General features: G+C 45.2%; 2 protein-coding genes across 3 annotated transcripts; both read right to left on the bottom strand.

Moving 5' to 3' along the window:
- Positions 1-29326: 29326 nt before the first annotated feature.
- IRF4 (interferon regulatory factor 4) lies at positions 29327-90694 on the bottom strand. Its single transcript, XM_063923057.1, has 8 exons — positions 90483-90694; positions 58793-58979; positions 57687-57781; positions 50753-50894; positions 35503-35610; positions 34157-34510; positions 31183-31295; positions 29327-29615 (listed from the first exon to the last, which is right to left on the bottom strand). Exons 1-8 carry the CDS (start codon positions 90681-90683, stop codon positions 29472-29474), a joined length of 1344 nt encoding a protein of 447 aa, XP_063779127.1. The 5' UTR covers positions 90684-90694; the 3' UTR covers positions 29327-29471.
- A 131768-nt stretch (positions 90695-222462) lies between these two features.
- Positions 222463-486813, bottom strand: DUSP22 (dual specificity phosphatase 22). 2 transcript variants are annotated; one of them, XM_063923058.1, is made up of 7 exons: positions 486466-486813; positions 415244-415277; positions 344858-344940; positions 262540-262589; positions 232742-232816; positions 226758-226929; positions 222463-223864 (listed from the first exon to the last, which is right to left on the bottom strand). In XM_063923058.1, the coding sequence occupies exons 1-7, from the start codon at positions 486484-486486 to the stop codon at positions 223679-223681; spliced, it is 621 nt and encodes a 206-aa protein (XP_063779128.1). In that variant the 5' UTR covers positions 486487-486813; the 3' UTR covers positions 222463-223678. The 2 variants fall into 2 exon arrangements, with proteins under 2 accessions (XP_063779128.1, XP_063779129.1); XM_063923059.1 differs by lacking the exon at positions 486466-486813 and adding an exon at positions 472006-472032.
- Between the last annotated feature and the right edge of the window lie 29504 nt (positions 486814-516317).

The raw sequence follows: 516317 nt of genomic DNA on the forward strand, positions 1-516317 counted from the left end.
ACATGGTATCTCTGGATGTACAGGATGCTTATCTACATGTGCCTATAGCACTGTCTCATCAGTGTTACCTCAGGTTTGCCATCCTCAGGGAACATTTTCAGTTCCAAGCTTTGCCCTTTGGGCTAGCAACAGCACCCAGGGTGTTTACCAAAATTATGGTGGTTATGGCAGCTTGTCTGCGCAAACAGAGGATAAGAATATTCCCATACCTCGATGACCTGTTAATCCTAGCACAATCGCAGGAGTTACTTTTGAGCCATCTTCAACAGACAATAGTTTGTTTACAGAGACACGGGTGGCTCATAAATTGGGAAAAGTCGTCTCTGAATTCGTCACAGCGGATGGTTCACTTGGGGGCCATATTGGATTCAGACCTACAGAAAGTTCTCTTACCAGATAAAAAGATAGTCAAGGTGCAGGTCATGGCTCAGGAAGCGTTGCACGCCCAGACAAGGTCAGTCCATGCAGCAATGCGACTGTTGGGTCTGATGGTATCAACCTTTGACATGGTGGAATATGCGCAATTCCACTCCAGACCATTGCAGCACCTTATTCTGACCAAATGAACGGAGATCATTAGACGATAAAAAAGCAGATGATAAAGTTTCCAGTAAACGTAAAAAGGTCTCTAGCGTGGTGGCTACAGACAGACCATTTAAACAAGGGGAGACCCTTTTGGATAAAAAAAATGGCAAGTCCTGACAACAGATGCCAGTCTGCAAGGCTGGGGTGCGGTACTCGGAAGCCTTTGGTTCCAGGGAAAATGGACCGTAAGGGAAAGTCGCCGGCCAATAAATCTGTTGGAGATAAGGGCCATTTATATGGCTCTAGTTCAGGCAAAGGACAGTCTGCAAGGAAGACCGGTCCAGATTCCCTCAGACAATGCGACAGCAGTAGCGTACCTCCAATCATCAAGGAGGAATTCACAGCAAAAGAATGATGGAGGAAGTAACTCCCATTCTAAGATGGGCAGAACTTCATCTCCTAACATTGTCGGCAGTGTTTGTCCCAGGTGTACTGAACTGGGAAGCGGATTTTCTCAGTCGACACACCATTCAGGAAACCGAATGGGCATTACACCCAGAAGTGTTTCAGACAATAGTGAACAGATGGGGTCTACCAGAGATAGATCTTATGGCATCTCGTTTAAACAACAAAGTTCCGAGGTACGGATCGAGAACAAAGGATCCGTAGAATGGAAATTTCAGCGGGCGTATCTGTTCTCTCCAATATCTCTGTTACCCAGAGTAGTGAGAAAAATAAAGCAAGCAAAGGGAGCAATAATTCTAATAGCCCCAGCTTGGCCAAGAATGCATTGGTACGCAGATCTACTGAGAATGTCCGTGGAAGCACCGATACTGCTCCCTCAACGTCCAGATCTGCTAATGCAGGCCCTTATTGTCACAGCCATCTGGATCGTCTGTCTTTGACGGCATGGCTGTTGAAACCTCTATCTTAGAAGCTAGAGGATTTTCAAAACAAGTAATCCAAACTATGCTCAGAGCAAGAAAGCCTTCTTCAGCTCATGTGTATCATAGAATATGGCAAGCCTATATTCATTGGTGTTCTGAAAAAAGTTTGAATCCAAGATCTTTTAAAGTATCCAGGATTTTGGATTTCCTTCAAGCAGGATTGGATAAAGGTTTGAAGGTAGCTTCCTTGAGAGTTCAAGTATCAGTGTTAACTGTATGGTTTCAGCGAAAGATTGCTGATTTACAGGATGTACGTACTTTCTTTCAGGGAGTTGTACATATTCAACCTCCATTTGTTCCTCCTGCAGCTCCCTGGGATTTGAATCTAGTTCTTAGATTCCTTCAGGGACCTCCGTTCGAACCACTTAAGAGAGCAGATCTTAATGGTTAACGGCTAAAGTACTTTTTCTACTGGCAATGGTGTCAGCCAGAAGAGTGTCAGATTTAGGAGCGTTATCGTGTAAGTCTCCTTTCCTAAGTTTTTCCAGACAGAGCAGTTCTCAGAACTAGATCTGGTTATTTTCCGAAGGTGGTTTCAAAGTTTCTCCTGAATGAAGAGATTGTAGTCCTAGCTTTTCAAGTATCGGGACTATCTGCGGGAGAAGCGTCGCTGGACGTAGTCTGAGCATTAAGAATCTACATAGATCGTACTAGTGCCATCAGGAAAACAGATTCTCTCTTTATCCTCTACGGATTTCATAGAAGAGGATGGCCTGCTAGTAAACAGACGCTGGCAAGATGGCTCCGAATGGGTAATATCAGAAGCTTATTCTCATGCAGATCTCCCTACTTCAGCTAATGTCTCTGCTCACTCTACACGTAAGGTAGGTCCTTCATGGGCAGCACAACAGGGTGCTTCAGCAAAACAGATTTGTAAGGCAGCCACATGGTCTTCCATAAACAAATTCATTAGACATTATGCCTTGGATACTTTTGCCTCTCATGATGCAGACTTTGGGCGAAAGGTCCTCCTGTCTAATCAGGAGCGTCCCCACCACTAAAATTGGCTTTGGGAATCCCAATGTTATCCTGTCGATAATCCTGTGGACCCAGTCAGAGAAATAGACGTTATGGTAAGAACTTACCATCGATAACGTGATTTCTCTTATGTCCACAGGGATCCCACCCTGACGCACCTGATTTGAGGATCTTGACAATCATTAAACCTCTTCCCTCTTGTATGGAAGGGTGTGCATGTGTGTTCTTATCGCCTAAATAGGTTTCTACCTGATGCTTCTGCCTAAATCGCTGTGGAAAGAACTGATTTGACTGAGTCAGTGGGCGGGACTATATGGGGAAGCCCCGATGCATCCTGTGAGGCCAGAAAGCTTGTAACCGTGTTGGTGCGATTTCCGCTGTTGCTCAACCATATCCCAATGTTATCCTGTGGATACCTGTGGACATAAGAGAAATCACGTTATCAACGGTAAGTTCTTACAATAACATCTATTTCGTCACCAGGGGCAAGGAAGTAATTTGGCGCCCCCCAAACGTCAGGCTAAAATAATCAGATTATCAAACATTTCGAAAAAAGGGGATACTATTGGACAATATTCCCCTATGTGCCCCAAATGCCCTTAGCATTACATGCCCCCACCCAGCAGCGTGTTCCACTACATTTCCCCCTGTGTGTCTCAATACATTGCACTATATCACTGCACTATATCATAACACTTCATCACTGCACTACATCACTATACTTCATCCCCTACACGCTGAACTACACTACATACCCCTATACACTGCACTACATACCCTATATGCTACATACATCACTACACTACATCCCCCTATAAGCTACACTAAGGGGGTCATTCCGAGTTGTTCGCTCGCAAGCTGCTTTTAGCAGCTTTGCACACGCTAAGCCGCCGCCTACTGGGAGTGAATCTTAGCTTATCAAAATTGCGAACGAAAGATTCGCAATATTGCTATAAGACATCTCTGTGCAGTTTCTGAGTAACTCGAAACTTACTCGGCATCTGCGATCAGTTCAGTGCTTGTCGTTCCTGGTTTGACGTCACAAACACATCCAGCGTTCGCCCAGACACTCCTCCGTTTCTCCAGCCACTCCCGCGATTTTCCCAGAAACTGTAGCGTTTTTTCGCACACATCCATAAAACGGCCAGTTTCCGCCCAGAAACACCCACTTCCTGTCAATCACATTACGATCACCAGAACGAAGAAAAAACCGTGAGTAAAATTCCTAACTGCATAGCAAATTTACTTGGCGCAGTCGCAGTGCGGACATTGCGCATGCGCACTAAGCGGAAAATCGCTGCGATGCGAAGAAATTTACCGAGCGAACAACTCGGAATGACCCCCTAAATCTCCCCATCTGGGAGGCAAAGCGGAGGTTGATACTGCTAACTGGAAGCAAAGAGTTGGAGGTTGTCCAGGATCTTGTTTCCACTGTCAAGTGGATGACTGGCAAAGTGAGCCTTTGATTTCTGTAACATTGGTGACTGCACCTGTTAACAAGCATAAGCATCGAGCAGTGTGTCCTCTCAATGCGGTGTAGCTGGCAGCTTGTTATCAGTTGGTGCTGGGCAGGCAGCTGGGATCATAGCCTACTGAAAAACACAGCACCAACAGCTCGCTTCCATATCTTGCACGGTGCACTGCACGCTAGTCACAGCACTGCATGGCAAAGAAGAGAGTTTAAGACATTAGCCGGCATAGGAGAGATCCCAGTTGATGGTCTTACCGGCACAGTGTCAGAACCAGCTGCGGGCAGACGGGTGGGTCTGAGACACTGCCCCTGGAGCTGTCTGCTATCGCATTGGAGAAGCACAGAACTGCTGGTAAAACAAACAAAAACCCCTGCTTCTCTGTAACTCCTTGGCGCCCCCTCAAATCCTGCCCCTGGGGTGCATGCCCCCTTAGCCCCACCCCCCTATTTACGGCCCTGGATAAAATACCAACCAATCATCTCCTGATTGCCATGTTACAGACTTTGAAAAATGACAGGAGCTGATTGGTAGTTTATCTCTCTCCACTTTATCACTCTCCAAGGCTTAGTACTGTACATCTGCCCCAGTATCTGTGACAGCGACTGATTCTTTCCTGCTATAGAATGGACACTAAGAGTGTAATTTGACAACAGATCTTATTACCAGCTGCATATTTACTTGAGTGTTGCAGTGATAGTAATGAATATCATATGCTGTTGGTATCTAACATCCACCTCTTCAGTGGTATCCTGCGCTCTAATGCTGCCAGCAACGGGCTTCTATGAAATGCGTGGCGTTCAGTCTGCACATGTGTGATTTTGCCATGGGTTACGGCGATTCCTCAAAGTCATGTGTCATGAGTGTATGCATTCTGTGTGCCCTGGGTAAACTGTGCTCACGTTCCTATGGGTAATAACCCAGCCATGACCATGGTGTGAATTATTATAGTGCATTGCGTCACGGATGCATGCACAGATGTAGAACAGCAGGCATTTGCATCTGATGTTTTACATCTGTCCAGGGCCAGTATTTACTAAAAATCCGAGTTTGGCCGATTTGTGGTTTTTTTTTCTAAGTCCCAATCCGGGAATTCACTAAGCAGAAAACTCGGCAGTGTCTGGTCTATTCGTAATGGTTTGATTGGCAAAGTTCTGAAATACGAATGAATAGACCATCGGTCAAACTCGGTTGTTATTTCATACAATACGGGCATTCACTATTCATTCGTATTTGGGTGTTAGTATCTGAGTGCTCAAGTGCGGGTCTATTTTTTTTTCGATTCGTTAAAAAAAGCAGCAAAAAAATTAGACCTGCTTTTTCCAGTCGAGTTTGGATAACCATGCACGGATCAGTGAGATCTGTGCATGGTTATCTATGAGAAAGGGTCTGTTTAGTGTAAAAACAGGAAAAAAAATTGCGTGGGGTCCCCCCTCCTAAGCACAACCAGCCTCGGGCTCTTTGATCCGGTCCTGGTTGAAAAAATATGGGGGGAAAATTGACAGGGGTTCCCCCATATTTGATCAACCAGCACCGGGCTCTGCGCCTGGTCCTAGTGCAAAAAATACGGGGGACAAAAAGCGTAGGGGTCCCCTGTATTTTTTTGAACCAGCACCGGGCTCCACTAGCCAGGTACATAATGCCACAGCCGGGGGACACTTTTATACTGGTCCCTGCGCCCTGGCATTACATACCCAACCAGTCACCCCTGGCCGGGGTACCCTGGAGGAGTGGGAACCCCTTAAGTCAAGGGGTGCCCCCCTCCAGCCACCCAAGGGCCAGGGGTGAAGCCTGAGGCTGCCCCCCCCCCATCCAAGGGCGGCGGATGGGGGGCTGATAGCCATGTGTAAAAAATGTGAATATTGTTTTTAGTAGCAGTACTACAAGTCCCAACAAGCCTCCCCCGCAAGCTGGTACTTGGAGAACCACAAGTACCAGCATGCGGTTGAAAACCTGGCCCGCTGGTACCTGTAGTAGTACTACTACAAAAAAAATACACCCAAAAAAACAGGACACACACCGTGAAAGTATACGTTTATTACATACATGCACACCTCCATACATACATACTTACCTATGTTCACATGAGGCTCTGTCCTCTTGTCCCTGTAGAATCCTTGGGGGACCTGTGAAAAAAATTATACTCACATAATCCAGTGTAGATTGTGTCCAAAGTATAATCCACGTACTTGGCAAAACAAAAAAACGGAAACCCGACCACGCACTGAAAGGGGTCCCATGTTTACACATGGGACCCCTTTCCCCGACTGCCAGGACCCCTCCTGACTCCTGTCAAAGAGGGTCCCTTTAGCCAATCGGGGAGCGCCACGTCGTGGCACTCTCCTGATTGGCTGTGTGCTCCTGTAGTGTCTGTGAGGCAGCACACGGCACAGATACAATGTAGCGCCTATGCGCTCCATTGTAGCCAATGGTGGGAACTTTGCGGTCAGCTGTGAGGTTACTTTCGGTCAACCGCTGACCGCAAAGTTCCCACCATTGGCTACAATGGAGCGCATAGGCGCTACATTGTATCTCTGCCGTGTGCTGCCTCACAGACACTACAGGATCACACAGCCAATCAGGAGAGTGCCACGACATGGCGCTCCCTGATTGGCTGAAGGGACCCTCTTTGACAGGAGTCAGGGGGGGTCCTGGCAGTCGGGGAAAGGGGTCCCTTGTGTAAACATGGGACCCCTTTCAGTGCATGGTCGGGTTTCCGTTTTTTTGTTTTGCCAAGTACGTGGATTATACTTTGGACACAATCTACACTGGATTATGTGAGTATAATTTTTTTCACAGGTCCCCCAAGGATTCTACAGGGACAAGAGGACAGAGCCTGAACATAGGTAAGTATGTATGTATGTATGTATGTATGTATGTATGTATGTATGTATGGAGGTGTGCATGTATGTAATAAACGTATACTTTCACGGTGTGTGTGTCCTGTTTTTTTAGGCGTATTTTTTTTAGTAGTAGTACTACTACAGGTACCAGCGGGCCAGGTTTTTAACCGCATGCTGGTACTTGTGGTTCTCCAAGTACCAGCTTGCGGGGGAGGCTTGCTGGGACTTGTAGTACTGCTACTAAAAACAATATTCACATTTTTAACACATGGCTATCAGCCCCCGTCCGCCGCCCTTGGATGGGGGGGGGGACAGCCTCGGGCTTCACCCCCCTGGCCCTTGGGTGGCTGGAGGGGGGGACCCCTTGATTTAAGGGGTTCCCACTCCTCCAGGGTACCCCGGCCAGGGGTGACTAGTTGGGTATGTAATGCCAGGGCCGCAGGGACCAGTATAAAAGTGTCCCCCGGCTGTGGCATTATGTACCTGGCTAGTGGAGCCCGGTGCTGGTTTCAAAAATACGGGGGACCCCTACGCTTTTTGTCCCCCGTATTTTTGGAACCAGGACCAGGCGCAGAGCCCGGTGCTGGTTGATGAAATATGGGGGAACCCCTGTCATTTTCCCCCCCATATTTTGTCAACCAGGACCGGCTCAAAGAGCCCGAGGCTGGTTGTGCTTAGGAGGGGGGACCCCACGCAATTTTTTTCTGATTTTTAACGACTTTAAACACCTTTTTAAGGTACACAATGAAGCCCTGCACGGATCTCACAGATCCGGCCGGGATTACTTGTGTTTTGTCAGGCAGTGTTTTACTCATCACTCCCGTAAAACACTGCCTAACATTACGAATCACATCGACATCGGAAAAAACGAATTGGGAAAAGTCGGCAGCTTAGTGAATGATCGTATCAGGATTCAAAAAGTTGCAGTAAAATGCACCCGATACCATTCGAGTTCAAACAACCTTCAAAACGGCAAAAACACGAATCTTTGTAAATATACCCCCAGGTCTGAATCAGGCCCATCATCAGGTTCAGAATACACAAGATGTCTGATGAGTTTTGTGCTATCTGTAGTGCTGATTTGATTTGGATTTCACTAGAAATGAGTGAAATTGACAGAACTGTTCTGAAAAGTATTGGCCTTGTCCACATTTGGTTGCAAAATGAAGTGTGATTCACAATCGTAAAGTGTCCCGAATTTATTCAGAACCACAGTGCACTGCCAAATTTACTGTCCATCACCATTCCAGCTTTTTAGGTTTAATGTCCTTTTATGAATAGCATTATTGCATAAAGAACTTTAGTCAGTGTTTAGCAACTCTAGTCCTCAATGCTAAAGAAATAATACTGCACATTTTGCATTTGTTTATTGCTGAATGACTCCCTTACAAAGTACTGTGCCTGTCCTTACTATAGATGTGGAAAACATGAAAACATGCACTGCTATTGGTCCTGGGTGACCAGTAATATGATGCTCTGAGAGCTTTTATTAACACGGTAATAGTGACTACATTATAAGCAGGATCAAACATTAATTAGTAGATTCAATTAGATAATAATACAGATGTACAGTAACGTTTGCTGAGTCACATCGACAAATGTCACAGCAGGAACGTGATTTTCTTATCTTAAATATTAAAATGTGATTTGTATAATGCTGGAACACTGATGTGGCACGTGTTTTAAGTATATAAACATTGGAAACACTGGACCAGTATTCTTACCATTTATTCATAGCACACATATATTCTACTGCACTTTCTATAGACTATTTGGCCATTTACATCAGTCCCTGCCCCAGTGGAGCTTGCAATCTATATTCCCTACCACATGTACATGCACACACATTCATTAATTCTGTTGGGAGCCAATTAACCTACCATAATATTTTTGGCTTGTGTGAGGAAGCCTGACATTATACCAGACATGGAGTATTCTGTATATCTTGACATGCCCACCCCCCTCGATCCCTACAGTGCAGGATCTGCCATCTAATAATAACAGTGATGAAAGTATTCTGACCTTTAAGCAGTATGGAAAAGAGAATGGTCGGGAGGAGGCACACAGGGAAATGGTATGGTCTGAAGCAGACACCCAGGAATAATGATAATGACAGACACAGGCACCAGGAAAAAGGGCATAGTTGGGAGCAGGTACCTGGAAAAGGGAATAATAGGGAACAGGTACATGGGAAAAGGGAATAATAGGGAACAGGTACATGGGAAAAGGGAATAGTTGGGAGCAGGTACATGGGAAAAGGGAATGGTTGGCAACAGGTACATGGGAAAAGGGAATAGTTGAGAACAGGTACATGGGAAAAGGGAATAGTTGAGAACAGGGACATGGGAAAAGGGAATAGTTGGGAACAGGGACATGGGAAATGAATAGTTGAGAACAGGTACATGGGAAAAGGGAATAGTGGGGAGAAGGTACATGGGAAAAGGGAATAGTTGGGAGCAAGTACATGGGAAAAAGGAATAGTGGGGAGCAGGCACCTGGAAAAGGGAATAATTGGAAACAGGTACATGGGAAAAGGGAATAGTTGAGAACAGGTACATGGGAAAAGGTAATAGTTGGGAACAGGTACATGGGAAAAGGGAATAGTTGAGAACAGGTACATGGGAAAAGGGAATAGCGGGGAGCAGGTACATGGGAAAAAGAATAGTGGGGAGCAGGCACCTGGAAAAGGGAATCATTGGAAACAGGTACATGGGAAAAGGGAATAGTTGAGAACAGGTACATGGGAAAAGGGAATAGTTGGGAACAGGTACATGGGAAAAGGGAATAGTTGGGAGCAGGTACATGGGAAAAGGGAATGGTTGGCAACAGGTACATGGGGAAAGGGAATTGTTGGGAGCAGGAACATGGGAAAAGGGAATGGTTGGGAGCAGGAACATGGGAAAGGGGAATAGTTGGGGACAGGGACATGGGAAAAGGGAATAGTTGAGAACAGGTACATGGGAAAAGGGAATAGTTGAGAACAGGGACATGGGAAAAGGGAATAGTTGAGAGCAGGTACATGGGAAAAAGGAATAGTTGGGAGCAGGTACATGGGAAAAAGGAATAGTTGGGAGCAGGCACCTGGAAAAGGGAATAATTGGAAACAGGTACATGGGAAAAGGGAATAGTTGAGAACAGGTACATGGGAAAAGGTAATAGTTGGGAACAGGTACATGGGAAAAGGGAATAGTTGAGAACAGGTACATGGGAAAAGGGAATAGTGGGGAGCAGGTACATGGGAAAAAGAATAGTGGGGAGCAGGCACCTGGAAAAGGGAATAATTGGAAACAGGTACATGGGAAAAGGGAATAGTTGAGAACAGGTACATGGGAAAAGGTAATAGTTGGGAACAGGTACATGGGAAAAGGGAATAGTTGAGAACAGGTACATGGGAAAAGGGAATAGTGGGGAGCAGGTACATGGGAAAAAGAATAGTGGGGAGCAGGCACCTGGAAAAGGGAATAATTGGAAACAGGTACATGGGAAAAGGGAATAGTTGAGAACAGGTACATGGGAAAAGGTAATAGTTGGGAACAGGGACATGGGAAAAGGGAATAGTTGAGAACAGGTACATGGGAAAAGGGAATAGTGGGGAGCAGGTACATGGGAAAAAGAATAGTGGGGAGCAGGCACCTGGAAAAGGGAATAATTGGAAACAGGTACATGGGAAAAGGGAATAGTTGAGAACAGGTACATGGGAAAAGGGAATAGTTGAGAACAGGTACATGGGAAAAGGGAATAGTTGGGAGCAGGTACATGGGAAAAGGGAATGGTTGGCAACAGGTACATGGGGAAAGGGAATGGTTGGGAGCAGGAACATGGGAAAAGGGAATGGTTGGGAGCAGGAACATGGGAAAGGGGAATAGTTGGGGACAGGGACATGGGAAAAGGGAATAGTTGAGAACAGGTACATGGGAAAAGGGAATAGTTGAGAACAGGGACATGGGAAAAGGGAATAGTTGAGAGCAGGTACATGGGAAAAAGGAATAGTTGGGAGCAGGTACCTGGAAAAGGGAATTGGAAACAGGTGCATGGGAAAAGGGAATAGTTGGGAGCAGGTACATGGGAAAAAGGAATAGTTGGGAGCAGGTACATGGGAAAAAGGAATAGTTGGGAGCAGGTACCTGGAAAAGGGAATAATTGGAAACAGGTACATGGGAAAAGGGAATAGTTTGGAACAGGTACATGGGAAAAGGGAATAGTTGAGAACAGGTACATGGGAAAAGGTAATAGTAGGGAACAGGGACATGGGAAAAGGGAATAGTTGAGAACAGGTACATGGGAAAAGGGAATAGTGGGGAGCAGGTACATGGGAAAAAGAATAGTGGGGAGCAGGCACCTGGAAAAGGGAATAATTGGAAACAGGTACATGGGAAAAGGGAATAGTTGAGAACAGGTACATGGGAAAAGGGAATAGTTGAGAACAGGTACATGGGAAAAGGGAATAGTTGGGAGCAGGTACATGGGAAAAGGGAATGGTTGGCAACAGGTACATGGGGAAAGGGAATGGTTGGGAGTAGGAACATGGGAAAAGGGAATGGTTGGGAGCAGGAACATGGGAAAGGGGAATAGTTGGGGACAGGGACATGGGAAAAGGGAATAGTTGAGAACAGGTACATGGGAAAAGGGAATAGTTGAGAACAGGGACATGGGAAAAGGGAATAGTTGAGAGCAGGTACATGGGAAAAAGGAATAGTTGGGAGCAGGTACCTGGAAAAGGGAATTGGAAACAGGTGCATGGGAAAAGGGAATAGTTGGGAGCAGGTACATGGGAAAAAGGAATAGTTGGGAGCAGGTACATGGGAAAAAGGAATAGTTGGGAGCAGGTACCTGGAAAAGGGAATAATTGGAAACAGGTACATGGGAAAAGGGAATAGTTTGGAACAGGTACATGGGAAAAGGGAATAGTTGAGAACAGGTACATGGGAAAAGGGAATAGTGGGGAGCAGGTACATGGGAAAAAGAATAGTGGTGAGCAGGCACCTGGAAAAGGGAATAATTGGAAACAGGTACATGGGAAAAGGGAATAGTTGAGAACAGGTACATGGGAAAAGGGAATAGTTGGGAGCAGGTACATGGGAAAAGGGAATGGTTGGCAACAGGTACATTGGAAAAGGGAGTAGTTGAGAACAGGTACATGTGAAAAGGGAATAGTTGGGAGCAGGTACATGGGAAAAGGGAATAGTTGGCAACAGGTACATGGGAAAAGGGAATAGTTGAGAACAGGTACATGGGAAAAGGGAATAATAGGGAACAGGTACATGGGAAAAGGGAATAGTTGGGAGCAGGTACATGGGAAAAGGGAATGGTTGGCAACAGGTACGTGGGAAAAGGGAATAGTTGAGAACAGGTACATGGGAAAAGGGAATAGTTGAGAACAGGGACATGGGAAAAGGGAATAGTTGGGAACAGGGACATGGGAAATGAATAGTTGAGAACAGGTACATGGGAAAAGGGAATAGTGGGGAGAAGGTACATGGGAAAAGGGAATAGTTGGGAGCAAGTACATGGGAAAAAGGAATAGTGGGGAGCAGGCACCTGGAAAAGGGAATAATTGGAAACAGGTACATGGGAAAAGGGAATAGTTGAGAACAGGTACATGGGAAAAGGTAATAGTTGGGAACAGGTACATGGGAAAAGGGAATAGTTGAGAACAGGTACATGGGAAAAGGGAATAGTGAAGAGCAGGTACATGGGAAAAAGAATAGTGGGGAGCAGGCACCTGGAAAAGGGAATAATTGGAAACAGGTACATGGGAAAAGGGAACAGTTGAGAACAGGTACATGGGAAAAGGGAATAGTTGAGAACAGGTACATGGGAAAAGGGAATAGTTGGGAGCAGGTACATGGGAAAAGGGAATGGTTGGCAACAGGTACATGGGAAAAGGGAATGGTTGGGAGCAGGAACATGGGAAAAGGGAATGGTTGGGAGCAGGAACATGGGAAAGGGGAATAGTTGGGGACAGGGACATGGGAAAAGGGAATAGTTGAGAACAGGTACATGGGAAAAGGGAATAGTTGAGAACAGGGACATGGGAAAAGGGAATAGTTGAGAGCAGGTACATGGGAAAAAGGAATAGTTGGGAGCAGGTACCTGGAAAAGGGAATTGGAAACAGGTACATGGGAAAAGGGAATAGTTGGGAGCAGGTACATGGGAAAAAGGAATAGTTGGGAGCAGGTACATGGGAAAAAGGAATAGTTGGGAGCAGGTACCTGGAAAAGGGAATAATTGGAGACAGGTACATGGGAAAAGGGAATAGTTGAGAACAGGTACATGGGAAAAGGGAATAGTTGGGAGCAGGTACATGGGAAAAGGGAATGGTTGGCAACAGGTACATTGGAAAAGGGAGTAGTTGAGAACAGGTACATGTGAAAAGGGAATAGTTGGGAGCAGGTACATGGGAAAAGGGAATGGTTGGCAACAGGTACATGGGAAAAGGGAGTAGTTGAGAACAGGTACATGGAAAAAGGGAATAGTTGGGAGCAGGTACATGGGAAAAGGGAATGGTTGGCAACAGGTACATGGGAAAAGGGAATAGTTGAGAGCAGGTACATGGGAAAAGGGAATAGTTGAGAACAGGTACATGGGAAAAGGGAATAGTGGGGAGCAGGTACATGGGAAAAAGAATAGTGGTGAGCAGGCACCTGGAAAAGGGAATAATTGGAAACAGGTACATGGGAAAAGGGAATAGTTGAGAACAGGTACATGGGAAAAGGGAATAGTTGGGAGCAGGTACATGGGAAAAGGGAATGGTTGGCAACAGGTACATTGGAAAAGGGAGTAGTTGAGAACAGGTACATGTGAAAAGGGAATAGTTGGGAGCAGGTACATGGGAAAAGGGAATGGTTGGCAACAGGTACATGGGAAAAGGGAGTAGTTGAGAACAGGTACATGGGAAAAGGGAATAGTTGGGAGCAGGTACATGGGAAAAGGGAATGGTTGGCAACAGGTACATGGGAAAAGGGAATAGTTGAGAACAGGTACATGGGAAAAGGGAATAGTTGAGAGCAGGTACATGGGAAAAGGGAATAGTTGAGAACAGGTACATGGGAAAAGGGAATAGTGGGGAGCAGGTACATGGGAAAAAGAATAGTGGAGAGCAGGCACCTGGAAAAGGGAATAATTGGAAACAGGTACATGGGAAAAGGGAATAGTTGAGAACAGGTACATGGGAAAAGGGAATAGTTGGGAGCAGGTACATGGGAAAAGGGAATGGTTGGCAACAGGTACATTGGAAAAGGGAGTAGTTGAGAACAGGTACATGTGAAAAGGGAATAGTTGGGAGCAGGTACATGGGAAAAGGGAATGGTTGGCAACAGATACATGGGAAAAGGGAGTAGTTGAGAACAGGTACATGGGAAAAGGGAATAGTTGGGAGCAGGTACATGGGAAAAGGGAATGGTTGGCAACAGGTACATGGGAAAAGGGAATAGTTGAGAACAGGTACATGGGAAAAGGGAATAGTTGAGAGCAGGTACATGGGAAAAGGGAATAGTTGAGAACAGGTACATGGGAAAAGGGAATAGTGGGGAGCAGGTACATGGGAAAAAGAATAGTGGAGAGCAGGCACCTGGAAAAGGGAATAATTGGAAACAGGTACATGGGAATAGGGAATAGTTGAGAACAGGTACATGGGAAAAGGGAATAGTTGGGAGCAGGTACATGGGAAAAGGGAATGGTTGGCAACAGGTACATTGGAAAAGGGAGTAGTTGAGAACAGGTACATGTGAAAAGGGAATAGTTGGGAGCAGGTACATGGGAAAAGGGAATGGTTGGCAACAGATACATGGGAAAAGGGAGTAGTTGAGAACAGGTACATGGGAAAAGGGAATAGTTGGGAGCAGGTACATGGGAAAAGGGAATGGTTGGCAACAGGTACATGGGAAAAGGGAATAGTTGAGAACAGGTACATGGGAAAAGGGAATAGTTGAGAGCAGGTACATGGGAAAAGGGAATGGTTGGGAGCAGGAACATGGGAAAAGGGAATAGTTGGGAACAGGGAATAGTTGAGAACAGGTACATGGGAAAAGGGAATAGTGGGGAGCAGGTACATGGGAAAAGGGAATAGTTTGGAGCAGGTACATGGGAAAAGGGAATAGTTGGAAGAAGGTACATGGGAAAAGGGAATAGTTGGGAGCAGGTACATGGGAAAAAGGAATAGTTGGGAGCAGGTACATGGGAAAAGGGAATAGTTGAGAACAGGGACATGGGAAAAGGGAATAGTTGGGAACAGGGATATGGGAAAAGGGAATAGTTGAGAACAGGTACATGGGAAAAGGGAATAGTTGAGAGCAGGTACATTGGAAAAGGGAACAGTTGGGAGCAGGTGCATGGGAAAAGGGAATAGTTGGGAGCAGGTACATTGGAAAAGGGAATAGTTGGCAACAGGTACATGGGAAAAGGGAATAGTTGAGAAAAGGTACATGAGAAAAAGGAGTAGTTGGGAGCAGGTACATGGGAAAAGGGAATAGTTGAGAATAGGGACATGGGAAAAGGGAATAGTTGAGAACAGGGACATGGGAAAAGGGAATAGTTGGGAACAGGCACCCAAGTAAAGGGAATAGTTGGGAGAAACACTCGGTAAATAGGAATAGTTGACAGCAGGCTTCAGAAAATGGGTGTGTCGCCCCCATTTACTGGGTATGCTGAGAGCACTGGCTGCATGCTGGGGTGCAGAATCACTTATTCCGGCAGCATGAACACGATTTCCACCCTGAATAACATGAGGGTTACTCACATGGCCGATGTTCCTATGCCAGACAGTGATATCAGCACCATAATAAAGGAGCAGATTAAAACATAAAATAGAAACAAAGAATTTGATGGCAGATAAGAACAACTTGGTCCCTGTCATACCTTTTGGTAATCTCAACCCTATTTGATCCTTAGTTCTTTGTACGGATATTCTTAAGTCTATCCTAAGCATGTTTAAATTGCTCTACAGTCTTAGCATCTACCAACTCTGATGGGAGGCTATGCCACTTACACACTAATCTTTCTGTAAAGTAATCTTTTCTCAAGTTTCCTTTGAACCTACCTTTTTCAGCATGTGTCCTTGTGTTCTAATGCTTCTCTTCATTTGAAGAATGTTTCCCTCCTGGACTTTGTTAAAACCCTTGATATATTTGAAACTTTCTCTCATGTCCCCCCTTTCCCTTCCCTGCTCCAAACTATACATATTAAGATCTTTTAGTCTTTCTTGGAATGAAGTAGAGTAAGGTCAATGGCTGGGGAGGCACTGCTTAGTATCAGAGCCAGATTTACACATACATATATGATTTGGTGGTCAGTTTTGACTATAAAAATTATTAGAATAATATAAAGATGATATGAACAATACAAAGATGATAGTAGAAGTTGTAAATACCATCTTTTTAGTATTCTAATTATTTTTATAGTCAAAACTCTGGAGTATACTGAAAGGCTCTGCCTACACCGACTGCATGTCACTGCTTTCCTGGTAAGTTTTGTGATGTAGGTGGGCACCATTTCAGTTGTCCTTGTTTGTATAGTCTCTAATGTACAGTATTTATAACCTTCTGAAGATATGGCCTCCAGAACTGAACACGGTATTCTAGATGAGGCCGTACCAATAACCCTTACAGTGGCATTATTATTACTTCTTTCTTTATGCTACTGATTCATTTCCCTATGCAACCAAGCATCTGACTTGCCTTCCTCATTGCTTTGTTACATTGATTACTTGTCTTTTAAGTCACCTGAAATAGGGTAGTTTCCATTATAGTGCCATTAATACAATATTTAGCCTTTGGGTTTTTGAGACCCAAATGTATGATTTAAGTAAAATGTAGTTGCCACGTTCTTGACCATTCCTCTAGTCTACATATATTCTCAATCATTTGTTTCACCCCTCCTGGTGTGTCTACTTTTTTGCATACTTTTCTGTCATCAGCAAAAAAGCATAATTTCCCTTCAAAGCCAGTGTCCCTAATAAATATATTAAAAAGCACTGGTCCAATTACAGATTCATGGGTACTCCACTTGTAACCTTTCCCTCCTGAGACTGCACTCCATTTACTACAACCCTTGGTTTCCTATCCTGCAACCAAGTTCTTATCCATTCAACCATCTTAAAATCCAAACCCACAGTAAATTCATGATGTTTGGGATTATGAGAAATGCTGGATTTAAGATATTCCACAATTCTTACGTTTAACAATGTTTCCATCAATTTCTCTACTATTGATGTAAGACTCACTAGTCAGTAGTTACTTGCCTCTTCCTTCCACTTTTGCGCAGTGGAACTACCTGTTCTATTTTCCAGTTTTCTGGAATCACTCTTGTAGCTAGCGACAGGTTGAATAATTCTGTTAATGGTGTTAATGCACCCCTTTAAGATCTTTTAGTATGCTGCAACACTCTGGCCCAGATGTAATGGAGTGCGAGACGGCTGCAGCTCCAAACTAGCAGCTGAACTTGTACGGTTTTTTAAAGCAGCAAACATTTACAATTTACATCACAGTCAATTGAATCGAGCCTTATGGAGCCTATGTATTAAGTGGGTTTTTTTCTGTAAAATTATGTAGATACTGAAGTTTCTGCATAATTTTATGGTTTGTAGCTTTGTACTTATAGCATAATGGAGGAGATTTCACAGAAATCTCCTGCAGAATGCTAATTAGCACTACAGATCGCAGACCGCATTATTATCAATGGGGACTATGATATGACCTCTATATACTGTATTAAACCCTGAAAAGCGAAGCTAAACTCATTTTAGCCTATGGAGGCATGGTAGCAGGAAAAAGATCTTTCGATTTTTCTCCCAAAGCCTCCGTCCAGTGCCGGCCCCTATTCCGAAAACTGACTCTGTGCACATGCACTGTGTCAGATTACCCTCGCGGAGTTTTTCCACAAATGTGAAAAACTCTTCCAAAATGGCAGGTAAGTAACTTGCAGACAATATCCGCCGCAATACAGAGTTTTCTCTATCGTCCTAGTGGATGCTGGGGTTCCTGAAAGGACCATGGGGAATAGCGGCTCCGCAGGAGACAGGGCACAAAAAGTAAAGCTTTATGATCAGGTGGTGTGTACTGGCTCCTCCCCCTATGACCCTCCTCCAAGCCTTAGTTAGGTTTTTGTGCCCGTCCGAGAAGGGTGCAATCTAGGTGGCTCTCCTAAAGAGCTGCTTAGAAAAGTTTAGCTTAGGTTTTTTATTTTACAGTGAGTCCTGCTGGCAACAGGATCACTGCAACGAGGGACTTAGGGGAGAAGAAGTGAACTCACCTGCGTGCAGGATGGATTGGCTTCTTTGGCTACTGGACATTAGCTCCAGAGGGACGATCACAGGTACAGCCTGGATGGTCACCGGAGCCCCGCCGCCGGCCCCCTTGCAGATGCTGAAAAGAGAAGAAGGTCCAGAATCGGCGGCAGAAGACTCCTCAGTCTTCTTAAGGTAGCGCACAGCACTGCAGCTGTGCGCCATTGCTCTCAGCACACTTCACACGGCAGTCACTGAGGGTGCAGGGCGCTGGGGGGGGGGCGCCCTGGGAAGCAATGTAAACCTATTTTTTGGCATAAAATACCTCACATATAGCCTCCGGGGGCTATATGGAGATATTTAACCCCTGCCAGAATCCGTTAAAGAGAGGGAGACGAGCCCGCCGAAAAAGGGGCGGGGCCTATCTCCTCAGCACACAGCGCCATTTTCCTCACACAGCTCCGCTGGTCCGGAAGGCTCCCAGGCTCTCCCCTGCACTGCACTACAGAAACAGGGTAAAACAAGAGAGGGGGGGCAAAATTGTGGCAAAATTATATATATTAAAGCAGCTATATAGGGAGCACTTATTATAAGGCTATCCCTGTCATATATAGCGCATTTGGTGTGTGCTGGCAAACTCTCCCTCTGTCTCCCCAAAGGGCTAGTGGGGTCCTGTCTTCTTTAAGAGCATTCCCTGTGTGTCTGCTGTGTGTCGGTACGTGTGTGTCGACATGTATGAGGACGATATTGGTGTGGAGGCGGAGCAATTGCCAAATATGGGGATGTCACCCCCTAGGGAGTCGACACCAGAATGGATGGCTTTATTTATGGAATTACGGGATAGTGTCAACACGCTAAAGCAGTCGTTTGACGACATGAGACGGCCGGACAATCAATCAGCACCTGTCCAGGCGCCTCAAACACCGTCAGGGGCTGTAAAACGCCCGTTACCTCAGTCGGTCGACACGGACCCAGACACAGGCACTGATTCCAGTGGCGACGGTGACGAATCAACCGTATTTTCCAGTAGGGCCACACGTTATATGATTTTGGCAATGAAGGAGGCGTTACATATTGCTGATACTACAGGTACCACAAAACAGGGTATTATGTGGGGTGTGAAAAAACTACCTATAGTTTTTCCTGAATCAGATGAATTAAATGAGGTGTGTGATGAAGCGTGGGTTGCCCCCGATAAAAAACTGCTAATTTCAAAGAAGTTATTGGCTTTATACCCTTTCCCGCCAGAGGTTAGGGCGCGCTGGGAAACACCTCCTAGGGTGGACAAGGCGCTCACACGCTTATCAAAACAAGTGGCGTTACCCTCTCCTGAGACGGCCGCACTTAAAGATCCAGCAGATAGGAGGATGGAAAATATCCAAAAAAGTATATACACACATACAGGTGTTATACTACGACCAGCTATAGCGACAGCCTGGATGTGCAGTGCTGGGGTAGCTTGGTCAGAGTCCCTGATTGAAAATATTGATACCCTGGATAGGGACAATGTTTTACTGTCTTTAGAGCAAATAAAGGATGCGTTTCTTTATATGCGTGATGCACAGAGGGATATTTGCATACTGGCATCACGGGTAAGTGCTATGTCCATTTCGGCCAGAAGAAGTTTATGGACGCGACAGTGGTCAGGTGATGCGGACTCAAAACGGCATATGGAAGTTTTGCCGTATAAAGGGGAGGAGTTATTTGGTGTTGGTCTATCGGATTTGGTGGCCACGGCTACAGCCGGGAAATCCACCTTTTTACCTCAAGTCACTCCCCAACAGAAAAAGACACCGACTTTTCAGCCGCAGCCCTTTCGTTCCTTTAAAAACAAGAGAGCAAAGGGATATTCATATCTGCCACGAGGCAGAGGAAAGGGGAAGAGACTGCAACAGGCAGCTCCTTCCCAGGAACAGAAGCCCTCCCCCGCTTCTACAAAAGCCTCAGCATGACGCTGGGGCTTCTCAAGCGGACTCGGGGGCGGTGGGGGGTCGTCTCAAGAATTTCAGCGCGCAGTGGGCTCACTCGCAGGTGGATCCCTGGATCCTGCAGATAATATCTCAGGGTTACAGGTTGGAACTAGAGACGTCTCCACCTCGCCGTTTCCTGAAGTCTGCTTTACCAACGTCCCCCTCCGACAGGGTGACGGTCTTGGAAGCCATTCACAAGCTGTACTCTCAGCAGGTGATAGTCAAGGTACCCCTTTTACAACAAGGAAAGGGGTATTATTCCACTCTATTTGTGGTACCGAAGCCGGATGGCTCGGTAAGACCTATTCTAAATCTGAAATCCTTGAACCTGTACATAAAAAAGTTCAAGTTCAAGATGGAGTCACTCAGAGCGGTGATAGCGAACCTGGAAGAAGGGGACTTTATGGTATCCTTGGACATCAAGGATGCGTATCTCCACGTTCCAATTTACCCCTCACACCAGGGGTACCTCAGGTTCGTCGTACAGAACTGTCACTATCAGTTTCAGACGCTGCCGTTTGGATTGTCCACGGCACCTCGGGTCTTTACCAAGGTAATGGCCGAGATGATGATTCTTCTTCGAAGAAAAGGCGTATAAATTATCCCATACTTGGACGATCTCCTAATAAGGGCAAGGTCCAGAGAACAGCTAGAGATGGGACTAGCACTGTCTCAAGAAGTGCTAAAGCAGCACGGGTGGATTCTGAATATTCCAAAATCCCAGTTAATTCCGACAACACGTCTGCTGTTCCTAGGGATGATTCTGGACACGGTTCAGAAAAAGGTTTTTCTCCTGGAGGAAAAAGCCAAGGAGTTATCCGAGCTTGTCAGGAACCTCCTAAAACCAGGAAAGGTATCTGTACATCAATGCACAAGAGTCCTGGGAAAAATGGTGGCTTCTTACGAAGCAATTCCATTCGGCAGATTCCACGCAAGAGTTTTCCAGAGGGATCTGCTGGACAAATGGTCAGGGTCGCATCTTCAGATGCACCAGCGGATAACCCTGTCTCCAAGGACAAGGGTATCTCTTCTGTGGTGGTTGCAGAGTGCTCATCTATTGGAGGGCCGCAGATTCGGCATACAGGATTGGATCCTGGTGACCACGGACGCCAGCCTGAGAGGCTGGGGAGCAGTCACACAAGGAAGAAACTTCCAGGGCGTGTGGTCGAGCCTGGAAACGTCTCTTCACATAAACATTCTGGAACTAAGAGCAATCTACAATGCTCTAAGCCAGGCAGAACCTCTGCTTCAAGGAAAACCGGTGTTGATCCAGTCGGACAACATCACGGCAGTCGCCCATGTAAACAGACAGGGCGGCACAAGAAGCAGGAGTGCAATGGCAGAAGCTGCAAGGATTCTTCGCTGGGCGGAGAATCATGTGATAGCACTGTCAGCAGTGTTCATCCCGGGAGTGGACAACTGGGAAGCAGACTTCCTCAGCAGACACGACCTTCACCCGGGAGAGTGGGGACTTCATCCAGAAGTTTTCCACATGCTTGTAACCCGTTGGGAAAGACCAATGGTGGACATGATGGCGTCTCGCCTCAACAAAAAACTGGACAGGTATTGCGCCAGGTCAAGAGATCCGCAGGCAATAGCTGTGGACGCGCTGGTAACGCCTTGGGTGTACCAGTCGGTGTATGTGTTTCCTCCTCTGCCTCTCATACCAAAAGTATTGAGAATTATACGGCAAAGAGGCGTAAGAACGATACTAGTGGCTCCGGATTGGCCAAGAAGGACTTGGTACCCGGAACTTCAAGAGATGATCACGGAGGATCCGTGGCCTCTACCTCTGAGAAGGGACCTGCTTCAGCAGGGTCCCTGTCTGTTTCAAGACTTACCGCGGCTGCGTTTGACGGCATGGCGGTTGAACGCCGGATCCTAAAGGGAAAAGGCATTCCGGAAGAAGTCATTCCTACCTTGATTAAAGCAAGGAAGGAAGTAACCGCGCAACATTATCACCGCATTTGGCGAAAATATGTTGCGTGGTGCGAGGATCGGAGTGCTCCGACGGAGGAATTTCAACTGGGTCGATTCCTACATTTCCTGCAATCAGGATTGTCTATGGGTCTCAAATTGGGATCTATTAAGGTTCAAATTTCGGCCCTGTCGATTTTCTTCCAGAAAGAATTGGCTTCAGTTCCTGAAGTCCAGACTTTTGTTAAGGGAGTACTGCATATACAGCCCCCTGTGGTGCCTCCAGTGGCACCGTGGGATCTCAATGTTGTTTTGGACTTTCTCAAATCTCATTGGTTTGAACCACTAAAAAATGTGGATTTGAAATATCTCACATGGAAAGTGACCATGCTACTAGCCCTGGCTTCGGCCAGGAGAGTGTCAGAACTGGCAGCTTTATCTTACAAAAGCCCATATCTGATTTTCCATTCGGACAGGGCAGAACTGCGGACTCGTCCGCATTTTCTCCCTAAGGTGGTGTCAGCATTTCATCTGAACCAGCCTATTGTTGTGCCTGCGGCTACAAGCGACTTGGAGGACTCCAAGTTGTTGGACGTTGTCAGAGCTTTAAAAATATACATTTCAAGGACAGCTGGAGTCAGGAAATCTGACTCACTGTTTATACTATATGCTCCCAACAAGTTGGGCGCTCCTGCGTCTAAGCAGACTATTGCTCGCTGGATTTGTAGTACGATTCAGCTTGCACATTCTGTGGCAGGCCTGCCACAGCCAAAATCGGTAAATGCCCACTCCACAAGGAAGGTGGGTTCTTCTTGGGCGGCTGCCCGAGGGGTCTCGGCATTACAACTCTGCCGAGCGGCTACGTGGTCGGGGGAGAACACGTTTGTAAAATTCTACAAATTTGATACCCTGGCTAAGGAGGACCTGGAGTTCTCTCATTCGGTGCTGCAGAGTCATCCGCACTCTCCCGCCCGTTTGGGAGCTTTGGTATAATCCCCATGGTCCTTTCAGGAACCCCAGCATCCACTAGGACGATAGAGAAAATAAGAATTTACTTACCGATAATTCTATTTCTCGGAGTCCGCAGTGGATGCTGGGCGCCCATCCCAAGTGCGGATTATCTGCAATAATTGTACATAGTTATTGTTACCTAAATCGGGTTATTGTTGTAGGGAGCCATCTTTCAGAGGCTCCTCTGTTATCATACTGTTAACTGGGTTTAGATCACAGGTTGTACGGTGTGATTGGTGTGGCTGGTATGAGTCTTACCCGGGATTCATAAATCCTTCCTTATTGTGTACGCTCGTCCGGGCACAGTATCCTAACTGAGGCTTGGAGGAGGGTCATAGGGGGAGGAGCCAGTACACACCACCTGATCATAAAGCTTTACTTTTTGTGCCCTGTCTCCTGCGGAGCCGCTATTCCCCATGGTCCTTTCAGGAACCCCAGCATCCACTACGGACTCCGAGAAATAGAATTATCGGTAAGTAAATTCTTATTTTAATAATCGTGGCAGTTCTGAGATCATTAATACATATGCCATTTTATTTATTTATTTATTTCAATTCGCTGTAGACCTTTGGAGCATAAAAAAAACCATACAATTGAGGAGGCCATTCTTCAAAGACTAAAGCTGGGTACATACCTACAGTACGCAATCGCTCACTATCGCTCACACACAATATCAGTCGAGTAGTGTGTGTTCAGCTTGACCCCCTGTGACCACCATACACTCTAAGCTAGGACAACTTAGTATTTACATTCTTCTATGGGGATCAGGAGGTCGGCTGTGCTGCACATAAGATGTGACTTACTGGTCCAACTGTGTTTTAAGCCATTTTTTAAGCCATTTGGGATTGTTTTAAGCCATTTATCTGCTAACGCACAGGATATCAGGTAATTGGTCTAATTATTCTTTAGGTGTGTATCCACTATCCAGCTTAATACATTTATGAGACTTTTGAAAGCACTGCTGTGTTTACTGGCAATGGGATTAATGGAGTGTTCTTCATGTAAACCCGCCTTTACTGCAAGTGTTTCTTACACACCAAGCATTTCACATGCAGTGTCACTAGCATGTTCATAATACCAGTGGGAACCAACTTCAGGGGGTCATTCCAATTACCCACAAAGAGGCCAAATTGTCATTGCAGGGTCGTTGGAACGCAGGCAACAGCACTGTAATCCCCAACCCCCCCCAAACTTGTGGCTCGATCTCACCAGTTAATTGGTTTGACCCCTACGTACACTTAATAATCAGAGGGCAATGAATGCATTGTATAAAGACAGAAACATCTCTTTATAGTAACCACAAAACAGCAAATAAAAAAATCTCTTTTCTTTTTTTTTTTAAACATTAAATTTTTATTGAAAGGTGAGAGGGAAGAAAAAAAGGAATCCTCCTCTCTCTTTTTTGTACAAATAAGTCAGGGAAACAGAAAAAAAAAGAAGTAGGGAAAACATTGGGGGAGGGTTCAGAGTCAGACAAAGTGAAATACACTACAATACATGGTTACATACTTTTGGTGAAGTGTACAAAAATATACTGTAAAGATCTACGATAGGCACATATGCATAAATAGGCTAATGCACAGGATACAGAGAGAAATAGGCGGTCAGGGGGCATTGAGCTCATTTAACTCTGTCACAGCAAATAGCGGGGCAACTACAAATGAAGAATCTAGTTCGGTATTATATGTAGACCATTTGGACCATTTCATGAGAATAGAGGAAGAAGAGGGCAAGTATCTGGCTTCAGCTGTTTCATAAACAAAGTGCCTATGGACTTTTTGTTGTATAACTACCAGGGACGGGACATTATCTGTTTTCCATAATTGAGCTATAGCAGCTTTAGTGGCAACTAAAAAAAAAATCTCTTTTCAAACATCATATAGATACTGTATATGCACACACGCAAGAATTCTTTATTTTTTTTTTTAAAAGCTTTTTATTTTTGCACACAATCAGTAATCTCATAAATGAAAATAACTGTCAGTTTCAGGATTCTTGAAAAAATTACAGTATATAAAAGTACAGTATAAGATTAATCTAGACATATTTGGGAGGTTCTAAAGAGTCTCCAGAATTCATCATATGAAACACATCTATGACACACACACAATGAAAACAATTATGGTTACATCTTAGCTGCTTAAATGGCTCACTTTGAAAAAAAAGTTGAATATATATATATATATATATATATATATACACATATATTATAGTAACACAAAAAAAAAAAACCATTTAAAGAGGCGATTTCTTTCTCAGTAAACCCATGACATATAACAGCACAGGTACAGAGTAGCAGAACCAAATATTTCAAGATGTCTGGTCATTAGCACCACACTGCCTTACGTGCTGTCTGGGTTTAATAATGGGGCATGGCCACGCGCCCAACCATACCTGGTCTGGCATTTTGCTTCATGGTCCTGTAGCAGCATACAGGAGTCACAGTTTGCTCCACTGCAGAAAGATAGAGGAAGGCTAGTGATTAGGTGAGTGTTCTCACCTAGTTACACGGGATCAGTATGATTTACCTACAATCAAAATCCCAACGGTCAAAATACAAACAACAATTCACGATGGTCAAAATACCGACATTAAAATGTCGACAGGTCAAAAAGTAGACACAAGGTTTTTTTTTCTTTAAAAAAATTGGTTTGTATGTCGTCATGGACACCGTATAAGTGTACAGCGTCCCCTCGCATGGCTAGCTGCGCTCCCCTCCACGTCTACTGGGATGGTAAAGTATGAAAGAATCTGTTTCAATGAAAAAAACAGATAAACTCATGTCGATTTTTGACCTGTCGACATTTTAAATGCCGGTATTTTGACCGTGTTGACATTTTTCATGTCAGTATTTTGACCATCGGTCAATGGTTGTCGGTATTTTGACCGTTGGGATTCTGATTGTGTAACTGGGATGCAATCAATTTACCTACAAAGGGTCTAAATTGCAGCAAGGAGTGAATCAAATTAGCATAGCAAAAGTATGTTGTATTGCAGTACTTTATCATGTGGTATCATGAAGGAATAATGAGATGTCACGTACTGACATGAGCTGTCTGCAAAGAAAGAAATGACTGACTATTTATCACAGACATTTATGTTTCATCAGGCAACATTGACATTTGTAATTACTGTGACTAGCTGTTATCATTTTACTGCCAGTATTTATAAACCTGCACTCCATAATTAGCATGATACAACGTAAGTGAATGTGGTCACATGTTCTATATAGTCCTAAAAAAATATGATTTTTATTTTGCCAGAAAATAATACCAGGCCCCTCACATTCATGGTATCTAATTAGCCTGGAAATTCTCGGCAGGGGTGCCAATAGGGAAGGGGGAGCGGGTAGTAATTAACTGGGCCGGGGCTTGTGGGAGGGGCCTGGCCCAGGTCTGATGCTAAGGGGGACATTGCCAATAAAATTATTCAATTTCTTAGAGGGCATGGCCATGCTTCCCTGGATTTGGCCTCACCTTCCTCAGTACTCGGGCCCATAGCTGCTCTTAGAGGCCCTGATTCTGGCAAGCCTGGATCTGTTGAAAGGCCACATACTGTAGGCCGGGCCAAGGTTGCATAGTGGCAGACTGCTTCTTCTTTCATCATTAATTATGTACAAAAGTCATACATGATCATTTTATTAACTGGTAGAATACTGTACATGTATTTCTTTAGTATAAAAGTGATGTGGAGAAGATGGAGGCCATGGACATTTCTAGCAATGGGAAGGAAGAGGCAGAAAAGCTAAATCCAGGCCTCCTTATTGTTTTGTTTTTTTTCTAAAAAAAAAGACATTGAAATAATGATATGGATAATATAATTATTGGGTGGTCTTCAGGTTGCCGACTGTCGGAATCCCGGAGCACAGTATACCGGCGCCGGAATCCCGATAGCCGGCATACCGACAGATATTCTCCCTCGTGGGGGTCCACGACCCCCCTGGAGGGAGAATAAATAGCATGGCGCGCGAAGCGCGCCACCATGCCCGCAGCGTGGCGAGCGCAGCGAGACGAGCCCGCAAGGGGCTCATTTGCGCTCGCCACACTGTCGGTATGCCGGCGGTCGGGCTCCCAGCGCCAGTATGCTGGTCGCCGGGAGCCCGGCTGCCGGCATACCATACTACACCCATAATTATTAATATGCATTAGTTTACAGTCACAATTTTGCTACAAATGGGCACTACAATAAGCATAATGCAAAGCGCCCTAGCATTGATATAGTTGTTTCCAGCCACCACTGGTACTTTATAGTGACCACATTAATAAAACAAAAGGCAGCTCCGACAGCATAGCTGACATATAGGCTGATGCTAAACGAGCACTGCGTCAGTTCCTGTAGCGTTTCCTGAGTGAAAAGCGCTCTGCACATAACCATAGCGGACGCTTGATGAAGACGGTCATTAGCACTAGTGATAGGCTGATTGTCAATGTACTGCTGACACTGATCGGTGCATATTTCACAAGCAAAATAGATGGTTGAAATCATGGATGTACACGGATGCAACGTGTGCTTGGCCTAATCTGGGGACTAGAAAGCTCAGCATAGGGCAGAAAGATCCTGCAATAAAAGGCATGCAATTTTCCATGCATTTTATTATAAAGTACATTTGGTGACAAGCTATACATTAGCCCCGAAGTTCTCAGTACAAAAGTATAAACCAAAAGAACAAACAGTATAGGAAATAATAAACTGTCACTGTTGTTAGAGGTATAGATAACTAATTGTGAGATATTATATCCCAAAAGGTTACATCTTTGAGATGCATATGTGTAAACCTAGCAATTGTATTTCAAAAATCATAAAAAGGCAGCAGGCTGAGAGCTATTATATGAATATCATGCACAGAGTTGGAGACTGTCCTGAGGAAGGCCTAAATAATCCCAACAATATTTAAAGATATTAAAATAAAATAAAAATTACTTTCCTAGTAGCAAAAAGTAATGTATTGCAATAGGCATATTAGTTATTGTATGATATCTAATAACCATTTATCTCAGTGAGGTCAGTGGATGGGGAGACACTGGATTGCATAAGAGACAGATTTACTCACAAATGTATGAACCCAGAGTCGGACTGGACATCTGGCACTTCTGGCAAATGCCAGAAGGACCAGTTCAGCCACACAGAGAGATGAGCTGACCAAGCAGCGCAGCCTCCCGGCGATCAGCTCGGCTGCCTGGCACCTGGAGACAAGGGCTGGCTGAGCAGCTGTGCCTCCTGGCTCTCTGCTGCAGTGAGACGTGACTACACCCCTTTGACCTGTATGAACTCGCTGTATATATCCATTTGGGTGAATTTTGACTATAAAACTAATTACAATAATACCAAGTTCTTCTTTCTTTTATTCTAATCATTTTATAGAAAAAAAAAACAGTATAGTGTACTGGAGTATGATAGGTGGGGCTCTGCCTACGCTGATTGCACACCACTGAGTTATAGATGTCGCAATAATAAGAATGAAGACATGAACACTGGACCTTTTAGCATTTGTGCATTAATTTGGCCCCATGTACTGCATTACAACAGTTTCACCCACTGTAGGCGCAGTTTACACCTAAATTGTGAACAGATCCAGTTGCTTGACATGATAATACCTTTTCACTGGGATCCGATCCCGGCAGTCAGAATACCGACACCAGAATCCCAACACTGCTCGGAATGCCAACACCTGCATCCCAACATGGATTAAAATGCCGGTGCCGGGATCCCGAACGCCTGAAATCTCTCTCAAGGTCTGCCTGGACTCTGCACTGGTAAGCTGCGGGGGGTGGGCACGGTAGGTTTAGGCTGCGTGGGGGGGAGGTTAGGGTTGGGCTACAGGGAGGGAGGGTTAGTCTGTGGGAGAGGGAGAGTTAGGTTTGGGCTGTAGGAAGAGGGGGGGGGGAGGGTAAGGATTAGGCACCACCGGGGAGGGTTAGGAGTAGGCAGGCTTGAGGGTTAGGGTCAGGTTATGGGAAAGGAGGGTAAGGGAGGTTAGTGATAGTTTACTTACCAAATACAGTAGGTATCGGGATCCTGAGCATTGGGATGATGCTGGCAGTATTTTGACTGCTGGCATCCCAGGTGCTGGGATCCCGATACTATCTCCTTTTCACCCGTTATGTCCCATCGTCTCACCAATATCATAAGCACTAGAGTAATAATAACGGGGAAATGTTACAGTGCTAAGGACATATGAGCGCTTAGAAGGGGAAACTAGGTACATTGCCGCTTTCCCACCTTGTTTCAAATTGTATGTAAACAATAATAAAATTATGTGGACGGATCATATGGCCAGACTGAGTTGTAGTCACATTTTTGCCTGGCTATATCATCATGAATATATGTTTCAGTTTGATACTAATTTATAGTCATTTCTATTATACAAATACCTTTTATACAAAAAAAATAATATATATATATATATATATATATATATATATAAAAAAATATGTTTGATCACAAGTGAAATAAAACATCTTTAGGTTAGAAGAAAATTTCTCAGATAAAAATAGAAGCTTCTGCTTTGTTGTGTTCCTCGCCACAGAAGGGTCTACGGCAGTAGATGGAGGTGTTCATGTCCGTGCTAGTCAGTGATTATCAGTCATCTTCATTCCTGAAGTGGGATATGGCGAATTGGCCGGTGATACTCTTCTGAGCTGCTAATGAGATCTGAAAATTCATATCCTCTCATAAAATGTCCTCCATTTTGTTCTGCAAAGCCAATTAGCTGTCTGGCAAACACGGGCTCAATCTAGAAATCAAATAAAGTATTTACTTTACAATACTGAGATGATCTTATGTGTGTATGTTGAGTCACATATATCCCAAATCAAAAACCATGAAGTATTTCTGTGCCAGCCTTACAGATGTGACAATGTACTCCCCACAATAGTGTAAGTATGGAGCTTAGCAGCGTCAGATATACATGCTAATGGTGCATTACTCTGTGTAAAAAAACTATACTGTAATAAAGTGTCATATTCACAAGATAGATTCGGCAGTGTTAAAAATAAATATGTTACATTTATATATAAAATGTAATTTAAGACAAACAGACCCACATCTATCATTTACTACACATCAAACCCAGCAGACATTTTCTTTCCTGTAGCTGCCCAGATGGAAAAGACAAATAATATTCGAAACAGTCGGCTGTAACCTGACATAACGTAGACAAGATGCTAATGAGTAAAGGAGTGAAGTACTGGAGTGGTCCATATGTCAACAGCCAATCAGAATAGATAATCCTGCTGGTGTCATAATCGACAGTATGTAGCCTTACCAAGGGCTTCCAATGCATGTAAACGAAATGCCCCCCTAAGAGGGGGCCAAAGCTAGTTAGGCGGCATCTCTAGTGGGTGTGCTACACTTACTTGTACATGCCCTTACTTTAACAAAGTTCTGCTTACTTGCGGCTGTTCTATCTCTCTAGGCATAAGGGGCCACAGGTCTAAGATCACGGCTAAAGTTATCACACCTATCTCCCGAAAAATTAGCTTATCGCAGACTGCACGCTCCTTTTTTTGCACCTATCCTATTCCAAAATGGCGATAATGGGATTTGCGCGATAAAACCAGAGATAAGTATAGGAGAAAATGGGGGAATTTACCTGTTCCCCCCAAAAAGCCAAACTAATGTAGGAAAACATTATAGAGGTCTATTAGTGGCCATAATAAAAGTATTTGGTGTAATTAAATTAGGTCAAATGGCTGTTGTATACATTTTTTGAAAAAAAAATGATAGAAGGTATTTTTTTTTCCAGCAAAATAAATGCTCTCATGAAATTTGGAGTACAGAAAAATGGTTAGAAGTATATATTTTGGTCATTATAGTGGAAAAAGTGGAAATGGACAGATTACTCCCAACTGCAAGTCTAAAAACACTTGTCCCACTCATAAAGCACCTCAATATGCCTGTCCCATATAACTTGTACCCCAATTTCCATCACTTTGCATTTTCTGACCCCAAAAGTGACATGTCATTATTGGCCAATTAAAAATAATTAAAAACATCTAAGCACCTAATTACTCATTCAGGGGAGTGTCCCAGGGGTTCTGAACCAAATCCCCATTTTTTTACCCTAAAATATTGGTTTTGCACTACTTATCACCTGCTCAGAGACTGTGAAGAGAAATCACGATAAACCGTATGGAGACTTTTCGCCTATAACTTTTCGAAGCTAATTGGATACCGTATTATCGCAAATGGGATCATTTATCATAAAACCGCTTTATCGCAGTGAATTGGATAAACCACTCAAGCCCAACTATGGATTATTTTGTTTATATGCACAGTGCTGATGTGTTAAATAAACTTACATGAGCTGTAATTAGTTTCCTTCCTCTCTGAGCATCTGGAAATTCTTCCCCAAAACACAAAATGATCTGAAATCTTGGAACTGGACGTCCATGGTGAGCAAATGCTTGCAATTCTGGTAAATTCAGAAAAAATGGGTTAAAGGTCTTCAAGTGAATATACCAAAGAGAGAGAGAGACCGACTATCCCATTACACAGTATAAGATGAAGTCTTTGCGACAAAACACTTCCTGCATCCTATTCCTGCAAATTATTTCCCTGCATCCATACCTCCAACCCGTCTTGATTTTAGGTGGACAGTCACTATTTGAGGCCTCTGGTCTGCTGTTATGACTGGAACTGGATTGTCCCAATCACCGAGCTGGGAGTTATGCAAAGCAGGGGTGAATGGGTATCACGCACACCCGACACTGCTGCATGCAGCAGTGAAAGGGTGGTAGAAAGGGGTCTTAAGGGGTTAACAGTCTGCCTAGCGCTTTTCAGACACCTTTTTTGTTCAGCTTACCTCCAATTTTGGAAGGTATGCCAATCTATACAATGTCATTGAAGTATGGAGGAATAAGTGGCTAGAGGAAAGTTCATGCCAATGCTTTATGACAGCATATGGGCTTGTACCAACAGAATAGAGTGGGTGTCGGAGCAGGTGCTTGCTACACCACTGATAGCAACACAAAAACATTGGGGTTAGACCGCCACACAGGAGTCTTACACCAGAAAAGGTGATGGGTATACTATATAAAATATCAGTACAAAAACTGATCAGCATATCCTATCAGTATTTTGTAGATGAAGACGAGGTTCGTTTCATACCTTAAAACATGCCATTAGATTGTATAAATATTACACATACCTATGTGAGCATACAGTAATATGTACACAAAATACCTAACACATGATGGAAAAAAATGGAAAATAACATTTTGTGTGCTTTGTTTTAGTCATTTTTTTACTTTTTTTTTTTTTTTTATAAATGTAGTTCAGCGTCTCTTTATTTATATGAAAATTGTCAGGCCATGGTCTACACACCTCCTGTACACACTGTATACAAACCACTAAGGATCATTTATGGGGCTGAACATACCCACATAACTAGCTGCATATGCCACTCCCATGATGCCTGTCATGGTAAAGAACTCCCTGATTGGCCAAACTCACTGTCAGTCAGCTATCACCATGGCTCTGATTGGCAGACGTGTCATGTAAAGCAGTGTACCATGGAAACTAATGTGAAGCTGATAAGTCCATGAGGTGAAATGCGCAGCCTCTTGCAGACAGAGGAGATCAAACTCAGAAGTTCTCTGCTCACAACAGGTACAGCCCTCTTCTTTCTAGCTTACTGTTTTCTCATCCAAAATGTCTTTGATGTCAGGCACCACCAACTTCTATTACAGACCGCGCAAACAACCACTTTATATGTTTTTCCTTCAGAATGTTAACAATGACAAGGGGGCAGCAGTATGTCAAACCCAGCATGTCAAACAAGGGCCCCATTCATGTTTGTAAATAAAGCCACAAAGCAAGCAACTGGGCAAAACCATGTTGCACTGCAGGTGGGGCAGATGTAACATGTGCAGAGAGATTTCGATTTGGGGGATGGTTTGTGTTCAAGCTTAAATCTAAATTGCAGTTTAAAAAAAAAGCTGTCTAACATTTGTGGCCTACATGCAAAAGCAGCCAGTATTTAACCTGCACAGAAAAAATATAAATGTAGTTGCTCCCTTTGCATGGCAACATGGTTTATTCCAGACACAAAGTTACTTGTTTTTTGTGTTTTGTTTGTTTTTTCTTTCTTTACTTACAAACATGAATCAGGCATGTTGGCTGTAGAATGAAAGTTTCTAAACAGCCACAATTACTCTTCCCTCACATTAATATATAGACATATACATTAGCTTCCCCATTCTACATACTGCTGTACTGCACTCTGGAGTTGGACACTAGTCTATTAGCGGAGTGTACAGTATCTTACAGAACCAAGCATACGCAACTACAGACGACAAAGGGTAATTTCCACTTGACTGAAGGGGAGCACTGTGTCTGTAACGCACGCCCAACTTCTCACGTAATCTAAGTTCAGAGAGGACATGTTGACGGAACTGTGGGCTCTGCAGCGTTGTGCATACATGTAAATATGCATGGTTTCAGATCAATCTTTTGCACTGGTAACGGTGGCAGCTATGAAACCAAGATGATTATCTCCAAGCACAGCCTCCGGTAGCGTCAGCAGGGACGTCACCAACCCGGCAATATGCCGGGTCGGGCGCAAGTCTGAAGGGGTCTCAAGCCGGGTCGCACCTGGGAAGCACCCGTGTACACATTCCCGTGTGCGACCCGACTATTGTCAGTCTGAAAGGGGTATTAGTATTTAGGAGAATACACACACAATGCACACAATGCAGGAGCATTACTTCCAGCTTTTGTCCAGCTGTGTATCAGCCCCTCTACCTGTAGCTTCTCATATCCTGGAATGTACTATCAATGAATACAGCCGGGTGACAAAGGTCGCTTTATTCTGGTGTGATGTGTGGTGGGGCTAGGACTGAAAACACTCATGGGCCAAAACAAATAATCTGGGGAAACTGTGTGCAGAAATGCTGAATACGGTGAATATTACACTTAGCAGTTTTTTAAGCCTGCTCATTGCTAATAATCACTACTAAGAGACAGTCCAGTCACGCCTGTTCCACATAGAGTGCATCACAGAATGGATGTATTCATTTTTTTTTTACCAGTATGTTCCAATCACGTTACATAAGAAACAAGTCAATAAAACTCATTCCTCTTGGTACACAATTCTTTTCATACAGTACCTTGCGGAACAGGTCATATTGGAGGGTCCAAAGCACAAGTCTCATAGTTATCAATCGTCTCTTTTTGGGCCACATTGTCCCTATCTTTAAAACCAAGCCAGATTGTTGATATTCCATTTTTCATTACATATTTAAAATTATATTAAATTATATTTTAAGAAAGTACCTGTTAAAAACTGCTGAGTATCAAATAGTTTGCAGGGCAAGTCTCGTTCTAGCTTATTGGGACGATCACTGTACATAGACAAAGGTCCCTCCCAGTAAATTCTGCTCTGGCACAGTCTTTTGGCATATATTCCATCAGGAGCCATCCAGAGAACAACACCTCGTTCCAAGTGGCTCAGCAGCTTCTCAATGTTTTTCCGCAGGCTATTATCTTCAGGGTAAGGAAACAGGATTTGATCTAAGCGACTTATTTCTAAGCATTGTCCATGTGAAATCCTGCATCCTTCCGGATTGGATGTTGTTCGCTCACCAACCAGGGTATCACGGTAATATAAGCTGATGTGAAACCGGCAGTCTATATGCAAGACAAGACCAAAAAGGTTAAACTATAGCCTTAGAATATTTATACTGTAAAAGATTTATTTATTTATTTGAAATTATTGGCAATTAAAAAACATGAAGACACAGGGGGACTACAGCATTGTGTGCCAAGTATTCTCCCAGAAAGGATGACATTGATAAACTCATACTAACTGTTACAGTCCATACAGTCTGGTCACAATGCACTGTTGTATTGTATACGTACAGTACCTGCAGACTAGCCATTCAGACAATGACAAAGTGGGACGGGGGGGACGGACGGACCATGAGCTTGTGTTTTATTTCACTGGAGGCCTGGAAACAGGTGTGACTAAATAGTCATGTTGAGAATAAATAATAAATAAACAGAGCTTTTCCCATCTTACTGGTAGGTAAGACTTATAAATCATTTATAGTAAACGTGGTTAGATGTTACAGTCTGTGATTTAATTCCTATGGTCACTTGCCTGTATGTATATTGTAACTATAATATGTTAACTGCTTTCAGAAGCAACTTTTTATACTGTATCTGATTTTAAATGGTCCAAAAATAAATAACTAAAACACATATTTGACAAGACACCATGGGGCTGGCAGCTTTATGGGGTTGGGTACGAAATCCCGGCAGTGAGAATCCCGACAGTCATGATGCTGACAGCGGAATCCAGTCAAAATAACAACGGATCTTGGTAAGTATTTTAACCCTACCCCTAACCCACCCCTCCCACAGCCTATCACTAACCGTCACCTCCCCCAGCCAAACCCTAACCGTCACCTCCCATAGCCTAACCATAACCGTGTCCTCACTCTAAAACCTAACCCTAACCTCCACCACCTCCCCCCTAGAGCTAAATACCAGTACTTACTGCCAGTATCCGCCGGGATTCCAACCGTCGGGATCCCGCTGTCGGTATTCTGATTGTCGGGATCATGGCCGCATCCCACTTTAAGAGCATAGGCTTTTAATTGTCAATCATTTCAGCTTACCTGACAATGCAATGGCCTCTCCGGACCGTATACTTGGCTCTATTGGAAGGCCGGGAGTTTGAGACTCTGATGGTGGGCAAGCGTAAAATGATCCAGTTACTTGATAGCCTGAATTAAAATTTTAAGATTAGAATTAATTATACATTTATTCAATAATATTAAAATAAAAAAAAGCACAATATAATTTACTTAGTCTGATGGGAGACTTTGGAGAGGAAAGTAGAATTATATGGGTAAAGTATGGACGCCCTGGAACCAGAAGCCCATATGCACTGCCCACCCTGCATCCGTTATAGATACGCCAATGCTTGCAGCCCATAGTCAAGGACCCCCAGATCTCTGCAAGTTCCTTCAACCTGCCCTTGGCTGTTTTTAATTAGTACAGGGTTCCTTCCATTTGCAGACTACATATTGGAATAGGCACTATGAATGGTAAGTCCTGGATACATCTATATAATATATCAGTACTAGGAAAGGGTTCGGAGCATGGGGCTCCTTGGCAGGGGTGTATCTAGGGGTCCAAGCGCCCCTAGCAAAGTAAGGGACTGGCACCCCCCATTTTAGGTAGAATTATACTCTGTACTTATAACTTGGATATTTGCAAATAAAAATAAAAGTTAACAGTCTTGAAATAAATAATAAACTCTTTATTAAACATCTATTACAGGTTGCATTAGTAAAAATATGTATACTCTGCAAAATTATGTTACAATGGTAACTTGATCAATGCAATGTTCTAGAATCTTAACGATCCGTACCTGCCAGGTACAGTAAATATCTTAACTCTCTCCCTCTACCCTCCTAACTCTCCCTACCAGCAGCCTAACCCTAACTCCCCCCCCCGTGCTGCCTAAAGCATGCCCCCTTAGTGCCTAACCTTAACCCACCCTGCAGCCTAACCCTCCCCCCCCTTAGTGCTTAACCCTAACCCTCCCTTCCCACGGCCTTCCCCGAACCCAACAGTTGGGATTCCGGCATCAGCATTGTGATCCATGTTGGGATCCCGACTCATCCCAAATGCCAGTATGCTGACCGGATCCCTATTATAAACACTAACCTTTTCCTACTTCTCCCAGTTGATTCCCTGGGGACCTTTCTTCCAGGATGCTGCTGCTGTTGTCACCCCTTAAGCTCCTGTTCTCTCCAGACTCCAGGTTTTTAGCCACCCCTGAGTCACTATTACAATATCCCAGTAGTCATCTCACCACTGGTCATGTAAGGGATGAGATGAGGGGAGGGGCAGGGGTCAATGTGTGCTGTTGTAAAGTCTCTGCTCTGTTCTACCTCTGTCAGGGGAGAGGGGGAGGAGCTTGTTGGACATCTGATCCTCTGCTGCTGTGGCATGGAGAAAGCCTCTACAGCAGGGGTGGCCAACCAGTCAGAGGCAAAGAGCCAGAAAAGATCCGTAGTCAAGGGGAAGAGCCACTATCATGCGCGCGGCGAAGGTGCGTAAAAATGGTGGCATGGCCTAGTTGTCACAAAGCCACGCCCCATTTTTGTGCACACACCTTTTAGTATGACGTTTGTAGGAGTATGACTTTGTGTCTTAACCCCATTTTTAGTCATGTTGTACATACATATACATGTTGTACATACACATACATATAATGCCCCAGTAAAGTGCCACATACATAGAAAAATGACAAAAAATGGGTGCCTCCACAGTGCCAGATACATATATGCCCCCACAGTGCCAGATACACATATGTCCCCACAGTGCCAGGTGAATATATGCCCCACAGTGCCAGATACACATGTCCCCACAGTTGCAGATACATATATGCTCCACAGTGCCAGATACATATATGCCCCACAGTGCCAAATACATGTAAGCCCCCCACAGTGCCAAATACGTATATGCCCCACAGTGCCAAATACACATGTCCCCACAGTGCCAGATACATATATGCCCCAGGTGCCTGATACACATGTCTTCACAGTGCCAGATACATATATGCCACCAGTGGCAGATACACATGTCCTCACAGTGCCAGATACATATATGCCCCCAGTGCCAGGATGTCCCCACAGTGCCAGATATCCCCCAATGCCAGATACATATATACCCCCACAGTGCTAGATATGCCCCCAGTGCCAGATACACATGTCCCCACAGTGCCAGATGTGCCCCCAGTGCCAGATACACATGTCCCTACAGTGCCAGATATGCCCTCAGTGCAGATACACATGCCCCCACAGTGCCAGATATGCCCCCCAATGTAGATTCACATGTCCCCACAGTGCCAGCTGTGCCCCCAGTGCCAGACACACATGTCCCACACAGTGCCAGATATGCCCCCAGATACAGATATGCCCCCAGTGCCAGACACACATGTCCTACACAGTGCCAGATATGCCCCCAGTGCCAGATACAGATATGCCCCCAGTGCCAGACACACATGTCCCCACAGTGCCAGATACACAGGTCCTTACAGTGCAAGATATGCCCCCAGTGCCAGATACACATGTCCTCACCAAGGGTTAAAGTGAGCGAAACGGGGCGGAACTGTGTTCCGTCAGTTCCACTTGGAGACGGAGCGCAGTTCCGCCTCCTCCGGCTCACCTCACCTGATGTGTGCCGGCACCGCAGGGAGATGCCGAGCGCCCGCTGAGATTGTGTTACCAGTGGCGCCCAGCTCTCCCTGCACAGTGGAACCCGGCGGCAGGAGCTCACTACTGAACTCCGGCTTCCGGCTGTGTCAGTGCGTGCTATGAGAGAGATGTCATGACGTCTTCTGGTCGGACGCGGGAGTGGGGCTTGGTAAGTATGGTGTGGGGTTTTTCTTTAAACATGTGTGACTACTACTGGGGGCATAACTACAGGGGACCTCAACTACAGGGGGCTAAACTACAAGGGGGCAAACTACAGGGGGGCATTACTAGGGGCTAAACTACAAGGGGGCAAACTACAAGGAGGCATTACTACTTGGGGCAGACTACAAGGGGCTAAACTACAGGGTCTAATTACTGGGGCCTAACTACAAGGGGGCAAGCGACTGGGGGCATTGCTACTTGGGGCAAACTTCTGGGGGCAAACTACATGGGGCTAAACTACATGGGCGCAAAACTACTGGGGGCATAACTACAGGGCCGCATTACTACTGGGAGCATAACAACAGGGGCGCATTACTACTGGGGGCATAACTACAGGGGCACATTACTACTGGGGGCATAACTACAGGGGCATTACTACTGGGGGCATAACTACAGAGGCTAAACTACTGGGGACAAACTACATGGGGCTAAACTACAGGGACTAAACGACTGGGGGCATTACTACAGACGACATTACTACTGGGGGCAATACTACACAGGGGCATTACTATTAAGGGCATTACTAATGGGGGCACTACTGAGGGCATTGTAAAGAGGGCCCTTCATAAGGGGCATCAATCCTGGCGACATAAGGAGCACTACTACTGGGGGCATTGCTACAGGGGTACCACTACTGTGGGCTCTATATAAGGGGCACTACCACTGTGGGCACTACCAGTACAGTGGACATTGCATAAGGAGCACTGCTACTGTGGGCATTGTAAAAGGGGCGCTACTGCTGTGGACATTGTATATTACGGGGTGCTACTACTGTCAGCATTATGTGTATTAGGGGTGCTACTACTGTGGGCATTATTACTATTGTGTGACCATGCCCCTTTCTCTACTCTATCGTCCTAGTGGATGCTGGGGTTCCTGAAAGGACCATGGGGAATAGCGGCTCCGCAGGAGACAGGGCACAAAAAGTAAAGCTTTTCCAGATCAGGTGGTGTGCACTGGCTCCTCCCCCTATGACCCTCCTCCAGACTCCAGTTAGATTTTTGTGCCCGGCCGAGAAGGGTGCAATTCTAGGTGGCTCTCATAAAGAGCTGCTTAGAGAAAGTTTAGCTTAGGTTTTTTATTTTACAGTGATTCCTGCTGGCAACAGGATCACTGCAACGAGGGACAGAGGGGAGAAGAAGTGAACTCACCTGCGTGCAGGATGGATTGGCTTCTTGGCTACTGGACATCAGCTCCAGAGGGACGATCACAGGTACAGCCTGGATGGTCACCGGAGCCGCGCCGCCGGCCCCCTTGCAGATGCTGAAGTAAGAAGAGGTCCAGAATCGGCGGCTGAAGACTCCTGCAGTCTTCTAAAGGTAGCGCACAGCACTGCAGCTGTGCGCCATTTTCCTCTCAGCACACTTCACACGCAGTCACTGAGGGTGCAGGGCGCTGGGGGGGGGCGCCCTGGGAGGCAAATGAAAACCTATTAAAAGGCTAAAAATACCTCACATATAGCCCCCAGAGGCTATATGGAGATATTTAACCCCTGCCTGGATTCACAAAATAGCGGGAGACGAGGCCGCCGAAAAAGGGGCGGGGCCTATCTCCTCAGCACACGGCGCCATTTCCTCTCACAGCTCCGCTGGTCAGGACGGCTCCCAGGTCTCTCCCCTGCACTGCACTACAGAAACAGGGTAAAACAGAGAGGGGGGGCAAATTTAATGGCAATATTTTGATATATATAAAGCAGCTATAAGGGAGCACTTATTATAAGGCTATCCCTGTCATATATAGCGCTTTTTTGGTGTGTGCTGGCAGACTCTCCCTCTGTCTCCCCAAAGGGCTAGTGGGTCCTGTCTTCGTGTAGAGCATTCCCTGTGTGTCTGCTGTGTGTCGGTACGTGTGTGTCGACATGTATGAGGACGATATTGGTGTGGAGGCGGAGCAATTGCCAAATATGGGGATGTCACCTCCTAGGGGGTCGACACCAGAATGGATGCCTTTATTTGTGGAATTACGGGATAGCGTCAACTCGCTTAAGCAGTCGTTTGACGACATGAGGCGGCCGGACAATCAATTAGTGCCTGTCCAGGCGCCTCAAACACCGTCAGGGGCTGTGAAACGCCCTTTGCCTCAGTCGGTCGACACAGACCCAGACACAGGCACTGATTCCAGTGGTGACGGTGACGAATTAACCGTATTTTCCAGTAGGGCCACACGTTATATGATTTTGGCAATGAAGGAGGCGTTACATTTAGCTGATACTACAGGTACCACTAAACAGGGTATTATGTGGGGTGTGAAAAAACTACCTATAGTTTTTCCTGAATCAGAAGAATTAAATGACGTGTGTGATGAAGCGTGGGTTGCCCCTGATAAAAAGCTGATAATTTCAAAGAAATTATTGGCATTATACCCTTTCCCGCCAGAGGTTAGGGAGCGCTGGGAAACACCTCCTAGGGTGGACAAGGCGCTAACACGCTTATCTAAACAAGTGGCGTTACCCTCTCCTGAGACGGCCGCACTTAAAGATCCATCAGATAGGAGGATGGAAAATATCCAAAAAAGTATATACACACATGCAGGTGTTATACTACGACCAGCTATAGCGACTGCTTGGATGTGCAGTGCTGGGGTAGTTTGGTCAGAGTCCCTGATTGAAAATATTGATACCCTGGACAGGGACAATATTTTACTGTCGTTAGAACAAATAAAGGATGCATTTCTTTATATGCGTGATGCACAGAGGGATATCTGCACACTGGCATCACGGGTAAGTGCTATGTCCATTTCGGCCAGAAGAGCTTTATGGACGCGACAGTGGACAGGCGATGCGGATTCAGCAGCCCTTTCGTTCCTTTAAAAATAAGAGAGCAAAGGGCTATTCATATCTGCCACGAGGCAGAGGTCGAGGGAAGAGACAGCAACAGGCAGCTCCTTCCCAGGAACAGAAGCCCTCCCCGGCTTCTACAAAAGCCTCAACATGACGCTGGGGCTTCTCAAGCGGACTCGGGGACGGTGGGCGGTCGTCTCAAAAATTACAGCGCGCAGTGGGCTCACTCGCAGGTAGATCCCTGGATCCTGCAGATAATATCTCAGGGGTACAGGTTGGAATTAGAGACAGATCCACCTCGCCGTTTCCTGAAGTCTGCTTTACCAACGTCCCCCTCCGAAAGGGAGACGGTTTTGGAAGCCATTCACAAGCTGTACTCTCAGCAGGTGATAGTCAAGGTACCTCTTCTACAACAAGGGAAGGGGTATTATTCCACTCTATTGTGGTACCGAAGCCAGATGGCTCGGTAAGGCCTATTCTAAATCTGAAGTCCTTGCACCTGTACATAAAGAAGTTCAAGTTCAAGAGGGAGTCACTCAGAGCAGTGATAGCGAACTTGGAAGAAGGGGACTTTATGGTATCCTTGGACATCAAGGATGCGTATCTCCACGTTCCAAATTTACCCCTCACACCAGGGGTACCTCAGGTTCGTTGTACAAAACTGTCACTATCAGTTTCAGACGCTGCCGTTTGGTTTGTCCACGGCACCTCGGGTCTTTACAAAGGTAATGGCCGAGATGATGATTCTTCTTCGAAGAAAAGGCGTATTAATTATCCCATACTTGGACGATCTCCTAATAAGGGCAAGGTCCAGAGAACAGCTAGAGATGGGATTAGCACTATCTCAAGAGGTGCTAAAGCAGCACGGATGGATTCTGAATATTCCAAAATCCCAATTAATGCCGACAACTCGTCGGCTGTTCCTAGGGATGATTCTGGACACGGTTCAGAAAAAGGTTTTTCTTCCCGAGGAAAAAGCCAAGGAGTTATCCGACCTGGTCAGGAACCTCCTAAAACCAGGAAAGGTGTCTGTACATCAATGCACAAGAGTCCTGGGAAAAATGGTGGCTTCTTACGAAGCAATTCCATTCGGCAGATTCCATGCAAGAATTTTCCAAAGGGATCTGTTGGACAAATGGTCAGGGTCGCATCTTCAGATGCACCTGCGGATAACCCTGTCTCCAAGGACAAGGGTATCTCTTCTGTGGTGGTTGCAGAGGGCTCATCTATTGGAGGGCCGCAGATTCGGCATACAGGATTGGATCCTGGTGACCACGGACGCCAGCCTGAGAGGCTGGGGAGCAGTCACACAAGGAAGAAACTTCCAGGGAGTGTGGTCGAGCCTGGAAAAGTCTCTTCACATAAACATTCTGGAACTAAGAGCAATCTACAATGCTCTAAGCCAGGCGGAACCTCTGCTTCAAGGAAGACCGGTGTTGATCCAGTCGGACAACATCACGGCAGTCGCCCATGTAAACAGACAGGGCGGCACAAGAAGCAGGAGTGCAATGGCAGAAGCTGCCAGGATCCTTCGCTGGGCGGAGAATCACGTGATAGCACTGTCAGCAGTGTTCATCCCGGGAGTGGACAACTGGGAAGCAGACTTCCTCAGCAGACACGATCTTCACCCGGGAGAGTGGGGACTTCATCCAGAAGTTTTCCACATGCTAATAAACCATTGGGAAAGACCAATGGTGGACATGATGGCGTCTCGCCTCAACAAAAAACTGGACAGGTATTGCGCCAGGTCAAGAGATCCGCAGGCAATAGCTGTGGACGCGCTGGTAACACCTTGGGTGTACCAGTCGGTGTATGTGTTTCCTCCTCTGCATCTCATACCAAAGGTATTGAGAATCATACGGCAAAGCGGAGTAAGAACGATACTAGTGGCTCCGGATTGGCCAAGAAGGTCTTGGTACCCGGAACTTCAAGAGATGGTCACGGACGATCCGTGGCCTCTACCTCTGAGAAGGGACCTGCTTCAACAGGGTCCCTGCCTCTTTCAAGACTTACCGCGGCTGCGTTTGACGGCATGGCGGTTGAACGCCAGATCCTAAAAGGAAAAGGCATTCCAGAAGAAGTCATTCCTACCTTGATTAAGGCAAGAAAGGAAGTCACCGCGAAGCATTATCACCGCATTTGGCGGAAATATGTTGCGTGGTGCGAGGATCGGAGTGCTCCGACGGAGGAATTTCAACTGGGTCGTTTCCTACATTTCCTGCAATCAGGATTGTCTATGGGTCTCAAATTGGGATCTATTAAGGTCAAATTTCGGCCCTGTCAATATTCTTCCAAAAAGAATTGGCCTCAGTCCCTGAGGTCCAGACTTTTGTCAAAGGAGTACTGCATATACAGCCTCCTGTGGTGCCTCCGGTGGCACCGTGGGATCTAAATGTAGTTTTAGATTTCCTCAAATCCCATTGGTTTGAACCACTAAAAAATGTGGATTTGAAATATCTCACATGGAAAGTGACTATGTTACTGGCCCTGGCTTCCGCCAGGAGAGTATCTGAACTGGCGGCTTTATCTTATAAAAGCCCTTATTTAATTTTCCATTCGGATAGGGCAGAGCTGCGGACGCGTCCGCATTTTCTCCCTAAGGTGGTATCAGCGTTTCACCTGAACCAGCCTATTGTAGTGCCTGCGGCTACAAGCGACTTGGAGGACTCCAAGTTGTTGGACGTTGTCAGAGCTTTAAAAATATACATTTCAAGGACGGCTGGAGTCAGAAAATCTGACTCGCTGTTTATACTGTATGCACCCAACAAGTTGGGTGCGCCTGCTTCTAAGCAGTCGATTGCTCATTGGATTTGTAACACAATTCAACTTGCACATTCTGTGGCAGGCCTGCCACAGCCTAAATCTGTTAAGGCCCATTCCACAAGGAAGGTGGGCTCATCTTGGGCGGCTGCCCGAGGGGTCTCGGCATTACAACTCTGCCGAGCAGCTACGTGGTCAGGGGAGAACACGTTTGTAAAATTCTACAAATTTGATACCCTGGCAAAAGAGGACCTGGAGTTCTCTCATTCGGTGCTGCAGAGTCATCCGCACTCTCCCGCCCGTTTGGGAGCTTTGGTATAATCCCCATGGTCCTTTCAGGAACCCCAGCATCCACTAGGACGATAGAGAAAATAAGAATTTACTTACCGATAATTCTATTTCTCGGAGTCCGTAGTGGATGCTGGGCGCCCATCCCAAGTGCGGATTATCTGCAATACTTGTACATAGTTATTGTTAACTAATTCGGGTTATTGTTTAGGGAGCCATCTTTCAGAGGCTCCTCTGTTATCATACTGTTAACTGGGTTTAGATCACAAGTTGTACGGTGTGATTGGTGTGGCTGGTATGAGTCTTACCCGGGATTCAAAATCCTCCCTTATTGTGTACGCTCGTCCGGGCACAGTACCTAACTGGAGTCTGGAGGAGGGTCATAGGGGGAGGAGCCAGTGCACACCACCTGATCTGGAAAAGCTTTACTTTTTGTGCCCTGTCTCCTGCGGAGCCGCTATTCCCCATGGTCCTTTCAGGAACCCCAGCATCCACTACGGACTCCGAGAAATAGAATTATCGGTAAGTAAATTCTTATTTTCTTTTTGAGACCATGCCACTTTTTGGGGGGCGCGCGCAATACCTTTATCGCATGGGCGCCGGGGGGAGGGGGGGATGGGAGTTCCACCACCTCTCTAGGACCACTTTAAGCACGGTCCTCACAGTGCCAGATATGCCCCCAGTGTAGATACACATGCCCCCATACAGTGCCAGAAATGCCCCCAGTGCAGATACACATTCCCCACACAGTGCCAGATATGCCCCCAGTGTAGATACACATGCCCCCATACAGTGCCAGAAATGCCCCCAGTGTAGATACACATGCCCCCATACAGTGCCAGAAATGCCCCCAGTGCAGATACACATGTCCCCACACAGTGCCAGATATGCCCCCAGTGTAGATACACATGCCCCCACACAGTGCCAGAAATGCCCCCAGTGTAGATACACATGCCCCCATACAGTGCCAGAAATGCCCCCAGTGTAGATACACATGCCCCCATACAGTGCCAGAAATGCCCCCAGTGTAGATACACATGCCCCCATACAGTGCCAGAAATGCCCCCAGTGCAGATACACATGTCCCCACACAGTGCCAGATATGCCCCCAGTGTAGATACACATGCCCCCATACAGTGCCAGAAATGCCCCCAGTGTAGATACACATGCCCCCATACAGTGCCAGAAATGCCCCCAGTGTAGATACACATGCCCCCACACAGTGCCAGAAATGCCCCCAGTGCAGAGACACATGTCCCCACACAGTGCCAGATATGCCCCCAGTGTAGATACACATGCCCCCATACAGTGCCAGAAATGCCCCCAGTGCAGAGACACATGTCCCCACACAGTGCCAGATATGCCCCCAGTGTAGATACACATGCCCCCATACAGTGCCAGAAATGCCCCCAGTGCCAAATACACAGGTCCCCACGGTACCAGATATGCCCCCAGTGCAGAAACACATGTCCCCACAGTGCCTCGCCCACCGCCCCCAAAGTGCTGCTCACTGAGCTGCTGCTGTGTATGAGGGGAGGAGAGCGCAGCGTGCGCCTCTCCTGCCCCTCAGTCTCTGGCGGCAGTGTCTATCTTAAATTCGGCGCCAGCCCGTGAGCCAATCAGAGCTCGGGGTCCGGCAGCCAATCAGGAGCCTTAGCTGCCGGTCCGCGAGCTCTGATTGGCTCATGGGCCGGCGCCGAATTGAAGATAGTCACCGCCGCCTGGAGACCTTAGAAGCCTGTGTATCGGGCTGCTCCACTGTTTATCATACAATATATTGTCAAGCAGCAGTGGATCAGGTGCATCATCAGACAGCCTGTACTGTATAATCACAAAATACATGCTGCAGGGCTTTATAGTTTTAGCAATGGGTGCCCTGCCCCCCTATATCCACGAGTGCACCCACCACCCGCGGGTGGGGGGGCAGGGTACCCATGGTTAAAACTGTCAATCCTTGCAGCATGTATTTTGTGATTATACAGTACAGGCTGACACCACCCGCTGGTGTGCCCCCCTCGCGGGTGCCCCCTCTTCGGCTGGCGCTGGACTTTTCCCACTGTCGTGTTGACAGACACTGACAGTGCTCGCTGCTGCCCCTTTCTCTCAACCAGCAGCAGCGCTGATGTTTCTGAGAGAGCAGAGCAGCTGAGCACACAGAAGCTTAAATGACATTCAAAACTGATCGCGGGTGGCACCGCCGGGCGGCATCCCCCTTCTGGGCAGTGCCACTGGCGAGTGCCATCCTCGGCAAACAATAGATACGCCCCTGCTCCTTAGCTTGGTGTGGCCGGGCTGCTTTGGGTCATCATTATTATTACACCTAATCTAACACTTTTTAGTATCTAAACTGCTTTTCACTAATGTAACACTTTTTAACACCCTACTCATCTATGTAACACTTTTAGCACTGAGCTGCTACTACTTATTAATGGAACACCTTTTAACACATAAACTGCTACCTGTCACTAGTGTGATACCTTGGGGCGGTTGTATTGCTGTGCTCTGGACTTGAACCTTAGGAATGTTAGGGACCCAACTGATGAGGTCACCTGGCTGTGGTAGGTGGGCTAATAATTTTTTGACCAAAAATGATGCTAAAAACCTAAATTTTACCCCATATTAATCATTGAGTTTATTTATATTGTTCTGATTACCTGTGTTCTTAGTGTTTAGAGTGTGCACCTGCATTTTCTCTTTTTTTCTGTGTGGCACTACAAGTCTCAGCATGGTAGCAACTCTTATTATCTTAGAATTAGGGTGTGCAGTCCAGCCTCTCCCCCCTCCCATAAATTCCTACACTAGAATACAAGCCTAACACACCATTAAACTGCTGCAAGATTGTGTTTTCATCAAAATATGAACATAATCCCCATGTTTTTATTTTCTATGTGCACACAGATTTGCAGTAAATAACAGTCAATGGCTACTGTAAATCCATGTGAAAACAAAGGTGATCTGGCTTATGAACGGTAAAAACAGCCTTTTAAGGGATCTAGAAATCATGTCGACCTACATACTGTCGACCAATAGTTGTCGACCTAGACACTGTCGACCTAAGTCTATTCTATCTAACATACCACACCCGCCTTTTAAGTGAGGTTATTTACTAGTGTTACTACTAGTTATTAACTACATCTTAAAAGATATTGAGGTCTATTCATGAAGCAGTGAAAAGTGTGTAGAAGTGAGCCAGTGGAGAAGTTGCCCATGGCAACCAATCAGCTGCTTTGTATTATTTTATAGTATGCAAAATATAAAATGTTACTTCAATGCTGATTGGTTGCCAAGGGCAACTTCTCCACTAGCTCACTTCTCCACACTTTTGACTGCTTCATGAATAGACCCCATTGTTTTAAGGGAGGAAGGAGGAATGTGAACTGGAGGTGTCGATCTGTACATATTGAGCCTGATTGTGAGTAAGAGGCACAGTGGCTGTATCAATAGGGCTAATGCGAGGATCTGTACGGGTCCAAGTGGGAAGCACTGAGGCATTTCTGCACTCCCACCACACTCCATAAACACTGATCTCCTGCATGGCACCACAGTGTTGCCCAGTGTCAGACTGGGGCATGAAGGGCCCACACCGGGGGGATGCAGTGGTAGGGGCCCATGTTTAGGGGTGTGGCTAGCTGCCACAGAAGCTTGGCTTACCATTAGAGAGTGCATGGTCTGGGTCCCTTGATATTTTTATATAGTAAATACTGCTAGCAATGCACAACAGAAAATACACCATAGTCATGTGCAATACAAGGTAACATATGTATAATGTATAATTCAAGTGCACAGTCTAGAACCTGATCCCTAGAGGAGGAGGTGGGGCCCCAGACAGTTGGGCCCACCGGGGGGTTCCCCTGTACCGACAGTGGTGTTGCCTTCCAGTTGCAACCCAGAAGCAACCTAGATTGCACTGGCCGGAGATACTTAAAAATGCATATGATGTTGTCATTATTGTAAACATGTTGTAATGTCAACACGCTCCCAATGTCAACATGTAAAATATGGGCATTCTTCACGGCCTGAAGGGTTAAGGTTAGGCTGCTGCAGCAGAGGGTTAGGATTTGGCTGTGGCAGCAGAGAGTTAGGGTTAGGCTATGGGAGGGGAGGTTTAGGCTGTGGTAGAAGAGGATTAGGCTATGGGAGTCAAGTATTAGGATTAGGCACTAGGAGGGTAAGAGTTTTAGAGTTAGCAACACTCACTGCAGGAAGTGACAGGATTAATCGGAAGTTACCAGCGTCATGTGTCCACCGGACCCAAAAGACAACGCTAGAACAGCCAGACCTGCCTAATCAGGTAAGCCACCTCTAGACCACCAGCACAGTTTTGTCGACATTCTAATCATGTTTACATTTAATCATTGTTGACATGAAAAATGTGGACGTAGTCATTGTTTACATGCTGCATGTCAACATTACGACCATGTCAACATTATGAATGTCGACAAAATATGCCTAACACATCCACTGGACAACATACTGTAGTATATAACATAATGTCAGCATGTCTACATGCAGTGTCGGACTGGGGCATGAAGGGCCCACCAGGGGAATGCAGTGGTAGGGGTCCATGTTAAGAGGCTTGGCTAACCATTAGCAAGTGCATAATATATAGTAAATACTGCCAGTGCATGCATGGTAATGTACCAGAGTAATAACAGCAATGCACTGTAGAAAATACACCATAGTCCTGTGCAGTATAATGTAACATATGTATAATGTATAATTCAAGTGCACAATCTGGAACCTGATCCCTAGAGGCAGCGGCGGAGCTTCAGGAAGTAGGGGGGACGCTGTCTACATGTTTAGAATGTTAACAGATGACATGTCGACACCCGCAGTGTCTACACTGACATAGTGGGGGATATTCAATTGTTTGAAAAGTCAGTTGGGTGACTGTTTTTTTCCAATCTAATAGACAGGAAAAAACAGACACCCAACTGACTTTTCAAACATTTGAATCCCCCGAATGTTGTTATTTTCAGATTATTGACAGAATGTCAACAATAGTATTTTAGCCTAAGGTATCCGGATGATAGTTCAACAGGAAGAATGTCGACAGTCAATAGTTTGAACCCATATGGTCGACATGCATTAGGTCAACAGATACAAATGGTTAACATGGTAAACAGGTCAAAATGTAAATCGGTCAACAGTGCTTAAGGTTGACAGGTACAAAAGGTCGACAGGTTCAAGTAGTCGACATGACAATAGTGACACACATATATGAGACACATTTTGGGGATTTCTTTTCATTTATTTAATTTTTTTTCATACTTACCATTCATGTGGACTATGGGCTGGATGTAATGGCGTCCAAGTTAGCCGGAGACGTGAATTGCCAGCCGAACTCAGACATTTTTTTAAAGCGGCAATCATTTACAAGGCAAAACCATGCCTTGTAAATGATTGCCGTTTTAAAAAAACGTCCAAGTTCGGCCGGCGAGCTATACCTCAGGCCAACTCATACAGCATTACATCCAGCTCCATAATTAGGAATAGCGGTAGTGGAGCACCTTGTCCGAAGCGTGGCGACCGAAGAGGTACACTAATTGGGGTCATATGTGGTTCAACAAACAAAATGACAACCAAAAAATGCAAACACCCTGTACTGACCTTTTTTTTTGTGTCAACTATTTCCATGTCAACCTTTTCATTGTGTCAACCTTTTCGGATGTCTACCTTTTCAGTTGACCTGTCAACCTCTTGATCCTATCGGCCATGTGCATGTCGACCATATGGGGTCGACCTAGTGATGGTTGATCTAATATTGGTCGACCTAATGATTCACACACTTAAACTAAGCCTAACCCTAATTACAACCTAACCGTAAATGTAGCTTAATCCTAATTGCATGTGTTGACAATGTTACTGTCGGTATTCATAATGTTGGCATTTTGAACATGTCTTCATTATGTTGACATTGTGGGTGTTGATATATCATCTGTCAGCATTCTAAATATTGAATTTCAAGAAGTGGGCTGGATGTTGCACGAGATACTTCCCTCAGCTACCACCCCAACGTAGATTGGTTAAGGTGGAATTAAGGAGATGAAATGTTATAAATATTCTAAACATGCCAACATTCAGAACATGTCAACATTCCTTGTCGTCAATTTGTTAGTAATTTAAATGTCAAAATATTGACTAGAACCTGTAATATACACAGCACCTGATTCAGGATTAGGAGCAAAGTAAAAGAAGGAGCAATTTGCCCGTTGGAAAAACCAGGTTGCACTGCAGGATTGGCAGATATAATATATTATGTAATATTATGTAAATTATGTAATGGTGGGAGGGGGTGTTCTAGCTTCATTCTAACATTCAGTGCAAAACCAAAAGCAGTATTTGTCCACTACAGTACGTGCAAAGTAGCCAGTATTTTCCCATCGTACAAACAACAAACGCATTTGCACACATTGCATTGCAACATGGTAACTCTAAATCAGACCCGCAATATTCAATTCAGGTTACTTATAAAAATATGTACTTTTAAGTTCAGCATTGCAGGGACCAGTAACTTCTAGCGAACTGCTATTAACAGGTTGTTCTGCTTCAATTGATTTGCTCTGATCAACATGAGCAAGAAGAAATAAGTTGAAGTAAAGCACGTACTGTTATCACAGGAAGCGTTTTGCCATAGGTGACTGCGTGCTGCAAAGGGGACACTTGCACACTGGTAAGGAAGCTCAGGATGTGGTTGTTCTGGTACATAGTCTCTCCAGTTTCTTTCATGAGACACCATAAAGTGTGGCACCTGTAAAAGGGGAAGATGCAACTTTTACTATTGTTTGCAGTACTTTGCACGCGTTTCACGGTCTAGTACAGTGGTTCTCAACCTCGGTCCTCAAGTACCCCCAACAGTTCATGTTTTCCAGGTCACCGAGCAGTTGAACAGGTGTATTCATTACTCACTGACACATTTTAAAAGACCCACTTTGGGCGGAGCAAATTATTTCACTTGCAATCCTGTAAGGAGACCTGGAAAACATGAACTGTTGGGGGTACTTGAGGCCCGCGGTTGAGAACCACTGGTCTAGTATGTACTGTTATACAAAGGCACTTCATACTAACGCATTGTTATACTAAGCCAATGTCATACTTAGGCTCTGTTATGCTAAGCCAAAGCCATTGTCTTATTAAAGGTACTGCTATACTAAGATACAGGTATATTAAGGCACTGTCACATTAAGACAATGTTATTATATTAAGTTACTGTCATACTAAGGTGTGGCTATTATAATAAACCACTGTTATACTGAGGTACTGTTATACTAAGAAACGTATATTAAGGCACTGTCATACTAAGGGGTCTATGTACTAATCCTTGTGGAGAAATAAAGTGGATGGAGATATATTTAGCACATCTACGATCATTTACTCTGACAGGTAGGGGGACGCCCAGCACGGGGCTAGTCTGCCCTGCATTGAAGCTGTGTTTTGTGGGTGGGCTGAATGGGGGTGGAGAGGTACCGTTTTCAGGGCAGGTGCATGATGTCACACTCAGCCACTCCAAGTAAATAAATGGTGGCAGACTGCCTGACAGTGCAGCCAGGCTCTACTGCCAGGGGTTAACCTTAACTTGATGCGTCTGCAATGTAATTGCGGACACATCGGGAGCCGGCGCCACACCTGCTGAGCGGCCTTTCCCTGTGCAGGGCGGCCCCCAGCATGTGAGGAGATGGACACAGATCTTGAATCAAGTTCATAGGGGTCTATGGCACTGTCATACTAAGGAGAGGTTACGAATGCAAACATTTTAACATTTGGGAAAAGAGTTTTTCTACATCAAAAAGATGAGAACATTTGTATCAAAATAGAAGTTGGTAGTCACATGGCTGCAAGATCACTCCATATTCCGCAATACTGCCCATATGCATTTTTTAACATCCAGTATGCCATGATAAAAAGTGGTGATACACTGCTATAATGTGGTTTTAGTAATTAGCTGTAGGCTTAGTGCTATCAGGGGAATGCACACATTCTGGTGTTACCTAAGAGGGATCAGTTAGTAGTTAGTGGCAGGACTGAAGGTGTACAGTAAATAAAGCCTGGACAATCCCATTTGGTATGAAAGTATAATAATAATAATAATAATAATAATAATAATAATAATAATTTTATTTATATAGCGCTCTTTCTCCAACAGGACTCAAGGCGCTGTTGTAATTTGATATACTCCTGTGAAGAACATCTATGCTGAGGGATGAAGGCCAATGGTCATAGGCCTACTATAGGTGTTCAGTATCCAAGTCAAGTCCAAGTTCAAGCCCATTGTGATAAAGGTGAAAACTGGCCAGAGGGTTACTATGTAGAGAGCTAGAAACAAAGCAGCGAATGGCAGATAAATTAGGCAAAGATCAGAGGGAGGAAAAGGGCAAGCCAAGTGGACCTGCAGAGTTATTTAGTGCAGTTATGAGCATGTTGGGATGGATAGTCCACCAAGTACAAAACTGCCAAGTCCGTTTACGCTGTGAGTAGAGACATGGTGACAGGTACTCATTTCCATGGACATGTGGGGACAAATAACATGTATCATCTATTTCTGGAGAGTGTAAGGTATGGGACATTTAAATGACAGCTGAGATTGAGCCTCATCATAGGACAGTACATATGTCAAAATTAGTAGTGACTATCAACAAATTATGAAGGTTTGTTTAATTTATGTAGCTACTGTTTAATTAGTAAAATAGAAATGGGATAGGATAGTAAAAAAATAACTGGCATAGAATGCAAAAAAAGCACAAAAAGCACCTGTCCTCTACGTCAGGCCGTGATACTGTGATCTTATTTCTATTTTATTGTTTAATGTTTCTTTTATAACTGTTTTAGATGCAATGTATTTTCTGAAATAGCGAGAAAAGTGTATAATGCGATATTTATACACTTATCTCCATGACAATTTGCTATTTAAAAAAAAAGCCAGCTATACTCACTTGACTCGTCTAATTATAAATAAATTTTCAACTTCAATAAAAGTTTCAACTTGTACCCTCTGTTTGGACATTCCTGCTTTATACAGTGCATCCGGAAAGTATTCACAGTGCTTCACTTTTTCCACATTTTGTTATGTTACACCCTTATTCAAAAATGGAATAAATTAATTTTTTGTCCTCAAAATTTTACACACAATACCCCATAATCACATGTACATAAGTATTCACAGCCTTTGCCATGAAGCTCAAAATTGAGCTCAGGTGCATCCTTTTTCCACTGATCATCCTTGAGATGTTCCTACAGCTAAATTGGAGTCCACCTGTGGTAAATTCAGTTGATTGGACATAATTTGGAAAGGCACACACCTGTCTATATAAAGTCCCACACTTGACAGTGCATGTCTGAGCACAAACCAAGCATAAAGTCAAAGGAATTGTCTGTAGACCTCCGAGACAGGATTGTCTCGAGGCACAAATCTGGGGAAGGGTACAAAAAAATATCTGCTGCTTTGAAGGTCCCAATGAGCACAGTGGCCTCCATCATCATCCGTAAATGAAAGAAGTTCGGAACCACTAGGACTCTTCCTAGAGCTGGCCAGCCATCTAAACTGAGCGATCCTGGGAGAAGGGCCCTAGTCAGGAAGGTGACCAAGAACCCGATGGTCACTCTGTTAGAGCTACAGCATTCCTCTGCGGAGAGAGGATAACCTTCCAGAAGGACAACCATCTCTGCAGCAATCCACCAATCAGGCCTGTATGGTAGAGTGGCGAGACGGAAGGCACTCATTAGTAAAAAGCACATGGAACCCCTCCTGGAGTTTGCCAAAATACACCTGAAGAACTCTCAAACCATGAGAAACAAAATTCTCTGGTCTGATGAGACAAAGATTGAACTCTTTGGTGTGAATGCCAGGCGTCATGTTTGGAGGAAACCAGGAACCACTCATCACCAGACCAATACCATCCCTACAGTGAAGCATAGTGGTGGCAGCATCATGCTGTGGGGATGTTTTTCAGCGACAGGAGACTAGTCAGGATAGAGGGAAAGATGAATGCAGCAATGTACAGGGACCTCCTGGATGAAAACCTCATCCAGTGTGCTCTTGACCTCAGACTGGGGCGACGGTTCATCTTTCAGCAGGACTTAACAAAAAGATAAAGGAACTTATGGCCAAGAAAAGGAGAGCATTTAAAAAATACAAATCTGACGGGGAAGCAGAGTCATTTCAGCACTATAAGGAATGTAACAAAATATGCAAAAAGGAAATAAGAGGGGCTAAAGTAGAAACTGAAAAACTAGTAGCAAAGGAAAGCAAAGCGAATCCCAAAAAATTCTTTAAATACATTAATAGCAAGAGATTAAAGAAGGAAAGTATAGGCCCTTTAAAAGACGAGTTGGGAGTCTTAAGCAAAAATGATAATGACATAGCGGACACACTAAATGAGTTTTTTCAACAGTAATGAGAATATCCCACTGATAGGTACTTATTTAAGCGAGGAAGTAGTCTGTGACCGATTAAAACATTTAAAGATTAATAAGTCACCAGGTCCCGATGGTATTCACCCAAGGGTTCTAATGGAGCTTCACTCTGAACTTGCAAAACCGCTATTTTTGATCTTTAAGAATTCAGTAATATCAGGTATGGTTCCCAAAGACTGGCGTATAGCGGAAGTAGTGCCTATATTCAAAAAGGGAAGTAAAGCTGAACCAGGTAATTATAGACCAGTTAGTCTTACATCTATAGTGGGGAAAGTATTAAAAGGTATTCTAAGAGATTGTATTCAGAAGTTCCTTGAAGTCAATAAGGTCATTAAAAGGAATCAACATGGGTTTATGAAGGACAGATCCTGTCAAACCAACTTACTTGGCTTTTATGAAACAGTAAGCGCAAACCTAGATCAGGGTAAAGAGGTGGATGTAATCTTTTTAGATTTTGCCAAAGCATTCGACACTGTACCACACATGAGACTTATCTACAAGCTACAAGAAACAGGGCTAGGTAGCACAATATGCACTTGGATCAAAAACTGGTTAGATAATAGGGAGCAGCGCATTGTGGTTAATGGATCTTTTTCAAATTGGACTGAAGTGCTAAGTGGTGTGCCGCAAGGCTCAGTATTAGGACCGCTATTGTTCAATATTTTCATTAACGACCTAACAGAAGGTCTAGAGAGCATGGTGTCAATTTTTGCAGATGATACCAAATTGTGTAAAGTTATAAATGCGGAGGGGGATGCTGAGTCGCTTCAGAACGACTTAGTTAAATTAGAAGCTTGGGCAGCGAAATGGAGAATGCGCTTCAATACAGATAAGTGTAAGGTAATGCACTGTGGTAACAAGAACAAAAATAACACCTACCTACTAAATGGGGTAAAATTAGGGGATTCTGTACTGGAAAAGGACTTAGGTGTCCTCATAGATAGCAAACTAAGCAGTAGTACCCAAAGTAGGACTGCAGCAAAGAAGGCTAATAAGATATTAGCATGCATAAAACGGGAAATTGATGCTAGGGACGAGAGTTTTATACTCCCGTTATATAAATCACTTGTGAGGCCACACCTTGAATACTGTATACAATTCTTGGCACCTTACTACAAAAAGGATATCCTGGAGCTAGAAAAGGTTCAGAGGCGGGCGACCAAACTAATTAAGGGTATGGAGACGCTGGAATATGAGGAAAGGCTTGCAAGACTAGGCATGTTTACACTGGAAAAGAGGAGATTAAGAGGGGACATGATCAGCATTTACAAATATATAAGGGGACAATATACAGATCTTGCACAGGACCTGTTTTTGGTTAGATCAACACAGAGAACTCGTAGACACTCACTCAGGTTAGAGGAAATTCCGCACAATACGGCGTAAAGGCTTTTTTACGGTAAGGACGATACGTGTTTGGAATTCCCTGCCTGAGGGAGTTGTAATGGCCGACTCAGTCAACACCTTTAAGAATGGGTTAGATAAATTCCTAATGGATAATGATATCCAGGGTTACGGGGCATAGTCACGCACTATGGTTATTATAAAAAAGAGGGGCAAAATGTAACGGCAGTCATCAACTTCAGTCAAAATTTTATACAAAATAATCGTGCATGGGAGACCACAAATAGGTTGAACTCGATGGACAATTGTCTTTTTTCAACCTTAGATACTATGTTACTATGTTACAACGACCCTAAGCACACAGCCAAGATATCAAAGGAGTGGCTTCAGGACAACTCTGTGAATGTCCTTGAGTGCGCAGCCAGAGCCCAGACTTGAATCCGATTGAACATCTCTGGAGAGATCTGAAAATGGATGTGCACCGACACTTCCCATCCAACCTGATGGAGCTTGAGAGGTGCTACAAAGAGGAATGGTCGAAACTGCCCAAAGATAGGTGTGCCAAGCTTGTGCCATCATATTCAAAAAGACTTGAGGCTCTAATTGCTGCCAGAGGTGCATCAACAAAGTATTGAGCAAAGGCAGTGAATACTTATGTACATGTACTTTCTTCGTTTTTTATTTTTAATAAATTTGCAAAATTCTCAAAAAAAATGTTTTGAGAATTACAGTGTCAGAGACACTATCTCTAGTGGATACTTCTAAGCAGAATTAATGTCATAGACACCCACACACCTCTAGTGAATTTTTTTAAATATTTTATTTTATAAGTGTTCCAATTAGTGCCGTAGAGTACTTTTTATTTGTATAGTAGCTAACAATCCAGTGCTGACTGACAGACGAGTACACAGTGTCCTTGGTTTGGTGGGTCTGTAAATCCATTTTTCAATAAAGCTCTTCTGATTCTCTAATTCACTAAAGGGATTATTCAGAGTTGAATGCAGTTTTTGATAAATTAGCAAACACTGTGATGGTACTACTCACATGCTGGGGGCTGCCCAGCACATGGCACGGCCGCCCAGCATGTGTGGCAATGCCCCGCAATACGATCGCAATTCAATTGTGATTGCATCGCTAAAACCTCAGATGTTGACCCCTGCCAACGATGCCTGACTGTGTTTGCAAGGGCACTGCAGCCATGTTTCCACTCGCAGGAAACGCAGGCAATGCCATCGGCCTGCCCTGAAAATGGCCATGACATGCTTGTATTTCCTGTTCTCCTCCCCCCAACGCCACGTCGCCGCCCCCGGACGGCCGCCGCCTGTTAATCACTATGCGACTGCGTCCTTCCGGAATGCAATCGCATAGTAAAGGGTCAGGCACGCGCATTGCGGCAGCAGGGCATGCGCAGTTGAGCAAAAATTGCCCATTTGCGATTTTCGCTCCACCGTGTTCTTCTCTGAATAGCCCACTATGGGCCTGATTCTAAGGTGGGAGCAAAGTCACTAAACATACTGCTTACGCTCTGTACAAGCAAGGACAACGTGTCCATGCTGTAACAAGCCGAGTTTTTACATTTCGACCCTTCATTTGAATATGCCTAATGAGCCTACAATTGTCAGACAATCATATTTACTGTACTGATTGCATCACAGTGGTGAGCAAACTGCATTGCGTGTGCAGCTACCGAATGTAATAATGATAATAATGATACAACATATAAGTTAATCACAATGATAGGATTTATAGGCAAAATGCTGCTTATTTCACATCTCATTGTGTAATCTACCTGAGAGTGCGGCTGTAAAGAAGTGTAAGCTTGTGGTACAGCAAATGGATGGTTCACTATTAGCTGGTTATCTTCTGAGCCAAGCTGTTTTATTCCTGCAATAATTAAGATAGCAATTGTATTAACAAAGCATGTAACCCCACAACCACAGAGGACAACATGATCAATTGCAGAAACAATCAATGAAGAAATAAAGTGAAAAATATATCATACTGTATATATCCTATCCTATATTTATCTAATCTAGGTAAATGTCATCCATATTTTAGACAGCAGCACATATTGGCATAAAACATTACAGTAACTTCACTGATTAAACATTCTCCTTTTCAGGTAAGGTATGAAAGCATACTGTGTTTACCAGCAAATAAATGGTGTTTGAGCATAGAACAGAAACGCTTTCTACATTTACTTATACATATGGCAGGATTTGTCTTCAAGATTATAAAAATCAACAAGTTGGTTATTTGTATGGAAACTGGAAATGTGAAGTGAATCAGGTGAATATGTATCTAGCTGGCTACATTGTCAGCTAAAATACTAAGGCACGCCACTAACAGTGGTACACAGTCTTGGAACATCCAACATCTTGTAGAGGCCAAATCCCAGGCTTACAATGAGCACCAGGAAGTGTCTAGAAAATGACAATGAAAGAGATTTACTGTAACAGCTGGAGACTGTGAGTAGAAATGAATGAACGTTTATAACTATGTTATTGCTGAAAACACTCCAAGGTTTGAGATGTTATAATAGAAAAGAATTATCAACCTTTAACACATTTTCCAATTCTTCCATGGTTTGCTGAGACTCCTGTTAAGAAAGTGTGCTTTGTAACGAGACACTGGGGCAGATGTATTAATCCTGGGCATGGGCTAAAGAAGTGATAAAGCAGTGATAAGTGCAAGGTGATAATGCACCAGCCAATCAGTTCCTGTCATTTTTAAAATCTGTAATGATTGGCTGGTGTGTTATCACCTTGCGCTTATCATTGGTTTATCACTTCTTATCCCTTGTCCAGGTTAATACATCTGCCCCAATGTCTCTTTGCTATGAGCGTCTTACGACCACGTATGAGAGAGGAGCATATTGGAGAAAAGATACCTTACCTTTCTTTGACCCTTCGGGAATGATTTTGTACACCTTATATGGGTCTGATATATCCAGCTGACTCCTCTCAACTAGTTCTTCAAAGTCGTTACTCTTATTTAAAGCACAGCGGAGCCTTGTCTTCCAGGTGGGAGGGTCTGGTTTGTCAAAGCCTTCTCTGTATTTGCCTTTAAAAAGTGCCCAAGCCTGAGGAGTGTGATAAATGTGCACTGTGATCTCAGGAGGCACTTACAATACAACGGCTCAGCTGATGTGACACAAAGCAGCAATCACTACAGAGCAATAGCAATACAACTGTTCAATAAAATAGACAATATGATTTGCTATTTTACGTGATATGACAAATGATATCCTCTTCACTCCTCTGCTTTGCTTTGTTTTTGTCTGTCTATAACATATGTTCCTAAAAGTATTTCACTTAAGCCAAAGCACTTGTGCTAAACTCATTGTACATCTGCTCCTCTTTTGTTTGTATCCACATTTTTAACTGGGCGGTAATTGAAGAACATGCACCCAGTCAGAACGTAAGAACGTTGACAACTAGAGGACGTAAGTTACTGTACTTGCAGTTAGATCATTGCAAAACCTGTAAATAAGTGGCAATACAGCATATGGTTCTTGCTTGTGTAAGTGGTTATTGCACTGCATTCATTCCAATAATGAGATAAAGGTGTATTTTCATGTCTAATAGTGTAATGGCAGAATAAAGGCTGAATAGTATCATGCAGTGTGGGATTTGTGGATCTTGGTTAGAAACTAACAGAAGTTTAAACTGTTTCACATAATAAACACATATACATCAGTGGTCTCTCTAATCCTGACCCAAATTTCCTCTTCCTGCCTCAGTCTCCACTCTCTCTTCCACTTTTTACTTCCCTACCCCATCCCAGCCACACCCTCAGTTACATATCTAAATTGTGACACTTATCCTACATAATAAAAGGCTAACTGCTCCTCACCACTGTTATGTGCACCGGTCACCACAGGAGGCCGCCACACAGACGAAATGAAAGTGATCATGCAGGGAGATGCTACAGCCTGCTGCTAATTACATAAAATCAAAGATCTGGCTTTTTCACACTTCCTGAATATGGAGTGAGGGTGCTGGGGAGATAGAGAGTGGGGGTTGGGGTAGTTTTTTTGTGTGGCAGTGGCCATTTATAACAACCTTTCATATTCAAAATTGACTGGATTTTCTATCCTTTTGTATGATTTCCACTTACAGTTACATTAATCTAATTCTGCTCCTCACCTCTGTGGTGCTGCCGGCAGTCACTGGAAGGACAAAGACAAAGACACACACACACACACACACACACACACACACACACACACACACACACACACACACACACACCCTATGTACACTGCACCCCCCACCATATACTGCCCCTATATACACACTGCACACTATATACAGGGCACATCCATCCTCCATATACTGGTTCCGCCATATACTGCATACTCTGCACCGCCTCCTCCATATAATATGCTGCAACAGCAGGTTACTTGCCACCCCGGAACTCGTCAACAAGTAGCAGCAGTAACCATGAAACAGATGCAGGAACCACCAGACGGTCCCGTATCATATCGGGGATTGGGAGGAGAAGGCGAATCAGTCTGGCAGGAAGGGGTGAGACCCTGTGTGGGGTGAGTAGTGCAGTGACTGGGAGGAAGTAGGGGCCAGCTCTGGGGCTGCAGATGATGTGGGTGAGGAAGCAGATTATCGGCTCAACTGCCTTGTATATACTGCGCCGTGGAGGGGCAGGGTCCTGTGCTTGCCCCTACCACACCCCGCACAAGCTATGCCCAGACCCCTCCAGGCTGCTGGTGTCCTCTATCCCAAGACTGAGCAAGAGCTGTGCAGGTACTGGCGAGCTTACATGTGCCAGTACTGGTGTATATAGTGCAGCATCATTCTAGCCTGCCCATTACAGCTATACAGCGTCTATATATATATATAAAAGGCTAATGTTACACACTCAGTATGACAGAGCCCCAGCTCCTAGCAGCAGGATTTACAAAAACTCAGCAGCTACTGTGTGAGTAGTGACCGTTACCCCCTACAATCCCGACCTGGCGTCCGTAATTTTGACGGGCTTTCAACTAGTTTTTGTAATAAATATAGTGAAAGACTAACGCTGTTCCTCACCTCTGATATGTGCGCCGGCGGCCACAAGAAGGCCCCAACAGACCAAATTACTACTTTGTTTACAGAAAGCCGTCAAAGGTGAAAGTGATACTGCAGGGAGATTGTACAACCTCCTAACCTGCTGCTGCTAATATTAATAATACTAATCTGACTGTTTCACTCTTGCTGCATACAGAGAGAGGGGGCTGGGGAGACAGAGAGTGGGAATAGGGGCAGATAAGGACTGGGGGGTGGAGAGTGGGGTAGGGGCATAGAGGGACTGGGGTAGAAAGAGAGAGGATGGGGCAGACAGGGACTGGAGAGAGAGAGAGAGAGAGAGAGAGAGAGAGAGAGGGGTAGGGGCAGACATGGACTGGGGGAGAGAGAGGGGGAGGGGTTGGGGTAGATAGGAACTGGGGAGAGAGTGGAGTGGTAGGGGCAGATAGGGACAGTGGATAGATGCAGATTTTTACAATATATTATTACATACCTATATATATAATAGGCTATTGCTGCTCCTCACCTCTATGGTGCCTCCAGCAACCAGTGGAGGGTGCCCGACAGAGCTCTGTTCGGGACACACACCCCTGTGTACACTGCAACCCCCACAAATATACTGCCCCTATATACACTGCTACCCCACCCTATATAAAGGGTACCCCCCATTTCCATATACTGCTCCCGCCATGTACTCTCCACTCCCTTGGAGCTCGAGGACCGGCAGCCAATCAGGAGCTGCCATCTCGGCTCGGGACTAAAGACCCGATCATCCCCGCTTGATAGCAGGCCTATAAACGGCTAACGCTGCTCCTCACCTCTATGGTGCAATGGCGACACAGACCTACACATACTGTAACATTACGTGCAGCAACCCAGTTCCTGTCACTGTGTAGAAGCCAGCACTGCAGTCTTTCCAGTCCCCAGGGGCAGCCCACATTTCCCTGCCCCCTGGAGTGACGAAAACGGGGTTGGGATGCTTAGCAACGCACCCTCCCATGAAGCCACACCCTTTTTTGCGGCCGCACGAGGTGTACTCTACGTTTGTGACACATCTGGCCCTGAATCCCTTATAAAAGAGTCTTACTGAATGTTGGCATATGTCTGCTGTTGTCTGTGCCGTATCCCAGGTTGCTGATAAGTAATAACCTAGGAGAAGAGGAAATTTAGCACAGATTCTTGTTACTTCATCATGTACCCAGGGGTGTAGCGAGGGTGGCTCCAGTGGAGCGCAAGCTCCAGGCATCAAAACAGTGGGCCACTGTGCTGCCAGCCGCAGAGCAGGAGAAGCAGAGGGGGCACACACTGACTCTGAGACTAGGGGGTATATTCAATAACTGTCGGAAGCTGCAGTCTTGTAGGAAAGACGGCAGTTTCCGACAGTTTTATGTCGGAAGGGGTTCTGACCTATTCATTACGGCCCCATTTTTTTCTGCCGGAATGCAAGATGATCGGTGGCTTCAGTCACCGATCAGCGTGCATTGTCAGAAGCGGGGCCAAACCGTACAGGTTTTAGCCCCGTTTCTGACAATCTCAATATGACTTTAAATAAAGTCGGATTGAGATGAGTGAGCTGAGAGCAGGAGACGGGGGAGCAGTGGGGAGAGCAGGAACCCAGCGGCAGCGTCCACCCGGCTCCAGCAAGCGAGGTCCCGCTTGCTGGAGCCGGGTGGACGCTGCCGTGAGCCTCCTGTTGTTACACTGCTACAGCCGCTTCTCCCCCCGTCTCCTCCCTCGTCCGCTCCGTCTCCTCTGCTGCTCCCCCCCCCCCTCCCGGCGCTGCAGACATCACCTCCTCCCGGCACCGCAGACATCACCTACTCCCGGCGCCGCAGACATCACCTCCTCCCGGCACCGCAGACATCACCTACTCCCGGCACAGCAGACATCAACTCCTCCTGGCGCCCGGCGCCGCTGACATCTCCCTTCCCCCAGCGCCGCTGACAGCTCCCTTCCCCCGGTGCTGCTGACAGCTCCCCCTCTGCTGACAGCAGTAGGACAGGACACCGGGAGCGGCCAAATCCGACAGTCGGATTTGGCCGCTCTTTTGAATAGGGGTTGTCGGGTCCATTCCAACAACTGCATGTCGGAATGGACCCGACTCTTATTGAATATACCCCTAGGTAGGGAACAGGGCAGGCCAGAGGTGACCGCAGGAGTCACTGACAGCTGGCATATGCCAGAGCTCTACCCGCGGTTATTATACAGCATGTCTCACTGTCTGCTTGTAGCTGTGCAGCAGGGTTACGTCTGTCCTGCAGCACCACACTCTACCCCCACTGCCGCAGCACCTCTCTCTTTGCTGGAAGCTGCAGCACATGTCTCTGTTTCAGATGCTGCAGCAGCTCTCTGTCCTAGCTGCTGAAGCTCCTCTCTCTGCCCCGGCTTCTGAGAACCTCTCTCTGTCCCGGCTGCTGTATCACCTCTCTCTGTCCCGGATGCTACTGCAGCACCTCTCTCTGCAGCACCTCTTTCTGCCCCAGCTGCTGAGGCACCTCTCTCTGTCTCTCAGGCTGCTGCAGCACTTCTCTGCCCCTCAGACTGCTGTGGCACAGTTCTCTTTGCCCCTCAGGCTGCATTTGGGGCTTTATTTTCATTGAGGAAGTGGGGGGTTGTGAGGTCAGATTAGTCGGGGCATATATAGTGTTTTTAATTTATTTGAATTAAACAAGCAAATAGTAAAATTTTTAAATACAGCTACTTCCATAGCGGCTCTACCATGGTGTAATGTGTATAATGGGCTCAACCATAGTGTGACATCTATAAGGGGCGCTACTGTGTGATTTAATGTGAATAACAGACACTACTGTGCAGTGTAATGTGAATTTTGTACTATTCTGTGGCCACGCATCTTCCCAATGAAGCCATTATTTAATATTACCAGTTATTTATATTATTAGTATATTCCGCAGCGCTTTACAGAGAATATTTCACCATTCACATCAGCTTACAATCTATGGGGGTAATTCTGAGTTGATTGCAGCAGCAAGTTTGTTAGCAGTTGGGCAAAACCATGTGCACTGCAGGGGGGGGGCAGATATAACATGTGCAGAGAGAGTTAGATTTGGGTGAGTTATTTTGTTTCTGTGCAGGGTAAATACTGGCTGCTTTATTTTTACACTGCAATTTAGATTGCAGATTGAACACACCACACCCAAATGTAACTCTCTCTGCACATGTTAAATCTGCCTCCCCTGCAGTGCACATGGTTTTGCCCAACTGCTAACAGTTCCTGCTGCGATCAACTCAGAATTACCCCCTATATTCCTTATCACTCACTCACACACACACACACACACACACACACACACACTGTACACCTTTGGTACACACTGACCCTATTTTAAACATGGGGTGCACCCAAAGGAAACTTTTGCCCTGAGCTCCACAAGGTCTAGAACCGGCCCTGTCACCAATTTAGGATTTTTAAATATTGTTTCTTTTCAAATGTTAGATGCAGGCTTGGACTGGCCCACAGGGGTACAGGGGGTACAGGGGAAAACACCGCTAGGCCCCACTGCCTGGATGCCCACCTCCTGCTCTAAGGATTAGGTTCCAGACTGTGCACTTGAATTATACATAATTAGTGGTGCAAGTAGAAAAAAAATCTTAGTGGTACTGTGTGGGCCACAAAAAAGGTGTGGCCAATGAAAATGGGGGCGTGATACACATGACCCCAATAGTGCAGTGCCAGATACACATATGCCCCATATAGTGCCAGATACACATATGCCCCCACGGTGCCAGATGCACCTATGCCCCCACGGTTCCAGGTATGCTCCCACGGTGCCAGATACACCCATGCCCTCACAGTTCCAGATAAACCTATGCCCCCACAGTGACAGATATGCCCCCACAGTGCCAGATATACCCCCCCACAGTGCCAAATACACATCCCCACAGTGCCAGATATGCTCCCACATTACCAAATACACATGCCTTCACAGTGCCAGATATGCCCCCACATTGCCAAATACACATGCCCCCACAGTGCCAGATATGTCCCCACGTTGCCAAACACACATGGCCCCACAGTGCCAGATATGTCCCAATGTTGTCAGATATGCCCCCACTGTGCCAGATATGCCCCCACATTGCCAAATACACATGCCCCCACAGTGCCAGATATGCCCCCACGCTGCCAGATATGCCCCCACATTGCCAAATACACATGCCCCCACAATCCAGATATGCCCCCAGCAGAGCAACTCACCATTGTTTCTGCTGCTGTCAGGGGCCGGCTGTGCAGTGTGACTGTCAAGGAGAGGAGAGCGCAGCATGCGCTGATCTTGCCCCTCTCCTGCCCGCTCAGTCTGGTCTCCTCTCCTCCTGTGTCGGCGTCCTGTATCTTAGATCTGGTGCTGGTCCGTGAGCCAATTAGAGCTCGCGGCGGTGGTTCCTGATTGGCTGCCAGTCCACGAGCTCTGATTGGCTCACGAACAGGCGCCAGATCTAAGTCTTTTCATATGGGCTCAATGGGCTCTTGCCCAAGGGCCCCAGGAGTCTAAGGCCCTCATTCCGAGTTGTTCGCTCGTTGCCGAGTTTCGCTATATTGCGATTAGTCGCTTACTGTGCATGCGCAATGTTCGCAGTGCGTCTGCGCCAAGTAAATTTGCTAAAAAGTTAGGTATTTTACTCACGGCATAACGAGGATTTTTCATCGTTCTGGTGATCGGAGTGTGATTGACAGGAAGTGGGTGTTTCTGGGTGGAAACTGGCCGTTTTATGGGTGTGTGCGGAAAAACGCTGCCGTTTCTGGGAAAAACGCGGGAGTGTCTGGAGAAACGGGGGAGTGTCTGGGCGAACGCTGGGTGTGTTTGTGACGTCAAACCAGGAACGAAACTGACTGAACTGATCGCAGTGGCAGAGTAAGTCCCGAGCTACTCAGAAACTGCAAAGAAATTTCTATTCGCAATTATGCAAATCTTTCGTTCGCAATTCTGCAAAGCTAAGATTCACTCCCAGTAGGCGGCGGCTTAGCGTGTGCAAAGCTGCTAAAAGCAGCTAGCGAGCGAACAACTCTGAATCACCCCCTAAGGGCCCTAGTCTGATAGCTGAGGGTCTCCTCTCCAAGAGTACCAGATTTTTTGAAAATCGGCTCTGGGGAACAGGAGATATCTGACTTCGAAGCAGTGGTCCCCATCCAAGACTGTTAATTGCTCTTCCCAGCCAGATATCTCGGGTTCTGTCTGACTTAGAGTCTGTCCTGGGGGTATTCCTTAAAAGATGGGACTTCCCTCTTTCAGTGGACACTGGCAGCTTGTGTCTAGTATGCCCAGAACCGGAGATATAAGCCTTCAAGCAGCTGGTCCCTGCTCCAGCTCCACATATCTGGTTTGCAGTTTTATAAATTTGCAAGTAGATTGCTCTGGCTCCTGAACTCTGATCCCCAAGTCCCTAGAACCTCCTGAAAGGTGGGACACTCTAGATTTTTATCGCATTCAAAGCTAAGAAATCTATTTCCAGAAACTGGAGATATCTGCAGTCAAGCAAGCTGACCTCCCACCGGAAAATTATGAATATTAAGCCCACTCTACTATCCACCCCTCCCCTGCGTATTACACCACCCCTAACACCCTGGAAGTTATGTACCGGGGCCCCTACATTCATCCCAATGCCTCTTCTACAGTTTAGTGTTCTTCCTCCCACCCCATCTTCCACCATCTGTGCAGTAAAGGAGTAACTAGCAGAAATTACTGCACCAGGTCCTACATACTGAGCGGATGATAGAACATCCCCTACCACCTACGGAACATCAAAGCTGCTGCTGATAGTACCCCCCACCCTTATCGCTGGAGGATGCGTAGGGGCCCAAGTGCATTGCTGTGCCCAGGGGCCAACACTGCTGTTAAGATGGCCCTGATCTAAGATACAGGACGACAACGCCACAGGAGGAGGAGAGACCGCTGGTCACCGGAGTCCGGACTCCAGATTCACTGAGCAGGCAGGAGAGGAGAGGCGCATGCTGCTGTCTTCGACACCCGGTGTCTGCAAGGTGGCGGCCCAGCGGTACTGAGTACCGGCTGTGAATTTCTTACCGGTACACAGTACTTGCAGCACTGTACATAATACATGTGTTACCTTACACTGGACTATGGTGTATTTTCTACAGTGCATTGCTGCTGTTATTAATCTGGTACATTATCATGCATGCAGAAGGTGAATTTGCTGTATAGATTTATGAAGGGGCCCAGACGTTGCACTCTGTAATGGTTTGTCAAACCAATGAGGTGGCAGGCCACACCCCTTCTGCAGATTGGCCATTCCCCTAACATGGGCCCCTATCGCTGCATTCCCCTGGTGGGCCCTGCATGCCCCAAGTCCGACACTGGTTACATGCCATCACGTTGGCTAGACCCCTAATTCAATACAGGGGAGGGGGGCACCAAAACATACCCTTGCTCCGGGCACCATGGCGCCTAGCTACACCTCTGCATATACCATACACTGTAGTAAAACATTAATGGATAATTTCCCAGATGCTGTATCGCCTCTTGCAGATCTGATGAGGTCTGATATGTCTGCATAGTGTATCTCAGTATACTGTAAATGTTCAATAATGAAAATGTTGCCTGTGCGCCCCTATTTCTTATAAACTATATTCCAATTTGCAGTGAAGGTTCTGAAGCGGCAAAAAGACACTGCACACAGGAAGAAACAACACATTGCAGTCTATTTTGCATCTGATAATTGAGCTGTATAGTCCAGTATTAAGCCTTATGCTTATACAGTCAGTAGTACCTAGAAATGGAGACAACTCTGCTGGTGGTAAATGAGTCACCAAAAAGTTCTCTTACAAGGACAATCCACGCTAAATCAGTAAGTGTGGGAGGTGAAAAAATGTGTTCTTTTACAATAAAGATATATTACGTGTTTTAGGGGGAATTTGATGGCTTCATCTATGTCATCTATACTGAGCTAGGTGTGCTCATTTTTTAAACACAAAAAAATATCAATGTTACCATTATTTCACATTCTTAGAATAGATCAAGGGCCTAATTAAGACCTGATCGCAAGGGTGCGCTTTTTTGCATCCCTGCGATCAGGTAGTCGCCGCCTACAGGGGCAGAGGGTATTACCTTTTTGCAGTTGTGCGATCGCAAACATAAGTTTGTGCAGTCTCTACAATGCCCAGGACTAACTCAGCCGATGCGATGATCGGGGCCGGAGCTGACGTCAGAAACCCTCCTTCATAATGCCGGGTCCTGCCTGCGTTTTTCCGGACACTCCCTGGAAACGGTCAGTTGCCACATACAAACGGCCTCTTCCTGTCAATCACCTAGTGATCACCGGTGCGTTTGTAATTTTCGCACCATCCCGTTGCTGCGGTCCGACGCACCTGCGCATTGAGGTGCATACACATGCGCAGTTCAGACCTGATCGGCCGCTGTGCAAAAATGCACAGCAGCGATCAGGTCTGAATTACCCCCCAAGACAATAGAACTGTTCTCAAAAATGTATACCTAGGGATCAATCCAATTACCCACAAGTTCATCATGGTGCGAGCAAGTGTGGCTGTATGCTACACTTACGGTACCACCTGACTCGCAGATTTTGTTTGCAAATACATAGGGACGCGAAAAAAATCTGTGAGTCTGGGGTGAGAACGGGCTGCGAGAGGGGTGAAGTGCGGTGTCATCTGTGTTTGCCCCCTTCCGATTAATTGAATTGACCCCCCGTATCTACTCTGGAATAAAGTGCAGCACTGGTTGTATTATGTTATAGACATTACTATTATTAGTGGTGTCAGCAATAGTAATATTCATGGGTCATCTACAGAGATTTCAAAACTGTACTGTAGAGATGAGCTGGTTCGGTTCTCCAAGATCCGAACCCCCCGAACTTCATCTATTTTACACGGTTCCGTGGCAGCCTCGGATCTTCCCGCCTTGCTCGGTTAACCCGAACGCGCCCGAACGTCATCATCCCGCTGTCTGATTTTCGCGAGATTCGTGTTCTATATAAAGAGCCGCGTGTCGCCGACATTTTCACTCGTGCATTGGAGATTGAACAGAGAGGACGTGGCTGCGTTTTCTCCCTGAAAAGCTCCATAATCTGTGCTCAGTGTGCTGCAAATATCTGTGCTCAGTGTGCTTTATTGTGGGGACTGGGGACCACCAGTATAATAGTAGTACAGTACAGTAGGCCATTACTGTATCTTGCAGCTCTGTGTCACTGCAAGTATCCATTCCATATCTGTGCTGCATTTTTGTGAGCAGTATATATAGTATTACAGTGCAGCATTTTGGTGACCAACAGTATATAGTTGTACAAGTAGGCCATTGCTGTATCTTGCAGCTCTGTGTCACTGCAAGTATCCATTCCATACCTATGCTGCATTTTTGTGAGCAGTATATATAGTATTACAGTGCAGCATTTTGGTGACCAACAGTATATAGTTGTACAGTACAGTAGGCCATTGCTGCATCTTGTAGCTCTGTGTCACTGCAAGTATCCATTCCATATCTGTGCTGCATTATTGTGAGCAGTATATAGTAGGACAGTGCAGCATTTTGGTGACCAACAGTATATAGTTGTACAGTACATTAGGCCATTGCTGTAGTATCTTGCAGCTCTGTGTCACTGCAAGTATCCATTCCATATCTGTGCTGCATTATTGTGAGCAGTTTTTAGTAGGACAGTGCAGCATTTTGGTGACCAGCAGTATACATATATAGTACAGTACAGTAGGCCATTGCTGTATCTTGCAGCTCTGTGTCACTGCAAGTATCCATTCCATATCTGTGCTGCATTATTGTGAGCAGTATATATAGTATTACAGTGCAGCATTTTGGTGACCAACAGTATATAGTTGTACAGTAGGCCATTGCTGTATCTTGCAGCTCTGTGTCACTGCAAGGATCCATTCCATATCTGTGCTGCATTTTTGTGAGCAGTATATATAGTATTACAGTGCAGCATTTTGGTGACCAACAGTATATAGTTGTACAGTACAGTAGGCCATTGCTGTATCTTGCAGCTCTGTGTCACTGCAAGTATCCATTCCATATCTGTGCTGCATTATTGTGAGCAGTATATATAGTATTACAGTGCAGCATTTTGGTGACCAACAGTATATAGTTGTACAGTAGGCCATTGCTGTGTCTTGCAGCTCTGTGTCACTGCAAGTATCCATTCCATATCTGTGCTGCATTTTTGTGAGCAGTATATATAGTATTACAGTGCAGCATTTTGGTGATCAACACTATATAGTTGTACAGTACAGTAGGCCATTGCTGTATCTTGCAGCTCTGTGTCACTTCTAGTATCCTGATCAGTGCTCAATATCTGCTGCATTGTTGTGACCAGTATGTATACTGTACTGTGCGACGTGTGTTATACACCTGGTGATTATACATCCTGTAATCTGTACTGAGCGATGTGTGAGATACACCTGGGGATTATACACCCTATATACTGTGCTGTGTGATGTGTGATGTGTGAGATACACCTGGGGATTATACACCCTATATTATTATTATCCTTTATTTATATGGCGCCACAAGGGTTCTGCAGCGCCCAATTACAGAGTACATAAATAATCAAACAGGAAAACAGCAACTTACAGTTGATGAGAGTATAGTACAAGTACAGGGTAAATCCACATAGTTACATCAGCAGATGACACTGGAATAAGTATCAGGTGGCAGAAGACTGCTGGATGTGGTACAGTTGAAGATTATTAAAGTAAGACAAAGGATAAGCACATGAGGGAAGAGGGCCCTGCTCGTGAGAGCTTACAATCTAAAGGGGAAGGGTAGACAGACATGGGTGACACAGATGGGGTACATAGAGAACGTGGAACAGAGGTTTAGGATGAGATTTGGCTGGGTTTGGTGAAGAAGTGGACCCCCAGAAGGCACAAGTCAATACTTAACATTGCAACATTTTACTGGGCTATGCAGGAGAAAATTAAAAATAGGGGAAAATAAATAAAAAAGAATCGATAACTTCTACCGCTTTCAAAAAGGTCAATGAAAGCTGAAATAATAGACAACTACCTCATGGAAGCCAGATACAGTATACCAAACAGTACTTAGCAGAGTTAGGAATGAGTGCTTATGAAATACAGTAACATTTTGTCATAATATTTCAGAAACTGCATGGCTGGTCTCTTGCACTCTTTTGCTCTAATACACCACCTGCTTTAGGATTTATATTCATAAACATTATGTCTCCATAATCCCAAAAACGTCAGTCTTCTTGGAAAGTGGTTTGTTCCTTTGTAAGGGAAAGAGAACAAACGTTCTCAAACAACGGTTTCTCAATTTCTTTTTCCTCTGGGAAGGGATTGTGGATTTGCAGGAATATCTGGGCATTTCTGTAATCAGAAAGCAGCGACTTTCTACAAATGTTTACGAATAATTCCAGTGATTTTGTCATTTTCTTCCAGTGATTTGGACCAATAATACCATTGATTAGAACTAATAATTCCAGTGATATTGTAATTTTCTTCCAGTGATTTGGACCAATAATACCATTGATTAGAACAAATAATTCCTGTGATATTGAGGTGTTTGTGTCGCTTAGTTTAGCCGTCCAGCGACCACAGTGCACCTATTTTTCTCTTTTCTTTGCATCATGTGCTGTTTGGGGCCAATTTTTTTAAGTGCCATCCTGTCTGACACTTCCGTATATGTCCAGTGGTACTGCCATTTGATATAATTCCCGACATTACTGCCATTTAATTCCAGTGATTTTGTCATTTTCTTCCAGTGATTTGGACCAATAATACCATTGATTAGAACAAATAATTCCAGTGATTTTGTCATTTTCTTCCAGTGATTTGGACCAATAATACCATTGATTAAAACTAAGAATTCCAGTGATTTTGTCATTTTCTTCCAGTGATTTGGACCAATAATACCAGTGACCACAGTGCACCTCTTTTTCACTTTTCTTTGCATCATGTGCTGTTTGGGGCCAATTTTTTGAAGTGCCATCCTGTCTGACACTGCAGTGCCACTCCTAGATGGGCCAGGTGTTTGTGCCGCCCTCTTGGGTCGCTTTGCTAGTCATCCAGCGACCTCGGTGCAAATTTTAGGACTAAAAATAGTATTGTGAGGTGTGAGGTGTTCAGAATAGACTGGAAATTAGTGGAAATTGTGGTTATTGAGGTTAATAATACTATAGGATCAAAATTACCCCCAAATTCTATGATTTAAGCTGTTTTTGAGGGGGTTTTGAAAAAAAACACCCGAATCCAAAACACACCCGAATACAACAAAAAATTTTCAGGGAGGTTTTGCCAAAATGCGTCCGAATCCAAAACACGGCCACGGAACCGAATCCAAAACCAAAACACAAAACCCGAAAAATTTCCGGTGCACATCTCTACTGTACTGTAAAATATTCTCCCCGACCATGAAGTTTTGCAATTTTGCTGGTGCAATATATTATTACGTGCTCCCAGGTCTATCACAACAACACAATAGAATAAATTGGCCAGCATCATCCCAACCCTATTTATAGGGTACAAATTGTACAGTATACACTCTCAGTTTACAATACAGTGCGGAATGGCGTTCCAGGGACTAGCACAGTATCAGTGGATTCAAAAGATGTTTTGTCAGAACTTGGCACATCTATGAAAAAGCTTGTTATGCTGCAAAAGTAAATTTTCACAAAACATTGTAAGAATATAGCACATCTCTAATCATCTATAGTTAACGAACACAATTTCTATCAGTAATAAGGGGCTGGATGTAATGCCGCTCAAGTTCGGGCGTCATTACATCCGGCCCAATGTACAGTATAAAGAAAGTTGGTTAGTAGTAGTCCAGGTGGGGACTGCAGTCAGAGCTCAGTGTACTAGGAAGCCATTGGGGACTAGGAGGCCTGTGTCCAAACTTGTAAGAGACAAGAAAGCCCATTAAACTCTGGGACTGAGCTTATATTGTTGGGAAGAAGCCAGGCCAGTGAGCCTTGAGTGTGAGTAGGCTGCAAAGCCGGAATTCATACCTACAGAATGCAGGGAGAACTACAAAACTGACACTATATGTGAGTAGCTGTGGCAGTCATGCCAAGCCAGGCTGGAGCCTGTGATACACCTACAAGAAGCAGCCAAGACTTTGAGACGTTGTGAAAGACTTTGTTTGCAGATTAGCTGGCCAAGTACAGTGAGTGGTGAAGAAGTGTCCTGTATGGAGGTAGGCTGTTTGTTTTCATTTTATTTATCCTGCCAGTAAAGCATTACGTTCATTTATTTCCCTGAAAATCTGTGTTTAGATCCTGATTAAGGGCCTAATTTAGATCGAAACAGCAAATTTGTTAGCAAATGGGCAATGCAGGGAGGCAGATATAACGTGCAGAGAGAGTTAGATTTGGGTGGGATATATTGTTTCTGTGCAGGGTAAATACTGGCTGCTTTTTTTTTTACACTGCAATTCAGATTTCAGTTTGAACACACCCCACCCAAATCTAACTCTCTCTGCACATGTTATATCTGCCCCCCCCACCCCCTGCAGTGCACATGGCTTTGTCCATTTGTTATCAAATTTGCTGCTACGATCAAGTCTGAATTAGGCCCTAAGTACCTAAACATTGCACCAATACACCCCTCTACCAAACTATTTACCCTATATATATATATATATATATATATATATATATATATATATCAAATGGATGGCGGCACTGCAGATTTGAAATTGATTTAATGTTTCAAACCCTGTAATCTATTTAAGTTTAAGAACAAAGCATTGTCAATACCACATGAAAACATTTTGACTCATGAAACTGAAAAATAAATCAGGTAAGAGACACACATGGGTTAATTTGTTTAACCACATGAGCACATATAGTGCATCAATAAAGCTGGTAAAAAAAACATTATGGCCAATCATAGTGTGCGACCCAGATTTGAAGCACTTAAGTCAGAGGTTCTCAAATGTGGTCCTCAAGACACCCCAACAGTCCAGGTTTTAGGTATATCCATGGCTCAGCACAGATGGTTAAATCAAATTGACTGAGGTACTAATCAATCATGGATAAACTTAAAACCTGGACTGTTGGGGGTGACTTGAGGACCATGTTTGTGAACCTCTGCCTTTAGTAATACCACTTTTATGTCCTGCTATCGCAGAGGTAAAACTCTCAAAGATCGTTTAGTCCATACTGAAATCACTAATATGGACAAGCCTGTAGCCATGACCTTTTTGGGGAATCCCAAATTGTGGTGCTATAAATACCTCATGTCAGTACTTGCAAACAGGTAGCTTCTTTAACCATCTCTTCACAGAATTCAAAATCCAAAGCTCAAAATAGGCTACCATCATACATGTACTGTATGAGCAAATTTGATATTTACACCTTTACATGTCCTTGTGCACACCAATATGTTGGCAAACCAGAGCACCAATTTAAAGCACACGTGGCTCTCCATCGTTCAGCAATTAGAGCTGCCATTGCTAAGAGGTCTAGCTACCAACCTGTGGCAAAGCATTTGGGGGGAATTCGATTGCTGGCAAAGACGGCAAGTTGCTGCGCAGCGTTCAAACTCTGGCAACAGTAGCCTGACTCGTACCCTTTGCCCAGCTGATTCGCCCCTGATTCATCCAAAAATGCTCACTATCCTATGGGGTAATGATCACTTTTGAGCAAGATGCTCGCAGCGACAGAGCAACGGTCATGCTGCATCCGGCAGCGTGGTAGTCGCTAGGAATGTTGTCCATTGACCCTGCAGGACCGACAGAGGATGTCACTGACGACGAGCGGGAGCACGCATCATCAGCGACATAGCAGATACACAGTAGACAATGTGCCTGATATGTCAGTCCGATCCGCTGGATCAGATATATCGTCTAATGTGTATATAGCAAAAGACTTGTATGATACAAGAAAAGTGAAATGGGAATCTGAAGGTCCCATTTGGACCCACACAGCACTGAGCCAGAATAACAACAAGAACAAGTGTACAGCGAAATAATTAGAAGCCCACATCACCAGAGTGAGGCATTGTATGAATCACCAAAATAGGGGATACCCCAATACCCAGAACCAGACAGGTCCACCCAGTGAAAAACCTACCACCGCAAAGTTGTTAGAAAACAGGCATATACCAAAACAATAGAATTAAAGTTAAAAGTAAACAGCCACCCCCCTACACTCCTCACCCTGCATACCATAACCCCAACAATGCATACCTGGATCTCTAAACAAACAGTAATACAATATTATATTTGGACTGATTTATAAATATAAGCATTGTATTTTTATTCTTTCATATTGCATTCCTAGTATTTTTTTTTTATATGTATACAGTTCTTTGTCATATAGGGTCAATTCCCCAAAGAGAGGGGAAAGAAAAGAGAAATCAGTTACTAAAGCGGTGCACACAACCCAATATACATATAATTTTAAAATACATTCTTTATTGTAAATTCGTTAAAACCCCTGTCATTTTCTCAACTCTAGGCAGAATGCACCAATGTATGTTTATTTATCTTATATATAATTAAATTAATTTACCGGACTTGTATTGTCCTTTATTCAAGGTCAAGCGAAGAATTAAAAATAGTAAGGAAAGTGAATAGGAATGAAAATACAGTGAATAAAGATTAAAAACAAAGCTAATGTGTCATATTCATTATGTGTTATTGATATTAAATAGTCCTAATATGTATGGATCGTTTTGCTCTCTATATTATGCTAAAGTTAAATGTTCGCTAAAAGAGATCTATGGGTAATCACATCAAAATGAGACTTTCAAGAGAATATAATCCAAGAACACAGCATGATAGAGTGATAGATATAGTAATAGGTACAAACGTTTAATATTTTATATCGTCTTTCAGATAGCTTTAATAGACGATGGTTACTGTATTCCAAAATATTATCTGGTATCTCAAGTAATCCTACCCATAGGATATGAAGTACTATGCCTGCATTATTATAATGCTTACAATAAACACATGAGTTTTGCTACTTTAAATTAATCACATATGATGTGAGCAAAAAAACATTAGACATGTGTCAACTAGAACTCTTATATTATAGTGCCGGTCATACAGTCTCGTATTAATAATGACTTTGTAAGAGACTGCCCTCTCCCTGTATTATATAGATGCGGCTGCCGTAGCTGTCATGCTATGGCAGATATAGGAGTTATAATGTCACTCTGTGACTGCGGGCGGTTCACGCCGTCTGACCGCAAATATAATAAGATAATTCTAGTGTAATATCCAATATGGTATAGCCAGAAGTACCAAGTTATATAACCATGTATTAAGGTGTTATTTTAATGATCATAGCCACTGTGACTCGAACACCCTGCCGTAACAGATCCTAACGACAGGGTGTCTCCGTGTAATCCGCAACTCTACAGAACACAGAAATTATTAGTTTACTGGGTATTTGAGGCCGTAATAGCACATTTACACTGCCGTGATAGATACTTATATCACTGTGTCATAATGGAACCTGCAGTTACACGGGACATATATTATCATTCAATTCTTATGGCCACTGTGGTGTGATCCAAAGTGCCGTGATGGATATGTATTCTCAGATACCAATGTATAATCTTCGGCTGTACACGGCACACCTGTGATAAGGTTATTAGGCTATTGCAGCCACTGCCGCGTAACCCACAGTGACGTTGCTGATATCTCACTTCAAATGTCACCTTGTACTCTGCCGCTAGACGGGCCGTTAAACCGCTCGTCTGGTGCAGTGCTATATACTGGCTATACTTCTCTGCATAGTAATTACTATATCAAACGGTACATTACATAAATTAATTGGACATTTACATTTGTATTTTACACATTAGACACACTAGCTCTTAGCCAATGCACATTTCGCTCATAGGCTTCCTCAGACTATAGTGCCCTGAGGAAGCCTATGAGCGAAATGTGCATTGGCTAAGAGCTAGTGTGTCTAATGTGTAAAATACAAATGTAAATGTCCAATTAATTTATGTAATGTACCGTTTGATATAGTAATTACTATGCAGAGAAGTATAGCCAGTATATAGCACTGCACCAGACGAGCGGTTTAACGGCCCGTCTAGCGGCAGAGTACACGGTGACATTTGAAGTGAGATATCAGCAACGGCACTGTGAGTTACGCGGCAGTGGCTGCAATAGCCTAATAACCTTATCACAGGTGTGCCGTGTACAGCCGAAGATTATACATTGGTATCTGAGAATACATATCCATCACGGCACTTTGGATCACACCACAGTGGCCATAAGAATTGAACGATAATATATGTCCCGTGTAACTGCAGGTTCCATTATGACACAGTGATATAAGTATCTATCACGGCAGTGTAAATGTGCTATTACGGCCTGAAATACCCAGTAAACTAATAATTTCTGTGTTCTGTAGAGTTGCGGATTACACGGAGACACCCTGTCGTTAGGATCTGTTACGGCAGGGTGTTCGAGTCACAGTGGCTATGAACATTAAAATAACACCTAAATACATGGTTATATAACTTGGTACTTCTGGATATACCATATTGGATATTACACTAGAATTATCTTATTATATTTGCGGTCAGACGGCGTGAACCGCCCGCAGTCACAGAATTACATTATAACTCCTATATCTGCCATAGCATGACAGCTACGGCAGCCGCATCTATATAATACAGGGAACGGGCAGTCTCTTACAAAGTCATTATTAATACGAGACTGTATGACCGGCACTATAATATAAGAGTTCTAGTTGACACATGTCTAATGGTTTTTTTTGCTCACATCATATGTGATTAATTTAAAGTAGCAAAACTCATGTGTTTATTGTAAGCATTATAATAATGCAGGCATAGTTCTTCACATCCTATGGGTAGGATTACCTGAGATACCAGATAATATTTTGGAATACAGTAACCATCGTCTATTAAAGCTATCTGAAAGACGATATAAAATATTAAACGTTTGTACCTATTACTATATCTATCACTCTATCATGCTGTGTTCTTGGATTATATTCTCTTGAAAGTCTCATTTTGATGTGATTACCCATAGATCTCTTTTAGCGAACATTTAACTTTAGCATAATATAGAGAGCAAAACGATCCATACACATTAGGACTATTTAATATCAATAACACATAATGAATATGACACATTAGCTTTGTTTTTAATCTTTATTCACTGTATTTTCATTCCTATTCACTTTCCTTACTATTTTTAATTCTTCGCTTGACCTTGAATAAAGGACAATACAAGTCCGGTAAATTAATTTAATTATATATAAGATAAATAAACATACATTGGTGCATTCTGCCTAGAGTTGAGAAAATGACAGGGGTTTTAACGAATTTACAATAAAGAATGTATTTTAAAATTATATGTATATTGGGTTGTGTGCACCGCTTTAGTAACTGATTTCTCTTTTCTTTCCCCTCTCTTTGGGGAATTGACCCTATACTTTAACTTAAATCAGTTGGTAGCACCTTTAATGACCTTGATATTTCTTTATGATTCTTCCACTCATTGGTTAGAGTGGCATTCACTATTGAAAAGGTATCCCAAGCTAATTAAATATTTGGATTGCTCATATCTTGGTGCGGGTTACCCTCCAACTTGGATTAGAGTTGTACTCTCTCCATTGTTTGGAAATTTGTAGTTCTTTGTCATATGTTTATAGACTTTCTTGACACGTTTGTTGTTTGCTGGCTAAGTTACCTGGAAACAGGACGCACCTTGCGGACGTCACTTTCCTGCAACGTCCTATTCAGCCGGAAGCAGGGGAAGCGGTGTCCAGCAAGCATGGTGGTTGGGATATTTAGAGATCAGTGTTTGACCTGTTTGTTATGCATTGCGGTTCCTGATGAAAGTGCAAGTGCTGAAACGTTGAAGTTAAGAACGCTATCCTGAGTTCATTCTGTCAAATACAGAGTACTGCTGATGAAGCTGGCATATTCAGTGAAACCATGTTAAGGCTGATTCACTTTTTGGGGTACACCTGAGAAATTTAATTCCTACAGTATCTCTTCTTACTGGCTTTGGATATAGTGACCCTGCAGCTAAAGGTTCCAGGATCCCTGCCAACTCATACTCCTGGTGACATCTCCTAAGAGGCATAGCCAGATTAAGAGGGGGTTCACAGGGCATACTGTATCCCGGGCTCCCTTTGTCAGGGGGCCCACCAGCCAGAGTACACCGACGTTACTAGCATTACCTCTTATGTAGCAACAGAATCAGACAGCCAGAATGTGAGCAGAACAGTATGCAGTGCAAGCAGAGACACAGGAGCATTAGGTTTCATGACCTACCGTTGGAACTTTACGACCAGAGGAGAGATAGGCAGGTGGAGAGAACTGTAAGTGACACAATAATCAGCTTCTTCACCTCCCTGCTTGGGTGTCTGGGTCCTGTGTAACTTGTTATCTAATGAGGGTTTAGAGAGAGACCTCCTGAGCCCTGTCCCAGTGTGTAAGTAGTACAATTAAATAGTTCAACACATGTGACATGAATCATATATTAAGAGACAAGTCCAGGTAGAGAGCATTTTGTCCCTCCTGAAATGGGTCATGTTGGGAGGCATGGATTGTGTATATTAAATTTAAGAACAATGTTGTACAGTATACAGTATTAGATTGTGTTGGGAGATATGTATGCACATAATCTAATCATCTAATATACACCCCCCACCACACTTCCCCAGGGCCCCCCTGTCTTATGTGCCCCGGGCACCCCCAAGGCTTAATCCGGACCTGCTAACAGGTTTCTCATCTGCAATAATTACTGGCATCTTACACTAAAGGATCTCCGGTTTTCCATTGTTTCACCCACCTACCACACACTGGTCTGCATAAACTGCCGTCAAAAAGCCAACACACACCTGGCTTTTCTTCTAGTACCACAAATGGTCATCCATGTAGGCTCCCATACCCCACATCAGATCTAGTAAAATATTACTGGTTGGAGTCATACCCTACATCAGATTTGGTAAAATATTACTGGTTGGAGTCATACTCCACATCAGATCTGGTAAAATATTACTGGTTGGGGTCATACCCCACATCAGATCTGGTAAAATATTACTGGTTGGGGTCATACCCCACGTCAGATCTGGTAAAATATTACGGGTTGGAGTCATACCCTACATCAGATATGGTTAAATATTACTGGTTGGGGTCATACCCCACGTCAGATCTGGTAAAATATTACGGGTTGGAGTCATACCCTACATCAGATATGGTTAAATATTACTGGTTGGGGTCATACCCCACGTCAGATCTGGTAAAATATTACGGGTTGGAGTCATACCCTACATCAGATCTGGTAAAATATTACTGGTTGGGGTCATACCCCACGTCAGATCTGGTAAAATATGACTGGTTGGAGTCATACCCCACATCAGATCTGGTAAAATATTACTAGTTGGGGTCATACCCCACATCAGATCTGGTAAAATATGACTGGTTGGGGTCATACCCCACGTCAGATCTGGCAAAATATTACGGGTTGGAGTCATACCCCACATCAGATCTGGTAAAATATTACTGGTTGGAGTCATACCCCACATCAGATCTGGTAAAATATTACTGGTTGGAGCCATACCCCACATCAGATCTGGTAAAATATTACTAGTTAGAGTTTCTATACCCTCATGGGGCCCTATTAGTTTCTACCAATTTTTTTTTTATTATTGAACTACCATTTAGTTACATAGTTTTTATTTATTTTTTGTAGAAGCTCTTTATATGTGAACCTGCAGACTTGCTCCTTGTGACTGATTACATTGTGATTTATGCTCTCACGATTTTATTCACTTACATACAGTCATTTTTATTTTCTTATTAAATGTTATGTTTATAGTTTGATATAAATTAAATAGCTGCTGAATATTTACACTAGGGCCAAGTGATGCATTTTATGTATATTATTTAATACTTGAAGTTCAATACACTGCGCCGTCTCTTCTTTCTACTGTTGTATTTTGTTTATGGGTGACTATACTGCAATGCATTGATTCTATCACTAGATACTACCCAGAGCCAGCCCCAGACATAGGTTGTATAGAGAAATGCCTAGGGGCACCTGGAAAAGTCTAGGGGCATCTGGGCAGGCTGGACATCTAAGCTCTACTGTGCCAGTTCTAGATTTCAGAAGTCCCAGCTGACAGTGGCTGTCCTCCGATGGCTTTCCAGCACTGCTGCGCTGTTGCCAGTCATATTATCTGTCAGACAGCAGAGCAGAAGCAGCAGACAGCCCAGCACCTATCATACAGTTCCTGTAGCTTACATCAGTGTGACACTGGTGTGATCTAAGGTCATGTCAGTGTCATCCACAGCAGAGGGCAGGCTGTGGAGGAGAGAAGCAGAGGAAAGATAGCAAAGGTTAAGTAATTTCTGAGAGCTTGTTTAAAGAGATAGGTTGGGGATTGGATTGCTGGAGAAACCAAGGGGGAGAGTTAAAGTCGTATTAACCCATGGCCAGGCCCCTAGGTTTTCAGGTATTTCAGATCCCGTCCTACACTTCAATCTGTCACCCCACTACAGCTGACATTTGGGAAGCAGAGCTTATGCATCATCTGCACTTTCAGTATTTACACGGACACAGATTCCCAGTTGAAATAAAGTCTGCTGACCTATTTTCTCTCAGCACAATTGTTCTCCCTTTTCTTTACTCTTTTGAAATAGTGCTAGTGTGCTTCTGGTTCGCTGTTTTTGCCCCTGCCCCCACATTGTCTCAAAACAACCCTCAGCTGACTACAATTGTGCCTTGCTACAGAGTGCAAAGTGCCTTTAATCATTCAGCCCTAGGCATAGGTAACAGTGCCTCAGACAATAAATAAAAAATTGACAGGTCCCTAGTCCCTGTGGGGCCCCTAAGCTTCATACTAGTCAGCCTTATGGATAACACGGACCTGGGGAGAGTGTGAGATTTGATGGCTGGAGACACAAGGTGCGGGAACACTTGATGACTGGAGATACTCAAGGGGGAAAGACTTGATAGCTGGAGGCACAAGGTGGTGGAAACTTGATGGCTGGAGACACAACAGGGTGGAGAGATTTGATAGCTAGAGACACACAAGGGGGGATATTTGATGGCTGGAGACACTGACAAACTCTGGCCCCCCAATTTCCCACTGTCATAAAGCCACGCCCATTAATTGAGGTATGTGTGTTGAGGGGGGAAAGAAAACACCTCAGCTCGGTGGCTGGCAGGGAACTCGGGTCTGCACCTACCCCCAGGATACAGCCAGGCTTCCACTGCTGGGCGCAGTCACCACCTCCTGATGTGCAGGGCTGGCAGTGAAGGGGAGGGTGAGAGCTCACTGTGGCCCAAATGTATTAAGCCTTAAAAAGTGATAAAGTGCAGATGGATAAAGAGTGATAAATGACCAGCCAATCAGCTTCCTAACTGCCATGTCACAAGCTGTGTTTGAAAAATGACAGGAGCTGGTTTGCTGGTCATTTATCACTCTTCATTTCATTACTTTTTAAGGCCTAATACATTTGGGCCTGTGTCCCTCCGGCTTTATCGCACAGCGTCAGCAATGTTCAGACTTCTTGGATTGATCCATCATAGTTAAAGGCACACACCCCTGCTGGGAGGCATGACTCACATCATACCTCCCAACCTTTTGGATGTGGTGGGTCGGGACATGCAGCGCCGCGGGCGGAAAGGGGAGGGGCTTCATGTGGAGGGGGTGGGGCCTAGCACAGTGACCCCTATTTTGTTATTTTGTGGGCATGCCCAGTGCTTCCTGAGTGGCTGGGCAGCCCACGCCTCCACTCCTTGTACTAATAGATACCTATTAAGTGATCACTGGCTGCTTTGCAGAGTAGGGCAGCGGCGATCACTGGCTCTCCCAGCTGTCCCCCCGCCCACGGGACACTGCGGCCCACGGGTGAGACAGTGTCCAGTTTGTGGGGCTGTCCCGCTGTATTGGGACAGTTGGGAGGTATGCTCACATGGCTCTTTTTCTAAGCAGTATTATTGGCCTTGGTGTGGCTCTGCCCCTCTCTGCAGACTGTGACAGGGAGTGTCTAACTATGAGAGTAGAGGATGAGCTGTTGCTGCCTCACATCTCGTCTCTCCCTGCAATTCCATGGATCCCCACAAAGCTGGCAAGTTGTAACTATAAAAATGATTGCAATATTAGAAAGAAGATGCTTTAAGTTGTACATATCTTATTTTTATAATTCTAATCATTTTTTATAGTCAAAACTATATGACAGGCAGTATGATCTGCTTACCCTGACTGCACATCCCTGATAGAATACAGGTACAAATGCTGGCACTCTGATTATGGAGGTGCAACTTGTATTATTGCTTTTACCAAGGTGCACGGTTATCTTTTATCTTTTGCTTTGCTCCCAACTCAGAATCAGACCATATACTGTATGTGCTTCCTTTTCTCTATATTTGATTTCAATTATCTGCTGATGATTAATTTTAACCAAATTGTATCATTTTAATCAGACACTCCTTTCCTCTCAGCTTCTAAAGGGACTTACAATCTAAGTGCTCAGGGGTCTCGGTCTATGACAGAGGTTCTCAAACGCGGTCCTCAAGGCATCCTAACGGTCCAGGTTTTAAGTTTATCCATGCTTGGCCACAGGTGACTTAATTAGCACCTCAATCAATTTGATTTAACCATCTGTGCTGAGCCTTGAAGACCACGTTTGAGAAGCTCTGGTCTATGGGATATCTGCCTACAGGAGTAGCATACTGTAGTTGAAGTAGGCCCAATTATGCCTGGGTTCTGTCAGAGCTTCCCCAATATACCTGGCACTCTACCATTGCCCCAAAGAAGGAACTGAATAATCACACTGACTGCTGTGTAAATGGTCTCCTAAAAGTTCACATGCTAACCTGTAGAAAAGTGGCACAAAAATAACACAAGCAAAATCAGAACCACACCAAAAAGGTAATTAGTTGGAAGAATAATTAATGAAATAAGTGTCTTGATTGTTACTGACTAGCCTAACAAAAACTCCATGGCAAGACAAATGTGGGGTGCTGAAGAAAGCAGAAGTGCTAATACCCCTTTTCCACTAGCTTTTTTAAACACGGGTAAATGCGCGGGGGCGCGCATTTACCCGTGTTTTTCCCTAGTGGAAAAGGGTTCCCCGGCAAATTCCCGGATCAAGTGATCTGGGAATCCTACCCGGTTAGCTAGCCGGGTTGAACACGTGTTCAACCCGGCTAGCTGTCTAGTGTGAACGGGAGCCGTGTCGAGGCTACACGGCTCCCGTTCACAGTGCATAGGGAGGGCGGTGCTGGGAGATCATGTAATCTCCCAGCGCCGCCCCTGCCGCGTCACTAGCGCGTCACCAACCTGGCAATTGCCAGGTTGGTGAGCGCTGTCTGCAGGGGGCTGTAGCACGGGTCGCAGCCGTGTCAGGTGACACGGCTGCGACCCGTGCTACAGTAGTGGAAAAGGGGTATAAGTGAAAGTGCAGTGTGACTAGGCTGTCTCAACTCCAGGATTGTTAGAGAATAATATCTGCTGATTGGACAGATCTAAGATGGTATTTTCAGGATATCTATCTATCTATCTATCTATCTATCTATCTATCTATCTATCTATCTATCTATCTATCTATCTTTTAATGACAGATAGAGGCATATACACTTGAACTTTTGAACTTACACATATGACTTATTTCATGCTCTTTATCATGTTGCATAAACTAACAATGAATTACACTGAACGGAACACTTTCCATACAGCCACCTACCAGACTCCACTCAGGAATGGGCAAAACGTTTCCGTCATCTTTCTGGTACCACCTGGATGGATGGTAACAACACATGTGCGTACTCACTGTGTAATGCAGGGGCAATAGGGGGTTTCAGAAATATTTCTCATACGTCCTAGAGGATGCTGGGGACGACATTAAGACCATAGGGTATAGACGGGATCCGCAGGAGATATGGGCACTCTAAAGACTTTTCATTGGGTGTGAACGGCTCCTCCCTCTATGCCCCTCCTCCAGACCTCAGTTTTAGAAATGTGCCCAGGTCGACTGGATGCACTCTGAGGAGCTCTACTGAGTTTCTCTGAAAAGACTTATGTTAGGTTTTTTATTTTCAGGGAGATCTGCTAGCATCAGACTCCCTGCTTCATGGGACTGAGGGGGCAGAAGCAGAACCAACTTCCTCAGAGTTTCATGGCTCTGCTTCTGGCTGACAGGACACCATTAGCTACTGAAGGGAACTGAACGCTAGCCGCGTCTAGATGCTCACTCCTACAGCACGCCGTCACCCCCTCACAGAGCCAGAAGTCAGAAGACAGGTGAGTATGAGAAGAAAAGATCTTCAATCAAGTAAGTGACGGCTGAGGTGCAGCGCGGCTGGCGGGAGCGCAGCGCGCCATTGCTGCCCACACACACTGCAGGGTGCAGGGCGTGGGGGGGGGGCGCCCTGGGCAGCAAGAAAATACCTCAAAACTGGCTAAAAGGGGGCATAAGATGCCACTGGCACAGCCCTACCCACGCCAGTATAAATAATATATCAATATACTGAGTGTAAGGATGCGCCATTGTGGGGGCGGAGCTTCTTCCTCAGGCAGCCAGCACACTACACAGCGCCATTTTCTCTCTCTCCTTAGGCTGCAGAGATCACGCTGGTCCTCTCCTCAACTTCTGACAAGTACAGGGTGCTATAAAGGGGGGGCACAAAGCAATTGTGGTGCATTTGATAGTGTATATTACTATTTAAAAGTGCTGTTGGGGTGTGGACATACTGTTTTCACAGGCAATACTGGCGCTGGGTTTGTGAACTGGCTGCTCCTATCCTGTATCCCTCTGACAGATTTTACTGTGGGTCTGTCCCCAAAATAAGTCCCAGTGTGTCTGTAAGTGTGGTGTACACGTGTGAGGCATGTCTGAGGCAGGGAGTTCCTCCCTGGAGGAAGTCATTTTAGGGACACAGAGTTGTAATGTGGTGGCGCTACCGGTACACCAAGAGCCTGCATGGGTGAAAGAGCTACGTGACAGTATGCATCTGATTAACCGTAGATTGGATAAGTCTGAATCTAAGGCTGCATGCTGGAGAAAATCTGTGGAAGATGTGATTTTTCAGGATGCTGTTATTCCTTATGCGGGCGGCCCCTCTGGGTCACATAAGAGACCATTTGCAAATGTTGTAAACACTGATACCGACATGGATTCTGATTCTTGTGTCGACAATAGTGAATCCAGAGAGATAGATCATAAATTGCCAAAAAGTATACAATATATGATTGTGGCTATAAGGGACGTGTTGGAGGTTACAGAAAGCACTCCTGTACCTCAGGAGAAAGCTTATTTATGTAAGGAAAAGAAATCCAAAGTCACGTTCCCTCCTTCACACGAACTAAATGCTCTGTTTGAAGGGATGTGGGTGAATCCTGATAAAAAAAATTGTATTCCCAAAAGGATTCACATAGCTTCTCCTTTCCCGGTTGAAGACAGGAAAAGATGGAAGTCACCCCCTGTGTTAGACAGTGCACTTTCCAGGTTGACAAAGAAGGTAATTCTCCCTGCTCCTGGCATGGCTTCTCTTTAAGAGCCGGCAGACCGCAAAATGGAAACGACATTGAAATCCATTTATGTTACCAATGGTACACTGCTCAGGCCCACTAATACCTGCGCATGGGTGAGTCGCGCTATTGAAAAATGGTCAGAAAGCGTGTCATCAGAAATTGACACGATTGATAAGGATGAGATACTCCTTAAGTTAGGGAATATCAAGGACGCTGCCGCCTACATGCTGGAAGCAATGAAGGATATTGGACTCTTGAGTTCACAAGCCGCTACCATGGCAGTATCGGCTAAGCGGGCGTTATGGATTCGCCAGTGGAACGCGGATGCAGATTCCAAAAGAAACATGGAGGCTGTCCCATATAAAGGTGAGGCCTTATTTGGCGATGGCCTGGATGCGTTAGTCTCGGCGGCTACCGCAGGTAAGTCAACATTTTTGCCCTCTGCGCCTGCACCGGCAATAAAGACCTATCAACCGCAAATGCAGTCCTTTCAGCCCAATAAATACAAAAAGGCGAGAGGTTCCCCCTTCTTTGCAGGTAGGGGAAGGGGAAAGAAGCCCACACCGGCTCCAGGTTCCCAAGAGCAGAAGTCTACCCCTAATTCTGCCAAATCCCCAGCATGACGCTGGAACTCCCTTGCGGGAGGCCGCTCGGGTGGGGGCACGTCTCAAACTCTTCAGCCAGGATTGGATTCTGTCTGGCCTGGATCCCTGGGTGTTGCAAATAGTATCCCAGGGATACAAACTGGAGTTTCAAGACGTTCCCCCATGCCGATTTTTCAAATCGACCTTGCCAGCTTCTCCGAGAGAGAAGCAGTAACAGCGGCAATCCAAAAATTATGTCAAGACCAGGTTATAGTCCTGGTACCGTTGTCACAACAAGGGCGGGGTTTTTATTCAAGCGTCTTTGTTGTTCCGAAGCCGGGCGGCTTGGTCAGGCTGATCCTAAATCTAAAAGATCTGAATTTCTTCCTGAAAAGGTTCAAGTTCAAGATGGAATCACTTCGGGCGGTGATTGCCAGTCTGGAGGAGGGGGACTACTTAGTGTCGGTGGACATAAAGGATGCTTACCTGCATGTTCCCATTTATCCTCCTCACCAGGCGTATCTGAGATTCGTGATTCAGGATTGCCATTACCAATTCCAGACGTTACCTTTCGGTCTCTCCACGGCACCGAGGGTATTCACCAAGGTGATGGCGGAGATGATGGTCCTCCTTCGTCAGAAAGGAGTCAATATAATCCCTTATCTGGACGACCTCCTGATAAAGGCGAGATCCAGGGAGCAGTTATTACAAAACATATCCCTCTCCCTGTCAATACTCCAACAACACGAGTGGATCATAAATTACCCAAAGTCACAGTTGAAACCGACGACAAGGTTGTCTTTCCTCAGGATGATTCTGGACACAGAAGTTCAGAGAGTATTTCTTCCGCTGGAAAAGGCTCTGGAAATCCAGAAAATGGTAAAACAGATATTGAAACTATCAAGTGTGTCGATCCATCAGTGCATTCGGTTGTTGGGGAAGATGGTGGCGGCCTACGAGGCCATACAATTTGGCAGGTTCCATGCCAGAGTATTCCAGTGGGACCTGTTGGACAAGTGGTCAGGGTCACACCTACACATGCACAGAAAGATAATCCTGTTGACAAAAACCAGGATTTCGCTCCTGTGGTGGTTGCACAGCTCTCACCTGCTAGAGGGACGCAGGTTCGGGATTCAGGAATGGGTCCTAGTAACCACGGATGCAAGTCTCCAAGGCTAGGGAGCAGTCTCTCAGGGAGAAAACTTCCAAGGACGTTGGTCACAACAGGAAGCCTGCCTTCACATAAACGTTCTGGAGCTAAGAGCCATTTACAACGGCCTTCAACAAGCGGTACTTCTTCTTCAAGACCATCCCGTGCAGATCCAGGCGGACAATGTAACAAAAATCCTCCGCTGGGCAGAAAAACATCTACAAGCTCTGTCGGTAATATTCATTCCAGGAGTAGACAACTGGGAAGCAGACTTCCTCAGCAGACACGATCTTCATCCAGGAGAGTGGGGCCTCCACCAAGAAGTCTTCGCAGAGGTGACAAGTCTTTGGGGAGTTCCTCAAATAGACATGATGGCGTCTCATCTCAACAAGAAGCTTCAGAGATAGTGTTCCAGGTCGAGAGACCCTCAAGCAGTAGCAGTGGATGCACTGGTGACCCAGTGGGTGTTTCCGTCAGTGTATGTTTTCCTTCCACTTCTGCTGATCCCAAAAGTACTCAGGATCATAAGAAAGACAAGGGTTCGAGCAATCTTCATTGCCCCAGACTGGCCAAGAAGGGCTTGGTACCCAGATCTTCAGCAGTTACTCATAGGAGATCCTCGGCCTCTTCCTCCTCGGAAGGACCTGCTGCAGCAGGGGCCGGGTGTGTACCAAGACTTACCGCGGCTACGTTTGACGGCATGGCTGTTGAGCGCCGTATCCTAGCCAGGAAGGGTATTCCTAAGGAGGTCATATTCAGGCCAGAAAGGGAGTAACGTCAAAACATTACCACCGTATTTGGAGAAAATATGTGTCTTGGTGTGAATCCAAGAAAGCTCCCACGGAAGAGTTTCACTTAGGACGTTTTCTCCATTTTTTGCAGGATGGTGTGGAGACAGGCCTACGATTGGGATCAATCAAGGTCCAGATTTCGGCCTTGTCAGTGTTCTTCCAAAAACAATTGGCCTCTCTTCCAGAGGTTCAGACCTTCGTGAAAGGGGTTCTGCACATCCAGCCTCCATTCGTGCCACCAGTGGCACCATGGGACCTTAACGTGGTATTGCAGTTCCTTCAATCGGATTGGTTTGAGTCTCTACAAATGATAGAGTTGAAGTTTCTTACTTAGAAAGTGGTGATGCTTTTGGCATTGGCATACGCAAGGCGGGTGTCGGAATTGGGGGCCTTGTCTCACAAGAGCCCTTACCTGATTTTCCATGAAGATAGGGCAGAGTTGCGAACTCGCCAACGTTTTCTTCCAAAGGTGGTTTCTGCTTTTCACATAAAGCAACCTATTGTGGTGCCAGTAGTTACTGACACATTCACTGATTCAAAGTCTCTAGATGTGGTTAGAGCTTTGAAAATCTATGTTGCTAGAACAGCTCGTATACGGAAAACCGAGGCTCTGTTTGTCCTGTATGATCACAACAAGATTGGCTGTCCTGCTTCCAAGCAGACTATTGCACGTTGGATTAGAAATACGATTCAGCAAGCTCATACTATGGCTGGATTGCCGTTACCGACGTTGGTAAAGGCCCACTCCACTAGGAAGGTGGGCTCATCCTGGGCGGCTGCCCGGGGGGTCTCGGCATTACAACTTTGCCGAGCAGCTACTTGGTCAGGGTCAAACACATTTGCTAAGTTCTACAAGTTTGACACTTTGGCCGATGAGGACCTAAAGTTTGGTCAATCGGTACTGCAGGGTCATCCGCACTCTCCCACCTGTACTGGAGCTTTGGTATAGACCCCATGATCTTGATGTCATCCCTAGCATCCTCTAGGACGTATGAGAAAATAGGATTTTGATAACCTACCGGTAAATCCATTTCTGCTAGTCCGTAGAGGATGCTAGGCGCCCGTCCAAGTGCGTACTTTACCTGCATGTTGCTGCAATTAGTTCATGCCTATTGGCGTGTGTTATGTTGAATGCCATGTATGCAGCATGGTTGAGGGTGTGAGTTGGTAGATATCTCACCACTAGTTAAGTAATTACTTTCCTCGAAATGTCAGTCTCCCTGGGCACAGTTCCTACAACTGAGGTCTGGAGGAGGGGCATAGAGGGAGGAGCCAGTTCACACCCAATGAAAAGTCTTTAGAGTGCCCATGTCTCCTGCGGATCCCGTCTATACCCCATGGTCTTGATGTCGTCCCCAACATCCTCTACGGACTAGGAGAAAAGGATTTACCGGTAGGTTATCAAAATCCTATTTTTTACATGTGCAGCTGCAAATAAACGCTCAACTACAGGAACATCAGCATCGCTGCAGCTCTGACTCAGATTCCATATGTGCTTCAGCTGACCGAGTTAGCCATTACCCTGTGGCAACATGTGTTGAGCACTTGAGGTAAATATCTAATACTGTACTGGTTATGAAGGAGTAGACATGTTACCTTAAAGAGTGCTGCGTCTTCTTCTCTATTGTAATCTTGTTTCCCTGCATGTTTCCATGGTATACGGAAGATGGTTCTGTCGTCATTCTCCCACACCAACCCAGTATACTTCCCACTGTCAATCTGGTCTATCAGCCACTGCCTCAATTTTCCATTTCCACAGCTAATCGATGTCATTCCACACCCTCGGTCCTGGTTCATACCAAATGTGCTCTCCTTTTTCCACAGCACTAGGGAGAAAGGGAAATTGGATAAAGTGGAAAAATGTTTTAATCTATAAGCATTGGCAATAACTGCTCTGTTATATTACTGTACTGTTACCATTCCTGGCCTTTCATTTGGCAGTATGGATAACCGGGTTGGCCAGTAGTGCCATGAGGGTTAGTGCTGAGTAATCAATGCATTGCATTATAGTCAAAGCTGTGAAATTAAGGGGGGATTTATCAAAGCTTGGCAAAAGATAAAGTGGAGAGAGATAAAATACGAGCCATCACTTCCTAACTGCCATGGTACAGGCTGTGTTTGTAAAGTGACAGTTAAAAGCTGAGTGGTTGGTACGTTGGGGTCTATGTACTAAACCTTGGAGAGAGATAAGTGAACGGGTAGAAAGTACCAGCCAATCAGCTCCTAACTGCCATGTTACAGGCTGTACTTGAAAAATGGCAGTTAGTTATTGATTGGTTTCTAATTTATCTCTGTCTACTTTATCTCTTTCCAAGGCTTCATAAATAGACCCCTAAATCTCTCTCCAAGGTTTGATACATATCTCCCTTAGTCATCAACACTTTTAATCAAATTGCTCACCTGTGGCATAGATATTTGCCTAATGATAGGTACATTAAAGTTATAGTGGGTGTTAATACAGTAAAATAACAATTGGATCTTGTAACTACTAATGTTATTTGTCTTAATACATCAGTACACTGGATATTAGGAAGATCAGTATTTTGTGTTACATATGTATAGTACAAAAGATTGGGATTGTCCTGTAAAGCCTGGGACAGATGGAAGTACTCAACATACTGTACATTCATATATTTTAAAACCATTTATTGTAGACACAATTGGGCAGATGTATTAACCTGGAGAAGGGATAAGAAGTGATAAAGCGGTGATAAGTGCAAGGTGATAACGCACCAGCCAATCATTACAGATTTGAATAATGTCAGGAGCTGACTGACTGGTGTGTTATCACCTTGCACTTATCACTGCTTTATCACTGCTTTATCCCTTCTCCAAGCTTAATACAACTGCCCCAATATTAGTTGTCCCAAATATGAAGTCCTAGCTAGCCCAAAATAATCGCTCTGGGATAAATATTTCTGGAAGCTAATCCCTATTGAAGTTGCTAATCAGTTTAAATAAGTGAAATAACATATATACATTGAGTATACATTGAGGAACCATGCTTCTAGTTCCCAGGAGCAGTGACTAATATAAAACAGGTGGTGGCCTGCCCTGCTTCATGTGTCACCAGACCAGTAACTGGAAACTGAAGCTATCATGTGAGTAACAAGATACAGTATGAGTTGTAAGGGAATTTACTGTAGGTGCTAAGAACTGACACTCTTTAAGCTTTGTTTAATGAGGTCATATTGTATCTGAATTTCAAGAGAATAAAAGGAAAATGGGGGCACATAAGAAAAAAGTGGGGAGAATAAATAATGAAACAACATGGATTGGCAGTTGAATCGTTCAAGAAGCAGTACGTTCATAATGGAATAACAATATAAATAGGAACTTTAGAGTCAGAGCATATAAAATGTATTAAAACTGCAACAATGTTGTGGCTAGAGTGTAGGGAAAAGAGAAGTCTGGGTGAAAGCATAGGACAGAAAGGGGAAGGCAAAGGAGGAAAGAGAGAAAGGTGGGGAAGGAAGCCAGACATTAGACCCCTGTCCTTTATAATTAGGGGATAGAGCTATCTCATTTTATTTAATCCAATAAATTCTGGTACAAGCAAATTGGTATGGACAGTCATGGATTATGCTGCTGATACGTTTCAGTTTCCGAATATGGCCCAGAAATTTCAAAGCATGTTTTGTTACATTTTACATTGGACATGGAAGGCGCTAATAAGAGAGATCACGTGGGAGCTCTATATGAGCTATTGATTAAATAAGTACATTTCACAAAAATGTCTTTATCTTGGAGCAGCTCCACCAGATGTAGGATAGGTCACTCTTCCTTCTGCAATTTCTCTAGCAGAGAATTTTGGAGTTTGAATAGTTTGCAAATAGGATGGGACCAAGTACCATTGGAATAAGAGTTGGTATGAGGTTTCTTTTATGCACGCACAGGGCTGGACTTCCCATCTGGCACTTCTGGCATATGCCAGAAGGGCTGATGGTCTGGTGGGCCAGTCCAGTACCTCAGAGAGCCGGTAAGGACATGCGCAAGTTTGGCCACCCCCTGTCTGAAGTGTGTTTATCTAAGAAAAGATGGGGGTGTGCCACAAGTCCACACTCCCCTGACTCGCAACATACCCCGGCATGCATGTGTTTTTGGCGGCTTGAGTTTGGGTGACCGGCATTTGGGATCACGCTGGTCACCATACCGATGCCGTGATCCGAACTTTAGAATGCTGGTGGGGGGGGAGAGTGCAATGAGTGGGAATAGTCCCTGTTAATCAGCATGCCGACTGTCGGGCTTTCAATCACTCGGGATCTTGGCATCGGTATAGTGACCAGCGGTCTCCCGACCGCTGGTCACACAACTACATCCCCTTTTGGCTTGTGCACATTCACAAATGCCAGGGCAAAAAAGTAGCCCAGTCTGTCCCTGTGCACGCACATTTAGAGCCTTGAGCAAATTCTCTTATTTGCAACCAATCCTATGATTCAAGCATCTCATTGATGTTCTATTTCCAACGGAGTTCGTGTGACTCCTTAATTGAATGTTTGTGCTTAATGAGGAGGGAGTAGAAAGTAGAAATCAGATCTCTGTAAGTAAGTCTGTACATAAAAAAGCATCAAACCATGGTAAGATGGCAACAAGGTTGTGGTTTGATCTTCCTGTTGAAGAGATGGTGAATGAACAGTGTACAGTAGGTGGAAGGAGCCTTGAGGAAAACCAATGCTACCACAGAGGTCAGAGAACTGAAGGAAAAAGTTCAAGGAGGCAATATCCGATTAAGGTTTAGCATTGTGGTTTGTCCAGGTCATAAATGCTTAGGAACTATACCTCCAGGAAAAGCTTGGTCGTACAAAAAAAGAAAACATACAGTGCCACTAGAAGGGACTCTGAATGGTAAAGTTTGAAATTAGTAAAACTTGATAAAACATCCAATCGCAACAACACTACCGATCTGGGAAAAGTAGTAAGAACCCTGGATGTGGAAGTCTCTTTTAATGTATCTATTAACAGGGGAATACTACAGCAGCAAAGAACAAGCATAATGTTTGGTTAAAACATCTCCAAATATTATACCTTTTGGGGTTGCTATTTGAAATAAAAATTATCTTGAAGTTGTAGCTGCATGGCCAAATTTATATTAAGATTGGGAGGCTCTCTCTTATCAGTATTAATTTTCAAGTTCGGCAATAGAATCTAGTTCCTGATGTTTCCTAGCACAGGTATAGAAAGGCGCGTTTTTTTAACTGTGAGCAACACATCTTCAGTGGCAAGCTGTGATCCCTGAGATATTCCTATTACCATGAGGTTTGGTAACTAAGACAAAAAGGAGTGGTTACAAGAGGCATTCCTGTCTTGATCCATTTTTTTAACCTATAAAAAGGAAGAACTGCAGTTGTAGCATAATGCATTACAGTTACAGGCCATCACCAGAGGGGGATTGGACATAGTATTGCCAACATCGATGAGAATTAGTACTTTTCTAGTATTATCTGATGCTTAGCGTCCAGAGGTTTAAATCTTACTTGATCAGGGTGGGCTAAAAAAGAAAACGTTAGTGAATCTGTTTGCCAATAATTTTGCATATAAACTAATTTCATAATATAGTGGGTTTATGGGCCTATAACTAGAGCATTAACTGTGGTAGCTCTCATCTTTGGGGGTTTTGACCTTTCTTGTAAAAGCAAGTATTCACATTCTCATAGCTTGATTATAATAGCTTGCATTATATCTCATAGCAAATAATGGATATATTCCCTTTAAAATAGAGGATATATGTTTACACATAGCCCCAGATTTATCAAGCCTTGGAGAGTGATAAATTGCACAGTGATAAAGTGCCAACCAATCAGCTCCTGTCATTTTTCAAACACAGCCTGTGACATGACAGGAGTTGGTTGGTTTGTACTTTATCACTCTCCAAGGCTTGATAAATCTGGGCCATAGTTTCTTACTTGTTCTTAATCAAAAGCCATGCATCCAGAACTTTACCATTTTAGCAGAGCCATTAGTACAGCGTATAGATACAATGTTTTAATCTTATTGGATCTAATTGAAAGGTCTACTGGGTAAGGCTTGAAGTGGACCCAACTAATGCATCCACTTATGTTATAGTGAGCGTGGATAGAAGGAACCTAAGTCACTATACCCCAGTGGGTGCACTCTTTAGTTTGCTTTACATTCTGTAGACGATAGGCACTAAACATACAGTATATTATACATCATTAGGATATGTGATGCTTATGTACTGTATAAATTAGCAAGACAAGAAATGTGATTTGCCAGGGTGAGCCATTTTACGTTTTTCTCTACAATCCCTGTTTCCATTAGACAGGGAGGGGTATATTTACTAAGGTGCTGGCTTTTAGAAGTGGAGATGTTGCCCATAGCGACCAATCAGATTGTACTTATCATTTATCTAGCACCTTCTAGAAGATATTAGATACTGTAGAATCTGATTGTTTGCTATGGGCAACTTGTCCACATTTTAAAACCTGCATCTTAGTAAATATACCCCGTAGACTTCAAAACATACTTCACATATTTACAAATATATTTTTGTGTATATATGAATATGGCTATACATTTAAAAGCAATACTTTTTTTTTTCACTTGTAGCACAAATGATGTACTACTAAAGTGGAACTCCATTACTGCTGTGCTGCCTACAGGCAGGTACATAGACTACTGAGACTTGATGCTTATTTGGATTCATATTGAACTCAATTTCAAAAGCTGCATGAAAAATATTGTAGTTTTGCACATATAGTGGGGAATTTAAATGTTTGAAATGTCAGTTGGGTGTCTAATAGGAAAAAATCAGACACCCAACCGACTTTCCAAACTCTTGAATTCCCCCCATACTGTCATTTGTTTGGGTTGCAATATATGCATTCACTTTTAAGTTTCAAAAACGTTAGTTGGTACAACTCTCCATCTCATGTACCAAAAAAAATTAATTGATCAATTACATACAGAAAAACATAATATACAGTACAAGAACAAAAAAAGTGCTAATTAGCCAATCAAAATAATTTAGGTCATCATTGATGTATATTTACGCATACACTTGTGACCTGCATCTTATACATCTTGGTGAAGCAGACATGAGCCGCTGCGTGGGCTCCATCTGTGTACAATTATACATACTGTATATGCTCTCACTTTGGGGTCTATTCATGAAGCAGTGAAAAGAGTGGAGAAGTTGCCCATGGCAACCAATCAGCTGCTCTGTACAATTGTATAGTATGCAAATTATAAATGTTACTTCAATGGTGATAGGTTGCCATGGGCAACTTCTCCACTAACTAATTTCTCCACCCTTTTCACTGCTTCAGGAATAGACTCCTGTGTATGGCCTATGTTATTCCATCTCTGGTTGCGCAAACAAGTGCAATTGTCTGATTTTAAGCAAATGAGCATAGACAGCATGCTTTGGATCATCGCAACTCCATCACGGCAATGTGCAGCATTATACAGAGGTTGACCGGGCTTCCCACACCCATCCCAACTAAGTGGGAGGAATCTATGAGGGTGAGCTATTCTTCTGAGAGTCTGAGTGAACTCACTGAAATGACAGTAAGGAGTCTCCCAGTCAGACTGAAAGAGTAGGCATCTATGCAGCGTAGTTATGGGTGTACCTTTAGTGGTTCCATTGTTATGGGTGTACCTTTAGTGGTTCCATTGTTATGGGACACAGGGGCTTAGGGGGGCCTGGACCCAGGATAAAAAGTTGCATACCAATATCCCAGATTTGTTTGCTAAGCAATTGGGTCTGATCCATTGCCCAGCCTGAACTGTGTGACATTCCATTTTCAGTGAGAGAAGTCTGTAGTGTATGTTATAATGGTAACGGGGGCACTGTATGTGGAATCATTTGAACTGGAGGCCACTCTAAAGTGGCCCAATATGTACTGGAGGATTATGTAATGTGTCATAATCTGATCTACTCATTGTAATGTGGAGGGCACTATAATTTTACATACAGTAATAAGAACTGAGGCACTGTAATGTGGCACAATATGAAATGGAGACACGACAGTGTGACATAATATGAACTGGGGGGCACTCTATAATGTTGCACAGTATGAACAAGGGCACTTTAATGTGGCATAATATAAACTGGGTACACTATATGTCATGATATGAATTGGGGGTACTGTGTGGCATAATGGGTAAGTAAAGGAGAGAAAGATTCAGATGATCAGACACAAAGGAGGGCATATAGGAAGTAAAGGCCCATACATACTGGGCGATTTTGAGCTGAAAGGTATTACCAGCAGATGAAAGGCGGGGTGAGCGGCTTTCCATAGCGTCCTGAGAGGTGAGCAAAGGTTGTTCAACATATACTGCTATATTGTGAATCAAATCAAATTAGGAGGGGGCACTGCTGTGGGCATTGTGTGTGTAAAGGGCACTAGTATGTGGAGCGGGCAATGTGAATAAGATTGTACTACTGTGAGGCATTATTTTGAATTGGGGGTACTTTTGTGTGTCCATTCCCCTTCCTTGTGAGACCACACCCCTTTCTGTGGCACACGCTAAGCGGGAGGGTTCGTGGGGGAGGTGAGTTCCCCCACCTCTCCAGGACCACTTTAAGCCCTGCCACAGACAATGCCACATTTGCATGATATGTATTATAATAATATTAGCACGCTGTAAACTATAGCTTAAACAGATGGTAGCTATGCTAAATATATCGACCAGTGTGAATAGAAATCAACGTTGTGCTTTACTCTAGAGAAATGTGTTTTGTTTATCTGTATAGCAATGCTTCACAGACCACCGCTGCTGCAATGGTGTATATAGAACCTCTACAATCTACAATATAGGAAAACTTACAATGACAAGTACAACAAAACACAAATAAACACATTGGATCTTAATAAAGAGATGATGAGTTGGTGTGTGGGATTTTTTTGTAAAATGTAAAAACAAACCTTGAAGTATTGTGCCAACATTAAGTTCACTTTGTAGAAGTATAATGATACAAAGCACACTGTGGACCTTATTCAGCATGGATCACAAAAATTACAATCCGGCTTATTATCAAATGAGTGCGTATGGTCAACATTCACATTGCGATTTATTCTGCAAACGCATTATGCTTCAATGCAATTGCATTTTAATTGACAGGAAGCCAGCATTTAAGGGAGGACACATGGTGTTTTGTGGGTGTGTTTAGCACAACGCAGGCATGCCAAGGCATTTTTTGGGTCGGCCTCTGACGTCACCGATATCCTCTTCCAGCCTATTGCATTAGCAGAATTGTGGATGACTCTGCCTGGCGCAGATGGAAAAACTTAAATATTATGGCATTTGCGAATGGTTATGCGATCGCATTGCGCATTGTGATGCAATCGCATTGCATGCAATGGGCGATCTTTCTTTCTTTCTGGGTGGCAACTATTTGATCGCTGCAACTGCTTTTTAGCAAGCTATGTGATCCGTGCTGAATAAGGTCCTGTGTGTGGTATGTGTTGTGCCAAACACTTTAGTTCAATAAAAAAGTGTGATGACATATTCATATACATTTTATCACAAACCGACTACTCTGCTGAAGTATGAATTACTGGACCATAAAGAAAAGGTGCCAGCTAAAATAACATGCAGACCGGGACAAAGAAACATATATGCCGGAGCAAGTGGGTAGAAAAAGAGAGGTGCAAATACTGGATAATGATGAGCATCAGCACTAGGGAACCTCTTTTGATTGGTTGTTTGCAAATGAATCGGTGTAGCTGATTGGTGCTTTCTTCATTGCTTAGGCCTATATTAATAGAGTTATGAAACTATCCCTGGCCTCATCTATGGACCTAGCATCTATGCATCTAAAACTTATGGGCGGCACACAGGTAGAGGTCATACCAGGACTGCACTCTCACTTCATCTGCTCTCACTTGTAAGATGTGACATTGAGAATTGTGTGTCCTCTCTATGTCATTGTGCAAGAAAGGATCAAAGGATAATAAATGCTTACAATTTAATGTGTGGACTTTACCAACTACTTATTTGTCTAGATATAAAGAACTACAGAAAAAATATGTACTGAATTGCAAATTAATCATTTAGTAATGGTGTACTCAAACATATAGATTGGTAGACATTGCTTTCTCCATTAACATTACATAGATAACATGGGCTGGATTATGTCACACAAGCCAGCTCTCCTCAGTGACTCTACCTTTAGCAGTTTATATACTGGAAGAACTACCACCTACTTGTGAAAGGGATGCTTCTGTGATGACCATAATACAGTATACCGCAAAGGTGTTTCACCAACACCCCCAAGACACGTACTCTTCACATATACAGAGTGTAAAAAGAACTGTATTTGTCCCACAATACATGTCCCAAAAATGGTAACACATTTCCACTACGCTTACAAAATGCAATCACATTAACACTTTAAATAGTAAATATAATTATTTTTTTTAAACTAAAATAATTTAAAACGTAATCTGATGATGTCTTCATCCTGAAATCTATTTTGAAAATCGTCAGTTCTGTGTAATGCATGTGGTTGGAACAGCAAGACTGTGATCCCAGGTCATACGTTGGTGGGAAGTACAATAGAGTAGATATCGCATCAGTTCCATAGTACTTGGAATGGATACAACTTTGCCAGAGAAACTGCAATGTTATACTTTCGTAATATATGTTTATTAAGCCTCAATATTTGTGCAGATAAATCTGTACACTAAATGGTGTCAGATACTGACTCATCCATAGAATCTAGAATCTTCTGCCTCACCACATTCTTATGATTATCATTGGTTCATGTGTTCCATTCCGCAATATTTTACAGTATTAAGAAATGTAACAGCAGGCAAGGATTTTGAATTATACTAATGATTTATTAATACCTTGTTCAGTTATCACCCAATTTCTTACTCGGTTTGAAGCAATAAGTATATAGCATGGATTTCCAAGTTGTTGTTTTTTTGTAGAACTTTTAGAAACATGATAAAAATATTTATAGTAGCATTGCAAATAGCTTTTGATGTAGAAAAATACATATATTACTCTTCCCTGCTAAATACGGAGACAGAAGCCTTAATGAAGCAATCAACAGTTAAATTAAGTGACATCCATTCTCTTCTGGCTCAAGTAACTATTCATATATTCTGTCTATGCACTGTACACCTGGGCTAAATTTACATGTTTTAATGCTAGATATCTTGCTTTGAAAAATCAAAAGAGCTGAGGCATTGTAAAACCTTCTATTTAAATGCTTAAGTTATAAAGCCTCATCCTCACTGCTCTTACTGTAAAGAATTTTCGTGGATAAAAGCAATTATGTTTGTCAATATTCTGTTTCTAGATAGAATCAGAGTGTATAGGATTATGTATTTTACATACAGAATATTTATACATCAGTGGATCATATTTTTAAAATGGAGATGAACACATTAATTACAATTATATTTTAAGATATTAATCTATCAGCAAATTAATCACTTATTGTTTACAAGAGGATGTTTTGCATGTATAATGACATTATTTAATTTTTCAGCTTACGACTATCTTGTTAAAAAGACACTGGTGTTTAAAAGTTAGCAACATAGAAAATATTTAGCCTGTAATAGCAGTGAATTGCATAAAACATCAACCTGTACCACTATTGCCTGTATACTGTTAGTTTAATTTCAGTCTCTGGAACTTCAATATGACCAGTGAGCATCTTAACATACACACTACATGTTACATCCTGCATCATGGCAAGTGTAAGTTAGGTTCCCATGTGGCAGCAACTCAGCACATTAGCAATCAGTACATACAATAATTTGCTATATTATTACTTACTGTAAAAAATTGTGAAGACAAAACTTGAAACAGTCAACCACAATGTAAAATAAAATCTAAACTACATGTGTTTTATAATCTAGTGCGTTAAAAAACATATAAATGACTAAGAAAAAAAACACTATCAATGAAAAATACTTCATTCTCGATATGCATTTAGCCATTGAGATGTAAATACCAAAAAACCATTATCTTTTTTATGTTATCTCAGAAATGCCATTACATACCATTTATAATTGTACTACTTAATGATATTTAAGTAAAATTAAATAAAGCAAACACATTTTCTTCCATTGAATATATTGCTTTATATCATTATAGAGCCTATATAAGATAAATGCTCTGTAGCACACAATTTTGTTTCAAGTATTAAATATTAATTATATAAAGTAAAATATTTCTTAATATACTCAATATGGCTTATGCTGTGCAGCAAACACTAGACGGCAGGAGAGAGTTACAAATGATAATGACTTTGGTTTAACAGTCAGAGTCTCAGTGACCTTAATAATGTGACCCGGGGAGCATGTCTTACCTCTCCTGTGGGTGAGCCGAGAGTGAGAGTTTTCTGTACAAAGACTAAAATATTAAATGCTACTACCATAGAAAAAGGGGAACTTCCTTTATGTGGGGAATACATTATAGAAAGGGGTGGACTGTACAGAGTGGGAGGAGACCAAGTAATGTCTTATGGAGAGGTCTGTAGCTGTGAGTTAGCTGTAAGTCATGGTGATAACCTACCAATAACATATTCTACACTACCCTGCAAGCAGATGCACAGCATGGGAAACCCCGGGCTCTGTCTGCTCTTAAGCAAGATGCTATTGAAATTTACTGTAAAACATGGTTGAGGAAAATTTTCACAATCATCAAGACATTTTTAAAACAGCAATTTGTTACTACACCTCCCACAGTAAAAAAATAGATGAAATAATACAAAGAGTAAAGAGCAAGAAATGTGCAGTTTTCCTGTAAGATTAATGCAAGCAACATTTAAGTTCGTCATTTATGGCAAAAATGTTTGTTACGGTAATTACTTTATAATTCGGGTTCATCAGAAACTATTGATAATAGTGTAAAACAGCCTGTTACTTTAATAAATCTGTATGGGGTTTTTTGCAAACAATATTACGAGTGTAGACGAGCTATTAAAACAATTGACATATACTATATAGTGTCACCAACAATTATTACATGATTACAACTGAACATATAATATACATCCCAAATATGTATTTTATTTATCTTACTTCTGATTAATTTTTTATGTATATTAACTCTTGCAAAGACTATTAGATTATACAATATGTATAATATTATTACATGTTCTTTGTAACGTGTTAACATATTTTTTATCATTACCCCATTTAAAGGGCCAGCGTATTCCATTGCGCTTTACAACTGGGAACAAAACAATAATAAAGAGGTAAAAGAGCAAGACTTGCAAAATTACAATATATATTCCAATTGTAACGTGTGACAGAATATGCTGGCACTATATAAGTAAATATTATTAGTATTATTATCATCATCATCATCATTATTATTATGAATACTGATAATAATAATAATAATAATAATAATAGAAGACATGAGAAATACCTTGAAAGCATAAACATTGCTGTAATAGATAGTTAGATGTGGACCCTAAACATAAAGCTTCCCAACCTAAGATGGTAGCACTGCCCATACAAATTGCAGTTTACAGTATACATTTGTTTTTCTTTCTAAGTTTTAATAATTGTTTTTGACACTTACTGTACACTGCAGCCATACTGGGTATATCTTAATATCGCTATGATAAACATACATACTGTAATTAGCATAATTTTTAATTTACCAATCAAATATTATGTATTTGGTTGACAAGAGTTTCAATAATCCATGATTTTTGCAAATGCGAAATATCACAATATGGAATCATGTGCGTAACATATCTGATATTTGCAAAGGTAATATATAACCTTTGTCTCAAATAATTGTTACGTCCAAACCTTAACTTACATGTATGAGAAGTGTTGAATGTTGCTGAAACACAGTTTCTGACTAAATCCTTCTGCAAAGCAGTCTATAAAATAGTTTTAAAGCTTTGAGAACTCCTCTGCTAAATAAAAAAAAATGCAAAATAGTGTTTTAAGAACATTCATTTCTATTATCAATATTAAATAAAAAACTGCTCATGTAATGCTGCTGAAAGCGATGCACTACTGTAGTTCTGCCATGTGGTGATGCTGTAGTTTAAGAAACAAATGGGAGATACACTACAGAACATTACTGCTTGTTATTTGCAAATTTTTAGTTAAGTAAATGTGTCTTCTGAACCATTTTTATATATTAAACACAATAGTATGTCAATAATGAACATTTAGGGGGTATTTATCAAAGCATGGAGAGATTAAGTGGAAAGATATAAAGCACTAACCAATCAGTTTCTAACTCTCACTTTACAGACTTTTTTAGGAGCTGATCAGTTGGTACTTTTGTCTCCCTCCAAGCTTCGATAAATACTCCCTTAAATATATAAAGGAAATTGAAAAAAAAAATATACAATTTAAAACGGCATAAACGGCATATAGTGGCAGAATGAGAAACACATTTTTAAAGAAATGCAAAAAGGATTTATCTTTTTAAAAACAATCAAACAATAAATGGCAGTCTAGTGAAGAATATGGAAACTGCGATGATGTAAAATGATCATTATCATTGTAAACTTACATGACGCCACAGTGGCTTGCAGCGCTGCAAGGCACGTCTTATAAGAGAGCTTCCATTATAACTCAGTGGTGGCCAAATCATTTTCAGTAAGTCAAACACATCCCGACACCTGCTGGAATCTAGCTCCTAGGTTCTAGCAGATGAGTACCAGCAAACAGCAACAAGGGAGTGCTTTCAGTGATGATCTCTGATTCCCATCATCTGACGCTATTTGTTTTTCAATAAAGCTTTTTATTGAATTATCAAAATAATAATGAAATAATTATATTGAATGATCAAAATACAGTATAGCAGGGATACTGTAAAAATGAATAAGCAAAGTCAAGGGGATTAGGTATGAGGAGCACACACAAGTCACAGAAACAACATGCTACACGAGAAACAACATGAGAGCCATGTAAGTGATACCAAGGTAGAGAAAGCTAAAGGAGGTGATAAGTATATACTGGAGATGAAGGGGTTCGGTTCTCAGAGAACTGAACCCTACCGGACTTCACTGCTCGAGCCCGGATCTGAGTCAGGCTCGGGTTTTCCCGCCTGACTCGGAAACCAGAACGAGGCAAAACTTCATCATCCCGCTGTCGGATTCTCACAGGGTTTGGATTCCATATAAGGAGCCGCGCGTCACCGCCATTTTCACTCCAGCATTGGAGAGTGTAGAGAGAGGACATGTCTCCATCCTCAGTGTCCTGCATCAGTTCAGTGTTAGTGTCTTGTGCTGCATCAGTCCAGTCACAGTGGTGGTGTCCTCTGCTGCCATATGTCCAGTGCTGCTGTATAAGTCCAGTCCAGTGGTGCTGTGTTGTACTGTACCGGTCCAGTGGTGGTGTATTGTGCTGCATCAGTCCAGTCACAGTGGTGGTGTCCTCTGCTGCCATATGTCCAGTGCTGCTGTATAAGTCCAGTCCAGTGGTGCTGTGTTGTGCTGTACCAGTCCAGTGGTGGTGTATTGTGCTGCATCAGTCCAGTCACAGTGGTGGTATCCTCTGCTGCCATATGTCCAGTGCTGCTGTATAAGTCCAGTCCAGTGGTGCTGTGTTGTGCTGTACCAGTCCAGTGGTGGTGTATTGTGCTGCATCAGTCCAGTCACAGTGGTGGTATCCTCTGCTGCCATATGTCCAGTGCTGCTGTATAAGTCCAGTCCAGTGGTGCTGTGTAGTGCTGCATCAGTTCAATGGTGGTGTATTGTGCTGCATCAGTCCAGTCACAGTGGTGGTGTCCTCTGCTGCCATATGTCCAGTGCTGCTATATAAGTCCAGTCCATTGCAGTGTTGTTGTGTTGTCCTGCATCAGTCCAGTGGGGGTGTCCCTGTGCTGCCGTATATATGTCCAGTGGTACTGCCGTATATGTCCATTGATACTGCTGTATATGTCCAGTGATACTGCCGTATATGTCCAGTGATACTGCCGTATATGTCCATTGATACTGCCGTATATGTCCAGCGGTACTGCCGTATAAATCCAGTGATCCTGCCGTATAATTCCAGTGACCCTGCTGTATAATTCCAATGGTACTGGTGTATAAATCCAGTCCAGTGATACTGCTGTATATGTCCAGTGATCCTGCCGTATAATTCCAGTGATCCTGCCGTATAATTCCAGTGATCCTACCGTATAATTCCAGTGGTACTGGCATATAAATCCAGTGATACTGCTGTATATTTCCAGTGATCCTGCCGTATAATTCCAGTGGTACTGGCGTATAAATCCAGTCCAGTGATACTGCCGTGTATGTCCAGTGGTACTGCCATATAAATCCAGTAGTACTGCCATATAATTCCAGTGACCCTGCCATATAATTTCAGTGGTACTGGCAAATAAATCCAGTCCAGTGGTACTGCCACTGCCGTATAATTCCAGTGATCCTGCCGTATAATTCCAGTGGTACTGGCATATAAATCCAGTCCAGTGATACTGCCATATATGTCCAGTGATACTGCCGTATAATTCCAGTCCAGTGGTATTGGCATAAAAGTCCAGTGGTACTGGTGTAAAAGTCCAGTGGTACTGGCGTTAAAGTCCAGTGGTACTGGCGTAAAAGTCCAGTGGTACTGGCGTAAAAGTCCAGTGGTACTGGCGTGTGTGTATATATATATATATATATATACATACCCTGTTGCAAAGCGGATTACTGAGGCCAAACAACTATGCTAGTGTTGGACGTGCGTCCGGTATTCGCCATTAGTGTAGTGGGACTGCAGTGCCAGCCCTAGATGGGCCAGGTGTTTATGCCGCACACTTGTGTCGCTTAGCTTATACAGCTACCTCATTGCCCTCTTTTACTTCTTGGCATGATGTGCTGTTTGGGTACTATTATTTTTTTTAAGTGCCATCCTGTCTGACACTGCAGTGCCACTCCTAGATGGCCCAATTGTTTGTGTCGCTTAGCTTAGTCATACAGCTACCTCATTGCACCTTTTTTACATCTTTGCATGATGTGCTGTTTGGGGCCTTTTTTTACATCTGCCCTCCTGTCTGGCACTGCAGTGCCACTCCTAGATGGGCCAGTTGTTTGTGCCGCACACTTGTGTCACTTAGCTTAGTCATACAGCCACCTTGGTCCAACCTTTTGGCTTAAAAACAATATTGTGAGGTGTTCAGAATAGACTGGAAATGAGCGGAAATGAATGTTATTGAGGTTAATTATACCGTAGGATCAAAATTACCCCCAAATTCTGTGATTTTAGCCGTTTTTATATTTTTTTTCAAAAATCATCCAGATCCAAAACCAAAACAAAAAAGGGAGGTTTTGCAAAACCAATCCAAAACCAAAACACGAGTGGGGAATTAGAAACAAAACACAAAACACGAAAAGTGTCCGCCGCACATCTCTATGTACTAGTCCTCCCTGTCCACTCTGGTTAGCAACAAGAGTTTATGGATGAGCAGGGCTACATGACCCCTTTGTAGAGTAGACATGCCAGACAATTTAATGTCTAACACACACACACACACACACACACACACACACACACACACACACACACACACACACACAACCAGAATCTATACTAAATATGAAGAGGCGCATATATTCTACACACACACATAAATAAACATACATACGTATAAAAAGCCAGATCCACATAAAATACTTTAAAAAAGTCATATCCACATAAAAAATGCTGAAAAGCCAGATCCACATAAAAAAGACTTTAAAAGCCAGATCCACATTAAAAAACACTGAAAAAGCCAGATACACATTAAAAAACACTGAAAAAGCCAGATCCACATAAAAAAAAAACACTGAAAAAGCAAGATCCACATAAAAAAACACTGAAAAAGTCAGATCCACATTAAAAAAACACTGAAAAAGCCAGATCCACAAAAAATAAAACAGAATAAACCAGAGCCACATAAAAAAACATTGAAAATGTGAAAATGCCACATAAAAACCACTGAAAAAGTAATATTCACATAAAAAGCCAGATCACATAAAAAGCCAGATTTTTTTCACATTGAAAAAGTCAGATCTAAAAAAAAAACAATTGAAAAAGCCATATCCACATGAGAGGCATCTTACCTCCTTCAAGTCCCTCATAGTCAGGCAGGTGGTAGTTGGGCAGTGCTGGCTGGGTTAGATAGAGCCCCTCTCAGAGATTTCTACCACTCAGTGCTCTATCACTGCAGAGATGTCCCTGTCATCGGCCCACAACTGCTGTAGCTGAGTGGCCCCCGGAATGTATACTCCAGCAGACCAGCTGCTCCAGAGCATTTATTAAGCAGGCAGCCATGGAGAGAGTGACAGCTCTGTCAGCATTTCAAATATGGTGGCAGCTGCAAGCCAAATGGAAGCTAGCAGTCTGGCATCCAATCAGGAGTCGCCGCTGTGGCCACTGCTGATTGGCTGAAGCTCCGATTGGCTCACAGTCAGCGCCGCATTTGAAATGCTGCAGGTGCTGTCTCTGTCTCCATGGCTGACAGCTGGCTAAGCACCATGCACACACTGCCACCTGGGCCCACTGTCTGTCCGGGCCCATGACAACAGTCCTGACGGTTACCCCCTGATGGCGGCCCTGCGCCATGACTCATCTCTACTGTGGCGCTCTACTCAGCCTTGTACCCAGTGTAATGGTCGGACTGGCCCTAGGGAACACTTTTCACTTTTTTATTTTATCATGGTTTGTTCGGTGGCTATTGAATAATGGGGATCCAGTCTTTAGGTCGACAGTAAGTAGGTCGACACTGTCTAGGTTGACCACTATTGGTCGGCAGTAAGTAGGTCAACATGGTTTCTAGGTCAACAGGGACTCTAGGTCACCATGTTCTAGGTCGACATGACACAAGGTCGACATGAGTTTTTCACATTTTGTTTTACATTTTTTGAACTTTTTCATAGTTTACGATCCATGTGGACTACAGTTGGGAATGGTGACCTTGCCCGAAGCATGGCGAGCGGACACGGTGCACTAAATGGGGTTCCCGGTCACTGTATGGAGAAAACGACACCAAAAAAAGTAATGTCGACCTTTTCTCATGTCGACCTAGTACATGTCAACCTAGAGTTCCTGTCGACCAAGAAACCATGTCGACCTACTTACTGTCGACTAATAGTGGTCGACCTAGACACTGTCGACCTAAGTCTAATCTACCTAACATACCACACCCGTATAATGTATATACTATTTGCCTTGATAAAATTGTTAGGTCCATATAAACACATAATATATTCTGTCCTCAAATAGCCCTGATGAAGACATATTAAAATTTTAAAATGGCAGAATTTCGTATTCCAGTGCTCGTGTTTCACTTATACAGAATCCTTAAGCAATGGGGATCGGTACATAGCAACGGGATGGTGCGAAAAAAGCGATCGCACAAGCGACTGACAGGAAGAGGGCATTTGTGGGTGGCAACTGACCGTTTTCAGGGAGTGTCTGGGGAAAAACGCAGGCGTGTCCAAGCATTGGAAGGGAGGGTGTCTGATGTCAATTCCGGTCCCGGACAGGCTGAAGTGATCGCAGCGGCTAAGTCCGGGGCTGCACAGAGACTGCACAAAATCAGTTTGTGCAGCACTGCTACTTGTGTTTGCACACTTGCACAGCTAAAATACACTACCCCAGTAGGCGGTGACTATCTGATCACAGGGCTGCAAAAATCGTTGCCGAGCAATTAGGTCTGAATTAGGGCCCGTTTACCTTACAGTACCGAACAAAGGCTTTAAGCTATTTAACAGATCCCTCTTTTATCTACACAGTCATGACCAGATCCTCCTGGTCATACATGGCATCTGGATTTTGAACTGATAAAAAAAAAAACCACCTGCTAAATGACTATTATCCCCCCAAAATATATCTCATTCACACTATTAAACACAAAATCTTGCCACCACTAAAATGTAATGCAAGTTAATACTCTTATGAAGTCATCCTCTACTACTTCAGTTATTCAAAAATATAATCACAACATACTTTAATCAGAGATACTACAAACCAATATCCTAAATGTTTCTTTCTAAAAACAAAGACTTTCTGAAACATGAACTCCTTTAGAACACAAACACAGAACATTATTTGAGCTTAATATGACAAGTTACAATGCATATTGACTACACAGACATAAACACAGACATGGGGGTATATTCAATTAAAGTCGGATTCATTATGACATGCATTTGTCAGAATGGATCCGACAACCCCTATTCACAGAGTGGCCAAATCCAACAGTTGGATTTGAGCATAATCCGACTGTTGGATTTGGCCTGGCGTCCATGTAGCTGCTGTGTGTCAGGGCTGTTATTGATTTAGGAAAATACATTCTTAAATAAGCCCTAACATATACCTCACGCCAACCGGCTTTCTTCTCCCCTGACACCCTGTGTGATACATCCTGTGCAGCAGCAGCCGCCTCGCTGATAGCCACCCGGCGCCACTGACAGTGGGGATATCCCGTCCGCCTCGCTCTCACCACAGTGTCAGCGGCGCCGTGCGGCTCTCAACAAGGCGGCTACTGCTCCACAGGATGTATCACACAGTGCGGCAGGGGCGAAGGAAGCCAGTTGGCGTGAGGTATATGTTAGGTCTTATTTAAGAATGTCTTTTTCTAAAATCAATAACAGTCCTGACACACAGCAGCTACATGGACGCCGGGCCAAATCCGACAGGTTGGCCTGGTCCTGACAGTGTTAATTCAACTTTTTTAAAAGTCAGATTGACATTGTCGGAAGCGGGGCTAAAACCTGTTGGATTTGGTCCCCTTTCCGACAGAAGCACGCGGATCGGCGGCTATTCCGCCGATCCACGTGCTTTCCGACAGCTTTCCGACAAGTCGGCTTTCCCGACTTGTCGGAAAAAATGAGGCTGGATTGAATAGGTCGGAACCCCATTCCGACCTATTCTAGTCGGAAACTGCTGTCTTTCCGACAAGATGGCAGTTTCCGACACTAATTGAATATACCCCTATATGTATGCTTAGCTTGATCGTAGTCATCATTATCAGTGTGTTCCTTATACTAGATATGCCTGGAAAGAGGAGTATTTATGCTTATGTACAACTCTGCATAGCCATCAGTTCCATCAACATGACCTCACTGAACTTTGCCTTTGTGAGAACTCCTCGCTGTGATGCATTTACACCTCTGTAGTTGCAAGTGTACATGCAATTCAATATGAAAATCTAATTTTACACTGTTTATCATCTTCACTCCAACAGACAAAAGGGTAAATCAGGCCCTCATGACTTTTTTAAAGATATATATTATGGGTAACCAGGACAACTGGCTAAATTTGCCCATAATAATCACTCTCAAAAGGCCACCGCCATGTATCCGTTTGGGCTAATATTGGGGCGATCCGCCTCTTCCAACATTTGCCAGCATATCAATCCCAAGGTTCCCGCTGTAGACTCTCTGTTTCTGAATTTTGACATCTTGAACAAAGGGTATGTAAGCAGGGAAAGGACAGAACAGTACTCCCTAGTGGAGCACACGTCCAAATAATATAACTTTTAATGAATATTGTGATTAAAAATGCAACTATCACTTGCTATAGCATAAAAACACAATGGAGCAGAAAAAAATAATTAATCAAAGTAGTTTCTGCATCAGATACAATTGTAATAATTATTCACTGTATTGCCAATATGGCATAATATTATGGTGTCCCTCAATGGGGGACACTACCTCACATTGAAAAGGAGAGATGAGAAATGAAAAAGTCAATAAGGGTATTATGCAAACGTGCAGAATGAGGTGGAATGGTTACCCTGCTAACAACTTAGGGGGCAATTCAGACCTGATCGCTGCAGCAAATTTGTTAGCAGTTGGGCAAAACCATGTGCACTGTAGGTGGGGCAGATATAACCAGTGACGTGCGTTGGGGTGAGGCAGAGCCTTTCCTGTTATACTTACGTTTGTGCCAGAGTTTTTACTGTATAAAGTATATGAAAAATACAAAGAAAATGTTAGAAATATCTTCATTGCATTATTCTAATAATTTTTATAGCCAAAACTCTGGAGTAAAAAGTCTATGGCAGGTGAGACAGTGCCTTACCTGACAATCTTTTCCACTCATCTCTGATCAAAACTCAGCAAATTTCCAGGAGTTTATACCTCTGCACCTGTGTATAATGTCCACATGCACCATTTGTCTCATATATTGCACGTAAAATCTGGCTCTGGTGCTAGACAGTGCCTCCTGAGCCATTTAGCTCACCGCACATCCCTGGATATAACATGTGCAGAGAGAGTTAGATTTGGGTGGGGTGTGTTCAATCTGAAATCTAAATTGCAGTGTAAAAATAAAGCAGCCAGTATTTAACCAGCACAGAAACAAAATAACCCACCCAAATCTAACTCTCACTGCAAATGTTATATCTGCCAAACCTGCAGTGCACATGGTTTTGCCCATTAGCTAACAAATTTGCTGCAGCGATCAACTCTGAATTACCCCCTTAGTGTGATATAGGTGGGCAAAACAAAGGTAAAAATAACAAATTGAAAAAATGCAACTCACACAGATTAAAACACCAGCACGAGCTTCAGCCTGTCCAGTAATTAAACCACAATTGTAATAGACAGCTGAGCAGGGACATGCGGTGAGGTCAATGGCTGTGGTGGCACTGGCTAGAATCAGCAAGATTTACACGCACACACATACACCTTATGATTCATGTGGGCATTATATAAAGCTGCAGCAGTATAACTTTGTACCCTATGGATGAAGTGCACAATGTTTCTTTTGCATAGAAAAACAGTCTCTGTATTTCAACTAGTGCAGCAAAATGGATAAGTTTGACTATAAAAATGGTCAGAATAATACAAAGATATTATTTATAAGTTAAACATATAGTCCTTGTATTATTGTAATAATTTTTATAGTCATAACTCTGGAGCAACAGTTCTCAAGAGGAGCTCATCCCTGCAATGTGTAAGAAATGAAGTGCTTACAGCAGCAGTTTTAGACCCGAGGCACATTCTTAGATAATGGATTCTGGCATTCATGCTCCAGTTGTTCCAAAAACATTTCCTGACAAACATTTTATTGAGGGTCCAGAGTCCACACTTAAGAAAAGGGGCAAAGTCAGGTGCCAGACCTAAAGTCCTTCTGTTTCTTATTGGTTCTTCAGTCCAATACATTATCTCTGTTTCTCCTCTTCCTCCTGGCACCTGCATTATTTATTCCTGTTGTTCTGCTCTGTAAAGTGATGTGTGCACAGATGCATGTATTCATTAAAGGACCATTCATGTGACCACTGCAAATTGGCTAACCAATCCAAATCTGCCTTAAGATATTTAATCTTGCTCATATATGTTGCCAGAGCACTATACAGTACCAGCATTTCTGTGCATTCCAGTGGAGGCTCAAAATTATTTTGGACTCAGATGTCCCTGACATCTCTTTTGTTTGCTTTTTTGGCACTGATGGCAATTTTGAGTCATACATGTCATGACATTCTTTTTGGATTCCACTGGAAACATTGCAGTCTGTCCATGTACCAGGCTCACTTCTGTTGACCATTTATTTTCTTCATTTAACGCCAACTGGTGGCAAGCAAGAAGACCTCGACTTACAAACCTACAAGCAGTAAAACCACAAATTTCCTAGTGGGATCTTTGGTAGAAACCAGGGGTTTGTTAAACTCTGCACAACTATTACTTTGTCAGTGCTAATCCAGTATGGCTATAGATAATCCACTATTCTCTGCTCACTCGTGACAAGCTATCTTTACTAGAATATTTCCAGACACAAGGTTTGAAAGAAAAACAAGGTTGTGATGCACAGACATCTTATGACCATGCAGCTGTCTATAGAACATTGGGGAAATGTTTTTGCAGCTGAGTTTAATATACTGTACATTTTTGCTTTTTATATCACATCTGTTAAGAAGTTTCAATGTTGTCTGCAGCTGGGATTTGAGTCTAAATTAACTCACACTGCGAAATAAAAATAATTTTTGATGGTTTTCAAGTGTTGTGCGGAAAAATAACAAAGAAAAACAGCTAGCAGCGCTATATATGTGTATTAAAAAGTTAAAAAAGAAGAAGGATTGAGTGCTAATATGTAATGTAATTTAATCAATAATGATCACTAACATGGTAACAAGATACAGATAAAATAAACCAATTGTTAAAAATATTACTAAAAATTGAGGGGTCACAATAAGGGCTGCCTGCTTGATGTGTAGTCCGTTCCTAATAAATATAGACCGGATAGTGCACAAATGAATGGTTGTCCCTGGACTGACAGCGCAGTCTAAGGTTTTTTTTGATTATTTACCACAATTGGCCGCTGGAGGAAAGAGTCCCTTAAAGTTGTTATTGCGGGTCCTCACTGCATCGCGGTGTCTCCTTGTTTGCAGAAGAGTGGTAGTGGTTCTGTGGTAGAAAGTTCATGCAATCTTGAGCTTAAGCACAATGTCCAGTCCTGGTCCGGATACACTTGGCAGCAGATTTCCAATGGATAGTGACCCCCAAAAGGCTTGTTCACTGACGCGTTTCGCTGCAGGTCCTGCAGCTTTTTCAAAGACCTTTGAAAAAGCTGCAGGACCTGCAGCGAAACGCGTCAGGGAACAAGCCTTTTGGGGGTCACTATCCATTGGAAATCTGCTGCCAAGTGTATCCGGACCAGGACTGGACATTGTGCTTAAGCTCAAGATTGCATGAACTTTCTACCACAGAACCACTACCACTCTTCTGCAAACAAGGAGACACCGCGATGCAGTGAGGACCCGCAATAACAACTTTAAGGGACTCTTTCCTCCAGCGGCCAATTGTGGTAAATAATCAAAAAAAACCTTAGACTGCGCTGTCAGTCCAGGGACAACCATTCATTTGTGCACTATCCGGTCTATATTTATTAGGAACGGACTACACATCAAGCAGGCAGCCCTTATTGTGACCCCTCAATTTTTAGTAATATTTTTAACAATTGGTTTATTTTATCTGTATCTTGTTACCATGTTAGTGATCATTATTGATTAAATTACATTACATATTAGCACTCAATCCTTCTTCTTTTTTAACTTTTTAATACACATATATAGCGCTGCTAGCTGTTTTTCTTTGTTGTTTGTACATTGGGGGTGACTTACCCAATTTTATAGCAGCTGCTTTTTGAGCAACAGCTCATATAAGCGCCCGATCTTTTTTATCTTATTGATAGAACAATTCCGTTGTGCGGAAAAATGCCTTCAGTACATATATAGATTTAAATAATTTCCAACACAACCTCTTCAACCATCAGATTCCCAACTGTATATTGAACTGGTGGAGTAGCACAGTGACAACTAGGAAACAATATTGGCACAGCCTGCATGCTTATCAGTTAATTACTGTGGATAATTGAATTTGCTTTGGTGAGCTTTGTTTGGGCTTACATTTTGTTTGGGCTCACATTAATCAATCAATCAATCAATCAATAAATCAAATCAATTAACCAACAAGGGTATGTCACAGCCCTCACTAGAGACTCCAGTCACAAACAATGTTACTTACATCTCTGAGGGCTGTTACATCTTCTCAGGAGAACACTGGGGGTCCGCCAACCACTGCTTCTGCTCTGTCTCCATGCCAGCATCTTAATACTGGAGATGTAGGTGGCTCTGGTGTCTCTCACACTGTAGTTCCCACTGGGTCTAGTCTCTGCCATGTTTTCCCAGGTCAGCTGACTGCTGTACAACCACTGCTGGCCCAGTTCCTGATTCTCTGATGCATCCAGCTAATCCACAGACAGCAATCCCTATAAAGAGACTTCCTAAAGTGCTAGCTGGTTGCCAGTGCAAAACCTCTCACAGCCTGCAGTGTGAGCAGACACTCTGCACTCCTCATTGTCTTTTCATTAAATCTCCAGTTCCAGTCTGGTGTCCTTTGCCATTGATACCAACCCAGTGTTCAGTACATCTGACTTCAGAGCCACTAGCACCAGCCTAGTGACCAGTCCCACTGGTTCCTGCCCAGTGTTCAATGTTACCGGTACCAGTCCGGTGTACAGTAATCCTGTTTCCTGAGCCATTAGTTCCAGCCTGGTGTTCAGAGCCACCAATACTAACCCGGTGTTCAGTGCCACCGGTACCAGCCTGGTGTTCAGTAATCCTGTTTCCAGAGACACCAGTTCCAGCCTGGTGTTCAGTACCACTGGTACCAGCCCAGTGTTCAGTGCCACTGGTATTAACCTGGTGTTCAGAGTTCCTTATTTAGTTCCTGATTTCAGACCCATTAGTTTCAGTCTGGTGTTTAATAATTCTGGACCTTACTCAGTTTCTGTTGTCCATAGTCACATTCTCAGTGCCTATTTGTTTCCTTGTATTACCAGTTCAAGTCCAACTCTCAGTGATACTGACTCCAGTCCAGTTTCTAAGTGAAGAGTCATTGAAGATATCAGTGCCACAGACTCTTCTAGTGGGAAGTCTCGAATATATCTAAGTCTTACAGTCTACTGGTCTCAGCTCATCTCCAGAGTAAAGCCTCGCCGGTCCTAACTGGTTTCTTCATTGTGCTTCACTGGTCTTAGCCTGGCTCAGTTGTTCTGAGATCCACAGATTTCCAGAGTCTACAGATAGCTGATTCTTCAGCATCTCCTAGTCTATCCACAGTTTCTCCTGAGTTCATGTCCATTTGCAGGAACTTAATTAAATCATCTAGCTTCTTGCATATAGCTTCTCCTTCTACTTCAACCCTAGACTCTGTCCAAGAACACAAATTAGCCCAGAACTGACAGTTTTCACTGGCCAGATAGACTTGGCAAATGGTCAGGGACTTGGAGAGGATTCCAAGTAAAATTTAGTGAGTTGAATGAAGAGTTAAGAAGCCTCACAGAGGCAGCTGGTACAGTTCCTGTATGAAATGTCTGCCTGCTTGGATAATATACTGTACAAGTAACACTCTTGCGTGCTGGTCCATCTAATAGTTCTGATCCAGCTCTTGTGGCACCTACTCCTCCACCCATGCCTAATGCAGTGTCTCATCTTTAGTTGTCTTCACCCAGCACATTTTATGGAAATCCTAAGCTATTTGTGGATTCTTAAACCAGCATGACATCCAGTTCAATTTACAAGCCGCCAACTTTCCTACAGACAAGACTATAGTGATGTACATTATCTCCTTGTTAACTGGACAAGCTCTTGATTGGACCTCCCTATGATGGGAGAGGTTGGACCAATTGCTTTCCAATTATTCAGAGTTTATCTCTACATTCAGTAATATTTTTGATGAGCCAGGAAGAACAACATCAGCCTCAGTGAACATTTTACAGTAAAACCATAGGTCAATATGTTGTTCAATTTCAAACTGTAGCTTCCGCGTTACTCTAGAATGAAGAAACCCTAATTGCTGCTTATTGGAATGGTCTTTCTTATAGGCTCAAAGACAACCTCATCTCTTTCTGCAACAAAGTTGATATGTGCTATAGAGTGCATGTCTTGTAAAAATGCAAATTTAAATGCGATTTAAACCTTCACCGGCTCTACGTCCTTGTCTTCCACCAACATCTAGTGAAGAACCAATGCAAATAATTGATTCCATCTTACTTCAGAAGAACGACAGAGACGGTATGAAGAAAATCTTTGTCTTTATTGGGGAGCTTCTGGTCAACTGGTTAAATCTTGTTCTCTTCATCCGGGAAACTCCTGCTCCTAACTAATGGTGGAGAAGTTAAGTTAGGAAAATCTACCAAATCTCCACAAAAATCTGATTGTACCCTCACCGTGATCTTGGATTCTATTCTTGGCACTATTGGATTCTGGTGTGGCAGGGAATATTAACATGCTTACTGTATGTCCAGAAGTATCAACTACCTACTGAAGTATTGTTGCATCCCATTACCCTTATGGAAGCCAAATTCTAGATGGCGTTGTGACATATAAGACTCTACCACTGAAGCTCCGAGTAGAAGACTTGCATTTTCAAGTGCTATCCTTCTTAGTAATACCTAAGGCCTTGCATGTTTTACTCCTTGGTCACCCTTCAAATCTTGTCTCCAATGTGTTGTTCCTCTTAGTTTTTTCTGGGGTTTTCAAACTAGAGATGCTACCTTTACCTTATCAGCAATTTGTAGATGTTTTTAGCATGTAAGGAGCTGATACGCTTCCACCTCACCTAAAATGGGATTGCCCCACTGACTTGCTATCAGGTAAGGCTCCTCCGAAGGGTGGCACTCATCTTTTGTCTTTGCCAGAAACTCAGGCATTGTCTGAGTATAAGGATGGAGGTCTTCCTTCATGCATATGTTTGAATGATCTTACAGTAAAAAACCATTACCCACTGCCGTTAATCACTGAGTTATTTGACCGGGTTACTGTAGCTACAATTTGTACCAAACACGACTAGAGAGGAGCTTATAACTTAATTATAACTTACTTATAACTTAATTTGGATCCATCAGTTACAGAGGGAAAAGGGCCCTAATTTGCACACCTTAATTAGGTAGTGAGGTGCTACTCTGCTTGAGACTTAGTAAAGTGTACAGAGGGAAAAGGTAGCAGGTGCACTATCTCATACTAGCTCAACCTGTAGTAACCAGAGGCACTTAGCATATTCCTGGCCAGGGCTATGAGCTTACCCACCGCATCAAGGTAGCCTCTCATTGGGTAAGTCCCTAACACTAACTATAGGGGTTCCGGTCCGGGGGGCAGGACACCCTAGAGCCACCCAGCCAGACAACCCCAGGGCATCGCAGGAGTGATAAAAATATAGGGTTAAAGAGGTAGGAGCAGCTGTTGCTGCATGTGTGAATAATGTGAGGAGTAAAAGAAAATTATGTGAAGGTGTTACATATATATAAAACAAACTATAAGAGACATGGAGTGATGAAATAGTGTTAAATTGCGATGCCCCAGGTTCATCCAGCCACGGCAGGCACAGGGAGCCCCGCACCCCAGAGAATTCCCCCCATTATGGACTGCCATATAAACAAAATGTAGGAGTCTTACCTCAGTGTGCTCATTCCAAATATAAAGGCTAGAGTGTTGGACTATTTAAAATCAGAAGGGTGGGTGGGGCAGGGTGCTAAATTAGGGTGAAGGTGTCTCCTACCTTCAAAAATGTATGAATACATCAGTTACAGAGGGAAAAGGGCCCTAATTTGCACACTTTAAATAGGTAGTGAGGTGCTACTCTGCTTGAGACTTAGTAAAGTGTACAGAGATAGTGCACCTGCTACCTTTTCCCTCTGTACACTTAATTTGGATCCATGCTGGAGATTAATTGAAAACTACTTTCAACACCAGGGATGGGCATTATGAATCTAATTATGCCCTTTGAACTATGCAATGCTCCAGCTGTATTCCAGCACTTTGTTAATTAAATCTTCCGAGAACTCCTCTACAAGTGCGTATTTGTTTACCTAAACGATATACTATTCTTACTTCAAGACCTATAGACTCATTGTCAACATGTAAAAGAAGTGCTTCGCAGACTGCGTTCCAAGCAGTTATTCTGCAAATTTGAGAAATGTATCTTCAAAGTGTCTACAATGCCTTTCTTGTCATACATCATTTCCAGTTCTGGTCCCCAAATGGATCCCAAAAAACTCCAGGAAATTTTGGACTAGTCCCTGCCTACCTCTCTAAAGGCTGTTCAGAGGTCTCTCGGTTTTGCAAAGTATTACAGAAAATTCATCAAGGGGTTCTCCACTTTAATGTCACCAATTACTGCCCTTACTCACAAAGGTGCCTATCCCACTCAGCGGAGGTCTGTTCTGCCTTCCAACTTGTTAAACAATTCATTTGTCTTTGAGGTAGGTAACCTTTAAGTTAGGTGGCATCTATTGGTTATATAATTTAATTGTGGCCAATAAATCATTCTTACACTTGTGTCAGAATTAACTCATAGGGGTATATTTACTAAGATTCGTGTTTCTGACAATTTCATTCGAAATTGAACTCAAATGACATCGGCCGTGCAAAATTGCAACTTTTTGAATTTGTCCGGTAATTTACTAAGCATTCGTGTTTGTCCTATTCGTATTTTCCGATGTCGATGTCATTCGTATTTCTGGGGTGTCTTTTTTGTCCGAATGCGTTTGTGTTCGGCCGAAGATACATATTGTGATGCATGATTCGTATATTTCCAGCTCGGCAGTGTTTTGTGGACTTTGCGGCCCTGTTTTCACATTTACTTTCGATTTTGAAGGTGATGTGTGATTGGTTATGTGAAATACGTGGGAGTGTCAAAGCGCAGCCATATAAATATGCCCCAAACCGTCCGAACCTTGTGGGTTTAGTTAGTGGAGAGGAGAGAGATAGTGCTGTGAGGATTTGGTGAGTTTATTGGTTCGTAGCTTTGCGATTTCTGAGTGTTGTATTGTTGTTGAAAGTTGTCTTGTCTTTATTGTAGTCTTGTTATTTAAAAGTGTGTCATAATTTCTTTCATATTTTTATTTTTGTCTCTTGTCAGTGTTTGTGTGTGTGTGTGTTGTGCGTGCTGTGTAGAGGTAGAGGAGGTGTGTGTTTTGTCTGTGTTTTTTTTTTTGGAGTGTTCAGTGTTGTTTGTCCTAAGCATGTCAGAGTCAGAGGTTAGTGAGGTTGGTGAGATGGAGGAGGTTAGTGAGGTGGAGGAGGTGGCAGAGGAAGCTCTTGAATCTTCTAGTGATACTGATGTGGTTCCGCAGCCATGTATCAGGACGTAGACAGGCCGCAATGTCAAGTTTAATTTTGCCAAGAATGTCGCCCATGTGCGTATAATAATGAAATACCATCGGCCGCTTTTTGGTCAAGTTGCAGCTAAGATGTCATCTCGTAGAAAGGCAGTAATTTGGCAGAAGGTGGTTGACGCAGTCAATAGTGAGGGCCTGGTGAGACGAACAGAAGAGACATGCAGAAAGCACTTCTACGACATAAAGCGTTGTGTGAAAGCTAAAATGGCAAAGGAGGCGAGGTCTGCACAACAAACTAGCAACTTATCTGGAGTATGATGAGCCCCTGCAGCTCATTCCTCCTGAGTTAGTGAGGGCGACTTATGTTCAGCCGAAGGATGCAGGTAATTGTGTTTTTTTATTTTTATAAATACATTTAAGTGAGCAGTTTGTTTATTTCTAAATTGCCAATAATGTTGTATTTTTTTTTCTCATTTTTCATTGTGTATGTTGGCAGCACATAAAATTATGCTGTGCCTATTGTTCTTAAAACATCATATATATATATATTTTTTTTTTATTTTTATTTTTTTTATTATTTGTAAATGTTTTAAATAAATAATTTAATAATGCATAATTCATATTGCGTCACATACCCTCATTTTAGCAAAAAAAATAAAATAAATCTAGACATGAAGCCAGTGTGTTCTACTTCGAAACAATATAGAACAGGTCCCGGGTAGCTAATTATAGTTGCATCAGTAAAGAGCACTTTAACAAGTATCAGGGTGGCTGACAACCTAAGGCAATTGTTCCCTCAAAGGGAGTATTGTTGTGAAGATAAGTACATTAAGAGACAGGAGAAGACATGATGAAAGAGGGTCCTGCTACTGAGAGCGTGCCTTTTTTTAAATTTAAAATGTTTCTTTCATTTATCAACAAATTAAGTTCAAATATTTCTTCTCTTTTTTTCAGGCTGTAAAAAGACACAAAGACATTCTCGGCCTCTGGCCACTGTTAGTGAAGCCTCGGATGCTGATAAGTACATTAGCATTGGGTGTGTTTTTACTGAAATGTTGAACCAATATTAATTGTTATTGATGTATTTTTAAAGGTCCATCCACACACGTAATGCCTATGTGGAAGTGCAGTCTGGGAGTGTCTTCCAGAGTAGCGCAAGAACCTCCACCACAACAAAGAATCTCACAGGTCTCAGATGTGCCCCCACAGCAACTGCTCGACAGTCCGCCGCCCATGTCACCGCAATCCCAAGACCTGCCTGGTGAGTTGATTGGCACAATCACACAACACAAATATTTACACACACACACACACTTTTCCATAATACAAACATTGTACAAATTAAAGAAAGATTGTTGGGCTACTTAAGATGGTATGTTGGCCTAAACAACTCACAATAAACTGGACATTTATGTTGTACTTTGTAGAAGGAAACAATAGGATTTTGGTACTTACCAGATAAATCCTTTTCTTTGAATCCATAGGGGACACTGGAGTACTCTTGGGATATGGACGGCGCAATAGCAGGGATAGACACATTTAAATAATTAAATGTGTAACCCTCCCTCCTCCTCCATACTCCCCAGATGCCTCAGTGTTTTTTTGCTGAGACGAACATGAGCGAAAGAGGATGAACAATGGAGAATTACATATAACTTTATAAGAGAATGAACAACTAGAAAGTTGAATCGACAACAGATAATAATAATCACCTTAACCTTCAAACAAGCAGGTGATAATGTGTAATATAAGTATAAACTGAACCTACCACAATACAGGTGAAACTACTCTGGGTAGGCGTCCAGTGCCCCTTATGGATTCAAAGAAAAGGATTTATCTGGTAAGTACCAAAATCCTATTTTGTTTTTCATCCACTAGGGGTCACTGGAGTACTCTTGGGAGGTACCAAAGTTTCTCCCTTGGGCGGGAGAGCTGGCTGGCACCTGTAACCGTAGACGACCAAAGCTAGATGCTGATGCCGTACAAGTACCAAACTTGTAAAAGTGCACCACGTGTGCACTGACAACCATGTAGCTGCACGACAAGCATATAACGTGAAAGCTGCACAACCTACTACCCATGACGTTCCCACAGAATGCGTGGAATATGATGAATAGATGCAGGCGGTTGTAAACTAGTATGAAATTAAGCATGACGAACAGTCCAGATCTAGCCAACCTCTGTGTGGAAGCTGGCCAACCTATGTTGACTGCATTATAGAGAACAAACAATGTATATGTCTTACGTACTGTTGATGTTCAGGCTACAACAATGCGAAGTGCACGAACGACATTCAAAGTAGCTGGAGTTCCTGAACTGTCTGAGAAAACAGGAACTACGATTGCCTAATTTTTGAAAAGATAATACTACTCTTCGGTAGAAAAGCGGGATGCGTTTGAAGTTCCCCTCTGTTATTATGAAACATACGATATACGGTGGTTTGCATGACAACGCACCTAATTCAGAAACACGCCTTGCCGAAGTTAAGGCTAGGAGGAAACTATTTTCTAAGTGAGAAACATAACATCCACTTTAAAGTTCAAAAGGTGAGGACTACAAGAAATCTAAACTAGATTGAAGTCCCGTGGAGCTGTAGGTGAAATAAACGGAGGTTGAACTCTAAGGACACCTTGCAGGAACGTATGCACTTGTCGGCAAAAGAGCCAAATGGTGCTGAAAGTAAACTGACAAAGCAGAAACCTGCACTTTTAGTGTCGGAAAACATAGTCCTCCATCTAACCCCGCCTGTAACAATAATAAAAGATGGGATAACTGGAAAGAAGATCTCGGAAACTTCTGAGCTTCACACCTTCCAACATAAGCTCGTCCAATTCTGTGATAATAAGCCGCTGTAACTGGCTTCCTAGCGCGTAACATGGTTGGTATAACAGACTGTGGAATGCCCTCTCGTGTTAAGAGAGCTGTTTCAACCGCCACTCTGTCAAACACATGCGTGCTAAATGGGGGTAAAGAAACGTACCCCGTTGCAGAAGGTCTGGACGTAGCGGAAGCGGCCATGGATTGTCTGCGGGTAGACAATGGAGATCAGAGAAACACGCTCTCTGAGGCCAATGAGGTGCCACTAGTATGCAACAGAGTAAGCAGCGGAAATGGTAGAAATATATACGTGGATGTGCGGCCACGCTATTGTGAGATCATACACTCCTATGGATGTCTTGTTTTAAACACATACTTGAATGTTGTTGAAAATCATGACGACTGAGATAATCTGATTTCCAGTTGTCCACTCCGGGAGTGAACACTGCCGGTAATATTACCTGGTGATGCTCGGCACAATCTAAGATTTGAGCAACTTGTTGCATGTCCATGCGACTCAGAGTCCATGTTTGTTTGGTGATGTATGCGACTGCTGTCGCATTGTCTGACCGAACATGAACAGTGTGAAACTGTAAGATGTGAACTGCCTGTTGCAGAGCCTTGTAAATAGACACGAGTTTCGGAGCATTTATGGACAGTAATCTTTCCTGGTCTGACCACAGACCCTGAAGCTGACAGTGTCGAAATAAAGCTGAGACTTGCGTCCGTCGTCAGAATTATCCAATTCCAGACTTTTTCTCCGCAGTGAGATCTTGTATTTGGAACCACCAGAGTAACGATACTCTTGCCTTTGGAGCCAACCGCACCATCTGATGAATCTGTAGATGAAAGCCGGACTACTGTGCAAGCAGATCAAGCTAAAAAAGGACGTGAGAATATTCCAAACTGGAGTGTTTGGAAAAAACGCCCTTATCTTTACTAACAGTCGAATACACAAGTGCACCGAGACTGTCCGTGGTTTGAGCACTAAATGTACCAGATGACGAATACTTTGTGTTTTTACCTCTGGCAGGTAAAATCGTGCTAAACTAGGACATTGTACGGTCGGAAGGCATGCTGAAAGAGTATGTGTTGATACGACGCCTTGAGTAGGTTGTCTACGTACGGAACTATTATCACCTCGATGTGAGATTAGCAATCATCACAGACATCACTCTTGTGAATACCCGCGGCACTGCTGAGAGACCAAAAGGTAGTGCCTGAAATTGATAATGGTTTTGTTGTACTGCAAACTGTAAGTACGCATGATACGGTGGACAAATTGGAATGTGTAAGTACGCATTCCTGAGATAGTGAAATCCTGAATTTCTGTGGTTTAGCCCACAAACAGTGACATCAGCGATTTCATATTGACTGTGTAGTAACACACTGTTGGAACCCCATTAGGGTTAATATCAGTTTGACTGAGCTGGCTAGTTTGGTACTACAAAAAGATTGGTATAGAATCCCTGGACCTGTGTACCGGATGCTGAATCTATGAGAGACTGAATAGCAGTTTACAACACTGCCTTCTTGTCTGCTGACACAGGCAGACTTGTCCTGAAAATCCGCATCAGTGTTAAACTATCGAACACCAGTTTGTAACCTTTGCACACAAAAGTGCAGATCCTCTTACCTGTGTATGTCTGAAACCACGCCCAAATAAAACATTTGAAGACATGCTCACACAACTTGAAGATCAGAGATGGCTGGAAAGCCGCACTGCCACTGGTTTGTCAGCTGGCTTTGTGTTTTAATGACGGCTAGTAGATTGTTGAAAAGCATGTCCTCTACCACATCTACTGTGTATGGTTGTTTTTGAGCACAGACTCGAAAGGACTGAGGTGTAAAAGATGCAAATGCTGTACGAGCATATTACTTTTTAGGAACTTGTGCATGCAATAGTAGAAAAACCAACTTTCCCCCAGTAGCCTGAGAAATCCAATTGGTCCCATATGGACTAATAACATATCACCAGCATACGGCAATGCCTTTATTCCTTCGAATCAACCTAGGCATGTCAAGACCCCAACTAAAGCGGCCTTAATAGAGAACTTACTTGGCCAACATCCATAGATGCCGTAGCCAAAAACTCGCAAATGGTGATTCGCAAATGAGATCGTTTAGAAGTAAAAGGTGGTCTGAGGAATGACCCTGCTGTGGGCTGAACCTGAATTGTGTAGCCTATGCAACTACAGCCCTGGTAACCGAAACCCCAACTAAAGCAAGTTTAAACAACACTTCTGCTACAGTTTAAATGGACTTTAGCAGGGCCCTCAGCTGACTCTGCGACGGGTCTTAAGCGTTGTTACAGCTGAGACTGGAATAGTTAACTTATGTGAAAGTTGTAAACCTAAAGAGTCCACTGGTGGCGATTTCCTAGTTAGGTATCATAGAGAGACAGGATAGTTAAACAGAAATCGCTTTGCACAGAAAAGCGCTTATGTGGATTAATAATACCTCATTTGTTTCCTGAGATATTCAGGACTTATTTGTCAGAATGTAACACAAAGTAAACTTCAGTAAACTAGGAGACAAAAGGCCGACTACGTGTAGGATTGAACTATACATGGAGTTTTGTAAACCCTGCACAGTTGCACCGGATACACAGTTGTAGATGACGAAGGTATTATAGAAGCTGAACCCCTTGGCCCACCACCCTCAGCACAAGTCGCTGAGCTGGTCACCCTGACAAGAGCATGTAAGTTGGCCAACGGTAAATCAGCTAATATATACACGGACTCTAGGTACGCCTTTGGAGTGGTGCATGATTTTGGGGCCTGTGGCGCCTCAGAAATTTCATGACAGCAGCTGGCACACCTGTAGCGCATGCGTACCACATAAAAAGGCTTCTGACAGCAATACAGGAACCAGACAGAGTGGCTGTTATCAAGTGTTAAACACACACTCACAACCAAGACCCAATCTCACTTGGTAACAGCCAGGCAGACGAAGCTGCAAAATCCACAGCAAGCACCACCATACAAACGAACATCACACCACTGATGACATTTAACACGGTTAACACACAACAGTTAACTGAAATGCAAAATTTGTGTTCCCTACAGAAAAAGGCAGTCTGGAAGGTGAAGGGATATGGTCAGGAACCCTCAGGACTTTGGACAGATGGACACGGTAAGCCAGTGGCCCCCAGAGCATATCTCCCAAGCTTAGCTGAGGCGGCACACGGTCTGACTCATCTAGGTAAAGAAGGTATGTGCAAGCTGGTAAGAGCCTACTGGAGTGCACCAGGGTTCTCTTCTCATGCAGGTAAGAAAGCAATGACATGTCTTACTTGCTTGAGGAAGAATATTGGTAAGGCAATACCAACAGTGCCATCCCATATCCCTCCTACAGACGGACCTTTTCAGGTAATACAAATGACTTCATACAGTTCCTGTAGGAATTTAAAATGTGTATTAGTATGTACTGATGTCTTTTCAAACTGGGTAGAAGCATTCCCCGCTGCCACAAATACTGCTGTGTTCACTGCAAAGAAAATTGTGCAGGAATTTGTGTGCAGATATGGTATCCCTAGAATGATTGAAAGTGATAGGGGTACCCATTTTACAGGTGAAGTCTTTCAGGTCATGTGCAAACTGATGGGTATTAATAGCAAGCTGCATACTCCGTACCGGCCAGTGCGAAGGTGGAGAGAATGAACAGCACTATTAAGAATAAATTGAGCAGAGTAATGGCTGAGACTGGATTGTTGTGGCCAGAAGCTTTGCCACTAGTGTTGTACAGCATCAGAACCACTCCCAGGTCACCGCTTAACTTATCACCCTTCGAAGTTCTTTTTGGTCGACAACCCCATGTAATGATAGACCCCCAGGATGATTTGAAGTGCAATAACGAAATAACTGTGCAATATTTGGTTAGGATGAGCCAGCAGCTGAGAAATCAACAAAGAAATCTAAAGCTGGTGATTCCTGACCTACCGAACAGTAATTGTCATGACATTGAGCCTAAGGATTATGTAATGATTCGAAATTTTCTATGCTCAGGTTGCCTCATAGACAGGTGGGAAGGACCGTATCAAGTTTTGTTGACCAGCATGACAGCACTAAAGGTTGCCGAGAGAGAGACTTGGGTCCACACGTCCCACTGCAAGAAAGTCGCTGACCTGGAGAAAACTCGTGTCAAAGATAAAGGTGAAGAGAACCTCGAATCACTAGAGAGTCTATTCCGGGAAAGCTGAGAGGCAGGACTGAGCGCAGAGAACAACAAGATCAAGGACGGTTGTCGTACCATTTTCTTTTTTCACCCCCCCGCCACTGCATTTTTCTTTTTATTTCCCCTCTTATTTCTTTCTTCTTTTTCCTTAACGAAATGGATCTACCTCAAGAGACTGCGTTTTGGGTTTTTCTGGTAATTCTGTTTTTGATCAGGACAATCTGTTTTGGTGAAGGTCCCAGAGACGTCGAGCAAGGATCTGGAATGGGTTCTGATGGCGAGTACGGATTTGTAGGATCTCAGGAGCAGCACATCACTCTAGTAAAGGCTGGTATCAGTAAGCGCTCTGGTAATCATGGAGCTCGGAGGCACTGTGAAGGGTTATTGTCTGACAAATATTGTATATGTAGAAATTGCGAAAACATAGTCGAAGATGGGTGCATCCAAAGATGTCAGTCCAACATTAATGCCGACATGGGCCGACATCCGTTGAGTGATTACCACTCATTAGTGGGTAAGGTCTTAAACCAAACCGAATGTTGGGTGTGCTCACAGGTACCTCAAGGACAGAGCAAGTCAGGATTAGTATTATACCCTTTAATGATAGATGAGGTACTCGAATTACGGGGTGGGAGACCGGTGGACAAGAAATTCAATATATCTAGGCCCCCTAGCTTTCTATGAATGCCAAATTGATTTCTCACAAATATTTAAAATGCCCGCTCTAATATAAATTGTAAATGCCTGCACCTCTTACTACCTTATACGATAAAAGTGCGCTGTACATCGCAAAACACTGTATCCCATAAGAGAAAACAATACACCCACACATTATCTGAGTTCCAAAGCTCATTGATGTATATATTTGTTGTTAAAAGGATATGGATTCAATATATATTACAAAGTACAGTATACCTATAGTTACATGAATACAACTCACACAGTAAACAGTTAGAACATAGTGAAAACACAGTTACATATAGTTACAGTTAAATGCCAGCGATGCAATTACCATATCTTTCTCATATAAGTTTGTCCCTCCATATGACTCTCTCTTTCTCTCTTTCCTCTGTAAAATCATGCAAGACCTCCATCTCCCTCTGAGACCAAAAAGCAAAACTAACTCTCAGACCAAAAGAAACAGGAACTACCTTCCTGTGTGACTAGTTTCTGGGGGAGGGGTTCATGATGAGTCACTATTCTCTTTGTATGTGCTGAACATGCTCAGCCCTTGGGGACGTCCAAAGGGGCTGGCCTGAGTTTCCGGTTTGGAACTTCTATTGTTCAAATAGATGTGATTTTAGCTTTTATACATTCAATCATAATTATCCGCTGCAATGTCCTACAACTTAATAACAAGTATCAAATTAATCTACACATTAAGCTGGTTGTTTTAATAGTAAATATGACAGGTGTATCTGGTTTCGTTCAAATAATACACATTCATGACATTAATTCATTTAATTTTAAATCATCATGATGTCTGGCGCTTGATATTATTATAATTATGTACTGTATGAAATAAGTGTCAAATCCATCTCTGTGGCATGTCTGTGTAAATGCGTGTGTTACCATATTTTGCTGTGCTCGCTGCGCGTATTTGCAAGTATAGCGACTTAAATGTGTGTAGTTTGTATGTTCTCTTTATGTAATATTTTTGACTTTGACAGTCCACCCTTTGGCAGTAAACAATAACTGCCATCAATTATTAACATAAGAAAACATATTTTATACCATAATCGGTGACCTAGACACAAGTATGTATGCATTTCGCAAATCAGACACTTCACTATATTTAGGGAAGACAGGGAGGAGGACGAGACATCCTCTATATGCACTCGGCGGTCACGGGACCACTGGTTGGGTGTGGGACAACATTCAACCTATAGAGTATGCTGGGACAGTGCTTTGGCCTATAATGTCTGATTTGCGACGAACATTTCACACATACATGTACCTACGTCTTTGTACACTGATGTTTGGATTCGATTGAGGTTCTGCTGGGTAGGTGAAGAAGGCACAAACAAATCGTGACAGTGACATATAAAAGTTTCATGATCTACATATTCCTATCATTTTCTGAACATTGTTTCCATTTCTGGAACGTATGCTAGGTCTGTTTAATCATTGAACAAGGGTTATAAGTAGTGTCCTTCCTAAATAACGTAACCTTCGGAGTTCGGGGAGAGCCACTCATAAACCTTTCTTCCACATATATTAATGAGCTCTTTATCTGCAATGTGTGAATAGCCATTGTCTGACTGTTCCTGATTATCTCTGAACTCCATAACTACTAGACCTTTGATTTTTCTCTGATTTTAACAAACTGATCGGCTAATCCTGGGATCCTATAAGGAGATCACTCCTTCCTACAGAACCAGTTCCAGTCCCATACTCGACTCCTCATAAAAAAACCTCGCAAAAATAGAATATCCTGAAAGAAAATGTTTGTCAGCGGGAAAGAGCGAAAAGAGAAATAGAACAAAACAACTCTTGTTCATAACGAATCAATTACAATGACTGGTCTTTCTGTAATCCTTTAGTACGCTCAGGTAGTGTCCAACAGTGCCGCCTCTCAGTCTTCACGGAACAGTCTCTCTGGTGATACTTTTGCGATCTCTTTGCCTTGCTCTTGGAAAACACAGTTCACTTGGAACACACAGTTCACTTTGCTCTCCACCTTGCTCTTTGAACACACAGTTCACTTAGAACACACAGTTCACTTCAAACACACAAACTCGATGAATGTGAGCAATAAACTACTTTGTCACGAGTTCTCTCCGGGTCAGCGACCTTCTTGCAGTGGGACGAGTGGACACAAATCTCTCTTTCGGCGACCTTTAGTGCTGTCAACAAATCTTGGTACGATCCTTCCCACCTGTCTGTTAGGCAACCTGAGCGTAAGGGCAATCACACAGTCTCTTGGTTCATAATCAAGACAGTTAGCATTTGGCATACCAGCAATCAACAGTTTCAAGTTCTGTTGTCAAGTTCTCAAATGCTGGCTCATCTCAATAAGGTACTGTCACCTCATTGGTGTATTTGTGATCATTGTGCGGATCAATCATGACATGAGGTTGTCTTTCAAAAACAACCAAAAAGACACAATTACCAAAACAAAAACAAATTTTGAAGAGGGTGATTCGTCGAGATAAGATCTAGGAGTGGTTCCGAAGCTACATAATACTAGTGGCAGTATCTATGATCACAATAGTACAATTTCAAGCTTCGCTCCTACTTCTAGGGGTACCATTATCTACACACAAATTTCTGCGCAATTTTTTTCTTTGCGGTAAACACAGCAGCATCCGTGGTGGCAGGAAATGCCTCTACCCAGTTTGAGAAAACATCAGTGCACACCAATACATAACAATAATTCCTAAAGGGTGTTAACTGTACGAAGTCAATTTGTATTTCCTGAAAAGATCCGTCTGCAGGAGGGATATGGGATGGTTCTGTTGGTATTGCTTTACCAATATTCTTCCTCAAGCAAGTAAGACAGGTCATTGCTCTCTTACCTGCATGAGAATAGAATCCTGGCGCACACCAGTAGGCTCTCATCAGCCTGTACCTACCCTCTTTGCCTAGATGAGTCAGACCATGTGCCACCTCAGCTAGACTTGGAAGGTATGCTCTGGGGGCTACTGGCGTACCGTGTCCACCTGCCCACAGTCCTGAGGACTCCTGGCCATACCCCTTTGTCCTCCAGACTGCCTCTTCCTGCAGGGAACACAAATTTTTGTATCTTAATTTAACTATCGTGTGTTTGCAATGTAGAGTACCATGAGCATAACTCAAAAAGAAAAAAGAAAGAAAAAAGAAACATCTCTAGAGGAGAGAAGGAAGAAGAAAATGAAAAAGAAAATTTCAGGTTTGTCATTCACCAACAGGCATATCAGTGTCTATACAAAATTTCCCTTCACCAGTATTCCCATTCTCCACCCTTTGTGCATGACAACGCACACTGCAGTAATACTGGTGTCATCGTGCTGTTGAGATATAACTCTGAAGGACCTAGGCATGTGGAGTTTGAACTTTACTTGGGTCCATGTATTGTACCCAGGGCTGTTTCTAGCCAATTTGGCTCCCAGTGCGAGATTTAAAAATGCGCCCCCCCAAGACATAAAAAATGTGCCCCCCCCACGCACCTAGATAAAAAAAAAACTTGCCCGCGCACCCGGCAAGGGGGCGTGGCCTCATCTAAATGGGTGTGACCTCATTTAAATGGGCATGGCCTCGTCTGAAAAGACTACCTCACAATCCAGTTTTTGACCCTGCTCCAACAGATCACGACCACCACAGGAAAAAAAATTCTACCATATTAAGCCCCACACAGTAATGCCCCCTGCACCATATTATGCCACACACCGCAATGCCCTTGATACATTAAATCCCCACACTACGGCAGGCAAGAGTCCCCATTTCACACATTATGGCAGGTGTCCCCATTTTACACATTGAGAGAGAGAGAGAATACTTACAGAGGCGATTACCGCTCTTCGGCCCGCCTCACCAGTCGCTCCTCGTGCCGGCCTTTCCCTCTTCCTAACTTGGATCCCCCTCTGTACTCCGCTCGGGGGGGGGGGAGTTACGCGGAGTGACGGGGTTGCGTTGTGACGTAACGACACAACCGCGTCATTCCGTGAAACTCCACCCCCCGAGCGGGTTACTCGGGGAGAAATAGGAGGGGGAAGCAGGGAGCCACAGTTAGTGCCATGGCGGGCTCCCAGCGCGGTTGCACTGCTCGCCTGCCCCAAGAAACGGCTCTGATTGTACCACCCTGTGTGAACGCAAAAGATGAAGAGGAAAACTGTAGAGAAACAGAATAGAGGTTGGTGACAGATGAGTTTGTAGAGGTGAAGATTTTATAAAAATTTGACAACTGGATTGAGCACTACGGGGAAGTGATTCTCTACTTGGTCTATACCCCTTAAAAAAATAATAATCTGTGTTTCTTATCTCTACTGGGACTATCCCAGCCATCAATCCAGTGTCCTGTCCATCCTAAGTTCATAGGGAACCCGGTATCTGTGAGATAATTTCCTCTACCTGTGATGGACATGCATCTAGAACAGTGAAATGTAACATTAGTAGGTTGTATTTATTCTGTTCTTCCCATTAACCGAATCTGTGTTTTTTATATGGCTTATGATTCCTTACTATATGTCCCTTGGTCCCGTCTATGTGTTTAATAATGTGGCTTGTTTTCTGTCTAGGGGATCTATATTGACTATGTGTCCTACTACTCCTACAATCTCTGGCAAAATGCCCTTCCTTCCTACAAGTGTAACATATTATTGACCATTTGGGATCTGGGGTTTGGACTGATGGGTCTTTCCTGTATGTGCCAGTATACTTACCATCCTCAACCTCTCCACCTGTTGATCTCTGTGCCTAGCACTATTCTGGTGATGTTCAATAGCACACTATCTAAGATTAGCTACTGTGACCCCTTTCCAATTTTTCAAAGAAGTCTGCACCCTGACACTCAATGCCTTATTGAGCCCGTCCATTAGCACAGAGACAGCCATCTCCCATTTGCCGAATTAGTGTTTACCAGTGGTCTTATCCTGATGGAGAGTTTTTCTATTTCTGCAAGAGACAAAACCCCCCAAAAAAGTTTAACAAGCTTCTAGGTCATGCAAAGTATGTCATTCAATCCCTCTCATCCCGTACTAAGGGTCTGTACATGGTTCAACAAACATTTCCAAGCTCATCTTTACTAGGGGCATTACTAGGAATGCATACTTCTTATATGGTAACTGAAAGAAATACCCTGGGGTTACCTTGTCTCTGTCCACTTTCCTACTGGCAAATACTAATGTGCGGACAGGTTTTTCTCCATTTCTGACGTTACTTTCTTGATTTTTTTGTTTTATTTTTGGGTTTTACTATATATGTACACGAATGATACCATACTTACCTGTTCCCCTGGTCTCAGCCACTTCCCCCACAGGCTACTGCTCTTCTTTTACCGGTTGGATACTCCTCTGGGTGCATGAGAAATGGCTGAAAACGATCAGGTCACCTTCTCCTCCTAAATAAAACTTCAACATTCATTAGTACATATACAGGTTACAGTCATATTTTTCATATTTTTATTATTTTCTATAGTTTGTATGCTGGCCGTAACTGCTTCCACATCTACATAAGGCGGTGTACTTGCATTCTCCTTTTTTTTCTCTTACTACTTATTTATTGTTGCTACAAGTTCAAACAGTTCTTATATTTCCATTCTTGTCTTATATGACTTTGGTTAAACATACCACCTGCAATACCTTAGGATCAAACTCACCAACCCCTCTTGCTGTCACAGGTTTAAACAATTTGTATGTCTGACCCTTTGTTTCTTGGATTTTATCAAACATATCCTTAACCTTAAGTTCTGTAATACCTCTGGTTTAAAGCTGCCCACCCTAGGGAATGGTACCCTATCATTGTTAGTCATACATACCCACTCATTGCATAAAACTTCTGTGTGTGAACCATATTTTTCACACATGATAAACCTTGCTGAGCCTTTTGGCCACAATTCTGCCTGAACCCTGTCTAAACGTCACTTACTTGAGCAACTGGCTCCCATATTTGTGGGTCTCTTCTAATATCTTTAAAAAATTCCCACAAACACCAAAATACTCAATATAAGTAGACGGTGGAAGTATACCTGAGCGCCTTCCACTCGCTCTCGCCCACGCTGGCCAGTACAACGATACACTGTTGGTAGCGGATCGCAATGTACCCAACTGTTAGGTGCCGCAGTCCGCGGCGCCGCTCGGTCTGCTTCCGGGTGACGCCCACGGCCGCCGCACCTCCCTCGCTGCCCGCCCGGCACCTAGCAACGCCAGGACGCCGTGCGTACTGTAGCCGCCGGGTCCCTGGCAACGCTAGGACGCCGGGCGTCCTCAGCCGCCGGGTCCATGGCAAAGGGGACGCCATTGGCGGACCGCGTTCCCCGTTGCCAGATAAGATTGATTAGTTGTTCGTGCAGCAGGGCAGCTGCACGACAACTATTAATTAGTGTCTGGGGGCTGGTCTTGCGGGCCCTCCTGTCATTGGCCAGCAGGGCCTTTTTATGGGAGCCAGCACACTGCTTCCTGTATGCTGTTCCTGCCTTGCAAAGTTTGTTCCTGGTCTGCTGTATCTGGTCGATCCTGCTCCCCATGCTCCTGAGTCCTGGAGTTCTGAAGCTGGTCCTGGGAATGTTGCTGTCATCTGGGGGTTCTTGTTGATTGGGGTTCTCTCCCGGTTCCGTGAGTAGCGGCTTCTGCCGCGTGTTGCGGCCTAGGCCGCTTAATCCTAGCGTTTGTTTTGTACTGGTGTTTTTGCGGAGGTTTCCGCTTTTCACTGTCCTCCCCGGTACACGACGGTGCCGTGTGGGGTGTGGACAGTGGTATCTTTTGTTGTTCTTTTCCTTTGGTGGCGTGCCGCACATATATTTAGTTTTAGGGTAGTTAGTAGCCCCTAGCCTTCTGTTTGCTTTAGTTAGAGGTCCCCTTGTTATTATCCTGTCTCGGTTCACGCCTTGTCTCACTCTAAGACCTGGGGCATCGGAGTTGGGCAGACCTAATCCGCCCTTCAAACGCGGCTGCCGTGGGCCCAAGAAACCATAATCACGCAGGTGTGAACTGACCACACGGGTGAGACAATGGAGGTAGGGTGCTAGGGGCTATTTCCATACCACACCTTATTTCAGCGTCACGTCCTGGTGCTCTGGACTCACTACGCAACATCTCTCCTGTTCTGAGCACCAGGAACGTAACATTATCACCGGCCCAAAAAGAATAAAGAGTTATTTGTATTTGGTGGGCCTTGAGATTCGGCCTCATGAATCCGGCAGTATTAGGACCGAATCCTAGCCAGCTTTTGGCCAACCAGATTCAGGAACTAACTCAGATGGTTCAGGATCTTACTCTTTGGGTGAGATCGCAGGAAGATCTTTTGCGAGCCTCCCCGAGTATGATTCCAGAACCAAAGATGCATCTTCCTGACTGTTTTTCGGGTAACCGAAAGGATTTTTTTAATTTTAAGGAAGCTTGTAAACTTTATTTTCGGTTAAGGCCCCGATCCTCTGGTACTGAGTCTCAACGGGTCGGGATTGTAATGTCTTTGCTTCAAGGCGACCCGCAAACCTGGGCTTTTGGGTTAAAAGCCGATGACGCAGCCTTGCTATCGGTAGATGCCTTTTTTAAGTCCTTAGGCCTTTTGTATGATGACCCTGATAGAGAAGCATCGGCTGAGAGCCACCTGCGTGCACTAAAGCAAGGGAAAAATCCAGCAGAAGCGTATTGTACCGAGTTTCGCCGTTGGTCGAACGACTGTGGCTGGAATGACCCGGCCCTGCGCAGTCAGTTTCGCCTCGGTTTGTCTGAAGTTATTAAAGACAGTCTCCTTCAGTACCCCGCTCCAGAGACTTTAGATAAACTCATGGAGCTTGCTATTAAAATTGATCGTCGTCTCCGGGAGCGGAGGGCTGAAAGAGGAGCTAGTTTATGGCCTAGTCCATGTGTGTATACTTTCCCTGAGGACGTTGAGGAGCCCATGAAAAAGGGTCTCTCCCGGCTGTCCCCAGAGGAAAGAACCAGAAGGCTAAATTCTGGTCTCTGCTTGTATTGTGGTGGCAAGGGACATGTCGCACGCAATTGCCCGAATAAGCAGGGAAACGCTCTGACCAAGTGAATTGTGAGAGGGTTCACTTGGGTCTTCAATTAATCTCCTCTAATGATTCCTTATTAGTTCCTGTAAAAATTTCCTTTGGTAGTCTCAGTTCGTTGGTGTCTGCCTTTGTCGACAGTGGAGCTGCGGGAAATTTCATGGATCTTGGTTGGGCTCAGGCATTGGGCGTTCCACAGATATCTTTGGATAAATGTATCACCATGCACGGCTTGGATGGTGGTCCGCTTTCTAATGGGGTAATCACTCACCGCACACCTCCAGTACAGCTGACAGTGGGGGCCCTACATTCAGAGAAAATCGAGTTTTACCTTACCCATTGTCCGGCAGTCCCCGTAGTTTTGGGTCACCCCTGGCTTGCCTTTCATAATCCCACCATAGATTGGCGGGTCTGGGGAGATTTCCCGATGGGGTCCCTTTTGTGTTAAGGAATGTATTTCCCGTCCAGTCCGGGTTGCGGCAGTCACCCCAGATCTTATTCATTTGGAATATCAGGACTTTACCGATGTTTTCTCCAAGGGTAATGCGGATATTCTGCCCCCTCATCGGTCCTATGACTGCGCCATTGACTTAGTTCCCGGTGCATCTTTGCCCAAAGGGAGACTCTATGCCCTGTCTGGGCCGGAAACTACGGCAATGGATGAGTATGTACAGGAGAGTCTGAAGAAGGGCTTCATTAGGCCCTCAAGATCTCCATTGAGTGCAGGGTTCTTTTTTGTTGAGAAGAAAGACGGGTCGCTCAGACCATGTATTGATTATCGGGCTCTGAATAAGATCTCTGTTAAAAACACCTACCCCTTGCCACTAATTTCGGTACTATTTGATCAGCTCCGTACTGCCGTTATCTTCTCCAAAATTGATCTTAGAGGGGCTTACAATCTCATCCGAATAAAATCTGGGGATGAGTGGAAGACGGCTTTCAGCACACAGTCGGGACATTATGAATACCTGGTGATGCCGTTTGGGCTGCCTAATGCTCCTGCTGTATTTCAAGATCTTATTAACGACGTCCTTCGCGACTTTCTAGGAAAGTTCGTAGTCGTTTATTTAGACGACATTTTGATTTACTCTGAGTCCTTTGAACAACATATTACCCATGTGCGACTGGTCCTTCAGAGGTTACGGGAAAATCATTTGTACGCCAAACTGGCGAAATGTGATTTCCACATCACAGAAGTGTCCTTCCTGGGGTATATTATTTCTCCAAAGGGGTTTTTTATGGAACCAAAAAAACTCCAGGCAATCCTAAATTGGGCACAACCCACGAACTTAAAAGCAATCCAGCGCTTTTTAGGGTTTGCAAATTATTATAGGCGTTTTATTCATACCTTCTCAGATTTGGTTGCTCCTATTGTGGCATTGACTAAAAAAGGAGCGGACCCTTCCAATTGGTCGCCTAAAGCCAAATCTGCCTTTCTGGCCTTTAAACAGGCCTTTGTCTCAGCTCCAGTACTTAGACACCCTAACCCGGATCTCCCCTTTATTGTCGAGGTAGATGCCTCAGAGGTTGGAGTGGGGACTATCCTTTCCCAGGAAGACCCGGAGTCTCGGGAATTACACCCATGTGCCTTCATGTCTAGAAAATTCTCCTCCGCAGAATCCAACTATGATGTTGGTAATCGAGAATTGTTGGCAGTTAAATGGGCTTTCGAGGAGTGGAGGCACTGGTTGGAAGGAGCCAAGCATACCATTACTGTGTTCACTGACCACAAGAACCTGCAGTATATTGAGTCAGCTAAACGGCTTAATGCTCGACAGGCACGTTGGGCGCTGTTTTTTACTCGTTTCAGGTTTATCATCACCTTCAGGCCCGGTTCCAAAAATACGAAAGCTGATGCCCTGTCACGTTGTTTTCTTCCGGTTCACAATAACCACTCGGCTACTACCCCCATAGTCCCATTGTCTGTCATCCGGGCTGGCCTCACTCAGGATTTATTTACACAGCTAGTCCAGCTTCAGCAGCAGGCTCCCAGTGTCACTCCTGCAAATCGTCTCTTCGTCCCTGAATTTCTGAGAGGCACTGTTCTAGCTGAGTTTCATGATAATAAGGTTTCTGGTCATCCGGGTATCTCTAAGACCTTGGAATTAATCTCTCGCTCAGTGTGGTGGCCTAATCTTTCTAAAGACGTGAGGGAATTTGTCCATTCCTGTCAGGTTTGTGCTCAGTACAAGGTATCTTGATCGTTGCCGGTCGGGCAACTCATGCCTCTAGCCATTCCTCTCAGGCCATGGTCACATATATCCATGGATTTCGTGGTGGACCTTCCGCTTTCAGCTGGGTTCTGAGTCATTTGGGTGGTAGTAGACCGTTTTAGTAAGATGGCCCACTTCATTGCTCTTCCCCGATTACCCTCCGCTCAAGGGTTGGCTGTTTTGTTTCTCCGCCATGTCTTCAGGCTCCATGGTTTACCCATGGATATTGTCTCTGATCGGGGACCACAATTCATTGCCCGTTTCTGGAAACGTTTTTGTGCCTCCTTAAATATGAAACTCTCTTTAACATCTGGGTACCATCCACAGTCTAACGGACAAACTGAACGTGTTAATCAGTCATTAAAACAGTATTTACGACTATACTCGGCCAAACTTCAGAATGATTGGTCTGAATTTCTTCCTTTGGCCGAGTTTGCCTATAATAACTCTTGTCATTCTTCCACCAAGGAGTCTCCATTCTTATCGGTCCTGGGCTTTCATCCTAGAGCCAATTCTTTTTACCCTCATTTTCCAGTCTCTTCGTTGACCTTAACTTCCCGTCTCAGAATGATTTGGAAAAAGGTGCACCTAGAGGAAAGATTTTCTCAGATAAGTTCCGACGCCCATGCACTTTTAAGGTGGGAGATAAGGTGTGGTTGTCAACCCGCAACATCAAGCTCCGACAACCCTTGGCTAGATTGGGACCCAAATTTATTGGACCATTCCTTATCGTAAAGAAGGTCAATCCAGTTGCTTTTCGGCTACGCTTGCCTAAATCACTCAAAATTGGCAATACTTTTCATTGTTCCCTTCTGAAGCAATATATTTCTTCCAGGAGATTCCCTCGGAAAACTTCTCAGGGTAGACCTCCAGTGGATGTTCTGGGGCAACAAGAGTTTTTGGTGGAGAAGGTTTTAGATTCCAAAGTTTCTCGAGGCCGGCTGTATTTTTTAGTTCACTGGAAAGACTATGGCCCGGAGGAGAGGTCTTGGGTCCTGGATGAGGATCTACATGCCCCTAAACTTAAGAAATTATTCTTTCAGGAATTTCCTCAGAAACCCGGCTTTAGGGGTTCTTTAACCCCTCCTCAAGGGGGGGGGGTACTTTTAGGTGCCGCGGTCTGCGGCGCCGCTCGGTCTGCTTCCGGGCGACGCTCACGGCCGCCGCACCTTCCTTGCTGTCCGCTCAGTGCCTAGCAACGCCAGGACGCCGTGCGTACTGTAGCCGCCGGGTCCCTGGCAACGCTAGGACGCCGGGCGTCCTCAGCCGCCGGGTCCATGGCAACGGGGACCACATTGGCGGACCGCGTTCCCCGTTGCCAGATAAGATTGATTAGTTGTTCATGCAGCAGGGCAGCTGCACGACAACTATTAATTAGTGTCTGGGGGCTGGTCTTGCAGGCCCTCCTGTCATTGACCAGCAGGGCCTTTTTATGGGAGCCAGCACACTGCAGCCTCGCCGGTGATAGCTTCCTGTATGCTGTTCCTGCCTTGCAAAGTTTGTTCCTGGTCTGCTGTATCTGGTCGATCCTGCTCCCCATGCTCCTGAGTCCTGAAGCCGGTCCTGGGAATCCTTCCAGTCCAAGTGAACCTGTTGCTGTCATCTGGGGGTTCTTGTTGATTGGGGTTCTCTCCCGGTTCCGTGAGTAGCGGCTTCTGCCGCGTGTTGCGGCCTAGGCCGCTTAATCCTAGCGTTTGTTTTGTACTGGTGTTTTTGCGGAGGTTTCCGCTTTTCACTGTCCTCCCCGGTACACGACGGTGCCGTGTGGGGTGTGGACAGTGGTATCTTTTGTTGTTCTTTTCCTTTGGGGTCGTGCCACACATATATTTAGTTTTAGGGTAGTTAGTAGCCCCTAGCCTTCTGTTTGCTTCAGTTAGAGGTCCCCTTGTTATTATCCTGTCTCGGTTCATGCCTTGTCTCACTTTAAGACCTGGGGGCATCGGAGTTGGGCAGACCTAATCCGCCCTTCAAACGCGGCTGCCGTGGGCCCAAGAAACCATAGTCACGCAGGCGTGAACTGACCACACGGGTGAGACAATGGAGGTCGGGTGCTAGGGGCTATTTCCATACCACATCTTATTTCAGCGTCACGTCCTGGTGCTCTGGACTCACTACGCAACATCTCTCCTGTTCTGAGCACCAGGAACGTAACACCAACTTAGGGCTCCTATCAGACCTTACACCGTAATTTCTTTCGGTGGAAGTTCTGTTTGGAATATTTTCCTGAGAGAGGCAGTGAAAATTTCCTTTTCGGTATCTTTCAACTGGAATTGTTTGTAGGGTGAAAAACAGAGAAATTAGATAACTGTCTGTTACCCTTTCCAGTGAAGCCCACCAGGGAGATTTCCCGAAGTTATCAAAGAAAAACCCCTTTGTCTATACAATCACGTCTGCGTATGCTGTTCCACAGCGCATATGACACAATAATATCACGTTGCGCTGTGCAGAACAAACGGACATGCGATGCAATAGCACAGCCTATAGAAACTACTTATCTATATGCCCTACGATTGCTGTAGACCACCTAGCCTAGACCACTTCAGACCACTAAGAGTTGTATGGGATACCACTCAGTCCACTAAGACCACCTAGATAATAACGCAGGGTTGCGAACCCTACGCCACCGGGCCTCTATTAACCCAGTGTGTCAACCTAGACCACCTAGCTTAGACCACCTAGACCACTTCAGTTCTTGGATTCAGTATCCACTCACTCCTGCATTCGCTCACTCAAATACACTTTATTTTTCTGTACAGAAAATTAGGATTCATTCAAGTTGGCAGCTTTATCCCCAGAGGCAATTTAAAAAAAAAATTATTTATACTAAATTTTGTTTTTATACTAAATTTCTTTAGAAACCGGGTGGTTTGGTGCTATTGTAGCGTGGCTACTGTCCCGCCTTTAAACTAAATGAACTATTGTGTAATTTGTACTTAGCGACCGTACTTCTTACGCAATTTGCATAAGCACGCGATCGTGCGTGTCTCTTACGCTGCGTGCGCAGTCCTGTACTTTGTCTGAGACACGTGTACAAAACCCTGCGTCCGCAGTAAATCACACAGCTCTATAAATGTGAGCAATATTAACTATAATCGCTCACTTAACACAACACACAGTTTCTTTCTGTATAAACCTTTACAACTAGGCCAGGCTGCGTGTATGTCTTACACTTACTTCCTCAACATTTATTTTAGTTTTAACTATATTGCAACAAAAATATCTCCGGTTTCACATAGGTTTAAATGAATCTAGCAATGATCAATAATTTAAATGATATGATTCAGATTGGATAGCTATCTTGCAGAACATACACTGATATAAATATACAGATGTCCTTTTTCTTAAACAGTGTTTCACTAGATTTCTATGGGCAGGTAAATGACCATGAGTCCCCTACGCTAGGTTACAGCTATTACATGAAGAGGGAGGTATGGGAATCCCGGATCCTGTTCTATTTAGTAGAGCAGCGATGTACTGGTATATCACAGACTGGCTTTGGGGCAGATCAGTATTTACGAACTTGCCACTTGAACTGGCCGTATTCCATCCTTTCTCCCCTGCTGCACTCTTACACACCCCAAACTCCCGTCTGAGATAAAACATAATATTTTATTTTGGAATACATATCGAGCATGGCAGGCCACTCACACTAAAGCCCAGAGAAAACCTGACACCTCTCTTCACACTACGTTTTGGGGTAACCCATGTTTCCTTCCTGGCCTTGATAACGCACATTTTTTGAGTTGGAGAGAAAAGGGGATCGCAGCTATTAGAGACATATACGACCCAGGAGGCAACGCAGTGCTTTCTTTCTCTGATATCCAGATAAAATTTGGTATTTCCCACCGGGAATTTTTTATGTACCTGCAGGCTAGACATTTTGCTCAATCCCAGTCTCACCCAATGATTTCTGAGGCTACCACAGACCCGCTGCACACCTTAATGGTGCTTACTAAAGATTGTCCTTACCATCTTAGTTACTTCAGAAACACCTTTAGGGTCTCAAATAGAGACCGGCTCTGGGATTCCGCATTGTCTTCATGGTCCAGAGATATCCCCAATATGGGATCGTGCGCTGAACTGTTAGATAACATTTTACCCACTTTTAGGTTCTTACACTCTGCCTCTTTGCAAGAGGTTCACTTGAAGACGCTCCAAAGGGCATATATAGCGCCTAATCAGAGGGCACACATGGTCCCAGACGACACTGGCTGTTGCATCAAATGTACTGCGCAGAGTGCCACAATATGTGGTCTTGCCGGAAAATATCTAAGTTTTGGTACAAGGTGGTCGCTTATCTCAACACAGTATTTAACTTACGGTTAATAAAACGCACGAGGGCTTGTTTGCTACTCGATTTTAGGGAGTGGTCTCTTGGGCCTGAAGATAGAGATATTGTTCCGGTACTCTCTGTTATCCTGACAATTGCCAAGAAACAAATTCTTAATAATGGGATCAAACCGTCTACCCCTTCTTTGATGGCTGTGAAACACATGACCCTCCGGATTATTTATTTTGAGAGGCGTGCTACTCTTCCTGATATTGAATTGGGGGTCAGGCGGTTTGCCAAGAAGTGGGAGAGGTATATTGATACTCTAGACCCGGATGTACAGTCGTTCATCTATAAACTTTTTGAGACCACAACGTGGTATCTATATAGACAAATCGATATGGCCTCTTGACAACCTAGGCCCATGTACTGTTCCTTTGGGATCCCCTGCTGTTTTCTTAGGAAATGCAATTATATTAATTTTAATACCCCATGCTGTATGTTTAGTCTGATGCCATATGGGTACTGAACCTTCTCTTTGGTTAGAATTGCTAACCATGCCTGAATTACTTCTTTAATATTTTTACTTAGGACTTCTTTGGCCGCTACTCATTCATGATATGATTATACTTGTATTGTTTTCCCCATTTGTTTCTCCCCCCCCCCTCTCCTGTCTGTCTTCTTTACTGACCTCTCGGGTATACTGATGTCCTGTGAATCCTCAGGTAGAAATGTATGCTTAGCCTTAGGTATATGGTGGTTTCTTATGCTAAGACGCACGTCGGTAATGTCTCCATCATTTCCTAGACCTCATGTAGGCTAAGATTGTTTATCCTTTACCTCTTACTCAAGCTTACAAGTACCGACTATGTATCTGTGGTTTCACTGATGTGGCTTAAAAGCACCTTACGATGGATTATTGTAACTATACCGGTTTCTCTCCGGTTTTTGGTATGTCTGTATCATGAAGGTCTTCCCTGTTCTTGTATTTCTATAAAAATCTAATAAAAATTGAATTAAAAAAAAAAAAAAAGAACTTTAGTTACACTGTAAAGCTTTACAGTACTATAAGTGACTGCCCCACTTGTCAGGGCTTGCTATTGTATACAGTAGTATTCTGTAGTGCCGCATCCATCTGCTGCTATATTTGTGACAGAATAGATCTCTCATAGTAACTTCATATACAATATGTACCAGAGAAATATACATCCGTATTTATAAATATTGTATCAGAAATCTTCACAGTTGGTAAGAGAATGTAGACAGAATCTATATATAAAAATTATATTAGTGAGTGTAGGATATTCTAATACTCTCAGTGCTTCAATATGCTGGCACCATGAAATCTCAATTAACTGAATTGTAGGCTGATGATCACTAAGCTGCCATCCCTCGCAGGGTAAGACCACACTTTAACCTGTCACTAGTTTAACCATACTGTATATTGAATCAAACATCATATACTCAGGTAATACACCGTGCAGCTGGTATATGTAAGTGGTTGATAGAGGTATCACAGGTGTTGGATGGCTATGTGACAGACCTTTCCTCTTGAAATGTTCTTCTCCATACCTTGTTCTGAAGTACCTTGCTCAAAGAGGTAGGATTCATACAAAACAGGATGTCTTTTTATTGAGCCGCAATGAACTCTGGATTGAGGATGATGATTGGTTAATTGGCAAAAATATTGGATAATCACAAGAAGAATAGGGCATACAGAGATAAAGAGATGACAATTGACTACACTTCACATCACATTAGATAATTCAAGAATGCAAAAGACAAATCACGGATATTTGCGTATTACAATAATAAACCATTATGTGGTGATGAGAAGAGTAATGAAAAATATAGTTTCACAATAAAAGTTGCTAAATTCCTAGCTTTCCCTAAACAAGTTGTTATAATCTTCACATGCAAATAACGTTGGAGCTTTCTTTAAATCCTGAGGTGCCACAGTTTTGCAATGGGGGAATGGCATATGTGAATACAAGATGTCCTGGGTTAGCAAGAATGTTATCAGAAAGGATAAAGCTATAAGGATTTCTTGGGCAAATAAACTCCGTCCTTTCCAGATAAAGTAACTCACTTTCACTTGCATAAATGACTTTTTCTTTCACGAACACTAAATATCTCTCAACAGTACTTAAACAGAAAGTATTTGTCTTAGCTATACTCAAACAGGGGAGGGCTGGTACAATGTGGTGTTGTAGGGCTGTAATACACTGATTGCTCCATTTACAATGTGCAGCCTGTGGTAAATGGACACTTGGGCTTGGCACTTGGTTTGCCTGTTGTTTGTAACAAATGCAGTCTCTGTATACTCAATCAAAACTTCAGTGAGACATATATTCTCTAGCTGGACCTGTCTCAGCAGTTCCTTACTGCACAAGATGGGCGCAGCATCTGTGCTGTTCAGTAGGCCTGGCAGTGGCCAGTCTCCGGCTGCGACGTCTCACCTGGCTCTCTGCTTCCCAGTAGCACCCCGGTGCTTCTGCTCTGCAGCACTGCTCTCACCTCCCAGCGTGACCATATGGTTTACATCCGTCACTCAGCTCCCACACCGAACCTCACTCAGCGTGTCCAGCACCTCCAATCACTTCCCATCGACTCCCCATTCTTCCCACAAGGCTCCTCTGCTCCCAGGCTGTCTTGTTCAATCGTCACTCAGCATCTGAACCATGTGATCGGACTAGGGTCCGTCCTTAACCACTGCTGTACTAGCATTTCAACCCCACTACTGCAAACACCATAAGTTAGTTTTTAAAGGGGCACACGCACACCACATTCCGGGGTGCCACATTTAGACTGTTTCACATTAAGCTTTTCAGCAAGCTATGGAGGCCAAGTGGTGGCAGCTGTTAGCGACTGCAGCGGCAAGCCAAGGGGGAGGGCGGAGATGGCCTGGGCCCTTCGTGGGGCATTTGGGCAATTGCCTATACAAAGAGACGGCCCTGCTTCCGGGATAAGTACATTTAGGAATCCCATTTAGGTGATCAGGCCATATTACAGGTAGAGACAGATTAGATGCTACATAAACAAGGCTTATTAGTATTGGAGTTTAGCACTAGGGGGAGTGTTAGGATTAGGCTGCGGGAGGGGTGTGTTAGGGTTAGAATTAAATTACTCACAGCTTCCATTGAGATCCTGACCATCGGATTGCTGTGCGCCAAGATTTCGTACCCAACCACATCTCACAAAGCAAAAATTAGATTTTCAAAAGAGCATTACAGTGATATCTATGCAATACAGGAAGCATCCTTGTGACTGTCATACTAATTTTGCCAGTGAAATACAACAAGTAGTGGGATATAAAATATACAGTATGGATGATATAATAAAATAAATTGGATGAAAAATATGATAGAAAATAAAATATTTAATAAAGACTTTTAAAGAAAAAAAAAATGATTTAGCCAAACAAATATTTTACCTGTTATCGCCATCCAGAGATGTAATTGTAGTAGGGACATATGACAGGTGAGTGGTAGTACTATTTGGGACACATACGATAACTTGGGTATTATATTAGTAAGAACAAACAGGAAGACAGCTGATGGATAGTATTAGTACTAGGGACACCGATGATGCTGGGGTTAGTAGTAGTAGTACCAGAGACACAGATGACAGATCTAGTGTAGTAGAGACATACATGACAGCTAGGGATGATGGTGGTAGTAGTAGTGACACATGGCAGCTGGGGGTGATAGTAGCAGCAGTAGCATGTACTGGGTAGGAGTAGTTGTAGTGACACATGGCAGCTGGAAGAGGTGGTGGGGCTGAGGGTGGTATTAGTAGGGACTGGGTGGGGGTAGTTGTAGTGATACATGGAAGCTGGGGCAGGTGGTGGGGATGAGGGTGGTATTAGTAGTAGGGACTGTGTAGGAGTAGCAGTAGGAACACAGAGGTCATCTCGATTTAGTACAGGCTAATGGGATGATAGGTGCACCCCCCTCCCCCACTACACACACACGTATCCAAAACTGCCCATTATTACACCCATCATTCTTACTATGCTGGCAGGCTACTGGGCTACTGTTTGAATACACTTGAAAAGTGGCAACTGGCAAGTAGTTTGCATACTGTCCCTGGCCTCTCGTGGAAATCTAGCACTAGCAGACAGGGAGAGACTGTGTGTAATCTGTCCTGACTGACTCACATACACCCTCCAGCAGCAGTGGCTCCTGAGAGTTTTAAGTTTGACAGCACTGCTCCACCCCTCTGATGGCACCCCTCCGCCATGCTTACTAGGTCCTGCCTATTCTGACACCAGTATAGTGCTTACCATTTACTGATGTATGTTCTTTATCTGGCACTGCATCCTGTATTCTGGTTCAGATCTTGGCTGTCAGGTCTGATTACTATTAGGGGTTCACTAATATTGGCTCTCTAGGTAAAGTAAACCATTTATTTCCTGTGCAATGGACTTCCTATCTTCCCCTGTATTCCCCCTTTTGTCTGTCAGCTCTTCCCTCTGCTTCCATTGCAGACATGAGGTAATATCCCTCCATCCACGCTGAGGTGCAGAGTCTGCAGGGCACATAGTCTGAACATTATATGGATGCGGAGGTGGGCTGGAGGTGCTCCTTAAAACATCCACCTCCATTGTCTCCAGTATTTACACTTCCTCCGCTATAGGGGGAAATGGAAGAATAAACTTCATGGATAGAGAGAGGAGGCAGACACTGGGGGGGAGGGGCCAGCCACCAGAGTGTATTATGATTGTCGGAAGCCTCTGGAAGAGTCTGGACACAAGCTGATGGCCCCTGTCCCTGGTTACTGCTTCAATCCGCTAAAGCTTGGATTTCTCAATATCCACACCTAGAGGAGAAATGTGTGACCAAATTGATTTATACAAAAGAAACTTTACCAGCTGCTACATGTATGTATAAAGAAATGCATTTTCGTTTATTTTACAGAAGGTACTTACCTCTATCTGGACGTAGCATGATGGGTATACAATCCCATTCGTCTTGTCCTAAATGTGCCTGTGTAGATGCCTTACTGTATCACTGTTTGTGGAACTGCCCGCTAAATTAAAAAATTCTGGGTGCAGATTAAAACTATGCTATTGCCCATCTCCTCAAATATTTGCTGCTGACCTCTGGGGTCTAGATACACTAAAGGAAGCCAGAAACTCCAATTTATTATCTCAGCTGCTGCAAATATAGCCTTACTCCAGTACTAGATTGATCCCAGCCATCCTAGTTTATCTGTTTTTCAAGTAAAATTATTTTTCCTTTTTAGAATGGATTGGCTAGAAGCATCCTTCTATAAGAAGACTAGGGTGCAGATTTTTGGGCATTATGGGAAAGTTACATGGGAAAGTTAGATTCGTTTCCGTCTTCTTTGCACGTTACTACTTGCTTTCAACAAATTTGGCATGTAATACCGTCAGGCGGGATGGCAGCTGTCAGTATCGCAACGCATTGGGCCCGGCTCCGAGTTCTATTCCCACTCTGTTGGTGGCGTGGACCCACCAACCGAGTGGGAGTTACAGGCAGGTGCAGTATTTTGACTGCCTTCCCTTTCAATGTATGAGACCAGAATATTGTTGGAGAATGATCCTATCCACGTTCAATAGCTTTGGTATGTGTGAGTTTGAGGCTAATCCCTTGGAGAACTAAGGTACCCTACTTTTTGTTTATTTATTGTTTCCTTTCTTTCTCGATATTACTATTTGTTGATTATTGTTATTGGTTACCTTCTAGGGAAGCAGTTGGCTTCCAGACGGATGGGATCCTGGGGGTCAATATACAGTACTGATGCTGGGATCCTGAAGGACGCAATCTCGGTATCTAGATACCGACGCCGTACGGGATATCGGCGACACAATACTGACAGCCAGCATCCTGATCATCCTGACAGCAGGACGCACTGGCATCCTGCCGCGCAGTGGAGGGGGGTGTTAGGTTTAGGCACGGACAGGGGGGTTAGGGGGCAGGGACAGGAAGGTTAGGGTTAGGAACCGGGCAGGGAAGGTTAGGGTTAGGCACCACCCGGGAGGACAATTACTGTTAATTGTACTCTGTAAATTTGAATAAGTTCATTAAAAACATGTTAAAAAAACATGTAACCTGTTACGAAAAATATATTTGGGTAGGTTGCACTGAACAATGCTATGGTAGAATTGTAGTTCTAATTGGAGTAAGATTTCTTCCAGAGGACAGATGTTGACAAACAAAACGGCATTAAGAAGAAAAAAACAAAAGAATACGTGGACATTACTAAGACTATTTCAACTTTGTAGTTGCGGCAGGATTTTGCATCACCTAACAAATTATTTTACAACCTATGAAAGGAACATCTTTAGATTTTTTTGCATTGTTCAGTACAGGAGTTAAACAAAAATGGAAAACAAAACAATAACATTGACTCCACTTCTCTACTGAAAACATGATTTGTTTCATACCTAATAACTTCCTTTCATATTGTAAATGAGAAGTCATTTAGACAAGCTATGAATACAGACATAATAACAAAAGACTTGTGTTACTGATGACGTACATTGCTATCTTATTATATCTGTGTTCTGAAAGAACGTATTAGTCTCATAACGGCCTGGTTTCAAATCTTTTCTGGTCACCTATATTCATTCTCTGCTTACTTTTGTCACTATCAAAATACAGAACAGATCAAAGTTTCCTCCTTCATCTATATATATATATATATATATATATATATACATATATACACACACACACATATATATATATATATATATATATACACATACATAGATGGGCCAGAGCCAGATTTACACCCAATATATGAGCCACAGGGTACATGTGGGCATAATACACAGGTGCAGCTGTATACAGGTATACTGCTGGAAATTTGGTGAGTTTTGATCAGAGATGTGCGGAGAATATTACGTGTGTGCGCGTGCATGCACATCCACTCCATTTACTCGGCACTCTACTATATATATCTCCCCCGTTTGCCCACGGCTCTCCCCCCCCCACCCCCCATCCCTCCTCTCCCAGTCCCTGCATCACAGCCGCCGCTGAGGACTCGCTTGCTGGAGCCGGGTGGACGCTACTGTGAGCGGCGGCTGTGACATCCTTCAGCGCTGCTCACCCCGTCCCCGCCTCGGCTCCCCAGTCTCCGGCGCTGCTCTCACCATCTCAATTCAACTTTGTTTTAAAGTCGAATTGAGATGGTCGAAACACAAGCGCATGGATCTATTTCCGCCGATCCACATGCTTTTCGACAAGTCGAATTCCTCGACTTGTCAAAAAATTGGGGGTTTGATTGAATAGGTCGGAACACCTTCTGACCTAAAAAATTCAAAAACTGCTGTCGTTTCGACAGACGGCAGCTTTCAACTTCAATTGAATATACCCCAGTCTTAAAACCTGACTACTTAGCTACTGTTTCACACATCATCTGCCTGCTAGATTTAATGTGTACCTGCCACACACCTTATGGCTTTTAAAGGTACACTAGTCACCTTACATTGGCTAGATAGATTGCTAAGGAACAGCTGAGACAGGCTCAGGATAATAGAGTCCACACAGGGGTGCATGAGAAATAGGTATGTATGTATATATATATATATATATATATATATATATACATACAATGTAAAACCCGGCACTCCACCTTGTAAATGATTGGTGTTGGACTTGTTCCTGACGAAAATCCATATAGGGTTGAAACGTTGAAGTTCATCACGCTGCTGGTGTCTGTGATTTCTTTATCAAGAGTCTGTGAGTGCCGCACCATTGATTGCCTGTTTGTCTATATATATATATATATATATATATATATATATATATAAATTCCAAAGGTCGGCACTCACGTCTGTCCCATATGTATAACTTGCCAAGGTGCTGCGTCGACAGAAAGCATGTAGGTACACCCAGAAAACGGCACTCACTGGTCTCCCAAGAAAACACTGAACAACGTCCTCTTATCAACGTTTCGGGTTTATTTCAACCCATCATCAGGATACACATAACAATTAACAAGTGACATAAACATACCTTATATACCCCTCCATGCAGCCAAACGAGCGCGCCAATCTCAAATACCAGGTGTCTAATCATTGTAGCACATCCCTTTTCCGGAAGTCTCAGTACGTACATACAGCGCGCCCGGTTGTCATAGCAACCCGTCAAACAACTCACGGGCTTATGTACTCTCTCGCATTATGATACCATTACAGTCACCACTGGATTACAACTTGTCTGCATCTTTTTAGATTCAGTTTTTACTGTGGAGACAGTTTGTTAAGATAGTCTTAGTTGCACTAACTCACTTTATTTTTTGCACAGCACTGAAGCACTTTTTGCAAATATATTGGTTTAATGATGTCACAGTCTACGACTCCAGATATTGGTGGCTTCAATAGGGTCGCCTTACCGTTATGAGACGTTTTAAGCTTTTCTGAGAGTGAAACTGAAGCAATTTGGTTCACTGAACGTTTTGAGTATGCTGAGGGAGTTAAAACTAAGGAAGAAGTTTATGCTGCATTGTTGAAAATGAGAAAAAGAGAGACTGACTTTTTAATGCATGGAATTACTTTGTCTGAATATCAGAGGGAGAAAAAGATACCCCGTGGGTTCCGTGTGCGAAATATTCCCACGATTGGGAGGTACAATAATGAATTTTGTCACCGCTGGGTGGCAGTTTTGAACAAATGTGCCTTTGATTTGATGACTTTGGTAATTGAGGAGTCGGCACGAGAGTTGTCGGAAATCAGACGTAAGATTCATGATTATGAGTCGCTGTACTCACAGTTGCTACTGGATGATACTAAGAATATACTCATGGAGAAACTTGCACAGGAATTGGCAATATATTAGCGTGATCTAATTGCCTTTAAGAAACAGAAAATAGAGAAGGTGAATAAAGATTATTCTGAGCAGCGAGTCTATGGGTGGTTAACTGGTGTCCCTGGTAATAACTCGAGAATACGCCCGCAGAGGCGTTGGAGAGGTAGGGGCCAGAAAACCAATGTATCATCCAGTGAAGTATACTCCTCATCAGGTGATGATTCGACCTCAGTACGAGGGGCAGTTGCCAATAAACCCCCTTTAGTGACACGTTCCCGCGTGGGACGCGGGCGAGGAAAAGACCCACAAGGAGGGGCGGGCAATGCCGCCGGAACAGCCAAAAGGGGTCGGAGCAAGAAATGAATTTGGTATTTAATCTGTCATCTAGGACTCTGACTGATATTGAAGTTAGAGTATTGAATAAAGGTTTGGGGTTTGTGCCGACAGTCCCATTCAATGATCTACATTGGAAAATTGATCAGTCACATTTACATCGTCAGCTTAAATTAAAAGAGTTTTTTGGCGACATGAATGATAGCAAGGGTGATGCTCAGACAGTATAGATTTTTAAGAGAAAGTCGACGTTTGATCCATCTTCTAGGAATACGTCAATCATGGCTTTTATGAGGGCACTGGATTGCCAAGTTGTTGAACATTTTAAAAAACAGGGACTGTGTAGGTCCAATTTATCACCTTCTGAATATAAGGCATTAAAAGACTTGGGAAATTACAAAGATGTGGTATTTCGGGCCGCAGATAAAGGCGGAGGCATAGTGGTGCAAAATGTAACCGACTACTGCAATGAAATTGAGAGGCAGTTGTCGGATTCTAGTACCTACCGGAGACTAACGCAGGATCCCACCAATGAATATAAACTGGCACTAGACACTTTATTAGATGAAGCTGTGAAGAAGGCGATTATCGATGAAGATACTTCCCTCTTTTTGAAAGTAGACTGTCCTAGGGTACCATTGTTGTATAGTCTACCTAAAATTCATAAGAATTTGGAAAGGCCACCTGGCCGTCCCATAATCTCTGCAAGGGAGTCATTATGTAGTAAGATTTCTGAGTATTTGGATTATTACATCCAGCCAAGTGTACAATCACAACAGACTTATCTTAAGGATACTACATCTCTGTTGATAAAACTCAAGGAACTTGGTAATATACCTGATAATACGTGGATGTGTACGCTGGATATTACCAGTTTATACACGAATATTCCTCACGATGATGGTATTCGAGCGGTCAAGGAATTGTTAAATGAGTGTACAGATTACAGTGGTCCTGATTTGGATTTTTTGATCTCTCTTCTTGATTTTGTATTGCATAATAATTATTTCTATCATAATGGTGGTTATTATTTACAACTTAAAGGCTGTGCAATGGGTTCTCATGTCGCACCAGCCTATGCGAATGCATACATGTTTAGAATTGAGAAGGATTGTTTTTTCAATAGAGATGTTAGAGATAAAATTCTGTTTTATTACAGGTATATCGATGACATCATATTGTTTTGGAGAGGTGATCATAGTAGCTTTGTGGAACTGGTAGATTCGATCAATGAGCGTGATTGTCCTATTAAGTACACGTATTCCTGTAGTTTGGATAGCATTTCTTATTTAGATGTGAATATCACACTTCAGGATGGTATACTTACCACTTCTATTTTCTCTAAACCCACAGATAGAAATACGTTATTATCTTTTAATAGTCATCACCCAGCTGCGATGAAAAAGAGCTTACCTTTCTCACAGTTATTGCGAGTGATAGGGTATGTTAACCTATTCAGGTCTGGTCTATAAACTCTCTGCAGTCATCAGTCAGAATTCTGTTTCTTTTGCAACCGGTTGGAGATCAGTGAATGAAAAGGTGACACAGGATCATTGTGTAACCTAAGCAGTTCATAGTTGACCTGGCTTAGGGGCCATATAAGGTTTATTTTATAGCTGGAGGACAAAGGATTCATGTGTGCCAATATATTTAGCCAATCAGAATACACCATGTATGTCTCAAAAACAGTAATACATCAATTGTCATACAAGATTATAATTAACAATTAGAACATTCTAGAAAAATGGTTAGTGCTTCGTTTATCAGTTTTTCGGACATAAACTTCTTTCCAATTAGCCTTGAATACATCTGGCGTTGCCTTGTCCTTGAACACGTCATGCTTTAGAACAAGATATTCGAGGTATAAAGTCTGAATATATCTGTCCAATATTTTTAAGGAAACATGAACCCATTTTGTGATTAACAGTAAATATCTTAATCAATGCAAAAAAGCGTGAATCAATATATTTGCTATACTGCGGAAGCTCCTACACCATCATTTCCCCTCTTTTTGATTCCACTTTTTCTCTCTATTCTACCTACACTACACTACCTAGGCCTGAACTATTTCCTTTCAGTAAACCAGTCCCCTGGACTTATAGTCCAAACCTTGGGGATTACCCCTAACAACAACCAAAGGATAAGCAACTTCATTCTTCTGGCTGGAGAGTCACTGTCAACTTCTTCGAGTGGGATGCATGTAATCAGGTATCACGACCTTTCACCTTAATTTAAGGTAGACATGGTTAGCAGCACTTGATATGGACCATCATATCTTGGTTCAAAGGTCTTTCTCACATGTCTCTTTAAATAGACCCAATCTTCTGGATTTAGCTTATGCGTAGCTGATCCTTCTGGGTCTGGAATGGAAGAAAACACTCGGCAATGGAGGTTAGTCAATGTTTTACAGACCTCCTGTACATAACCTGTAAAAATCACCATGATTATGTTGTAATTGTTGTGGATAATAACAACCTGTTCTTGGAGCTGACCCAAACAATATTTCATATGGAGTCAGTTTACTAGGTTTCATGGGTGTGGTCCTAATATTAAACAAGACTATAGGTAGGCATTCTGGCCAAGTTCATTTGGTTTCTGTCATTTTCTGTAGTTTTAGCTTAAGGTCAAAGTTCAGATGTCCCCCCTCCCACTCGCCTGGGGGCGGTAAGGCACGTGGAAGGCCTGCTGTACCCCCAAATCTTTCATTATATGCTGCATGACTTCTCCTGTGAAATGTGTACCTCTATCTGATTCTATAACCTCAGGTATCCCAAATCTACATACTACTTCTGCTATCAGTTTCTTTGCAGTGGTTTTTGCTGTGGCTTTGCTTACTGGCCAGGCTTCGGCCCAGTAACTAAACATGTCCGTTGTTACTAGTACATATTCATATGGACCGCTTCGTGGCCACTGTATATAGTCAATTTGTAGTCTTTCAAATGGGTAAGAGGCTTTGGGTATACTTCCTAGAGGTGTCTTGGTTCTTTGTCCTGGATTGCTGATTCCACAGATCCAGCATCCTGCTACAAAGTTTGTTGCAGCTTTATTGAAGCCAGGAGCTATCCAATGCTCTTGTACTCTATTCACCATGGCTTCCTTTGAATGATGTACTTGTCCATGAGCTACTTGTAACATAGGTGGAAATAGAGCTGCTGGTAGACAGTACTTTAATTCTCTTGACTTCCAAAGTCCATGTTCATCTTCTTCTGCCCCCAATCATCTCCATTTCTCCTTTTCTCCTTGTGATGTTTGTTGTTGAATTTTGATCAACTCCTCTCACTGGGCATTTGCTTCACATCTTGAGCTACTAAGACTTGCTCAAGTTCTTTTGATTGTAAGGCAATTCTCTTGGCTTCTGCATCTGCAAATGCATTTCCTTTAGCTTCCATGGTTTGGCTCTTAGTATGTGCTTGTACCTTGATTATACCAATCCTTTTAGGTAGTTCCAATGTTCTGAAGAGTTCCATAATCAAACTGGCATGTTTGATAGGTTTTCCGTTTGCACCTTTGAAGTCCCTACTTTTCCAAATAACAGCGTAATCCTGGGACTAGATATTAGCTGTCATGTTTTCAGCATGTATGCAGGCTCTGGTCATTGCTATGAGTTCTGCTTCTTGTGCTGTCATTTTTGGTAGCAATGGTCCAGAGTCTATGACTTAAGTTTCAGTTGTTACTGCATATCCTGTCCTTGGGGATCCATTATCATAATATCTTGATCCATCGACGAACAGGTTCATGTCTGGATTGTCCAGTGGTGTATCTTGGACATTAGGAAGAGGTAAAGTCTCTAATTCCATGAGGGCTAGGCAATCACTTCATATTTGGTAAGTCTGGCTGCAGAAAGATGCTTGCTTTTTTCTTGACTTAGTATTTCTGTTACAGCGTGCGGTACTTGTATACACAGAGGATGATCAAGCACAATGATGTCTGTCACCTTTTCCTTCAGTATTGCTGCTGCTGCCATTGCTCGGACACAGGATGGTGCTCCTCTGATAATCGGATCCAGCTGGGCTGAATAGTATGCCACTGGTCTTTGTTTTGGTCTGTATTTCTGGGTGAGCACCCCTAAAGAATGCCCTCTGTTTTCATGGCAGAATAGGTTAAAAGGCTTTTTTGTAATCAGGCAATCCCAATGCTGGGGCTGTTATTATGGCTTGCTTTAGTTTTCTTACTGCTTCTTCAATGGTGTCCCTGTTTTCTGATGGACGCCTCCTTTTTTTGTTAATTCATATAGGGGATGCATCAGTAATGAGGCTGAGGGTATCCATTCTCTGCAATAACCAATAAGGCCCAGAAAAGCTCTGATTTCATTTAATGTTCTTGGGGTTTTTGCTTGAGTTATTGCTTTTGTTCTTTCATCAGTAAGATGCCTTGTTCCTTGGGATATGCAGTGTCCTAAAAAGATAACTCTTTTCTGTACTAGCTGTAGTTTGGCTTTTGACACTCTGCAATCTTCTTCTGCCAAAAAGATGAGTAGTGATGCTGTTTCCTTTTTGCACTTTTCTTCTGTCTGTGCAGCAATAAGCAGATCATCCACATATTGAACTAACTGGGTGTCTGTAAAGTGCGGTCTCCATTTCTGCAGGATTAATGTCATTGCCTCTGAGAAATCTGATGGACTGGTTGCTCCCCCTTGGGGTAATCGTGTCCAACAATATTGTTTACCTTCGTGAGTGAATGTTAGAAACTTCTGGCTTTCCCATTCATCAGTAGATAATCTGTTTTTCCCTCCTTTTGAATCTTGAGATTCAACACCTTTATTGATTAATGTTGGAAAAGGGTTGCTGCGTTGAGGGTAATACATCTTCTGATGGTTACTTGTCGCACTTTGGCAGTGCTACTTCATACATGGTCAGCCTTGCCACTGACAGGTGTTTGGTTCTTGCTTGTTGAAGCTTCTCTGTACCTGCATGTGGACCCTGGATGATAAGTTCATGATTCAGCACTATGCCTGTGCTCTTGTCCTCTTCTAGGACTTCTGATTCATCACTGTGTCTGTGCTCTTATACTCTTCTAGGACTGTTGCTGCTATCACTGCTCTGATGCCGGTAGGTGCTCTTTGATTACCGCTGTCAAGCTTGCTTGAGTTGTAGGCCACTGGTCTTCACCTCAGTCCATGATTTTGCATAAGGACTTCTATGTATGGCCTCCTTCTTTAATAGTCAGGTAGTTCTAGGGCTTGAGATGAGGCAACTGCTGTTTCCAACTGTTCAATAGCCTAATTCATCTGTTGCTGTATGTAGGATGCGGACCCTCCTCCCTTTCAGTGTTGTCATACAATGCTTGCATGTAGACTGGTGCTAGAGGTATCCGTGTTCTGTAGTGTCCTACTAGGCCCAGGAATGATCATCTGACTTGCTTGACACTAGTTGGCATCTTAGCTTGCAGTCTGAATCTTTTCCTTCTCACTTTTGTTAGATGTCGGGTACCTTGAGTGTCCTAGGAAGATTAACTCTTGCTTGACTAGCTGCAATTTCTCCTTCTGAGGCTCTGCAGTCTTGGTCTTCCAGAAACTTCACTAAGGACACTGCCCCTTCTTGGTGCTTCTTTTAGTAGTGGTGGTGGCAATCAGCAGTTCATTCACATCCTGTATTTAGCTGTGTGTTTTGTGGATAAATCACTTGGTGATATAGCCCCTCCACATGGCAATCCTGGTCCAGTAGTATTGCTTCCTTTCTTCTACAACTGGTACTGCGGGAATGAACCAATACTGAACTTCTGTTTTAACTTGCTTCTAAATGGCTTTTTGTTCTTTCCTTTGATAAGTTGCTGGAAAGTTAAACTTCTTCTTGTATTCTCCTTGGATAAGCTTTAGTACATTGTGCTTCAGCAAAGGTACTGGACATGTACTCCAAGGTCAAGAACTGGGCTGGTATTGGTGACTGTATTTCTTTCATCTCCTGTCCTTTTAAGAATTTCTGATATCATCAGTTCTTGTGGTATCTCCCTCTGCTGTCTTCTGCGTGTGCTGGCTCCAGTATTCATTAGGCACAAACGTATTTCTCCAGTGGGCAAGGTGACTGTAATCATACCTTCTGCTGTTTCTTCTGGAGACATTATGTTCACTGGGGAGTACCTGAAGAAGCTTGTACTTCATATTGGCAGAAGAAGCATCATTCATTTGTCTTCTGGAACTTTTTCTGTCTTGTTCCTTATTATTTGCTTTAAACCCCGGAGCTTCTGTTGCTTTAAATCATGGCATTATCTCTGTAATCTTGCCATGTAGTACAGACCACTTGTCAGATGTCTTTTTTTGTCCTTCTTAAAGCAGACTTCCTTTAGTCTCCAAACTTTCATGCGGCCTTCATATTGTTTCTCAACTTTTCTTTTTCCAATCACCTCTCTTTATGATTCATTCATTATTCTTCATACTTTGTCCTTTCTTTACTTGCATATTCTTTCTCACTGCTGCTGGCATGTCATCTTCTTAGTCCAAGTCCACCCAGGCTGGTGTTTAACATAATGATGTTTATGCTGGGAGTTGTTGTTCCTCTTTGTCTTACTTTTCCTGTGAGAGATAGTCTTGTATAGCAGCTTGTATTTCAGGTTACATCTTTGCTTTCTTGCAGGGGTAGGGCTTAACCTCCCAATCCAGTCGTTGCAATGGCTTGATCTGTAAGTAAACGTAGAGGAATCTGGTTGTGCATAAAAACAGCTCTTGAAACCCTTGGGTCTCCTGTGGGTAAAGTCACTTTTATCGAACTGCCAGTGGTGACTGAGTACACTGTTGCCGAAACAGGAGTTGCACACCTTCATATTCTATCATCTTGTGTGTCGTATAGTGACTTTATCATAGTAAGTTCTGATGGACTCAGTCTTTTCCTGTTTCAAGTCTGGGGCTGCTGGCGCTCTGAGTGTCTGTGCATGACACCATCTCTTAAGTCTTGTCATGTACATCTTTCCACTTTCAAACGTTGTTCTATTTTTCTCTGTCGGAACGTCCGTTATGGCTGGGCAATCATCTACTGCATCTGCTTTTAACATGGTGCTTACTGTTTGGGCAGTTGCTGGTCCAAGTATAGCCTCACACAACTGGTGGCAGTCGACCCATGCCGGTGTCCATATGGTTTGAATTCTTTCCATATAGGCATAAACTGCTGTTGGGTTTTTTCTAGGATCTGGGGACTCTGCAACTATATTTGCGAGGCCATTGCCATACCATGGTTTGTGGTGTTGGCTCTGTACGATGTATGGTTCGTTCGTCCTGGCTGCATTATCTGGGTTGCGTATTCTCTGTACTTGTGCTGGATACAGAGAAACAGGCAATGATGACCGTCTTTCAGTATTTCTAGTCGCATAGATATCTTGGCATGGTGGTTCATGGTGTGAAATCCAGTTTCCACAATTTTGGCAATGTTCATATCCTTCTGGAACGCAAAACTGACATACCGGACACAATCTTTCTGGAAAATATGTCAGTTTATTCTGTACATTATGCACCTGGACATGAAAAGCTGTAGAGGCTGTGTCTTGACCCCTTGCTTCTCCTCTTCACCTGATTTGCACCCTTTCGCCTATAGTTCCTGATTGTGGACTATTGTTTACTGGACTCATAGCTTGATTCCAGGTGTCCACCACTCGTTTAAACATGAGGGGAACTTTAGCTGCCCAGTTTCTTTGGTTGGTCTTGTTGGGGTTTCTTGTGATAAAGTATCAGGACACTGGGGCATACTCTGTGTACATAGCTCAGGTAAATCATTCGGATTTTCAACCACAGATCCTTTCAAGATAGGGCTGATTATTTGCCACTCTTTTCCTGGCTCATCTTTTTTTCAATTTTACTGTTAGTGAGCTTGCAGATGATTTCATTCTGTTCATACTATGGGTACCTTGGTGTGCATGCATGTCTGGGTATAGGGGTGGGGTATAGTGTGCAGGTGCTGTTGCTGAAATTACAGGCAGTGAGTTTAACGCTGGTTGTGGTGCTATTGGGTATTCTGGTACAATGGGGAAATCATTTTCCTCATCTCTTCTCCTATTTTCTGCTTCTAATTCTTTTGCTACAGTGATCCAGGTGGATACTTGATCTCTATAATTATGCTTAATTATCCAACTCTTGTTACAGGAGGCAAATTTTTCCCATTTCTCTAAGTCTAGTGTCCCTTCTGACGGAAAACCTGCTCTTTTGAAAATTTTACTTATTCCTTTCAGAGCTTTCCTGCCCTCCCTGTTACTAACAATATCCACGGGTTTGTCGGGCCCTGACATCTTTACAGACCGCGCTCCCATGCCTGGGTGAATGTGCGCGGAACCCCTCCTGATGTGGTATTTTAGTAACTCCTTATGAGGGACTTAAAATCTCCTTTTAGAGCTTTCCTACCCTCCCTGTTACTAAAAATATCCACGGGTTTGAACCCATCCTGATGTGGTATTTTAGCAACCCCTTATGAGGGAGTTAAAATCTCCTTGTGAGACGCTGACTCTGAAGAATCTCTTCTATCCTTGTACCTAAAAAGCTCCTTAAATCCGTCTGTGGACAAATGACATGGGTTGTAGTGTTGTCCCTTCCTCCCTGTGTTGGTGGAAAATCTGTTAGTACTGCTCCCCAAGTGAGACCTGCATAATAGATTATTTCTTCTGGATCACTGAGATGCGTCCCTAATATTTATTGTTAAGTCACTCCAAGGGTCTATCCCTCTGCCTATATAGACTCCTGCTTGTTCTTGGTAAACTCCCCACTATTCTTGGAATACGTTCACCTTGTGTCTCTTTCAGACAGTAGCTGTTCTTTATTACAGACCCAATCCTACCCTTTAACTGTCTTGCATAGGGACATACAATATATACAGTACAATGTGTGCAGCAGAATCTAGTTACTGACACTGGTTTCATTATTCAGCAGACACCCGACTCCCCCCCACCTTTTCAAAAGCATATTGGCAGAGTACATACAACAGTGCAAGGATACAAAAACAAGGATGACAGTAAATGCTATATCTGTTATCTGTGTGCACGGCAGCTGTTTGAGGCTGCACGGGCACATGGGTCTTAGACCTGGGATTATGTGGTTCCTAGGCCAATAGGTTATGATGTTAGATCAATCATTCTCAATGTAATGTTCCAACAATTCCCTTTTTAAAATGACAACCTTTTGTACAATAAAATTCATCATCATTTTCCACATAACCAAATGAGACTTCAGTGCTTGTAATTGCCACCAATCTCGGTGCTACAGACCCTTTGTATTTTCTTAACACAACAACACAGGTACAAGATTTGCATATACCTCTTTGGTTATTTATCAATTCAAACTGTTTATCAGCATTAGAATACACCTTGGCCATACGCCACCTTTTAAAAAATGTAACATTTTTCTGGATATTTGATTAATTCCCCCTGTACACTTGTGACAAATTAGCTGAAGATATTTACCCACAATTCAACAATATAACATAAATGTATGGTACCTTTAAAAAATTTCTTCTGACTGACACTGGGCTCTTTAAGATATTCTCTGACCTTCCCGACTGGACTTCCCCAGATTTCAAGAAACGCTGAGTTCAAGTGAGCAGGTAGAAATCTACACATTAAATCTCACTTACCGGTTTTTTGTTATCAGCGGTTCCTGAAAGATCAGAGGATTTATTGCCAGTGGAGGAGATGCTGGAATATCCCGGACGAGTCCCCAAAATGATAGGGTATGTTAACCTATTCAGGTCTGGTCTATAAACTCTCTGCAGTCATCAGTCAGAATTCTGTTTCTTTTGCAACCGGTTGGAGATCAGTGAATGAAAAGGTGACACAGGATCATTGTGTAACCTAAGCAGTTCATAGTTGACCTGGCTTAGGGGCCATATAAGGTTTATTTTATAGCTGGAGGACAAAGGATTCATGTGTGCCAATATATTTAGCCAATCAGAATACACCATGTATGTCTCAAAAACAGTAATACATCAATTGTCATACAAGATTATAATTAACAATTAGAACATTCTAGAAAAATGGTTAGTGCTTCGTTTATCAGTTTTTCGGACATAAACTTCTTTCCAATTAGCCTTGAATACATCTGGCGTTGCCTTGTCCTTGAACACGTCATGCTTTAGAACAAGATATTCGAGGTATAAAGTCTGAATATATCTGTCCAATATTTTTAAGGAAACATGAACCCATTTTGTGATTAACAGTAAATATCTTAATCAATGCAAAAAAGCGTGAATCAATATATTTGCTATACTGCGGAAGCTCCTACACCATCACGAGTTAAAAGGATCACAAGTGATGAGCAGGTGGTAGCACGAGATCTTGAGAGAATGTCAGATAAATTTAGTGAACGTGGTTACCCCAGGAATGTACTCTCTGAGGCTAGGAGAAAGGTGGATTTGATGCCCAGAGAATCGCTATTGAAACAAACAAATAGTAAACAGGTATCTGATAAATTACATTGGGTGAGGAGATTTAATACCACACATGATTCTGTGGAGAGAGCGGTTAGGACCCTGTGGCCTATAATGCAGGGTGATAAGGACTCTAAGGTGTTTAGACCGTTACAAGTGATGTCTTGTCTCAAGAGGGGCAAGAACATTCGAGACTGGGTAGTACACCCGGATATCACAGAACAGATGAATTATGATCCTCGAGTACAGATCAAAAGTGGGGGTTGTTATAAGTGTTCTGGGTGTACAACATGTCGTTATATGGTTGCCAGTAAATATTTTTTCCACCCACATAGCGGTAAGAAGTACTCAATAAGATCAGTAGTTACTTGTACAACGAGCTTTGTGGTTTATATGATTAAGTGCCCATGTGGTTCTTGTTATATAGGCAAGACTATACGTACTTTCAGGGAGCGGATGACCCTTCATAGGTCGTCGATTAGGGCGGCTTTGATGGGGAAGCCATCAGAACAACCTGTGGCGAGGCATTTTGTTGAGAACAATCATTCTTTATCTAGCCTTAGGTATCTTATCATTGACCATGTGCCGGAGAGCCAGAGAGGGGGAGATTGGCACAAAAGATTGTTACAGATTGAGACAAAATGGATACAGGTTTTGGATACTGTTAAACCTAGGGGCCTCAATGATCACCTCTCTTATAATATGTATTGGTAACCCTGGGGGACTTAAGCTCTGATCTATTTATGGACATTTGATGTATAGCGTATTTGGTTGAGATACTTGTATAACCAGAGACGTAGGTTTAGTGGCTGCATTAACTTTATCTATAATTGCATTAACTTTACCTATTATTGTATTTGCAATTTGTTGCTACTTTACTATTTTTATGCACTAGCACTTTGTTCTGTGTGTCTATTTTTATTTTTATGTATTTGGTTATTATTGTGTTCTTTGTAGGTATGTGGCGGTATTGTATGTCTGTGCAGCTAAACGGGTTGCCATGGATACCAGATGCATGGATTGGCCTTTGTGGTCAGCATTATTAGGTTGCCAAGGCAACATCTACGGTGGCCGGTGAGCTCCGTGAGAGTGATGCGGCTTAGCTGCTGAATAGTCTTTTGAGCTAAGCGTTGGTTGACAGGTGCCGCTATTGGTACGATGTCATTACTGATGGCCCGTGAGTTGTTTGACGGGTTGCTATGACAACCGGGCGCGCTGTATGTACGTACTGAGACTTCCGGAAAAGGGATGTGCTACAATGATTAGACACCTGGGATTTGAGATTGGCGCGCTCGTTTGGCTGCATGGAGGGGTATATAAGGTATGTTTATGTCACTTGTTAATTGTTATGTGTATCCTGAAGATGGGTTGAAATAAACCCGAAACGTTGATAAGAGGACGTTGTTCAGTGTTTTCTTGGGAGACCAGTGAGTGCCGTTTTCTGGGTGTACCTATATATATATATATATATATAAAATGTATTTAGTCCATGAGGCAGCACTCCCATACGTAAACAGCAGCACCGGTGCCTACATATAAATATATCAAGTGGTGTCGGCGGCACTCAGGTAATGAAAAGTATATAGATTATATAAAATGTGGCAACCCCCCCCCCCCCCCCCCCCCCAAGTAAATCCTATGTGTGCCCTGTGTGTACTTACCACAGGTGGTGGCGGTAAAGATACAGTAGTGTTTGGTACAATGGGCAGAGAAGCACAAAATTCAGTGTATTATATGCGGCTCTGGTCTCACTGCATCTGGGCTTGGGGATCTGCACGATCGCAGACCTGAAGCTAGTCTGATACAATCAAAGTTAATCAATTACTGAGTCTGTTCAAAACCAGAGAGCAATCTCAGGGATACCTACTGGGGTTATGACTATATACTGTGTGTATATATATATATATATATATATAGTGATGTAGCTGTGGAAGTATGTACTGTATATTGAAAATGCAAGATGGAAAATAGTGGGAGTTCCAAAACAAAGCTCATTAGAAATTACCTTTAGGTGTGATTAAATCCTTTATCTCACGTCTGATAAGGAGTCGTATAAACTTCAATAAGCTCCAGTTGGTTGGGTGATGTCAATGAAAATCGCATGTTGATGCATAATTGTAGTAATAAAAGAAGACCACAACAGTGTAATACAATATATAATTGTGGAAGAGGAGGTTTAGGTAAAGTGCAACAAAATAAAATGCACAATGCTAAACAGATATCAGTTCTGTGTTCCAATTACAAAATAATTGTATGCATATCTGAGGCTAAATCTGGATTTCCTTTTTTCACCCTCACATTTGGATGCATTGTGTGGGGTGATTCAGACCTGATCGCACGCAGGCGTTTTTTTGAAGTGCTGCGATTAGGTAGTTGCCGCCTACAGGGAGAGGGGGTAATCGCTGTGCAGGGGCGTGAACGATTGTGCAGAGAGCTGCACAAGCTCAGGACTTAGGGGGTCATTCCGAGTTGATCGCTTGCTAGCATTTATTAGCAGCCGTGCAAACGCTATGCTGCCGCCCACTGGGAGTGTATTTTAGCTTAGCAGAAGTGCGAATGGTTGTATCGCAGAGCGCCTGCAAGAATATTTTGTGTAGTTTCAGAGTAGCTCAAAACCTACTCAGCGCTCGCAATCACTTCAGACTATTCAGTTCCGGATTTGACGTCACACACCCGCCCGACGTTCGCCCAACCACGCCTGCGTTTTCCCTAGCACGCCTGCATTTTTCTGAACACTCCCTGAAAACGGTCAGTTGCCACCCAGATACGCCCACTTCATGTCAATCACTCTGCGGCAACCAGTGCGACTGAAATGCATCACTAGACCCTGTGCAAAATGGCATAGTCTGTTGTGCCCGTACGTCGCGCATGCGCATTGCGCTGCATGTGCAGAACTGCCGTTTTTTAGCCTGATCGCTGCGCTGTGAACAAATGCAGCTAGCGATCAACTCGGAATGACCACCTTACTCAGCCAATGCGATGATCCAGCCAGGAGCTGACGTCAGGAATCCTCCCTCCAAACGGCTGGGAACGCCTGCGTTTTTCCAGACACTTCCTAGAAACGGTCAGCTGACACCCACAAATGGCCTCTTCCTGTCAATCTTCTTGCAATCGCCGGTGCGATCGCTTTCTTAGTAAAATCCTTCGCTGTCCAGTGATGCCCGGCGGCGGCCGACGCTACTGCGCATTGCGGTGCATACGCATGCGCAGTTCAGACCCGATCGCACCGCTGCCAAAAAAGCTAGCGTGCGGTCGGGCCTAAATGACCCCCAGTGTTCCAGATGTTTTTCATAAGGAGAGAAAAGAAATCAACATACACTGTAGTGTAATATTTTTTATAAAAACAAAGCCAATGTATTAACAGACAGCATCTGCAACTCCCATATACTGCAGACAGCTGCAGCGACCCACATATACTACTGACCGCATCCAGCAACCCCCATATACTACAAACAACATCGCAACCCCCATATACTACACACAGCATCAGCGACCCCATATACTACAGACAACATCGCAACCCCCATATACTACACACAGCATCAGCAACCCCCATATACTACAGACAGCATAGTACATCACTCAGTCTAATAAAACAAATCTTACAACAGTATAGATTCACCTTGGAGAATGAGCCACGCAAATCAAGGTGTACTGACCCTCAAGTATATATATATATATATATATATATATATATAAAATTATATTTATTTATTTCAACTTCAAGGCAGCACTCCAATCATCACCACATACACTGTCCGGTGCCCTCCTAGATATCCCCGGCCGGGAACCAACATATGCAATCTTGAAGGCGGCACTCGGAAATCAAGAAAACAGACTCAGGCAGTTAAGTACATCAACGTTTCGAGACTTTAATGTCTCATCATAAGGACCTGGTGCTGATGACGAGACATTTACAGTCCTGAAATATAAATATCCTGAGAGTTAAGATTGGGTCGGTTATTTGGAGTGGATTACTGTAGATCCTCCTCTTGCCTTCTTCTATAAAAATACACTCACATATAGATATACGGTGGGATGTAATGTAGTCCAAGATCTCTGGAGGTGCAGGGTGCTGGCTGATCTCTGACATTATTTTACTTACAAGGTATGGTTTTGCCTTGTAGGGGATTGTCCCTTTAAAAAAACGTCCAAGATCGGCGGCCAATCCACACCTCCGGCGATCTTAGACTCCATTACATCCGCCGATAGTGAGACAGATATAATTTTCACATGATTGAGCCATTTTGTACATGTGTGACCTACCATGAAAACATTCAAGCTTAAATTAATTTATTTAACAGCAAACCTGAACGTTGAACTTTTTTTTTTTTTATAAATGGGTAACATTTTCATCTTACTAAAAAATATTGTATAGTGTGTAAACATACAAATATTTAAAAGCAATTAAACATTTTAACAGGATCCTCAATCATTGAACCTCAGATGTGAATGGTGAATCTTGATTTGCGAATGGCAAGCTGCAAATTTTTAACCAAATTTATTCAGTAGACAACTGAATGTTCATTGCTATTAAGCAAAGCAATTTCGAGCAAATTTAGAAGCTGTTCCTACATTTTTAACATGTGTTTCAGGGTGTCCGTTTGCAAATTCAAAGAAACACCCCATACTAAATACATTGGAGAAATATAGCACACACACTGCTACATATACTATATACACACACAGCTATGAATATATATATATATATATATATATATATAGCATACCAGGAGGTTAGATGTATGTGGACGCATCAGTTGGTTAAAAATACGAAAAATAACACAGGCTCTTAATTTGGAGTTGAGGGGAATAATCATGTAGAAGTTTCCTTTACAAAATGGTGGTAGACATGATCACCAAATTTTGTGATATAGGTTATCCAAAATACTTGGGACCAGAGGTATTTTGGATATCGGATTTTTCCGTATTTTGGAATAATTGCATACCATAATGAGATATCATGGTGATGGGACCCAAGTCTAAGCACAGAATGCATTTATGTTTCATATACACCTTATACACACAGCCTGCAGGTAATTTTAGCCAAGATTTTTAATAACTTTGTGCATTAAACAAAGTGTGTGTACATTCACACAGTTCATTATGTTTCATGTACACCTTATACACACAGCCTAAAGGTCATTTAATACAATATTTTTAATAACTTTGTGTATTAAACAAACTTTGTGTACATTGAGCCATCAAAAAACAAAAGTTTCACTATCTCTGTTCTACTCCAAACATTCCGTATTTCGGAATATTTGGATATGGGATACTCAACCTGTATTGTGTTAGGTATAATAGCAAAAGCAAAAATTCTACCAAAAAATTTGCAAGGCACTTTGATATTACACCTATCGTTTTAAAAAAATCAACAAAAAACAAACGAACAAACTTCCATGGGTTTAGGTTTAACAAAATGTCCAGTGGTGGAATACCCTATTGGATGTATAATGATATTATTATTATTATTTGTGTGTGTGTGTGTGTGTGTGTGTGTGTGTGTGTGTGTGTGTGTGTGTGTTTTATCTATTGCAATTATATTCTTATTTTTATTCTTAGGTTTTAGATTTAAGTTTGCACATGCTGTCTGTGATTCCTAGTTTTATTTTTATTTAATTTGTATCCATCGTGAGGCTTGCAATTTAGCCAACCAAGCAAATACAGGGGGTGATTCAGACTTGATCACTTGGCTGCTAAATTTGTTGTCCTGCGATCAGATAGTTGCCGCCCAAAGGGAATGTATATTCATCTGCGCAAGTGTGCGGCGTGCTAAAAATATTCCTCAGCCAGCGGACAGCTGCAAATCCGTTCGCACCTCACTCACCGTCGAATGTTTTTACCACCGTGTGCAGTTTGTGCGCAGCCCAGGACTTACTCCTACAGTGCGATGAGAACAGGCTGATAGGGTCCGGAGTTGACGTCACACACCCTCCCTGAAAACGCTTGGGAACGCAGGCGTTTTCCCTGACACTCCCTGAAAACGGTCAGTTACCACCCACATACCTCCTCTTCCTGTCAATCAGCATGCGAATGACTGTGTGATTGAAATTTTCGCACCAGCCTGATGCTGTTTGGTGATGCCTCTTGTTGTTTGGTGACGCGAGTGCGCATTGCGGTGCATATGCATGCGCAGTCTATCAAAAATCGCCTGCTGTGCAAAAACGCACAGCAGCGACTCAAGTCTGAATCGGGCCCACAGTCCTGCCATTTCAGGTGGCCCTGTGCAAATTTAAAAAATCTTTTTCACATGGTACACAAGATGATTAAGCAAATACAACTATTTAATGAATAATATAAGGAAAATGTTCTGCATAAAATGAATCATACTCTGCATATACCATTAAATAAATTCCAAATATTTAGTCTAGAGGGTGCAGTGTTGTAGTTACAGTGTAGGATCTCCAGAGTTGGGGGCTGCAAGTGAAAAGCTACTGTAAAGTGTTAAGATTCAGCTTTAGAAGGATTGATCAATCCTGTTGAACTGTAAACAGCAAGAATTTGGTGACAAAAGGCACTGTTGCCCAGTTCTGTTAGTTATAGTAGACGTTATATAAGACACCATTTACAGAGAAGCTGCCACATTATCAGGGTAGTAAGACTGTTAAATAATGTTACCAGGTAGACTCCAATGGTCTGGTCGGTACAGACTAGGGGGTAAATTTACTAAGGTGGGAGTTTTTTTTAGAACTGGTGATGTTGCCCATAGCAACCAATCAGATTCTACTTAACATTTGTCTAGCTGCTTCTAGAAGATAATAGATACAATCTGATTGGTTGCTATGGGCAACATCACCAGTTATAAAAATCTCCCACCTTAGTAAATTTACCCCTAGGACGGTTTCTGCAAAGTTTGGATCACCACTGACATAAGACAGGGCTTAGTAACAAGCAGAGTACAGGAGAAACGGATGTGGAACTGGTATAATATTAGCAAGCTCCTAATTAAAGAATGAGGTAGTGACAGACACTATACAAAAGACTTTTGGTATTGGCACTTACAATAATATACTGCAAATCTGGGTGTGTATTTATACATAAACCGCAGTTCAAGGCAATAAAAGTAACTGGGCACACTGCTTATGAGCAGCCAAATGCTGCTACTGCCCGACCAGACCTACTGGCTGATGTAGGTGAATAAAAGACTATGGGGGAGATTTTTCAAAGCTTGGTGAGAGATAAACTGGAGAGAAATATAGAACCAACCAGGAGCTGATTTGTTACTTTTTCTCTCCTGAAGCTTTGATAAATCTATTCTCATGATATCATAGATATAATTACCTCTAAACTCACATTGTTGCAGCTGATCTGAATAAAAGCCTTCTCCGTATTAAGAGAAAGTACCATGACCAGTTTGCTTAGAATAGATAGTGACTTGTCTAGTAGTATCATGTCTTGCCTCCCAAGAATGAAGCCTACCTGTTTGTACTGAATTAGCTCAGCAGACCTGCTGCTAGGACTTTTACACAATTCTAATTGTTGGTGTACAACATTGAGATGGGTAGGTAGTGTACACAGTTAGAAATATATTTTCCATCCTTTGGGATCCCCACAATTCTAGCCTGAATGCCCCCCTTAAAAAAAAAAAGCCTTAATTTAGTATGACGTTGAACACTACAAAACAATGGACCAAGCGCAACATATTAGAAGTCTAGGTGGCTGTCAGCATTCTGGCCCTGGAAGCTTTTTTTCCTATGTGACATATCAGATCGCCTGCACCATTGTATCCTCACAAACAAACTGAAGTATACTCTGAGGATAATCTGAGAATGTTGCATTGGGGCAGAACTCCAGGACCAGTTCTACAGGAGGATATGGTTTCTAAACATTTCTGCATCAGCAATTATACCACTCATATAAGCAGCAGAGTGGCAACAACCGGGGGTAAGGTGCTGTTGTATGGAGTGTGGAATAAATGATGATGAAAGAAAGGGTATGAAAAGCACGAGGGGCCTGTTCCTAAGTGCTTACATTCTAAAGGGGAGGGGCAGACAGACATGGGGTAACACAGATGGCATAGATAGTGAAGAAGGAGCAAGGTGCAGTGTGTTAGGATGAAAACTGGATGGCTTTGACGGATAAGTGGGTCGTGAGAGCCTGTTTGAAGATTTGAAAAGAGGTGGAGAGTCTGATAGGCAGAGAATTCCAGAGGTAGGGAACAGCACAGGCAAAATCGTCGAGGAAGAAATTAGTTGGCAGGACCGGTGGCATGCATTTGTGTTGTAAAGTTGACAACCGGGAATGTGAAGAGAGATTAAGTCAGATATGTATATGGAATTGGATTGGGCATCTGCTTTGTACAGTAAGTCAATGTGAGATGCTTAAATTGGGGTCTGAAGGGGAAGGGGAGCTAGTATAGGGCTTGTACGAAAGGGGAGGTAAGGTAGACGTAGTATGTGTGCATAGGAAGTTGAAGCAGAGAGCAGCATTAAGGACAGATTGAAGTGGAGAGAGGGAGGAGTTCAGTTAAGAGGAGGTTACAGCAAGCTGGAGATGACCAAAGAGTGGATGAGGGTCTTAGTTGCCTTCAGGGTGAGAAAAGGTCTGATCCTAAAATATACTGTATTGGAGATGGAAATGGCAGGGTGTGGACGTTACTTAATGTGTGGTTTGAAGGAGGGGAAGGAGTCTAGGATAACTCCAAGACAGCGATAACTCCAAGACAGCACACTTGGGGACTAGAGGAGATGGTTGTGCTCAGTTTTAGGCTTGCTAAGTTTAAGAAAACACCGGGAATCCAGGAAGAAAAAAGCAGAGAGACAGTTGCAGATATGAGTAAGATGAGAGAGGAAAAATTAATGGGAGGAAAGGTCAGGCGCACAGAGATGATATTGGAGGCCAACAGAGCTGACTAGTTGACCTAGAGAGTAAGTATAGAGGCAGAATTGGAGAGGTCCATGAACAGGACCTTGGGAGACACCTACTGTTAGTGGAAGTGGGGGGCAGAGTGGAGTCATGAGAGGGGACACAGAAAGAGTAGTCAGAGAGATAGGAGGATAGCCAGGATAGGGCAGTATCATGCATACCAGGGAGTGAAGAATTTGCAGGAGGAAATAGTGGTCCACACAGTTTAAAGCAACAGAGAAGTTGAGAAGAATGAGCAGTGGCCCTTGGATTTGGCAGCAAGAAGGTCATTGCTTACTTTCATGAGGGCAGTTTCAGTGGAGTGGTAAGGATGGAAGACTGAAATGGATCAAGTGGGAGTGGGAGAACAGAAAAGCAGTAAAGTGGTTGTTGACAATACGCTCAAGGATACAAAATTGGAAGAAATCCTACCGTGCCCTCTAGATTGCTGTGATGGGTGTGTAGAGGGAGATGTCACACAATCTCCAAAAGAACATGTACAAAAAAAAGAAAGTACTACCACCTATACGCGCTATCCAACACAATGCATAAATAATACAGTAAAAGATGTACAAACAATGTAATGTCAATGATGGATATCCCAAATGGTGTGAAAATATAAATAAGTAATCCTGTAGAATGAGTAATCAAAGGAGAATATTCTTGAGAGCAAAAAAGTTGTTCCACGCGGTACACACCGTACTCACGTTGACGAATGATGATCAATGCTCGTAAGGGTTTCTTTTTCAGTCAAGAATTTGTTTAGTGGATGTCCATTGAATAGGGCTCTTCAAAACTGGTATACAATTTCATCGGAAATACAAACAGTAGAGAGACCAATAGTGTAGTATGTCTCAACCAGTGGTGGGAAGTATAAATTCAGGCGCCAGGCACTTGCACATAACTTTCCTACAGACCGGTCCAAGGTGGCATATATTATTTCTCTGCTGGAAGGATCTGCCTTGGATTGGGTGTCTCCATTATGGGAACGATCTGATTCACTGGTTTCCAATTACCCCGAATTCATCACGTCTTTTCGAAGAATTTTTGACGAGCCCGGCAGGATGACCTCGGCCTCTTCTGACTTGCTCCGCATCCGTCAAGGCTCCCGATCCGTGGGTCAGTATGTGGTTCATTTTCAAACCATTGCCTCTGAACTTCGTTGGAATAATGAGGCCCTGAGAGCTGCTTTCTGGAACGGTCTCTCTGATCGCCTGAAGGATAAGTTGGTCACTCGGGAGCTTCCGGATTCTTTAGAGGAATTGATCTCTCTCTGCGTCAAGGTAGATCTCCGGATGCAGGAACGTGGAGGTGAACGTTGTTGATCGGATCGTTCTAGGTTCCGGCTCCCCCCTGCAAGGCAAGCGGTGGTCCCAAGTCCGGACGAACCCATGCAGATTAACTGATCCCGATTGTCTCCGGAAGAGCGACAGCGTCGTCATGAGGGTAAACTCTGTCTGTACTGCGGAGCTGCAGGTCACTTCATCAAGTCCTGCAAATCCCGTCCGGGAAACGGGCAGGCCTAGCTTGTTCCGGAGGAGTCAAGTTGGGGGTTACGACCAAATCTTCTCCGACTTCGGACTGTTTGCTCCCTGTATCTTTAACCACCAAGTCTACTTCCAAGTCTTTTGAGGCCCTGTTGGACTCCGGGGCTGCGGGGAATTTCGTTTCTTCTTTCTGTGTCCAAAGCCTGAATTTGAAAGTACGGCCCATCGAGCGGCCTATTTCTTTGACCGCTATCAATGGTACTAGGATATCCAAGGGTATCATAACAGGGCGCACGGTCCCAGTTAAACTACAGGTCGGGGCTCTACATCAAGAATATTTGGAATTCCTGGTGATTCCGGAAATGCATCACGATCTGGTTCTCGGAATGCCTTGGCTCAATATTCACAATCCCCATATCGATTGGAAGACCTCACAGATTCTGTCTTGGAGTTCTTTTTGTCACGCTAACTGTCTCACCCCTGTCTGTCCGCTTCGTGTCTCTACTAAGGCGGAGGAAGAACTTATCCCGGAGGCGTATCAAGAGTTCAAGGATGTGTTCTTGGAACAGGTGGCTGACCAGTTACCACCCCATAGGCCTTGGGACTGCCCCATTGACCTCATCCCAGGGAAAATGCCGCCCCGGGGTCGCATTTATCCTCTGTCCCTTCCATAGACACAAGCTATGTCAGACTATATCAAGTCCAATCTTCACAAGGGATTCATTCGCCCCTCTATCTCCCCGGCTGGAGCGGGCTTCTTCTTCATGAAAAAGAAGGACGGGGGGTTAAGACCATGTATCAACTACCGCGGCCTAAACGATATTACCATCAAAAATAAATACCCCTTGCCCCTAATCACAGAGCTATTTGATAGAGTTCGTGGTGCCCACATTTTTTCCAAGCTCGATTTGAGGGGGGCCTATAACCTTATACGCATCAGAGAGGGAGATGAATGGAAGACCGCCTTCAATACCCGGGATGGGCATTATGAGTATCTGGTGATGCCGTTCGGTCTTAGCAATGCTCCTGCTGTCTTCCAGGGATTCGTCAACGAAATCTTCCGAGACATGTTATATCGAAGTGTCGTGGTATATTTGGATGACATACTGATTTTTTCCAAAGATCTTGCTGAACACAGGACACAGGTCAAAGAGGTACTCCGCCGTTTATGTGAGAATCATCTCTATGCCAAGATCTCCAAGTGTACCTTCGAAGTTACATCAATACCGTTCCTCGGTTATATCATCTCGGGGACGGAGCTTCGCATGGACCCGGAGAAACTTTCCGCCATTCGGGACTGGGCACGGCCACTCTCCTTGAAAGCAATACAAAGATTCCTGGGTTTTGCGAACTATTACAGAAAATTCATTAGGAGTTTCACCACCATTGTTGCGCCCATTACCGCCTTGACGAGAAAGGGCTCCAACCCGGGTTTGTGGCCTCCCGAAGCCATAGAGGCTTTTTCCCACTTGAAATCAGCTTTTATGTCCACTCCAGTACTCCAACAACCAAATTTCGAAGAACCTTTCTTCCTAGAAGTTGACGCATCCTCGGTCGGAGTTGGGGCCGTTCTCTCTCAGTACTCCTCAGAAAAGAGATTACATCGGTGTGGCTTCCACTCTTGTAAATTCTCTCCAGCCGAACGAAATTACACTATTGGAGACCAGGAACTCTTGGCAATTAAATCTGCCTTGGAAGAGTGGAGATATCTCTTAGAAGGGGCCAAACATGTGATTACCATTTACAATGATCACAAAAATTTGTTGTATATCAAAACCGCACAGTGCTTCAATCCTCGCCAAGCTAGATGGGCACTCTTCTTCACTCGATTTTCTTTTGTTATCAAGTACTGGGCCGGGACTTTCAATACTAAAGCGGATGCGCTGTCCCGTTCACAAACTCCCACAGATGAAGAGGATTCTTTTGAGCGGAGTTTAATTCTGAATCCAATTTCCGTCTCCGCTGCCTCAACTACTCCAGGTCCTCCCCCTGGAAGAATGTCCGTACCAGCTAAATTCCGGCCGAGAATACTACAGTGGGCCCATATCTCCAAGTTTTCCGGTCATCTCGGCACCCAGAAGATGTACAAGTTTCTGCAAAGATCTTACTGGTGGGACACCATGAGGAAGGATGTACAGGATTACGTTAATTCTTGTCCACAGTGTACACAGCATAAATCTCCTCGCCTGCCTCCTGCTGGGTTGCTTCGTCCTCTGTCCATTCCTATAAAACCCTGGACTCACATTTCCATGGACTTCATCACCGACTTGCCCTGTTCCAAAGGTTACAACACCGTCTGGGTGATCGTCGACCGTTTTTCGAAGATGGCGCACTTCGTTCCATTGACTGGTCTGCCGACAGCTCCGAAATTAGCTCTATTATTCGTCCGAGAACATTTTCGGTTGCATGGGTTGCCTCAAGAAATAGTCTCTGATCGAGGGGTACAGTTCACCGCAAGATTTTGGAAAGCTCTCGGCTCGGCCTTACAAATTAAACTTAAGTTTTCGTCCGCTTATCACCCCCAAACTAATGGGCAAACAGAACGAGTCAATCAAGATTTGGAGACTTTCCTCCGCCTGTATCTCTCCCCTTCACAGGACAACTGGGTAGAGTTATTGCCTTGGGCAGAGTTTGCACATAACCATTCATTTCATTCCTCCACTGGCGAATCTCCGTTCTTCATCAACTATGGTTTCCACCCACGAGTTCCGGAATTACCAATTCTTCCAACAGGAGAGGTTCCAGCTGTGACTTCCACTCTACTACACTTCAGACAAATTTGGAGTAAGGTTCATGCTAGCCTTAAAAAGGTTTCTGTCCGATACAAGTTCTTCGCGGACAAGAAACGGCGAGCTGCTCCTCAATACAAGGTTGGTGACAGGGTATGGCTCTCCACACGTAACCTCCGGCTAAAGGTACCCACCATGAAGTTCGCCCCAAGATTCATCGGTCCATACCCTGTGCTACAAATCCTGAATCCTGTGGTCTGCAAGTTGGGATTATCTACTCATCTACGCATACCGAATGCCTTTCATGTTTCTCTCCTTCGTCCTCTCATCCTTAATCGTTTTCATTCTAAGCCCTCAAGCCCCACCTCGGTAGAAACTGAAACTGGGACAGACTTCGAGATCAAAACTATTCTGGACTCTCGTTATCTTCATAAGAACCTGCAATATCTGGTAGAATGGAAAGGTTATGGTCCTGAGGAGAGAAGTTGGATAGGAGCTTCTGAGGTCTCAGCTCCTCGACTAATCCGGATTTTCCATGCCAAGCCCCCTACGAAACCTGGGAAGTGTCCAGGGGCCACCCCTAGAGGAGGGGGTACTGTCACGCCGCCGTCCCGCCCGCCATACTTACCTCTCTGGGCGCGCTGGTCCTCTCTGCGGCCGTCCTCGCTGGCGGCTTCCGGTGCTCTGTCCGGCGTCTGGGCGGGTGACGTCATCAGGCACTTCCCACCAACCAGACGGTGGTGGTTAGTATAAATTCAGGCGCCAGGCACTGCATCAGTGCCTGAGTATCATCAGTTCCCCAGAGTGGTGATCACCAGACCTCCGTGCCTCAAGGACCTCCGTGCCCCAAGCACCTCCGTGCCTCCAGCACCTCCGTGCCTTCAAGCACCTCCGTGCCTCCAGCACCTCCGTGCCTTCAAGCACCTCCGTGCCTCCAGCACCTCCGTACCTTCAAGCACCTCCGTTCCTCCAGCACCTCCGTGCCTCAAGCACCTCCGTGCCCCAAGCACCTCCGTACCTCCAGCACCTCCGTACCTTCAAGCACCTCCGTTCCTCCAGCACCTCCGTGCCTCAAGCACCTCCGTGCCCCAAGCACCTCCGTGCCTCCAGCACCTCCGTGCCTCCAAGCACCTCCATGCCTCCAGCACCTCCATGTCTCCAGCACCTCCGTGCCTCCAAGCACCTCCGTGCCTCAAGTGCCTCCAAGCACCTCCGTGCCCCAGTCACCTCCGTGCCTCCAAGCACCTCCGTGCCTCGAGCACCTCCGTGCCTCCAGGCGCCTCCGTGCCTCAAGCGCCTCCGTGCCCCAGGCACCTCCGTGCCTCCAGAACCTCCGTGCCTCCAAGCACCTCCATGCCTCCAGCACCTCCGTGCCTCCAAGCACCTCCGTGGCTCAAGCGCCTCCGTGCCTCCAAGCACCTCCGTGCCCCAGGCACCTCCGTGCCTCCAAGCACCTCCGTGCCTCGAGCACCTCCGTGCCTCGAGCACCTCCGTGCCTCCAGGCGCCTCCAGCACCTCCGTGCCTCCAAGCACCTCCGTGCCTCCAAGCACCTCCGTGCCTCAAGCACCTCCGTGCCTCCAAGCATCTCCGTGCCTCCAAGCACCTCTGTGTCTCCAGCACCTCAGTGCCGCCAAGCACTTCTGTATCTCCTAGCACAGTCAGTGCCTTCCGCGTCCTGTACCTCTAATTTACCGTGCGTCCAGCAAACACAGGCTTCCGCACCGTGCATTCCAGCCACGGTTACTATTCTCAATCTTCCTGTTCTCCAGCCACATTCATTATCGTCTGTCTGCAGAGGATTCATCATCCCTTTCAAGTTCTTGTTTTTCAGGAGATCTTCAATATCCAACACGTGCCTCCTGCCTGCTGTCCAAATCCTGTATGAGGAAAACCTACATTCGGCCATCTCTGTTGTGGCCCAGTTGCGGTTCCTCTACCCGATCTTCGGAAGATACCCCGAGTCCACAACAATCCCAAACCAGGTCAGTGATATCAAGTAAGGAAGACAGTAGATAGAAATGGCTTGTTCTGGGCAGCAGAGAGAGAGATAATGGGGTATAGAAGTGATTTGAGCAGAGAGAATAAGGATACAGTGTCAATAGCCTCAAGATTACGCTTAGTGATGGTAGAGAAGTGGTGAGGGATAATTAAAAAAAATAGAAGGTGATGGTCAGAGATGGGGAATTGGTGTAATCTGACATATTACAATGGTGAGTGAAGAACAGATCAAGTGAGTGTCCACTCACATGGAAGGGGGAGGAGGTCCATTGGGAGAGACCAAGTGATGATGTGAGGGTTTATAGGTAGAGGTTTCTGTAGGTACATCAAGGGCCACAGGGAGGTTTCTCCCCAACCCCTTTTCAAAATGCAGATGAGGGAAGGAAAGTCTGAACAGTGAAAGTAGATGAGCCAGGAAGCAAAATTGTGAAGGAATTTAGAGGGAGGCTCAGGGGGACGATAAATTACAGCTATTTGAAGGTAAATAGGTTGGAAGAGGTCAATAGCATGAACGTTCGATGAAGAGAATGAAGAGACCATTCAAAATATATGAGTTGGTAGGAGTAACTGGAAGATAGAAGGGTCCCAACAGCGCCTCCATGGTGACCTCCAGGCTTGGAAAGTGAGAGAATGTGAGTTTTTGTAATGGCTATGAGATTCAGGGAGTTGGAGATAAAGAGGACATGGGTTGGGGACCAATTTATTACAGACTGGTCTGGTATTTCAGAGTGCATACAAATGTACTAAACATCTACTTAGCATAAAATCATTCCTTCAATAAGTCTAAAGTCTGGAGATATTAATTATTCTAATTTATCTACAATAAAATGTCATTAGGCACTTTAATTCAATAGCAGATGCCTGATACCTATGGCAATGTTTAAATGTTGTTTACCTAATCTTATAATTTGCAATGCAGCACATCAAATGCGATAATCTATGTCAATGTTCACATTTTGTTTACTTGTTGATGACAAGGAGAGTGGAAGAGTCAATTCAGAATCAGTATCAGCTGAAGATAAAACTAGTAACACTGGTGTGACGCCAAAATTATGCTTAAAATATTATTACATAATGAAATAATAGCAAATCATTCTTTTCCTTCTTAACTACAGAATGGAGTGAATCAGTCATGTCACAAGTTGGATGTAATGAGATTGCTACTCCTAACAGCTTTTGAAACTCAACCTATAGGTGGTTTGAACACCATTTTAGTGAATTTGGCTGGATGTCAGGCAATGAGGAGATAGGGTATGGATTCCCATGCTTTCATGGTATAACAAGCTAGCATTTACAGTATACTGCAACATGTCATAATATGGCCGCCAATACAGAGATGAGTTATGAATGTGTTAAACTCCGCTGTTGCAGAGGAGAAACACTAATAGGAGGATGGCACACTTCCGGGAGGATGAGTGAAGCTACGCACCAATAACATCCGGGTGTCGTGGGCGGGCGACGATTTCCGCACACCTGTGAACAACTTATGGCAATGATGTGTTGGCCCTGGAGGGATGACTACCTTCAGGCAACGATGACGACTTCCGGATATAACACGCTCATTCAAAGGCGGGAGTCTTTTAAATCCTGAAAGGAATGGAGTGGACTTGGGGAAAGGGGTGTGATAACCTTTTAGGATAGGGATATTTGTGTATAGCGGATCCATGTCTGGAAATAGGTGGGTCTTAATGCTGGATTGGGAGGGGTATAAATATGTGGAAGTTTGGAATTCTCATTATGCCTTGATAAAGACACCAGAGCGTGTCGAAACGCGTTGGAAGGAGGATTTGTTCTTTTCTGGGGAGACGTTTGGAATACCACCACTGGAGTTGGACGGCGCGTTCCGGGGACGCCTGATGCTACCATCTTTACCCATGCTGTTTCTATCTACTCATTTGGTAGACCATTTCCATTGGTGAGAAACCATACATACCCCCTGAGTGTGTTTTATGGTGATGTTTTATGATTAAAATTATGTTACACTATTGGAGGCTTTGTTTCTCTATTTTTGGTTGCACTCCATTGATGAGAGGATTTTGAGTGGAAGGATTCCAGACTGGCGATATTCCAGCTCCTACAAAGCGTGGTTGTCTACTTATTAATACGGTAGACCTACCATTTTGGTACGAGACTCTTTTAAAGATTCTACTTAAATTTATATGACTGTTGTAGACATAATACACTATGTATGTTTTATTTTATGTGGACTCATATGGTGATTTTCTGACTGTATTCATAACAAAAAGCTGTCAAACAAAACAAGCAATGTCATATGTGACAACCAAGGGTAATCTACAGCAAAAACAAATCTTATAGAAGATACATAAATGTTAGAGTTCTAGGATAAAAATATATAAAATAACTCAAATAAATAATAAAGGTCACAGTTGAACATACGTCCCAACATATGGTCATTTAAATTTGGGAAAGAGGTTTGACCATGCGGCATGCCCCCATTTCCTTTAGGACATGACAGATGGATTCTGAATGTAAAATTCAATATATCTGAATCATTCTTCCCGATTTAATATTTATTACTATTTATTTATATAGCGCTAACATATTGTTGTACAATATGTACCTTCCACTACACGCTGGACAAACTCTAAGCCGCTACAGGGACACTAAACACAGATCTCCATTTCTGATGTCCACAAGGATATCAATCGAGATTTCCCTACTAATTAGCTATGGTAAAGCATGTTTTCTGATGAAGCTCACAGATGTTTCACAAAACGTGTTATGGTAATGCTGTGATTATTTGAATTATCGATAGAGATCTACTTCTATATTAGCTGATGTGGAAAATATGTAAAAAAAAATCTGCAGACATCTGGCAGTGTAAATCAATGTTTATGCACTCTACTGGTGCTTGTGACCCATTTTTCACTTGTATTTTAGTCAGCTATCACGAGATCTCCCGCATGAAGAGGAAAATAAAAACCTGGTGTAGGCCACAGATGACACATGTTCTCATATATGGTTTATGAGGTGTAGGAATCGGTAGTTTTAGGTGGAGGTAACATGTGCATTTACCAAAATATCACACAAATGTCTTACATCTGAATTATTGCTTCTGGTAAAAAATATTAATTCTGAGCATGACAGAGTAGGAAAGGGGAACTTACTGTGTTTTAGACTAATGTCATGTGTCTGGATTTAATAAAACCTAAGTGCAATTTAAATATATAGATTATGCTAAAGATCTTAAAATATCTTTATTAAATGACATACTGTCATATTATCGTTCATTACAAGACAACTAATCATGTATACATAATTCTAATTGTGATTTGTTTTGTTTTTAAAACATTCAAACAATATATGCAAAGTTTATTAAAAACAATAAAGAAAAATATAACAGTCTCTCACAGATCCATCCGTGTTCTGGACATCTCTACTGGAAACTACTGAGGAGGAAAGGGATCTAGGAGTCACTATTTCAGGTGACTTAAAGGCAGGTAAGCAATGTAACAAAGCAATGAGGAAGGCTAGTCAGATGCTTGGCTGCATTGGAAGAGGAATCAGCAGCAGAAAGAAGTAATAATGCCACTGTATAGGTCATTAATACAGCCTCATCTAGAATACTGTGTTCAATTCTGGAGGCCATATCTTCAAAAAGATATTAATACATTAGAGACTGTACAAAGAAGGGAAACTAAAATGGTGCATGGCTTACATCACAGAACACACCCAGAAAGACTAAAAAATCTCAGTATGTAATTATTTATGGGGTGGGTGTGGGGTGCAGTGGCCCCTGTGTCGGTGTTGCTGGGCTGCTGCAGGTCGGCACACCCTAACACTTTATTAACACTTATTATTTTTCCTATCACTTTGTATATATTATTTTAATCACACCACTTACATAGCACTTCTGTGCTTCTTATTAACCCCTATTAATTTTCACCTGTGTGCTGACCTGGGGTGGCCGACCTGTGCCGACATTGTGGGGTCCTGCACCCCAGGCCCATACCTAGCATTAGGGACCCCCAGTGACGGAGAAGCCTTGTCGATCGGCCTGGGGGCTTAACCCTATATCTGCAGATATACGCAACTAAGATCTCCGTATTATCTGACTATTATTATATAGTAATATTATTCACTCGGTGTGCATTAGGGAACACAGTTTTTTTCTTAGTTTGGAGAAGGGAAAGGGGGGACATGATAGAAACTTTTAAATATATCAAGGATTTGAACAAAGTCCCGGAGGGAAACATTCTCCAAATGTAGAGAAGCAATAGGACACAAGGTCATGCACTGACGGAGACTGGAGGGGGGAGGTTCAGGGCAAATTTGAGGAAAAATAACTTCACAGAAAGGGTAGTGGACAAGTGGAATAGCCTCCCATCAGAGGTGGTAGAGGCTAAGACAGTAGAGCAATTTAAACATGCATGGGATAGACATAAGGATATCCTTACAAAGATGTAAGGATCAAATAAGGTTTGAGATAAAAAATATGGTTAAAAAAAAAAAAAAAAAAGGGGCAGACTAGATGGGCCAAGTGGTTCTTATCTGCCGTCAAATTCTATGTTTCTATCTCAGAATAGGACAGAGATACATAAGATGTGTACATTCCCATCTGTGCATGTGCTGTATGTAAGGACTCACTATTTGCCTCTCTGCAGAGACTTGCCGGACTCGGAATCAGTCCCATAGAGACATGCAGTTATCAGCATGAGGGTTCAGATATCAGATCAATTACCAATCATCGATTCCTCACCAATTCCACAAATCTTGTGTTATGCTGGGTACACACTAGACGTGTGTACCCAGTGATCTCGTCAGTAGCGGGGCAGGCATTGACATGTGCATACTGGGGGGGGGGGGGGCAAAGTTGGGGCCATGCTGCATTCCACAGCATGGCCCTCGTTGGTGATATCACCCTTCAAGCATGCATGCACGACTGACAGGCATTGTTGTCGACGACACACGGTGCGTATCTTTAGCAACATACTGTAGTTCATACAAACTAGGCGATATCGTCAACGATGTGTCGGTATCAGCCACATTGTTCACTTTATCTAGTGTGTACCTAGCATTACATATAACCAACAAAAAACAGTTCAGTAATCATTATTTAGATCACAAAACATTTTTTTGTAAGGTATACCGCCCTAGGCGCTTAAATAAAAAAGTGAACAAACAATATGGTGTAGTCACTTATTCAAAAGACTTCAGTGTCGTTCCATCTGTTGGTGATTTTGCTTGGTTTCAACGATACAGTGCATGGAAATAAAGAAAAAATATATATAGTGTAATACAGTTTTGAGTGAACAAAAATTCCTTCACGTTAGTAATCATTATTTGTTTAACAAAAAATAACATGTGAGGAAGACACATGTCAAAGTATACACCAGTACCAGTAGGTTGTATAACCACTCCTTTATTAGTTTAATGGCCTCTTACAACATAATTGAGGAATTTTATCCCACTTTCATTTACAATCTTTATTCAGTTAATTAATATTACAGTTAATGTACAACTCTCTTATGCTCCTGCCACACAACATCTCACTGGGGTTGAGGTTTGTCCAATGAATTAGCCATTTAAAAACCTTGATTCTAAGCGGGTGTGGGTAGCATCATTGCCCTGTTACATCATACAAATTCCAACAAGCTTCAGCTGTCAGACTGATGGTCTCAGATTGTCCTCTGCAATGATCTTGTACAAGGAGGCATTTAATGACTACAAGGACACGGCCGCAACACAACCCCAAATCCTCAACTCTGCCCTGTTCAAGCGCGATGGTATCAATTAGGTTCTTGTGTTACATTGTGCATTAGAACAAACAACTCCACTTGTCTTGTCTGCCCCAGAGAACATTGTTCCAAATGTGTTTCATTCAGATTCAACTGTGTCACAAAATGGAGGTTTACAGGCTTCCCAGTTGCACTTTGACCTACCTGCGGCGCAGTCCAAAGCGCTGTCCGCCATTCACTGGTCCATCCGGTGTCCCGCGCTTTCAGTCACCACATCCATTTCAGGATAGTTAGGCTTCGGCTCCTTCCTGGCCTGCTAGGCCTCAGTCCACTCTGAAGCCTAGCCTGGAATACTGCATGTTACTTCCTAATCAGCTGACTCTGCAGAGAACTCTCCAACCAGGTAGTGTTTCCCTGACATGTGATCCCTTCAGCCTATCACCAGAGAGCAAGGGGTATATATTCCAGCTCCAAGCACTGGGAAGCTGTCAGTGCTTTGTTGTCCTCTAGCGAGCTCCTGCTTAAAGAGACATTACCAACTTCAGCACTTCCTGACTCCCATCTCCAGGATATCTGCAAGCCTGCATCACTGAGTATCCTATCCAGCTATCCTGTACTGCTGGTTCAATCCCAGCTTCCAGCATCCTGAACTGCTGGTTCAATCCCAGCTTCCAGCTATTCTGTACTGCTGGTTCAATCCCAGCTTCCAGCTATCCCGCACTGCTGGTTCAATCCCAGCTTCCAGCTATCCCGCACTGCTGGTTCAATCCCAGTTTCCAGCTATCCCGCACTGCTGGTTCAAACCCAGCTTCCATCTATCCCACACTGCTGGTTCAATCCCAGCTTCCAGCTATCCCGCACTGCTGGTTTAATCCCAGCTTCCTGCTATCCCACACTGCTGGTTCAATCCCAACTTCCAGCTATCTCGCACTGCTGGCTCAATCCCAGCTTCCAGCTATCCTGCACTGCTGGTTCAATCCCAGCTTCCAGCTATGCTAAACCGCTGGTTCAATCCCAGCTTCCAATTATTAATTTCTACCACAAGTGTCACTCAACTATCATTGCACTGGTATCCCCAGTGTTCTAGTTCCCCATAGTTGTACAAACACCTGTGGCCAGCCATAGACTTTAGCCGAACCTGCCACGCCTGTATGAGCTGAGCAGGTCATATATCAAGCCTGCACTATTCCGTCCTCGGGATTCCAGCCAACTAGCTACTAGACCTCGCCTGGTTCCACAAGTACCAACAACCGTGACAAACTGCAAAACAAATCCATAATACAATGTTTTGTTTGTAGGAAGTGCAGTCATGAACTTTAACATTTACAGACTTAACAGAAGCTTCTAGATCCCTATATGTAGCTCTTGGCTTTTTGTGATTTCTTAAAGGCCATTCATTCTGATTTTTGGGTGAGTGCTGGGCTGCTGATGCCAGAGAAGATTGGTAACAGTGGGCCTAATTCAGATATGATTGGAGGTGTGGTGCATGCTGTAAAGTACAAATGTTCGGTACTTTGTGCATGTGCCAGACCTGTACTGCACATGTGCAGGAAGGGACTGCATCATCAGAAGCAGACTGGCAGCACGCTGTCAGTAATTGAGAGTCTGCAGATGTTTGGAAGTGGGGAGGGGCGGCAATGGGGGAGTTTTGGGGAGTGACAAGGCCATGATCTATGTCAGAAGACAGAGATTTCGTGGTCTCTGTTGGATCTGTGGCGGCTGGCTTGCGCGAACCCTTGGGTCACGCATCCAGCCGATGGTGCCGCAGATGATCCAATGCTGCATCCTAGGATGCAGCTCTGATCATTAATGCAACGCAGGCGTGTCTGGACTGTTATGGAAGCGGGCTGCTGCGACCCGGGACGCGGCGGGTAGCCCCCTGCCAGCACGCAGGAGCTGCGCAGGCATGGAGCTACTCGCCAAATGCAAAAGTATCGCTGCCGTGCGACGCCTTTGCACCTGTGCGGGGGAGGGGGTCTCAAGGTAGGGCCTGACATGAGGGGCAGACTAGCCCTGTGCTGGGAGCCCCCCCACGTCAGAGTAAATTATCGTAGATGTGCTAAATTTAGCACATCTACGATCAGATCTGAATTACCCCCAATATAACTTTTAACTTTACCTTAATTGCTACAAACTCAGCACCCGCCGCTCAGGTGTGTTGTGGATAGCCATGTGCTTCTACCTAGGCCTTGAGAGCAGGGGGCAATCCTTTATTGGGGGGTCCCCACTTTCGGCCAGGGGACCCTCTCAAGTGTGTCCCCCCTGGCTGTGGCATTACCCCCCAGCTCCAAGAGCTTGATGCTGGTTCATTAAATACAGGAGAACCCTACTCGTTTTTTACCCTGCATTTTTTGAACCAGGACCGGCTCAAATAGCCTAGTGCTGGTTATGCTTTTGGTGGGGAATTCCATGCAGGTTTTTTTTCCAACTTATTTTAAACTCTTTAATTACCATTACACAGAGGCCTGCACGAATCGTGTTGATCTTTGCAAGCTTCTATCAAACTCGCCAGCTTGGAGCTAGTCTATTAATTTGCAAGGTTTTTTTTTTTTACTAATTCTGTGCAACTGAACAACTCGCACCCTATTACATTGCACAATTTGTATGTTTTCAATGTAAAAACATCTTGATGTGAGTTTTCCCCCGTGAAAAGTGGAAATGCGAGTTACATGTAAGTTTTCATGTTCTCGCAGCCTATCACATGTGTGAGTTCTGAAAAAGTGACAGTTTGGCGCTTAATTCGCACCTTTTCAGACCTCACACTCTATTACATTTAGCCCTTTGTGTCTGCCTAACTGAACTAATTGCTAATTAAGCAGCTGTGGGCTGCACCTGAGACTTGCTAATTATACCTGCACTACTATATCTTCAGGACCAGTCCATCAAGCTTCTGGGTCCAGGCCTTTTAGCTAGGACCTTGCTTCAATATTTCCATTCCAAGTGTTTTGAAGAAAATTAATTACTGGTGAGTATAATACGCTGCAAGTACATTAGATTTTGAAGCAGAAAAGCACCACATAATAATCAGATATCACATATAACAAAGCTCACTCAAAAACAATAGTAAGAAATAGGTTATGCTTGTGATTAAGCTCATTACCATGTATGTGTGCACAGACCAGACTCCTCCTCCAGGCCAAGGCCTATAGAGCTCAACATGAGGCAAATTCAGAGGAGCAAGTGAATATGGCATATTCTTTTCACCATATTTGCCTGAGTGTATATAATGGCTATAAGAGGTATTCACCCTCTTAGGATTCTTCATGTTTTGTTGTCTTGCAATAGGTAACCATTATGGACTTAGTTGGAATTTGTTCCCACTAATCAACAGAGTACTCAATAGTTTGCAAATAATAAAAAAGGAATGCAACCTTTTATCAAAATTAGGGAAAAAACGTAACCCCCCTCAGAGTTAACACTTGGCAGAACCGATATCAGCAGTGATTACAGCTCTCATTTATTTGGGTAAGTGCCTATCACTTTGGCACATCTACACACTGGAATTTGTGTCCATTCTTCTTGACAAAGTAATTGAAGCTACATCAGGTTGGACGTGATAGTTGGTGGACAACAATTTTCCCCCCCCCCAATAAATTTTCCATTAAACTTAACAAACGGGGGTAGGGTACAAAGGAGAACAAAAGGAGGATGGGTGGGAGTCATCACATCATGAAACATACAAGACTAACATTAGTGCCATTGCCATGTGGTGTCCCACAAGGTTCTATACTATCCCCCATGCTCTTTGCAGTATACATGCTTCCATTGGGCAAAATAATCAGGCGCCACAGCCTGGTCTACCACTGCTATGCAGATGATACACAACTGTACTTGTCCATTGCTCAGAGCACTGATAACCCAATAGGAACCCTAAATGGCTGTCTAGCTGAGCTACAGGAGTGGATGAGTGCCAGTTGGCTGCGACTGAACCCGGATAAAACAGAGGTCCTTATGATACGACCGCAACATCAAAGGACAAGACCGCAGCATAGCCAACCAACTGGACTTACACTCGGGGATTCAGAATTACAGACCAGTGATCGTGTGCGGAATCTTGGTGTTGTCCTGGATGGTGGCTTGACACTTAAACATCAGATATCAGCCACAATCAAATCCTCATTCTTTCACCTGAGGAACATAGCCAGAATCAAGCACTTAATTCCCTCAGATGATCTGCCAAAAGTCATACATGCATTTGTTTCATCTCGATTAGACTACTGTAATGCCCTCTACCTTTGTCTCCCAGCAAAAGAATTGCACCGCTTACAGCTGGTGCAAAACACAGCTGCCAGGCTGTTAACCAACCAGCCCCGTTCTAGCCACATAACACCCATCCTCTACTCCCATCCTACTGTCCATCTCAGATTTATGAAGCATGTATGCTAGTGTTGTCCCATACACGGATACTCCCATATCTGTTTTGGAAGACTAACTCCTTACCATAGGCCTCTTGAGGATTTCTCTTACGACAGCTCTTCAGTTAAGAGGATGCCTTGTTCTAGGCAAATGCACAATTGTTCCATATTTTCCACATTTATCAATGATGCCATGTAAATATTATTGTACCCTTTTACCGATTGGTACTTAGCAAGGGATGCGATCAGGATTCCGACAGCTTAAATCCCGACAGTGAGAATACAGACTGCATCATCATCCCGATGGTAAGTACTAGGGTTAGGTATAATGGAGAGTGTTACGGTTAGGCTGCGGGTGGGGGTGCTGGTTACGATTAGGGTTAGGATATTGGAGAGGTAGTTTAGGATCATGGAATCATGGATCAAATACTCACGGGATCCGTCGTGTTTGAAAATCAGGATGCACCTGTTGGCATTCTGATCGGCGGACTTCAACATTAAGTACTCTGAGTTGATGAACTTCAATAAAATCCATGATTGTTCCGTTTCATAACACACGAAAATGTGAAAAAGCCCAAAGGGGTGAATACCTTTTATAGACATTGTAGATCCCAGAACAATTATTTTCATAACAGAGAAAATACTACACAAATGACAAACATGTTGCAAATGCTGTAACAATTGTAATATTATGGGCAATTCAAAAAGAAGTACTGAATTATTCATAGCAAAAGTAGGTGTTATTTTCAAACAAGATACAAATGGGATACAGTCGTTAGGTTGACAGTCATTAGGTCGACCACTGGAGGTCGACATGCATTCGGTAAACATGGTCAGTATGTCGACATGTAATAGGTCGACAGGTCAAAAGGTCGACATGAGTTTTTCACTTAAAAAAAAAATATTATTTGGACTTTTTCATACTTGACGATCCATGTGGACTACAATTGGGAAGGGGAACCAGTGCCGAGCGCAGCGCGCGAGCCATACGAGAGGACACGGTGCACTAATTGGGGTTCCCCGTCACTTTACAAAGAAAACGACACCAAAGAATGTGTCTGTGTACATGTGGTAGGGAATATAGAATGTAAGCTCCACTGGGGCAGGGACTGATGTGAATGGGCAAATATTCTCTGTACAGCACTGCGGGATATGTGTGCGCTATATAAATAACTGGTAATAAATAATAAACTTATCCCTCACCCTTTCTCCACTAAGTGTAAACTTGAGGCTACCGACACTGAATCCTTATCCTCCCTACTTAACTCCCTTCTCTCTCTCTCCTGACCTGATCAAGCGGTTTCCCTATACAATGTCTCCCTCTGCACCAGATACCTGCAAAAGTGTTCACGAACTGCCGAGCATCAGTATAGGAAATTGCGCTCGAATGCGGACTTCCTCCATTTCAAATTTATACTCTCTAAACAGACTTGCTTCAAGACCCTTATCTCCTCACAGTCCTCCAACCCCCATCTTCTCTTCCCTACTTTTAACTCCCTCTTCTACCCCCACCCTCATTGCCCCTCCTCACTCTCTGCCCATGACTATGCGACCCACTTTACATTAAAATTGAATCCATACATCAGTACATTACATTACATACCACCAGACCCTCAGTACCCCATCCTCTCCTTTCCAACCACGGCCCTGTGTGGAGTTTGTATACTCTAACAGTGATTGCTTTGTTTTATTCTAGGTACTCTGGTTTCCTGCCCCAATTCAAAAATATAATGGTAGGTTAATTAGCTTCCGACATAAAAAAAATAAAAAATACCTTAATGTGTAATTGTGTGTGTGTGTGTGTACATGGGCAGACTAGATAGGCCAAGTGGTTCTTATCTGTCGTCAATTCCATGTTTCCCAGTCCCTATCCATTGTTTCCCAGTCAATTCCATGTTTTCCTCCCTATCCATTCTACCAACTATAACTTCTGTCTCGATAGTATCTGGGGATTAAGTCATGGCCCTAATTCAGTTCCCACCTTCCACCTCCCCCTCCTCCACTTCCTCTCTCCTACTGCCTGCTCCCATCTTGCCTATGTCTTCAATCTCTTGCTCTCATCGGGCACTGCCCCCTCTGCATTCAAACATGCTCTTGTGAAACCCATTCTTTAAAAACCCAACCTTGAACCTGATACTCTCTTAGCTGCTGCCCCATCTCTCTCCTTCCACTTGTTTAAAAATTTTCTTAAGCGTATTATGTACAACTGCCAAGTTCAGTCTTTCATTCTCTCCACTACACTGAAACTGCCCTCGCTAAAGTTACCAATTACTGTACCTCCTTGCTGTCAAATTTAAGGGTCACTACTCTGCTAATTCTCACTGACCTCCCCCTTCTCCTGCAAATCCTTCACACCCTCGGTCAGCGTGACACTGCCCTCAAACGTCTCTGACTGTTCTTTCACCATCTCCTTCATGACTCCACTCTTCTCCACTTCCTCTGCCTGTAGATGTCGCCCAAAGGTTCTGTTCTTGAACCTCTCCTATTCTTCCTCTTGGTGAGTTCATCAGCTCTTTTGGCCTCCAATATCATCTCTATAACACTCTACTGTACATCTCCTCCCCTGACCTTTCCCCCTCTCTCCTCACCTCCCACTGTCCCCCTGCTATTTCCTCCTGGATGTGCCAGTGCTTTCTTAAACTTAACATGTCTAAGACTGAGCTGATAATATTCCCACCCTCCCAAATATCCTTACCTCCCACTATTTCTTTATCGACTGACGGCACACCATATCCTCTAACTTGCAAGTATGCTGTGCTGGAGTTATCCTCGACTCGTCACTCTCCTTCAAACCACACATCCAGTACCTCCCACAGTCCTGCCATCTGCAACTCAAAAATAAACAGGATGAGACCCTATCTCACCATGGAGACAACTAAGACCCTTGTTCACTCACTCATCTCCACACTAGACTAACCTCTTCTTATCTGGCCTCCCAGACTCACACCTGTCTCCACTATATTGTCCTCAATGCTGCTATCTGGCTCACATTCCTCTCCAAACACACCACATCTGCCTCCCCTTCAGGACTTCAATGACCCAACTATGATCACTGACTCTCCTCCCAAATTATAACTATGCTGCTCCTTACCTCTGGAACTCTCTCCTAATCAGACTCTCCACCTCTCTACAGAATACCAAAACCCAATTCTTTATCAAAGCCTTCCAGCTCTCATCCTAACCCGCTGCCCCATGCTCACTGTCTCTCCCTTCTGTGTCACTCCTGCCCCTCCACTTTAGACTGTAAGCTATCACGAGCAGGGCCCCTCTTTCCTCATACACTTTTCTATCCCTTACTTTTAACATAATCTCTTCCCCACTACCTACAATGGCAACTAACCCTGGGGTTCTGCTTCCCTGCTGATTATTTGGGTACTATGACTGCTGATGTAGCAATGTTTCTAAACTATGTCCATGTCCTGCAATGTTTTCTATTAAATATATAAATATAACACATACATACATATGTATATAAATATATGTGTAGAGAGAGAGAGAGAGAGAGAGAGAGAAATACAAAGGCTGTGTATTTCTGAGCAAAATAATATAGAAATAATAGCTGTAGCATTTATACTTAAATAAATCCATAGTTTGTGATCTCCATTTACTTTATATTACACTGGGAATACTGCTGTGTCACAAGAACAGTATGATATACTCATTAAGAACTTAAATTTGCATATCTGTCAGTCAGATGTAATACTGTATGTTCAGTCATGTAAAGACAAGAATGCAGTCATACAGTTGCTGATGGATATAAATACACCAACCGTCACACAGCTTTTTTTCTTTTTCTTTTTTTTTTCTTTTAAAGCTTGATTTACTTCAAATTGAGATTTAGAATTCAGAATATAACTTTGTTGATTTCTCACAGGAGAAAACAGGGTTAAAAGGACAATGGGCCTAATTCAGAGTTGATCGCAGCAGCAAATTTGTTAACAGTTGGGCAAAACCATGGGCCTAATTCAGATCTGTTCGCTCGCTAGCGTTTTTCGCTGCGCAGCGATCGGGTAACTACTGCGCATGTGTATGCACCGCAATGCGCAGGCGCGCCGTACGGTTACAAAGCGTATCGTTGTTGTGCACTGGTTCCAGCGAAGAAACCATTCGCACAGCCGTTCGCAAGGAGATTGACAGGAAGAGGGCGTTTGTGGGTGTCAACTGACCTTTTTCTGGGAGTGGTTGGAAAAATGCAGGCGTGTCAAAGCGTTTGCAGGGCAGGTGTCTGACGTCAATTCCGGGCTCGAATAGGCTGACGTGATCGCAGTGGCTGACTATGGTCAGAGCTACTCAGAAACTGCACAAGCTGTTTCTGTACAGGACAGTTGCACATGCGTTCGCACACTTGCAAAGCTAAAATACACTCCCCTATAGGCAAAAAATAGCTAGCAAGCGAACAGATCTGAATTAGGCCCCATGTGCACTGCAGTGGGAGCAGATATAACATGTGCAGAGAGAGTTAGATTTGGGTGGGATGTGTTCAAACTGAACTCTAAATTGCAGTGTAAAAATAGGATTTTAATACCTACCAGTAAATCCTTTTCTCTTAGTCCGTAGAGGATGCTGGGGATGCTTGAAGAACCATGGGGTATAGACGGGATCCGCAGGAGACATGGGCACTTTAAGACTTTAAATGGGTGTGAACTGGCTCCTCCCTCTATGCCCCTCCTCCAGACTCCAGTTATAGGAACTGTGCCCAGGGAGACGGACATTTAGAGGAAAAGGATTTATTTAATTATTTTAAACTAAGGTGAGATATCAACCAGCTCACACCTCAAACACGCCGTACAACATGGCATTCAACAACAACGCATGCAACGGCATGACTAACTTCAGCCACAGACTGACTGAACTCAACACAACATGTGTGTAACCATAACCAATAACTGCAGATACAGTCCGCACTGGGACGGGCGCCCAGCATCCTCTACGGACTAAGAGAAAAGGATTTACCGGTAGGTATTAAAATCCTATTTTCTCTTACGTCCTAGAGGATGCTGGGGATGCTTTAAGAACCATGGGGTTTATACCAAAGCTCTAGAACGGGCGGGAGAGTGCGTATGACTCTGCAGCACCGATTGACCAAACAAGAGGTCCTCCTCAGCCAGGGTATCAAACTTGTAAAACCTCGCAAAGGTGTTTGAACCTGACCAGGTAGCAGCTCAGCAAAGCTGCAATGCAGAGACCCCTCGGGCAGCCGCCCAGGATGAGCCCACTTTTCTTGTAGAATGGGATTTCACCGATTTCGGTAACAGCAATCCTGCCGTAGAATGAACCTGCTGAATCGTATTATAGATCCAGCGTGCAATAGTCTGCTTGGAAGCAGGAGCCCCAATCTTGTTGGGAGCCCACAGGACAAACAGAGCCTCTGTTTTCCTAATCTGCGCCGTTCTGGTGACATAGATCTTCAAAGCTCTGACCACATCGAGAGACTTTGACTCTGCCAAGGCGTCGGTAGCCACTGGTACCACAATAGGCTGGTTTACATGAAATGACGAAACCACCTTTGGCAGAAATTGCTGACGAGTTCTCAACTCCGCTCTATCAGCATGGAAGATTAAATAGGGGCTTTTGTGAGACAAAGCCGCCAACTCAGAAACCCGCCTTGCGGAAGCCAAGGCCAACAACATGACTACTTTCCAAGTAAGGAATTTTAACTCAACCTTACATAAAGGTTCAAACCAATGCGATTGCAGGAACTGCAATACCACATCAAGATCCCACGGTGCCACAGGAGGCACAAATGGAGGTTGGATGTGCAGTACACCTTTCACGAAGGTCTGAACTTTTGGAAGGGAGGCCAATTCTTTCTGAAAGAAAATTGATAAGGCTGAAAGTTGTACTTTAATAGAGCCTAACTTTAGACCGCATCCACACCTGCTTGTAAAAAATGGAGCAAACGCCCCAGCTGAAATTCCTCCGTAGGAGCCTTCTGGATTCACACCAAGACACATTTTCTCCAAATATGGTGGTAATGATTTGCCGTTACTTCCTTTCTAGCCTGAAGAAGAGTGGGAATGACTTCACTGGGAATACCCTTTCTGGCTAGGATTTGGCGTGGTAGCCGCGGTAAGTCCTGATACACGCACGGACCTTGTTGTAACAGGTCCTCCCGTAGAGGAAGTGGCGAGGGATCTTCTATGAGCAACTCCTGAAGATCTGGATACCAGGCCCTCCTTGGCCAGTCTGGAACAATGAGTATCGCCTGCATCCTTGTTCTTCTTATAATCTTAATCACCTTTGGAATGAGTGGAAGAGGAGGGAACACATAGACCGACGGAAACACCCACGGTGTCACTAGGGCGTCCACCGCTATTGCTTGACGGTCCCTCGACCTGGAACAATATCTCTGAAGTTTCTTGTTGAGACGGGACGCCATCATGTCTATTTGAGGACTTCCCCAATGACTTGTCACTTCTGCAAAGACCTATTGATGAAGACCCCACTCTCCTGGATGGAGATCGTGTCTGCTGAGGAAGTCTGCTTCCCAGTTGTCCACTCCTGGAATGAAGACTGCTGACAGAGCGCTTGCATGTCTTTCCGCCCAGCGAAGAACTTTCGTGGCCTCGGCCATCGCCGCTCTGCTCTTTGTTCCGCCCTGGCGGTTTATGTACTCCACTGCTGTGATGTTGTCTGACTGAATCAAGACCGGCAGACCGCGAAGAAGATGTTCCGCTTGCAGAATGCTGTTGTAAATGGCCCTTAATTCCAGAATGTTTATGTGCAGACAAGCTTCCTGGTTTGACCATTTTCCCTGAAAGTTTCTCCCATGTGTGACTGCTCCCCAGCCTCGGAGACTTGCATCTGTGGTCACCAGGATCCAATCCTGAATCCCGAACCTGCGTCCCTCCAGAAGGTGAGAACTGTGCAGCCACCACAGAAGGGAGATCCTGGTCCTGGAAGATAGAATTATTTTCCGATGCATGTCCAGGTGAGACCCGGACCACTTGTCCAACAGGTCCCACTGAAACACTCTGGCATGGAACCTGCCGTACGGAATGGCCTCGTAGGTCACCACCATCTTCCCCAGCAACCGAGTGCATTGAAGGACTGACACCTTTGCCGGTTTCAGAATCTGTTTTACCATGTTCTGCATTTCCAGAGCCTTTTCCACTGGAAGAAAAACTCTCTGCAATTCTGTATCCAGAATCATACCCAGGACCGACAGCCATGTCGTCGGAACCAATTGTTATTTTGGCAAGTTTAGGAGCCAACCATGTTGTTGCAGAATGTTCAGTGAGAGCGCAATATTTTTCAGCAACTGCTCCTTGGATCTCGCCTTTATGAGGAGATCGTCCAAGTACGGGATAATTGTAATTCCCTGCTTGCGCAGGAGAACCATAATTTCCGCCATAACCTTGGTGAAAATCCTTGGTGCTGTGGACAGACCAAACGGCAACGTCTGAAATTGGTAATGACAATCCTGAACAGCAAACCTCAGGTATGCCTGCTGTGGAGGATATATGGGAACGTGTAAGTAAGCATCCTTTATGTCGACGGACACCATAAAATCCCCCTCCTCCAGACTGGAGATCACATGCTCGGAGTGATTCCATCTTGAATTTGAATTTTTTCAGAAAGAAATTGAGGGATTTTAGGTTCAGAATCGGTCTGGCTGAGCCATCCGGCTTCGGAACCACGAACAGACTCTAATAAAAACCCTCCCCCCGTTGTGACGGTGGTACCGTGACAATGACTTGATTTTGACACAGCTTTAGTATTGCCGCGCATACTACCTCCCTTTCTAGATGAGAAGCTGGCAAGGCCGATTTGAAAAATCGGTGAGGGGGCACGTCTTGAAACTCTAATTTGTACCCTTGGGTTACTATTTCCACTATCCAAGGATCCAGGTCCGAGCGCACCCAGACCTGACTGAAGAGTTTGAGACGTGCCCCCACCGGTGCGGACTCCTGCAGAGGAGCCCCAGCGTCATGCGGTGGATTTGGTAGAAGCCGGAGAAGACTTCTGCTCTTGGGAACTTGCCACAGCCTGTGACCTCTTTCCCCGTCCTCTTCCTCTCGCAGCAAGGAAGGAGGACCCTCGTCCTTTTTTGAATTTATTGGGCCGAAAGGACTGCATCTGATAGTGGGGAGTTTTCTTTTGTTGTGCAGGAACATAAGGTAAAAATGACGACTTACCCGCTGTAGCCGTAGATACCAGGTCAGTGAGGCCGTCACCAAACAAGACACTACCAGTAAACGGTAGAGACTCCATCGCCTTCTTAGAGTCTGCATCAGCAATCCATTGATGAATCCACAATGCTCTCCTAGCTGAGACTGCCATGGCATTGGCCCTTGATCCCAAAAGGCCAATATCCCTTACAGCTTCTTTTAAATATGCTGCAGCATCCCTGATATGACCCAGAGTCAAAAGCACGTTATCCCTGTCAAGGGAATCTATCTCAGATGACAAGTTATCTGCCCACTTTTCAATAGCGCTACTCACCCATGCCGAAGCAACGGCAGGCCTGAGTAGCGAACCCGTAGTGACATAAATGTATTTTAGTGTATTTTCCTGCTTACGATCCGCAGGATCCTTTAGGGCTGCCGTGTCAGGAGACGGAAGCGCCACCTTTTTGGATAGACGCGATAGAGCTTTATCCACCGTGGGGGTTGACTCCCACTTTTCCCTGTCCCCAATAGGAAAGGGATATGCCACTGGAATTCTTTTGGGAAACTGTGCCTTCTTGTCAGGATTTTCCCAAGCCTTTTCAAAGAGAGCGTTCAGTTCATGAGAGGGAGGAAAAGTGACCGCAGGTTTCTTTCCTTTATACATACAGACCCTAGTATCAGGAACAGCAGGGTCCTCTGTTATATGTAACACTTCTTTTATCGCCACAATCATGTACTGAATGCTCTTGGCCAGTTTAGGATTTAACCTGGCATCACTATAGTCGACACTGGAATCAGAGTTCGTGTCGGTATCTGTATCTATTAACTGGGCAAATGCACGTTTCACAATGCTTCTTCCATGGATTTCCTCCATGTCTGGCTTTTAGACTCAGATTTATCCAATCTCTTTGTCAACCGAGTCACATTAGCATTCAAAACACTCAACATATTTACCCAATCAGCCGTCGGCGGTGCCGACATGGTCACTCACCCGGCCTTTTTTGTTTCCACTACAGCCTCCTCCTGAGAAGAGCACTCAGCCTCAGACATGTCGACACACACGTACTGACACCCTCAACCACACTGGGGCTATAGGAGACAGATCCACAACAAAGCCTGTCAGCTCACAACCCAGCGCCTGACCCGGTTCTGAAGCGAGTAAAAAACTGCCCAGACCTGCTAGCGCTTTTATATTACAATAATTAGCACCAAATTTCTTGTGCCCCCCCCCCCGTTTTGCACCCTGTTACTTGTACAGCAGTGTGGGAGGCCAGGCTCAGCGTTCTCTGCAGCTTCTGTGAAGAGAAAATGGCGCTGGTCAGAGCTGTGAGGGCTAAGCCACGCCCCCGTCATGGCGCACTTCAGTCCTGCTTATTTTCATATTCATTATACTGGCGGAGGCCTGTAATCAATGCCCAGCATGTTATACACTTTTGCCAGTGGCTACAATGAGGATTAATGCTGCCCAGGGCGCCCCCCCCGTGCAGTGCCGTTCTGAAAGTGGGAGCATGGCGCGCTGCGCGGTACCTCACAAGCCGTCTTCTGCCGTCACTGAAGTCTTCTGATCTTCTTAATACTCACCCGGCTTCTATCTTCTGGCTCTGCAAGGGGGGTGACGGCGCGGCTCCGGGAACGAGCAGCTAGGCGTACCAAGTGATCGGACCCTCTGGAGCTAATGGTGTCCAGTAGCCTAAGAAGCAGAGCCTTTGAACTCCGAGAAGTAGGTCTGCTTCTCTCCCCTCAGTCCCACGATGCAGGGAGCCTGTTGCCAGCAGGTCTCCCTGAAAATAATAAACCTAACAAAGTCTTTTTCTGAGAAACTCTGGAGAGCTCCTCAGTGTGCATCCAGTCTCACTGGGCACATAATCTAACTAGAGTCTGGAGGAGAGGCATAGAGGGAGGAGCCAGTTCACACCCATTTAAAAGTCTTAAAGTGCCCATGTCTCCTGCAGATCCCGTCTATACCCCATGGTTCTTGAAGCATCCCCAGCATCCTCTAGGACGCAGGCCAGTAACTTAAGGGTATCCGGACTCCAGGTCGACAACAAAAAGGTCGACACCTTATGTCGACGCCAATTGGTCGACACACCTTAGGTTGACGGGCAAAATGTCGACAGGAAAAAGGTCGACATGAGTTTTTTACGATTTTTTTTTCTTTTTTGGAACCTTTTCATACTTAACGATCCACGTGGACTACGATTGGAACGGTAATCTGTGCCGAGCGAAGCGAAGGCAACATACCCGAAGCATGGCGAGCGAAGCAATCCATGCGACGGGACGCGGTGCACTAATTGGGGTTCCCGGTCACTCTATGAAGAAAATGACACAACCCCTCCATAAAAACTCATGTCGACCTTTTGTCCATGTCGACCAATTGGCGTCGACCTAAGGTGTGTCGACCCGGAGTCCCAGACGCTAACTTAAGCTGGAGTTTACTCAGCTGGCCTTTTGCGTGGAACATCACCACCATTGAATCCAAGCTTGTGACGTCTGTAGCAGTGCCGGGATTGCAGCTACATGCAGGAGATGCCGTCTCCTGCATGCCCCTCCTGCAAATCGGATAAAAAATAAGAATTTACTTACCGATAATTCTATTTCTCGTAGTCCGTAGTGGATGCTGGGGACTCCGTCAGGACCATGGGGGGGATAGCGGGCTCCGCAGGAGACAGGGCACATCTAAAAAGCTTTTTAGGTCACATGGTGTGTACTGGCTCCTCCCCCCATGACCCTCCTCCAAGCCTCAGTTAGGTACTGTGCCCGGACGAGCGTACACAATAAGGAAGGATCTTGAATCCCGGGTAAGACTCATACCAGCCACACCAATCACACCGTACAACTTGTGATCTGAACCCAGTTAACAGTATGATAACAAAACGAAGTAGCCTCTGAAAAGATGGCTCACAACAATAGTAATAACCCGATTTTTGTAACAATAACTATGTACAAGCATTGCAGACAATCCGCACTTGGGATGGGCGCCCAGCATCCACTACGGACTACGAGAAATAGAATTATCGGTAAGTAAATTCTTATTTTCTCTAACGTCCTAGTGGATGCTGGGGACTCCGTCAGGACCATGGGGATTATACCAAAGCTCCCAAACGGGCGGGAGAGTGCGGATGACTCTGCAGCACCGAATGAGAGAACTCCAGGTCCTCCTTAGCCAGAGTATCAAATTTGTAAAATTTACAAACGTGTTCTCCCCTGACCACGTAGCTGCTCGGCAAAGTTGTAATGCCGAGACTCCTCGGGCAGCCGCCCAGGATGAGCCCACCTTCCTTGTGGAATGGGCATCTACATATTTCGGCTGTGGCAGGCCTGCCACAGAATGTGCAAGCTGAATTGTACTACAAATCCAGCGTGCAATAGACTGCTTAGAAGCAGGAGCACCCAGCTTGTTGGGTGCATACAATATAAACAGCAAGTCAGACTTTCTGACTCCAGCCGTCCTAACTATATATATATATATATATATATATTTTTAGGGCCCTGACAACGTCTAGTAACTTGGAGTCCTCCAAGTCCCTAGTAGCCGCAGGCACCACAACAGGTTTGTTTCAGGTGAAAACGCTGACACCTCTTTAGGAAGAAACTGGAGACGAGTCCCAGTTCTGCCCTGTTCAAATGGAAAATTTTAATATGGGCTTTTGTAAGACAAAGCCGCCCATTCTGACAATCGCCTGGCCGAGGCCAGGGCTAACACATGGTCACTTCCCATGTGAGATATTGGTCAACAGCATGGTCACTTTCCATGTGAGATATTTCAAATCCACAGATTTGAGCTGTTCAAACCAATATGATTTTAAGAAATCCCAACACTATGTTGAAACCTCACGGTGCCCCTAGAGGCACAAAAAAGCTGTATATGCAATACACCCTTTACAATCTGAACTTCAGGAACTGAAGTCAATTCTTTCTGGAAGAAAATCTACAGGGCCGAAATTTAAATGTTAATGAACCCCAATTTGAGGCCCAAAACACTCCTGTTTTCAGGAAGTGTAGAAATCGACCTAGTTGAATTTCCGTCGTGGAGCCTTCCTGGCCTCACCCACGCAACATATTTTCACCACATGTGGTGATGACGTTGTGCGGTCACCTCCTTCCTGGCTTTGACCAGGGTAGGTATGACCTCTTATGGAATGCCTTTTTTTCCTTCAGGATCCGGCATTCAACCGCCATGCCGTCAAACGCAGCCGCGGTAAGTCTTGGAATAGACATGGTACTTGCTGAAGCAAGTCCCTTCTTAGCTCCCCAGGCCCTTAGTCCTCTGTGAGCATTTCTTGAAGTTCCGGGTACCAAGTCCCTCTTGGCCAATCCGGAGCCACTAGTATAGTTCATACTCCTCTATGTCTTATAATTCTCAATACCTTGGTTATGAGAAACAGAGGAGGGAACACATACACTGACTGGTACACCCACGGTGTTACCAGAACATCCACAGCTATCGCCTGAAGGTCTCATGACCTGGCGGAATACCGGTCCCGTTTTTTGTTCGGGCGGGACGCCATCATGTCCACCTTTGGTCTTTGCCAACGGTCCACAATCATGTTGAAAAACTTCCCTATGAAGTTTCCACTCTCCCGGGTGGAGGTCATGCCTGCTGAGGAAGTCTGCTTCCCAGTCGTCCACTCCCGGAAAGAACACTGCTGACAGTGCTATCACATGATTTTCCGCCTAGCGAAAAATCCTTGCAGTTTTGTCACTGCCCTCCTGCTTCTTGTGCCGCCCTTTCTGTTTACGTGGGCGACTGCCGTGATGTTATCCCACTGGATCAATACCGGCTGACCTTGAAGCAGAGGTCTAGCTAAGTTTAGAACATTATAAATTTGCTCTAAGCTTATTTATGCGGAGAGAATTCTCCAGACTTAATCACACTTCCCTGGAAATTTTTTCCCTGTGTGACTGTTCCCCAGCCTCTCAGGCTGGCCTCCGTGGTCACCGGCATCCAATCCTGAATGCCGAATTTGCGGCCCTCTAGAAGATGAGCACTCTGTAATCACCACAGGAGAGACACCCTTGTCCTTGGATATAGGGTTATCCGCTGATGCATCTGAAGATGCGATCCGGACCATTTGTCCAGCAGATCCCACTGAAGAGTTCTTGCGGGAAATCTGCCGAATGGAATTGCTTCGTAATAAGCCACCATTTTTACCAGGACTCTTGTGCAATGATGCACTGACACTTTTCCTGGTTTTAGGAGGATCCCGATTAGCTCGGATAACTCCCTGGCTTTCTCCACTGGGAGAAACACGTTTTTCTGGACTGTGTCCAGAATCATCCCTATGAACAGTAGACGTGTCATCGGAAAAAGCTGCGATTTTGGAATATTTAGAATCCACTCGTGCTGTCGTAGAACTACTTAAGATAGTGCTACTCCGACCTCCAACTGTTCTCTGGACCTTGCCCTTATCAGGAAAGCGTCCATGTTTCCTTTTAAGAAAAATCATCATTCCGGCCATTACCTTGGTAAAGACCCGGGGCGCCGTGGACAACCCAAACGGCAGCGTCTGAACTGATAGTGACAGTTCTGTACCAGGAACCTGAAGTACCCTTGGTGAGAAGGGCAAATTTGGACCTGTAGGTAAGCGTCCCTGATATCCAGTGACACCATATCGTCCCCTTCTTCCTGGTTTGCTATCACTGCTCTGAGTGACTCCATCTTGATTTGAACGCTTGTATGTAAGTGTTCAAATATTTCAGATCTCACCGAGCCGTCTGGCTTCGGTACCACAATATAGTGTGGAATACTACCCCCTTCCATGTTGTAAGAGGGGTACTTTGATTATCACCTGCTGGGAATACAGCCTGTGAATTGTGTGAGGGGAAGATGTCTCGAATTTCCAATGTACACCTGGGATACTACATGTAGGATCCCGGAGCTCCCTTGCGAGTGAGCCCCCTGCGTACTGAAACTCTTGAGATGACCCCCTACCGCACCCGAGTCCGCTTGTACGGCCCCAGCGTTATGCTGCGGACTTGGCAGAAGCTGTGAGGGGCTTCTGTTCCTGGGAATGGGCTGCTTGCTGCAGTCTTCTTCCCTTTCCTCTGCCCCTGGGCAGATATGACTGGCCTTTGCCCGCCTGCCCGTATGGGGACGAAAGGACTGAGACTGAAAAGACTGTGTCCTTTTTTGCCGATATGTGATTCGGGGTAACAAAAGGTGGATTTTTCAGCTGTTGCCATGGCCACCAGGTCCGATGGACCGCCCCTTTATACGGCAATACTTCCACATGCCGTCTGGAATCTGCCTCACCTGACCACTGTCGTGTCTTCGTCTGGCAGATATGTACATCACATTTACTCTTGATGCCAGAATGTAAATATCCCTCTGCGCATCACGCATATATAGAAATGCATCCTTAAAATGCTCTATAGTCAATAAAATCTTGTCCCTGTCAAGGGTATCAAAATTTTCAGTCAGGAAATCCGACCAAGCCCCCTCAGCGCTGCACCTCCAGGCTGAGGCGATTGCTGGTCGTAGTATAACACCAGTATGTGTGTATATACTGTCATGATATTTTTCAGCTTCCTATCAGCTGGCTTCTTGAGGGCGGCCGTATCTAGAGACGGTAACGCCCTGTTTTTATAAGCGTGTGAGCGCCTTATCCACCCTAAGGTGTGTTTCCCAACTCGCCCTTACTTCTGGCGGGAAAGGGTATACCGCCCATAACTTTCTATCGGAGGAACCCCACGTATCATCACACACTTCATTTAATTTATCTGATTCAGGCAAAACTACAAGTAGTTTATTCACCCCCTACAAAATACCCTTATTTGTGGTACTTGTAGTATCAGAAATATGTAACAGCTCCTTCATTGCCCTTAACATGTAACTCGTGGCCCTAAAGGAAAATTACGTATGTTTCTTCACCGTCGACACTGGGGTCAGTGTCCATGTCTGTGTCTGTCGACCGACTGAGGTAAATGGGCGTTTTTACAAGCCCCTGACGGTGTCTGAGACGCCTGGACCGGTACTAATTTGTCCGCCGGCCATCTCATGTCGTCAACCGTCTTGCAGCGTGTTGACATTATCACGTAATTCCATAAGTAGACCATCCATTCCGGTGTCGACTCCCTAGAGAGTGACATCAACATTACAGGCAATTTGCTCCGCCTCCTCACCAACATTTTCCTCATACATGTCGACACACACGTACCGACATACAGCACACACACAGGGAATGCTCTGATAGAGGACAGGACCCACTAGCCCTTTGGGGAGACAGAGGGAGAGTTTGCCAGCACACACCAAAAACGCTATAATGTATATAACAACCCTAGAAGGTGTTGTTTCTATATATGCGCTCTTAATATATAATTATATCGCCAATTTATGCCCCCCTTCTCTTTTAACCCTGTTTCTGTAGTGCAGTGCAGGGGAGAGTGGGAGCCTTCCTCACCAGCGGAGCTGATCAGGAAAATGGCGCCGTGTGCTGAGGAGAATAAGCTCCGCCCCCTTTTCGGCGGGCTTTTCCTCCCGGTTTTTTAATAACTGGCCTGGGTTAAAATACATACATATAGCCTTAATGGCTATATGTGATGTATTTATTTGCCAAATAGGTATTTATATTGCTGCCCAGGGCGCCCCCAGCAGCGCCCTGCACCCTCCGTGACCGTGTCAGTGAGCCGTGTGACAACAATGGCGCACAGCTGCAGTGCTGTGCGCTACCTCTCTGAAGACTGTGAAGTCTTCTGCCGCCTGTTTCCGGACCTCCGTTCCGCCGTCTTTCTTCAGCGTCTGTAAGGGGGATCGGCGGCGCGGCTCCGGGACGAACCCCAGGCTGACCTGTGTTCCGACTCCCTCTGGAGCTCAGTGTCCAGTAGCCTAAAACTTCAATCCTCCTGCACGCAGGTGAGTTGCAAGTCTCTCCCCTAAGTCCCTCGTTGCAGTGATCCTGTCGCCAGCAGGAATCACTGATTAGAAACCTAAAAAAAAACTTTACTAAACAGCTCCTTAAGAGAGCCATCCAGTTTGCACCCTTCTCGGACGGGCACAAAAACCTAACTGAGGCTTGGAGGAGGGTCATGGGGGGAGGAGCCAGTACACACCATGTGACCTAAAAAGCTTTTTAGATGTGCCCTGTCTCCTGCGGAGCCCGCTATCCCCCCCATGGTCCTGACGGAGTCCCCAGCATCCACTAGGACGTTAGAGAAATACAATGATGCGTGCATGCAGAATTGTATTTTCACCCATCTCTGAATCAGGCCCTGTGTTAGGAGAGCTCTGTGTCTCTCATGGGATAATTTGGGAAGGGAGCTAGAAATGAATGCAAAAAGGGCCCGTTTAGTGGGCATGTTACGGGTGGGTCAGCTGCATTCACAGACACACAGCTGTAGGCATGGGAGGCCATGGTCAGATGGAGAAAGTGCACCTGCCATAGGGCAAGTGCGACTGATGCTGACATAAGGACCTAACAATTGGTATCACAGCGTGCACAGGTGCGGAAAGTGGGCGTCTCAGATCTTACACCTCCAGACGCACAATGTACACATGGGAAGAGGTATCGATCAGCATTTGCATAAAGTCGCATATGGGCAACCACCAATAGACGCTGCTGCTGCGTGCACTTTTGCATGCATCTCGTTATCAGGCCCACATTGTTGCGCAAGGTTCAGGTATGAAAAGCTTCAGAAACAAAAACTATTTCACATTACATCATGCTATACATTTGCATGTAAAAAGGAATGTAGAGATTATGTGCCCATATTTGGTTCTGGATTGTAGCACATAAAACAAGTGTATATTTAGCTTATCAGATGAACAAGTTATTCAGGCACTTAAGTATTCGAAAACTATTGAAGGAAGTTATTTTCTCATGGATTATATGAGAACATGGGGTCAAGGGAGTATTTATATACCGTACAATCATAATAGAAAGCTTACCACACTTAACATTTAGTTAAAATAAGCAACCACAGCTGTAATTACTTCTAATACTAAGGAACATTCAGGATTAGCCATGTTTGGAAGGAAATGACTCCTTGCACCATGTACTCTGATTCCGTCTATGCAACTTTATGCAAATGCTGCCACAGATCCATTCCCTGGTACACATTTGTTCATCTGACTGAGACGCCCACTTTCAGCATCTGTAGGTGCTAAACTACTGATTAGGCGCATCATCCAATGCATCAGTGTATCTATAATGGGGGAAGGTCTGTGGTACATACAGCCCCTGGGTGCAGCGGGGCACCACACTGCACACCCTGCCCCATTTCTTGAATACTTACCCCTCCCAAGTCCCACGTTAGCAACAGCAGCACTGCACAAGTCACCATGAAAATGGCGTGGTGGTCCGTTTCCCTGCGTTTCACGCATGCACAGTAGGAAAATCACTAGGAAAATGGGCACAATGGCATTTTCCCAGAGTCCTCCGCACGCGCACTAGTTGCTGGCATAGCGCTAGGGTCTCTTAGTGACCCTAGTGCTTAGAAACTACTGCGATACCAGCTAGAGAGAAGGGGGCCCAGATGAAGACTGCACACGGGATTCCTCCTCTCTTAATATGCCCCTGATCCAAAGGCAGGTACAGTTTCAAAGCATGACCTCCTATGTGAGTGGCTGAGCCTCTTTGTACACAACCACTTTGACAGACACGTCCGTGACACTCCTATAACATGCCAATAAGATGGACCATCTCCATGCATCTAAGCCATCACCCAGGAACTTTTCCAATACATCTCTAATACCACATGTCTCAACAGCGCCTTTGTGTCTACACTGTTTAATGCATGCACTGTTGGCGTGTTTATGAATTTTCGCTAATGCACAGCAGCAGAAAAAATAACAAAAATCGCTCACCTATGTATACCCCGCCATTGCGTGCGACTCTGAATCAGGCCCTATAATGTTTTTCTGGGTACAAGTGCAATACTGTATTGTTAAGTATATATCTTAAACTATTTTACTGCAATGATATGGTGTACAAACAGACAACTAATTAAACACCCCCAGCCTCACTTGTAAAGTGCTCCACTAAACACCTTAGATTTGAGCCATTGCACCTTGAATGAAGGAGACGCTTCTGCAAAAATATACACTAGTAGAGCATCTTTGTGCTTGGAAAGGTAGAACCAGCACTTTTATTATATAACACTTTTCTATTTTCCTCTAAAATATGCTCAGTATAGCTTAAATTAAGGCTTAAAGTAAGAGGGACATCTGAACTGTTCTACTGCATTGCAGGGATGCATGTTATAAGATGTGATTAGAATAGTTGGACACTGGACTGTTACATGGTGTGCAACAGACATGGAATACTATATGGTGTGTGAGCAAGGGACTGATATGCAGGAGTGAAACAGTTTGTGACTAGCATGGAACCATAATATGAGAAGGGCATCAGCATAGATCAGGTGTCATCATGTAAGGGACTATGTATGCGGAAATTGAGAAAATTAGGTATGTTGTGTATAAATCACTACATTCTCTGTATCCACTTCTATTGCCCCAACTATGCCCACATACAGTACAGCAGTTTTCTTTTTTTTTGCAAATATCATTTATTGAAAGATTTTGTCAAAATACAGAAAAATGAATAGAGATTTGGAGGGAGGGAACACAAAAAGGAAAAGGGGGGCAAAGGATACAAGGGAAATAGTACAGCATCACTCAAGACAATTAAGAGAAATTAAAAAATGAGGGATACAGACATTCAGATTAACACAATGTAACGTAAATACAGAGACTTTAGAATAGGCAGGTAGTCCGAATGTAAGGACATATATACCATAATAAAACCTCCCTCTTTAATAACCAAAAGTTAAGGGAGGCAGGGCTTTATGATGAGCTAACCATGGGGCCCATGATTCAGTGAAAGACGATGCGTTATTATCTACTATACTAGATAGGAATTCCATATGATGTGTCCCATACAGCCGCCGAAATTGTGGCCATAGAGGGGACAGTTTGGGATTTCCAGTGAGACACAAATTTTGCATTTCACTGCACAAGTAATATGCCAAATAAGCTTTTAAGAGGATTTAGCAACATCCGATATACTGCGAGGGAATAGGAAAAAAGGTGAAAAGGGTATATCTATTGTCATAATGCGTAACAACAACCTTCGAATGGCTTTCCATATGGGGGATATTTTGGGACATTCCCAGAAAATATGGAACAGGGTGCCCTCCGACCCACAGCTTCTCCAGCAGCGATCTGAAATATTTGGAAAGATACGTTTCAGCTTCGTTGGAACCAGGTACCAACGTACATACATTTTAAATGAATTTTCTCTATGTCTAATTGCAGTAGAGGAAGATATTAGGTTTTGTCTTATTTGAACCCAAGTGTCGGTTCCTAATTGTTCCTCTAAGTCAGTGTCCCAGGCTATCTCATGCGCTGCTAGTATAGGTAGATTATGTTTAAGCAAGAGCCGGTATATCGTTGAAATAAGGCCTTTCGAGAAAGAGCGAAGAATACATAAAGATTCAAGGGAGGTCCTTGCCAATGAGCTAAGTGAATAAAGCCAAGACAAGTGGAAACTACAAAGTTCCAGGTATTGGTAAAAACACTGAGAGGGCAAATGATAGTTATCTTGCAAAACCATGAAAGATGGGAAAGATGGGAAAGGAGCAATATCGTTAATAAAAAGTTACCGAGCCAGTATTTAAATGCCTGCCTATGTTTACCACCCGGGAAAGCTGGGTTATCCCAAAGTGGACATAGTGTAGGTGGAGAAGACAACAGCGAGTAAGCTTTACAAAGTCTATCCCACAGAGATATAGTAAACGTAATAGACGGAAACTTGGACACACTAGAGGGTCTTAGACCGCGAGAGATCCACAAAAGAGAGGAAACTGAGAACATTTGTACTAATTCTGATTCCAGCTGAACCCATCAACGGGAATAAGTGCTAGAGTGCCATTGGCCAGCTTGAGAAAGATGAGCCGCATAGAAATATAATTTTAAATTTGGAACGCCTAGTCCACCTTCTTTAGTTCCGCTGTAGAGAGTCTTAAGACGAACATGAGGTCTTTTACCCGCCCACAGATAGTGATAATGTTTTCTGTAGCTTTAGCAAGATATGTGAGGGTATCATTACCGGAAGAGCTTGAAAAAGGTAAAGAAGACGGGGTAAAATATTCATTTTTAGAGCATTTGTGCGACCTGTCCATGATATAAATTGTCCAGACCACTTGAGAAGATCTGCCGATATAGAGTTTATTAAGCTAGGATAATTATCTGAGAATAACTGGGTGTAATGCTTAGTAGGATTGATACTTAAATACTTCATACGAGAGTTTTTCCACTCAAACTTGAAACTAGAGGCCAGAGAGTGTTTCAAGGAAGAAGAAAGATGTAGGACTACGACAGGGGTGGGCAATTATTTCAGCTGGGGGGCCGCATAACACTTCCAGTGAATAGTCGAGGGCCACACACAAAATATCTTGTAAATCGGGTCTGAACTGCGCATGCACCGCAGTCCCTACCACCCTTCCCCTGAACCTATATAGCAATCCCTACCCCCCTTCCCTGAACCTATATAGCAGTCCCTACTCCCCTCCCCTGAATCTATATAGCAGTCTCAACCCCCTTTTCCCCCCACCTATATAGCAGTTATATCTCCCCTTCCCCCCTCCCCTGAACCCATATTGCAACTTAAGTACAGATCCATTTCAGGTACTGGCTGGGCAGGGGGTTTACCTTTTTTTCACAGTGGAAGATGATCCGCTCCCTGATCCCCGCTGCCCGTGCTTCACGGAGTCACTGCTGCCGTCCGCACCCCGGAGTAATTGCTGATGCCCGCCGCTCCTGCTGTGGCTCCACCCCCCGTGCCGGCCAGCGCATGACATCACAGAGGAAATCCCGGTCAGCAGACCCTGTGACGTGACCGGGATTTCCTCAGTGACGCCGCGTCTGGCAGCAGTGTAGCGCAATGACAAGCGGCTCAGCCAGTCGGGCCGCTTGTCATTGCACACTGATGGGAGACAGCGGGCCAGGCAGGATCGGTTCGCGGGCAGCATCCGGCCCGCGGGCCACGTTGCCCACCCCTGGTCTAAGACCTCAGTTTTTGATGTGTTAATTTTAAAGTTCGAGAGCACACCAAATTCCTGTAGGATCTTGAATAGGTAAGGTAGAGATATGAGGGGTCTTGATAGAGTGAGTAGGATATCATCGGCATAGAGAGAGATTTTAAATTCCACAGACCCTATTTTAAGACACAAAATATCCGGGAAGTCTCTAATTTTTGAAGCTAGAGGCTCCACCATTAAAGCAAAAATTAAAGGGGAAAACCCTGTCTAGTACCATTTGTTATAGTGAAAGGCTGAGACATAAGACAGTTAACTACAACACATGCAGAGAGGGAGTCGTAGAGAGAATAAATTCTCGTAAAAAAAACGATCCTTAAAACCAAAGTGGTGTAGGGTCCGATTCATATAAAGCCATGACAGGCGATCAAACGCTTTTTCACCGTCTAAACCCATCATTAGGGAGGGAGTTTTAGAAATGTCCGCAAAGTGAATGGTATCCACCGCCCTTCTAATATTATCAAAAGCTTGCCTGCCAGGGATGAATCTCACCTGATCCGGATGGACCAGGGAGGAAATCACTCCAGCGAGACGATTTGCTAAAATTTTTGCAAATAACTTGAGATCGGAAGTCAAAAGCGATATAGGACGGTAACTACCACACACAGTAGGATCACGACCGGGTTTCAGAATGACAATTAATTCTGCTCTGGTAGTAGCACTATCGAATGACGTACCTGATAAAATATCAGTAAAAAAGTTTTTCAGAAAAGGGGCTAAAAAGTGTTTCTAAATTAGTCCAAAGTGAATCCTATATCTCACTTGCAGTGTCGCCTTCTGGATGTTAATTCTTCTCCAATTTCAAATTAATTCAAGATTTTCTTTGTACGGAGATGTTATTCATAAAAAGAAAAGATAGCGCATATAGTGTAGTATTTTGGACAAAAGTGAATTTATTCAATTACAGGTTGAGTATCCCTTATCCAAAACGCTTGGGACCAGAGGTATTTTGGATATCGGATTTTTCCTTATTTTAGAATAATTGCATACCATAATGAGATATCATGGCGATGGGACCCAAGTCTAAGCACAGAATGCATTTATGTTTCATATACACCTTATACACACAGCCTGAAGGTAAATTTAGCCAATATGTGTAATAACTTTGTGCATTAAACAAAGTGTGTGTACATTCACACAATTCATTTATGTTTCACATACACCTTATACACACAGCCTGAAGGTCATTTAATACAATATTTTTAATAACTTTGTGTATTAAACAAAGTTTGAGTACGTCGAGCCACAGAAAACAAAGATTTCTCTATCTCAATCTCACTCAAAAAAGTCCGTATTTCGGAATATTCTGTATTTCGGAATACTTGGATATGGGAAACTCAACCTGTATAAAATACATAAAATGTTCATATCCAATAAAAGTGACAAATTCACTCTATAATAAAATTGGAACCGTACCGCGTCGGGCTCCCAGCATGGAGCAATGAAAAGAGTAAAAAATGGAAGGTTCCGGAATTCCTCCCTCCTCCCTTCACGCAAAACGCTGGCTGCTGTACCTGGCAGGGTTCTCCTGTTGTTCTAAATGCCGGTAAATGGATCACTAAATGCCGCCAACGTAGGGTATACGGAACAAGAATTAAAAAAGGCATATGAAGAAGTAACTAAAATCAATAGAAGTGATTTATTACATAAAAGTAAAACAGCTACTAAAAAAGAAGACAACTTTAATGTTGCCTTCGTTACTACGTTTGGAGCAGACCATAAAAGAATTGAGTCCATCATTAAAACTCATTGGTGTGTCCTTAAAAAGAACCCAATATTAAAGGATATAATCCCCGATGTTCCCAAATTTATTTATAGGAAATCGCACAATTTAAAAAACAAGCTAGTAAAAAGCTCACTACCAATTCAACAGAATAATACGATAAGATCAGAAGGTTTTTATCGGTGTGGAAGTTGCATAATGTGCAAGACGGTTAAGGCCAAAAAATCGAAGATATCAAGTTTTAAAGTAAATAATAAAGAATATAAAATCACGAATTTTATAACTTGTCACACCAATAATGTCATTTATCTTATTGAGTGTGAATGTGGGCTATTTTATGTAGGTCGTACATCCCGAGCATTAAAAACACGCATGGGAGAGCATGTGAGGAACATCACAAAGGGGTTAGAAACACATAACTTATCTAATCATTTTAAACTTAAACATCATTGCAAAGTGAACGCAATTAAACAATTTGTAGGAATTCAACACGTAAAAATCAATTGGAAAGATAGGGATTCTGAGAGCTTATTGGCAAAAGCAGAAATGAGATGGATTTTTAATTTAAAAACCATTGTCCCTGAAGGACTCAATAAGGAATTTGAAATAAAATGGTTCCTTTAAAAACATTTTATGTAAACTGGGAATATTTTATGCAAACTGTTAATTATGATCTCTCAAATTTTTAAACTTGTGAAATTGTGTTTGTATCTGCTGGTTTCTTAATATGTTTTACTGTTATTTGTGCATATTTATCCATTTTTTACATTCTAAGTATGTATATACATATTAGTATTCTATATATTATGGCCGCCACACCAGGAAGCTATTATAGCTAACAGGAAGCTGTCCTACACCTCTGGAACGCATAGAGGTGGACCGCAGATGAGTACAACAGGTCACGCCTCTCCCGGAAGTCCGTATGCGTCTCCGGCGGTGGAACACACGGCACTTCCGGGTACGGCCGTGAATGGAACGCAAAGCGTTCCTAACAAAGCATTTTTGAGATAGATACACGGCTCTGCTCTAAATCGATCAGCTGATGAATATACCACTTATTTAGTGGTGGATGTGGTAATTCTCCCATTAACAATAGAGTTTTAAGAAAGATCACATGATCAATTGTGCATCATACAGGAAGTAGATTGGAATTGAATGTTATTAACATGCTTGTTTTATAACATTTTACAATATTAGTACCATATTTTAATTGCTGCAGGTATTAAGAAATAAGAAATATGTAATGAGAGCAAATTTTAATAACCATTTGAACAGAAATTAACAGGAAGTATGCTTTCACTTCCGGGTCAAATGCAGTATAAAAAGGGGACATATTCAGGTATGGATCATTCTGCCCTGAGGAAGAGTTATACACAACTCGAAACGCGTTGGTGGCATTTAGTGATCCATTTACCTGCATTTAGAACAACAGGAGAACCCTGCCAGGTCCAGCAGCCAGCGTTTTGCGTGAAGGGAGGAGGGAGGAATTCCGGAACCTTCCATTTTTTACTCTTTTCATTGCTCCATGCTGGGAGCCCGACACGGTACGGTTCCAATTTTATTATAGAGTGAATTTGTCACTTTTATTGGATATGAACATTTTATGTATTTTATAATTGAATAAATTCACTTTTGTCCAAAATACTACACTATATGCGCTATCTTTTCTTTTTATGAATAACATCTCCGTACAAAGAAAATCTTGAATTAATTTGAAATTGGAGAAGAATTAACATCCAGAAGGAAGGACACTGCAAGTGAGATATAGGATTCACTTTGGGACTATTTACCAAGACTATCACGTGACTTTTGTTTAAAGGGTGGGAGCGCCAACGGTGTATTCAACATTATTTGTTGTTTGTCAGCCATTTTGGGTGATTGGGAGTCACCAGAATACACCCAGGCTGCTTCTGTTTCCACCAAGCGCTATTTTCTGTTTCACCCATATCTTTTCTGTGTTTCTAAATTGTTTATATTAAAGGGAAGGTAGACCATCGGGGGCCCAGGGCTGACGAGTTCCTAAGGGATTTAATTGTTCAGTCAATCTCTTCAGATGTAATTTCCGCATTAATAGATTGAAGTTGGGAGTCGGAAAATACTGGGAGAGAGCAGCTAGAGAGAAAGGTATCAATACGATCTTGTAGGATTATATTATCAGCTGAGTTGGGAATATTATATAAGGCCTGATAAAATTCTTTAAAGCATTGAACAATTTTCTGAGGATCATAAGTCAGTTTATGCTGCGAATCATTTAGAGAGGATTCGATTTCTCTGCCTACGAGAATGCAAACGAGCTGCTAAGAGAGAGTCCGCCTTATCTCCTTTCGCATAAAACTTATATTGTAACCATCTCTTGGTTTTGGCTGCCTTAGCCGAGAGAATTTGGTGTAACTGACCTTTAAGTGCTAAAAGCTTACTATAAATCAAGCGTTTAGGGGTCTGCTGATGCTTTATCATCAAAGTCCATATCTTATGTTCTAAATCTATAATAGCTTGTTTGTCTTTTAATTTTTGAACCTTAGCTAAGGAAATGAAATGCCCTCGGATGGAAGCTTTATGTGCCTCCCAAACTATAGCCGTAGAAATCCCCTCAGTCATATTAAGAGCAAAATATTCTTCAAAGATTTTATCAGTTTGGGCGATAATGTCCTGTTTCAGAAGAAGGGAAGAATTCAATCTCCAGCGAAAAACAGAAGATGGTGTCTGAGTGGAAGGGATAGCCAGGGAAACTGCTAAGTGATCAGACCATACAACTGGTATAACCCAAGCCTTGGTTAAGCCAAGGACAGAATTGTCGTCGATTAGAAAAAGATCAATTGTGAGGGACTGAGTAATGTGTGTACGTACGCTCAGATGGGTATAACACCCTCCATGCATCAAAGTAGCCCTGCGAGGTGATAGTCAACAAGTCTTTTAGATTCTTTTATTGTGGAAGGGCTCGGGGTACGAGACTGAGAACCATCCCAATGCAAATCAGGTACTGCATTGAAATCTCCTTCGATAACCATACGTCCTTTAGCTAGTTTTTCTAGTCGAGAAAAGAAATTACTGTGGAAAGTACCCTGCTCCATATTCAGGGCGTATACTGAGGCTACAGTCAAATAGGAATTACCTAGGTGCAGGACTACAATAATAAATTGTCCCTTAAGGTCAGAAAAGGATTGTTCTACTGTAAAAGTAAGCGTGTTATGAAGCAATATGGCAGTCACCGTTTGCTGTGGTGGAATAGAAAGCTTGAGGGTAAGCTTGGGATGCTAATGAGGGGTGTGAAGTTTTTTAATGGGTCTCCTGTAGGAGAATTGTATTGGCTTTTTGTTTTTTAAAGAATTGAATGGCCAAAGTATGTTTACATGGAGAATTCAGACCATTTATGTTTAAAGTTAAAATATTCAAGGTCATGGGGGATACCAGAAAAAGAAATTGCTAAAATGGAGTCTGACAATCTGTAGTGTAGAGCGAAACTGTACATGAGCGGGGTGGGAGGACCTGAAGGGAAAAAAGACAGACCTGAAGGGAAAAAAGATACGAGAGGGATGATGTCCCATAGGCCAACCAGAAAACAGGGTGAGGTCGCAGTCTCGGGGACACGACAAACAGCACAACAATATAATCCAATCTAGACAGAGAGGATCTATAGTGCCTATACTCAATTATAAGTGCATAACAAAACAAGTACAGGTTGAGTATCCCATATCCAAATATTCCGAAATACGGACTTTTTTGAGTGAGATAGTGAAATCTTTGTTTTCTGTGGCTCAATGTACACAAACTTTGTTTAATACACAAAGTTATTAAAAATATTGTATTAAATGACCTTCAGGTTGTGTGTATAAGGTGTATATAAAACATAAATGAATTGTGTGAATGTACACACACTTTGTTTAATGCACAAAGTTATTAAAAATATTGGCTAAAATGACCTTCAGGCTGTGAGTATAAGGTGTATATGTAACATAAATGCATTCGGTGCTTAGACTTGGGTCCCATCACCATGATATCTCATTATGGTATGCAATTATTCCAAAATACGGAAAAATCCGATATCCAAAATACCTCTGGTCCCAAGCATTTTGGACAAGGGATACTCAACCTGTATTATCAGTTAATAAGCATCATTATTAAACTGAAGTAGAGTAACTGAGTGTAGCCATGGGAATTAGAAAAGGTGTATTAGCAGATAAAATCCAGATAGTAAGAACATTTATATCAGACATAAATCCCCTGAACAGAGGCACGAGGCGAACACAAATCTGTGGGTATGAGATGCATATGAAATTTAAATAGTTGTAAGGAATTACATTTATGACAGCCACCCCATCTCTCTGACCAGACAGGTAGAAGCGATATCTAAAACTAAATAATATACAGTCTATAAAAGCGGCAATCTACTTATAGCCAATGTATCTCTAAATCCTGAAGGAGGAGAAAAACAAATCAAAAACAGCAACCTGAAAGTTCAGCATAGAGTGAATTATGAAGTCGACCATTCAGCTAGCGAAGGGGATTTGGAGTTGGAACTCTCTGCATGGCTATGAGGACGTGAATCCGAATAGTACAGCGGTTTTCTTGTTAGCATCATTGAGGTGAAAGAATGTTGTTACAACAAAATATGTCCAGTATTATCTGTTCCCAGTATTAGTTTAAGTGTAGATGAGACAATAAGTAATGGGAAATTATTAGCTGCTCGTCTTTCCATTTGACATACTGTACACAGGGTCGGATGCAGAGATGTATGTTAACCCTATTATAGTTTGAGATGTGTGCATGCACAGATGCCGCATTGCACATGTGATAGTCTCTTTATGCGACCATGCTTGCAACGCCCTGGGTGCAGCAGCCTGATTGACAACTGGGGGCAGGAACTGCAGCAGGGAGTGCTTTACCAGTGGCATGCTGTGAGGTGAGGTCGAGCCTTTCCTATCATATTAACGTATACACCAGAGTTTTGGCTGTATAAAGTATATGAAAAATTCAAATACATTCGAAATATCTTCTTTGTATTCTTCAAATCATTTCTATAGTCAAAACTCTGGAGCAAAAAATCTATGGCAAGTGAGGCAGTGCTTCACCTGTCTATCTTTTCCGCTCATCTCTGATCAAAACTCACTACATTTCCAGTAGTATATACAGCTGCACCTGTGTATAATGCCCACATGGACCCTTTGGCTCATATATTGTGTGTAATTATGGCTCTGGTACTAGACAGTGCCTCCTGAGAAATTTACCTCACCGCACATCCCTGTGCTTTACCCTGTGTCAGCCATGTTTTGTAGGCGTGCCAAGGCCAGAGTTAGCACAGTCCAACACAGGTTCACACAGCAGCGGATCACAGAAGACGGCAATTGGCATCTCAACTCAAGACGCCTCCTGTGGCTTTTTCATATTTTAGCACAGCCGCTGTGTACAAAGATGCTAACTGCTGTCCATCTCTGAATCAGGCCATCAATACGGTGTCTGACATTGTCCTGCAGCCAGGTCCTGGCCTCAATGTTTATTGTAGGAATATCAAGAAGAGGGCTGATTCAGAATTGGGGGCAAAGCTATAAATCATGCCTGGCCAACCTGCAGCTCTCCAGCTGTTGTGAAACTACACATCCCAGCATGCTCTGCCTCAGTTTTAGATTTCCTAATAGCAAAAGTGTAGAAGGGCAGGGACACATTGGCCAGGCCTGCTATAAATGTCAGAGCTGAACTCTAAATTTCATTGTAAAACTAAAGGTTCCCCGTGATTGTGAGCTGCCAGCATTTTTACATGCATGCATTTGCATCCCATTGCATTTCAAAACGGTTTACCCAGCTGCAAAGTTTGACTCAGCCCTTGGGTGTTCATCCAGTCTGCCAGTGGCACTTTTACCTTATTAAATACTTTGGCCACATGTTTTTCATGCAGACACAATTATGGGGTTCTGCTGCAAAACAAATGCTCTGTATGGTATAGTTGACAGTGAGTAGTTCTCAGACTGCTCCTCATGTACTGATGTAAGCCGGCCAAGACTAATTATAAAACCATCGTTTAACTATCCTGCAACCTCTCTGCTGGTTATATTATGGATAATAGCCCACAATTATGATTGTGTAATGACTGAACAATGTGAAATTGAAAAGAGAAAACCAAGGAGGAAATAATTGCTCCTGTAATGTTATCCACAGAGACATCATCATTTAATTTCTCTCTTCAGTCCATTTAGTAAGCAGGGGACTGTCAGGGGTAGCATGTGTGTGATCAATGTCATTTACTATATTTTCAGCACCAATGTTCTACATGAAGGAAAAAATACTTAATTTAAAATACGTATGTTAGGGGTTTTAGATGTGCAATATATTTACTGGTTTCCTTTAGATACCTAATAATTTTTTCATTATGAAGCTTGAATAAATCAATTAACCAACATTTGCTATAATTCAAATACAAAGTCTTTTCTTTTAATACGACCAGTTACAACATGAAAACTAGAATGCCAATGTAGTGTAATGCATGGGTACAGTGCAAGACCAGGAAGCAATTCCATCATCAGCCAACTCTAAGGACGTAGGGCCTTATTCAGGTCACATCGCGACCGCAATGCATACGTATGTGCCCTATTAGCCGTTGTGCGCAATGCATTGGCTGCAAATGGCAATCAGGCAGAGGCTTTCACGGGGTAGCGACGTGGCGTTGCGGGACGCTACAAATGGGGACAGGTTGTGCTGTTTTTGGGCCGGACGTCACACGCTCCGAAGGAAACCTGCCTTTGTGGTTGTCCAAACTCGCTTTTTAGCAGAATCTGCAATCGAACCTTAATATGGTCCATAGATTTCAGATCCCCTATGTGAGCCATGGAAAACAGTCCCACATAATCAAAACAGGGGTTATTAAAGTGGAAGCTTTTAAAAACATTGGTGTTGACAGATCTCTATACAAACTGTATTAGGTGACCTCCTAAATAAATGGTGTTTTCGATAACCGGGAAATCTAATGAAAAATGCCTTTGAAAGTACCTAAAGGATTACATCCTTCTAGTTCCAGACCCAGTTGCTTATGCCTGGAAGTTTTGCGTGTTCTACTAGCATTGAGATGAGCTTTGAAGTTTTAAAAACGATTTAGGTTTTTGAAAATGAAACATGACGCTTAGAAGCTGTTCTCTATTGTGGTTATGTGGGTAAAATTTCAAATGGAATCACCCAATAATACCTGATTCTGCATTGGAATCTATCTACATATTAGATAGGTGTTCCTGGATTTATACTAGTACTGTAGATAAAGTCTGAAGGCACTCAGTTGATGTATGCAGAACTCTGAAAAAGTTTAATTAACTGAAATTACATTATCAGAGCTCTCTGTCTTTTTTGTGCTCATCTTCTATTTTCAATCTATTTGTGGATAAAGACATACTTGGAGAATCAATAAAAGGAGATTTATGGTAGACTTACCATAGTTAAATCTCTTTCTGCGAGGTACACTGGGTTCCACAGAGAATACATTGGGGTGTAGAGTTGGATCTTGATCCAGACGAGCCAACAGGCTAAAGCTTTGACTGTTCCCAGGATGTATTGCATAGCCTCCTCTATAACGCGCCTCTGGACACAAGAGCTCAGTTTCGTTAACCAGTCCAATGCAGTAGCAGGTAAAAGAGAAGACAGATGTTAGTCACATAGAACCACATTCTCACGACAGGAGAAGGGACCAGCGGCTAATGCCATACAAACCCAGAGAAGCTAAGTGAGTCAGGGTGAGTGCCCTGTGGAACCCAGTGTACCTCGCAGAAAGAGCTTTAACTATGGTAAGTCTACCATAAATCTCCTTTTCTGCAGTGGGGTACACTGTGTTCCACAGGGAATACATCGGGGATGTCCTAAAGCAGTTCCTCATGGGAGGGGATGCACCGTAGTGGGCACAAGAACCCAGCGTCCAAAGGAAGCATCCTGGGAGGCTGAAGTATCAAAGGCATAAAACCTAATGAACGTGTTTACTGAGGACCACGTAGCCACCATGCAGAGCTGTTCAGCGGACGCGCCTTGGCGGACTTCACACCGCCCAAGAAGGTCCAACAGACAGAGTAGAATGGGCTTTGACAGCAGCAGGAGCTAGAAGGCCAGCCTGCGCATATGCTTGTGCAATCACCATTCTAATCCATCTGGCCAAGGATTGCTTATTCACAGGCCAGCCACGTTTGTGAAAACCAAAAAGTACAAAGAGTGTATCGGACCTCCGGAGAGAGGCAGTCCTCTCCACATAAATATGGAGAGCCCGTACCACATCCAAAGACCTGGTTTGTCCTCCAAAGAGCGAAGAGATAAAAGCCGGAACTACGATCTCTTGGTTATAGTGAAAATATGACACCACCTTAGGCAAATAACCAGTGGTGAAAAATCAGAAAGGGCGGATGACAGGACAAAGCTCCTAAGTCCAACACCCTGCTAGCAGAGGAAATAGCCAACAGAAACACAACCTTAAGCGTAAGTTATTTAAGGTCCACAGACTCAAGAGGTTAAAATGGAGAGTATTGCAGGTCATTCAAGACAACCGACAGATCTCACGGAACCACAGGAGGGACATAGGGAGGCTGAATTAGGAAAACGCCCTGAATGAAAATATGAACATCTGGAATAGATGCAATTTTTCTCTGAAACCACACCGACAAGGCAGAAATATGAACCTTGAGGGAGGCCAAACGAAGGCCTAAGTCTAGGCCTTGTTGCAGAAAAGCCAAAAGTCTGGAAGTACTGAAATTGTTATGCATCGTAATTCTTAGCAGCACACCAGGTGAAGTAAGAATTCCAGACCCTGTAATAAATCTGTGCAGAAGCCGGTTTGCAGGCCTTCAGCATAGTTTGGATAACCGCCTCGAAGAATCCTTTGGCCCTCAGGAGTGAAGCTTCAAGAGCCACGCCGTCAAAGCCAGTCTGGCCAGGTCCGGGTAGACACAAGGGCCCTGAACAAGGAGGTCTAGGCGTTGAGGAAGTAGAAGAGGACGCTCAAATCGATAGACCCTGCAGGTCTAAGAACCAATATCGTCTGGACCACGCTGGAGCGACTAGAAGCAGTAATCCTCCTTCTTGCTTGAACTTCCGTAGTACACTGGGCAGGAGTGACACTGGAGGGGACACGTATGGCAGCTGAAAGTTCCATGGAATTGCCAGTGCGTCCACGAATGCTGCTTGAGGATCACTTGTCCTTGCTCCGAAGACCGGAACCTTGTGATTGTGTCGAGACGCCATCAGGGCTACATCTGGTAGGCCCCACTTGTCCACTAGGAGTTGAAAGCCTTCCGGAGGAAGACTCCACTCTCCGGTGTGTATGTTGACTGATGACTGAGGAAATCCACTTCCCAGTTGAGGACTTCGGGAATGAACACTGCGGATAGTGCTGGCAGTTCCGCCCAACGAAGGATTTTTGACGCTTCCATCATTGCCATGTGGCTTCGAGTGCTGCCTTGATGATTTAAATATGCCACCGTGGTGGCGTTGTCTGATTGTACTTGAACAGGCCTGCTCCGTACCAGAGGCAGGACCAGATTCAAAGCATTGAACACTGCCCGCAATTCCAGAATGTTTATCGGGAGGAGAGATTCCTTCTTGGTCCACCGACACTGGAGAGTGTTGCTTTAGCACCGTGCCCCAACCCTGCAGACTGGCGTCCATAGTCAGTATGACCCAGTTGGGGATCCCCTGCTCAACTGTTGGTCCTGTAGCCACCAGCTCAGTGACAGACGAACCTCCGGAGTCAAGGAGATCATTTGAGACCTGATCCGATGAGGTAGGCCGTTCCATTTGCAAAGGATTAACCTCTGCAGAGGGCGAGAATGAAATTGAGTGTACTCCACCATGTCGAAAGTCGACACCATGAGGCCTAGTACTTGCATCGCCGAGTGTATCGACACTCTTTGGCGAGAGAGGAAGCATTGTATCCTGTCCTGAAGTTTCAAGACTCCCTCTGGAGACAGAAACCGTCTTTGGCTGTGTGTGTCCAGCAGTACCCCCAGATGCACCAGCAGGGACCAGCGAGGACTTTTTCCAGTTGATGTGGAGCCACCCGTGGGCTTGTAGGAATTGGACAGTCAGTTCCAGATGACTGAGGAGAAACATCTTGGGAGTTCGCCAGGATCAGCAAATCGTTCAGATACGGCAGGATCCTGATTCCCTGACGGCGGAGAAGGGCCGTCATCATGGCCACGACCTTGGTGAAGATGAGGGGCCGTGGCCAGTCCAAATGGCAGAGCCTGGAATTGATAATGTAGGTTGCCAACAGCAAACCGCAGATATTGGTGAGGCGATATGGCAATAGGTATGTGCAGGTAAGCATCCTGTATGTCCAGGGATACCATATAGTCTTCGGGTTCTATGGCCAGTACAATAGAGCGCAGTTTCCATAGTGAATTTGGACACTCACAAATTTGATCAATTATTTGAGGTGGAGTATAGACAGAAAGGACCCACTGGGTTTCGGAACTAGAAACAGGGTCGAATAGTATCCCCTGCTACCGGCACTAACACTCCTTTGTCCAGGAGTGATCGCACAACCAAGTGTAGAGCTTGTGCTTTCAACTGATCCGAAGGGATAACAGTCGAGCAGAACTGGCGAGGGGGACATTTCTTGAAAGAGATTGCATACCCGTGAGACAACTTTCCACACCCAGGTGTCCAAAGTGGTCTTTAACCAGGACTGGGCAAACTGCAAAAGTCTGCCTCCCACCCTGGGGTCCCCCAAGGGGAGAACCGTCCCGTCATGCAGCAGGCTGGTCTTGTTTGGAAGCAGGCTGACAGGTGGCACAGGATTGTTTAGGTTTGGGCTTAGTGGTTTTGGAAGCACGAGCCTGTCTCGGGTACGCCAGACCCTTTGCTTTCCCTGGAGGTCGAAAGGAACGAAAAGTGTTACTCTTTGCCTTCGGTGCAGAAGGATTAGTACTTAGGACAAACGCAGTCTTAGCAGTCGCTAAGTCAGTCACAATCTTATTCAGATCCTCCCCAAATAGGATGTCTCCCTTAAAAGGGAGCACCTCCAATGTCTTTTTGGAGTCTAGGTCCACCTTCCAGGACCTCAACCACAGAATACGGCGAGCCAGTATAGACGTAGCAGATGCCTTGCCCGCCATTACACCTGCCTCAGAGGACGCCTCCTGAATATAGTTGGAGGCTGTGGTAATATGAGACAGATATTGTCTGGCAGTGTCAGAAATATCCTGAGGCAGCTCATCCTCTAATGCATGAACCCCTGCTTCAATCCCTTTCGCGGCCCAGGAGGCTGCTATAGTGGGTCTATGTACAACACCGGTAAGGGAGTAAATAGACATCAGGCATCCCTCCACACGATTATGCGTCGGTTCCTTCAGTGAGGTGACATTGGTGACAGGCAGAGTAGATGACACCACAAGACAGGAGACATGAGAGTCCACTGGCGGTGGAGTTTCCCACTTGTTTCTCAACTCCACAGGGATAGGATAACGAGATAGTATCTTTTTAGACAGGGAGAATGTCTTTCCTGGAGACGAGCAGGATTCCTGATGTATATCAATTAAATGGTTAGAATGAGGTAAGACTACTTTAGTAACCTTCTGACGTTTGAATTTATCAGGTTTCCTAGACGCAGCAGTGGGATCTACCTCATCATCAATTTGTAGAATCAGCTTAATAGCCTCCACTAGGTCAGGAACATCAACCTGAGTGGTAGGTTCCTCGTCAGAAGCGACTGTATCAGTTTCGGACGGATCAGTATATTCCGCATCCTCATCAGAAGAATTATCTGAAATATCAGTGGATTGTGAGGCGGAAGCGACCCACTTAGATGACCCCTTGACCCCAGAGGGGCGTGGGGTAGACTTTTGTCTAACCAAAGATTGATTTAATTGTTGTATCTGGGTAGACAGAGTGTCCGCCAAGGGCGGATTAACTACAGGGACAATATGTGGTTGCAATGGCACAGGAGGCCCTACAGGGGGTGTAAGACATGTCACAAGCATATTCAGCATATTTGAGAACGCTGCCCAAGGTGGTTCCTGAATGGCCACAGGTGCTGCGGGCTGACTAGGTGGTGTATGGCACCCAGTACCTGAACCATCAGCTAAAACTTCCCTCTCAGTTAAATCCTTGGTGCAAGCACTGCATGATGCAGAAGCGTCTGCGGATTTCCCGCCCTGTGTGGCAGACATTATAGGGAATGTAGCCTTAGAGCGTAACAGTACAATATAGCCAGACAAACACAATACCTGCAAAGGCCCCCGATTTATGTGACTGTAAATACAGGACACAAACAGAGAATTAAAGTGGTATGAGGTGACTGAAATACACAGTAAAAAACACAAAACAGTATATACTGTGTAGCACTATATATACATGAGACCCTGACGCACTAAGACACAAAAGTGCTGCAGCCCTTGAAGAATCTTCTAATAAAAGCTCTTTTCAGGGCTGCCTAGCACAGCTCCCCCTGTTAAGTGACCTGCTCTGCAGGCACCAACTTACAAACTGAGCTCCAGTGTCTGGAAGCGGGGTTATAGAGGAGGCCATGCAATGCATCCTGGGAACAGTCAAAGCTTTAGCCTGTTGGTGCATCTGGATCAAGGTCCAACTCTACACCCGATGTATTCCCTGTGGAACACAGTGTACCCCGCTGCAGAAACCTATTATTCTACTCTGCACAAATTATTTTGTTTAAGGTGAAGATCAAGAATATGTTATATTATTTGTAATATTATATATTAGCTGCAGAGAGGGTTCCACATAGTCAGTTGTCAGAAAGTATGCTTCATACGCTTGCTCAGCACACATCCTTTCCTTGTGTGTCAGTATGGAAAGTTGGCCAAGTGATTTTGGTTTCATAATTTCAGTAAAAGATGTTCACAGGCTGAAAAGGAAGACTTACTCCACATTAGTCCACAGCATGCGAAAATCAAGCGATGTATGTGCAGATTACTGGCACTCGCTTATTGTTAGACTATAAGCAGGGTAAGACCTAGCATTCTGTGCTAGGTGATTTTCAGGATTTGTTTTAATGTACACTGCACACGACTTTACCATTTTCTACGTATTTTACCTGCAACTCTCGACGTTTCTTGCGTGTACTCAGTTAACCTGCTGACATACTGTGTACCAGACTTGCCACAAATACCTGACCATGCTATTGCATTAACCCACACTGCACAATATGACTAAACCCTCGTGTACTCTTTCTGATATTAAACATTTGTGTAAAAACACTGGAAACAGACATAACTAAGAAATTTCTTAAAGCCCCTGCCTGTCATTTCCGTGCCTGTATGTATACTGAATGCAGCACTGTTCAGATTTGGAGCTAGCTCTCCCCTGCTTGCACCTGCTAAAGTTAAGAGTATTGTTATAGATATACCAGTGTTACCTCACTACATACAGTATGTGCCAGATAAAATGCACCTGCATCTTTTTTTGTTCACCCCCCAATGTCGTATCTCCTGAAGTTCCTGCTACCTGGTCTTTCCTGAACTCTCTAGGTAGCAATCCAACCCTGATAACATGACAACAGTACAGAGAATAGAGCAAATGACAAATACTTGAATTTGTGTTAAAACAATATTCTGATAAATATAAACTTTTATTTAAGCAACCACATACATAAAAGAAAGTATTCTTGCCTCTGTCATATGCCAAGTTCAAGGTTTTTCCTAACAAAGTAACATATATATGACCAGTGACATTATGAGGAAGAATCCAGTGATGGAGAGAAGATGTGCACACAAGAGAATCCCATGTCACTAAGTCACCATAGCAGTTTCAAAAATGTGCATTTGTCACCTTAAGTACTTTTTTTGTTTTGTTATTATAGTGCAAAGTCCTTACTAGGACTGATATGTTTCTGCAAATATGACTTAGTTTATGGTTTTTGATTCCCCAAAGCCTCGATACATTTATCTGTATATCACGGATTTGCCATATTTCAATGCACTGTGGAATTATTTGCCATTTTACATAAACATTAAGAAAATGTTTCTTTCACATAATACATTACACAGTAGTAGGTTTACATGATGTTTCTTATTAAGTATGATATTGGTATAGTTTTGTTTTAACTATATTTCCTTGTATTTAGCACAGTATATTTTCATGAAGAGCTGCAACATCTAATAATCCTACATTTATTTAGCAAAATTATGTATTCAGCAGTATTAATGAGAAAATTATTTCAGGTAAAAGAGACCCTTGCTATTGTACCCGGCCAGTGGGGAGAACATAATGTATTCATTACCTGAGTCTATTATGGCACCATAGAAACAGCAGATCTATCCTGGAACCCAGTGGTTCAACCATCTCCCTTTTTACTCTACCTGAGAAAAAAAATCAACTTGTATTACTGGCTAGGAGAGCAAATGGCTCAATTTGGTAACTGTACAAATAAATGGCATCTTGAGGTAGAAACTTTAAAACTATACATTAAAAACAGAAGCACAGTAAAAGCTATAATACAGTGCTCGCTTATAACAAAGCTTTCAGGGGACTTGTGTAGATACACATATAATAAAGTGCCAGGATGCCAAGAAAACACAATAGTGGAATTAACCCTCTTCCAAGATCAGTATAGATTTTTATTCACACTCTAGATTGCACTTCTGGAATACACTGCTCTTCTCTGCCGTGATATAGACATCAATATACTTTCTTAAGACATGTTATATTATACTGAATCTTTACTTTCATTGGATGCCAATAACCAATGTGGTGTCTGCTTATATACTTTTGAATGGTGACTTGTGTAAAGTACATTAGACAGTAGATACAGTGCTACAGTAGAAACTTATGTCTCTGTCGTGTAATTGCTGTAAGCAAGAGATGAGAGAGGGGTTAAGTGATTCCACTGTCGGTTTGAAGTCCCAGCGCTGGATTCCTCCTCTTGTTGCTTATGTTTGGCAGCAAGTTGTTTGGCTTCATCCTCATCAAGGAAAGGACTTTCTCCGTATGTCTCCTTCAGCCACTTTCTGAGCTACAGTAATAATATAAAAATAACACTTCATTAAAACAATGGCCCATGGAGTACATGGTAGCATAGGCCCAAATTTATCAAGCCTTGGAGAGTGAACAATTGCACGGAGATAAAGTACCAGCCAATCATCTCCTAACTGGCATGTTACAGGTTGTGTTTGAAAAATGACAGGAGCTGATTGGTTGGTACGTTATGACCATGCAATTTATCACTCTACAAGGCTTGATAAACCTGGGTCTTAGCTACAGTAATTTAAATGCTGTTAGCTGGAGTATTGGACAAAGAAGATCAGACAAGACCTCACCCCTTTACATTTGCGCTCATCACATTCCAATATCAATATAATTTTTTTTTTCATGCATTACCCATACAAATTATATTATTTTTTTCTGAAGACTATTTTCAGAAAAAAAACGTTTGTCTTTTTAACACATTGAAAAAAATGTTCCCGAATGCCCAAAAGTGTTTATTTATTGAAATTTCAAGAAAGGGAACTAAAAACTATTTTTTTCCCCAGTCTCATAAATACTAAAAAAAAAAAAAAAAATATAGTTTGTGCTTCTTGTTTCACCAATAATCCACCTTTGCAAAATAGTAAAAAGAGGATTCTACAGTATGTGTCGGTTTTGACAAATTAAATCTGCACATGAATTGAAAATGATTTTTTTCCTTAAAATTTTCACAGCTAGCTTACAATTTGACTAATGTGTTAACTACCCTGGGAACTTGTTTCTAATAACAGTTAAATGGTTTTCAACTCATTGATCATTTGTTTTATGCTTTAGTAACAATCATATACATTAGAAACATGCCCTAGAAATGACTAAGGCCCTAGGTTGAGAATGGAGGAAGATGGAAAGTCCCTACCATTTCATCAATTTCTTCAAACCCAATTGGCTGATCTATGTGATTGGGAAACACCTTTAGAGATGACACTTCACAGTTGAAGACACACTGTCAGGGGGCTGCTCCATTAAGAGTATTGTTAACATGCATCAGTAAATGTCCTCCTACAATTTGAACTCATTTCTGGCTTCCTTCTGTGGATCTCTGCTATGCATTTTATTACCAATGGATACAAATAATATTTGCAGTGGTTCTACTTATTTTTTTTTTTTAATGCAACCTAAGATTCCATCCTATATTCAGTTGCACTGGTTCACTCATAATAAATTGAATTAAACACATGTGTTTGCTAGTGATGAGCGGATTCGGTTTTACTCGGTTCTCAAAACCGAATCTTATTGGCTCACTGATGTCACGTGTTTTGGATAGCCAATAAGATTCGGTTTTGAGAACCGAGTAAAACAGAGTAAAACCGAATCCGCTCATCACTAGTGTTTGCATACGTATCCAATCTGTACAGGGGCATTCCATGTGAATGTTTCATTTTTATATAACATACAGTGCAATGTCTTTATTTACTGTCTGTAGTGTTTTTAAGTCCAAACGTCTTCAAAGTAGTATTCATGCCCTGCAGAGAAGTGTGAGTGCGTAAGCTGGGCAGGATCTAAGCTCTGCCATCAGTGCAATAAGCGGGCATAAGAAGTGGGTCATTGTTTATAAATGCTGGATAATGCTTTCAGTAGGGTGTATTATTTTTACTGACCACTAGAGTTAATGCCTACCAAACATTTCACTTATTTTAATGGCCCATCGGCAAGGTTATAAACCTTTTTTTATCCTATTTACTATCTCACTTTTTACTGAATGTTCATACATTTACTCTTTGGGGGTGATTCCATTGTTTATCACATCCGTAGCTTTGTCTAATGTGACTGGACGCTATTCAATTGTGAAAAGTGACCAGCCCCTTGACAGCCACATTCCAAATGCATGAGATTAACCACTTAAAGTGGTTTCTCCTGTGCTCAGTGCAGGGCGCACTGCAGTTAAGGAGTGCCAGGCACTCATATCCAGCCCCAAAGCTCTCCTTTACGTGGATTTCTGCTTGCACCTCAGGAGGGTTCGGCAATAAATCGGGGGCTGGTTGCTCAAAACAACTGAATTAGCTCTAGGCCAGTTTAGACATGAGCTGCAGGAGCACAAGCATTAAATTGTCACTATGGAGCCTACACTCTAACACAGGGATGGAGAACCTGTGACCCTCGAGCTGTTGTTGAACTACACAACCCATTATGCTCTGCAACAGTTTTAGCATAGCCAAATAGCAAAGCTGTAGCAGGGCATGCTGGTATGTCTAGTTCAACAACAGCTGGAGGGCCAAATGTTCCCCATCCCTGCTCTAACACATATGACTTAACTCCTATTGTAATTTACTATAAACACGCAGGGCTGGCATAACTACTATATCTACCTAGGTGGTCATGTAAGGGGACAGAAGTTAGGGGTCAACTATATTACTGAGTGACATAATGGGCGCAGACGCAAATGCGGCACATTATCACATTGTAAAATTATGGAAAAGGACTAGGGGAACACATTGCTCTCTCCTGTAATAGTAATTTATATAAATGTTCTTGACAAGCAGACCTTTTTGATGCCTAATGTACAGTGTACTATTCTTCCATAAACAGAATCCTGCCATTCTCAGAAACCAGAATTCTGTCATGTAAATGTTCTCTATTCCAATATGTACAAGGAATTAATGCAGTCAGCTTCAAGTATGTTTAGTGGTGAGGGAAGGGAGGCAAATAAAGTGTTTGTGACCTACTGTGGATTTTCTAGTCTAGTGGAATGAGTCAGCATTTAAACATAGAATTTAACAGTTAACTCATACTTTTCCCTTCACCGTAAAAAAACACATCCTACCTTATGATAGTGACAACAATGTATAGCATTCTGTATTGTGTCACATGATAATTTCCTAACTTGACCAGAACTACATACTGCCATGCAATACTAACTCAGTCCATGTTTTATGGTTACTTACGTGATGTACGTCATGTTTTCCAAAGTCCTCGAGTTGTTTCTGAAAACCCATATTTGGGTTGGCACATGTTCTTGCACCTCTAACAGCGGCCAGAGCATCTTCCCATCCCAAATCTGTGATTGTCATGACATACGCGACTACCAAAGTCACACTTCTGGAAACACCTGCCAAACTTAAGGATCACAGGGTGAATTTCAAAGTTACATTTTAATGTAGTCGCATTTTATACAAACTGGTCATTGCTTACATTATTTAAAGGGGAATTCTATATTTCTGTTTTTATTTCACCTATCCTTCCCCTTTCTCACAGAGAGTAACCGATTATCTCTTTCCTCCATCTAGGTGACAACACTTGACCATGGGGTGAAGTGAGGGTTGAGGAGCTAGCACTTAATAGGTAAGCTTCTTGTAGTATATAAGCTCCAGGTCAGCACTAGGTTAGATAGTATATCATTAGGAATAGGTGTTCAGATGGTGGATGACCAGGTTAAAGCAGTGCATTGGTCCTTGGACCTTAGGGATATCAAAACTCAGGATACTCTCTTTGATAATTTATTTAGAACAAAGGGAATAATAAAAAGATATGTGTTATTTCCTTTATTGTCAGAATTGGTAGCTGAACCATGGGCTTAATCCTGAACAGAAATGTAAGATCACACGCAGGCTTCCTTCTATGTATCTAATTCAAGGAGACAGCTTACAGACAACATTCAACGATGGATGCTCCTATAGCTCATTTATCTAAGGCTATGGCTTTCCCTATTCCAGATGTGCCCTCTTTAAAAGAGGGCACAGATGAGAAGTGCAAAAGTATTTTTAAACCTATTATGTAGCTGCTGTGGCAATTTCTAGTATTCAGCTTGGGTAGCCAAGGTAATGGAAAAGCGGACTGATATTTTGGCACAAGGAATACAGGTCCTGATTTTGAGCTATAAGCTGATCATACAGCCACTAAGTCTTTGGATGCAGCTGCTGTGCGATAATATGGTAACGCCGCAAGAGGTATCTTGTGTAAATAGACGCCTCCTGTTGGCTTTTCTGATCCACTGGTGAACCCAAGGACATAGCATCGGGTCATCTGCATGAACATTGGTCATCTGAGTAACCCTCAGGAAACTTAGGATGGCCGGTAGATTCATGCTGCTGAAGGCAGTGAAGCCACTTGCTTCAGCACGTCGGGAAAACAGGGTCAAACCCCCCCCCATTTGCTGTTATTCTTCCCGTCCCCACCCCCAAATGCTAGCAGCATGTAGCGGCATTTGGGGCACTGCAAGTGACATCACAGCCCTGGATCTGCACATGTGAAGTGCAATTTCTGCGCATGGACAGATCTGTAAACATCAGGCTTAATATACAGTACATCCCTGAATTAGGCCCACAGTCACACAGTTCTAAGTCTCGGTTATCTATTGCAGAACAGCTCATAGTAGAAGATGATTATATGGGAGAAGCCACTTTAGAAATGTCTTTAGTACAGTCAAATATTTCTAGGCTAGCTGTTGAGACTATGCGTATACTATGGTTAAAATAACAGTGGATCCCAATACAAATACCTTTTTAGGAGCTTACCTTTCAAAATGAAAGTTATTGTTTGGCCCAGAGCTAGATAAAATTATTTCAGAGGCCACGGGAGGTAAAGTTAAATTTTACCTACAGGAAAGTTTTAGAAGTCTAAGATTCGGTCCTTTCAATTACTATTTAAATGGGGCAGTCATCTACATCCTTTCAGGCCAGGGATAACCTCTACCAGGTTTTGTAAGAGGAAGAAAAAATAAGGCCTGAGCCAGGGAAACAAGTGCCTAGCCTCCAGGATAAGTCTGCATGGCAGGAAGAGGATACACCCAGACGTGTCTGTGGTAGGTACCAGTCTTCAGTTATTCAAGGACCAGTGGAGAAGGACTTCTTCTGGTTGACAGGTTACAGCCTTCTTCTTTCATGTCCACCACCAGATGGTACTTTTCAACAAGGTTACCGAGCAACAGACAGAACTGTGTGGTATTATTTCAAGCAGTCACAGCTCTTCTGGATTTGGCAGTGCTTATCCCAGTACAAGAAAAACAAAAAGAAATGGAATTTGAGTTCAATTTGTTTTTAGTCCAAAAACCAGATGTGAGTCACAGACCAATTTTACATTTTAAAGACTTGAATACAAGAATGCAGGTAGGCAGATTCAGAATGGAATCTGTAAGACCAGTCAAACAGTATGGAGGAAAACATGTTTTTTAAGACAAGGATGCCTACTTCCAAGTGCTCAGTTAGGAAATTCATAATGTAGTTTAACACACAGATGTGTCCACTTACACCTTTCCTTTTCTGCTTCATTTGGCATGACATTCGTAGCACGGCTAAGCTGCTTTTCCATGAGTAGCGACTGGATGGATTATTTAAAAAAAATTGCTGCATAATAATTTGTGTAAACTAGCAGATTAAAGTAGAAAATTTTATGAAAAATCCCAAGGCGTGGCTAAATCACAGAGTTCATTGCATGCCAAATCGAGCCACATGGCTAGATTTTAGGAAAGGTGTATGTGGACACATCTTGTATGCAGTCGAGGGAAGACATTTTCAAATCATGGCAGGCCTTCTAAGATTACGGAAATTAGGACTGTTCTCTATTTAGACAATCTGCTGTTCAAAGCAGATTTTAAGAGTGCTCCTCAAGTAGATTTGTAAAGGGCAGTAGGGGTCCTACAGTCCCCATGGCTGGGTTATCAAATGACAAAAATCCAAGAAGATTCCCAGTCAGTGCATGAGATTTTTAGACCTTGTGTCAATACACAATTAGCCATGGTCTTCTTGCCAAAGAAAAAGATCAGAGACATTCAGTTCACAAACTTTTGAAGATCTGGAGTCTATAGGTTCTTTGTTGTATGAACTAGGAAAGATGGTGCTCTTGTTCGAAATGGTCCAGTATGACAGACTGCACAGGTTGTTCCAATTAAACATTTTAAATGCTTGGTTGTGGTCCAACCATCAATTATTGACTCAGGTCATCATCCATTCACAAGTTACAAGAGAGTCCCTCAAGTGGTGTATCCGATCAGAAGACTTAAACAAGGCAGTTGAGCAATTTATTTTTTTACTATGCATAGGTCTAAGTTGCACTGCAAAGACGCAGTGAGGATTTATTTGCAAAGTGAGTGACAGGTAGTGACCGTTTGTGGGAGGTAACATAGGGTGGCTTCAAAGGCATTGGCGTTTCTTGACCGTTTCAGGTGTGTGTAAGCCTGCTGCTGCAAATTCGTACACAGCTGTAAAAGCTCCAGCAGCTTACTTGCAACTGACCTTCTCAGCAACCATAGAATTGTATAGAGGTCTGATGGTGCATCTTTGTAAGCAAGCAGCTTATCAGATATACTGTCAGCGGGGATCTCTGTACAAATCCTTGTGGAAGCATCATTAGCATATTTCTGAAGATTCGCTGCGTGCGAAAACTCAGTTATAATTGCTATGGTGTCCGTCTCTAAATCAGGCTCTAAGAGTGATTCTAAATGCACTGAAGAAAGAACAATCACTTAATCAGGGAAGACCTGTATGAATCAAGTCTGACAATGCTATAGCAGTAGCATACATAAATCATTAGGCGGACAAAGTCCCCCTGCAATGGGAGAATCTTTTCAGAGATTAAATTGGCAGAGGTTCATGTTCCAGCAATATCTGCAGTCTTTATCAAGGAATAGCATATTGGAAGACAGACTTTCTGAATCAACAAACCATTCTGATTACCTTCTTCATGGAGTGGTCTCTGCATCCACAGTCATCTGTTAGCCTTTCTAATAGATGCAATCATTGTCCCTTGGAGATTTCATCTAGCTTACATTTTTCCACCGATACCCATGCTTCCTCACAGCACTGAGGTCAATGGTTTGATTCCCACCGTGGCCCTAACTGTGTGGGGTTTGTATACTTTCCCTGTACATGCATGGGTTCCCTACAAGCCAAAAAAAAGTGTGTGTTTGTTTATGTACATGTGTTTAGGGCAGATTACATTAAAATACTGTTTCTATGTGATTTGGTTCAAGTTCAAACTGAAAAATGGGTTGGAGGGTAGGAGTTTATATATTGCAAAAAGTTAACCAATACAGGGGTCTATTCATGAATCAGTGAAAAGTGTGGAGAAGTGTGCCAGTGGAGAAGTTGCCTGTGGCAACCAATCAGTGTTGAGGTAACATTTATAAAGTGCTTCTATAAAATTATACGTAGCAGCTGATTGGTTGCAATGAGCAACTTCTCCACTGATTCACTTCCCCACACGTTTCACTTCTTCATGATCAGACCCCAAAGTGCTTGCTACTCAACTCTCACTAAACTCCAGGGTCAAGAAGTGTCCCCCAGATCGAGAAAGACTTAAAAGAACCAAAAATCTTATTTTTAGTGCCAAAGGTATCCCATACTTAACTTGCATGATATAACAGTAAAGCCAAAACCTGAGAATTCTGGTAAATGCTATTAGTTAAAACATCTCAGTGCAAGGACCTGAGGCTCTATAAGTAGTAGCAATTAGCAGTAAACTTCAATTACAAGGTGTGTAATACAATTGCTCTAGGAGAGGGCAATCAGAAACCCCCCGAAATAAAGCTATGGGGAGAGGAGGGATACATAACTGTCCTCCTGCATTTGAGGGTATTACTGGCCTACCAACAGTCCCATTTTTTGACGGAACAGCCTCAAACTCATAGCCTTAAGAGAATGGTTGGCTGGTACACAGTTTAGCTTGGACAAAATGTGTGCATGATAGGGTGAGTTGGGACATGCTGGATGGGTTGTAGGTGAGAATGGGTAAATCTGGGTAGAGCTTATTTATGGGCAATGGTTTTTCATTTAAATGTCAGAATTTAACAGTTTGGGGAATAACCAGAAACATGACCTAGTATTCTTCTTTATTTATTTATTATCCTATTATTCAAATAAATGTAAAAGGAAATGTATTTCACTTAATATCAAAATTGTGTCCACTATGCATTATATCTAATGTATTAGCTCAGTGGTTCCCAAACTTTGAGTTACTGTGCCCTAGAGTATCAGATTTTTTTTCAAGATACCCTTAGACCAAATGTCCTTTACTAAAAAATATAGAAATAACTATTAAATTAAGTAAATTGTGTTTAAATGTCATCCTTATGTTCAATTATGTGGTGAGGGACAGGATTTGCTTCTGTTTTCCTACATAAATTATGATTGGTAGCCTCCAGGACTGGTTTTGCCTATTCCATTGACCTTAAATAACTTGAATTGGTCCTGGACCACCAATCCAAGTCACCCCTGCAAGTGTCCTGAGGCACCCAAGGGTGCCACAGCAAACAGTTTGAGAACCACTGTATTAGCTACATTAGTTACGGCAACAATCAAACCCACTGTGTGAATTTACAATTAAAACATGTCATTTTGCAATTATTCCCTTATGCACCCCTCTCTCTTGCCAAGTACAATGAAATATTACTTCCTCCTCAACTGCAGGAAAACAGTACCCGGATAACCCAGGTTCACTATATATACAAAGATGTTGCAATGACAAGTTGGCGGGAGGCTGATAATGTGCACTTTCATAGGTTGGGATTGCTAATTACTATAGTTTATGTGAAGGTCAGTGCAGACACTGGAGTAATGACACACCCATTATATAAAAAACAAACACAGCAGACTTGATCTATACAAATGTGAGGTCCATGGCATTATGCAAGCATTAATCGATAATATGGTTTGTGCACGTCTCATATATCAATTACTTTTGATTAGTGATGCACAGCCGTGTTCTGCAGAGCTGAAGAGTGGGAAAACAGCCCCACATACATTAGGGACATACAGTACACATCTATCTCACTTTCTCATATCAAGCTCTAACTATCACTTTCTCAAATCTTTATTCATCACAAAATAGAACATAGGAAAATAGATTTTACTGAACTTGCCTCTGCAAATTACCAGTATGTAGGTACTGTAGATTTAAAATTAAGCCATTTCTTAAAGACTGGAATGGTACATACCAGTGAACGAGACAGCCTTCACCTTTCAATCGGCATTTGTGAATAAACTCTGTACTCTCTTTAAAATGTTGTATCCTGGGAGGCAACAAAGAAGAAATCAGTCATATACTCATATGTATAATACTGGACACTATTTACCTTCTGGTTTTGTTCAGTGAAGCAGCCATAAGAATTCTGTTAAAAATAGCTAGATCTGTACCAGTTATTCAAAAACGAGTTTTATGGTAAGAACTTACCTTTGTTAAAACTCTTTCTTCTGCGAGGTACATTGGGCTCCACAAGTCTGGACAATGGGGTGTAGAGTAGGATCTTGATCCGAGGCACCAACAGACTCAAACCTTTGACTGTTCCCAGAATGCACAGTGCCGCCTCCTATATCACCCCGCCTCCCAGCACAGGAGCTCAGTTTTAGTTAACCAGCCCAAAGCAGTAGCAGGAAAAGAGACGACAACAGTTAGTAGCCACATACACCACATTCTCACGACAAGAGAAGTGTCAGCGGCTAATGCCATATCAACCCAAAGAAGCTAAGTGCGTCAGGGTGGGTGCCTTGTGGAGCCCAGTGTACATCGCAGAAAGAGTTTTAACAAAGGTAAGTTCTTACCATAAGACTCGTTTTCTGCTGCGGGATACACTGGGCTCCACAAGTCTGGACAATGAGGATGTCCTAAAGCAGTTCCTTATGGGAGGGGATGCACTGTAGCGGGCACAAGAAACCGGCGTCCAAAGGAAGCATCCTGGGAAGCGGCAGTATCGAAGGCATAGAACCATATGAACGTTTTCCCGGAGGACCACGTAGCCGCCTTGCACAACTGATCAAGAGTCGCACCACGGTGGGCCGCCCAAGAAGGTCCAACAGACCGAGTAGAATGGGCCGTAATGTGAGTAGGAGCTGACAGACCAGCCTTCACATAAGCATGTGCAATCACCATTCTAATCCATCTGGCCAGGGTCTGCTTGCGAGCAGGCCAGCCACGTTTGTGAAATCCAAACAAAACAAAGAGAGAATCAGATTTTCGAATAGAAGCAGTTCTCTTCACATAGATACGGAGAGCCCGTACCACATCCAAAGACCGCTCTTTGGGAGACCAATCAGGAGAGACAAACGCTGGAACCACAATCTCCTGATTAAGGTGGAACGAAGAAACCACCTTAGGTAAATATCCGGGACGAGTCCTAAGAACCGCCCGGTCACGGTGAAAAATCAGATATGGGGAACTACAAGACAAGGCACCCAGATCCGACACTCTTCTAGCAGAGGCAATAGCCAGCAAGAACACCACCTTAAGGGAAAGCCACTTAAGGTCAGCTGAACCAAGAGGTTCAAATGGAAACTCCTGCAACACCTCCAAAACCACCAACAAGTCCCAAGGAGCCATAGGCGGGATATAGGGAGGTTGGATACGCAACACACCCTGAGTGAAAGTATGAACATCAGGTAAAGTCGCAATTTTTCTCTGAAACCACACCGAAAAGGCAGAAATATGAATCTTGAGGGAGGTCAGACACAGGCCTAAATCTAGGCCCTGCTGCAGAAAAGCCAAAAGTTTGGCTGTACTAAACTTGGAAGCGTCATAATTGTTAGATGCGCACCAAAGTATGAATGCCAGACCCTATGGTAAATCCGAGCAGAAGCCAGTTTCCGGGCCAGCAACATAGTTTTAATGACCTCTTCAGAAAAACCCTTAGTCCTCAAGACGGAAGCTTCAAGAGCCACGCCGTCAAAGATAGCCGGGCTAGGTCCTGGTAGACACAAGGGCCCTGAACGAGGAGGTCTGTGGAAGTAGAAGTGGATGCTCTGACGATAGGCCTTGCAGGTCTGAGAACCAGTGCCGTCTGGGCCACGCCGGAGCTATAAGTAGCAGAGTTCCTCTTTCATGCTTGAACTTCCGAATTACCCTGGGCAGGAGTGACACCGGAGGGAACACGTACGGCCGCCGAAACCTCCACGGCACCGCCAGTGCATCCACAAATGCTGCTTGAGGATCCCTTGTCCTTGCTCTGAAGACCGGAACCTTGTGATTGTGTCGAGACGCCATCAGATCCACATCTGGAAGACCACACCTTTCCACAAGGAGTTGAAACACTTCTGGGTGGAGGCCCCACTCGCCGGTATGCACGTCCTGACGACTGAGAAAGTCCGCTTCCCAATTCAGGACTCCCGGAATGAATATCGCTGATATTGCCGACAGATGGCGTTCTGCCCACTGTAGAATCCGTGAGGCTTCCTTCATTGCCAAACGGCTTCGAGTGCCGCCTTGATGATTTATGTAAGCCACTGTGGTGGTGTTGTCCGACTGTACTTGAACAGGACGGTTCTGAATTAAATGCTGGGCCAGGTTCAACGCATTGAAGACCGCCCGCAACTCCAGAATGTTGATCGAGAGGAGAGATTCCTCCTTGGTCCACCAACCCTGTAAGGAGTACTGCTACAGCACCGCGCCCCAACCTCTTAGATTGGCATCTGTTGTCAACAGGACCCAGTTGGATATCCAGAAGGGACGGCCCCTGCACAATTGTTGGTCCTGGAGCCACCAGAGCAGCGACAGACGGACCTCCGGAGTCAATGAGATCATTTGAGACCTGATCCGGTGAGGTAGACCGTCTTGGCTAGAATCAGTTTCTGGAGGGGGCGAGAATGGAATTGAGCATACTCCACCATGTGGAATGCTGACACCATGAGGCCCAGCACCCGCATCGCCGAATGTATCGACACTTGCGGATGAGAAAGGAAGCAACGAATCCTGTCCTGAAGCTTCAGGACTTTCTCCTGAGACAAGAACAACCTCTGGTTGTGAGTGTCCAACAGCGCTCCCAGGTGCACCATGCTCTGAGCAGGGACCAGGGGGGATTTCTTCCAGTTGATGAGCCACCCGTCGGCTTGTAGAAACCGGACCGTCATATCCAGATGACACAGGAGAAGATCTGGGGAATATGCCAGGATTAACAAGTCATCCAGATATGGCAGTATCCTGACCCCTTGACGGCGGAGTACCACCGTCATCACCGCCATAACTTTGGTGAAGACTCGCGGAGCCGTTGTTAAACCAAAAGGTAATGCCCGAAACTGGTAATGTAGGTTGCCAATAGCGAACCTCCGGTATTGTTGATGTGACACTGCTATAGGAATATGCAGGTAAGCATCATGTATGTCCAGGGAGACCATGTAGTCCCCAGGTTCCAAGGCCAGAACTATAGAGCGAAGGGTTTTCATACGGAACTTGGAAACCTTCACAAACCTGTTCAGTGCCTTGAGGTTGAGAATGGGCCGGGAGGACCCATTCGGTTTCGGGACAAGAAACAGCAGAGAATAGTACCCCCGGCCCCTCTGAGCAAGAGGCACCTGTACTACGACTCCTGTATCCAGGAGGGTCTGTACCACCGAATGCAGAGTGTTTGCCTTTGTCTGGTCCGACGGGACGTCTGTTTGGCAAACTCGATGAGGGGGTCAGTTTTTGAAGGCTATGGCGTAACCTCGGGTGACGACTTCCCGTATCCAGACATCTGCAACCATTCCTGGGTATACCCTAGAAGCCCCCCCCCCCCCCTCCCTGGGATCCCCGCCCCGTCATGCGGCAGGTTTATCGGTCTTGGCAGCTGGCTGACGGGCAGCCCAGGCTCTTTTGGGCTTCGGCTTACCAGGTTTGGAAGTGCGGGCCTGCTTTTGGTACGCCTGACCTTTTGCTTTACTTGAAGGATGAAAGGGGCGAAAGGACGTGCCTTTGGCCTACGACACATAAGGAGCTGTATTAGGCAGACAGGCAGTTTTGGCAGTAGCCAAGTCAGCCACTATCTTATTTAAGTCCTCCCCAAACAGAATATCTCCCTTGAAAGGGAGTACCTCCAGGGTTTTTCTAGAGTCCAGATCCATAGACCAGGATCTCAGCCACAATATCCTGTGAGCCAGGACTGACGTAGTAGAGGCCTTGGCTGCTAGGATACCGGCATCAGAAGCCGCCTCTTTAATATATCAAGAAGCTGTGACAATATATGACAAGCAACGTCTAGCATGGTCAGAAGAGATTTCAACTTCTAACGCCAAGGCCCATGCTTCAATAGCCTCTGCAGCCCATGTAGCTGCAATAGTGGGCCTTTGTGCAGCACCCGTGAGGATGTAAATCACTTTCAAACAACACTCTAAACGTTTATCCATAGGCTCTTTTAGAGACGTGACGGTAGTGACAGGTAGAGCTGAGGAAACCACCATCCTAGCCACATGTGAGTCCACTGGAGGAGGCGTTTCCCAATTCTTAGACAGCCCTGGCGCGAGGGGATAGTGAGCCAGCATTTTCTTTTGAGGCACAAATTTCGTACCCGGGCTTTCCCAGGGTTCCTGACGTATATCCACTAGGTGGTCAGAGTGAGGTAAAACCTGTTTAACCACCTTCTGACGCTTGAACCTATCTGGTTTCTTAGGAGGAACGGATGGCTCGGGATCATCCGTAATCTGCAGAATTAAATTGATAGCCTCCAAAAGATCAGTAACATCCACATGTGAACTACCCTCCCCATCAGCCGTATCTGAGTCAGAACCTGTGGGGTCAGTGTATGTGCTGTCTTCATCAGACGAGGTGTCAGTGACAGCAGTGGATTGTGAGGAGACAAGCGCTCGCTTAGAGGACCTCTTGGACTTAGGCGAGCGTCGGTCAGACTTTTTAGCAGTCAAGGACTAGTTCAACTTCTTTAATTGAGCAAATAAATCATCTGCCCACGGTGGGTTAGCTGCAGGGACCACATACGGTTGTACCGGCATTGAGGGTCCCATAGGGGGTGTTAGTTTGTGAACTAGCGTATGCAGAAGCGTGGAAAAAGTGGCCCAAGGAGGGTCAGTATGTGCCTCCGTTGCCACAGTCTCACTGAGGGGCAAAGAGCATGTAAAAATCCATAGTATTCGGCTTAACGCTGAAATCCCTGGAGCAATTTACACCCAACTTGGTACACATATGATTTACAATCTGGGAAAAAAATACTGTGGGGGTAAGACACCCCCTAGCACCCCTAGGGAGGGGGGGGGGGGGGGGAGGAGAAGGGATTGACATGTAAAAATCCATAGTTTTCGGCATAACTCTGGAATGGCTGGAGCAATTTACACAGAGGCACCCACGGGTAGGGGCAGAGACACCCACGGGTAGGGGCAGAGGCACCCACGGGCAGGGGCAGAGGCATCCACGGGCAGGGGCAGAGGCACCCACGGGCAGGGGCAGAGGCACCCACGGGCAGGGGCAGAGGCACCCGGCACCCACGCGCAGGGGCAGAGGCAAACACAAGTAAAGATAGAGGCACACACGGGTAGGGACAAAGGCATACGGGTAGGAGCAGAGGCACCTACGGATAAGGGTAGAGGCACACACGAGTAGGGGCAGAGGCATACTTCAGTGTCAAAGCTAAGCACGAAGACCAAGGGCCCTTTGACATAGTCAGCCTGCAAACTTAACATATTTAACATACAGTCGTCCTAGCATTTACAGCACTGAACAGGGCAGCATCACAGGCAGGACTGGGCAGAAAGAGAGGCGGATTATTCTCCCAGACGTGCGACCTAACAAAGATTGGCCTTATTCTTTAAATTCTGTAGCGAAGCGCGGGTATTCAGCTAGTTATATATATTTTATATATATATTACAGGATTTCCAAGCTGATACATTGTACATAGATTTCAAAGGTCATGCATGGTGATTCAGAGGTGGGCGCAGAACATCTGCACCGTTGGAAGAAGCTGCTGTGTGTAAATATGCTAGCACAGCTGGAGATGTCTTGTGTAACAGATGCCTCCTGACAGCTTCTGTGATCACTGCTGTGTCCGAAGATGCAGCATCGAGCTACTTGTGAAAGCATCGGGCATCTGAGTAACCCTCAGGTTACTCAGAATGGCTGTCTCACATCTGTATCAGAGACTAGTACATCTGCTTCGGAAGACGCAGACAATTGCCTTGGCACTCCAATAAAATGGGGGCAACAATTCACGTTTTCAGGGAGGCTGCATGGTGTTGTCCCTTCCCTGCCCCCAAACAGCCACAGCCCGTCAATCAGGCTGTGTCTTAATGGCTGTGCCATTATAAGAAGCCAGGGGCCAATATTTACTAAGAATTCGAGTTTGTCCGATTTGTTTTTTTTTTTCAAAGTCCCAATCCGGGAATTCACTAAGCACCAATCTCGGCAGTGTTTGGACTATTCGTAATGGTTTGATTAGCAAAGTTCAGAAATACGAATGAATAGACCATCGGTCAAACACTCGAGTGCAGTGATGCACTGACACCTGTTTTGGTTTTCAATGGATTCCTGACCAGTGTCAAGAGCTCCTGAGCTCTCTCTATCGGGAGATAAACCCTCTTCTGGTCTGTGTCTAGGATCATGCCTAGGCGAGGCAGATGAGCTGTAGGAACCAACTGCGACTTCGGAATATATAGAATCCAGTCGTGTTGCCGTTTCACTTCCAGAGAAGGTGATACGCTGTCCAGCAACTGCTCTCTTGATCTCGCTTTTATGAGGAGATCATCCAAGTATGTGATAATAGTAACATCTTGCTTCCGCAGGAGCACCATCATATCCGCCATTACCTTGGTGAAATTGGTAATGCCAATCCCGTACCGCAATTCTGAGGTACGCCTGATGAGGTGGATAAATGGGGACACGAAGGTATGCATCCCTTATGTCCCGATTAATTTCAGGCTTGCAATGACCGCTCTTAGCGATTCCCTCTTGAACCTGAACCTTTTCAGGTACATGTTCAGGGATTTTAATACAATATGGGTCTAACCGAACCGTCTGGTTTCGGGATTATAACATGGTCGAATAATAACACCCTCTTGTTGAAGGAGGGGACCCTTGACCACCACCTGTTGAAGATACAATTTACGAATTGCAGTTAACACTGGCTCCCTCTCTTGGGGGGAAGCCCGCCGCGTCCTCGGTAAGGGGGCATCTTCTCACAGTCCAGCCTGTATCCCTGCGATACAATTTCTATTGCCCAGGGATCTAACAGGGAGTGAACCCACTTGTGGCTGAAGTTACAAAGGCGTGTCCCCACCGGGCCTAGCTCCGCCTGTGGAGCCCCAGCGACATGCAGTGGATTTGTGTAGAGGCCGGGGAGGACTTCTGTTCCTGGGGACTAGCTGTGTTGTACAGCTTCTTTCCTCTGCCCCCGGCTCTGACAAGAAAGGACGCACCTCAGACTTTCTTGTTTCTTTATTCGAAAAGCTGCATTTAATAATGTCGTGCTTTCCTAGGCTGTGCAGGAATATAAGGCAAAATATCAGAATTACCAGCTATAGCTGTGGAGACCAGGCCCGAGAACCTTTCTCCACACAATCCTCAGCCTTCCATATGCCTCTTAAGTCGGCATCATCTGTCCAATGTATATTCTACAGGACACGTCAAGCAGAAATCGACATAGCTTTTGTCTCTAGGACCCAGTATACTCATGTCCCTTTGGGCATGCTTTATAATTATATATCTATCACTTAAGACAACATCTTAAAATATTTATATGCATACTAGGGTCTCAATCTCTGCTGATAAGGTACCTGTCCACGATGCCACAGCGCTATAAACCCATGCCGACACAATCGCCGGTCTGGGTAGTATACTAGAATGTGCACACTATCTGCAGGATCCCTGAGAATAGCTAGTGCAAACAGGACACCCAAGGGGAAGATTCTCAACACATCCTGGCCCTAGTGGGGAAAGGATACAGCCTGAGAATTCTCTTGTGGGAAGCTGCCGTCTCTTGTCTGGAGATTCCCGCTCTTTTTCCTCATGAGAGGAGGGAAATTTACCTCAGCATTCTTCCCCTTAACATGTGTACTCTCGTGTCAGGGACAGATGAGTCATCAGTGATATGCAAATCATCTTTTATTCCAATAATCATATATTGAATATCTTTTAGCCCTCTTGGCTGTAACTTTGCATTATCGTAGTCGACAGTGGAGTTAAACTCCGTGTCGATACTTTGTTATTTTGGATAGTGAACATAGAGAGACTCTGAAGGACTCTGTGACATAGGGACAGACCAGGGTAGATTTCCTTTCTGTTCCCTAACCTTTTGTGCAATAATTTTACCTCAGCACTTACACATATCCAAACAGGTGTCGGCGTTGTCGACGGAGACACCCTCCCACACACATATCCGCTCTATCACCTCCTTAGAGGAGCCTTTTACCTCAGACATGTCGACACGCGCGTACCGACACACCACACACACACAGGGGATGCTCTATTTGAAGACAGTTCCCCCACCAGGCCCTTTGGAGAGACAGAGAGAGAGTATGCCAGCACACACCACAGCGCTATATAATACAGGGATGTACACTATACTGAGTGATTTTCCCCCTATAGCAGCTTATATACACAGTTTTGCGCCTAAATTTATGTGCCCCCCCTCTCTTTTTTACCCTTTGTGTACCAGGATACTGCAGGGGAGAGCCTGGGGAGCTTCCTTCCAGCTGAGCTGAGAAGAGAAAATGGCGCCGGTGTGCTGAGGAAGAAGGCCCGGCCCTCTCAGCGGCGGGCTTCTGTCCTTTTATGTACTTTAATGGCGGGGGTTAATGCACATATACAGTTTATCAGACTGTATTATGTGCTTTTCGCCAAGTAAGGTAATCTAATTGCTGCCCAGGGCGCCCCCCCCCCCCCCAGCGCCCTGCACCCATCAGTGACCGGAGTGTGTGGTGTGCTAAGGGAGCAATGGCGCACAGCTGCAGTGCTGTGCGCTACCTTAATGAAGACCGGAGTCTTCAGCCGCCGATTTTCAACTTCTCTTCGTTCTTCTGGCTCTGCAAGGGGGACGGCGGCGCGGCTCCGGGACCGGACGACCGAGGACTGGGCCTGTGTTCGATCCCTCTGGAGCTAATGGTGTCCAGTAGTCTTAGAAGCCCAAGCTAGCTGCAAGCAGGTAGGTTCACTTCTCTCCCCTCAGTCCCACGTAGCAGTGAGTCTGTTGCCAGCAGATCTCACTGAAAATAAAAAACCTAACAAATACTTTCTTTTCTAGGAAGCTCAGGAGAGCCCCTAGGGGTGCATCCAGCTCTGGCCGGGCACAGATACTAACTGAGGTCTGGAGGAGGGGCATAGAGGGAGGAGCCAGTGCACACCAGATATAGTACCTAATCTTTCTTTTAAGAGTGCCCAGTCTCCTGCGGAGCCCGTCTATACCCCATGGTTCTTACGGAGTACCCAGCATCCACTAGGACGTCAGAGAAATATAGTCTATATTATGTGTGTGTATACACACCTGAGGGCTTGGGACGCCCTCATTTCTGGATTAGCACCCCACCCACTGCCTCTCAGGCTTTTAAACAGGGAACCACCACATGCTGACTGCACAAAAGGCATAGGTAAGATCCTTTCAATTATATACAAAGTCAGTTTGGGGGTGAACTTTTGGTACATGGAGCTCCCTGGATATCTCTGGCTGTACCACTTTGGGGCATCACCACCTTACATTTATTTTTAACACAAATACAGGTTGAGTATCCCATATCCAAATATTCCGAAATACAGATTTTTTTTTTTTGAGTGGGAGTGAGATAGTGAAACCTTTGTTTTCGGATGGCTCAATGTACACAAACTTTGTTTAATACACAGTTATTCAAAATATTGTATTAAATGACCTTCAGGCTGTGTGTATAAGGTGTATATGAAACATAAATGAATTGTGTGAATGTACACACACTTTGTCTAATGCACAAAGTTATTAAAAATATTGGCTAAAATGACCTTCAGGCTGTGTGTATAATGTGTATATGAAACATAAATGCATTCTGTGCTTAGACTTAGGTCCCATTGCCATGATATTTCATTATGGTATGCAATTATTCCAAAATAAGGAAAAATCCGATATCCAAAATACTTCTGGTCCCAAGCGTTTTGGATAAGGGATACTCAACCTGTATCACCCTGTGTTTGTTTTATATTTATGTAGCATTTTTCACATATCTTTTACACTTGTAACACTGATCAGCTAACCTCACTTTCTAACACACTGACACCTTACTGCTGTCCTCCCTTTTTTTTTTCTTTAACACTCAGCAGCCTCTTTCATTTGCTTAGCACTGATCTCTCACTTTTCTGTGTGATGCCTTGGGGTGGCGTGGCTGGGGTAGTTTTGGGGGTGTTCGGCGCCCCAGAGGCGAACCCCTATAGTGTTACGGACATGCCCAACGAGGTCACAGTGAAGTAGGTGGGCAGGCTCATATATGGCCAATATATGCCAAGAATATTACGGTTGTTATCATTTTAATGGTAGTACTAAGTCCCAGCAAGGTAGCACATCCCATTATAAGAAGCCAGGGTGTGCAGTCCAGGACCCCTATCCAAAATATTGTGTCTTAGGGGGCACTGCATACAACGACATAGAGTAGCTCATGCACATGTGTAATCCACCCACCACTGGAGCTGTACGCAACCCATCGATTTCACGTACAGCTCTGTATCAGGCTTTTAGATTTATTTGGCAGACATTTTTCATCTTGGCCAATTCATATCTGCAATAAATGGGATATAAGAATTTGTTCTGCTTTGAACCAGACTATCTGAGAACATGTCGGAAGGGTAACACTAATAGAAGCTTACTAATCCTAGTCTCCAAAAATAGGATTTTAATACCTACCGGTAAATCCTTTTCTCCTAGTCCGTAGAGGATGCTGGGGACTCCAAAAGGACCATAGGGTATAGACGGGATCCGCAGGAGACATGGGCACACTAAAAAGACTTTTACTGGGTGTGAACTGGCTCCTCCCTCTATGCCCCTCCCCCAGACCTCAGTTATAGGAACTGTGCCCAGGAGAGACGGACATTTCGAGGAAAGGATTTTTATTAAACTAAGAGCAAGAAACATACCAGCCCACACCATAAACACACCGTACAACTGGGTCAGCAGGAAACTAGATAACAGTATGAACAAACAACAGCAACAAGCTTAACATTACCGATACACAACCTCGTGTAACCGAACATAACCAGTATCAATACAACTGCAAGGAACAGTCAGCACTGGGATGGGCGCCCTGCATCCTCTACGGACTAGGAGAAAAGGATTTACCGGTAGGTATTAAAATCCTATTTTCTCTTACGTCCTAGAGGATGCTGGGGACTCCAAAAGGACCATGGGGTCTATACCAAAGCTCCAGACCGGGCAGGAGAGTGCGGACGACTCTGCAGCACCGACTGAGCAAACATGAGGTCCTCATCAGCCAGGGTATCAAACTTGTAGAACTTAGCAAAAGTGTTTGAACCCGACAATGTAGCTGCTCGGCAAAGTTGAAGTGCCGAGACCCCTCAGGCAGCCGCCCAAGATGAACCCACCTTCCTGGTAGAAGGGGTCTTTACAGACTTCAGCAACGGAAACCCAGCCGAAGAATGAGGGTGCTGAATCGTATTACAAATCCAGCGTGCAATAGTCTGCTTAGAAGCAGGATTTCCAATCTTGCTTGAAGCATACAGGACAAACAGAGCCTCTGTTTTCCTAACAAGAGCCGTTCTGGCGACATAAAATTTCAAAGCCCTTACAACATAGAGAGATTTTGGGACTGCCACAGCATCCGTAGCCACAAGTATCACAATAGGCTGATTAATGTGAAACGAAGAAACCACCTTCGGCAGAAATTGCCGACGAGTCCTCAATTCTGCTCTATCCACATGAAAAATCAAATATGGGCTCTTGTGAGACAAAGCTGCCAACTCGGACACTCATAGAAACATAGAATTTGACGGCAGATAAGAACCACTTGGCCCATCTAGTCTGCCCCTATTTTATTTTATCCTTTAGGCAATCTCAAACCTTTTTTAACCTTAATTCTTTGTAAGGATATTCATATGCCTGTCCCAAGCATGTTTAAATTGCCCTACAGTCTTAGCCTCTACCACCTCTGATGGGAGGCTATTCCACTTATCCACTACCCTTTCTGTGAAGTAATTTTTACATCAATTTCCCCTGAACCTCCCCCCCTCCAGTCTCAATGTATGCCCTCGAGTTCTAATACTTCTTTTCCTTTGAAGAATGTTTCCCTCCTGAACTTTGTTAAGACCCTTGATATATTTGAAAGTTTCTATCATGCTCCCCTTTCCCTTCTCTCCTCCAAACTATACATGTTAAGATCTTTTAGCCTTTCCGGGTAAGTTTTGTGATGTAGGCCATGCACCATTTTAGTTGCCCTTCTTTGTACACTCTCTAATGTATTTATATCCTTCTGGATATAGGGTCTCCAGAACTGGACACAGTATTCAAGATGGGGCGGTACCAATGACCTATACAGTGGCATTATCACTTCTTTTTTCCTGCTACTGATTCCTCTCCCTATGCAACCAAGCAACACTCGTCTGGCAGACGCCAAAGCCAAAAGCATGACCACTTTCCAAGTGAAAAACTTTAACTCAACCTTACGCAAAGGTTCAAACCAGTGAGACATAAGAAACTTCAACACCACTTCAAGATCCCACGGCGCCACAAATGGAGGATGGATATGCAGCACACCCTTCACAAAAGTCTGAACCTCAGGAAGAACAGCCAATTCCTTTTGAAAGAAAATAGATAAAGCCGAAATCTGTACTTTGATGGAACCCAATTTCAGGCCTGCATCCACGCCTGCCTGCAAAAAATGGAGGAAACGACCCAAGTGAAACTCCTCCGGAGGAGCTGCCTTGGTTTCGCACCATGACACATACTTTCTCCAAATACAGTGATAATGTTTCGCCGTGACCTCCTTCCTAGCCTTAAGGAGAGTGGGGGTGACCTCCCCGGGAATACCCTTCCGAGCTAAAATTTGGCGTTCAACTTCCACGCCATCAAACGCAGCTGCGGTAAGTCCAGGAACAGGCAGGGCCCCTGCAGTAACAGGTCCTCTCTTAGAGGAAGCGGCCAGGGATCTTCCACTAGTAATTCCTGAAGATCCGGATACCAGGCCCTCCGTGGCCAATCTGAACCCTTGTTTGCCTTATGATCCTCAACACCTTTGGAATGAGAGGAAGTAGAGGGAAAACATACACCGACTGAAACACCCACGGAGTCACCAGGGCATCCACCGCACAGGCTTGGGGGTCCCTTGACCTGGAACAATACTTTGGAAGTTTCTTGTTGAGGCGAGACGCCATCATGTCTATCAGAGGAATTCCCCAACGCCTTGTCATTTCTGCAAATACCTCTTGATGAAGAGCCCACTCTCCTGGATGGAGATCGTGTCTGCTGAGGAAGTCTGCTTCCCAGTTGTCCACGCCCGGGAGGAAGACTGCTGACAGAGCGCTCACGTGCTGTTCCGCCCAGCGGAGAATTCTTGTGGCTTCCACCATTGTCGCCCTGCTCCTTGTTCCGCCTTGGCGGTTTACATACGCCACCGCTGTTATGTTGTCCGACTGGATCAGGACAGGGAGACCCTGAAGAAGGCTCTTCGCTTGCAGGAGGCCATTGTAAATGGCTCTTAACTTGAGAACATTTATGTGGAGAGAAGATTCCTGGCTTGACCATTTTCCCTGGAAACTTCTTCCCTGCGCGACTGCGCCCCAGCCTCGGAGACTTGCATCTGTGGTCAGCAGGACCAAGTCCTGGATTCCGAAAACGGCGTCCCTCTAGAAGGTGAGAACTTTGCAGCCACCACAGGAGAGAAATTCTGGTCCTGGAAGATTTTCTGGTGCATGTGCAGGTGAGACCCGGACCATTTGTCCAGCAGATCCCACTGAAACACCCTGGCATGAAACCTGCCAAATGGAATGGCTTCGTAAGCCGCCACCATCTTCCCTAGCACTCGAGTGCATTGATGAATCGACACTCTTGTCGGTCTCAAAAGCTCCTTGACCATGGTCTGCATTTCCAGAACTTTGTCCTCCGGAAGAAACAAACACTCTCTGAAGCTCCGTGTCTAGGATCATGCCCAGGAAGAGCAGCCGAGTTGTCGGAATCAACTGAGACTTTGGCAAATTTAAAATCCAACCGTGATGTTGCAGAACCGTCAGGGAGAGTTCCACATTCTTTAGCAATTGTTCCTTTGACCTCGCCTTTATCAGGAGATCGTCCAAGTACGGGATAATTGTGACTCCTCGCTTGCGAAGGAGTACCAAAATTTCTGCCATAACCTTGGTGAAAACCCTCGGGCCGTGGAAAGCCCAAACGGCAACGTCTGAAATTGGTAATGAAAATCCTGCACCGCAAATCTCAGGAAGGCCTGATGCGGAGGATATATCGGGACGTGTAAGTAGGCATCCTTTATGTCGACTGACGCCATAAAATCCCCCCCTTCTAGGCTGGAGATCACAGCTCAAAGAGATTCCATCTTGAACTTGAAAGTTTTCAAGTATGGATTGAGGGATTTTAGGTTCAGAATCGGTCTGACCGAACCGTCCGGCTTCGATACGACAAAGAGGCTCGAATAGAACCCTTTCCCCCGTTGGGACGGGGGAATGGGGACAATGACCCTCTGTTGACACAACTTTTGTATCGCAGCATTTACCACTTCTCTTTCTGGAAGAGAAACTGGCAAGGCCGATTTGAAAAAGCGGCGGTGGGGCATCTCCTGAAACTCCGGTTTGTACCCTTGGGACACTATGTCTAAGACCCAAGGATCCAGGGCTGATTGAAACCAGACCTGACTGAAGATACGGAGACCGCCCCCCACCAGCACGGACTCCCGCAGGGGAGCCCCATCGTCATGTGGTGGACTTGGTAGAGGCAGGGGAGGATTTTTGGTCCTGGGTGCCTGACACTGCAGGCGACTTCTTTCCCCTTCCTCTACCCTTTGAAGCGAGGAAGGACGAGCCCTTACCTCTTTTGTATTTATTAGGCCGAAAGGACTGCATCTGCTGATGGGGCACCTTTTTCTGTTGAGTGGGAACATAAGGAAGAAAAGATGACTTACCCGCAGTAGCGGCAGACACCAGGTCAGCAAGGCCGCCACCAAACAAGACACTACCTTTGAAGGGGAGAGCTTTCTATATTTTTCTTGGAGTCGGCATCAGCATTCCATTGATGGATCCACAGCGCCCTCCTGGCCGAGACCGCCATGGCATTGGCTCTTGATCCCAAGAGGCCAACATCCCTCGCTGCATCCTTTAGGTAATCTGCAGCGTCCTTGATATAACCAAGAGTCAAAAGAATGTTATCCTTATCAAGGGTATCCATATCAGAAGCTACATTATCAGCCCATTTAGCAATAGCACTACTCACCCATACCGACGCCACAGCAGGTCTGAGCAATGCACCAGTATTAACGAAAATGGCCTTCAAAGACGTCTCCAGCTTGCGATCCGCCGGATCGTTGAGAGCAGCCGTGTCAGGGGACGGAAGCTCCACCTTCTTGGACAAACGGGATAGAGCCTTGTCGACATTTGGAGACCACTCCCATTTTTCCCTGTCATCAGAGGGGAAAGTATACGCCATAAAAATTCTCTTGGGAGTCTGCCACCTCTTGTCCGGCGACTCCCAAGCTTTTTCACAAAGAGCATTCATTTCATGAGAGGGGGGAAACTTCACCTCAGGTTTTTTCCCTTTAAATAGGCAAATCCTTGTGTCCTGAACAGCAGGTTTGTCAGAGATATGTAAATCATCTTTAATAGCCACAATCATGTACTGAATAATCTTAACTACCCTTGGGTGTAAAGTAGCCTCATTAAAATCGACATCGGAATCAGAGTCCGTGTCGGTGTCTGTATCTACCATCTGGGTAAACAAACGTTTTTGTGACCCTGAGGGGGTCTGTACCTGAGCCAAAGCATCCTCCATGGATTTTCTCCATGCTTGTGTCTGAGAATCAGATTTATCCAGCCTCTTAGACAATAAAGCCACATTAGCATTAAGTGTACTTAACATAGTAACCCAATCAGCAGTCGGCTGTGTCGACAGAGCCATTTCCAGCCCCTTTTCTGCTCCCCCAGTAACTTCCTCCGGGGGGGAACACTCAGCCTCAGACATGCCGACACCCCCACACTCACATTGGCCAAATAAAGGGGACAGCCTACAGGGAAGCCTGGAGAGAGAAACAAAGAGGGAGTATGCCAGCTCACACCCCAGCGCCCATATACCACACATCTATAATATACGATAGTAACACTGTTAATAATAAGAAAGCACCAATTTGTCTGCGCCCCAAACCCCCGCCCCCCCCCCCCCCCCTCCCGTTTTGCTCCCTTTTACTTGTGAGGAGCATGGAGGTCCGGGCCAGAGTCTCTGCAGCGGCTGTGGAGAGAAGAAAATGGTGCGCTTCAGTCCCGCTAAAAATGTAAAATCTTTATGCTGGCGGGGGTATTAAATACGGTGCCCGAGCACCGAATATGCCTTTTTGCCAGCTTATTTTGACCCCAGTAACCTGCTGCCCAGGGCGCTCCCCCCCAGCGCCCTGCACCCTGTGAATGCCGTTGGTGATGTGTGTGGGAGCATGGAGCTCAGCGCTACCGCTGCGCTGTACCGTTACTGAAGTCTTCTGCCGTCACTGAAGTCTTCTGTTCTTCTCATACTCACCCGGCTTCTTTCTTCTGGCTTCTGTGAGGGGGTGATGGCGCGGCTCCGGGAACAAGCAGCTAGGCGAACCAAGTGATCGAACCCTCTGGAGCTAATGGTGTCCAGTAGCCTAAGAAGCAGAGCCTTTAACTAAGAAGAAGTAGGTCTGACTTCTCTCCCCTCAGTCCCACGATGCAGGGAGCCTGTAGCCAGCAGGTCTCCCTGAAAATAAAAAAACGAACTAAAGTCTTTCTAGAGAAACTCAGAGCTCCCCTAGTGTGTGTCCAGTCACTCCTGGGCACAGAGTCTAACTGAGGTCTGGGGGAGGGGCATAGAGGGGGTTCACACCCAGTAAAAGTCTTTTTAGTGTGCCCATGTCTCCTGCGGATCCTGTCTATACCCCATGGTCCTTTTGGAGTCCCCAGCATCCTCTAGGACGTAAGAGAAATGTCATTGTTTTGTACAAAATACTGTATCCAAAGGGCAAGGTTTTTTGACCTTCTGCTTGATGGGAGGCTACTGTCCTCCCTGAGTTCTCCTTAGGGCACTTGTGTTACGATTTCACAGTGGCAGGTGGGGAGTTTGACTAGGGCGGTACACCTGTTACGCAGGTGTTCTAAGGCGAGTTCAAGGAGGACAGAAACCTCCTGTGCAGAAGAAGTTCTATTTACAGTGTCCCCCTTTTTGGTATGAAATATACATACAGTAGCGTCCGTCAGTCACATTACACCACACAGCAGCACACTCCTGCCTCACTGACAGACATACACATTTCTGACAAAAAAAAAAATGTAACTATTCCTATTTAAATGATTATTCATTAGCCTATTCTGAACTTTTTTTTTCTCCTATTAAATTACATATACCACTCGGGTGGGTGTACGTTTGTGCTCTGAAATGCATGCCTTGGGTAATTGATATAGGCACAACAATGGGCATTCAGAGTGCGGCCACACACCCAGAAGTGGTAAATATATTACATTTACACACATACAGCATATGGCAGCGAACCAAAGCCATCAGATCCTAAGAAGCTCAATTACCTATATAGATTATGATATACCTGGACAAAACTCCCATGTGGCTGAAGCCACGGCCTTTTTTGCTGCTGACAGTCAGGCAGCCCTGTGAAAATTGGAACCGTTGGACATGTATGCACTGATCAGTTACCAAGGGCATAAGTCCAACTTCAATACAGGTCGACCATAATGATGGATTCTGCTTTAAGGGGCAGATTCAGAGATCTTCAGTACGCAGCAGCTGTGCTAAAATATGTAAAAGCAGCAGGATTCATCTTGAGTAGAAAGATGCCCACTCTATGCTTTTGTGATGTGCTACTGCATCCCAATGCATGAACACTGGTAATGTGAGTAGTCCTCAAGTTACTCAGGTTGGGCAATAATGCAGGGGTCAGTGAAGCTGCATCGAAAGACGTAGACATTGGCCTCGGAACACCTCGAAAATGGGACCAACATTCCCCTGATTTTGAGTATGCTGCCTGTCACCACCCGGTCCACATCCCAAACGGCCCCAGTATGTCAATCATGCTGCGGCTCAGGGGTCACCATATATATATAAAAGGAGATCTGGACATGCATCTGGTGGCATCTACACATGCACAGATCTCACACCATCGGAGATGTATGTAAACAATCTCTGAATTAGGCCCATAGATTGTTAAGAAGGCCCTGCGTGAGAAAAGGTTTTTTTTTTTTTTTTTTTCTAAATGTCTAATAATCTAATGGGACAGCTTTGTTGGAAATCAAAGTATACACCTAGCTGTTGTAAGGGAAACAAAAATAGGATTTTGGTACTTACCAGGTAAATCCTTTTCTTTGAATCCATAGGGGGCACTGGAGTACTCTTGGGATATGGACGGCTTCCACCGGAAGAAGGCACTGAATAAATTAATTTTGAGACTACTCCTCCCCTCCATATCCTGCAGCACTTCAGTGTTTTTTACTGAGCCGAACAGGATCGATAGAGAGATTGACAAAAGGAGAATTACATATAGTCTCACAGACAACAATAAAGTTGACACAACGTAACAGACAACTAAACAGTTGACACCATAACAGATTAACCCTTGTTAAATTTAAACCAGTCGTGAAAGTGTGTTACCATAAGAACCACTGGACTCCTAAACAGGTAAACTGCTCTGGGTGGGCGTCCAGTGCCCCCTATGGATTCAAAGAAAAGGATTTACCTGGTAAGTACCAAAATCCTATTTTCTTTTTCATCCACTAGGGGTCACTGGAGTACTCTTGGGATGTACCAAAGTCTCCTCCGTGGCGGGAGAGCTGTTTGGCACTTGTAACACTAAACGGCCAAAGCTAGATGCTGATGCCGCGAACGTATCAAACTTGTAAAAGCGCACAAACGTGTGCACTGACGACCAAGTAGCCGCACGGCAAAGCTGTGTCGTAGAAGCCCCACGACTCGCTGCCCATGACGTCCCCACAGAACGTGTGGAATGAGCTGTTACTGAAGTAGGTGGCTGTAACTTAGCATAAAGGTAAGCCTGACGTATAGTCAGTTTGATCCATCTGGATAAGGTCTGCTTAGAGGCTGGCCAACCCCTCTTAGCTGCGTCATAGAGAACAAACAACGTATCTGTCTTACGCACAGTAGACGTTCGGGAAACATAGATGCGCAATGCGCGAACCACATCCAACGTTCCAGAATCTCCTGTTAACACAGGAACTACTATTGGTTGATTGATGTGAAAAGACGACACTACCTTTGGTAGAAAAACGGGATTCGTCCGAAGTTCCGCTCTGTCATCATGAAAAATTAAATACGGTGACTTGCATGACAAGGCACCCAAATCTGAAACACGCTTAGCCGAAGCTAAGGCTAAAAGAAAAATCGTTTTCCAAGTGAGAAATTTAATATCCACTTGTTGTAAGGGTTCAAAGTAATCGGACTGTAAGAAATCTAAAACCAGATTCAAGTCCCATGGTGCTGTAGGTGGAATGAAAGGAGGCTGTATCCTCTTTACACCCTGTAGAAACGTATGTATTGACTGCAACGAGGCCAATTTCTTTTGAAAATAAATTGACAACGCAGATACCTGCACCTTTAGTGTGGAAAGACGTAGTCCTCCATCTAACCCCATTTGTAAAAATAACAAAAGACGGGATAATTTAAAAGACGATGTCGGAAATTTCCGAGCTTCACACCAACCTATATAAGTACGCCAAATTCTATAATAATGAGCTGCCGTAACTGGCTTCCTAGCTCGTACCATGGTTGGTATAACAGACTCAGGAATGCCCTCTTTCCTTAAGATGGCCTTTTCAACAGCCACCCCGTCAAACGCAGCCGCGCTAAATCGGGGTAAAGGAACGGACCCTGTTGTAACAGGTCCGGACGTAGTGGGAGTGGCCACGGATCGTCTGCGAGTAACCCGAGGAGATCCGAGAACCAAGCCCTCCGAGGCCAATGAGGCGCTATTAGAATGACTGTGACGAACCCTCTCTTGATCCGTTTTAGCACCAACGGGAGCAGCGGAAACGGTGGAAACAGATACACAAGGCTGTATGGCCACGTGGCTGTGAGAGCATCCACCGCCACTGCCCCTGGATCTCTTGTTCTGGACACATATCTTGACACCTGATGATTGTGGCGGGATGCCATTAGATCCACCTGAGGGTAACCCCACTTCTGGATCAACATCTGAAATACTTCTGGATTTAATGCCCACTCTCCTGGATGAAAATCCCGACGACTGAGAAAATCTGCCTCCCAGTTGTCCACTCCAGGAATGAACACTGCCGATAATATCACCTGGTGATATTCGGCCCATCTGAGGATCCGAGCTACTTCCCGCATAGCCATGCGGCTTCTCGTTCCTCCTTGTTTGTTTATGTATGCGACTGCCGTCGCGTTGTCTGACTGCACCTGAACAGTCTGAAAACGAAACATGTACACCGCTTGTCTTAGAGCATTGTAAATCGCCCTGAGTTCCAGAACATTTATGGATAGCGATCTTTCGTGATCCGCCCAGAGGCCCTGGAGCCGATAACTCTGAACTACAGCTCCCCAACCTCTGAGACTTGCGTCTGTTGTCAGAATTATCCAATTCGCGACGCCGAATCGTCTCCCTGCAGATAGATTGTGTATTTTTAACCACCAGAGAAGAGACACCCTGACTTGTGGTGACAACCTCACCCTGTGGTGCAGCTGCAGATGTGATCCCGACCACTGTGCTAACACCTCCAGTTGAAACGGACGTGAGTGAAATCTTCCGAACTGAAGTGCTTCGAAAGCCGCCACCATTGTGCCTAAAAGGCGAATGCACAAATGTACTGAGACTGTGCGTGGCTTGAGCACTAATTGCACCAGATGACGAATGCCCTGTACTTTCTGTTGTGGCAGGAAAACCCTTTGTTTTACTGTATCGAGAATCATCCCTAGGAATTGAAGTCGTTGACACGGAATTAGATGTGATTTCTTTAAACTGACTATCCAACCGTGCTGAACTAGTACATTGTACGTTAGTAAGGCATGTTGGAGAAGCAATTGTTGAGACGGAGCCTTTATGAGTAGATCGTCTAAATACGGAACAATTATTACCCCTAGGGACCTGAGATGAGCTGTCATCACGGACATTACCTTGGTGAATACCCGAGGCGCTGATGAGAGGCCAAACGGTAGAGCCTGAAATTGGTAATGGTCTCGCCTTATCGCAAACCTTAAGAAACTCTGGTGAGGTGGCCAGATCGGAATGTGCAAATACGCATCCTTGAGATCTAGTGCAATCATGAATTCCTGTGGCTCTAACCCTGCAATTACTGACCTGAGAGATTCCATCTTGAATCTGTGGTAAGTGACGTAATGATTGAGACCTTTTAGGTTCAATATTGGCCTGACTGAGCCATCTGGTTTTGGTACCAGAAACAGACTGGAATAATAACCCTGCCCCTGTTCCTGCACAGGGACCGGAATTATCACTGCAGCATTCAGCAGAGACTGAATGGCAACCTGCAGAACTGCTTTCTTGTCGTCCGATACAGGCAGTCCTGTCGTGAAAAATCTTCCTGTCGGAAGATAATCGAACTCTATTTTGTAACCCTCTAATACTAAATTGCGGATCCACCCATCTGTGGACGTCTGCAGCCACGCCCCCTGAAAGCTCTGAAGGCGTGCTCCCACAATTGGAGATCCGAGATGGGCTGGGAGCCCGTCATGCCACTGGTTTGTTAGTGGTCTTGGTGTCTTGACGACGTGCATTGGATTGTCGGGCACTACGTCCCCGACCTCTTCTGCCCGGCGTGACTGCTCCTCCCTGCCCACGAAAGGGCTGAGTTCTAAAGGATTTGAACGCCGGACCAGAATATTTCCGTTTAGGTATAGTTGTAGGCGATGGAAGAAAAACAGACTTCCCTCCAGTAGCCTCAGAAATCCATTTGTCCAATTCAGGACCAAAAAGTTTCTCGCCATCATAAGGCAATGCCTCTATACCTTTTTTAACCTCCGTCTCCGCCTGCCACGAACGCAGCCAAAGTGCTCGTCGTACTGTGACTAGCGATGAGGACAGGCGAGAAGTAAGCTGACAGACGTCAGTAGAAGCTGTACATAGATATTCAGCAGCTTCCCAGATTTGATCCGCGAGAAGTATAAGATGATCCTCTTGCAGAGCCGATTTGAGCTCTTTTATCCATACCATTAAAGCTTTAGTAACCCAAATGCCAACCAACCCAGGTCTTAACAGCACTCCAGTTGCTGTATACATGGACCTTAGCATAGCCTCTATTTTACGATCTGCAGGGTCTTTAAGCGTAGTAGCAGTTGGTACTGGTATGGTTAACTTCCTCGTAAGTTTAGATACGGATGAATCCACCAATGGTGGGTTCTCCCATGTAGCTGTCATGGCCTCTGGAAACGGGTAACTCGATTTAAATCTACGAGGAATAGAAAACCGTTTGTCCGGATTTTTCCGTGACTCCAGTAACATTTTATTAAGAGATTCCGAGATAGGGAAACACATCGGAGATCTCTGTCGTTTAGTAAAGACTACTTCATCATTCGTCAGTGGCTCCTCAGTTTCCGTAAACTCCAGCGACTGACGAACTGCTCTGATGAGATTGTCAATACCTGGGCTGTCAAAGTCGTCACCTTCTGACTGTTGTTCTATTTCGCCCTCCTCATACTCCTGTTCAGTGAGATCTAGTATCCCAGAGACAGGAAAATTAGTAGGAAAAGGAAACTTATCTTTTCCACTCAAGGTGGACTTATGACCAGTTTGAGACTCCCCAGGTAACTCAAATGGTCTCATCTTAAACTCAGATCTTGCCGCCTCTCTTTCTTCACGAGAGGCGGCCAGCTCTGATTGTAAACCAACTAATACATCTGCAAGTAAAGCCCATGGAGGGTCCTGAGATGCCTTTACTTCTGGAATGGAAATCGTATTTATGGCTGTATTAACAACACATGCTGTACATGTGGTGGATCCATCAGGCAACACACTCTTACAGACATGACATGACAAATGTTTCTTAGATTTTGCTGGTGTCTTACTCATTATGAAGACAGACAATACAAACTCCACACAGACAGACTGCACGACTCAGTAATAACACCAAAGTTCCTGGTATATATCTAGGCAAGTGCAGTGCCTGCCACCAATACGAAAACTGACCCCAAAATTCCCCTAGTACCACTCTTAGCCGAGATGTAAAATAGGAAACCTGGAACAGACAGGAGAACATTAAACATACTAAGCACCAAGTCTTTCCTAAAAGCTTGACACTGCCAAATACTGTTAAAGTCTCCCCCCACTCCCACGACCTCCGTGTACAGCACCGGGTCTGGGCCTGTGGAAGTTTTGCAAAGGGCCGTGTGAGCGGCCTGTCCTGTAGACCCCGGACAACGGAACTCCTCGGCTGCTGCGGGCGGATGGCGGAAGCAGAGAGCGTGCTGCATAGAGCCGTGGAGCGGCCTATGCACACGTGCTCCCGCCCGCCACACACAGCATAGCGGCGTGTCTGTGTAGCCAAGCAGCGCTGCTGCTGCGCAGGGAACAGCGGTCTCTTAGGATGCTGGGAGCCGGAGAGTGAGAGCGCGCCGCATGGACCGTGAAGCGGCCCATGTACACGCGCTCCGGGCAGCGGTGAGTACCCAACAATCCCCAACAGTGGAGCGGCAGCAAGCGCTGACCGCCCCAACCCAACATACCTGGACCGTGACAAAAGTCTATGACGGGGCTTTCATCCAAGCTCCGTCCAGCTTTCCTGCAGGCAGCCTGCAAGTGGAGTGAGGGAGCTCTTTACAGAGAGGTCCGACACTCACGGCTACTCAGCCGCTTCCACTGTCCCTGACCCACGCCTGTTAGAAGGGGGGAAAGGACGTGGAAATTGAAGAGAAAAAAAAACTTAGAAAAAATTCCAATACTTTGTGGACGAGCTCCACTATGCCTTCTAACTGTGTCGAGCACAGAAAAAACACTGAAGTGCTGCAGGATATGGAGGGGAGGAGTAGTCTCAAAATTAATTTATTCAGTGCCTTCTTCCGGTGGAAGCCGTCCATATCCCAAGAGTACTCCAGTGACCCCTAGTGGATGAAAAAGAAATATAATCTTCTTACTGTGTTAAATGAGAACAGAACAACATGGACTAATAAGGGAGATGGAAACTGTTTCTTAATATCACTTCATAGAATACTCTTTCAAGCTGCAACATCCTTCAATATCACTGCAACTCATCTCTCCGTGCACATTGCACCCTCATTTATCCACTCCCCTCTTATTAACACTCATGAGGTTTTAACTTAATTATGTACACTGACTATTAACATCCTCAACCTGTCACCACAAAAAACTATCACACACCTCCTACAACTATACTTATCTCTCTCTCCTTCTGCTTCTACTTGCTGGTGACATATCCCCAAATCCAGATCCCATCCACATACCACACTCACATTCAGCAGATTCACAACGAAATGTAAATCCAACAAACATTATAAACATCATGTGTCTCTCATCTCCATCTAAGTCAATAAAATGTGCCTTATGGAATGCACGCTCTGTTCACATCAAATTAAAATCTATCCATGACCTTTTCATTTAAAAAACCCTTAATATATGTTAGCTGTAACATAAAAATGGCTCACACAATCAGATACAGCCTCCCTTGCAGCACTGTCATATGGTGGCCTCCACTTCACACACACTTCCAGGCCTGGTAATAGTAAAGGAGGTGGTGTTGGAAAACTACTGCAGGGCCGTCTTTTCGTGTGAGCACAATGGGCAGTTGCCCAAGGGCCCCAAGAGTATAAGGCCCTAGGCTGAAAGCTGTGGGTCCCCATTTTCCAGGGGTACCTAGGGAACCGGAGATATCAGACTTCAAAGCAGTGATCCCCATCTGAGTCTATTAATTGCTCTTCCCAGCCAGATATCTCGGGTTCTGTCTCACTTAGAGGGGTATCGGAGGGTATATTCCCAAAGCTGATGCTCTCCCCTTTCAGTGGATACTGGCCACTTGTCTCTACTATGCCCAGAACCAGAGATATCAGCCTTCCAGCACCTGGTCCCAGCTCCACACACCTGGTATGCAGTTTTATATTTTCGTCAGTGGATTGCTCTGGCTCCTGAACTCTGATCCCCAAGTCTCCAGTACCTCCTGGAAGGCGGGACTCTCTAGTGTTTTTATCCCACTGAAAGTTAAGAATCTATTTCCGGGAACTAGAGATATATGCAGTCAAGCAAGCTGCCCTCCCATCAAAAAATTATTAATATTAAGCCCACTCCACTATTTACCCTTCCCTTGCGTATTAAACACCTCCTACCACCCTAGAAGTCATGTAACGGGGCCCTTTCATTCAGCCCAATGCCCCCTTCTACAGTTTCGTGTTCTTCCTCCCTTCCCCATCTCCCACCATCTGTACAGTAAAGGATAATTAGCAGAAATGACTGCTCCAGGTCCTATATGCTGAGCAGAAGAGAGAACACCCGCAGGACATTAAAGTTGCCACTTTTAGAACACCCCACCCCTACCTCTGGAGGATGGGTAGGGGCCCCAATGCATTGCTTTGGCCAGGAGCCTACACTGCTGTGAAGATGGCCCTGTACTACTGTCCCAATTTTTCACATACATAGTTCTACCACTGGTTCCGTCACTCACATTTACTTCATTTGAAATACATTCTATTAGGATTTTCACCCCTATCTCTCTGCGTGTTGCTGCTATCCATCGCCCACCTGGCCAAAGCAAAAAGTTTCTGGAACATTTTTCTGCCTGGCTCCCTCACTTCTTATCCCCTGACATCTCCATCATCATTATGGGCGATTTCAATATTGCTATTGACAGTCCACAATCTCCCCATGCCTCCAAACTACTCTCTCTAAACTCCTTTCTCTGCCTTTTCCAATAGACGGACATCTCTACTCATCAGGAGTGCCACTGCCTTAATCTTGTATTCACCAGACTACTGTATGCTTTTTTTCTGAATTCACTAACACTCCTTTCCCTCTCTCAGATTACAACCTTATCACCTGCATGCTTTCCTCCAACACTTCAAATGCAATGTCACTGAAGTCTACCAAACCTCCTCAACTATTCTCACCTATTTCTACATTCACCTCTCCAGAGACTGGTGATCACACCTGAACCAGACTCTAGAATCAGAACTCAATGAAGTAGCTCCAGCCACCCATCACATTCCACGTAGGCCTAGATGTCAACCGTGGCACTCTAAATTCACAAGACACCTACAAAAACTTCACGGAAAGTAGAATGTCAGTTGCGTAAATCTTCAAGTGACTTCCTCACATATAAGACCATTTACCACTCTTATCGTAATGCTCTGGACACTGACAAACAAACATATTACAATTTCTCATCTCTTCTCAAGCCCCTAATACCAATCAACTTTTTAATACATTTAAATCACTTATCCCTCCCTCACCAATCCCACCAGCTACTATCCGTGCACAAGATCTTGCTTCCTGTTTCAAGGACAAGATTGATAAGATCCAAAATGAAATGGTATGCTCTTCCACAGCCAGTAACATGCTCAATTCCCTAACTGAACCCTCTAACACCTTCTCTTCATTTGCTTCCACAAATGAAGATGAAATATCTGCACTCTGCTCATCTGCCTACTTACTCTACTGCCTCTCCCCCATGATCCTATACCCTCACAAATACGTAAAGCTCTGTCTCCTGGGCTCATCCCAACTTTATCTAGAACCTGCAATCTCTTTCTGTCTACTGGTATCTTTCCATCCCTGTTTAAACATACAGTGATAACTCCCATTCTGAAAAAAACAAAATTATGACCCTAACTCTCTCAAATTACTGTCCCATTTCTCAGCTCCCATGTCCCTCCAAGCTACTTGAGAGACTTGCCTACACTCGCCTCACACACTCTCTTACCTCTGACAACTTATTGGACCAACTTTAGTGCCCAGCACTTCACAGAAACAGCACTGACTAAAGTAGTGAATGATGTGGTCACGTCTAAATATAAAAGCCATTACTCACTTCTTATTCTCCTTGATCTCTCTGCTGCTTTTGACACTGTTGATCACTCTCTTCTCATACAAATACTGCAATCACTAGGTATCCAGGTCACAGCCCTTTCTTGGTTCTCAACCTGCCTATCTAATTGCTCTTTCAGTCAACCCTACACCACAAGCTCGCTGCCTAGGTGTCATTCTTGACCCTGAACTGTCCTTTGTTCCCCACATTCATTCTGCCTTAATATCATGTTACATACAGTACATCTAAGAAACATCCAAAATATGAGAACATCTTACAAAAGACACAGCAAAAACTCTAATCCATGTTCTCATTACCTCCCGCATTGATTATTGCAATAGTATTCTGACTGCTCTTTCCAAAAATAGGCTCTCACCAATACAATCCACTTTAAATATATTTGCAAGGCTGGTTTTCCTCTCTAGACATTCATTGTCTGCGGATCCACTCAGTCAGTCCTTTCATTGGTTACCGGTATTCAATATAAAATTCACACAAGGCCATTAACAAAACTGCACAAACATACATCACTTGACTCGTCTCAAAATATTTCCCTACCCGACTTCTCTGCTCTGCACAAGATCTGAGTCTCTCATCCACACGCATTAATTGCGCCCACTCAAAATTATAGCACTTTATCCAGACTGTGCCCACTCTGTGGAATACCCTCCCACGCAAAATAATACTCTCCTCTAGTCTCCAAACATTCCTTGAAAACTCACCTCCTCAGGCAATCTTATCAAATTACTGACCCACTCACCTAACCTTCAATGCCTCCCTATCTAATAATATCCCCTTGTACAGTCCACACATGACCTCTCATATCTTGTCTTTCTTTACTTTCACACCATCCTGACCCTTGGCCAACATTGCTGGGTTACCATATCATACAGCCAATTAAGAACCTTTGCAAGCTGGTGGCCCATTATGCAATAGGTAGCATCTATCTTTGTCTATGAATGCCTATTTCCCTATAGATTAGCTTGCGAGCACGGCCTTCCTACCTCTATGTCTGTCTGTTTTTACCCAGTTTTGTTCTATTACTGTTGTTCCAATTGTAAAGTGCAACGAAACATACTGCGCTATATAAGAAACTATTAAAAAATAATAAATAATGTGCCCCTACAGATTTTGTGGAGGTTCCAGCAAAGCATACTTTGACCCACCTGTAGCCAAATTATTGAGCACACTGATGACCAAACCTTCAGGTTTTATTGGCCTTCAAGATCTGTGATGGCGCTCACCATACATTTGCATTGAGCAAATGATCTTCAAGTATATGAGTGTTACCCACTAAAATGGTATCAGTATAGCAATGGATGGTACCTGTCCAAGGTGACTATTATAAGCTCTTTGGTTAAATATTAATTTGATTTTTTTTAAAACGTTACTGATGGGGCTTAAATGCTTCTCCTCTCATCAGTTCTACCCATATATTTAAATTCCTATGTATGGGGAAATACATCCAAATTATAAATAGGGCACGTTTCCCTTGTAACTAGAACATACTGTTCTAGCTTAGCTACGTACTACAGCATGCTAAGCCTGCTTTGCTTTTTGCATATTTGCAGGGGCTTCCCCTTCATATCACCTTTAAACGTCCTTCTTTACATTTCTCTATCTGTCAAGTTTCCTTTTTAAAAGGTATTGTCATGTGTAACATTTTTTGAATGCTCTGGGCTCAATTATCTGTTTAATAGTATATACTTCCTCAATATATTTTTAGTTGTAGTTAGGTTTTTTGTTTTTATAGTAACCAGAAAATAATCTATTTCATAAAATTGTTTATACATTGATATCTTTAAGGCAGGGATGGGGAACCTTCGGCCCTCCAGCTGTAGTTGAACTACACATACCAGCATGCCTTGCTACAGTTTTGCTATTTGGTCATGTTAAAACTGTTGCAGGGCATGCTGGTATGTGTAGTTCAACAACAGCTGGAGGGCCGAAGGTTCCCCATCCCTGTTACTAGGGCTACTAGTCAGTGGGGATACAGACATTCAAAATGTTGACACCATAAAAATCAACATGGTCTGAAGTCAAAATGTCAACATGTTCAAAATGCTGACATTATGAATGTCTATAGGCAGATGGACAACACATGACATTGGTTTTAGGGCTAGGCTGCATTTATGGTAAGGCTAAAATAGGAGTGTCGACATTCCATAATGCTGGCATTTTGAATATGTCGATACTAAGTCAGTATTGACATTGTAAATGTCGACATTCTGAACATGTTAACATCCCGAGCGTCGACTATTAATACCATATCCAGTCAATGTAATGCCTCTTACACCGTTATTATTCTCCCTCATAAATGCACTGATGCACTTGAATAAATATGATGGCTCATGAAACTTGAGGGTAAGTAGTCTGATTTCATCTGGCTTGTGGGTCCTGTATGCATCAATAAAACCAGACTAGTGTAAGTGTAATCTGTTTAGTGTCCTGCACAGGCCTGGTCTAGTTTAACGCAGTGTAAAACTTCTCCCTGAGTTATACTCCTAAATTAGGATGTTCTATTAAATACAATGCAAGCTCAAGTGGTTGCTATGCAACACCCAATTGCTTAGAAAACTCTGGTAACCAAGGGACTGGGGATGCACAATGTCTAAATATTTGGAGCCAGGAAAGAACAGCAATATGCAAACTACATTCAACACCCAGTGCCCACACAAAGCCAAACCAAAATATTAATCGGGTGTAGAAATCCTTTTAGTTATAATTGTGTATCTGGACCCATTCAGACAACATGTTCCAAATAGCTGACTAATAAGAAGAATGCATAGAACCTCACGTATCACCTGTTTACTAGTACAGCACAGTACAGTATGTTGCATGCTACAAATTATAATATACTGTATAAAGGCAAGTATCTTATAAGTGAGTTTACTTACAAGTTTTGACTTGGTGAATCTGATGCTGGAATGCAGAGATATTTCATACCCTGTTAAGCAAGAACATCATATTTGAAAATAGTATTTTTCTTTTAGGAAACAAGTATAAAGAATTATTAGATACAATTTATGATTTAAGCAAAACACACATTACATCATTATTACACAATAAACTAAAATAAAGGAATTAGGTTTTGCATCTTCAGACATCTTATGGAATAAGCTTACATTCAGCAATGCTTTATTTTCATTGTGTCTAATACAGTGGTTCTCAAACTCGGTCCTCATGACCCCACACAGTTCTCCAGACCACTTAGCAGGTGCACAGTTGTATTCATTACTCATTTATACATTTCAAAAGATCCACAGGTGAGGCTTATTATTTCACCTGCAATTCTGTGAGGAGACCTGGAAACTGTTTGGGGTCCTAAGGATCGGGTTTGAGAACTTGTGGTCTAATGTGTTTACCAGGAACCACAAACAGGGGTATATTTACTAAGGAGCGGGTTTATAGAAGTGGAGATGTTGCCCATAGCCACCAATCAAATTCCAGCTATTATCTTCTAGGAGGAGCTAGATAAATGATATGTAGATTCTGATTGGTTGCTATGGGCAACATCTCCACTTCTATAATCCTGCACCTACGTTCATGTGCAAAATCCTGGGATTTTGGAGGATGTCTGAAAAGGGTATTAGTTAATATTCCCCATGGAGTCAAATTGCTATAAAGGCTTTGTGTATTTATGCACAACCCATTCTCACACCTTTGAGAAAGTCACGTGGAGCGTGACGAAACGCGTTAGAACTAGTGATGAGCGGGTTCGGTTCCTCGGAATCCGAACCACGCCGAACTTCACCCATTTTACACGGTTCCGAGGCAGCCTCGGATCTTCCCGCCTTGCTCGGTTAACCCGAGCGCGCCCGAACGTCATCATCCCACTTTCGGATTCTCGCGAGATTCGTATTCTATATAAGGAGCCGCGCGTCGCCGCCATTTTCACTCGTGCATTGGAGATGATAGGGAGAGGACGTGCAGCGTTCTCTCAGTTTCTGTGTTCAGTGTGCTGCAAATATCTGTGCTCAGTGTGCTGCAAATATCTGTGCTCAGTGTGCTTGCAAATATATGTGCTCAGTGTGCTTGCAAATATATGTGCTCAGTGTGCTTGCAAATATATGTGCTCAGTGTGCTTGCAAATATATGTGCTCAGTGTGCTGAAAATATCGACGTTCTCTGCCTGAAAAACGCTCCATATCTGTGCTGCATTGTAGTATATAGTAGGAGGACAGTGCAGAATTTTGCTGACCAGTGACCACCAGTATTATATAGCAGTACGGTACAGTAGTCCACTGCTCTACCTACCTCTGTGTCGTCAAGTATACTATCCATCCATACCTGTGGTGCATTTTAGTTGTGCGCAGTATATATAGCAGGACGACAGTGCAGAATTTTGCTGACCACCAGTATATAATATATAACAGTACGGTACAGTAGGCCACTGCTCTACCTACCTTTGTGTCTTCAAGTATACTATCCATCCATGCCTGTGGTGCATTTTAGTTGTGCGCAGTATATATAGTAGGAGGACAGTGCAGAATTTTGCTGACCACCAGTATATAATATATAGCAGTACGGTACAGTAGTCCACTGCTCTACCTACCTCTGTGTCATCAAGTATACTATCCATCCATAGCTGTGGTGCATTTTAGTTGTGCGCAGTATATAGTAGGAGGGGACAGTGCAGAATGTTGCTGTGACCACCAGTATATATATATAGCAGTATGGTACAGTAGTCCACTGCTCTACCTCTGTGTCGTCAAGTGTACTACAAAAGTTCAGTAAAATGACACAAAAATCAAAATTAAAAGCATCTTATGAGAAGCGTAAACTTGCCAATATGCCATTTACGACACGGAGTGGCAAGGAACGGCTGAGGCCCTGGCCTATGTTCATGGCTAGTGGTTCAGATTCACATGAGGATGGAAGCACTCATCCTCTCGCTAGAAAACTGCAGTGCCACTCCTAAATGGGCCAGGTGTTTGTGTCGGCCACTTGGGTCGCTTAGCTTAGTCACAACAGCTACCTCATTGCACCTCTTTTTATCTTTGCATCATGTGCTGTTTGGGGACTATTTTTTAAATCTGCCATCCTGTCTGACACTGCAGTGCCACTCCTAGATGGGCCAGGTGTTTGTGTCAGCCATTTGGGTCGCTTAGCTTAGCCATCCAGCGACCTCGGTGCAAATTTTAGGACTAAAAATAATATTGTGAGGTGTTCAGAATAGACTGGAAATGAGTGGAAATTATGGTTATTGAGGTTAATAATACTATAGGATCAAAATTACCCCCACATTCCATGATTTAAGCTGTTTTTGAGGGGTTTTTGGAAAAAAACACCCGAATCCGACAAAGTTTTCAGGGAGGTTTTGCCAAAACGCATCCGAATCCACGGCCGTGGAACCGAATCCGAAACATAAACACAAAACCAGAAAAATTTCCGGTGCACATGACTAGTTAGAACCCCTCACAGGTTTACCTGCTGGACCGTATACCCTGTCTAACAAGCATCTACCGAACAAGCATTTTTATCTACACCACACGAGTGGCACAGGCATCCTAGCTCTCGCAGCGGCTCAGCCACTCTCTGCAATGCCGCCTCCGTCACTGCAGTACCGAACAAGCACTTCGAGCTATACCTCACGAGCGGAACTGGCATACCAGCCCCCGCAGCAGCTTATTCACTCTTCTCAACGCCGCCTCTACCACTGTGGTCTACTGAGCAGCACCGGCTTTATAATCCCCACAGTGGCATCATCTCAACACCGCCTCCGCTACAACACTCCGGTTAGTGTATTGCAGCGCTGTCCCTTTCAGTAACAGCCAAGTGTTGGGCACTGCAGGACCATTAACAGAGGACGCTCGGTTATAACCAGCCCACGGGAGAGGTAACTTTGCTCTCATTTCTATCGGAGTTCATCTAATTAACGGAGCTAAATACCTCATTCACGGGACTGCAATACCGTGTACAAGTCTGTGGAATATTCCTTTTGTATCCCTTTCTGCATTCAGGAACATTACAGCTTTTCTGCTCTATATGCATGTTGCAAATTGTTGCCGTCTCTGTTACAATCGCTTGTTCTTATTGACTCATTAGTCTCTCAATACAGGGTAATTGGACATTTTTCCTTCAGGCCTAGTCTTAATGAATTTTCACTTTTTATGGTCATTGTATAATAAACATTTTTAACTAATTATCTCAGCATACGTCAGCTTCCTTTATCTTTTTCCTGGTTCCATTGCGCAGCTGGGTTTTTGTTTATATACAACCCATTCTCAACATGCAACCCACCCTGTTTTCTGAAAATGGGTGCCAGAATGCACAGCAAGCCACTCAACCAGAGCTAAACGTAAAGATGAGCACAGATTATAGACGTAAAAATGTATCTGAAAAGCTGTATTTTCAGGAGTCTATTGTGATTGGCACAGTGAGGTGTGTTTAAAAGTGACCAGAGCAAAAAGGTCAAGTCATTTATGACTACCTGTAATATTTAGGGTAGCCCCCACTTCTAAAAAAAAATAAAATAGTAAATGGCTCTAGATCCTGAGGAATTTTACAAATAAAGAGGGTAGATAACAAGCACAAAACTCAAGTGAACTGATGCCACTACACAGGGAAACCTACAGTACAACACAATGGGTACCTCCTTTCATAATAGGAACTAATCCCAGCCTCTTCAACACAGCTCCAGGGCTTCTGGAGAAGGGACGTAGTGCTCACATGTTTTTTGCTCAATAGGACCGACACTATACTGAACACGGTCAGATAAGTATTTGCTCCTCAGCAAATTTAAGTTGTTTTTTTTCTTTTCTTTTCACATTGCCCACTTGTGATAAGCTGTGCATTATTGACCTTTCCAGTTTATTTATTATTTATTAGCAGTTTCTTATATAGCGCAGCATATTCCGTTGCGCTTTACAATTAGAACAACAATTATAGAACAAAACTGGGCAAAGACAGACAGACAGAGGTAGGAAGGCCCTGCTCGCAAGCTTACAATCTATAGGGAAATAGGCATTGATACACAAGGATAGATGCTACCTGTCACATAATAGTTCCCCAGGTTGCTAGGTTCTTAATGGGTTGTTTATGATATGATCACCCAGCAATGTTGGAAGACAAAATGTGAGTTTATGTGGACTGTACAGAGGGGATGTAACTTGATAGGGAAGCTGTGAAGGTTATGTGTGTGGGACTGAAATTTGGTAGGCTTGTCTGAAGAGATGAGTTTTCAGAGAACGTTTAAAGGTTTGGAGACTAGAGGAGAGTCTTATTGTGCGTGGGAGTGCATTCCACAGAGTGGGTGAAGCCCGGGTAAAGTCCTGTAATTTTGAGTGGGAACAGGTAATACATGTGGATGAGAGACGCAGATCTTGTGCAGAGCGGAGAGGTCTGGTAGGGAGATATTTTGAGATGAGTGAGGAGATGTATGATGGTGCAGTTTGGTTAATAGCCTTGTATGTAAGTAAAAGTATTTTATATTTGACACGGTAGAATACCGGTAACCAATGGAGGGACTGACAGAGCGGATCAGCAGATGAAGAACATCTGGCGCAGGAAGATTAGCCTCGCAGCTGCATTTAAAATGGATTGAATTGGTGATAGCCTATGTTTGGGAAGACCAGTAAGGAGACTATTACAATAATCAATGCGGGAGATGATGAGTGCATGGATTAGAGTTTTTGCAGTGTCTTGTGTAAGATAAGGGCGTATTTTAGATATGTTTTTAAGGTGCATGTAACATGATTTAGAGACAGATTGAATGTGTGGAACAAAGGACAGTTCATAGTCAAGGGTGACACCTAGGCAACGAGCTTGTGGGGTGGATAGTTGCATTGTCAACAGTTATAGAGATATCAGGTTGGTAACTACTCTTAGCTGGTGGGAAAATAATTAATTCGGTTTTGGAAATGTTGAGTTTGAGGTGGCGAGATGACATCCAAGATGTCATCTCGCCACCTCAAATTGGTGATAGCCTATGTTTGGGAAGACCAGTAAGGAGACTATTACAATAATCAATGCGGGAGATGATGAGTGCATGGATTAGAGTTTTTGCAGTGTCTTGTGTAAGATAAGGGCGTATTTTGGATATGTTTTTAAGGTGCATGTAACATGATTTAGAGACAGATTGAATGTGTGGAACAAAGGACAGTTCAGAGTCAAGGGTGACACCTAGGCAACGAGCTTGTGGGGTGGGGTGGGGTGGATAGTTGCATTGTCAACAGTTTTAGAGATATCAGGTTGGTAACTACTCTTAGCTGGTGGGAAAATAATTAATTCGGTTTTGGAAATGTTGAGTTTGAGGTGGCGAGATGACATCCAAGATGAAATGGCAGACAGGCATCCAGTGACACGAGCCAATACTGGTGGTGACAAATCTGGGGAGGATAGGTAGATTTGAGTATCATCAGCATACAAATGATACTGAAATCCAAAGGAGCTTATTAGTTTACCAAGAGAGGAGGTATAGATTGAGAAAAGCAGAGGACCTAAGACTGAGCCTTGCGGTACTCCAACTGATAGAGGTAGAGAAGAGGAGGTAGAATCAGAGAAGTGAACACTGAAAGAGCGATTAGATAGGTAGGATGAGAACCAAGAAAGGGCTGTGTCATGAAGACCTAGGGATTGTAGTGTTTGTATGAGAAGAGAGTGGTCAACAGTGTCAAAAGCAGCAGAGAGATCTAGAAGAATAAGTAGTGTGTAATGGCCTTTTGATCTAGCAGTGACTAGATCATTCACTACTTTGGTCAGTGCCGTCTCTGTGGAGTGTTGGGCACGAAAGCCTGATTGAAGTGGATCCAATAAGTTGTGCGAGTTAAGAAAGTGTGTAAGGCGAGTGTAGGCAAGCCTCTCAAGTAGCTTGGAGGGACTGGGTAGCTGAGAAATGGGATGGTAGTTAGAGAGTGTTTTTGGGTCAGAGTTGTGTTTTTTTAGAATGGGAGTAATGACTGCATGTTTAAACAGTCCATCTTTCCAGTCCATTTGGATCAAAGTCATTTAGCAATTTGGACACCCTGGAACATATCTAATTATACAAACACAAACATACATAGACAATGCTTGCTTGAACATGTAGTGACACAATATGTAGCGCCACGGAGATAGAATATCTGCCACGATTGTAGTCTCTTTTTTTCCCTTACAATCACTATCACTCTTGCACTCAATGAACCAGGAGGACAACAGCAGCCCACATTTTATCCCACACTGGTCTGGTTTTCTCTAGGGGGGTACACACGCTCCTTTTTAAATGGGGAAACTAATGCTGGCTAATCAGTCCCAGGCTGAAACTGGCTATTTTTGAGGGGGGGTAGGGGGCTAAACTTCAGACCAAGGCATATGAAAATGTAATAGATATGCCTGCTATGAAGCATTTCTGAAAACATGGAGACGCAAAGTTTAGAAAAAATAATATTTATGTCCAGGAAGTATCTCATGACACAGATTCTGTGGCGATCTAATGAAGCGATGACTGAACCGAAATATTTCATCTATGCTAGCGGTAAGATTTGAGAATGGCAGAATTGCTATAGCCACAGTCAGGGACAGCTCACGGGGAAAGGTTGACAGTGCTATCACCTGGAGAGCTCTGGTTCTGGAGGCATAGCTGCAGTCATCCTGCCAGCACTGTCTAGCGGAGCAGCTGGGAACTCTGTCTCACTTGCACTGTCACTGATTTGACTACAAGTCATGGTCACCGGAAGAAGGCTTCCTCTCTGCTCTCTAAATGTCGGGTGTGATAACATCACCACTGACATTTGTAAAGGACGTGGAGAGAGGAGCAAAGCCTCATCATACAACGTCCAGAGGTCCTCACTGGGACCCTACAGTAATGAACATCAGGCCAAGTGCAGTGGTGAGTTAACTTTTTAGCAGTTCCAACAAACATGAACTCTTCTCTAATAGAGCAATAATCTGAATACGGCTGCAGTGTTGCTAGTTTGCCATTTGTCTGACAGAAGTTTTAGTGTTTGCTATATAAATAATTGGCGGATAAACTGGTTGCAGTGAGTGAGATACTTTTATTGGTATCACTGGTGGTGGGAGGGGGAGCAGAGGCTGCAATACTGACAAGCATAGGTACTGTACTGGGTGTGTTGCCTCGCCTGACTATCCGGTAATATCAGCAGACGGAAGCTGTGAGTATGCCCTGTGAAAAGAGGGTCTGTATGTGTTGACCGGAGAGAGGGAAATTACCGTCATGTGAAACACTGCATGGGCTGAGGGGGTGCACATATAGACGACCCCAACTAGAATTTTTGTATGTGTATATGTCTATATTATATGCATGCGTAGGTATGTGTGTGTGTTTATATATAAATAATAATAATAATGCTATTGTATATACAGATGTGTCCACCTAAACCTACAGTATCCTCCATTCACAGAACATAGCCCTGTTTGGCGTGCAACAGACTTTACTACATAGCCACGCCATGCGACTTTTTCTTAAAATAAACAGCTTACTCTGCAACTTTTTATCAATTACTTTGAGACAAAAAAAACACCAAGTATTGAGTACACTATTATTGAATTAAAAATGATGCAAAATGTACACAGCCTACTGTAGGTAACAATAGATCGTCCAGGTACGGAATTATGTTCACTCCCTGTTTGCGGAGTAGAAACATCATCTTTGCCATCACTTTGGTGAACAGTCTCGGTGCCGTGGAGAGATCAAATGGCAGGGCCTGGAACTGGTAGTGACAGTCCTGCAATTCAAATCATAGATAAGCCTGATGAGGTGGCCAGATCGGAATGTTGAATCCTTGAAGCCCGGTTTCAGTACTACAAACAAGATTGAATAATATCCCCTGTTTTGCAGATGAGGTAAAACTGGAACAATGACTTGAGTAAGTACCAGTTTTTGAATGGCATCCTGTAAAGTTATACTTGCCTCTTGCTAAACTGGTAAGCCTGATTTGAAGAATCTGTGAGGTGGGAGCTCCTGGAACTCCAGTCTGTAGCCCTGGGAAATAAGATCTATGAACCAGTGATCCTGGCACAAACTTGTCCAGATGTGACTGAAGAATTTTACTCTGGCTCCCACCAGCCAGTCTTCCAGGCATTGCGGTCCACCATCATGCTGAAGGCTTTGAGGAAGCAGAGCTTGTGCTCTATTCCTGAGAACCAGCAGTTGCTGGTTTGCGTGGTTTACCTCTACCGCCTCTGGTGGCTGTAGAAGATTTACTGGTTTTGCCCCTAAACTTGGCCGTCTGAAAGGACTGTAAATTGGAACCTGAGCAAGCCTTCCTAGCTGGGGAAGCTGCAGAAGGAAGATATGTGGACTTACCCGCAGTAGCTTTGGAGATCCATTTGTCTAGTTCATCTCCAAATAAGGCCTCTCCTGTGAAGGGTAGGCCTTCCACGCCTTTCCTGGAGTCCACGTCAGCAGTCGACCGGCGTAGCCATAAGCCTCTGCATGCTGACACTGCCGTAGCAGTGGTGCGTGCATTAAGCAAGCCTATTTCTTTTATGGCTTCCACCATAAAGTTCACAGAGTCCTGTGTTGCAGGAGTAAAATAAGCTCCCCTTGAGGCAAAGTGTCTAAGTCCTCAATTAGGTTACCCAATCATTTGGCAATGGCTTTAGTAATCCACCCACATGCTATAGTGGGTCTCTGGGCCACCCCAGCAGCTGTATACAAGGATTTGAGTGTGGTCTCAATTCTACGATCAGCCGTGTCTTTCAGGGAGGCTGCACCCGGGACAAGCAATACAATTTTTCGTGACAGCCTGGATACTGATGCATCCACTATCTGTGGATTTCCCCATTTTTTTCCTAAAAGGAAAAGGAAAAGATCATAGCAACCTTTTAGGGATTTGAAATTTCCTCTCGGGATTAACCCACGGTTTTTCAAACAGGGTATTTAGTTGCTTTGACACAGGAAAAGTGGCTTATGATTTCTTTTTATATACTAAAATAAGATTCCTCTCTCTCCTCTGTCACCTTATCAGGGATATGCAGAACTTCTCTGATAGCCTCTATGAGAGCCTATATTCCCTGTGACAGAGTAGCCTCCCCCACCTCTGAGTCCACCTCCCCCTTAATAGAGTCCAGCCATGCTGGCTCTGCAACGCTAGCCTGGGAAGGTACACTATACTGAGTACACAGTAGTGAACCCCCTGGAGAAAGGAACACTGTGCCTTACATGAAACACACTCTTTGCCTGACATACTGTAACAATGACCGCACACACGCACAGGAAAAGGTTAAATGCACAAGAAACCCACAAAAAGCACTTCCAGGGAGACACAGAGATAGTAAGGAGCCAGCACACAGCGCCCTTACCGCTAATGCCAAGCTTAGCCAGATCGCAGACTAAGTACCTAGATTAGGGACTCAGTACACTAATAAACGCTCCCCCCCTGCTATGAACCTCTGGTACCGCTGAGGTAATCTGGAGTCTCTCCGGAGGAGCTGTGGGTCCCTGTCAGTCAGCGCCTGTGTCCACTGCAGAGGGAAAATGGCGCTGGTGAGCTGCTGGATCCGCTCATAGTGAAGCCCCGCCCCTTCAATGGGGCATGATCTTGCCACTCTTTTTTATACTGGCTGAGGTAATTTTGTGCCTAAAATGGAGTCAACCCCCTTTTAAGTCTGTAGTGCCAGTCTGGGTACGGTGTACACATATAGTGTACTGAGATTCAGTTCACCCCCTCAGAAGCTGTGCATCTGCACTGTGTACTGAGTCTGAAGACCCAGCCGCCGCATGTAGAAGCCGTGCATCTCCGTACCCTCATGCCGCCATAATGGCTGGCAACCAGTTAACCGGGATGCCGGCTTAGTACTCACCACTCTTCTTTCTTCTGGCTCTGTTAGGGGTGGCGGCATGCTACAGGAATGTATGCTCGCCGTGGTGGGGCTTGCGAATTGTTCCCTCAGGAGCTAGTGTCCTGTCAGCGGGGAATGGGACCATTAACCCTTCAAGAGGTTGGGCCATTCCCCCCCAAGTCCCACGAAGCAGGAAGGCTGGTGCCATCCAGTCCTGCTTGAAAATAACAAACAGATAAAACAAATGCAGAAAACTCTTCAGGAGCTTCCAGAAACATGACCGCCTCCTCTGGGCAAATATTCTAAACTGAGTCTGATAGGAGGGGCATAGAGGGAGGAGCCAGCGCACACTATGAAATTCTAGTGGACCCGTCTATACCCCATGGTACTAAATGGACCAGTCTATGCCCCATGGTACTAAATGGACGTAAGAGAAAAAATATTTTTTAACTAAAATCATTTTGGATAGGGTTCTTCACGTTCTTCACCTAATTCACTCATAAAAACAAAATGAGAATTTCTGAGCGTTTTTTTTGGGGAAAAAGATAGTCACTTAAGTGGTTAACATTTCACAGGTGGTGGCAGTGCATTGTGATGCATTACTGCGCTCTGACCAACAGTCCAGAGCACAGTGTCATCCTAAAAGGTAAGGGATAAAGGGAGGTCCCTGACACCCATCACTACCACCACCATGGATATAATCTCCTGAATTCCAGATCTGTCTGATTACTTAAAACAAACCAATTTAGGAGAAATGGAATTTCCCATAAGATCCTTCTTTACAACAGGCGTTGCTTATTTCTGTATTGTCCATAGGAAGAAGCATGAAGTTCTTTGTTAAAGTAAACTACTAATTATTTTTGCTTTGTTATTGTTTTGTCCATCGTTGTGCTATAACATAAGTGTAAAAAGTAGCCAGTCATTTGAAACAATGAAGAGAATATTTTCATATTATGATAAATGGTTTGTAAGTAATAAAAAATAATATGGGTGTACACATTTATTCTTTTCCCATGACATCTCTGACCTGACTTAATGCAAACCAACAGCTGAATAGCACAACAGTTAAAACAAATAGGTTAAGAGGTCATGCAGTGGGATCATATGAAATCGTTTTTTCATAGTGTAGGTTTGCTAGAAATTATATATATATATATATATATATATATATATATATATATAACAGAGTGGAAAGATCCGGCACTCAAAGGACTTGATGTAGAGCAATAAGCTGGTTTAAATATCAAGCTGACAACGCAGCATCAATAGGTCGCAGCATCAGCATCGCAACATCGGCATCGCAACGCAGCATCGATACGTCTGTGAACTCAGTCGTTCACAGACGTATCGCGTCGGCCGCGCAGCGCAGCCGACGGCCAATATATCTACCGATATATTGGCGCGTCGCTGTGTTTGTACGGGGCGGTCGGCCGACCGCCCGTACACATGCTGCGGCAGCCGGCGGTGATTGACAGGTGAACTGGGCGGTCGTGTGTACACGCCCGCCCAGTTCATGACGTCAGTCCCCGACGGATCGAGCAGTGTGTATGCTGAACACACTGCTCGATCCGTCCATAGATATCTGCAGGTCAATTGATCTGCAGATATATCTGTTAGTGTGTACCCACCTTTAGTCCGTAGAGGATGCTGGGGATGCTTCAAGAACCATGGGGTATAGACGGGATCCGCAGGAGACATGGGCACACTATAAGACTTTGAATGGGTGTGAACTGGCTCCTCCCTCTATGCTCCTCCTCCAGACCCCAGTTATAGGAACTGTGCCCATGGAGACGGACATTTCAAGGAAAAGGATTTATTTAATTATTCTAAACTAAGGTGAGATACATACCAGCTCACACCACTAACACGCCGTACAACATGGCATTCAACAACAACGCATGCAACGGCATGACCAACAACAGTCACAGACTGACTGAACTCAACGCAACATGAGCGTAACTATAACCAAACTGCAGACACAGCCCGCACTGGGACAGGCGCCCAGCATCCTCTACGGACTAAGAGAAAAGGATTTACCAGTAGGTATTAAAATCCTATTTTCTCATACGTCCTAGAGGATGCTGGGGATGCTTCAAGAACCATGGGGTTTATACCAAAGCTCTAGAACGGGCGGGAGAGTGCGGATGACTCTGCAGCACCGATTGACCAAACAAGAAGTCCTCCTCAGCCAGGGTATCAAACTTATAAAACTTTGCAAAGGTGTTTGAACCCGACCAAGTAGCAGCTCGGCAAAGTTGTAACACAGAGACTCCCCGGGCAGCCGCGCAGGATGAACCCACCTTTCTTGTAGAATGGGCTTTTACCGATTTCGGCAACGGCAATCCTGCCGTAGAATGAGCCTGCTGAATCGTATTACAAATCCAGCGCGCAATAGTCTGCTTAGAAGCAGGAGCCCCAATCTTGTTGGGAGCCCACAGGACAAACAGAGCCTCTGTTTTCCTAATCTGCGCCGTTCTGGCGACATAGATCCTCAAAGCTCCGACCACATCTAGAGACTTTGACTCCGCCAAGGTGTCAGTGGCCACTGGCACCACAATTGTCTGATTAACATGAAATGATGAAACCACTTTTGGCAGAAATTGCTGACGAGTTCTCAACTCCGCTCTATCAGTATGGAAAACCAAATAGGGGCTTTTGTGAGACAAAGCCGCCAACACAGACACTCGCCTTGCAGACGCTAAGGCCAACAACATGACCACTTTCCAAGTAAGGAATTTTAACTCAACCTTGCGCAAAGGTTCAAACCAATGTGATTGCAAGAATTGCAACACCACATTAAGGTCCCATGGTGCCACTGGGAGCACAAAATGAGGTTGGATGTGCAGCACGCCTTTAACGAAGGTCTGAAATTCTGGAAGGGAGGCCAATTCTTTTTGAAAAAAGATCGACACGGCCGAAATCTGTACTTTAATAGAGCCTAACTTTAGGCCCGCATCCACACCTGCATGTAGGAAATGGAGCAAACGCCCCAGGTGAAACTCTTCCGTAGAAGCCTTCTTGGATTCACACCAAGACACACATTTTCTCCAAAGACGGTGGTAATGCTTCGCCGTTACTTCTTTTCTAGCCTGAAGAAGTGTGGGAATGACTTCACTGGGAATACACTTTCAGGCTAGGATTTGGCGTTCAACCACCACGCCGTCAAACGCAGCCGCGGTAAGCCTTGATACACGCACGACCCCTGTTGTAACAGGTCCTCCCGAAGAGGAAGAGGCCAGGGATCTTCTACGAGCAACTCCTGAAGATCTAGATACCAGGTCCTTTTTGGCCAATCCGGAACAATGAGAACCCTTGTTCTTCTTATAATTTTTATCACCTTTGGAATGAGTGGAAGTGGAGGGAACACATAGACCGACTGAAACACCCACGGTGTCACTAGGGTGTCCACCGCTATCGCTTGAGGGTCCCTTGACCTGGAACAATATCTCTGAACTTTCTTGTTGAGGCGGAACGCCATCATGTCCACTTGAGGAACTCCCCAACGACTTGTCACTTCTGCAAAGACCTCTTGATGAAGACCCCACTCTCCTGGATGGAGATCGTGTCTGCTGAGGAAGTCTACTTCCCAGTTGTCCACTCCTGGAATGAAGGCCACTGACAGAGCGCTGGCATGTTTTTCCGCCCAGAGAAGAATCTTCGTGGCGTCGGCCATCACCGCTCTGCTCTTTGTTCCGCCCTGGCGGTTTATGTACGCCACTGCTGTCACGTTGTCTGACTGAATCAAGACCGGCAGACCTCGAAGAAGATGTTCTGCTTGCAGTTGTAGATGGCTCTTAATTCCAGAATGTTTATGTGTAGACAAGCTTACTGGCTCGACCACTTTCCCTGAAAGTTTCTTCCCTGAGTGACTGCTCCCCAGCCTCGGAGGCTTGCATCTGGGGTCACTAGGATCCAATCATGAATCCCGAACCTGCGTCCCTCCAGAAGGTGAGAACTGTACAGCCACCACAGAAGGGAAATCCTGGTCCTGGGAGATAGAATTATTTTCCGGTGCATGTCCAGGTGAGACCCGGACCAATGGTCCCACAAGTTCCATTGAAACACCCTGGCATGGAACCTGCCATACGGAATGGCCTCGTAGGCCGCCACCATCTTCCCCAGCAACCGAGTGCAGTGAAGAACAGACACCCTTGCTGGTTTTAGAATCTGTTTTACCATGTCCTGTATTTCCAGAGGTTTTTCCACTGGAAGAAAAACTCTCTGCAATTCTGTATCCAGAATCATACCCAGGAACGACAGCCGTGTCATTGGATCCAACTGTGATTTTGGCAAATTTAGGAGCCAACCGTGTTGTTGCAGAATAGTCAGTGAAAGGGCAACATTCTTCAACAATTGTTCCTTGGACCTCGCCTTTATGAGGAGATCGTCCAAGTACGGGATAATTGTGATTCCCTGCTTGCGCAGGAGAACTATCATTTCCGCCATTACTTTGGTGAAAATCCTCGGAGCCGTGGAGAGCCCAAACGGCAACGTCTGAAATTGGTAATGACAATCTTGCACAGCAAATCTCAGGTAAGCCTGATGTGGAGGATATATGGGGACATGTAAGTAGGCATCTTTTATGTCGACCGACACCATAAAATCTCCCTCCTCCAGACTGGAGATCACTGCTCGTAGAGATTCCATCTTGAACTTGAATTTTTTTAAGAAAGAAATTGAGGGATTTTATGTTTAGAATCGGTCTGACTGAGCCATCCGGCTTCGGGACCACAAACAGGCTCAAATAAAAGCCTTCCCCATGTTGAACCGGGGGTACCGTGACAATCACTTGATTTTGACACAACTTGGTATAGTAGCGCTTACTATCTCCCTTCCTGGAAGAGAAGCTGGCAAGGCCAATTGAAAAATCGGTGAGGGGGCACGTCTTGAAACTCTAACCTGTACCCTTGGGTTATTATTTCCAATATTCAAGGATCCAGGTCCGAGTGCACCCAGACCTGACTGAAGAGTTGGAGACGTGCCCCCACCAGTGCGGACTCCCGCAGAGGAGCCCCAGCGTCATGCGGTGGATTTGGTAGAAGCCGGAGAGGACTTCTGCTCTTGGGAACTTGCCACAGCCTGTGACCTTTTTCCCCTTCCTCTTCCTCTCGCAGCAAGGAAGGAGGCCCCTCAACCTTTTTTGAATTTATTGGGCCGAAAGGACTGCATCTGACAGTGGGGCGTTTTCTTCCGTTGTGCCGGAACATAAGGTAAAAATGACGACTTACCCGCTGTAGCCGTAGACACAAGGTCAGTGAGGCCGTCGCCAAACAAGACCCTACCATTAAAAGGTAGAGACTCCATCGCCTTCTTAGAGTCAGCATCAGCATTCCATTAACGAATCCACAACGCTCTTCTCGCTGAGACTGCCATGGCATTGGCCCTTGATCCCAGAAGGCCAATATCCCTCACCGCTTCTTTTAAATATGCTGCAGTGTCCCTGATGTGACCAAGAGTCAAAAGCACACTATCCCTGTCTAGGTTATCTACCTCAGTTGATAAGTTATCTGCCCACCTTTCAATAGCGCTACTCACCCATGCCGCAGCAACGGCAGGCCTGAGTAGCACCCCCGTAGTGACATAAATGGATTTTAGTGTATTTTCCTGCTTACGATCCGCAGGCTCTTTTAGGGCTGCCGTGTCAGGGGACGGGAGCGCTACCTTTTTGGAAAGACGCGATAAAGCTTGGATTGACTCCCACCTTTCCCTATCCCCAGCAGGGAACGGATATGCCACTGGAATTCTTTTGGGAACATGAATTCTTTTGTCAGGATTTTCCCAAGCTTTTTCAAAAAGCGCGTTCAGCTTATCAGAGGGTGGAAACGTTACCTCAGGTTTCTTTCCTTTATACATACAGACCCTAGTATCAGGAACAGCAGGGTCCTCAGCGATATGTAATACTTCCTTTATCGCCATAATCATGTACTGAATACTCTTAGCCAGTTTCGGATGTAATCTGGCATCACTATAGTCGACACTGGAATCAGAATCCGTGTCGGTATCTGTATCAGTTATCTGGGTAAATGCACGTTTCTGTGACCCCGAAGGGGTCTGAGCCTGTGACAAAGCATCTTCCATGGATTTCCTCCATGTCTGGTTCTTAGACTCAGATTTATCAAATCTCTTAGCCAACTTATTCACATTTGCGTTTAAAACACTCAACATATTCACCCAATCATCCGTCGGCGGTGCCAACACTGCCACTCTCACAGCCTCACAGCCTCCTCCTGGGAAGAGCATTCAGCCTCAGACATGTCGACACACACATGTATCGACAGCCACAACCACACTGGGGTTATAGGAGAAAGACCCACAATAGAGCCTGCCAGAGAGACACAGAGAGAGTTCTGCCAGCTCACACCCAGCGCCTATCCCGGTTCTGAAGCCAGCATAAGACTGCCCAGACCTGCTAGCGCTTTTTACATATAATAATAAATCACCAAATTACTAGTGACCCCCACCCCGTTTTGCCCCGTTACTTGCACAGCAGTGTGGAGGTCAGGGCCAGCGTCTCTGCAGCCTTCTGTGAAGAGAAAAATGGCGCTGGTCAGAGCTGTGCTGGCTAAGCCCCGCCCACTACATGGCGCGCTTCAGTCCCGCTCAAAAATCTTTATACTGGCGGGGGTCCTGTAACTAGTGCCTGGGCACTGTTATGTGCTATGCCGGTGGTGTTTGAGGTCCCTCATGCTGCCCAGCCCCCCCCCCCCTGTGTGATCTGTGTGGGAGCATGGCGCACAGCGCGCCCGCTGCGCGGTACCTCAAACGCATCTTCTGCTGTCACTGAAGTCTTCTGATCTTCTCATACTCACCCGGCTTCTGTCTTCTATCTCTGTGAGGGGGGTGATGGCGCGGCTTCGGGAACAAGCAGCTAGGCGTACCAAGTGATCGAACCCTCTGGAGCTAATGGTGTCCAGTAGCCTAAGAAGCAGAGCCCTTGAACTTAGAAGAAGTAGGTCTGCTTCTCTCCCCTCAGTCCCACGATGCAGGGAGCCTGTTGCCAGCAGGTCTCGCTGAAAATAACAAACCTAATAAAAAGTATTTTTCTGAGAAACTCTGGAGAGCTCCTCAGTGTGCATCCAGTCTCACTGGGCACAGAATCTAACTGGGGTCTGGAGGAGGGGCATAGAGGGAGGAGCCAGTTCACACCCATTCAAAGTCTTATAGTGTGCCCACGTCTCCTGCGGATCCCGTCTATACCCCATGGTTCTTGAAGCATCCCCAGCATCCTCTAGGAAGTATGAGAAACCTGATTGGTTGCCGTGGACAACAACATTACTTGTCTGTTTTAGAAGCTTTAGTAAATCCCCCATCCCCCTCCCTGGAGTTTTGTGACCATCCAGGTCTGCTTGTAAGACAAAAAGACCAGACCTTTAAGAACTTCATGACTACAATTGTGACGTATACCTTATCTGCCGATTATCCTTTTTCAGATGCAGTCTAGTGGAAAGCAGTGCAACATAGTGGGGAGTCCACTACAAAGCGCATAACTTTTTCAAGAGCAGTGCTGGTGATAACTAAACAAATTTTAGAAACCACATAAAAGACAGAGTCAAATTGCTAGCAGTACAGCGTTGCCATACTCACAGTAGTTTATTCAGACCCAGTGCTCTGCTGTCATCCTATTACCCACATATTTTATATTTTCAAAGGAAAGCCTACAAAAGGGGTATATTTACTAAGATGGGAGTTCTATTTAAGGGCCTAATTCAGACCTGATTGCAGAAGCAAATTTGTTAGCTAATGGGAAAAACCATGTGCACTGCAGGGTGGGCAGATATAACATGTAGAGAGAGTTAGATTTGGGTGGGGTGTGTTCAAACTGAAATCTAAATTGCAATGTAAAAATAAAGCGGCCAATATTTACCCTGCACAGAAACAATATAACCCACCCAAATCTAACTCTCTCTGCACATGTTCTATACAACAATTTACAAATATTTAGCAGTTACCTAATTTTGGACTGCTAAATCCATTTAAAATGTACACGATTCATTAAAATATTAAATACCTACAATACTGTGGAATCACAAATATTCCTAATTGGCATCCTTTTGCTAGTTTGAGTTCATTAATTTTTTTTACCCTTGTTCAAAGGAGGCTGATGGAAGCTGCTGCTCCAAAGCAACGTAAGTATAATCTAGCAAACACACACCCCTCCCTTCCCCTGGCGTATTGTGTAACAGGGGCTCTACCTGGAGAAAAGTGTAAAGGTAATGTGTAAAAGGGGGCTCTACCTGGAGTAATATGTAAAAGGGTGATCCACCTGGAGTAATGTGTAAAAGAGGCACTACTGTGTTGTGTAATCTGAATAATTGAGACTACTGTGCACGTAATATTAATTGGTATTATTTTGTGACCACACCCCTTCCCCATAAAGCCACACCATATATTTTTGGCGCACACTGTCCCTATCTGGCACACCAATTCTTTCTGGCACAGGGCATCAAAATGTTATGGCTGTAATCATCATTGATCCATTTTGTAATTCAGTCATTTGTGGTTTGCTACAGCTATAAACACTTTTTGCTTGGGTTCATGACTAGCAGTTCTCTAGTCATCCTGTTTCATTTGCTACTTTAATACAAATAAAATATAGTGGTTTTTATTTAAAAATGGTACCAAAAAAATATAAATAAAAAAATTAAGCCATAGCCATCAATAAATATTCCCTAAAATGCATCTGCAAATACCAAGAAATAACATTCAAATTCATTCACATAGGGAAAATATAAAAATGGATCTTTTACTGGATGCCTTCCATATTTCTGAGGATACAGTGATGGTATATACAGAATGATAGGTAAGTGTTTTTATTCTCCAAGTATGATTCAAAAGGATAGTTATTTTAAATAGTTAACAAAAGTAGGCATTAGATAAGTAGCTGCATGAATAAACATGTATACAGACCTAGCAAAGCTTTAAACGGGCACTGAAAACCCACCTATTCATCAAAGTACCCTTCCAATGCATAACCTAGTCCTGAGGCTGCTCCTCCATCCCCCTGCCTTGAACATATCTGCTTTGCTTACATACTTCCATCAGGCTACCTCCCGCTTGCTTGCACCTCATGTCATCTGTCTGTCGTCCCTTCCTAATAGATTGTTAGCTCTACAGAGCAGGGCACTCTTTCCTCTTGTTATCTAAGCCCTCTTCTTGACACATTTTACTCACAGCTCTCACCTACTCAGCGACCGTCTTTACCACTTTTTCTCCTGCTGGTAAAGGCCCATCTCTATCTATGGCTGCCAGCCCCAAGTAGTACGATGATTACTCCCTCACTACTTACATCTTAGCTGTATTATGTTTTGAGAATTGTGGTGCTCTTTGTTACCTGTACTCTATTTTTGTTATTTATTTACTGTAATGCTTAGTTGTAATGCTTAGTTTCGTCTCCCTGTACTGTCCTTTGCACGGCGCTGTAAAACATTTGTGGCGCCTTATAAATAAAATGTAGTAATAATAATAATAATAATAATAATAATTTCAAATGACTGGGAATAAATGAAAATAGTAGCTCAGTAAACGAACTGGTTTTCGTTTGGTTGCTTGATATGTGGAACAGCATTATGGTGCAATGGTTACCCCTCACAGCACTGAAATTATGGGTTCCATCCCAACTATGAACCTATATGTGCATAGTTTGTATGTTCTCCCAGGGTTTGCGTAGGTTTCCTCCCACGCTCCAAAAGGACACTATTTGGTTAACTGGCTTTTAACAAAATATAACCCTAATGCAGGTCTAGTCAACAAAGTGGTTCTCCAGCTGTTGTGAAACATTAAGACCCACCATGCCCTGCCACAATTTTGCAATCAGACAATGCTGAAACTGTGGCAGGACATGCTGGAATGTGCAGTTTCACACTGGAAAGCCACAGGTTGGCCAGACCTGACTAAGATTGTAAGCTCAACTGGATCTGGGGCTGATGTGAATGACTAAATATTGTCTGTAAAGCGCCTTCTGAGAAAGCCACTGAGTGATCCATAGGCGGAGAAAAGCGTAAAGGATGTTTTTGTCACCAGCTGCGGTGGTGATATTTAGAACTGTGATTTCTGCACTGACAGTGAGAGGACCAGAGGCTTAAAACGAGGGTAAGACGTCACCCAGATAAAATAACTGTGAGACTGTTCGGATCAACACTGAACTGTGCTTAAGTTATAATGTGGCCATGCAAGTATCTCCATTATATGGATTTAATACTAACACACTAACTGTTATTAGGACAAGCATCCACAATGATCTATAACAGTGATGGCTGACCTTGACACTCCAGCTGTTGTTGAACTACACTTTCCAGAATGCCCTGCATCAGTTTTGCTATTTGGCCATGCTAAAACTGATGCAGGGCATGCTGGGATGTGTAGTTCAACAACAGCTGGAGTGTCAAGGTGAGCGATCACTGATCTATAACATGCTACACTAACAGTACTCTACAATGGATACTGTTTTCTAAATTGTGGCTCAGTGGATGGATGGAATATAAGCGCATTGCAATACTAACCTACTGCTAACAGCATGGACAGCTAATTAACCTCTGAGTGACTGCGTTATTACATATTAATTTTACATTTTTAATTATTGATTTAATCACTGGCCGTGTGGTATCGTACTGTAGTACAGGTTGAGTATCCCATATCCAAATATTCCGAAATACAGACTTTTTTTGACTGAGAGTGAAATAGTGAAACCTTTGTTTTCTGATGGCTCAATGTACACAAACTTTGTTTAATACACAAAGTTATTAAATATATTGTATTAAATGACCTTCAAGCTGTGAGTATAATGTGTATATGACACATAAATGAATTGTGTGAATGTACACACACTATGTTTAATGCACAAAGTTATAAAAAATATTGGCTAAAATGACCTTCAGGCTGTGTGTATAAGGTGTATATGTAACAAATACATTCTGTGCTTAGACTTGGGTCCCATCACCATGATATCTCATTATGGTATGCAATTATTCCAAAATACGGAAAAATCCGATATCCAAAATACCTCTGGTCCCAAGCATTTTGAATAAGGGATACTCAACCTGTATATGTATGTATTGTTTGTAATATATGTAATAAATGTTTTTTTTAAATGATATATTGAATCAGACAGCGCTTCAATTCTTCCTTTTTTATTGTCTGTAAAGCACTGCATAGTATGTGTGCTCTATAAATACTGTAGCTTAATAAATTAAATGTGTCAAATACATAACATACTGCACCTACAGTCCAATGAAGGATTCATCTTTTCTACAATGTTCCTGTTATATGGTTCATTTTATGAGGAAGAAAGCTACAAATACAGTATACTTAATGCTTAAGATTTTAGCAGAATGGTCATAAGTAAACAAATAGGTATTTTTGTTTAGATCAGTGTTTCCCAAACTTATTTGAATCACGGTGCAATCCGGCAGCCCTAGGTCAAAAAAGTTTCTTATTGAGAAATTCAGATACAATATTAAATTAAGTAGATTGTATTTATATGTCATCCTTAGGTTCGGTGATGTGGTGAGGGACAGGATTTACTTCTGCTTGTCTACATATTTTATCATTGGAAGCCACAAGCAGTGGTTTCCCTATTACATTGACCATAAATAAATTGATTTGGTCCTGGACCACCAACCCAGGGCACCCCTGCAAGTACACAGTTTGAGAACCACTGGTTTAGATTGTTTCAAACAGATATGTACAAAAAGTCTCACTAGTAAACTATATGAAAAACTCTGTGTGTGTGTGTGTGTGTGTGTGTGTGTGTGTGTGTGTGTGTGTGTGTATATATATATATATATATATATATATATATATAAAAATATTGGAGATACCATATTAATTTAAAAGAAATTAGCTATAAAAGTCTCATCAAATGACTCCGTTGCCAAACCTATGACCATCTCGCCCCAACCATATCATGCCAAAGGAAGAACATATGTTTCAGAGATACAGCACCACTCCCTTTATGACCCCATCAAACATTTCCAACTGATTTGCATAAGACCTTCGGAAGATGATTTGGCAAAGTGAATAGACTACAGTTACAACTCCGCACTAACTAAATATGTTAAAGCACCATTCAGATCACTTTAGAGTTTCAAATATCACCATTAACGTACAAACCTAATACCTAGAACCACTTGCTTCCAATATAAATGTAAAAAATAAACACTATGAACACTATGAATTATAATCAGTGGCATGAACGATCATTATTGAAAACAGAAGCTTTCTCAACCTTTTTAATATTTCTGTGGGTAAAAAATAGAACATATTGTATATGCTAGGAGAAGTAAGGACATGTCAGGGCAATGAAACATCAAGCTGGAGTGGTAAAAAGTGCAAGGATCATTTAAGGATACATTCAATTAAGTTGTCTGGTCTGTTCTCCTGTGTAAAGTGCAGAGAAATATTCAATTACAGACCAACAAGCAGCCCCGAGGCAACAATTAACGCTTATTTCTGAACTTCACAAACTACTTGAATCAACCTGCAGCTAACTGAATCTACCCCTTTGGGTCAGATTCAATTAGATGCAGTAATTAACCATGCAGTGGCTGGGGTTATTCAATTACTGCCCGTAGACTGTACTTAATGCAGATTTCTGTTCAAGCCTGTGGGAAGCTCGATCAGAAAGCAGCTCTTATCGTGGGTGCCGCAAAAGCATTAATCCATACTGTAGCTTCTGGTACTTATGTTGGAACCCATGGGTTAATGCGCGATAGCTGCAGATTAACCCCACAATTGAATAGCTCTGTGTGTATAGTCTAATAGGCCCTACACACATGCCGATATTCTGAAAGATATGAACGATCTCGTTCATAAATGAACGAGAACTCGTTCATATCTTTCAGTGTGGAGACTCCAGAGATGAACGATGCGCGGCCCCGCGCTCGTTCATCGCTGATCTCCCGTCGGCTGTGCATGCAGGCCAATATGGACGATCTCGTCCATATTTGCCTGCACTTCAATGCAGCCGGGTGACGGGGGGAGTGAAGAAACTTCACTCCCCCCGTCACTGCCCCCCCGCCGCCAGGTTGCTCGTCGGCCGTATCGGCCGTCGGGCACCTCGGCGGCGCATCGCCGAGTGTGTAGGGCCCCTAAGACTACTACTCTTTACCTTGCATGATACAGTAAGCTTTCAAGGCAAATGAAATCCGACCCTTAAGCTGGGTACACACTAGTTAATGTGTGTACCCTGCAATATCGTAAGCGAAGGGACCTGGCAGCAGGGTCATTATCGGCAAATGCAAACACACTTGCTGATGACAACCAATGACGAGGAATGGCGGGGGGAGCATGCTGCATTCGGCAGTATGGCCTTTGCGGGAGATATCGTCTGTCAGACATGCATGCACGGCCGACGTTGCTGACGATGCGCAGGAGCATGCATAGCCAGTGATATAGTGCATACACACTAGCCAATATCGTGAACAAAGTGTCGGTATCGGCCACTTTAATGCTGGGCACACACTAGACGATAGTGTGATATTATCATGATTTGAAGTTGTTGATAGTAACGGGATGCGGTTACCTTGCTGACGCCGGAATCCCGACTAGCGGTGAAATACTGCAGTCGGAGTCCCGGCGCCACAGGCTTTTCTCCCTCTATGGGTGTCCACGACACCCATAGTAGGAGAATACAATCTGTGGCGAGTACAGCAAGCCACTGTTTCCGCAAGGGGCTTTCTAGCGCTCGCCCCGCTCCCGGCATACCGGTGAATGGGATCCCGCCGCCGTTTTTTCATACTGATCCCAATATTAACAATGGCAGCCACTATAAATGGAAGAGTATAGTGACGTAATGCCTTTATTTAACAACTTAAATGTATGGAATTTAGAGGCGATTTCTTGATCAAAATATTTGCTACATTTTTTCTAAAATAGCCTATACAGGTGGATATTGATTCACCTTGTTTTGTTACAGCATGGGCGGGTGGATCCTTGACAACAGTTTAACTGTGGTTTTGGATGATTAAATGTGTCAATCATTTAAGGGTACTTCTCAAACGTCAACAGGCCATGGGAAACAATGACAACTTAGGGGTCTATTTACTAAGCCTTGGTTGGAGATAAAGTGTATGGAGATAAAGTACCAGCCTATCAGCTCCTAACTGTCATTTTTCAAACAGGGCCTGTGACATGGCAGTTAAGGAGCTGATTAACTAGTATTTTATCTCCATCCAAGGCTTAGTACATAGACCCCTAAGTCACAAATTAGGAAGCACGCTTTTTACACCCAATGGATTTGGTTATGGCTTTGTGGCTAGTGGCTGATACAGTATGACTAGTCTGAGGCTAACAAGGACATACAGTATGCCCTAACCTATCACAGAATGTTCACTGTTTAAGTGGACCTGTCATTTATACAGAGTGGAGGCATCTATTTTTTGCACCTTATTAATTTGCTTGGAACAAGTGACATAAGGGAGGCATTGCTTAAATATTTATAAGGCAGTCAGGATACTGGCAGTCAGAAGACAGACGCCGGCATGCCGGCGGCGAGCGCAAGTCCCCTGACACGCTTCTATTCCTCCTCGGATGGTGGTGTGGACCACCACCCGTGTGGGAACACAGGGCTTTAGTCGTAATTCCGACTGGTGGCATTTCGCCGGCTTTAGGGATTCCGGCGTCAATCTCCTGACTGCTGGGATCCCGACAGCAGGTAAATGAACTGCATCCCGGCCTGACATGTTTATGGAGGTACTGATTACTATATATTGATATGCTGCATTCTTATGAATATAAAATTAATGTCTTCACCATGTATAGCCGACATATCAGCTTTATGAAATAAATATACTGTATTGTACAAAGGTAACAAGATCTGAGAAATTTCCATTAAAGTGTTGTGGCCAAAATGGTTCATAACACAGAGAGAAAGGAAAAACAAAATTATGACACAAAGAAACAAACAGCACCAGTGTCGGACTGGGGCATGAAGGGCCAACATATGTATAATGCATAATTCAAGTGCACTAGGATAGAGCCTGGAACCTGATCCCTAGAGGAGGGTCCACAGGCAGTGGGGCCCACCGGTGGTTTCCTTTGTTCCCCTGTGGGCCAGTCCGACCCTGAACAGCACCAACATTCACAGAAAACAGTTATTATTAACTATACAGTAGATGCAAGATTCGTATCCTATTGGTATGGCTTATTGTCATCCCCAGACTCAACGGTCAAATTTTCAGTTCACTTAAATGGGAGACGGACCTTCAACTCCCTTTCACACTCAAACAAAGAACATCTATCTACCTCTCCTCTTTCTCCTTATCTAAATGTACCAATCATACCGAAATGCATGTTAAACTATTAAACAGATGGTATCTAACTCCCTCTAAACTAAATAGAATATGGCCTGTTAATTCTAAACTTTGTTGGCGGCTTTGTCACTTTAAGGCAGTGGCATAACTACGACCCCTGCATCCACTGCGGAGGCCTGGAGGCGCAGGGCTGCGGGGGCATCGACGTTGATTCAGTGCAGATTGACATGCGGACTAGCTGGCTGCATATCAATCTACTAGATATCCCTCTGGAAATCGACGCCACCATGAAGGAGACAGAGGCTAGAGGTCATACTTGACCTCTAGCAAAGAGAAATGCCGGGATGCCGGAGCGCAGAGCTCCAAGCTCCAGGTAGCCCTGGCACCCGTGGCAGCCTTACACACTTGGCAATGAGCATGAAAACCCTTTGGCAACAAGCATTACATACCTAGCGCATGAAACCCCTGGCAACAAGCATTACCCCTTGGCAACAAGCATTACACCCCCAGTGCATAAAATCCCTGGCAACAAGCATTATCCCATGGCAAAGAGAATGACACTCAGAGCATGAAATCGCTGGCAACGAGCATGACACCCAGTGCATGAAACCCCTGACAACAAGCATTACACTCTGGCAATGAGCCTGACACCCAGAGCATGACAACCCCTGGCAACGAGAATGGAACCAAGAGCATGAAACCCCTGGCAACGAGCAGGTAATTCAAAAGTAATTAGAAACCTTACTGTGGGAGATAATGTGTTATGGGCATTGCGGTGTGCCGCATAATGTATCACAGACATTGCAGAGTGTGGCATAATGTGCCACAGGCATTACGGTGTGTGGCTTAATGTATCAAAAGTATTACAGTGTGTGACAGAATGTTCAAGGGCCATTGCGGTGTGTGACATATAGTGTAAGGGGCATGACTATAAGGAGAAAAAAAATGACAAATCATGTAAGAGGCATGAATCAGGATAATTTTATTCCTGTGGTGACCAATGACCATCAAGGGGATCCCCTTGATGAAGTCCTTTGCATTGGGACGAAACGCGTCGGGAGTTACCATGGACCCTCTTTTGATGGACAGATAAGCTTTTATATCAATTGTTTCTTGTACGTGTGATACCTGCTCGTTTTAAACAGTGGGTTTAATTTATGTACTAAAATAAATGTGAAGGGAGATATCCTGGACCCTATTTTTATGGACAAATAAGATTCTAATCATTTGTTTCTTGTATGTGCGATACCTGCTCGTTTTAAACCATGGATATATTTTTATGTACTTAATTAAATGTGAAAAAATATCTTTCTACTACGCTATTGTGGAGTGTGATATTCTGGGAGCATTTCCAATTAACACTTACTAAGTAGAAAAATGCTGTAAGTACATATAGGTTTAATCGGTACACACTATTGGTTGTTTCTTTTTCTCTTTTGCATATCACTGTGATGATATTGGTCTGAGGACCGAAGATTCCTATCTGAGATAAGTGCTTGTCCCATTTTTTTCACTAAATTTCATTCTATGTCCCCACCGTCATTTTCTGGGCATTATTAGGTGCTGATTACTTCTATATTTTACACATTCTAATCGCTATAATTTGTTATCGTCTGCCACCCACGTTTGTGAGGAATGCAGGTGAAAATATTTTAAATAAGAAAATATTTTAATATTTTACTACAGATTGTATTTGATCCACATGAGTGCACACTTCTACATTTTGACGATATATATATATATATATATATATATCTTTTCTCAAGATGATTCATTTACATTTACTTACATTAGCAGGAAAAAAAAATAGGAGGCAGAATTTGGCTGTATTACAATGGGTGGCTAGAAAATTTGAAATAAAAGAATATATAGAGAGATTCATCAGATCTTTGGATTGTTCATCCTTCCTACAAAAAGTACCAGACAAGCTATCTCAGGCACGCTGCATAAGTTACAACTGGTGAGGTAAACAGTATGTACTGTAGAGACTATCTCACCAAGGTGTAATCTTAAGTACAGGATGCAGTATATTAACAAGAAATCCACAGCCTATTACAGTCTACCCACAAAAGTACCTGGAGTGACAGAGTGCCATCTTGGACAATACACATGTTGTATTGGACAGGATAAGCAATACATGGAGATGTGATCCATAATGGGGACATAGAAAAAGTAAGACACATATGACAGAATACAAGAAACCCATAGAATCAGTTCCATGCATTTCCATCCTACCCATAAACATGTTTCCCGATTTACAATGTTCATTCTCCCTTTACGCAATAAAAATGTACTGTCCAACAAAGCATATGAAATAGAATAAGGCTAAATCTCATTTGAGAAGACTCATGGGGCGGTATTCAAATGATATATCACGCCCAATCTCCTTTATGAAGTGATCCCCATTATCACGCATATCGTGCCCATAGTAATCAGGTTTAACTGCATAAAGGGTTGGGCGCCCTTGCTACCACATTGGTAGCGAGCTGAAATGATTATTCCACTCCTGTTAGCAGAAACAGAATGGGTGTGGAAAGGGGCGATAAGAATTGAATACCACCTATGGTATACTAACTATTTATATATTCTTCGCATGGGTAAGATTTAATTTAATTACTGACGACTATAATGGGTCTATGTACTAAGCCTTGGGGAGAGATAAAGTGGACGGAGATTAAGTGCCAGACAATCAGCTCCTAACTGCCATGTTACAGGCTGTATTTGAAAAACGACAGGAGCTGGTACTTTATCCTCATCCACTTTATCTCTCTTCAAGGCTTAGTACATACACCAAAATGGTTATTTATCAGAAGGATGTAAGAGGTACAGTACCAATCAGTTCCTAACTGTCATTTTTCAAGCACAGCATGTAACATGTAAGGCAGAAGCCGATTTGCTGGCACTTTCTCACAATTTTCTCTCTCTCTCTCTGAGCTTTGATAAACACTCCTTTAAGTGACTTTTCAAGAATAAAATATATTTGAACTACTGTATAATAATACAGCTACTTTGTTTCAAGACATCTAAAAGTTTATAAATAGGAAACTGCTTTAAAAACCAAGGCAGCTGTGTCATATGAAACTCGAAAGTTAAGTGTTGAGAGAAGAAAAAGTAACCTATGTGAAACATGCTGAGCTATAACGAGAGCTTTTGTTTCACATGAAAGACAGGTGTTGTGCGGCACTAGAATCTGGTCAGCAGCTGTGAGGTTATCAGTGGTAGGAGCGCTGCCTGCAAATGGACATACACAATAGTAAACACTGTGCTGGATAAAAGCTGACATAGTGCAGTAAGACCATGTCAATTTAAAAGACACAGAGAGCTGTAATCCACGTTTCAAACGTGAACATACATTAATTTATCAATCTCAAATCCACACTGATATGATTATTTGATGGACACATTTGCATTTCATACCATTACAGACGATTTTTTTTTAAAGGAGTGAACCACACTATTTACATATTGAATACATATTTACATAGTGAGTCACAATTTTAGAGGTTTATGTGCTTAGAAATTCTAGTAAATGACAGTTAACGCTTTCTATCAAAAATAAACTCTTAGAATACCCGTTATTACCAGCCGTCACATGGCATGTTGCAGACTGAGGTTTTATCAGCTTGAGGAATATTAGCATTCTAAAATTATTGCATACGTTTCACAAAATCGTTCTTCAAAATGATATATTCTAACTACAATTAAGACTACATTATTGTATAATGAACCTAAAAAAAAAAAAAAAAGTCATCAATGGTAATAAAAGTACATTAAAGTAAAGTTGTTCTACTATTATTACAGCATGTACGTGTCCAAAGTGTAACATTTAGTTAGGGAAACACTTTAACAGAATAAAATGGGAAAAGACAAAAGGAACTTATCACAAATATGTGCGCACAGAATGGTAAACCAGGTTTATAAATATAGCAGTAATGACAATAAATCAAGATTTATTATTATTATACATTTATTTTTTGTAACAGTTCAAGATGTGGCATGCACTGTAAAAGAAAGCCATGATCATGTGATGGGATGGTATAAGGGTATATAGTGATATAGTGAGGATTTCACAATGTTGCTTTTTTAGTAATTCATTAAGTCAGCCAAAGCATACCTCCCAACATGACCCTCTCCGGGAGGGACACAATGCTCTGCTTCTGGACTTTTCTCCTAATTTATGATTGCTGGCACCTGTATTGAACAGGTGAATGGATAAGAAAGGTGTTTCTGCACAGGTGATGGCAATCAGAAATGAAGAGGGAAGACCAGGAGCAGAGCATTGTGTCCCTCCTGGAGAGGGTCATGTTGGGAGGTATGGCCAAAGCACAACTGCAGATTAACAGACAAGACTGGATCAGAAGAACATATTACAGACAAGGCCATCACATCAAAGTGTCCAGCAGGTCCCCTGGACCTAGCAGAGATGTGAACTCGCTCAAGAGGTAGGCATCGGTTCAGACTACCCAGTGTAGCCTACACATCAACTGTCAGCCTGCGCCATAACAATAAGACATACAGATGCATACAGGGAATTATACATTTCCACTAACAGGAAGCAGTAAATGTGTTATTTCAAGCAGATGAGATAATCTAGGCTTGGTATGGCCAATGACTTTACTGGCAACACAACTAAACAAAAATGTAAGGATAGACATTACATCACTGATGTCTCAGTCTAACAGCAGGTACAACAAAATGAACTCTAACAGTGATGCAAGTCCAGTAATATGTAGGTAACATAAGTGTTACAATGGCAGTACATATAAAAGAAGATCAAAAACGTATATTTTATTACGGTCTAAAGTTTTATTTGTATCCATTCATATTGTAGCATACGTTGTGCAGGAGAAATTTGTTTTGGATGTATATAATAAGTTTAAGTTTTTTTTCCTGATTGCCTGCAATGTACATCATTGTATTAATTTAAAAATAAATGTAAACCAGAAAAAACTCTAACATTACGCATAACAAGTTTATAACTACACAAGACATAAATAGGCGTTTGTTTATGATAGCTGGTCATTGACAGCTATATTAATCCCAATTCTGAACTCAAAGTAATTTGTAGCATATCTGAGAACACCTGACGGTATCACATGAAAGCGGTCTATTTCACTGCCACCATTTGTGCTCACCATCTTCATGCTTTGGAGAAAGAAGTGTGATTTTGTTTTAGATATTGAACTCTCGCTTGTTTCAAGTCTTGACAATTGGGAAATCCTATAACTTATTCTAGTTTTTAAAACTCTCACTGTATCGGTTTAAGTGATTTTTGGTTTCAGGAGACAACAACTTTATCTAGTTTTGGTGGTTAGGAATTGGATTGATCAAACACTTTTCATTTATAATAACTTACATATTTAGGTGACTTTGTATGATTGAATGGAGTTAATATAATTTATCTTCTAAACGTTTAAGCCAACCAGGTTACAAAGGCTGACATAACTGGGTAAAGTTCTTCCTTTTCAGCTGGTGATAGCACAAGAGGTCCACCGTGGGTAATGAGTCCTGAGCTGGATACTAGGTATGTGTAGGCCTTTGTGCCATGTGTACCATCTTTATCTCCAGTACTTTCTAAAGGCTGTTGCATACATAGAATACAATAGCCAGTGTTGGGATCAAGTGAAAGTCTCCCCCATGCCCCTATGCCCAGTAAGTAGTACAGTACAAGGACTCAAAGCAGAATCAAAATATTGTTTTTTTATATAGTACATAGTCTAAGTATTTGCTTGATGATTTTGTGGCTTCAAAGAAAACACATGTCACTACACTAATCACATGTACAAAATAAATGATGGGCCTTAATTAGACTTGGGAGCCAGCTGGGGATTATATGGTAACTAATGGTCAATCCAAGCTTGGCTATTATTCTCCAGTGAGGTAGCACTTAATGAAAATCAAAAAGAATGTATATCCTCACGGCGAGCACAATTGTCCTAATTAAAACAACTATACAAATCTATTACAATATTATTAATTAACCATGTTGAATAATTACATTGGCAAGTATTTTTTGCAATAATCTAGCACAGATCCTTCTTTATGACTGATTATGGGAGACGAGCCTGAAATAAAGCAGGGGTCATTACACATAAAATAACTGTAACGGTATATTCATTTAAAAACACACACCCAAAGGCAGGGCCATTCATACATCAACAGATCAGAGACATTTTACTTGACGACCTCTCCAATGTTGATGATTTAACAGTCACAATGTAGATGGCTTAATCCTAAAACATTGTGCTAGAGCAGAAGGCCTCTTACACAAGGATAAATATATTAAAGACTCTGATACAGCTGGCCTGCTTACAGTATATTGCAATATGCAGGACAAACATTCTCTACTTTTACATAGAATACATCTTGGAGAGTACGAGGTGAGCATAGAGCGTCTAGAATTTTATATAATTGCAATTATGACATCATGAAGACAATGCTGGTGGTTAATGTACCGGTTGATAAGCGTTCGTACAGCACACTACTAGTATGGGACACATTTAGCAAAGAACAAACAAAAAGTATTTTTAGAAATCAGTCTGCTGGTTGATAGGCTATACACCAACACTTCACAGTATGAGGATGTATTTCAGAATGCTAACAATGTGTAGCACTTAAACGTTTACTGTATTTTTATATTCTTATCAAGAGCATGATCAGATTCAGTCTTTGTAATTTTATTTTATAAGTGTCATAAAAATGATTAAAGAAAGATTCATAAAATATATTCTAAAGTTCTAAGCACATTCCTTTTATGCATAATGATCCTTACCATGTCAAGTCTTGTTTGCAAACCTAACAATCTAACTAAAATAACTATTTTTTACTTTATACATAAAAGTGGTTTTGTTGTTAAATCAGATATCTGTATCTACAGCTTTCCAAACATAACATATGATAAAGAGAATTGGAAACCATTTTAGTTACCAGTAATGCAAGTTTGCAAAAATGATTTCCAGGAAAGTTTGTTATAATATATTTTACTGTAGAGTTAACCCGAAAGTTTAATCTGTTTTGCTATATGCAAATAAGAAGGTGTTTGCCACCTGTCCAGTCCTTTCAGGTTTGTCAACCCTTACATGACTTTTACCATCAACAGACTGAAATAGCCTTTTTCAAGGACATATTAATTTCAGTATACACATGTTGCCAGTATCAAAACTGTCAGCGGTTGTTTGAGGCAACACTGAAAGTCTGGAGGATGTGCATCTTGCCACTCTGACAGCTAAGCATCTGTTTGTGCTGCAAACCTCAGCTAAGATGACTCGTGAAAATCTTGCAAGCATAAGCCATGTTTAATGTGTGTCTTACAGTGTAACAAAAGCACAGCACATAAACCAACGTTTTTCAACAAGCTGCCTATGAAACAGAGCTAAAATGCAGTAGCTTTAATTGTAGTTCACTGTGGACACCTTGCTACCACTTTGCTTTATGTAGTCACATGGAGAGGACTTAGGGTGTGTACACACGGTGAGATATTTTCTTTCGATTTTGACTAAATAGTCAAAATCACAATAAAAATTAGTGCAGATCACAAGGTGAAAGTCACCTTGCGATCCCGATTCGCGGTCCGGCCAGGTCGGCATCGCAAGAAAAGATAGACTGTGCAGGCAAGTCAATCCTTGCTAGATCGGTGTACTATCTAGTTCATCTCACATAAGCCAAAATCTCACATAAGCCAAAATCGTAAGCACACACAGTCCATATCTCAAGAAAAGTTAGTCAAAATCTGTGCTATCTGAGCTCCAGGGAGTTCAGGGGAAATCGCATGTGAAAATCGGGCATAGCAAGGATCTCACCGTGTGTACACACCCTAAAGGTACATATACACGGTGCGATGTAACCTTACAATTTTGACTATATAGTCAAAATCGTAAGGAAAGTTAGTGCAAATCGCACCGTGTGTACACAGCTTGCGATAACGACGCGCGCTCCCGCGGGGTCGGTATCAGAAAGATAGACTGTGCAGTCAAGTCAATCTTAACTATATTGTGCACAATCTAGTACATAGTATAGTCAAAATTGGCACTTAGTCAAAATCTCAAGTAAAGATAGTCAATAGCGTTGGTTCAGGGCTCCGGGGAGTTCAGGGGAAATTTCAAAGTCAAAATCGGAGATAGTCAGTATCTCACCGTGTGTATGCACCTTGACAGTAGAGGAAAAATGTACCTACAATAAACAGCCTATATAAACACACACACACATCTAAATCAGGGGTGGGGAACCTCCGGCCTACGGGCCGTATAAGGCCCGCAAAGCCGTTTGATCCGGCCCACCCGGCTTGTGTCAGCAAGACACGCCGCCGCTCAGTCCGGCTGCGGCGTGTCTCAGCTGCCAGGGCAGGGAGAAGAGCGCAGCTACAAGTCCGGCAGCAGCGGCGGGTAGGATCTCAAACCAGCCGCCGGTTCGTGAGCCAATCAGAGCTTGCGGACCAGCAGCCAATCAGTAGCCGCCGCTGCCGGTCCGCGAGCTCTGATGGGCTCACAAACCGGCGGCTGGTTTGAGATCCTACATGCCGCTGCCCGACATAGCCGCGATCTCCTCCTTGCCCTGACCCCCTGACAGCTGAGACACGCCGCCGGACGGAGCAACAGCAGCAGTGAGCAGCACAGTGGGGTGGGGGGGGGGGGCACTGTGGGGGCATTTGTGGATCTGGCACTGTGGGGGCATTTGTGGATCTGGCACTGTGGGGGCATTTGTGTATCTGGCACTGTGGCGGCATTTGTGTATCTGGCACTGTGGCGGCATTTGTGTATCTGGCACTGTGGCGGCATTTGTGTATCTGGCACTGTGGCAGCATTTGTCTATCTGGCACTGCACTATTGGGGGCATACAGTATGTGCATCACGTCCAATTTTAATTGGCCACACCCATTTTTTGGCGTGCGCACTCAGTACCTCTAAGGGGCAGAACTACTGGGGGACAGGGTCATTTTTAAGTTGATCATTTTTGTATGGCCCCCGAAGGATTTTATAAATATTCAAATGGCCCTTGGTAGGAAAAAGGTTCCCCACCCCTGATCTAAGTGGAGGATAAATTAGGCTATAATACTAAAGGCCCAAATTTGTCAATCCTTGGAGAAGGTTAAATTGCACGGTGATAAAGTACCAGCCTGGTACAGCAGTTTCAGGCTGTGTTTGAAAAATGACAGGAGCTGATTGGGCAGTTAGAGTCAGCTTGGCTGGTACTTTATCACTGTGCAATATATCACTCTCCAAGGCTTAATGAATACTGACCTAAGTTTGTGCACTTAAAATCTTAACTCAGGATAGTCGTCATATATATATATATATTTATTTATCTGAATAGATTTGTTTGCATATAATGACTAACTTAACTGGATTACTGAATGGAGGAGTCCATTATTGAAATGCAGCTACAGGTCCCATAGTGTTAACAACAATAGGAAACCTGTAATTTCTGAGGGAATTAAGCCAACCAGCGGTTAGGATGGCCGAGATGAGATGCGAGTCCTTAATGAATCAGCCAGGGTTCCTGTGCATTCAAGAGCCACATTCACATAAGGATAAAAAGTCTGACTCTCACATCCTGCGCCGTCAGCAAGTGGTTTAAATCTGATATCGCTGGGAGTGCCAATTGGGACCCCCAGAAAAAGTGTGCATGCCTAATTAGCAAATACTGTACAAAGACATGCTTAATCATTTAAGATTTCAAGTAGACATTTGTTCTTACAGTACTCTAATAGGCCCTACACATTGGGTGATACCACTGAAAGACAACGAGTTTTATGGTAAGAACTTACCTTTGTTAAAACTCTTTCTGCGAGGTACACTGGGCTCCACAAGGATAGACATTGGGGTGTAGAGTAGGATCTTGATCCGAGGCACCAACAGGCTCAAAAGCTTTGACTGTTCCCAAGATGCATAGCGCCACCTCCTCTATAACCCCGCCTCCCTGCACAGGAGCTCAGTTTTTAGTTAACCAGCCCAATGCAGTAGCAGGTAAAGAGATGACAACGGTTAGTAGCCACAAACACCACATTCTCACGACAGGAGAAGTGTCAGCGGCTAATGCCACACCAACCCAAAGAAGCTAAGTGCGTCAGGGAGGGCGCCTTGTGGAGCCCAGTGTACCTCGCAGAAACAGTTTTAACAAAGGTAAGTTCTTAACATAAAACTCGTTTTCTGCTGCGGGGTACACTGGGCTCCACAAGGATAGACATTGGGGATGTCCTAAAGCAGTTCCTTATGGGAGGGGACACACTAAAGCGGGCACAAGAACCCGGCGTTCAAAGGAAGCATCCTGGGAGGCGGCAGTATTGAAGGCATAGAACCTTATGAACGTGTTCACTGAGGACCACGTAGCCGCCTTGCACAATTGTTCAAGGGTCGCACCACGGCGGGCCGCCCAAGAAGGTCCAACAGGCCGAGCAGAATGGGCCGTAATGTGAGCAGGGAAAAAATAACCAAGGTTAGTGCTCGGGCGCAAGTTGGGTTACTGTTCTAATGCTGCTGCTGCTATAAAAGCAGGATTAGACAATCCTGATAACTAAAAGCATGAAAACAATGAAGGAAAATAGCAGCGCTAAGATAAATTACTAACAAAGTGAGATGGATTGGATGAAAACAGGTTAAAACATTTATTTATAACTCTGATAAAATACCAAATACAAAATCAATATGATCACCGGCAAAATTTTTCAATCAGAAATGTCCGTTCCGTTTTAGTGGTAACTGGACAACAGTTTAGGCAGACTTATATAGGCTTAGGAGCTGGTAGCACAGTCCCAATAATGGAATTATTACCGCTTCTTATGCCGCTGGAGGGAGAACGTCCCATTTGAAAGTTCTTCAATTAGGGGTTGGTAGCATATTCTCAATCCTCACCAGAATGCGGAGCTTTGCTTGCGGAGTGGGTCCCTGGTTTGCCTGTTGTATCCACCAAAGTGTAGAGTCTAAACGTCCAGTATGGTCCGGGCACTGATTCTGTAGCAAATGGTCGGTGATCAGGATGACACCTGACGTGTTTCGCTGCAGGTCCTGCGGCTTTTTCAAAGGTGATCTGTCTTAGTATTTAGCAGAGTATTTATACCTGTGGTGATCCTTGATCAATCTACACCTGTTCTCCCAATCCATCTCAATTAACTTTAATTTTCATAAAAACACATAATATTTCATATATTTTACACCTCAATTTAATATATTATAGACTCAGCAGGACAAAACAACCCTTTAGATCTTCCTAATTCAGAAAAAAACAATATTAAATATTATCATTCCTGATTAACTTCTAGGTTAAATGAGATAGTAACCATGTGACCATAATATGTATACTGTTGTTTGGCAACTTTATATATACTTCCGGGTTATATAAACACCCCATTCCTTGTTTTTAGTCATATATGTATAGACAGCATCTACTGACACTCAATTGTGTCATTATTGTATTCAACACTAAAGGTGGCCTTCCGCATTACATTAGATCGCCGCATTTCCTCATTCGAGGCTTATATATCGGCGTTGCTAAGTAATAGAGAAGCGGTCACGTGACACTCGCACGTGACTTGCTTCAGAACTTCCACTTATCATAAGCAAAGAGTGCGGTCAGCGTTGCTTAGTAACAGAATGCGGTCACGTGGTGATTCCCACGTGACTCGCCTCTGAACTACCGCTATATACATCGGTTTTGGGTCTCTTAGAAAAAGGAAGTGGTCACGTGACTCGTAACGTGACGCGCATCCGAAATACATTTTCGCCTCTTGGAGCGCATGCTGGTTTTTCTTATTCCTCAGAGCTTCCTTTCAAAATGGTCACATGGTCATTATGACAAATTTCGTGAGCAATATTTAACAACACATTGTTGCCTAGCAACACAGCGCAATAGTGATAATGGTGTCTTTAAGCCAAATTATAATTTCCTTTAGTTCATATATTAAAAATCACATATAGCTTAGTAATGCTTCATCTCATATATAACTCATATTGCAGAAAAATAGTAATATGCTAGAATATCTAGAGCTAATTCAATTAATTATACAGTGACAACTTGAATTCATAGTTTGTATAGAAACACAAACAGATATATATGTATGCACCCTATCTACAGAGACTATATAGTGTCCATCTTCAAAATATCTTTAATAATGAAAACCACTTATACATAATATACATTATAGACATCACCCCTGATCCTACCCCTGATAATTTCTAATAAATCTCCACAAGTTATGAGGTTATTCTATCCTCTTATTTTAAGGCCACGGTTTTTATTTGGTGCCTATTGAGAAGACAAGCAATCCCCCTTTGAAGTTATTTATCCCATAGAATATTGTAGATTGGTAAGGATATATCAAATAACTGTGTTCAGTTCTACTGATTCATTTAATCCCTCAGGAAAAATGCTGTTCATCCTGAACATCCACAGGACTTCTTGTTTACACAACTTCCGAAACCTATCCCCTCCCCTAGGGGTTCTAGGGATAAACTCAAGACCCACCAATTTAAGGCAGGTTGGATCCCCCTGATGACACTCGCTATAATGTTTAGACACACTATGTGTTTGGATTTTATTGAGAATATTTCTACGATGCTCTAAGAATCTTATCTTAAGAGTTCGGGTGGTTCGACCAACGTATTTCTTTCTGCATCCGCATATTAATAAATATATTACGTAGAACGTTTCACAGTTTATAAAACTCTTAATTTCATAGAATTTGTCGCTTAAATCATCTATCAAGACTCGAGTTGTTTTATTTTGAATATAATTACAAGTAATGCATCTATTTCTACCACATTTATAGCACCCCTTGATCTTGGTTTGCGGTTTTAACCACTCACAGCCTCCTGTGGCACCATTTACAGATTTTTTAGGGATTTTTAGACAGCTTGGAGCCAGAAGATTTTTTAGGGATTTATTTTTACGAAAAATAAAACGTGGATTCTGTGGCAAGTGTGAAGAGAGATAAACATCCTGTTTTAAAATGTTATAATTTTTTGAAACAATATTCTGAATCTCACTGTGGCAATTATTAAATGTAGAAATAAACGCAACCTCTTCCTCTCTATTAAACCCAGCCCTCTCTTTTTTCTTTTTGTTGGGTATCAGTAGTTGATTTATTTCTAATTTTCTAACTTCTTGTAAGGCAGTACTCACAAGGGATTCAGGATATCCTCTAGTAAAAAAGGAATTGGACATCTTGCTAGCCTGATTTTCAAAGGAACCCAAATCCGAACAGTTCCTTCTAATACGAAAAAATTGGCTTTTCGGGATACTTTTCTTCCAGGGCATGTAGTGGGCACTTCTAAAATGCAAATAAGCATCAGTGCCCACCTCCTTGGAAAAATTAGAGGTACAGATCTGGTTATTATTAATCTCCAAGGATATACCAAGAAACGTGATTTCTTTGGGATGATATGTATGAGTGAATACCAAATTAAAAGTGTTAGAATTAAGGTGATTAACAAATAATTGTGCTGAAGTGCTGTCCCCATCCCAAATATTGATCAAGGATCACCACAGGTATAAATACTCTCCTTCCACACAAGACAGATCACCTTTGATAAAGCAGCAGGTCCTGCAACGAAACGCGTCAGGTGTCATCCTGATCACTGACCATTTGCTACAGAATCAGTGCCCGGACCATACTGGACGTTTAGACTCTACACTTTGGTGGATACAACAGGCTAACCAGGGACCCACTCCGCAAGCAAAGCTGCGCATTCTGGTGAGGATTGAGAATATGCTACCAACCCCTAATTGAAGAACTTTCAAATGGGACGTTCTCCCTCCAGCGGCATAAGAAGCGGTAATAATTCCATTATTGGGACTGTGCTACCAGCTCCTAAGCCTATATAAGTCTGCCTAAACCGTTGTCCAGTTACCACTAAAACGGAACGGACATTTCTGATTGAAAAATTTTGCCGGTGATCATATTGATTTTTATTTGGTATTTTATCAGAGTTATAAATAAATGTTTTAACCTGTTTTCATCCAATCCATCTCACTTTGTTAGGAATTTATCTTAGCGCTGCTATTTTCCTTTATTGTTGTAATGTGAGCAGGAGCTGACAGACCAGCCTTCACATAAGCATGTGCAATCACCATTCTAATCAATCTGGCCAAAATTTGATGTGAGCAGGCCAGCCACGTTTGTGAAAACCAAACAGAACAAAGAGAGAATCAGATTTCCTAATAGAAGCAGTTCTCTTCACATAGATACGGAGAGCCCGTACCACATCCAAAGACCGCTCTTTGGGAGACAAGTCAGGAGAGACCAGGGCCGGAACCACAATCTCCTGGTTAAGGTGGAACGAAGATACCACCTTAGGTAAATATCTGGGATGAGTTTGAAGAACCGCCGGTCACGGTGAAAAATCAGATATGGGGAACTACAGGACAAGGCACCCAAATCCGACACTCTTCTAGCGGAGGCAATAGCCAGCAAAAACACCACCTTAAGGGAAAGCCACTTAAGGTCAGCTGAGCCAAGAGGTTCAAATGGGGACTCTTGCAACGCCTCCAACACCACCGACAAGTCCCAAGGAGCCACAGGCGGGACATAGGGAGGTTGGATACGCAACACACCCTGAGTAAAGGTATGAACATCAGGCAAGGTCGCAATTTTTCTCTGAAACCACACAGACAAGGCAGGAATATGAACCTTGAGGGAAGCCAGACGCAGGCCTACATCTAGGCACTGCTGCAGAAAAGCCAAAAGTTTGGCCGTACTAAACTTGGAAGCGTCATAATTGTTAGAGGCGCACCAAAAAAAATAAGAATGCCAGACCCTATGGTAAATCAGAGCAGAAGCCGGTTTCCGGGCCGCAACATAGTTTTAATGACCGCCTCAGAAAAACCTTTAGCCCTCAAGATGGAAGCTTCAAGAGCCACGCCGTCAAAGACAGTCGGGCCAGTTCCTGGTAGACACAGGGGCCCTGAACGAGGAGATCTGGGCGTTGTGGAAGTAGGATGGACGCTCTGACGATAGGCCCTGCAGGTCTGAGAACCAATGCCGTCTGGGCCACGCTGGAGCTATGAGAAGCAGGATTCCTCCTTCTTGCTTGAACTTCTGAATTACCCTGGGCAGGAGTGACACCGGAGGGAACACGTACGGCAGCCGAAAACCTCCATGGCACGAATGATGCTTGAGGATCTTTTGATCTTGCTCCGAAGACCGGAACCTTGTGATTGTGTCGAGACGCCATCAGATCCACGTCTGGAAGGCGCCACCTTTCCACTATCAGTTTAAACACTTTTGGATGGAGGCCCCACTCTCCGGCGTGTACGTCCTGACGACTGATAAAGTCCGCTTCTCAATTCAGTACTCCCGGAATGAATATTGCCGATATGGCCGGTAGATGGAGTTCCGCCCATTGAAGAATCTGTGAGATTTCCTTCATTGCCGAGCGGCTGCGAGTGCCGCCTTGATAATTTATGTAAGCCACTGTGGTGGCGTTGTCCGACTGTACTTGAACAGGACGGTTCTGTATTAAATGCTGGGCTAGGTTCAGTGAGTTGAAGACTGCCCGCACTTCCAGAAAGTTGATCGGGAGGAGAGACTCCTCCTTGGTCCACCGACCCTGAAGGGAGTGTTGCTCCAACACCGCGCCCCAACCCCTTAGACTGGCATCCGTCGTCAACAGGACCCAGTCAGATATCCAGAAGGGACGGCCCCTGCACAATCGTTAGTCCTGGAGCCACCAGTACAGCGACAGACGGACCTCCGGAGTCAATGAGATCATGTGAGACCTGATCCGGTGAGGCAGGCCGTCCCACTTGGCTAGAATTAGCCTCTGGATGGGCGAGAATGGAATTGAGCATACTCCACCATGTCGAATGCTGACACCATGAGGCCCAGCACCTACATCGCCGAATGTATCAACACTTGCAGACGAGAGAGGAAGCAACGAATCCTGTCCTGAAGCTTTAGGACTTTCTCCTGAGACAAGAGCAACCGCTGGTTGTGAGTGTCCAATAGCGCTCCCAGGTGCACCATGCTCTGAGCAGGGACCAGGGAGGATTTCTTCCAGTTGATGAGCCACCCGTGGGCTTGCAGAAACCGGATAGTCAGATCCAAGTGACTTAGGAGAATTTCTGGGGAATTTGCCAGGATCAACAAGTCGTCCAGATAAGGTAGGATCCTGACCCCTTGACGGCGGAGTTCCGCCGTCATCACCGCCATAACTTTGGTGAAAACTCGCGGAGCTGTGGTTAAACCAAAAGGTAACGCCCGAAACTGGTAATGGAGGTTGCCAACCGCAAACCTCAGGTATTGCTGATGCGAAGCTGCTATAGGAATATGCAGGTAAGCATCCTGTATATCCAGGGAGACCATGTAATCCCCAGGTTCCAAGGCCAGAACAATAGAGCGAAGGGTTTCCATACGAAATTTGGAGATTCTCACAAACTTGTTCAATGCCTTGAGGTTGAGAATAGGCCGGGAGGACCCATTCGGTTTCGGGACTAGAAACAGTGGAGAATAGTACCCCTGGCCCCCCTGAGAAAAAGGCACCTGTACTACCACTCCTGTGTCCAGGTGGGTCTGTATTCCACCGAATGCAGAGTCTTGGCCTTCACCTGATCCGAAGGGACGTCTGTTAGGCAAAATCGACGAGGGGGACGGTTTTTGAAGGCTATGGCGTAACCTCGAGTGACGACTTCCCGTACCCAGGCCTCTGAAGTGGTCTTCAACCATTCTTGGGTATACCCTAGAAGCCGGACCCTCACCCTGGGGTCCCCCAGGGGGAGGCCCGCCCCGTCACGCGGCAGGCTTATCGGTCTTGGAAGCTGGCTGATGGGCAGCCCAGGCTCTTTTGGGCTTCGGCTTACCAGGTTTGGAAGTGCGGGCCTGTTTGTGGTACGCCTAACCTTTTGATTTACCTGAAGGACGAAAGGGACGAAAGGAAGCACTTTTAGCCTTCGGCACAGAAGGAGCGGTACTAAGCAGACAGGCAGTTTTGGCAGTAGCCAAATCAGCCACTATCTTATTTAAGTCCTCCCCAAACAGAATATCTCCCTTAAAAGGGAGTACCTCCAGAGATTTTCTAGAATCCAGATCCACGGACCAGGATCTCAGCCACAATATCCGGCGGGCCAGGACTGACGTAGTAGAAGCCAGAACCAGAGCCCTCAGCTGCTATATTCTCCTCATAGGGATCTGTGGCTTCAGCAACACCGGTAGTGTGTTCAGCCCCAGAACCGTTACCCTCAGAAGCAGACATGATATAACTTGCAATATCAGGTAACACAGTACAATTGTCAGCAGCACAATACCTCTTGCCCAAACCCCTGCGCAGTGTAGTCAGTACAAGCAGGGATACAGGAGAGATATGGTGACTAGAATCACAGAGAAAAATACAATTAAAGTATATCTTGTGAATATCTTATATTACAGTATTATAAACCTGACGCACCAAGCCCCCTCAGGTTATAGAATATAGGGATAGCAAGTTGAGTGAGAGACACGAAATGAAATTCACCTAGCAAGCTAATGCACACACATATAGTCACAGTTGTACAATGCAGAGGTTATTACAAACAATAATACTGCACTGGACTAGCTTATATATAGCTATGTAGTCAATAGATATAACACTGCACAGTAAAAAAACTGGATGTATATCACAGGGTACTTGTACCAGAGAACCCTGACTAAATGCACTTTTTCTTAACTATCACTGTCTAAATGACATGTAGAATACTTAAGTGTCTTGTAAAGTCACAGCGCTGTCTTTCAGGCGGCTTTACAAAGGAGGATTTGCCCAAGCAGTCCCAGGAACAGTGTAGCTGAGAGAAATGGCGCCCAAATACTGACTGGGAGTGAGGGAGAGACAGATATGCAGCTCCAGGGCGGGAACATTTACTGTAAATGGCGCCCTGGGGCTGGGGGAGGGGCTACAGGTCTAAGCCTTATCCCCTCTGCTGGCTTAACCACCTGGTACTGCGGGCCAATATAAATAGGTTTATGAGAGAAAACCTGACCTGTACCCTTGCCCTGGTGGCCTAGTGGGGTCGCCTGTATGCCACAGTGTCCACCGGCCGCGCCTGATCGCGATACAGCGCGGGTCCCGCGAACGGGACCCACTTACCACCTCCCGAAGCGCGGCCACGCGATCTTGGAGAGCCCCAGCCGTGTGTGTCTAACTGGAAGAAAACCAGAGCCTCCTGCTGTAGTTACCCGGCAACCAGGGCACGGGAGTGTACAGCGCCGCTGGGGAGAGATGGAGCTGCAGCAGTGAATGTCTCCTGACATTTACACACTACTGCTGCCCTTGTAGTCTTCACTTTTTCTTCACAAAAAGCTCTTCTTAGGGCTGCCTGGAGCAACCCCTCTGTTATGTGCCTGCTATCTGCAGCACCAACTAAAAAACTGAGCTCCTGTGCAGGGAGGCGGGGTTATAGAGGAGGCGGCGCTATGTATCTTGGGAACAGTCAAAGCTTTTGAGCCTGTTGGTGCCTCGGATCAAGATCCTACTCTACACCCCAATGTCTATCCTTGTGGAGCCCAGTGTACCCCGCAGCAGAAAAGAATGATATCGTTCATCAATGAACGAGATATCATTCATATCTTTCAGTGTGTAGGCACCAACGATGAACGATGCACGGCCCTGCACTCGTTCATCGTTGTTGCCGAGTTGCTTATACATGCATGCCAATATGGACAATCTCATCCATATTAGCATGCACTGCTATGGAGCCGGGTGACGGGGAGGATGAAGAAACTTATTTCCCCCCATCACTCACCTCCCACGCAGTCGGGTCACCAGTTGCCCGTATCCGCCATTGGGCACCTAGGCGGCGCATCGCCAGGTGTGTATGGCCCATTAGTCCTTCCCTTGAATACTCCATGAAGCTAATGCGTTTTAAACAAAATCAGACAGTTAAGTTTGATCACACTCACTCTGTATAAACTAATAAATGCAAATAATAAGATTTTACTTACCGATAAATCTATTTCTCGTAGTCCGTAGTGGATGCTGGGGACTCCGTCAGGACCATGGGGATTAGCGGCTCCGCAGGAGACAGGGCACAAAACTAAAGCTTTAGGATCAGGTGGTGTGTACTGGCTCCTCCCCCTATGACCCTCCTCCAAGCCTCAGTTAGGATACTGTGCCCGGACGAGCGTACACAATAAGGAAGGATATTGAATCCCGGGTAAGACTCATACCAGCCACACCAATCACACCGTATAACTTGTGATCTGAACCCAGTTAACAGTATGACAAACGTAGGAGCCTCTGAACAGACGGCTCACAACAATAACAACCCGATTTTTTTGTAACAACAACTATGTACAAGTATTGCAGACAATCCGCACTTGGGATGGGCGCCCAACATCCACTACGGACTACGAGAAATAGATTTATCGGTAAGTAAAATCTTATTTTCTCTGACGTCCTAAGTGGATGCTGGGGACTCCGTCAGGACCATGGGGATTATACCAAAGCTCCCAAACGGGCGGGAGAGTGCGGATAACTCTGCAGCACCGAGTGAGAGAACTCCAGGTCCTCCTCAGCCAGGGTGTGCCCCTGACCAAGTAGCAGCTCGGCAAAGTTGTAAAGCCGAGACCCCTCGGGCAGTCGCCCAAGATGAGCCCACCTTCCTTGTGGAATGGGCATTTATATATTTTGGCTGTGGCAGTCCTGCCACAGAATGTGCAAGCTGAATTGTACTACACATTCAACTAGCAATCGTCTGCTTAGAAGCAAGAGCACCCAGTTTTTTGGGTGCATACAGGATAACAGCAAGTCAGTTTTCCTGACTCCAGCCGTCCTGGAAATCTATATTTTCAGGGCCCTGACAACATCTAGCAACTTGGAGTCCTCCAAGTCTCTAGTAGCCGCAGGTACCACAATAAGCTGGTTCAGATGAAACGCTGACACCAACTTAGGGAGAAACTGGGGACGAGTCCGCAGCTCTGCCCTGTCCGAATGGACAATCAGATATGGGCTTTTGTGAGACAAAGCCGCCAATTCTGACACTCGCCTGGCCGAGGCCAGGGCCAACATCATGGTCACTTTCCATGTGAGATATTTCAAATCCACAGATTTGAGCGGTTTAAACCAACGTGATTTGAGGAATCCCAGGACTACGTTGAGATCCCACAGTGCCACTGGAGGCACAAAAGGGGGTTGTATATGCAGTACTCCCTTGTCAAATTTCTGGACTTCAGGAACTGAAGCCAATTCTTTCTGGAAGAAAATCGACAGGGCCGAAATTTGAACCTTAATGGACCCCAATTTGAGGCCCATAGACACTCCTGTTTGCAGGAAATGCAGGAATCGACCGAGTTGAAATTTCTTCGTGGGGCCTTCCTGGCCTTACACCACGCAACCTATTTTCGCCACATGTGGTGATAATGTTGTGCGGTCACCTCCTTCCAGGGTAGGAATGACCTCTTCCGGAATGCCTTTTTCCCTTAGGATCCGGCGTTCAACCGCCATGCCGTCAAACGCAGCCGCGGTAAGTCTTGGAACAGACATGGTACTTGCTGAAACAAGTCCCTTCTTATCGGCAGAGGCCCTGAGTCCTCTGTGAGCATCTCTTGAAGTTCCGGGTACCAAGTCCTTCTTGGCCCATCCGGAGCCACGAGTATAGTTCTTACTCCTCTACGTCTTATAATTCTCAGTACCTTTGGTATGAGAAGCAGAGGAGGGAACACATACACCGACTGGTACACCCCTGGTGTTACCAGAACGTCCACAGCTATTGCCTGAGGGTCTCTTGACCTGGCGCAATACCTGTCCAGTTTTTTGTTCAGGCGGGACGCCATCATGTCCACCTTTGGTCTTTCACAACGGTGCACAATCATGTGGAAAAAACTTCTCGATGAAGTCCCCACTCTCCCGGGTGGAGGTCGTGCTGAGGAAGTCTGCTTCCCAGTTGTCCACTCCCGGAATGAAAACTGCTGACAGTGCTATCACATGATTTTCCGCCCAGCGAAGAATCCTTGCAGTTTCTGCCATTGTCCTCCTGCTTCTTGTGCCGCCCTGTCTGTTTACGTGGGCGACTGCCGTGATGTTGTCCCACTGGATCAATACCGGCTGACCTTGAAGCAGAGGTCTTGCTAAGCTTAGAGCATTGTAAATTGCTCTTAGCTCCAGTATATTTATGCGGAGAGAAGTCCCCAGACTTGATCACACTCCCTGGAAATTTTTTCCCTGTGTGACTGCTCCCCAGCCTTTCAAGCTGGAATCCGTGGTCACCAGGACCCAGTCCTGAATGCATAACTGTGGCCCTTTAGTAGATGAGCACTCTGCAGCCACCACAGAAGAGACACCCTTGTCCTTGGAGACAGGGTTATCCGCTGATGCATCTGAAGATGCGATCCGGACCATTTGTCCAGCAGATCCCACTGAAAAGTTCTTGCGTGAAATCTGCCGAATGGAATCGCTTCGTAAGAAGCCACCATTTTTCCCAGGACCCTTGTGCAATGATGCACTGACACTTTTCCTGGTTTTTGGAGGTTCCTGACTAGCTCGGATAACTCCCTGGCTTTCTCCTCCGGGAGAAACACCTTTTTCTGGACTGTGTCCAGAATCATCCCTAGGGACAGCAGACGTGTCGTCGGAGACAGCTGCGATTTTGGAATATTTAGAATCCACCCGTGCTGTCGTAGAACTACTTGAGATAGTGCTACTCAGACCTCCAACTGTTCTCTGGACCTTGCCCTTATCAGGAGATCGTCCAAGTAAGGGATAATTAAGACGCCTTTTCTTTGAAGAAGAATCATCATTTCGGCCATTACCTTGGTAAAGACCCGGGGTGCCGTGGACAATCCAAACGGCAGCGTCTGAAACTGATAGTGACAGTTTTGTACCACGAACCTGAGGTACCCTTTGTGAGAAGGGCAAATTTGGACATGGAGGTAAGCATCCTTGATGTCCAGGGACACCATATAGTCCCCTTCTTCCTGGTTCGCTATCACTGCTCTGAGTGACTCCATTTAGAATAGGTCTCACCGAGCCGTCTGGCTTCAGTACCACAATATAGTGTGGAATAATACCCCTTTACTTGTTGTAGGAGGGGTACTTTGATTATCACCTGCTGGGAATACAGCTTGTGAATTGTTTCCAATACTGCCTCCCTGTCGGAGGTAGACGTTGGTAAAGCAAACTTCAGGAACCTGCGAGGGGGAGACGTCTCGAATTTCCAATCTGTACCCCTGGGATACTACTTGTAGGATCCAGGGGTCCACTTGCGAGTGAGCCCACTGCGTGCTGAAACTCTTGAGACGACCCCCCACCGCACCTGTTTGTACGGCCCCAGCGTCATGCTGAGGACTTGGCAGAAGCGGTGGAAGGCTTCTGTTCCTGGGAATGGGCTGCCTGCTGCAGTCTTCTTCCCTTACCTCTATCCCTGGGCAGATATTATGGGGACGAAAGGACTGAGGCTGAAAAGACTATGTCTTTTTCTGCTGAGATGTGACTTGGGGTAAAAAAGGTGGATTTTCTAGCTGTTGCCGTGGCCACCAGGTCCAATGGACCGACCCCAAATAACTCCTCCCCTTTATACGGCAATACTTCCATGTGCCGTTTGGAATCTGTATCACCTGACCACTGTCGTGTCCATAAACATCGTCTGGCAGATATGGACATCGCACTTACTCTTGATGCCAGAGTTTCGCATATATAGAAATGCATCTTTTAAATGCTCTATAGTCAATAAAATACTGTCCCTGTCAAGGGTATCAATATTTCCAGTCAGGGAATCCGACCAAGCCACCCCAGCGCTGCCCATCCAGGCTGAGGCGATCGCTGGTCGCAGTATAACACCAGTATGTGTGTATATACTTTTTAGGATATTTTCCAACCTCCTATCAGTTGGCTCCTTGAGGGCGTCCGTATCTGGAGACGGTAACGCCACTTGTTTTTATAAGCGTGTGAGCGCCTTATCCACCCTAAGGTGTGTTTCCCAATGCGCCATAACTTCTGGCGGGAAAGGGTATACCGCCAATAATTTTCTATCGGGGGAAACCCACGCATCATCACACACTTCATTTAATTTATCTGATTCAGGAAAAACCACATGTAGTTTTTTCACACTCCACATAATACCCTTTTTTGTGGTACTTGTAGTATCAGAAATATGTAACATCTCCTTCATTGCCCTTAACAAGTAACGTGTGGCCCTAAAGGAAAATACGTTTGTTTCTTCACCGTCGACACTGGAGTCAGTGTCCGTGTCTGTGTCGACCGACTGAGGTAAAAAGGACGTTTTAACGCCCCTGACGGTGTTTTAGACGCCTGGACAGGTACTAATTTGGTTTGCCGGCCGTCTCATGTCGTCAACCGACCTTGCAGCGTGTTGACATTATCACGTAATTCCTTAAATAAGCCATCCATTCCGGTGTCGACTCCCTAGAGAGTGACATCACCATTACCGGCAATTGCTCCGCCTCCTCACCAACATCGTCCTCATACATGTCGACACACAAGTACCGACACACAGCACACACACAGGGAATGCTCTGATAGAGGACAGGACCCCACTAGCCCTTTGGGGAGACAGAGGGAGAGTTTGCCAGCACAACACCAAAAACGCTATATTATACAGGGACAACCTTTATATAAGTGTTTTTCCCTTATAGCATTTTAATATATATATATACATATCGCCAAATAAGTGCCCCCCCTCTCTGTTTTTACCCTGTTTCTGTAGTGCAGTGCAGGGGAGAGCCTGGGAGCCTTCCCACCAGCATTTCTGTGAGGGAAAATGGCGCTGTGTGCTGAGGAGAATAGGCCCCGCCCCCTTTTCGGCGGGCTTCTTCTCCCGTTTTTCTGAGACCTGGCAGGGGTTAAATACATCCATATAGCCTCCAGGGGCTATATGTGATGTATTTTTAGCCAGAATAAGGTATTATACATTGCTGCCCAGGGCGCCCCCAGCAACGCCCTGCACCCTCCGTGACCGTTGGTGTGAAGTGTGTGACAACAATGGCGCACAGCTGCAGTGCTGTGCGCTACCTTCATGAAGACTGAAAAGCCTTCTGCCGCCGGTTTCTGGACCTTCAATCTTCAGCATCTGCAAGGGGGGTCGGCGGCGCGGCTCCGGGACGAACCCCAGGGTGAGACCTGTGTTCCGACTCCCTCTGGAGCTAATGGTGTCCAGTAGCCTAAGAAGCCAATCCATCCTGCACGCAGGTGAGTTGAACTTCTCTCCCCTAAGTCCCTCGATGCAGTGAGCCTGTTGCCAGCAGGACTCACTGAAAATAAGAAAACTAAAAACTTTTTCTAAGCAGCTCCTTAAGAGAGCCACCTAGATTGCACCCTGCTCGGACGGGCACAAAAACCTAACTGAGGCTTGGAGGAGGGTCATAGGGGGAGGAGCCAGTACACACCACCTGATCCTAAAGCTTTAGTTTTGTGCCCTGTCTCCTGCGGAGCCGCTAATCCCCATGGTCCTGACGGAGTCCCCAGCATCCACTTAGGACGTCAGAGAAATCTGGCTAACGGATTAAGAAATATGGTTACTTCACAAATAGGCTACCTGTACCATATTATGGAGTAAACCTTCATGTACAGTAATTTGTAGGTCATTGCATATGTGGAACATTTGTCATTCAAATAAATATTTTCCATACAAAAGCTACACACTTTTTTTAAAATGTGAACTTAACCTAAATTATTTTCATGTAATTGTCTCCAGTACATTACAAGTGTCCACATCCCTCAGTCAAGTACTGTTTCCTATCTCTACTCCACAGCTACCCACCCTTGAGCTCCAGGGCATGACCTCTCTTGTACTAGCACGTCTCCATCTCAGATATAGTATATGTTGTATCTCCACATAAACTTTGTTGAAAAGGAGTTTAACAGTTTATGCAGGTCTCCTTTCTAAATAGACTGCTATCCCTCTGGTTTACTGTAAAGTCCGTCGAGTGATCATTGTAGAAATAAATGTGTAAAACAAGTACAAAACCACAAACTTAATTTGAACACACAGAGATAGTATTATATATATATATATATATATATATATATATATATATATATATATAAGCTTTAAATTGTCTTTTTGCCACCTATAAATGTTTCAGCATCCAAGTGGCAGCCTTTTTTTGCTCGTCTTATGAACATGAAGCCTTGTGTGTGTGTATACAAAAATGGTTTCACGAATAACATATTGTCGATGTTAACTAAACTAAAATATATATTTAACTACAATATAAGCAGGTTAAAATACTGGACAACGCACAGGTCTTTCACAATGAATATTACTCTTTATAGAGCCTATAATGTTTCTACAGCTTCTAATGCATATCAACTGTTCTTTTTGTTTAAATACCCTTATACCTTGAAAAATTAGCCACAAAATTCACCAAAACTTTCAGAAAAATCAGACTTTGATGACATATGAGGTAGTTATCAGAGTCGGCCCTAGGCATAGGCAAACTAGGCAAATGCCTAGACATTTTGAATGCCATGGGGCACAAGCAGATACTGCTGATTAAAATATGGGGCATGCCTATATTCTATGGTTAACTGCGGCTGTATCTGAATACGAAATGCTACGTTACAGTGTATTCCTGGAAATCAAAGTAACATAGCATTTCGTATGCAGATACAGCCACAGTTGCACACAGAATATAGGCATGCTAATTATCATTTTAATCAGCAGAAGATAGCATTTCCTGCAAAAAAAGGTGCCCAATGCTAGCAGAGCTGGAAGGGAGATGCCAGCTGACTCATACCAGGCATCTCCTGCTACATGGCATATTGAGGCAAGACGTATGAGGACACATCTGTATCCAAGCAGAGGCAGAGGTCACAGTGTTAGTGGCCGTGTGAGTGCTGTGTGTGGATAGGTTTGTTGTACAACAGTGTTCGGTATATGTGTAAGGGGCATTATGTGTGTCATTGTGTTTATAAGGGCATTAATAAAGGTTGGCATAGTGTGTAAGGTGCATTATGTTTATAAGGACATTAATAATGTGTGTCATATGTGTAAGGGGAATTACTGTGTGGTATGTGTATAAAGGCCCATTACATCACACTGAATTGCTCCTTATTCACATTACACCACACCACACTGCTCTTTATTCACATAACACTACATAGTAGTGCCCTTTCTATACGTTACGCCATACAGTAGAGCACCTTATACACAGTGCCATACATTAATAATGCCTTTATACACATAATACCACACAGTAATGCCCTTTACACATGACACACATTATTGATGTCCTTATAAACATAATGTGCCTTACACATTATGCCAACCTTTATTAATGCCTTTATACACATATTGTCCCTTACACATATGGCGCACATTATTAATGTCCTTATACACATCATAACACGCATATTGTCCCATACATATATGCCGCACATTATTAATGCATTTATAGCCGACACACATAATGCCCCTTACACATATGCCAAACACTATTATACAACCAACCCTCCCACACACAGCACTCACATGGCCGCTAACACTGTGACCTCTGCCTCTGCTTGGATACAGATGTGTCCTCATACATCTTGCCTCAATACGCCATGCAACAGGAGATGGCTGGCATGAGTCAGCTGGTAGCTCTAGGCCAGCTCTGCTAATGTCAGGCACCCTTTTTGCCGAAAATGCATCTCTTATTTGCATTGCTATGTGACTGGGATGCACAACCAGCTTCTGATAATTAAAATGATATGCAGCATGCCTATATTCTGTGTGCGACTGCGACTTCATCTGCATACGAAATACGTTACATTGATTTCCAGGAGTACACTGTGATATAGCATGTCGTATGCAGATACAGCCGAAGTCACATGTAAGCAACAACTATATACAAGTCTTGCAGAGTTTCCGCACTGGGACGGGCGCCCAGCATCCTCTACGGACTAGGAGAAATAGATTTACCGGCAGGTTTAAAATCTTATTTTCTCTTACGTCCTAGAGGATGCTGGGGACTCCGTAAGGACCATGGGGTTTATACCAAAGCATCCAATCGGGCGGGAGAGTGCGGATGACTCTGCAGCACCGACTGAGCAAACGCTAGGTCCTCATCAGCCAGGGTATCAAACTTGTAGAATTTAGCAAAAGTGTTTGACCCAGACCACGTCGCCGCTCGGCAAAGTTGTAAAGCCGAGACGCCCCGGGCAGCCGCCCAAGAAGAGCCCACCTTCCTAGTGGAATGGGCCTTAACCGAATTTGGTACCGGCAATCCAGCCGTAGAGTGAGCCTGCTGAATCGTATTACAGATCCACCGAGCAATAGTCTGCTTTGAAGCAGGAGCGCCAATCTTATTGGCCGCATACAGGACAAACAGAGCCTCTGTTTTCCTAATTTTAGCCGTCCTGGCTACATAAATTTTTAAGGCCCTGACTACGTCCAGGGATCTGGAATCCTCCAGGTCACCAGTAGCCACAGGCACCACAATAGGTTAATTCATATGGAACGAAGAAACCACTTTAGGCAAAAATTGCGGACGTGTCCTCAATTCAGCTCGATCCACATGAAAAATCAAGTAGGGGCTCTTGTGTGATAGAGCCGCCAATTCTGACACTCGCCTTGCTGATGCTAAGGCCAACAACATTACCACCTTCCAGGTAAGAAATATCAACTCAACCTTGTTAAGCGGTTCAAACCAGTGTGATTTTAGGAACTGCAACACCACGTTCAGGTCCCATGGTGCCACTGGAGGCACAAAAGGGGTCTGTATGTGAAGCACTCCCTTTACAAACGTCTGGACTTCTGGAAGAGAAGCCAATTCCTTCTGAAAGAAAATCGAGAGGGACGAAATCTGTACCTTAACCGAGCCTAATTTCAGGCCCATATCCACTCCTGTCTGTAGGAAGTGGAGAAGACGACCCAAATGAAAATCTTCTGTAGGTGCATTCTTGGTCTCACACCAAGACACATACTTTCGCCAGATACGGTGATAATGTTTTATCGTCACCTCCTTCCTAGCCTTTATTTAAGTAGGGATGACCTCTTCCGGAATCCCCTTTTTTGCTAGGATTCGGCGTTCAACCGCCATGCCATCAAACGTAACCGCGGTAAGTCTTGAAATACACAGGGCCGCTGCTGCAACAGGTCTTCCCTCAGAGGAAGAGGCCAGGGGTCTCCTGTGAGCATCTCTTGTAGATCCGAGTACCAAGCCCTTCGAGGCCAGTCTGGGACAACGAGTATCGTCTGTACTCTTCTTCGTCTTATGATCCTCAACACTTTCGTGATGAGAGGAAGAGGAGGGAACACGTAGACCGAGTCGAACACCCACAGTGTTACCAGTGCGTCTACTGCTACTGCCTGAGGGTCCCGAGACCTGGCGCAATACCTCTGAAGTTTTTTGTTGAGGCGTGACGCCATCATGTCTATTTGAGGAGTTCCCCAAAGACGTGTTACGTCTGCAAAGACGTCTTGATGAAGTCACCACTCTCCTGGATGGAGATCGTGTCTGCTGAGGAAGTCTGCTTCCCAGTTGTCCACTCCCGGAATGAAGACAGCTGACAGAGCGCTTACATGATTTTCCGCCCAGCGAAGGATCCTTGTGGCTTCCGCCATCGCGACTCTGCTTCTTGTCCCGCCTTGGCGGTTCACATGAGCCACTGCTGTGACATTGTCTGATTGAATCAGAACCGGAAGGTTTCGAAGAAAACTCTCCGCTTGTCGAAGGCCGTTGTAAATGGTGTCAAAGTCAGAAAAATATCACTATGCACACTGCCATATTTGCACCTCATACATGTCCGCTCTGCGCATGCGTACGCTCTCCCGTGCGTGCGCATACCCGCTGTTACGTGCACCCGCAGGCGCACGGGATGTGCATTTACGGTAGAGTTTATGTGTGCGTAGCGTGCGACTCAATCGTTACATATTTTAACCATATAATGTATTTTGTAGATCATGGTCCCTTTGATAGATTCTGAAAGTTTAGTTAATGTAGCATGTTCATGGACGGAGAGATCCCTCTTTGTCTGATACAAAGGGTCAGACAAGGATTATACAGTGGTGTTTAGTATCCATCGGAAGAGTATTTAATTAGCAATATTCCGGTGTTGGTTTGAAGCGGATTAAATCGCTCGTGCGAATAGTTATGGACATAAGAAGTTTATGTACTTTACTATTATTTGCACTCACTTATCCATGCGGCGGGAAACCTAGTTTCCCACCCACCTGAGCAGTTGGAAGTAGACACAGCCCACCTGTATGAATCAACCTATGACCTTTTGTTATAATGCGAAGACGAATTCCTGTGTCCAATGAACAATGAGATTGTAGGGACCATTGAATTGTATTGTGTGTGGGGCATAAATAGACAAGCCGATCATATCCAGCTCTCACTCTTCAACGGTTCTCATTGCTGATAATCGGGAGCTGGATATCCAGAGGCGCATGCGATCGTTCCTTTGTGCGTAAGTTTTCTCCGCAATCATATTGTCTTTCTTGTTATTGTGAGCCATATCTCTCTCTCTCTCTCTTCTCTTTCTCTCTCGTTTCCCTTATATAGTTATTGTACTAATATTGTATTTCATGTGTAGTTATCTGGTTAGGTAGTCTATGTTATATTGGTAGTGTATGACTTGTATTGTATTATTCTTTTTGAACGTTCATTCATTTCCTTAAAAGGCGTTAGACCCTTAGACCGGTATTGTGTGTTCATTATATTGCAGTGGGTAATAGGAGCGTCTCTATCGCTCAAACAGCTTTAGTGTAAACCCGCTTACACAGTGTTGCATTCTCATCTTATCACTACACCAAGGTTTACTGCATAATACACTGTTTTATGGTATAGTTATAAAGGTTTAACATTGTGAGCGTCTGCGCCGCTGGTGATCTCCTCGTGGTCCCGAGCGTCCGCTACGCTATAGCGAATCATTACGTTAGTCGGCAGCCAATAGCGTGCCTGCCTGTGATCTCTTAGCCGTGAGCGAACGTGACGCTTGAGCGTCTCGACTACGGCTAAGCGATTGTTACGCAACGTGCGTACCCTTACGGTATTCCATACGTCAATAGCGTACAGTGTTCTTAGACCTCTTAAAGGGTTTTAAGTAAGATAAATATTTAGCTTTATCAAGTGGGGGTAAGTCCGGTCCATCTCATATCCGCAGTCAGGCGAAAAAGGCGCAGACTTTATCGATCAGCAAGGGCGGGAAGGCAGTAGTGCTGATCAGATGAGAGTCTGCGTCTGATTCTTTTGGTCTGTAGGGATGCTGGTGGAATCCGGAACCAGAGGTAGGAACATTAAGCTATTGTCTTTGTAAATCTGGTTTTTATTTCTATTTGGTGCCAACTACACACGCAGATTGGATGGTTTGTCTGTTTAAATAGGTTTAAAATTATTTTTAATCGCTCTGCATAGCGTGATAACTAAAAGGAGCTGGCATGATGATTTTTCTTTGTGACAAAAGGTCTGTCCCCCATTTTGTGTAAACCTCATGGATGTGGAAGGGGGAGGAGCAGCGGCCATTTTGGGAAGGTCAATTTTTTTTGAACGGCTGATTTTCAGTTGACTCAGGAAATAATCAGCCATCCACTGTCAAAAAGAAATCATAATTTAATGAGGTTTTTTTTTTTTTTAGTGCATTTGTTTGGTTTATATCATAGTCAATCATGGGTAGTTCGGATGGAGTTTGATAACAGTTAATAATGAATTGAATGTTTGATTTGAGAAATGCACAAATAAAGCAAAGTAGTTTTTTTTTTGGTCACTGTCTCTCTTCAAGAACCTGTTTTGGCTCTGCTGCTTGTGGGATGGCCATTGAAATGCAAATGACCTGTGGGACTGGTTTGTTGTTTTTTTTCTCTCTCCCAGCAGTGAAAGAAATCGCACATTCATATGCAAATTAGAAGCACTGAATAGGGTCTCATATATGTAATATCTATATGCGTGTGCTTACATCAATGTATGTTATTAGATTAATTTAGAATTGCATGTTCATTTGTGTAATCTTCACATCTCACTTTCCTGGTTGCCATTTCATAATTGATAACGTGCTGAGAAAGATTTGTTGCTATTGGTAGTTAAAGAGTAAAAACGATACATTAAGGGGTAATTTGTAAAACACACGCACAGCTTCGCCTGAGATACAAGGAAAGACCTGTGTGGTGCTTGGTAGATGATTACAGTTAAAGATCATCTACATTGATAAACGTGCTAATTGTATTTTTGTATGGCCAGCGTACACGTGTCTCTAACAAAAGGCTGAGACTCGCGAACGCAACACAAAGGCCGACGCACGCAGCGTATATTACGCAACGGAGCGTCTGGGTACGCCCACCGAAACTCAAATCGCACAATAGCATTGTTTTAGTGGGGGCGGTATAATATAGCCACGCGATAATAGCACAAATTGATTTCAGTTTCCAAAACTTAGTTTAAATACCTTACTTTACTGTAACGCCTCTGGGGAGAACTATCAGATTACGGGAAATGATTTTTCTGATCAGAAAACTATAGAATGATAGTGGGTTGAAAACGGTATGAGTGTATTGAATCCCGCTGGGTGAACTGAGTGATCTTGGTGGTCTTGGTGAAACGTGATGAGCACGGTCTAAAGTGAAAACGTGCGACAGAGTGTGATAAAGTTTTCGTTGTATTACGCTCTGGCTGTTTTGGAGCACAGTAGGGAGACTCCAATGATCCTACCATTTATGGGCAACAAGTGTCTATAGGTGGTACAATTGGACCGCACGGTTGTAGGTGTGACCAATAACGCAACGTGACGTGTTGTGGGAAGCACATGCAAGCGTGATTTGTGTAAAGAAAAAGGAAGGGAATTTTCTCAGGAAAATCTCTAGAGATAGGGCCTGTAACGGTTACACGTGTCTGCTAGAAGGCGGACCGGAGATACTCGGAGCAGAAGAAGTTCAGTGGAAGAGCTTTAAGGATTTCCACCGTAGACTGTGTTTGGTGCATTTTAGGAAGTTTTTCTGTGTTAAAAGAGGTCCACAATGGAAGCCAAGTGCACAACACAGGGACGTTCAGCAGTCAGGGTTCAGACTGCAGAGGCTTGCAGACCCCGAGGGTCTGCTCGGTTAGTAATGTGGGGGAGATATGGTCCCCACACTGAGACCTTTTGTGACGAATGGACACGAATGACTGTGGGGGATAAAGCACCATTTCCTGGGATAGGTAGTTTTGACTCAGAGGTATTGCATAATTTAAGGCGAAGGATCTGTCTCATAAAATCCTGGAAACAACGAGTTAAACATTATGATTGTTTGCAGTTATGGCAACAGGAAAGTGAAATGCAAAGAAATTTAACTTACATACCTGACTTTCATCTTGAGAGGAGAGACATGGCAATGGAGAGGATTATGGTTGCGGAGAAAGGCACAATGTTGTACGATAAAAAGGCACTTAGTAACTGTATTAAAAATGAAAGTGTAAAATGTAATAAGGTTTATAAAAATGAAAGTGTTAAATGTACAACTACTAACCCATGCAAGTCGCACCCCATGTTAAACTTTCCTCAGGATCACCAACAAGAAAGTGAGCCCAGCACGATGTCGGCACCTTTTCCAGCAGCCATCACACAAGACATCCAGGTGGACGCGACCAAATCGGTAAAGACTGTAATCAAACCCCCTAACGGAGGGTCAGGTGAGGTCGTGTCCACAGGTACGTATGGTGTTATACATCACGCACAAACAAATGTACCTCATATCGTAGAATCAATTCAGAATGACGTCACTGGACTTAATCCTGTCAGGGTAATTGCAGTACCAAATGGGAAAACTGACACTACAGGAGCCACTCCTGTCAGGAACATCGCCATGTACTGCCCCTTTTCCCGAACAGAATTAAGAACAATTCTGTCTGAATTTCCTGATCCCAGGAAAGACTTAGTTGCTTGTCAAAAGTATATTAGAGAGCTAGGAAATACTGCAGAGCCAAATAACAAAGATTGGAGGACAGTTTTGAGGGCATGCTTACCCCCCGATGTTGATTCATTGAAATTTATTGCTGATTGTAAGCTAGATGAGGAAGTACCACTAACAGACAAGTATAACCAAGATAATGTAAAAAGAATAAATCTACAGTTAGGAGTATATTTTCCTGCAGTAGTAAAGTGGAATAAAATCTTTACAATAAGACAAAAAGAAAGTGAATCCACACCAGAGTATTTTCATCGGGCTCTGCAGGATATGGCTAGGTACACTGGTATAGATGACATTGAAACTAATGTACACCACAGAGAGGTAGCTGTGTCCGTATTAATGGACAGCTTAAAAGACACACTAAAAATCAGGGTACAAACCTCTCTACCTCACTGGAGAGGTATCTCGGTGGCTGCATTAAGAGAGTCCGCTATCGAGCATGACCGCAATATCCAAAGAACCAGGGAAGCGCAGGGAGAGCGGTTGATGGTAATGAGCATCCAAGCACTAGAGGAGGCATCAAGTCGACCGAAACCCCAGGCCCCTAGCACATGGAGGAAGCCAAGGATTTGTTATCTTTGTAGAAGAGAAGGGCATTATGCCAGTAACTGCAACAGCCAACATAAAATCAGACCCCCTAGACATGAATATGAGCATGAATATGACACACCAAATTATAAAAGGTGATCATAAGGACTGATGGTAAGCCTGAGGTAACAGTTAATAAATTGGGAGGTCATTCCCTGAAGACACAGGAATGACCGGGTGAAACGTTGTAAATGTATCTGTGAAATGTTTCTTTTCTCTCCCCATCTCTGACGATTATTGATAGGACTCAAACATTGCATATCTGCTTGGTCTTTGCAGAAGTCTACCAAACCCCAGCATGACCTATCCGCATCAATGTATCCTGGCCAGATACAGAGGGTGGAGTATGGAGGTGCTGGTGGGAGGGACTGCGCAAGGAAACCATTGGACATGTAGATATGACAGCCTGATGATCTGACAATATTTTAAAGTGTTTGAAAAATGTTTTTTTTTTCCTGTTGTTGTTTATTGTTGATTTATGTAATATATATGCATATGAATTGTTCTCTCTTTCTTTTGTTTTTTTTTGTTTTCTCTCTTCTCACTCATGTTTTCATGTTTTAAAGATGGTATGTCACACATCAGTTAGACAAATGGTAATGCAAGATTTTTGCTCCTTACAGAAAGATCGCTGGTTTGGAAGGAATATTGCATCACCGGAATGTTCGTTTGGAAGACTGAGAGACAGCACCTTTGAGATGACAGCAGAACGAGAAGAACAACAAGACTAGAGAACTAATTATCGTAACAAGTTTCTCTCCCCCTCAAACTGTTTTTCTGTACCCCCATTACAAATTTCTTCTTTTCTCCTCCTGTAAGATGGACTTGCCCCAAGAGACTGTGATATGGATTTTCCTGTTGACCATGATGTTGACCAGAGCAGTCTGTTCCGGCGAGAGTACCATGGAGGTCGAGAAAGGATCCAGAAAGGTTCTGATGACTGAGACGGAGGTGTAAATTTCCAATAGCAACACAACCACCAAGCAAAGGCGAGTACCGGAAACGATCTAGCAGCCATGTTATTTGTAAACATTGTGAAGGATTGTTAGCTGAAAAGAGAACTGTATCTGTAGACTCTGTGACAATGTAGTTGAGGATGGGTGCATCAAGAAATGTCAGTCCAGTTTTAATATCCACATGGACCGGCATCCATTGAGTGACTATCACTCCTTAGTGGGTAATGTGTTAAATCAGACAGATTGTTGGGTATGCTCTCAAGTACCTCAAGGCCATAGTAAATCAGGCTTAGTACCATTTCCTTTAACGATAGGGGAGGTACTTGAGCTAAGTGGTGGGAGGCCGGTGGATAGGAGGTTTAATATCTCCAGTCCTCCTAGTTTGAAGCTCCACCAATATCATGTGGATAAGTCCCTAATATGTTTTAACATTTCCAATCCCCGAAAGCCGGGAAATTGGGAAGTGTCATGGAGTAACCAAACCATGACCTTTTCATATAGAGCAGATAGAATGCCGACAGATACAGAGCTTATACGCCACATAGCCGGTAAGGAAAAATCTTTCCGATATAGGTATACCCTAGGAAATAGGATCATGAGAGTTGGAGAGGTATCACCAGGATACTGTGCACATATCGTACAAACTGATACGTGTACTAGACAGATGGGAGAATTAGGGTTAGGAGATTTCACATGGAAGATGTGTAATATGGTTATGTCCTACTCCGTCCCATATGTTCTCCCCGATGATGCATATTTCATATGCGGGAGGAAGGCGTATAAGTGGCTTGCCCCAAACTCTGAAGGATTGTGTTATATTGGAAAAGTACTGCCTGAGGTAATGACTGTATCACATGCCAAAATGAAAGATATACACCGTGTTGCCCAAGCTCCTTATACTCACACTCATTACGAGCACGTAGTTAAACGGCACCTGATAGAAAGAACAGAGCATCCGGCCTCTGACATGATCCATGAATCCACCGGGATTCAGGTCCTACTCGCGTTAGACATCACTCGCACCGCCAGAGGAGTGTTGAATTATAAATACATATCTGCGCTCGCAAATTTATTAGACAATATCACAGAAATGTATGATGACACGTTTAGGTATACTGGAAGAGAACTTCAAGCTTATAAAACAGAACTGGTTCAGCATAGAATGGTTCTTAATTATCTCACAGCAGTAACAGGTGGATATTGTGTCACACTGGCAACGCAGTACGGCGTGAAATGCTGCACATATATAACGAATAGTACCGAGGATCCGGTCGAGGTCATAGACCAAAAGATGGATGACATTCTCCAATTAAAGTGGGAATTTCGCAGAAGACACAATCTCACCCTTGCTGCTGTGGGTAATGAGCTGACTGGTTGGGTGTCATGGTTGAACCCGCGAAATTGGTTCTCTGGTTTAGGAGAATGGGCTCAAGGAGTCATAATGGATGTTGGGAAGTTCCTCCTATGTATCTTAGGTGTTGTCATATCGATTGGCTTGATATTTAGATGCGGTCAGGCTTTAACGAAGTGTAAACGAAGTACTAGGGTGATGTTTAAGGAGTGAGGAAATTGTAATTCCAATGGATTTGATTTATGACCCAACGGTAGAGACAATGATGTGATGAAAATGCGATTATACGGTCCGTTTCTTTCACTTGTTTTTCCGTTTTCTCCAAGGTAAAAAGACCCACTTGGACGAGGAATTTGACGAGCCTGTATACAGACAACTGATGGATTAAAGAAGAAGTTTTGACAACCTTATACACAGATATTTGATGAACTATGCCATAGACCCCCAGTTTCCCTAGAAATTTTAAATTTACGCTAGCCCAACACTTTTTGTAAGTCTATGGACATTGACAAAGCTTTTGCTCACACCTATTGGCAAAAGCCCAAAGAAGACTGCATTCAACAGACACCGAACAAGACTTCAACCGACAAATGTTCATTAACCTGACATAGAATACCACTGCATTTACCATAATTGTGTCTTATCTTCATCTCTACAACCTTCAGGTAATGACACACATAGTCGATAGGGAATACCAGCACAGATATCAGCAATCACATATTCCCCCATTCATGTATCAACTAAAATGTGCTTCCCCATTTTGTTACAACCACAGCCGAAAAGAGCTCGGTAGAGTTTGACAGCCCATCCACAGACCCTTAAAACGGGATAAGAAGGAATTCAAATGTATACTTCGCAATACCTCGAAGCTTGATTTAAAACACGTACGGCACGATGATACATGACCCCCCAAACATGGATTCATACACACATGCTTCTGCTATCTCACAAGGTCATACCCTTTTCCTACCTTCTCCTCTCCTCCCTTACCCAATCATGGAAATGTATTTACACTTGACATATATTTTTCTCATTTTGAAATGTTTTAGGAAGTGGCAGTTATTGTTGACTGCCAAAGGGTGGACTGTCAAAGTCAGAAAAATATCACTATGCACACTGCCATATTTGCACCTCATACATGTCCGCTCTGCGCATGCGTACGCTCTCCCGTGCGTGCGCATACCCGCTGTTACGTGCACCCGCAGGCGCACGGGATGTGCATTTACGGTAGAGTTTATGTGTGCGTAGCGTGCGACTCAATCGTTACATATTTTAACCATATAATGTATTTTGTAGATCATGGTCCCTTTGATAGATTCTGAAAGTTTAGTTAATGTAGCATGTTCATGGACGGAGAGATCCGTCTTTGTCTGATACAAAGGGTCAGACAAGGATTATACAGTGGTGTTTAGTATCCATCGGAAGAGTATTTAATTAGCAATATTCCGGTGTTGGTTTGAAGCGGATTAATCGCTCGTGCGAATAGTTATGGACATAAGAAGTTTATGTACTTTACTATTATTTGCACTCACTTATCCATGCGGCGGGAAACCTAGTTTCCCACCCACCTGAGCAGTTGGAAGTAGACACAGCCCACCTGTATGAATCAACCTATGACCTTTTGTTATAATGCGAAGACGAATTCCTGTGTCCAATGAACAATGAGATTGTAGGGACCATTGAATTGTATTGTGTGTGGGGCATAAATAGACAAGCCGATCATATCCAGCTCTCACTCTTCAACGGTTCTCATTGCTGATAACCGGGAGCTGGATGTCCAGAGGCGCATGCGATCGTTCCTTTGTGCGTAAGTTTTCTCCGCAATCATATTGTTTTTTTGTTATTGTGAGCCATATCTCTCTCTCTCTCTCTTCTCTTTCTCTCTCGTTTCCCTTATATAGTTATTGTACTAATATTGTATTTCATGTGTAGTTATCTGGTTAGGTAGTCTATGTTATATTGGTAGTGTATGACTTGTATTGTATTATTCTTTTTGAACGTTCATTCATTTCCTTAAAAGGCGTTAGACCCTTAGACCGGTATTGTGTGTTCATTATATTGCAGTGGGTAATAGGAGCGTCTCTATCGCTCAAACAGCTTTAGTGTAAACCCGCTTACACAGTGTTGCATTCTCATCTTATCACTACACCAAGGTTTACTGCATAATACACTGTTTTATGGTAAAGTTATAAAGGTTTAACATTGTGAGCGTCTGCGCCGCTGGTGATCTCCTCGTGGTCCCGAGCGTCCGCTACGCTATAGCGAATCATTACGTTAGTCGGCAGCCAATAGCGTGCCTGCCTATGATCTCTTGGCCGTGAGCGAACGTGACGCTTGAGCGTCTCGACTACGGCTAAGCGATTGTTACGCAACGTGCGTACCCTTACGGTATTCCATACGTCAATAGCGTACAGTGTTCTTAGACCTCTTTTTAAGTAAGATAAATATTTAGCTTTATCAATGGCCCTTAGTTCCAACACATTGATGTGTAGACAGGACTCCTGGTCTGACCAAAGACCCTGAAAAGTCCTTCCCTGTGTGACCGCTCCCCATCCTCGGAGGCTCGCGCCCGTGGTAACCAGGATCCAGTCCTGAATCCCGAACCTGCGACCCTCCAGCAGGTGAGCACTTTGCAACCACCACAGGAGGGACACTCTGGTTCCTGGGGCGTTATTTTCCGATGTAAATGCAGATGGGACCCGGACCACTTGTCCAGAAGGTCCCATTGAAAAGTCCTTGCATGGAACCTTCCGAAGGGAATGGCCTCGTAGGCCGCAACCATTTTCCCCAGAACTCGAGTGCATTGGTGAACTGACACCCTTTTCGGTTTTAACAGGTCTCTGACCATGTTCTGGATGTCTTGGGCTTTCTCTATTGGGAGGAAGACCTTCATTTGTTCCGTATCCAGTATCATACCTAGGAACGATAGTCGAGTTGTTGGAATCAACTGTGACTTCGGTAGATTTAGAATCCAACCGTGTTGCTGGAGCACTCTCAGAGAGAGCGCCACACTGCCCAGCAATTTCTCTCTTGATCTCGCTTTTATCAGGAGATCGTCCAAGTATGGGATAATTGTGACACCATGCTTGCGCAGGACCACCATCATTTCCGCCATTATCTTTGTGAAAATCCTCGGGGCCGTGGAAAGTCCAAACGGCAACGTCTGAAATTGGTAATGACAATCCTGTACAGCGAATCTCAGGTATTCCTGATGGGGGGCATATATGGGGACATGAAGGTACGCATCCTTTATGTCCAGAGACACCATAAACTCCCCCTCCTCCATGTTGGCTATTATCGCCCTGAGTGATTCCATTTTGAATTTGAATCTTTTTATGTACAGGTTTAATTTCAGATTCAAAATCGGTCTGACCGAACCGTCCGGTTTCGGGACCACAAATAGGGTTGAGTAGTAACCTCTTCCCTGCTGGTGCAACACCCAGGGATTCAGGTCCGAACTGACCCAGGCCTGACTGAAAAGTCGAAGACATGCCCCCACCGGTGCGGACTCCCTCAGGGGAGACCCAGCGTCATGCTGTGGGTTTTGGAGCAGCCGGGGAGGACTTTTGTACCTGGGCACCTGCCGAAGCAGGTGCTCTCTTGCCTCTGCCCTTACCTCTGGCGAGGAAAGAGGATCTCCGACCTCTTTTGGACTTGTGCGACCGAAAGGACTGCATCTGATAGGGTGTTACTTTCTTTTGCTGTTGGGGAATATATGGTAAAAAATTTGATTTACCTGCTGTAGCTGTGGAAACCAGGTCCGTCAGCCCATCCCCAAACATTACATCCCCCTTATAGGGTAGTACTTCCATATGTTTCTTGGAATCCGCATCACCCGTCCATTGGCGAGTCCATAAGGATCTTCTCGCTGAGATAGACATGGCATTGGCCCTAGAAGCTAGCAATCCAATGTCCCTTTGAGCATCCCTCATAAATAAGACTGCGTCTTTTATATGGGCTAGAGTTAGGAATATAGTATCCTTATCCATAGTATCAAATTGATCTGTCCGCTCATCTGTCCAAGCTGCAATTGCGCTACACACCCATGCCGACGCAATCGTCGGTCTTAGCACAGCACCCGTATGAGAATAAATACCCTTTAAGGTAGTTTCTTGCCTGCGATCTGCTGGGTCTTTAAGGGCCGCTGTGTCAGGAGACGGTAGCGCCACTTTCTTGGATAAGTGCGTCAGGGCCTTGTCCACAGTGGAGGGTAATTCCCAAATCTCCCTGTCCTGCTTAGGGAAAGGGTATGCCATAAAAATTCTTTTGGGGATCAGCGGTCTCTTATCCGGAGTCTCCCAAGCTTTCCCAAAGAACTCATTTAATTCATTAGATGTGGGAAAATTAATAATCTGTTTCTTTTCCTTAAACATGTGTACCCTTGTGTCGGGGACTGAGGGTTCATCCACAATATGCAACACATCCCTTATTGCCACAATCATACACTGAATACTTTTAGTCACCCTAGGGTGCAATTTTACTTCGTCATAGTCGACACTGGAATCAGAATCCGTGTCGGTAGTAGTGTCTTGTGTTAAGGGACGCTTTTGAGACCCCGACGGGCCCTGTGAGTCGGTCCAATCTGAGGATTGACCGCCTGATGTCCCCCCTAAACCAGCCTTATCAAGCCTTTTATGTAAAGATGCCACACTTGCATGCAACGTATGCCACATGTCCATCCAATCTGGAGTCGGCACAACCGACGGGGACACACCACTCATTTGCTCCACCTCCTCCTTGGAGAAGCCTTCCGCCTCAGACATGTCGACACACACGTACCGACACCCTACACACAGGGAGTTACCTATAAGGGGACAAAACCCCAACCAGGCCCTTAGGAGAGACAGAGAGATAGAGTATGCCAGCACACACCCAGCGCTTAAAACACTGGAATATATGACCAGATAGCGCTATTATATGTTTATAATTGTAATCTCCACTCACTGCGTCGCCAAAGTGCCCCCCTCCTCCTTTTTCCAACCTGTGAAGCTCAGCAGGGGAGAGAACAGGGAGCCAGCGTTTTCTCATGCAGTCCTCTGTGGAGAAAATGGCGCTGGTTAGTGCTGAGGATCAAGCCCCACCCACCCGACGGCGGGCTTCGGTCCCTTCATCATATACTAATAAAATGGCGGGGGTCCGCGGATTTACTGTCCCACAGCCTAATCCATTGTATTTATGGCCAAATCGAGGTTTATTGCTGCCCAGGGCGCCCCCCCCCCCCCTGCGCCCTGCACCCTTCAGTGCCTGCTTTGTGTGTGTGACTGGGAGCAATGGCTTACCTCATGAAGATCTGGTCTTCTGCCGCCTGAAGTCTTTTCCTCAACACTCACCCGGCTACTATCTTCGGCATCTGTGAGGAGGACGGCGGCGCGGCTCCGGGACGAACCCCAGGTGAGACCTGTGTTCCGACTCCCTCTGGAGCTAATGGTGTCCAGTAGCCTAGAAGCAGTGCCCAACTTTACAAGCCAGCTCTGCTTCTCTCTCCTCGGTCCCACGATGCAGGGAGCCTGTTGCCAACAGGACTCCCTGAAAATAAAAAACCTAACAAAATTCATTTTCCACAGAAAACTCTGGAGAGCTCTCTGCAGTGCACCCATTCTCCTCTGGGCACAAGATCTAACTGAGGTCTGGAGGAGATTTATGGTAGACTTACCATGGTTAAATCTCTTTCTGCGAGGAACACTGGATTCCACAGGGAATAACATCGGGGTGTAGAGTTGGATCTTGATCCGAGGCACCAACAAGCTAAAGCTTTGACTGTTCCCAGGAAGCACTGCACCTCCTCCTCCTCTATATCCCCGCCTCCAGGCACTGGAGCTCAGTTTTCGTTAACCAGTCCAATGCAGTAGCAGGTAAAAGACGACAGATGTTAGTCACATAGAACCACATTCTCAAGACAGGAGAAGGGACTAGCGGCTAATACCATACAAACCCAAAGAAGCTAAGCGCATCATGGTGGGTGCCCTGTGGAATCCAGTGTACCTCGCAGAAAGAGATTTAACCATGGTAAGGCTACCATAAATCTCCTTTTCTGCAGCGGGGTACCCTGGTATTCCACAGGGAAGAACATCGGGGACGTCCTAAAGCAGTTCCTCATGGGAGGTGACGCACTGTAGCGGGTACAAGAGCCTGGCGTACAAAGGAAGCATCCTGGGAGCCGGAAGTATCAAAGGCATAGAACCTGATTAACATGTTCACAGAGGACCATGTAGCCGCCTTGCACAATTATTCAGCGGATGCGCCTTGGCAGGCCACTCAAGAGGGTCCAACAGACCAAGCAGAATGGGCTTTGAGGAGACCAGCCTGTGCATACGCTTGTGCAATCACCATTCTAATCCATCTGGCCAAGGTTTGCTTATTCGCAGGCCAGCCATGTTTGTGAAAACCAAAAAACACGAAAAGGGAATCTGACCTCCTGAGAGGCAGTCCTCTCCACGTAAATACGGAGAGCCCGTACTACATCCAAAGACCGCTCTTTGGAGGACAAACCAGAAGAGATAAAAGCCGGAACCACAATCTCTTGGTTTAGATGGAAAGATGACACCACCTTAGGGAGATAACCTAAGAACTGCCCGGTCACGGTGAAAAATCAGAAAGGGCAGACGACAGGACAAAGCGCCCAAGTCCGACACCATCCTAGCAGAGGCAATAGCCAACAGAAAAACGACCTTAAGCGCAAGGCATTTAAGGTCCATAGACTCAAGAGGTTCAAATGGAGACTCTTGTAGGGCATTCAAAACAACAGGCAGAACCCACGGAGCCACAGGAGGGATATAGGGAGGCTGAATCCGTAAAACACACTGACTGAAAGTATGAACGTCAGGGAGAGACGCAATTTTCCTCTGAAACCACACAGACAAGGTAGAAGTGTGAACCTTGAGGGAGGACAGATGAAGGCCTAAGTCCAGGCCCTGTTGCAGAAAAGCCAAAAGTCTGGAGGTCTTTAAAGTATATGCATCATAATTCTTACCAGCACACCAGGTGAAGTAAGAATTCCAGATCCTATGATAAATCCATGCAGAAGCCGGTTTACGGGCTTTCAACATAGTTTGAATAACCTCATCAGAGAATCCCTTGGCCCTGACGAGTGAAGCTTCAAGAGCCACTCCATCAAAGCCAGTCTGGCCAGGTCCGGGTAGACACAAGGGCCCTGAACAAGGAGGTCTGGGCGTCGAGGAAGCAGAAGAGGACCCTGCAGGTCTGAGAACCAATGCTGTCTGGGCCATGCTGGAGCGACTAGAAGTAGTATTCCTCTTTCTTGCTTGAACTTCCGCAGTACCCTGGGCAGGAGTGACACTGGAGGGAACACTTATGGCAGCTGAAAGTTCCATGGCATTGCCAGTGCGTCCGCGAATGCTGCTTGAGGATCCCTTGTCCTTGATCCGAAGACCGGAACCTTCTGATTGTGTGGAGACACCATCAGGTCTACATCTGGTAGGCCCCACTCGTCCACTAGGAGTTAAAAGACTTCCGGATGAAGACTCCACTCTCCAGCGTGAACATCCTGACGACTGAGGAAATCCGCTTCCCAGTTGAGGACTCCGGGATTGAACACTGCCGATATTAATGGCAGATGGCGTTACGCCCAACAGAGGATCTTTGATACTTCTAGCATTGCCATACGGCTTCGAGTGCCGCCTTGATGATTTATGTATGCCACCGTGGTGGCGTTGTCTGATTGTACTTGAACAGGCCTGTTCTATACCAGAGGCAGGGCCAGTGTCAACGCATTGCACACTGCCCGCAATTCCAGAATGTTTATCGGGAGTTGAGATTTCTCCCTGGTCCACCGACCCTGGAGAGAGTGTTGCTCCAACACCATGCCCCAACCCCGCAGATTGACATCCGTCATTAGAAGGACCCAGTTGGAGATCCAGAAGGGACAGACCCTGCTCAACTGTTGATCCTGTAGCCACCAGCTCAGTGACAGACGAACCTCCGGAGTCAAGGAGAACATTTGAGACCTGATCCGATGAGGCAGGCCGTCCCACTTGGAAAGGATTAACCAATGCAGAGGGTGGGAATAAAATTGAGCGTACTCTACCTTGTCGAAAACCGACACCATGAGGCCTAGTACTTGCATCGCTGAGTGTATCGACACTCTTGGGCGAGAGAGGAACTATCTGATCCTGCAGAAGTCGGCCTCCCACCCTGGGGTCCCCCAGATGGAGGCCCACCCCGTCATGCAGCAGGCTTGTCTAGTTTGGAAGCAGGCTGACAGGCAGCCCAGGATTGTTTAGATTTAGGCTTAATGGTTTTGGAAGCACGAGCCTGTCGCGGATACGCCTGACCCTTTGCTTTTCCTAGAGGTCAAAAGGAACGCAAGTTGGTACTCTTATCCTTCGGAACAGAAGGATTAGTATTTAGGAGACACGCAGTCTTGGCAGTAGCCAAGTCAGTTACAATATTGTTCAGATCCTCCGGAAATAGGATGTCTCCCTTAAAAGGGAGCACCTCCAAGGCCTTTTAGGAGTCCAGGTCCACCTTCCAGGACCTCAACCACATAGTTTGACGAGCCAGGATAGACGTAGTAGATGCCTTGGCCGCCATTACACCTGCATCAGAGGCCGCCTCCTGAATATAGTGGGAGGCTGTAGTAATATAAGACAGTTATTGCTTGGCAGTGTCAGAAAAATCCTGAGGCAGCTCATCCTCAATTGCCTGAACCCATGCTTCAATACCTTTCGCAGCCCAGGAAGCTGCCATAGTGAGTCTATGTACAGCGCTAGTAAGGGAGTAAATAGACTTCAGGCATCCTTATGTAACAGTACAATAGAGCCAAACACAATACCTGCAAATAACCCCCTAAGTTATGTGACAGTAAACACAGGACACAAAACAGAGGATTTAAGCTGTATAAGGTGACTGAAACAGTAAAAATACCCAATCGTATATTCTGTTTAACACTATACAGAATATGGTGATAGCAGTATGTGATGTAGGAGAACAGAATCCCACACAACACCTACAGGCAATCCGTCACATGTACAATGTAGACGTTATTACATATAAACAATAAAACTGCACTGGACTAGTAAAACTACATATAAATATGTATGAGTATAGATATAACAATGCCCAGTAGATACTGGATGTATATCACAGAATACTTGTACTAAATATTCAGCTAGCAGTACACTTGTTCTTAACTAACACGGTCTAAATTGACATGTACAGATGTAGCCACCTTTATCTTGACTGGCTGAGGTGTTTGTCCCGATCGAGCATACGCAGCGTCCCGAGGTGTAGGGAGGCGCACCTAGTCACAGAGAGGCGTACCTAATCGCACAGAGGCAGACAGAGCGTTTGGCGTTACCTTTACGTGTAATACCTGCGTTCATCCACCAGATGTCGCCTTTTACAATCATCACTGCGCATGCATGTGGTCTCCCATAAAATACAATACTGAAATATATAATAAGGACTACTTTACTAAGCGTCTCATTACGCTGCATACAGTAAATACTCATTACGCTGCATTATTTAATACAGTATATACGGTACAGACGCAAATAGTACAACATACAGTATATGATCCATCTACAGTACTTTATGTATATGTGAGCGTCCAAGTCCCGCAGACAAAACAACATAAAACCAGTAGTGTACACTGTCGCAAATGGACGTGTTAGAAGTTCACTATTGAATCTTGAGATTAGGAATTTTGTACAGTATGTTAGCGTCCTAATCCCGTAGCCATTACAGCATAATCAAAACCAATGGATTTATTCATCTGTCTGCGGCGAAGTGGTGAAGTGTTCAGCTTCCTATACTCAGAGTCCCGAGTTCGATTTCTAAAGTACGAATGCATGTTAGTTTTTTCCAGACACTTTATTATTTTTTTATTCACATAAACCGGGGCAAAGCTGCAGGAGCGGTTCTACTGTTAAGGTTCTATGCACCGTACAGTACACGTACAATTCTGTAGCAGAGCAGACTCAATAGAAATGGCTACCACCTATGACTCCTTGCCCCACGGAGGCCCTAGGTTACGGAGCAAGTAACAGTCCAGATTTTGCAGGCTATGGGGCAATGCTGAAGAAGTGTCACAATCCCCTAGCTAAAATACACAGGGGCGATAGGAATAAGCGAGGTCTATGCACATTACGGTACACCGGACTCAATCGCACAGCACACTGGCAAAATGGCCGACGCCCCTGAACCCCCACCACTTGGCAGGCAGCGCTCGGATATGGAGTGAGAGATGGCAAAAGTTTTGCAGGCTACGGGGCAATGCTGAAGGAGCGTCACAATCACCTAGCCAAAATACACAGGGGTGATAGAGATAAGCGAGGTCTATGCACATTACGTTACACCGGGCTCGATCACATAGCAAACTGACAAAACACAAGTTTTACATAAAGCAGGGCAAAGCTGCAGGAGAGTTTCTACTGTCAAGGTTCTATGCACCGTACGGTACACATACAATTCTATAGCAGGGCAGACTCAATTGAAATGGCTACCGCCTGTGACTGCTAGCTCCATGGAGGCACTTGGCTGTGGAGCAAGTAACAGCACAGATTTTGCAGGCTACGGGGCAATGCTGAAGGAGCGTTAGAATCCCCTAGCTAAAATACACAGGGGCGATAGGGAAAAGCGAGGTCTATGCACATAACGATACACCGGACCCCATCGCATCGCAAAGTGACAAAATGTCCGAGGCACGTGAACCCCTGTCTTGTGGCAGCACCAGGAACTTAGGGAGGAGATTTTATCTCTCTACATTATACATAGAAAGATCAAACCTGCCACTGTACGTTACAAGCTGCTCGTCCTAATTAGCACACTAGTAGAACATACGGTACAGAGATACTATGGACAGTGATTTGGCATCCAGGAACTTAGGGAGTAGCTTTTATCTCTCTCCATTATACTTAGAAAGATTACAATGGAGATAGATAAAAGCTCCTCCCTAAGTTCCTGGATGCCAAATCACTGTACTTAGTATCTCTGTACAGTATGTTCTACTAGTGTACTAATTAGCACGAACAGCTTGTAATGTACAGTGGCAAGTTTAATCTTTCTATGTACAATATAGAGAGATAAAAGCTCCTCCCTAAGTTCCTGGTTGCCAAATCACCGTCCTTAGTATCTCTGTATAGTATTTTCTATTAGGGTACTAATTAGCACGAACAGCTAATTAGTACCCTAATAGAACATACTGTACAGAGGTACTAAGTACGGTAATTTGGCATCCAGGAACTTACTGAGGAGCTTTTATCTCTCTCCATTATACATAGAAAGATTAAACTTGCCGCTGTACGTTACAAGCTGTTCGTGCTAATTAGTACCCTAAAAGAACATACTGTACAGAGATACTAAGTACGGTGATTTGGCATCCAGTTAAAAGCTGTTCGTGCTAATTAGTACAGTAGTAGAACATACTGTACAGAGATACTAAGGACGGTGATTTGACATCTAGGAACTTAGGAAGGAACTTTTATCTATCCATTATACATAGAAAGATTAAACTTGCCACTGTACGTTACAAGCTGTTCGTGCTAATTAGTACACTAGAAGAACATACTGGGGACTCTGACTCATACAGTACTTGCATTTCAAAAGCACGGTATTTTCCACCGCCTGCCCCTAGCCCATCGCCCTTCCCCCCTGGGAGCCTGCACAGGTCATGCAGTAGACAGGGAGGGAGTTATTCACATAAACCAGGGCAAAGCTGCAGGAGCGGTTGTACTGTTAAGGTTCTATGCACCATACGGTACACATACAATTCTGTAGCAGGGCAGACTCAATTGAAATGGCTACCGCCTGTGACTCCTTGCCCCATGGAGGCCCTCGGCTATGGAGCAAGTAACAGCACAGATTTTGTAGGTCACGGGGCAATGCTGAAGGAGCGTCAGAATCTCCTAGCTAAAATACACAGGGTCGATAGGGATAAGCGAGGTCTATGCACTTAACGATACCCCAGACCCCATCGCATCACAAAGTGACAAAATGTCCAAGGCACATTAACATCCACCTAGTGTCAGCACTCAGCTATGGAGCGAGTGACGGCATAGGTTTTGCAGGCTTCGGGGAAGTGCTGAAGGAGCGTCGGAATCCCCTAGCTAAAATACACAGGGGCGATAGGGTTAAGCGAGGTCTATGCACATAATTCTACAAAACGGGGGTTCATGTGCCTCGGACATTTTGTCACTTTGTGATGCGATGGGGTCTGGTGTATCGTTATGTGCATAGACCTCGCTTATCCCTATCGACCCTGTGTATTTTAGCTAGGGGATTATGACGCTCCTACAGCATTGGCCCGTTCTTTGAACACGGTATTTTTCACTGCCTCGCCCTACCCCCATCCCACTTTCCCCTTCCCCCCCTGGGAGCCTGCACAGTTCATGCAGTAGACAGGTAGGGAGTTCCGATCAGGTTACAAGACAAGATTTATGTGAAACCTGTGTGCACCCTTCCATTGAATGTATAACAAAGAAAAAAAATTCTAATAAAATTAATGTCACGGGAACTCGGACGCTCATACTGTACATGTATTTCAAAAGCATGGTGTTTATGCATTGTACATACTTCCTTTTACAAAATTACTTGCGTCTCCATACACAATCTTGCATCTGCATACACAAGTGTTTTAACATGTTCGTTTGTGTCTGTATAAACTATTTATGTATATTGAGAACTCTCACCGTCTGACCATTGGTCACCATCTATTAACATTACAGTCGTCACTGACCATTTGCCAGAGCTGTAGATCAATCCGCCGCTATACGATCAAAAGTACTGGATTAGTGGAGCATTAGCCACCCAGTGGTGGTGATGTGTAATGCATGCAGAGTATCTAGAATCGCCTCAACGCGCCTGCCTGTGATTAAACTCAGCAAGCTAAGCTATCGCCTTAGCGTGACTAAACGTCCGTCTAGGCGGAGAATCGGTCAAGATAAAGGTGGCTACATCTGTAGAATACTTAAGTGCCTGTAAATGCACAGCGCTGATAAGACAGGCGGCTTTACAGTGGAGACAGAACCCTGCAGTCACGGAGATCAGCCCAGCTAGTAGTGAAGATGGTGCCAAAATCTCTGTCAGGGAGTGAGGGAGAGAAATGCAGCTCCAGGGCGGGAACACCAGCAGTAGATGGCTTCCGGAGCTAGGGGAGGGTCTACAGGTCAGCGCCTTACCCCCTATGCTGGTCCTCACCACCGGGTACTATGGAGCCTATATTAAACGGATTTTAGTAAATCCCACCTGTGCTCCCTGCCCTGGTGGATATAGTGGGGTCCCTGTGCAGTACAGTGTCCACGCCAGCAGCGCGGTCTATCTACTGGGACTGCGACCGGACCGCTATTTACCGGCAGGTCCCACCTGGGGGACCCTCGTACCTCCTCCCTGATGTGCAGTCACACGATCCAGAAGAGCGTCAGTGGTGTGTGCCTGAAGTCAGGTGCGCCTCCACTACAAGTACCCGGGAACCAGGCCGCGGGAGTATGCAGCGCTGCTGGGGGAGGTGATGGAGCTGCAGCACAGCATATCAGAATGACATAGAAAGTGCTGCGGCCCTTGAAGTCTTCTTAAAAAGCTCTTATTAGGGCTGCCTAGCGTAGCCCCCACTGTTAGTGACCTGCTCTGCAGGCACTAACTTACAAACTGAGCTCCAGTGCCTGGAGGCGGGGCTATAGAGGAGGCGGTGCACTGCATCCAGGGAACAGTCAAAGCTTTAGCCTGTTGGTGCCTTGGATCAAGATCAACTCTACACCCCGATGTTATTCCCTGTGGAATAGCAGTACCCCGCTGCAGAAAATATCTTGCATTGAACTAGACAGCAGATATAAATACAATGCTGAAACATCTCAAGTACATCTCAACATCATCTCAAAGCATTTGAACACGCACACAGTGGCCGATGACAGTTGAATAAAACCTACCATCAGCCCCACTGTAGGTATAAAACTTATACACACAGACACTCATACTGTAGGTACTTTAATAAATGGCAACCTATATATTAGGTCTATATTAGTAGGATTGGCACTACAAGTGTTCTATAAAGTACATTGGTATATCTGGACCTAGAAAATATAGTACATACTGTAATACTATTACTACTAGGATTATTAATGGATATAGGATTTCATTTGAGAATCATTTCATTTCCCATTACTTAGTTGTAGCATGTTATTGTCTAGGATAACAAATACCAATAAGCATTTTTATCGTCCAGTGATTACCGGAGAAATATTTTCCTTACTTAGTAACAGCCCTGAGTTTGCAATGTTGGCAGACAGCCAAAACACACATCATATTACAGCAGAGCTCAGGCATTAGAGAGTTCCAAATGCAAATGATAGTCCCTAACACATGCCCTGCATATTGGATCAATAGATATGGAAAACTAAGTAATGTAGATACTGTGAATAAACACTTTGACAATAACAAATTCTGCTCCTCTTGCTATCACCGAGCATCAGGAAAACGCCTTGGTGTTACAACAAATGCACTCAAGATTGACAAAATACACAGTGATTTCCATGGGGTGAATAAGATGAATAATCAAACACTTTTTCAGAATATCTTCCGCAATATTAAAAACAAACCGAATCTGTAGTAATTGTCGTAACTTTTTAAATATGTTTGCATACCTCCCAACTGTTTCGCTAATCGGACACTGTCCCACTGATGGCCGGGGATTAAGTTGGGGAGGCTTTGATCACGCACTTCTCTGCTCTGCAAAGCAGCCGGTGATCACAGAAGAGATGCCGTGCGCGCGCACAGTATCTATTCAGTGCAGGTAGGTGAGCCGGGGGCTGCCCAGCTGCTCGGGGAGCACTGAGTACGCCCTGGAATGTTGAATACAGGGTCATAACGTGAGGCCACGCCCACTCAACTGAGGCCATGCCCCCTTTTGGGGTCCCAACCCATGGAAAGCTAAAGTTGGGAGGTATGTGTTTGCAAGTTTTTTGGAGCAGTAAACACACACATTGGTATACATGGTGATTTGTGCAAATCACACTTACTACAGACCCCCCAGCTGGTCCTATTAGGCAAGACAATATTTTTCACACACATAAAGATGTCCATTGTGATTTGCACAAATCAGCATGCCGACTGTGCTTTAAATGAGCATTTATTTTTCTAATGTAGTCATTGCATTTGAACAGTGTAAAGGCCACTTAGGCTGAAATTCAATTAGTCACTGTAGATTACCGCAAACTAATTGATCCCCCGAAGCTATCCAATTAGCCTCAAAGCCAAGAGTTATCTGGGATTTTTTTTTTCACCTGCCTCAGCAGGTTAACGGGTGCTGCGACACTTAACACGCAAATCTGTGAACTTTTCACGGATTCTGCGTGTTAATGCCAGTCAACACACTACTCAAATGGGCGTTAATAAGGCTATAGGGTGAAAAAGGTAGTACAAGTGAATAGCACTTGGCGGTAAAGCCAGAAGCAACCTTCATTTTTTTAACCCGTGGTAATTTGGAGCAGGTAATTGAATTCCAGCCTTAGCGTATTATCCTGGCTCAATAAAAACACAGAGAAAACTATTGCAGAAATGTGTACATGATCCCCAATGTTTTCTTCACTAAACATACCAAACTGCTATGGAACAGTGCATAGGTTTTAAAACTCGGTTCTCAGGACCACACACAGTTCATGTTTTCCAATACTCCTCATAGAATCACACGTGAATCTTCTAAAAGGTATCAGTAAGTAATGAGTACACCATGTGACTTGGAAAACATGTACTGTTTGGGGTCCCGAGGACAGAGTTTGAGAACAAATGGAATAGTGCAAAGGTCATACATGTAGATTAAACCATAAAGGAGGTTGTGATATCAAACTGTTTAATAAAAATAAGAATTTACTTACCGATAATTCTATTTCTCGGAGTCCGTAGTGGATGCTGGGGTTCCTGAAAGGACCATGGGGAATAGCGGCTCCGCAGGAGACAGGGCACAAAAGTAAAGCTTTTACAGGTCAGGTGGTGTGTACTGGCTCCTCCCCCTATGACCCTCCTCCAGACTCCAGTTAGGTACTGTGCCCGGACGAGCGTACACAATAAGGGAGGATTTTGAATCCCGGGTAAGACTCATACCAGCCACACCAATCACACCGTACAACTTGTGATCTAAACCCAGTTAACAGTATGATAACAGAGGAGCCTCTGAAAGATGGCTTCCTAAACAATAACCCGAATTAGTTAACAATAACTATGTACAAGTATTGCAGATAATCCGCACTTGGGATGGGCGCCCAGCATCCACTACGGACTCCGAGAAATAGAATTATCGGTAAGTAAATTCTTATTTTCTCTATCGTCCTAAGTGGATGCTGGGGTTCCTGAAAGGACCATGGGGATTATACCAAAGCTCCCAAACGGGCGGGAGAGTGCGGATGACTCTGCAGCACCGAATGAGAGAACTCCAGGTCCTCCTTTGCCAGGGTATCAAATTTGTAAAAATTTACAAACGTGTTCTCCCCTGACCACGTAGCTGCTCGGCAGAGTTGTAATGCCGAGACCCCTCGGGCAGCCGCCCAAGATGAGCCCACCTTCCTTGCGGAATGGGCCTTAACAGATTTAGGCTGTGGCAGGCCTGCCACAGAATGTACAAGTTGAATTTTGTTACAAATCCAACGAGCAATCGACTGCTTAGAAGCAGGTGCACCCAACTTGTTGGGTGCATACAGTATAAACAGCGAGTCAGATTTTCTGACTCCAGCCGTCCTTTAAATGTATATTTTTAAGGCTCTGACAACGTCCAACAACTTGGAGTCCTTCAAGTCGTCTGTAGCCGCAGGCACTACAATAGGCTGGTTCAGGTGAAACGCTGATACCACCTTAGGGAGAAAATGCGGACGCGTCCGCAGCTCTGCCCTATGTCGAATGGAAAATTAAATAAGGACTTTTATAAAACAAAGCCGCCAGTTCAGATACTCTCCCGGCCGAAGCCAGGGCCAGTAACAAAGTCACTTTTCATGTGAGATATTTCAAATCCACATTCTTTAGTGGTTCAAACCAATTGGATTTGAGGAAATCTAAAACTACATTTAGATCCCACGGTGCCACCTTAGGCACCACAGGAGGCTGTATATGCAGTACTCCTTTGATAAAAATCTGGACCTCAGGGACTGAGGCCAATTCTTTTTGGAAGAATATTGTTAGGGCCGAAATTTGAACCTTAATAGATCCCAATTTGAGACCCATAGACAATCCTGATTGCAGGAAATGTAGGAAAACGACCCAGTTGAAATTCCTCCATCGGAGCACTCCGCTGCTCGCACCACGCAACATATTTTCGCCAAATACGGCGATAATGCTTCGCGGTGACTTCCTTCCTTGCCTTTATCAAGGTAGGAATGACTTCTTCTGGAATGCCTTTTCCTTTTAGGATCTGGCATTCAAACGCCATGCCGTCAAACGCAGCCGCGGTAAGTCTTGAAAAAGACAAGGACCCTGCTGAAGCAGGTCCCTTCTCAGAAGTAGAGGCCACGGATCGTCCGTGACCATCTCTTGAAGTTCCGGGTACCAAGTCCTTCTTGGCCAATCCGGAGCCACTAGTCTTACTCCTCTTTGCCGTATAATCCTCAATACCTTTGTTATGAGAGGCAGAGGAGGAAACACATATACGGACTGGTACACCCAAGGTGTTACCAACGCGTCCACAGCTATTGCCTGCGGATCTCTTGACCTGGCGCAATACCTGTCCAGTGTCTTGTTGAGGCGAGACGCCATCATGTCCACCATTGGTTTTACCCAACGGTTTAATAGCATGTGGAAAACTTCTGGATGAAGTACCCACTCTCCCGGGTGAAGGTCGTGTCTGCTGAGGAAGTCTGCTTCCCAGTTGTCCACGCCCGGGATGAATACTGCTGACAGTGCTATCATGTGATTCTCCGCCCAGCGAAGGATCCTGGCAGCTTCTGCCATTGCCCTCCTGTTTCTTGTGCCGCCCTGTCTGTTTACATGGGCGACTGCCGTGATGTTGTCCGACTGGATCAACACCGGTCTTCCTTGAAGCAGAGGTTCCGCCTGGCTTAGAGCATTGTAGATTGCTCTTAGTTCCAGAATGCTTATGTGAAGAGACTTTTTCAGGCTCGACCACACTCCCTGGAAATTTCTTCCCTGTGTGACTGCTCCCCAGCCTCTCAGGCTGGCATCCGTGGTCACCAGGATCCAATCCTGCATGCCGAATCTGCGGCCCTCCAATAGATGAGCCTCCTGCAACCACCACAGAAAGGATACCCTTGTCCTCGGCGACAGGGTTATCCGCAGGTGCATCTGAAGATGCGACCCTGACCATTTGTCCAACAGATCCCTTTGCATGGAATCTGCCGAAAGGGATTGCTTCGTAAGAAGCTACCATTTTTTCCCAGGACTCTTGTGCATTGATGTACAGACACCTTTCCTGGTTTTAGGAGGTTCCTGACCAGGTCAGATAACTCCTTGGCTTTTTCTTCGGGAAGAAAAACCTTTTTCTGAACTGTGTCCAGAATCATCCCCAGGAACAGCAGACGAGTTGTCGGCATTAATTGGGATTTTGGAATATTCAGAATCCATCCGTGCTGCTTTAGCACCTCTTGAGATAGTGCTAAACCCATCTCTAGCTGTTCTCTGGACCTTGTCCTTATTAGGAGATCGTCCAAGTATGGGATAATTAATACGCCTTTTCTTCGAAGAAGAAATATTATCTCGGCCATTACCTTTGTAAAGACCCGAGGTGCCGTGGACAAACCAAACGGCAGCGTCTGAAACTGATAGTGACAGTTTTGTACAACGAACCTGAGGTACCCCTGGTGTGAAGGGTAATTGGAAAGTGGAGATACGCATCCTTGATGTCCAAGGATACCATAAAGTCCCCTTCTTCCAGGTTCGCTATCACTGCTCTGAGTGACTCCATCTTGAACTTGAACTTCTTTATGTACAGGTTCAAGGACTTCAGATTTAGAATAGGCCTTACCGAGCCATCCGGCTTCGGTACCACAAAAAGAGTGGAATAATACCCCTTCCCTTGTTGTAGAAGAGGTACCTTGACTATCACCTGCTGAGAATACAGCTTGTGAATGGCTTCCAAAACCGTCTCCCTTTCTGAGGGGGACGTTGGTAAAGCAGACTTCAGGAAACGGCGAGGTGGCTCTGTCTCTAATTTCAACCTGTACCCCTGAGATATTATCTGCAGGATCCAGGGATTTACCTGCGAGTGAGCCCACTGCGCGCTGTAATTCTTGAGACGACCGCCTACCGCCCCCAAGTCCGCTTGCGAAGCCCCAGCGTCATGCTGAGGCTTTTGTAGAAGCCGGGGAGGGCTTCTGTTCCTGGGAAGGAGCTGCCTGTTGCTGTCTCTTCCCTCGTCCTCTGCCTCGTGGCAGATATGAATAGCCCTTTGCTCTCTTATTTTTAAAGGAACGAAAGGGCTGCGGTTGAAAAGTCGGTGCCTTTTTCTGTTGGGGAGTGACTTGAGGTAGAAAGGTGGATTTCCCGGCCGTAGCCGTGGCCACCAAATCCGATAGACCGACCCCAAATAACTCCTCTACGCATCGCCTGTCCACTGTCGTGTCCATAAAGCTCTTCTGGCCGAAATGGACATAGCACTTACCCGTGATGCCAGTGTGCAGATATCTCTCTGTGCATCACGCATATAAAGAAATGCATCCTTTATTTGTTCTAACGACAGTAAAATATTGTCCCCGTCCAGGGTATCAATATTTTCGATCAGGGACTCTGACCAAACTACCCCAGCACTGCACATCCAGGCAGTCGCAATAGCTGGTCGTAGTATAACACCTGCATGTGTGTATATACCTTTTTGGATATTTTCCATCCTCCTATCTGATGGATCTTTAAGTGCGGCCGTCTCAGGAGAGGGTAACGCCACTTGTTTTGATAAGCGTGTTAGCGCTTTGTCCACCCTAGGAGGTGTTTCCCAGCGCTCCCTAACCTCTGGCGGGAAAGGGTATAAAGCCAATAACTTCTTTGAAATTAGCAGTTTTTTATCGGGGCACCCCACGCTTCATCACACACGTCATTTAATTCTTCTGATTCGGTAAAAACTACTGGTAGTTTTTTCACACCCCACATAATACCCTGTTTAGTGGTACCTGTAGTATCAGCTAAATGTAACATCTCCTTTATTGCCAAAATCATATAACGTGTGGCCCTACTGGAAAATACGGTTGATTCGTCACCTTCACCACCGGAATCAGTGCCTGTGTCTGGGTCTGTGTCGACCGACTGAGGCAAGGGGCGTTTTACAGCCCCTGACGGTGTTTGAGGCGCCTGGACAGGCACTAATTGAGTGTCCGGCCGCCTCATGTCGGCAAACGACTGCTTAAGCGAGTTGACGCTCCACAAATAAAGGCATCCATTCTGGTGTCGACCCCCTAGGAGGTGACATCCTCATATTTGGCAATTGCTCCGCCTCCACACCAATAACGTCCTCATACATGTCGACACACACGTACCGACACACAGCAGACACACAGGGAATGCTCTATACGAAGACAGGACCCACTAGCCCTTTGGGGAGACAGAGGGAGAGTCTGCCAGCACACACCAAAAAGCGCTATATATGACAGGGATAGCCTTATGATTAAGTGCTCCCTTATAGCTGCTTTTATATTGATATATTGCCATTTATTTTGCCCCCCCTCTCTGTTATACCCTGTTTCTGTAGTGCAGTGCAGGGGAGAGACCTGGGAGCCTTCCTGACCAGCGGAGCTGTGACAGAAAATGGCGCCGTGTGCTGAGGAGATAGGCCCCGCCCCTTTTCCGGCGGGCTCGTCTCCCGCTATTTAGTACATTTAGGCAGGGGTAAATATCTCCATATAGCCTCTGGGGCTATATGTGAGGTATTTTTAGCCTTTTTAAAGGTTTTCATTTGCCTCCCAGGGCGCCCCCCTCCCAGCGCCCTGCACCCTCAGTGACTGCCGTGTGAAGTGTGCTGAGAGGAAAATGGCGCACAGCTGCAGTGCTATGCGCTACCTTAAGAAGACTGCAGGAGTCTTCAGCCGCCGATTCTGGACCTCTTCTTGCTTCAGCATCTGTGAGGGGGCCGGCGGCGTGGCTCCGGTGACCATCCAGGCTGTACCTGTGATCGTCCCTCTGGAGCTTCATGTCCAGTAGCCAAGAAGCCAATCCATCCTGCACGCAGGTGAGTTCACTTCTTCTCACCTCTGTCCCTCGTTGCAGTGATCCTGTTGCCAGCAGGAATCACTGTAAAATAAAAAACCTAAGCTAAACTCTCTAAGCAGCTCTTTATGAGAGCCACCTAGAATTGCACCCTTCTCGGCCGGGCACAAAAATCTAACTGGAGTCTGGAGGAGGGTCATAGGGGGAGGAGCCAGTACACACCACCTGACCTGTAAAAGCTTTACTTTTGTGCCCTGTCTCCTGCGGAGCCGCTATTCCCCATGGTCCTTTCAGGAACCCCAGCATCCACTTAGGACGATAGAGAAATAAGAATTATGCAATACTATTAAGACTGCTTCCAGACCAGCAATCACATATCTTCAAGACACGCCTTAGCCAGTAAATTCAATGGTAGACAAGGACATGTGGAAGGATGTAATAAATCATACTTACAAAGCAAGGCGGAAAATGGAAAACCAGTTCTGCTTACCTCTAACATAGGTCTGGCACTGTCATGTATAGACAAAACGTGAGTAATGTTATTCTTGTGTAGTTGTTCAATATCCCGAGCATCTGCAGGGGAATAATAAAAGGATCCACTTTAAGTCAAAGGGAAAAAAAAAAAACCTCTACATCACAACTTCAATGTCTTGAAAAATGACCTAGCTTAGCTTAGTGGTCCCAAACGCAGTTTCCCTGCTTGTGCACAGATGGTATAATAATTCTGATTGAGGTACTAATTAAGTCACCTGTACCTCAGAATGGCTATCCTTAAAAGCTGGACTGTTGGAGTGCCTTACAGACCGGGATTGGGAACCATTGGCTTAGCTCACAGGTTCTCAAACTCGGTCCTCAGGACCCCACACGGTGCATGTTTTGCAGGTCTCCTCACAGAATCACAAGTGACATAATTAGCTCCACCTGTGGATCTTTTAAAATGTGTCAGTGAGTAATTAATACACCTGTGCACTTGCTAGGTTACCTGCAATACATGCACTGTGTGGGGTCCTGAGGACCGAGTTCGAGAACCACTGGCTTAGCTGATACCGGTTATCTATAACTTTCAAAGTATTACAGGGTGAGTATCCCACATCCAAAATGCTTGGGACATGATGTATTTGAATATCTGATTTTTCAGCATTTTAGAATATTTGCATACCATAATGGGAAATCTTGGGTATGACACACAGGGCGGGATGTACTAATGTACATCGCCGCCCTTCGCCTCCCTGCGCCACGATGCTGATCGCATATGTACTAACATATGCGATCAGCATTGCGGAGGACAGCTCTTCCGATAAGAGCTGTCCTCCGCGATGCACAGCGGCAGCCTGACTTCCGGGATTCGGCCCCAGAAGTTAGTCTGCGCATGCGCGGGGTAACGGGGGCGGCCGCAGGGCATGCTGTGAGGGATCCAATCGGATCCCTCACACAGCGCCGCGGAGAGAAGCCCATAGGCTTCTATGGACGTAGGCCAGCTTAGCTGGCGTACCCCGACGCGGCGCTGTCCTGCCGGCCGGGGGTTAGTACATCAGGAAAATGCGGTAAACAGGGAGTTTACCGCATTTTCCGCTTAGTACATCCCGCCCATAATGTATTCATGTTTCATATACACCTTATACATATAGCCTGAAGGTAATTTTATACATTATTTTTAATACATTTGTGCATGAAACAAAGTTTGTGTACATACACAAAATTCATTTATATTTCATATACAGCCCCTGACTCTGGTAACACTCTGGGTCTATCCCCTGTGGTACAGAAGCAGGCAGATTAAGAATGGTGTTGGAAAGAGATAAAGAGACACTGGTCTCAAAATGCTTCCAAATGTGGACACATTCCAGGTGACCCTGAGGAACCTTTGCCAGCACCCAGTGATCGTGGACCCCATGATCCAGTGTTGGATTTTTCATCGCCCACCGGTCACTGAACTCTGGCAAAGTTAACCTATGGGTACCTGACTATCGGGTTTGAAGTTCTCCTATGTCTTTTCACTGTTTATTTGTTAACTCATGTGTAATAAACTCAGATGTACTTTATTCCAAGTGTGACTACTGTGCATTTTGAGCTCATATTAACTGTCAGTCTAAGAGTAAAAATGTAACAATATTGGCTTACATTAGGAGTAATTAAGCCTACATGCATGAGAACACTCTGTTCCCTGGAGTTTTCAAATTCATAGCTATAAAACGATTAATACTTTTCTACTAGTTTTATGTGTTAATCTTTTGGAACGTATTATCCTATTGTTTATTTTACTTTGTTTTTCATATTCTTTATCTGCAATGGTAGGATAAAGCACTCATCACCTTATAAGACTGACTAGTGTTTTAGATGATCATTTACTGTATATTCCACATTGTCTACCATTTCCTTTTCTTCACATTGTGGTGCATTTTTAGGGAGCACCTATAGCCTGAAGATAATTTTATATAATATTTTTAATAACTTTGTGTATTAAACAAAGTTTGCGAACATTGAACTGTCAGAAAGAAAAGGGGTCACTATCTCAGCCACGCAAAAAAAATAAATCAGCATTGCAGAATATTTTGTATTTTTGGAATTTTGGATACGGGAGACTTAACCTGTTTAGCACTGTGAACTGCCATAAAAAAATATCATGGGTTCATAGTTATCAAACTATTTAAAATAAATCTTTCCCAATCATCAATTAATAATAATAATAATAATAATAATAATAATAATGGTTCCCATTCCACTGCATTATTACTTGTCCATTAAGTATGTAACATTTACTCCCACTTCAACAGAAGTGGCCTTCTTAGGTACACTGTACTATATAACAATCTTGGATTACTAAAAAACTGAGAGCTTAAAAACAGTAGAGCAAAGTTTCCCAAAGTCTGCAGTTACAGTCCAGGTTTTAAAGATATCCATGCTTGAGCATTGGTGAATTAACCACTTAACACGACAATTTTTGTCTCCACAAAACTCAGAAATAGTAGTTTTTTTTATTACTTAAAGTTGAAAAAGCAATATATATTACTATAGTAAAAATTCTATATATCTATGGGGTGTGTTGCACCCCACCCATCTCTCACCCTCCACCCATAGGCCCCCATTATAAAATAACTTCCTACGTCCTATTGGCAATAGACCTCCAAGTGGTAATATTACCCCCCACCACCACCACCACTTAGTCGTAGTAAAAAAATAAGATTTTACTCACCGGTAAATCTATTTCTCGTAGTCCGTAGTGGATGCTGGGAACTCCGAAAGGACCATGGGGAATAGCGGCTCCGCAGGAGACTGGGCACAACTAAAGAAAGATTTTAGGTCACCTGGTGTGCACTGGCTCCTCCCACTATGACCCTCCTCCAAGCCTCAGTTAGGACACTGTGCCCGGACGAGCTGACATAATAAGGAAGGATTTTGAATCCCGGGTAAGACTCATACCAGCCACACCAATCACACCGTATAACTCGTGATACCATACCCAGTTTAACAGTATGAAAACAACTGAGCCTCTCAACAGATGGCTCAACAATAACCCTTTAGTTAACAATAACCATGTACAAGTATTGCAGACAATCCGCACTTGGGACGGGCGCCCAGCATCCACTACGGACTACGAGAAATAGATTTACCGGTGAGTAAAATCTTATTTTCTCTGACGTCCTAGTGGATGCTGGGAACTCCGAAAGGACCATGGGGATTATACCAAAGCTCCCAAACGGGCGGGAGTGCGCGGATGACTCTGCAGCACCGAATGAGAGAACTCAAGGTCCTCCTCAGCCAGGGTATCAAATTTGTAGAATTTTGCAAACGTGTTTGCCCCTGACCAAGTAGCAGCTCGGCAAAGTTGTAAAGCCGAGACCCCTCGGGCAGCCGCCCAAGATGAGCCCACCTTCCTTGTGGAATGGGCTTTTACTGATTTAGGATGCGGCAGTCCAGCCGCAGAATCTGCCAGCTGAATTGTGTTACAAATCCAGCGAGCAATAGTCTGCTTAGAAGCAGGAGCACCCAGCTTGTTGGGTGCATACAGGATAAATAGCGAGTCAGTTTTCCTGACTCTAGCCGTCCTGGAAACATAAATTTTCAAGGCCCTGACTACGTCCAGCAACTTGGAATCCTCCAAGTCCCTAGTAGCCGCAGGCACCACAATAGGTTGGTTCAAGTGAAAAGCTGATACCACCTTAGGGAGAAACTGGGGACGAGTCCTCAATTCTGCCCTATCCATATGGAAAATCAGATAAGGGCTTTTACATGACAAAGCCGCCAATTCTGACACACGCCTGGCTGAAGCCAAGGCCAATAACATGACCACTTTCCACGTGAGATATTTTAGATCCACGGTTTTAAGTGGCTCAAACCAATGTGATTTTAAGAAACTCAACACCACGTTGAGATCCCAAGGTGCCACTGGAGGCACAAAAAGGGGGCTGAATATGCAGCACTCCCTTAACAAACGTCTGAACTTCAGGTAGTGAAGCTAGTTCTTTCTGGAAGAAATTCGACAGAGCCGAGATCTGTACCTTAATGGAGCCTAATTTCAGGCCCATAGTCACTCCTGCTTGTAGGAAATGCAGAAATCGACCCAGTTGAAATTCCTCTGTTGGGGCCTTTTTGGCCTCACACCAAGCAACATACATCCGCCATATGCGGTGATAATGCTTTGCAGTTACATCTTTCCTGGCTTTAATCAGCGTAGGAATGACTTCCTCCGGAATGCCCTTTTCCTTCAGGATCCGGCGTTCAACCGCCATGCCGTCAAACGCAGCCGCGGTAAGTCTTGGAACAGACAGGGCCCCTGCTGCAGCAGGTCCTGACTGAGCGGCAGAGGCCATGGGTCCTCTGAGATCATCTCTTGAAGTTCCGGGTACCACGCTCGTCTTGGCCAATCCGGAACCACGAGTATTGTTCTTACTCCTCGTTTTCTTATTATTCTCAGTACCCTTGGTATGAGAGGCAGAGGAGGAAACACATAAACTGACTGGTACACCCACGGTGTCACTAGAGCGTCCACAGCTATCGCCTGAGGGTCCCTTGACCTGGCGCAATATCTCTCTAGTTTTTTGTTTAGGCGGGACGCCATCATGTCCACCTGTGGCCTTTCCCAACGGTTTACCAACAGTTGGAAGACTTCTGGATGAAGTCCCCACTCTCCCGGGTGTAGGTCGTGTCCGCTGAGAAAGTCTGCTTCCCAGTTGTCCACTCCCGGAATGAACACTGCTGACAGTGCTAAGACGTGATTTTCCGCCCATCGGAGAATCCTTGTGGCTTCTGCCATCGCCGTCCTGCTTCTTGTGCCGCCCTGTCGGTTTACATGGGCGACTGCCGTGATGTTGTCTGATTGGATCAGTACCGGCTGGTTTTGAAGCAGAGGCCTTGCCAGACTTAGGGCATTGTAAATGGCCCTCAGTTCCAGAATATTTATGTGTAGGGACGACTCCTGACTTGACCAAAGTCCTTGGAAATTTCTTCCCTGTGTGACTGCCCCCCAGCCTCGAAGGCTGGCATCCGTGGTTACCAGGACCCAGTCCTGTATGCCGAATCTGCGGCCCTCTTGAAGATGAGCACTCTGCAGCCACCACAGTAGAGATACCCTGGTCCTTGGAGACAGGGTTATCAGCCAATGCATCTGAAGATGCGATCCTGACCACTTGTCCAAGAGGTCCCACTGAAAGGTTCTTGCATGGAACCTGCCGAATGGAATTTTGCTTCGTAAGAAGATACCATTTTTCCCAGGACTCGTGTGCAGTGATGCACCGATACCTGTTTTGGTTTTAGGAGGTCTCTGACTAGAGATGACAGCTCCTTGGCTTTCTCCTGCGGGAGAAACACTTTTTTCTGTTCTGTGTAGAGAACCATCCCCAGGAACAGTAGGCGTGTGGTAGGAACCAGCTGTGACTTTGGAATGTATAGAATCCATCCGTGCTGTTGTAGCACTTCCCGAGATAGTGCTACTCCGACCAACAACTGCTCCTTGGACCTCGCCTTTATAAGGAGATCGTCCAAGTACGGGATAATTAAAACTTCCTTTCTCGAAGGAGTATAATCATTTCTGCCATTACCTTGGTAAAGACCCTCGGTGCCGTGGACAGTCCAAACGGCAGTGTTTGGAATTGGTAATGGCAATCCTGTACCACAAATCTGAGGTACTCCTGGTGAGGATGGTAAATGGGGACATGTAGGTAAGCCTCCTTGATGTCCAGGGATACCATGTAATCCCCCTCCTCCAGGCTTGCAATAATCGCCCTGAGCGATTCCATCTTGAACTTGAATTTTTTTATGTATGTGTTCAAGGATTTCAAATATAAAATGGGTCTCACCGAACCGTCCGGTTTTGGTACCACAAACAGTGTGGAATAGTAACCCCGTCCTTGTTGAAGTAGGGGCACCTTGACTATCACCTGCTGGGAATACAGCTTGTGAATTGCCTCTAGCACAGTCTCCCTGCCTGAGGGAGTTGTCGGCAAGGCAGATTTGAGGAAACGGCGGGGGGGAGACGCCTCGAATTCCAGCTTGTACCCCTGAAATACTACTTGAAAGATCTAGGGATCCACCTGTGAGCGAGCCCACTGATCGCTGAAATTTTTGAGGCGGCCCCCCACCGTACCTGGCTACGCCTGTGGAGCCCCCCCGTCATGCGGTGGACTCAGAGGAAGCGGGGGAAGAATTTTGATTCTGGGAACTGGCTGACTGGTGCAGCTTTTTCCCTCTTCCCTCGTTTTACACGCTTGCATTTCTGAAGCCGAAAGGACTGTACCTGATAATACAATGCTTTCTGAGGCTGTTAGGAAACCTGAGGTAAAAAAAAATTCTTCCCAGCTGTTGCTGTGGATACGAGGTCCCAGAGACCATCCCCAAACAATTCCTCACCCTTATAAGGCTCTATGTGCCTTTTAAAGTCAGCATCACCTGTCCAGTGTCGGGTCTCTAATAACCTCCTGACCGAATGGACATTGCATTAATTCTGGATGCCAGCCGGCAAAATATCCCTCTGTGCATCCCTCATATATAAGACGACGTCTTATGTTCGCAAAATAGTATCCCTGTTTGACAGGGTTACAGACCACGCTGCAGCAGCACTATCTGCAGGTCTCAGTCTAGTACCTGAGTGTGTAAATACAGACTTCAGGATAGCCTCCTGCTTTTTATCAGCAGGTACCTTCAAAGTGGCCGTATCCTAAGACGGCAGTGCCACCTTTTTTGACAAACGTGTGAGCGCCTTATCCACCCTAGGGGATATTTCCCAGCGTAACTTATCCTCTGGCGGGAAAGGGTACGCCATCAGTAACTTTTTAGAAATTACCAGTTTCTTATCGGGGGAACCCACGCTTTTTCACACTTCATTCACTCATTTGATGGGGGAACAAAACACTGCCTGCTTTTTCTCCCCAAACATAACACCCTTTTTTAGTGGTACTTGGGTTAATGTCAGAAATGTGTAACACATTTTTTATTGCCAGGATCATGTAACGGATGTTCCTAGTGGATTGTGTATATGTCTCAACCTCGTCGACACTGGAGTCAGACTCCGTGTCGACATCTGTGTCTGCCATCTGAGGGAGCGGGCGTTTTTGAGCCCCTGATGGCCTTTGAGACGCCTGGGCAGGCGCGGGCTGAGAAGCCGGCTGTCCCATAGCTGTTACGTCATCCAGCCTTTTATGTAAGGACTTGACACTGTCGGTTAATACCTTCCACCTATCCATCCACTCTGGTGTCGGCCCCACAGGGGGCGACATCACATTTATCGGCATCTGCTCTGCCATCACATAAGCCTCCTCATCAAACGTGTCGACACAGCCGTACCGACACACCGCGCACACACAGGGAATGCTCTGACTGAGGACAGGACCCCACACAGCCCTTTGGGGAGACAGAGAGAGAGTATGTCAGCACACACCAGAGCGCTATAAAATTTAGGGATTAACACTATATTGAGTGAATTTTTCCCAATAGCTGCTTGTATATACAATATTGCGCCTAAATTTAGTGCCCCCCCTCTCTTTTTTAACCCTTTGAGCCTGAAAACTACAGGGGATAGCCTGGGGAGCTGTCTTCCAGTTGCACTGTGAAGAGAAAATGGCGCCAGTGTGCTGAGAGATAGCTCCGCCCCTTTTTCGCGGACTTTTCTCCCGCTTTTTTATGGATTCTGGCAGGGGTATTTATCACATATATAGCCTCTGGGGCTATATATTGTGATATATATGCCAGCCAAGGTGTTTTTATTGCTGCTCAGGGGCCCCCCCCCCCCCCAGCGCCCTGCACCCTCAGTGACCGGAGTGTGAAGTGTGCATGAGGAGCAATGGCGCACAGCTGCAGTGCTGTGCGCTACCTTGGTGAAGACTGATGTCTTCTGCCGCCGATTTTCCGGACCTCTTCTTGCTTCTGGCTCTGTAAGGGGGACGGCGGCGCAGCTCCGGGACCTAACACCAAGGCCAGTTCCATGCGGTCGATCCCTCTGGAGCTAATGGTGTCCAGTAGCCTAAGAAGCCCAAGCTAGCTGCAAGCAGGTAGGTTCGCTTCTTCTCCCCTTAGTCCCTCGCTGCAGTGAGCCTGTTGCCAGCAGGTCTCACTGTAAAATAAAAAACCTAATTATATACTTTCTTTCTAGAAGCTCAGGAGAGCCCCTAGTGTGCATCCAACCTCGGCCGGGCACAAAATCTAACTGAGGCTTGGAGAAGCGTCATAGTGGGAGGAGCCAGTGCACACCAGGTGACCTAAAAGCTCTCTTTAGTTGTGCCCAGTCTCCTGCGGAGCCGCTATTCCCCATGGTACTTTCGGAGTTCCCAGAATCCACTAGGACGTCAGAGAAAACAACAAGTTATATAAACTACCAGCTCCCAGCCTTATTTAACTTTATATTTCTCCTCCTCCAACCCCACTGGTTATATATTTCTGATGGACATTACCCCTCCTCCAACCCACGCAGAGATCAGCCATAATGTGCTGGGAGAGGAACTAAGTTACCCTCCCCGCACAGGGCAATGCTGGCCGCACGGCATTCTGGGGCACAATTCCAGAAGTAATGGCGGTCAAAGACCACTGCATCACTCACATGCAACAGTGCCAGGCAAGTGGTAAAAACCTGGACTGTAATCATGAATTCAGTATGAAAACCCAGCGGTCGTAATGCCGGCGGTCAGTATCCAGTACCCCCCTCCCCTGCTTAAACCTAACCCCACATCCAGCAGCCTAAACATAACCCGGCCATTAATACTTACCTTCGGGATCCTGGCTGTCGGGATTCCGTCGTTGGGATCCTGATCCTTTGCAGGATGCCGTCATCTGGGTTGTGATGCCTGTCGGGATTACGGTGTCGGTATTTCGGCTGCCGGGATCCCGACAGTCGGGATCCTGAACGTATACTGTAATGATGAAGTTTGGGAAACTGAAGTGGAGGGTCACCATCGGAAGCATAATTTTGACTGAACAATATGGCACATGGAATGTACAATTTACTAATTCTGCAATGTTGCAAGCTTAGATTGGAAGCTTGAGAACACTGCGTTTCTACCTCTGACTGTTTGTTATTACCCAGTATCATTGTGTCCGGTTGTAAAGCGCAACGTAATTTGCTGCGCTATATAAAAAACTGTTAATAAATAAATGTTAGGAAGTATATATATATATATATATATATATATATATATATAAAAGAAAAGGGTTCTCTTGGGAGCTTAACCACCACAGATATCTAATTCATATGATAAAAAATAAGATTTTACTTACCGATAAATCTATTTCTCGTAGTCCGTAGTGGATGCTGGGACTCCGTCAGGACCATGGGGATTAGCGGCTCCGCAGGAGACAGGGCACAAAAATAAAAGCTTTAGGACTAGGTGGTGTGCACTGGCTCCTCCCCCTATGACCCTCCTCCAAGCCTCAGTTAGGATACTGTGCCCGGACGAGCGTACACAATAAGGAAGGATTTTGAATCCCGGGTAAGACTCATACCAGCCACACCAATCACACCGTACAACTTGTGATCTGAACCCAGTTAACAGTATGACAAACGTAGGAGCCTCTGAACAGACGGCTCACAACAATAACAACCCGATTTTTTTGTAACAATAACTATGTACAAGTATTGCAGACAATCCGCACTTGGGATGGGCGCCCAGCATCCACTACGGACTACGAGAAATAGATTTATCGGTAAGTAAAATCTTATTTTCTCTGACGTCCTAGTGGATGCTGGGACTCCGTCAGGACCATGGGGATTATACCAAAGCCCCCAAACGGGCAAGAGAGTGCGGATGACTCTGCAGCACCGAATGAGAGAACTCCAGGTCCTCTTTAGCCAGGGTATCAAATTTGTAGAATTTTACAAACGTGTTCTCCCTCGACCACGTAGCTGCTCGGCAGAGTTGTAATGCCGAGACCCCTCGGGCAGCCGCCCAAGATGAGCCCACCTTCCTTGTGGAATGGGCCTTGATAGATTTAGGCTGTGGCAGGCCTGCCACAGACTGTGCAAGTTGAATTGTGCTACAAATCCAACGAGCAATCGTCTGCTTAGAAGCAGGAGCACCCAGCTTGTTGGGTGCATACAGTATAAACAGCGAGTCAGATTTTCTGACTCCAGCCGTCCTTGAAATATATATTTTCAATGCCCTGACAACGTCCAGCAACTTGGAATCCTCCAAATCGCTAGTAGCCGCAGGCACCACAATAGGCTGGTTCAGGTGAAACGCTGAAACCACCTTAGGCAGAAAATGAGGACGCGTCCGCAGTTCTGCCCTGTCCGAATGGAAAATCAGATATGGGCTTTTATACGATAAAGCCGCCAATTCTGACACTCTCCTGGCTGAAGCCAGGGCCAGTAGCATGGTTACTTTCCATGTAAGATATTTCAAATCCACCGATTTGAGTGGCTCAAACCAATGGGATTTGAGAAAATCCAAAACTACATTAAGATCCCACGGAGCCACTGGGGGCACAACCGGGGGCTGTATATGTAGTACTCCTTTTACAAAAGTCTGGACTTCAGGAACTGAAGCCAATTCTTTCTGGAAGAAAATCGACAGGGCCGAAATTTGAACCTTAATGGACCCTAATTTGAGGCCCATAGACAATCCTGTTTGCAGGAAATGTAGGAATCGACCCAGTTGAAATTCCTCCGTCGGGCCCTTCCTGGCCTCACACCACGCAACATATTTTCTCCAAATGCTGTGATAATGTTGTGCAGTTACCTCCTTCCTGGCTTTTACCAGGGTAGGGATGACCTCTTTCGGAATGCCTTTTTCCCTTAGAATTCGGCGTTCAACCGCCATGCCGTCAAACGCAGCCGCGGTAAGTCTTGGAATAGACACGGTCCCTGCTGAAGCAGGTCCCGTCTTAGAGGTAGAGGCCACGGATCTTCCGTGAGCATCTCCTGAAGTTCCGGGTACCAAGTTCTTCTTGGCCAATCCGGAGCCACGAGTATCGTTCTTACTCCCCTTTGCCGTATAATTCTCAGTACTTTTGGTATGAGAGGCAGAGGAAGAAACACATACACTGACTGGTGTTACCAGAGCGTCCACAGCTATTGCCTGAGGGTCTCTTGACCTGGCGCAATACCTGTCCAGTTTTTTGTTGAGGCGGGACGCCATCATATCCACCTTTGGTTTTTCCCAACGGTTCACAATCATGTGGAAAACTTCTGGATGAAGTCCCCACTCTCCCGGGTGTAGATCGTGTCTGCTGAGGAAGTCCGCTTCCCAGTTGTCCACTCCCAGAATGAACACTGCTGACAGTGCTATCACATGAACTTCCGCCCAGCGAAGAATCCTTGCAGCTTCTGCCATTGCCCTCCTGTTTCTTGTGCCGCCCTGTCTGTTTACGTGGGCGACTGCCGTGATGTTGTCCGACTGGATCAACACCGGCTGACCCTGAAGCAGGGGTTTTGCCAGGCTTAGAGCATTGTAAATCGCTCTTAGCTCCAGTATATTTATGTGAAGAGACATCTCCAGGCTTGACCACACTCCCTGGAAGTTTCTTCCCTGTGTGACCGCTCCCCAGCCTCTCAGACTGGCATCCGTGGTCACCAGGACCCAGTCCTGTATGCCGAATCTGCGGCCCTCTAACAGATGAGCACTCTGCAACCACCACAGAAGAGACACCCTTGTCCGTGGAGACAAAGTTATCCGCTGATGCATCTGCAGATGCGATCCGGACCATTTGTCCAGCAGATCCCACTGAAAAGTTCGTGCGTGGAATCTGCCGAATGGAATCGCTTCGTAAGAAGCCACCATTTTTCCCAGGACTCTTGTGCATTGATGCACAGACACTTTTCCTGGTTTTAGGAGGTTCCTGACAAGTTCGGATAACTCCCTGGCTTTCTCCTCCGGAAGAAACACCTTTTTCTGAACCGTGTCCAGAATCATTCCCAGGAACAGCAGACGTGTCGTCGGGGTCAATTGAGATTTTGGAAAATTCAGAATCCACCCGTGCTGTTGCAGCACTACTTGGGTTAGTGCTACTACGTCCCCCAGCTGTTCTCTGGACCTTGCCCTTATCAGGAGATCGTCCAAGTAAGGGATAATTAATACGCCTTTTCTTCGCAGAAGAAACATCATTTCGGCCATTACCTTGGTAAAGACCCGAGGTGCCGTGGACAATCCAAACGGCAGCGTCTGAAACTGATAATGACAGTTTTGCACCACGAACCTGAGGTACCCTTGATGTGAAGGGCAAATTGGGACATGCAGGTAAGCATCCTTGATGTCCAGGGACACCATAAAGTCCCCTTCTTCCAGATTCGCTATCACTGCTCTGAGTGACTCCATCTTGAACTTGAATTTTTGTATGTACAGGTTCAAAGATTTCAGATTTAGAATAGGTCTTACCGAGCCGTCCGGCTTCGGTACCACAAATAGTGTGGAATAATACCCCTTTCCCTGTTGTAGGAGGGGTACCTTGACTATCACCTGCTGAGAATACAGCTTGTGAATGGCTTCCAATACCGTCGCCCTGTCTGAGGGAGACGTTGGCAGAGCAGACTTTAGGAACCGGCGAGGGGGAGACTTCTCGAATTCCAACCTGTAACCCTGAGACACTACCTGCAGGATCCAGGGGTCCACCTGTGAGTGAGCCCACTGTGCGCTGAAATTCTTGAGTCGACCCCCCACCGCCCCTGAGTCCGCTTGTAAAGCCCCAACGTCATGCTGAGGGCTTTGCAGAAGCCGGGGAGGGCTTCTGCTCCTGGGAGGGAGCTGCTTGGTGCACTCTCTTACCCTTTCCTTTGCCTCGGGGCAGATATGACTGTCCTTTTGCCCGCTTGTTCTTATAGGAACGAAAGGACTGCGGCTGAAAAGACGGTGTCTTTTTCTGTTGGGAGGGGACCTGAGGTAAAAAGGTGGATTTCCCGGCTGTTGCCGTGGCCACCAAATCCGATAGACCGACCCCAAATAATTCCTCCCCTTTATACGGCAATACTTCCATATGCCGTTTGGAATCCGCATCACCTGACCACTGTCGCGTCCATAAACTTCTTCTGGCAGATATGGACATCGCACTTACTCTCGATGCCAGAGTGCAAATATCCCTCTGAGCATCTCGCATATAAAGAAAAGCATCCTTTAATTGCTCTATAGTCAATAAAATACTGTCCCTATCCAGGGTATCAATATTTTCAGTCAGGGAATCCGACCAAACCACCCCAGCACTGCACATCCATGCAAAGGCGATGGCTGGTCGCAGTATAACACCAGTATGAGTGTATATACTTTTCAGGGTAGTTTCCAGCCTCCTATCAGCTGGATCCTTGAGGGCGGCCGTTTCAGGAGACGGTAACGCCACTTGTTTTGATAAGCGTGTGAGTGCCTTATCCACCCTAGGGGGTGTTTCCCAGCGCGCCCTAACCTCTGGCGGGAAAGGATATAATGCCAATAACTTCTTTGAAATTAGCAGTTTTCTATCGGGGTTAACCCACGCTTCATCACACACTTCATTCAATTCCTCTGATTCAGGAAAAACTACAGGTAGTTTTTTCAGACCCCACATAATACCCCTTTTTGTGGTACTTGCAGTATCAGAGATATGCAAAGCCTCCTTCATTGCCGTGATCATATAACGTGTGGCCCTACTGGAAAATACGTTTGTTTCTTCACCGTCGACACTAGATTCGGTGTCCGTGTCTGGGTCTGTGTCGACCGACTGAGGTAAAGGGCGTTTTACAGCCCCTGACTGTGTCTGAGACGCCTGGACAGGTACTAACTGGTTTGCCGGCCGTCTCATGTCGTCAACTGATTTTTGTAACGTGCTGACATTATCACGTAATTCCATAAACAAAGCCATCCATTCCGGTGTCGACTCCCTAGGGGGTGACATCACCATTACCGGCAATTGCTCCGCCTCCACACCAACATCGTCCTCATACATGTCGACACACACGTACCGACACACAGCAGACACACAGGGAATGCTCTTATCGAAGACAGGACCCCACTAGCCCTTTGGGGAGACAGAGGGAGAGTTTGCCAGCACACACCCAAGCGCTATAAATATATAGGAACAACCCTACAGAAGTGTTGTTTCCTTTATAGCAGCTTAATATATCAATATCGCCAAAAAAGTGCCCCCCCTCTCTGTTTTTTTACCCTGTTTCTGTAGTGCAGTGCAGGGGAGAGTCCTGGGAGCCTTCCTCGCAGCGGAGCTGTGCAGGAAAATGGCGCTGTGTGCTGAGGAGATAGGCCCCGCCCCCTATTTCGGCGGGCTCTTCTCCCGGTGTTTGTGAGACCTGGCAGGGGTTAAATACATCCATATAGCCCCAGGGGCTATATGTGATGTATTTTTAGCCAGAACAAGGTATTATCATTGCTGCCCAGGGCGCCCCCCCCCAGCGCCCTGCACCCTCAGTGACCGCTGGTGTGAAGTGTGCTGACAACAATGGCGCACAGCTGCAGTGCTGTGCGCTACCTCATGAAGACTGAAAAGTCTTCTGCCGCCGGTTTCTGGACCTCTTCACTTTTCGGCATCTGCAAGGGGGTCGGCGGCGCGGCTCCGGGACCGGACTCCATGGCTGGGCCTGTGTTCGATCCCTCTGGAGCTAATGGTGTCCAGTAGCCTAAGAAGCCAATCCATCCTGCACGCAGGTGAGTTCACTTCTTCTCCCCTAAGTCCCTCGTTGCAGTGAGCCTGTTGCCAGCAGGACTCACTGAAAATAAAAAACCTAATAACTTTTTCTAAGCAGCTCTTTAGGAGAGCCACCTAGATTGCACCCTGCTCGGACGGGCACAAAAACCTAACTGAGGCTTGGAGGAGGGTCATAGGGGGAGGAGCCAGTGCACACCACCTAGTCCTAAAGCTTTTATTTTTGTGCCCTGTCTCCTGCGGAGCCGCTAATCCCCATGGTCCTGACGGAGTCCCAGCATCCACTAGGACGTCAGAGAAATATTGTTTATTAAAACAACATATTACAGTATTGTCATAAACTTCCATAATATGAACAGAAGGATCACACATGTTGATTGAGTAATACATTCATTTGTAATAATCTATTGTATGATGTTCTCAGTTGTTCGGTGAAGTGCTTATTTTTCAACACGAAAAAGCATGTGTGATCTGTTCACAAATTCATAGAAACCCAACGCGTTTCGTCCGTTAGGACTTCATCAGGGGTTCACATCAAAAAATGGCTTCACCAAAATATGTCAATACAAACAAAGCGTGGAATTGCTGAGAATGTATTCCTTTTAGGTACTAATTGACCTTCAATTTATGGGTGTGACCGAAGTAAATCAGTAGTATATCCGTATGCTTCCTTTCTAATAAATCCTATTGGACTTCAAAAATAAAAGGGCAAACCAGATGGATTCAAAAAGCACTATCCAATCCAATCCCTGACGTAGTGTCTCAAGGTCCACCATATAATTTTTATATTCGTTCATTGGTAGTCAATCTGCATCTATATAATCTGGTGATATTTATAGTCCCTAAATTGGGATTTATCCCCAGAAGATTTTGCTGAATAAATAGACATTATAGATAGCCGGTTAACAATATTAAAGTAACAGCCATCGCATTGTAAGAATTATATTGTCAATGGATCAGATAATGGCAATATTTAAATAGATACAATAATCCCACGAATATTACACGTATCAAATACACGCGGACACGCCTTTTAAATTCTTTTCTTCACAATTTCCTATCTTATAGGTGTCACATATATGTTAGTTTGTCTGATTTTAACTCTTATGTTTCACTATTGTCTGGGTAATAATTTATAATTTAATGTATATCTAATAAAAGTTAAGTTTTAAGATAAAGTAAACTTTTTTTTAGTGCGTCAACCATACAGTTCCCTCTTATTTTTCCTCTCAACCTGATGTGTTAAAATGTTCTAAATATGGGTATATGCAGATTTATATTGCAAAGCAAGTTATGCTGGATTTGTTAGTTATTCTTACACCATGCACAAGGGTAGGATACCTTAATATGTTCTTTTCTTTCAATGACATGTAATTATTCTGCCACATTTCTGCTTCTCTCCTGCACCAGTTATTGTACTCCGGAGTGCTGTTTTTGTTCGTGATATGTGAGCTTAGAGACTGAGGGGTCTATTTACTAAGCCTCAGGTGGAGATAAAGTGGCCGGAGATAAAAGTACCAGCCAATCACCTGTCATTTTTCAAACCCAGCCTGTGACATGACAGTTAGGATCTGATTGGCTGGTACTTTATCTCCGGCTACTTTATCTCCATCCAAGGTTTAGTACAGTAAATAGACCCCTTAATTCCAGTCACTGGTCATATGACTATTAACCCTACTTATTCAGCCTGTATTGGCCTAGATTGGCTGTTTAACTGGGATGTGTCATGTGACAGACCCGTAATCCCAGCACCGCAAGACAGTCCGTCGACATCCCAAAGTTAAGTATCGGTGAGACTTTTAAGGTGAGGGCCTCCAGAGGGCAGGGGTTGGGGGGAGGGGTTAGCCTCCCCCTTAGCCCAGGAGGGCGGGGGGGTCAGGGTTAGGCACTGGGGGAGGGGGGGTTAGCCCTAGCCGCCACCCCAAGAGGGTTAGGGTAGGAGTAAAAATACTTACCCCCTAAGCTGTCGGTATCTTCAATGTCGGGAATCCGGTGTCAGTCTCGTGACCGCCAGCATCCGGACTACCAGGATAACATACAGAACCCGTTTAACCATCTGCATCTGCTCAGATTGCAGCCTGGATACTCCCATATGCACCAAGCTCTTTAAGATAATTTTGCACCTCTTTACTTTTGCTGCTGTTTGTGTTCTCAAGCTATACTTGCTTCTTACCGCGCGCATGGTCTTTTTCATGACTTACTAATAATACTTGCATACTGTCTCAATCATGCTTACATTTACCATTTAGGGGTATATTTATCGGACCGTCTATAGATGACATGTGGAAACATTGTTTAAAACAACCAAATTCTAACTATCATTAATATAGTACATTGTATAAAATGACAGCTGGAATTTGCATGAGTGCTGTGGCACACCTACACCGAAGGTTTCATAAATCTCCTTTGCTACTGTTACTCCTGTCCAGCTTTCTCCTTATTTACCACCTTCCTGCTCTCAAACCACAATCTATCTGCAATCCAACCTGCACTGGCCTATACCATACCCGCTTCTCAGCCCCTCTTGTACCACTCTGCTCTCCCAGTTCTACCCTCTATCACAGGCTTTTTCAACCAGTGTGCCGTGGCACACTAGTGTGCCGCGACCGGTTGCAAGGTGTGCCGCGGAGCCAGAGCAGCTTCCTGCACCTTCAGAGTGAACTGTTGGCCCGGGCTCTTCTTAGAGGATCAGTCGTGCTCCGGCCATGACCTATGCCTTGAAAACGATGTGATATCATAGGTCATGGCTGCCGCATCTCACCACCCAGCCAGCCCCCCTCCCCCACCTGCATACACATCTTCCAGTTCCCGCCTGCATACACAGCTTTCCTTGCCCACGCACATCCACACCTGCCCGACCGCCCGCAGCTCAGTATTCACAGAACTCCACTATGAACAACCCCCGCCACTGAGGGACAGGGAGGAGGACAGCTGATAATAATATTTGTTACTTTATTTCTCCTGTGGGGAACAATAGGATTTCAATAGGCTTTATGTAGGGAGAATAAGAATTTATGGATTTAAGGGGGGAACAATGTGAATAATTCATGTGTGGAGCAATAGGATTTATGTGGAGAGCAATGTGATTGTTTTTTTCTGTGTAAGCCAATGTATGTGTGGATTTTTTTTTTTTTATTTTACTGTGAGGGCCAATGTGTGTGTTTTGCTTTTTTCTGTGGGGAACTGATGGTGTGCCTTGGCATTTTTAAAATATTGTTCGGTGTGCCGCGAGTGAAAAAAGGTTGAAAATCACTGCTCTATCACCAATGCTACAGTCTCTTTATACATCACCATTTACGCAGCCATAGACAAAATACTCCATTCACCTTAGACTATTTGTGGAGTCAAATCACAATTTTTTTCCATGCTAATTTCAACCACTTCAATTCATCCTAACTTTCCATTATACTGCCCTCTTTCTCACCACACAAACCTACTCTACAGTATATACCTAACCTCCACTCAACCAGTCCTTCCAAATTATTGTCACTGTGAACTCACTTCACCATCACAAACATCTTCTTCAATCTCCGCACATTACTTCGCTACCAAAAGCAAAAATCGACACCATCTATCATGAAATCTGTTATCGACAATTACTGAACGCACCATTTACTCTTACAGCCACCCTCAGTACTTTATTTCCTCCTCGTCACACTCCTGTAGTTTTCTTTTCTCGAGTAAAGTTTATTTTTGATTTCCATTTCTTAAAATACTAATGTTTCTTGAACACAAGTAATTTTGGGGAAAAAAGCAGGACCCTTTATAACTGTGCAATTTATAATTGTTAAGAGTGCAGTGCCACACTCTGTGGAAACGGCCTAGGTAAAGATTATAATCATCCACAGAAACAAAATTGTGTCCTTGCTGCAAGTTTCTTATGAAATACTAACATGCAATACCTTCTGAACCAATTTCTAGAAATCTATCAAAAGTATTTGTAAAGTATACTTTTCCCTCCATTACTTTATTACTCATCCATTACAGGCCAAGTTTTAGGGATATCCACGCTGCAGCGATCCAGTCTGAATTATGCTAGGTACACGCTATACCATTATTGGGCCGATTTGCCAATAACTGGGACATCGGCCTGATTTATTGTATAGTGTGTACAAACGATCGTTTCGGCTATAATTTGTGAAAGTCGTGTACACACACACACACGAACGATTGATTTTCCACTCAATCGGCCCAGACCAAAAATCTTGGCCAAAAATCTCTGATATCGGCCAGTGTGTGTGCATTTTCAATAATCTGCCCAAATGTCCTATGTTTTCCTCTCACTACATCATCCTCCTTGTGAGCGGACATATGCAAATGCAGAGTGACGTGGCAGAAAATTGGTAAAAGAAAAAAAAGAGGATTTTAATAGCTACCGGTAAATCCTTTTCTTAGTCCGTAGAGGATGCTGGGGACTCCGTAAGGACCATAGGGTATAGACGGGATCCGCAGGAGACATGAGCACACTATAAGACTTTGAATGGGTGTGAACTGGCTCCTCCCTCTATGACCCTCCTCCAGACCTCAGTTAGAAAACTGTGCCCAGGGAGACGGACATTTCGAGGAAAGAATTTAAACACGGTGAATGTCGTACCAACTCACACCACGAACATAGCGCAGACCGCGGCATTCAATTGTATACCAGCCAACGGTATGAACAATACACAGCCACATGCTGAAAATAAGAATTTACTCACCAGTAATTTTATTTCTCGTAGTCCGTAGTGGATGCTGGGGTTCCGTAAGGACCATGGGGAATAGACGGCTCCGCAGGAGACTGGGCACACTAAAAGTAAGATTTGGTACTACCTGGTGTGCACTGGCTCCTCCCTCTATGCCCCTCCTCCAGACCTCAGTTAGGATACTGTGCCCGAAAGAGCTGACACAATAAGGAAGGATTTTGAATCCCGGGTAAGACTCATACCAGCCACACCAATCACACCGTATAACTCGTGATATTTAACCCAGTTAACAGTATGAAATACAACTGAGCCTCTCAACAGATGGCTCAACAATAACCCTTTAGTTAGGCAATAACTATATACAAGTATTGCAGACAATCCGCACTTGGGATGGGCGCCCAGCATCCACTACGGACTACGAGAAATAGAATTACCGGTGAGTAAATTCTTATTTTCTCTGACGTCCTAGTGGATGCTGGGGTTCCGTAAGGACCATGGGGATTATACCAAAGCTCCCAAACGGGCGGGAGAGTGCGGATGACTCTGCAGCACCGAATGAGAGAACTCAAGGTCCTCCTCAGCCAGGGTATCAAATTTGTAGAATTTAGCAAACGTGTTTGCCCCTGACCAAGTAGCAGCTCGGCAAAGTTGTAAAGCCGAGACCCCTCGGGCAGCCGCCGAAGATGAGCCCACCTTCCTCGTGGAATGGGCTTTTACTGATTTAGGATGCGGCAATCCAGCCGCAGAATGCGCCAGCTGAATTGTGCTACAAATCCAGCGAGCAATAGTCTGCTTAGAAGCAGGAGCACCTATTTTGTTGGGTGCATACAGGATAAAAAGCGAGTCAGTTTTCCTGACTCCAGCCGTCCTGGAAACATAAATTTTCAAGGCCCTGACTACGTCCAGTAACTTGGAATCCTCCAAGTCCCTAGTAGCCGCAGGCACCACAATAGGTTGGTTCAAGTGAAAAGCCGATACCACCTTAGGGAGAAATTGGGGACGAGTCCTCAATTCTGCCCTATCCATATGGAAAATCAGATAAGGGCTTTTACATGACAAAGCCGCCAATTCTGACACACGCCTGGCCGAAGCCAAGGCCAATAACATGACCACTTTCCACGTGAGATATTTGAGATCCACGGTTTTAAGTGGTTCAAACCAATGTGATTTTAGGAAACTCCACACCACATTGAGATCCCAAGGTGCCACAGGAGGCACAAAAGGGGGCTGAATATGAAGCACTCCCTTTACAAAAGTCTGAACTTCAGGTAGTGAAGCCAGTTCTTTCTGGAAGAAAATCGACAGAGCCGAAATCTGGACCTTAATGGAACCCAATTTTAGGCCCATAGTCACTCCTGACTGTAGGAAGTGCAGAAAACGACCCAGCTGAAATTCCTCTGTAGGGGCCTTCCTGGCCTCACACCACGCAACATATTTTCGCCAAATGCGGTGATAATGGTCTGCGGTTACTTCTTTCCTGGCTTTTATCAGCGTAGGAATGACTTCCTCCGGAATGCCCTTTTCCTTTAGGATCCGGAATTCAACCGCCATGCCGTCAAACGCAGCCGCGGTAAGTCTTGGAACAGACAGGGCCCCTGCTGTAGCAGATCCTGTCTGAGCGGTAGAGGCCATGGGTCCTCTGATAACATTTCTTGAAGTTCCGGGTACCAAGCTCTTCTTGGCCAATCCGGAACCACGAGTATCGTTCTTACTCCTCGCCTTCTTATTATTCTCAGTACCTTTGGTATGAGGGGCAGAGGAGGGAACACATAGACCGACTGGTACACCCACGGTGTCACTAGAGCGTCCACAGCTATCGCCTGAGGGTCCCTTGACCTGGCGCAATATCTCTTTAGCTTCTTGTTGAGGCGGGACGCCATCATGTCCACCTGTGGCCTTTCCCAGCGGTTTACCAACAGTAGGAAGACTTCTGGATGAAGTCCCCACTCTCCCGGGTGAAGGTCGTGTCTGCTGAGGAAGTCTGCTTCCCAGTTGTCCACTCCCGGAATGAACACTGCTGACAGTGCTAGTACGTGATTTTCCGCCCATCGGAGAATCCTTGTGGCTTCTGCCATGGCCACCCTGCTTCCTGTGCCGCCCTGTCGGTTTACATGGGCGACTGCCGTGATGTTGTCTGATTGAATCAGGATCGGCTGGTTTTGAAGCAGGGGTCTTGCCTGACTTAGGGCATTGTAAATGGCCCTCAGTACCAGAATGTTTATGTGTAGGGACGACTCCTGACTTGACCAAAGTCCCTGGAAATTTCTTCCCTGTGTGACTGCGCCCCAGCCCCAAAGGCTGGCATCCGTGGTCACCAGGACCCAGTCCTGTATGCCGAAACTGCGGCCCACTAGAAGATGAGCACTCTGCAGCCACCACAGTAGAGACACCCTGGTCTTTGGAGACAGGGTTATCAGATGATGCATCTGAAGATGCGATCCCGACCACTTGTCCAAGAGGTCCCACTGGAAGGTCCTTGCATGGAACCTGCCGAATGGAATTGCTTCGTACGAAGCCACCATTTTTACCAGGACTCGTGTGCAGTGATGCACCGATACCCGTTTTGGTTTTAGGAGGTCTCTGACTAGAGATGACAGCTCCTTGGCTTTCTCCTGCGGGAGAAACACTTTTTTCTGTTCTGTGTCCAGAATCATCCCCAGGAACAGTAAGCGTGTGGAAGGAACCAGTTGTGACTTTGGAATGTTTAGAATCCAGCCATGCTGCTGTAGCACTTCCCGAGATAGTGCTACTCCGACCAGTAACTGCTCCCTGGACCTCGCCTTTATTAGGAGATCGTCCAAGTACGGGATAATTAAAACTCCCTTTTTTCGAAGGAGTATCATCATTTCTGCCATTACCTTGGTAAACACCCTCGGTGCTGTGGACAGTCCAAACGGTAGTGTCTGGAATTGGTAATGGCAATCCTGTACCACAAATCTGAGGTACTCCTGGTGAGGAAGGTAAATTGGGACATGCAGGTAAGCATCCTTGATGTCCAGGGATACCATGTAATCCCCCTTGTCCAGGCTTGCAATAACCGCCCTGAGCGATTCCATCTTGAACTTTGATTTTTTTATGTATGTGTTCAAGGATTTCAAATTTAAAATGGGTCTCACCGAACCGTCCGGTTTCGGTACCACAAACATTGTGGAATAGTAACCCCGTCCTTGTTGAAGTAGGGGTACTTTGACTATCACCTGCTGGGAACACAGCTTGTGAATTGCCTCTAGTACAGCCTCCCTGCTCGAGGGAATTGTCGGTAAGGCCGATTTGAGGAAACGGCGGGGGGCAGTCGCCTCGAATTCCAGCTTGTACCCCTGAGATACTACTTGAAGGATCCAGGGATCCACCCGTGAGCGAATCCACTGATCGCTGAAATTTTTGAGGCGGCCCCCCACCGTACCTGGCTCCGCCTGTGGAGCCCCACCGTCATGCGGCGGATTTGGAAGAAGCGGGGGAGGACTTTTGTTCCTGGGAACCTGCTGCGTGGTGCAGCTTTTTTCCCCTTCCTCTGCCTCTAGACAGAAAGGACCCGCCTTTTCCCCGCCTGTTTTTCTGGGGTCGAAAGGACTGCACCTGATAGTACGGCGCTTTCTTAGGCTGTGAGGGGACATGGAATAAAAATGCTGACTTCCCAGCTGTTGCTGTGGAAACAAGGTCTGAGAGACCATCCCCGAATAACTCCTCACCCTTATAAGGCAAATCTTCCATGTGCCTTTTAGAATCTGCATCCCCTGTCCACTGCCGAGTCCATAAACCTCTCCTAGCAGAAATGGACAATGCACTTATTCTAGATGCCAGCCGGCAGATCTCCCTCTGTGCATCTCTCATGTACAAGACTGAGTCTTTTATATGCTCTACGGTTAGCAATATAGGGGGTAATTCCAAGTTGATCGCAGCAGGAATTTTTTTTAGCAGTTGGGCAAAACCATGTGCACTGCAGGGGGGGCAGATATAACATGTGCAGAGAGAGTTAGATTTGGGTGGGTTATTTTGTTTCTGTGCAGGGTAAATACTGGCTGCTTTATTTTTACACTGCAATTTAGATTGCAGATTTAACTCACCACCCCCAATTCTATCTCTCTCTACACGTTATATCTGCCCCCCCTGCAGTGCACATGGTTTTGCCCAACTGCTAAAAAATTTCCTGCTGCGATCAACTCAGAATTACCCCCATAGTGTCCCTGTCCAGGGTGTCAATATTTTCTGACAGGGAATCTGACCAAGCAGCAGCAGCACTGCACATCCACGCTGAAGCAATAGCTGGTCTCAGTATAACACCAGTGTGTGTATATATAGACTTTAGGATAGCCTCCTGCTTTCTATCAGCAGGTTCCTTTAGGGCGGCCGTATCCGGAGACGGTAGTGCCACCTTTTTAGACAAACGTGTGAGCGCTTTATCCACCCTAGGGGGAGTTTCCCAACGTGACCTATCCTCTGGCGAGAAAGGGAACGCCATTAGTAATTTTTTTGAAATCACCAATTTCTTATCAGGGAAAGCCCACGCTTCTTCACACACTTCATTTAATTCTTCAGATGGGGGAAAAACTATTGGAAGTTTTTTCTCCCCAAACATAATACCCTTTTTTGAGATACCTGGGTTTATATCAGAAAGGTGTAAAACCTCTTTCATTGCCTCAATCATGCCACGAATGGCCCTTGTGGACATTAAATTTGACTCATCGTCGTCGACACTGGTATCAGTATCCGTGTCGACATCTGTGTCTGCCATCTGAGGTAGTGGGCGTTTTAGAGCCCCTGATGGCCTTTGAATTGCCTGGGCAGGCACGAGCTGAGAAGCCGGCTGTCCCGCATTTGGCATGTCGTCAAATTTTTTATGTAAGGAGTCGACACTTGCACGTAATTCCTTCCATAAGTCCATCCACTCAGGTGTCTGCCCCGCAGGGGGTGACATCACATTTATAGGCATCTGCTCCGCCTCCACATAAGTCTCCTCATCAAACATGTCGACACAGCCGTACCGACACACCGCACACACACACAGGGAATGCTCTTAAAGGAGACAGGACCCCACAAAAGCCCTTTGGGGAGACAGAGAGAGAGTATGCCAGCACACACCAGAGCGCTATATAATGCAGGGACTAACTGAATTATGTCCCCTATAGCTGCTATAATATTTACTGCGCCTTAAATCTGTGCCCCCCCTCTCTTTTTTACCCTTTCTGTAGTGTAGACTGCAGGGGAGAGTCAGGGAGCTTCCTTCCAGCGGAACTGTGAGGGAATAATGGCGCCAGTGTGCTGAGGGAGATGGCTCCGCCCCTTTTTCGGCGGACTTTTCTCCCGCTTTTTTCTGTATTCTGGCAGGGGTAATTACCACATATATAGCCTCTGGGGCTATATATTGTGGTTATTTTGCCAGCCAAGGTGATATTATTGCTGCTCAGGGCGCCCCCCCCCAGCGCCCTGCACCCTCAGTGACCGGAGTGTGAAGTGTGTATGAGGAGCAATGGCGCACAGCTGCAGTGCTGTGCGCTACCTTGGTGAAGACTGAAGTCTTCTGCCGCCGATTTTCCGGACCATCTTCTTGCTTCTGGCTCTGTAAGGGGGACGGCGGCGCGGCTCCGGGAACGAACACCAAGGACGGGTCCTGCGGTCGATCCCTCTGGAGCTAATGGTGTCCAGTAGCCTAAGAAGCCCAAGCTAGCTGCAAGCAGGTAGGTTCGCTTCTTCTCCCCTTAGTCCCTCGTTGCAGTGAGCCTGTTGCCAGCAGGTCTCACTGTAAAATAAAAAACCTAATATATATACTTTCTTTCTAGGAGCTCAGGAGAGCCCCTAGTGTGCATCCAGCTCGGCCGGGCACAGAAATCTAACTGAGGTCTGGAGGAGGGGCATAGAGGGAGGAGCCAGTGCACACCAGGTAGTACCAAATCTTTCTTTTAGTGTGCCCAGTCTCCTGCAGAGCCGTCTATTCCCCATGGCCCTTACGGAACCCCAGCATCCACTAGGACGTCAGAGAAAAAAATATGTAACACAACCTGTGTGTCAACACAACCAACAATAAGACACCGCATGCCATGGCATGAAACAACGTCAGCAACAGCCACAAGAGTGCAACCATAACCCATAACTGCAGACACAGTATGCACTGGGACGGGCGCCCAGCATCCTCTACGGACTAAGAGAAAAGGATTTACCAGTAGGTATTAAAATCCTCTTTTCTCATACGTCCTAGAGGATGCTGGGGACTCCGTAAGGACCATGGGGTTTATACCAAAGCTCCAGACCGGGTGGGAGAGTGCAGACGACTCTGCAGCACCGATTGAGCAAACAAAAGGTCCCCATCAGCCAGGATATTAAACTTGTAGAGCATAGCAAAAGTGTTTGAACCCGACCAAGAAGCCGCTCGGCAAGTTGAACCGCCGAGAAACCTCGGGCATCCGCCCAAGAAGAGCCCATCTTCCTAGTAGAATGGGTCTCCACCGACTTCGGTAACGGCAATCCAGCCGTAGAACGAGCACGCCGAATCGTATCCCAGATCCAGCGTGTAACAGACTGCATAGACGCAGGCGCCCCAATCATGCTGGGAGCATACCGGACAAACAGAGCCTCTGTTTCCCCAATCCGAGCCAAATTGGCGACCTAAATATTCAAAGCCCTGACTACATCAAGAGACTTCGAATCAGCTAATGCCTAAGGAACCACCGGCATCAAAATAGGTTGATTTCTGCAAAACCCAGAAACCACTCTTGGCAGAACTATTATACGAGTTCTCAATTCCTCTCTATCCACATGGAAGATCAAACAGGGTTCTTGTGATACAAAGCCGCTACTTCCGACACCCGCCTTGCGGACGCCAAAGCCAATAGCATGACCACTTTTCAAGAGAGAAACTTTAACACAACCTTTTACAAAGGATCCAATCAGCGTGACCCAAGAAAACGCAACACCACGTCAAGGTCCCACGGTGCCAACGGGGACACAAATGGAGGTTGGATGTGCAGTACTCCCTTCACGAAGGTCCGAACTTCCGGAAAGGTTGCCAATTCTTTCTTGAAAGAAAATTTATAAGGCCAAAATCGCACTTAAATGGAGCCTAACATTAGGCCTGCACCCACACCTGCTTGCAAAGAATGGAGAAGAACGGCCCAGCTGAAAGTCTTCCGTAGTAGCCTTCTTGGATTCACACCAAGACACATATTTTCTCCAAACACGGTGGTAAGGCTTTGCCGTTACTTCTTGTCTAGCCTGAAGAAGTGTGGAAATTACTTCACAGGGAATAGCCTTTCTGGCTAGGATATGGCGTTCAACCGCCACGCCATCAACGCAGCCGCGGTAAGTCTTGATACACGCCCGGATCTTGCTGTAACAGTTCCTCACGTAGAGGAAGAGGCCCTGGATCTTCTATGAGTAAATCTTGAAGAACTGGATACCAAGCCCTCCTTGGGTAGACCGGAACAATGAGGATCGCCTGAACCTTTGTTCTTCTTACGTTTATCACCTTCCGAAGAGTGAAAACGGAGGGGACACATAGACCGTCTGAAAACACCAAAGGTGTCCCGAGGACGTTCTCTGCTATAGCTTGAGAGTCCCCTGACCCGGAACAATATCCCTGAGATCTCTCGTTGAGGCGAGACGCCAACATGACCACTTGAGGCACTCCTCAAAGACTTGTCACTTCAGTGAAAACGTATCGATGACGACTGTATTTCTCCTGGAATAAGATTGCGTCTGCAGAGGAATCTATTTCTCCGTTGTTCACATCCGGAACAAAGACTGCTAATATAGCGTTTACCAGTCTTTTCACCCAGCGGAAAACTTTTTCGGCTTCTGCCATTGCCGCTTTGCTCCGCCCTAGCGGCTTACTTACACCACTACTGTCAAGTCGTCCGACAGAATTAACACGGGCAGATCACGAAGCAAATGTTCATTGAAAATAGCTCTTAATTCAAGAAAGCTTATTGCAGACTAGCTTCCCGCTTGACCTTCTTCCTCTGTAAATACTTCCCTTGCAAGGACTGCTCCCCAGTCTCGGAGATCTACATGCATGGACACCAGGATCTCATCTTGGTTCCGAACTATCGCCCCTCTAGGGGGTGAGAACTGAGCAGACACCACAGGAGCGATATCCTGGCCATTAGGATTATATTCCAGCTCATGTGCAGGTGAGACCCTGATCACATTTCCAACTGGCCCCTTGAAAACCACTCTGGCATTTGACCTGCTCACCGAAAAAGTCTCCTAGGTCCTCATCATCAACAGACAAATTGATGGATTGTCACTGTAAATCTGATCCGACTCCTCAGACCTCTTCCCACAGGAACACACAGAACTTCAACCGTTCCGTATCTACTGTGATACCCACCACCGACGTCTGCGTCGTTGGGAATAACAGCCTTCCCCTATGTTGAAGAACAGTCAGATAGAAAACAACTATTTGCACTACTTGTGTCTCGACTTCGCCTTAATCACGAGAGTGTTCCAGTACAGAATAACAATGGCTCTTACTATTGAAAGAATACTATCCTACTGTCATCACTCCGGTGAAATAGCAAAGACAATCGTTGAAATAAACCCAGGTTTCAACTTCGAAAGGAGAAATCTTTGTTTTTGTTTGTTTGTTTTTTTCTTATCAGGGACAGCAGGACAATGCCCTGAACCTGACGCAACTCTGGCATGGCGTCGCGAACTACCTCCCCTTCCCGAGGGGAATGGCAAGATCTATTATTAAAAACAAAAACAGTGAGGGGAGACATCTGTAAATGCCAGAATGTCCCCCTTTGGATTCTATAATTTACTCACAGGTCCAAGTCCATTCCCGGACAGACTGAGAAGTAGTAGACGAGTTCCCACCGGAGTGGACTCCAGTCAGGCAGACCCAGCGACATGCGGTGGATGTGGTAGAAACAGAAACGACATCCACTTCTGCGAACCTAATAAGGCTGCAGAACTCTTACCTTTTCACCTTCCACTATCTGCACCGAAAGGGAAAAAAGAACGGTATCGAATCGGTTAAAATGACTGCATCCCACAACAGAATGTGTCCCCAACCCTTGCGAGGAAATCTAACTCACGAAGTTAGGCTTACCAGTGGTATCCGCCGAGATTGACTGAACTGAGGCATCCTCAACAGCGGCACACCGTCCCAGGGAAACACTCCAGTATCTCTCGGAGTTTACTCAGCATACCCCCCGCCATACCTATTCGCACGGCAACCTGCCGCAATGTTATAGAGAAGAATCAACATAAGAAACATCCCCTCTCGCTTTAGGGTAATTCTATCGGATACCATTCCGAATATAACCACTTCCCCGTGTGCATGTAACTCAAAAGCATAGAAAATAAGATTTTAAACCTACCGGTAAATCTTTTTCTCCTAGTCCGTAGAGGATGCTGGGGACTCCGTAAGGACCATGGGGTATAGATGGGCTCCGCAGGAGACATGGGCACTCTAAGAATTTAGATGGGTGTGAACTGGCTCCTCCCTCTATGCCCCTCCTCCAGACCTCAGTTATAGAACTGTGCCCAGAGGTGACGGACAGTACGAGGAAAGGATTTTTGTTAATCTAAGGGCGAGATACATACCAGCCCACACCATACACACCGTACAACATGGTATATATTAAACCAGTTAACAGCATGAAGAAAACAGCATCAGCCAGAGACTGATTTCAACTGTAACATAACCCTTATGTAAGCAAAAACTATATACTATATACGGGCGCCCAGCATCCTCTACGGACTAGGAGAAAAAGATTTACCGGTAGGTTTAAAATCTTATTTTCTCTTACGTCCTAGAGGATGCTGGGGACTCCATGAGGACCATGGGGATTATACCAAAGCTCCAAACCGGGCGGAAGAGTGCGGATAACTCTGCAGCACCGATTGAGCAAACATGAGTTCCTCATCAGCCAGGGTATCAAACATGTAGAATTTTGCAAAAGTGTTTGACCCGACCGAGAAGCTGCTTGGCAAAGCTGCAATGCCGAGACGCCCTCGGGCAGCCGCCCAAGAAGAGCCCATCTTCCTAGTGGAATGGGCCTTTACTGAATTTGGTAACGGCAATCCAGCCGCTGAATCGTGTTACAGATCCAGCGAGCAATAGACTGCTTAGAAGCAGGAGCGCCAACCTTGTTGGCTGCATACAGGACAAACAGTGCCTCTGTTTTCCTAACCCGAGCCGTCCTGGCTACATAAATTTTTAAGGCACTGACTACATCAACGGACTTGGAATCCTCCAAGTCACCCGTAGCCACAGGCACCACAATAGGTTGGTTCATATGAAACAACGAAACCACTTTAGGCAGAAATTGAGGACGAGTCCACAACTCTGCTCGATCAACATGGAAAATTAGATAGGGGCTCTTGTGAGACAAAGCCGCCAATTCGGACACCCGCCTCGCAGATGCCAAGGCCAACAACATGACCACTTTCCAAGTGAGAAATTTTAATTCAACTGAAGAGGTTCAAACCAGTGTGATTTAAGGAACAGTAACACCACGTTAAGGTCCCACAGCGCCACTGGGGGCACAAAAGGAGGTTGGATGTGCAGCACTCCTTTTACAAAAGTCTGGACTTCTGGGAGAGAAGTCAATTCCTTCTGAAAGAATATAGATAAGGCCGAAATCTGCACCTTAATCGAGCCTAACTTCAGGCCCATATACACTCCTGTCTGTAGAAAATGGAGAAAACGACCCAGCCGAAAATCTTCCGTAGGAGAATTCTTGGCTTCACACCAAGACACATATTTCCTCCAGATACGGTGATAATGCTTCGCCGTTACCTCCTTCCTAGCTTTGATTAGAGTAGGGATGACTTCCCCTGGAATACCTTTCCTAGCTAGGATTTGGTGTTCAACCGCCATGCCGCCAAACGTAACCGCGGTAAGTCTTGGAACACACAGGGCCCCTGTTGTTGTAGACGCCACGGATCTTCTGTGATCATTTCCTGAAGATCTGAATACCAGGCCCTTCGAGGCCAATCTGGAGCAATGAGTATTGTCTGCACTCTTGTTTGTCTTATGATTCTCAATATTTTTGAGATAAGTGGAAGTGGAGGGGACACATAAACCGACTGAAACACCCACGGTGTCACCAGGGCGTCCACCGCCACTGCCTGAGGGTCCCATGACCTGGAACAATACGTCCGAAGCTTTCTGTTGAGGCGTGATGTCATCATGTCTATTTGAGGAAGTCCCCACTCTGCTGGATGGAGATCGTGTCTGCTGAGGAAGTCTGCTTCCCAGTTGTCTACCCCCGGAATGAAGACCGCTGACAGAGCGCTACATGATTTTCCACTCAACGAAGAATCCTGGTGGCTTCCGCCATTGCTGCTCTGACTTTGTCCCGCCCTGGCGGTTTACATGCGCCACGGCTGTGACGTTGTCTGACTGAATCAGAACGGGTAGGTTGTGAAAAAGCTTCTCCTCCTGTTGACGGCCGTTGTATATGGCCCTTAAGTCCAGTACATTGATGTGTAGACAATATTCCCTGAAAATTTTTTCCTTGTGTGACTGCTCCCCAACCTCGGAGGCTCGCGTCTGTGGTCACAAGAACCTAATCTTGAATGCCAAAGCTGCGACCCTCTAGAAGGTGAGTACTCTTGAGTACTCTGGAGCCACCACAGGAGAGAGACCCTGGCCCTGGGGGACAGGCTAATCTTCCGATGCATTTGTAGATGAGACCCTGACCACTTGTCCAGAAGGTCCCACTGAAAAGTTCTCGCATGGAACCTGCCAAATGGAATGGCCTCGTAGGCCGCCACCATCTTTTCCAATACTCGAGTGCATTGATAAACTGACACTCCTTGACCATGTTCTGGAGTTCCTGGGCTTTTTCCATTTGGAGAAAAACCCTCTTTTTTTCCGTGTCCAGAACCATGCCCAAAAATGACAGCCGAGTTGTCGGAACCAACTGCGACTTTGGTAGATTTAGAATCCAGCTGTATTGTTGTAGTACTCTCAAGAAGAGAGACACGCTTTTTAGTAACTGATCACTTGACCTTGCCTTTATCAGGAGATCGTCCAAGTATGGGATAATTGTGACCCCCTGCTTGCGCAAGAGCACCATCGTTTCTGCCATTACCTTGGTGAAAATTCTCGGGGCCATGGAAAGCCCAAACGGCAACGTCTGAAACTGGTAATGACAATCCTGTACAGCGAATCTCAGGTACGCCTGATGAGGTGGATATATGGGGACATGAAGGTATATATCCTTTATGTCTAGTGACACCATAAAATCCCCCCCTTTCCAGATTGTAGATCACTGCCCGGAGAGATTCCATCTTGAATTTGAACCTTTTCAATTATAGGTTTAGGGATTTTAGATTCAGAATTGGTCTGACCGAGCCACCCGGCTTCGGGACCACAAACAGGGTTGAATAAAACCCTTTCCCCTGTTGCACTGGGGGAACCTTGATAATCACCTGCTGTTGACACAGCTTTTGTATGGCAGCTGAAATTATTTCTCTCTCTGGGGGAGAAGTTGGCAAGGGCGATTTGAAAAATCGGTGTGGAGGCACGTCTTCGAACTCCAGATTGTAGCCTTGGGATACAATTTCGACCACCCAAGGATCCAAATCCGACTGAACCCAGACTTGGCTGAAGAGTCGAAGACGTGCCCCCACCGGTGCGGACTCCCGTAGCGGAGCCCCAGCGTCATGCGGTGGATTGTGTAGAGGCCGGGGAGGATTTTTGTTCCTGGGAACTAGCCATAGCTGGTGTTCTTTTCCCTCTACCTCTGGCGAGGAAGGAGGAGCCACGACCCTTTCTGAACTTATGCGACCGAAAGGACTGCCTCTGGTATTGAGGTGTTTTCTTTTGCTGTGGGGGAACGCAAGGCAAAAAAAGAAGACTTACCCGCGGTAGCTGTGGAAACCAGGTCCGCGAGGCCCTCCCCAAATAAAACCTCACCTTTGTAAGACAAAGCCTCCATATGACTCTTTGAATCAGCATCACCTGTCCATTGACGGGTCCACAGGGACCTTCTAGCAGAAACTGCCATGGCATTGGCTCTTGAACCCAACAGCCCAATATCTCTCGCAGCTTCTCTCATATATAACGCTGCGTCCTTGATGTGACCTAAGGTCAACAAAATACTATCTTTATCTAGGGTGTTAATGTCAGATGACAAGTTATCTGCCTACGCTGCAATTGCGCTACCCACCCATGCCGACTCTACTGCAGGTCTGAGCAGGGCTCCCGTAGTCGCATAAATTGATTTTAAGGTAGTGCCACCTTTTTGGACAAGCGTGTCAAGGCCCCGTCCACCGTGGGCGAGGATTCCCACCGTAACCTGTCCTTTGAGGGGAAAGGATACGCCATAATAATACTCTTGGGAACCTGCAGCCACTTGTCTGGCATTCAGCACATGAGATGGGGAAACGTTACCTCAGGTTTCTTTTCCTTAAACATGCAGACCCTCGTGTCAGGGACAGAGGGGTCCTCTGTGGTATGCAAAACATCTTTTATTGCAATAATCATATATTGAATTCTCTTGACCACTCTTGGGTGCAACATCATAGTCGACACTGGATTTAGAATCCGTGTCGTATCAGTGTCTGCTACCTGGGAAAAGGGACGTTTATGGGACCCTGAAGGGTCTTGTGACACAATCAAAGCCATGGAATAACTCCCTGCTTTGTCCTTGGACTCTGCTTTGTCCAATCTCTTATGTAACAAAGTCACATTAGCATTTAACACATTCCACATGTCCACCCAATCAGGTGTCGGCTGTGCCGACGGAGACACCACCACCATCTGCTCTGCATCCTCCCTAGACGAGCCTTCCGCTTCAGACATGTCGACACACACGTACTGACACCCCCACACACACTGGGATATCTGAATATTGGGACAGACCCACAATAAGGCCCTTTGGAGAGAGAGAGAGAGAGAGTATGCCAGCACACACCCAGCGCCACTAGATACTGAAACGAAGTCCCAGCCTGTATAGCGCTTTTATACACAAATTAGCACCAAATAAATGTGCCCCCCCCCCCTTTGTTTTTTCCCCCCTGTTACTTGTACAGCAGAGGAGAGTCCTGGAGCAGCTTCTCTGTGGAGAAAATGGCGCTGATTAGTGCTGGAGGATCAAGCTCCGCCCCCTCGACGGCGGGCTTCGGTCCCGCTATTTTTCTTTAAACTGGCAGGGGAATTTTCATATAATGCCTCCGCAGTATCTATTTATGTGCCAGGCTTATGTGAGGTAAAAATCGCTGCACAGGGCGCCCCCCCTGCGCCCTGCACCCTTGCTGTGCCTGTGTGTGATGTGGGTGCAATGGCGCGCAGCGCGAATGCTGCGCGGTACCTCATGAAGAACCGAAGTCTTCTGCCGCCTTTGAAGTCTTCTTGCTTCTTATACTTACCCGGCTTCTATCTTCCGGCTCTGTGAGGAGGACGGCGGCGCGGCTCTGGGACGAACAGCAAGGACGACACCTGTGTTCCGACCTTCTGAAGCTAATGGTGTCCAGTAGCCTAAGAAGCAGAGCCCATCAGTCCAGGAAAGTGAGTATGCTTCTCTCCCCTCAGTCCCACGAAGCAGGGAGCCTGTTGCCAGCAATGCTCCCTGAAAATAAAAAAACATAACAAGTATTTTCAGAGAAACTCAGTAGAGCTCCCCTGTAGTGCATCCAGTCTCCTCTGGGCACAGGATCTAACTGAGGTCTGGAGGAGGGGCATAGAGGGAGGAGCCAGTTCACATACATCTAAAGTCTTAGAGTGCCCATGTCTCCTGCGGAGCCCGTCTATACCCCATGGTCCTTACGGAGTCCCCAGCATCCTCTAGGACGCAAGAGAAATAAAATATCACTTAGCTTCCTGTGTACGATCCGTTGTGACAGGGCTCCTCATCGACCAGGAGTTGACTTTCACCTTATTCTATCCGCTGTGGGAATAGAATGAACCCTCGGACTCCTTGAGAGGATCTGAGACCAACTCGTCACGGCCGACCTAGAGCTTTATCAACAGAGCGACCAGCACATGAGAAGGAATACTTTTACTTCAGCATACATTTTAAATCATATGAGAAATATGCATAATGTAATACGCAATTTAGCACACATATCCTAACTAATATATATATATATATATATATATATATATATATATATACACACACACACACGTATATATATAAATATATATCATACATATAAGCGGATTGTCTGGAGCCATCGGGTCTCTAGTGACATTAATGTGTTTGGAATGTGTATGACCATGTGCTAACATGCCCCCGTTGTGGATGAATTGTCTATGCAGGTGTTATGAATGAGGTAATTAACTATGGTATAAATACACTGTCAGTTATGAGTTGAAGTCCCCTTTGATAAAGCAGCAGTAGCTGTGAAACGCGTCAGCTGTGAGCCTTTTCATCATCCTACTACAACCTAATCACCTCTGCTTGGACCACCGTGGACCCCACAAAACTGCCAACACTGAACCATATCCGCAACCAAGGACTGGACTTTTGTTCTTAACACGCACAACTGGTGAGGACTTTCCTAATTCATGATTCAATATTGGAACTGCTAATCCTCCAGCGTTGGAACATATTCCTCCAGCCCAGGGACATGCTATAGCCCCAGGATTTAATTGGTTCTAAGCACTCAGGGTCCAATGGTAAATTTGGAACAAGCATATGTGCTGTATAAATGGTGATGAGAGGCTATCTATCACAGTGTAAATTCAATTTTAATTGTTTATCGACAGTTTTTAGCATAATACATTTTATTTGATAATCAGACAATTCATCTCTGTAAGCGCAGCCTTATTGTTGTTGTTTTTCAGTTTGTATTCATTATATAGGTGTAACTGACCTATCCAGGCAGCCGCTGTACACTCAAAATTGGAATTACACCTATAGCGCCCTTTCCAACCTAGGTTTGTTTGTTCCATTTTTTGCCCGTTGTGGATCTACCAGGAACGTTATGGCCGACAGAAAACCTAGTATTCATTGACAGTAGTAACCAGGCAAAATAACATTCTTACAACCCTGAGGGGAGTATATATATATATATATATATATATATATATATATATATATAAAAAAAATCAGCGGCACTCACGGCTCCCGAATGGGGAAATGAAGACACTCAGTCGTTGTGCGGTCAACGTTTAAATGTTATGCACATTAACATTTTCACCAGGACATGTCCTGATGAAAATGTTAATGTGAATAACATTGAAACGTTGACCGCACAACGACTGAGTGTCTTCATTTCCCCATTCGGGAGCCGTAAGTGCCGCTGATTGTTTTGCATATTGACAAACTTGAAACTTGTATTAGTGCATATCAACGTTTCGGGGTCTCACCCTTCGTCAGGATTGACGATGGGGGAGACCCCGAAACGCTGATATGCACTAATACAAGTTTCAAGTTTGTCTAAGACTCTGAGTGCCGCCTCATCTTTCCACGTTGGTATCCATATGGTTTTCACACCTGGAGGAGGGCACCTGAGCAAGTCAGCCCCATCATTGGGGCAGTGCCCAGTGCCGGAGCACAAAGTTGGTTTTATATATATATATATATATATATATATATATATATATATAATTTGAAAAACACTCCCCCACATATACTACCATGAATGAGCTCGAGCTACCGGTCCGTGGAATCGTACCATATATATAAATATATATACAGGTATAAGGCAATTACAGCATGTTAATTTACACCCAGTAATAACAGTTGGTGCCGACCGGGTCACCCACCTACTACTGTGTCTCCCATACCGTGTTTACTGTTGACAAGCAGACAACTACCAACCTGCTGATACTTCATCTCCTGAATCAAGTACCAACAGGCGTCGGCGATGCAGACAGTGATCCCCACAGCTGCTTGTGACCGAGCACTCACGCATGTCGACTAAAACGCTACAGTGGGTAAATCCGACAGGAACACACAGAGAAATATGTACAACAATAATGATGTGTGTGTGTGTGTGAGCAATGGCGCGCAGCGTGACCGCTGCATTACACTGGCGGGGGTATCGCACACGGTGCCCGGGCACCGAATATTCATCACTTGCCAGCGATTTAGACCCTCAGTGACTTGCTGCCCAGGGTGCACCCCACCCTGTGAGTGCCGTTGGTGTGTGGGAGCATGGAGCGCAGCGCGACCACTGCTCTGTACCTCCGTTACTGAAGTCTTCTGCCGTCACTGAAGTCTTCTTTTCTTCTAATACTCACCCGGCTTCTATCTTCTGGCTTCTGTGAGGGGGTGACGGCACGGCTCTGGGAACAAGCAGCTAGGCGAACCAAGTGATCGAACCCTCTGGAGCTAATGGTGTCCAGTAGCCTAAGAAGCAGAGCCCTTGAACTAAGAAGAAGTAGGTCTGACTTCTCTCCCCTCACTCCCACGATGCAGGGAGCCTGTAGCCAGCAGGTCTCCCTGAAAATAAAAAACCTAACAAAGTCTTTCAGAGAAACTCAGTAGAGCTCCCCTAGTGTGTGTCCAGTCACTCCTGGGCACAAAGTCTAACTGGAGGAGGAGGAGGGGCATAGAGGGAGGAGCCAGTTCACACCCATTCAAAGTCTTATAGTGTGCACATGTCTCCTGCGGATCCCTTCTATACCCCATGGTCCTTACGGAGTCCCCAGCATCCTCTAGAGAAAAAATCTTTAAGTGTGTAGCTCAGATATTTTTGCCTACAATTTCCTGAAAAATCGTCTGATTGTCAGGCAGACAAAAAAAAAAAACTGCCAGTGTGTACCTAGCTTTAGGTCCTTAATAAGCCAATTTGATTTAACCATCTGGACTCAAATATGGACATCCTTAAAACCTGGACTGTGATGGTTTTGTTTGGGAAGCTCTACCTTTAAGGTCCCTTTCCCCATTCTCCCTCGTTCTTCCCTCTCCCACACCTTCCACCAAGGACATCAACTCATACTCAGTGCTTTCTTCTCTATCATGTTCACATTAAAACTAGCAGCTTGAATATTTCTTTCCTCTTCACCATATTTTCTACATGTGATGGTTATTTATTTAGTAACAGTTTCTTATATAGCGCAGCAAATTCCGTTGCGCTTTACAATTGGAAATAATGATATAACAAACAGTCATGGAGGTAGGAAAGCCCTGCTTGTAAGCTTACAATCTATAGGGAAATAGGCATGGATACACAAGGATAGGTGCTATCTATTGCATAGTTGTCCACCAGATTGCAAAGGTTCTTGGTGGGCTGTATGATATGGTTATACAGCAATGATGAACCGGGGTCGAGAGGAAGGATGACAAGACATGTTAGGATATGTGTGGACTGTGCAGAGTGGGTGCAATTTGATACGAAGGTTTATGAAAGTTATGTGGGCGGTTCTGGAATTTGATACGCTTGCCTGAAGAATTTTCAGGGAACGCTTGAAGATTTGGAGACTAAAGGAGAGTCTTATTGTGTGTGGTAGGGCATTCCACAGAGTGGATGCAGCCCGATGAAAGTCCTACACTCGTGAGTGGGAGCGAGTAATGAGTGTGGATGAGAGACGCAGATCTTGTGAAGAGGTCGGGTTGGGAGATATTTTGAGATAAGCGAAGTGATGTACGTTGGTGTAGTTTGGTTATTGGCCTTGTGCGTGAGTAAAAGTATTTTATATTGAATACGGTAGAATACAGGTAACCAATGGAGGGACTGACAGAGTGGATCTGCAGACGATGAACGTCTAGCAAGGAAGATTAGCCTCGCAGCTGCATTCAGAATGGATTGTAGTGGTGGGAGTATCGTTTTGGGAAGACCAGTTAGGAGACTATTGCAATAATCAATGCGGGAGATAATGAGAGCATGGATTAGAGTTTTAGCAGTGTCTTGTGTAAGGTATGGTCGTATTTTGGATATGTTTTTAAGATGCATGTAACATGATTTTGAGACAGATTGAATGTGGGGAACAAAGGACAGAGTCAAGGATGACACCTAGGCAGCGAGCTTGTGTGCTATGGTAGATTGTGGAGATTTCAACAGTGATAGAGATATCAGGATTGGTACCTACTATTGGCCGGTGGAAATATAATTAACTCTGTTTTGAAATAATAAGAATTTACTTACCGATAATTCTATTTCTCGTAGTCCGTAGTGGATGCTGGGGACTCCGTAAGGACAATGGGGAAAAGCGGCTCCGCAGGAGACTGGGCACATCTAAAGAAAGCTTAGGATTATCTGGTGTGCACTGGCTCCTCCCCCTATGACCCTCCTCCAAGCCTCAGTTAGGATACTGTGCCCGGACGAGCGTACACAATAAGGAAGTATCTTGAATCCCGGGTAAGACTCATACCAGCCACACCAATCACACCGTACAACTTGTGATCTGAACCCAGTTAACAGCATGATAACAGAGGAGCCTCTAGAAAAGATGGCTCACTACAGCAATAACCCGATTTTTTGGTAACAATAACTATGTACCAGTATTGCAGACAATCCGCACTTGGGATGGGCGCCCAGCATCCACTACGGACTACGAGAAATAGAATTATCGGTAAGTAAATTGTTATTTTCTCTAACGTCCTAAGTGGATGCTGGGGACTCCGTAAGGACCATGGGGATTATACCAAAGCTCCCAAACGGGCGGGAGAGTGCGGATGACTCTGCAGCACCAATTGAGAGAACTCCAGGTCCTCCTCAGCCAGGGTATCAATTTTGTAGAATTTTACAAACGTATTTGCTCCTGACCAAGTAGCTGCTCGGCAAAGTTGTAAAGCCGAGACCCCTCGGGCAGCCGCCCAAGATGAACCCACCTTCCTTGTGGAGTGGGCATTTACAGATTTTTGGCTGTGGCAGGCCTGCCACCGAATGTGCAAGCTGAATTGTACTACAAATCCAACGAGCAATAGTCTGCTTAGAAGCAGGAGCACCCAGCTTGTTGGGTGCATACAGGATAAACAGCGAGTCAGTTTTCCTGACTCCAGCCATCCTGGAAACATATATTTTCAGGGCCCTGACAACGTCTAGCAACTTGGAGTCCTCCAAGTCCCTAGTAGCCGCAGGCACCACAATAGGTTGGTTCAGGTGAAACGCTGAAACCACCTTAGGGAGAAACTGAGGACGAGTCCTCAATTCCGCCCTGTCCGAATGGAAAATCAGATAAGGGCTTTTACAGGATAAAGCGGCCAATTCTGACACGCGCCTGGCCCAGGCCAGGGCCAACAGCATGACCACTTTCCCTGTGAGATATTTTAACTCCACAGATTTAAGTGGTTCAAACCAATGTGACTTTTGGAACCCAAAAACTACATTGAGATCCCAAAGTGCCACTGGAGGCACAAAAGGAGGCTGTATATGCAGTACCCCTTTTACAAACGTCTGAACTTCAGGGACTGAAGCTAGTTCTTTTTGGAAGAAAATTGACAGGGCCGAAATTTGAACCTTAATGGACCCCAATTTCAGGCCCATAGACACTCCTGTTTGCAGGAAATGTAGGAATCGACCCAGTTGAATTTCCTCAGTCGGGCCTTACTGGCCTCGCACCACGCAACATATTTTCGCCAAATGCGGTGATAATGTTTTGCGGTTACATCCTTCCTGGCTTTGATCAGGATAGGGATGACTTCATCCGGAATGCCTTTTTTCCTTCAGGATCCGGCGTTCAACCGCCATGCCGTCAAACGCAGCCGCGGTAAGTCTTGGAACAGACAGGGTCCTTGCTGGAGCAGGTCCCTTCTTAGAGGTAGAGGCCACGGATCCTCCGTGAGCATCTCTTGAAGTTCCGGTTACCAAGTCCTTCTTGGCCAATCCGGAGCCACGAATATAATGCTTACTCCTCTCCATCTTATCAATCTCAGTACCTTGGGTATGAGAGGCAGAGGAGGGAACACATACACTGACTGGTACACCCACGGTGTTACCAGAGCGTCTACAGCTATTGCCTGAGGGTCCCTTGACCTGGCGCAATACCTGTCAAGTTTTTCCCAACGGTTTATAATCATGTGGAAGACTTCTGGGTGAAGTCCCCACTCTCCCGGGTGGAGGTCGTGCTGAGGAAGTCTGCTTCCCAGTTGTCCACTCCCGGAATGAATACTGCTGACAGTGCTATCACATGATTTTCCGACCAGCGAAGAATCCTTGCAGCTTCTGCCATTGCCCTCCTGCTTCTTGTGCCACCCTGTCTGTTTACATGGGTGACTGCCGTGATGTTGTCCGACTGGATCAACACCGGCTGACCTTGAAGCAGAGGTCTTGCTAAGCTTAGAGCATTGTAAATGGCCCTTAGCTTCAGGATATTTATGTGAAGTGATGTCTCCAGGCTTGACCATAAGCCCTGGATATTCCTTCCCTGTGTGACTGCTCCCCAGCCTCGCAGGCTGGCATCCGTGGTCACCAGGACCCAGTCCTGAATGCCGAATCTGCGGCCCTCTAGAAGATGAGCACTCTGCAACCACCACAGGAGGGACACCCTTGTCCTTGGTGACAGGGTTATCCGCTGATGCATCTGAAGATGCGACCCGGACCATTTGTCCAGCAGGTCCCACTGGAAAGTTCTTGCGTGGAATCTGCCGAATGGGATTGCTTCGTAGGAAGCCACCATTTTACCCAGAACCCTTGTGCATTGATGCACTGAGACTTGGCTCGGTTTTAGGAGGTTCCTGACTAGCTCGGATAACTCCCTGGCTTTCTCCTCAGGGAGAAACACCTTTTTCTGGACTGTGTCCAGGATCATCCCTAGGAACAGAAGACAAGTCGTCGGAACCAGCTGCGATTTTGGAATATTGAGAATCCAATCGTGCTGCCGCAACACTACCTGAGATAGTGCTACACCGACCTCCAACTGTTCCCTGGATCTTACCCTTATCAGGGAATCGTCCAAGTAAAGGATAACTAAAATTCCCTTCCTTCGAAGGAATATCATCATTTCGGCCATTACCTTGGTAAAGACCCGGGGTGCCGTGGACCATCCATACAGCAGCGTCTGAACGGATAGTGACAGTTCTGTACCATAAACCTGAGGTACCCTTGATGAGAAGGGTAAATTTTGACATGAAGGTAAGCATCCTTGATGTCCCGAGACATCATGTAGTCCCCTTCTTCCAGGTTCGCAATCACTGCTCTGAGTGACTCAATCTTGAATTTGAACCTCTGTATGTAAGTGTTCAAAGATTTTAGATTTAGAATCGGTCTCACCGAGCCGTCCGGCTTCGGTACCACAACAGTGTGGAATAATACCCCGTTCCCTGTTGCAGGAGGGGTACCTTGATTATCACCTGCTGGGATTACAGCCTGTGAATGGCTTCCAAAACTGTCTCCCTGTCAGAAGGAGACATCGGTAAAGCCGACTTTAGGAAACGGCGAGGGGGAGACGTCTCGAATTCTAATTTGTACCCCTGAGATATCACCTGAAGGATCCAGGGGTCTACTTGCGAGTGAGCCCACTGCGCGCTGAAATTCATTGAGACGGGCCCCCCACCGTGCCTGATTCTGCTTGTAAAGCCCCAGTGTCATACTGAGGGCTTGGCAGAGGCGGGAGAGGGTTTCTGTTCCTGGGAACTGGCTGATTTCTGCAGCCTTTTTCCTCTCCCTCTGTCACGGGGCAGAAATGAGGAACCTTTTGCCCGCTTGTCCACGAAAAGACTGCGCCTGATAATACGGCGTCTTCTCATGTTGAGAGGCGACCTGGGGTACAAACGTGGATTTTCCAGCTGTTGCCGTGGCCACCAGGTCTGAAAGACCGACCCCAAATAACTCCTCCCTTTAATAAGGCAATACTACCAAATGCCGTTTGGAATACGCCTCACCTGACCACTGACGTGTCCATAACCCTCTACTGGTAGAAATGGACAACGCACTTAGACTTGATGCCAGTCGGCAAATATTCCGCTGTGCATCACGCATATATAGAAATGCATCTTTTAAATGTTCTATAGGCAAAAATATACTGTCCCTATCTAGGGTATCAATATTTTCAGTCAGGGAATCCGACCACGCCAACCCAGCACTGCACATCCAGGCTGAGGCAATTGCTGGTCGCAGTATAATACCAGTATGTGTGTAAATACATTTTAGGATACCCTCCTGCTTTCTATCAGCAGGATCCTTAAGGGCGGCCATCTCAGGAGAGGGTAGAGCCCTTACAAGCGTGTGAGCGCTTTATCCACCCTAGGAGGTGTTCCCAACGCACCCTAACCTCTGGCGGGAAAGGATATAATGCCAATAACATTTTAGAAATTATCAGTTGTTATCGGGGGAAAACCACGCATCATCACACACCTCATTTAATTTCTCAGATTCAGGAAAACTACAGGTAGTTTTTCCTCACCGAACATAATACCCCTTTTTTTAGGGGTACTCGTATTATCAGAAATGTGTAAAACATTTTTTCATTGCCTCAATCATGTAACGTGTGGCCCTACTGGAAGTCACATTTGTCTCTTCACCGTCGACACTGGAGTCAGTATCCGTGTCGGCGTCTATATCTGCCATCTGAGGTAACGGGCGCTTTAGAGCCCCTGACGGCCTATGAGACGTCTGGACAGGCACAAGCTGAGTAGCCGGCTGTCTCATGTCAACCACTGTCTTTTATACAGAGCTGACACTGTCACGTAATTCCTTCCAACAGTTCATCCACTCAGGTGTCGACGCCCTAGAGGGTGACATCACTATTACAGGCAATCTGCTCCGTCTCCACATCATTTTTCTCCTCATACATGTCGACACAAAAGTACCGACATACAGCACACACACAGGGAATGCTCTGATAGAGGACAGGACCCCACTAGCCCTTTGGGGAGACAGAGGGAGAGTTTGCCAGCACACACCAGAGCGCTATATATATACAGGGATAACCTTATATAAGTGTTTTTCCCCTTATAGCTGCTGTATCTTTAATACTGCGCGTAATTAGTGCCCCCCCCTCTCTTTTTTAACCCTTTCTGTAGTGTAGTGACTGCAGGGGAGAGACAGGGAGCTTCCCTCCAACGGAGCTGTGAGGGAAAATGGCGCCAGTGTGCTGAGGAGATAAGGCCGCCGATAAGGGGGCGGAGCCTATCTCCCTTTTTTTATGTATTTTGGCAGGGGTTAAATGCATCCATATAGCCCAGGAGCTATATGTGATGCATTTTTTGCCATCCAAGGTGTTTTTTATTGCATCTCAGGGCGCCCCCCCTCAGCGCCCTGCACCCTCAGTGACCGGAGTGTGAAGTGTGCTGAGAGCAATGGCGCACAGCTGCAGTGCTGTGCGCTACCTTGTTGAAGACAGGACGTCTTCTGCCGCCGATTTTCCGGACCTCTTCTGCCTTCTGGCTCTGTAAGGGGGCCGGCGGCGCGGCTCTGGGACCCATCCAGGCTGGGCCTGTGATCGTCCCTCTGGAGCTAATGTCCAGTAGCCTAAGAAGCCCAATCCACTCTGCACGCAGGTGAGTTCGCTTCTTCTCCCCTTAGTCCCTCGATGCAGTGAGCCTGTTGCCAGCAGGTCTCACTGAAAATAAAAAACCTAAACTAAAACTTTCACTAAGAAGCTCAGGAGAGCCCCTAGTGTGCACCCTTCTCGTTCGGGCACAAAGATCTAACTGAGGCTTGGAGGAGGGTCATAGGGGGAGGATCCAGTGCACACCAGATAATCCTAAAGCTTTCTTTAGATGTGCCCAGTCTCCTGCGGAGCCGCTATTCCCCATGGTCCTTACGGAGTCCCCAGCATCCACTTAGGACGTTAGAGAAATTAAGTTTGAGGTGGCGAGATGTCATCCAAGATGAAATGGCAGATAGACATTCAGTGACACGGCCCAGTACAGATAGAGCAATCAGGGAAGGATAGATAGATTTGAGTATCATCTGCGCAGAGATGATACTGAAATTCAAAACAGCTGATTAGTTTACCAAGAGATGAAGTATAGATTGAGAAAAGCAGAGGACCCAAGACTGAGCCATGTGGTAATCCAACTGAAAGAGGTAGCGAAGAGGAAGTAGATTCAGAGAAGTGAACACTTAAGGAGCGATTAGATAGGAACCAAGAAAGGGCTGCGTCTTTAAGACCTAGGGATTGTAGTGTTTGTATGAGAAGAGAGTGGTCTACAGTGTCAAAGGTAGCAGATAGATCTAGAAGAATAAGAAGTGAGTAATGGCCTTTAGCTTTCGTAGTGACCAAATCATTAACCACTTTAGTCAGTGCTGTCTCTGTGGAGTGTTGGGGACGGAAGCCTGACTGAAGTGTGTCCAATAAGCTGTCTGAGTTAAGAAAGTGTGCGAGTCGAGTGTAGGCAAGTCTCTCAAGTAGCTTAGAGAGACAAGGGAGCTGAGAGATAGGGAGGTAGTTTGAGAGAGAGTTAGGGTCAGAATTTAGTTTTTTCAAAATGAGAGTAATCACTGCATGCTTGAACAGTGAAGGCAAAAATAGGATTATAATTACCTACTGGTAACTCCTTTTCTCGTAGTCCGTAGAGGATGCTGGGGTCCACATTAGTACCATGGGCTATAGACTGGTCCACTAGGAGCCACTGGCACTTTAAGAGTTTGAGAGTGTGGGCTGTCTCCTCCCTCTATGCCCTTCCTACCAGACTCAGTCTAGAAACTGTGCCCGAGGAGACGGACATACTTCGAGAGAAGGAAAGATAAGGATAGTGGTGAGATTCCGAACCAGCACACACAATAAGAGGAAAGCCATGCTAACCAAACTTGAAACAGAAACAGCAACGGCTGAACCAACATTACTTAACCAAGTAACAGTGCAGGAAGAACGAAGCACTGGGCGAGCGCCCAGCATCCTCTACGGACTACGAGAAAAGGATTTACCGGTAGGTAATTAAAAATAAGAATTTACTTACCGATAATTCTATTTCTCGGAGTCCGTAGTGGATGCTGGGGTTCCTGAAAGGACCATGGGGAATAGCGGCTCCGCAGGAGACAGGGCACAAAAGTAAAGCTTTTACAGGTCAGGTGGTGTGTACTGGCTCCTCCCCCTATGACCCTCCTCCAGACTCCAGTTAGGTACTGTGCCCGGACGAGCGTACACAATAAGGGAGGATTTTGAATCCCGGGTAAGACTCATACCAGCCACACCAATCACACCGTACAACTTGTGATCTAAACCCAGTTAACAGTATGATAACAGAGGAGCCTCTGAAAGATGGCTTCCTAAACAATAACCCGAATTAGTTAACAATAACTATGTACAAGTATTGCAGATAATCCGCACTTGGGATGGGCGCCCAGCATCCACTACGGACTCCGAGAAATAGAATTATCGGTAAGTAAATTCTTATTTTCTCTATCGTCCTAAGTGGATGCTGGGGTTCCTGAAAGGACCATGGGGATTATACCAAAGCTCCCAAACGGGCGGGAGAGTGCGGATGACTCTGCAGCACCGAATGAGAGAACTCCAGGTCCTCCTTTGCCAGGGTATCAAATTTGCAAAAATTTACAAACGTGTTCTCCCCTGACCACGTAGCTGCTCGGCAGAGTTGTAATGCCGAGACCCCTCGGGCAGCCGCCCAAGATGAGCCCACCTTCCTTGCGGAATGGGCCTTAACAGATTTAGGCTGTGGCAGGCCTGCCACAGAATGTACAAGTTGAATTTTGTTACAAATCCAACGAGCAATCGACTGCTTAGAAGCAGGTGCACCCAACTTGTTGGGTGCATACAGTATAAACAGCGAGTCAGATTTTCTGACTCCAGCCGTCCTTTAAATGTATATTTTTAAGGCTCTGACAACGTCCAACAACTTGGAGTCCTTCAAGTCGTCTGTAGCCGCAGGCACTACAATAGGCTGGTTCAGGTGAAACGCTGATACCACCTTAGGGAGAAAATGCGGACGCGTCCGCAGCTCTGCCCTATGTCGAATGGAAAATTAAATAAGTGCTTTTATAAAACAAAGCCGCCAGTTCAGATACTCTCCCGGCCGAAGCCAGGGCCAGTAACATAGTCACTTTCCATGTGAGATATTTCAAATCCACATTCTTTAGTGGTTCAAACCAATTGGATTTGAGGAAATCTAAAACTACATTTAGATCCCACGGTGCCACCTTAGGCACCACAGGAGGCTGTATATGCAGTACTCCTTTGATAAAAATCTGGACCTCAGGGACCGAGGCCAATTCTTTTTGGAAGAATATTGATAGGGCCGAAATTTGAACCTTAATAGATCCCAATTTGAGACCCAAAGACAATCCTGATTGCAGGAAATGTAGGAAAACGACCCAGTTGAAATTCCTCCATCGGAGCACTCCGCTGCTCGCACCACGCAACATATTTTCGCCCAATACGGCGATAAAGCTTCGCGGTGACTTCCTACCTTGCCTTTATCAAGGTAGGAATGACTTCTTCTGGAATGCCTTTTCCTTTTAGGATCTGGCATTCAAACGCCATGCCGTCAAACGCAGCCGCGGTAAGTCTTGAAAAAGACAAGGACCCTGCTGAAGCAGGTCCCTTCTCAGAAGTAGAGGCCACGGATCGTCCGTGACCATCTCTTGAAGTTCCGGGTACCAAGTCCTTCTTGGCCAATCCGGAGCCACTAGTCTTACTCCTCTTTGCCGTATAATCCTCAATACCTTTGGTATGAGAGGCAGAGGAGGAAACACATATACCGACTGGTACACCCAAGGTGTTACCAGCGCGTCCACAGCTATTGCCTGCGGATCTCTTGACCTGGCGCAATACCTGTCCAGTGTTTTGTTGAGGCGAGACGCCATCATGTCCACCATTGGTTTTACCCAACGGTTTAATAGCATGTGGAAAACTTCTGGATGAAGTCCCCACTCTCCCGGGTGAAGGTCGTGTCTGCTGAGGAAGTCTGCTTCCCAGTTGTCCACGCCCGGGATGAATACTGCTGACAGTGCTATCACGTGATTCTCCGCCCAGCGAAGGATCCTGGCAGCTTCTGCCATTGCCCTCCTGCTTCTTGTGCCGCCCTGTCTGTTTACATGGGCGACTGCCGTGATGTTGTCCGACTGGATCAACACCGGTCTTCCTTGAAGCAGAGGTTCCGCCTGGCTTAGAGCATTGTAGATTGCTCTTAGTTCCAGAATGCTTATGTGAAGAGACTTTTTCAGGCTCGACCACACTCCCTGGAAATTTTTTTCCCTGTGTGACTGCTCCCCAGCCTCTCAGGCTGGCATCCGTGGTCACCAGGATCCAATCCTGCATGCCGAATCTGCGGCCCTCCAATAGATGAGCCTCCTGCAACCACCACAGAAGGGATACCCTTGTCCTCGGCGACAGGGTTATCCGCAGGTGCATCTGAAGATGCGACCCTGACCATTTGTCCAGCAGCTCCCTTTGCATGGAATCTGCCGAAAGGGATTGCTTCGTAAGAAGCTACCATTTTTTCCCAGGACTCTTGTGCATTGATGTACAGACACCTTTCCTGGTTTTAGGAGGTTCCTGACCAGGTCAGATAACTCCTTGGCTTTTTCTTCGGGAAGAAAAACCTTTTTCTGAACTGTGTCCAGAATCATCCCCAGGAACAGCAGACGAGTTGTCGGCATTAATTGGGATTTTGGAATATTCAGAATCCATCCGTGCTGCTTTAGCACCTCTTGAGATAGTGCTAAACCCATCTCTAGCTGTTCTCTGGACCTTGCCCTTATTAGGAGATCGTCCAAGTATGGGATAATTAATACGCCTTTTCTTCGAAGAAGAAATATTATCTCGGCCATTACCTTTGTAAAGACCCGAGGTGCCGTGGACAAACCAAACGGCAGCGTCTGAAACTGATAGTGACAGTTTTGTACAACGAACCTGAGGTACCCCTGGTGTGAGGGGTAATTGGAACGTGGAGATACGCATCCTTGATGTCCAAGGATACCATAAAGTCCCCTTCTTCCAGGTTCGCTATCACTGCTCTGAGTGACTCCATCTTGAACTTGAACTTCTTTATGTACAGGTTCAAGGACTTCAGATTTAGAATAGGCCTTACCGAGCCATCCGGCTTCGGTACCACAAAAAGAGTGGAATAATACCCCTTCCCTTGTTGTAGAAGAGGTACCTTGACTATCACCTGCTGAGAATACAGCTTGTGAATGGCTTCCAAAACCGTCTCCCTTTCTGAGGGGGACGTTGGTAAAGCAGACTTCAGGAAACGGCGAGGTGGCTCTGTCTCTAATTTCAACCTGTACCCCTGAGATATTATCTGCAGGATCCAGGGATTTACCTGCGAGTGAGCCCACTGCGCGCTGTAATTTTTGAGACGACCGCCTACCGCCCCCGAGTCCGCTTGCGAAGCCCCAGCGTCATGCTGAGGCTTTTGTAGAAGCCGGGGAGGGCTTCTGTTCCTGGGAAGGAGCTGCCTGTTGCTGTCTCTTCCCTCGTCCTCTGCCTCGTGGCAGATATGAATAGCCCTTTGCTCTCTTATTTTTAAAGGAACGAAAGGGCTGCGGTTGAAAGGTCGGTTCCTTTTTCTGTTGGAGAGTGACTTGAGGTAGAAAGGTGGATTTCCCGGCCGTAGCCGTGGCCACCAAATCCGATAGACCGACCCCAAATAACTCCTCTACGCATCGCCTGTCCACTGTCGTGTCCATAAAGCTCTTCTGGCCGAAATGGACATAGCACTTACCCGTGATGCCAGTGTGCAGATATCTCTCTGTGCATCACGCATATAAAGAAATGCATCCTTTATTTGTTCTAACGACAGTAAAATATTGTCCCTGTCCAGGGTATCAATATTTTCGATCAGGGACTCTGACCAAACTACCCCAGCACTGCACATCCAGGCAGTCGCAATAGCTGGTCGTAGTATAACACCTGCATGTGTGTATATACCTTTTTGGATATTTTCCATCTTCCTATCTGATGGATCTTTAAGTGCGGCCGTCTCAGGAGAGGGTAACGCCACTTGTTTTGATAAGAGTGTTAGCGCTTTGTCCACCCTAGGAGGTGTTTCCCAGCGCTCCCTAACCTCTGGCGGGAAAGGGTATAAAGCCAATAACTTCTTTGAAATTAGCAGTTTTTTATTGGGGCACCCCACGCTTCATCACACACGTCATTTAATTCTTCTGATTCGGTAAAAACTACTGGTAGTTTTTTCACACCCCACATAATACCCTGTTTAGTGGTACCTGTAGTATCAGCTAAATGTAACATCTCCTTTATTGCCAAAATCATATAACGTGTGGCCCTACTGGAAAATACGGTTGATTCGTCACCTTCACCACCGGAATCCGTGCCTGTGTCTGGGTCTGTGTCGACCGACTGAGGCAAGGGGCGTTTTACAGCCCCTGACGGTGTTTGAGGCGCCTGGACAGGCACTAATTGAGTGTCCGGCCGCCTCATGTCGGCAAACGACTGCTTAAGCGAGTTGACGCTATCCCGTAATTCCACAAATAAAGGCATCCATTCTGGTGTCGACCCCCTAGGAGGTGACATCCTCATATTTGGCAATTGCTCCGCCTCCACACCAATAACGTCCTCATACATGTCGACACACACGTACCGACACACAGCAGACACACAGGGAATGCTCTATACGAAGACAGGACCCACTAGCCCTTTGGGGAGACAGAGGGAGAGTCTGCCAGCACACACCAAAAAGCGCTATATATGACAGGGATAGCCTTATGATTAAGTGCTCCCTTATAGCTGCTTTTATATTAATATATATATATATATATAGCCATTTATTTTGCCCCCCCTCTCTGTTATACCCTGTTTCTGTAGTGCAGTGCAGGGGAGAGACCTGGGAGCCTTCCTGACCAGCGGAGCTGTGACAGAAAATGGCGCCGTGTGCTGAGGAGATAGGCCCCGCCCCTTTTCCGGCGGGCTCGTCTCCCGCTATTTAGTACATTTAGGCAGGGGTAAATATCTCCATATAGCCTCTGGGGCTATATGTGAGGTATTTTTAGCCTTTTTAAAGGTTTTCATTTGCCTCCCAGGGCGCTCCCCCCCCAGCGCCCTGCACCCTCAGTGACTGCCGTGTGAAGTGTGCTGAGAGGAAAATGGCGCACAGCTGCAGTGCTGTGCGCTACCTTAAGAAGACTGCAGGAGTCTTCAGCCGCCGATTCTGGACCTCTTCTTGCTTCAGCATCTGTGAGGGGGCCGGCGGCGTGGCTCCGGTGACCATCCAGGCTGTACCTGTGATCGTCCCTCTGGAGCTTCATGTCCAGTAGCCAAGAAGCCAATCCATCCTGCACGCAGGTGAGTTCACTTCTTCTCCCCTCTGTCCCTCGTTGCAGTGATCCTGTTGCCAGCAGGAATCACTGTAAAATAAAAAACCTAAGCTAAACTCTCTAAGCAGCTCTTTATGAGAGCCACCTAGAATTGCACCCTTCTCGGCCGGGCACAAAAATCTAACTGGAGTCTGGAGGAGGGTCATAGGGGGAGGAGCCAGTACACACCACCTGACCTGTAAAAGCTTTACTTTTGTGCCCTGTCTCCTGCGGAGCCGCTATTCCCCATGGTCCTTTCAGGAACCCCAGCATCCACTTAGGACGATAGAGAAATCCTATTTTCTCTAACGTCCTAGAGGATGCTGGGGTCCATTAGTACCATGGGGATGTACCAAAGCTCCCAAACCGGGTGGGAAAGTGCTGAGGTTCCTGCAGAACTGATTGACCAAACTGAAGGTCCTCAGAGACCAAAGTATCGAACTTGTAGAACTTAGCAAACGTGTTCGAACCTGACCAAGTAGCTGCTCAGCACAGCTGTAAAGCCGAAACACCCCGGGCAGCCACCCAGGAAGAACCCACGATCTAGTAGAGTGGGCCTGTACAGATTTTGGACATGGCAAACTTGCCGTGGAATAAGCATGCTGGATAGTAAGTCTGATCCAGCGTACAATTGTCTGCTTTGAATCAGGACACCCAATCTTATTGGGATCATAAAGAACAAACAGCGAGTCCGTCTTTCTGTGATGAGCTGTTCTTTTCACATACACCTTCAAAGCCCTCACAACATCCAAAAACTTTGAAGTAGCAGAGGTGTCGGTGTCACAATAGGTTGGTTGATATGAAATGCAGACACCACTTCATGAAGAAATTGCTGACTAGTTCTGAGTTCAGCTCCGTCCTCATGGAAAATTAAATAGGGACTTTTGTGAGACAAAGGGGGTAATTCCAAGTTGATCGCAGCAGGATTTTTTTTTAGCAGATTGCAGATTGAACACACCACACCCAAATCCAACTCTCTCTGCACATGTTAAATCTGCCTCCCCTGCAGTGCACATGGTTTTGACCAACTGCTAAAAAAAATCCTGCTGCGATCAACTTGGAATTACCCCCAAAGCCCCCAGGTCCGACACACGTCTTGCTGAAGCCAAGGCCAACAGTGTGACGGTCTTCCACGTAAGATATTTTACGTCGACCTCCTGTAATGGTTCAAACCAGTCCGATTGGAGGAACTACAGCACCACATTGAGATCCCAAGGTGATGTGGGAGGCACAAAGGGAGGTTGGATGTGCAGAACACCTTTCAAGAACGTCTGTACCTCAGGAAGAGAAGCCAATTGTTTCTGAAAGAAAATGGACAAAGCCGAAATCTGGACTTTTATGGAGCCCAGACGTAGGCCCACATCATGCCTGCCTGCAGAAAAAGCAGGAAACGTCCCAAATGAAATTCCACCGCAGAATAATTTCTGCTCTCACACCAAGAGACGTATTTTTTCCAAATACGATGGTACTGCTTAGACTTTACCCCCCTTCCTGGCTTGGATCATAGTCAGGATAACCTTGTTAGGATCCCTCTCTTGGCTAGAATCAGCCGTTCAACTTCCATGCCGTCAAACGTAGCCGCTGTAAGTCCTTATAGACAAACGGGCCCTGCTGCAGAAGATCCTTGTGAAGAGGTAGAGGCCACGGATCTTCGAGGAGCATCTCCAGAAGGTCTCCGCGTACCAGGCCCTTCTTGGCCAGTCCGTAGCAATGAGTATTGCTTGAACCTTTTCCCTTTTTATTCGTTTTAGAATTCTTGGGTTCAGAGGAAGGAGGAAACACGTACACCATCTGATAGACCCATGGAGTCGTCAGGGCGTCTATCGCAACCGCCTGTGGGTCTCTCGACCTGGAACAATACCGCCTGAGCTTCCTGTTGAGACGAGAGGCCATCATGTCGATCTGTGGATATTCCCATCGACTTGTCAAGCACCTGAACACTTCCTGGTGAAGGCCCCACTCGCCCGGGTGCAGATCGTGTCTGCTGAGGAGGTATGCTTCCTAGTTGTCTACTCCCGGAATGAAGAACGCCAACAACGCCACAGCGTTTATTTCTGCCGAGAGGAGAATTCTTGACACCTCTGACATTGCTGCTCTGCTTTTCGTTCCGCCCTGTCGGTTTATGTACGTTACTGCCGTTACATTGTCCGACTGGACCTGAATTGCCCAATTTTGAAGAAGCTGTGAGGCCTGCAGAACGGCATTGTATATGGCCCTGAGTTCCAGAATGTTGATCGGAAGGATGACTTTCTGACTTGACCACCTTCCCAGAAACTGCACTCCCTGAGTGACTGCTCCCCAACCTCTGAGGCTAGCGTCCATGGTTAACAGAATCCAGTTCTGAATTCTGAACCTCCATCCTACGACGAGGTGAGAAGACTGTAGCCACCACAGAAGGGAGATCCTGCCCTTTGGCGACAGATGGATCCTCTGGTGCATGTGAAGATGCGATCCGGACCATTTGTCCAAAAGATCGAGCTGGAAGGGTCTTTTGTGAAACCTTCCGTATTGAAGTGCCTCATAAGAGGCCACCATTTTCCCCAGAAGGCGAATGCACACATGCCCCGACACTCGGGTTGGCTTCAGGACATCCCGAACCATCGACTGGATTACCAATGCCTTTTCCAACAGAAGGAACACCTTTTGTGACTCCGTGTCCAGTATCATTCCCAGGAATGGGAGCCTCAGTGTTGTCTCTAGGTGAGATTTTGGAAGGTTCAGAATCCACCCATGATCCTGGAGGAGTTTGGTTGAGAAAGCAATGCTGTCCAGCAACCTTTCCCTGGACGGTGCTTTTATCAGGAGATCGTCTAGGTACGGAATTATGTTCACTCCCTGCTTGCGGATTAGAAACATCATCTCTGCCATCACCTTGGTGAACACCCTCAGTGCCGTGGAGAGACCAAATGGCAGTGCCTAGAACTGGTAGTGACAGTCCTGTAGTGCAAACCGGAGATAAGCCTGATGAGGTGGCAAGATTGGAATATGAAGGTACGCATCCTTGATATCCAAAAACACTAGGAATTCCCCCTCCTCCAGACCCGAGATCACCACTCTTAGAGACGCCATCTTGAATTTGAACACCCATAAGTACGGATTCAAAGATTTGAGGTTCAGAATAGGTCTTACCGAACCGTCCGGTTTCGGTACTATGAACATATTAGAATAGTATCCCTTGTTTAGTAGATGAGGTGGAACTGGAACAATGACCTGAGTCTGTATCAGTTTTTGGATGGCATGCTGTAAAGTAACTATACTTGCCTCTTGTGAAACTGGCAAGCCTGATTTGAAGAATCTGTGAGGTGGGAGCTTTTGGCACTCCAGTCTGTAACCCTGGGAAATAAGATCTATGACCCAGGTATCCTGGCACGAATTTGAGCAGATCTGACTGAAGAATTGTAGTTGGGCTCCCATCTGACAGCCTTCCAGGCATTGCAGTACACCGTCATGCTGAAATCTTTGAGGAAGCAGAGCCTGAGCTCTGTTCCTGAGCACCTGCTGTTTGCTGGTTTGCGTGGTTTACCCCTTGCGCCACTGTAGGACGTAGAAGTACCTCTGGATTTACCCTTGAACTTGGCAGTCCGAAAGGACTGTAACTTAGAAGCTGAATAAGTCTTCTTGGTAGGGGAGGCTACGGAAGCAAGATACGTAGACTTACCCGCAGTAGCTGTGGAGATCCATTTGTCTAATTCATCTCCAAATAAGGCCTCTCCAGTGAATGGTAGGCCTTCCACGCCTTTCCCGGAGTCTGCGTCAGCAGTACACTGGCGTAGCCACGAGCCGACACTGCGATAGCAGAGGTGCGTGCGCTAAGCACACCTATTTCCTTTATGGCTTCCAGAATCCTGTATATGCTGCAGGAGTGAGACAACATCCCCCCTAGATAAGGAATCTAACCCCTCAATTAGGTTACCTGACCATTAAGCAATGGCTTTAGTGATCCACGCACATGCAGTAATGGGTCTTTGAGCCACCCCCGCAGCTGTGTACAATGATTTTAGTGTAGTCTCAATTTTACGATCAGCCATGTTTTTCAGGGAGGCTGCACCAGGAACAGGCAATACAATTTTACTTGACAGCCTAGAGACTGATGCGTCCACCATCTCTGGATTTTCCCATTTTTTTCCTATCTTCCAGAGGAAAAGGAAAAGATGAGAGCAACCTTTTAGGGATCTGAAACTTCTTATCAGGATTAACCCATGGTTATTCAAACTGGGTATTCAATTCCTCTGACACAAGAAAAGTAACTGAGGACTTCTTTTTTTACATTAAAATAAGATTCTTCACACTCCTCTGACACCTTATCAGGAATATGCAGAACATCTCTGATAGCCTCTACAAGAGCCTCTATTCCCTGTGACAGAGCTGTATCCCCCCCTCTGAGTCCACCTCCCCCTCCTCCATGTCTGACCTGTCAGACTGCAGGATATGGGCCAGAGGTCGCTTTTGCAGACAAATGGAAGGGGATTGAGACGCTGTTTGGGGGACTGAGTCTTTGTTCATAAACTCATCCACAGTTTGTTTTAAGTATTGCTTCTCTTTCTCATTTCAGGACAATTTTGTAGAAAGAGTTGAGATCATTCCCTTAAGAGAATTAACCCATTCCGGTTCAGCCCCGCTAGTCTGTGAACCCTGAGTACCCAGTAGTGAGCCCCCAGGTGAAGAGGAACACTCTGCGGTACAAGATACACACTCTTTGCCTGACAGAATGTAAATGTGACAGCACACACACACACACAGGAAAGGTTAAGCACAATTAACCCACAAAGAGCCCTTCAGGGAGAGACAGTTGTTTGGAGCCAGCCCCCACCGCGCCATTACCGCTACTGCCAAACTTAGCCGGGTCGCAGACTAAGTACACTAATAGTCGCTCACCCCGCTATGACCCCCTGGTACCGCTGAGGTAATCTGGAGTCACACTGGAGGAGCTGCGCATCCCTGTCCTGTCTGTGTCCACTGCAGAGGGAAAATGGCGCTGTTGAGCTGCTGGATCCTCTGATAGTGAAGCCCCGCCCCTTCAATGGGGCGCGGTCTTCCCGCTTTTTTTATACTGGCTGAGGAATCTGATGCTTAAAATGGAGAGAACCGTTTTAAGGCTGTTGTGCCAGTATGGGTACTGTGTACAGTGTACTGAGATGCAGTTGTGTACTGTGTCTGGATACGCATTCCACCCTGTGTAGAAGCCGTGCGTCTCCTTACCCTCATGCCGCATAATGGCCAGCGCCCCGCTAGCCGGGACGCCGGCTCAGTACTCACCACTCTTCATTCTTCTGGCCCGGTTAGGGGTGGCGGCATGCTGCGTAAATGTACGCTCACCGTGGTAGGGGCTTGCGAATAGTTCCCTCAGGAGCTCAGTGTCCTGTCTGCGGAGAACGGGACCATTAACCCTTCAAGAAGTTGGGCCGTTCCACCCCCCTTAGGGTGTGTACACACGGTGGGATCCTTGCTATGCCCGATTTTCACTTGCGATTTCCCTTGAACTCCCTGGAGCCCAGATAGCACAGATTTTGACTAACTTTTCTTGAGATATGGACTATGTGTGCTTACGATTTTGGCTTATGTGAGATTTTGGCTTATGTGAGGTCATTCACATATGAGATGAGCTACATAGTACACCGATCTAGCAAGGATTGACTTGCCTGCACAGTCTATCTTTTCTTGCGATGCCGACTTGGCGGGAACGCGCATCGGGATCGCAAGGTGACTTTCGATCTACACTAACTTTCTTGCGATTTTGACTATATAGTCAAAATCGAAAGAAAATATCTCACCGTGTGTACACACCCTAAGTCCCACAAAGCAGGCAGGCTGATGCCAACCAGCCCTGCCTGAAAATAAGAAACAGAGAAAATAAATGCAGAAAATTCTTCAGGAGCTTCCTTCAATGTGACTGGCTCTTCCGGGCACATTTTCTAATCTAAGTCTGGTAGGAGGGGCATAGAGGGAGGAGCCAGCCTACACTATCAAATTCCTAAAGTGCCCATGGCTCCTGGTGGACCAGTCTATACCCCATGGTACTAAATGGACCCAAGTATCCTCTAGGACTTAAGAGAAATGTGAATACACAGAGTAGCACAGATGGACTTCAGGAGAGATAGAATATAGGTAACACTGCTATAGGAGGATATACCACGGCAGAGTGTGCATCTCTACTGCAGAGAGAGAAGGACAACACAGATCAGCTTTGCAGCCTCATTTCCCAATCCAGGAAGTAAAAATAGCGGCCAACAAAACCAGATGCAGCTTTTCAGTGGAGCCAGACTAAAAGCATCACCAGGAGGAGAGAGGCACCATAGTGGAGACCCTTGGGTAAATTTACTAAGATGGGAGTTCTATTTAAGATGGGATGTTGCCCATAGCAACCAGATTCTACTTCTCATTTATCTAGCACCTTCTAGAAGATAAAACCTGGAATCTGATTGGTTGCTATGGGCAACATCCTATCTCAAATAGAACTCACATCTTAGTAAATTTACCCCCAGGTGTCACGTCCCCGGACCAAAAGGAGCAGAAACTACAGGCCAGCAGATAAGAAGAAAGGAGAAAATCCAGGGCCCAGATGCCACACAGCAAGTAAGCCGGAGCCATAAGCACAACACAAGCCCGAGGGGTTCTGGGAGACTGAAAGCAGGTCATGGTGTCTGCAGCAGCCAAGGGAATGCTGAGTAGCTGCTCAACTTGCTACCAAAACCAGAGCTGCATGTGGGCACAACTGCTTGTGGCTGCGGTGATGCCCACCCCAATATTCTAGATTTAACATGTTACTGTAAAGTATTTGTTGTGTAAAATATGTTCTTGCACCTCTGATGAGGACATTTATTTACATTCTAAGTATCAGGTGGCCACCCATAAAAAAATAAATAAATAAGATTTTAAACCTACCGGTAAATCTTTTTCTCCTAGTCCGTAGAGGATGCTGGGGACTCCGTAAGGACCATGGGGTATAGATGGGCTCCGCAGGAGACATGGGCACTATAAAGAACTTTAGAATGGGTGTGCACTGGCTCCTCCCTCTATGCCCCTCCTCCAGACCTCAGTTAGAGAAACTGTGCCCAGAGGAGACGGACAGTACGAGGAAAGGATTTTTGTTAATCTAAGGGCAAGATTCATACCAGCCCACACCATCCACACCGTATAACCTGGACTATACGCAACCAGTTAACAGTATGAACAAAACAGTATCAGCCAACGACTGATCTTTACTGAAACATAACCCTTATGTAAGCAACAACTATATACAAGTCATGCAGAAATATGTCCGCACTGGGATGGGCGCCCAGCATCCTCTACGGACTAGGAGAAAAAGGTTTACCGGTAGGTTTAAAATCTTATTTTCTCTTACGTCCTAGAGGATGCTGGGGACTCCGTAAGGACCATGGGGATTATACCAAAGCTCCAAACCGGGCGGGAAAGTGCAGATGACTCTACAGCACCGATTGAGCAAACATGAGGTCCTCCTCAGCCAGGGTATCAAACTTGTAGAATTTTGCAGAAGTGTTTGAACCCGACCAAGTAGCTGCTCGGCAAAGCTGTAAAGCCGAGACGCCTCGGGCAGCCACCCAAGAAGAGCCCACCTTCCTAGTGGAATGGGCCTTTACTGAATTTGGTAACGGCAATCCAGCCGTAGAAAGAGCCTGCTGAATCGTGTTACAGATCCAGCAGACAATAGTCTGCTTAGAAGCAGGAGTGCCAACCTTGTTGGCTGCATACAGGACAAACAGTGCCTCTGTTTTCCTAACCCGAGCCGTCCTGGCTACGTAAAAAATTTTTAAGGCCCTGACTACATCAAGGGATTTGGAATCCTCCAAGTCTCCCGTAGCCACAGGCACCACAATAGGTTGGTTCATATGAAAAGATGACACCACCTTAGGCAAAAATTGAGGACGAGTCCTCAACTCTGCTCTATCCTCATGGAAAATGAGATAGGGGCTCTTATGAGATAAGGCCGCCAATTCGGACACCCGCCTTGCAGATGCCAAGGCCAACAACATGACCACTTTCCAAGTGAGAAACTTTAATTCAACTGTTTGAAGAGGTTCAAACCAGTGAGATTTTAGGAACTGTAACACCACGTTAAGGTCCCATGGTGCCACGGGGGGCACAAAAGGAGGCAGGATGTGTAGCACTCCCTTTACAAAAGTTTGGACTTCTGGGAGAGAAGCCAATTCCTTCTGGAAGAATATAGATAGGGCCGAAATCTGTACCTTAATGGAGCCTAGCTTTAGGCCCATATCCACTCCTGTCTGTAGAAAGTGGAGAAAACGGCCCAAGTGGAAATCTTCCGTAGGAGCATTCTTGGCTTCACACCAAGATACATACTTTCTCCAGATACGGTGATAATGTTTCAACGTCACTTCCTTCCTAGCCGTTATCAGAGTAGGGATGACTTCTTCTGGAATACCCTTCCCCGCTAGGATTCGGTGTTCAACCGCCATACCGTCAAACGTAACCGCGGTAAGTCTTGGAACATGCAGGGTCCCTGCTGCAACAGGTCCTCCCAGAGAGGAAGAGGCCACAAATCTTCTGTGATCATTTCCTGAAGATCTGAATACCAGGCCCTTCGAAGTCAATCTAGAACAATGAGTATTGCCCGTACTCTTTTTCGTCTTATGATTCTCAATATTTTTGAGATGAGAGGAAGAGGAGGGAACACATAAACCGACTGAAACACCCATGGTGTCACCAGGGCGTCCACCGCTACTGCCTGAGGGTCCCTTGACATGGCACAATACCTCCGAAGCTTCTTGTTGAGGCGTGATGCCATCATGTCTATTTGAGGAAGTCCCCAAAGACTAGTTATTTCTGCAAAGACTTCTTGATGAAGACCCCACTCTCCTGGTTGGAGATCGTGTCTGCTGAGGAAGTCTGCTTCCCAGTTGTCCACTCCCGGAATGAATACCGCTGACAGAGCGCTTACGTGATTTTCTGCCCAGCGCAGAATCCTGGTGGCTTCCGCCATTGCCACTCTGCTCCTTGTCCCGCCTTGGCGGTTTACATGAGCCACGGCTGTGACGTTGTCTGATTGAATCAGAACCGGTAGGTCGCGAAGAAGATTCTCCGCTTGTCGTAGGCTGTTGTATATGGCCCTTAATTCCAGTATGTTGGCTTGACCACAGTCCCTGAAAATTCCTTCCTTGTGTGACTGCTCCCCATCCTCGGAGGCTCGCGTCCGTGGTCACCAGAACCCAGTCCTGAATGCCGAACCTGCAACCTTCTAGAAGGTGAGCACTCTGCAGCCACCACAGGAGAGACACCCTGGCCCTGGTTCCACTGAAATGTCCTCGCATGAAACCTGCCGAAGGGGATGGCCTAGTAGGCATCCACCATTTTTACCAGAACTCGAGTGCATTGATGAACCGACACTCTTTTTGGTTTTAGCAGGTCTCTGACCATGTTCTGGAGGACCTGGGCTTTTTCCATTGGGAGAAAAACCCTCTTCTGTTCCGTGTCCAGAATCATGCCTAGGAATGATAGTCGAGTCGTTGGAATAAATTGTGACTTTGGCAGATTTAGAATCCAACCGTGTTGTTGTAGCACTCTCAGGGAGAGCGACACGCTTTTCAGCAATTGATCTCTCGCTTTTATCAGGAGATCGTCCAAGTACAGAATAATTGTGACTCCCTGCCTGCGCAGGAGCACCATCATCTCCGCCATCACCTTCGTGAAAATCCTTGGGGCCGTGGAAAGCCCAAACGGTAACGTCTGAAACTGGTAATGACAGTCCTGTACAGCGAATCTCAGGTACTCCTGATGAGGAGGATATATGGGGACATGAAGGTATGCATCCTTTATGTCCAGTGACACCATAAAATCCCCCCCTTCCAGACTGGAGATCACTGCCCGGAGCGATTCCATCTTGAATTTGAACCTTTTCAAGTACAGGTTTAGGGATTTCAGATTTAAAAAGGGTCTGACCGAGCCATCCGGCTTCGGGACCACGAACAGGGTTGAATAGTACCCTTTTCCCTGTTGGACTAGGGGAACCGTGACAATCACTTGCTGTTGACACAGCTTTTGAATTGCAGCTGACACTACTGCCCTCTCTGGGGGAGAAGCTGGCAAGGCAGATTTGAAAAATCGGCGAGGGGGCACCTCTTCGAATTCTAGTTTGTAGCCCTGGGATACAATTTCCATCGCCCATGAATCCACGTCTGACAGAACCCAGACCTGGCTGAAGAGTTGAAGACGTGCCCCCACCGGTGCGGACTCCCTCAGTGGAGCCCCAGCGTCATGCGGTGGATTTAGTAGAAGCCGGGGAGGACTTCTGTTCCTGGGAGCTAGCCGAAGCAGGCGTTCTTTTACCTCTACCCTTACCTCTGGCGAGGAAGGATGAGCCCCGACCTCTTCTGGACTTATGCGCCCAAAAGGACTGCATCTGATATTGTGGAGTTTTCTTTTGCTGTGGGGGAACAAAAGGCAAAAAAGTAGGATTTAACCGTGGTAGCTGTGGAAACCAGGTCCGCGAGACCTTCCCAAATAAAACTTCACCTTTATAAGGTAAAACCTCCATATGCTTTTTTGAGTCGGCATCCCCCGTCCATTGGCGGGTCCACAGGGCTCGCCTCACAGAAATCGCCATGGCGTTGGCTCTTGAACCTAGCAGCCCAACGTCTCTCTGAGCGTCTCTCATATATAAGACTGTGTCTTTAATGTGACCTAAGGTCAATAAAATGGTATCCCTATCTAGGGTCTCAATGTCAGCGGACAAGGTATCTGTCCAAGCTGCAACCGCGCTACATACCCATGCCGATGCTATTGCCGGTCTGAGTAAAGCCCCCGTATGTGTATAAATAGATTTTAAGGTAGTCTCCTGTCTGCGATCAGCAGGATCCTTGAGGGCTGCTGTGTCGGGAGACGGTAGCGCCACCTTCTTGGACAAGCGCGTTAAAGCCTTGTCCACCCTGGGCAAGGATTCCCACTGTACCCTGTCCTGTGCAGGGAAAGGATACGCCATAAGAATCCTCTTGGGAATCTGCAGTTTTTTGTCTGGAGTTTCCCAAGTTTTTTTCAAATAACTCGTTCAGCTCATGAGATGGGGGAAAGGTTACCTCAGGTTTCTTTTCCTTATACATGCGCACCCTCGTGTCAGGGACAGAGGGGTCATCTGTGATATGCAAAACATCTTTTATTGCCATAATCATATAATGAATACTTTTGGCCACCCTTGGGTGTAACCTCGCATCATCGTAGTCGACACTGGAGTCAGAATCCGTGTCGGTATCTGTGTCTGCTATTTGGGATAGAGAACGTTTTTGAGACCCTGAAGGGCCCTGTGACACATTTAAAGCCATGGATCGACTCCCTGTTTTTTCCCTGGACTCTGCTTTGTCCAACCTCTTATGCAATAAGGTCACATTTGCATTTAAAACATTCCACATGTCCAACCAATCAGGTGTCGGCGTAGCCGACGGAGACACCACAATCATCTGCTCCACCTCCTCCTTAGATGAGCCTTCCGCTTCAGACATGCCGACACACTCGTATCGACACCCCCACACACACAGGGAAATTTATCTGGAGACAGTCCCCCAATAAGGCCCTTAGGAGAGACAGAGAGAGAGTATGCCAGCACACACCCAGCGCCAACTGACACTGGAAAACAAATTCCCAGAATATATAGCACTTTTTTATATAATTATGTATAATACACTCACTGCGCCTCACAAGTCACCCCCCCCCCCCCCTCTTTTTAGCCCTGTGTCACCGTGTTCAGCAGGGGAGAGTCCGGGGAGCCAGCGTCTCTGCGGTGCTCTGTGGAGAAAATGGCGCTGGTTAGTGCTGTGGGACCAAGCTCCGCCCCCTCCAGCGGCGGGCTTCCGTCCCGCTCAATACTGGCGGGGGATTTATATAACTACTGCCTCCGCAGCCTATTATACTCCTATGCCAGCCTTAGAGGTTTATATTGCTGCCCTGGGCGCCCCCCCTGCGCCCTGCACCAATCCGTGCCTGCTAGTGTGTGTTGTGTGGGAGCAATAGCGCTTACCTACGGGAAGATCTGAAGTCTTCTGCCGCCTTGAAGTCTTCCTTTCTTCTTATACTAACCCGGCTTCTATCTTCCGGCTCTGCGAGGAGGACGGCGGCGCGGCTCTGGGACGAACGGCGAGGGGAGACCTGCGTTCCGACTCCCTCTGGAGCTAATGGTGTCCAGTAGCCCAAGAAGCAGAGCCTATCACTTAAGTAGGTCTGCTTCTCTCTCCTCAGTCCCACGATGCAGGGAGCCTGTTGCCAGCAGTGCTCCCTGAAAATAAAAAAACCTAACAAAATTATTTTTTCAGAGAAACTCAGGAGAGCTCCCTGTAATGCACCCAGTCTCCTCTGGGCACAGGATCTAACTGGGGTCTGGAGGAGGGGCATAGAAGGAGGAGCCAGTGCACACCCATTCTAAAGTTCTTTATAGTGCCCATGTCTCCTGCGGAGCCGTCTATACCCCATGGTCCTTACGGAGTCCCCAGCATCCTCTAGGACGTAAGAGAAACAAAAAATAAAAAAAATCATACTAGACATCATTACTAGATAGAGATAGTTCTCTGTGTTTGACATACTGGGTTTTACTTATGATGCGGCGGCTACTGCAAGTCGGCACTATCCGGCAGGTTGAGTGTGAAAATTTAAAACAGCACTCAGTGTCAGTGTAACCCACACCAAGCTTAACATTGCCTGAGTGCTATTTTACATTTCTGCAGCAGGGTACACTGGGGTTCCACAGGGATAACATCGGGGTGTAGAGTTGGATCTTGATCCGAGGCACCAACAGGCTAAAAACTTTGACTGTTCCCAAGATGCACAGTGCCACCTCCTCTATAACCCCGCCTCCGTGCACAGGAGTTCAGTTTGTAAGTTGGTGCCTGCGGTGCAGGCTAACAACAGGGAAGGCTGCGCTGGGCAGCCTTGAAAAGAGCTTTCAAGTGAAGAAAGAAGACTTCAGAGCCGCAGCATAGGCATTTAAAAGTGCTATGTGTCATTCTGACACATCATGCTGTGTCTCCCTCACCTCCCAGCGGCGCTGTACACTCAGGCGCCCTGGTTGCCGGGTAAATACAGCAGAGGCTCAGGTTCTCTCATAAGGGCACACACAGACCCCCGCTGCTCCCGGGATCGCGTGGGTGCTGAAAGGAGGAAGTAAGAGGATCCCCCAGACGGGACCCGCTGCAAACCGCGATCCGGCCTTGGGAGGCGGACCGCGCGTGCTGGCGTGGACACTGTGGCCGTTCAGGGACCCCACTAGACCACCAGGGCATGGGCACAGGTCAGATTTTTTGGGGGGAAGATCTCAACAAGATTGTAGCTAACTTAGCATCTCCTAAGACTGCATGTCTGCCTAGTACTACTCCTTCGGCCCCGAAGGCTAAGAGTACTTCATTTCGTTCCTTTTGACCTCCAGGTAAAGCAAAGGGTCAGGCGTACCCGAAACAGGCTCGCACTTCCAAATCCTCTAAGCCCACACCTAAAACGTGCCTGGGCTGCCCATCAGCCTGCTGCTAAAACAGACAAGCCTGCTGCATGACGGGGCGGGCCTCCCTCTGGGGGATCCCAGGGTGGGAGGCAGACTTCTACGGTTTGCTCAGGTATGGCTACAGACCACTTCGGATGCCTGGGTAAGGGAAGTCTCACTCACGGATACGCCATCTCTTTCAAGGAATGTCCCCCTCACCAGTTTTGCTCTTCAAATGTCCCTTCAGATTCATTGAAAGCAAGGACTCTCCATCTGGTGGTGCAATCCCTCCTGGACACAGGAGTGGTAGTGCCAGTGCCTCTGGCTCAGAGAGGCAGGGGGTACTTTTCAACGCTGTTCCTAGTCCCAAAACCGAATGGATCTTCTCAGACCATTCTCAACCTCAAGTCTTTGAACAAGTTTGTGAAAGTCTCCAAATTCCGTATGAAAACTCTTCGCTCTATTGTTCTGGACTTGGAGCCCAAGGACTAGATGGTATCATTGGACATACAGGATGCTTACCTGCATATACCTATTGCAGTGTCGCATCAGCAATACGTGCAGTTTGCTATTGGCAACCTACATTTTCAATTCCAGACATTGCCGTTTGGTCTGACCTCGGCTCCTCGAGTTTTCTTTAAGGTCATGGCGGTCATGATGGCCCTACTCCGCCGTCAGGGTATCAGGATCCTGCCGTATCTCGACGACTTGTTGATCCTGGCAAATTCTCCAGAGGTTCTCCTTCGTCATCTGGAACGGACGGTCCAATTCCTGCAAGCCCATGGGTGGCTCATCAACTGGAAGAAATCTTCCCTGGTCCCTGCTCAGAGCATGGTACACCTGGGAGCACTGTTGGACACCCACAGCCAGCGGTTGTTTTTGGCTCCGGAAAAGATCCTGAAACTTCAGGACAAGATAAGATGCTTCCTCTCACGTCCATGTGTGTCGATACACTCGGCGATGCAAGTACTAGGCCTCACAGTGTCGGCTTTCGACATGGTGGAGTACGCTCAATTTCATTCCTGCCCTCAACAGAGGTTAATTCTCTCCGAGTGGGACGGCCTGCCTCACCGGATCAGGTCTCACATGATATCCTTGACTCCGGAGGTCTGTCTGTCACTGACTTGGTGGCTGCAGGACCAACAACTGAGCAGGGGTCGTCCCTTCTGGATCTCCAACTGGGTCCTTCTGACAACGGACGCCAGTCTATGGGGTTGGGGCGCAGTGTTAGAGCAACACTCTCTTCAGGGTCGGTGGACCAGGGAGGAATCTCTCCTCCCGATAAACATTCTGGAATTGCAGGCAGTGTTCAATGCTTTGACACTGGCCCTGCCTCTGGTACAGTACAGGCCTGTTCAAGTACAGTCGGACAACGCCACCATGGTGGAGTACATAAAACATCATCCGAAGCCGCAAAGCCATGACGGAAGTGTCAAAGATTCTTCGTTGGGCGGAACGCCATCTGCCAGCCCTATCGGCAGTGTTCATTCCAGGGGTCCTGAACTGGGAAGCGGACATCCTTAGTCGTCAAGACGTACACGTTGGAGAGAGGAGCCTTCATCCGGAGGTCTTTCAACTCCTCGTGGAATAGTGCGGTCTACCAGATGTAGACCTGATGGCGTCTCGACACAATCACAAGGTTCCGGTCTTCGGAGCTAGGACAAGGGATCCTCAAGCAGCGTGGGCGCATCGGCAATTCCATGGAACTTTCAACTGCCGTACGTGTTCCCTCTGGTGTCACTCCTGCCCAGGGTAATTCGTAAGTTCAAGCAAGGAGGAGCAATACTAATTCTAATCGCTCCGGCGTGGCCCAGACGGCACTGATTCTCAGAACTGCAGGGTCCATCGATAGAGCGTCCTCTTCTGCTTCGGCAGCGCCTAGACCTCCTCGTTCAGGGCCCTTGTGTCTACCAGGATATGGCCCGGTTGGCTTTGACGGCGTGGCTCTTGAAGCTTCCATACTGAGGGACAAAGTGTTTTCTGATGCGGTCATTCAATCTATGTTGTAGGCCCGTAAACCGGCTTTTGCTCGGATTTATCATAGGGTCTGGAATTCATACTTCGCCTGGTGTGCGACTAACAATTATGATGCATGCAAGTACAGTACTGCAAAGCTTTTGGCTTTCCTGCAACAGGGCCTGGACTTAGGCATTCGTCTGGCCTCCCTCAAGGTTCATATTTCTGCCTTGTCGATATGGTTTTAGAGAAAAATTGCGACTCTGCCTGATGTTCATACATTCACTCAGGGTGTTTTGCGGATTCAACCTCCCTATGTCCCACCTGTGGCTCCTTGGGATTTGACGGTTGTTCTGGATGCCTTACAAGAGTCTCCATTTGAACCTCTTGAGTCTGTGGACCTTAAGTGGCCTACTCTTAAGGTCTTGTTCTTGCTGGCTATTGCATCTGCTAGACGGGTTTCAGACTTGGGTGCCTTGTCCTGTCGGTCACCCGTACTGATTTTGACTGTGCGGTTCTTAGAACACGCCCTGGTTATTGGCCTAAGGTGGTGTCATCTTTCCACCTTAATCAAGAGATTGTGGTTCCGGCCTTTACCTCTCCAGGTTTATCCTCCAAAGAGCGGACTTTGGATGTGGTACGGGCTCTCCGTATTTATGTGAAGAGGACAGCTTCTCTTAGGAGATCCGATTCCCTCTTTGTCCTTTTTGGTTTTCACAAACGTGGCTGGCCTGCCAACAAGCAGACCTTGGCCAGATGGATTAGAATGGTGATTGCACATGCTTATGTACAGGCTGGCCTTCCAGCTCCTGCTACCATCAAAGCCCATTCTACTTGGTCGGACCTTCTTAAGCGGCCCGCCGTGGTGCAACCCTTGAACAATTGTGGAAGGCGGCTACGTGGTCCTCAGTGAACACGTTCATAAGGTTCTGTGCCTTCGATACTTCCGCCTCCCAGGATGCCTCCTTTAGACGCCGGGTTCTTGTGCCCGCTACAGTGCGTCCCCTCATATGAGGAACTGCTTTAGGACATCCCCGATGTTATCCCTTGCAGAACCCCAGTGTTGCCCGCTGCAGAAAAGGAGATTTATGGTAAGAACATACCTTTGTTAAATCTCTTTCTGCGAGGTACACTGGGTTCAACAGGGCGCCCACCCTGACGCACTTAGCTTCTTTGTGTTTGTATGGCATTAGTCGCTGATACCTTCTTCTGTCGTGAGACTGTGGTGTATATGGCTACTAACGGTTGTCGTCTTTTACCTGCTACTGCATTGGACTGGTTAACAAAAAACTGAGCTCCTGTGCTCGGAGGCGGGGTTATAGAGGAGGCGGTGCTGTGCATCTTGGGAACAGTCAAAGCTTTTTAGCCTGTTGGTGCCTCGGATCAAGATCCAACTCTACACCCCGATGTTATCCTTGTGGAACCCAGTTTACCTCGCAGAAAGATTTTACAAAGGTAAGTTCTTATCATAAATCTCCTTTTTCACCTCTAACCTACCAGGAAGCAGCAACTTGCTTCCTAAATAAAGACAATTGTTGGGCAAATAATTAAAGCAGTTTAATCTTACATTTCTGTTGGCTGTTTAGATGATTATTTACGATCGACTCTGGAGACTGAAAAGGCACAAAATGATTGGAATGTAGACATAAGGTCGACATTCATAATTTCAACAATCATAATGTTGACACCACATTATGTGGACATTGTTAAAATGACATCTGAAATATCGACGTGTGAAATCCCAACATTGGGGCTTGGCTGTGGGAAGGGATAGCTAGGCACTAGTGGGTGGATTTGGGCTAGGGGCAGAATGTTGACATGAATGACAACCTAATATACCATACTGCTAATGATTATTCCCTCTAAGTCCTGCTTACTTAGTTCTCAGGAAAACCATACACTGTACAGTATGTGTTTAGTCATCTTTAGACAGCTAGAAAATTTTCATTAAAAAGACAGTTTAAGTATGTGAGGCCTTCTTATAATAATAAAAATAAAATAGATGTAATGACTCATTAGGAACACCTGCTGCATTTATCATGAAGTAGCTTACAGTATTTCTTTACTTCTCTACAGTTACAATGAGCCAAGATCAATGTATTAGCATGCACAAACCGGTTACCAGGAAATGATGAATTCCGAGTAATTAGGGGAATAGTGATCTATTTCAAGCAGCTTTGAATGAAATGCAGCTTGTATGTGCTGTAGTAGCATGTGGAGGAGTAGTACTAGCCCAGTAATTTCAGTGCTCAATGGCAGATCGGTCAGCCATTACGGAGATTAACAACATAGCTTCTGTGCTTATACAGCACACTGAGTGGCCTGATAAGCAAATAAGGCAGATGCTTAGATGACCAGAAATATAGCCAGGATGCTCAGATAGCTCCTAATGAGACGCTACTGCTGCCAGTAACATTATGTTTATGAAGATGAATCTTCTAGTGACATGCAGAGGCTTTTTCCAGACATGAGATGATAGGTGGAATTAGCACTCATTGAATTTATGCCTAAATGTAAACTATTCAATGGTTTACTGCCAAAAGGGGAATAAGCCAGTTAAGTCTTCATTTGTCTCCATGTACAGCGTACAGTTAACAATATTAAAAAAAAAAGAAAAAAGATAAAATATCAACCACATTAATGGCCATATTCGATTAGTTACCTGTTTAAAAAGAAACTTGTCATTTTAAAAATGTCACTTATATATAGCATGAGCAAAGCATAATTAAGTGATAGTCAACATATTTGTAAGTTCCTCACTCTAACTTTTCAAGCAGCTGCACATTATGATTACATTTGTAGTGTAGAAATATACTATTTCTATACTGGACATACAGAATGTACCAATGTGTGTTCATAGTTCAATTTCAGGGCTGTGGATCATTAGATCTGCAGTAATAAGGTCTAAAGTCAATAGGTCGACCACTAATGGATAAATAAATAAAGACCTGCATGAAATGGTCGACACAATTTCTTTTTTGGGTTTTTTGGGTGTTTTGTCACTTTTGCCCCAAAAAAGTCCCATTAGTGTACCGCTATGCTCACCATGTTTCGGGCAAGGTGCCTGTGCTCTGCATATTTTACCAAACAGATACATTTAAAAAAAAATGTGTGTCGACCACTGTCATGTCGACCTTTTGAACTTGTGGACCTATCGCATGTCAACCATAAGTAGTCGACCTATTTACTGTAGACCTATAGTCCAGATACTCAATTTCAGCATATCTTAAACTTCAGGTCTCTCACACCTCAAGAGAAGAGGAAGGGGGGTAGGGGATTGGGGGAGGGGGGAGAACACTGCCAAATGGTCATGCTATCTAGTAGTCAGTTCCACTTGAATAGGTATAGCACCTGTGGGGATGGTTCTGCACTGGACTGGGGTGATAATGTTATTAAGAGTTATTGTCAAGATGACCAACGGTATAAGTTCGTTATTATGCCCTCAAGGGGTGTGAGCAATTTCACCGGTTGGTGGTGCTCCCAGTCAGTAGTATTAGTCAAAAGAAAATCTATTAGGAAAACCTATTAGGAAAAACTATTAAAAGAAAGAGTTGTGGAATATCTTAAATAAAACAACTTACATGATCCAAACAGCATGGATTTACTGGTGGGAGAGATCATGCCAAATTAATAGTATTGACTTTTTTGACTCTGTGACAAAAATAATAGGATTTTGACACTGTCCCAGACTGCTAAATAAACCTGAAAGGGTGGGATTGGATTATAAAACAGTTAAATGGATAAGAACCTGATTGCAGAATCGTAAACAGACAGTTGTAGTAAATGAAGTGCAATCTTTGGAAGGAAATGTTACCAGTGGAGTACCCCAGGGACCTGTACTTGGACCAGTGCTCTTCAATATCTTTGTTGGTGACATTGCAAATAATATGGAAGGGAAATTACGCCTTTTTCCAGATGATACAAAGATAGCAACAGGGTAGACACCGGGAGGGTAAACCAAATGATTGATGACCTAGGTAGACTTGAGAAATAGTCAAGAATGTGGCAACTACAGTTTAATGCTAAAAATGCAAAATCATGCACTTGGGTGATAAAACCCAAAGGCTAAATATAGTTTCAAGGGTACTATAATGGAAAGGGATTTAGGAGTCACTATGTCAAGTGACTTAAAGGCAGGAAAGCAATGCAACAAAGCAATGAGAAATGCAAGTCAGATGCTTAGGAAAGAAAAAGGTGGTGGGGGGGGGGGGGGGGTTCCTGCGCTACCCGATATCAGTTACAGTGTAATATAGACAAGATAGGTTTTTCTTTTTACAAGATTACCATGAAAAGTGGGAAATTTGGGGGGGAGGGGAACCGGGCTGGATATATTAGTCACAGGGTCTGTAGGGGGGGTCCTAATACCAGTATACAAGGGGTTACGGACACAATGAACAAATACAACTGACTAACATAGAACAGAAACACACTAAGACTAGTCCATGTATGCAAGTCTTAAATTGCGCTGTGTGTCTGATTGGGACAACTGAGCCAATATAAAAAGCTGCCTGGAGATGCACTAGTTTACAGAAGTCCAAAACTGATTACTTATTATATTTAGTAACGGTATTCAATTTAAAGAATTGCAACATTTCTTATTGTGATGTTATACAAAAAAATTAAATCTAGTTTATCATCACTGCATCTTTAGATCACATTGATGCCCCTTTGGCTGCAGGATAAGGATGTAACAAATGTGGAGCAAAATGTTTACAGTAGATAGGAAAGATTAACAATTACATGTATAATAACTTGAACATACCTTTAAAATTTCCAATGAACAACCCAGGGAGAATCTGTAGGAAATAAAATCAAGTAAGTATTTTTGCAAAGATGGAACTTTCAAAACACTGCAGTGGTAGGTTACATGGCTGCAAGGGAGAAGGGAGAGTAGACACTAATTTAACATGGTGTGCTACTGAACATATCTGTGATGTAGACGTGAAGCAAGAGGTTTCCTGTTGTTTCTGTTTTACAAGAGGGAAAGGTATCAGTGTCTTATCAGTGTTAGAAAGCAGCTTACTTACCAGTATCTTCCACTAGCAAATGACATGAGAAAGCATAGCTTTAAATATGCTGAACCCCAAAACAGGCATTCACAGTAAAATTCCAATTCATGGCCAGGAAGAGAACACATTTAAAAACAAGCATTGAAAAATGACAGGATTCAACAGGAAGTACACTTGTTTGATAGTGCAGTGATTTCTAAAGTTTAATTCTCAGTTAATGTAAAGCTGCATACACACTGTGCGTTTCTTGCCCAGCATGTATGCACAGCGATGATCGCTGACATCGCTGGGCTGAAAAGCGCTCAGTGCATACACACTGAGCACTCCCCCCCCCCTCCCCCCATGCCCAGCGATGTCAGTGGGGGTGAACGGCTTTCCATAGCAGGATGCTGTGGAAAGCCGTTCATCTGCTGGTAATACCAGCAGATGAATGGCAGCTGCCGGCGATGAAGCGGGAGAGCGCATCAGCGCTCATCGCTTGTGCATACACACTGGGCGGTTTTGAGCTGTGAGCAGCTCAACACACCAAAAGTGAGCTGATTTCAGCTCTAAATCGCCCAGTGTGTATGGGCCTTAACACAAGGGTGGTATTTTGTTCAACATAAAATATAAGAGCAAAGCACTTCTGTAAATAAATAGTGAACTTAAAAATCTGACTTATCAATCAATCAGTTAGTATAGTGGAAATTTCGTTGGTTGCTTGAGAAACTAAGGTTGGTTACACACTATGCCACCAGTGTTGGTTCTAAATCGGAGTGGGAGAAGGGACCTTCTGACGTCACTAAGGGAGGAGACACACCACCAGGGGGTGGAGCTACGGGCAAACAGGGTACCCGAAAAGTACCCTCGCGGGCTCGGTGGCTCGCTCCGCTTCGCTCGCCACCTGATTACTAAAGGTAATAGTTGGTGGCGTGGATAGTAGAGGAACTACCCCGCTGGCCTAGCTCCTCCCCCTGAGGTAAAAGGTCTCTTAGGCCACTTGAATCTAGCATCTACCATGCCACCAGATCTGTAGACAGGGCGGCCCATTCTTACAAATCAGCTACTGGGCAGGCATTTGAATCTGCCTGCCCACCTGTGACCTCCATAACAGCGGTTATTGCAGCCAGCATATGGGGAGGTCGGCCATACACAAAGCCAGGCATGCCAATATATCTGCAAGATATTAGCATCGGCTGTAATGAGGGGCCAACCCGATATGTCTGAGAACGATATCATTCACAGACATATCAGGAGTACACACCCGCCTATGAACTACAGATATCGTTTGAACGAACGATATATTGTTCAAGTACATACCCAGTCTTAAACTGGATGCAAATTAGCCTCCCACCGCTTGGCCTGAACAACAGAATTCAGCCATTTACATAGGAGTCCAAATTGGATGAGATCCAGTTATTTGATACTCATACCGGACCACTTCTAGACAAACGTGGATAATAGCATTCATTTTCCAAAATGCTGGATAATGGGGGTTATTCAGAGATGGAAGCAGATTTTGCTATCGCATCATGATCTGTCTCCATATATTCACGCGCCCAACACAGTGCAAGGCCTCCCAGCATTTGTGGCGCTGCCCTGCGTTCACAATTTAATTGCACCACATCCTTTTTTCCATACGCAGGAAACCTCATATGCCGGCACCAAAAACTACCATGACACATCTGCGTTTCCTGATCCCCTCCCCACCAATGCCGGGTCGCCACCCCCAGATGCCTGTCACTTTTTAATCACTTTGCAATCGCATCCTTCGCACTATGGCCCTCATTCCGAGTTGTTCGCTCGCTAGCCGCTTTTTGCAGCAGTGCACACGCTAAGCCGCCGCCCTCTGGGAGTGAAAGATTTGCAAAATTGCGAATAGAAATTTCTTAGCAGTTTCTGAGTAGCTCGAGACTTACTCTGCCACTGCGATCAGTTCAGTCAGTTTCGTTCCTGGTTTGACGTCACAAACACACCCAGCGTTCGCCCAGGCACTCCCCCGTTTCTCCAGCCACTCCCGCGTTTTTCCCAGAAACGGCAGCGTTTTTTCACACACACCCATAAAACGGCCAGTTTCCGCCCAGAAACACCCACTTCCTGTCAATCACACTCCGATCACCAGAACGAAGAAGAAACCTCGTAATGTCGTGAATAAAATACCAAACTTCTTAGCAAATTTACTTGACGCAGCCGCAGTGCGAACATTGCGCATGCGCAGTTAGCGGAAAATCGCACCGATGCGATGGAAAATAACGAGCGAACAACTCGGAATGAGGGCCAATGACCGGTGCACATGCGCAGACCCCATGGACGCAGCCGCTGCGTCCAACTATGGATAAGGCCTAATGATCTGATCAGTGTTTCATTAAAATCAGGCATATTTTGGTGTTACACAAAACTGCAATATTGGGCCGAATTACCATTACAGCTGATGATATCTCCGCATGCTTGGCCATCTTACTGAACCTTAATGCCTTAAATGCTTGCATATATTTCTTGTGCTGTTACTATTAAGGTATAATTTTTAAACCACTGAAGTGTGTCTCAAATCTCCGGAGGTTACATTTCTTTATCTTTTGGTTTTACAAGATGGACACAGTTGGAATTTGGGTTTTGATTTGTTGTTTTTGGGGGTAATTCAGATCTGATCGATGGGCTGCGTTTTTTGCTGTCCTGCGATCAGATAGTCGCTGCCTCCAGATGGAGTGTATTTTCGCCGTGCAAGTGTGCGATCGCATGTGTAGCTGAGCTGCAAATATCCACTTTATGAAGTCTGTGCACGACCCAGGACTTACTCTTCCGGTGCAATGAGAACAGGCTGATCGGGGCCGGAGCTGATGTCAGACACCCTCCCTGAAAACACTTGGGCACGCCTGCGTTTTCCCGAACACTCCCAGTAAACGCACAGTTGCCACCCACCAATGGCCTCTTCCTGTCAATCATCTTGGAAACGCCCATGCGATCGGATTTTTCGCACTATCCCGTTGCTGACCGGCGATGCCAGTTGTTGCTGTCCGACACGCGTGTGCATTGCGGTGCATACGCATGCACTGTTATGACCTGATCTCCTGCTGTGTGAAAACGCATAGCATCGATCAGATCTGAATGACCCCCATTGTTTAGTTTGGCCATTGCAGGAAACTTATGAGTCTAGCATTAGCACAAAACAATGATGAAATATATATATAAAAAAAAAAAAAAACTAAGCTTGCCAGCAGATAAATTAAAATAGTTACATGTTTATTTCTATCTTCGATGATGTAATAAATTAGAAATAAATGGGTATCCACTGAGACTGGACACACTTCCTCTAGGCATAGCAACATTAATATCTTCACAACCAGGTCAACATACAAGGAGGAATGCTGTTGGATGTGCCAGAGTGCATACAGTATATGATTAACTGCGGGGTGACACCAAGAGAGCTATTTTGAGATTCTGATCATGTGTTGCGTACACAGAGCATCAATGTGGCAAGAGAGAAAGGAATGAAAGCGGAGACAGGTTTAAGCAGATTTATCTTTCTCCTGCCACAATACCTTTAATCCACTAACATCTGGGTAAGTGTACAAAGTGCCAATATCATTTCTGAAGTCTCTTGACATACAGTACACAATAGTTTATTGCCGTGACATTACTGTGCACTCAACTTAATAAAGTACCGTATTTGCCGGCGTATAAGACGACTTTTTTGCCCTGCAAAACATGCCTCCAAGTGGGGGGGGTCGTCTTATACGCCATGTGCACTTCATACGCCGGGTGCCATAGTGGCCTCCCGATGCACTGCGGCCGCGGCGGGTCATCAGCGTGGCTGCGGCGAGCATCAGGAGCGATACAGGGGTGCCAGCCTTTTCGGCGTGACCGTTCTGCTCGGCGGGAAGCAGCGGCGCTCCGACCCGCCCCTTGCACATGCGGTCATAATATACAGTATGTCACTTGGTATTAATAGACTGCTGCTAGTGACAGGGAGGGCAGACAGGGAGCAGGGACCAATCCAATCAGGCTTTGTATACAGCCAACAGCCAACCACAGTACTGCACCATTGTACAGTACAATACAGCATAGAAAATGTCCAGCCGTCAAACCCCTATCAACCCTATCATGGCACCAGCAAAAAGAAAGAAATATGATGCAAGTTTTAACTTCTTTGTTCTTTTACGTTTTATTTGGTGTGTGGAAGGTGTGCGGAAGAGGGGGTAGTCTTATACGGCGAGTATATAACAAACTCTATATTTTGAGTGGAAATGTTGGGGGTCGTCTTATACGCCGGCAAATACGGTACTATTGTATTTTAAAGTACAACTAATAGATAACCTATGTGCTTCTGCCCTGCACTTCGCCTACAGTAGGTCTAAAAACCCTTTACATTGCTTGCGCAAAAGGAAACATCATAAGCAAAGATTTATAAAGGATACCTAGTCAATACAGTACAAATAAGACACACTTTGTAGTGATGTCATAGCTCTGTATAAACCTTGGAGCAGAGATTTACAAAGAACAGTTTGGTGTGCAGTTTAAAATCTGCCACACATGGGGCCATATTCAATTGTGCATGGGATTTTGGCCACAAAAAAATTTGCAAGCCTCACAACCAATTTTGAATTACTGCAGATATGTGCTATATTCATTTGTAAAAGCATTTGGTTGCGGGTGGGGGAATTTGTTGTATCAACATGTAAAACACTGCAGCCGGTTTGGGAGGGGAATCTCTGAATCAGGCTGCCGATGCTATTGAAAGATGACCTGGCTGGGGAGGGGGGTTGTTGACCTGCACAAGCAACCCTCACATACACACAGACACCAGCAGAAACACACACATTACAGAACTATAAAACTCACCTTTTAAAGTGGGCAAAGATTATTATTATTATTTTATTAAAGGGGGTACAGATTATTATTATTTTATTAAAGGGGGTACAGATTATTATTATTTTATTAAGGGGGCACAGGTGTTTATTATTATTAGTAGTAGTATTTTAATAAAGGGGGCACAGGTTATTATTTGATTGCTCAATAATCTGTGCCCCTTTCAAACACAGCAGTGTCATATGTCAGCAGTGTTGCTCGGAGGCTCCACAGATGGGTCTGCTGGCAGAGGGTGACATGCAGTTTGGGCAGCATCGGGTCACTATTCAGAGGATTTGAAGAAGCTTTCTCTTCCCACCTGTGCCACTTGCAAGACTACCTCCGCTAGATCCCCATGCTATGAATCATCCTTGATTATGAACGGATCAATGGTGGAGGATCCAGCGGGCCCCATACTTCCTAGTGCGACACACTGGCTGCATTTCCACCCGAGTACACTAAAGGTGCAGGAGGATTGCTGATCCTTCTTATGGTGGGTACATACAATGCGATATCGCATAGTTTTTCCCCTCCCGGACCGGGCCGCCGACATAGTGCATACACACTATGCGATATTGCAAGCGATATCACACAGTGATGTCATGCCACAGCCAGCCCGAACATGCAGCATCTGATATAGTCAGATTGAGCTGCATATACAGGAGACAGCGGCACCGCGCATCTGCCATCTCTGGAGGGTAAAAATGAGCAATATAGTTTACAAAATCGCCTAGTGCAGCGGTGGCCAACCTGTGGCTCTTGAGCCACATGTGGCTCTTTCTTTCTTCAAATGTGGCTCCTAACACACAAAGTCACATGACCACAACAGATCCGGTAACCACTGCTCTCTAGAAAAACACGTAGCAGCACTACGGGGACTTAGAACTGAGGGAGCCAAATACTAGAGATGAGACACCCACCAGCAAACAGAGGACACATAAGGGGTTGCTGCAGTGGCATGAATTGGGGGAAGCTGAAGTGACACATGAGGGTGCTGGCTGAAGTGACAGCAGGGTGCTGGCTGAAGTGACAAGAGGGTGCTGGTTGGAGTGACAAGAGGGGGCTGGTTGGAGTGACACATGGGGGAGCTGAAGTGTATTATGTGAATCTGGATCTTTTATATATATATTATTTGGATCTGGCTTTTACAATTATTTTATGTGGAAGTGGCTTTTGTTCAATGTATTTTATGTTGTATCTGGCTTTTTCAATGTATTTTATAACAGGGGCGTGGCCTAGAAGGCACAAGGCCACACCCCATTTTTGCATGTGCGCTTTCGGCTCGAAGTCGGCTCTTTGACGCACCTAACACATTTTTTGGGGCTCTTTGTCTCTGACTGGTTGGCCACCCCTGGCCTAGTGTGTATTCACCATTACACTTGCACCCCTTTGAAGACAAGACATATATTGGGTAACACTGGGATTGTAGAAGTTATATCACAAAGTTATGTCCAGTAGGTTGATGTCTCATCTGTCTGAACCACAGCTATATTTTGAGCCTTTGGGGTAAATTTACTAAAGGTGGGAGTTTTTTTAGAACTGGCGATGTTGCTCATGTCAACCAGATTCTGCTTAACATTTCTCTAGCTGCTTCTAGAAGAGAAAGAATCTGATTGGTTGCTATGGGTAACATCACCAGTTCTAAAAAAAAACTACCACCTTAGTAAATTTACCCCTTTGTGTCCAGAGGTGCGTCTCCAACTATCACACCAAGCGTTAAAATCAGTCAGTTCATGAAATAGACTAACTTTCTAGGACATTTTTGTTTCTGGATGAATATATCCATAAATAGGCAGACATTTTTTTATTGTTCTCAACTTATAGGATTTTTTTTGTTTCTGTAGAAAAAAAGATACAGTAATTAGAATACGAACCTGGAACCATACCAGACATTGGTTTTTATTTAATCTTATTTTTTGCAAAAAAACCCTCAAAACTTACAATTAGGGGGATATCCAATTACCGGTGAATTAACGGGTTCACCGATGTTTCACCAATTTTTTATTTATTTATTTTTTTATTTTTTTACAGGCTATCCAATATGGATCACAAATAAAACAAAAACAAAACAAAACAAAAAAAAACTGACCTCCCGAAAACACACAAGTTCAGTGAAACGTGTGTTTTTTGTAGAAACCGTTCCGTTTTCAGTCCTGAGGCAGGCAAAACAAAAGCCACGATAACCACGGCGACCAGCAGTGTCCCTTGTCCGCTACAGGAGCGGCAGGCTGGGACTGCAGGGAGGGTGCCGCGGCCCAGGAGCCGCCACTTGGCGCTTAACCCCAGCTTCCCCACCCCCGGTCACATGTGAAGCGGCCATGTGATCGGAGAGAGCCGGAACTGCAGCGCTGCACCGGTAGCTGTCAGGAGCCAGCACCCGGTGCAGCATCAGGTAACCCCCGATAAGCCGCCGCTCGTGCGGGCTTATCGGGGCTAATAGTTACCGGCGGGACAATTAGCCCCGGTAAATTACCGGGGCTAATTGGATATCCCCCTTAAAATACTGTTAGCTGATAATAGGGTAATTTTTTATGTTGCCGAAGCAGGTTGTCCACTGAATTGGACACATGTATTACTGCTTTTGTTTTATGAATTAAAAAAAAAAACTGCTTTCATTAGCATTGAAGATTAATAAAAAATATATATTTTTTTTTTATCTTGCTTTAGGTTATCATAATTAATGCAAGAAAGGGTTAAAACAGATATCTACTCCAACCAGTGGCACTCAAGAGACCACACATCACAAAACATGAAAACACAAACACACTGATCTATGCACCAACAATTTTTCCTTATGGAGGGAGTAAAATCAGACATGAAGGACTATAGACCTCAGAGTTCTGTGAGTGCCGCTGGCTGATTGGTTGGTGAGAGTGAGAGAGAAGGACCATCTCTTTCAGAACAATTACAGGAGCCCAAGCTGAACTAGGTTTGCCACAAGGTAAAATAATTTTGAAATACACTATTGAGTGTAAACAAAGTATTGTTTTGACTACCATGAATATCCGACACCAATGGAATTTTAATCCATATACAACTGTACTGTACTATAGAAAGCTGGAGGCATTACAAATATAACCCAATGGAACTTCACATAAAGAGAAAGCAGTACTGTAACTTGCACCTCGCTTCTATTTTAATGCGATTACCAGAATATAAATATAGGTTCAACAATTCCTCCACATAGCAAAACTAAAAATATTTCTCTTACGTCCTAGAGGATGCTGGGGACTCCAAAAGGACCATGGGGTATAGACGGGATCCGCAGGAGCTTGGGCACACTAAAAAGACTTTTACTGGGTGTGAACTGGCTCCTCCCTCTATGCCCCTCCCCCAGACCTCAGTTATAGGTACTGTGCACAGGAGAGATGGACATTTCGAGGAAAGGATTTTTGTTTAAACTAAGGGCGAGAAACATACCAGCCCACACCACAAACATATCGACCAACCAAAGTAGCAGCAAACCAGATAACAGTATGAATTAACTACAGCAACAAGCTAAATATAACTAATACACAACCCACGTGTAAACGGATATAAAAAGTAATAATACAACTGCAAGTAACAGTCCGCACTGGGATGGGCGCCCAGCATCCTCTATGGACTAGGAGAAAATAAGATTTTACTTACCGGTAAATCTATTTCTCGTAGTCCGTAGTGGATGCTGGGGACTCCGTAAGGACCATGGGGATAGATGGGCTCTGCAGGAGACATGGGCACTTTAAGAAAGAATTTAGGTTCTGGTGTGCACTGGCTCCTCCCTCTATGCCCCTTCTCCAGACCTCAGTTAAAGAAACTGTGCCCAGAAGAGCTGACAGTACAAGGAAAGGATTTTGGTAATCCAGGGCAAGATTCATACCAGCCTAACCAATCACACCGTATAACATGTGATAACAACCAGTTAACAGTATGACAAATAACAGAGCATCAGGTCTAACCCTGATGCAACCATAACTTAACCCTTATTGAAGCAATAACTATATACAAGTATTGCAGAAGAAGTCCGCACTTGGGACGGGCGCCCAGCATCCACTATGGACTACGAGAAATAGATTTACCGGTAAGTAAAATCTTATTTTCTCTAACGTCCTAGTGGATGCTGGGGACTCCGTAAGGACCATGGGGATTATACCAAAGCTCCCAAACGGGCGGGAGAGTGCGGATGACTCTGCAGCACCGATTGAGCAAACACAAGGTCCTCCTCAGCCAGGGTATCAAACTTGTAGAACTTTGCAAAAGTGTTTGAACCTGACCAAGTAGCCGCTCGGCAAAGCTGTAATGCCGAGACCCCTCGGGTAGCCGCCCAAGAAGAGCCCACCTTCCTAGTGGAATGGGCCTTAACTGATTTTGGCAGCGGCAATCCAGCCGCAGAATGAGCCTGCTGAATCGTGTTCAAGATCCAGCGAGCAATAGTTTGCTTTGAAGCAGGAGCACCAAGCTTGTTGGAAGCATACAGGATAAACAAAGACTCTGTTTTCCTGACCCTAGCCGTTCTGGCTACATAAACCTTCAAAGCCCTGACCACATCAAGTAACTCTGAATCCTCCAAGTCAGTAGTAGCCATAGGCACCACAATAGGTTGGTTTATATGAAAAGATGAAACCACTTTCGGCAGAAATTGTGGACGGGTCCGCAATTTCTGCCGAAAGTGGTTTCATCTTTATCCGCATGGAAAACCAAATAGAGGCTTTTATGTGACAAAGCCGCCAACTCTGACACACGCCTAGCCGAAACCAAGGCTAATAGCATGACCACCTTCCACGTGAGATATTTCAACTCCACCGTTTTGAGTGGTACAAACCAGTGGGATTTCAGGAAACTCAACACCACGTTAAGATCCCAAGGTGCCACTGGAGGCACAAAAGGGGGCTGAATATGCAGCACTCCCTTTACAAACGTCTGAACTTCAGGTAGAGAAGCCAACTCTTTTTGAAAGAAAATGGATAGGGACGAAATCTGGACTATAATGGAACCCAATTTTAGGCCCAAATTCACTCCGGACTGTAGGAAGTGAAGGAAACGGCCCAGCTGGAATTCCTCCGTAGGAGCATTCCTGGCCTCACACCAAGCAACATATTTTCGCCATATACGGTGATAATGTTGAGCTGTCACGTCCTTCCTAGCATTTATCAGCGTAGGAATGACCTCATCCGGAATGCCTTTCTCTACTAGGATCCGGCGTTCAACCGCCATGCCGTCAAACGCAGCCGCGGTAAGTCTTGGAACAGACAGGGCCCCTGTTGCAACAAGTCCTGTCTTAGAGGAAGAGGCCACGGGTCCTCTGTGAGCATTTCTTGCAGATCTGGATACCAAGTCCGTCGTGGCCAATCTGGAACAATGAGTATTGTTCTCACTCCTCTTTTTCTTATTATCCTCAGCACCTTGGGTATGAGAGGAAGAGGAGGAAATACATAGACCGACTGGAACACCCACGGTGTCAGCAGGGCGTCTACAGCTATCGCCTGAGGGTCTCTTGACCTGGCGCAATACCGCTGTAGCTTTTTGTTGAGGCGGGATGCCATCATGTCCACCTGTGGCAGTTCCCACCGACTTGTAATCTGTGCGAAGACTTCCTGATGAAGTCCCCACTCTCCCGGGTGGAGGTCGTGTCTGCTGAGGAAGTCTGCTTCCCAGTTGTCCACTCCCGGGATGAACACTGCTGACAGTGCGCTTACGTGATTCTCCACCCAGCGAAGAATCTTGGTGGCTTCCGCCATTGCCACTCTGCTCCTTGTGCCACCTTGGCGGTTTACATGAGCCACTGCGGTGATGTTGTCTGACTGAATCAGAACCGGTTGGTCGCGAAGCAGGGTCTCTGCTTGACGTAGGGCGTTGTATATGGCCCTTAGTTCCAGGATGTTGATGTGAAGGCAAGTCTCCTGACTTGACCACAGACCTTGGATATTTCTTCCCTGTGTGACTGCACCCCAACCTCGGAGGCTTGCGTCCGTGGTCACCAGGACCCAGTCCTGAATGCCGAATCTGCGGCCCTCGAGAAGGTGAGCGCTCTGTAGCCACCACAGGAGTGACACCCTGGCCCTGGGGGATAGGGTGATTAACCGATGCATCTGAAGATGTGATCCGGACCACTTGTCCAGTAAGTCCCATTGAAAAGTCCTCGCATGGAACCTGCCGAAGGGAATGGCCTCGTATGATGCCACCATCTTTCCCAGGACACGAGTGCAGTGATGCACTGACACCTGTTTTGGTTTTAATAGGTTCCTGACCAGTGTCATGAGTTCCTGAGCTTTCTCCATCGGGAGATAAACCCTTTTCTGGTCTGTGTCTAGAATCATGCCCAGGAAAGGCAGACGAGTCGTAGGAACCAACTGCGATTTTGGAATATTTAGAATCCAGCCATGTTGCTGTAACACTTCCAGAGAAAGTGCTACGCTGATCAGCAACAGCTCTCTCGATCTCACATTTATGAGGAGATCGTCCAAGTATGGGATAATTGTGACTCCTTGCTTTCGCAGGAGTACCATCATTTCCGCCATTACCTTGGTAAATATTCTCGGTGCCGTGGAGAGACCAAACGGCAACGTCTGAAAGTGGTAATGACAATCCTGTACCACAAATCTGAGGTACGCCTGATGAGGTGGATAAATGGGGACATGAAGGTATGCATCCTTTATGTCCAGAGACACCATAAAATCCCCCCCTTCCAGGCTTGCGATGACCGCTCTCAGCGATTCCATCTTGAACTTGAACCTTTTCAGGTATATGTTCAGGGATTTTAAATTCAATATGGGTCTGACCGAACCATCCGGTTTCGGGACTACAAACATGGTCGAATAATAACCCCTTCCTTGTTGAAGGAGGGGAACCTTGACCACCACCTGTTGAAGATACAATTTGTGAATTGCAGTTAACACTATTTCCCTCTCGTGGGGGGAAGCTGGCAGGGCCGATTTGAGGTATCGGTGAGGGGGCATCTCCTCGAATTCCAGCTTGTATCCCTGAGACACAATCTCTATTGCCCAGGGATCCAACTGGGAGTGAACCCACTTGTGGCTGAAATTTCGAAGACGTGCCCCCGCCGGGCCTAGCTCCGCTTGTGGAGCCCCAGCGTCATGCGGTGGATTTTGTAGAGGCCGGGGAGGACTTCTGTTCCTGGGAACTAGCTGTGTTGTGCAGCTTCTTTCCTCTGCCCCTGCCTCTGGCAAGAAACGACGCACCTCGGACTTTCTTGTTTTTCTGTGATCGAAAGGACTGCATTTGATAATACGGTGCTCTCTTAGGCTGTGAGGAAACATATGGCAAAAAATTTGACTTTCCAGTAGTAGCTGTGGAGACCAGGTCCGAGAGACCCTCCCCAAACAATTCCTCACCCTTGTAAGGTAAAACCTCCATATGCCTTTTTGAGTCGGCATCACCTGTCCATTGCAGAGTCCACAGGACCCTTCTGGCAGAAATTGACATAGTATTTATTCTAGAACCCAGTAGACTAATGTCTCTTTGAGCATCTCTCATATATAGGACAGCGTCTTTAATATGCCCCAAGGTCAACAATATAGTATCCTTGTCTAAGGTATCAATTTCCTCAGACACGGTATCCGTCTATGCTGCTACAGCACTACACACCCAGGCCGACGCGATCGCCGGCCTCAGTAAGGTACCTGAATGTGTATAAATGGACTTCAGGGTAACCTCCTGTTTGCGATCCGCAGCATCTTTGAGGGTAGCCGTATCCTGTGACGGCAGGGCTACCTTCTTGGATAAGCGTGTTAAAGCTTTGTCAACCTTAGGGGAGGATTCCCAGCGTAACCTGTCCATTGGCGGGAAAGGATACGCCATAAGAATCCTTTTGGAAATCTGCAGTTTTTTATCTGGAGATTCCCAAGCTTTTTCACATAACTCATTTAGCTCGTGCGAGGGGGGAAAGGTTACCTCCGGCTTCTTTTCCCCATACATATGTACCCTCTTGTCAGGGACTGGGATTTCCTCTGTGATGTGCAACACATTCTTAATTGCTATAATCATATAACGGATGGATTTAGCCAATTTTGGCTGTAACTTTGCATCATCGTAATCGACACTGGAGTCACAATCCATTTCGGAATCTGTGTCAACAATTTGGGATAGTGGGCGCTTCTGAGACCCTGACGGCCTCTGCGACATAGGATCAGGCACGGGTTGGGACCCTGACTGTCCTGAGGCTTCAGCTTTTTCTAACCTTTTATGCAAGGAATTAACATTATCATTTAAAACCTTCCACATACCCATCCAATCAGGTGTCGGCACCGTCGGCGGAGACACCACATTCACTTGCTCCCGCTCTGCTTCCACATAGCCTTCCTCATCAGACATGTCGACACAAGCGTACCGAAACACCACACACACAGGGAATGCACTTTTTGAAGACAGTTCCCCCACAAGGCCCTTAGGAGAGAGAGAGAGAGAATGCCAGCACACACCCCAGCGCTATAAACCCAGGAATAACACAGTAACTTAATGTTAACCCAGTAGCTGCTGTTTATATATTGTTTTTTGCGCCTAATTATGTGCCCCCCCTCTCTTTTTACCCTCTTCTAACGTGTATCTGCAGGGGAGAGCCTGGGGAGCTTCCTCTCAGCGGAGCTGTGGAGAAAAAATGGCGCTGGTGAGTGCTGAGGAAGAAGCTCCGCCCCCTCAGCGGCGGGCTTCTGTCCCGCTTAAATATGCAATTTTTGGCGGGGGTTCATACATATATACAGTGCCCAGCTGTATATATGTTTAACTTTTGCCAAAAGAGGTCCCAAATGCTGCCCAGGGCGCCCCCCCCTGCGCCCTGCACCCTTACAGTGACTGGAGTATGTGAGGTGTGTGGGAGCAATGGCGCACAACTGAAGTGCTGTGCGTTACCTCAGTGAAGAACGGAGTCTTCTGCCGCCTGTGAAGTCTTCTTTGCTTCTCATACTCACCCGGCTTCTGTCTTCCGGCTCTGCGAGGGGGACGGCGGCGCGGCTCTGGGATCGGACGACGAGGGTGAGATCCTGTGTACGATCCCTCTGGAGCAAATGGTGTCCAGTAGCCTAAGAAGCAGGACCTAGCTTCAGAGAGTAGGGCTGCTTCTCTCCCCTCAGTCCCACGATGCAGGGAGTCTGTTGCCAGCAGAGCTCCCTGAAAATAAAAAACCTAACAAAATACTTTCTCTCAGCAAACTCAGGAGAGCTCACTGAAAATCACCCAGCTCGTCTGGGCACAGTATCAAACGGAGGTCTGGAGGAGGGGCATAGAGGGTGGATCCAGTGCACACCAGAACCTAAACTCTTTCTTAAAGTGCCCATGTCTCCTGCGGAGCCCGTCTATCCCCATGGTCCTTACGGAGTCCCCAGCATCCACTAGGACGTTAGAGAAAAGGATTTACCGGTAGGTATTAAAATCCTATTTTCTCTTACGTCCTAGAGGATGCTGGGGACTCCAAAAGCTCCAGAACGGGCGGGAGAGTGCGGACGACTCTGCAGCACCGATTGAGCAAACATGAGGTCCTCATCAGCCAGGGTATCAAACTTGTAAAACCTAGCAAAGGTGTTTGAACCCGACCACGTAGCTGCTCGGCAAAGCTGAAGTGCCGAGACCCCTCGGGCAGCCGCCCAAGATGAGCCCACTTTTCTGGTAGAATGGGCCTTTACTGACTTCGGCAACGGTAGCCCAGCCGAAGAATGAGCTTGCTGAATCGTATTACAAATCCAGCGAGCAATAGTTTGCTTAGAAGCAGGAATTCCAATCTTGTTGGAAGCATACAGGACAAAGCCTCTGTTTTCCTGGTAAGAGCCGTTCTGGCGACGTAAATTTTCAAAGCTCTTACAACATCAAGAGACTTTGGAACCGCCACAGCATCCGTAGCCACAGGCACCACAATAGGTAGGTTAATGTGAAACGAAGAAACCACCTTCGGCAGAAATTGTTGACGAGTCCTCAATTACGCTCTATCCGAATGGAAGATCAAATATGGGCTCTTGTGAGACAAGACCGCCAACTCTGACACTCGCCCGGCAGACGCCAGAGCCAAAAGCATGACCACTTTCCAAGTGAGAAACTTTAACTCAACCTTACGCAAAGGTTCAAACCAGTGAGACATAAGGAACTGCAAGACCACTTCAAGATCCCACGGCGCCACCGGCGGCACAAATGGAGGATTGATATGCAGTACTCCCTTCACGAAAGTCTGAACCTCTGGAAGGATGGCCAATTCCTTCTGAAAGAAAATAGATAAAGCCGAAATCTGCACTTTAATGGAACCCGATTTCAGGCCTTCATCGACGCCTGCCTGCAAAAAATGGAGAAACCGACCCAAGTGAAACTCCTCCGCAGGAGCTGCTTTGGTTTCACACCACGAAACATACTTTGTCCAAATACGGTGATAATGTTTCGCCGTAACCTCCTTCCTAGCTTTAAGGAGAGTGGGGATGAACTCCCCGGGAATACCTTTCCGAGCTAAGATTTGGCGCTCAACTTCCACGCCGTCATACGCAGCCACGGTAAGTCCGGAAACACGCAGGGCCCCTGCAGTAACAGGTCCTCTCTTAGAGGAAACGGCCAGGGATCTTCCACGAGTAATTCTTTAAGCTCCGGATACCAGGCCCTCCGTGGCCAATCTGGGACGATGAGTATCGCCTGAACCCTTGTTCGTCGAACGATCCTCAGCACCTTTGGAATGAGAGGAAGCAGAGGGAACACATACACCGACTGAAACACCCACGGAGTCACCAGGGGGTCCACTGCACAGGCTTGGGGGTCCCTTGACCTGGAACAATACCTTGGAAGCTTCTTGTTGAGGCGAGACGCCATCATGTCTAATCAGAGGAATTCCCCAACGCCTTGTCACTTCTGCAAATACCTCTTGATGAAGAGCCCCCTCTCCCGGATGGAGATCGTGTCTGCTGAGGAAGTCTGCTTCCCAGTTGTCCACGCCCGGGAGGAAGACTGCTGACAGAGCGCTCACGTGCTGTTCCGCCCAGCGAAGGATTCTTGTGGCCTCCGCCATTGCCGCCCTGCTCCTTGTTCCGCCTTGGCGGTTTACGTACCCCACCGCTGTTATCACAACCATAACTCACCATCTAAACAGCTCACTTGTTTACAGAAAATGGGGGTAATTCCAAGTTGATTGCAGCAAGAATTTTGTTAGCAGTTGGGCAAAACCATGTGCACTGCAAGGGAGGCAGATATAACATGTGCAGAAAGAGTTAGATTTGGGTGGGTTATTTTGTTTCTGTGCAGGGTAAATACTGGCTGCTTTATTTTTACACTGCAAATTAGATTGCAGATTGAGCACACCACACCCAAATCTAACTCTCTCTGCACATGTTATATCTGCCTCCCCTGCAGTGCACATGGTTTTGTCCAACTACTAACAAAATTCCTGCTGCGATCAACTTGGAATTACCCCCAATAACATTTTTATTTTACAAGTAAAGTAAATATGTACTTAACTGCAGTTAAGGTTCATCTATAATGTTGAGTTGGTTATGAAATGGTATTCTAGAATATTTTACATGTACAAAATGTAATCAGTAATTTTGCCAATATAAGACCCAAAACAAATTAAGCCTGCAGGCATCCACTGTTGTATAAACCACCATGCACAAATACAGCAGTATTGCACAAATGAAAAGGGTGTTTAAAAAACCCGAAAACGATCATAAAATGGGCCTAATTCAGACCTGATCATAGGTGTGCTAAATTCACACAGACATGCGGGGGGACACCCACCACAGGGCTAGTCCGCCCCGCATGTCAGGCCTGATCCCCCCCCCCCCCCCCCCAGCACAAGTACAAAAGCATCGCACAGCGGCGATACTTTTGTACTTGAAGAGTAACTCTCTACCAGCGCAGTTCCTGCGCACTGGCAGGGAGCTACTCATCGCTGTGAGGGTCGCAGCGGCTGCGTGTGACGTCACGCAGCCGCTGCTGCCCCCCCCCCCCCTGCACGGTCTGGGCACACCTGCGTTCCCCGGACCGCGCCCCAAAAACGTCGGCCAAATGCAGCCGACCCGTCCCCTTTCGTCCAGCGAACGCCTCTGCCTGTCAATCAGGCAGAGGCGATCGCAGGGCTGAGGCGGCCGTTGCCTGTCTGACATGCGCCGGCGCACTGCGGCGCCGGCGCAGCGTAGTTCAGACCTGATCTTTTGAATTAGGCCCAATGTGCAGTATCTGCGTGACTTCTATGTTGTTGAATGAAAAGGTACAAGCTCGATACTTTAGACCGCGGGGAATTGTAGTGCTGGGGCCTATCCAATTAGCCCCGGCGTGGCAGGCTCCTCCTGCCAATGGCGGCACTTATCTCAGGCACCCGAAGCATAATCCCCGATAAGCGACCGCCGGAGCCCCAATCCCATGTATTTTTATGCAAAGATGGGTCCGCTTTTGGCCGATGAAAACCGCCTTTAATAGGATACCGTGATAATGACCATCGGTCATTAATTGGGATTTCCGGCTGTTATCACCTGCCGAAAAACATAACGGCTGCAATTGGATACCCCCCTATATGTATCTATCGTTCATTAGAATGCATACTTCTATACAGTACTGTATGTTACAGAAAAGCAGATCTACGTGGTCAGAAGATTATTCCCAAAGAAATGTCTCATAAGCCTACAGTTGATTGTTCAAATGGTTCAACACTGGAATATATGTCAATGATAGTATGTCTGTTTATTATTAAATAACACCCTATAGAAAATGGATATGCAACAGTATATACTGTATGTGAAGTGTACGCATATTGGGCCTAATTCACACCAGATTGCTGCTGTGCGTTTTCGCACAGCAACCAATCAGGTCTGAACTGTGCATGCACTGGCGCCACAGTGCACCGCCACATGCCAGACAGCCGACAGCTGTCTCAGCCTTGCGATCGCCTCTGCCTGATTGACAGGCAGAGGTGGTCGCTGGGCGGGCCGGCTGTGATTGGCCGCCGCTTAGGGGGCGCGGTCCGGGCAACACAGGCGTGCCCGGACTGATGTGGAGTCAGGCCGCGGCGCCTGCGTGAGCTCACACACAGCCACTGCGACCCTCACAGCGACGAGTAGCTCTTGCCAGCACGTAGGAGCTGCCCTGGCAGGGAGATACTCCTACAGTACAAAAGCTACTTGTGCGGGTGGTCGGGCCTGACATGCGGGGCGGACTAGCCCTGTGCTGGGCATCCCCCCGCATGTCTGTGTGACTGATCTGAAATTTAGCACATCTACGATCAGGTCTGAATTAGGTCCATAGGCAAATAATATACACACATCTTTACAACTCAAGTTAAAACTGGATCAGATTTGAGCATACAGCAAGTGCCAGATAGCCCCTACAGCATCATACACTCACCAACCTACAGACGATGGCAACTTTTGCTAAATATTAATACAGTGTTGCCGATTAGTAGTGTGTACTTTAGAAGGGAGTCACTCCGACATCTGTTCTACTGAAGATTTTTCTGTCCTATCTGCACTCAGCGCTTTTTAGTGATCACACCCCCAAATACAAGTAACTCATACATAAGAAATACATAAGTCACAGTTTTTAGGTGATCTGAAAGATTCCATTGTTTATAGCTGGTAAGAGATATACTTTCCATAATAATAGATATTTTTGTGCCAATTTTCTATTTATACAACACCTTGAAAACAAGATACATGTTTAGTGACAGAATCTTGCAACATGGGTAGCTTGTTTTTCTGAGCCTTGAGAGGTTTCTAACAGTGAAAGACGTCAGTTTGGGCATATCATTTGCATGTTCTAACCATAGACGAGGAACACAGAGCTGCACGACTTACACACTATAGACATACAAATATTTTAATAACTACTGAAAGACAACTAAATGCAAGTAAACCAGATCCTTTAGGATTCGCTGTCGCAGTAAAATCTATGCCATGCAATACAAGCCTCTCCCATCACTGCTACCATTAATAAGCAAACCAGCAGGAAACCTGGAGCTCTTCAGCTGTTGGAGAGCTCAGATTTCCACATGCTGTTAGCTGGCAGTGCATGCCATGTATTGTACGGTATGATAAAAGCCACAGACGCACATGTTGCATGCCCTTGATTTAGCATGCCACCACTGGGACTAATTTCATCAAGTTGCTATGAGGAATGTGCTACAACACTTCCAGGGAGGACGAAGCTGGAGCAACTAGAAGGCTGCATTCACTGAATACCTACACATAGGCAAAAACAAGGAGTGGCAAAGGGGAATTAAAGATGATCCGAAACACAACACACTGTTCTCCCCAGAAAAGATTTTATGCAGAACAGCATTATGAGGTAGCTGTGGGATGGGGGCTGAGTGAGCGCAGACTGGAGGGTGGACTAAACCTTACCACTCAGGTAAGCAGCATCAGCATGTTGTACAAGGTGCGTTTTAAGAGAGGAAGGGGGTCCTGTGTGTGTTCCCCCTCCTTTCTGCTGTGCCGCAGAATCTGCGCATGTGATTCTCCAGAAATACGGAGTCTGACGTGTTTTTGAAGACTCTTCTCTAGTGTACATGCATTGGTCTCTGAAACATGGCGCACACCATGTTCCAAGTGCCAAACCTGCAAATCACTGGGAAAATGGCCGCCGTACCATTTTCTGAGTGATTTCTCCTGCTGTTGCAGCAGTGCCGAAGTGGGACTCCAGAGAGATGATTAAACATGGGTGCAGGATGTACGGTGTGGACTCACCTAGACATAGAGGCCTGTGTGCACCACACACACTGCACCCATTATAGAAACACCTATGCCCCTCCAATCTGGCATTTCCATGCAGCCAAATCTAAGGGCCACTACTCTCTGCTTATTCTTCTTAACCTCTCTGCTGCTTTTGACACTGTGGACCACCCTCTCCTTCTGCAAATCCTTCACTCTCTTGGTCTACACGATACTGCCCTCTCCTGGCTGTCCTCCTACCTCTCTGATCGTTCCTTCTCTGTCTCCTCTCATGATGCTACCTCGCCCCCACTTCCACTAACTGTTGGTGTTCCCCAAATTTCTGTTCTTGGTCCTCTCCTTTTCTCTCTCTATACGTCCTCTTTATGTGAACTCATTAGTTCTTTTAACTTCCAGTATCACCTCTATGCTGATGACACTCAAATCTACCTCTCCTCCCCTGATCTCCTCACTCGTACCTCTAACTGTCTTTCTGCTCTCTCTTCCTGGATGTCCCAGCGCTTTCTTAAACTTAACATGTCTAAGACTGAGCTGATCATCTTCCCACCCTCCCGCACAACCTCACCTCCCACAATCTCATTATCCATTGATGGCACGACTATCTCCTCTAGCCCCCAAGTACGCTGTCTTGGTGTAATCCGTGACTCCTCCCTCTCCTTCAAACCACACATTCAGCACCTCTCACAAACCTGTCATTTTCATCCCAAAAACATTTCCAGGATCAGACCTTTCTCACCCAGGATGCCACTAAGATCATTATTCATTCACTGATTATTTCCAGACTGGACTACTGTAATCTCCTCCTAACTGGACTCCCTGACAATTACCTCTCTCCACTCCAATCTATCCTCAATGCTGCTGCCCGGCTTATCTTCCTCACCAAACGCACTACGTCCACCTCTCCTCTCCTACAAGCCCTTCACTGGCTTCCCTTGCCTTTCAGAATCCAATTCAAACTTCTCACACTCACTTACAAAGCACTCTCCCACTCCTCTCCCTTTCACATCTCTGACCTTATCTCCCTTTACTCTCCCACCCGTCCTCTTCGCTCTGCTAATGCACGCCGGCTCTCCTGTCTTCTGATTACTTCCTCCCACTCCTATCTCCAAGATTTTTCACGTGCTGCTCCCTTCCTCTGGAATTCTTAACTCTCCCCCTCAGACTCTCCACAAAACTTCAAACGGGCTCTTAAGACCCATTTCTTTACCAAACCCAGCCAAATCTCATCCTAACCCTCTGTTCCACCCTCTCTATGTACCCCATCTGTGTCACCCCTGTCTGTCTACCCCTCCCCTTAGAATGTAAGCTCTCACGAGTAGGGCCTTCTTCCCTCATGTGCTTATCCTTTGTCTTACTTTAATAATCCTCAACTGCCCAAATCCCGCAGTTTTTTGGCCACCTGAAACTTATCTCTGTCATTCACTGGTGTAGTTATGCTTAGTTACCCTGTACTTGTCCTATATTGTCTTCAACTGTAAGTCACTGTTTTCCTGTTTTGATTATATGCATATGTACTCTGTAATTGGGCGCTGCGGAACCCTTGTGGCGCCATATAAATAAAGGATAATAAGATTTTACTCACCGGTAAATCTATTTCTCGTAGTCCGTAGTGGATGCTGGGGACTCCGTAAGGACCATGGGGAATAGCGGCTCCGCAGGAGACTGGGCACAGCTAAGAAAGAATTAGGACTACCTGGTGTGCACTGGCTCCTCCCACTATGACCCTCCTCCAGACTTCAGTAAGGATACTGTGCCCGGAAGAGCTGACACAATAAGGAAAGGATTTTGAATCCCGGGTAAGACTCATACCAGCCACACCAATCACACCGTATAACTCGTGATATTATACCCAGTTAACAGTATGAACATAACAGAGCCTCTCAACAGATGGCTCAACAATAACCCTTTTAGTTAACAATAACTATATACAAGTATTGCAGACAGTCCGCACTTGGGACGGGCGCCCAGCATCCACTACGGACTACGAGAAATAGATTTACCGGTGAGTAAAATCTTATTTTCTCTAACGTCCTAGTGGATGCTGGGGACTCCGTAAGGACCATGGGGATTATACCAAAGCTCCCAAACGGGCGGGAGAGTGCGGATGACTCTGCAGCACCGAATGAGAGAACTCCAGGTCCTCCTCAGCCAGGGTATCAAATTTGTAGAATTTTGCAAACGTGTTTGCCCCTGACCAAGTAGCAGCTCGGCAAAGTTGTAAAGCCGAGACCCCTCGGGCAGCCGCCCAAGAAGAGCTTACTTTCCTCGTGGAATGGGCTTTTACAGATTTAGGCTGTGGCAGGCCAGCCACAGAATGCGCAAGCTGAATTGTGCTACAAATCCAGCGAGCAATAGTCTGCTTTGAAGCAGGAGCACCCATCTTGTTTGGTGCATACAGGATAAATAGCGAGTCAGTCTTCCCGACTCCAGCCGTCCTGGAAACATAAATTTTCAAGGCCCTGACTACGTCCAGTAACTTGGAGTCCTCCAAGTCCCTAGTAGCCGCAGGCACCACGATAGGTTGGTTCAAGTGAAAAGCCGATACCACCTTAGGAAGAAATTGGGGACGAGTCCTCAATTCTGCCCTATCCATATGGAAAATCAAATAGGGGCTTTTACATGACAAAGCAGCCAATTCTGACACCCGCCTTGCCGAAGCCAAGGCCAAAAGCATGACCACTTTCCAAGTGAGATATTTTAAATCCACGGTTTTGAGTGGCTCAAACCAATGTGACTTTAGGAAACCCAACACCACGTTGAGGTCCCACGGTGCCACTGGGGGCACAAAAGGAGGCTGAATATGCAGCACTCCCTTGACAAATGTCTGAACTTCAGGCAGTGAAGCCAGTTCTTTTTGGAAGAAAATCGACAGAGCCGAAATCTGGACCTTAATGGAACCCAATTTTAGGCCCATAGTCACCCCTGACTGTAGGAAGTGCAGAAATCGACCTAACTGGAATTCCATCCGTTGGGGCCTTCCTGGCCTCACACCACGCAACATATTTTCGCCATATGCGGTGATAATGTTGTACGGTTACATCTTTCCTAGCTTTAATAAGCGTAGGAATGACTTCCTCCGGAATACCCTTTTCTTTTAGGATCCGGCGTTCAACCGCCATGCCGTCAAACGCAGCCGCGGTAAGTCTTGGAACAGACAGGGCCCCTGCAGCAGCAGGTCCTGTCTGAGCGGCAGAGGCCATGGGTCCTCTGAGATCATTTCTTGAAGTTCCGGGTACCAAGCTCTTCTTGGCCAATCCGGAACAATGAGTATAGTTCTTACGCCTCTTCTCCTTATTATCCTCAGTACCTTGGGTATGAGAGGAAGAGGAGGGAACACATAAACCGACCGGTACACCCACAGTGTCACTAGAGCGTCCACAGCTATCGCCTGAGGGTCTCTTGACCTGGCGCAATATTTTTCCAGCTTTTTGTTTAAGCGGGACGCCATCATGTCCACCTGTGGCCTTTCCCAACGGTTTACAATCAGTTGGAAGACTTCTGGATGAAGTCCCCACTCTCCTGGGTGGAGGTCGTGCCTGCTGAGGAAGTCTGCTTCGAGGTTGTCCACTCCCGGAATGAACACTGCTGACAGTGCTAACACGTGATTTTCCGCCCAACGGAGAATCCTTGTGGCTTCTGCCATCGCCGTCCTGCTTCTTGTGCCGCCCTGTCGATTTACATGGGCGACCGCCGTGATGTTGTCTGACTGGATCAGAACCGGCCGGTTTTGAAGCAGGGGCTTTGCTTGACTTAGGGCATTGTAAATGGCCCTCAGTTCCAGAACATTTATGTGTAGGGAAGTCTCCTGACTGGACCCAAGTCCTTGGAAGTTTCTTCCCTGAGTGACTGCCCCCCAGCCCCGAAGGCTGGCATCTGTGCTCACCAGGACCCAGTCCTGTATGCCGAATCTGCGGCCCTCTGAGATGAGCACTCTGCAGCCACCACAGCAGAGACACCCTGGTCCTTGGAGACAGGGTTATCAACCGATGCATTTGAAGATGCGATCCGGACCATTGGTCCAACAGGTCCCACTGAAAAGTTCTGGCATGGAACCTGCCGAATGGAATCGCTTCGTAGGAAGCCACCATCTTTCCCAGGACTCGCGTGCAATGATGCACCGACACCTGTTTTGGTTTCAGGAGGCCTCTCACTAGAGACGACAGCTCCTCGGCTTTCTCCTCTGGGAGAAACACTTTTTTCTGGACCGTGTCCAGAATCATCCCTAGGAACAGTATACGTGTCGCCTGAACCAGCTGAGACTTTGGAATATTCAGAATCCAACCGTGCTGGTGTAGAATCTCCTGAGAGAATGCTACGCCGACCAACAACTGCTCTCTGGACCTCGCCCTTATCAGGAGATCGTCCAAGTATGGGACAATTAAAACTCCCTTTTTCCGAAGGAGTATCATCATTTCGGCCATTACCTTGGTAAATACCCTCGGTGCCGTGGACAGGCCGAACGGCAACGTCTGGAATTGGTAATGACAATCCTGTACCACAAATCTGAGGTACTCCTGGTGAGGATGGTAAATGGGGATATGCAGGTAAGCATCCTTGATGTCCAGAGATACCATGTAATCTCCCTCTTCCAGGCTTGCAATAACCGCCCTGAGCGATTCCATCTTGAACTTGAATTTTTTCAAATATGTGTTCAAGGATTTCAAATTTAAAATGGGTCTCACCGAACCGTCCGGTTTCGGTACCACAAACATTGTGGAATAGTAACCCCGTCCTTGTTGAAGTAGGGGCACCTTGACTATCACCTGCTGGGAATACAGCTTGTGAATTGCCTCTAACACAGCCTCCCTTTCTGAAGGAGTCGTTGGTAAGGCAGATTTGAGGAAACGGCGGTGGGGGGGATGTCTCGAATTCCAGCCTGTACCCCTGAGATACCACTTGAAGGATCCAGGGATCTACCTGTGAGCGAGCCCACTGATTGCTGAAGTTTTTGAGACGGCCCCCCACCGTACCTGGCTCCGCCTGCTGAGCCCCAGCGTCATGCGGCGGACTTAGCAGAAGAAGCGGGGGAGGACTTTTGTTCCTGGGAAGTGGCTGTATGCTGCAGCTTTTTTCCCCTACCTCTGCCTCTGGGCAGAAAGGACGCGCCTCTACCCCGTCTGCTCTTTTGGGGGCGAAAGGACTGCACCTGATAATACGGTGCTCTCTTTGGTTGTGAGGGGACATGTGGCAAAAATGCCGACTTCCCAGCTGTTGCTGAAAGACCATCCCCGAACAACTCCTCACCCTTATAAGGCAAAACTTCCACGTGCCTTTTGGAATCTGCATCCCCTGTCCACTGGCGGGTCCATAACCCTCTCCTGGCACAAATGGACAGTGCACTTATTTTTGATGCCAGCCGGCAAATATCCCTCTGTGCATCTCTTATGTAAAAGACAGCGTCTTTAATATGCTCTACGTTTAGCAATATAGTGTCCCTGTCTAGGGTGTCAATGTTCTCTGACAGGGAGTCTGACCATGCAGCTGCCGCACTGCACATCCATGCTGAGGCAATAGCTGGTCTCAGTATAATACCAGTGTGTGTATATATATAGCTTTTTGGAGAGCGTCCTGCTTTCTGTCAGCAGGTTCCTTTAGGGCGGCCGTATCTTGGGACGGCAGTGCCACCTTTTTTGATAAGCGCGTAAGTGCTTTATCCACCTTAGGGGGTGTTTCCCAACGTGACCTATCCTCTGGCGGGAAAGGGTACGCCATTAGTAATTTTTTTGAAATTACAAATTTTTTATCAGGGGAAGCCCACGCTAGTTCACACACGTCATTTAATTCTTCAGAAGGGGGAAAAAATAAGATTTTACTCACCGGTAAATCTATTTCTCGTAGTCCGTAGTGGATGCTGGGAACTCCGAAAGGACCATGGGGAATAGCGGCTTCGCAGGAGACTGGGCACAACTAAAGAAAGCTTTTAGGTCACCTGGTGTGCACTGGCTCCTCCCACTATGACCCTCCTCCAAGCCTCAGTTAGGACACTGTGCCCGGACGAGCTGACATAATAAGGAAGGATTTTGAATCCCGGGTAAGACTCATACCAGCCACACCAATCACACCGTATAACTCGTGATACTATATCCAGTTTAACAGTATGAAAACAACTGAGCCTCTCAACAGATGGCTCAACAATAACCCTTTAGTTAACAATAACTATGTACAAGTATTGCAGACAATCCGCACTTGGGATGGGCGCCCAGCATCCACTACGGACTACGGGAAATAGATTTACCGGTGAGTAAAATCTTATTTTCTCTGACGTCCTAGTGGATGCTGGGAACTCCGAAAGGACCATGGGGATTATACCAAAGCTCCCAAACGGGTGGGAGTGCGCGGATGACTCTGCAGCACCGAATGAGAGAACTCAAGGTCCTCCTCAGCCAGGGTATCAAATTTGTAGAATTTTGCAAACGTGTTTGCCCCTGACCAAGTAGCAGCTCGGCAAAGTTGTAAAGCCGAGACCCCTCGGGCAGCCGCCCAAGATGAGCCCACCTTCCTTGTGGAATGGGCTTTTACTGATTTAGGATGCGGCAGTCCAGCCGCAGAATGCGCCAGCTGAATTGTGCTACAAATCCAGCGAGCAATAGTCTGCTTAGAAGCAGGAGCACCCAGTTTGTTGGGTGCATACAGGATAAATAGCGAGTCAGTTTTCCTGACTCTAGCCGTCCTGGAAACATAAATTTTAAAGGCCCTGACTACGTCCAGTAACTTGGAATCCTCCAAGTCCCTAGTAGCCGCAGGCACCACAATAGGTTGGTTCAAGTGAAAAGCGGATACCACCTTAGGGAGAAACTGGGGACGAGTCCTCAATTCCGCCCTATCCATATGGAAAATCAGATAAGGGCTTTTACATGACAAAGCTGCCAATTCTGACACACGCCTGGCTGAAGCCAAGGCCAATAACATGACCACTTTCCAAGTGAGATATTTTAGATCCACGGTTTTAAGTGGCTCAAACCAATGTGATTTTAAGAAACTCAACACCACGTTGAGATCCCAAGGTGCCACTGGAGGCACAAACGGGGGCTGAATATGCAGCACTCCTTTCACAAACGTCTGAACTTCAGGTAGTGAAGCTAGTTCTTTCTGGAAGAAAATCGACAGAGCCGAGATCTGTACCTTAATGGAGCCTAATTTCAGGCCCATAGTCACTCCTGCTTGTAGGAAATGCAGAAATCGACCTAGTTGAAATTCCTCTGTTGGGGCCTTTTTGGCCGCACACCAAGCAACATATTTCCGCCATATGCGGTGATAATGCTTTGCAGTTACATCTTTCCTGGCTTTAATCAGCGTAGGAATGACTTCCTCCGGACGTCTTGGCCAATCCGGAACCACGAGTATTGTTCTTACTCCTCGTTTTCTTATTATTCTCAGTACCCTTGGTATGAGAGGAAGAGGAGGGAACACATAAACTGACTGGTACACCCACGGTGTCACTAGAGCGTCAACAGCTATCGCCTGAGGGTCCCTTGACCTGGCGCAATATCTAGTTTTTTGTTTAGGCGGGACGCCATCATGTCCACCTGTGGCCGTTCCCATCGATTTACAATCAGCGTGAAGACTTCTGGATGAAGTCCCCACTCTCCCGGGTGGAGGTCGCCTGCTGAGAAAGTCTGCTTCCCAGTTGTCCACTCCCGGAATGAACACTGCTGACAGTGCTAGTACGTGATTTTCCGCCCCTCGGAGAATCCTTGTGGCTTCTGCCATTGCCATCCTGCTTCTTGTGCCGCCCTGTCGATTTACATGGGCGACTGCCGTGATGTTGTCTGACTGGATCAGTACCGGCTGGTGTAGAAGCAGGGATTTTGCCTGACTTAGGGCATTGTAAATGGCCCTTAGTTCCAAAATATTTATTAGGCGATGCATCTGAAGATGCGATCCGGACCATTGGTCCAACAGGTCCCACTGAAAGATTCTGGCATGGAACCTGCCGAAAGGAATTGCTTCGTAAGAAGCCACCATCTTTCCCAGGACCCGCGTGCAGTGATGCACCGATACCTGTTTTGGTTTCAGGAGGTCTCTGACTAGAGATGACAGCTCCTTGGCTTTCTCCTCCGGGAGAAACACTTTTTTCTGGACTGTATCCAGAATCATACCCAGGAACAGTAGACGTGTCGTCGGAACCAGCTGTGATTTTGGAATATTCAGAATCCAACCGTGCTGGTGTAGCACCTCCTGAGATAGTGCTACTCCCACCAACAACTGCTCCTTGGACCTCGCCTTTATTAGGAGATCGTCCAAGTACGGGATAATTAAAACTCCCTTTCTTCGAAGGAGTATCATCATTTCCGCCATTACCTTGGTAAACACCCTCGGTGCCGTGGAGAGTCCAAACGGCAGCGTCTGGAATTGGTAATGGCAATTCTGTACCACAAATCTGAGGTACTCCTGGTGAGGATAGTAAATGGGGACATGCAGGTAAGCATCCTTGATGTCCAGAGATACCATGTAATCCCCCCTCGTCCAGGCTTGCAATAACCGCCCTGAGCGATTCCATCTTGAACTTGAATTTTTTTATGTATGTGTTCAAGGATTTCAAATTTAAAATGGGTCTCACCGAACCGTCCGGTTTCGGTACCACAAACAGTGTGGAATAGTAACCCCGTCCTTGTTGAAGTAGGGGCACCTTGATTATCACCTGCTGGGAATACAGCTTGTGAATTGCCGCTAGCACAGCCTCCCTGTCTGAAGGAGTAATCGGCAAGGCAGATTTTAGGAACCGGTGGGGTGGAGACGCCTCGAATTCCAGTTTGTACCCTTGAGATACTATTTGCAGGATCCAGGGATCCACCTGTGAGCGAGCCCACTGATCGCTGAAATTTTTGAGGCGGCCCCCCACCGTACCTGGCTCCGCCTGTGGAGCCCCACCGTCATGCGGCGGACTCGGAAGAAGCGGGGGAGGACTTTTGTTCCTAGGAACCTGCTGTTTGTTGCAGCCTTTTTCCCCTACCTCTGCCTCTGGACAGAAAAGACCCGCCTTTTCCACGCCTGTTTTTCTGAGTCCGAAAGGACTGTACCTGATAAAACGGCGCCTTTTTAGGCTGTGAGGAAACATGGGGTAAAAATGCTGACTTCCCAGCAGTTGCTGTGGAAACTAGGTCCGAGAGACCATTCCCAAATAACTCCTCACCCTTATAAGGCAAAACTTCCATGTGCCTTTTTGAATCTGCATCCCCTGTCCATTGGCGAGTCCATAAGCCTCTCCTAGCAGAAATGGACAATGCACTTATTTTAGATGCCAGCCGGCAGATCTCCCTCTGTGCATCTCTCATGTATAAGACTGAGTCTTTTATATGCTCTATGGTTAGCAGAATAGTGTCCCTGTATAGGGTGTCAATATTTTCTGACAGGGAATCTGACCACGCAGCGGCAGCACTGCACATCCATGCTGACGCAATAGCTGGTCTAAGTATAATGCCTGAGTGTGTATATACAGACTTCAGGATCGCCTCCTGCTTTCTATCAGCAGGTTCCTTGAGGGCGGCCGTATCCGGAGACGGTAGTGCCACCTTTTTAGACAAACGTGTGAGCGCTTTATCCACCCTAGGGGGTGTCTCCCAACGTGACCTATCCTCTGGCGGGAAAGGGAACGCCATTAGTAACTTCTTAGAGATTACCAATCTTTTATCAGGGAAAGCCCACGCTTCTTCACACACTTCATTTAATTCTTCTGATGGGGAAAAAACTACGGGTAGTTTTTTCTCCCCAAACATAATACCCTTTTTAGTGGTACCTGGGTTTATATCAGAAATTTGTAACACCTCTTTCATTGCTTCAATCATGCAACGAATGGCCTTAGTGGACATTAGACTAGACTCATCGTCGTCGACACTGGTGTCAGTATCCGTGTCGACATCCGCGTCTGCCATCTGAGGTAGCGGGCGTTTTAGAGCCCCCGATGGCCTTTGAGACGCCTGGACAGGCACGAGCTGAGAAGCCGGCTGTCCCGCATTTGGCATGTCGTCAAATTTTTTGTGTAAGGAGTCGACACGTGCACGCAATTCCTTCCATAAGTCCATCCACTCAGGTGTCTGACCCGCAGGGGGTGACATCCCTTCTATAGGCATCTGCTCCGCCTCCACATCATTATCCTCATCAAACATGTCGACACAGCCGTACCGACACACCGCACACACACAGGGAATGCTCTAACAGAGGACAGGACCCACAAAAGCCCTTTGGGGAGACAGAGTGAGAGTATGCCAGCACACACCAGAGCGCTATATAATGCAGGGACTAACTGAGTTATGTCCCCTATAGCTGCTGTTATATATACTGCGCCTAAATTTAGTGCCCCCCCTCTCTTTTTTACCCTTTACTGTAGTGTAGACTGCAGGGGAGAGCCAGGGAGCTTCCTTCCAGCGGATCTGTGAAGGAGATATGGCGCCAGTGTGCTGAAGGAGATAGCTCCGCCCCTTTTTCGCGGACTTTTCTCCCGCTTTTTTATGGATTCTGGCAGGGGTAATTATCACATATATAGCCTCTGGGGCTATATATTGTGGTATTTTTGCCAGCCAAGGTGTTTTTATTGCTGCTCAGGGCGCCCCCCCCTAGCGCCCTGCACCCTCAGTGACCGGAGTGTGAAGTGTGTATGAGGAGCAATGGCGCACAGCTGCAGTGCTGTGCGCTACCTTGGTGAAGACTGATGTCTTCTGCCGCCGATTTTCCGGACCTCTTCTTGCTTCTGGCTCTGTAAGGGGGACGGCGGCGCGGCTCCGGGACCGAACACCAAGGCCAGTTCCATGCGGTCGATCCCTCTGGAGCTAATGGTGTCCAGTAGCCTAAGAAGCCCAAGCTAGCTGCAAGCAGGTAGGTTCGCTTCTTCTCCCCTTAGTCCCTCGCTGCAGCGAGCCTGTTGCCAGCAGGTCTCACTGTAAAATAAAAAACCTAATTATATACTTTCTTTTTAGAAGCTCAGGAGAGCCCCTAGTGTGCATCCAACCTCGGCCGGGCACAAAATCTAACTGAGGCTTGGAGAAGGGTCATAGTGGGAGGAGCCAGTGCACACCAGGTGACCTAAAAGCTTTCTTTAGTTGTGCCCAGTCTCCTGCGGAGCCGCTATTCCCCATGGTCCTTTCGGAGTTCCCAGCATCCACTAGGACGTCAGAGAAACTACTGGTAGTTTTTTCTCCCCAAACATAATACCCTTTTTTGTGGTACCTGGGGTCACCTCAGAAATGTGTAAAACATTTTTCATTGCCTCAATCATATAACGAGTGGCCCTATTGGACATTACATTAGTCTCTTCGTCGTCGACACTGGTATCAGTATCCGTGTCGACATCTGTGTCTGTCACCTGAGGTAGCGGGCGTTTTAGAGCCCCTGATGACTTTTGAGACGTCTGGGCAGGCACGGGCTGAGAAGCCGGCTGCCCCACATTTGGCATGTCGTCAAATTTTGTATGTAAGGAGTCGACACTTTCGCGTAATTCCTTCCACAAGTCCATCCACTCCGGTGTCTGCCCCGCAGGGGGTGACAACACATTTATAGGCACCTGCTCCTCCTCCACATAAGTCTCCTCATCAAACATGTCGACACAGCCGTACCGACACACCGCACACACACAGGGAATGCTCTGACAGAAGACAGGACCCCACAAAGCCCTTTGGGGAGACAGAGAGAGAGTATGCCAGCACACACCAGAGCGCTATATAATACAGGGATTAACTAAATTATATCCCCTATAGCTGCTATATATGTATTTTGCGCCTAAATTTAGTGCCCCCCCTCTCTTTTTTACCCTTTTCTGTAGTGTAGACTGCAGGGGAGAGTCAGGGAGCTTCCTTCCAGCGGAACTGTGAGGGAAAAATGGCGCCAGTGTGCAGAGGGAGATAGCTCCGCCCCTTTTTCGCGGACTTTTCTCCCGCTTTTTTATGGATTCTTGCAGGGGTATTTATCACATATATAGCCTCTGGGGCTATATATTGTGATATATTTGCCAGCCAAGGTGTTTTTATTGCTGCTCAGGGCGCCCCCCCCCCCAGCGCCCTGCACCTTCAGTGACCGGAGTGTGAAGTGTGTATGAGGAGCAATGGCGCACAGCTGCAGTGCTGTGCGCTACCTTGGTGAAGACTGATGTCTTCTGCCGCCGATTTTCCGGATTCTTCTTGCTTCTGGCTCTGTAAGGGGGCCGGCGGCGCGGCTCCGGGACCGAACACCAATGGCCGGTTCCACGCGGTCGATCCCTCTGGAGCTAATGGTGTCCAGTAGCCTAAGAAGCCCAAGCTATCACCAGTTAGGTAGGTTTGCTTCTTCTCCCCTTAGTACCTCGCTGCAGTGAGTCTGTTGCCAGCAGATCTCACTGTAAAATAAAAAACCTAACATATACTTTCTTTCTAGGAGCTCAGGAGAGCCCCTAGTGTGCATCCAGCTCGGCCGGGCACAGGATTCTAACTGAAGTCTGGAGGAGGGTCATAGTGGGAGGAGCCAGTGCACACCAGGTAGTCCTAATTCTTTCTTAGCTGTGCCCAGTCTCCTGCGGAGCCGCTATTCCCCATGGTCCTTACGGAGTCCCCAGCATCCACTAGGACGTTAGAGAAAATAATAATAATAACAACTGTATGTCAGGTTCCAGGTAGGAGAGGAGGAGGCTGTAATGCTTGCTTCCAGTGCAGAGTGGGCTGAGGTGGACGGGGCGGCCAGCATCTTCCTTCAGGCATGGGCGTCTCCAAGCAGTAAGCTGCACTGTTTCTATATGAAATGTCAATACAGAGCAGCTTTCTGCCACATCAGAGTGCCGGGCAGTAGGGACATTTTACTGGGAGTACTGGCCGAGAAATATAGCTTGGGAAGAACACTGCAATACCGCACTTTGAGACCGATGAAGCTCGTTTGCGGAGTATATCTTATGTATTTTTGCACATACACTGAAACTGAGTGTGTGCAAGTACAGGCAATGCAGAGTTGAATGCATTTCCCATTACGACTGAAGGGCATAACTGGGTGTGCTCAGGTAGGCAAAGTTCAAAGGCAGTATGTCAATGGAGCTGCAAGCACACAGGATTGGGCTGAAGCATGCATACTGTCTGCACCTAGTACAGAGCTGGTGCAAGTGTGCAATGATGATGGTCATCCGACTAAATGCGCGGATTGGGACAGTCTACCCTTAGAGACACGTACAACTCTACATATGAGCAAACATAGGCATTTAGGGGCAGATGTATTAAGCCTGGAGAAGTGATAAAGCAGTGATAAGTGCAAGGTGGTAACGCACCAGCCAATCAGCTCCAATATGTAAATTTACAGTTAGGAGCTGATTGGCTGGTGCACTAACTGTAAATTTACATATTGGAGCTGATTGGCTGGTGCGTTACCACCTTGCACTTATCACTGCTTTATCACTTCTCCAGGCTTAATACATCTGCCCCTTGTTCCTTGCACACAATCTGGGAGCAAGCCTTCAACTCTGCTGGCTGCACTCCAACGTCCCCACCTCTCCCCCTCCCCCTCCTTAGAGAACCATTATGTAGAGAACCTGCTGCTCTGCACAAACGCTGACTTTTACTGGGCAATTTGAGCTATAAGAGTATCTATAGAAATAGAAAAGGAATCATTTGCCAAAAAAAAAAAGAAAAAAATTAGAAGAAAAAAAAAACTTAGAATCCACCTCTGTCACAAATCACATACTTTCCTCTGCTGTATGTGGATATCCCAAGTAAACTTCAAGGACAAAAAGAAAAACCAAACAAAACGGCAACTGGCGACTTCACTATTAAGTCATTCTTACTCAGCTAGAATGCTCAATGAATTTTGACACCAAGTAACATAGATCATTCTCCCCACCCATAGCAAAATGTGTCACCCTCCTTCCAGTTCCAACTGTTACAGCACTAAAAACAAACAAAAAGGAGATCTAGCTAATGCTGGGTATACACTGGATGATATATCGGTCATTCTATTGAACGGCCGATCGGCCAGTGTTTACAACGATATGTTTGTAAACCCTGTCGTTCACAAACTTATTGTGTCGGCCCTACAACACACACAATGACCAATATCTACAGACATATTGGTGCCTCGTTATGTGTGTGTGTATGGGCAATCCGGTAATTGATGTCTGAACTGGGTGGGCCCTTGTAAATGCCCGCCCAGTTCGTGATGTCAGTCACGACGGATCGGGCAGTGTGTATGTACAACACATTGCCCGATCCGGCTATAGATATATCTGCAGATCCATTAATCTGCAGTTATCTACCAGTGTGTACCCAGCTTAATAATGCAATTAAATGAACATATACACAAACTGTATGACTAAATGCTTGCAGGCATGTTCAGTTACCCCATTTAATAACAGAGTTATCTATTTATATATTTGACATGTCTATCAACTACTTGCCTGGGGTGGACGCATCAGATGCGATCACACCAGGGTGGGCTTTCCATGATGCCTGCCACCATGTCAGTGGAGCTTGCTAGCAGCTGTTGGAAACTAATCTTCCAGCAGCTGTCAGGCTCAGCCCACCCGGCTGGCTTTTTGGTTGCCACAGCATCCTCTCCTGAGCACCCTCCTGCTGGTCTGGCTTCAGGAGGGGATGCAATCATAAAAGGACCGACCATCCGTGACTGCAGGAACACAGACAGGGCGGTATCCTATTAGCCCAGAAGCCATTTTGGCAGATCAAAACGGACCGATGGTCATTGTCGTGGTATCCAATTAGAGACTGTTTTGATCGACCAAAATTAGCCCAGCGACAGCATAAAAACACAAGGGGTCGAGGATAAGTATGAGATCCCATATGTTATCACGGTTCCGGTGGCCCCTTATCACGGAGATATATATATATTAGGATTTTGGTACTTACCAGGTAAATCCTTTTCTTTGAATCCATAGGGGGCACTGGAGTTACTCTTGGGATATGGACGGCTTCCATAGGAACAAGGCACTGAATAGTTAAATTTAGAACTCTACTCCCCTCCATATCCCAGAGTACCTCAGTGTTTTTTACTGAGCCGAACAGGAGCTATAGAGAGGTTGACAATGGAGAATTACATATAACATAACGGACAACAATAAAGTTGACACATAACGTGACAGACAACTAAACAGTTGGCACTATAACCGCTAGAACTTGAAACTTTGAACCAGTCGGTGAGAATGTGTTACCATAAGATCCTCTGAACTTACCACAAACCAGGTAAAACTGCTCTGGGTGGGCGTCCAGTGCCCCCTATGGATTCAAAGAAAAGGATTTACCTGGTAAGTACCAAAATCCTATTTTCTTTTTCATCCACTAGGGGTCACTGGAGTTACTCTTGGGACGTACCAAAGTTTCCCCCGTGGGCGGGAGAGCTGTTTGGCACCTGTAACACTAGGCGGCCAAAGCTAGATGCTGATGCCGCAAACGTATCAAACTTATAAAAGCGCACAAACGTGTGCACTGATGACCATGTAGCCGCCCGGCAAAGCTGCGTCGTAGAAGCTCCACGACCAGCTGCCCACGAAGTTCCCACAGAACGTGTGGAATGAGCTGTTACTGATGTAGGCGGCTGTAACCTAGAATGAAGGTAAGCCTGACGAATGGTCAGTTTAATCCATCTGGATAAAAGTCTGCTTAGAAGCTGGCCAACCCATCCTGGCAGCATCATAGAGAACAAACAACGTATCCGTCTTCCGAACTGTAGACGTTCGGGATACATAAACACGTAATGCGCGTACCACATCCAAGGTTCCAGAATTTCCTGTCAACACAGGAACTACTATTGGTTGATTGATGTGAAATGATGACACTACCTTTGGTAAGAAAGTGGAATTCGTCTTAAGTTCCGCTCTGTCATCATGAAACACCAAATACGGTGGCTTGCACGACAAGGCACCCAAATCTGAAACACGCCTTGCTGAAGCTAAGGCTAGTAGAAAAATTGTTTTCCAAGTGAGAAAATAAGAATTTACTCACCGGTAATTCTATTTCTCGTAGTCCGTAGTGGATGCTGGGTACTCCGTAAGGACCATGGGGTATAGACGGGCTCCGCAGGAGACTGGGCACTCTTAAAAGAAAGATTAGGTACTATATCTGGTGTGCACTGGCTCCTCCCTCTATGCCCCTCCTCCAGACCTCAGTTAGGGAAACTGTGCCCGGAAGAGCTGACATTACTAGGAAAGGATTTGGAATCCAGGGTAAGACTCATACCAGCCACACCAATCACACCGTACAACTCGTGATAACTATACCCAGTTAACAGTATGAACAATAACTGAGCCTCTCTCAACAGATGGCTCATACAATAACCCTTTAGTTAAGCAATAACTATATACATGTATTGCAGAGAGTCCGCACTTGGGACGGGCTCCCAGCATCCACTACGGACTACGAGAAACAGAATTACCGGTGAGTAAATTCTTATTTTCTCCGACGTCCTAGTGGATGCTGGGTACTCCGTAAGGACCATGGGGATTATACCAAAGCTCCCAAACGGGCGGGAGAGTGCGGATGACTCTGCAGCACCGAATGAGCAAACTCAAGGTCCTCCTCAGCCAGGGTATCAAACTTGTAGAATTTTGCAAAAGTGTTTGAACCCGACCAAGTAGCAGCTCGGCAAAGTTGTAAAGCCGAGACCCCTCGGGCAGCCGCCCAAGAAGAGCCCACCTTCCTCGTGGAATGGGCTTTTACTAATTTAGGATGCGGCAGTCCAGCCGCAGAATGTGCAAGCTGAATCGTGCTACAGATCCAGCGAGCAATAGTCGGCTTTGAAGCAGGAGCACCCAGCTTGTTGGGTGCATGCAGGATAAATAGCGAGTCAGTTTTTCTGTCTCTAGCCGTCCTGGAAACATAAAGTTTCAGGGCCCGGACTACGTCCAGCAACTTGGAATCCTCCAAGTCCCTAGTAGCCGCAGGCACCACAATAGGTTGGTTCAAATTAAACGATGATACCACCTTAGGGAGAAATTGGGGACGAGTCCTCCATTCTGCCCTTTCCATATGTAAGATCAGATATGGGCTTTTACATGACAAAGCCGCCAATTCTGACACACGCCTAGTCCAAGCTAAGGCTAAAAGCATGACCACTTTCCACGTGAGATATTTTAGCTCCACGGTCTTAAGTGGCCCAAACCAGTGGGATTTTAGGAATCCAACACACGTTAAGATCCCAAGGTGCCACTGGAGGCACAAAAGGGGCTGAATATGCAGCACCCCTGTAACAACGTCCAAACTTCAGGCAGTGAAACCAGTTCTTTTTGAGAGAAAAAGGGATAGGGCCGAAATCTTGGCCTTTATGGATCCTAATTTTAGGCCCATAGTCACTCCTGACTGTAGGAAGTGCAGGAATCGACCCCCCTGGAATTCCTCTGTAGGGCCTTCCCGGCCACACACCAAGCAACCTATTTTCGCCATATACAGTGAAAAAGTCTTGCTTTCACGTCTTTCCTAGTCTTTATCAGCGTAGGAATAACTGCATCCGGAATGCCCTTTTCCGCTAGGATCCGGCGTTCAACCGCCATGCCGTCCAACGCAGCCGCGGTAAGTCTTGGATCAGACAGGGTCCCTGTTGCAACTTGTCCTGACTGAGAGGCAGAGGCCATGGGTCCTCTGACAGCATTTCTTGCAGTTCCGGGTACAGAGTCCTTCTTGGCCAATCCGGAGCAAAGAATATTGTTCACACTCCTCCGTTTATTACAATTCTCAGCCCTTGGGTCTGAGAGGAAGAGGAGGGAATATATAGACCGACTGGAACACCCACGGTGTTACTAGTGCGACCACAGCTATCGCCTGAAAGTCCCTTGACCCAGCGTAAACCCTTTTTTATCTTTTTATTGAGGTGGGACGCCATGTAGTCCACCTAAGGCAGTTTCCATCAATTTGCAAAACTACGTGAAGACTTCCTGATGAAGTCACCACTTTCCCGGGTGGAGGTCGTGTCCACTCCCGGAATGAACACTGCTGACAGTGCGCTTACTTGATTCTCCGCCCAGCGAAGAATTCTGGTGGCTTCAACCCTCGCCACCCTGCTCCTTGTGCCGCCCTGGCGGTTTACATGAGCCCCTGCGGTCTGACTGGACCAGAACCGGTTGGTCGCGAAGCAGGAACTCCGCTTGACTTAGGGCGTTGTATATGGCCCTTAGTTCCAGGATATTGATGTGAAGGCAAGTCTGTTGGCTTGACCACAAACCCTGGAATTTTCTTCCCTGTGTAACTGCCCCCCACCCTCGGAGGCTTGCATCCGTGGTCACCAGGACCCAGTCCTGAATGCCGAATCTGCGGCCCTCGAGAAGGTGAGCACTCCGCAGCCACCACAGGAGAGACACCCTGGCCCTGGGGGATAGGGTGATTAACCGATGCATCTGAAGATGTGATCCGGACCACTTGTCCAGTAAGTTCCATTGTCCTTGCATGGAACCAGCCGAAGGGGATGGCCTCGTATGATGCCATCATCCTTCCCAGGACTCGAGTGCAGTGATGCACTGACACCTGTTTGGGTTTTCAATGGATTCCTGACCAGTGTCATGAGCTCCTGAGCTCTATCGGGAGATAAACCCTCTCCTGGTCTGTGTCTAGGATCATGCCTAGGCGAGGCAGATGAGCTGTAGGAACCAACTGCGACTTCGGAATATATAGAATCCAGTCGTGTTGCCGTTTCACTTCCAGAGAAGGTGATACGCTGTCCAGCAACTGCTCTCTTGATCTCGCTTTTATGAGGAGATCATCCAAGTATGTGATAATAGTGACACCTTGCTTCCGCAGGAGCACCATCATATCCGCCATTACCTTGGTGAAATTGGTAATGACAATCCCGTACCGCAATTCTGAGGTACGCCTGATGAGGTGGATAAATGGGGACACGAAGGTATGCATCCCTTATGTCCCGATTCATTTCGGGCTTGCAATGACCTCTCTTAGCGATTCCATCTTGAACCTGAACCTTTTCAGGTATATGTTCAGGGATTTTAATACAATATGGGTCTAACCGAACCGTCTGGTTTCGGGATTATAACATGGTCGAATAATAACACCCTCTTGTTGAAGGAGGGGACCCTTGACCACCACCTGTTAAAGATACAATTTACGAATTGCAGTTAACACTGGCTCCCTCTCTTGGGGGGGAAGCCCGCCGGGTCCTCGGTGAGGGGGCATCTTCTCACAGTCCAGCCTGTATCCCTGCGATACAATTTCTATTGCCCAGGGATCTAACAGGGAGTGAACCCACTTGTGGCTGAACTTACGAAGGCGTGTCCCCACCGGGCCTAGCTCCGCCTGTGGAGCCATAGCGACATGCGGTGGATTTTTGTAGAGGCCGGGGAGGACTTCTGTTCATGGGAACTAGCTGTGTTGTACAGCTTCTTTCCTCTGCCCCCGGCTCTGACAAGAAAGGAAGCACCTCAGACTTTCTTGTTTCTTTATTCGAAAAGCTGCATTTAATAATGTCGTGCTTTCCAAGGCTGTGCAGGAATATAAGGCAAAATATCAGAATTACCAGCTATAGCTGTGGAGACCAGGTCCGAGAACCTTTCTCCACACAATCCTCAGCCTTCCATATGCCTCTTAAGTCGGCATCATCTGTCCAATGTATATTCTACAGGACACGTCAAGCAGAAATCGACATAGCTTTTGTCTCTAGGACCCAGTATACTCATGTCCCTTTGGGCATGCTTTATAATTATATATCTATCACTTAAGACAGCATCTTAAAATATTTATATGCATACTAGGGTCGCAATCTCTGCTGATAAGGTACCTGTCCACGCTGCCACAGCGCTATAAACCCATGCCGACACAATCGCCGGTCTGGGTAGTATACTAGAATGTGCACACTATCTGCAGGATCCCTGAGAATAGCTAGTGAAAACAGGACACCCAAGGGGGAGATTCTCAACACATCCTGGCCCTAGTGGGGAAAGGATACAGCCAGAGAATTCTTTTGTGGGAAGCTGCCGTCTCTTGTCTGGAGATTCCCGCTCTTTTTCCTCATGAGAGGAGGGAAATTTACCTCAGCATTCTTCCCCTTAACATGTGTACTCTCGTGTCAGGGACAGATGAGTCATCAGTGATATGCAAATCATCTTTTATTCCAATAATCATATATTGAATATCTTTTAGCCCTCTTGGCTGTAACTTTGCATTATCGTAGTCGACAGTGGAGTTAAACTCCGTGTCGATACTTTGTTATTTTGGATAGTGAACATAGAGAGAGACTCTGAAGGACTCTGTGACATAGGGACAGACCAGGGTAGATTTCCTTTCTGTTCCCTAACCTTTTGTGCAATAATTTTACCTCAGCACTTACACATATCCAAACAGGTGTCGGCGTTGTCGACGGAGACACCCTCCCACACACTTATCCGCTCTATCACCTCCTTAGAGGAGCCTTTTACCTCAGACATGTCGACACACGCGTACCGACACACCACACACACAGGGGATGCTCTATTTGAAGACAGTTCCCCCACCAGGCCCTTTGGAGAGAGAGAGAGAAAGTATGCCAGCACACACCACAGCGCTATATAATACAGGGATGTACACTATACTGAGTGATTTTTCCCCTATAGCAGCTTATATACACAGTTTTGCGCCTAAATTTATGTGCCCCCCCCTCTCTTTTTTACCCTTTGTGTACCAGGATACTGCAGGGGAGAGCCTGGGGAGCTTCCTTCCAGCTGAGCTGTGAAGAGAAAATGGCGCCAGTGTGCTGAGGAAGAAGGCCCGGCCCCCTCAGCGGCGGGCTTCTGTCCTTTTATGTACTTTAATGGCGGGGGTTAATGCACATATACAGTTTATCAGACTGTATTATGTGCTTTTCGCCAAGTAAGGTAATCTAATTGCTGCCCAGGGTGCCCCCCACAGCGCCCTGCACCCATCAGTGACCGGAGTGTGTGGTGTGCTAAGGGAGCAACGGCGCACAGCTGCAGTGCTGTGCGCTACCTTAATGAAGACCGGAGTCTTCAGCCGCCGATTTTCAACTTCTCTTCGTTCTTCTGGCTCTGCAAGGGGGACGGCGGCGCGGCTCCGGGACCGGACGACCGAGGACTGGGCCTGTGTTCGATCCCTCTGGAGCTAATGGTGTCCAGTAGCCTTAGAAGCCCAAGCTAGCTGCAAGCAGGTAGGTTCGCTTCTCTCCCCTCAGTCCCACGTAGCAGTGAGTCTGTTGCCAGCAGATCTCACTGAAAATAAAAAAAACCTAACAAATACTTTCTTTTCTAGGAAGCTCAGGAGAGCCCCTAGGGTGCATCCAGCTCTGGCCGGGCACAGATACTAACTGAGGTCTGGAGGAGGGGCATAGAGGGAGGAGCCAGTGCACACCAGATATAGTACCTAATCTTTCTTTTAAGAGTGCCCAGTCTCCTGCGGAGCCCGTCTGTACCCCATGGTCCTTACGGAGTACCCAGCATCCACTAGGACGTCAGAGAAACTTAATATCCACTTGTTGTAAGGGTTTAAAATAAGAAGACTGTAAGAAATCTAAAACCAGATTCAAGTCCCATGGCGCTGTAGGTGGAATGAATGGAGGCTGTACTCGGAGGACTCCTTGCAAAAAAGTGTGTACCGACGGCAACAGAGCCAATCGTCTTTGAAAGTAAATTGACAACGCAGATATCTGCACCTTTAGTGTAGATAAACACAGTCCTCCATCTAACCCTGTCTGAAGAAATAACAAAAAACGGGATAACTTGAAAGATGAAGTCGGAAACTTCCGATCTTCACAACAAGCAATATAGACACGCCAAATTCTGTAATAATGAGCTGCCGTAACTGGCTTCCTAGCTCGTAACATGGTTGGTATCACCGATTCTGGAATGCCCTCTCTTCTTAAGAGGGCGGTCTCAACAGCCACCCCGTCAAACACAGCCGCGCTAAATCGGGGTAAAGAAACGGACCCTGTTGTAACAGGTCCGGACGTAGTGGGAGCAGCCAAGGATCGTCTGCGAGTAGCCCGCGGAGGTCCGAGAACCAAGCCCTCCGAGGCCAATGAGGCGTCACTAGTATTACTGTGACGGACTCTCTTTTGATCCGTTTTAGCAACAGAGGGAGCAGCGGAAACGGTGGAAACAGATACACGAGGCTGTACGGCCACGCGATGGTGAGAGCATCCACCGCCACTGCCTTTGGATCTCGCGTTCTGGACACATACTGGGGGGTTTGGTGATTGTGGCGAGATGCCATCAGATCCACTTGAGGGTAACCCCACCTTTGGACCAACATGTGAAACACTTCTGGATTTAATGCCCATTCTCCTGAGATAATCCGCCTCCCAGTTGTCCACTCCCGGAATGAACACTGCCGACAATATCACTTGGTGTCGCTCGGCCCAATTGAGGATTCGAGCTACTTCCCGCATTGCTATGCGGCTTCTCGTTCCTCCTTGTTTGTTGATGTATGCGACTGCCGTCGCATTGTCTGACTGCACCTGAACAGTCCGAGACCGAAGCATGTGCACTGCTTGTCGTAGCGCATTGTAAATTGCCCGGAGTTCCAGTACATTTATAGACAGCAATCTTTCGTGATCTGTCCAGAGACCCTGGAGCTGACAATTTTGAATTACAGCTCCCCAACCTCTGAGGCTCGCGTCCGTCGTTAGAATTATCCAATTCCAGGCGCCGAACCGTTTCCCTGCGGTTAGATTGTGTACTTTGAGCCACCAGAGTAGAGACACTTTGGCCCGTGGTGACAACCTCACCCTGTGGTGAATCTGCAGATGCGAGCCTGTCAAAGTCGAAAAATATCACGCTACACGTTGCCATATATTCACCCCATGCACTTGCCCGCTGCACGTGCACATTCTCTCCCGTGCGTGCGGATACTCGCAGTTGCGTAATGGAGCTTCTACGGCAGTGCACATTGGCGCGTGGTATGTGCATTTATGGTATTGTTTGTGTGCGTCTAGCGGGCGACTCAAATGTTACATAGTAAATCCAAATAGTATGTTTTATAGATAATGTTCCCCTTAATAATAACTGTAAGTTTGTTTATTGTAACTGGTCGCTGGACAGAGGAGTTCCTCTTTGCATGATACGAAGGGTCAGACAGGGTTTGAGCAGTGGTGTTTGGTACCTAACTAAAGAACATTTTATTAGAAACAATCCGGTGCTGGTTAGGTAAAGATTAATCGCTCCTGCGTATAGTTATGTCTATTAGTAGTTTCTGGACATTTACTATATTTGCGGTTCTTTATCCATGCGGCAGGAATTCTGAGATTCCCTCCCACCTGAGCAGTTTGATATAGTCACAGCCCACCTGTTCAAACTAACCTATGACCTTTTGTTATGATGCGAGGAGACATTCCTGTGTCCAATGAACAATAAGATTGTAGGGCCCTTTGTAGTACACTGTATGTTGTGTATATAAGGGTCACTGTCCCCAGACCGGCCAGTACTCTCTCTCTCTCATCAACATTTATCTCTGATAATTGGAGGACTGGATCCGGTTGCGCTAGCGAGTGTTCCCCGTATGGTATGTTTCTCTGTGGCCACTTTGTTACCCGTTTTAATGTTAGCCATTCATTCTTAGTCTATGTATTTGTGATCGTTCGCTGTTGTGTATATTTCTGTTTAGTTATTCTGTTAGATATTTATGTTAGCCTGTAGTGTATGAACTGTTAACTGTTTTTTTCCCTTTTACTTAGCTAAATATTGTTAGTAAAGGTGTTGGAACCTTAGCAAGGTATTGTGTGTTTATTACATTGCTGAGGGTAATCGGAGCGTCTCAATCGCTCAAACAGCTAGCTTACAGACCAAGGTTAAACAGTTATATCATTGTAGTATCTCAACACTAAGAATTACCGTATAAGCATACTCTGTGTAAGGTTTAAAAATAAGAATTTACTTACCGATAATTCTATTTCTCGTAGTCCGTAGTGGATGCTGGGGACTCCGTCAGGACCATGGGGAATAGCGGCTCCGCAGGAGACAGGGCACAAAAATAAAGCTTTAGGATTAGGTGGTGTGTACTGGCTCCTCCCCCTATGACCCTCCTCCAAGCCTCAGTTAGGATACTGTGCCCGGACGAGCGTACACAATAAGGAAGGATATTGAATCCCGGGTAAGACTCATACCAGCCACACCAATCACACCGTATAACTTGTGATCTGAACCCAGTTAACAGTATGACAAACGTAGGCGCCTCTGAACAGACGGCTCACAACAATAACAACCCGAATTTGTTTGTAACAATAACTATGTACAAGTATTGCAGACAATCCGCACTTGGGATGGGCGCCCAGCATCCACTACGGACTACGAGAAATAGAATTATCGGTAAGTAAATTCTTATTTTCTCTAACGTCCTAAGTGGATGCTGGGGACTCCGTCAGGACCATGGGGATTATACCAAAGCTCCCAAACGGGCGGGAGAGTGCGGATGACTCTGCAGCACCGAATGAGAGAACTCAAGGTCCTCCTCAGCCAGGGTATCAAATTTGTAGAATTTTGCAAACGTGTTTGCCCCTGACCAAGTAGCAGCTCGGCAGAGTTGTAATGCCGAGACCCCCGGGCAGCCGCCCAGGATGAGCCCACTTTCCTTGTGGAATGGGCCTTGACAGATTTAGGTTGTGGCAAGCCTGCCACAGAATGTGCAAGTTGAATTGTGCTACAAATCCAACGAGCAATCGTCTGCTTAGAAGCAGGAGCACCCATCTTGTTGGGTGCATACAATATAAACAGTGAGTCAGACTTTCTGACTCCCGCCGTTCTTGAAATATATATTTTCAATGCCCGGACCACGTCCAACAACTTGGAATCCTCCAAATCGTTAGTAGCCGCAGGCACCACAATAGGCTGGTTCAGGTGAAACGCTGACACCACCTTAGGCAGAAAATGAGGACGCGTCCGCAGTTCTGCCCTGTCCGTATGGAAAATCAGATATGTGCTCTTATATGATAAAGCCGCCAATTCTGATACTCTCCTGGCTGAAGCCAGGGCCAGTAGCATGGTTACTTTCCCTGTAAGATACTTCAACTCCACCGATTTGAGCGGCTCAAACCAATGGGATTTGAGAAAATCCAAGACTACATTAAGATCCCACGGTGCCACTGGGGGCACAACCGGGGGCTGTATATGTAGTACTCCTTTTACAAAAGTCTGGACTTCAGGAACTGAAGCCAATTCTTTCTGGAAGAAAATCGACAGGGCCGAAATTTGAACCTTAATGGACCCCAATTTGAGGCCCATAGACAATCCTGTTTGCAGGAAATGTAGGAATCGACCCAGTTGAAATTCCTCCGTGGGGGCCTTCCTGGCCTCACACCACGCAACATATTTTCTCCAAATGCGGTGATAATGTTGTGCAGTCACCTCCTTCCTGGCTTTTACCAGTGTAGGAATGACCTCTTCCGGAATGCCTTTTTCCCTTAGAATTCGGCGTTCAACCGCCATGCCGTCAAACGCAGCCGCGGTAAGTCTTGGAATAGACACGGTCCCTGCTGAAGCAGGTCCCGTCTTAGAGGTAGAGGCCACGGATCCTCCGTGAGCATCTCTTGAAGTTCCGGGTACCAAGTTCTTCTTGGCCAATCCGGAGCCACTAGTATCGTTCTTACTCCCTTTTGCCGTATAATTCTCAGTACTTTTGGTATGAGAGGCAGAGGAGGGAACACATACACTGACTGGAACACCGACGGTGTTACCAGAGCGTCCACAGCTATTGCCTGAGGGTCTCTTGACCTGGCGCAATACCTGTCCAGTTTTTTGTTGAGGCGGGACGCCATCATATCCACCATTGGTTTTTCCCAACGGTTCACAATCATGTGGAAGACTTCTGGATGAAGTCCCCACTCTCCCGGGTGTAGATCGTGTCTGCTGAGGAAGTCTGCTTCCCAGTTGTCCACTCCCGGAATGAATACTGCTGACAGTGCTATCACATGATCTTCCGCCCAGCGAAGAATCCTTGCAGCTTCTGCCATTGCTGTCCTGCTTCTTGTGCCGCCCTGTCTGTTTACGTGGGCGACTGCCGTGATGTTGTCCGACTGGATCAACACCGGCTGACCCTGAAGCAGGGGTTTTGCCAGACTTAGAGCATTGTAAATCGTTCTTAGCTCCAGTATATTTATGTGAAGAGACATCTCCAGGCTTGACCATACTCCCTGGAAGTTTCTTCCCTGTGTGACCGCTCCCCAGCCTCTCAGACTGGCATCCGTGGTCACCAGGACCCAGTCCTGTATGCCGAATCTGCGGCCCTCTAACAGATGAGCACTCTGCAACCACCACAGAAGAGACACCCTTGTCCGTGGCGATAAGGTTATCCGCTGATGCATCTGCAGATGCGATCCGGACCATTTGTCCAGCAGATCCCACTGAAAAGTTAGTGCGTGGAATCTGCCGAATGGAATCGCTTCGTAAGAAGCCACCATCTTTCCCAGGACTCTTGTGCATTGATGCACAGACACTGTCCCTGGTTTTAGGAGGTTCCTGACAAGTTCGGATAACTCCCTGGCTTTCTCCTCCGGAAGAAACACCTTTTTCTGAACCGTGTCCAGAATCATTCCCAGGAACAGCAGACGTGTCGTCGGGGTCAACTGAGATTTTGGAAAATTCAGAATCCACCCGTGTTGTTGCAGCACTAGTTGGGTTAGTGCTACTCCGTCCTCCAGCTGTTCTCTGGACCTTGCCCTTATCAGGAGATCGTCCAAGTAAGGGATAATTAATACGCCTCTTCTTCGCAGAAGAATCATCATTTCGGCCATTACCTTGGTAAAGACCCGAGGTGCCGTGGACAATCCAAACGGCAGCGTCTGAAACTGATGACAGTTTTGCACCACGAACCTGAGGTACCCTTGATGTGAAGGGCAAATTGGGACATGCAGGTAAGCATCCTTTATGTCCAGGGACACCATAAAGTCCCCTTCTTCCAGATTCGCTATCACTGCTCTGAGTGACTCCATCTTGAACTTGAATTTTTGTATGTACAGGTTCAAAGATTTCAGATTTAGAATAGGTCTTACCGAGCCGTCCGGCTTCGGTACCACAAATAGCGTGGAGTAATACCCCTTTCCCTGTTGTAGGAGGGGTACCTTGACTATCACCTGCTGAGAAAACAGCTTGTGAATGGCTTCCAATACCGTCGCCCTGTCTGAGGGAGACGTTGGCAAAGCAGACTTTAGGAACCGGCGAGGGGGAGACTTCTCGAATTCCAACCTGTAACCCTGAGATACTACCTGCAGAATCCAGGGGTCCACCTGTGAGCAAGCACACTGTGCGCTGAAATTCTTGAGTCGACCCCCCACCGCTCCTGAGTCCGCTTGTAAGGCCCCAGCGTCATGCTGAGGGCTTTGCAGAACCCTGGGAGGGCTTCTGTTCCTGGGCAGGGGCTGCTTGCTGCCCTCTCTTACCCCTTCCTCTGCCCCGAGGCAGATATGACTGTCCCTTTGTCCGCTTGTTCTTATAGGACCGAAAGGACTGCGGCTGAAAAGACGGTGTCTTTTTCTGTTGGGAGGGGGTCTGAGGTAAAAAGGTGGATTTTCCGGCAGTTGCCGTGGCCACCAGATCCGATAGACCGACGCCAAATAATTCCTCCCCTTTATACGGCAATACTTCCATATGTCGTTTGGAATCCGCATCACCTGACCACTGTCGCGTCCATAAACTCCTTCTGGCAGATATGGACATCGCATTTACTCTTGATGCCAGAGTGCAAATATCCCTCTGAGCATCTCGCATATAAAGGAAAGCATCCTTTAATTGCTCTATAGTCAATAAAATACTGTCCCTATCCAGGGTATCAATATTTTCAGTCAGGGAATCCAACCAGACGACCCCAGCACTGCACATCCAGGCTGAGGCGATGGCTGGTCGCAGTATAACACCAGTATGTGTGTATATACTTTTTAGGGTAGTTTCCAGTCTCCTATCCGCTGGATCCCTGAGGGCGGCCGTATCAGGAGACGGTAACGCCACTTGTTTTGATAAGCGTGTGAGCGCCTTATCCACCCTAGGGGGTGTTTCCCAGCGCGCCCTAACCTCTGGCGGGAAAGGGTATAATGCTAATAACTTTTTTGAAATTAGCATTTTTCTATCTGGGTTAACCCACGCTTCATCACATACATCATTTAATTCCTCTGATTCAGGAAAAACTACAGGTAGTTTTTTCACCCCCCACATAATACCCCTTTTTGTGGTACTTGCAGTATCAGAGATATGCAAAGCCTCCTTCATTGCCGTGATCATATAACGTGTGGCCCTACTTGAAAATACGTTTTTTTCATCACCGTCGACACTAGATTCAGTGTCTGTGTCTGGGTCTGTGTCGACCGACTGAGGTAAAGGGCGCTTTACAGCCCCTGACGGTGTCTGAGACGCCTGGGCAGGTACTAACTGGTTTGCCGGCCGTCTCATGTCGTCAACTGATTTTTGTAATGTGCTGACATTATCACGTAATTCCATAAACAAAGCCATCCATTCCGGTGTCGACTCCCTGGGGGGTGACATCACCATTATCGGCAATTGCTCTGCCTCCACACCAACATCGTCCTCATACATGTCGACACACACGTACCGACACACAGCAGACACACAGGGAATGCTCTTATCGAAGACAGGACCCCACTAGCCCTTTGGGGAGACAGAGGGAGAGTTTGCCAGCACACACCCAAGCGCTATAATATATATGGGAACAACCTTATATAAGTGTTGTTCCTTATAGCAGCTTAAATATATCCAATATATCGCCAAAAAATGCCCCCCCTCTCTGTTTTACCCTGTTTCTGTAGTGCAGTGCAGGGAAGAGTCCTGGGAGCCTTCCTCACAGCGGAGCGGAGCAGGAAAATGGCGCTGTGTGCTGAGGAGAATAAGCCCCGCCCCCTATTTCGGCGGGCTTTCCTCCCGTAGTTTCAGATAACTGGCATGGGTTAAATACATACATATAGCCTCAATGGCTATATGTGATGTATTCTTTTGCCATAAGGTATTAAAATATTGCTGCCCAGGGCGCCCCCAGCAGCGCACTGCACCCTCCGTGACCGCTTGGTGTGAAGTGTGTGACAACAATGGCGCACAGCTGCAGTGCTGTGCGCTACCTTCATGAAGACTGAAGAGCCTTCTGCCGCCTGTTTCCGGACCTTCAATCTTCAGCATCTGTAAGGGGGGTCGGCGGCGCGGCTCCGGGACGAACCCCAGGGTGAGACCTGTGTTCCGACTCCCTATGGAGCTAATGGTGTCCAGTAGCCTAAGAATCCAATCCATCCTGCACGCAGGTGAGTTGAAATTCTCTCCCCTAAGTCCCTCGATGCAGGGAGCCTGTTGCCAGCAGGACTCACTGAAAATAAAAAACCTAAAAAACTTTTTCTAAGCAGCTCTTTAGGAGAGCCACCTAGATTGCACCCTGCTCGGACGGGCACAAAAACCTAACTGAGGCTTGGAGGAGGGTCATAGGGGGAGGAGCCAGTACACACCACCTAATCCTAAAGCTTTATTTTTGTGCCCTGTCTCCTGCGGAGCCGCTATTCCCCATGGTCCTGACGGAGTCCCCAGCATCCACTTAGGACGTTAGAGAAAGGTTATTATCTGTGTGTACGCTCGCTGTGTGTATCCCGTACTCACAGCGCAGCGTGTGTACGTAACTTGCGTACCACGTGCGAGGTCTTTGTACGCAAATAGCGTACGAAGTGCGTAGCACGTGCACGAGGGACAGCGGCCATTACGGCTTCACGATATTAGTAAATAGCTTGTGTTCTAAGGTAAATAATCAGCTTTATCAAGCCCGACCACTGTGCGAGCACATCCAGTTGAAAAGGACGTGAGTGGAATCTCCCGAACTTAAGTGCTTCGAAAGCCGCCACCATTGTGCCCAAGAGGCGAATGCACAAATGTACCGAGACTGTGCGTGGCCTGAGCACTAATTGAACCAGATGACGAATGACCTGCACTTTCTGTTCTGGTAGGTAAATTCTTTGATTTACCGTATCGAAAATCATACCTAGGAATTAAAGTCGTTGAGACGGAATCAGATGTGATTTCTTGAAATTGACAATCCAACCGTGCTGAACCAGTACATTGTACGTTAGCAACGCATGTTGGAGGAGCATCTGGTGAGACGGAGCTTTGATGAGCAGATCGTCCAAGTACGGAACTATTATAACTCCCAGGGATCTGAGATGAGCTATCACAGACATCACCTTGGTGAATACCCGAAGTGCTGACGAGAGGCCAAACGGTAGAGCCTGAAACGGATAATGGTTTTGCCGTATTGCAAACCGTAAAAACCTTTGATGAGGTGGCCAAATCGGAATGTGTAAGTACGCATCCTTGAGATCCAGTGCAATCATGAATTCCTGTGGCTCTAAACCTGCAATTACTGACCGCAGAGATTCCATCTTGAATCTGTAGTAAGTGACGTACTGATTGAGACCCTTTAAGTTCAATATTGGCCTGACCGAGCCATCTGGCTTTGGTACCACAAACAGACTGGAATAATAACCCTGACCTTGTTGGTGTACAGGGACCGGAATCAAAACTGCTGCATCCAGCAGGGACTGAATGGCAATTTGCAGAACCACCCTCCTGTCGTCCGACAGAGGCAGTCCTGTCTTGAAAAACCGCAGTGGCGGGAGACATTCGAACTCTATTTTGTAACCTTTTAACACTAAATTGCGGATCCACCCATCTGTGGACGTCTGGAGCCATGCCACCTGGAACGTCTGAAGGCGTGCTCCCACAATTGGAGATCCGAGATGGGCTGGGAGCCCGTCATGCCACTGGCTTGTCAGTGACCTTAGGGTCCTAACGACTGGTGTTGGTTTGTTGGAAACCACGTCCACGACCTCGTCTACCAGGCGTGGCTGTTCCTCTGCCACGCCCGCGAAAGGACTGAGGTCTAAAGGATTTGAAGGCCGGTCCAGAGTATCTCCGTCTAGGTACTGTTGGAGGCACTGGTAAGAAAACAGATTTTCCTCCCGTGGCCTCCGAAATCCATTTGTCCAATTCAGGACCAAACAACTTCTCGCCACCGTAACGTAACGCCTCTATACCTTTTTTGACCTCCGCCTGCCAAGACCGCAGCCAGATTGCTCGTCGTGCTGTAACTAGCGAGGATGAAAGGCGAGAAGTGAGCTGACAGACGTCAGAAGAGGCTGTACATAGATAATCAGCAGCTTCCCAGATTTGATCAGCGAGAAGTATAAGGTGATCGTCACGTAAGGCACTTGAGTTCTGTTATCCATACCATTAGCGCCTTAGTTACCCCAAATGCCAACCAACCCAGGTCTAAGCAACACTCCTGCTGCTGTATACATGGACTTTAGCATAGCTTCTATTTTACGGTCCGACGGGTCTTTGAGCGTAGTAGCAGTTGGTACTGGTATGGTTAATTTCTTTGTACGTTTAGACACAGACGAATCCACCACTGGCGGATTCTCCCATGTAGCCGTCACAGACTCTGGAAACGGGTAACTAGACTTAAATCTGTGAGGTATAGAAAACCGTCTATCCGGATTCTTTCGTGTTTCTAATAACATCTTATTAAGAGATTCCGAAACAGGAAAACACATTGGAGTTCTCTGTCGTTTAGTAAAGACGACCTCATCATTTGTCATCGGCTCCTCAGTTTCTGTAAACTTCAGAGACTGACGCACCGCTCTGATGAGATTATCAATGCCCGGGCTGTCAAAATCGTCAGTATCTGACTGCTGGTCTACTTCGCCCTCCTCACCGTCATCTTGCTGAAAGAGGTCTGGAATAGAATCGTCAGAATGCAACATAGCAGAAACTGGTAAATCATAACACAAATGAAATTTATCCTCTCCCCAAAGTGGACTTGGACTTTTGGCAAGGCTGAGACCCCTCCGGTAGTTCTAGCGGTCTCACCTTAGACTCAGATCTTGACGCTTCCCGCTCTTGACGAGCGGCGGCCAATTCTGATTGTAATCCAGCCATAACCTGTGTTAGCATAGCCCATGGAGGGTCTGGGGATGAAACTGGCTTTTTTAACCGGAGCCAAACTTGTATTCGTAGCTGAATCCACAAAACATACTGTACATGTGGTAGATCCATCCGGCAACACATTCTTACAGACATGGCAGTGGGACTGCTTTTTTGTTTTTGCTGGTGCCTTACTGATTATGCAGACAGACAACACAAAATACAAAGACAGACAACTTGCATGACTCAGTAAAATTGTACTAAGGTGTCTCTCTCTATATATATATATATATATATATATATATATATATATATATATATATATATATATATATATATATATATAGCGGCTGGTGTCGGATCGGCACTCTCCTGGATGTGGAATGGATTGCTCCGGTGCCTTCTGGAAAAATTCATGCAGATGAGTAGCTGTGTGGCAAACAGCGGCACTCAGAGACTGACAAAGCCAAATGAAAGTAAAGTGCTGGTGCTATTTATTCCATAAAACAGGCTAAGTATTCCAACGTTTCGGGGCGCGCAAGCCCCTTTGTCAAGGTGAGCCAAATACAGAGTGAAGTGAAAAGCATAAAACGATTACCTTTATGGTGAAGGAGACCCGCAAGTGGGAAGGACAGCAGCGTCCAGGGGAGCGTGATGCTTCCGTCCCGGAAGAAGTGACGTGTGTGGGCCGCGACCACGTGATCCTCCTGCGCGTCACAGACCTCCGCGTTGTCATGGCAGCCCGACGCCCGGTGGTTGTCATGGATGCTGGGAGTCAACGTGGGTGTCAGGGTCGCGGAGGAGGAGTGGCCTGGACTGAAATAATAAACAAACGTGCAAGTTATACAGTATAAGTGTGTACGAAAGCAAGAAATGCAGTGCATGGTTAAACATGGCTATATGTAGTGATCGAAAAGTGGCATCCGCTGTCACCTGGTTAGTAACTAACACATACATTGTAAGTACCTGAGACTTCATCAATATTATTTCAGTTTACCTCATGGTAATTGTTAACCACAGGAGTCAAGCACAGCACTTTTTTGCACTTTAGCACTTTTTGTGTACGTCACATGGAAGATTCTTTCCATACCCAGTAATTTTTTGCACCTTTGCACAATTACTTCAGTACTGTTGCCGGTTGATCAGAAACCCTGGCACAACATGTCACTACCTGCGGCACGTGGAGCAGCATCTAGCCATCAGGCTAACTTATACAGCTTCACGAGTGCAGATGCTGACCGACTGCTATTTACAGAGGGACTTACTCCAGCTGATGAAGAACTCTGCATGGATGACATTTACCACCAACTGATTAAATTGAAAAAAAGAGAAGTGGATTATTTAATGCACGGGATTTCGTTGTCTAATTACCATCGTGACAAAATGATCCCCAGAGGCTTCCGCATTCGTAACGTCCCTACCATCGGCAGATTCAACACAGATTTCTGTGATCGATGGACAGGAATCCTTAACAAATGCAGCATGGATCTCATGCTGCTGGTGGTGGAGGAAGCCGGCAGAGAACTCAAAGTTACCAGGGACAAGATCCAGTCCTTCGAGCAGGAACACCATCTATTACTCAACATGGAGTGCAACCAAGCATCCATAAAGAAGCTACAAACGGCCTGTGATAACCATAAAAAGGAATTAATCAAATTCAAACGGGTCAAACAACAGATAGTCCGGGAGGACTATGAAACAAATCGCGTCTACAGATGGCTTTCCGGCGGGGAACCTGGTGACCACAAGCCATATAACTATCGATCAAAATTCAGCTGGCGCAGACGTAGAGAACAACGATATAGAGATAACGCTACTTCCAACAGCGACAGTGATTTTGTCCTAGCTGACTCAGAAGGTCCCATGGAATCCCAGGAGCCCCCTTTAGGGGCAAAGCCTGCCATAGTGGCAGGCACAAAAACCAGAGGACGCCCACCCGCAGGGGACAACAAAACAAAAGGCTCCAAAAGCAGCAAGAAGTGAATTTGATTTACAACCTTTCAGACCGTATACTTACCAAACTAGAAATTCAAGTTCTCAATCACGGTCTGTCATTCGTCCCCACGAATAGATTTGATGAACTCACTTGGCAAACCGAGCTTCATAAGTTCACCCGCAAACTCCGCCTACACGAGTTTTTCCATGATCATGTACCTGCTATTACATTTGAACCACATCAGAATTTCATCAACTCCGTCCGAAATTCCAAATTTGACCCACCTTCGTCCAATCCATCGATAAAGACCTTCACGCGGCTGTTGGACGATTCCATAACTAAATACACCCATGCTGACCAAAATCATCACTACAACATGTCACGATCTGAGTTTAAAAGCACTAAAGAAGATGGGCACCTACAAAGACATCGTAATCCTCCCCGCTGACAAGGGGGGCGGGATAGTCATCATGAATCTGACTGACTACAAACGTGAGACATACCGGCAGCTGGACGACATGACAGTATATGAAGCACTAACCACGGATCCGACTAAACAATTTAAGGCCGAAGTAGACAACATACTTGACACAGCATGTACTACAGGTCTTATATCCAGCAAACTATGCAATGCTCTTAAACAAGAGTTTCCCGTAGTGCCATTACTATTTCTAGTTCCCAAGATACCTAAGAGTCTGGACCATCCACCCGGCAGGCCTATAATTTCTGCGCACAATGCACTTTACCAACCCATTTCTATCTTTTTGGATAGCATCCTCCAGCCACTTATTTCTGTACAACCGAACTACACCAAGGACACTACCAGTTTCCTAAACCAACTCAAAACCGTTGGCACGGTACCCATGGAGACTATCATTTGTACGGTAGATATTTGCAGTCTCTATACGAGCATCCCGCACGATCAAGGGTTAGCTGCAATGAGGTCATTTTTGATTCAATCCAACATGAGAAACCTAGACCACAGTTTATTCCTCCAATTACTTGAATTAACACTGACCCGCAATTATTTTTTATTTGACAGGAAGTTCTACCGTCAATTAAACGGTTGCTCCATGGGAAGCAATGTATCCCCCTCGTTCGCCAACGTGTTCATGCTGAAGGAAGAACAGGCAATGTTCTTTAATAGTGGCGAATATACAAAATATATTTTACATTACTCCAGATACATAGATGACGTCTTTCTATTATGGACTGGCGGTAAAGAAAAATTTGAAAAGTTTACCGCAAGTATTAACAACAGACGGTCTCCCATCAAAGTCACATATCAATGTGACTCTAGTAAGTTAAACTATCTGGATGTCAATGTTATCATCAGGGACGGCATTATATATACCGAAGTATATCACAAGCCCACTGATAAGAATACCCTTTTGCGCTACAATAGCCACCACCCTACAGCCCTAAAAAGGGGACTACCCAAGTCACAATACATCAGGGCAGCCAGAATTACAAGTGATCCTGCCAAACTTGAAGTGACCTTAAAGAACGTAACCGAAAGGTTTAAAAACAGAGGTTACAAGAATGGACCACTACGGGATTATGAACAAAAAACATCAGCCATGAACAGAGATGACCTCTTGAAGCCTAAAATTAGGAACGATCAGGCCATTATACCTTTCGTGTCACGATATAACACCTCAAGTCCAGTGGTCCCACGGGCCCTGAAAGCATTGTGGCCCATCGTTACAACTGATAAAAATTTGACCGGGTTACGGAACAAAAGGCCCATGATGTGTCACACTAAAGGGAGAAGCATCAAAGACTTCGTGGTACATTCAGATATCACGGGGTTCAACTCAACTCCAGCCCCTAACTTTCTAACAAAACCAGCAGGTTGTTATAAATGCCTAGGCTGTGAGACATGCAAATTGATGACTACTGGCCCAAAGTTTACATCCACCTCGACAGGTATAACTTACAACATCAAACACGTGCTTACCTGCACAACGACACATATTGTTTATTTAATCACCTGCCCATGCAAGTACCAATACGTGGGTAAAACCATACGCAATGCCAGGGAACGCTTTGCATTGCATAGATCTGCACTAAAAGCGGCATTATCAACTAAGAAGTCTGAACAACCCGTTGCCAGACATTACGTGGAAAAACAGCATACTTTGAAGGATCTACAGTTCCAAATTATTGATCATATACCCCCCAATTTAAGAGGTGGTGACAGGGCTGGCATCTTACTCAGACGAGAGGCCACCTGGATGTTCAAACTTGACACCGTCAGACCGAAAGGTCTTAATGACAGAATACAATGGAGCGTCTTTTAAACCACACTCTTGCAGTCTTTCACTATACGGACCCGTGTCGATGTCCATAATTACCAAGGCTTGGACATTCCTTCATATACATCCTGGTCCTAGATCACCGAATACTTTCCAGCAATTCAGTTGTAGATGCATGTCTGTCTTCCACTAGCTTAGCAAAACCCTCTTTCCATATCAGTTTATTCATGCAACTGTCACTATAATGTATTGTCACCATTTACGTATAATGTATGTGTTAGTTACTAACCAGGTGACAGCGGATGCCACTTTTCGATCACTACATATAGCCATGTTTAACCATGCACTGCATTTCTTGCTTTCGTACACACTTATACTGTATCACTTGCACGTTTGTTTATTATTTCAGTCCAGGCCACTCCTCCTCCGCGACCCTGACACCCACGTTGACTCCCAGCATCCATGACAACCACCGGGCGTCGGGCTGCCATGACAACGCGGAGGTCTGTGACGCGCAGGAGGATCACGTGGTCGCGGCCAACACACGTCACTTCTTCCGGGACGGAAGCATCACGCTCCCCCGGACGCTGCTGTCCTTCCCACTTGCGGGTCTCCTTCACCATAAAGGTAATCGTTTTATGCTTTTCACTTCACTCTGTATTTGGCTCACCTTGACAAAGGGGCTTGCGCGCCCCGAAACGTTGGAATATTTAGCCTGTTTTATGGAATAAATAGCACCAGCACTTTACTTTCATTTGGCTTTGTCAGTCTCTGAGTGCCGCTGTTTGCCACACAGCTACATACATATCTATATATATATCTATCTATCTATCTATCTATCTATCTATCTATATATATATATATATATATATATATAACTCCACCAGTAACCGGCACTCAGTTATCAGCTGCAACTGCCCCCGGTGCCTATCCTTGCTGCTGTGCAAACATATATATATACCATATGGTCAGATGGCACTCCGGCGGGACTTCACTTAAGAAATAAAGTAGAGACCAGGCTCTTTTTGCTGCGGTAACGTTTCAGTTGTATTCCAACTTTCGTCAGACCCAAATACATACATTTAAAATACAAACTTTTATAGCTTACCCTCCACCACATGTCGTGTCTTCTCCGGCCCGGACGCGCTGGCAGGGAAAGATGACGTCATCCCGCACGCACCGTGCGGCGCGCTCCCGCCCATGTCAGCGTCCCAGTAACCTAGGAGACACATCAATACAAAAACATACAGTGTAACACATTATGCTGTATAAAGTGCATGTGCAAATACCGGACATTGTTGGCAAGTGTGGCTCGTTATAGCTGATCATCTTACTATAAACATATATTATATAAACATGACTGCATATCAAAACAGTTATATGAATTAATTTTTTCAGGCTAAATAAAGCAATTTAATAATAATTGCTCGTTTAAACCTCCTGGGGCCAATGTGTTGAGGCGGTGAATCCACCTAGCCTCCCGTTGTAGTAACAACTTATCCCGATTCCCTCCTCGGATATTCTCCGGCTGTTGGTCTATTATTTTGTATTTTAAACAAGAAAGATTATGTTTCATCTTAGCAAAGTGTCTTGCCACAGGTTGTGTTTGACTTTCACCCGCTAGGGCTGCTCTAATGGCTGACCTATGTAGAGCCATACGCTCACGGAATTGTCTCACCGTTTTCCCCACGTAATATAATCCGCAAGGGCAGCGGATAAAATATATAACGTGGGTATGTGTACAGGTTAAGATCTTATCAATTTTGATGTATTTACCTGTATGTGGATGTGAAAAGCCTTGGCCCACTTCCATATAGCTGCAGGTCGTGCAGCCTATGCACCTATAGCACCCTGGTTTCTTAGTTAAAAATGTTACTGTTGGGGCTAACTTAAAGTTTGAAATGTCATTATGTACCAGTGAATCTTTGAGATTTCTATTCCTGGTATAACTGGACAATAAGGATTTTCCTTTAAGTGCAGGTAAATCTTTATCCGTTGTCACTATCGGCCAAGCATTTTTCACATGTTTTTTAACCTGGTTGCTGACAGTGGACCATCTCTGTACAAATGGGATTTGATCCATTAATGATTTTTTGGTATTACTGCCTTGCCGCAATAATTCTTTTCTGTTCATGTTCAAAACTAATGTTTTAGTATACATCAGTTCATCCCAATCATAACCTCTAGATTGAAATCTCAGGGCCATATCATGAATCTCAGACTCAGTCTTAACTATATCGTCTGATATTCTGTGGACCCTGAGAAATTGTGAGTACGGTAAACTGTATTTATTTGAGGGAGGATGAATATATAGCCAAGTGCAGTGCACGCCAGTCTATATGAAATCTGATCCCAAATTCCCACTAACACCCCTGCGCCTTCTATGGAGTAGAGATGTAGTACAGGAACGTCTGGAATTACAACAGGAAAAACAGCACGGTTAAAATGGCCCCCCCATGCTTACAGTATAAACAGAGTACAGATTATAACCTTCCAATCAGACATAATCAGAGCATTTCCCGTTTAAAAAAGCCTCTTTATCTAAAAACCCATGCAGCGGTTTGCTGCTGCTATGGGTCACTCTCCCCTAATGTGTGTGCTTCCCAACCCCCCCTCCCCCCCCCCCCCCCGTACTCCGTGTACTCTATTACACGGAGCCGGGGATTACCTGCGGGGAGCTGCTGGAGAGAGCCGGAGAGCGGTAGCGGGAGCCGGGGAGCGCGCTGCCTAGAGCCGTCGGCGGCTCAGCACAGTGAATGCGGCTGGCGCGGCCCTATGAACGGGAGGCAGCACAGCGGTGTCAGGTAGCGGCGGCGGGCCATCACGTGGCGGTGTCCTGGAAGTGGCGGAGCGCTCACAATCATACAGTGTCCCCACACAGCGGGGCGGCAGCGTGAGCTGACCGCCCCGTTCCCACATACCTGGACGCCTTGTAGTGAGGGCTGCGACGGGGCTTCTTCTGCAAGCGCCGTCCAGCTTCTCCTGCAGGATCCTGCACGTGGCTGTGAGGGAGCTCTTTTTAGAGAGGCCCGACACGCCAGTAGCTGCTTGTTAAGCAGCTTCCACTATCCCGGACCCTCGCCTATTGGAAGGGGGGAAGGGATGTGGAAAATGTTCAAAAGAAAAATAAAAATATTCAAAGAAGTGTGTATAATCCACACAAGCCTTGTTGCTACAATGAGCACAGAAAAAACACTGAGGTACTCTGGGATATGGAGGGGAGTAGAGTTCTAAATTTAACTATTCAGTGCCTTGTTCCTATGGAAGCCGTCCATATCCCAAGAGTAACTCCAGTGACCCCTAGTGGATGAAAAAGACAGACAGACAGACAGACAGACAGACATACATACAATGCGGTGTGCCCCGGCACTCCTCACGCTCCCCAGCATATAAGTAACCTGCTCCCGTGCCCTCACCTCGTGGACCTAAATCCAAAATACAACACCGGCAATAAGGGCGGCACTGGGAGACTTGCAAGATATAGTGAATAAAACGTGCCTTTATTCTTTTCAACGTTTCGGGGACGCAGCCCCTTCGTCAGGATAACCAAACAGTGCAAAATACAGTGTATAAATACCTTTAGTGGGAAGAGGTCCGCACCGCCGCCTCCAGCCACGCTGCCCGGGTCCCGGTCCTGACGTCACTCCGCCCACAGGAAGTGACGCGGCTCCGGTCCGTCCGGCAAACGCACTGGGGCTGGGGAAACCGTAACCATGGAAACAGTTACACAGTGTAAACATCACTCAATCAAATGAGGTACTTAACGGGAAGCATATATATCCAAAATACATTATTGCAGCAAGTGTGTATAGTGTGAACATATCCCATTAGGTCTAAAACACATACTGTAAGTGAAAACAATATAACAATGAGTGATAAAATATGCTACATTACGTCACTCTCCTAAGGCCAACAGGGGGATATTAAAATATTTTCTACCTCCAATTTAAACCACATATCATCTCTTATAATAATTGCAGTTCCATAAACACCTAGACAATATTCACTTGTAATGGTTGGAATAAAATATCAATAAATCCAACCCCCCCCCCCTCTCTATTGAGGTCTACAAAATTCAAAACATGGTATAAGTGCTACTAGCCCCTACCTAAAAACCTCTAGGGCTATTATAAGAAGCATTTTAGACTAAGGGCTTCATTTAGCAGTACAAGGTATTAACTCTGCAGGCTGCCCAAACTTTTGCAGACGCCAGTTTTTGTTTTCTGTTCTTTTGAAAGTGTAAATAATGGAAATAAATTCAAACTTTTTTTGACATGTTATAAGAATGTCTAATCTGTAATTTGATGCCTTTTGGAGATTTTTCCATCTTTCCTTGGCGTCTTTTTGCACATTAAAATGAATCTTTGCCTGGGGTGCCCAAACTTTCAAACCCCACTGTGTGATTATATATATATATATATATATATATATATATATATATATATATATATATATATATATATATATATATATATATATATATATATATATATATTGTGACAAGAACACTGGGATAGTGTTTGAGGGCAGGTATATTTGTCCCAGGTTCTTGTCTTACATGTTTTAGAAAATGTTAACTTCTAGGAAAAATGCTTTTTGTTTTGTCTGAACCTTTTCAGTTTGCTGTAAAAGCTGGGTAAAGGCTCTGAGAGAGAGATAAGGCGAGTTCTAGACATTGGGCCCAGTTCGGGTCTTTGGCCTCACAGAGGGCTAATCAGGGTTTCAGCTGTGTAAGTGTGTTATAGTGCTGCTAACCTGATTAGTATGGGCAGACTGCCTGGGAAGGCTGAGGGATCTGTGTGTGAGAGACACGCTTTCTGATGCAAGTGAGCTATACAGTATGTACTGAAGAACTCTGTGTTTTGTTTAGTGACAGTTAGGAATATCTTATGTTTAGTTAGTGCCGGACAGGCAAGGTATTTTTATTTTGGGGTTTGTTTTATTTTCTGTTTCAATAAAACTGGCCGGGGTCAGTTGTACCAGAAACTGGACTTGTGTTGTTCCTCAGCTGCTGCGTGCTACCATATTCCCCAGGAAAAGGCGCCTTGCACCCCTACAGTGTTACAACTTGGTGGAGAATGCGAGCAACCCCGTTCTGCGCATAAGTGAAAGCAGCAGCTTTATGAGGCCTGCAGAAAACGGTGGTTTATGCAGATACAGCCCAGTGTGAAGTTACTGAGACTCACCCCTGAGGGTTTGATATATGTCTTGGGTGAAAGCAGCTACAAAGCCGCCTGAAAAATCTGTCGACATGGAGGATCTGCTTAAAGCCTTGCTGCAAGCTACAGCGGCTCAGCAGGAGGCCAACCGACAGCAGCAGGTGGCAATGGAGGAAAATAGGAGACAGCAGCAGGTGGCTATTGACGAACTTTACCGGCAACAGCGTCAGGATAGAGAGGCCTTAACAGAAGTGGTGCAGAGCCTTGCAGCCCGGATTGGAGATGTGGCCGTCAGTGCTCCGACCAGCTCTAGTTCTATACGGGCCAGTCACTTCTTGCAGAAAATGACAGAGGCTGACGATGTGGAGGCCTACTTGACCACGTTTGAAAGGACTGCAGAGCGTGAGAACTGGCCAAAAGCACAGTGGGCCAGTCTGCTGGCACCTTTTCTGTCAGGTGAGCCCCAAAAAGCGTACTTTGATTTAAGCCCTGCTGAGGCTCGGGACTATGATAAACTAAAGACTGAGATCCTGACCCGCCTGGGAGTCACGCTGTCAGTACGAGCACAACGGGTGCACCGTTGGGTGTACGCCATGGAGAAGCCTCCGCGCTCTCAGATGCACGACCTTATTCAGCTAACAAAAAAATGGCTACAGCCAGAGACATTAACTGGTCCCCAGATGGTTGAAAGAGTCGTCATGGACCGCTACTTGAGATCTTTGCCCATGGTCCTGCGCAAGTGGGTGAGCCATGGAAACCCGGGTACTGCTGACCAATTAGTAGACATGGTAGAGCGGTATTTGGCAGCAGAGGAACTACTGATGACCACCCAGCAACCCATAGATCCTCGACAGCGCCCTTCAGTAAAGACTGGTAAGACTGTTCCGTGGGAAAACGTTGCTGGGCGGTTAAGAGAACGCAAGGCTGGAGAGACTGTAAACACTGGCCCTGGAGACAGGCCAATGGGGCTAGAACGGTCTATGTTGCCCAAACGGGTTGATAATCGTGTGGTTAAATGTTTTAGATGTGGTATGCCAGGTCATGTTGTTGCCAATTGCCCAGTCATGCAAGAACCCATGCAATGTGATGCTGCCTTTGAATGTCGCAGAATGTCTTTCTTTGCTAGGTTAGCCTGTACTGTGGTACCTTCACCTGAGCTGGAAAAACAAATGTGTGATGTGTTCTTAGAGGGTAACCGGGTAGAGGCCTTGCTAGATTCAGGAAGTTTAGTTACCCTCGTGAAAGCTGGGTTAGTGAACCCCTTAAAGGTCCAGCAAATACCTATTGGGGTAACTTGCATACATGGGGATACCCAACATTATGCCACTGCTGAGGTGAATATAGAAACTTGTTGTGGGTCAGCAATGGTTAAAGTGGGACTGGTCCCTACCTTGGTGCATGAGGCCATAATAGGGAGGGATTTTCCTCATTTTTGGAAACTGTGGGAATCACGGTTATCAACAGATGTGAGAAGTAAAAAGCCAGTTGATAATACCGGTGATTTTATGGATGTACGTGGGTCTTCGGAACTTTCTGGCCCTTTGCCTTTTGCTAGTTTGGCTGGGGAAGTGACAGATGGGGAGTCCAGTGAGGACCCTCTTGCCGGGAACAGAGACATAGTAGTTAGAACTGAAAGCGTGCCTGACCTGGAGGTAAAGAAGGATCTGTTTGCGTCTGAACAGTTAAAGGATCCTACCTTAATAAAGGCTAGAGAGAATGTTAAGATTGTTAATGGGGAACCTGTGGTACCAGGTGACAGGGTTACGTATCCCCACATGGCCATCTGTAATGAGCTCTTGTACCACATTGTCAAAAGGGGTGAGGATGTGGTAGAACAGCTGGTAGTTCCCCAGCCTTATCGGAGAACGGTACTAGATTTAGCTCATAGTCACGTTACCGCAGGACATTTAGGGGCAGAAAAAACCACTGAAAGAGTTTTACAAAGGTTCTTTTGGCCAGGGGTTTATAAAGAAGTGTCTGAATATTGTTCTTCCTGTCCTGAATGCCAGTATCATGCCCCTAGACCCCATTTCAGGAGCCCACTAGTTCCCATGCCTATTATAGAGGTCCCGTTTGACAGAATAGCCATGGATCTCGTGGGGCCCTTGTTAAAGTCTGCTCGGGGCCATCAGTATATCCTGGTAATTATGGACTATGCCACTCGATATCCTGAGGCTGTCCCTTTACGCACTATCACAACCAAGGCGATAGCTAAGGAGCTGGTGCAGGTATTTAGTAGAGTGGGAATACCAAAAGAAATTTTGACTGACCAAGGTACTCCATTTATGTCAAGGATCATGAAAGAATTGTGCAAGTTATTTAAGGTCACTCACCTCAGGACGTCCATCTACCATCCCCAAACAGACGGGTTGGTGGAAAGGTTTAATAAAACATTAAAAAGTATGTTAAAAAAGGTTGTTGAGAGAGATGGGAAAAACTGGGATTGTTTGTTGCCCTACTTGTTAATGGCCATCAGAGAAGTTCCTCAGTCCTCTACGGGGTTTTCTCCATTTGATTTGTTGTATGGTAGACACCCCAGAGGGCTGTTGGATATTGCCAAAGAGACGTGGGAAGGACAGCCCACTCCTTATAGAAGCGTTATTGAGCATGTAACACAAATGCAGGATAGGATTGCAGCCGTGGTACCTGTTGTCAGAGAGCACATGGAACAGGCCCAAAGTGCTCAACAGAGGGTCTATAACCGGAGTGCCAAGATACGGGAATTTGCTCCTGGAGATAGAGTTCTTGTTTTGGTACCCACTGTGGAAAGCAAATTCCTAGCTAAATGGCAGGGTCCATTTGAGATTAGGGAAAAAGTGAATGAGGTTAATTACAAAGTATACCAGCCGGGAAAGAGAAAACCCGAACAGATTTACCATGTTAACTTAATCAAACCCTGGAAAGATAGGTTGTCTCTGTCAGCGGAGCCTTGCCCTTCGGTGTCTTCACCCCGGTTGCTTCCCGCAGTGAAGGTGTCAGAGACATTATCAGCTGATCAGAACAATCAGGTTAAAGAATTTCTCATCCAAAATAGGGAGGTATTTTCAGAGCTGCCTGGCCGAACGACCATAATAAAACATGACATTGTCACAGAACCAGGGGTCAGGGTTCATTTAAAGCCATATAGGATTCCTGAAGCTCAGCGAGAAGCTATTTCTAAGGAAGTTAAAACCATGTTAGAACTTGGAGTCATAGAGGAGTCTAACAGTGAGTGGTCCAGTCCCATAGTGCTCATCCCGAAGCCCGACGGTAGCATACGCTTCTGTAATGACTTTCGTAAGTTAAATGAGGTGTCCAAGTTTGACGCATACCCCATGCCCCGTGTGGATGAGCTTGTAGAAAGGCTGGGAACAGCCAGGTTTCTCACCACATTGGACCTGACCAAAGGTTACTGGCAAATACCTTTATCTGATAGCGCCAAAGAAAAAACAGCCTTTTCGGTTCCGGAGGGGCTGTACCAGTATAAGATGTTACCCTTTGGGTTGCATGGGGCTCCAGCAACCTTTCAACGGGCGATGGATAAAATTTTGAGGCCCCATAGAAAATATGCAGCTGCCTATTTGGATGATGTGGTAATTCACAGTACAGACTGGGGGTCCCATTTGGTTAAAGTACAAGCAGTACTGGACTCAATCAGAGAGGCAGGGTTAACTGCTAACCCAAAGAAGTGCTGCCTCGCAATGGAGGAGGTCAAATACTTGGGCTTCACCATAGGCAGAGGTCTGATTAGGCCCCAATTGAATAAAGTTGATGCTATTCAAAACTGGCCTCGTCCAGTGAATAAAAAACAGGTAAGGGCTTTTTTGGGAATTACTGGGTACTATAGACGGTTTATTCCTAATTTTGCGACCACAGCGGTGCCGTTGTCAGACCTTACCAAAGGGAAGCAGTCAAATGTGGTGAAATGGAACCCTGATGCAGAAAAGGCGTTCCAAGCGTTAAAAGTGGCTTTGTGTTCACAACCGGTGTTGATAACACCAGATTTTTCAAAAGAATTTGTGGTACAGACAGATGCCTCAGAGGTAGGGATAGGTGCTGTGCTGTCCCAAACCAGAGATGGGGACGAACACCCTATCATTTATTTGAGTAGGAAACTCAATGAGCATGAAAAAAGGTATGCCATTGTGGAAAAGGAGGCTTTGGCCATTAAGTGGGCACTAGATACCTTGAGATATTACCTCTTGGGTAGACAATTCAGACTAGTGACAGACCATGCCCCTTTAAAATGGATGTATGTAAATAGAGGCAAGAATGCTCGTGTAACTAGATGGTTTCTAGCGTTGCAGGACTTTAAGTTTACTGTCGAACATAGACCGGGAACACAATTGGCCAACGCAGATGCATTGTCTCGCATCTTCTGTTTGGGGGCTACAAGTGTTCCGGCCCCTAGGTCGAAACAGGGGAGGGGGATATGTGACAAGAACACTGGGATAGTGTTTGAGGGCAGGTATATTTGTCCCAGGTTCTTGTCTTACATGTTTTAGAAAATGTTAACTTCTAGGAAAAATGCTTTTTGTTTTGTCTGAACCTTTTCAGTTTGCTGTAAAAGCTGGGTAAAGGCTCTGAGAGAGAGATAAGGCGAGTTCTAGACATTGGGCCCAGTTCGGGTCTTTGGCCTCACAGAGGGCTAATCAGGGTTTCAGCTGTGTAAGTGTGTTATAGTGCTGCTAACCTGATTAGTATGGGCAGACTGCCTGGGAAGGCTGAGGGATCTGTGTGTGAGAGACACGCTTTCTGATGCAAGTGAGCTATACAGTATACAGTATACAGTATGTACTGAAGAACTCTGAAGAACTGAGAACTGAGAACTCTGTGTTTTGTTTAGTGACAGTTAGGAATATCTTATGTTTAGTTAGTGCCGGACAGGCAAGGTATTTTTATTTTGGGGTTTGTTTTATTTTCTGTTTCAATAAAACTGGCCGGGGTCAGTTGTACCAGAAACTGGACTTGTGTTGTTCCTCAGCTGCTGCGTGCTACCATATTCCCCAGGAAAAGGCGCCTTGCACCCCTACAGTGTTACAACTTATATATATATATATATATATATATATATATATATATATATATATATAAATAAAATAGAACCGTCACTCAACGCTGGAGAATTCATCAGGTGGGTGCCTTCAGTAGAAACTTGACATTTGTGAACGAAAGAAACTGTGGCACTCCCAAGTGATATGAAAAGATGCTTTTAGTAAATTACATCCAAATACAAAGATATATGTGATTTCCTTGGTTTTTTTTTTTTCCAGATTCTGCCTCTCACAGTTGAACTGTACATATGATGGAAATTACAGACCTCTCTCATCTTTTTAAGAGGGTCAACTTGCACAATCGGTGGCTGTCCAAATACTTTTTTGCCGCACTAATAATTAATAGATAGATAGATAGATAGATAGATATTATTATTTTTTTGTAATGCCGGGTCCCAGACAGAACCCTCGCTGCAGGTCCCCACTCCTCAGCACCACCAATGAGGGAAACTACCCCGCCAGCAACTAGAACACTTAAGAATGGGGAGGGGGTTGCCGTTCACACACTCCTGTCCCTGTGTAAACTATGTCTGCTCCCGGCCCTGTTCCTCAGCACCTCCCCCTTCCACGGCAGCTCTATAATATAGAGGAGGAAAGGGCGAGAGGAAGCAGCAGCAGCCGATAATTAGTCTGGGCACTGAGGTGAGGTCTCTGTATGTCAGGAGAGCTGCTGCCTCCCAAATAGTGGTCCGAGGTCCCGACTGGCACGCAGGGCTTTGTAGCCCCCCCCCCTCCCCCAATGTGTGTGTGATATCGTGACTGCATGGCTTATAACACCACTCAGTCCTTCGGACTCCTCTCTGCATAACCCACATTGTGTATCCCCCCTCCCCAGAAAGTTTGTACTCCTCTTCTTTAATTGGCCCTAGGTCCTGACTGGCATGCTGGGCTCTGTAGTCCTACAGTAGTTGGCCAGTAAGAGTCCCCCACAATACTGTATCTGAGTTGCATGTTAGTTTTCTTGTGTTCCTATCCATTTTCCTAGGGAATGTGTGCTGGATGCATCCTGACGGTGATGGTTGTCACTTTGCCAACTGTTTTTAACACAGTTCCAAAGTGTGTGTGTGTTTCGCCCCTCAATAGGTAGACCACAAATGGTAGACATACATTAGGTCAACAGGTTAAAAAGTTCGACATGGAATAGGTAAACAGAAGGAAAGGTCAACAGGGTCAAAGGGTCGACCGGGTCAAAATGTCGACATGGAAATGGTTGACACAAAAAAGGTAGACACCATTTATTTATTTATTTATTTTGGGGGGGGGGTTGTCACTTTTCTGCCACAAACAAGCCCCACTGGTGTACCGCTTTGATCGCCATGCTTTGGGCAAGATGCTTTGCTCCGCTACTGTTGGACTCAGCACAGGTTACTATTCCCAATAGTAGTCCATGTGGATGGTAAAGTATGAAAAAGTTGGAAAAAACAACAACCTTGTATCGACCATGAGCCGGTCTGCCTTTTGAACTGGTTGACCTAATGCTTGTCGACCATTAGTGGTCGATCTATTGACTATAGACCTTTTTAGTGTAGATTTATAGACCAGATACCAGAAAACTGTAAGGGTTGTGTCTGTACATAGCAATTTATTTTGAGAAATATACTTCTAGGAACTGTTTAAGAACTATTGAGATATAAGAAAAGAAAATTCTGAATTTTTGCCAGTCTGTTCGTTCTGGCATCATGCATAAACTACTGGATGAATTTGGATCACATTTTCACTACTGTATAGCTTAGTAACCAAGAAAGAAACGAAGGTATGTATGATCTCCACGTGACATCAAGGAGAGGAATTATAATAGAAAAAACAGATGCTTGACACTCAGCACGTGGGGAAGCAGTTAGCCAATATACCAGGGTTAGGCACTTAGTGCCTAGTCCTAACCTCCCCCTCTAAGTGGGAAGGGTAAGGTTTAAGCAGCAGGGAAGGGAGGGTTAGGATTAGGCACCAAGCAGGGAGGGTTAGGGCAGGGATAAGGTGATGGTTAGGGGGCTGTCGGAATTTTGATGGATGGGATGCCTCTGTCGGTATAGTGACTGATGGCATCTCGTCCATCGGCAAATCATACTGATCCCAGCACGTGCAGTCTCCTCAAGTTCAAAATGACAGACATATCTCTCACACACAATATATACATATATTGCAGACCCCCCCAAAATACTCAGGGTTGCTTGTGGAGATCCCAGGTCTAGCTTCTTCTCCCATGGGCAACTTTATGTGGCTTGCTCACGAGTTATTAGCATCTTTTTGGGTTAATCCCTGAAGGAAGAGCTGCAAATATTGTTTACAAAGAAATTTTGGGATCATTCTGGCTAATGGTTTCCAAGGCTTCATTCTGCTCACCTAGAAGTGGGCATTCAGAGCTCAAGCATCTGACCTCAAAGTACTAAAGTTCATCAGCAGAGGACCTGGCTACATATCTGGGTCACTATCCTGCTATGTAGAGTGAATGGTGTGGATCATGGGGATGGACACCCTACTAAGTATGTTTAGGGGGAGGGAGAGGATTTGTTAACATGATTATTTCAAGTGGAACACATATAATGCCTTTACTACTGGAATGATAGTCCCAATTAAACATAAATTGCATCCAGAAGTGAAAATTCAATGTTGGGTGGAATATCAGAAAGTATACATCCCATTCCAAAACTTTACTTAGATGTAGTTATGGTATTCATGAGGATTGATGGGTCCACCAGCTTGTTAAATGCTCAGTGCCACTCTACTGCTCCTGTGATGTCCTCCACCCACTCGTTGCTCCTGCAAACTCTATTTCAGTGGAAGCTAGCAGATATGCACTGTGCGAGACATATAAGGGCTGCCTTGAACTTTCTCAACATCAGATACAGTAACTGCAACAAAAAGGATTCAGAGCATGCACATGTCGTGTCAATCTGACGTTGAACTGACTACAGCCCAGAAACGTCATGCTATTCCATTCTCATAAAAAGCATAGTAAGAAACACTTTTTGTTGACACAAACGCTCCACTCCCTGAATTCTACTGTTGACATTTCTTCCTCCTTCAGAAAGAAGCGAACAGCAGAAGGAATTTGTTTAAAAAGTATAAAAATAATAATGGCAGATTGCTGTATTTAATAGAACCCTCAGTATATGAAAAAAATAAACTCTGATCAAATACAGCAATCTGTCATTATTAGTGTTTCTTTTTAATCAAATTCCTTCCTCATCTCCTTCGTGCACTGCCTCTATGGTATCCGGGCTCGAGGTCGACAGTCATTAGGCCGACCACTAATGGTCGACACGAGTTGTTTGACATGGTCAAAAGGTCAGCATGGACAATAGGTCGACATGTAAAAGCTCTACAGTGCTTATGTCGACATGTGCAAATGGTCGACACACATATGGTTGACACAGCTTTTTTTAAAAAAAATTATTTTAATACTTTACAATCCACATGGATTACGATTAGGAATCGTAAGTTGTGCCGAGTGCAGCGAGGAACCTTGCTTGAAGCATGGCAAGCAAAGCAAGGGGACGTTGTGCACTAACTGGGGTTCCACATCCTTTGATGGTGAAAACGACAGAATAAAAATGTAAAACGTTGCATCAACCTTATTAAACTGTCGACCTTTTGACCTTGTCGACCTAATGCATGCTGAGCAATAGTGGTTGACCTAATGACTGTAAACCTTTGTAATGCAGATCTGATGAGACATACCCATCTGTATTTAGAACTTACAAAACTCCCATGCACCATTCTGTTTGGTCAAACACAGGGCACAAACGCACCCTGGCAAGTGCTTACTAGTACTGTAATGAATCTCACTGTAGTTTACCACGTTTAATGTTACTGAAATGCTGTAGGAGGTACTGAAACTGACACGTGAAATAAACATTTGTTATATTATTGATGTACAGTCCCATTCAGCTTACATGCTATTTAGGCTATATTTGTCAAGCAAGTTTAATGACATTGAAAAAAACTTTTTAAATGATTTAAAATAATGTTAATGAATACAAAGCCTTATAGTTATAGTTAGGCCTACAAAAACAACAAGTGAAAGGTTATTAGTCCGAAATATTTTCTAAATTACATATTCCCTAATATCTCTAAAACAGATGATTTTTATGGTTAATAAAAAAAAATCAAAGCGAGAGAGAGATGGATAGAGACCTTTTAAGCATCACTGTCAATTAGTATGCTGTAAAATGTGTACCGTAAGTTCTAATTAGTACAATTTGGGAAATTATAGACGTTGCACTGTCCTGAAGAGGGTTCAGTTAGGCTACTTCAGCATTTTCTTAATTAAATATACAGGCCATTCCATCTTTGTGACTTATGAGAAACGATGGGGCCCAGCCAGTGTATTCACTCTGCTTGGCTATGGAAATTAGCTACTTCTTGAATGTAACAATGGTCTATGGAGGGGGAGAGAAAGATAAAGTACCAACCAATCAGCTCCCAACTCCATACCTCCCAACATTGGTGGCCAGTGGATTGGGACCCTTGGTGCACTGAAGGCATGTCCGCAAAGAGGGGGGTGGGACTGGGCGTAGGTTTGCAGCACCCCTATTCCAGTCACTGTGGGGTTGTGTCCAGCACTCTCCGAGATGCTGGGCACGCCCCAGACTCTCCCTGCACTGTGAATGGATGCTGTATGCGTGCGCACAGCGTCTATTCACCTGCTACTCTGCTATGCAGAGCGGCGGTGAGCAGCAGTGTGTGTTCCCCCAAACTGACAAACCCACCACCGAGGACACTGCGGACCACGGGTAGGACTGCAGGACAGTTGGGAGGTACTAAGAAAATGGGACTGTCCTGCTTAACGCAGGACAGTTGGGAGGTACTGTATATAACCGCACCGTTACAGGCTGTATTTGATAAAATGACAGGAGCTGGTCTCTCCACTTTATCTCTCTCCAAGGCTTAGTACCTTAGCACATGGACCCCAAACTGAATGAAGCCATGCATGTGATCAGTCTATGCCCAGGCCAGAAAACGTGTAGTAGCCTCAGTCCCAATAAGCTACCTTGCAGCAAGTCTGCAACACCAGACACACCCCTTATGAGCTCATCATACTGGGTGACATATAGCAATTAGACAAACCAAAAAAAGTGCAGATACTGTACATACTGTACAGTACTATTTCTAAGTGCCTTAGGTTATACAGAGAACAACCATTACACAGCAAGTTACTGCTCAGCTACCATAGAGTCATAGTCACTGTCTGCTGAGGTAAGGAAAGCCGGTGCACATAGTAAGTATACCTTCCCTACAGAGTGTCCTAGTGCTGGAATTTACACAAGGTGGGGCTCTCTCATCGCGATATATCACAGCATGTCGGACACATCTATTTATAAACACAGACATACACAGTACTGTAGGGAGATAGATAAGCCATGCAGTGTACAGTACCTTATTCATTCCATTACCCATTGCTGTGGCTGGGCTGCACTTACAGCACAACAGGAAGCAAAACGTGTACAGATCTACTGCTGCTGCTTCTGCTGCTAGGTCAGTGTCCGGCTGCTGTTAGCATGAGTGCAGGTGTCTGAGTGCAGTGTGCCTGGCTAGCCTTGGAGAGGGCTCTGACTTTCCCTAGGATCAGGGCTGGTTACGTTTTCCTGGCTCAGTGATCAGTCAGCAACAGCTGGAGCTGCTCCTTGCTCATCATGCCGCCGGGCCCGCCCGCCTCGCTCAGCGCTCTCCCCTCCTGCTGGCTGACTCCTTGTTTACACGGCCTCCTGTCACAAGAGGCTCACTGCTGACCTCTGCCGGTGCCTTCTCGTCCAATGCTGCTGCTCACTCGTTCAAAAAACTGACAACTTTACTAGCAGAGCTGCAATCCTGTTTTTTTTTTTTTGCATGCTGGGGGCCGCCTATTGCAGGGTAAGGCCGCCAAGCATGTTATAATGGCCGGCCCAGCGGTTGCAACCGCAATTAAACTGTGGACGCCCCCCTGCAGCCACAGCTTGGCTACGTATACAGGTGGTTCGCTGCTATTTTCTTGATCGGAGTGGCTGTGCAAGATATCACACAGCCTCCCCAAAAACACAGCCGACCTGCCCCGTTTCCGATACACCGCAAAGCTTCGTCACCGCCTTGTGAATGCCTCTGCCTGTCAATCATGCACGCTGCTGCTGGGATTATTGCAATCGCATCACTTAGCGATGTGACCTGAATAACCCCCTATGAGTTATGTGCACTGTGGTGACCGTGTCTGATATGGACCAGGCTGCCGATTGTCAATAGACAGTGTGGATTATAAAATATTTAATATTTTAACATGCAGATACTGTATGTGCCAGGGCAGTTTATATTATTATTTATTATTACAACAACTAGTTGATGTGCCTGGTTTCAAATGGGCAAAGGTTTGCTTGGCGGAACATTTTACCACTTTTCACCCCATTAGGAATAAAATTTCGGGTGGCTGCAAATAACTGTCACATTTTCCAGACCACCCAGCAGGTTATACTGTATGTTCCAGATCACCTAGCACAAGGGTGGGGAACCTACGGCCCGCAGGCCATATAAGGCCCGCAAAGCCGCTTGTTCCGGCCCACCCGATTGTGTCAGCGAGACATACCGCTGCTTAGTGTGTCGGTAGCGTGTCTCAGCTGTCAGGGCAGGGAGGAAAGCGCAGATACATATCCGGCGGCAGCGGCGGGTAGGATCTCAAACCAGCCCCCAGTTTGTGAGCCAATCAGAGCTCGCGGACTGGCAGCCAATCAGGAGCCGCCGCTGCCGGTCCGCGAGCTCTGATTGGCTCACGAACCGGCGGCTGGTTTAAGATTCTGCACGCCGCCGCTGCCCGTCATAGCCGCACTCTCCTCCCTGCCCTGATCCAACAGCTGAGACACGCCGCCGGACGGAGCAGCGGTGAGCAGCACAGTGGGGTGGGGGCATTTGTGGATCTGGCGCTGTGGGGGAATTTGTGTTTCTGGCGCTGGGGGGGGCATTTGTGTATCTGGCGCTGGGGGGGGGCATTTGTATATCTGGCACTGTGGCGGCATTTGTATATCTGGCACTGTGGGGGCATTTGTATATCTGGCACTGTGGGGGCATTTGTGTATCTGGTAATGCACTGGCATGTGTATCTGGAACTGCACTATTGGGGGCATATGTGTATCACATTCCATTTTAATTGGCCACACCCATTTTTTGGTGAAGGCGCGCGCACTCAGTGCCTCTAAGGGGCAGAACTACTGGAGGGCAGGGTAATTTTTAAGTTGATAATTTTTGTATGGCCCCCAAAGGATTTTATAAATATCCAGATGGCCCTTGGTAGAAAAAAGGTTCCCCACCCCTGACCTAGCAGGTGCACAGGAACAGTTCACCAACTGTCACATTTTCCAGAGCACAATGGTGATGCATTGCAAATGGCACGTGAATGTTTTGCCACATAACAATGAAAAGAAGCAATCAAATACACAGCCACTAGTGCTGAACAGTCACCAGTGCCCGAGAAATGTGCAAAAAGTTACGTTTGGCCATCCAAATGGCACTTTCTGCGGTGTGCCCAGCACTTTGGTCAGGTTTAGCCATTTTATGAGGCTAAACTAGGTCTGTCTGGACATGATTGACCCCCCCGATCTCCTTTTACTTTATATGGGAGATTGGGTGCACAAAAACAATTCAGTCACCCACAACGTATTTTTGTTACACAAGTATTGTGTTCATTCTCAATTTTTTTAAATCAAGTTTTTTTTAAGTTTTAGTTAGGTTTGAGGATTTTCCTCTGTGCTACAATTTGTATATCTTTTTTGGGTTTCTGTATTCTAAACAAGTAACATTGCTTGCAGGATTGTGTCATTGTCTGACAATGGAATCCTCCCTTATTCAATTTAAATTCCGGTTGCACTTAAAACCAGTATGTTTAAAAACAAGTTAACAACCCACAACATTTATTATTTTTTCTTTTTGCCTCCTGAGCCATTTACCTCACCGCATGTCCCTGGAAAGAACTTAACATCCCTCTCATAAAACAGTAGTATTAGCACAGTACTTATAGCCAGTAATCATAGTGTCTCTCAACAGGCCTACTGTCTGCTCCCCAGGTAGTGGGAGACTGAAACTAGCAACTAGCACACCTTATATCAGCCTTGCACAGGTGCTCTGTCAATCAGGGTTGTCAAGAAGCGTCTGTCCACCAGACAGAAGCCAGGAATTTGGAGGACACATAACTCCCATTTACAACTTTTCCTCTGCTTTTATCACATATCCCCTCCTCCTGTGTCGACCTGTGGGGCTGAACACCTGTGATTCCTAAATAAAAAATACGGGAAACAGGATCTGCATTGGCCAGTTAACTTCCTGGCCTATGTTCTATCTAGAGTTTAAGCTTTTGCAATACCAAAAGTAATCTTATTATTCTCCAGTTGCTCTTTATTTTCAGACATCTGCTTCAAGGGAGCTTGATCAGTAGCCAACCTGAATTTTCTTCCCAAAAGGTAGTACCTCAGAGGTTCTATGCCTACTTAATTGTCAATGCTTGTTTGTCAATAGGTGCATAGTTTTTCTCATGTACATTTAATTTTCTACTTAAATAAGAGGATGCTGTTCACTTTCTTTGCTCTGAGATAGAACCACACCTATCCCTACATCTGATTCATTTGTTTGCATCACAAATTCACTTTTACAATCAGGTGACATCAAAACTCGTTTGGTGCACAATGCTAGATGCGTCATCGCTTGGAAAGTGATAAAATGGAGAGATAAAAAGTACCAGCCAACCAGCTTCTAACTGTCATGTTACAGGTGTTTCAAAAATGTCAGGAGCTGATTGGCTTGTACTTTTTCTCTCTCCATTTATCACTCTCCAAGCAATGACGCATCTAGCCCTATGTATGGAAAGCCTTTTCTGCCTCAGGATTCCATGTAACCATAGCTGACTGTTTTTGGTAAAGTCAGAAAGTGGGACAGCAATAGTGCCAAAATTGGGTATATACCTCCTATAATACCCTGTAATTCCTTAGAAACCTGTCACTTGCTTCTTCATTAGGGGTTATTGTATTGCCTTAATTTTAATAATTTGGGCCTTTATCAAATCTCTAGATACACCAATGGTGTATCAAAGATACTTCACCTCTTCCATCACTAAGGGTTGACTGTTAATACTGTCTCCCAGTTGGATTCCAACACTGCTTGTACCTTGGGCAAATGAGACCATTAGGACTATGGATGACTACATCATCATAATAAGCAACATACTGTCTAGGGGCATTATCTATAATCCTCAGAATTATGGCAGGTACCCAATGTAACCCAGATGGCAACATCTTAAATTGAAACAGCCCCTTCTGTGCAGAGAAATATATATTATCTTTTGCATTGTCTGGCTGGCTGGGTGGCTCTGGGGTGTCCTGCCCCCCGGACCTGAACCCCTATAGTTAGTGTTAGGGACTTACCCAATGAAAGGCTACCTTGATGCGGTGGGTAAGCTCATAGCCCTGGCCAGGAATATGCTAAGTGCCTCTGGTTACTACAGGTTGAGCTAGTGTGAGATAGTGCACCTGCTACCTTTTCCCTCTGTACACTTTACTAAGGTGGTCATTCCGAGTTGTTCGCTCGCAAGCTGCTTTTAGCAGCTTTGCACACGCTAAGCCGCCGCCTACTGGGAGTGAATCTTAGCATAGTAAAATTGCGAACGAAAGATTAGCAGAATTGCGAATAGACACTTCTTAGCAGTTTCTGAGTAGCTCCAGACTTACTCGGCAACTGAGATCAGTTCAGTCAGTTTCGTTCCTGGTTTGACGTCACAAACACTCCCAGCGTTCGCCCAGACGCTCCCCCGTTTCTTCAGACACTCCCGCGTTTTTCCCAGAAACGGCAGCGTTTTTTCACACACACCCATAAAACGGCCAGTTTCCGCCCAGAAACACCCACTTCCTGTCAATCACATTACGATCACCAGAACGAAGAAAAAACCTTGTAATGCCGTGAGTAAAATACCTAACTGCATAGCAAATTTACTTGGCGCAGTCGCAGTGCGAACATTGCGCATGCGCAATTAGCGGAAAATCGCTGCGATGCAAAGAAAATTACCGAGCGAACAACTCGGAATGAGGGCCTAAGTCTCAAGCAGAGTAGCACCTCACTACCTAATTAAGGTGTGCAAATTAGGGCCCTTTTCCCTCTGTAACTGATGTATTCATACATTTTTGAAGGTAGGAGACACCTTCACCCTAATTTAGCACCCTGCCCCACCCACCCCTCTGATTTTAAATAGTCCAACACTCTAGCCTTTACATTTGGAATGAGCACACTGAGGTAAGACTCCTACATGTTGTTTATTATGGCAGTCCATAATGGGGGGAATTCTCTGGGGTGCGGGGCTCCCTGTGCCTGCCGTGGCTGGGTGTCCCTGGGGCATCGCAATTTAACACTATTTCATCACTACATGGCACTTATAGTTTGTTTTATATATATGTAACACCTTCACATAATTTTCTTTTACTCCTCACATTATTCACACATGCAGCAACAGCTGCTCCTACCTCTTTAACCCTATATTTTTATCACTCCTGCGATGCCCTGGGGTTGTCTGGCTGGGTGGCTCTGGGGTGTCCTGCCCGCCGGACCTGAACCCCTATAGTTAGTGTTAGGGACTTACCCAATGAGAGGCTACCTTGATGCGGTGGGTAAGCTCATAGCCCTGGCCAGGAATATGCTAAGTGCCTCTGGTTACTACAGGTTGAGCTAGTGTGAGATAGTGCACCTGCTACCTTTTCCCTCTGTACACTGTCAATGGCACTTGCCAGTACCCTTTGGTAAAGTCTACAGTGGTTAAGTACAGTGCTGTTCAAAGCCTTTCAATAAATTCATCCACACGTTCCGTTCAGTAGGCATCAAACATAGATGCACTCTTCAATTTGCTGCAAAGATTGCAGAAGTGCAAGCTTCCATCAGTTTTTGGAATGAGTAAAATGGGACTTGCCCACTCACTAATACCCCTTTCACACCGCAGCTTTAACCCGGTAAATTGCCGATTTTTCAGCATTCCTAAACGGTTCTAGCTGCGGTGTGAAAGGGCCACCTTGAATTTACCGTTTTCAAAATACTGGTATTTTGAAACGGTTAAAAAGCAGGGTCCTACCCGGTTCAGAACCGTTTCATTGTGCAGTGTGAAAGGCTCAGAAACGGTATTTCCAAGCCACAGAAGGTGATAGGCTGTCTCCATGCAGGGCCGGTTCAAGGGCGCAGAGCGCCCCGGGCAGGAAAGGGGTGTGGCCTAATACAGGGGGCGTGGTGAGTCACGCCCCCTGTACATTGAAAGCGCCGCTTGAATGCTGAGCGGTGCGCGATGACGTCATCGCGCACCGCACAGCAAAAGGTCCTCTCCACGAAGAGAAACTAGACGCTATGCGTCTAGTTCCCTTCGTGGAGAGGACCTTTGCTGTGCGGTGCGCGATGACGTCATCGCGCACCGCTCAGCAGTTACTCTCCACGAAGGGAAACTAGACGCATAGCGTCTAGTTCCCTTCACAGGAGGCGCCGAGGACGGGGACGGCAGCGGGCAGCGGAGGCGGACGGGGGACACAGCGGGCAGCAGTGGCGGATCTTGCCACGGTGCGGCGCCCTCCGGATGGCGCCAGCGCCCTCCGGAAGGCGGCGCCCCGGGCAAAAGTCCTGCTTGCCCGTGGCAAGAACCGCCACTGTCTCCATGCGTGATGTCACCAGGCAGAAGCAGGAAGCTGGAGGAAAAACACATGAGACACATGAGAGTTGGTTTAAAAGCGTTTTCTTACTGCAAATATATTATACAATGACAACTTGGAGTGATAAAGAGGTGAGGGAGCTGCTAAGAATCAGAGGGGATGAGGAAATCTGCAGACAAATAACTGGGACAGTCAAGGATGCACTCATATATAAAAACATGGTTAAAATGCTTCAAGCTGATGGGTTCCATCGTACGACTATTCAAATGATTAATAATTAATTAATAATTATTAATAATGTGTGGGCCAGAAAAGTCCATTTATAATGACAACCACTGTTTTCTATGGGTGAAACGGGTTCAGTGTGAAAGGTACCAAAACGGTAATGAAATGGTAATATACTGGTTACAACATGCGATGTGAAGGGGGTGATAATGTCAATATTACCTTTCAACACAAAGCTATACCTTTAAACACACCTTTACCATGGAGCTGCTGCGGTCGCTAGTTCACGCTACGTACTTCGTACGCTATTTGCGCACAGAGTCCCGTACCGTGTACGCACTCAGCGTACAAACGCCGCACTGCGGGTACAAAGTACACGCAGTGCGTTCGCACCCAATTAATACACCTTAAAACCTTATACAGTTATACAATGCAATGATATGATTACACTTTAAACCTTATGCAGCAAAGCTCTGCAATGATGTTACACCTTAAACCTTATGCAGCAAAGCACTGCAATGATGTTACACCTTAAACCTTAAGTAGCGCTGACGGTATAAAGTACCCGCAGTGCGTACACCTTATCAATACTTATAAACCTTATACAGTTAAATACACTCTAAAACCCTTGCAGGAAAGTGAGGACACAACACCGGTTTGTAGTTGAACCACAGGGTTTCTAAGGCCACAGTGGATTATTCCAAAAGGTAAAACAGTACAAATTATACACTACAGGCTAACAAGATAAATCTAAACAGAATAATGGCTACAGTCAATGTGTTATGAACCACAGGTAGTGGTTCATTTCTATTTTATGTTTATAAAGTTGTCTTGCATGCCAGGATTTCCTGTTGCTCTGTTTTAGAATACTCTTGTCTGCTGCCGCTGGTGAGTCTGTGTAATTGCAGCTTGTTCCCTTGTGTTCAGCCTCACCTGGCTGCTAATTGCATCTGGTCAGTTTGGAATCATGCAACAAGGCAGCTGCATGGGATTATTAATTAGGCCTCTCTGTTATATGCTGGCTGTTTGCAATTCACAGATGGTGGTGATATTTCTGGGTTTTCAGTCTGCTTGAGTTCTGAGCTTGGTTCCTGCTAGTTCCTGAGCTTCCTGTGTCGATTCCTGTGTCAGTCCCTGTGTCGATTCCTATGTCTGATCCCGTGTCCTGCCGTGAGGCGTTCCTGTCCTGAGGTCCAGTACCTTTGCCTGTGCAAGTTTCTGGCTTCTTGGTGTCCACCGGTCTGTCGTTTGGGATTCTGCCTGTCCTCCAGTTCTGAGAGTCTGTGTCAGCAGCATTGGGAGTTCCTGTCCGTTTGCCAGTATTCGTACCGGTTCCGTGAGTAGCGGCACGGCCGCGTCCGTCGGCTTAGGCTGCTGTATTCCCTTATTATTTCTGTCACTGGTGTTTTGCAGAGGGTTCTGCTTATGCTGTCACCGCCGGTACACAAAAGTATTGTGTCGGCGTGTGGTCAGCATTTCCTTTGTTGTTCTTTTCCTTTGGCGGCAAGCCGCACATACTTTGGTTTTAGGTTTGTTAGTAGCCCCTGGCCTTGTTGTTTAGTCAGAGGGCCCCTTGTTATCACCCTGTCTCGGTTCACTCTTTGTCTCTCATTAAGACCTGAGGGGGCATCGAAGTTGGGCAGACGTAATCCGCCCTTCAAACGCGGCTGCCATGGGCTCAAGCAACCATAGTCTCGCAAGAGTGTACTGACAGCACGGGTGAGACAACGGAGATAGGGCGCCAGGGGCTATTCCCTTTCCATTCCCCTTTCCCAGTATTACGTCCTGGTGCTCTGGACTCGCTTCATAACATCTCCCTTGTTCTGAGCACCAGGAACCTAACATTATCACCAGCCATACCACAAAAAAGAAATAAAACTTTTTTTCTTTTTTGGCCCAGTCCAGTGTCTAGTCTAGAATCCAGTCCGGTGTTTAGAATCCAGTCCGGTGTTTAGAATCCAGTCCGGTGTTTAAAAAAAAAAAAAAAAAAAGTCTTGTTTTGTTTAGCAAAATTTAGTCTTGCCTTGCCTTGCCTTGCCTAGTCTTGCCTTGTCTTGCCTTGTCTTGTCTTGTCTAGTTTTAAATCCTCCTATGTCTACTATGCAAGCCCTGCAGGCATCTCTCGCAGCCCTGAACTCTGTATTCAGTGCTTTGAGACCAGAGCGACTAGAAGTTTTGCAGCAATCCCTAAAGCAACTGCAAAACCTTCTGACTAAAATCTTGCTAATTTTGCCAGAAGTCGTTGAGAGTACATCTATCTCTAAAGAGACTCTTGCTCACAGTATGGTGACAAGAGAATCCTCTGGTTTAATTGAAGAGAAAAGGTTTAAAAGTTTTCTGCGGCCCAGGCTCTCAGAAGAGGAGCGTCTGCGTCGCAGAAACTTAAACTTATGCCTATATTGTGGGGGTTTAGGCCATTATCTGCAGACCTGTGAGTTGCGCAAGCCAAAGTGTGGTGACGAGTCTTGCCCTCTGGCCAAGTTGAGTCATGATACAAGACCTACTCCTGTCTCTACTGTGGCAGAGGTACTTGTCACACAACCCACACAAAAAAGCTCTCTGTCCTATAATTGGGGTCCTTGGGCAAGGGAGCCCCATTATAGATTCAGGAATCAAAAGAGAATGTTTCTCTCCTCTCTTGAGGTTCCTGTGGAAGCGGAGTTGCAAGTCCCTGGAGTGGTGCCTGATGCCCAGGTTCCTGGAGTGGTGCCTGATGCCCAGGTTCCTGGAGTGGTGCCCGATGCCCAGGTTCCTGGAGTGGTGCCCGATGCCCAGGTTCCTGGAGTGGTGCCCGATGCCCAGGGTCCTGGAGTGGTGCCCGATGCCCAGGGTCCTGGAGTGGTGCCCGATGCCCAGGGTCCTGGAGTGGTGCCCGATGCCCAGGGTCCTGGAGTGGTGCCCGTAGCCCAGGGTCCTGGAGCGGTACCCGATGCCCAGAGTGCTGGAGCGGTACCCGATGCCCAGAGTGCTGGAGCGGTACCCGATGCCCAGAGTGCTGGAGCGGTACCCGATGCCCAGAGTGCTGGAGCGGTACCCGATGCCCAGAGTGCTGGAGCGGTACCCGATGCCCAGAGTGCTGGAGCGGTACCCGATGCCCAGAGTGCTGGAGCGGTACCCGATGCCCAAGCTTATAGAGGGACATAAAATATTATAGTTCAGGTGTCCATACCGGAAGGGGTCTCAGAAGCTGTTACCCCAGGTAGGGACTTGAAAAGCGCAACCCTAGAAAGGGTCTCTAAAACCATAGTTCTTGAGGGGAACTCGAGAAGCAAAACCCCAGAAGGGATCTTTGAAGTAATATCCCCAAGTGGGGTCTCGAGAGACGCAGCCCCAAAGAAGGGTCTAGAAGTCGCTTCCCCAGGAAAGAACTTAAGAAGCATAGCATTAGTGGAGGATCTGAACGTTATTGCTTCAGCAAAAGTCCCGGAAGTCATAGTCTCGGGAGAACTTTCGATAATTATCGACTCAGAGAGGGAGGCCGATGGCCCGATCCCAGTCAGGGAGGCCAACGGCCCGATCCCAGTAAAAGAATCCGAGGTGCTGGCCCCAGCGGGGTTCTCGGAGGCCACTGTCCCAGCGGGGTTCTCGGAGGCCACTGTCCCAGCGGGGTTCTCGGAGGCCACTGTCCCAGCGGGGTTCTCGGAGGCCACTGCCCCAGCGGGGTTCTCGGAGGCCACTGCCCCAGCGGGGTCCCCGGAGGCCACTGCCCCGGGTGGGGTTCAGAAAGTCACTGCCCCGGGTGGGGTTCAGAAAGTCACTGCCCCGGGTGGGGTTCAGAAAGTCACTGCCCCGGGTGGGGTTCAGAAAGTCACTGCCCCGGGTGGGGTTCAGAAAGTCTCAGCCCCGGGTGGGGTTCAGAGAGTCTCAGCCTCGAGTAAGGTCAATAGTGAACAGGTCCTAGCAAAGCACTCCAGTCAGTCAGATGAGAAGGAAACAGATCCTGACTCTGATATCTCAACATCCATAACCTTTGATGGGGACTTCGCCCAATTTCTGGCGCTTTTCAAACATTATTACACTATTATGTTGTCTAGACCATTTCTGGGCATCACTTCAGAAAACCTTGGGCTCTATCTGATTTATTCTTTTAGAGGAGAGCCTTCTGAGTGGGCAACCAGCCTAATGAAAGCTGAAGATCCCATTCTTCAGGATCCCCTAGCATTCTGTGATGCAATTGTTAAAAGATACGGTTCCAAAGAAATTGGTTCAGGTTCCTCTAAGTCACCCGTCTTGTCTGCTGAGAGTCCACCAAATACTGTAAACTCTGCACAAGAGTCCCAGCCCGATGTTTTGACTGCAGGATGTGCTTTTTTGACTTCTTCTTCTAATAATAGTACTTTACCAGAAAGTTCAGCTCCCAAGGGTAAGAGACCTGTCTCTGATTTGAACGCAGCCTTGCTGGGTGGTACCATCAGTTCAGACAATGTTTGGGGAATTACCTTGGTCAGACCTAAAGAGCTTTGTAAAAAGAAGAAGAAGAAAAAGAAATAATTTTTGACTCTTGCCTTGATAAAAAAAAAAAAGGATTTTTTTTTTTTCCTTGTCTTGTGTCCAGTGGCCACCATCAAGGGGAGGGCACTGTTACAAGTTGTTGCTACAACTTGTTTTTTGTTTTCTTGTCTGTTAGACCAGTGTGTCAGGTTTTTTTTTTTTTTGTATCCCTTGTTCTGGATAGTCTGAATTTTGGGGTCTTTTGACCCCTCCTCAAGGGGGGGGTAATGTTATGAGCCACGGCTGTGGCTCATTCCTGTTTTGCAGTTTTGTTCTGTATTTCATGTTATACTTCTGTTTATGTTCCCCGTGGGTGTCATGGGGTGCTCGGAGCTCACCCCTAAGGAGGGGATACTGTTATGAACCACAGGTAGTGGTTCATTTCTATTTTATGTTTATAAAGTTGTCTTGCATGCCAGGATTTCCTGTTGCTCTGTTTTAGAATACTCTTGTCTGCTGCCGCTGGTGAGTCTGTGTAATTGCAGCTTGTTCCCTTGTGTTCAGCCTCACCTGGCTGCTAATTGCATCTGGTCAGTTTGGAATCATGCAACAAGGCAGCTGCATGGGATTATTAATTAGGCCTCTCTGTTATATGCTGGCTGTTTGCAATTCACAGATGCTGGTGATATTTCTGGGTTTTCAGTCTGCTTGAGTTCTGAGCTTGGTTCCTGAGCTTCCTGTGTCGATTCCTGTGTCAGTCCCTGTGTCGATTCCTATGTCTGATCCCGTGTCCTGCCGTGAGGCGTTCCTGTCCTGAGGTCCAGTACCTTTGCCTGTGCAAGTTTCTGGCTTCTTGGTGTCCACCGGTCTGTCGTTTGGGATTCTGCCTGTCCTCCAGTTCTGAGAGTCTGTGTCAGCAGCATTGGGAGTTCCTGTCCGTTTGCCAGTATTCGTACCGGTTCCGTGAGTAGCGGCACGGCCGCGTCCGTCGGCTTAGGCCGCTGTATTCCCTTATTATTTCTGTCACTGGTGTTTTGCAGAGGGTTCTGCTTATGCTGTCACCGCCGGTACACAAAAGTATTGTGTCGGCGTGTGGTCAGCATTTCCTTTGTTGTTCTTTTCCTTTGGCGGCAAGCCGCACATACTTTGGTTTTAGGTTTGTTAGTAGCCCCTGGCCTTGTTGTTTAGTCAGAGGGCCCCTTGTTATCACCCTGTCTCGGTTCACTCTTTGTCTCTCATTAAGACCTGAGGGGGCATCGAAGTTGGGCAGACGTAATCCGCCCTTCAAACGCGGCTGCCATGGGCTCAAGCAACCATAGTCTCGCAAGAGTGTACTGACAGCACGGGTGAGACAACGGAGATAGGGCGCCAGGGGCTATTCCCTTTCCATTCCCCTTTCCCAGTATTACGTCCTGGTGCTCTGGACTCGCTTCATAACATCTCCCTTGTTCTGAGCACCAGGAACCTAACACAATGTACATACGTGTGAATATTCGCAAGCGCTTCCCGGATCCGGTCCTCCGCTAATCAGGTTGAAAGCGTTAAGAGTCTGTGACCGGCCAGGCAACAATGGGCTTTTTATACACAACATGCATGCACAATACAATGGTCACTGTAATCTCATTGTCCATTGGACACAGAGATGTGTCTTTTCATTACAGAAGAGGTCATAGGTTGATTTGAATAGATGGGCGATGTCTTTCCCCAACTGCTCTTGTGGGTGGTATCCTCTGGATTCCCGCCGCATACATAATATACAGTAAATACAGTTAATGTTCATATTCTACTTTTGCACATAACTATACGCAGGAACATGCGATCTTTCTCTAACCAACACCGGAATGTTACCCTCAAAATACCCTACAGCTGGATACTAGACATCACCTTCCAACCTTTATCTGACCCTTCCTATCATGCAAAGGCGAATCTCTTAGTCCAGGAACTGTTTAAACTATTAATACTCGCTGATGTGGTGTAGGGGAGTTATATCTAAAATGTACACTATTTGGGTTAAATATGTAATGTTCTAAAGACCCTCTACGCGCTCACAAACTCCGCCGTAAATACCCATATCACGCGCATGATCGCCGGAGCGATCCTACGCAAATTGCGGATATGTGCATGCACGGAGGACTGAGTGCACGAGCAGCGGGCATGTGCATGGGGTTAGTACAAGGCATATGCATTACAATATTTTTCGACTTTAACAGGGGTATAACTGCTCAGACCCGTTTTAAGAACCATTTAAAGAACTGTTCAGCTATAACCCGGTAAATTGATGTTTTTTAAGCCTTCCAAAATGGTTCTAGCTGTGGTGTGAAAGGGCCACTTTGAATTTACTGGTTACAGATTACTGGTATTTTAAAACGGTTAAAAAGCAGGGTCCTACACGGTTCAGACCCGTTTCATTGTGCAATGTGAAAGGCTCAGAAACGGTATTTCCAAACCACAGAAGGTGATAGGCTGTCTCCATGCGTGATGTCACCAGGCAGAAGCAGGAAATAAACTGGAGGAAACACATGAGAGTGAAGAAGCGTTTTTTTATACAGAATACAGTTTAAAATAGCAACCTGGAGTGATGAGGAGGTTAAGGAGCTGCTTAGGATGAGAGAGGATGAAGAAATATGTAGACAAATCACTGGGACAGTGAAGGATGCAATAATCTACAAAAACATGGTAAAGATGCTTGAAGCTGCTGGGTTTCATCGTACGACTAGCCAAATTATTAATAATTAATTAATAATTATTAATAATGTGTGGGCCAGAAAAGTCCATTTAAAATGACAACCACTGTTTTCTATGGGAGAAACGGGTTCAGTGTGAAAGGTACCAAAACGGTAATGAAATGGTAATATACCAGTAACAAAATGCGATGTGAAGGGGGTTTAACTGCTCAGACCCGTTTTAAGAACCGTTTAAAGAACCGTTTCAAAAGCAGGGTTTGCGATGTGAAAGCAGCATTAAGTGACTCTTCAATTATACCTAACTCAAACATTATTTTAATTATTTTAGACACAGATTCCCTTTGGGCTTCTTGTATTCTATGGGATTTAGCTTACCCTTAACTTCTGGTTCAGTGATTATGTCATGTCTAATTATTTTTGTTTTACCAGGTACTGTATGTCAGAAAACAATTCTCTATTTTTTTTTTATATTTTTTTTACATCAATAGTTTTTATTGAGAATAAAAGTTTCTCTTTTTTATAAAGGGTTGAGATACAGAAAAGAAAAAGGGGGAGGAGGTACAGAACCAGGGGGATGGGATGCAGACAAATAATAATCAAACATTTCATAAATGCATATGCAACATATGCAATAAACAAAGAAATGAAGTACACCAGGGACAAAGTACTCAATCAGTCCAGCAGACGTACGTAGGCTACACAACAAAACATGACAACATGCTGAAGACCCTGTATAACAACCAGACTATGATGGTCAGTAAATAGATTGAAAGGTTTATCAGGAAGGAGGGAAGACACCCCCACCATCAGAAACGTACTCGTGCCAAGGCATCCATTTCACCATTGGGGATGAAGCAGAAGGGGAATAGGGCATAAATTTACTCTCCATAGTAAAATGAAATTGGATCTTATTAACTACCAGAGTTAAGGGGGATGGGGTAGATTGTTTCCAACATTGGGCTATAGCAGCCTGGCTGCAATACAAATATGTCTCCCAACAGGTACCTTTGGTGAGGCAACACCTCAGCAGGGGTGGTATTCATGTGACCGGCGAGCCGGGAGACCGACAGTCACATGACTTCCTCCAGCATCCCGACCCCTCACTATCCCGATCGTCGGCATGCCGACCAACAGGGGCTATTTCCACTCGTGGGTGTCCACGACACCCACAAAGTGGGAATAGAACCCGTGGCGACCGTAGGTCGCCACCGAGCCTGCAGAGAGCCCGCAAGGGGCTTGCTGCACTCGCCAATCCCCACCGGGATCCCGGCGTCGGTATGCTGCCGTGATCCCGGCGTCGGTAAACTGACCTGCGGTCTCCTGACCACCGGTCTGCTATACTACACCCCTCAGCAGGATAAACACGTAGCAAAGCCAAGGCCGGTGACAGGGACAGTGATAAGTTTAGCACCTTATTTATTAGCTGAAATATCTCGAACCAGAAATTTTGAAGAAATGGACACGTCCAGAAAATATGGAAGATGTTACCCACTTCCCCACAATTTTGCCAGCAATGCTTGGAACAGGATCAGCAGTATACATGCAACCTATCGGGCGCAAGATACAATCTATGCAGAAGCTTAATATGCATCTCCATATGATTTAGACATCTCTACATGCGATAAGATGAGGTTACTATCAGTTCCCATTGAGCCTCAGACAATGGGAGTCCTAAATCCGTATCTCATTTCAACTGTGCATTGTTTTTTGTAATAGGGACGAGGCTTAAAACGGTTCTGTATCAAAAAGATATATCTTTCCTCGACTCATACAAGGACATATTTGCTAAAACGGATTGGGACACAGGGCCCGGGGGCCCAGAAGGCCTGGGTAAACTTTTGTACCAGTGTTGGACCTGAAGATAATGGAAAAATTATGTACTGAGAAAAGTATAACGTGACTGAAGTAGGGCAAACGGAATCATAACATGACCATCTAAAAGATCGCCTAATCTAAACAAACTGCAGGCATACCAAGCAGAACAGTTGTGATTAGGGATTAATTGTGCTATGGCTCGCAAAGATACATCAGAATAGGGAAATAAATGACCAGGTAAACTGCTGATTAGTTTGTCCCAAACCTGCAGAGACAATTTTGCAGATGGAAGAAGAGTCAATGGCGATGGTTAAATGCTCGGTGGCAGTCTAAGGAGGTCTTCCAACGGGAAATCGGAGGACGCTGCTCTTTCAATGGACACCCAAGTAGTGACAGAGGGCCCTCCCAACCAATACTTAAGCTGGACTAACACACAAGCCTCCGGATATAAAACAAGGTCAGGCATAGCCAGTCCTTCATTCTGTCAAGGAAGAATCAGTCTAGTCCGAGCTAATCTAGGTGGGTGAGACTTCCACAGAGAACGTAACAATATAGTGCAACACTTATCTACATATTGTTTAGGAAATAATAAAGGGATAGTGCGATAAAGATACATGAGTTTGGGTAGTAGGGTCATTTTGAAAGCCGCTAAATGGCCTAACCGTGAAATATCATAAAATATCCACGAGTTAGTAAGGGCTAATAAACTATCAAGTAAAGGGGGTAAATTAACTTCAAATATAGAAAAGGTGGAGGGTGGGATATGGATACCAAAATACTGAGGGGAAGATGAACGCCAGTTATATGGGTATTGTGATTTGAAAGTGGATAGAATCTGAGCCGGAATATTAACTGGAAGAGCATCTGTTTTTGTTGTGTTCATCTTGTAGTAGGAAGCCTCACTGTATCTTTGCAATATATCGTGCAAACAAGGGAGAGAGGATATCGGGTTTGTGACAAATAATAGAACATCAGCAGCAAACAGACAGAGCTTATGCATGCTATTGCCAACCGATATCCCTAGAAACTCCCCAGCCATCCGAATCCTTGCGGCCAGAGGTTCTATACCTAAGGTAAATATCAAGGGAGATAGAGGGCAGCCCTGACGCGTACCGTTCGTAATAGGAAAAGCTTCTGACAAAAATCCATTACTAAACACACAGGGGTATATTTACTAAGGTCCCGATTTTGACCGAGATGCCGTTTTTTCTTCAAAGTGTCATCTCTGTTATTTACTTAACTCAAATCTCGGCAGTGATGAGGGCATTCGTATTTTTTTTGAAGTCCAACAAAAAAAATACGAATGAATACACCATCGGTCAAAACGCGGCTGTTTAAGTATGAATCTCGGTCATTTACTAAGAAGTACAAAGCAAAAAAAAAAAAAAACACTGCCGTGAAAAAATACAACTCGTAAAAAAGTGCTAAAAAAAACCAGACCTGCTTTTTTGAGCCGTGATTGGATAGGCATGCACGGATCCATGAGATCCGTGCATGTATATCAGTGGGAAGGGGTGGGAAAGTGTTATTTTTTTGGAAAAAAATTGCGTGGGGTCCTCCCTCCTAAGCATAACCAGCCTCGGGCTCTTTGAGCCGATCCTGGTTGCAGAAATATGGGAAAGAAAATGACAGGGGTTCCCCCATATTTAAGCAACCAGCATCGGGCTCTGCGCCTGGTCCTGGTTCCAAAAATACGGGGGACAAAAAGCGTAGGGGTCCCCCGTATTTTTAAAACCAGCACCGGGCTCCACTAGCTGGACAGATAATGGCCGGGGTACCCTGGGGGAGTGGGGACCCCTTCAATCAAGGGTTCCCTCCCCCAGCCACCCAAGGGCCAGGGGTGAAGCCCGAGGCTGTCCCCCCCATCCAATGGGCTGCGGATGGGGGGCTGATGTATGTATGTATGTATGTTTGTGTGGATGGATGTATTAAAGTTATACTTTCAAGGTGTGTGTGTGTAATGTCTTTTTTGGGGTATTTTTTTAGTAGTAGTACTACAGGTACCAGCGGGCCCATTTTTCCGCTGCATGCTGGTACTTGTGGTTCTCCAAGTACCAGCTTGCGGGGGAGGCTTGCTGGGCCTTGTAGTACTGCTACTAAAAACAATATCAATCACTTTTCACAAAGGCTATCAGCCCCCCATCCGCAGCCTATTGGATGGGGGGGACAGCCTGGGGCTTCACCCCTGGCCCTTGAGTGGCTGGGGGGGGGACCCCTTGATTGAAGGGGTCCCCACTCCCCCAGGGTACCCCGGCCAGGGGTGACTAGTTGGATATTTGATGCCACGGCCGCAAGGCACTGTATAAAAGTGACCCCCGGCTGTGGCATTATCTGTCCAGCTAGTGGAGCCCGGTGCTGGTTTCAAAAATACGGGGGACCCCTACTCTTTTTGTCCCCCGTATTTTTGGAACCAGGACCAGGCGCAGAGCCCGATGCTGGTTGCTTAAATATGGGGGAACCCCTGTCCATTTTTTTTCCCATATTTCTGCAACCAGGATCGGCTCAAAGAGCCCGAGGCTGGTTTGCCTTAGGAGGGGGGACCCCACGCAATTTTTTTTTTTTACATTTAAACTTTATTTTTTTGTTTAACAAAGTGCACAATGAAGCCCAGCACGGATCTCTCAGATCCGGCCGAGATTCATTGTATTAAAGTCGGCAGTGTTTTACAAGTCACTCACGTAAAACACTGCCTAAAAAAACGAATGACATCGACATCGGAAAACCCGAAAATGCAGAATACGGCAGCTTAGTAAATTAATCGTAATCAATTCAAAAAGTTGCATATTTACACTTTCGATGTCATTCGTGATTGAACTTTGACCTCAAACGGGAAAACACGAATCTTAGTAAATTTACCCCACAGGCGGAGGGGGAACTATATAGAGCCAAAACTGAAGATAGAATTAGCCCATTAAATCCAAATTTCTTGAAAACCGAGCGCATATACATCCAATTCAGCCTATCAAACGCCTTTTCCGCATCTAAAGAAAGCAGAAGAAGGCCATTGCTAGGAGGAATAGTGTCAATTGAATCAAACACCCTGCGGGTATTATCAGAAGCCTGTCTACCGGGCACAAACCCCACCTTATCAGGATGGATCAGAGATGGCAGAAAAACATTTAAGCGCGTAGCAATTAGTTTAGCAAATATTTAAACGTCTCCATTCAGGAGTGCAATAGGCCTATAATTTTGGCAATACACTGGGTTTTTACACGGTTTAGGCAAAGTAATTGCTTGGTCTTCTAGCATTTCCTTTGGAAAAGTGCTACAGGTGGACACTGCATTATATACTGATGTTAAGGTGTGAGAAAGGTGTTCACTAAAAGAAATATAAAACTCATTAATAAAACAATCAGGTCCCGGGGCCTTACCATGGAAGAGTGATTTCAAAACTGTTTCAACTTCTTGAGAGATCCATGGAGCATTTAACAAATCTATTTGATCCGCATTGAGTGAAGGAAGGTTAAGGTCAGATAGAAACGATTGAATAGAATCAGAATTAGGTTGAAAGGTGAGGGGGCCAGATGCTAAATTATAGAGACTGGTATAGTAGGGGCGAACTGGTTTGCTATGTCTGACGGGTTAGCTACTTTATGTCCTTTGGGGGATAGTAAATGTTTGATCCTATTCCTGGCCTGAAGAGTACAGAGCTTGCGAACCAACATCCTACTCGGTCTGTTACGGTCAAATAGAATTTTTGCCTCAGTCTAATTAGAGTGAATTGGGTCCATCTCAGAAAAATTATAATGTGGGCCAATTCCCTATGGAGGGATCTAGAGGGGTGGTTTTTATTTTTGTCCTCTACTTCCTTAAGCTTAGTCTCTAGACCCTGTTGCTGTTGAATTGCTTGCCATTTAAATCTGGCGTCTGTCTGTATCGCAGAGCCCCACACTACAGCCTTGAGGGCACACCAGAAGGTGGTGACAAAAGTATCTGAGGGAGAGTTAGTAACCATATAAGCAGAAATACAATCAGTAATGGCCTGTCTAAAAACAGGGTCCGAAAGGAGATGAGGGGAGAGGTGCCATGGCCTTGGAGGGGCATATTGATGGGATATACGCCATGACTACAGGAGCAGAGCATGGTCTGACGAAGTTATAGGCAAGATATCTACTAGATCCAAATGTTGTAGAGTTCATTTATCACAGAGAATAATATCTATGTGAGAATAAAAGTTATGAACCGGCGAGAAATATGTATAATCTCTCCCGGACGGATTCTGAATTCTCCATAGATCATACAAGTCGTACTCTGCCAATAAATTCCAAAAAGCTGAAGATGGACCACCCTGTGATGTAGAAGGTTGCGAGTTAGGCCGAGTAGATCTATCTAATTTGGGGTCCATCACTAACTGAAAATCACCCAAAACAATCAAGGCACCATGACGGACCTTCAATATAGCAGAGCAAACTTTTCTCAAAAAAGGAACCTGGTTAGAATTTGGGGCGTAGAGAGAGACAATCATGACTGGCTTATATTCCAATTTACCAGTTAGAATAAGATATCGGCCATTTTTGTCAGCTGATTGGGTCAGTAATTCAAAAGAAACGGAGCTCCTAAAAAGTATGGCCACTCCGTTTCGTTTGAAGGGGCCATTCGCAAAAAACCTACTGGGTATCTCTGATTTTTCAGAGCAGGGGGGCATAATGAAGAAAAATTAGTTTCTTGCAAGGCTACGACATCAGCCTTGTGTTTGTGGAAAGTAGACAGGGCCGACCTACGTTTGTTGGGAGAATTTTAACCCTTTAACATTTAGTGAATATACTCGTACCATTCAAAATATAAAAGTCTGAAACTAACAAGCATCCCACAAAAAAGAGGGGGGGGGGGGGCAAAACTCAGGGAAAGAAGGGAGGGGACAGGAAAAAAACCCAAAAGGGCCCATTATATCGGGTCCGCATGACTCTGCAGGCGAAAGAAATGCAGTAGAAGAAGTGTGGGGCAGTGGCAATAGCGACACCACCCAGGGCACAGATAAACAAAATAGCTCGTATAAATAAGACACCAAAATAATTCCTAGCGTAGAAAACATACAAGCATACAAATAACATATACAGCACCCATATGCATACATAAACGTAACAATAACTCACATATCAAAAGCGTAACTCTGGAAATTCTAAGACCGCAGCTGAATAAAAGGAGCAAACATAAACCACATTTAGCAGAAAATAGAACAATCAGTCAAGAAGCTGACAACTCATTTAGAGGGGGTGGAGGCTTTGCATAGGAAGATGGCAATTTAACGGAGACATCCCAATCGGCTAGCAGCTTGACTCCAGCGTCCAGACTGAACACCACATAGCAAGAATTCTCATGAGTAATTATCAGTTTCACCGGGAATCCCCATCTGTATCTAATGTCCTGAGAGCGTAATGCCGCCGTAATGGGGGCTAGAGATCATCGTTGGAGATGGTCAACGCGGAAAAGTCCGAAAATATCTGGAGACTACTAAGAGAATCTGAGTCAGATGCAGATCTCGCAGCTTGCAGAATCCACTCCTTAGTGGTAAAGAAGTGAACTTGGAGGAGTGTATCCCTCGAAAATGAAGCAGATACTGACCGGGGTCGGGGAAGCCGGTGAATTCGGTCAATAAGTAGATATCTGTCTTCTACTTGAGGTAGTAGTTTGCGGAATAGGGTCAGTACATAGTCCAGCAGTTCTGAATTGGCCACCGAGTCTGGAATCTCATGAATTTTAATATTATTTCTATTAGCTCTATCCTCCATGTCAGCCATTTTGTCTCTAAACGCCTCCATCTCGTTTTGCTGAATATCATGTGCAGAGATAAGATCATTGTGGGAGGTCTCTAGCTCCTCCATTTTACGTTCAAGATGATCCGTGCGGTCGCCTATGGCTGTCAGCTCCTATTTAACTTCACAGACAGATGCAGAAAGGTCCTGAGTGAGCTCTGATTTAAAGGCCGCTCGGACCTGGCACAATGTCTTGACAGTGAGAGGATCCAAGGAGTTAGGGTCCACTCCAGGGATCGATAAAAAGTGACCTACTCCATCCATTGTAGACCCGAATCAGCTCGTTTGATTATGACTCCCTGCCGGTGATGCAGAAGCACGGGCCATTTTTTGGGTAGGGAAGGTCACCGGTGGTGGGAGTGTCAATTATCTATTTGTAATGAGAATTTCTTTAACCTCATGTGTTGAATAGTTGAGAGGGTTTTGGCTATTGTTACTATAGAAACCAAAGGTACTGCGGTCACTGGAGGGACCAGGGTGGCTGACAGAGCTACTCTATCCTTCCAAAGTTTTATAAAATTTACATGGTAGATCTGTTCTAGCTTTCTTTCCTGGGCAGGTAAACTCAACTACTTTTTCTATTATTTTTCAAATAGTGCTTGCTACTTGGCAAAAAATGTACTGGTCACCCATGGGAACCAAAACAAGCATTCTGTCCCCAGTGGCAAAGGTATGCATTTGGGCATTATGATTGTACACCTTCTGTTGTGCATGTTGGGCCTGTTCCAAGGTGTCTCTCACTATTGGCAGCTATTCTTTTCTGCATTTGAGAAACATGTTTAATAACAGTTTTATGAAGACTGGGTTTTATCCTCCCCCGGTCTCTTTTGTAATATTCAGCAGTTCCCTTGGGTGTCTCCCATGCAGTAAATTACAATTTGTAAACCCAGTGGAGGACTTCAGACCTTTTCTGATGGCCACCACTATATAGGGTAACAAATAATTCCAATCTTTCCTCTGTTTATCCATTTTCTTTAGCATATTCTTTAACGTTTTTGTCACGCCTGAGGCCTGACTCTGACTAGTGTAGATCTCAGGCGTAGGGGCCAAATGTGAATCTGGGAACTTTGATAAAGTTCTTATACATTAACCAGGATATGGTAAACTTGAGACTAGGCCCAAAGGCATGACCAGAATGGAGGAGAATATAAAATAAAACAAGTCTTTTATTGAGCACGCAAGATGGTACAGATAGCGGCAGATGGTATTAGACTCAATAAACGGTATCACAGATAATGCAGTAACATTTGCACAGGAACAAGGGTAATGCTGTAGTAGATATAACATCAATGGCAAGATGTAATATGAGATGCAGTGTGAACCACTGATAAAGTCCCAATATAATGAGCACACAATAGCAGACGCAATTGCAGTGTAAACCACTGACGAAGTCCCAATATAAAAGGAATACACAATGTTGTTGACCACTGGAGAAAGGATTCCGATGGTACTGGATATTGATGGCAGAGCACCAATGTAGCTAGAGATCGATGGCAGAACACCGATGGAGCTAGAAATCGATGGCGGAACACCGAGGGTGATGAGTATCAATGTCGGAACATAGATGGAGCTGGAGATCGATGGCAGAACACAGATGGAGCTGGATATCGATGGCAGAACATCGATGGTGATGAGTATCGATGGTGGCACACTGATGGAGCTTGAGATTGATGGCGGAACACCTATGGTGATGAGTATCGAAGACGGAACACCGATGGAGCTTGAGATCGATGGCGGAACACCGATGAGACAGGCAGAGCTGCGAGCAGGATGGAACTCAGGTCAGAATGGAATCTCCTGGAGCCAGGTAACCTGTAAGCAACTGGGTATGACAATCATAGCACTGGCGATTAGGCAGTCCTTATCCAGCATTCTTATAGGAGCCAATGTGCAGGGATTGGCTAGGACGATCAGGTGGTGCAGGGAAGCTCAGACAGTCACATAATTGGCTGTGCTGCAGTCAGGTAATCGGGACTTGTCACAGCAGTACTAACCAGCAAGTAATCAAGACTGCAGTTTATGTGTGAAGCAGATGCCTGTTTGCAGAATAAGCAGAGGTAAGTCACAGAACATGAGAAATACAGTCAGGATCGTGACAGTTTTGATAAACTTTTCCACTAAACCATCAGTCTGAGGGTGATACATTGAGGTTCTTAGTTAAGTAACCGTAAGCAAGTGACACAATTCTTTCACGATGTTTGGTCAGTTAGGGTTTCCACAGGTATTCCCACTCAGCTAAAGACATGTACAGTACTAGCTCCCCAGCAATTGTATTTGTTGACATATTGCACAATGGTGTCACGTCTGTGTGTCACACCTTGCGGGCAGCGGCGGGCGCGCTTGCCTCTGCGGGTGTCCTGGATGGCTTGGCGCCTCTCTCCTCCGGCGGTCTCGGGGTTCCGGCGTCGGGTCAGTGGGTCTCCCCGGCGGCTTCCCGGAGCTAGGGCGCCGCCATATTGAGTGAGGTCAGGTAGGCGGAGCGGGGCTGACGTCACCTGCCCGCTCCGCCAATCAGGCAAAGGCGGGAGGTTCAAAGCCAGACGCCGGGCAGAGATCTGGCGCCTGTGTATCATCAATTCTGCCTGTCAGAAACTGTGATCTTCAGAGCTCCCTCGTTCCTGCTACTTCCGTGTTTCCAAGCACCTCCGTGCCTCCAGCACCTCCGTGCCTCCAGCACCTCCGTGCCTCCAGCACCTCCGTGCCTCCAAGCACCTCTGTGCCTCCATGCACCTCAGTGCCTTCACGCACCTCCGTGCCTCCAAGCACCTCCGTGCCTCCAGCACCTCCGTGCCTCCAAGCACCTCCGTGCCTCCAGCACCTCCGTGCCTCCAAGCACCTATGTGCCTCCAGCACTTCCGTGCCTCCAGTACTTCCGTGCCTCCAAGCACCTCCGTGCCTCCTGCACTTAGTATTTTCTGTGATTCACCAGCACCTGTCAAGTTCTCTCTTTCAGGAGACCTTCAGCGTCCGCACGTGCCTCCTGTCCGCCGATCTGATCCTGCATGAGGAAGACTTACATCCGGCCATCTCTGCTGCGGCCCAGTTGCGGTTCCACTTCCCGGTCATCGGAAGAAACCCCGAGTCCACAACCCCCCCCAAACCAGGTCAGTGATACTGTGTATCTAGTAGTGTAACGCATTAAGGGGGTCATTCCGACCCGATTGCAGCAAGCTTTCATTCGCACAGCTGCGACTGGGTCACTACTGCGCACGTGCGGGGGCCATAATGCGCACGCACTTCATTGCCCGGAACGACGCTGACTACGAAGAAAGCAGTCGCAGCGGCGACCGCAAGAAGATTGACTGCAGGAAGGCATGCCGGGGCGGCTACTCACCGTTTGGAGACGATTTCAGGGAGTGGTAAGGAAAACGCAGGCGTGTCCAGGCGAACGGAGGGTGGATGTCTGACGTCAAAGCCGTGCTCATCATCACTGGATTCGTCGCACAGGGTAAGTATGTCCAGGGCTGGTCTTGTTTTGCAGGAATTTTTTTTAGCATAGCAGGGCTGCACAAGCGTTTGCCGCCGTGCTATGCTAAAATACACTCCCCCATAGGTTGCGTCAAGTTGATCGCATGAGCAGCAAAAGGTTGCTAAGTGCGATCGAAAGAAAAGGATTTCTCCCAGCGCTAATGTTGTTAGGTATATAATGGTTATTTAATGGCAGTGTAAGCTCAAGAGATTAAAAACATTCATAAAATCAATGTTAGTTAAAATATAATGTTGTATTGACACATGAAAAACACTTTTCCAAGAATATCTTATTTCCTAAAAGTGATCCTAATACCGGTATACACAAAACAATCACACACAACGATTAACATATAAGCATACCAGTGATACGCTAAAATAGCGGTTTATTCACTAGATAGGAGTTTATATTCCTAAGGTAAATGCAGGCATGTATATGTGGTAGCTATATCACAGTCCCTTATCATATATGGAATAAGTCCAAATGTCTTGATTGATACCAGCTGATCGCTGTAAAGTCCTTCCAGGGTGGAAATCAGCACATTGGGCCAAAATCCTAAACTCCTTAATGAGAAATGTCCAAAGATATACAAGACACTTACTTCAGAATCACAGGATGGTTACTGGAACGGGTGTCTGCCAGCAGACATATCCAATAGCTCCACAATCTACTAGTTTCGCCTGGCACCGCAGGCTTCCTCAGGATGGCCGAGCTATACCAAAAAACCCGTTCTTATACCCTATCCAACGTGTTGGTTGTCATGGTAGCTAATTCCTTACTTTCACGCATTCGTCTGTTGCCGAGGCTCCGTCTGCGTCCTCCGTCCATTAGTTATTCGTTGTTATGGAGACCGGGCGTGCTGACGTATATCGCTCCGTCTCCGTCTCCTTCCTTTCCATGGTGCGCGTCCGTTGTCAGGGCAACTACGTCTCCGTCCACGTCTTTTGTTTATTTATCGTCATGGAAACCGGACGTTTTGATGTGTGTTGCTTCACTTCTCCCCTGATCTGCTCCTCATACAGCGGCTCTTTTGTCATGAAAATCGACACTATACTGAGTTTTTAGTCCTCTCCTTTATATACATATTCATGTATGTATATTGCATAGTGGGGATCAGGGCCGTCTTTTCGTATGGGCTCAATGGGCACTTGCCCAAGGGCACCAGGAGTATAAGGGCCCTAGACTGATAGCTGAGGGTCCCCTCTTTCCAGGGGTACCAGATTTTTTAAAATCGGACTTGGGGAACCGGAGATATTCTACTTCAAAGTAGTGGTCCCAATCCAACCCTGTTAATTGCTCTTCCCAGCCAGATATCTCGGGTTCTGTTTAATTTATAGTTTTTCTGAGGGTATATACCAAAAGCTGGTATTCTCCCCTTTTGGTGAACACTGGCAGCTTGTCTCTACTATGCCCAGAAATAGAGATATCAGCCTTCCAGCAGCTGGTCCCTGCTCCAGCACCACACGCCTGGTATGCATTTTTTAATTTTCTTTAATGGATTGCTCTGGCTCCTGAACTCTGATACCCAAGTCCCAAGCATCTCCTAACAGGAGGGACTCTCTAGTGTTTTATCCCATTCAAAGCTAAGAAATCTCTTTCCAGGAACTGGAGATATCTGCAGTCAAGTAAGCTGCCCTCCCACCAGAAAATGATGAATATTAAGTCCACTCCACTATCCACCCCTCTCCTGCGTATTAAACACCCCTACCACCCTGGAAGTCATGTACCAGGGCCCCTTCATTCAGCCCAATGCCCCTTCTACAATTTAGTGTTCTCCCTTCCGCCCCATCTTCCACCATCTGTGCAGTAAAGGAGTAATTAGCAGAAATTACTGCTCCAGGTCCTACATGCTGAGCTGAAGATAGAACACCCCCTACCGCCCACAGGAAATCAAAGCTGCCGCTGATAGCACCTCCCACCACTGGAGGATGGGTAAGGGCCCCAGTGCATTGTTGTGCCCAGAGGCCCACACTGCTGTTAAGATGGCCCTGAGTGGGGTTTGTTTTTTTATATATATATATATATATATTCCATATTAATCTGCCTTGATTTTTGTTGCTCCTATTTAACTAAAGGAGCAATTTCATACAATAAACTCCAAGCGTATGGTGTATTATTATACACTAGTTTTTAAAAACACAAAACACAGGACACACATACACAGACAGTGATTTAAACCCCTGGAATTTTAGATAAAATAAAAAATAATAAAAAATATCTATATACAATTAATATCACTTCCGTTCCTATATCCCATAAAACTCATCCCTTTGGTCCTAATTTATTCTTTTAAGAAGGGTAGGAGATCCCATTCTATATTCAGACCCTTGGGTATTAAAGTTTCCAATTGAAAGATGGTTCTGGCTTCTTCTCTCAGGAGTGCATTATCCCAATTCCCTCCTCTCCATGATTTTTGTATTTATTTGATTCCAATAAACTCTAATCCTGTAGGGTCACTGTTATGCATCTTCATAAAATGTTCAGGAATGCTATGGTTTTCCTTGTTGGTCCTGATGTTATTTAGATGCTCATTAATCCTAATATACAGACTGCGGAAAGTTTTTCCTATATATTGTAGCCCGCATGGGCATGTCACCAGGTAAATCACACCTTTTGAATTGCATGTGATTTTATCTCTTATGCTGTATTCTTTACCTGTACTCTTGGACGTATATTTATCTACACATTTTGTCGTGATCTTTTTGGTTTTCTTGCATACGATACAATTGTTGCATCTATAGAATCCAGACTTCATTTCTTTCAGCCAGGTTTCTCCTTTTTTGTTGTCTTCTTATAATAACTCCTGACCAAGCTTGTTTTTAAATTTGGTGCTCTTTTGTAGATGATTCTTGGTTTCGTTGGCAGAATTTCTTTAAGGTCATCATCCGCAGTGAGGATGTGCCAATGTTTATAAATACTTTCTTCTAGAAGCTTTCGTTGACTAGAGTAACCTGTTAGGAACATCACCTCCTGTTCCTTCTTCATATTTTTATCTTTATATGGAAGGAGATTCGTTCTATCTACTTTCTCCACCTCGTCCTTACTTTTTTCAAGATCACCCCTCAAAGGTGAATAAGGAAATATATATCAACCAGGAGTATGGTTGCCTTGTAACATCGAAAGGAAACAGTGGGATTTATTTGTATCTAATTGTTTATGTTATTGCACTGAGCAGAGTATCTAATTGTGAATGTGTTATTGTTTTTAAGATGGCCAGATTTTTTAGAATATTGTATAAAGTGAAATTCTGTAATGTGTATTCTGATATATAGGTAATATAAGGAGCAATATATTATTAACTAAAAAAGCAAAATACAAATAAAAATAAAAGTTTTTTAATAAGGAATCTATTAGCGCTTTCTGTTCTTTTTTCTTTTTTTCTAAGAGGATTAGGAAGGGACAGGGGAACAGGAAAAAATAAATAGAGAGAGGGTGGGGGAAGGAACTCCGACAACAACGGAGCTACAGGAGGTAAGCTTCACATAAAATGGAGTAGACCCTTGTTGTCTGATTCCAACCAAATGAGACTCAAGAAAAAGTCTGCATTCTGTCCAGATATTTTGATATGTCCCCAAGTATAACAAATGTGACTTATTGTACAAGGATTTGGATTAGTTGCAGAGCTCCAAAAGGATATACAGCAAGATAATTTAATTAAAGGAGAAAGAAATACAATCTTTGAAATACAGCAATGGCAAGATGTAATAATAAAAGAGTCTGATAATGGGGAAATGTAGTTATCTCGCCAAGAGACATGTATATCGCAGAACTGAATAGACAAGAAAGATCAGCAATGCTATAAATGTTTGATTTTTAATCCTACTAAAAATTATCTGGAAATGTATAAAATATCATACAAGGGGTTTCTAAAATCGAATTATCACAAAACAGGACTTGGAATTCTTATAAATTACTAATCCTAAAATTCCTACATTATATTTACTACCAGATTTATACAAAAATGAAAAAGTACCCCCCTGGCTGGCCTATCATATCAAGAATAGGCAGGCTTACTGAAAAGGTCAGTATACTGTAGTTATTGATTATATCCTAAGGAAATATGTAACATCTTTTCCATCTTTAGCAAGAGACACACTAGGTATGCTTACAAAATTACAGGATCTAACCCTGAACCTGGATATGTTGCTCACTAGCTGTGATGTTGAAAGTTATATACCTGTATTAACCAAGACATTGGTATGCTGTAGCAGCAGTGAGATATTTCATTAACGTGGATGCTTCACAAGATTTCAATGAGTTTAATCTCACTCTTTTAAGATTTGTATTTACAAAGAATAATTTTGTCTGTAATTAGCACTTTGATCTCCAGGTTAGAGGTACTGCAATGGGGACATCTTAGCAACCACATATGCTAACCTCTGCCTGGGCTGGTGGGAGAAGTAGACAGTACTGTATGTGGTGAAAAATATGAAATATACATGGAGCAATTCATTTTATAGCTCCAGTACATAGATGACATCATGGTGATGTGGGAGGGAAGTGAGAACTTATTTGAAGAGTTCATTACAAAAATAATTTTAAACTAACTAAATCTCATGTTGACACAGAGATTAGTCGAAACCAAATAATCTTCTTGGACCTGACCATCAAAGCTGAGGACAAAGGTAATTTGTCAACAGACGCATATTGGAAGAAGACAGCTACTAATAGCATACTACATGTTCCCATCTACGATACACTATAAGAGGAGTCTGCAAAGAAGGATTATTGAGAATGGAAAATAAATTGTTCTGATATACAGTATCAGCCTCTTAAAAAAGAAGTAAACAACTAATAGAGAGATTGAAATCTAGGGGATACAGAAAAAACATTATACGTAAAGCATTTAAAGATACAAAGCGATATACTAGAGATGAGTTCCTTGTTCCCAACACAAATATAGACACAAAAAAGAAAAGATACAATAGGTACTTCTGCATAGAATGGAAAACAATCAGAAACACTTGCACATATTAAAAACATACCAATCTTGCCAAAAGTTTTCCAGATCCTGTGCAAATCAGCTGGTATAGATCCAAAAATATTAAGGACAAATTAGTCAGCAGTCACACTCATTCACTCACTACAAATTTGTATAAAAAAATGCATGTGAATATATGACTACTACATCTTTTCAGGATAAATTTGGTAAATCCTGGATGATTCAGAATTATATTAACTGTAAGAATTATATTAACTGTACCTCTTCAGGAATAATCTATCACATTGA

The sequence above is a fragment of the Pseudophryne corroboree genome, chromosome 5 (assembly GCF_028390025.1).
Source record: "Pseudophryne corroboree isolate aPseCor3 chromosome 5, aPseCor3.hap2, whole genome shotgun sequence".
Taxonomy (NCBI): Eukaryota; Metazoa; Chordata; class Amphibia; order Anura; family Myobatrachidae; genus Pseudophryne; species Pseudophryne corroboree.

Excerpts from the sequence above, each read along its gene's own strand:
- IRF4 (XM_063923057.1), bottom strand. The coding sequence starts at position 90,683 with ATGAACCAGGACCGAGGGTGTGGAATGACATCGATTAGCTGTGGAAAT. Across the intron at positions 58,980-90,482 it reads AAGACGCAGCACTCTTTAAG|GCTTGGGCACTTTTTAAAGG; the intron begins GTAACATGTCTA and ends CACACTCCTCAG. Across the intron at positions 31,296-34,156 it reads TACTCAGCAGTTTTTAACAG|AATTGCAAGCATTTGCTCAC; the intron begins GTACTTTCTTAA and ends TGAATTTACCAG.
- DUSP22 (XM_063923058.1), bottom strand. The coding sequence starts at position 486,486 with ATGGGTAATGGAATGAATAAG. Across the intron at positions 344,941-415,243 it reads GTTCATTGGAAATTTTAAAG|ATGCTCGGGATATTGAACAA; the intron begins GTATGTTCAAGT and ends ATTCCCCTGCAG. Across the intron at positions 232,817-262,539 it reads GATTCACCAAGTCAAAACTT|GATACAACATTTTAAAGAGA; the intron begins GTAAGTAAACTC and ends GTTGCCTCCCAG.